This window comes from Micropterus salmoides, unplaced genomic scaffold (assembly GCF_014851395.1).
Source record: "Micropterus salmoides isolate LMB-PRFRI ecotype aquatic unplaced genomic scaffold, ASM1485139v1 Ms_hic_scaffold_22, whole genome shotgun sequence".
NCBI lineage: Eukaryota > Metazoa > Chordata > Actinopteri > Centrarchiformes > Centrarchidae > Micropterus > Micropterus salmoides.
In genome coordinates, this window is record NW_024041373.1 from 11,783,608 (window position 1) to 12,266,764 (window position 483,157).

Genomic DNA, 483,157 nt, shown 5'->3' on the forward strand with positions numbered 1-483,157 from the left:
TTATGGATGAATTTCTACCTAACCCCAAAGCAGCATGTTAGCTTTTAGGCCACCTCTGGCTACAAGTGATTTATGAGTACACATCAACATGAACATTGCTTATAATACAGTGACATTTAAAAGATGAAAGCGATGAGATGTGCATCATGGGTAATTGAACACATTTGAGTATTTGTACAGAGGAATTAAACATCGACTGCTCATCAGGAGACATCTGAAGGCGACATGCTGGCAATGCCAGAAAGCCAGAACTGACTGACAGTTGTTACTTTCAGTATGCTGAATATTCACGTGCGCCTGCATGTCAATATCTGCAAGAGGATCTCTGGATTTTAAACTGATGTGTTAAATCTATCCAACTGGCAGCTGCCCCCTATGATACATGCATGACTGAGCAAATAATTAGAACTAAATTGCTCTGCCTGATGGCCACAAAATATGCCTTAGTGACCAGTAAAAGATAAGCTGCTGATGGTAAATCCAACAAAGCAAGAGCAGTCGCACTTCCCTCCAATTCAGAAGACATTCAAACAAGCTCTTTATACCTATTACTACATGGTAAATGAACAACAAATGAACCAACTTTCATTAGGCATTCATGCACTGCTTTTATCTTAATTGTTATTTATAGTATTCATCATATTTATTATTATCATTTTATCATGGTTCCCACAAAACCAGTCTATTGATTGAAAAAGCTTCCTGGGTGTTTGTAAACAGAAATACGTGATTAAAACTTCATATTTTATGCCATTGTGAGGGCGTGATTTCACTGGTGTGTGTGTAAGGTCTCATTAGGGTGGATCTGAAGGGTTTTCCAGTTGTATGTTGGAGCTTTGGTCTGCAGGGCATGTATGGTTTCATTTGCATGCAGTTGTGTGTGTTTTCAGTGATTTAAATTTTGACTTATACCCCATATTAGGAATGCCAACACAGACACAGGTTACCTAGATACTAAGAATATTTTGTCAAAGTCAAGCTTTACTGCTGCCTTGACTATGAGGGTAGCTAAAGTGAGAATTTTAAAAGTTTACTCCTACTAATGCAATAGCGGAGGAAGTACAGCACTTATTGCTTCATTGCTTAGGAAATCGACACATTGAGCTCCTCAGGGACAATAGTTAAGTCCCTGTTATGGCATTTCAGTCTGCTGCAACGGTTACCTGTGCAATTTTCAAGCCATAAAAAGTAGCACTGTCTCAGACAGGTAATGGCATTATTATACTTCTTGCATCTCATATTATTTTAAATGTGGAACAAGTGCTGTAGATACCGTGTAGAGAGACATAATGCATCAGGGTTAAGCAAGTTGTGTTCTAATTTATCTATTACAGCTTATATACAGCAGACCTTCATTATAACGGCAAGACAGATTCCAGTCTGGTGAAAAAATAGACGCAAGTAAGTCCTCCTGGAGCTCTAAGGTATGCCATAAATAGGTACTAAATGGCTAACAGCTGCCACTGCATGTACATGTTTTGCTTTATTATTTTTTGAGTGTGGCATACATAACATTCATTAAGTATTGTTGCCTCAAATGAACAAGGAGGGGAACTTAATCCAAATGGGGGTTTATTTTTGTATAGTGGAAAGAGCACAAAATCAGAGTTTTATGTACTGTAAATAAACCCAATTATCCACAATATTGGCCTCACAATGACAGTCAGTGCAAGTGAGGCTTGAAGTCTTTCTCTCATTTCGGGCTTCCCTTGTTTATTTCCCCTCAACCTATAGCAAATGACATTGTAATTTTCTCAGACAAACTGGTATTTAGGAAAAATCCAGCTTACTGTGACATGATTATCCATCATTACCACATTATCACATATCTCAGTTTCCCAAGATAAATATATTAGATCTAATTCAAACATGCTCAACCTCGCTGTGTGCTCTTATTAGACATAAGATATGTGCTGCATGGGATTTATTATTTGAACGCTCTCTGTTGCTGTGCTTACTGGTGCAAGAGAGGATGTGTTAAACATGTCACTGATACATGTCTTCTCTACTTACTGTGAGGAGAGAATGAGCAAAAAAAAATCCTTCCTACCACTCTCCTATTCTCTACCCACCATCTCCTTAACTCTAAATTATGCTATAAAATACATAATTGACATGTAATATATATAATTCATAAAAAGACCCAGCTAGTTTTCATTTCATCAGAGATGTCCAAGGTCAGAGTTCTTGATAAATGCATGAACACATGATGTGTCTATACTGTATGTAGAGCATACTGTACAATGTACATGTTTGTATTCACATTATATTTCCACATAATACCTCCCTGATACTTTTTATATATTTTAGGATATTTTTAGATTTGCTTCTTCCAGGGAAGAATCAGGCTTGTCACCACAGTGTTGAAAATGTGTCACTATTCTCATTTTTCTGGGGCTGTGAGAGCAGGAATGAACAGCAGTAGGTGATGTTAGTTTCTTTATTTTGTCATATGTAACATTTTATATATAAAAGTCTTATTTGTTGTATACAAAAAAGCAGAAATGAGTCTGCCTTTTTATTAATTGATGTAACCATAACCAAATAGGCTTCTTATGCACCTAATACATCTTGTTTCTAATATTGTGACGATGGTATCAGATGAATTGCATGTGCACAATGTGTGTGAAGCATATTTGATGTGTCTTATTAGGAGGACAAATTAGTCAGTATAATTGATGCAGGTCTTCAACTAACCCCTGCATCCTTTGTTACTTTTGCTATGCCCTTCCAGTTTTCCATTCTGGCAGGACACAATGAAAACAGTGGCAAATTTCCCACACACAAATTTCTAAAACTATTACACTTCAATTTCACACAAAAGTAAACCAAAGCAGGGTTATCATCTCCTGGCAAAGACCATCAGTTTTGTCAATTGAAATAATGACTATAGCTGCCAGATATTATCAGCTGTGGCTAGCTAGCTAATTAATGTTAGCGCTGTCAATTGGTTGAAAACTCCTACTGACCTTCTTTTCTGGCTGACTCATTTTAAAATGAGAATGCTAAAGGACTCAGGCTAAAGCTGCATGTCTCCGGCAAAAAGTCAGCTTCCTCAAGAGTTGATGATCTAAGTACAAAATAGTAAAAAACAAAAGAGCAGCAGTTGTACTTCTTGTTTGCAGTGTACAGCTGGTTAGTCCCAGCGCAGTAGCCTGTTATAAACAGAAATGTGATTAAATTGTATTGTATTTGGATAGTTTGGATGCTTACTATTGGAAAATATTCTTGGACAAGCTACACGGAGGTTGTCTATGCTTTATTGGTTGCATCTTCTCTCACACTCTGACCCACGACAAATACTTTGAGGATGATGACTAATCTTTCTTGGGAAATGACTGGTTGAAGTTGCTAGAGCGTAACTTCCCCAAACCAAATAAGGAGCAAGACAGAGGAACTAACATTTATAAAATCTGGTATAGTATATGTTCCAGTCCTGTAAAGGTATTCTTTCTATGGTAACCCGTCACCTTGTAGCGGAGCGAGTGGGGGCAGAGGGTGCGGGGTCCACCTTGGAGCCAATCTGCCTGACCAAACATGTAGTATTTGTTGTTAAGTTGAATATTTTGAAAAACGTTTGTTTGTCTGTTTAGCAGAAAGTAAGACACAGACCACATCTGTGTCTTCTTCCTTGTTAAATCTATCCCCTTAGTACCCCCTTAATAGGGCCCCTGCTACTCTGAATTTTGCTTTCACACCTTATTGTGTGTGCTTATGTGCTAGTTGGACCTGGGGGTTGAACGAACAAAGTGTTTGCTTGAGCTCAGTCTGTGCTCAATTCATCTACCAGCTAAAAAACCTATTTCTCACAATTTTATGACATTTGTGAGTTTCCTTCTCATAAAGTTGTGTGAAATTTTACCACTTTAATCTAAAGAATAAAAATATACACCAGAAGCCTTAAAGTGCTGCAAAAACTGTCAGTGAGGATGCAGGATGACAATCACCAAAACTGTCAACGAGTTGCCTGTATAACTTCAAGTTTACTCCTCTTGGTTTGTTTGTAAAAAGTCAGTGTCAACATGAACTGGACCAGAACTAAAATGCAACAATGTATAATTTTTTCCCCCTGGCCTGGACCAGATGAATCAAACTACAGGTGTGATAGCAGTTGGCAGCCTTTCTGCTGTATTTCGGTTTCCCTTGCTGTTTTTCATAACAATTAAATTGTGAAAAAAGTGCCCACTGTTTAAGGGCCCACCAGAGGTCCTCTCCTCCTCTTCAATGAGCCATCAGCTCCACGCCTGCCGTCACCCCAAAAAGTACCCCACAAAGTAACGTAAGCTAGCTTATGATATGCTCTTTGGCGTTGGAAGCAATGTTAGGATACTGATGTAAGCTAGTTAGCAAGGCATGCATGCAATATATTCAGTTTATGTTACAGCAGAGAAACCCATTGTTTAATCCATTCCTTACATATTTTCTGTTGCTTTGCCCTACTGATACCAAATATTGCTGTTTCTAGTGCCTGTGCAACGCTTCGGCATGTGCTGCCATCTGAAGCTAGACGGTCTGCTGTGCCTAGTTTATTAGCTATGATTGGACACCCACTATTTGGGGGAAGGGTTTAGTAGTCAATTTTAAATCTTGAAATCTTTGTGTATCTAAGCGCTAAGATGGTGTTGAATGTTTGTATGTGTGTCTGTGTGTTTGTTGTCGTGTGTGTAAGTGCACATATGTTTGTGAGTGGGCATAAGAGAGGTGTAATGAGAAGCCGCTGTTGTCTCGTTCCATGTATGTTTGGCACTGAGCCGTTCTGCTCAGCAGAGGCTCGTAGAGCAGAAAACAGACTGGAATGGTACATTTGGGACAAAATATACTGCAAGGCATTGTATCAATTAGATAGATGAATGACCACGGATTTTAATTAGAACACTGGGTACACATTCTACTTCATTATTCAGTGGAACCAAACTAATTCTGCTGCCCAACAGCAGCGAGGAGCTGCGACTGCTCCATCAGCACTCTGCCTCTGATAAGAGCACTGGGGCTTTGAAAGGTGGTGACATAAAGAGGAATAATACGGCCTCATAAGAGGGAGGAAAAAATCCTGAAATAATGCATAAAACTGGGTAGAGAACCACAATACTGCAGTTCCTGTATATCTATTGCATATCTGTGATCTTTCTCTCATTGTTCCGAATGATAACAAACTTTGAGGACCTCAAAAGCGCATATAATGTGACACCTCAGTGGCTGGTTGAAGACAGAGTGCTCTTTTGCTTCTGTTGAGAATGTGATTTTATATTTCAGACCAATTAAGCATTGATTAATTACATCCTGTACGCAGAGCGTATTCATAACGCTATATACAACTTTATTAAAGCCAAAGAAAAATCACAAAATTGTGCTACAGCTGGTAACCGGGGTGTCATTTTACATTGAAAATGGGTTTCCCAATGACAGAGAGACATGTGATGTGGTGGCATATACAGCAACAGCGTCATGTGCTGCCAGTGATCTTTGAAGTCCCACTGATAGCAAATTAATTCTGAGAACGATGTAAGCGGTCAGTAGCTCTGTTCCTCTGAAAAAACAGTCAAACCAGTCTGACATTGGCAGGAAGGTCTGTTGTGAAATCTGTATATGAATGTCATATGAATATAAACTGGATTGCTCATGTGAATAAATGTATTACTCACCCATTGTTCCTCCTTTTTAGTTCTTAAAGCAGTAGATTTTAACATTATTCATATAACATTTCTGTTTCACCTCAGCCATTACTGCATAAAGAGAAATCACAACAACTCAACTCTGTCTCGCGTCAATGAGCACGTAGTTTTAGTGACTAGTTTGTTTTTGTCATCCTCAATCAAATCCAATTACTAAAAACATTTCCAGTCTGACAGATTTCTTTTATTAACTTTTCTCATTTAAGCTTTTTCAATCATCTTAGGGAAATATTATTATAACTACAGTAACTCTGGGGATGAGGGTGGGTAAAAGGGTTTGGATAATAACTCCAATATTACATTATGAAGGGTGATTTCAAAAGCATCTTACTTATCCAATAGCACAATTTTTATTGCTGCTGATGAAATAATATTAATGCCTATATTAATGATTTAGAATCAGCATTGCTGTATTAATATGTACATGTATAAGCTGCAAACTGGTTTCATCACATTATGCAGAGGTCTGATCTTTGCTATGCACCTTGCACTGTGCATCACTGACCCACTGCATTTCCTTCCATTACTGCATGCTGAAACATTTATTTTACTATGTATTGTGGTTAAACATGCTCCCTCCCTTTCTGTTTGTTTGAACACTAATTTGTACCACAGTAATGGCTGTATTGAAATAAAGAGCAGCATATGGTCCTCGTCCAGTCTCTCTGGCATAAAGCGTATTGAGAATATGCTTTTGCTTCGTTCACCTCATTTTACAGACAAGTACTTTATTTAATATCAACAACAAGGTTAGATGACACTGTAGGTAATCAGCTGGGAGTCAGTTGATGGCTTTTTAATTGCTCAGCAATGCACCACTATGATGAGAAGCAATAAGCGAGTGCCACAGTGTCCTCTTTGCAAACACAGCACTCCATTACATTCTGGACTCCACTATATTGTAAATGTGACAGGGCTGCTATGCTGCATGAGAAGATGTAGAGCTACCTCCCCTTCTTTTACAGTTTTCTCTAGTGAACCTGTCAACCAAACAGTTGTCAGCGTTGTTGACATCCTCTGCTCTCCCGTTTTGGCAAATATGTAAAACATAGCAATGTGAAAACACTGAGACAGCACTTGCCGCCTTCATTTTGTTTTCATCCGTTGTTCTTTTTTTTTTGCTAGCTGCAGTTGGCGTCTCGCTAAATTGCACAGTGACCCTAATACCCCTATCCTGCAACACAACAAATACACACACACACATACACACACACGTTGCTGTCTTGTCCCCAAACAGCACTGAGGGCCCAACAGATATAAACAAGTTTGTACTGCACATTGGAGGCAATTTATTGTTGCTCTTCTGTAGTTAACCACCTCTATAGGTCAAGATCAGAGGGACCTTGTTGATCTAAGCAGGTCCAAGGGTGAGGCTGCGAGTCCTATAATGTTTCACCCAGATCAAGTGTTACAAAAAGTTGAAGACAGAGGATGAATCGAGGTTTCCCTTCACTGTGGCACCATGTAAACACAAATGTTTCACCGAAGAACATAACAAGATCGTTGAAATAACTCTCATCTAACTTCCTACATTCCCTATCAGCCAATCAGAACAGATGATATCCACACATTGTTGAACTGAAGTAACACAAATAACCCTGACAACTGAAAACAGTGTGTACGTAGGGATGCAAGGCCCTTACTGCATTTGAACTGCTGTCTTTGTACTATAGATGTGACTTTCAGTAGAACAAGGAAGCACAGAAAAGGTCCTTGAACTGAAAACAAAGGTACAGTGTGCTTTCCAGAAGGGCAAGAGCTGTGCAAGAGGAAGAACTGGTAATGAATCAATGGCAAGTCTTACAGAATTGGGGATCGGATCATATTGCCACCACAAACGAACCGCTTCAGTCTTTGTTTCGGACCAGACTGAGACTACCTCCTCTCATGGGGCTTTCACACCTACCTCATTTAGTTTGGTGGAAATGCACTAGAGTTTGTAATCCCCCTTAGTGCAGTTCGTTTGGGCAGGTGTGAATGCTGCAATCGCACTCGGCACCAAAAGAGGACCTAACGAGCAAAGAGGTGGTCTCAGTACACTTTCAAATGAACTCTGGAGCAGTTTGTGGTGAGAATGTGATCCAACCTCGAACAGACCCAATTGACACATTTTAAACCAGCTGTCGTAGTCAGCTGCACTGTGCATTATGGGAAAAGGACAGTTTGCACTTTAGCAACATAGCCCCATGGCAACTCGCTGACAAACTTGGAGACTCATTACCATATTAGGTTCAAGGTTGAAAACACACAAGAACAGCGAAATCTTCGCATTGTTTATACAATTTTTAATGTTTTTTTTCTCCTCTCTTTGTTTACTTCCAGAAGTTCCATTGGAATTTTCCCAAATATTAATACTGATTAGTTTAGGAAATACATTCAAAGACACCTCTGGCCAATGAGTGTCACATTTGGTTCATTTCACCAACTCATCATCTGATTCAGACCAGAGAAATCTGTGGTGTTGGTGCCAACCAAATGAACCGAATCACAGATGTGAAAGCACCTTTCAGATGTGATTGTTTTTTGTCTGCACCAAGGTTCAGTTGACTAAATGTGCAAATGCACCAGGGTTCGTTTTAACCGAACTAAACAGGTTAGATGTGAAAGCGCCCTTAAATGCTGGTGAGATCTGTAGAGGAAATGTCAGCAGTGCATTCACATTTGGAGCTGTACGAACCAAACACACTGATAGTTGAGAAATTGAAAGAACAACTGCTGGCTGTAGTCTGTCACCTATTTTGGAGCTCCGCCTGGCAGGAAGAGATTTTTTTTCTTCTGTGACAATGGTTTCCAAGTTCTAGCTACAATATGCAAGTTTTCACTTTGAGGTAGAAAATGTATTGTTAGTCTTGCCCTCCTCCTCCTCAGCTGGTCAAGTTCCCACCTCCACACTTGTCACTCATTTTGATGAGCTGTCTACAATGAAACAGCCTCTAGCCTGAGGCTAATGTAACCAGCATCCATAAAGCCACGGCAGGTGTAGAAGAAGCAGACATTGGGTGCAGAAAATCTACAACAAAAAATACAGCATTTCTGGTTTCACACTTTTTTTGAACAGTCCGTCTGCCATATGTTCAGCTTTTCTTCTTTGTCTTTTTTTATTTTGTGCCAGTGTTGTTGTCACAACTTTCTTCCAACTTTCTTTGAGATTACAATTCAACTCCATGTTGAGGTGTATACACCTAAAAAAAATGTTAATGGCACAGACAACATTGGATCATGGGGAAATTTTTTTATGTTGTAGTTTATTTATTGATCACATGCATCATTATAAGACATTCTTATTTTTTAATTCCTATATAATCTTTTTATAATTTTTATAATTCTACATTAAATTCAGTTCTAATAAATAAAAGAGTAGTGTAGATAATTTCTCATTTTGCTGGGACTCTGCCCAGATGCTTATCTTTTTGCATATTAAGAATCTGCATACAAATTTGATCAGGGCAGTCAGTCACTCTAGTCAAACCTTGCAGCTTCACTTATTACTTATTGAGAGTGGTACTACTTCACAACTGCATCAACTAATGATGATGGCGCATAGATAAGATGCTTGCCTTTGGTGTGGGAGACCTGGGCTTGATTCCCACTGTGAGACATCCACCATTGTGTCCCTGAACAAGACACTTAACCCCTAGTTGCTCCAGAGGCGTGTGACCTCTAACATGTATAGCAATTGTAAGTCGCTTTGGATAAAAGCGTCAGCTAAATGTAATCTGTCTGAAAAACCTTTTAGTAGTGAATATTTCAGCTCGACCGTCGTGCAAACTTATGTTCATGTAACCAGGCCCCTATCTAAGTGACCTCTTTGAAAGTCTGGTGAAAATTGTTTAGACTTGAGGTGCCAAATACTTCCTGTCAGTGTCCAATAATACAGAAAAGAACGACTGAATGGTAATAGATATGTAAGTACCTCTAATGTGCAGCGAATGTAACAATTAACTGAAGCTAATATTTATTCACAGGAAGCCATATTAGGGATAATGGACAACTAAACAACTAAATTAGAGACTGCATGTGGGATCCTGTCTAATAAAGACAATAAACTTGCTAGAAAGTAACAAAAGACATGCAAAGTGTGTCCTGATCGCCATGTTAATGGCACTAAATTGAAAGGGCGTTCATAACACACTTCATAGAAAATCAAAAAATACCAGGCCTTGTGGGGTAATGTTATGCCATGGACCTAGACAGTCAACAGACTGTAACATGGTGCTTCAGTACATCTCCTGTGGACAGAGCAGAGGAGAGACAGTACTGGTGACATTATTATCTGTTGAGTTGTGCCTCTGTCCTTTTCTTACCAATTTGTGCTTTAATTTATCCCAGATTATACTACAATAGATAGATAAACATGGAGAAATAGACATTCATATTTTATTTTATTATTGACAAGTTAACACACAAGAAACAGAACTGGCCTATTTGTAATGTGAGTGATACACTATGTTAACCAAATTCTACATTATGTATTTTTAACATGATCATTTAAGATAAGAATCATCTAATGTGACAAGTTTCTTTCCCTCTTATCTGGCTCCAGCGCTGTGGTTTAGAGCAGTCTGATGTGTCACAGCTCGTCTGGAGTGAAGTTGTTCAGAGATTCATATCTGTTACAGGAACTGATGAAGCTTCTAAGATCTAGCTGCCTGAGTCAGCAAATTGAATTATGCAGTGCCATATGGGGCTTTTGGTTACTGTAGTCCCCAGAGCCAGGCATTCCTGTAAAAGATACCTATAGCACATCTGTGCGAGACATCCACCCAGAGATTCCTGTGGGAATCTCATTATGTCCTGGAAAAGAAAGAGTGAATTGGAGATTTAACTACATAATGGCCAGAAGATCATAGAGCTAGTTTTCTGGGAAGAAAGTTGACACTGGCTGGCAATCAAGTAATTTAAATGAAACTATTCTGAAAAAACTTCCAACAAAGCGTTCACACATTTCAATTGATTTGCACTCACTTTGATCGCAATCTTTGTTCCGTGTGTTGCTGTTATTGTAACGAAAATAATTATGCTGATATTATCATCATTTGGTCTGGAACTCTTGAAACAAATCTAATTCTGAATTTAGTCACATTTTCCCTGCTGTTTAAACTAAACAACTGGAAAATGTAGATACAGTACTGTATCTGGGGTGAAAATCAATAACCTGGGAACCTTGTTTTCATTAAACACCCTTCTGCATATCACAAGTGACATAGTCAGTGTGCCATTCACTGATTTGTATGCCATGCTGTAAATATTGTGCAGCTGGCCGAGGCAAAGATGACTGCAGTCACATGAGGATGCACTTGTGAACAGGAGAGACCTTGCTATAATTATGGTGACTCAGTGCAATGTTGACAGCATATCAGTGCTCTGCACTGCTTATTTTAAAGACAGAGGTGAGTATAGCTGAGCATCCTATTTATTGATGCATGGATGGAAAACGGCCTTGCCTTTATGTTTAAAGGCAGTGATGACTCAATTATGAAGGCAACAACCGCAAGAACACACTGCCTTCCCAAGATAAATAATAAATTGTGACCTTGTCCTGGACAATAAAAACCACAGGAAGCAAGGGCTTAGATTTCATTTGAACTTGTGAGCACATAACTGATCATGCGGCCACCCTTTCCTCATCAACACTCCCATGCTAAGCAGCATCACAAAATACTGCAATACCTCTCTTAATGTAAACAGAAAATAATATATCTGAACATTTAGACAATAGGCCTATACTGTAATTGACTTTTTGCTAAGATCTGGACCCCTTTGTTACTCCTACACCTGTCAAGCAAACGTTAGCAAAGCACATAATGCAGTTTACAGTAATAGCTGTGGCAGACTTACCACTCAAAATTCGCAGCAATGTGAAACAATGGGTCTGCGATTCAACACAGAAGTCAAAAGCAGGCTTCTCATCTGTGCGATTGCTAAGCTATGGAATAATTAAACCTATAATCAACTCATCAAGTCTGTACTTAAATATGGAAAGAAACCTTATATTGTTTTATTCTATGCACAGCATTTTTGACTTCTTCAATAGAGCATAATCAGAGGCAATGCTGATGACAGGAAGAGAAAAGCTTTCACATGTGACATCAGAAAAATGAAAGAGAAAAAAGACGGCTGTTTTCTTAATCTTCCAAAATTTAACATTATTACTCTAAAATGCTGACAGAACCAATGCAAAACAAAACCTCACGTAACATTGATCCAATGATATTAACTATTGATTTCAGCATTATGATGGATCCCAGTAGCAGAAAATAAATTTCATTTGAAAGAGCACATTTAATTCTGCGAACAAAGATCGTACCCGCTGGCACAAATCAATCAGGTGTTCATCATCTTCATCATCATCACCACCACAACAAAGATAATGATCGGCTCCATCTCACAGGCAAAGAGAATGTGACTTGTGCTAATGAGATCCTTCCTCTAAGGCTATGATTAGGAGAGTGGGCTGACAAAGATAAAGTGCATATGCTCAGATAAGACAATAGATATGCAGGATGAGTCTATTTGCATTGTGACCTGTGCTCCTCTTCTTCCTGCAGCAGCTCTAAAATTTCATGGAACATCAGAAATGTTTTTAAAAATCTCCCGTCAGTTCCAAATGAATGAAGACTTCACTGGTGTCTCTAGAAAACTTTCTGGGAAAGGAGCTTTGTGCATCACATATCCCCTTCAAGAAAACCCATGTTTAACTTGGAAAAGTGCAGCCTATGAATCCTCAGCTTATTTTATTCTGACACAAAATAGACATAATTTAAATAAAACATTATTCAAATCAAAAGCTGTTATTCCAGCATGGTAACATTAGATTAAGGTGTGCAACTTAGTTTGCCTGCACAAAATAATTAAACCAAAATCAAAATGTTGTTAAATGCAGTCTGAGCACATTCTCACCAATAGTAATTTAGTCTGGCTGTACAGTCTGTATATTATACATTTCTTCAACATCAGCTTTGCTCTGCTTTTTGGCAGCCAACCATTAGGATAGCTTGAGGCTGCTATTAATGATTTATGATGATAGTTTTTTTATGCTTACTTTAAAATGTAGATAGTGTAATTTTTTGTTTTTGTTTTGTGTCATTGATAGTTGAGTTTGTGGTGTTTAATCAATAATGAGTGAAGCTTTTTATATGAAAGAAGTTACAATGAATGCATCACTTGCTTACTTATTAAAAGTCTTTTATTGAACAAAGATCTTTTTGTTCCTTAATGCTTAATGCTGAAACAAGTTTGATGAGACACAAACTAAAGTAAAAACTTGAAGTTCAATTTACTCTGTATCTAAAACTTAAGTTTCATTTTCAACATGGTAAATATCAAATTGCCCATAATGAAATTGCCAGAACTTCTTCTTCTTAGACTCAATATTGTACACACAGACATTGATTCTATTATAGCAAGCAGAGATGACATGTTTTCCACTGACAGTAACCTCAGTCCTCTGTAAGCAATGTAGCGACATGTTACATTACATCTGGTGTCATTGTTGTGGCACTCACTGTTTCAACTACTGCTGCTCCCTCCACCTACCTGCAAAAGCTCACTTAAAAGTTTACTTCATATTGGATATTGGTTTTATTTTTCCGCATCATAAAAAGTAATAAAGCAAACAAGTACAGAACTCTGAAGTACTGAACTGCTGTAACTAGATCTGCTTACACAATTTTTTCAATATCTTCTGTCTAGCTGAACACCCAGATTTCAAATCGAAAGAATTGGTATAACTTTACTTCAGTTACATACAGCCAGCAGCGAAATAGAAAAGGAATTTCTGGGAAGAACTACCTGAGGTAGAATTAGAGGGAGCAGATAAGTAATGTAGCTTTAGCTCTAAAGTCAATTATACTGAACAAAATTATAAACGCAACGCTTTTGTTTTTGCCCCCATTCATCATGTGCTGAACTCAAATCTGACTTTCTCTATGTACGCAAAAGGCTTATTTCTCTCAAATATTGTTCACAAATCTGTCAGAATCTGTGTTTGTGAGCACTTCTACTTTGCCGAGATAATCCTTCCACCTCACAGGTGTGGCATATCAAGATGCTGATCAGACAGGCATCAGGCTGGCCACAATAAAAGGCCACTCGAAAATGTGCAGTTTCACTGTATTGGGGGGGTCCGGAAACCAATCATTATCTGGTGTGACCACCATTTGCCTCACGCAGTGCAACACATGTCCTTCCCATAGAGTTGATCAGGTTGTTAATTGTGGCCTGTGGAATGTTGGTCCGCTCCTCTTCAATGGCTGTGCGAAGTTGCAGTCAGGTCGAGACCCCAATGAGGACGACGAGCATGCAGATGAGCTCTCCCTGAGACGGTTCCTGACAGTTTGTGCAGAAATTCTTTGGTTATGCAAAACGATTGTTGGAGTAGCTGTCCGGGTGGCTTGTCTCAGATGATCTTGGAGGTGAAGATGCTGGATGTGGAGGTCCTGGGCTGGTGTGGTTACACGTGGTCTGCGGTTGTGAGGCCGGTTGGATGTACTGCCAAATTTTAAAGAAAAGAGAAACAACATTCAATTCACGGGCAACAGCTCTTGTGGACATTCCTGCGGTCAGCATGCCAATTACACGCTTCCTCAAAACTTACGACATCTGTGGCATTGTGTTGTGTGATGAACTGCACATTTTCGAGTGGCCTTTTATTGTGTATTTTGACAGATTTGTGAACAATATTTGAGAGAATGAGGCCTTTTGTGTACATAGAGAAAGTCTTACAGCTTTGAGTTTAGCTCATGATGAATGGGGGCAAAAACAAAAGTGTTGCGTTTACAATTTTGTTCAGTACTGTCCTTTAAACACTTCATTGCAGTGCTTGCTAATGATATTTGCTGATATAAATACTGGGATTTCAGAGTAGTTATTTGTTCAAATCATTTATCCAGAGCAGTCACTTTGGTTCAAACTTCCTGAGCAGTTTTGGGCGCATATCTATTTGGGGAAACCCAAGCCCTGTTGTGCAGCTACCTGAAAGGATTTGATTCACCAAATACGAGTGAGGTCTGAATACCAATGTGTGAAAGTATTAAGGCCCTGCTGCATGGATGCTGATATGTAGCCTAAATCTTCAGGTACTGTATATCCTGCAACTTGTAGCCAAACTAAGAAACTCCCCTTCCTCTTTGTTTTATTTTCATGTCCTTAGAAGTCATATGAGCAAACTTCATATGAAAGAAAAAAAAGGGGGGGGGGCTGTCACCTTGATGTTTCCACTGCAGTTTTTCATTGAAGCTGGTCTCAGAGGACAAGTGCTAAGGAAAACATCATTATGTGGGGAGGAATGTACCAGTAATAAACCCAAATGGCACTGAGAGGTGCAGTTGTCAACCATGATAAATGGCACCAATGCATCCTGAATGTGTTTGGTGCCCTTGCCATGTTGACTCTGTCTCCTGATGGCAGGCTCTCGACTGCTGGGTTTGGCCTGGAGCTCCAACCTTAACCCTCCACTTGGGGCTCAACGCTGTCAGGACGGTGGCGGCACTGAAAATGCCAGGAATTCTTACTCACAATGCTTCACCTATTCTCATATGCACTGCTGTTAAAATGTGTTTATGTGTGTTGAGTGTTATGCTCAAGGTAAATAATCTTTCCTTGGAGAAGGAATCATGTAGCTTTCCTTTAAAAATAGCTACATAACATACAAGGAAAGGCTTGCTTTGTAATTGTATAATAAAAATGTCATATGGGATTTATTTTTTACCAGTAATAGTTAACCTAGCTGTCTCTCATTTCCATCTTATTTGTCACGGCAGAAAGTGATTTTCCGAGTATATGTACATACAGTCGTTGGGTTTAATTTTGCACATGCCCATTTTAATGTATAATAATATAATGCAGTTACGAGAGCCAGGCTTAATTTACATATCTTTCATTAAATCAGTTTTAAATGAAAATACAGATAGTGTCTTATGATGATCAGAGGTGTCTAATATTTGAAAATATCAGACATATTATTAAGTAATGCAACATGATGGGCAAATAAAAAGCTGTGATGTTGCACCGTTCTCATGACAAAATAGTATAAAATGTAGAACAAACACAATGAACAATACATGTTACCAAATAAAGAATAAATTATTTGAAACTCAAACAATACCACTGAGGAAAATAACTTCTTTTCACCTTTGAAGAAACTGAATTAAAGGCGTTTGCTCCTTTTCTACCTTTTCCACCTTTTCCATCTCTGTACTATATTGTTAAAGGAATGTGCCTACAAGCATGCACAAGTCCTAATTCAAGATATTTTGAGGATAGTCTGAGACTCTGTCTCATTCATTTAGCAAAATGACTGGCTGTAAACTTCTTTGACTGTTAAAGAAATTGTGTTCCGTTTCATATTCATGTGCCTGTGGAAGCAGATGTTAGTGTCCTGTGACAATGCTCTGCTTCTCTGATCTACAGTATTTCCTCTCCAGAAATATCTAACATGCAACGAAGTTTCTCTGAGGTCACATTGGGACGTGACTGTTATTAGTCACGACCTAGTGTGACCTCAACTTGCATACAAAACCGAGATGCTGCAAGTAACTTTATAGTCGCTATAGAAAAAGTAGATATCAAAGCTAGATTTAGCGTACTTAGAACTTTAAATAGCAATACAGTATCTCTTAATATAAACTTAATAAAACTGGACAGGGGTTTTCAGTGGTGCAAAATGGTTAGGCAATGCAGGGAATGTGCAACAACTAGGAAATTATTTAGTAATTATAGGTATAAAAGAACATCTGGAACATTTAAAAACAATGTGTGCCAGCACAATATATAATAACTTTTCTGCATTGTTAAAAAAAGAACACAGTTTCAAATCAAGCATTACAGAGAGCTAGAAGTTGTTTTGTGTTTAGGCAGCCTCACTAAATGGGTGCTTACAGATGCACTGAACGTTCTGGGTGAGCGCACTGTTTTTAGATTGTGTGCCTGTAAGATGAATGCTCCTTGGTAATCTTGTAAGACTAAACACTTTTACTGCATGAACTCCGATGCATTTTCATTTGATTTGGAACATTAATATCAAATTGTACCTTCAGATCCATGTGTAATTATATCTACTTTAACCTGGTCAGCGAGAGTAGCTTCTATTAAGCAATGTTGATTCATAGCCGACCAGCATGGGGTTTCTAAACAAATAGTGAATAAATGAAATGGAAACTGATGTAGTCTGGTGTACTGCTGTGAAATAGAATCCACAAGATGTGTCTCAAGTTCGGGGAGAGGGCATGAAAACAGGGAAAATGGATGATTATAGTGAGGGCGAATTACATTAGTGTGTCGAATTAAAGAGAAGTCTGGTATATCCAGCTGAGATAGAAGCAGAAGAGTCTGAGTGAGAGAGGGAAAATGGCACAAGATGAATGCAAAAGACAGGGACAAAGACATTGTGTGTGAGAGTGAGAGATGCAGGGGAGGAAGGATGAGAGGAAAGGATAAGCATGTTGCTAAAAATACCTCCCCACCCTATGATTTTTTTTGTCTGTTGGCATAGACGATGCATGCTGAAATAAAACTGTGAGCTTTTTATTGTTACTTCATTATTGCCTGTTATTTGTGTACAGCATGTACAGTCTACTGCAGGAGGGGAAAAGGCTTGAGTGAGTTGCTGGCTACTGGAAAAGAACAAAAGTGCACAATCGACCCACTGAGAGCAAATTAAGGAAAACAACATTAAAATTACAACATTAAGGATCTCTAATGCAATCAAAACATAAAAACTGCCTGGGTCCATTATGTGAAATTTGAAACTTGTCAGCCTTGTGGATATTTGATCACTAGTGGTGCTGTATGGTCAAGCAATTTTGTGATAAGCAGGTCCTTGTTTTGTTCATATTGACAATCATCAAAACACCTTCTTAAAATTTTTGCATTTTTGATTGCAGAGGGTGCATCAATAGTGGGCGGCAGCAGTGTTCTGTAAAGGGGAGAAGAATATGGTGTGAAATATATATATAGTCCAAATGTGTATTACATGATATATAAATGAAAAAATTAAGATGTACAAATGTGTACAATGAGTTAACTGAACGGAAACACATTTTGACAGGGGAACCAACTTTGACACAACACCAACACAGCTTCCGAGATCGATGGAGGCCAGTTTGACTACATGTTATACAGTACCGAGGTGGTTTTCTGAGTTTGGCTCACCTCTGGGCTGAGCTCCCACCATAATCCTAGCTCAGGCCTCCCAAGGTGTGTGCTGACTGATATCACGACATCCCTCTCGCTCCCGTAAATCACTTTGGTACTGTGTTCAAACTGACTTTATGACTTTTAGGCAATGTTCAGTCCCAGCCCAGCCATGTTCACTGGAAGGCTGCTGGTCCTGTTCTGGTGCCATTATGGTGCAGCTCCTCACGACTTTTACAGGTTTTACGCTGAATTTTGCATCAATTGCATGCGCCAACAAATCTGCAACAATCCATCCCCTCTCTTAGTCTCTCCCCCTCCTTTGCCTCACACTCACACACACTTACAAACATGCGTGCTGGTTTGTTGTATGTTTTTGTTTTATTGGCTTTATTTAATTTTGCTTAGAATAGTTAATAGTGATTTACTTGCTAAAGTTGTTGATCATTGATCTATGCTCTACAGTACTACAGAGTGCGATTCGACACTGTTCTTCTTCTTCTTCTTGAATACGTATGTTCAAAGAAGAAGTAATAATATACAGCAGGGGTCGGCAAATAAGTTTTGCATCTGAGGATTTTTTTTAATCCATTAGATGGTGGGTGAGAACATAAGACATAATATTTAAACTGTATGTCACAGTGTTCGTTTACCTCTGTTGGTAAAGTGCAAGGTTGTGTGTTTGATCCCACATTGGGGGAATTGAACAAATTGATTATGAAGCAACTGTTTCACATGCTCACAATAAAGTATGTGCTTCAGTGTGTGTGTCCAGTTGTTTGATTCTGTTTCTGCACCACAGTCCATTATTAACCACATAATAGATAAAGTTTACAATATTGACAAAGGAAACACGTTATTTCTCTCTGTGATTATGGACCCTCGCCAAAATTGCCCGCCAGCAATAATATCTGGCCCAAGGCCAGATTATGGTGCTTTGATAGCAGGAAAAAATTACAATAAATAAATACTTTGATAGCGGTGCAGAAATAGACTTAGTCTTGACAGCAACAGTTACTCACATAATAACTTCCTCCTTAGTGCTTTTGCCAGCAAAATTGAAACACGAGAACATTTTTTGCAGCAATACTTTATTTTGAGTTGAATTGAGAGCTTTTACTTTGAAGAATTCTGAATGCCACTGAAAAGAGTCTTTACCTTTAAGAGACCTTTCCATAGTTTGTTTGAAATGTACATCAATAAACCCTTTGGTGTGACAGACTATCATGTTGTAATATGAAAGGTACAGAGACGGAAAGGGGGTCAGATTTGATCTGCCTCTGAGCCGGGAATGTTGGTAGCAACACAGCCAGAACAATGTCTGTGTGAAAAGCCATGGATCAGTGTGGAGTTTCAACGCTGTTGTGTTACAAGTCACGGTATTTATTTATTTTTTACAGTCAAACCTGGAGAACATGTGAAAGCACACATTATGCCACAACATTTTGTGCAGTATGAATGAGTGAATGCGCCATATTGGCAGACTTTATTTCCACATTTATTGCGGGATCTCCATGTAAAAGCGGCTACAGAATGGGTCTGTATCCCTAAAAAGTTGTTTTGCACTTTGTTGTGGCCTTCAGTGGTGTTGAGCTCACTGCTGTTCGCATGTAGCCCCGTAAGCTCATTTGTTCTGAGCTTGGTTGTGTCGGCTCATATATTCTTAATTTAGGTTTGTGACAGTGGTACTGTAACTTGTATAATTGCACTCCTTTCATTCTCTCTCTCACTCTCTCTATTGTAGTTTTACTGTTATGTAGCCTATGTTTTGAAATAGCTGGTTCGCCATCAATTTTTACATATAAATACAACACTGATCAAATCTATGGTTAAAAAGTGGGATATTTCAAGAATATCTATCCTAGTAAATGTTTTGTTCCTCGCAGTCAATGCACTCCTAGAAATAAAAGCTGTATATTTGTCTTTTTTTAAAGAAAAGGCCAACTAGCCTATTTGAAGAACAATTAACTGCCTAACACTTACAAAGTAATTCAAAATTCTACATGCAAATGCACCCTTATCCATGCATTTAACACAATCCATTAACACACATTTAATGATCCATAAATAAATACAAAAATAACACAAAATCGTCACAAAATAAATTTTTTGTATTGATTTGTAGACGCAAAAAGCTTTTCGAGAATGAAAATGATCTGATCTGTGAAAATCCTAAAACTTTGTTAGAAAATGTTTTCAACCTGTTTGTTAGGCCTTCAGGATACACACAATCCATTTTGGTGAGAAATTCTGAATGTAAAAAAAATCTTTCAATACAAACACCACAGGGTACTTTTAGTTTTCAACTTTTCCCTCACTTTTGGGGAAAATCCCCCCAATCTGAAAGTATTCCTTAAATGTATAGGCCTTTAACATTTTATTTCTCTGTGCAGATGGCATGAGATGCTCCCTCCCAACATCCCAAAGGCAGAACATACAATAAGCATGATTAGCCCGGCCTTGAAACGTTCTGACTTATAGATTCTAGCTATTTCGTTACAGATATGCTGTATGTTATACAGCATATCTTCATACAGCATATAAGTTGGACATTAAAGGTCTGATATTATGCTCATTGACAGGCTCATACTTTTATTTTGGTTGTATATTAGAATTTTTTTGCATGCTTTAATGTTCAAAAAACACATTTTTCCCCCTCATACTGTCAATTGCTTTAGCCTTTGTCTGAACACTCCATTTTAACTCCTGTCCCATTGAAGGCCCCCCTCCCTAAAAGTCCCCTTTCTTCTGACTTCTGGAAGCCTGTCGAGGGGCCGGAACTAGCTGGCAGTGCTCTCCCGGTGCAACCTAGGATCTGAAAAGTGAGGATCTGGTGACTACTGAGGGGGAACGTACAATCAGCTGAAAATGGCAGCTACAGTTAACAATTGCTGGAGTAGATCCTTTGCTACACAGATCCCTCCATGACGCCATTGAAGGGAGCCAAATTCAAAAGGTGTGTTTGCATACACATTTACTTTTTTTATTTTTTTATTTCAGTCCTCTCAACATCAACACAAAAATCCAAACACTAAACAAAGGATGTGCATACACATTTACTGAAAGACTGGCAGGAGAAGGAGGAGAAGGAGAAGGAGGAGGAAGGTTTTTCCTCATAGTTTGAAGTTCTTTAGACACACCGGGGACACATATTCATGTTGAAAATACATGAAAAAGTGCATTTTGCACCATATGGGATCTTTAAATCACAGTTCACCCATGACTTAAGCTTTTCTGTGTTTCCCTGTTTGTCCCATTTGTTTCCACTCTCCTTAGTGTCTCTGTGGGTGCATCCCAAGTATCTTAATTGCATCCACTTTTCCCTCACTTGCGTCTTAGTCCCGCCCACCGGGGATGCATAGAGAGGCAAGAAAACCACGTGAGGAGAGAAGAAATTAGGAAATATATTTTTAGAGATGTCCTTTCCTCCGAAGCGTCACGTGAGGCGACGTCGCTTTCTGATGACGGCAGCAGCTGAGCACAGCTGGATCAGCTGATTGCAACTGTCAGCTGTCAGTTGGCTTAAATAGCTGGAGAGACTTTTGATGGAGTTTGTGTCTGCACACATGTGCACTGTGCTGATACTGAATAATTATAGGCTAGTGTGTCCTGCTCAGAGGCACAGGATCATTTCTATTGCCACAATGCTTATATTATTTATTCATGATCTGCATTTATAGGCCTATAATGATTCTGATTGAGAATTCATTATTGAATAACCCACAATATGATGATGGATGTCTTCAGATTTATTAGGGTAAATGTGTCAGGGAAGTTGAAATGATGTAACCCATATCTATGTTCTCTATTTATTTCATCCTCTGATATCCTTTAACACTACTCCATACATTTTATCAAGTCACATCACTCGTCACCAATCGATCACTGCGTTCCATCAAATCGATCCAGCACTTTTGTCACGCAGCAGGAGCCACAAGCTTTAATCAGATGCAGTCGGTGAGATCGACCAGAGCTTTGGGACGGTTTGCAAGATAGCAGACCAGAACAACTTCCGGTTCAAGCGAGGAATGAGGAGCATGGAAATGACAAATAAAAGACTTGAGATGCACCTTATGTGTCTATGTACTAGGCGTGGCACCTGGCTCACCTTCACATCTGCTACCAATCACCTCATCAACCCATCTAATCAAATACTCCCTGTCTTCTGTCATTTCTCACCAGCTTGTTCTGACTATCTAGTGGTAACGTACCCTCTTGGCCCAAGAAACCTTTTTGTGACTTTAGCATTGTTTTTTGCTTCGCTGTTCGCTAACATCCCTTTTTCTCTGTGCTCCAGAGCTTCATCTCCAGTGCTTCCTGTGCCTGTCCTGTGACACCACTCAACGCCATAACCACTGAGACACTTTAACTTTTAAGTTGCTCTGTTAAAGTTTAAGAAACACTCATGATTTTCTAAATATCTCTATGGAATAACGCTATTGGTAATGTAACATTCAGTCTAGAGACAAAAGTGGTGCATCGTCTGGCATCTTGGATTATCTTAAAGCTCCAAGATGCCGACATCATGGACTCACCCCAAACAGTGTATACAGAAGTGCCCAGGCTTCACAATAAAAGCATGAAGAATTCTCAGTAACACTGTTAACTGACAGAGGGAGACAGGTCCAAATCACCGCAGATGCCCTAAAGCAGAGGAGCGACCAGATACTCCAGATGTTGCCAACAAAGATTCCCAGTGAAATCAGAGAAAGTTTCTGAATTCACTAAACATGCACACTTACTTGCAGTCCAGCAGAGTATGGGTAAGGAGAGACAAACAGCAAAGTTATACACTTTACTGTTACAGTTCAGTAATACTGAAAGGGCTGAGAGTAAAGCTGGAGGGGAAAGGACAACAGTATGATGCTGCCGGACGTCAAATGAAGAGGATAACGTACCTCTCAGATTGGTAACTTACCAAGAAAGAGAGAGAATTGGTAGCCAAGAAGATACATGTGCTGGTGGCAAATTTTAACACAGCTATAGAAACAGGTCTCAGCAGACCTTTTCTAGTGCAAAATCACCCCTTTACAACCCAACCATTCAATAGAGTGGGGCTCCGACATCGATTAGCAAGGACCACACTATCACATCCTGCCGTGTAAGGAAGATACACCTGTGTGCTTAACAAAGCAGACTATACTGTAACTCTTCAGTGACTGACTCCTGGGCGATAACACATGAAACAGTAAATAAAAATGTTATTCCCCCTACACTGGGCGTTGATAGGAGCTTACAGTACCATCCCATATTAGAACTAGACACAGATGAAAACATAGTGTCCTATTGTGTCTAGGGCTGACTCCAAATAGTCAAAGATTCGATGCTTTGATTGGCTTTGCAGCAAAACAAGGATCATGCCATTTTGGCGATATAGGGGTGCTCAACGTCTGATTTTAGATAGATCTACCAGTTTTCTCACAATAAGTTAAAATACAGCCTATTACAATACACATTTCAACGTTTAATGTTGTAAATAAACATGTAAAAAGAAAAAAAACTTCCAATAAATGTGCATGAATAAATCCAAAATTGTAACCCTAACCCTGGGTCGTCATGTGTAGGCGTAGCGTGTATATACGTAGTGGCGGAAGAGGAACACTTGCTGAAGAGACGGAGACACAGCTTCACCAGTGGTGCGCTGAGTTGTCCGCACTTCGCGGGACTTTCGGATAATTTATCACCGTTGATGAACCACACAAAGAATATTTTATCGTTTTTACAGCCGCTACTTGAAAAAGACCCGCGAGGAACCACAACGTGCATGCAATTGTCGGCAGCATTTGCAAAAACTCTGCACAAGACCGGTAAATGGCAGGCGAGAGAAAGAGAGAGAGAGAGAGAAAATGGTCAACAATAAGCCTCAGTTTAGCTTCGGCTCGCAATCGCCGTGCACAAAAACACACAATTCGACTATCAGTGGACTATAGGCAGGACTTGAAGATTCTGATTCGACTGTGTAAATCTTTAGTCGGGGACAGCCTAATTGTGTCATACCACATGTACACATATAATGCATTACATGTAAACTGCTGAGGAAGTAAACCAAGAAAAAAATGTGAAAAAATGCTACAGCATAACACAGAGAGTAGCAGAATGGATCTGGGCCCATATCAGGTATTTGTCCTGCTTGACCTTGCCTGAAAACAACCTACTTAAAGTACAAGGCTGGTTTCAACAGATAGAAACACAGATGCACTGTGGGTTCACTGGAATCTCATAGTGTACACTGCCACATGGAGGAAGGAGAAATTAGAGCTTTGAATTACCTCTAGGGAACAGAAGTCTTTGGGAAAGATGCTGTATATGGAGGTCAAGATAAAAATCCAGGAAGTGGAAATCTTCATGGAAAAGATGTGGAACTCTTCAGCCTTAAATTTGTTTGCACATTTATGACTGTATGCTCAAGGACTGTATGCTCCTCTTGTGGTTGAGGTGATTCACAATGTCTGAAAAACATTTTCATTGTAAAGCCCGGACTTTCGTCTTTGCAGCAGTATTCAGCAGAAGGCATTTCTGGCCACATTTTGGCCTTTGACATGGCTCAGAAACTGACATCCATAGAAAAGTTGGTCTTATCTTGAACCGGAGCATCTGCAGATTAATTCCATACCCAATATGTTATGATAATAATGTTATATAGTTACAAATGCATAATATGAGATGTTTAAATTCAGAAGTTTATGGTTTCCTTATGAAGTTTATACAGTTAGGTGAAACCAGGGCACCCGCTTATATATAATACCATTACACTATGCTATCTATATTTAAAAAAGTGAGACTATACTAAGAAATACGTACACAATAGGCCTACTATACAAAAAAAACTTTTCCCCTTCATTCACACAGCACACTCCCTGTTCCCCACCCAAATGCCCAAACACACCTGGCAGAGATCTACACTCTGCTCAATGCACTCTTCTAGTTCCATATGTAGCCAGCTAAACACAAGAACATCCTCTGGAAACATCCCTTTGAGACAGGTATACGTGCAGCCTGAAGATAACAGAAAATGCGTATGTTTTGAAAGAGCAGTGAGGGATGTCATATTATGTGAAACTGGAACAACTATCCTTGACAGCAAAGATAACAAAAACAGGGGAGATCAGTGGGGGAGGTAGAATGATGGGGGATGTGCAATGCCACTTACCAGCTACTTAAACTGTTGTCCTGACATGTTTTCTCAAGTGATATTACAACAATTAACACTGTAAATCATTGGAAAACTGACGATTGACGACATTTGTGACTTCAGCGACTCTCATGTGGCAAGGTGTTAATGTGACTCCTGTACTGTCAGTAGAAGCGCTGAAGCCTGCAAATACAAAAATGTACGAATGATGAAATGTCCTTTTATTGTTATTTTACTTTCATTTTGGCTACAATACGTGCCAGTTCCACCACATTATGAACTTGTATGACATATATGCACTTGTGTTTGATTTGACATAATTTGATGGAATATGTGTAATTGGTTTTATAATTACTATTTTTGGATTAGTAATTTAAAATATTTTAATGTTGTCTATTTATGGTCAAGAAAATAATCCTATTATGTAATAACTGAAACACAAGTCTTTGACCACCATAATCAAACTAGTTATTTAATGTATGAATTTATTCTTAATATTGTATTTACCTTATACCCATCTGCATATTCAAGCCCCCTAAGATTGACAACTTGTTGTAGTTGGTATATTTGCTCTAAAATGCTGGTATTACTGCCTATCATCACTTTACCTGTTCATTGTTTCCTCCTGTCTGTCACATTTGCATCAGTGCCCTGACACCATAACCAACCAACCTTTCTTCCTTTTAATGTAATGTACTGCGTTCTACCGCACTTTAGACTAGAGAGCCTCATCTAACCTACAAGATGTCCTGTCCTGTGCTGTATTGTACTCTTCCTGTTCTACCCTACTCTAAACTTGTTCCTCCACAGTGTTTATACAAATAATATAATGTACACGTAATCAGTCTGAGTTTTTGCAGTAAAACAAAAGCAGCCTTTTCACCTAAAAAGCTAAAATGTGCTGTGCTTCTTCATGCAAAAGATGTCAGAACTTGCTTTGGCAGCCACAGTTTTTGCCCTAGGAGAACAATTCACACCTCGGGCGCCAAAATTTGGCATGGAGGTCAATTGTGTGTAGCTGTGTGTTTGTATGCCAATTGGCTAAAAGGGGGCGTGGCAATGGAAGTGGCCTATCACAAATAGGCACACAAAGCTGTGCCCACCCGATAAGTTCACAAATGCGTGGATGCATGTGCGTATGTCTCTCACTTAATACACAAACATAGCCCCTTGCATTTTTTTAAACACTATTTTTAGTCTGAACGAAGCTTAAGGTGTGATATTGTGTTAGCGCGCACCAACCCTGCTGAAGTGTTCTGAGGATCAGTGACATGTCACACATTATCACATTAGAAAGCTGCTTGGGCAGCAGCTGATGAAGAGCTGTGACAGTCAGGTGGACTCTCTTGAAGAACCATCTGCTTGATGCATGCTCAGGACATAGTCTGTTACACCTTTTATTCTTCAAAACACCTAAATATAAGATGTAAAGTCAGAGTAGAAATTTCTTATGAGCACCACTTTCCACTACCTTTGTACCTAAATGCACCCTTGTAGAGATTTACCTTTATGTGTCAAGTGATGCTTCAATGTCAAGTATTGTATCTGATCGTTAGTCAGACTCGACTTCAAGTCAAAGTGCTCAAAGTAAATTTTAGCCAGACGAGTACGGTGATGCCTTATCTGATGAGACATGTCTTCAAAGCTACATTTTTTATTCATTTCATAAAGTTTTTTTATTTAATTTTTACCAAAGTAGGCAAAGGTAAGGGTAAATAGATGCAATATTTAAAGCCACTAGTCTAAAAGCAAATGCTACTAGATTGTTTATGTACAATCAAGTCCCATACCTTCTTGTGTGAATGTGACAAATCACCTGGATCGGTAATACAGCATGTACAATAAATCATATAATGCATGAAGGGGTGAAAATGGTTGTAACACCAAGTGTCAAAATTATACAAAAATAGAGATGAAACAGCAAAAAATGCTGAAATGCTTAAAAGGGAACGTCCACGATTCTGCACATCAAAGTCTGTTCACAGGTGTCGGGGAGTACTACTGCACATGTTAAACAAGTTATATAAATGTTTGGTAGCTCCAGAGGAAGCTGTGTGAAGTCTGATAAATGAGTGAAGTGAAGTCACTTGAGTGAGTTGGGGCTGAAATCTTGGTGCGTGGAGTGAGAAAGAAGTGTGGTTACCAGACCTTTGTAGCCTGCTCCTCATCTCTGCTTGAGGCTAGCGGCACGAGGCTACATTAGCCGCTATTAGCATAACACACCAAAATATCTGACCAAACTGTATTGTGGGTAATGTAGGCCCCAGGTTTTGATAAGGAAGAGTCGGTGGAGTACTCATTTAATGATGTAAGGGTGTTTGCTTAATGACAAAATGAAAATCATAATACCTGCATGTTTCTCTGATACATTTTGTCAATAGACTGGTTTAAGTTCACTTAGGTAATATTTTATTCTTTTGATTTTTCAAAACTAGTTTTTATATATATTTTTTTCACGTGGAGTACAAGAAGAGTTACAGTTAAACATAAAACACCCAAGAAGAAATAAAAGAGGAGAAAACAAAGAGAATTTATAATCATCATTTATAGCTCATGGTCATTTTCCTCATACTCATTCCAAGTACAGGTCTCTGGAAAGCAGAATTGACTGACAGAATGACAGAACAAACACAGAACAGTTGAAACGGAGACTTATTTGAGCTATTCTCCTCTGGTTTTGCATCAGCCCAAGCACACATTGGACAATCTTATAATACCACTTGGAAACAGACACAGCAAGTTAATTTCTCTTAATCATCATCATCATCCAGCACCATCATCACTCATATTCTTGGTCTTCATTCTCACTTATGTAAGTCAGGATTGAGGAGGATGGCAGTGATTCTACCAGTATCCTTAAAAGAGAGCCACACAAGTTGTCATGCCACACTATCAATGCCTTGTGCAGTTTGTTGGGAACGGTTAGTCTACTACTGGTCCAGGATCATCTATCTCAGGTTGGCATTTGTATAAAAACTATATAGGAACACATGTAAAAACAGGGGGGAATCAAATTATTATCCAACTGGAAAAAAAAGCAGATGTATTCATAAAATCTTCTATGTCTAGCAACATTTAATAACACTTATGTCTTCTTTTTGTCCTTTTTTTTTTTTTTATTTTATTCCAAAATGGCTGAGGAGCAGTTATAGTTTGCATCATCTATACAACAGGCTATAAAACACCACTTTGTCACAGTCCAGAAAGCACATATAGATGTGGTTGTACTGTATATAAACATATGTACTGTAGTAAGATAATTTTGCGTGCATGGCTCCCGAATGATCACTTTTGAGACATCCCCGTGATTCTGAGGAAACTCTGTCCTTTGAGTTCACACGATGTGAAAACGAAGGCTTCCAGATTTCTTACTGGCACAAAGGACATATTCTTCTTTTAAAACATAGTCCTTCAAGAGAATCTGCCGTCCATTCTCATCTTTGCACTGCGGCAGCTCAGTTAGCCAGGTATTAGTCTTTGCCGGCCATCACTGCCTTGTCAGGGAGTACTTTGGCTGATTCCATCAGGGATTTTTTTTCTCTCTCTGGATTCACTGTCACCTTTTTTTTTTCCTCCCTCGTCATCCACAGTAAATGTTTGGCGTTATTGTAAGTATGTATTTATTTTATGCACTGTGTCATTTTCTGTAGAAAAAGTCTCAACAACACAAACACAGGCAATGTAAATGAAAACATCAAGTCTGTAATGCTGAATCTCCCTTTGCAAAGTGCATCTGTGCTCCTCTGTTTACCCCAAACAAGGGAGTTAGATCACATTATCAAGGCCAAGGAAACAAGTCACAGATGGGTTAATGTTGTTTGGTTGACATGTTAGATATGTATTCAGTTCATTTTCAACTGTTTACCAGAGCCATCTTTCCATCAGTCTCTTTCTGGACAGTAAATCTTTTCCACTGTCCCGAGTGCTTTAATCTAAAGAAAGTTATTTTTTCATTCTTCATATTTACTTTTCAGAGCATTGTCTTATAGGAAAAAATGACTAAATAATGTTCATCTTTGTTGTTATACTGTACACATGTTGATGTCCGGAATTGTCTTTTCGATAAATGTTTAAGTTGGTCTGGCAAAGACCAAAACTTTGACAATCACACGTAGTACTCCTTGTCCTTGTTCTTCTTGTTCTTGCTTGAGGTTTTTGCGGTGTTGACTGGCTTCTCTTTGACGACGGTGCCGTTGGACTGTGCCGAGTTGCTGATGTAGTTGCGACTCTCGTCCACGTGGTATGAACCTTCGTCTCTGTTCCGGTATTTGTACATAGCATAAAGCAGGATGAGAATACACAGCGCTGCTGCAGCTACAATGCCCACCACCATCCCTGTCGTGCTGCTGGACTCCCTGAAGACCTCCGACGTTCCCGGGTAACCCTTCGGTCCAGCGCCGGTGGGATTGGCTGCAAGGGAGACAGATATATGATTACCATGAACGTACTAAGCTCACCGTCTTTCACATGTTATCACTATTATTATTACCAAGTATATTCATGGTAGTGAATGAATGCATTTCTTCGCTGCATGTGTGGATCAATATCCACACACAGTTTACACAGTTTACACATTTTAAAGTTGAGTGATGAGTGCAGACATTATGCCTTAAGGCTGCTGAAGCTAAAAGTAGATGTTGGCTGATAGGATTGGCTTTGCTTAATAGAAGAGCATGCGGTTACACAGTGAAGAGACAACAACGTGTATCATTAATGATGTCAAGTTCTTTCTGTCTAACTTAAATAGATTAATACAAATGTAGAATCTGAATCTTAAAGCCTTTAACAATCCCATTGGTATGCAAGCTAAAACTGTAAAAAATCCCCCCTCACAGTTAAACGCGACATAAATACCCCATGTGGATTTTCTTATAAAGACTATATTTAACATCCGTTGGCAGTCACGGAATCCAAAATGACTTTATACTGAAATGCCACACAGGCATTCGTGCAGCACACTGATGAAGTACCTATTTCAATAAATGTGACTTTGCCTTAAGTACATGCCATTTTCCTGGCTAATCTACTGCCTATCAGCATTTTAATTCCTGCAGAACATTATTCTGATGACATTCACAGGACTGTAATTGTTCATATATGGGAGACTGAAAAAGGTGAGGTGCTGTAGGATAGAGAGATTTGCTAAATTCAGAAGCAAAGCTGACAAGAAGACTAATGTGATAATGATTCATTAAGAAGCACAGTTAAAAGCTCACAGCTCATTACGTGTTTTACAGCACAGTCATGAATGAACACACCACATTTCCAGCATCCACTATATATCCAAAAACCATGACTGTATCACATAGTCTGCTAAAATAAATCTTTCAGAGAGAAACAATTCTTCAATTGACTCAGCAGATTTTGCCAAAGGCTGTCCCCACTTCTGTTCTGAAATGGTGCCATTCAATGGAGCATATTCTGAAAACACGTCAGCCCCCTGATATTATTCAGTCCTCCTGGCACATCTCTCTCTGTGTGTTTTTGTAGCAGTCATCATTTCTGCTTAAGCTGTCTTTGTTGCATTTGTGAAATCCAAACACTCAACACTAACATTTGGAAATGAAAGCGCTCTGGTCCTGCTGGATTGGGGTGAAAAATATTTGAGGGATTTTTCAGCTGGGTTCAGATCATAGTTATGTTGACGAGAAGATGTTACGCTTCGATTTGCATTTACACTGGACAAACCAACAGTAACAACAGAAACATAAATAGCTGTGATGCCATGTAGATCTGAGTTATTTCCTGTGTTGACTACACAGTTGTGTTAAAGGCTTTGCAGTATTCCACTTTGCTGACTGCAGATAACCATAGGTATAGTCTAGTAAACTTTATATTTCACGTTTATTCATCTCTTAGGTATTTTCTTAAGGCTGTGTCATTATTTGTGTTGTGCTACAGTACCGTGCATTTTCTTCAACATTAAATCTTTAGTGAACCATTAGTCACACCAGTTTAATGAATATTACATATTGATATTAGGTTAGAGAAGGTTATAGAGCTCAAGAACAGAAACTAATGGCATATACATTAATAATAACTACAGTGTTCATCTAAAAAATTCATTCAATTTCATTTCATAATAATTTGATTTCACATTTACAATGACGTGTCAATATTCTATTCAAATAAAAATTGTTTGACACGTGTCCTCCCTCCTGTCCCATTTTGCTGTCCCACTTTTGTCACTACTTTTTTCTGTAGCATTTTGGTTATTAGAAAATAATTGCATTCCTCAGCTTTGATATAGAACTAGCTTTAAAAAGAAAATTCAGTCTAAAACAAAAACCACGACATAGTTTCTTCATTATTTCAATCCTTTGATCTTGGCACAGTCAGAGCAATATTTCCACACGAGTAACTCTTCGTGAGCTAGAACTCAGTATCCATAGTAGAGAGCAACCCTCTATTCTCTCTTTCATCAAAAGGAAAAGACATGGAAAACATAATTTTGCTGTTATTTAAGTTCATCAATATCACCTTGTCTCATCTTATCAAATCCTTATTTTATTCTAGACTAACTTCTCTGAACATGAGCAAAGAGGGCAGTTCTTGTTCTATGAAAAGGTTGTTTCTCCCTGATACGTGAAGGACAGACAGAATTAATTCGATGATACACCACATCCCATCCTATACACTGCTTTTGTTGCAATTTCTCAATGTCGGGCAGTTCTTTGGGATTTTGAAGGTGAAGTTGTACCTGCCCTTCAAATTACAGTGATATTAACCAGCTACAGGGTTTGCTTGTTTATATATATAAACACACACACACACACACACACACACACACACACACACACACAGAGTATACATATCACAGCTAACAGCTAATTCTGATTTTTTTGCAACATTATATTTGCAGACCCTTGAAACGTCCTTAAATTGAGTGATTCTGACAGTGAACATCAATACTTCTTTGAAGATTTTCAATGTAATTTTATTGCTGCAGATAATGCCTCTTTGACAGAGATTAATGCTGACTTGACGTTCACTGTGATGGATAAGACAACTCCAGTTTCAAGAGTCTGGCATTTGATTTCCATTCCATGGCAATGAATGGAAACCAATGCCTGTCTGGAAAGGTAGGATATATTTTCAGTAGGATATCAAAAATACAACGACACAGCGTGCATATATAATATACTTGACATCTATTTTACAACAATTATGTTTACTATTGTTATTACTCATTTCACACAATAATGATGAATAAAAATTAAAGTCCGGTAACACTGACAGCATGTCACACTTTCGAGGATGATTTCCACCAGTGAAGAGGGAAGTGATTGCATATCAGCCTGCCAATTTCATATTCTGAATGCTGTCAAAGTTATAATACAGCACTCTTATGTCTCTTACAGCTCTCTTTCGCTATTTCTCTGTCATGTGTCTCACTCAGTGTTGATGGCTTTACAGATAGAAGTACTTTAAAAAAAATGAATTGAATTCATAACAGCTTAATCTTCACACAGCTCTGAATGGTGTAACATTAGCTAATGACCCACACAGATGTCTGTTTTAGGTGGATCTTGTTCATGTCAGACTAAAGGGCATGAAAAAGTGTAAACTGTAAAGGGCAAAAGTTCTCTAGGCTGACTGCCAGGAGAGGAGATGCCGCCGCCGTTTATTGACATGTTTTCCACCGTGGTTAGACTGATCAGCGGCCCAAGTATGCTTCCAATGCCAGCAGACATTCAAGGACAAGTAGAGAGTACCACTGGGGGATTGAGTGTGACTGAGCGTTGCAACAGATTAGCTCTGCTTGTGACAAGCTCGCTTATCCTTGGAGACAGGTGTGAAGAATGCTCTCGCCTTGTGGGCAAAAGCCACTGGTTGACACGGCTCTTCCCCAGCAAGCCATTGTGCGGGCATTAATGGTGAGCTACCTTCATATTTGCTATCTATCCTTTGTTCGGGGTCAAAAAGTTGAAAGTGTAGATAACATAGCAGGTTGATGGAGGGGAGAGCTCTCGATGTGGCACTCCAGGGTTGTATATGAGACCTTGCCTGGCTCCTACAGCAAGGTGACAGAGTCGGAAAAGAGTTTAGGAGGCAGGCAGCCACTCTTTTGCTATATCAGGAGTGAGTCATGTGACAAGCAGTACCGTGGTGCGCTGTTCTCCCTTCTGTGATCTAACACCTCCAGCTCTGGGCTTTGTTATTTCCTCTAGCCAGGATCTGTTGATTGGCTCCCCACAGGCTGCGTTTGCACAGACTTTGTCATTGGGAAACCCTCAGTCAACTGACCACAATTTTTCTTTCATTACTGAAAAAGTAAAAAAGTAAAATAAGAACGCTGTTTTACATTTTACCTTTACGCAGAGAGAGTTTAACCAAAATTCCAATCTTTTCTTGCAAAATCCAATTCAATATCTTAATTACAAAGATAGCTGAGTGGTGACCACTACTTAAAGGATTAACACTGCATTTAGCAATGTGCTGACATGGCCATGTTTTGTCCAAAAAAGATTAACATTAATTACAGCTCATTAGCTTGCATTTAGTCCCAGCAGTGTCTATCAAACAGCCACCTGATGGCACGGCTCTTTCCTAGTCCCTTAGTTTAACTGATACACCTGGTGATGCGGCTCATTTGTTACTCATGAGTCTGGCTTTGCACCCTCCCCTGCTGTTGGGTTCAGACAATGTGGCAGACACAGGGCCTTCAAGAAAGCCTCATAAGACCTCAGTGAAAATGCATCTGCCTGTCTGTTCATTAGCACTCCATCACTTCAGAATGAAGGCACATAAACTGAGAAAGAAATAGCGCCTTAAACAAGTCTTTAAAATGATGGCTGCTCTTATACACTAGTCTACTCAAGTGCACCCAAGGGTAAAATTAGACATGGGGAAAATGACCTTAAAGTGGCGCCTAGCTTCATGGCAGCATAGCTGGGGTGCACTTGTGAAGCGATAGAGCTAAACTCAGGGGGGTTAACTTTTGAAGGATAGCAGTTGTGTAAAAGCTGCCAGAAGAACTTTCTCCTCTCCGTCTCATCACAGAGCGAGACTTAAATTACAGTATCACACCCAGACAATCATAAAGTCCTTGCTGTTTTAGTCACAAGGACAACAGTTAAGTTTCATTTAGTCACAAATCATTTGCTTTCACCAAGCCTTTAATGAGATTCCTCTAAAGAGATGCAAAAGGAAAACTGTAAACAAAGAAGCGTCAATGATCTCATGTCTGACCCTGATCCATCAGTGTTAGTGAAGAAAGTAAAATAGTCTGGCCAGGAATTGCATTTGCCATACAGAGAAGCACCGACAAGAGCAACGACATGAACGCTGAGATTGGTTAGGCGTGTTGTGGTTACTCTGCAGGGTTTATATGAGAGCATCTTTTCTCTTAATTCTACCTGGATTCTTCAGCATGGATACATGGGCTCACCTCTCAGTGATATTAGCATTTGTGCAATTGAACTTGTCATTTAAAAGCCTGTGAAATGCCTGATGTGATTCCCCTTCTTTTCACCTGACTTCTTTTTGCCATGGGCTCTGAAGGAGAGCAATGGGATCAGAGATTCCACACTGTCAGGCGGGATTTGAATAAATGGTCCTCTTCAAAGACAATTTTTCCTCATTTGTCTGCAGCGAGAGGGTTCATTTGTTTGGTAATTTATAACAGGGTGAGCAGGTTGATGGGGGCCACGGATGAAGGAAAACACACGGTGGAGCTGTTGGGGGGGGGGGTTACTTCAGGCTTGTTGAGAGGTAATGGAACAACCAGGACTACTTAGGATATATTGAAAAGACAGACATGGGCTTGACCTTTCATTAACTACTAGTGGTAATGGGTTGAAAGACGTTTCTAGAGCACATGTGGATGATGCTTTTTTGTAAATGGATGCACTATGGAAAGACTTCAGAGATTATGTGTCAGCCAGAATAATTCACAGAAGTTATTTTTAGTGATGAAGGTAATGAAAAGAGATTTTGCGTGACCCTGGATCTCTGCAACCTGCAACAGCTGATAAACATGAGCAGTGCATCTTTGAGAGCTTAGGAGGTGTGGCTGTGGGGTGCCTTCACAGGGACCCAGGCTTAGTTGGCATGCTCAGTGACACGTTGCTGTTATTCAGCCAGATTAGTGTTATACCATCTTCTTGCTTCACATATCCAGCCATAATCACAAGCTGTCAGAGACGTCATATAGTTGGGGATCAGTCTTCAGACAGGTCACTATATCAACTGCAGCAGAGCCAAAACACTTATTAAATCCCTCTTCCCTCTTTAATTATCTGAGTGTCCTCGAGAAGTGATGCAAGCCATCCTGTACTTGTGACATGCTGGCAGTGTGCCTGATGACAGCATGCATGTGCGAGTCTGAAGTGGCTCTGCTCATGCCGATGGTGGATGATGAACAGAGAGTGAGCACGAAAAGAGGTCCAAGTGAGAATAAGAGGTGTTTGAATTAACTCAGTAACAGGTATGGTGCAGTTTAAGCCTTTGCCCAGAGGGGTTCCACCAAAAGAGGCAAGATGAAAGAAGAGGGCCGAGCTTACTTGGCTTGAACACTACAAGTCTGGAGTTCATCTCTTCATTCGATTCCTACATATTCAGTTTACATGTTCTTAGGGCCTATAATTGTATCCAGTGGGCCTGTAGCTACACAGGAGCTTTCCACTATGTTCACAAGATTGTACAAGAGCTGAATAGTCTCCTGCTGCAAGTAGATAATCAGATCGTTAAAACATTTTGACACAAACTGTTCTGCAAACTGTCTATGAAGTGTGAAGGCACTCTTTTCGTTAGTTATCTCTGCCTTTGTTTTTCTTTTGCTGGAGAATAGTTCTTGTCCTCAAATCAACATAATGGCCAACATGATATGACATATATTATATTTTCCTGGCTCAGAAAAAGACAGTAAGCACGTCTTTATAAAGCATTTCACTGACTGGTCAACTGTGAATCGTTGGGTAATATTTCGAAGGCCTACTTTTACAATTACCATAACTAACCTTTGGCTGGGCTTCTTTTCTTTTCTTGGGAAAGAAAAGTCTTTCATGCCCTACTTAGACTTATAAACAGACACATTGTGTTAGCATCAATGTCAGCACACCCAAAAGATGTGTGGTAGAAAAATAAAAATAATTGAAAATATAAATACGGTGGGATCAGTAAAGAGAAAGACTGACAGTGAGTGTGAAATCCTGTTTTCTCTCAGAACACACTTCATTTAAAATAGAATGTAGACAGAAGACTTGGACGGCATAATCCTCACTGAAAGAGTGCAGAAAAACAAAAATGGTAAAGATTGTCTGCATAAATGAGTATGCATGCAATAATAACACTGATGTGTTTTGCAAAAGAGCCCACATGACGCTTGAAGGTCATCATGTTTGATGGGCATGAGCTCTGATCATATTCAGTAGGCATCCGGTCTTCAGATGCGTCTTTCATTTGTTAAACCATCTCTGCTAGCAGCAATCTGTTGGCATGCAAGGTGCATGCCACTGTGTTGCGCAAAGGAAGGAATGAACACACACAGAGTTCCAGCTGGGTATGATTGAATAACCTATTAAATGTGGGCAGTGACCTCTTAAGCCAGCACAGTGCTCTTAATGTTTCATTAATCTCACAGCTACTTTTAAAACAATAATTTACTCTCATTTCCCCCCCTCCTGGCTGGGCGCATTCCAGTCGTTGCCGTTGGGTTAAAGAGAGTATTCATTTGCCGTTTGATTTATTGGTTTACTCTATGTATTGTTTCCCCACCCATAAATTAAATCTATTAAAACAAATGTCAAACACATTAGTAGCTGCTATTGTCACTGCAGAATGCTTGAGGATAGAAAAAGATAAGAGAGCATAGTGAGAGGAGGAAACTAGATATGATTAACCTTAACCTGCCTATGGGCTGTCCACAGTGAAGGGCTACTGGAGCTGAGAATAGAAGCACTGTGAGAGATTATTTGTGAAATGTAGAAAGGTGTGTATACCAAAACTTTCACTTAAGGCAGCTGGGGTGTACTAGCCTATTTCTTTCACACAAACCACGTTTCACATGACTGCATGAATTAATTATGGCAGAATGCTGGAAAAGGTAAAGGTGTAAACATATCAAAGGTCAACATCCGACTGATGCTTCCAATGTTATGTTAGGATATATCACTCTACTTCTCTGCACTCTGCACCGAGAAAAAACATGAGAGACTGGGATCAGAGAATTCCGAGTTCAGAGGAGAAACATTGTGTATTCTGAAATCAAGAATAAGAAAAACTTTCTTATGCTTTCCATCATCATTTCTTCAGCATGATGCATAGCAAAGTTTGTTCTCCAGTAACAATTAGGGGAGTATCATTTAAACATGGCACACTGTCTTTTAAAGAAGAAAAATTTACCTCTTCTTCTTTTTTACACAAGTTAGAATAAAACTTTTGCTTTCATGTCCTGGTCACTTCACTGCCCATTTCCAACAATATATCAACATAAAGTAATAAAACACAATCTCATTTTATATTTTGAGCATTTACCCAACATTCTTACCCATAAATAGATTGATATTTTGGGAAAAATTGCTTACTTTCTTTCTTTTACAGAGAGTTGGGTTTAAACTCTGATATCACTCTCGCATCTATATCTTACATACGAAGCTACAACTGGCAACCGGTTAGCTTAAATGTGCATAAAGACTGGAAACACGAGGAAAGTGTTTTTACACCTCATTTTTGGTACAGATTGAACAAACAAGATATAACATGTTAAATTGTGAGCTTTAGTGGTGCTGATAGGTGGATTCTGTAACCAACGTAAACCAGCTGTTTCCCCGTTTGCACTCTTAAGTAAGCTAACTGGCTGCTTGCGGTAGTGTTATATTCCCCCCCACCCATTTTGTGCCAAGCCCCACCCTATTTTGCTGTGATAAGCTAGTACTCGTCACTTTCAACACGTCCTTGTAATTAGACGCTAGCTGTGAGCGAGGCTGTGCAGTAAGGCAATAGAGATCCTAGGTGGTGCATCATCTGCAACATGTGGGGGAAAAAATATTTACTGTACAGACATGGGAAATCAATGAATCAATCAATCTTCTCACCCAACTCTCAGGCAGAAATCAAATAAGCATATTTCCCAAAATGTTAAATGCTCCGTACTTGTATAGCTATTCCTATATCAGAATTCAACACTATTAATATACTTTATACTCAATTGGAATTCCAGGTAAACAAAACTATTCAGTAATACAAAGGCAATCAATTCTATTAATTCATTTAAATTTAGTTTTTTATTTCATCCAAAAGTGGAACTCAATCAGATTTGGTGATTAGAATGTCACTAAGTTGAACAAATTTGGAGAATTAGCAGCAAAAGCAAGAATGCTCAGAGGAGAAAAAACAAAAAAACAAAACACAGGCAGTCGCAGGATGTAACCTTGGTTATGGGTCACCGTGAAGCAGCTGCCCTCCATCAACGGCCTGCATGACGCCAATGAAATGAAGCAGGTAGGTAAGACACATCCCTTCCATCTGACCCCATGCAGCTTGGCAACAACCTTTTCCATTACCTTTTACCACAAAATCTGAGGTTGCTGTTTAAAAATCAGGACCAGCCGCCATCTCATCTGACTGTTCACCAGGCTATTTTCACACAACCGAGCCCACATCTATATTTTCTCCAGATGATTGGCCAACACTTCATCCTGGCCTTTAATTTCACAGGTTTTCTTGTGCTGAAAACGCTCGACTATTTGAAGCTAAATGTCAGGATTTATATAGTATTCAACATCAGAATTGCCCTTAAAGGCACATTAGGTCATTATGCAGAATATTTGCATATATTTTGTTACTTTTCTGTCTAAAAAGGTGAGGTGAGGTCACATGGAAGTTAAAGTCCTTGGCACATTTTATTTTGCTTAACTGTTTTCACAGGAGGCATTACAAAGGTAGGTGCATGTAACCGTAGTCACAGTGATATTCAGCTGTCAGAGCCCTGCTGCTGAGTATATGCACCCTCCTCGAACCAGCCTCCTATTACAGATCAGATGTGTTGCAGCACCATGGGACTGTGTATTCTTCAGTGGTTTTATGAACCGGGGGGAGGGGGGGGTTCAATTTGCTGCAGTATGATCTAATCTGAGTCCTGCCAGGTGATAAGCTCCGCTGGTAGCGATGGCTTTCCATGGTTTGCGGAGGTAAGACAAATAAAGCATGGCAATAAGTAAGTTTCCCCAACTGATGTCACTCAGTGGCTGATAGGTATTGCTGTGGGATGAGACTACAGTGATATATAGGATGACCTTCGCCATAGATAGCTCACATAATACTCTGTTTCAAAGCTCACGTCTTGGGATCACTTATGCACCAACCATGTCCTACTGTATACATGCGCTGTGAAGCTGTGGGTGCAAGGTTGGGAGAGAGGGACAAATCAAAAGCACGCGCATCAGCTCTCTGCATTTGAGCTGCCAGACAGAACAGACAGTCAAGGCGTTGCATGAAAAATGATATTTTATTGGCATCATTAAAAGGAGTTGGTTGAACAGTAATATGAGGAAGTAGTCCTTTATCAGCAACAGTGGATCCATTTCTGGATCCACAGCAACACCGTCAGAGATGTGGTGTGTGCTTGGCAGAGCGTGTGAATGGTTCTGAATGTAGATATTAATCAGGATACGGTGTTAGACAGCTGCCACCCTGGGAAGCCCACAGCTCTGGTGTCAAATCCCCTTCAGTGATCACAGAAGGAGAGGGATACTCTGCTCTGGGAGTGTGCATCCCAGAGCATCACACAGTTCGTGACTGATGTTTTGGCAGATGCCCTTGTCAAAAAATATCATAATGCAAGCTGCTAGTGTGAATCAGTTCGCAGACCAATCTCTTGTGTATGGTATTTGACAGAGGTAGCAGATGTACATGTGAAGTACCTATTGTGATGCTGCCCAATGGGAATATCACTCTAATGTGCATGTATGAGCGTTATGGGAAGGGAGTAACTGTGGCAACAGCTAATCTTGCAAGTGGAAGGCCAGAGGAACAGGAAGAGAGACAGACTAGAAAGTTGATAGTCTTTGCTGTGGGGCAGACATTAATTTAGTGGAGGTTTTATGACCACATACTGATCGATAGCACATCTAGATGGAGTGGGGGGCCTTGGGTCTGGACTTAATTGTTCTCTGTGCTTCTCATCACTTCAGAATGCATTTGAAAATCCTTCTATTCATAGGTGGAAGCTAGGGTTAGACTTAATTGCCTTCCATGTGTGGCAAGGTAAGACATTAAAAGTTTGACGGCATTGCAGGGAGCAAACAGATTTACAATCCCAATTTGTTAAAGTAAAGCTGATAAAAACAGATCTTCACATGTTTTTTGTTTTAAATTAACCAGGGCTCTTGAACACACAGTTACAACTACAGACCAAAATATGTTGGTTTGTTTTATGAAGAGAAACACCTGATAATTGCCACAATCTCTGAGGGGTGTTATGTGCAAACAATAGTACTGTTCATGAGAAACAACAGGATGAACTCCCACTGCTCACGGTAGAATTTAATTAACAACAGTGGGGACCCTCTACACACTTGTGTAAAAATCAGCCTTCACATACTCCTCTCTGGGTTTACCCTCCTTGATATCATGTGCCGGAGTCATGTGAGTCTGATAATTACAGCTGTGCGTTGTTCTGTCTTTCTGAGAACTCCCCTGTTTGCACATTATCAAATGCCATGAGCTGATGAAGACGAAATTAAAACACAGTAATAACAGCTGCTTTGACACATACAAAACACCTTGAGCAGTGTGGAGTTTTAGTTGTGCATGTAAGTCACAGAGACAGTTATGGAAAAATACCAGAGTTAAATGAGCTAATAGCATGAAAGAGGAAATGGATATCATGAAACACACAACTAACTGGAAAAACATGCTATTTATTACATTAAATAAATGGGTTTGATATTTTGGGAAATGTGCTTATGCATTTTTTTTGCCATGAGTTACAAAAGAGGATTGATAGCACTCTCATGGCTGAGCAGTAAGTGTGATTCTGGAACTTGCATAAAGACAGTAAACAGGAAAGTGCTAGCTTGGCTCTGTCCAAAAGCTTAAAAATTTTAAATAATGTAAACTATCATAAAGATAATATGTCAGTTAGTGAGCTTTAGATGTGATGGTTAAGTTTGTAGAGAGCCAGGCTAGCTGTTTCCTCCTGTTTCCATTCTTTATGTGAAGCCAAGTTAACTAGCTGCTGGCTGTAGCTTCATGTGTAGCAGACAGATATGAGAGTGGTGTCACTCTTTTGTAACTCTCGACAAGAAGGCGAATAATATTGTTGTTAAAAAGTTAGCCTAGCTGACCTTCCAAATTCAGATTGTCCATTGTAGACTGGGGCTATTCAGAAAAGCTAGTTTGCTAAGCTGCTTACATTAAAAGGCAATGAATACTATGGTCATAAATAATGTAAATAAAAAGGCATTGCCTTGTATAAGCTTTTATATCTTTTAAAAAGAAGAACTAGGGGCGATCAGTTAGCTCCTCTTTTAAAGCGCTTTGCTGCAGGTCATCCTCTCTCTCCCACACATTTCCTGTGTCTCTTAAGTTGTCCTATCATAAATAAAGGCGAAAAAGCCGCCACAAAATACAAAAAAAGAACAAAGAAATAGAAGTACCAGTAAAACTATACTCTATGGAAGAATGGAAGCTTCCCAGACAGACCTAATGGATGGCCCCCAGCTTGCTGTCTCATGCAGTCGGTGGTAGCCAGAAGAAGAGCAACTCTGCCTCGGAGAAGTGTTCAAGCTATAACTAAAACTCCAATCTGCTCATTTAAACACTGTTTGTTAACCTATGGTGTCTAAGTGGGGGTGGACTATGACACACAAGAGACACACTGACACACCCAGAGAGAAGTAGAATAAAAAGAGATGACTAACCTAACCCACCTGAGCTCGGCTCACAGGGATCAATGTCCTCATCATCGCTCGGACACTCGGCTGATGCTACCAGCAAGTCGTCTGTTGTCTGAAAAGAGAAAGGCACACAGTAGAGTGGTGAGGGCAAGAAATACTTAGTTGCATCAATGGGGTAAGATGGCTCCCACTCAGAACTACCAATAGCGGTGTTTCCAGAGGGTTAGGTTAAGGAGAGCGGGGCAGATGAGACATGAATCCAGACAGCTACACTGTTTGGCTGCTGGATTTATCTGTCAACACGGGCACACGCTGCCTGGCGCTGCAGCAGCTGCTACACTGCTTTCCAGGCAACACTATCCTTACAGAAATGAGATCTGATTATTGAAGAACAGTGCAGGGGAAAGTTCACAGCACAATTGTCAACTCGCATGCTCAATTTGTGCTGCAGTGTGCGACTTTGCATAGCCCTTCAAGGGATTGTTAAGAGCCATCACAAAACACCTCTGACATTTAGAGGACAACCAGCCATGAAAGCTTAAAAAGGAAAGTGGAAAACAAAGTGCAGAGCAACAGTAGTTTAAATCAGTATTTTTTCTTATTTCTTTCAATGTATTTCAGTACCTCTTTTACAGAATAAGCATCCAATATAAACTACAACCATGGCAAGGTGCTTCATTATTCTGCTGCCACATCTACTCCAATACCAAATCCATTTTAGACCGTTTTCGATGCACTTCCTCACTTGCCAAATACGATACATTTTACCCTCTTGGAAAATGGGAAAGGGCAAACAAAAGACCAGAAAAAAGTACACTGTAAAATATTATACTGCAATGTTCTTTTATAGTCTTGCTTCAGGCCATTTGATCAGCTCTGCGTTAAAGGTCATTTCATTTAAGCATGGCAGCCTCTTCGGGGCCGAGTTAGACTTTGGTTTGCGGAGCGCTGCTATGCAATAACCTGCTGCTATATATTTAGCCTTCCACCTCTACTTATCCTTTTTGTACAAATATTTTTAAATCCTCAAATGCATGCCTGATAGTATTTATTGGACTTAAAATGTTCATACTATGGAGTATGCAGCCACAAAACAAAACAAAAAAAACAAAACAAGGGGTAAGAAATGCATTAGGTCTTGAAAATGAAGATGGGCTTGGGGTTTTATTAAATTTGTGCTATTATTTCACTGATGTTTGACTGTGCATCAAAATATATCTGCAAGTTGGATTAGTATTGACTCATCTTAAGGAAATTAAAGGTGATGTCATTTTGCTTGACATCCATTTGGCTGTATATAATGTGATTTTATTGTGAGTCTAACATCATTTTGACATTCTGAACACGGACCAACATCATCTTTACATAATAGACCTGGAAATGATGGATCAAACCCATTAAGGGAGTTGTGGTGGAGGGCTGTTTTTGGTGCATCTGTGCTGGGTGAGGCCCGGGGAAGCCGTCCAAATGTAAATTTAATTTGCTGTGCATGAGGCTGATATACAGTGTCGGCCATCCAGATGGCAAAACCGCCGGATCCTGGAGTGCCACATCCATCACTTCAGCCTTGTGATTTGTTTTTCCTGGCGGGAGATCTTGACACTCTGCACTCACTGGCAGAGGTACGGGAATCAAGGAATCAATACTCCCTCTCTCTTCTTCCCACCTTACCACTCTCATTCTCTCTCTCTCTACTGCTTGCATCCCTCTTCTCGTGTCTCTCTCCTTTCAACTCTGTCCTTCAGATTGATTTGCAAGCGGAGAAGAGGAAGCAATGTGTCGTGGGTGTACTGGATGTAGGTTAACTCCCCATAGAATATAACCTGAGTGGAGGTGTACGCCCCTTTATATTTATGTTTCTGACTCCACATTCGGGTCAAAAAGCTATAGCCTGAGGTCCTAAATGCCATTCCCACGGTGAAATCCAATAATGGATATGGATATTTGTCTATATCTTCACAACGGAATGCTCGATTTTATAATTGAAGGTGAAGACTTCAAACCCAGTTGTTTATGAGGTGAATGTACAATTTAAACCCATGGTTAATTTATTTTTGTTTTGCTTGTAAAGACAGGAGAAACTTTTGACATGTAATTTGAGTTTATGAAATGATTTCATTAGGCCTGACTTTTAAAAATCTACATTATATGGATAAAGTGTAATAACTGAAAGGAACTGAATAAATGTATCATTGCCCATTGATTTTCAAATAAGTGTCAGGGAACCATGATATAGACCTTCAAAACAACGGCATAAAATATTGTCATTCTCATTTTACCCTCCAAGGACAAAGGCTGTGTATAGATACGTGTATCTGTAGCTTTTAGTTGTGCCTGTAAGACAACTGAGTCCAGTCCTTCTTTGATTTTTATCAAAATATCAACCCTTTGCTATACTTTTCAAATGAATATTGTTTGTGTAGTGGATGTAAGCCTTTGAATCAACACTAAAATAAATTCTCATGTTACTGAGCATCAGTCTGCCAGCTGGGATTAGTGTGTAGGTCAACATTTTGATGTGGTCATGACCTGGTTGAAATCCAATAACATTACCGATTCATGGTGTCCTCCTCCAGTATTTGGCTTCTTTTTCACCCGTGACAATTCAATGCGGGCTATGTGAGGGGCTTACCATGCAATTTAGCCACTGTGATGAAAACTGACAGGTAGCTTGGCTGGGATGTCTGAAAAAGGACACTGAATTGAACTGCTCTAAATAACAGAGGATATGCATGTGGTCATTGTGACACTGCAGTGATTTTAGAGTAAAATTGTGGTTCCCTAATCTGAATGGCATCTTTTTCTAAAGTTTTCCAGAAATACTGTATGTTTTTGTGATGGTTCATTAGCGCTGCAGAGTTAGGTTTACTGATGCAAAGAGCATCATGCCCACAGGAAAGATTCTCCAGCAGATGAGCATATAAACAAGATGTACCTGTACTGTAGTTCATTTTATGCAGGTACTACTAAAATGCTAAAAGCAAAGACTCTGGGCTTGCAAAGCATCATTAATCTAGCTGTAAATTGCTGAAGCCATGGTGAACCTACGGCACAGCTCGTTTATCTGCCTCAGCTCAGAGCAGCAGAGAGCACATATGAGATGTACTAAGAAAACCTAGGGAGACAGTTGAGAGTATGGAGTTCAGAAAATGTGGAAGAATAAGAGCTACTAAAGAGAGAAACATGCAACATCAAATAATAACGTCACAATGTGTATAGTACAATCATGTCAAATGTGTTAGTTGTCCAGGGAGTTAAATACACAAAGACACCAAGAAAAATAAATCTTTGCAGACCTTATAGTGAAGTAAAACTATTTACTGGCCTTGGCTAGTGCAATGATTGAACCATCAAAGGGGATGAAGACCAGGAAATTCCTACCTGACTCAGCCAAAGGCGCCCTGGTGCTTTATTTAGCACTGTCATGCTGGTTTTCGATCTCTGAGGATTGATAACAGTCCTCCTTAATGAGATGTCCAGGCCCAGCCATGGTCTGCATGTGTTCTCTAAAGCTTAGTCAGCAGTATCATTCTGATAGACACCAGGTTATCTACAACCCCCCAAACATGCATCTATTCCCCACTAATGCTCAACTACACAGTGTCCAATGCTACTCTCTAATAACTACTGTAGTAGTAGCTGGCTTCACTATAATGCACTACACTTGTACACATCTCCCCTGAATGCATGTTTTCCCCTCTTAATCCTGGGCCGATGCAGGGAGGGGAGGGCTGCTCTTCAGAGAGGATGCCGTCTGCTGCTGCCCCGGTGCTCGAGAGCAAGAGACACCTTCTCTGTGATAACCTGTCGGCATGTCTCTATGGAGAGCCAGGGGTTTGCACATTGTTTTCTCTCTGGTCTAATTTGATGAATGCTCTCTGGCACACAACACGTCTCTTTGGAGACGAGCTGAAAGTCAGGAGGACACTGAAGGCATCTGAAGGGTTTAGCCGAAGCATGCCTCTGCTGTCCCAGTAATGTATTCCACTGAGGATGCTTGCTGTTTTCTTTTGCCTTTCTGCTTTTCTGTTTTTCCCTAGTAAGCCTTGTTTTTGTCCAATATAAGCTTTTGTTCTGCCAAGCTGTTTCTCTTGTTATATTCCTGATCGGTGACAATAATAAAATATATATTTTTAACTCAGTGCCTATTATCTGTTGCTCATTAGTATCAATTGTAAATCCCAATACCTTTTTCAGAATGCCAAAAAAAAGAAGGCTCATTACCAGCCAGTAAATTCTGGGTTGACTGAAAAATCAAAAAGAAAATGGCTACACATTATCATCACACACATACAGTCTTCCTGACTGCTAAACTGCACGCGAAACTGCAGATTTTGATCTATGTCTGACTGCATCTGATCCTTCATGTCCACGGACCATATACTGCACACATTCCATTAGTTCTAAGCGTCCGTCTGAATAACTGTTCCCTGTGCTCTGTTACCATTTTCAGACAAGACCACGCATTGAATAAATCAGTGATACCAGAGGTGGACAGCACAGAAGTCTCTCCAACCGGGAATATTAAAGTTCTTGTCTGAAAAATGTCAAACTACACTACTGCTTTAATTTAATTTTAGTTCATACTTGTCTTTAATAACTTCTTCTAATCCCACAGTACATGTTTTAGTGTCTAATATCTGTGTACAAAAATGGGATTTCAGGATGTTTAGAAACCATAAGCATCATGTGGAGTGTGCATTTCAATTACAGATGCAGTGTGTTTGCTGAAATGTCAAGGAAAATAATTAGCCCCTAATTATTATGTTTTATAGCACGAAGGGACTCCAATTTAAGCCAATACTATGGCTGAAGATGTTGTTTATGTGTTTTCTGTATTTGGCACCAGCCCTTTAAGCCAAAGCTCCAAATGCCCCTAAAAGCAGGGGAATCAGTATTCTGTATATGTTCCTGCTCAGACCGTGTGCCATTATTTTTTCATGCTGGCACAGATTTACAGTAGTAGTGGCCTGCTAGTGTCCAGATCTGACCAGAGTTGTAGTCTGCACAGACTAATTGGGAGGAGTTTGTTGTCCTAAGCTTCACTCTTGCAGCAACATCATTAATGTGCCAGTGAGAAAGAGAGAGAGGGAGAGGGAGAGGGAGGTGGTGGGTCAGCCGATAGATACGGCTCATGGTTAGACACGGGATGAATTTACCCATGGCAGCCATCACACTGCAGCAGCAGCTCTTATCAGAACGCCTGATGACATCCAAGTATCTAACTTAGCACCCTGGAACTAGGTCGATGTTGATGAATAATTTAGTCCCAGATGCTCAATAGATTCCAAGTGAATAATGAAGGCGTGTGGGCCTCTAAGACTGTGAGTTCAGCCCAGTGTATTGCCTGGCCTTCGCCCACACTCTTCCTACTGCTGGTCTGCCAAGCTGTCAACATCATGGACTCACAGAGATACAGACTTCAGCAGGCTGGGAGACAATGGAATGGCATTATCACTATCAGAGCTCAGCTGTGCACCAAACTGACTGATTTATACATATAACATGCTTATCATGTTCAAAACTTATCATGTTCCAAACATCTTGATTCTCTGGGCTTTTTAACAATTAAAGAAAAGCTCCGACGCAAGGCTTCATGGTGACACGACAGATTGAGACTGCGACTCAGAGAAGAGTGACGAACAATAGGGAACAACCAGCGGGGTAAAAATGGAGATATTCTCCACTGTAGCCTCGCTGTAGAGGATTTACATCAGATTCTGCGATCCTCAGCAAATGGATCAACAAAGCTTCAAAACAGGCACTGCCAAAAAAACATCAGTCAATAAACAAACCAAAAATATATGCAAAAGAGCACAAAACAAGACCAGGTGCTTTATTATTTTCCCCAGGAAATGAATTGTAGAGATGTTACTAAAATGCTGTCGACTGTAAAACAAGTGTTTCACTGAGCGAGGCGTGTTACTATTATCTTTTCTCCTGCAAAATATAGTATAATACTCATAACAAAAATGCCTTGCATCAAAAAAATATATGATTGTAATTTACAGCCTTACTTGTGTTGCGTATTAGAAACACAAGTCACACACAAGTCACCTGGACATCACACAGTTTGATGACAGATACAAAAATATATATAACTAAAAATATATAATTTAGGAAAATAATAGGCACAGTTGAGATTAACAGCTTTCAAACACGATTTATAAATCGCTTCTCAGTAATACTCTATTTTAAAGCACTGAAACTATACTGCACCCCCACCATTTTCTGTCAAATTAAACCGTTCTCTCAACAACAATCATGACTTTTCTGACTCCAGCATCCGCAATTGAAGGAATATCAAAAGATGAGGTCACATAACAATTTTTATTTTTCAAAGCCCTCAGCAATTACCTGAGGCATTTTATTATGCACTGTATTATTTTAAGTGTGAGGCCACCAAGTGCATTCTGTAGGTAGTGCGATTCTTCACAGCACAAGAAAATTCATGCAAAGAGATGCAGGCATTTCTCAAAGGCAATTAACTCTGAATAATTGGTACTTCTTTCTGTTTTGACTGCTTGTGCACGCCGTAACGCAAAACTGGCCGTGGTGGACAGATGTTTTCACTTGCTAAGTTATGAAACACCGTCCCTTTTGGGAGAGAGGCTTTGCTTTATTTAAAGAGAAGCAGCTGTTGCTGCAACTGGACCTCAGGCAGAGTATCAGAGTGTCATTAAAAAAAGAATGGTCTGAGGGTCTCCAGCTACTCCCCTGGTACCCGCATGTTCCTGTCTTGCCATACATCTTCCTTGAGGCTTAAGTCACTGCACCCCAGACAGTCTAACAAGGTGCTGGGAGGCGGCTTCGCACAGTGGGTGTACCATACAACCTACAGGCATCGTTTTACACAGACATTCCCAAGCTGACCGGCACTGACATTAATATTATACCCTGAACGATAGTTTTTATTGAAAATTAGGACTAGACTGTATTTAGTAGGTGCAGAGATTCTGAAAACACTTTGTTTGATCTGGTGGATCCAATTTTGTTAATGTCTGCAAGAGAGCATTGGATTTTGTTATCACTGATGTGTTAAGATTGTTGGTAATGTAACAATTCTCACTGTGGAAGCAAAGTCAAGGGAATGGATATAGTGAAAACAGCAGATTTAGTGTCTTAAGAATAAAAAAATAAAAAAATAAATAAAAACCCCAACAAGACTTGGGGAATGACTAAGCAGTGACAGGTCAATTGCTAGCTTTGTGCACAGACCCAGAACGGTGTCTGCTGTGTAAAATTAAAGGCTGCAGCTGAGGGAGGGGGCTGATGTCAGAGTGTAAATATGTACCGTACAAGAAGATGTGGATAAAATAAAAACAGAGCTGCCTCAAAATGTACACATTCCTATGTCCTCGTTAACCACGCTCCCTTTCGGGGACCGGAGAACACTGCTGTCTGAGGACTCCTTTTAATGTGGCTGCTTCAAAGCATTGCTGCGCTGCTTTGTAGATGTTCCTCAAGCCCCCCTCAGGACCCCGTTCAACTTATTTTCCGGGAAGAGTCATCTGCGTGGCCTTAATGCAAATATAATAGTCAGTATGATATGGCTCAGGCACCAAGGTAACCAGGAAAGTTGTCTGGCTGCGTGGGAAGAAACACAAAGTCCATTTCCAAGTCAGCGTCTGCGTCACACTATCACCATGTCAGTCACTGACTCAGAGTGAACCATGTGTTACCGGTGCCTAATTCATTCTCTCATACGACTCAAGACAATTCTGTTGACGCTGATTAAGCTTATATTTTGATTTCTAATTAAGCATGGTGCTTATTATTTATTACCGGGAACATATAAATAATGTGCACACAATATGGACGAGTGCCTGTAGTCACCTCACAGTGCAGACAGAGTGCACATTGAGCGGCTGCCACATAGTATACAGCTTCTAGCAGATTACGCAGGAGAAGCCTGGATGCCTTCTGTTAGCTACATGCTCTAAATGATAAAATCTTAATATGAAATTCATAACACTATCTGCCTCCATCTACCTCCTACGCTTGCCCCTCTTGTTCTCTCATTTCTTCTCTCTCTTGCCTATGCATAAACACTGCACCACAGAAGTATATTACATGGTCGACTTTGTCCCCCCTCCCTTATCCTTAGCTGTCACACTTCTCAGATAAATGAAATCTGTCGGCATTGAAGCATTTTCCCCTCTGGATGCCCTGATATTTGCGTTATCTGAAATCGAATCTGGAGCTCTGTGCGTATCTGTACCTCGCCTTGGTAGTAATCTGGCCTGAGAGCAGGGAACTGCCCAGGAGGAATATCATACACTAAGGATAAGCTGGGGAGTGAGAGAGGAATAGCAATTACCAGAGAATGGCTTGTAATCATGCCGCTTTCAATCTAAATGCGAACATACAAACACTTGTCATTGTGGGGAAATAGTTTGGCTCAATCCAAAGCGACTGATTTCTTCATCTTCATGTTCCTTTACCTCAAAATCTAAAAATAGATGACAAATCTAAGTGGCTGTGTGTGTTTTGAGAGGAAGATCAGGAGAGGAAGAGATATGCAGCGTGGCCACAAATCACTGTCTTCCTGACTTTACCTGCGTCTTGACATGCAGTCCCAGTCCCTCATCAGGTGACAGGAACAAATTTGTCATCCTAATATAGATGCCATCACCGCTGAGATGAATGTACTCGGGCCTAATTCCCATGTGTAACGTTTGCAAAAACATGACATGAGGACAGAGGAAGAGCTGCTTTGCCCTACAACAGCAGACCAGGTCGCCTATAGCTCCCACAGAGCGTCATCATAATCAGATTCCTGTCCTCCAGGTCTGGATGTGTCATTCACATAGGGCCGGACAATGTTCTCAGAAGAGAGGAAAAAAAAAAACGCCATGATAAAATTCATGGTGGAAATCATTTATCTAAATTGGAAATTCTAAATTGGACACCAATAGTAAAATTAATTTTTCATCACTAACCCATCCCTGTGACAGTGGAATGCTACAACTTTTGACTCTACCTGTTTTTAATTATTTATACATACTGTTTTTAATTTCTTTTTTGTATTTGACTTGACATTAAGTTTTGAACTTGCAAAATGATGGTTTCATTTTTATTTTATTTCATTTATCTTTACACTAATACATAGACATTTTTTGGATAATCTTTGCAGGTCTGTCCCAAATACCATTTTTGAGGCTTCAAAAGCGTCAGTGGAAATGACTTGCTATTCTAAGCTTTGCTTATTTATATTTTTTCTCATTCATCGTTGGTTTAAGTCACTGCATCTCCCGACAGAACACCGCAGTTGAATTTACTGTTAGGTAACATAACAAGTTAATTTCACCTGCCTCTCTTCTATAGAAGCTTCGAAGCATTCAGGTCAGCCCTACTTATTTGCTTTCCTGCCAAGAGTTAGAGCAGAACAACGATACCTATTTAAGTCTGTACGCTAAATATAAAGCTACCGCCAGCAGCCGCAGTAGACTCACCCTTATATTTCCAGGGTCCTAAGTTCCCAGCATGTGTGTCTCTTGATATAAACTAACAATGAAAGAGACTGGTGAGGGCTACCTTCACAGTGCAAATTGCAAAAGAACGAAGGGAGATGGATATTTCAAATGCAGCTTTAATGGTAAAAATATGTTCAGCCACTGTGGAAATATCAATGTCTAAAGTCAAGAAAATGGTTTTGCCTACAAATCTGAGGGCTAAGGTTTCAAGGAGTATAACATCAGCAGGCTATATATCAGCTGTAGGAGGGTGATTACAACATATTGCCTGAGAGAAACATACACTGAACCAAAGTGTTAAAGCAGTAACTTCTTGGAGTCAGTCTGCTGGTTTTCTGGCAACCTCAGAATACCCCCTAGAAGGACATGTTGTAGTTCTAGGGGGTATTCATAGTTTTCACATGATGTCACATCCCAAAGAAAACGCTTCCTTGGAGGGGAAAAAATATATTATTTTCCGCTCCCCGCCAACCAGGAAGCAAGTGATACACTGTTACTTTGAACGGGTTCTGTAACGTTATATGGATCGGAAGTGCCCAATACTTGAAGTTTGTGTTCATATCTTTCTTTTTCTTAAGTTGAAAGGTGATCCAAATAAAATTTGACTGCTTTTGTGTCTCTGCGGGGGAGTCGCGGTGTGAGCCTCTATGTTGATCTGTTATTTTACGCTCCAGTTCACCTCGCACATCACGTGACTGAAACCTATGAACTGGTATTCTGAGGTTGCAAGACAACCAGAACACGTTACACTGCCACGTCCTTTGTACGGATTAAATAAACGACTAACTTTGTTAATTAGTGAGCTTAAGAGGTGCTGTTTTACACAGACTTTGTTACCTTTGGACAGAGTGGCAACAAAGCTGTTGTCAGTCTTTATGCTAAGCTAAGCTAACTGGCTGTAGCTTCATAATCATTGTACAGACATGAGAAATGAACATCTAACTCTCTGCAAGAACGTGAATATGTCCCAAAATGTCAAATTTTTCATTCAAATGAAGTTTGATTCAAATTCTTAGCACTTGTTGGCCTGACATTTGCGTTACCTTCCTTCCCCAAGGCCATTTCTACTCTCTTTCGCTTGTCCACTTGTCTGACATACTAACAGGCTTCATTTGCTGGCATACAAAGCCTTATTTCATTTCTGTACCTCATGTAATTAGTTTTACCTTCATCCATCTGGTAATGAGGTTACTTATCTTACTTAAATTATCCTCCTCCTCCCTCCTTAAGCTCACCTTTATAGCAACATATATCAAGATATAGATGGCATCCGATCACAATTGCTGCTCCCTGAACAGAATTCAGTCATTCTAACATTTGTACAGTATGATCTTAATCTAATGCTCTAATTACCATGCTGCTATGAAACTCAAAAAACATAGATTTACACTCCTCAAATCAAGGAGTTCTAGCTGCAAAGTTTAAAAAATTTTCTTTGTTACCAAATACATAGTGCATGTATTTTCTACAACTGAAAGGATAAATTATGGGTTTTATCTGAAGATAAAACAAGTTCATGATTTGGTGAGAACTAATATGTTCAACTTGACTAGCCGAGCTTGTTTCATTACGACAAGTAGATTTTAGATGCATAAGCCACTTTGTGCCTGACACTTTCTAACAGCTTTTGGGGAAATTATTTTTAAAAATGGAGAGGGCTCAGCACAGCTCAATGAGCAGTTGGCACAGAGCTCGTGTTCATGAATGGCATGTATAAAGCAGCTGATTGCAGAATCTTGCAGGTGGGAGCAATGCACTGTAGGACAAATTGTATCTTATGTTCAACGGTTGGCCCAGGACTATTTTCTGTTTCTACAAATCATAACAGCAAATGTCCTGAGAGACGACAATATGGTCTATAAAAACATGCTGTAAAGCTGTCAGTGTCAGTGTCTCCTCCGTGCACAATCCAACACTTTATAAAACAACAGCAACAACATTCACACTGCGTAGGTTTCATTTTTGTCATCCAAACAGACTTAGTGGGACAATCTGTAGTCCTCTGGAACGCTGCCAGCAGTGTGAAACCTGCAAAAACAAAGATGCTTCTTTGTTCTGTCTTAATAATGGCAGTGAGTATGATGTAACAATTTTAGCAAATGTTCAAGTCATGTGCCTGCTGCTGTCAAACATTCAATAAATCATGTGAACACACAACACACTCACTGGCATGCGTGTGTTCAACCCTGCCAAGGTGGACTAGAACGGCGAGTCACATGGACTCGTATGTGTGCAACACAATGTTGAAGGGCAGCTTCCATAATGGCCCCTGGTGAGGCTGAGATGATGGATATGGTCTGTCGCTGGGAGTGAACAAAGCGGGCCTGAGGCCACCGCAGGTCTACACCGTTACCTCTTTTGCCATCTGTCAGCACTGGGTGGGCACAAACCCATGACCGGGCCTGGGGCAGCACATTCCAGGACCACACCTCACTTTAAGGGCAGGGTGGGGAGGCCGGCAAGACACACAAGAGCTCCACAGGAGAGCTGTCCATCTACACATCCTGTACTTCAACCTGCTTCTGCTCTCATCAAATGATTGTTATTGTTACACATACAGCCATTGAAATATCCACTATATTCTGTTTCATCAGCTTGGATAAGTGGTGACACCAGGAGCTTTCATAGGGGACAATAAATATAATAAAACCAGAAAAATCAATAGTGCACGTATCATTGAAGAAAGCCGTTTTCCCCCCTAGAGCTTACAGTATCTCACTAGCATGATGGTCAATCCCATACATCTGCATTGCAGGGGAAATCTTATCCCGAGGATGTTTTCTTTCTGTGAATAATTGAAGGCACCACAACCTCAGAGGGCACTGACACTCAGGCTAAACACTGCAGTAAGTCCACAAGACACTTAGGTTACATATCCTCTAACATGACTGAATCATTGCTGATTTATCCTTAATGTAGAACATCCTGTGCATCCTTAGTAACCTCTCAGTTCACTGTGCATGTGCTAGTTTTTAATTGGTGAGCACACAGAGGTAGAAATTAGAGACAAAAAAACTGGCTTTTATCTCACAATAGGATCTGCCTCTAGATGAGTTGAAGAAAACCGTTCCACTTGGTTAGCGATGTGACAAGCAATTCCTATTAGTACGAAAAGAAGACTACAGAGAAAAAAACATGTACAATCATCTCTGCACATCAGTAATTTCCTATTGAGCTCTACTCAGTGCAATAATATTAATGTTACAAAACCTACTCTTATTATATTTTGTGAAGACTGAACAAAGTAAACTTCTTACTGTACTTAAGGACTCCCATGCATGTGTTTGTCTAAGTGTCTTTTTAAGGAAGATCTTTCAGATGACTTTTAGGGGAATGTTTTGACAAAATGTATGTGTCGTATCATAATAAATAAGGAAAACAAAATAAATGTGAAAAAAGTGCTAACTTTGATGAATGGTCAGCAGTTCTTCAGATTAGAACCTTCTTGATTTGTAAAATTCTTTCATATGTTTACAATAAATTAGAACATCTGCCTAAAATTTTAAGTAAAACAGCAAAATGTTAGCGCCTTACTCTATTTCATCATGTACACAAATAAAGTGAATCCAAGCGACATATTTCTCTTATCAAAAATCTGTATGTACCAAAAAGGAGGAAATGTAAATAAAGAGATGGGGAATAATTTGATATTAAGATGTCCCTTATATTGGAGACCTTTTTAAAACCATGACTTCACTTTTTTACAATTTAATTCTAATCTGTATGATTCCTAATTGCAAATAATTTACCGTCTGGTACAGTCTGGTATCTTTCCTCTGCCTCTATGACAACAAAAAGCAATAAAAGCCATCTTAAATAAACAACCATCCATCATAAAATTCTGCAGTGAGAGTGGCGTGTACGAGTCGTGATCTGATGCCATAAAAGGAAAAAAAGTCAACCTAGGCTTTTTATTCTGCAATAAAATGAGCAAAACATACATTTGGACTGCCAGTTATTCAGAATACAGTCCTGGCTTTCTTTTTAGATGCTTGCATTTTTTTCCATTAGAGAAGTGCCTTTTGACTAATTGAGACTGTAACTCAAAAACATCTTAGTGTACTATTCTGAGCAGTTTGTTTTGTAAAATTGAAATTCAAGGGAACTCATGTCCATCTCGCTGTTAGAGAACACAGACACAGTGGAGTGAATTGAGTCAGTGTGTATGCAGAGTGGATGCAGGTTGGTAATATAGGCTCACTATTGGGCCTTTTCTACAACAGGAACCTAACAACCAAGGTTAAGGTGTAGCCATTGTCACAGGGGTTAGGGTTAAGGGGTTACTGCTTTTGTTTCCCCACAGCTTTGGGCATTGCTCAGGAGGTGAAACTAAACTAAAGTTACAGGTACTCTGAGGGAAAAAACTGTAACAGCTCTTTAGCAACACAGCAAACACCACTATTAACAATGCACAGTGTGTGTTTAGATGAGCACTGCAAGCAAGTGTATTTCAATATACAGATGATATTCAATTCAGAACACATGTGTGTTTTGCTGTGTCATATGCTAAGTCATGTGATGTTTCTAGTAGTGGGCTAAAAAATAGTACGACCAAAAGCTCCATCGCTATATTTTATTTTCAGAAAGAAAAAGCTCAGAAATGACTGCACCACCTTTCTGTCTCTGTGAGAATGGAGCAACAGTTCGGTTTGACGGCATGGAGTCAAGAGAGCAGCACTGGCAGCTGTCTGTGCATCCTACAGGTCAGTTACCTGTCCCAAGGGACACACCTGTCTCAGGAAAGCTGGTCAGAGGTGAGGGAGTTGCTCTGGTGCCGGCCTTGTGTACTAACTTTTTACTCAAATCCTACTGCAGGTGGGGCATGCATTAATGAATTATTATCTCATGTTAACGCAGCTTTTACTATTATTATTATTATTTATTTTGAAAGCCCGTTGCTCACTGGCTCTGAATGGCCTACAGTCAAACCATGGTCACAGGAGGCGTGTGGGAGAAGTAAATAAACAAAAGCAAGATAAGCGATCAAATGCCATAGTGCAGTGGATAGCTGCACACTGCATGCTGATTAGTATAGGGGAAGATGTCCGTTTTTAGGAACGTTCTTAAAATCGCAATGTAGTCGCTTGGCCCCGTGGGGTTGCTCTGCGCTCCTCATGTGAACAGGAGACAAGCACTCTATGGATAGTAACCATGGCAATGGCTTCAGTGCGCAACACAGCTGTAGCCTAAAAAATTAAGTTAAAATTATAAGCCACATAACTTTACCTGCTAGGCCTTCATCTAGTTTTGCGGGGATGCTCTGTGAATTCCCTCCTGTTGATGTCCTATTTAGTTAAACAGTAATCGATTCTGGAAACTCACAAACAGCGAGGATCAGGCTCTCTTCCAAGGATTTATGCTCTGCGTCACATACAAAAAATTCAAGACAATTCAACTTCGGCAGCGGGCGGGCGTGTGCGTGAGGCGAGCACTTCACCTCACTCTAACAGGGATACTTGCTACTGAACATAGACTGTTTATGCTGCTCCCTGATAAAAGATACCTGCTGATACCTGTTAAAAAAACAAACAAACAAGAAAACTACGTTCTGATGGTAGGCTAACTTAATTTAGCTTGTTAAAACTATGTATATATATATATATAGTTTTAACAAGCTAAATAAAAGGTAATGCCGTGGCAGTGGCAAATAGCTTTGGTTTAATATTTGATTTGATTACATTACTGTTTAAATTGAAATTTACAAGAAACATTTTATTGCTACTGTGTAAAGGGAATACTGCTGGTAAAAAGCACCTTATTTAAGTGTTTGCAAACCACATGATATTGAACATAGTACATTTAATTTAAAAGTGCATAATACACTAATTTAGAATTCATTATTCAATTTTACGCGTAACAATGCGATTAATTGGGATTAATATATGTGTCATATCCAGGTTGTCTTTGGGAAATACAGTATATATGAGTGGGAGATCAGCCAGTCAGTGCTCAGACCATACGCTTACTGCATCAAATTGGTCTGCATGGCTGTCGTCCCAGAAGGAAGCCTCTTCTAAAGATGATGCACAAGAAAGCCTGCAAACAGTTTGATGAAGACAAGCAGACTAAGGACATGGATTACTGGAACCATGTCCTGTGGTCTGATGAGACCAAGATAAACTTATGTGGTTCAGATGGTGTCAAGCGTGTGTGGCGGCAACCAGGTGAGGAGTAGAAAGACAAGTGTGTCTTGCCTACAGTCAATCATGGTGGTGGGAGTGTCATGGTCTGGAGCTGCATGAGTGCTGCTGGTACGGGGGAGCTACAGTGTACTGTGACATACTGAAGCAGAGCATGATCTCAACATGATAATGACCCCAAAGACACCTCCAAGACAATCACTGCCTTGCTAAAGAAGGGTGGGTAAAGGTGACCTTAACCCTATTGAGCATCTGTGGGGCATCCTCAAACGGAAGGTGGAGGAGCGCAGGGTCTCTAACTTCCACCAGCTCCGTCATGTCGTCATGGAGAAGTGGAAGAGGACTCCAGTTGCAACCTGTGAAGCTCTGGTGAACTCTGTGCCCAAGAGGGTTAAGGCAGTGCTGGAAAATAATGGTGGCCACACAAAATATTGACACTTTGTGTTAGGAGTATGGTTTTGTCACCTGTGTTGCTCCCGCCCCGCTCATTAGTCTCTGTGTATATGTATGCCTGCTTGTGTCTCTAGTCCTTGTCACATCCTTGCGTCTAGTGCGTCTTGTTGAGTGTTCCGCCTTGTGCACCTTTTTCCCTGTTTCGGATTATTCACTGTGTTTTCTGGATTACCTTTGTTTGGAGTTGCCTCGAGCTCTATGGAAGCCTGCGAAGTTAAGTTTAGTTTAAATAAATGTTTTCTGTTGAACTGAATCCTCCTGTTTGGTCTGCATTTGGGTCCACACCTCAGTCTGCACTCAGCCGACCCGTGACACTTTGGGCCCAATTTGGACATTTACACTTAGAGGTGTACTCACTTTTGTTGCCAGTGGTTTAGACATTAATGGCTGTGTGATGTGTTATTTTGAGGGGACAGCAAATTTACACTGTTATACAAGCTGTACACTCACTACTTTACATTGTAGCAAAGTGTCATTTCTTCTGTGTTGTCACATTAAAAGATATAATCGAATATTTACAAAAATGTGAGGGGTGTACTCACTTTTGTGAGATACTGTATGTATATATATATATATATATATATATATATATATACACACACACACACACACACACGCTTCTCATTTCAAACTAAATGAAGACTGAATCGTCCCTAAATTCAAATCCGAGTATTATATCATGGTGCACAATTAAATAACCTGCACTGCATGTGTGCAGTTGCCTGAGGAGTGCTTAATACCCAAGATAAGTCTCAGGTCTGAATATTGATGCATGCAGGATTAGTATTAAATCTAGGCTGTGAAGACTTATTGCAGTGTTAGCTTGTAAAACAATAATCCCTACCAGTATCAAGACAATCACAACAATGCCTAAAGGTAGTACCCGATACAATAAAGCAACATAGTGCATGGATTATTATAAAAGGAGAGAAGCTGCAGACTGAGCAGTTATTGGGTGTTAAGTTGCAGAAGATTTTTCACCACAAGATTACTGTGACACTAAGTTTAATATACTGTGTTTGTAAGAGCCAATGAGGGAGGGAGGCTAGCAGGTACCCAAACGCTGTGCTGAAGGTGTGGCAGTGCGGCATGTCCAATATTCGATTATCCCTGTGAATTAGAGAGGCCAGGTTTCTGCCCCGAGTCTCAGGGACCAAGACAAACAGAGCCACTACAAGCCAGTTCAGCTGGAACTGAATCATGTGCTATGCGTGCAAATTAAATGGCCCACACAGTGTGTGTTGAATGTTTCTCACGTCCCCTGAATGGCTATTACACCCACCCTACATAGGGTTAATTCAGAAATAGTGGGGCCAATTGGCTATTAGGTGGCAATGATGTGACATAGTGGCCATTCATTCTCCATAGAGCAGGCTATTATCTGCATTTCTTGAATTTCCAGTGACAATTTATAAAAAAAGACATTGTACTCTGCAAAAAGGTAATGAAAGCAACATGGCAAGCATGAAATGGCGTTATGAGGTTTAATTTTACTGTTCTATTAAAGAAATACATATTGACCTGACTACAAGACAATGCTTAATTACAAAACTAATGACTTTTCCATTAATCTCAATTATATTTTGTGCTAATAAGCAAAAGTGAGCATGCTAACAGGCCAAAAGAATGTGAACTAGGTGAACATTACCTGGTAAGCATCAGCATGTTAGCAATGTAAATGTTGGCATGTTAGCATGTTGATGGTAGCATTTAGCTTGAATCACCGCTGTGCTGTACCTGCGTCCAATATCACAGAGCTACTTGAGTGGCAGAGTATTCTCTCCTTGTGTCTCTCTATGATGCTAGAGCCAATACCAACTTTGGAGGATGTTCCTGCTGACAGTGCTCATGGTGGATGGCAGCCTCACACCATGACCGCTTGTGAGATTTATATACTGTATGTGTGCTGGCCAGGGTTGATAATACAGCGCAATGCAGGTGAGGATCCATCACTGTCAACAGCTCTCAATGGCTCTTCTAGATAGTCGGCTTTGGTCTTTATTTATTTATTTATTGTTGCCAGGAGGGTAACAGCTACATAGGGCGCTATCTCTTATCCTTGAGCGGTTTTGATTAAGCATCATCTAGTATCTTTCTGCATCATTTTGTCATTTTGTTCACCAGCCATTCAAAAAACTGCAACACACAACATGCTGTTGTATTGGCTGTGGCTTCCATATATTTAGTATTGGTATGGAAATGTACAATATCTTAAAAAAGGTTGAGCTATCACATTAAGTGATTGCAACATTTAGTTGAGGACCATGGAGACACATTAACAAGCGCTAGGTCAGTATAATGCTGATAGTGCTCGACCGCTGAAAGCTGTTGCCATTAGACCTGTGTGGGTTGACAGTTTAGGTTCAAAATTGACATCAGCAGATACAGTCCTATATATCTCAAATTTTTCTCCAATTAGCACAAATAAAGTTGACAACTTTTCAGTGCAATGGGGGAGTTTTCCTAACAATAAATATATGAAGCTAAGGTAGGAATAGTCCAAATGATATGAGCAGACAAGAGAATTAGGTAGCACTTCTTGGTGCATGAGCACAGTAGCTGGTCCATTGTTTGTGTATGCATACACAAGTGCATTATGGTTTAATTGGATGTGACCAGGCACCGCTACAGAGAGCAGACACTTCATTAAGACATGACAGTCAGGCCCATACAGTAAGCTATCTCCCCCCGTGTGGGGCAGGAAGCACACAGCAGAAAAAGCCACTACAGAGAATATTTGACATGTAGGAGCCAAGTGTAGAATCTCTGCAGGAAACAGCAAGATATGATCAAAATAAAGGTAAGATCAAGGCTGGGTCTCACAATTATTTACTATCTCTGTGTTTAGTGGGTTCTGAGTCCTGGAATTGAATCAATCCACTTATTCCTTATGAAAGCTAATCACTATAAAAATAACAATTCAAACTCACCAGCCTTTTTTCCCCCATGGTGCATTTCTTTCCTGTTAGGCCAGTGTGCACTAAGATGATAATATTCTTATTAATAAAGCATGAGTGGACACCCAGTGGTTTGAGAAGAATGACATTAATATAATGTCACCCATAAGCCAAAGCCCAGAGTATTCAATAACAATATAACCCCAGTGGAGCATTTAGAGAACTTTTTGATGGGGCACCTGAGAAGGCAGAGCCCCGCCAGACCCTTCAAAATCATTATACTAATGATGATTACCACTGACTTTACCCTCTAGGAGAAACGTGGGCCAGTGCAAAAAGACATCTACGGAGCCAGTGTCACTGAAAGATTTTATTGTGCTGGCATTTAGACTGTGTTGGCACAGCAAGACAGTTGTGCTGGTTGTATACTTTTGTTTTTATTTATTTAAGGTGTGTGTCAAGATAAGCTGCTCAAGATCAGAGACTAGGGGTCATGATTACTCAAAGGTAATCTGATTACTAAAATTACTGTGGCAAGCTTTGGTTTATTCAGTATACTTATTCACTGGTTGCGTGATAGTTCTCTGTTGGTTGGTCACTATGAGTGAAACCTTTCATTTTGCACGTCAACTGTTAATCTAAAAAAATATTATCGCTGCTTTAAATATTGATATTAAAAGCAATAAGCACTTACAACCAGTGACTTTAACTGGACTTAAAAATACACGTGTAAGTGCCTTGACCATGGCCTTGGTCATTGTTAGAAAGGCTTATAAAAGGTCTTAGATCTGTTCTTCTTATTTTGGATCCAACTGCACTCTGTGACAGACTGATAAACATTTTCTGTTGCACCATTTTCACTGAGCTTCAATGGTTAGAGCCTGATACTGTCCGCTAAAGTGTTAGCCATTCCATTTCCACTGGGACCAGCTATACTAAAAATGTACTTGTCCCCGTAATGTAAAGCTCTCAGGATATAAAACCATTCTGCGAATTGCTGTTGCCATCTGAGGGGAGATGGAACAGCTGGACAATGATTAAAATGCTGACTGTTCAAGGGAAAGGACACTGAATGCACCATCTCTTTTTACAGAGGCCAGACATGATGCCTTTCTAAGTGAAGGGTCCTGAGACATTAACGCCTTAACGCAGGAGCTCACCATGGGAAGGTCGTCACGTTGAATCAAACTGAACACACTGACATCTCCCAATGCACACGTTTTTGCATGCCTCATTCATCTCTCCGCCTACATGACAGAACGACTCGTTAATCCAGTGACCTTTTTTTCCTGTATGAATGCATTAGACAACACCTAAACCAACACAGTTAACCTCGACTATTCTCCATTTTCTTTAAAGTCTTAATATGTCACTTAAAGGTGCGTGTGCAACATAAACTGACAGTACAGCCAAAAGTCATCATAGCAGTACCACTAGCCTTACTGGTATACCACATACTTTTAAAATAATAGGTGCATGTATATTCACAAAACACCTTTTAGGATTGAACGGTACATTTCACTGCTTACATACAAACCAATAGCTGCACATATGATTGCTACAAGGCAAATGGTTATTGATTAAACTATTCAAGCAGAATCTGGTTAGCATAAAGCCATAATGTCAGATATCCAAACACGAGATAACATCTAAGGCAGAAAGAAACCATGCTGAGTCTAAGAGAAAACCATTCCACTGGATCAATATTTATGATTGTATTATTTGTCAGCATCTGCAGACCCTTACACAAACCGTTATGATGGTCTCAGGTCAAAAACTTAAGGGACGGCCAGTAATGTGGAGTCTTTACTGCTGCCAAAGTTGAAAACAAGGTGCGACTTATATGTGGGAATCTGTCATTTCATAATATGAGCTGTGGGTTGAACAGTCTGCTAAATTGAAAGTGAAACTTGACATTTAGTTTTCCTTTGGATATATCTGATCTTTTTAAAAAGCTCTATGTAAAAGCTTAAGCCTGGCTTCATAGACACATCGACATTCAAGGTTGAGCGCTTCTACTTTCCTTTTTGATAAAGCCAACAATGGGTCTTAATGTGAAAATAAACATTTATATCTGGTTGAAGAACATCGTCTGAGTTACTTCTAACTTATCAGCATGACTCTTTGAAGGCACTGAAACATTTTTTTCTAAAACCCTTGAAATGGACTGAGATGTGTGTGTGCATTCATTGTTATCTAAAACAGAAAAAGTTATACAGTCTGTCAAAAAGGACTTAAAATCAAATGAATTTGATTCTGTGTATATTTTTCAACTAGAAGTTAAACCCTCCCCCTCCTGGAGATGCTATAATCCCCCTTTACCCAATCCGATTAATCCAAAATGAGTTAAGTCCAAAATGATTTTAAACTATATTTCTAAAAGCTGATTAAGTCCTGATTAAAGGGTCATTTTAGTCAACTACTATGCTTAATATAAGCTACTATGCATGCTTTCCCTGCAACTGACTCACTGAATATTTAAACTTCTAACACACATTTTAACTTTGTATGTGTCCCCCTAACATGCATATCTATAACATTTACATCTTACTTGCTTCTTATCAGGACTTACTTGAGAGTTTCATATAATGTAAAATGCCCATTATTTAAAAAAAGTCACTGTCATTGTTAATGTGTTTTAGGTCCATAATGTCCAATTGTTGGTAAACAATGAGGTCACTTTTGTGTATAGGTGGGAAAATGAAGGCCATGAAGCTTCTATTTTTGTTTTGTACCAACAATACATGAATGCATTCCCTACATTCTGACTATTCTCTTTGTTTTGATGAACAACAATCCACTGAAACAATTTTTCTTAGCGACCTAAATGAGTCAATACCATGTTCTGTTCAGTGTGCAGGTACTCCTAGAACATAATAAAGTTCTGCCAGCATGTTTGTTGCCAGCTTATTTGTGCCAGTAAACACTGGTTTGAAATTCAAACAAATGTAAATGAGACAACTCTTAAATTCACGTTTACATCCTAAACATCCCAAATATGGTAGTTATTCAAACTAAGACAAAAATATATTTAAATGGCATAACAATACATTTTTATGGCTATTTCTGCTTTTAAAATCTATGGTGGCTGCTGAATTATACCAGATTTAGGAGGAATTATCTTCTGTTCTTGGCAAAGGACTGTGAGAGAATAGTCTGCCATTTCATTTGATAGGACACAAGCTTTGTGTTGCATTGTTTAGTCACACATTGTGACATTTGAGAAGTAATATGCTCCTGCAGATGCTGCACCGCTCACGCAGGACAGATAAAGATGATGGAGGACCTCTACGATGGTTATCACTCTTATACACACACACACACACACACACACACACACCCGCACGGTGCCACATCTGATTGCACGGGGGGAGAAACGGTCGACAGTGTGCCTGTGGTGCTGCTCCCAACGGTGGAACAATGCACTTATTTTCCTTCAGTTTTTAGGTCAGAGGACTCAAGAAGAAGAAAGACGTGACACAATAAAGTAAGGCATACGTTCCACTGTGTAAGAGCACAATGATGTAATGTATTATATGAATCCAGGATGTGCTTAACTTCATGCTGGGCATTGTGAGAATTTCTAAAGTGGATCAAGTTGAGACAATAATGACATGAGTGGAAGCCACTTACACAGAATCATTTTAAGAGGATCTTACCTGCTGAGGCTCTCGTGGTGTGGTCTGCTTGACTCGCCTGCTGGACGCTGTGGTGGTGGTGATCTCCATGATGGTCGTGGATGTCTCTGAGCGATTGGCTGTGGTGCTCGACTGCGGCGTGATAGAGGAGGGCGACTCCCCCACAAGCCGCACGCTGCCCTGGATCTTAATGTTGGGATCCCCCTCCGCGGCCATGTTGAACACCTTTAAGCCATTATAGTAGAGGCCCGAAAGCTGGCCCTGAAAGGATCGACTCCGGTCTCGCTCCCAGCCCCCAATCTGTATAGTGGTTTGGCTGTTGAAGATTGTAAGCTGCCGCCCTGTGGGAAAACAACGTTTCATATATACAAGAATGTTGAACTGTGGACTCAGCCACTTTTACTGAACAGGAAAAAAAAAGACAGAAAGACAGATTATTTGCCCAGTGGCTAATGAGACCAATAAATTACAGGTTGCGAAGGCAAATCCTGATAATTTATTGCAGTTATAATGATGAGATGACTATGAAAATAAAAAATAAAAACACAGGATTTAGAAAATCAATCAATGCAGCTTTGCTAAAAGGGCAGACTAATCTAAAATAACAAGAAGAGAGATGAATTATAAGTAGTAATGTTATGTGTATGCAATAGATTTAACTACAATTGAAAAGATAACATAATCTTGAAAGTAATACAAACGGACAATTTGTTTGCAGGAAATTGCCTGGGAAATAAGACAAATATACAAAACATTTGTCTAACAAAGCTAAAAGCATACATTTCATTATGCTTTGCTTGTGTTATCTGACAACAACTTCTAAAATGGCTACTGGCTGTGAGAATTGGACTTTTCTCGTGTACAGTCTCACAGGAAGCAGGACACACTTCAGGAAATTTGAAACTATTCATCCTTTTAGCAAAAGAAAACCAAGGAAAATCAAAATTAGAACGGATATGGTTGGGCACATGGAGAACCAAAAAACATTTTATGACAGCACTTTCATAACAGAAAACAGAAAAGAAATCAAATAAAAAAACTAAAACAGAAATGATAGGGCTCATTTCACATTTTAGGTGAAAATATGAATTAGTTATTGAACTATAAAAACAAAGCATGCACTCAGTTTGTTTTATATTACAGATTCTTGATCTAATGCCCTATACATATTTACAATGTCTGTTAAAGGGACTCAAAAATTCTGATGCCAATTCATATTGCACTCTATTTATCATTGCTAGCAGTTTAATCAGAATAGATCAAATGACACCAAGTACTGTACTGTACAGTATATGTGCTGTATGTTTCAAAAGTGTTTCAAATAACACTTAGCAACTAATGAATGACTAAACTAGAACTTTTAAATTTATCATTTAGATGTTTACAGCAAAATGCTACAGTAATTTATAGACATTTTAACAATTCTTATATTACTTCAGTAAGTGGATTTAAATTCATATTTACAGTCCCTTTAACCTTAAGTTGACAATAAACACGTATTAAAACAGCTGACATCTATAAAATAAATACATTATTATGAAAAGTATGAAACACTGCAAACTAAATTTAACTGTTCAAATCATTTAGTTTTTAAAGTTTTACTGAACATTTATGTTTTTAAGTTTATTATTTACAAAATATTTCTACAACTTGGTTATGATCAATTTATTTTATTTGAAATTTTAATCAGTGATTTTACCTTTGTCGAGTAGCCATTCGTCAACTACTCGACCAAGTCGGTATGGGATTCGCTGTCTAGCAATCGCCAGGCGTTCGTTATCATTGTTGCCTTTAAAGTTTAAAGAGACATTTCATTGGTTACAATCTGTAAGGTCAAAGGTTAAATGTTCATACTTAATGCTGGAGCTATACAACTGCACAAGGTTTTTATATATTTAAAACGTTTTGTATATTTAAAAAAACAATATTTACTGAAACATTATTTGAACAAACTTCACTCCTTTTATTTTATTTTAGCCAACAAATTAGTCCTATATTAATTGAAAATAAGTGAACAACCACGCAAATGTTTCATCTAGGTTAATAGAGCTATGTTATAAACCAACCCAAATCACCAATTTATACATTTCCATTACAAAATCTTTACCCAAATATTTCCATCCCATTTTTCTTCTCCCTCTTTATCTTTTTAACTGGATTTTAAACTAGTTATATACATTTTCAAAAAGAACATCATTTAAATTTATTGTTGAATCAACCTTTTATGGTTTAAAGGATAAAACAATTTAACTTTAACATATTACAAATGCCCACCCCATTTATAAATAGCCTAATTGACAAGACATAATAAGCTAATTGCAAATACAACAATTAACACAATATACATTCAGAGCATCTAGTCAGAAAAAGTTAGAAGACAATGTCAAAGTAGGTACATACACTAATAGAATGGCTTTGACAAAAGCTATGAGTCATGAAGAAGGAAAAAGTCACGAGCTTAACTGTCTAAATATTGTACACTGATGACTTTGGAGTCGATGTAAAAGTAGTTTTCCAACAGTATTTAGAGAATAAGCCAAATAAGTGTCAGAAGGGAGAAAGACCAGCTCCAGAAAAACTCCACTCCAAGATTGGAGGGGCACTTTGGCATTAATGAGGGCAAACTCTGCATCACCCTTTTGTCAAGACCAATAACCTCTCCAGAACAGAAGACTTTCAGCAAAATAGCACTGTCTCTGAGTGCATTTCCCCCCGGTATTGTCTGCAGAGATTGAATTCAGTCAGCTCCATTCTTCCGGCAGATTGACAATGTTTGTCCCATCAACTATATTAATTCAGTTCTGGCAGATAAAAGATCCGGTAGCTAAGAATGATTCGGAGGAGAATAGCTTTGAAGGGGTAAGGATCGCAGAGACATGAGGGAAAGGAGGTAACCTTGTAACAGATGCACAGTTGGTCTGATAAAAGGTCTTAGAGGTAAGACGGCGCATAAAAAGACATTTTTTAATCGCATCAGCTTGAATTACTGTAGAGGATCAGCGACACAGAGAAGGGTTTAAAGCTTGTCTATACAGCTCATGGAATTTGGCTGCAGTTGATTGTGCCAGGTTGGAGCACAAAAGGCTTGTGAAGGAGATTTCTTTGCACTCAACATTGACGTAGAAAGATACATTCTGCATTACAACAAAGCTGCACAGGGACACTGTGTATAGTTTTTGACATGGATCTTCAAATGTTATTTGGTGAGCAACATTTCTGAAACAATATCCAGTCATCTAAAGTACATTCAGGACACATACTTAGTGTACCTATTTTTCATATTAATATACTTTTCTCCACCATTAATCAAGCCACTTTAAATGGAGCACCTTTATGTTAACCTAAACTCAGCCTTTACCTGCACATAGACATCATCTCCAACACAAAATAGTGACGTTTTCAAATTACATGTAAAAGTCACTTATGTGATCAAGAGTACTTACACTGACTGGCTAATGATGGATTGATGCCCAAGGAAAAGGCTGGCGAAATTCAGTATTTTTGAAATTGTCAACAAATATCTCAAAACAACAATGTGTTAGTCCGCTCCGACTACCCAGGCTGAGTACGAAGACGTAAACCACAGTTTTTAGTAAATGTCACTAAAACATGTGGATTAATTTATATTTGGTACTCTAGTGAGTATTCAAGGCAGCAGGACGGCATCTGTGGAAAGTAAAATAATCCAAAGCGCCCCACTTCATGATAATGAAGGAACATGTCACACAGTGAAACAATGTGGCTTACTGGTATCATTTCAATAGTTTTTGGACATTAATGGAGTTCTGTGGCACAGAGGTGTAAGCTATAACAGGCTGTAGATTCACAGGTAATATTAATATGATTCATTCATTGTTGTTTCTGGTCATTTCATGGGATGTGTTAACATTAACAAAAACAACATTTCTACAACTGCACAGTATTGTCAAGAATTACTGAACAATATATTTAATTTATGCTACAGCTACAAAATAAGCTCCTCCAGGTAGGTGGATGCAAAACATGCCAGCCTCCAGTCGCTTCCGGCTTATATAAAGTCTACCACTCTGCCTGGTGTTGAACACACACTGTATTTGCCTTATGCAAGGCTCCTGGAGCTCTGCACCTCCTAATTCTCCTAAGCACTGTGCATGATGGAAGCATTACATACAAATAAATGATAAAACAAAAACAGTACAGCTGTACTTCCTTATATTTTGAATGTGTTAAATTAATGAATAATCCAGTCATGGCTGTTGTCATGGAGTATTCATGGGCTTTGCTAATTCCTGTCACCTCCATTTATCAGTCACGGGGTGTTAGTTTATGTCACCTCTCTGTTTCCTGCTACTGTGACACCTCATCTGAGGAGAGGTCAGCATAAAACAGGCCTCTGGAGAACAGTTACCCTACAGCTGTTGGGAGGATGGTGAGGACATATGAGGTTAGACTGAAGAAGAGCAACACTCATTACTCAACAGCATTTACTCTGATTAACTCATTATTATTTCGTGTACATTCCATCATCCACATTCTTGTTTAATTTCTTGACAATGTGTATCCCTCTACATGCTGCTATCAATAGTGTGTAACAAAAATGACAACTTGTTGAAGAAAAGGGCAAGGAAACGAATAGAAAGACACAGAAGAGTGTCAGGTGGGCATGCACACACACATACAGTAAGTACACACGCTTATCCTCATACACAGCCTGCCACTGTGCCAAAATCCCGCTACATGCTACATCTTCAAAGACAGTAACGCTTTATCTGTTTGGCTTTGGCACCACGTGGCATGCTTAGTCTATCCTTATACTGCGGTTAATTAAGTGTTGATATAATCAAGGTCTGATCATGAATTGATCCTCACTGTGGGACACCAGTGTTAAACAATGCTATCCCCTGGGCTCCAATGCAGCAGAAGAGCCCATTCATCCTGCCTGCGAGCGGAGAGCCGGTGACTGCTGCTGAGTGGTGATTTGGTTTGGTATGGGACAGCCTGGCTTATCTCCTCCACCAGACAGCAGCGATTCAGCTGAGTCGTCCCAACTGACCCGCTTTGCCCTTGCTCACTTGTTTTCTTTTTTGTTAATAAAGTGGTCAGATAAGGTGGGAGCTTTATCTCATTACAAGCCCTAGGACACTTGCCACATGGAATGAACAAATATGCAAATGCTTACTCTGTTCATAGAGCTGAGAGAATTAAAAAAGAGGACCCTACACAAATCTCACTATTATTTTCATTATTCTGCTCCTTTTTTCCCCCTACTCTGGCGGTGGTAGCAATTGCACCATTTTTTTAAAGCATGCTCAGTGATGACTGCTTGCACAATAGGTTGAATAGGCTCATGGATAGAACAGAGGAGAAACCAGAGCATGGAGCTTTGATAGATAAAGCCAACCCTCCTCTTATTGTATCCCGCAAATCAGACTCGCAGAAAGGTGGAAAAACAGGAGAGAGGTTGAGATCGACAGAGGGGGGGCAGGGATGGACAGACAGAGGTAAAAAAGACAGAAAAGGAGGGAACTGAGAGCTGAGGGGAGTGAAGTGAGAGACAGAGAGCTCTGTAAGTGCACCATGCTCTGGTAACAGTAAAAGAATAAGGCCAGGGACTTCTCCATTATCTTTATGTGCAGCGAGTGTTCATTGGATGCTCCGATAGGATACTGTGCTCTACCCTGCGGGCATAGCTGCGCCATTGTGATGGTATTACTTCCATGGCCAAGACTCGGGAGAAGGGACTGATTTTTTATTTTTTTTGTTGCTGCCCAGCCTTTTGTGTGTGCCACTGAATGAAAGCGAGAATAAAAAGGAAACCAAACTAAACCGCAACAAATAGAAAGTCTAGTCATGTGTCTGTGTGTGTGTGTTTTGCATTTTAGATTCTAATAATTGTGCTAAAGACTTTTAGTGGCCCATAAGTATGTAGTACGAGACTTTTTAATGAGATTACGAGGGCAGCAATGTAGGCCCTGGTGAAGCAATTATTTCCTTGCTTTGAGAATGATCGTTCCCTCCCATATAATCGCCTCCTCTGTCTTTCTCACTCTCCAGCCATCATTTTTATCTTTGCTGTCTACTCTTATTATAATCACTGTTGATCTGTGAGTGGCCTAAGAGTGGCTGAGGGCTACTATTATGAGTGTGTTAGAGGCATACATGGATACTAATCAAACTACAGGCGAGCTGGGAGAATAATGGCTTTGTGTGCTGGGGGTGAGGGGAGGAACTGCGCAGTAATTGTGATTGGATGTAATTAGTCTGCAACGAGCCTAATAAGGTAGATGGACTTGGCATTGTCACTGACGCATGATTGGTGGGGATGAGATTGGTCACTTTTCCTTGCAGCATTTATAACTCAGCACTTATCATAAGAGGAATAAATCTAATATTATTATCCAGCCTTTCCATATTTTACTGTACATTGTCCAAAATTTCCATATATAGGAGGTTTTATTCCTTTACAATATGTTAACAACAAATATTTGATATACAGGACTTCGCTTCAATTACTGGGTATTACATAGTCCAGTACATTATTCACTTTAAAAAGCTACTGTGTGTCAATGATCTTGAGTGGTTAATTTCATACTGAGGTGAAGCTATCGTATCGTATTTCCCCATCGCATTTCACTCTGCAGTATTACAACCTTATGTGACTTAAATATCCCAGCAACTTCATCATGTTTATGAGCAGCACATCACATGTATCATAGGTGTCTTGGAGACTGGGGGTGTTGTTGGAAGATTGAGATAGTAGCATCCAGGCATTTAACCCTGCTGTGCATTCTGGCATGTCCACGACATGTCAAAAGCCATTAGCATCCCTTTTCCACCTGAGGCAAGAAGCGAGGATTGAGTCCCAGTCATAAAACCCTCTTTCATCTGGATGAATGCACTGTTCATAGCTAAAAAGGTCACCAAACATTATGCAAAAGAAGAGAGACAGGTTGAATTTGTCTTCTGCTTGTCCTGTTGCCCAGGCATTTTATGCATTCCCACAGTCTAAATTATTATTATTTTTTTTACTCTTGTGGAGTAATTCCTACCCTTCTTCCTACAGTGATTTAGGTGTTTTGATATTGAGCATTACTGCACAGGCCTATTACAGAACAGTCACATATAATATTCACACTCCTTTAATCCTCCATTGCTTTTGTCAAAGCCTTTAAGCAGGTAAAAAGTTAACAATTTCAACAACACAAGCAGTGGCATTTAAATTTGTTTGGACAGCCATCATACTACTTAACATCTTGACATTCTACAGAAACATACCAGTGTTGCTGAGTTGTTTCCAGAGACAAAGCTCCACCTATAGAAGTTATGAGTTACCACTACACCATAAAAGAAATCGCCAGTACAAGTATTCCAAGTAGACGTCATATAATGTGGAACGTACTACATATGTTATACTTTTTCAATTACTAAATGCTCATTACACAGGGCAGTGATTAGTGAATTCATCTTCTACCGTCAAGTAAACTGTGCAATAGATTAATTTAGGTATTCAATAACAGTTTGACTGTGTTATTACAGGTTTGTCTAAACTGTCGCTTTAATACAATCAATCTGCCTTATTGGCAGAGGAATAAATATTGAACTGGCACACAATTACTTGCCATAATGAAAGTGGTAATTTGTCTGTAAATAGTCTATTGATTTGACTTACTGTGAACATACACACACTGTAGGTGGATTATTTATGTATATAGGGGGTATGATGCAGACAGGCAGGGTGGGTGGTTAGCCTTTTATACGTTGTATATTTTAGACTATGGGAGCTCTAAAGTGCAACCTATTTACATAGAACTAGGTTGTTTACCACCATTGATTAATGTAAAGTGATAAACATCAGAGATGAGAAAAAAACTCTGCAACACTCGTATTATTCTTAACAGCTGCTGGAAACAGAAACATAAAAAAGCCATTAAAGCACATGCCAAGTGAACATAAAAAACATCCCAACAGATAAGGCTTTAATAGTTGGCTTGATAATCTCTTGGTCATTTTATCGCCTTTAAGCAGAGGCAGATGTAATTAAAGGCAGAGTGGGTGACTCACCTGTGGGGTAGCGCTCAATGACTGGCAGGTCATCCACCTGCAGAGTGGCATTACCCCCACTCCTCGTAAACTTCACTATATGGTACTTTCCGTCATTTACAAACTTTGATGTCTCCTCAATATTAATGTCGTCTGTTCCGACATTAAATACAACAGCAATGTTTCCTTTTTCCTGAAAAGAGAAGAACACACAAAGACAAGGCTTTAGTGACAATAAACATTACTGCATTGGAAGGTCCAGTGTGAAAATTACTCTTAAGTGATTGAACATTTTCTCTCGAGCACATATTTTGTCACTATCCTATACCAAATGCCACCTTCACTTTATTCTGCATCTTAACAGGGAGGACAGCAAATATTAATGCGTTAAGTGACAGTGATAGCTAATTGCTAATTGTTCTAAAATAAAGAGTGTCTGAGATATTTGGTAAGCAGGACATTATATTGCATTGTGTGACTGGGTGGCTAAGTTCATTTTGCACTTTTAGTTATTCATGCCAAAATCAAGAGTGCCAATCAATAATGTTATATTACTTTTGATAGTGTGAGGAAGGGGGCTGCAATCCTGTAATCCCCCCCCCAAAAAAATCAATAATCATGGGGGGTGCTTTGTTTTAAAAACAGTGGAACATAAAGTTCAGCCCCCAATACCAGCAATTTATGTGCACTCCCTAAATAAATCCACACCCATTCATAATACAGTGACTTGAGTTCTTATTTTATAAAATGTACAAATTATTGTAAACTGTGCTGCTTGCAAATACAACAAACATCTATTTTACAAACTAAATAGACACTTAAACACTTTTGTTTGTTTTGTTCTGTAGTGTGTTGTTTTAACACTTCAGAAAATACATGAGGAAATGTGGTCCTATGAAGTTTACATTTGTCACCCCCTAGAGAAACACATATATGCTCCCCTTGAGGAATATTTCTTATCACAACTTTGTTTTGCCATGTACATGCAATGTGGAATATTATTCCAAGTGAACATTTATTAACATACAACACCTGCTGGGTTTATCGTAAGGCAGAATACTGCATGGATTATTGCCTTGGACTGACTGATTTAACTTGCTGTTCTTGAACGTGGTATTGCTCTTGGAAGTTCTGGGCTCTTTTAAGAACTTGCATAACACAAATAGGCATACTGTGCATTTTGTTCTCCATTGTTTTCAGACAACAGTTGAATAAATAATATGGGTTAGAGTTTCTCGAGCTCCAAGGGCCCTATGTACCTGTTCTGGCCTTCTGTATGATGCTGCCATCTGTTTCTTTAAAGCGCACACACACCCAATCCCCCTTTACCTCTCATTCAAAAAACTGTAGACACACCCTCGCCATTACTATAAAATACCCTGAAGTAGCTTCAAAGCTGAGAGGATATCATTGAATCTGAGCAGTTTGTGTGAGACTGAATCATTATATCGCAGTGAATACTGCTGTCATTACACGAGAGCATACAAACATAAGCCTGGAAACATAAAGGGGATGTCTCAAAGGAAGTTTGGACCCAGCAAAGGCTCAGTCTCATCAGATCCACATGCGATGGGTATCTACACTAATAAGCTCCTTTTACAGTAAATGATCGAAGTCCCTGAATCCCGCTGCTTAATCCAGCAACGATGAATGCGTATGTTGGTGCAGCCTCTCTCTCTGCTTATGAGCTGCAGTGAAAGGAGCATCTGGTCGGAGGCTCAACCTACTGTAGCAGCGCAGCACTCTGCATGTCATTATCCAGTCAGCACAGCCAATACTACACTACATCTCTCTCTCTCTCACTCTCAACTCTCCCATATGCACATACTGACTTTTTTTAATCCTCCTACAACACACACACACAAACACGTGCAGACATACACACAGCCTTGTTCCCTTAAAGTGCAGAATGAGTCGAGCATGTCTCAAGAGCCAGAAGCTAAAGTGCAATTAAAACCATTTGTAATGTGTCACACCACGTTACCAAAACTAGGACAATTGTATGCTTTGTAATGTAATTTCAACAGATTATATAATCTGGTGCATTAAAGCTACAGTTTTTACACAATTTACTGACTCCCAGCGGGCATAAACACTAATCAACAAAAACTGAAAAGCAGATGGTACAGTGACTGCAGCTCGTGTCAGGTTTTCAGAACTGAATGGGCGAGAGGATGATCCGTAGACGCTGGTGGTGTAGTAAAACCTTGTGTTAGTTAGTAATCTGGGTCATTTGCCCCTCTGGAAACCCTTCAGCAAGAGCCACAGAGACTGCAGCTACTCAACAGGACTCAATACAGAAGGAGACAGTAGGTACCATGAGCATCAGACCTCACAACAAAGCAGATTTTTTTACACAATATTCTGTATTTCAAGTACTCGAATATACAGTAAAAACACATTATAATTTGGGACTAGCATCTTTGTTTCCAAAACTTTCTTTCAAGGACTACTGCACACAACACATTTATTCAGAACTTTTTAGTACCATTGCACTTGGAAAAAAAAGGAGACGGGAAAAAAAGGTTTAGTGGAGGGACCAACCCAATTAAAATCCTGCTTTTAATAGCCTCCTTCAATTGACTTTTAATGTTCCCCATGGTCTCGTTAATAAATTTACTGCATTTAGTCACAAACTGCCAGCTTGAATTTCCATAGCATAAAAAAAGCCTTCTTCATAGTCTTGAAGTAGATGAAGAGGTAGATGAAAGGGGGTAATAAACAAAGGACAGAAACCAAACCATCAGATTCAGGGAGTCAGATAGCAGATGAGAGATAAGAGCTAAATCTGCAGGCGGAGAGAATACAAAGTTAAATTTCTGACATGCTTAGAGCCCATGTCTCTCATATATTAACGTGATTAACTTTGACTGTTATTGCTTCTGCCATTCTGAGATAGCGGTGGTGTTGGCTTTAAACACCAATATGACTTTTTTTCTAAAATAATAACCCAATACATTTCAGCATTTGTTGAAATTCGATCTACTTAGACAAGTAGTTTCTCAGTTAGTTCAGCACAGAGAGGCGACTAATCCTGGATCTCTAATAGGGTGCAGGCTTATGTCAGAGAGTGATTGATAGCTGCTTACATAAACCCAGCCCATTACACCCAGTACAATTTTAGGGCTGCTCACTTGGTAAGTGCTGCTCCCCAGAGGCCTGCCCCCCCCGGGTACATACTGTACAGTGCACACATACCGCACCCGAAGAACTCACTGCCTGACACTCCGCACTCTGCCTTGATTAATTGCTCATCAAGCTGCAATAGAGTTTAATTAACTGATGAAGTTGATCCACCATTCTCCTCTAATCTGCTCTTTTTTTATGCTTCTCATCCATGCAGCTGGAGGGTGGAGTAGCTGCAGCAATACTCAGGGTGTCAGTTTCTCGTTAAAGCCCTCCATCTGCGCTCATTATACAACCATCAAGATACTTGTTTTACTTGCTATAAAGCTGCAAAACAGCCTCTGCAGACCAAGTGTTTTTCTGTAATTATTAGTAGCACTGAGTCGCATTTTTTCTTTCTTTCATTCATGTCAACAAAAGCATGCCTAAACAAATATGTGTTAAAAGCCTCAAGTTATTCCAGAGAATTCCCTTAATGACAGCTGAGGTTGTAAGATTTTGATAAAACTTACTAAATCCTCTTGATATCAGAGTTTCCATAAATAATAAATCCGTTAATAAATAAATCATACTTTTGTTTTTTGTTAAAAGGATATGGTACGTTGTTATAATCTGCTTGAGGGTCAAACAAACCAAGTGCAAAACAGAAACACACCGTGATGATCCGCATGTTTGTGATGGTTTACTGGAGCGAACTTATTTCCCCAGCCCACGTAAAAGGCAACGGGGAAAAAAGAAGAAGGAAGGAAGTGAGAAGTGGTATCTGAGATGGTGTCGGGCGTCCTCTCCAATCTCTGCAAAATGAACACCATGGTGTAGGCTGTCCTAATGTTCTGCTTGTTTATGAGTCATTCATGTTGACAACCATTGTGCACCTGTCACATTTCATATCTCACCAGTCCGACGCCACGGGACTGCAACACATCTCCCTCCAGTGCACATGTCTGCGAGGGGTCTGTTGGCAGGTGGGACAGCACCTCCGTCATCCCTTCAGTGTTTGTGTGTGTGTGTGTGTGTGTGTGTTGAGGGGATATAATGCTCTCACTGCAGAAGCTAAATGTCTTAATGTAGCTAGGGCAAGCAGGCTGTGCTGTTCACCTTATCTTTTAATTACCTCTGACAGTCTTCTGCTTCTCCCTTTTTTTTTTAAGCAAAGCTTAGTTAATGAAATTACAGATGTAATGGAATAATTAGGTGAAATAATTTTTTCCCCCTCACAGCATGTGGTCCATATACTGTACATTAAGCTTCAGTTCTTCCCTACACCTGCAATTCTGGGTATGCAAACACATGTGCAATCAATCAGACATACATTTTACCTAGAGGCAGTACATAAGCACTCTTATGGTGTTGCAGAAAATGAAATTCCAGCCTCATAGAAGTACCATATGATACATTAACTCAACAATTTTATGACATTATAGACTGTCACAAGCCTGCAGTATACTACCAGTGGGGCCTGTGTATTCAGTTTTATTTAACATTTTCTATAGTAGTAAAAGATAAAAAGCTCAAACCAGTTAACACACAAAATACAAATCGCATATATACATGCCTTGGAATAGAAAATGAAAGAGCGACCTTGACAACAGTCGAGCACATGTGAGATTGGTGCGTGGTCATCATCCATTAAATCGTCTGTAAAAGATATTCACTGTTTACTTTAAGAGCTTCCCCACTTAAGCAGAATTCAGGATATTAATTTTCTATCTTCTAAACATCTAATCACCATTGAATTACTGCACTCTGTTTGAACCTGATGTCAAAGTCAGAGCCATACTGGGAACATACAATCGTTGTGGCGGAGAAATATAAGCAAACCACCTGCGTACATAAAATTATTCATTAGGAGATTAATAAAAACACAACCCTGTTTTACAAGGATTTAACTGCCTGGACAGGTTACTGGTTACATAAACAAAATAAAAAAATTCACCTTGCCTAACACTGCAACTAATGAAAAGAGTAAAGCCCCATTTAACCTGCATGGTTTCACAGGCACACCAATATACAGTTGATATTTATAGCTGGTACTCCCACTATAAACATGGTGGTGGTGGAAAATACTGCAACCTTTACGTCCTGTCTTTATTCACGTTCTATAAGTTTGGAGACAACTGTTGTTCGTGGATTCTGAGCTGCACGTTAGTCAACTTTCAAAATATGTTCTAAAACATGAAACAAAGTTGTTCGACAAGGATCCCTCTCCTTCCTTTCCTTTCACCATCGCCTTGGAGCATTTCCAGCATGGTGAGGTATAAGTGTGCTTGCTGGGAGCTCAGCTTATTTCAAAATCAGGTCCGCCGGCTAAAGTGCCTAATTATCTGTGAAGTTGGCTTGAAATTGTTTCCATTGCTAGGAGACTCTATCAAGTGACTTTCTGTATGAGAGCTTCATGAAATACCTCTAGTTAATAAATCATCAAGTCAGCCACAGCAGCTGTTTGAAGGAGGGCGCTAAGAGAATAACAGGAGGCATATGGTTGTTGTACCGTTACAAGGGGTATAATATGAAGACATTCATTTATGCTTATGTATAATGCAGAAGCACCTTCTTTGAGAGATGTAGCAAGAAAAACATACATATCTACTAAGTGTTTTTACACAGGGAGAATTAGTGCAATAAAAATGCAGCTTTCTACTCATTAGCAGTACAAAAGTACTGGAGTTCAGAAGTTTACACTCAGCTGGATGTGACAGGAGTGTTTTTTCTAACAGGAGCTGTCCAGTGGCGCTTTTCAAAAGGCGCTGCTTGGGCTTCCCTGAAATGACATTTGCTGTCTGTCTATACGCTTTCTATCGCTCCATATTTGGCCCGCCTGTGACACATTCCATCAAGGGAGGTCAACAGATATCTGAAATTTCGTTCTCTTTCACTCAAAGAAATCAATTCAGGTTTCAGGTGAATCTCCTGCCTGTCCACTTGTGACAGCTGGCGCGCAGTTGGCGTGAGTCGACCTTCCTCCCCGTCCTCTCTGTCAGGACTTCCTGCGTCCGCCCTGAGCACTGTGCTCAAGAGTTCAGCTCACTTCATCTGCACGATCCATGCAACTTAGCTTTCTGGCTAAATAAGATCAAATATAATCAAGTGTGCGTTTGGGGAGAATGGGGATAGTGCAATCACTTCAGCAAGAAATGAAGGGAAGGGAGGGCTCTAGAGCGACGGACATATGCCTGAAGGCAGGGAACATATGCTATGACTGACCCTTAATCCTCAGAATGAGACTTCCAGACTCTCAGCATGGTAAGAATACGCACCATGACAAACATTTTGATGTGTCTACTCAGATTATCTCTAGTTCAGGAGAACAAAAAAACAAACAAACAATGAGTAAGTCCTCTATGTCAAAATTAATCTATTTATACTTAGATTTCAGTATAATGTTATAGACAGTGTCATGAAGATGTCCTGCAGTCTCAAATCAGACACAGTGACTTGTTGTATAAATTTGACTTTAGAAAAGGTATTGTTATTATTTTGAAGGTTTTCACTGAGCCATGTTTCTTGTAATAATGAGATTGTTTCTCATAAATATGCATTTTATTCTTGTTCTACTGAGACCTGTTCCCCTATGTTTTCTCACTGTAAGAGCTATTTTTTGTAATTATGTGTCAGGTTTGCTAATCTTGTAAAATGTGTCACACACATTTCACCTCAGTAATGCAATAATCGCAATTTTAACACAGTTAAAAACATTTCATAAATTCAAATTTCCATAATTGTGGAATTTTGTTTTCAATTTATAATTCTGTAATTATTTGGCTCACTGACAAAACAATGAATTTATAACACGGGACATGTGTCATCTTAACTGGCAAAAAAGATTTATCCATGGATTTGAGCTCATACATTTGTAAATATGAGCATAATAAAGTGTAACAGGCTGCAGCCGATGACTTTTTCTTGGAGAGTTGACATTCATTCTGACGATAAAGTGCCATAAAACATTTAAACTCTCAAAACGGTTCTCATAGCTCTACTTTTGTCTTAGTTTGAGATGAAAAACACGACTGGAACTGATGCAACCAGCAAAGCTCGAGTCTTTCCTGAAAACACATCAGTCATACTGGTGGAGTAAAATAACTGGATGCGCAGTATGAAGTGACATGGTTGCAATCAGGGCCACATTAGTGTGGTTTCATCTAATGGTGCAATATGAAGATCTGGTAGTGAAACATGTTCAAACACAGTGGATCTCAGTTCACAGAATTTATAGAACAGAAATAATGGTTGTAAAATAAATGGGTTAAAAAGCAAATACATACAGGTTTGCATTGAAAAAGCCAGCGTCTCCAACAGATTGTGGATCTAGTTTGAAACTTTGCCTACTTGCAATATGTTGACAATGTTGAACCATGCAGAGCAATATATATAGAGCTAATTCTCCATAGTAGTGTGTAGAGCTGCACAACATAGAGAGAATATTCAATATCAGGCCTGGATGGATACTCAAATGTTCTGACCTGATGACAGTAAAATGCAAAACATTGTATAGAAATGGATACAATTTTTATGGATCAACATGTTAACACTCAGGGCTAACTCAAACACTCCTATATTCCTCCTATAGCTGCTTCACAGTACAAGCCCTCTTTCTTAGTTTACACCTTGCTTTCATCAGGCTTAGAGCAACTGCAGTGCTTTTAATATAAAGACATGCCAGGCCAACTGCATATACACGAGTATTTCAGGTTGCATGGGATGCTGACTTCAACACAAGCTAGTCTTAATCTGTATTTGTTCACATTTTCTTGGTGGATTCATAAAAAATATTGAGAGAAGTGACTTAACAGCTCAACAATGTATGGCAAATGGTGAGCAGGAGCTATTGGCTGTGTGAAATGTGACTGTTTGGATATTTCAGCTCTTTGCCATGTGTTTCTTCATATTTAAAATAAATAAATAAATAAAAAGATTTTTTTTTTAAAATCACACAGCCCTAGCAGTGTTTATACCACAGGCAAGTATGTGAAAGTGACAGGGTGATCAGGATGCGATGAAGCTCTGTAGAACACAGACACACTACATGGCCACCCTGTACATATAATGCACAGACGTAATAAGCGAATGCTTCTAATGTATATGTTTCTCTATCTTCTGCTCTGCATTCTTGTCCATAATCACCCATATAAAGAGATGCTCAAAACATTCCATGGCACAACATTTTGTTATTTTTTATAATGGCCTTTTGCAACTCCAATTTTAATTGTTAAAATGTACAATTACTTATTCTTATGCTCATGCATGTCTTTCATATTAGTTAATTCAGTTATCAAGAAATGTAAAGTTTACTGGTTTGAGACTATGAATCATCTTGAATTAAGGTTATTATGTGAAAACAGGCCACATTTAGCGAAACAAAAAAAAATTCTAAAATAAAAGTATTCTAAAACTTCCTGTTCAGTGAAGAGGTAGCGCAGGAATCAACAGTGGAGTTAGAAGTTGAAAGGAAGAGGGTTTGAGGAGGGTTCATCACATCACAGCTTCCCAGCAGACTTAAAACAAAGAGCAACTCTAAACGATTATCACCTGAATCTCACACACTGCACCCCACTTTGACTCTACTTACAAAAGTACCATTTTTAACCAAGTCACACATTCAATCTCTGCAACTAATATAGCTGCCTCTGTTTTTGTAGAGGAGGCAAAAGTTTTTATGAATTGAGGGACTGTAAAATAAAAATAGCATGAAGTGATAAAAAGAATGTGACCTGTGAAACAACACCACATCCTCCGCACTGTAGATCTATGTTCCACTATAGGCACTTCAAAATAAGATCATGTTGCCGCGATTAACTGGTACATTATGCTTTCTTACATTTGGCACCAGGAGCTATAAACTTCTGCTACTTCTGTTACATCTACAGCACAAATTCATCTTAGAGCCTCCTGTATGTCAGAAATAGCCTGCAAAAGTGACAACAGCTTAGACTGAGGATGGTGCACATTATCACATATTGATAAATAAAAATAAGAACTTAGTTCATACTGTTTTTACTAAATCCGTATTATTTGTATGAGATGTGATAAATGATTGATGCATATGTGAGAGAAAAATACTCCTGAAATATAATACACACAGTATAAATTACAAATATTTTTAAACTTTTACACTGAAAAGAAACCATGTTTGACTCATGAAGACCTTGTGTAAGCTTTCATTTCTCCAATGTAAGAATTTCCAATCCTTGCTTTTCACGGAGCAAATTGCACATAAACCTTAATCTAAAGTTATGACGGACAAAAGGATTAATACAGAAGTCAGAGGTTATTAAGCTTGTTGCCATAGTGATGAGGGGAAGATAGAAATGCAGTAACAGCCATTGTCATAAGCAGTCAGTCAAAAGAGAAACATGTAGTTCATACTTAAGTCCATTGAAGGTGAAGAATGGGAAGTCAACTGCTTAGCCAATATGCAATTTCAAATATCAAACTGACCTCAGACTTTAGATTGAGAGCAACAGCGCTAACACTATCTGTTGCCTCAAACTGAAAAATGCTTAAAATTGGACAAGTACTGTAATAACAGCAAGTCATAAAATAAAATAAATGATCCTGTAAAGTTGCCCACAGCTGTAGTGGCCAACTGTAATGTCCGGCCAGTTATCAACAGGAATGGGAACAGTACACTACCAAACACTAAAATGGACCTATAAATGCATATTGCCAATTGCTGTTGTTTAACTGGGTTAAAGTATTTTAGGGTGCATTTTTCCTCAAGAGAAACCTTGAGTGCTTGTTTCTAATACTTCCACAGGACGAGGAAACTGCCAAGCTTTAAAATTGCCACCATCAATCAAGAGATTTTAAAGGATGCAACAAGCAATTTCATGGATGACTTTTTTCAACTTCTCCAACATTATTCCGCATCAGCCCCATGTATTATTGTGCCATTTTTTTCTCTCCACCCACCCATTTTTCTTTGATTCCAGTGCCGCAGACAAAAAGACTCTCTCAGTGTCCTCTCACTTATTCATGACCGATGACTTCTCAGTCTTTTAAAGTTAACAGAGCTCAAACTGATATTTCTGTTCCCACACTGAATCAAGTTCATCTCAGAAGAGGCATACATTAACAGATCTGGAACAAGAGGTGTTAAGTTATAACAAGGACTACGCTTTACTTAAACCTCAGAGGAATGAACCTCGTCCTAGATATTTCGGATAATGAAGGACTATGGTTACTTTCACAATATTTTAAAAAGGTAATTCCACACTCATCGTTGTAGCGGCTCTCAGGCACACAGTTGCTGTATTTGTGAAGCCTCTCTGTTTCCCTTACATCATATGGGTGATATCTATTAGTTTTACTCAAATCAATCAAAACTGCACACAAGAATGAATGTAATATGAAATGTTAGCAAGAGAGCAGAAAGTGAATCTTTAACAGAAAAGTCATAGCAAGAAAAAAAAAGCAAAAAGGACAATGTAATATTGATTCCAAGTTGCAGAACAAAAACAAACCAATCCATATGTTTGACTACAACTGTCTCTCATGTATACTTTTTGGCCACAATATAAAACATTTAACAGCAGTAGTCAGACACACGCTGTCATACTTCACGCTAAGAAAAAAAAAATTGCAATTTGCTCTAAACCAAAAGGAAAACACATTCAAATTATGATGAGGGATAGCCGTGAAAATGTCAGATTTCTGCAGCAGCATGGGATATTTACTGAATTGTTGTTTTTGTCTTGTTTTTCGTAAACAACCCTCAAATACCAGTCTGCTCCTAGCCATATCTTTTCAAAACACAAGGGAGCCTGATACTTACACAGAGCAACCTAAAGCGATATGGGATCATTGTCTTTATCCCCGGATCCAGGAGCTATTTTTGAGTGAAACTGACCCAGCATTTCGGTGCTGATGAATGCTTCGATATACTGCAGGAGACTGTTAGGCAACAATAACCTTACTAGAACCAGAAGTATTAGAAAATATATTGGGTCTTAGTCTTTTTTGATGTGTTTTTTTGCCCTCTTTTTGTACTGACATCTGATTTCTGTTGAGGCTGATGAGTACACAGCTGGTTGATCACTAAAGACAGAAATGGTTGTTTGTTTCAGTTAGAGCACACAAAAGCTGGTCTAGGTAATGACCTCCTGCAGCTGGCCAATCCCAGGAGCCACTGGACCTAACTTTAATATGTTTTAATAAGCTGTTATTCTTGGTGGTTTATCTGCAAGGCTGGACAGTCAATTTTAACAAAATATGCAAACATACATGCACAGTAAAGTAAAAATTTTGATCAGGATAGATGTCTGAAAATGCATGTTTATCTTCTACAAAAACAGAAGTGGCTATATTAGTTGTAAAGGTTCTGAAGATATACAAGTAAATGAGGAACATATTAAATGTGTGACTTAGATTAAAAAATGCATTTTCAGGTTAAAATCCAGTTTGTTTTTATATTTCTAGGGATTAAAATAAGTTTCAACTCGAATATGTTCTTGTTGGCTTTCACAAGCTGAGTGAACAGCCATCAATACCTGCCAGCAGCCTCTGCACACAGTGCAACGATTTAAAATTCATCTGGTGTTGAAGAAAATGCCTGTTAGGGCCAAGGTGACAAGACTAGCCAGGAGCCGTCATTATAAGCCAACTGAGTCAGTCTTGAACCCAAATGCATTTTCATAAAATGGCAGTAGCAGTGCTTTTCTTTTGTTCTTGTTCTCCAAATGAACACACTCCCATTGCAATCATCAGCAATGATTTAAATAGATCTCAGTCATTTATACAACAATTCATACAACAAGACGCCACAACTGTATATTAATTTTTTCTAAAGATTCAAGGAGGCAAAAAATCGTCTCACCCAACCCACTCAATTGCAGGATTTTGTCCAATTATTCTCACTTGTCATTTATTGTGAGTGCAATAAGGAACACCTGCTCAGGGATAAATGGTGTGTGGCGAAAATCTGCCAATGGACACACTAACAGTGGTGCTGACAGTCCCTCTTGAAGGTGATGACAAGTAGACACCAAGTGACAGATATTTGGATGTTTGTCATCTCTGTTGAGCTGTGCAAGTGTTTTGATGCAGCCCCGTCTCTGATTCCCTTCCCTTCCTATATTCAGATGCTACAGCATGTCGTGCATACAGGTTTAGCTGTGAACCGAGCAGCTAAATGATCAACACCTTTTTTAAGTGAAGTTTCTGTGTGCTTGTAGCTCTCTCCATGATCGATTCATGCTGTATACAGCGGGAGCTACTGGTGGCAACACAAAGGCGCTGAGTGGCTAACTCGATGCCCTATAAATGTGGCTGCTCATACCACTGCCTTGTTCATCTTTACAGAGCCCATGTTGGCCATTTTAAATTCACCAATTGATGATCATCAGAGGGACTGAACTTTGTAACTCTGCAATGTGTAACGACTGAGTGGTTAGCTAGACGAGGTATTGATACATTTTTAATTGTTGTACAATGAGGAAGACAATTACATTTGCTCTAATGAGAGGAAATTGATTAAGGCAGGCTCTTGGATTGCATTAACAAGAAACTGAAAAAGTGTGTGACCCTCTGGGTGCAGTCGCTTATATTTGAGATTATTTAGCACCCTCTAATGAGATGACGTCACCTAGCCAATTTTCAAATTCAAACTGGACTGTATAGGTTAGAACATATAATCAAACAGCATAACACTGACCAGGGCCATTTTACAGACCCTGCTAGTTTTGAAATCAGGGTTTTCCCCCCTATTTAAAAGTCTACATACCTTCTAGTCTTAGTACAATTGGTGGCCTGTTTTCTGGACTGTGGATGGTTGTTTTCTGAGCTGCTGGTTATGGCACATAAAGGAGCTGCTCCTGCTTGTGGGGAAATTAGAACAGGGCAGTCAGGTGTTACTACAGTGCACCTTAAAACCTGTCAGACAGAAAGCCCAGCACTTTTGATTTGGCCTCTCCAGAAGTTGGGGCCAGGAAATGGAAGAAAGGTAATTTGCTGATCTTCTTTTTTTTCCCACCCACACCTAATTTCTGCATGTAGGGCAGTGTCTCCTACCTGTCCAGAGATAGGGAACATAGTTCTGTCTGCTGAAAGAGCTGGCTTGGTTTAACTTGCCCCTGAGCCTGCTGACACCTTTAAACTCTAGGTACCACCCAGACATGTAGGTAATAACTACTGGAGGGCCACTGATGTAAGCAAACTATTCACACCTTTAGAACAACTCACCTATTGCTCCATGGTAATTGGTGAGAGTATACAGAGCTGTGTTAGCAAGTGTAAATATCTCAGAAAATATAGGGGTTAGTTTCAAGCATGTGTGTCTATGAAAATCACCACATTTATTTTCAATTGAGAGTCAAAAGAGGGGTCTTTATCTATACAATTTTCATCTCCATTTCATCATGAATGTGTAAACTTCAGCTATTTCTCTGGTAAAACATGATCCGTAGGGGCTAAGGCAATGTGATGAAGACTTGTGTCAGGCCAAGTGAGCTGGAACTGATGGTGCACATAATTAATGGTCTGAAATAGACTGAGAATTAGTGCTGGGCTGGGATGGTAATTGACTATGATACTTGGGCTGGTGCCTCTCAGCCTTAGGCTCTTACTCTTTTCCCCCTGCTTTGCTCTATCACTTTGCTTCGATTTTCGCTGTGTCCTATTTCTTGCACTGCTCGCTTTGCTTTCTCCTGATTTTGCCTCCTACTCAATTCCCCTCTCCCCTTTTCAATCTCATTTTCCATGTTTCTTATCCTTTCCTTGTCACTCTCCTTTACCTTGAAGGTATCTGGGACTTCAAAAACAGAGAGGGAAAGACGTGTGACGCACACTTCTCATGTTGAAGGAGCCTCCTACACTAACTTTACAAGCCTTGGTTGCCTCTTACGGGACAGAGAAGTCTGTAATGATGCTAGAGTTGCAACACTAATAGGGCTACAATGCTAACATGTGTGTGCTCACACACAAAGCTGCAATATTAGAATCAATGGTTAACATGGCATTGTCTTGATATCATTGTCTTCTGTAATAGATCTGCTCAAATAGATGACCTGTGCAACTCTATTAAAGGTTGTGTACTTGGATAAACATGCAAACAAACAAGGTCATAAATAAGCTGGGTCCAGGATTTTCTTCAACCTACAATTTCCCTTTCTGACTTTTAGACACTTTTTCTTTTTCAAGCCATTGCATGACGCATTGCCATGGCAGGTGAAGTAGTTTTTTATTCACACTAAGGCAAAAAACAAACAACAAAACTCTACATTCACTATTTAGTGAGACATGGGACTTTTAGCCCTTATTATGGCTTAAGGTCCAAAACCACTAGATTCTACATTTCCCATAATACTAATCTAATTAGCATCTTTCACTACAACATCTCAGCCTGGTCAATGTTGTCTCTAAGGCAAGAAAAATTAACCCTGATGACATCATCTGGGTTATTCTTTGAATTGTCAGAAAGTTTCCTCTGGAGCCACAAAAGACACTGCTACTTACTACTGTCCCTTTAAGTGAAAAAATAAATGTTAAGAAATAAAATACTCATTGGCCATCCTATGTAGATCAATATTTCTTAATAAATAAAAATAAAATAAAATAAAATAAAAATCTAAGTATAAGTTAGGACAAAATTTGTAAGGCTCAGACCTACAGTACTGTTAGCTAGCAGGAATAAAAAGCTACTGACACTTTTTGAAATGAAAATCAGTGGTTAAAAATGATTGCCCTAGGTATATTAGTGTGTGTGAGGAAGACATTATTTATGTGACAACGTTAATGTCCATGTGCGCTCTGGCTACTTTTATATTTAGCAGCATTTCCAATATGCAATTTTGAAAGAGGGAGACTGCAGTCTGTAGCTAATTTTTTATGGGTGTTTTTTGTATTTATATGATATACACATTAAATTCAATGATAACAGAGCAATTCCAGCTGCCATTGCTCCCACACCCAAAACAGCCAGGCTGAGGCAGTCCAGTTTTGATAATAGAAAATCAGACACTGCCAAAGCTTCTCAACCATCATTAATCTCCTGCCCCAGCGCCTGACTCACAGGGAGTGACGGGGTGATAGAGAGGAGGAGAAGTAGAAGATAGAGCAGAAATGAGAGACTGGAGTGAATGAAGTGAATTACAGAGAAAAAGAGGAAGGCAGTTCAACGCAGCAGGCTAGAAAGATGAAAAACTCGATTTCAGAGAAGGGAGAAGGTGAGAAAGTATAGAGTAGGTGGACATGGATGGGAACTTAAGAGAAAAGAAATTTAAGGCATTAAGGCAAACAGCAGGAGCTGGTCAAAAGGGAACCGGTTGGACTGAAGGTATAAGGTCGGCCTCATTACTCCATCAGCGATTACACTGTGTCCAGATGTCTGGTTGTCCACACGCAGGTAGCAATCACAGTCACTCCACTACCTCCCCCATCACAACCCATTACTATGTCTCTCAACCACAAACGCCTGCTTCCCGGCGACACATGTTGCCTCGGTGATGATCCCTGGGACATCACACTGTCATGGAGGTCTCACCTGTCTCTGCACATGAGCATTGCCTCCCTTATTTCTTGGTGGGCTTTTTGCGTAGGCAGCAGTGGCTGAAGCAGCCGCTGGCCCGAGCGAGAGCAGACTGCCACTGATCTGTTGCACTGAAGGACAGGCTGAGGTTGGAGGCTTGAGGTTGTGGGGCTGAGGCTGCGCCGGCTGTCAGGGTTTAAAGGCTACTGGAGTTCTGAGAGCTCAGCGTACAGAGGTATTTATCATCAGCAAGGTAACTGGCTTCTCTGAGAGCAACTCAGGCGAAAAATGAACAGCTGCCATGACTTCGCTCACAAAGACCGCACCATTCTTTCTGCCTTTCACCAGCCTTTCCAGCAACAGGGAACAAGTCAGACATATTGTCATTCAAATACATAACTACTCACAAAGAGCCATATTTGTCTGGCATAAAATTACACATTGAAATGTAGAGCTCTAAACTGTATACTGAATGCAGGAAGGAAAACAAAAACAGAAGTGCAGTCATTTCTGGTGTTTGGTGTTTGGACCTTTCACAATCACTCCCTAACCCTCTGGAAATCTGTCTTTCTCAGAGCATCTTTCTGATTGACCTCATCTACTTTTCAATAATCTGACCAATGTATACACAGTCTGTAATATCATATCAACAGTCCTTTCCAACACCTAAACCCTAGACTCAAACACTGTGTCAATGAGATGGCTGGCAGAACTGTCTGTCTAGGAAGAGGTCTCCTTTCCCACTTAGCTTTTAAATGCACACATGCATTCTACTTGAAAATCCAGGATACAGAACTTTTGCATTGAAAATATGCAGGTATAGCTGTGATGAAGTGTTTGGTGAAAACATACCGCAAGAGAGAGACTAATAACCCCTTTCTTTTTTTAAGTGGATGTGGAGTGTCTGCAATGCCGTGACTATGTATAATAAGAAGGGTAATGCATATGTTTGTTGTGAGGTGCTTATCACTGGTAAAGGGCCTGAAAAATTTATATACAGTGACACACACTCCAGTTTCATTATGCATTTTTACTTGTACTGGATACTGATGTTTAGGCCTTTGTCCTTATTTCAAACAAGTTTTTTTTGCTTTCTCTTTGTCGTTTTCATTCAGCAGTCTGGGTAACAGTACTCTCTTCTTTATATCTAGATGGGCCATTCATTATCACAAGAGCTGCATGTATAATACTGTATTTTACACATTGAGACTCATGCACTTTCTCTTGGGTCTTTAGTATGAAAGAATTATTTATTTTTTTATTTAACCTTTATTTAACTATGAGTAAGAGACTCATTGAGATTAAAAAGCTTTTTTTCAAGAGTGTCTTGGCCAGGACAGACAAATAGCAAGAGCGGTTTCAGACTTAAGACAAAACATCAAATAATTCAAAATGAAAACAAAAGAAAAAAATACAGAATTATAAGATATTGAACATCTACAGCCAGATGTACCTACTTCCAAGTAATAAGCAATGTGCGTGCCTTATTAACAGACAGAAAAGGGAGAAAAAATATATATATATTAAAGAAAGGCATATACATGTACAGAAATACAATGTACACACCCTCATTTTCTCACTGACTTACCTCAACCTACACACGCACACCCAACCACACACATACATACATTGTATTTCTGTAGATGTATATGCCTTTCTTTTTCTCCCTTTTCCGTCTGTTAATATGAAACCAAATAAAAAAATTGTTCACAAAAAAAAAAGCAATGTGTGTGCCTTTATAATTAATCAGGTGTTGGTAACCAGTATCTGATTATATTACCACAGGAGAGCAGTGTGTGTTTCAGTAGTACATGCAACGACCTTCCTTGTAAGACAATAATTAGCATTCCCATATGGTTATTTAACTCCTTTATTTTACATGGCAGCCAGGGCCATACTCAGGGTTTTAGACATATTGAGGTCCAAAAACTGAGCTTGCTAGGGGGTTTTCGGTGCAAAAATGCAAAATGTTGCAATGCTTGATTTACACTACAATCTGGAAATACAGAAGAGGCTAAAATGAGCACAAATCATGTGAAAATGAATGTTGACAATTGTCAAGTGTTCAAGTAGAAGGAAATTCACACTACAGACACCATCTAATGTAAGTTCTCTCTCACCTTCTGTATTCACCGCATGTCCATTTCTCTGTGACTCCTCCCTTGTCTCTTCTGCCAAAGTATATTACAAAGTAAAATTATGTACACCTTCTTTATGTCATCTTTATGTTTAAGTTTGGATTTGAAATATAGAACGTGTCTCAATCAGCACATAAACATAAAAAAGCAAAACATTTTACTATATAATACTATATTTTGCACTCTAACTATGCTAGGTGTTTGTGCCGTTGTTAAATTGAACCTATTGTAATTATCAAATAATATGTATATATATCTGTGGTAATTACATTGTTTGAGTTGGGTAAGATTTTGTTTGTGTTGAAGAGCACATAATGCTAAAAATATCCTGCGCACAGTGAGCAGAACCTGTGTGGAGGAATTATTAAGTGATTAAATCACAAAGTACCGTTTAACATCTGGAAATATAGTGGGAAGAATGTTTTTCTTTCAGGTACTTTACTTCCAGCAAGTAATTATTGGGGGTAAACCAAAGAGAGACAGATGAGGCAAAAAAACAGGCTAGATCACCAGCAAAATCCAGGAAACACTAGGTCACACTGACTTGCATGAACTAGCTTGACCGATTGTCTGAACGAATTCCTAAATTAGTGCCAAGAATTTCTTGCCTGAGAAAGCAGAGAGTTGAAGGTTCACTGGCGGAGAACGTCTGGTTATAAGCTTTAACTATTTAGTAAAATCATGTGACTGTTATATGAAAATGTTTAACACAACCTAAAAGAAAGTAGCAAGCTTGACCTGTGGAATACATGTCCACATGATGAGACCTCACTAGAGTAGTGGATTTGAATTTGAATGAAAAAAAGTGTTTTCGTGATGTTTTCATTGTTTTTGTGTCTTTTGTGTGATTATGACTTTGAACGAAATTAAGGGAGTTTCTGTTGAAAACATTTGGCTACAAGAGAGATCATTGCACAACGACAATGAATTGATATCTGTTTTTGTGACCTTCCAAGGCCATGGAGAGAAAAGTACCTGGAGGATTTGTGGGGTTTATATTAATGAAGCAGGGGTAAGTTTTCTCTTCAGACCGTTTCCTGAACTTTGATTGACTTTTCATTTCCGTCTGTTCTCAGTGAAAAAAGTAAACACAGGTTCAGCTAATATAGTAAATGTTACCGGCCTATGCTAAATTATTCAATAAAAATAGAAAAATTTAGAGGTATCTCGTGTTAACATGAATTTCAACCCTTTACACAAACTGAACTGAAAGAAAAGCATTAGAACTTATATTTTAGTTTAGAAATTATAAGTTTATCAATCGACCACTGGCTGGATGAAATTAAGTGAAACTAACTCGCAGGCATTATAATGGATGGCCACTGTTTAACATTGCCCTCCTGTACACGGGAGCTTTTCAGGGCAATGAACTACAAGCAATCCACTAGTCAAATCCTTTAGTTACCTGAGTCACGCTTCTCAAGGATTCAGCTGCCTGTCTGACCCACGCCAGCTATGAAAGCAAAAATCAGATAAGCAAGTCGGTAATCTTGGTGTTGTACAATGTCTTTGCCGAACCAATGTAAAGTTATTTTTAGGCAATTATTTCATGACTTTTATTAACTTAAACATACCTCGGAAAAAATATAGAGGTCAGGAGTGCGGTGACCTCATTGTTGGGTATGGCCATGATGGCCCTTCCTGCAAAGTCACATTAACTTTTTCTGTCTATGTCCAGCTCATGGTTTCCATATCTGTCTTATTGAAGCTCAAACACAATGTGGGCCCACTTCCCTCTGCAGCACAAAGTGTTGGGAAGGGCTGCAGATTAAAAAGCCTTCCCCTGGGTGTGCTCACCAGGCTGTTCAGCACTGCTCGCCAGGGAGATTCACTACATACATTCTCTTTTATGGCTCTTTCTTTATTCATCATAACACAGCTTCAATTTTATTAACTTCTCCAGCCAAGCATACATCTTTGCCTGTGCCATCAGTCTTCTTCTCTCTATTTCTATTCACAAAGCACTCCTCTCCACCCAGTTCCCCATGATGCACATACGCACACGTACCCATGCGCTTACAGTTATTCGCTCACATGTATACAGCCAGGGGAAGGCTGAGAAAATGGACACGTTTCTTTCAATCCAGGCAGGTTTTTATCTTCCTGTTGGGTAAGTGTTGTTCCCCAGCTGTGCCTTGCCGCGACAGTGTCTCAGACCCAGCTGGCCTCCTGCATAAATATGCTGAACATGGAACACAGATAGAGGGACACTTCTAAACTTTATTTTATGCAAAATGGGAAAAAAAAGAACACTGCAGGCAAAACTTTGAAACACTGCACTCTGACAGTATAAATGACACACTGAACAGCTATCTGACAGAAACATTATTCCTGTATTTTTAAATGTAAATTAATATCTTGACCATGCATACATTAAGATCTGTAATTGGAGTCTTTCAAATTTTATATGTTTGGCAAAAACAATAATCATCAGATTGTTTACTGTGTATTTTAATGCATTTTAGTGCATTTATTTATAATCTTTTATAGCATTTATATAGTATATTGTATGATCAGAAGCAAAGCAAGGAAATTCTAAGATTTGGGATTCAATTGTCCCTGAGAAAATGTTTTAAAAATATATATTTCATGGATGTGGTCACTTACGTATACAGAGTATTAATGTGCTTTTTCGTAGCATTACATAGCATAAGGCATCTGTCTTCACAGTTACAAGATTTAAGGTCCATCTTTACTGCTGTTTTATTTTTTTCCTCTCCCTAGGCTGTGTTAGCACCATAACAGACACTGTAAGTAAGGCAAATTTCACTGGTCACAATCTTGCCCACCATAAGAAACAGGCATATGCCCTTGAACCCAACAGGGAGGTAAGCGAGGCAAGTACACTAAAAGGAAAATCAAAAGTGGATGCAATTGATCCAACCACAGTCTCATGAGGAAGGTGGCGGCACGAGGGCCATCTCAGTGTGAAAAGCTTTGATGGAGGGGCTTCGCCCATATTGTATCATGAAAAGGCAGAACGTCGGGGAGACAAAGGGAGAAAACACTGTCAGAGCGCTCCTCTGAAGTTTGTAGAGTGAAGAAAATGGACAGCATTCACGCCTAAGATATGATGTTTACTGTGCGCTGAGTGAGATGAAGAAATGTCTCGCAAAACAAGTGCTCTCCCTGTGTTTGTACTTTACTGTTTTAGCCGTGACACTGAATTATTTAGTATTGCAAACCTATAACAAGAAAACTGTAAACCCACTGTGCGTGATGCAAAATGTGATACAGGTGGAACAGAGAGGATCAGTGTGTATGTTTGAGCTTGTGTCAGATTTGTGATTTTGTATAGTACTATGGATGGGATAGTATGGATAAGACTGGTAATTCAGGTCTACAAGGTCTTTAGTTGTACATGGTGACGAAAGACAAAAATGACCAAAATATGAAAACACACAGCTCTTCTGTATCGTGCCGTATACTGTTAGAGCTCCAAACCAATTCTGAGCAGAATTACATCAGGAACAAGGGTCAGTGCTACTGTAGATATAATCTGGCTGTCATGTGACAAGTGAAAGTCTTCATTTAAAAACTGCAGTATCGTGGGAGAATATTTAACATCAGTCAGCATGTCGGTTAACGCTACTTCTTGTTAGTTTACAGTACACAAACCAATGTACGAACCAATGTGTAAAGATATTATGACCCACTGAGCCACAATGACAACTCTACGTGTTCGTCCCAAATGAAATATCCCAGTTATCAGTACTCAGGTAAATGTAATTAAGCAGCACCTGAGGAGAAACTAAACATGCCAAGGATTATGCCCTGCTTCCCATTAAAGATTCAAAGGTTGCCAACAGCTATCTTATCCCCCATCTATAAAAAAATCTACACAAAGACATTCATCATCAAGGTTCTGTCCTGATCGTAATGAGAAAAGCCAAAACAGAGAAGAAACTGTCGCCTTCAGTTGTCCGATTCTCACCATATGCTGCGGCTCCTGTCGACATACTTGCTGCTTAAGAGAAAGCCAATTTATTTCCCCAGAAGGATGGACCACTTGTGACATTTGGCAATGGAGCATCAGGCGTTTCATCCAGCTGTTCCAGACACAGACGCACACAAAAACACACAAACAAACATACAGAGGAAGGGGGTTGGGGTTGGCGTAGTCACTACAGAAGCCACGATAGGCTAAGCAGGCTGCTGACCTGTGGTGGTCCTGATGCACCCACTCACCCATGTTCAGGTGCCAGCATACTGTATGTGCATACATGAAAAGACACACACACACACACACACACACACACACTCAGCCAAAACCGTTGTGTTCCAGTATCCTACTGTATACATTTTTTAACACTCCCATAGTTGCTCTCCTCTGGGATATTGCATTTGGTTGAATGTCCCCCACAATATTTACCGTGCAGCCAGGAATTGTTTCTCTACGCTAGTCAAAGCAATGGGCTGTTTTGTCAGAAGCTATTAGGGAATGATCTGTTTTCACCATGTAAGCATGGGCTTCGAGGATGCCGATTCAAATCACAAAGTACATGTGAGAGATTTCCAATTCACTGCATTGTACTGACAAAAAGGCTCCTCTATTCAGGATGAGGCACAATTACATTTCATTCATTTCGTGCATTGGAAACTGTCGAGCAAATTAAAAGTATTTCAGCGGAGGCGCTTTCAATGTTCAGAACAGTGCATCCATCGCCTGCACGTTTTTTCTTTTGTGTCTGAGCACCTGCAAAGATACAAATACCAGTCACCCTCCTATCGTCACTCAGGTTTCCGGATGTTGATTACATTCATTTGACATTTAAAAACTATACACCCTAAATAGGATATGTGAAATCATCATCATTATCATACAACAATCTCCTCAAGACCTATTACAGACCGAAGAATATGAATAGGGTTACATTGGTTTTCTATGGAAATGACAGCATTGCATGAGTCGCAAGGAACAAAACTGAATGCATCAGCACCCCACGCTGCCAGTTTGTGCACATTTAAATGTCCTACCGAGGACATCTTCAAGCATGCACAAGAGTTTTTTATCGGTGTGTGCAGGGGAGTTGGTGCGGTGCCTTGATGGAGGGGTCACAGGGCTAAAATGAGCAGGGAATCTGGAAACAAAGCTATATGAATAATAAAAAGGGACGGTCGTGCCAGGGCGCCTGCATGCAAGTCTAATAAAATGCTTTCATTAGAAGAGCCATCCAGGTGTAACGTGGCCATGAAGGCTGGATATCCAAGTAGTGGTGAAGCGCTGTAGCCTCGTTATGGCGAGAGCAAATCCAAGCCCACTCTACCAAGCATTAATCCATGTGATGGCTCAATAGACTCTTCATGTCTCTGTGTATCTGGGCATGTATTTGTGAGTGTGTTGTGCATATGAGAAAAGGGGGAAAGAGGTAAGCATGTGTGGCGCACTTGATATGCACAGAGACATGCATTGCTATCAGTGGGTGCTGAAGGCAGGCCTACACATGCATGTGCTCAGATTTCCATACATGGCTACAGGGCACTCTGTGATGTGATGTAATCACTTTATCACGGTAATGGAAATTGGATTTAATTTTCTCTTTTCAGCGGTTGCACGTTGATTCACCATCACTTCATCGTGGAGGGGAAAATTGACGTTAACTGATTCCTTGCTGACTGCCCCTCTTCCAGCCTATAAACACAGATCTTAATTGTAGAGGCAGTAAAATTGTATAATTAAAAACAATAATTCACTACAGGTCGTTATGTGCTGCTAATTAAGCGGAGTTGACAGAGCAAGGTGTGTGTGGTGGAGTTGCATTTACAGGAGATATATTATGTTGTAGTCATTACACTGACAATGTGGAGGGCATGTAGGATTCGGTTATCTTATTTGTGCCTCACGGAGGAGGCTGCTTAAAGATTCATGAAATAATGAAGGACAGACCTGTTGTTGCAGGAAAACTGACTTGGACGTCTACCAGCCCCAAAATTATTTTGGTTTCCCAAACCATTTCTTCAACAAAAACCCAGGAACACAGGAAGCTCTGCAGCTACGTTTTACATTGAAACTGGCTGTGAAAAACATCACCTAACAGAGCTCTCTCTCACATTCTACTCCTTCAGGAGCGAGAAGTACAATTTTGTAAATCCGCCCAACAGATCAAAGCGCTACCACATTCTAATGGCTGCCACCCACCCACCAGCCTCTCCTGTGGAAGAGCACCATCAGCAGTGTGCGCCCGAGAAGAGCCAAGACAGCCTGATTAATCTTCTAATAGTTGCAGAGAGAGATAAAGACAGATACTGTGGACGTGGAGACGGAGAAGGAGAAGGAGAAGGGAAGAGACAGAGAAAGTTACAAAGTGGATAGCGTATGTTCCCATATAGAAAGTGAAAAGAGGACAATGGACAAGGCTGATGAAAATGGCTATGTTTTGTCTTTGTTGTGACTCTTACAGGTTTTAGCCTTTGAAATGATAATGCTCCTCTGTAAGATGGCTGCCTTGCTGCAGCATCATCTCCTGCCCTCCTGTCTCACTCGTCTCTATTTGACACACTCCTCAGTCTGCTTGACAGAATGATAATAACTATCAAACGGATTCCATAAATACGTGAAATAAAGATCAGAATGCAAGATAAAAGGAAAGTTACTGCCAATTCTTTTTTGGAAGAGGGACACGTCTGTGATGGAGAATGTCATCTTTGAGAAGTTGGGGGGAATTCTGAAGGCAGACAGATTGAAAGAATGGGAGTGCGTGCTAAGACTGACAATTTTACAATTCACTGGAAGATTGAGCTGCCACCTGAGTGCACTTTGTTCTAACACAATGGACATGATATGTGTTAAATACTTTACATTTAGCTGAGTGAAGTAAAACATGCTTTTTACTTTGCCACAAAAAGTAACAGTAACAGTAACAAGCCAACAAGCCACCTAGTGAAGAGCCTCTAATCCTTTCAGTTTAATACGGCTGATTTGATGGCGCCATGAAACTCTAAAAAGTAAAAAAAAAACTTCCAAACTGAACTCAACACATCAAAGAAGGTGTGTTTGCAAACACTTCCTGTCCATCTTGCACACTTGAGGGAATATTATTTATGCAATGGTCTCAGGCAATAAATATGAAAATGTATACACAGCATAGGCAACTTCACAATATCACAGAGAAGGTATATGAACAACAGAACATGAAAAATAACATAGCCATGTAAACATACTTGCATATTACACAGATCATTCCCCCTTTGGTAGTGCTTATCTTAATAAATGTGATTATATCGGGCACATGGAAAATAGGCATTATGTTTGTTCATACAGCTTGCATTACCATAATCATTTCTCTGCCTTGTGTTGGATGTCACCCATTATTATACCGGGGAGATGTGACAGAGAATACTTTCCCCCGATATCACGGCTACTCCTCTGGCTCCCTGTGGTCTGAGATAGTGACAGGAGGAGGAATGGGATAGGTTGAGATTAAAGACTAGCGCAGCTATCAGGTAGCCCTCTTTTGAATGGTGTCGTTGTTGGTTGCCGGGCCTGATATCCAGCAGGATGTTTCTACAAACCACCCACGTTTTTTTCAAGTGTGAGAGCTGAGCAGTCACATAACCAGATGTGAGAGCTCCCTAGTAATAAATACACAACATAACAACATCCATGGCAGGCTACGTGTTTTTTTTGCAAGTCAGTGTAGGTTGCATGTGTCTCACATGTTCCCTTAAACATGACAGCCTGTCCTAGTGCTGAATTCAGCAGGTCAAAATGTGCTTATTTCTTCCCTGTAGTCACAAGCAGGGTCAGCTTATTTGTCATGGAGCACCACTTCATCATTTTCTGTATTATAGTTTCCTTGCTTTTCCTACCCTTTTCTCATTCATTCATGCATTTATGGTATCAGTACAGAGCTGTTTTTGCCAGAGTCAAGTCTGGTTATTGGTGGTAAAAATGCTCAGAACTATATATATATACATATATTTGGTGCAGGTTACAGTGTCAGCACCTGAATTGTCAAAAAACACTAGAGCATTGCTCTTTTGCAATAATGACCACAGCAACAGGAACCCTGCGACAGGACCTGATACAGCTGATGCAGTAAAATCATTTTTCCATTTCCAGCAAATTTTCTCATTGTGAGCACAGCTCACTTTTCCAACCACTTTTTTACTATATACTCACAGTGAGTGGTACCGCCTGGGTTAGAAAAGCATCACAGTATGAATAGAGTATTTTCTATAAGCATGACATCAGTCAAAAAACATTCACAGCTGAGTTTGACTGAAAACTTAGGAGGAACATTAATGAAAGTGCACACCAGACGTTTGAATCCCAAATCAGGCTTTGGGTTTGAGTTATTACCTGTCCCATCAAAGACAGGAGTATGGAGCACTGTATTGAAAGGTCCCTCTACCTGACAAACAGGAGAACTGCTATGAGTGACTGTCGGCTTTTCAGTTTGTCTATGACAGCGTCTGTCTTCATTCAGCACTCTTAAATTGGCTTCAGAACCGATTGGAAATGGTTCTTTTATTACACACATCCCATAACTCCCCCTCTCATCAAAGCCGGGCCATCTTTTATCTGGAAGATGACGTTTCCATTAGGGTCTGCCAACCTCTTACTGCTGCTCTGTGAGTTGTGGTGCTGGGGGAGAGCATTGTTAACCAACACAACATCAACAGGATCTCACTGGCTGGGGCGTGCACAAGCCTCAGTCGAGGCAAGGCAGTTCATCAGATGACTGCTCACCCAGAACACACACACACACACAGGAGCAGGCACATAAGACACACACTGTCTCTCTATTGCTCTTGCCCTCTTTTACTCTCTTTCTCTCTCATTCTTACACACACAAAAACACAAAAATTCACAGATCTGACAAAGTCAGACAACAGAGACGCAGAAAAAAGACAGAACTTGGCCAAAGGGAGCGTGCCTGTCAGCGCTTCCTCACCAGTTTCAGTGTTTCATCAAAGGTATGAGGAGCCCATAAGGTTCAGCTGCCAATCTGGCAACACTTTCAGTCCCCAAACACAGAACTGGGGTTCTTTCAAAGACTGAAGCCCGATGGCTCCCTCCCCTCTATGTAACTGTCTTCATTAACTTTGTCTCTAGACACTGCTCACGTTAGTAGTCAGGCCTTGGTTTTAGAAATTAGGATTGTTTCAAAGCACCAGGTTACACACAGAACTAGGGCGCTTTTGCTGTCTACCACATTTTAAGGTTGCGTGTTGGCCAGGCCCGGTGACATTGTTGGTGCTAATGAGGACATGGCTGTACCGGTGTGTGTGGGTCGGCAGAGACATACGCTCTGGTCCCACTCTGGGAGTTTTAATTAGATCTACATTATCAGACTGTCTGTCCACATTGGCCCTATCAGCTACTGTCTGGATGCATCATAAATCATCAGACCTAAGTGATCACTAAAGATCTGCATTCTGTTTGTTCTGCATGTGAAGCACCCACATGAGGCTAATATTTACCCCACACATATGTAAAACTGAAATGTAATTTGGTTAATCTCTGGTTAATCTTCTTACACTGTTGCTTATTTACTGTTGTTTTCATTTCTCTTTCATAATCTATTTCTATCTCTACTAATTTCTTGAGGTGTCTTGGATAAAAAAGCCTTTCCACCATCATGATCACTGACTTCATCAGGCCCAGCTCCTTGAACTTTGCGCTTTACTATAAATGTCAGCTTTCTTTATGAGGCCTGTGATGAGTTTATTGAACAATGCACACTCACTAACACCCACACACACACATACGCACGCACATGTTCACACCACACATGCATGCACACCCTGCCATGGGATCTGTCCTTCACAGCCAACTATAACTCTGATTTCTAGGTGTCTGCTGAAAATTCATGGTCCTCGGTGCTGGCGGGCAGCATGAGAGCGGCTGGCCACCATCCTCAACAGAACCGTCACAAATAAATCAAGATTTCATGGGGACTGAAATGGCTTCTTGCAAAGCCTTACAGAACTTCCAGCCTTTACTGAAGGTCTGTCTTGTAGTCATTGTCTATCTAAGCTTGAACAAGTACCCAGCATTGGAATAGAAAACATAATAAATGACACTGGGTGGAAAAGTGTAGTAAAGCCCTTGATATTATTTGTGTCTACTATACTACAGTGTGAATCAAAATGTTATACAACAACGTGTCACCAACGCAACTCTCGCCATATGCTAGAGCACTGATCTGATCTCAGGCCGTTCCTGACTCAGCACTCTTCCGCAGTTGTGCTTTATAACATGGGAAGTGATCGGGCCAGGGTGGCAAACACTACTGCCATGATGACAAATGTTGTACATTATAACTGTCTGGACCGCTGTGTCCATGCTGTTCTGCAACTCCAACTAGTGGAGCACAGAGCTGAGGGAGGGAAAAGGAAGCCGATATAACATGCTGTTCCTGAACACTTTCTTTTTAATCTTCTTGTCACTTTTGCTGCTGACTGTAACATAGCCCGTTTTAATAAAGACTGCTGAAAAACTCATGTCACTGGAACAGTAACCAGTATGAGAACACACACTCATACATGGTGTATCTCTGAGTGTCTACCACAACAAATGGTCACAGAGGTTCTGAAGACAGGGCTGTTCCTGACAACCTGTCAGTACTTTTCCCAAAACACACAGAAAACACAGGAACAGTATATACAAGAAGTATAGAACCCATGTGCGTGCATGCACGTGTCCTTTTCCAGACTTACTCCTACCACTTTCCTCATTTCATTAAATCCTCGTCATTCTCCTGTGCCAACATCAGGCTTTTCTTTTAACGAAATGCTTGGCTTTTCAGTTTTATCCTTTCCCTTCCCTTCCTATCTTCCTGTCTTTCCCTCCTTCATTGTCTTTGGGTGTTTATCAGTCATCTTGCAGGGAAAGGTAATAAAAGGCCAACATATTGAGGGAGCCTTGCTCCGCTTTGTCATTTTGTTCTCTCGCACCCTTCTTTTTGTCTTTTGTGTTTGTTTGTGGCTGCAGACCTTATCAGGGAGATGGGCGTGTGATAAGCCCTCTCTGGTTCTTTGTGGTGAAATAATATGACGGGCTGATAAGGCCTTGTGGGTGAGTAGGTTTACTGCTGCTTCTCTCCTCCCGCCACTGCCTTTTCCTCTTCCCAGGGTGGGCTAGGAAGTCCCAGGTGGGGCTGAGATTTATCAAACCATTCTGTTAGGTTCCACCTTTGATAAAAGCCCTCCACCCCCTTTGACACATGCAGTTACATGTTAATGTTACATATTGGTGTACACAGTCAGCTCAAATGTTAATAATTTGATGTTTGCATGTCTAACAAGATAAAATACATGTTTACTCACTGCCAGGTCTGCAACTGTGTTGCCTGCTGTCAAACTGTTCCCTTCGCATTCACAACATCCACAATTTTATTGTAGTTTTTAGCAAAGAAGTTCTATGCTGTTGCCATTATTGACATGTAAATGTTAGGTCTTGTGGGAACTTGTGTTAACAGTCTCATGCCAAAATGATAAAACTGAACAAACATCCATAGACATAATGGAGGACTGCAAGCAATAAAAAGGGCTACAAGTTAGTTCTGGATAGACAACAACTTTCCCCTGCCATCTGTTTTACTACTGATGGAGTCACAAGTTCCTGGCTCATGCCACTATTTTGTCTCTAATCTACAACGTCTATTAAGATTTCATGAAGTGGTAATGATTATACAATTACTTTCAGCTTGGAAATACCATAATAATGGCCACGAAGACCAAGGTTTGTGAGTTTATGGAGTGGATGTTTATGGATTAAAAAACAAACACACACAGACTGGGCGACTGGCCGGCCATCGATCTGTGTTGCTATTGACTAAAGGAGGGTAGTGGGCGAGACTGGCGCTCAATAGCAGTTACATTTTCATATAAATAACAGCAGCTTTCTGGCCTGTAATTGCCCCAAAAATGAGTACATAGATGAAAGATATAAAGGGACATGGTATTGATTACAAAGGTGCCTTTTTTACGGCTTTTTCGGGAAATGTGACAGCACTTGGATGTCATGCCCAGCCCACTGGATTTTTCTTATTTAAACTATGGTTTGACAACCCCTCATTGCTTACGTTTCTATTATCTTCCCCCTGAGATTAAGCCACACAGAATAGCGCTTACAATATGCAACACCTGCACAACCTATAGTAACCCTAAACTGTACAGTATACACTGTATATGGTTTGGCTTCAATCAGGCATTATAATGCCTCAGTGCTAGAGGCAGATTAAAACTTTGTCTTTGAGTGTTAAGCCCAGTCTGGATCCAGCAGAGACAAAGAATTCCCACAACAATTTTCTACATCTTTTATAGCAGTTCCTTGTCAGACACAAGGCTATTTCACAAAATGCACTGGTGAATTAAAGAGTTAAAGAGACGCAGATACTTCAAGCATAACTGATTTATTAGGCCAAGTGAAGGGAGGAGACGAAGAGAAGAAAATGAATTAGGCCTCACATGCACTTTTAATTACTGTTGTCAAGGTGTTTGCTTCGCCCTTCTGGGGAAAGCAAACCAAACCATCACTCATACCAACTACTTAGAGGACCTGCAGAATGAGCCATAAAGTTTAACACCTCTTCTATGGTGAAACATTTACAGCAACATAAACAAAACTCAACCCCCTCCCCGCAACATCTCTCTTCTGAGGCGAGATGAAGTGTGCTGCATGGTTGGTAAACTGAGAAGAATGAGGGCACAGATCTAGGTGCTCTTCTCACCTCATGTGCTTACCTGTGGGACAGAAGAGGACAAAAGGAAAAACATGTGCCTGTCTGTTTGATCTACCTGTGTGAGGTGCACTGCACATGTAGGGCTGCTGAAACGTCATGGACTGTTTGTTCTTGCTCGAGCAGCGCCGCTGGCCTTCACTGCACTATTCTTATTACAGTACAGTGGCAGAGAAATATTTTCATGCGCGTGCACACACACACACACACACACTTTTCCTTTGATGAAGCTTTGGAATAAGCTATCTATGACCAGGAGCTCTGTTAGAGTGCTTGGCTACAATGTAACTCTCTCATAGCTGAGAGACAAGACACTGGCTAGACAGTCTGACCTAAGAGCAATAACAATGAAGAACGTACACGAGTCTTGCAATATTTAACTTGAATGTCAAGTGCTGCTCAGTGTATAATTGGAGTTAATATTGCTGCGTTCCTCAGTTGGACCTAGGTAATATTGACTGGTAGCTATCGAGGATAAAGGGAGGGTCACTAAATCCATTATTCATAAATGGCGGACAAGAAGATGGTGAGTGTTTCTGCTGACAATGTGGTTGCTCTCCCAGAAGCCAAGAGACATTTTAAAAGCGGATACATTTCCCCACCTCACAAGATTGGTTTCAGTTGTGCCGATTTCTATACGTCCATACGATATGTCTTGCCTTAGCTTCCTGCTGCTCATTCAGTCTTAATTTTCTATGAGTCTGTGTGGTTTTTTTGGTGAAGGAAAACTGTAACGATGGTGCATCATGTTCTTGTTACTGGCAGATGTATAGGGGCAAGAGACTCTCTCTTCAATAAAATAAAAAAATTAAAAAATGAAATGAAGAAAATAAGGTAATGTATAAATCAGGGTCTAAAGTTAACTGTGCTGGACCACCAGCAGCGTACACCGATTTGCCCATTATGGCAAGCTGCAAAATGTTTTCACAGCAGCACATAATTAAAAACAGCATGCCTGTATGTGCATTATATTTTAAACAGGCTTCGATGGAAAGCACAAGGGGCTGGAGATGAGAGCAGTGCAGCAGTGAAAAGGTAATTAAGTTGACCAGAACAAGGCGAGAAGTCACTTTAATATTTCATGCAGCCCCACACAAAGCACTGTGGAAGCCATCAACAACAGGGCACCAACAACAATTATGGAATAATTAGCTGAGAAGCACCCTGGAAGATGTTTCTTTGCCAGGGATATGTATAAGTAATTATATAAGTAATTTCAGACTTGGCATGGTCCAAATTGACTTTGCTCTATGCTTGATCCTGGTAAACTCCAGCAGGCGGACTTGGCATTCACTCTATGTGTGGCAGCATGTGTGAAAGTACAGACACGCATGTATAAGCTTGTTTAAAATCTTTATGTTGGGTTTGTCTCTTAAGTGTTAAAGTCAAACTGAAAGCCATGTAATCTCAGCACTCCGTATATTCAAATGACGACACATGTAGAGTAGTGTTGCACAAATTTACCAATACTAGAAAGGTATCGCAATACTCTGTTGTTAAAAACAATACAGTTTGATACAGTTCTGCCTTTTATTGGGATGATACTATGTAAAAGCTTTAATAACAATGACCTTGATCTACTTATTTCATCGGTCTCCTCTGTGCCTCATGGCACATAACCAGCACATAAACTACTATTAATTAATTACCATTAAAATAATAAACACAAATGACATTCACTTTAAGTCTGGCACATGGTGGCCATGGTGATGAAGTGCAAACCCAGGATTATTCCTGAGTTTGGACTTCATCACCTAATAATTAATTAGCCTACAGTAGTTCACTAAAGTAGACTGAACACATGACTCAATATACCAAGTCAGCCGAGATCTGTGATGTACTTACTGCGTTTTCTATTTAGTCAAATTACATTTAAAAAGGACAATTCATGAGAACAGGTTCTGTTGTAAAGTTCTTTACAACTACAGTAGATTTAATATTCTGTTTATATATTAATAAAAAAAGTTCCATGTTATGTAATTTATTGATCCATTACTTTTCCTGATGTTGTGGTATCGGATAAAAGTCTTAGTTTTGGTATTTTGACAACACAAGTGCAGAGTTCAGGCAGGGTCGAGGAGTAACACTGGGAGTTCTTAAATGAGGGGTGTGGCTAACAACGCTAGCCCCCAAGCAGTATAACTGCCAGTGTTGTCATTGGAGCTGGAGTGATATTGAAACTGAAGCAATCAAACTGCCATTATCAAAATGATCAGTTAAAACCACTGCAAAAATAAAACAAAAAAACAAAAAATGAATTTCTGTTTTTTTATTTGACCAAATAAATCAAAACTAACAACAAAGAGATACATACAGATTTTGTAGTGAAAAGGAATTTAAATTTAGTTCAACTTGCATGTTTATCCTTTATTATTATTATAATAATTATTATTATTAGTATATTTGTTGAAACTTGACATGGGAGAAATATTGAGAAATAATTTGATAATATTGGGTGATTCTGGAGAAAATGTGCTCCATATGTGTTAGTTGGGGGATGCTGTACTTCAGCTTACTGCAATGGAGCGAAAAAGAGTGAGACTATTTTTATCCCACCCTTAAGGCTGGGCCAGCTGTGTCAAAAGTCAACAACTATGGTGACTCCATGCTGTGCTGTTTCGGCCCAAATACACACAGACCCACTCTTGCTTCTGCATTCATACCCACATATGCATACACACATACTGAGATTAAAATTTTAATATCTGAAATTAAACACATAAGATTAAAGGATGCTTAAAATGTGAATGGTGGAAAAGGTTAAAGAGGCTGACTTATTTACAGGAACATGTCTAACTGGAATCTAGAGAATCTCGAAGGGCTGAGCTAACAAACTAAATCCATCCTACGAACTGTGATAACAAATAGAATGTCAACGGTCTTAACCTTGTAACCCAGAAAAAAAGCAAACATGCTTGACAGTGTAACATTGACAATGAAATCAAATTTATCCCGTGTTAGCCATGGCAATATTGCTCTGTATTTGGAAAGCCCATAATGTATTGATGTACAGCTTTGAGAATGACAAGCTGTATTCACTGTGATTTGTTACACTAATAAATGTGAAGACACATTATTGTCCTGCCCTCTCAACTACACGTACACATACATCCTCCTTTGCCTCTCTCTCTCTCTCACTCTCTCACACACACACACACACACACACACACACACACACAGACACACAGACACACACACATATACACTCATTCCTCTTCATGGACCACTTGGCTTTGTAGTGGCAAAGAGCTTGAACAAATTGAGAAATGATTGGAATTGAAAGATGAGTAATGGTGATTCTAGCGCTGTCCCTTCTCAATATGGAGATGATGAGATTTGATTCTTTGAGGTCAGGTACATCATCCGAGCCAAGCGGCTGCCCCATCTACAGTATGACTAAAAGAGATAGGGGGCCATTCACTTTCACATATGGGCTTTTTCTTTTGCCACAATCAGTCACTGCTGACATAAAATCAATGCTATATTTACCAGCACCATTACCATGCTATTACTTCTATTCATTGCCGATTTAGAGCTCAAGTTCTATATGTTACTACCATATGAAGAGCAAGGGAATATGTTAAAGGCGTTGAGGAGTATTATCCTGTCTCCTTCCTGTTCATGTTTGTGCGACTGAATCAACACTGAGGGAATAAATTAGGTCAATGAAGCCCCCCCCCAATCCATTCCTTTCACTGCTATCTCCTCATCATGGTCAGCTATTAACTCACCATTAGGCTAGTGTTGCCACATTCTGCACTGCCAAACACACTGACTAGCAAATGGCAGTTCTGGTTTCATTGACACCCAGTGAAACGAGGGGAAAGCAGGGAATGAGGGAAATGGCATCTGGTTGTGAATTTAAATGTAGTGGAGCTGGCACGAGAGGGGAGGTCTGTTAACATGCATCGTTGATGCACATGAAGCTGTGATTACTATTCCTTATTCGATAAATTGATCCCACAAAAGAAGGAGGGGCATTTTCTTTTCAAAAATGAAAGACTGAAAAAAATAGAAAAAGTGTTCAAAATGGAGGGAAGAAAAATATACTTTCCCATCCACAGCGTTCTACTGATGATCCTCAAATTACATGCTCTGTTGCTCTCAGACCTTTGACAAAAGTGGAGAAGGTTGGCCTAAGTTATTGTCTCAGTGAGCCAGGTAAACTCCAGATGTAAGAGTGACTTGTGTCAGCACAAACCATGGAAAGTCAAATCACTTGTGCGATGGATGTGTTTACTCCTGCCCTCCGTTCATTAGAGCGTGACGGTTCAATGATGAGTAATGTCATGGGGAACAAATCTGTGTTTGGTGTTTCTTTTAATACCAAAATACTTCGGCTCAGCTTTTCTTTCCGTTAGGCCTTAAATATTTGATGTAAAGTTACAAAGGAACAGTGTGGATAGCTGTACTTATGTGACTTTCAAAATCTGTGACATTTCTATAGTTTCAATCATTCCTTATTGATCTTTTTGCCATTGTGCTACTGGCAGCAACGAGGATCACTGCTTGGCCTGGCTTTTCTTTTCTTTTTCAGTTTTACTCACAAGCTTGAGTTTTGAGCAAATTCAACAGAGATGTGATTTTGCCATTTTAAATTGCAAATAACATGCTCTTTTATGAATCTACTTAAAATGCATATCATTACCATGGTACTAAAAAACACCATCCTAGTCCTATACTGGGATTGTCACCATGGCAACAGCTGATAAAGTAATGTGGGGGAAAAGTGGGTTTCCAAACCGTGAGGCGACAACTGTTCAAACACAACAATAACCACCAAAATGAAAAACAAAATATAACACTTAATCTGTGCCCACATAGAGGTTAACACAAGTATGTTTTTAGCTACACAGATATGATATGCAGATATGAACATACTGTACTTTAACAATATATGGAATCTGTCAGCTGAGGTCTGTTAATAACTGACTGATGTGCCATGACCAAGCAAACAGCACATGAAAGCTGTATACAAGGTGTATACCTTGGGGTATTGCATGCCGATCTGTTCTATGTCTGTGCAGAGTGAGCATGAGGTGTAATTACTGGGTCAGAGACCTTAACAGGAGGAGTGGATGAGAATAAGATCCCTTCCCTGGGAAGGTGTTTTTAATAGGAGCATGGGGGATAGCGTGACACTGGTTCTCTCCTGAGACCTGCAGCACCTCTTCCACGTAACAATCTCACCTGTGGCATCAAACCAGACTGTACAGTACTCACTTAATGGAGCACGCGATGGTGCATGATCTTACCTCCAACAGTAAGGTGCCCTGCAAAAACACATAAAAGATGACATTTTTCTTACTTGAAAATGTAGATAGTGGGCCTGGTAGTCTCTCTTCTCCAACCACTTTACAAGATTAATAGGGTAGAAAGCAGGAGTTGAAACTGCAATTAAAGGTGTCTTCTATCAGAAGAAGAACCCCCTTTGGTAGTCAGCTAAAGGAGGACTGAGGGGAGCAATGCTCCACCAGAGAAGTCATTATTTCTCCACCATCCTCTCTCCTCCATGGAATACATTAACTTCACAGTGTCGCTGTCTTAGCCAGAGTGCCTTCATTGCTTTGTTTTTTTAAGGGATGCATGCAATTAGAAGAAGGGAAAGAAGAAAGTGCTTGGAATAGTCCCCAACCCCCAAACAGAGATTGAGTACCAGCAAACAACAAGCTCAGTGGGCCCCTCGGGGCCATGCCTGAGACTGAGGAGAGCCTCTGATAGTCACTGTCACCGCTGCTCATTGACAACAAAAAAGGAAGAAAACAACAGCAAAGCTTCCATTTCACTGAGTAAATGGCTTCCTAAAAATGTACAGATGGATTTCCAATAACAGACACCCACCTTTGTTTGTGTGGAAAAATAAATGATACTTCCTTTGTGGGGGATAAAATACCATAACAGCATCAAAGTAAAAACTACCTCTACTTTAATATTCTGTTGTGAAGTGATACAGACACTGCACAGTAAAACCTATTAGCATTTTATAACAGAGAAGACACCTTACACCCACATCTTATAAACTTTGCTACAGCTGTTCTTCTGTATGGATTACCTTGCTGAAAAGAAAAAGGATCATTACATCCATAATTCCCTGTTTTGCATAATGTCATTGTGAATATTTCCTTGGATTTGACTTTCAGCTGCAATGCAATTAACTATATATAGATTACTTAGATACCTTGCCAGGGCGTACTATCTTGTACAGACAAGTCTTACGTCCATATGGGATACATGTTCGAGTAGCCTCATGATTATGCTCCACCTATGAAAAAGTGAAAGGGATTGTGGAGAATCATCATAATTGGAGAAATGGCAGAGGCATTATTATGAATCTAGCCCTCCCTCCATGTGTGCTACAGTAATGAGCCCGAGGAAAGTGATTGTCGTACATTTGATGGTTCGCTAACTTCATAGTCATTGTCTTTATCTGCGATAGAAAGGAGAGGCGGGGGAAGGATCAAAATTCCTCAGAGGTGCATTTAAAATCACAGTCTCCACATATTACTCAAAAAACTGCCTCTTGAGAGTGTGAGCTGAGATGGCGTCCTTCAAGCCCCGCTGGGTTTCCTGTCATCATGAAATGGGAGCAGGAGATTAGGGGGGTGAGGGATGTAGAGGATGGAGAAGAAGGGGGGTAAATACTGAAATCTGGTCTAATCCCATCTCATACAGCTGAAGATACACTCCTCCCAAGACATTTCTGCTCAGAGCTGAGGTAGGTGAAAGGAATGAGGGGAATACCGTTGGGAATCAGCCTTATAATACATTTTTGAAAGTATGCATCTCTGAATGACCTAACAACTCCAAAACTGGGTTATACATATTCAATAATAGCAATCAACTGTCAGTCACACTTATCTAATGCGTATGCTCATTAGATTTTTTTAATTATTATTTCATATTACAGTGCCAGAGCCACTAAGGGTGCAGTTCAAACAGATATGTTTTTTCTGCAGGTGACTGGCCGTCTGCTGCTATTCTTGCATGAGAAACGCATCAAAGTTGCAATTTTGCACAGCCCATTGTGTTTAATAAAGCTCTGTAAATCACGTCCTTTCCAGTGTAATTAATGGGAAGACAGAAGCGTGAAACACATATCTAGAGGCTTTGTATCATAAGTATTCCAATTCCATAATATATTGTGATTTAATTTTCTGTTATTCTTCCATTTGGCTGCAGCACAAAGCTTAGCAAATATCCCTCGTGACAATTAAATGTTAAAATCAATTGCACTTTGTTGAAATACAAGTCTTCTAAACCACTTTACACATAACGATTAGGGATGGGGATCGTTAATTTTTATTGATACTGATACCATTATTGAGACTGCTTAACGATCTGAGTCTTTATCGATACCACTATTGATACTATATACAATTATTTGGTGACGGTTATTTGGTAAGACTAGCGAGCATGAGGTAGGCCTGCATGGTATGAGGAAAATATTCAATGTGCGATAACATTGTTATATGTTGAGATGACATGTGACTTGCAATAAATAAACAAATTTTGAAGTGTGCATATTAACTGCCTAGTTGTTTCTAAATTAATTATATGATTAGAATTAAAAATTTTAAATACAACTAAATGTTGTTTCTAGAGCAGCAACATTAATGTTTACAACAGCAAAGTCACTATATAAACTCAATATTTGACACCACAATACTGAGTGATGTTTGAAGAAGAATGAAAAACTCAGTCAGCATCTTCCTCCTCCTCCTTCTCCTCCTCCTCATCACTGCCTACAGGTAACGTTATCTGGTAGAAGTAGGAGCAGCTGGTTTTGTCTCAGCAAGCAGCTGAGTTTACAACTATGTGTCAGACTTTAAGACTACAGACTAGTCTATGCTACAGCTTTCTATTTAGCTTGTTTGTAACATTTGGCTAACTGCCAAGTTTACATTAGCTGTGCTTGTATAAAACATACAGGATGAGAGACTGTGGAGAGCAGTTTCAATGAACTCTTTCTACATGTTTACCCTACACACAGGTGTACTGATAAAGTACTGTCTATTTAAGGTTTTTTTGCACGTAGGCCTACTTACAGTAATGAGCGTAGCTGTCGTCTCCTTGGGTAGTTTTGAGCTAACTTAACTTCACTGTCTCCATCGCGACGGTGCAGCCTCTCCCTCTGCTGCCGCTGTGTGTGTATAACGTTACAGGGGCCGACAGAGAGTAGGCAGAGGCTGCAGCCCGATGATAAACTTACACCAGGCCCTTTTGATACTGCGTTGTGGTGCCATCAATGAATAAACATTAGTTTTCTTATTCATCGCGTTTCAAGTTAATCAGATTTGACGCTCGAGACATAACTATACATTATAGGACCCGCTAGTCTCAATACCAGTATCAATAAGCTCGGACCTTATTGATTTTCAGGTTTTGAGAAAGTTTGGAACCGGGTCCTTTTAGAACCGGGTCTTGATCCCCATCCCTAATAATGACAATTCTATCAGTCATCACTTTATGTCATTAAAAACACTATTTGATTGAATACTCTAATGTGATGCATCATTTATAACCAACATTTGGCAAAACACAGTTTACAGAATACCTATCTTGTAACAAACTTCCATCCTGAGTTATCTGTGTATTTAAAAAAATACTTCAGCTTGAATAACTAGAACAAAAATCAAGAGCATGACCTTCATGCCCCCGTTCATGCCTCTTCTCTGTCTTTGTAAAACTCCTTTTCTCTCACGCTCCTCTCATTTTCTAATGAAATGCAACATTTCACAAAGCCCCCAGATTAATGTGCAGAAATATATAAATAAGCGGACGCATCCAGAGTGACTGCTGATGTGAAAGAGGAGGGGATTCTCACAACCCACTGCTCCTGCTGTAAGAACACGCCTTATCAACATTTTCTCCCAGTAAAATGTCAATGGAATGCAACACATTTCATCAACAAGGCTACGCATGATCTGCTGTAAGCTGCATGATCTCTCTGCCTTGTTATACCCATGTTATACTATTGACTCTCACCTCTCCTGTCTGTGCGCCTCAAACATTCATCACTTGTCCACACTGAATGTAAAACCTGGCATAAAGGCTGAGAATGTCTTCTCCACTAATATATTGTCAGTGTCTTTCCTGAGAAAACTCCTATCTGTGTATTAAGTGTAGACACAGAAATGCTGTGATGCATGTCACACACACGCGCATCTTTCAAGGTGTTCACATGCTACAGCTTCCTGGTGAGTGTGCACCAGCTGCTGGTATTTCTAGGAATTCACCTTTACCTCTGGTCACAAGGGACAGAAATGGTTGATTCCATGATTCTAAAGGATATTTAAATGAATTGCCAAAGTGTGTGATTGTGCGTGATGTACAAGCAAGAGAGCAAATTTGTATGTATATTAATTCAGTGCTACATTGGGATGAGCTACCTTGCAAAGTCCTGTTGTGCCATTTAATTTAACAAGGAGCCCTGTCTATGCAAATCGTTGGGAGACATTTTTCATCACTCACATGAATATAGTGCATAAAAAGGAAATCTCGCCTGTTTTATCCCTGCTCAGGTGTTTCGTGGAGGTGGACAGGAGCCCAGAAAGCTGCAGTCCGCACGAGTGTCGTAGTGGAGCATTTGTAAATCTGAGTGAGCACATCTGTCCTTTTTACACCCATATTCCAATTTATGTTCTTTTAAACTTCTTGTTTGCATCGCTGTTTGGAATTTTGTGATGAACGGTGTGCATGAAAAACCTTGTATCCTTTTAAATTGGGCAGTTCCTCATGGATTAAAACTATGAGGAAAAAACTTGCCAAAAAGGCAATTCCACGCAGATCGAGTACAGAGGTGTCTCATAAAAACAACATCATGGCTGCTCTGTGTCCTCAGGACAGGCCCGCTTATGTCACTGCCTGCTTACTGTATGTGTGAATCTCGGTGTGTGGGCAGGGGGGGGCTAGCTGCCCTGGATACGTGCACCCGAGTATTAATGTTCAGAATAAACAAGTGGCTACTACTGACTCTACTTTTAACATATTTTTTATGATGCTTAAGGATTCAGATACTACCCTCCTGTCTGGGCCCCTGTCAGTATTTCTCTGTGCAGACCAGTTGTTTTTATCTCCTTACCTCCACAAGTCAATACTGGTTAAGTTGCTGCTCTGTCCGCACACAAGGACACGTGAGATTCAGTTTCACCAAAATAAGAAAACACTGGATTTACAGGCAAAGAGCCCCCAGGCAACGTTAAGCACTGTAGATTTTGAATGAGCGTCTGTGGATATCAGAAAAATGCATCCACAAGTACTCGAAAGAAAACTATTTTTATCAGAGATTATCTAAAAAGGTAAAATAGTATTTTCACTGGCCAGGGGCAAGGGGAGGGCTCTACAGTACCCAGATGTCAGTAAGTGGGTAAGTGAGAGAAAGGCCATTTGGCAGAACTGTGTCCAGGTCAAAGATGGCACTGTAAGGAACCAACCCATATTAGTGCACAATTTCTCTCAGTTACTGCTGCATACACACAGCGGCCATAACACGTCAGCAAGAGGAGGTCAGCAAGCATTGGCTCCTTCTTACCACACACAGCATTATTGTACTGTTGGTCAAGAATGTTGTACTTGCCATTAAATCCTAACCTTTTCCTTCTTTTGTGGTTATAGAATTCAACACAATTACCATCACCGTTAGAGCTTCTGAAAATTTTGCTTCAAGTCTCAAGCATTATTTCTACTAAATAAGCAGCAGCCAAAGTATGTGGTTTGCTCGATTTGAGTAGAGTAACCAAGCAAGCCACCATCTATCAGCAGATCCTGACTCAGATGTTGCAAAATCCGGATCGGAAAGTGACATCATCTTTTTCCAACTGAGCCCCGCCCTCTTCAAATCAGTGAGAAAATCAAAAAATTCTGTTCTAAGTTTGGCCAAAATAGTGCAGAATCCCATCACACAGAATCACCAGTATGAAGGTGATAAAGAAAATATGTTTTAGGACATTTATCCTAATGTACAGAGTACTGTGTATAAGTTAGTTCACCGCCTTTGAAGGCATGTTAAAAAACAGGTTCTTGACTTACGATGTGGAGCTTCAAGAAGTCTCCGAGACCAGAGGAGCTATCCACCCTCACCAGGACAGCATCTTTCAGGTGCGTGCTGAAGCCAATGGCTAGCCGGTCTGCCCTTGTGCTGGGACGGTCATTTGGAGGCCATGTGTATGTGATGAGTCCCCCATCTCGCCCAAATATGTACGTTGTTCCCGCTAGAGAGAAAAAAAAAGGTGAGAGAGAACAAATAGAAGATGTTAATATAATAATACTCTTCCGTACAACCGTGTACCAGGGTGAACTGTCAACACCAAAACATTATTAACACAACAAGGCTGGCATCAAAGCCATGTGTACAGAGCACCATCAGTCTGGAGGGTTTTATTGCGCTGAGTAATGACTTTGCAAAGCACTGAGCAACATATCACTCTTGAACAGCTCTCAGCTCCATCTGAGGGTTTAAGTACACTCATGTCAATTCATGAGTAGGGGAAAATTCAGCGGAAATGAGGGAGGCAGGTCCCGGTGCTGCTTTCCTCATAATGCTACACAATTACTCAGTTTTACTGTTACTGCCTGTGTCACCTCTAGAGGGAAGAGATACAAGTGAATGCTAGCAAATGTGCAGTTGTGTCCCTGGTGCCCAGGTAACTAGCATGCCAAACAGTCACCTCCCAATCTCTCAAGCTTCATTAGCAGCCGGCAGCATTAGTGACTGATTGGCCCAATCGTGCCCTTCTTGTGACCTCCAAACCAGCTATCTCCCATCTTGCTGCAATACCTCACTGTCTTTAGCAGCCATATGAAAGGTTTGGACATGACCTGCTAGATGGAAGAGGTTCTAATTACCTGGCTATTCAGCGAGAGACAGTCTTGTGGCCTTATGCCAGTGACCTAGTCAAATTGATGGTTGGAAATAATTCCTTCTTGACTAATAAAGAAAGTGGTCTATTAAAAGTGGGAGTATGTTCATGTATAAAGCCACGGTCTCAGGTTTTGATGCTTGCCTATCATCCAGCGCTTCACCATGTCAGAGCTGTCAGATTTGTCTAAATCAAATACCGTAAGTGCCTATTTCTTCCCAATTAGAAACATTCATTATGCGAGTGTTTCAATTAATTTTTGCCAGGACAGTGGAAAGTATGGTTTGTGGAACAAAGTGAGTACATGTGCGTGCAATTGTGAACGAATGAGTATGTGAGAAAATGAATGCGGCTGTCAGATTAGCATAAAAAACAGCTATCTTCATGAAAAATTAGACAGGGAGCTCCGTGTGTGAGTGAGAGAGCGAGAGAGAGAGAGACAGAGTGTGTTAATATTCATAGGGGCTGGGAGTTAAACAGCCTTAGCCTGAACAATAGATTATAAATCATTCTGACTGTAATTCCAATATTTTCTTGTAAACCAGTTCACAAGGATATAAAACTATCGATATATTTTGCAATTATTTATATATTTCAGTTGTTTTCCTCCCTCTGGCTTTTCTTCACAGCGCAGTGATTAAAGCGCGTCACTCTACTCTCAAGTTCCTTTTCCAATTTCACTCCCTCATTTGAGTCAATACACACTGTCAACCATTAGCTAAAAAGAATTGCATCATTAATTACCAATAATGTGATTAACAAATGATGTTGGGACATACAGATCTATGGCGGGATTTATTGTTTTCATAAAGCACAACTCGCATTTGTAAATCGTAATGAAATAACACTGTAAGCATTCTTGTTCTCTTAATGGATAAAGCATTATGAAGCTTGATGACTACAGGGGAAAAGACATTATGTGTAATATATTTGCGAGGCTGGCATCATTTCTTTTTCATGAAGTATGCCGGCTACCGCTGAAAAACCCTTCTTGTTTCACTAATGCATATCTGATGTTGGCCCCTTCACAGAGCAATCTCCAATTCATGTAGCTCACGCTGGACTGTTGTCAAGTTTTACCCCAAGCCACCAAACACTTGCTCCATGCTCCAGCTTATTATAATTAAGCTCTTTTAAACCATGTCAGTGTTGGAACTCACTGGGCCCTTAAGCGTCCATTTCCCCCTCTGTCTATTCACACGATTTGACACCCACTTTATCCCACTGACAGCTTATTTACTGTTGGTGACCTCCAAAAAAGGCCACTATAATATAAAGATTGCTCATTTCAGTTGACTGGTGTGCAGATCTTGCTGGTGACACCCTTAAGCTAAATGGATAAACAGCAACACCCCGATGTCAAGGCACCAAAGGTCAACTAAACTAACTCTGTGACATGCAAATGGTCCCAAAACAGATTCAGAGAGAAGCAGAGTGCATAAAAAGGTTTTTGAATAAGTGGTAAAGTAGTCAAAAATCCATACAAGCATGTAAGTCTGGTGAGAAACTCCTTGAGGGGCTGTTGAGGATTAAGATACATGGAGAAACATGGCTAATGCACACCTACACAGTTGTGCAGTGGCATGAAATCAGCAGACACGTGCCTGTGTAACTCCAGTGGTGGGAGTAATTACGCACTGGCTCCGTATTTGTTATTTGTGTGCTCTCCTGGGACACTGGGCCCAATATGGATCTGTTGTAGTCATTAGATACAGTAGTATCCTGGAAATACATGGCTGTTTGCTGTCTCTTTAGTTTGACAAGAGTTTCATTTTATTCCCTATCCACCATCTAATGAAAAACAAATGAAAGGACAATATCTAGGTAGGTAATGAGGGGTATTTGAGACACGAAGTGCTTTGAGGTGTAGCGCTACACAATACAAGACCCGCAAAACAGAATGTAATTTCTTGCCCTACGTATTCCCACATGCTTTTGTATCACTTGCATTCATATGCATTTCCCTTGAGAGGTCATAGTGCAGAAACAAAGAGGCAGTGTGTTTTGAGCAGGTATTGGTAAATCTTATTCAAGGCTATTACAGATGAACAGACCTCCAGGATCTGTTCTCATGTTGGACTATATAAAAAGTTGGCTTCTCTCCACTGTGCCACTTATCATAGAAGGTACACACTGGCAGATCATATATTCTGCTTTCATAAACTAGAATAACTGTGGTTGTATGCCTCTGTCAACAAAGTTGCGGTTTACATCTGTCCAACTCTGCCCAGACATATATATCTATATATATATATATATATATATATATATATATATATATATATATATATATATATATATATATATATATATATAGTAAACATTTGGAAGGAACTGAATAAAAGGTATAAAGTGTATTTTTTGGATAAACAGAAGTTACTATCACTATATTATAGTATAATCCCAGTGAATATACATTGTTGAACTGATTAATGAAGGGTGTACTTTGTAATTACTATGTAAAGATGAATTCTTATAGTGTATAGTTACACAAAATGTGCTGCTTTTGTTTTCTCCTGCCATCAGCTGTAGTTGAAACTCACTCACAGGATCACAATTAGCTAGGCGTGCTCCATTACAATGTATGCAGTCTCTGATGATGCTTGAAATTCAGAATGAGGAAAATTCAGAGCCAGGAAGTGAACGGCAGAATGGAGGAAAGCCCGTACGGTGAAAGTTATTTGTGTGAAATCATTCTTAAAGTAGGGCTAAAAACCTATGAGTATGAGTATATTGAACCAATCTGCACCTATTCAGCTTCCGACCAACTGTGCAGTATGCTCTTACTCCCTGTCTGTTCCTGAATTGTGGTGTTGAATAATGGCCAAAAAGTTTTTTCCAGGACATTATGATGTCACAGTGATGTTGACCTTTGACCACCAAATTCAGTTCATCCTCCAGTCCAAGAAGACTTTGAATAGTTTGAAGAAATTCCCTGAAGGGCGTTTCAGAGGAGCATATAGCAACCTGTCCCCTAAGCAATGTATGCTAAATAAACTGTGCAGAGTCATACGAAGAGGCGGATAAGTGTCAGCAAAGGAAATTGTACTGGCTCTGTGCCCTAGTGTAGCTGTTCTGGGGTGGTTAGGATACACAGACCAGGCTGGGTGCTTCACTATCCTGCTCAGCTAGTCAGGCCCGCAGACTGCCTTTCCTCTGACCTCCAACATGGCCATCATAACGAGCCTCATATTACCACCTCTGCCGAGAAACTGGGGAGGAATCCAATCATAATTACATAGTTGTGATGGAAATATGAAAAGGAGAGATGACATTATGGATCTGCTTTCTGTCAGCACCAAGCACTTGTGTTGCTCTCAATTTGCTGCCAAGGATTCCCGTAATGACTGGTGTGCAAAAATAGATTACCCTAGATGTGGCATATAGTATATCATTCTGAGATTATTTTATCATGAAGCCCTTGAATAGAAAGAAAACCTCTTTCCCAATTGTTTCTTGTCGATATATATACATCTTATACTCGGACATAAACAGGTTTTCCCATTTTATGTTTAACTTATACTTTATGTCTTTGTGTCTAGTGGAAATAAGCTTAGTGAAGACAAGATCCGCAAGATCTATGAAGCAGTTCAACATGTTCGTGAGAGAAATAAGTAGTGACCATTTACATAAATATATGCATGTTGTTCATCCTCAAACCATTTAAAAGGACAAAACTATATTAAGGATAACATCATTTGGGTTTATCTTTGGTCTGTGCCCCTCTGGGAGGAAGACACTTAAAAGAAGCTTAATGATGTCTATTGGATTACAATTTTCAGTTTCCGGAAAAATCATTACCACAATTTATGAGAACACTATTTATAAGGACACTATTATCCAATCAGATGCTATTTGTTTCTGGTGAAGGAGCTACCTCCGATCAATGCTCCTGAAGATTTAGTGCCATGAGGGCAGTCGACGTGATCAATTTTTTTTTTTTCTTCCCACTGATGTACCTTTCTCACTTCTACTTCTACATTTTGGGACAATTAAATGGTCTAGTAGTTGAGCAGATGGGGAGGTAAACAGAATGTGGGGTTATGACCAAAAACCATTGAAACTTGTGTTTTTCCAGCTGCATGTTCTAACTTGTCGGGTAAGGGCACGGTTCACCCAGCCTCAGTGTATAATTAAATGGCACATCACACCCCATGATCCAAAATAATGATGCCAATAATGATATCTATCCATCTATTGATGTAATCTAGGGATTCTTGTTGCACAGTCTCATTCTACTCTAGACTGCTTTGGCAGGCAAAATGTATTAAATATTATTCAAATATTTTGCGACATGAATTAGCAATAAGGGAAAAAAACACAATTTCATTATTTAAATGTCAATGTATAGTATGTTTGAAGTAGAATGATATTTCTCCTGTTAGCTAGTCATTTAGTTAGACCTTTCACATTATAGATTTTACCTGTGTGTGTGTATGTGCTTTTGTTAGCAACTGACTGTGGAGGTTATAAAAGAGAATCTATGGCTTTGTTTACACAGTCGCTTCTAGCTTGTAATGAATTTAAATGGCTCATTTTGTGATGTACTGTACTTGCATAAAATTATCAAGAATGCACTGCAAATGCTTTGTCCAGAGAGCGGGCTAACCAGGGACAAATTCCTGGGCTATTTATTTTGTCCCAGTCCCCCCCTGCTGTACTGTAACCATGTGTTTCATACAATTCTATATGAATTGGCCACTGTTGCTGTAAAAGTAAAACCTCTTCTGTACACCGGAGAATGTTTCTGACTGTGATTACTATACTTTCCTGTCGGTGCATGGTGGGGCTTTGTGTTGGTGTGGTGACATTTCTGTCAGGATTTTTCTTCTCTGTGCCCCGTTTGGGGTTCTAGCCACATACTGTGAACTTTACTGCTTTAAAGTAGGGGGAGAGGAGCTATGGTATTAAGGATCAACTGGGATTTCTTGCTTGTCCCATTCACCTTTCCGAGTTGTCAAAGGTGCATGGTGCACTGCAGTTACGTTCTGTGCTACTTTCATGCCTCTACCAAGTCGTGTGTGCATGTACGGCTCCAATTCATGAGCTTACAGTCTTTTTTGTGGATATGTAGGCCAATTTGACTTTGACTTGTAATTCCCTCAAGCAGGAAAAAATAGTTTTTTTTTTGTATATCCACATGTGGCTGTACAACAAATGAGGACCAGGCTGGTGGATGCACCTTTCCCTTGGCCAGACTGTCCCTGTAGGTGACTGCCAGTTCTTTTTGGCTCTTCACCTAATGTCACTGAACTATTTCTTTCATTTGGCAATGAAGCTCTTAGCACCAGAGCAGCACAGTAGCCTAATGCCTTCTATCTTCCCAAGCTAATTAAATTTAAAGTGCCATACATTCGCTTGTGGCAATTCTGTACCTTTTGCACAAGGACACAAGTATTCTCCTGAGAGAGAGCTTTTATGTGGCAGATCCCTTCTGTACTGCTCTCTACTGTACATCAGAGTTGTCAGAGCGCACTGCTTTGACTGATAAAGAAAACCACATGTACTGCTAATGTGTTCTACCCTGTTGCCAATAACCTCATGTATGCACTGTGAATTTCTGGACATGACAAAAGTCACTTTCCACACTCTGCATAATGTTTTTTGTACTGTGTCCACTGGCTTACAAGATGGGGATTATTTAAAGAAAAAAAAAGAAAAAAAAAGGATTATTTCTAAGCAAATTATACACATTTTTGCTCAAAGGCAGCAAGGTCAGATGCGGGCCAGTCTCAAGCTTGTAACTTATGCTTATCTTCCTCACATTCTTGTAATGTATGTTAAAGCTTTTGATGAACCTATGTCTGCAACACTAAAATGCCATTATTATTAGTCATTTTTTTTGTCCTGAGTTGACTTTGGCAGTCATGTTGGTGTTTTCATGGTGATTTTTTTCCAAAAATCAATTTACTCTTGTAACTGGCGATTGGTGTATTTTGAGTGTATGGTTCTTGTGCTTGAGTAAGTCATAAAAAACAAGACAAAATATAATTGTTTTCAATTGTTTTCTTTATACTTCTCATGATCAAAGTAATTATAACCTTTCATGAATAAAAACAAACAAAAAACCTCCAGATGCGTGCAGGAAAAACTGACCCACCTGTCAGATGTCACTTTTGTAGCTGACATAACCAAATGCTTTGACATGTGAGGTGATTAATTGCCTGTCACGTATGACTGCCAGCCACTGTATGTTGGAATAATTTAGTACAGAGAACAGCAGCAGCTCTGAAAATACAAGTTGAGAACAATTGTTCTTCCAGTTGTTTGGAGTCTGCAGTTAAAGCACAGCCCTCTGGTTGTCCATCCCATGGGCACAAATGAAGAAAATTCAGCTGGACAATGAAAACTGGAAAGCGAGGTATAGTGGATGCAGCTAGATGCCTGTGGCCACCCCACAACCCCCACCCAATCACTATTTCTATATCTGTTCATTGTTCCATTGCAGTACAGCGAGGTCCTTTCAACAATTTAAACCTCGCTCTCAAGTTTTGCTGGAAAAACCCATTCTCTGTCTTCAGTGGTGTGTGAGCAGCCCTTTAGGAGACTAAAAGGGCTATGGATTGTTGACTTGTCTTAATCCTCTCTCAGCACAAACAACTGCCTTCCTTATAATGGGATATGCAGTTACAACAGAACCAGCAAGCATAAGAAAAGGTTTCATCGCAGGTTGCAGCTGGAACAATCCTGTACAACATACTACTGACATGACAGCAAAACAATTTTTTCATGTGGCCATCTAAATTATACATATAATATACGAATCTCGTCAATTTTACACATCACTGGAACCTCGCTATAGTGCAGAGCTTAAACATTTATTGTGTGAACACAGTAGAAAGTGTGCAGTTTTGCCAAATAGCCTATAATTGCTGCAGTTTTGTCATGAAAGTAAACTACAACATAAAATGCTGTATACCACACACTCTGCCACATCCTGCTTTGCTTTCGTCCATGTTTCTCTTTTTTTTCCTTACATTTTTAAGTGATAAATCCTCCCTTCAGTCTTCATCAGAAGGCTGGAGGTGAGCTATTCTCTTTGCAGTCAGCAGAAAGCAGAGTGGACAGAGGTGCTAAATCAACCTAGAGCCCAGACTGCCTGCTTACTTTGAGTGGGCTTAATAAGTCTGCGCATATTGGCATATATACAGCACAGTCGATAAAAACTTTTACAGTCCATTGCCCAGAGAGTTAATCTTCACCACCACCCAATAGGGTATCCAGTAATATCTGCTGTCTGGGATTGAGATATTATATACACCTATCCCGATACAGCATCTGTATTTTGATGTATTTCACTGATGGTATATGTAATGAGTTACTAATAAAAATAAATGTAATTAAACAGCATTTTTTACACTTTGAAAAACAATAAGTTGTACTAAAGAAAACATGGATAAAAAACAAAGCTACACACAAAAAAGGGTGAACTGAAAGTCCTCAGGCAGTCACCCATAGCCTTTAAGCTAGACTAGGCAAATATTCTAATTAGCCCATTTCCACAATATTGTTTTAACAATATCCAGCGACCTATGAGCCTTAAGCTCCTTCTAATGAAGACGGTCCCAAAGCAGCATTTCTGCATAGGACAGCTGACAGTATCCAACCTGCCTTCATAAGCTGCAAAGGATTAAGCCTCTCTCTCCCCCCACTCTCTCCCTGCTTTGCTAATTTGATGTAATTAAATTAAGTGGAGACTAAAAGTGGGGCACTGCTGCTTGCCCCCATGATTGGTCATCCTTATTAGAGGGTATAAGATGCCAGCTCCAAATAGGAGCAACAAAACCTAATAAACACAGGGAGAGAGATAAAACATAGGTGCACTTAAGTCAGACCTCAAGGCGCGTACAGTACAAAATGACCACATCAAAGAGGAAGAAGAACTGAGAGAGATAAAGATTTGTGCTAGATGTTTAAGAACAGAAACATTTTTTATACTTTACCAACCATTACTGCATATTTAAAGGTATTTATTTAAAGACAGGTTGCGATTTTTCATGTTTTTCTAAAGTAACACCCCATGAACATTTCGTCTTTGCTGACATCCAGTGGTTTATTTTGTCACCTTGCTGCAGGTGTATTCTAGGACCCCATGACATCACTGTTCGGTGTTGTTACAGGTGCAACACAGCACAGCACAGGCTTGAAATCTTTTGCCAGAGGGGGCAGCAAAACATTGCATTTCAGCCTGGTGTTCAAATACAATACTCAAAAGCCATATGTAGTTGTAATAGCTAATGAGGTAATATGAGACTTCAGAGGTCTGAATTAGCCAAATCAAGTGGGTGTCGCCTGGTAGTTTCATATAGGTTTATTGCCAATGTTATTATTGCCAGGTGAAGTTATTTATTGCCAATGTTACACCAAATCCTGTGACCCATCAGATTCTGTGACTTGAATAGGAATTCCAGCTAAATTGCCATTGCAAAGGTTTTCATCATACTTTTTCACACACTTTATTTTGAAAGGCTTTAACCACAAATGTTGCCAACAGAGAATCTAGAAACAATATTCAAAATATTCAACAAATTCTAATAACTGTATAGTCTTTCTCATCTTGTCTTTCTGTAGAGCACAAAACACCTCACCTAACAATAATTGGTCAACACTATCAAAATACATTTTTGGCAACACCTATCAAAATACAGAATGTGATAAGGTATGATAAAAACATCTGAGGTAGCTGGAATTCCTAATCGGGTCACACAATCTGATGGGTGACAGTATTTGGTGTAACACTTGCAACAAGCCTTAATGCGACTACCAGGGAGTACGTCTGCCGCGGCAGCAAGAAAACACTGTAACTCAGACTCCTTGAAGACTCATATTAGCTTCAGCTGAACTTAACATTTTTTGCAAGGAACAAGTACTGTTTACTGTAACGCATCCCTATTTCAAGCTAGGAAATAGGATGGAATGGCTTCATGGCCGTTATAGACAGGAGGAATCATTACAATGACTCTTTTCACACACAGTACATCATTTTAGTATTGTATCAAGATACACTACGAACCTATCCCTTAAGCAGCCATAAACTGATACAATCTGCAGTTCGACAACAATTCTGAAACAAGAAACCTACCCCTGCATCATACTGTTGCAGTACTTCACCATATTTATCCTCACACTGCTCTGAAGAGATAAGCCTTCACCTCATCATGACGGGGCCCCGGGGTAGCCATACCAACCTCCCTCCTTCTTCATGGCAGGGGACCATCAATTCATGGTTGAGGTAAAGTTCTGCCCCCTGGGCTGGTAACATTATTCCATGAATGCTCAGTCGACCAGTGTCACTCACACCCTTCTGCCCCCTCCTCTGCCATGCTTGCCATGCCACTTCCCCTAAGCCCTAAGTAATACATGAGCCCCTGCCTTGTGGAGCAGAATGACCCATCCAGGCAGAGCTGACAAGACCCAGTGTCTTAATGGAGCAATACACCAAACGGGCCCTTTGTTACCCTGACCAGCTGCATATCTGCCTCCCCAGCCAACAGCCTTGGCTCTGATAGAGGTGTCTCACAGTATCGACAGCTTCTAATTTACTCTCTCATCATCACTTGCCTCATTTGCTCCTCAGACACAATGCTCCCTTTCTCTCAGTTCAGGTCAGCCATTTTGTTTGCCAGCAATTTGTTGATTAGATTTTTCTGCATCCAGTGTTTAATTTGCGTTCCAGCGAACACACATATCAAAGTTAGACTTAAATAAAACCAAGCATCAATCAATTCTTTGCTTTTTCATTCCCAGTTAAAAGCCACTTTGACTGATTACGCGCCATCAGACATCAGTGCATTATTTAATCTGTGTGTGTGTGTGAGTGCGCAAGCATGTACCAAACATCACAGCCACCAAATGGTCTCTAGAAGCTGTTGTCTTCTATGTTAGGGAGCCAACAGATGTGGAGTATGAGTGCAGTTCTAATTACTGAAAAAGACAAGTGTGGGGGATAATTACACAGTGGAAGTGAGGCAGAAAACAGTGTCCAGGGCCAGAGCTCTGATCTGAGACTAGAGACAATTTTGGCTAGCCACTACCATATGCAACCCAACCTGCATCAGCACAAACACTGCCCTCACAAAGAAGCTGCTTTAAGATCAGATAGAGCTATGGTGCTTTACTGAACATACTACAACATTAGCGCTATTCATAAAAGCAAATTATATAAGAGTTTATACCAAAAAATGCTTGTGCCGCAGGAGGGCTGCTTTTGAAATGATTTAATGCATCCGCATCTCTAATTCTACATATAAGGGGAAATAATCAGGTAAAACCCACTGCACTGTCCCTCTTCTTAGCAAATCAGTTTAGCCCAAGGCAATGTACATGCAGTAGGTAGTAGCTCAAAAGTGGAGCATAAACAACACTTCAAACAACACTGTTTAACGCATTCAGGTTTGGTACACATAATGCACTGGGCAATATGTACGGACTTCATTTTACATAAATCAGAAAATGGACAAGTAATATAATATCACGTATATTAGAAAGCATATAATTTTGTGGATAAAAATGTGTTAGATCATGTTTTATGTTTCAACACCATAACAAGCCTATTCCTCACACTAATGCGTCTAATTTTCATGTTGTCTCTGCATGACACATGCTTCATTTTTCCAGTTTACTCCTTTTTTTTTAAGCAGCACCCAGGAGACAGCAAGCGCGCCTTGGCCTTAATTGCAGGATTAAACATCTGCTTTGCCTATTGCAGAGTAGCCTCACTTTGTAAGTAAGCCTCTACTAAGTGGTGAGATATTATTTAATTAGCTGCATATCTTCTAGAAATGAACACTAGAATGCATCTGGAGAAGATCAAGAGAAAAAGATTGCCAGAAATAAACATTGTGCTGATATGCCGAGGTGTATGAGAGGGAGTTTTGTCGTGCAACACAACTACGGCCTTTGTGATTTATAAACAGCTCTGCTCCCCCCGCTTATCAACAGGCAATGTAGGAGCAGCATAAGAGAGCTGTCCTCTATCTCACATCGATGCCAGGTATCTACCTACAAATAAATATATAGGGGAGGGGGAAAAAAAAGAAATGTGCGTGGGTAGGCATTGTATTTGTACACTTTTGCAAAATATATGCTAATATTAGCTTGCACTTAGGTGTTAGGCAGGCGTGTTTTTATCAGCCCTTGCCAGCAGGCCTGAGGCACTAAGAGATGGAAGGAGCAATGAGGAAGGTGAAATCCCACACAATCCTATTAGAGTGGATTAGGGGGCAGCTTTCTTTCTGTTGCCACTCTGCTGCAGGTTAGCAATTGTAAAGTGCAAAAGAAAGAATAGTTATGACATGGTTGGTTCTTATTGAGGCCTCCTATTGTAACACAGGGCAGCCATTCATTTTTTAAAATCTTTTTTTTGGTTTGAGGCTATCATTAAGCCAGCATACTGTACACGAACATACATAAAGTTGTTAGGTAATGATTTGTAAGCAAAGACTAATTACAACGCTGTCAATCAAACCACCCGTGTAGAAGAGCTCAAGGAAGAAGATTTTTTTCCCCCCTCATCCCAAAACAGCAGTGTGAATTTTAAGCAGAGGCTCATTATCGATCGGATGATCAATGGCAATCATACATTTTCATCTTCTGCAAGCTGTCTGCCACAGAAACCCATCCTCTCTGGCTTCCCCTGTGGTTGGGGTTATCAGGCTGTAAGGGCTGTTAAAAAGATTTCACCCTCCATCTTCAGTATTTTTCTCCTTTGACCTTTCCCAGAACCAATTAGTCCATCACTACGGGAGTTATCACGGTACTGTTGGAACTCCTGTGTATCTGGGCAATTATATTTTCATACCTTCCAAGTGCATATTTTTCTTTATGACCCATTTTAGCTCCCAACCAATGATATGCTCTCTATATAAATGAAACGTTTCCCATTTGCCAGTTTGCATATTGCTTCAACTACTCACATTCACAGTCTTCGGTTGTGACAATGATTCAAAGTGATCAAAGAGATGAAAGATGATTTGTGAGAGTGCTGCTCTTTGTGTGAGCAGTGAGCCTGTGTGCATTTGTGAGTGAATGTGCATGCGTGTGTATATATACACGGGCTTGACTGGATAGTTGCTGCCTCATTATGATGGCAGAGAATGAGGCTTCTCCAGAGTGACTGAACTCAATTCAGATTAGATAAAAAAATAAAAAAATAAAAAAATACATGCCATTTGCATGCTTGATTTCCACTTTATTTATTTCAATTTACCCCCTCTCCCCTTTCTTGTGCCGTTCCCCTAGGAAATGGAGAATCATTTATGGAATCAATCAGAATGGACTGGAGAACTCTTTAAGCTCTTTCATTAGCATCCTTAACACCTTGACCTGCGTTAACAGCTGCATCACTCCTTCACACTTCCTGTCTTCCACACAGGCATCATTGGCATGCAAATATTCAGACAAATATTTTAACAGTTAATTTGAAAACAATCCTATTTTACCTACTATTTATAATGTATTCCTTCAGATAAGAGCTTCTCTTATTCCTCTCGTTGCCGCACTATTTTACATGCTTTTATAATTTGTATATTTTTGTTTACCTTTAAACAAATGCACAAACCTTTGCTGGCCAATTTGAATGTGATTATGTTCATTTGCTATAAAGTGCATTACTATATCTATTATACTCTTGTTTTGATGTATTCTGCTTTTAAAACGAATTCCCTCCACAAGAACCTTCAGTGTTTCACTGAATCAAATTATATTCAAGTTTTTCTGGGGTAGTCTGTAACTGTTACAGTGGCATTTTCCCATTACAATATGCCGTTGTATTTTGCAGGGTTAACAGCTGTGCATGTGTGAAATCAACACGGCACACTGGAAAATGGTGCAGTTTGCTGTATGAAAGCTTTCTCCAATTTCTGTGCCAAATGACGAGTTTCCACTATCATGATTGTTAGACATCACATGGATGTTGACACCAGCAGCGGAACTTATCATTGGAAGCAATCGTTTAAAAATACCTTTAAAACGGAAAGCCACGGGTGTAAACAGACAGACGGAAAGGATGAACAAGAAAGAGGGAGATGGCAGAAAAGACGATGCTGTTGATGATGATTCACTGCGTGCCTTATGGGTAAAGAGCTCCCTGACTCAAACTCATCCAGGACCTATGCATGTGGGGGGTGGGGGGGCAGAAATCCCCTTGAGTCAAAGGAGGGGGCTCTTTTTCTCTCTCTCCCTCTCTGTCTCCTAAGTCTCTAATCCGAAACCAGACACATTACTCAGCTGACCCTTTGCTGCCCACCGCACGCACAGTCAGGTCTCATTTCCCTTCATGCCAACCATAGCCTGGTCACCACCGAAACCATACAGACCACTGCAGGCGCAAAAGGCTGCCCACTCTGTCTGCTTGGATGGGCTCTGTAGACCAATGTGGGAGCAAGTGCAGGTTAGGCTGAGTGGTCGAGGAGGATAGGAAGTGCAGAGAGCAGGGAGGAAGGAAGAAAAGAAGAACAGAGCGAGCGAGTATCGTAACATGCAAGTAGGTTAAAAACCTAAAGCGCCCACACACACACACACATGCACACAAAAAATAGAGTGCATTTGTGTTGTCACACATCAGAGGAAGAGGAGAATGAAATGGCTGCAGTCTTCACTCTCTCGTCCGTGGGTCAATAACTGCCTCTGCTCCCTCTAGAGCAGAGGAACATGTACTCAGATCCTTATCAGGGCAGCTATCATCTCTGCTGCCTCACAGAAGCCGAGATACTGTCATCCTCACACTATCGCAGAATGACATCAGCTCAGAGACATGGGAGTAATTATATTATACAAGCCCACAACACACCGGCAGCAAGACTACATCAGAGACCATCCACTTTCACTCCTCTCTCTCTTTTTCTTTCTCGCTCCTCCTTTCTTTCTTGACTTTCTCCATTGCTGTTGTTCTTCATTCCCTACCTCCCTTTATTTCTGCTACCCCCACCACCTTCTCGCCTGTTCTCTGCAGCAGAGCCAGCACAGACGAGCACTGTCTCTAATCTATTCTACCATTACTGTAGCTCTGAAGGTGGAGAGCTTTAAAATTGATTATAATCACTTAGTTTGCTTCAGCATCTTGGATCAAACAACCAAGTTTTGAAATGCAAAAGCCATTTGTGCAGCAGTTGATGGAGCAGGTGTTAGGCGGGGGTTTCCTCAGACATGGTAAGTATATCACATAATCATCATTGATCTGGAGGTTCACTTCCCACCTACTAAACATACGGGCTATGACTCTGACAGGATGACACACACATTAACACTAAGCAAAGGAAGAGTAAGCAAGTGAGAACTTGGAAGGTGCTGTATATTTTGCTCAGACAGTGGGAACTGCCAAATTACTAACGTCTGCATTAGCCAATAGAAGTTTCCCACTAACCACTGAAAAAGATTTATCGCTTAAACACTTGTCCCATCGATCAGATCATCTCATCTATCCAGTCTCAATGAATGAGAACAGCAGGTAGAGGAGAAAATATGATAACCTAGTTATCCAGCATATCAAGTATCGTATCCATCTCTGGGAAAGACTATCACCTCTGGGAGTCTATTCATGATGAATGGTGTGTCTGCTAGTCAGAGTTGATACTGTCTGAACCTCATTACTGCTAGCCCTAAACAAACAATGCATCACACTCCAACTCAATTTCATACATCCTGACCATGGTAATTTTCTTCTTCTTTCCATATAAATCAGTGACAAGAGTTCAATTAATACAAGGAAGGAACAAGTGTTTTCTCTTATTTATATATCTATATATCTATATATAAGAGAGAGAGAGAGAGAGAGAGAGAGAAATGTGTGTTTTCCTATGAATTTTGTCTGACATCGTGGAGAATATTTGGAGAAATGGATGGATAGCCCACCATTAGGGCAGTCAGAGTTACTAAATTTAGCTACATACTAAGTGAAAAGGTGCATTTTGGCCATGAAATAGCCATGGAGGCAATTTGCATATAGAGCTAACTGTCAGCACTCTATTAGCTTTGTTTGGTCTAATCGCCCTGTGACAACAATGGTGAAAGGCAGGTACAGTTACATAAGTATTGCAAATAGGATTAGATTTTAACATTGATGGTGACACTGAAAGCTATGAGAGAGAGAGGTGGGTGCAGAAACAAACAGTGAGAAAGAGAGCAACTGAAGATACCATGTAGCTACTTTTTGTTTAATACATGGAAATTAAGGCACAAAAAGATTTTGTTAAGAAATACAGATTCAAACCTGAGGGGCTATGGCTCTTTCATTCACAAACTAGACTGAAAAAAATTTAGCTGTACATGTTTAATTGCTGCAGTGAAGAGACACAATAATGTAAGGAACAATCCCTGTGAAAATAAAACCAATTGCAGTACAGCTAAGACAACAGCAATGAGGCTTTACAACAGCAGGCTTTGTCCTAGAGCCAGGTAACATGTAGAACAGCAGTCTCCCATTTTACATCCGTGCACCCTCCGTGCACTGATCAACCAAAAGTGTAATCATGATACTGAGAAAGCTGTTCTCTCTCTCTCTCTCATAATAACAGCACGGGCGGAGCAGCAGCGATAACTATGATATTAAGTCGTGGTATCGCCCTGCAAGCACCGCCTACCCCTGGGGTCCAGGAGGCGCGCTGAGCGCAGTCCGCACCAGACAGGTCACGGCAGAGTGGCCTAATTGCCTCTCTTGTTGTCTCAGTAGGATGGCAAACCTCCCATCTCTCTCATCATGACTGAGGAGCACTGACTCCCTTGTTCTCTGCCCAGTGATCCAGGCTCCAGTCTTGTTTCTGAGCTGCTCCTGTGTCCAATAGAAACATCCTCAAAATGCCAGTGCTGCTCTGTAATAGTGTTATCACTCACAACTTAATGATGTTAAACTTTAATATTAGACATCAACATTACAGTAGAGATTTGTTGCACATTATTAAACAGCGTCTACTCAATGGAATCCACCTCAGCATTACGTCAGTGTTACACCAGTAGTGATTACGTCACTCCAAAAACTGCCTGGGCAGTATGATGACTAAAACGAAAAGGGAGTATTTTGGTGTCTTGGTACCTCAAGCTCTTACACCAGCGTCACTCAGAACTTCAGGTGAAATTCACACAGAAAAAAATTCTAGTGGAGACATGTACCACAAAACAAGTGGGGGAAAAAAGATGCATTCTCACTAAAATCATTCTCACACGTACTGCATAGGAGACTACAATCTACCATAAGTACTTGGGGTGAAGTTATATAATTCCTCATAGTTGAGATTCTTTGTGACTTTTAATGCCTGTGCCATAAACCTTCTCGCCACACAAGCCTCATCCATGCTGGGCAGGGGCCAGAAAAGCGCCTCGACGCCACGCAGGGCTGGAGGCAACACATCTCTGTCTCTTCCAAACACCCAAGGGCAACATGGAACGCCACAATGTTCTAATCCTAACTAATCTGGACACAGCGGAGCATCTGGAGATAGGGATATGGCTAATCTCAGACAGGGAGACAGAGGGCACTTTGCTGAGGCGAAGAAAATGGATCTAAGCTGGACTTGCCATGTCTTACAGAGCTGTGTGTCTGTGTGTGTTCAGAAGGGGAATCTGAACCAAGACAACCCCAAAACAAAAATATTATTAATATTAAACTAATATTTTTAGGCTTGAATTGGCAGTAACATATAAGAAAGAGTCAGTGAAGATTGCTAAAAGTTAATAGAAATGATGAGATCTAAAACAAAACTACTCAAGAAGTTACTGTACGCAAAGAATTGTATTGATGGTGAGACAAGAAATACTTACTGTGCCCTGCTCTTAGGGATGCAGGTGATCTGTGGATAGCAATAGGCACAGTATGGTGACGCTTGTTTCCGTGGGAGAGGTGAATGTGGTGGAGACTCTCCACAGCACCTGGTTCTGACCCTGCCACAAAGCCCAGGGCCAGGGCAGTGATCCACAAGGCCAGGTGGGTGAGAGAAGCTGAATTCCGGTTTAGGGGCTCTGCTACGGGCCTCGGGGGAGCAAACTGTGTCCTCCAGCCACCGAACATCTTCCCTGAGTGGCCAGATGAGGCTTCAGATCAAGGTGGAACTTCAGTGAGCCTTACAGCCCCATACTTTTCACCTAGCCAAATTTCACTATGCCTGGAGACACTCGCACAGATCCATAGAAAAAGCCAACAAAAACAACAAAAAAAAGCAGAAGGGACACCAAGCAAAATGTCGGTTGTGGGGAGGGGGGCCTCTTCTCCACTGAGTTAGGAAATCCGTAGCAGCACCCAGGGAGGTAAAAAAGTATCATAAATCATCATACAAAAACAATCAAAAACATTCACTCAAGAAATTAGGGCAACCTCAAGCAGCAATGGAGAAATCCCAGCTTGCTCCAATTCCCCTAGTTCCCTTGTTTTCTGTTTCTCTCTTTCTCCTTCTGTTAAGCCCTCACAAAATTAGAAACATCTTCCCACCAAAAGCTGTAAATATTCCAAAAAATGCAATTACCAGGAACAAAAAGAGAATGCCATCAACTTCAGAAAACACTGATAGCACCGGTGCAAAGTGAATGTCTTCAGAAAACCAAGACAGACATTCTGAGTTCCCCCCTTTTTCCTCCTCCAGTGGTCTCAAAGGATGTCCAGAGGAATGGGACCATAGTTAAATCCGTGTCTCATTTGCATGTGTCGGACAGCTGCAGCGGCACGCAGGAGAGACGGCGTGATTGCACCTGTAAGTTGTGCCAAGTAGCGCACCCGTTCCCCCATCTAAAGATCTCTGCTCTCAATGAGACCAAGCGATAGCAACGACAGTACCTGAGAGAGCAGCCCCGGGCAAGAACACACACTCACACACAGACAGGCAGCATCGGCAGCGCCGTTCCAGAAGATGTGCGCAAGAGGAAGAGTGGAGAGAGGAGGAGGAGGAGGAGGAGAAGGAGGAGGAGGACAGAGGGAGGGGGAGCCTCGACAGCCAGCCAGGAAGCAGAAGGGAGAGTGGCTATGCAAATGGGCAGCATTCACATAGCGAATCACTGGAGCCTGGGTGCATTACAGAGGAAGAGCCTATTTAGGCAGAATAGCAGGAATTGAAGCTATGTCCCCCAGCCCTGATTCCTTTCACAACCTCTCCCTGCTCTCCGTGTTCAGTCTATTTCAATCCACTCTCCTGAGTGGACATTCAAGTGCAGTAAAAGGAATAAAGAAAGCAAACGAGAATGCAGGACAGGCTGGATTCAGTTATGTTTCTACTTTTATCACGTCATCTCTCCAGAGTCTTATTCTTCTTCCACTCCCTGTCTCTCCTTTCCTTCTCCCTTCTCTTTCCCTCTCTGTGAATTTGGTAAAGTTGTTTGAAAATAGTCCTGTGGATATGAAAAATTGAAGCCAAGTAGTCCCAACCCAACCCTTGCCTCTCCATCGCCAAGGAAACCTGTTTTCTATAGGTTCTTGACAGGACTCTGCAGTCTGTCGTTAGCAAGATTTTAGAAGAGTGATGATGCTGCAGCCCACATAGGCAACTCTCTCTCTCTGTCTATCTCTCTTTCCCTCTCTCACTCACAAACATGTGAACACGCACAATGTGCGCACACACACACATATAAACAAAGCATGCACAGTGCCGGAGCTGGCAGTTGAGCACTGTCCACAGAGAGGGTGCTGAATCTGGGCAAGTTCGCCTTGCCTGCTAATAAAAGACCGTTTCTCACAAGAGAGGGAATGCTGATGGCAGACTCAGTGTGCAGCACGGGTTACGGGAACGTAGAGAACATGTGGACATAAAAGCCCTGCTGATAAACACAATCCGGTTCAGCTGGGAAGTGTGCTCAGTGTTCAGAGTTCAGGACTGGAGAGCACAAGGCTCAGCTGCAGTGTGCCTGCTTCTGTTTGCATGCTGGCCGTTCAACATCCTCCCCTTCGAATTGCAGTGTTCTAAGCTGCAGGAAAAAAAACAACCCAACTGTAAGCACTGCTGAGATGATCTTTACGGTTTACAGGGAATACGCAGGCATTTCACGCCCAAAGAAAGCCAACTTAGCCGGCGTGACACAGAGGATAATATGTCCTCCTCCATTATCTTTTTCACTTGACTGTTTACATGAAGACAATGAAAAAAGCCTTGAGGAAAAAAGGCAATTAAACAACCAATTAAATAAACATCAAGGATTGAACATTTCACTTGATTTAGAACTGGTGGCACAATTTTTAGCACGGTTGCTGTAATCTGTGTTGAATATAGGGAGAAAAGAATAGAACAGACACTATAGTGTTATAAGATGAGCATAACTGGTAAAATGAATATAATCTGCCATCTGGCATGAGGAAAGATGAGGATACCTCTAATCCTGTTGTATCAGGTATTGTGTTCCTATACAGTAGTAAAAAAAGACTTAAGTACAGAGCAGATGCTGCACACATTAAGCAACTGTGTTGTTCTCACCTTGTAGAATCTCAATAACTTGGTGCAGCCACCTGGTGCTAAAAAGTCAGCAGCACGGAACCACCGCTCTCTTCTCATTTGCAATGGTGAAAAGGAATGTTCCTGCTGAATGTGTTTACACTTTTATAATTATCAGCAGTGCAATCTGCATAATTGCACCTAATAAGGCAATCTATCAGGGCTGCTTGCCAAGGACAACAACCTGACTTACTTTCTTTCTGAATAGCAAACTTTTAAAGAGAAATAAAATTAGATCCTAAATTGCACATTGATATTTGGGGTAAATAAAAGCGTAATGTGTGCACAAAAAATTATGTGGTGGAAATGGCGTGTTAGTGTGCAGCAGCTAAAGTTAATGACATCAGCAGTGAGGTGATACCTTTATCAGGTTTATCATTAGTTACTTGTTCATTTGTGCCCCCAAGTGGCAAAATGGCAAAGTGCACACAAGGTCTGTAGGTTTATCACAAAGCTGCCAGCTTATGTTTGACATATTCAGTGCAACAGAAGATTATTAGCATTTTACAAGATTAAGTAATATAACTATTACAAAAGTCTTCATCACTGTGTCATATTACTGCAGATATTCAAATGTTAAAAGAAGACAATCAGATGTGATGTGTTCTGATCAATTCCTATAAGATCACCTCTGCTAGAATACCACTGAGCCTTCAGCAGGTTGCCCTTTGTTCCAGTCATTTTCTATGACAAATTGGCTAACTGAAGAACGAGAAGCAAGAAAAACACAGGCCATGCATACAGCTTCTGCCTGCACAAAAGCAAACACCTGGGACCATGACCTAAACTAATTTCAGCACAGTTACCAATCTCTTCGGCTTTAACCAGATGATTGTAGAGCGTTGGGTACAAAATGAGAAAATCCTCTTCCACAACTAAACTTTTATCATTAAAGAGTTTTTTTTTTCTTTTACTACCCAGCGTGTTCTGACTCTTGTTCCTGTTAGCAAGATGTCTTCTTGACAGAGAGCCAAAAACAGCTCTTCTTTGTTTCCATTTAAGACCCCAAAGGATCGTGCAAGTCTCTGATGGATGTGATGCTTTGAGCACATTTCCCATTTTGGATCTACAGTTCTTTGTTTTTCTGTTTCTTTCTAAGGTAAAACCTCCAGAATAAAGCCATGGAGGGTTATCTTAAAAGAAGAAGGGGGGAACAAAAGAGTGAAGTCTGTTGGAAAGTGTGGCTGCCTTTTAACCCCCCTGATCTAAGTGATCAGTGAGAGGAGGAGAAATTGGTCTTGGGTGTAATGTAGTGTCCCTTGGAGAGCAAAAGAGTATAAAAGGACAAGAGTAGTCTTTGTTTCTCACTTAAGACTGCAACCACAGTGCTCTGAGCTGATTAGATGATTTTTGGAGGACTGGAGAAATAGTGGCGGGAGAGCAGCAGATGGGTGGTCTAAGAGTACCTGACTGGAGCATGACCTTTAAATCAGTTAAAGGGCCATCAGGCAACACTTTATCACATAGGGAGAGACCCTTTAGAGAAGGATGGGCACTCAGAACCACTTTGACGGCAATGTTTCTCCTCCTCAAGAGCCACGCTGATGTTTACTGTTGCCATTACAAGATAATGTATCTAATGAAGCGATATTTTATCTAACACGATCAGTGGAATGCTAAAAGGTCCAGGATTACAGCAGTTTGCACACCATTTTCTAATTGGGTTCAGTTTAGCATATCAGATCCAACTGTTGGCACAGAGCAGATCAAGCATACAGGACAAGCCATGCATGAACCGGGTATACCTGTCTTGTGCTGGAATGACACATCTGTGTCAGGCACGGAAACATGTGTCCCTACGAACAAGGGCGTTTGGAGGCCTTTACCTCTGGGGTATACTGTAAACTGGTAGAGAGAGTATGCTGTAGTGAGCAGGCTGGAAAAATTCCTGCTCACCTGATCTTCATGAACCGTTTATCTGATCAACTGAGAAATGTAAAAGTTAGATTCAATCCTTTCCTGTGATATAAAGCCGCAGTGAGGGGTCAAAAGAGGAACAAACTGTGATTAGTCACAATTCTCATTTTTAATTTGAGGCACACAAGACACCGTCAATTACATAAAGTGCCACCCTGTCATCACAAAGACAAAGGTATTGGACACCACATGATATTGCCTGTCCTATGTTGACATGTAGTATTAAACCTGAGCTCTTTATACAACTGGGAATATTCTGCAAATATAAAACGTGTCATCATTACTCAGTCAAACATGATGCACAAATGCTACACAGAGTGACAGACGAGCACACTATGCACTGATGTTAATGCGTCCAAGTGTACGGGAATAGAAATAGAGTGCTGTCTTAGTCATCCAGAGATGTGACATGATAAGAACAGACAGATAACAGGGATTCAACACTCAATACAAACACACATGCTGTACTGTGCTTTAACACAGACGCAGGCCAGAGTGTCAATACTGTTTGTCTTAGCAGAGGGCGTTACATCAGGATGCCCGTCTGTCAGATTACTCTAATGCGTCTGTTTGAGTGAGTGACGTAAACTCTGACCTCCACAGGTCAAAAAGGCATCGACTCAGCATCTCTGGCTGGCTCTTACTGTAGAGCCCCTGTAGCTTAAGGTTTAAAAGATCACCATAGCCATGACTACTTTCATCATTAAGTGATTAGCTATTTCTATGAATATCTATCTCTCATGCATGTGTTGCTGCCACACAGTAAATGCTTTTTTTCAAAGCAATAGCATGCATGCATGTACTGTAAGCTCAGAAAAATCTGCTACACCAACATCCAATGTCACAGTTTATGTAGAATTCGGCAACCGCATAGAGATCTGTGCTGCACACACTGTTCACTATGCAAGCTGTGAAGACTACATAAATAACACCACTCAAGCTGATAAAACAGCCTACTAATAGGAAATAATGCACAGTTAGTGTTGTAAAATCAAATCAGCAAGTGGCACTGCATGGTGGTGTAACACAACACTTCATTTTCACTTAAGGCCAAAAAAAGAAACAAAACCACCACATCATTTCTCATTCAGCCTTACTCTAATTTAGTCTCAAACGACTTCAACATTATAATTAATTTAATGGAGAAACTAAATTAAGTAAAAAAAAAGCTCATTTAAAAACATTCTTTTGATACCATTAATACCAAATGTTATTTGGTTTGATTTTTATCTTTACATAGCAATTTTTTATGGGGGGGGGGGGTTCAAGGAGCGGTGAGGCACTATCTTGTTTTGTACAAAAATAAGTAAATGCATGTGGAAATCATTTAACATGATACAGTTTTTGCATTTTCAACAATTTATCTCCATAAAAACACAGTGACATGCTTACAGTCAAATAATGATACTGTTTTCTCTTCTATTGTTTGGCGTAAGCACACATACCCTACGCATACACACAGATATAATAACACACACACATGCACATACTGCACACAGCATCCTTTCCATTACCAATTACCAGGGCTGGAGCAGGCCCAGACTGCATATATGGAAGATAAACGGAATTTTTTCACTGCACACTGAGCTGTTTGTGTAGCCAATAGGCTCCTTTCACTCATTGGATTCTGCTGGCGAGGGATGCCTTGGAATCTGGCTGATGTGATGAAGTGTTTTTCTCCTAATGCATAAACGATGCAACAACAGTGTTATTCATTTCCATAAATCCATTTAAATAAACATTTAGATCAGGCACAGTGGTAATAACATTCAAAAATCCTTGTATGTAAGTGCAAATAAAGGTTGTGTGTGTGCGTACAGTCGTATGTACATACTGTGTGTATCAGTGAGTGGGTGCGTATATGTGTGACGATGATGTGTCTGCAAATACATAAAGCAAATCCTTACTGTCAGTGAGAGAGATAGGGGTCATAGGTCGTCGGCTTTCCGGAGGCTTTCTCTCTATCTCCTCTGACAGTTCCCAAGATGCAGTGGGCCACCGGGGCATTTTGTCTGTCTCTGTCTGTCTTTCCTGAAATCCTTCCAAAGTAGATCAGTTCCCTTCTCAGAGCACTTCATCCTGAACAGGTCAAGGGCGGACTGCGTCCCCCTTCAGGAGTCCACAGCTTCTTTGTTATCGAGACACTCTCTCATGCTACGGCTAACTGGGACAACAAAGACGTTCAGTGGGAAAAAATAGTCTTTTTCTGAATACCCAAGTATTTATAAACAAGCCACTTAAGCTCTTCTCAAAAGCCACTAGACTCTTTTTGAATGAACTCTCTTTGGAAAAGCATGCAACAGTAAACTCATGTTTGTTATATCAGAAATAAAGCTTTTTAAATACAAAGGGATATTGCAGCCCTGACTAGTCAAGTGAGGATCCTTCTACATGCAAACGTACAATGAAAGCTTCTCCTGCATTCACAAAGTTTAATCAATGAGCACTACTGCTGCTCTTAATATCCAGTGTTTTCATTCAAAGTGCACGTTAAACTACTGAACCTAAACTATATGCCATGCAATGTCATGCATGTCAAGGATCTGTCAAAGTGTATTTTTCAGTCCTATCTGTGATTTGAATCATTCAAATGACATGAATCCTTGAAGAAACATCTACACATGAATAATGGGAGTTGTAAGGTCTCCCGTGGCTCTCACCTTTATGGCACACAACGCAGAAGTTGTACTTCACACAAGCTTCACACACAAAGCTGTTGCATGAAATGCACGCCGCTGAAGATTGAGATGAGGTATTGTGCTGCTGCGTTCAAACAGCAGGTAAATCTGTGCTGGGCAAACTGTTGCAGAAGAAACAAAGCTGAGGTGGCTGGTACGTCTGACCCAATTCTGACATGTGGGAGAGGAGCAAGGTAAAGAGGAGCAGCTGAACAATATCTGCTGTATGGTAGGGAAGCATTGGAGGGCGAGCTTTGGACTGTAGATGGACTAGTTCATATATGGAGTTAGCTATGGGGACAAGACACGCTTGCATTTTCCATGGTGGTAACACCAAATGCATGCAACAAAATCCAGTGGAAAGCGAAGTGGTGACTAGGGGTGCAACGGATTTTGGATTGTATCAAAGTTTTGAGTCATGGATCGGATCATTTCACAGATAAGCCGAAAAAAAAGTTAAGTTAAATTAATTTTAAAACATTAATCTCTCTTAGTCTCACTCTGTAGTCTGTATGTCCCACCCACCTGAATGTTTACACGTCACAAGTAATAGCCAATCAACACTGAAGGCTCCTGTGCCACAGATGGGCAAAGTGAGCGAGCGGAGCTGTGTGTCGAAGGGAAGGCAGCGGATATTACTGAAGCTGCAATAAACATCACAATCTGATGTTCTGTTTCTATGATGACAAGCGTGCCCAGTGTCCCAGTTACACCACTGAGTCACAGCCTGCGGGATTTCACTCAATGGAGGCAACGGCTTTCAGTCACTCTCCGCTAACCAAATCATTGCACTTCAGGGTTAAACATAGCATGCATCAGTCTTTTCTATCTTTTCACTGCAACTCTGCATCTCAATTTACGGAATTATTACTTTGAAAAATAACAGCAGCAGTAAAACTGTTCTTTAAACTATGATCATTAAACTTTGCAATGAATCCGTAGTTCACCTGTGTGCCTGGGTACACAAACAATGTATACTCATGAAAGGGTGTCACATACAGAATGAGTGAGGCAGATTGACTCCAGCTGCCTGCATACACTAGTACTGCAGGCTTCACTGCATTCATTTCCTTGTCCCTATAAAAAGTGAAGATCTAGAATCGGCAACAACTAAATCACCCAGTCAGGACAGCTCTATTGCCGGGACTGACTTTGGCTAAGACAGTCGGTGATCTGTGTGTGCTCTCCACCCAGTTGTCTACAGATAAGAGAGGATTTGAGCAGTGCCACGCTTTAAAACTGTCCTTTAGCTGTAAAAACTTTAGAAGTTAGTGGAGTTCAAGGACAATTCAGACGGATAAGTGCTGACCTCGCTGTGATGGAGAAAGAGAGGAGAATTTGCATTGTCTAAGCCCTTTGAGCATAGTGTTAATATTGCTTGGAGCACACAGCTATGCTCAGACATATTAAACAGTTGTTTGTTTGCGATGGAGACTAGCTGGCAAGCCCCTCTTGAAACAGAGGCGCTTTCATTTGCTTTGCGACAGCCTTTTACAAGTTTGTCCAGATGCTCCGGTGGCTATACTGCAGGCATAGTCCGTGTCCTTTAGTGTATCACATCAACACTCTTATTTAGTGGAAAAAAAGTCTGTCAAGCCTGTCTGATTCTTTCTCCAGGTCTATCCTTAATTTGGAACTTAGCGGGCTTTCACACTAACAGTAGCACTACTGTAAAACAACACAGGAGATCTTGGTGTAAAACAGGACGTTTTGGGGTGCAAGTTCATGAAAATTAAATACAAGGCTTTTCAAAAGTCTTTGGGCTTTGATGCCAAATTGTAAAACTTTGGAAAGTTCATACATTTTCTTCTTCATATCAATGCCAGGTTTGTAGCAACTTAGCACAATGGTGGGGCAGTCCTGCATAGTACAACAACTGCATCCGTTGTTCCAGCAAGTGCCCAAAAATGACAAATGACCACGATTGTTCCCTGACATTTAACCAAGTGGTTATTACTATAACAATGATGATAAAGCTCCCCTAACCTTGAAATAGTCATTTTACCCAAAACCAAACCTTTCCCTAAACCTAACTACACCCTGTGATAAAACCTAACCACACCTTAACCATAGCACTGGGCATAAACAAATCATGTCATCCTGCCAACAGCAGTGTCAGATCATAAAATGCTTGTATGTAGCATCTATAGGGCATAGACAAACAACATTTTTTCATTTGAAGGACTTATTGACAGTGGTATAAGGTATTCTCTCTGGTGTACTTGCATGCATTTTATTGGCCAACACTGCGTGCTGCCGGATGAAGTTACATTGAGCTCCTCAAAAAGAAGAGCCATAACGTTTGTGCCGCACTATTGCGAGGCAAAAAATGATCTGTCTGCAACAAACCCCCTGTGGAGCTAACGCAGGGGTCTGACTGAAATGGAAAAGATGCCTGCTGCAGTGCCATTGTTGGAAATTTTCATCATGCAAAACTTTAACATCAAGCGCACTGCAGCAAGTCCACTCCTGCCAGACAGAAACGATCTCTCCAAGCACGTGGGTCACAAAATTATAGGGGTCACTGTGATGGTAGTATTTGCTAAAATGAGAAAATAACAAATATTGACAAAACACCCCAGAATTACTCCACCCACCTGGCACAAAGTGCATCTGCCTATTAAACTTCATATGCTCAGCAGGTATGATGTTTAATTTCCAAAAGCAAAGCATGGCCACATACAAGACTCTTTGGGTTAGCACTTGTGTTTGTAGTAATTTATTGAAATCTGCTTCACTCCTGGGCTGTACTGCATCTGTTCTCTTTTTATCTGCCTCTGCACATGCTGTGACTCTGACCTTCTGCCTGACAAAGGGGGCTGACATACATACATAGTACCTCACAGATACAATGAGTAAAATAAATATAATTTGTTTCCAACTACAGAACAATCAACTGCTTCTTCTGTTCCTGTTATTGGGAAATATTTATTTTTTGTGTGTTTTGATTACAATGTCCATCAGCATCTCAATTTGCAATTCACTGAACTGAAAATCAAATTTTCTCTTCAATTAAATGACTTCTGACTGTGAAATCATTCACAGAATGTCAACAGAAGCAATCAAAAGTTTATAAATAGTCGAATACAAGCAAGCTAAATTATTTTTTTAGGGGTGTTTTAGATTCTTGCCACAGTTCTCCTGGGTGTCATGTTCAATAGTCTGAGTTTACGAGAGATGGGAATATTCACAGTGTCAGTGTATCACCCAGCAGGGTAGTTTAGCAGATACTCTGTCTTCTAGTCAACACTTTAATTAGTATTGTGTTGTGGAGAAACAACAGCTTCGTATTTCCTGTCAACAGGCCCCTCTGGGCTACCAATTAATAAAAACACCTCAAAAATTAGGTTCTCACCGCCAAGCTGCAATGACTTCTAGATGAGATTCTGATTACAGCAGAGATTACAATGTAGACAACTAAATGTGCGTGATGCTTGTGATCAACTCTGGTCTGAGCACATACTGTTCAAAGACACAAAAATAATGTTCTGGAACTCTTTTAAATTGACAAAACTGAGTTTGTGTAGTTGAGGGCACATCAAAGCCCGCTCACACCATATGAACAGCAACACGGTCTTATGAAGCAATCCGACGTACGTCAGACACTGCTGGTCCTCCATACTAATGCCACTGTGCCAGCATGAAGCTGCATCCCATAATAAGCATGTGGCATACGTTTTCACATCTGTATTGTATGTTTTACCATTAGTAAAGTAAACTACTAAGTCATGTATATGTGTGTGTAAGTCAGATTCACGATGCCACGGTGTTGTACAAAGCCAGCTAACAGATGTTAGTTATTCTACACCACTTCCTGCAGAGATCTCACTGCTTGGGCAAGGTTACAGACATGTTACAGCATCCACGGTGGGAGGAAAGGAGACCTGGTTTCCATGCCAACAGCCTTCACCCAAATATGGCCACTACTTCCTGGTATACAAACCCATTTAAATTCATCGAGTTCGAGGTGGAGGAAGAATAAGTGAAAGTACAAGGGGAACAAAAAGAGGACAAAACAATAAAACGTCTTTCAATAGCTCACAAATGATAAAAAGGGAAGTAACAGTCCTTCTGGAACAGTAAATAGCAGCTATGGAATATGCGTGAAAATAAGTGCAGATCCACATCCTACTATACAGCTTCAGGCACTGACACATACTGTATAGGCGTGAAAGTGGATCTTGCAAGCATAAAACGTCTAAACCTCAAATAAATGGCTGCTTTCAAACAGGTTTCTGCATTACCTAGTAGAGGAATTTCTGATAAATACTAGGTTAAAATTTTATTCCATGTTCAACTATAAGGCTTTTTTTAAGGCTGTCTAAAACATCAGGGTGAATAGAATTTTGCTAAGAACAGTAAATACTGCATTTGTTGGGGACTATTTTCAGAGGTGGATTAATACACATTTAGTGCTCTAGCAAGTATTGTGTATGTGGGACTGACTAAAAAAACTACAGTTGCCATGTGTATGGTAACACAGGAAGATGTTGCCCAGTGCCACGATGTGGTTTTATTAGTTTTGGACTAACAATTAAAAGTAAATAATCAGGCATGTGATTGGCAAAAAAGCAGTATAAGTTATTTAATGGATGTGTTGCAGTGTGAATCAAAGACAAGGGTCTAATCCACTGTTCCAACGCAACCTCTCTATAATAATTATTAATTTGTATTCATTTTTACCAAACTTCAATAGCTAAATGTGCAACATGAAACATGAAATAATTGATCCATAACTAAATAATGTAACTACTAACTTTCAAATAAGTTCTGTTGAAGTTAATAGATGATTTTTAATGAATAAGAGACAGCAGCAAAGGTTGTTGCCTGTTATAGACCTGGTGGCCTGACTGTTAAAGAAATACTTATATTCTTCAGGAAACTCAAACAGCTGATCAGTCTCTATCTGTTGGAAACTGTAGGAAAAAGTTTGACATTTCAACTCTGGCAGCGAGAACGACCGCGACAGTTTAACGGGATCGCGCCAGTCACACAGAAGCCGTTGCCATGGTTACCTCGGAGCGCTTGTTTGCCTGTCTGTTGATGAGGAGCGCAGAGCGACCCGTGTGAAAAGGCCTTATATAGCCTTAACCTTGTCACAACCATTCACAAGAAATTAATTAATAACGTGCCAAAGCCTTTAACATAAGGACGACTTAAAAAGCAACTATTCACACAGCAAAGTGTATAGGCTACATGAGTGATCAATAGATAACAAAGTCAAAGTAAACATTAGACATAGCCTCTAACAAGCAATAATCAAAACATTCCCAATTTATCTGATCCTTATTGTCAACTCAGTGTTGGGCAAGTTACTCAAATAATATTACCTACTAGTTACTTAGCATAGGCTATAGACCTACTCCTTAAAAAAGTAGTATTAGCTACTCTACTTAGGCCCACTACTGAGTGATAGCCTATTATAACACCACTCTCTCCCGATGAGTCCAAGCATCACTGGCAGCAGCGGACAGAGTTTTTCTCTGAGTTTCATGTTGCTGTGTTGCTTTAGCTGATGCTTCAATTAGCCTAAGTATAAATGTAACATTAGAACTGTTCGCGGTTGAAAACTTTTTGCTGGTCGCACAAAGTTTACAACGAACGACAATGTTCTTTGTATCTTAGACTGTGACACAGTAAAGGCAATGACGTTACTTACAGCTGTCGAAAATACCTCTCTCTCTCTGTTCTCCAGTTGTCTTTTAGCTTCTTGTCTAACAGCTGGCCTTAACAACATAAGGTCCGGTGCAGGTGAGCTGCAGCGCGGTCGCGCATTCACGTAAGTGATGGTGTGTTCAGTAGCGCACCGTTACTTGTAATAATACAACTGTTTTGGAAATAGTAATCCGTTACATTACTCTTTACTGGGAAAAGTAATTTTGCAGTAGGCCTATTACTGCCCAACACTACGTACCACTGATGCGCGAGAGCGCCTGTGGTACACACTGCGCGGGTGTGTTGTTGGCAGCTGAGCGTAAACGAACATCCTTGATACTTAGAAAGGAAGACTTTAAACATGTCAACCTAGATCCTTTTCATTTCACTAGGCCAGGTCCTGCATGTGTACACATAAAGTAAATGTTAATAACTTATTCAAGTAAATATATAAATCTCCATTGATAAGATGGAATTGTCATTTGAAAAGCCTTCAGCAGATCAGTTTAATTTTACATTGGATGCGCTATAATTATTGTATGTGTGTGTGCACATTTGGGGGAATGGCTACTGGAGTGAATGCACAGAAGCACTTAAGACTGCTTCTCTCATATCTTGGGGCACAATGGCTGTTCAAAGCTAGGCCAAGCTTTCAATACACACTGAAGCCCAAATATGTTCAGACCCATAGATTTGTTTCGCCGAGCTGCATTAAAAGAGGGCCACATCTAGGGGCAAAGAGAACATTACTTCCATGTGATAGCAGGCTGTTTACTCCAGTGCCTCATATCCCCTTGGCCTCACTACTGGACTGGGTGTCCCATTGTATTGATCGAAACCAAACTAAGTGGTCTAATACTTGCATGCCACATCAGAGCAATGGGACAAAACTGTCTGCTGTACTTCCTGTCTGGTTGTGTGCCTTGTGTGTGTGTTTCTCTGTTCATTCTGGAGCACCGTTGAGACTATGCTGAAACACAAGTGCCCTATTTTATATGAAAAGAAAATTCTAGGAACAAGCCTGAAGATTTACAATTGGCTAAACTGAGGCATATAATTATCACTGTTATTTCTGTATGCTATTCATGACTAATTCACTTGAAAAATCTGACCTGATACATTGCTACTTAGAATACAAAATTGTCAGTATAATCCATCACTATACAGACTGGTTGTTTTTATGTTCTGAACTTTCTTAGATTCTGAGCTTCTAGTCTTTTTAAAATATTTAGTTGAATTCTTGCTTTTGTGGACTGATGCAACAAACGTGTGCTGGGTGTCCAGGCTTCCTATGTATTATATATGTGTTATAGATAGACAAGTGTCTTTAGACTACATGACGAGGACATGCATGACAGAAATCCCTGTACTTTCTCATGCATGTGTTTAAGAAAATTCATTGCAGATCACATAGTTGATACCAAGCCTGGTCGCAGAAGGACTATTCTCAAGGTACAAAGACACAAGAATGAGCATTGACTCAGACACATTAGAAATCAAGTGAGAGGTGTTCGTCTTTGCCCCTTGGGCAGAGACAATAGAGAGTAGACCCACACACAACCTCCATCGTTGATACAATATTGACATGGCACTAATAGCCCCGGCTATAAGACTGGGCGGAGGAGCAACCAGGCGAGGCAAAAATTGCGTGAAGGCCAGGCATGGCCTTTGCTGCAGCCTCTTCACGACCCACTTTAGCACAACAGCAAACACCATTCTGTTTGTCTCTGTACATTACCCTCAGATGCTTGACCACTGCAGGCAAACTCCCTCAGGAGGTCTAGACTGGAGTTTAAGGCCCACAAACACACACGCCAAGCCACCGTCTGAATGAAAACTAGAACAGTTTTTCAAACCCCAGAGGATATTACAGAGAAGACAAAATACAATATAGCAGTGTAAAAGCCATTTTATCTATTTGTCTGCCTTTGTGTTTATTTTGACGCAATACACTTTTTGTACACTGGGGGAAGTTGTCTTTACTGGGACTGCATTTATACAGGAAGGGTAATGCAGTCTGGTGTGTCGAATGCCCTTTGAGGCATACAGTTATTTTTGACCATGGCAATGGCTTCTGCAGGTAGCAGAAATGTGATTACTTCACCACATGCTGAATACATGCAGTCTGTGTCCCCCCTATCGTTTTATTCCCACTGGCATCAAAAACAGCTTGTAGTGATGAGACTAAATACATGTTTAACACCATTCACAACCATCATAATTCACAATTTTACATGCATGATGATCTGAGAGGAATTTTATTCATCTTGGCCAGCATGGCTTGTATTCCCCCCCCCCAGTTTCACTGACTGTAGGTATCCAGTGGGGATAATTGGTTCTATAAATACAACTCTAAGACACTGTGTCCACAGTTCATTCAAAAACAGTACTGGCACATCACTGGGGTGAAGTGTTTGGGGAATGATGAAGAGAAGATCTGAAGACTGCTTTTATATCTATGTCATCATCTTGCCAATCACACCGAAGTGAAAGGTGCAGCGCTGTTCTGAAAAGTTGAAATACTTTTATCCTAACACACTCACAGCACAGCGAAGAACTAGTGGATTGCTTTGAAAAATGAAACCCAGTACAGAGCGTATGTGGATACATGTAGCACATACATGGCATGCTTATAATACACTGTAGGAGATGGAGGTAGGGGTAATTGAAAAAGTATGCAATGAAAACTGCAGAATAACATGAGCTATGAAGATGCTCTCACAAAATAAATGACTGGTAACTAAATAAATTATGTCCTCTATTTAAAGATACTCTTCTGATATGGGAACTTAAAATGTGCAAATAAGAAAAATAGCCACACATCTCTCTTATGCTTTCCTCTTTCTTATAATTTAGTATTGTCTGCATCCCCTATAAGACGAAACAGTCAGAAAGCAATGTGTGTCTGGCCATAACTTGCGATGCAGTGATTTAAAAGACTTGCCACGCTATTTCAAGTTCAATTTCTCAAACACTTCTCTTTACTTGCTTAAAAATGCCAAGACACTTGCACCCAATCTCTCTCTCTCTCTGCAAGGTACACTGTTTTTCCAATGAAAGGCGTTAGAGGTGCTATCTGCTGTCTTTGATTTGGTTGTTTTACTTCTTGAAGTAGATAAGTGCTTCCCCATGAAATAGTAAGGGAAGTATAGTTTATAATAATAGTTAACTTTGTTGACAAATTAATTAGTGTGAGAGCTGCAGCTCTCATGCTTTTGTTCTCTTCGCTCTTTATTATTATTATTATTATTATTTATTCTGCCGTTTTTTGCATCTAACTAGTCCTGTACCGCTTGTCCTACAAACTTGGTTCCAACTTCAAATTGTACATCTTCTTCATGAGATGGGTGCTATTACCTGTATTGCTGGTATCTGTAATGATTGATTTTGTGATTGTATATTAATATTTTTATGCATTTTAAAATGAATGGGTTCCTATGGGAGCAGGGACTCCACTCTTCCAAATTTAAGAGCTTAGTGCTCCGGCATATGTGCAGCTAGAGACCTAGAGACAATTTCAGCTGTAAGTTGCAGAAAAGATGTTGATTTTTCAAGGTTGTATTTGGTGTTTGCTAAAAAAATGTTTAGTTTCGGAGCTATGCCCTTCCAAAGTGAAGGGTTTTACAGCTTTTAGCAGACTTTACCAGTGTGTCATGTGATCAGTTAGCGTGGAGACAGGAGGATTTTGCAGACCAGAAATTTTTTTGTAAACTGCTGCTAGTCGCGTATATTTATCTCTATAAGCACAAAAATGGTACCAAAATGTAGCCACATGCCTTTCCTCCCTCAAAATGTCAAAATCCTGCTCAGTGGACGTTTAGTTTTTTATCTCTGATCCTTAATTGATTGGAAAGTCTCAGTCGTCTCTCATTCACTCCCTGTTGTAGCTGTAGGCTGAGGTCTCCCCCTTTCAGTGGTTACATTCAAAATTCTGTGTTGCTAGTCTTTTTAAATACAATCATTGTTAACATGATATTAAGTCTTTCACAGCACAATCCTTTGGCTATGATGGCGCAATGGATAAGATGCCTGCCTTTGGTGTGAGAGACCCGCGTTCAATCCCCCACTGTGATCCATCCACCATTGTGTCCCTGAGCAAGACACTTAATCCCTTGTTGGTCCAGAGGCGTGCAACCTCTGACATGTATAGCAATTGTAAGTTGCTTTGGATAAAAGCGTCAGCTAAATGTATGTTCATTTATTTTATTCTTCAACAGTGGAGTAGCCATCACAGAAAATATGTTTATAAGCAAAACATGCCTTTTATTGGTGCTTAGGAGCCATTTATTTTGTCAGAATAAGACATGATTGACAAAGAAAGTTGAAAGCCCTTCACAGTGTATCTGAGTAGTCCGGTGGTTGAGCACTTGCTCTTGCTCCGGATCCAGAGATTGATGAATAAAACCCTGCTCACAGCATGTTAACGAAAAGGGGGCCAAACTTAACACATAGGTTTGCTGAACAAGTGTGCAGCACATCACTGAGTCTCTTAGCTGATGGAGCCGCACATTGCACCGACAACGGTAGCAATCGCTCTCACACACATTTTCTTAAGGAAATGCCCGTTCTAGTTAAATAAATGTATTTACATGTCACTGTCACATACAATTTTCTTTTTCATGAGTACACTATAGCTCAGATATTATAAACTGATTATAAACAGCAGAAAAAAGCGAAGCTAAACAGTGAATTTACAGGCAAATGAAAACCCGGCATTCTGCTCAAATGGATTTATATTTTGAATTTCCATGTACCGAACACCGCAATGGTATTGTACTATGAAACATAATGTTAGTTCCCCTGTGATTTATGAATGACAGCTGTACTATGCATCCTAGCTGCAAATGTTATGAGGCGAGGGGCTGTGAAATGGAGCTTTTCTCCTTGTGAGAAGGCATTGTGCCAAGGCTACCCACTAGAGAAATATGTGGAAATGCAGTGAGCTCCCCATGTAAGTTGCTTTCCTGGAGACCCATTGCTCTGTTGTAAATTGCTTGCATTTCAGCTTATGCAAATATATCTGGTAAAAAGTGATATTTTCCTCAGAGATGCTTCTCTCGTTCTTTTGCCGCTCCCACCCCAGCCCCGTTCCTCTATCCCCATGACAATCCATCAGCACAGATAAAACCCAACCATCTCCAGCATCATTTTTCCTACTCATAGATTTTCTTTGGCAGAGTGATGATGCCTTGCATCACTATTCTGAGGACTAGTTCAGTTCATCCGTACTGAAAGAGATTTCTTGGAAAGTATGTTTTTGTGGTTATATCTTGCATCCCCTGGACCTGCACATTGATCCATCTTATTGTTACGGCAGGTCAGCAGGAATAATGAGACTAGCTGCAGTAACTAGCCCCAGCAGGTAGAGCAATTTTGTTCAGATATAATATATGCATGCATGTCCTGCGTGAGCTGCTCTGGTCCCAGTGCTGTAAATGAGCTCTATGGGGCTGCTCAGGATGAATATGTATGACAAACGGCATTTCTTCTCCCTGTTACACACAAGAAAGGTTCAGGAGGAGTTCACCATCAAAAATATCCCTCATCACCTCAAGCACATTCCTATTCCTAGTGTTGATCCAAACACAGTCTGAGGAATGAAAGGGAGAGTAAAACGAGCATGGGAGGGCTAGGATCAGGACAAGCTACACTCAAGCTCACATCTCATGGAAGGAAGAATCCTTTTAGTGTTATCATAGGCAGCAGATATGTTCAGTGTATTAGGCTGCACGGGAATCTATTAACTACTTTCTGTTGATAACAAAAGATGGGGTCTTATCAAGCTGGTAGAAGTGACACGGGAATGCATTAACATTTATGTTGCTCTCTCCTCTGCTTTTGTGTCATCTCCAGAGTGCCCACTCTGTTCTTTCCTCCTTAATGCAGTTCAGCACTTTGCCCATTCACCCCTTACTGTGTGAACTGCTGCAGAAGAAAATAATGACCAAACAAAATCCCTTATGCATGTTTTGCATAAAAAAGTGGCCCATTTTTAAAGGTAGAGCAGACGTTACCCTAGTTCTCTCAAAAGCTTAACATGAATGACCACTGTCCCTTAATCTAAATGCCAATTTAACTGTCTGTCTGTGTTAAGAGAGATTAATATCACAGTACTTTTAAGTGCATTGCTGGTGAATGTTTAATGTCTTTTATTTTTATTGCTTGATTGAGTTGTTGATGTTTTAGCAGAACACAATGTTTGTTGCTCCCTCTAGTGGCACATCTCTCAAACTTTAATGAGCTCTCACTGAACTGACAGCCAGATGTCACAAATGTTAAATTTTCTGCCCTACAGAGTCGCATCAGCTCACAACTCTCTCAGTGAAGACAATATATATTCAAAGCAGAGCTACTGAAATAAAAAAGTTGTGTCAAGATTCATTCTAATTGACCAAGTTACAACATATCAGTCACCAGTTACAGTATACAGCATAGTGTGGGCTTTTATTTAGTGTGATTGGAGAGCTTACAAAGAAAAAAAACGAAAAATATCATATTTCTGGCTAACGTCATGCTTGTGATGACACAAATATAGCATGCAGACAGTAAACAACAGCCATGTGAAAACAGGACGAAAATGGCCCCGCTGTTGATGATATAACACCCACCTTTAAACGTCTGACGCCAAGATTTTCCTGGATGCATTTAATTAGCTTAACAGATGGAAAGAATTGTGCATCTAATGCTGTGAGATGCGTATGAGGCACGTGTTTTTGTGTGATTTGTTGGGACTTAAATGAAATGAGAAGATCTGCCATTTAATTTGGATGGGTCACACAAAGAATACAAAAACTTATATTAACTATGTACTTGTGAGACTCTTTTTTGTTTATGTTTTTATGAAATACAAACATAAACAAAAACAATTCAGACTTCAGGAAGTGGAATCCTACCATCATTACACAGTGGTCCTCCAAATGTCGTCATGCTGCAGTCACAGCTGAAGCCCTCCCACTGCTGAAGACACACGCCCTGGTTGGCACACGAGTCCTCTTGGCACGTAGTGCTGGGGCCTTAATATGGAGACAAACAGCAACATGGTGGGCAGACGTTTATAATAACAGACTGCAGAGTCTGCAGATCGACTCTGCAGTGAAATTAAATGTCACGCAGAACATACAGACAATAGGGTTCTGCAAATGGAAGCATACACAGAACAAACATACTGTCCATATGCTATGCAAACACATTTGTCTATGTAGTCATATTGTACATTGTATTCTTTCTACAAATACTGCTACAAATTTCCAGAGTGTAGCTAGCGGCCTACGCGGACCCTCAATGAGTTTGTATTTAGCAAACAAAAACCTCACACATGTACAAAAACAGCATCAAAAACATTGGAGATACAGTATTTAAATATGTTCAAATAATTTTAATGTTTGGGTTAAACTGTCATTATTATTTCAATATTTTATTTTATTGTCCATATTTGAGAACAGCAGAATACAGAATATTACATGGAACAGCCCCCATTTACATCTGGCTTTTGTACAGTATGGTAGGGTGTATTTAAACTGTCTAGATCTGACGTGGCTTGATTATTGTTACACCAGATTAATATGTGTCTACAGTACACACTGTAATCCAGTTCTCTTTCCTCTCTCCAACTGTCACGAGTCCCCGACCATCAGATTACAACTATCTTCAGTTCATCTTGCACACCTGTATTAAGCACTGTCAGATTGCAGTCTGATCACTGAAAATGCACGTTATTAGCGACTTTCAATGGGGTCATAAGACAAGTAGTAGCGGCCCGAGTTACTTATTTGATTTTAAATGGCAATAAAGTAGTGCTTTCATATTTGTTTACAGTCGAAGCGTTGAATCTTCATGTCAGTCGTTCTGTCAGTCTGAGCCAATATGCATCAAGTACACAGCTGTATGCATCAAGTACACAGCTGTACAGACTAGTGTTGTCACGATACTGGAATTTCTAACCTTGATACAATACCTTGAAAAATATCAATATTCGATACCATTTTCGATACCAAGAGGGGAAAAATTTACAACAATCATTAAATTACTGAATATAATTACTGAATTATCTTATCAACTTATCTTAATAAGGAAAGTTAATAGTAATGTTTGTTAAGCAGAACAGCATCAGTTGATTTACGTCTGACCTTAGTCAAAGTATTTTCCTATCAACTGGAACTCTGCTGAGGTTCCTCAGGTCAAGTCTGATAGCTCTGAGGGGGATTAGCTTAGTTTTGAGAATTATAAATGTTTGTTAGGTAAACAACAGGACAACTATCTTATCAACAACAATTTACTGGGCCATCTTATTTAATACCTTAGTGATAAGTAAAGGGGAGACATCTCCAACGTCCCCAGGTTCTTTACAGAGGGTGGTGTGTCTGTCCTGCAGGTACTTTGCTCTTTAGCACCGCTCTGTACAGTCACTTTCATATGGGCTTGCTCGTATCAAGAGCCCTTAAGAGAGGGCTCTGCTTGTATCCTTTGCCAGCATCCAATCACAAGTGATGAGCACTAGCCAATCACAAGTGATGAGTACTAGCCAATCACAGCACAGTAGGGCGAGACTTGTCAAAACTCCGGCAGTGAAAAAAAAAACAATTCTAAAGGAGTGAATGAGACGAGAAGAAAGCGCTGTGAATGACAGGAGGTGGGGCTGTGTGGGCACTGCAGCGGTGTGTGTATCAGCTCGCTGTCGGGGAGAAGAGAAGTGCATTTTAGGATCGATACCGTGGAAAATGAATACTAAAGCCGTTTGAAATATTCAGAATCGATATGTATCAAAAAAGTTGATATTTTTGACAACACTAGTACAAACTGTTGTCTGGCTGTACGACGTTGATGCTGAGGTAGTTAAGTTAATGGAAAAATGTAAGTGGAATGGCAAAGAATGAATGTTTTTATTATTTTTTATTTCAAAATTTTGTGAGATATGGAAACATTTTGGTTTTGGACAATTTATCCTTTCACAAGTCTGGCCACCTGTATTATTGATTATTATCTGGATACTTGTACTACATTTATGACACATGAGCATCTCATAATTTGAACAATGACACACATACAACCGCATGCATGCATGTAGCACTCCACTTTACAGCCATGATTACCCATTTGGAACCCATCTACCTTTTTTGATAGTTAGTCATTATCATTCCATTGATGAAGTCCATATTTATTCTATTGTGTATTTAATTTAAAAAGAATTTCTCCGCTGTTGAATTACAACCTCGTCCTTATATATTGTCCTTTTTTCTGATTAAAGTGTAGCCACAGTAGCTGCTTCTCAGCCTCATAGTAGCTATGGCAACAGCTTAATAAGCTTTTGATGTAGCCCACTCAAGGCTGAAACATAAACTGTTGTACAAGTTTACTTCATGATTACAAATGTTTGTGAAATAATTTTAAATACATATACACATATAACTACATGACGTACTAATAATTCTACTGCTTACAGAATCTTGTTTTGAATATTATAATCTGCCACATATGTAATGGGGCCTGTTTTCACTTGACCTGGAGATTTGTAATGGCATACTTAGATAAATAAATAATATAAATAGGTCTAATTAATAATGAATTTAAAATAATTAAGATTTAGTTTTATTTACATTTTAAGTAGAGCCCATTTATTGAATTGTCTGATTTACATGTAAACATTAGGTAGAGGATAATTGAATTAGCTCATTTAATATTTATGTTAATTACAAATTCTCTAATGTAGTTATATTCCTATTTTTTTATCAAAATGCATCTGAACTGACTTTTAACTGTTGAATCTTTAAAGGCTGCTGTTCGATATAGTTCCTACTTAGTGGTAATAGAGTGAGACTATATCAGCATCATGACAATAGTAAACACGGGACTTATAACAACAATGATTAAATTTTATATAAAACATAAAAATGACTGAAGTTTGTGTTAAAACCTCATTTTTTTAATACACTATTCATGCAGGAAAAAAACACTGCTACTAAGAATATTAATCCTATTAAGTCATGCAAAAGTATCCCTTAGATGTACAGTATGTGTTCAAAAAAAAGAAGAAACAAAACACAGCAAAAATCAATACTATGTCCAATAAAAACAACATACAATATGTGAGTACAAATCAAAATGTCAGCCCCATAGACTTTAATACAAGATGGCAATGATACTTGTATTCCTATGGGACTGAATCCCATTTCATATGGCTGGTGGGTGAATTCAAACTAGGCAGTCATCTTGCTTGGGGAGATGTGGAAAGTGTGGAGGTAGACTGTGGAGAGGTGGGGGGCAGGGGCATTGCAGATGCAAAGGGAAGGGGTATCAGACTCTGTATCAAACAGACAAAGCTATCTACCTTGCAAGTCAGCTTTCATCAATGCAACTTTTGTCAGCAAAATAATAGGAAAGGAAAAGGCAAAGTATAGCAGCTGTTAGTAGTAAAGCACCAAGATGTCAGAGACGGAGTAACAGAAACACAGACTGTTGAAGGAGTGGAGACAGAGTGGGATTGAGGCGGACGTCTGTCCTCAGAAAGAGCCAGAGGGAAAAACTGTATTGTATGATGGAGGCTAGCCAAACTGTAGCAGCAACTACTCTCAAAATGGCATCAGCAATGTGAAGTATAATCATGCAATTGTTAAGTTATTATTATGGGAAGTGGATATGCTTTGTCTGATATGTTCAGTAAAATTTAAAGTAATGGGAAAGTGCATATTTTCTCTCATGCATATTCTGAAATGGTCCCTGCTGTAGTCAAATACTATCAGCAGCTATATGTTACCTTCTGACTCCTTTAACACAATTCAATAAACGTGTTATCATAGAAGCCATTTTCTATTGAGAGCGACCATTGATACTGTGCGGCACAAAACGAAAACAGCAAGTTTGACGGACCCAAACAGGGCGCTGAATTTGATTATATTTGTAATGCTGGGACATGAAAAGATCGGATGTTGTGTACTCAATTGAAAAAGAGCAGATGAATTGTGAAATTAAACTAAGTGAGTGAAGTTGAAAAATAAATCAAATATTGTCTCTGAATGTGGTGCACACATTAGACTGGGCAAATGATATTCATGCATGCAACAAAGGCTTCATACATAATTCAAAAGGACTGCTTCTGGCAAACTCTCAGATCCAGCAAGCATGCACAGAGCAAAACAAAATGGGGATAAAATGGGAAATAACACTGGCAGGACAAATATGGCAGAGAGAATAATCAGATTATGGCTAAGTGCAACAGAAATGATTGCCTGTGGTGGAGTGTCAGAGCTTGATGCATTCTAACAGAATACTAACACACTTTATGGATGTTAAATTATGTGTCACAGGTTGGCAGCGTGGGTGACTCACAGTGTACATGTGTCCTTGTCAGATGCAGCAACACAGTACTGCATAGTGTCGCAATGACCCTTTAGGATAGTTTTGTGATAATGAAGGGAAGCCAGAGTAATTAAGAGAATTAAAAGAAAGCTTTTCTGATTTGATCAGTGAAATCAGATTTAAATGGATCAATAATAATACCTATAAAATTCAAACCTGAGCTTTAATTAGGACATGTTGTTAACTGAGCGGAGGAAACAAAGTTTGAAAGCAACATACAGAGTTTAAGTGTCCTTTTTGGGCTGAGAGACTACCCACCTTCACATCCTCTCTCTATCTGCCCCACACAATCCAGAGCATCTGACATCAAGTCCGGGAGCCGCCCGTTCAGATCCATGGATGCCAGGCAACCTTGAAAACCTTCCTTGGCATGCACCAGTTTGGGCAGCTCCTTGTACATCTCCTTAGCCACCCCACCAATATAAAGGTTACCTGTGCAGAAATGAAAAAAATGACAATACTGACCTCTAGTGGAAAGAAAACATGCTTATCATATCATGCTTGTTACAATCAACGAAGAAGCATTTTAAAATTGAAAGCACAGCATTGTAATTGGGCTTGCAATGAATTTTCTAAAGACCCTTAATTAATGATAAAAGTTGTTTGATAAAGTATTGTATTCAAATTAAGGAGTGCAGGAGGTTAATTATTGTCAAACATGTTTTAATTGCGTCAAATTACATTATATTGTACAATAACTTAATATCAATATTGTTCTTTTTCATGTCCAAGTCAGATATTTGTCATCTGCTTTGTACTGTTTCATTAACTATTTTTAATAACAATAATTACAACATTCTTCAAGGTAGAAAACTATCTATTCCAATAACCTACCAGTTAGAAATGATTTTATCTTGTTTATCTGGTCTGCAAGCACATGTGGTCTTTTGTATGAAGTTGTTGCTCCAAACGCACACCGTTAAGGTTGGCTACTGAACAAATGTGGGCTGAGTTATTTGCTTAAGGGTATCTCAGTGGTGGTAATGCGTAAGGGCCAGACATTGTTTTTCTTTCTTTTCATTCACAAACCTGCTTCTCTGACCTCTAGGCCACTGCTGTCCCAATTTAATGAAATCTAGAAAAACTAGATCAATTCGCTATAGCTACGCACCCTTCAGGTCCAGGTTTTTGGCTCCTGTGGTTGTCTGCGTGGTGACCTTGGTATCAATCTTGACAGTGTGGAGGTTGTTGGTGTCCCTGGAGATTATGACATTGTGCCAGTGGTTGTCGTTCAGGGGCTTGTTTGAGTTGCCTTTGATCAAGTGGGCTCCATTTCCCAGGTCGGACACATAGTGCAGGTAACTGGAACCGGATATTTAACAACATGGGTGGATGCAACCATGGACAGGAATGGAAGGACACGAAAGCATGGCATTATTAAAGAGACTTAGATAGTATTGCAGCCAGGGGTCTGCGAAGCTTTTCAGTCATCCAGGTCATAGTTTTCCAAGTAGTATTACAGGTGTAAAAATCCCCCAAAATGCATGTAGTTTACAGGGTACTTTTTACCCACATATTTGTCATCAAGTCCTCAACAGACCACATGCATTAATTTATAACAAGAATAATAAAGTCAAGTCATTAAAAAAACTCTGAAAACTGGAGCGAGAGCATGTGAATGTGTGGTGTTGCTTTGTGCCTGTGCGTTCAAATATGGAGATATGAGAGTATCAGAAAGTACAGCTGTCTGAAAAGGAGCTAAATAATTGGCAGGTTGCAGAGTTTACAAAAGGTTCTGGGCTGTGCTGAACAAATTGGTCTTAAATTCTTTGGTTTACAGGCAATTTATGATTTGCATGCTCATGATAATTAAAATGTATGACTTTAATGTTTAGCACATTGAATAATACCTTTACTTCAGGCATTACTTAAAAGAAGGTCATTCTATAGCTGCATTTCAGCAGTAGTTGATTCCCTTTTATGTTGGGTATTTGTTGTGCCTTCATGAAGATTAAAAAGAACAGTAATAGCCGACAGCTATTTCAGTAAATATTCTGGCAAAGGGGTGATAAGAAAAGAATTTGAATTCCCATGGTAATGGCATTAAAAGCTGTCAGAATTGTATTCTGTTTGCAAACTGTCATATTGTATGAAGAGCTGCATTATTAAAATCATAATCCCTTTATATGGAGACTCTTACATAAATAAACATCTTGCTACACTAATATAAAACTAATTCAACACAGTATAAAGCTTTGCCAGCTTTTACACCTGGCGGCAGGTAGTTCTGCCCTACAAATCAAGTAATGTGTATGTAAAGGGAAACACTTTGTAGCTGTGTAGTCGCTGTAGCAAGAGAGCCACCAACACCAAATCAAACGTCAGAGTACTGGCAACATTTTTGTTTGACAATTTATCTTAGGGCAAGGCACAGCGACACACCACAACAATGACTCCTGCACATACAATGGCGTCAAAACAGCTATAAAAAGGAACAAAATATCTTACAGGTTACCACTTTAAGGTCTAAAATGTGACTAGATCTACTGTAAATAAATGAGAGAACAGTCGGTCAATGTTCCTGCATTCATATTTTGGCTGTACACTTACCCTTTGACCAGCTCCACCACAATGAAGTCATTTCCATCCCCGCTGTTATACAGGATGAGGCCATCGGAGGAGGTGGTTTTGAACTGAAAGAAAAGGTGCATGGAGTAGTAGGCCTGCAGAGTAGTGAGGGTCACATAGCTGGAGCGCGACTTGAAGGTGACAGGGTCAGCAATGATGTTCTTGAAGCCAATCATGGCATTGAGCTCACAGTAATCAATGTCACCGTTTTTACAGAGGTCTATGTAGGCCATGCCATTGAAGGAGAGGCTCTGGAGGTGGCCAATGAAGTTGGACGGCACCATGGACATGAAGCGCTTCTCTGTTATAATGCCCGTCTCAATGTTATGGAACTCCAGTTGGGTGTGGTCTCCTGCCATTTGACCTTCGCATCAGCAGAGGGGAAGATGGGGAGAGGAGGTTATTGGGGATATATGACAATTAAAGCGCAAAGCTTTGCAGCCTCTAAATAATGACTACTAAAGAACTTTAATGTTAGATGCAGACATTTTCTTCGTCCTCTTAAGGCAAACGTGGCCCCACAGTTAGTCCAAAAGCAGCAGTACCATTTTCTTTAACAGGTACCATTGTCCCATAATGACAAAATTCAGCACACATTGTGCCTTAATTAGAATTTTGTAGCCATCTTTAGACATTTAGCCAAAATCATTCTGTTAGAGGACATTTTCAACCTTGTCTGATGAATTTCAAACAGCAACTTGTTGTCCAAAATGGATGTGAGAACTTGAATAAAAAAACTAATGAATAAAGGTTCTCTCTAGATGAGAAAAGCATCTAACCTGCAACAGTACAGTGTCTTACAGAATAATACACTTGAAGTTGTCTTTCATTCTGCAATAGAGCTTGTGTCTTACCTAGAAACTGTTACAGATAATTTCAGTTCACAGAAAAAAAAACAAAAAAAAAACACGATTCTGACAGAGGAACACAGGAGGAGAAGTACCTTCCACGGGCAGCAGATCATCTACGGTCAGTTTCAAACTCTTGCCCCTCCTGAACACACGAACTGTGTGCCACTCATTATCGTTCACATTCTGACCCGCAAAAATAGTCTCTGGACCTTTGCCTGCAGGACAGTCCAAACAGTGGTTAACACACATGCATGCATCCACACCACATACATCACACAAAGGCTGGGAGATGGAAAGGAGGACAGATCGGACAAGTCAAGAAGTTTGACAGAGGCAGAAAATATTAAGATAAACATCGTTAATGGACCATAAAAACACATCATTCTGACTTGCATTTGCTGTACAGTTCGCACCATTAGATAGGGCATCACATTTCTGGATTCTCACTGAACACCATTTTCAAACCAAGAGGAGGGAGGCAGGAATCAGGATGTCACATTATTATTACCAACAATATTTACATTAACTGTTTTGCTGTAAATGTATAGTGTCTAAATAAACATGGGATACTTAGACTTTTCATTACAGCTGCTCTCTCATTCTGGTGAGACTTTTTCAGTCCTATTACGCCACTTGGGGGCAGCAAATAACTACCTACGACGGAGCAAGGCACTTAACAATAGAGCATCACTCTCCATCTTGTTTACCTACGACAGTGCAACCCAGTATTTGATTTCTCAACCACATGAAATGAAATAGCAATATGGAAAGAAATAATTGCGTAATGGAAGCTATATGATTGGTGGTCAAAAGAACCCCTTAAAAGCAAAACAGATAGGCCATTGTCCCTGGAAATCCAGGAAATACAGAATGTGATTTTTATCAGCGCCCCTGAAAATAAATCTGGTGTTTTGGAAATAACAGCAGGTAGCTTGTATTTTCAGTAAGACTATAGAAACCGCACATATTCTATTAAGTCTGATGCACTTTCATTAAATCCAAACGACCATTCAGCTGAATAACTAATAACAATACTCCAGATCTCTGAGTCATTCATTCACTGAATCCTGAAACCAGCATTTTTATATTGATGGAGATGCCACATAGATTCACGGTACTAAAAGCCTCAAAGAGAGATGATCAAATTTAGAATCACAGATAAATCGGAGCGACTGCACCACATCTCTATGATCTCACGAGCAGAAAGGGGGTGGGTGGGACATCTCTCCAAAATGTGCTATTGCATTTAGAAATTCCAACATTAGTCCAATTGGGGCAGCACGTTTTCTTGCAGCCTCCGTGTTTGCTATACAGCTCTGATGTTTTCCTGCTGGGCACATGACCAAACAGGACCAATGAGGACGTGCCACAGTGACAGTATTAAAATCCCCAGGCTTTGGATACCTTGCCCACTATGGGGAGCTTTTCAGATGGGTGCCAGGTTCATTCCCCTGCACCCATTTATGCCTATTTATTTCCTCCTTTTCTGCAATCTTCAAAGCCCCGATGCAATGTGTATGCAAATCTGAGAGTGGCAAAGTACTGGGACACACTCAATCTCAGAGGCACAGTTCTGCTTTGTAAGCACTAAACACCGGGGCAGGATTGAAACCAGACGACTGGCGAGGGATTAAGGAGGAGAGATATGAAATAAAGGGATGGAGTTGGACTTGAAAGCATGCTTGATCTTTGCCTTCCATCATCCTGTCCTTGTTGCTCTCCAAGGAGGAAAGAAAGGGAAGGGGAAAAGAGGTCAATCGTATTAAGAAGCACATTCCTGCACAACATTCACTACTGTAGGGCCTGGGTTTACGCCTGTAGTGCAGTCTATGGTCCAAACCAACAGCTGCTGGCCAGACATTAAGGGCCTTCAGTCCACTGTCTGCCGAGCCCAGTCCCCTCTTGTGCCCACACTGATGGTGATCTATCTGCAGTGATGGATCTACAGTGATCTCTCCCTGCCTCATTGACTTCAGGCCCAGGGGAACAGTGGAGAAGTGTGGCATGGGGCAGCATGAGAAGATGTGATTATCCAGTCAATCAGCTCTGGCTGGCTAGATGACAGGCCGGACACTGGTGCTGCCTGCCCTGACACTGTGACTCACCCAGGTGGGGGGGGGGGGAGTTCTCGCTGACCAAGCAGCAGGCCACTACTGCTGGATTACCATCAACACAGACATCAAAGCGGGAGCAAGGAAAGCTTAGCAGGCTACCACGCTATGCAACCTGCATGTCCAGTCAGTGTCTCGCTAACTGAACCACTGTGAAAATGTTTGAGCGAGCAGAGGTTTAATAGTGTCAAAACAACAAATGATGACAATCAACACTAATCTGCTGTTTCTTGGCCATTTGCATTTGCGTTTATTTGTTCTACAAACTGAGACTGCTCAATGCTGAAAATGCTGGGTTGTTTTGAACAGGCTCGATCTAACAGCCATCACATTACTAACATTAGAGTGTTGTTTTTGTTTGTTTTTTTAGCAATAACTGCATAATGATGTCATATTAACTACATTCTGGGTTGCCAGGAAAGTCCCTCAGCATGTTGTAACTTTTGGGGATATCAATGGGTTTTTTTCTCCCTAGCTTTTAATTTAAGTAGCTAATGTTTGTTACAATGACCGCAGAGCCAATGTGTTAGCCTCTTTATGAAACTAATTCAGTGCAACCAAAGAACATCGTAATTATTGTTCCTTAATTTCTGCACTGTTCTTTTTTATTGCTGCTGAAGGGAGGGGAACCTAACTTTTTTTAGGAGAGCAGGGAAGGTTGTTTTATGTTTCTTATCCCATATGTGTATCTTATTTCAGTCTTCCCTTATAAGATTTGTTACAGGGTCCAAAAAAAATATATTAACAAATTCCAAGTGTCTTGCTTTTCTAGAACAGCAAAACAAGAAGTCCATCTTCACTCTACAACCCCATAATTTTCTTACAGTGCCTTACCAGATCTCGCTTTATGCTGTCACAAGGGGGGATATTTTTCTTTTTACTTCAGGTTGACTCATCTACACCCCTAAATAACAGGCAGAACCAAGCAGTATGCTTAACAGATTGCTTAATTTGTTGCCAAAGCTTAGGAAAGCCTCATTTACCTTTCCCAGCATAAAGCTGAGCACCATTAAACTGTATTACAGCAGAAGGTTGGGGGGATACTTAGTTGTGAGAGGATAGGAAGGGTTTCCTTTATATTTGTTTCGGGTATTGCCAGACTGAAATCTCAATCCTAATGCATTGTAATTGGGTAGAGGGTGTCCAGTTTGATTACTGTTCTGAATGTATACACTAGCAGGATTTGCACATTTAGCTATGCACAGAAATACCGTGAATGTGTTTAATAAAGAGGTTGAAATGAAACGTTATATTATGTCTGGATCACATGTTTACATCTAACCACAAAACACACTAGATTGTGCAACAAGGACAATGTAGCAAAAAAATGCAAAAAAACCCCAAACAAACATACATTGTAAGTGCTCAGTAATAATGGCAATCAAATGTATGTCTTTGGCTGATAAGTAGGCAGTATATATGTTACCCTGTATGCATTCTCCCTTTGAATTGCCCTCTCATCTTCTAGCATGCACCCAGCCATAATAGCCATGTAAAAGAATCTCCTGCTGCTCTTTCACAATAAATAGGTCAAAAACCAAAGATTGATGCGTGGAAAAGATCAATTATGAGAAAGCAACAGCCTTGAGATGTTGCCCAACAAGGTCATGGGGAGAGTAATCACCTAAAGATGCCCTCATCACTGATTCCTGGCTTACACTGTAAATTGTGATTATCCTGCAGTTTAAGGTAATGAATAATAGAAGACCAGAATGGCAGACAAAAAAAAAGCCAATCTGTCGCAAGATATTTTTAGTTCATATTTTTAGTTTGTTGTCAGTCAGTGGCTGTTAACAGTGTTTAAGTCGAAGTGGCAGTGTTTTCTTCAGACAGCTCTGGGCAGCCCCAGGGAGCCTAGGTCCCTAATTGACAGTGATGTGTTCTTTGAGTCGGTGCTGAAATGCTTCATCCACCAAGCTGACCAGAGCTGCAGCGCCTGACAAGACACATTAATTAACACAGGGGAAAAAAGGGGACTAAAATAACACAGAGAAAAATAACAACCTAGAAAAATGAATTAAACACTAAATCTTCATAAGTGGAAATGCACTGGCTTAACACAGTTCTTTCAAGAACTCCAATTAAACATTTTTTATGACACAAAAAGGTCTGGGTCTTTTAAAGAAAGAGCTGCCGTTTTACTTATACATTAGCTTTCCCTTTAGTATATTAAATATTGATAGAATCAAAATATTTTCACTTTGAATTATAGCTTGGGTAGAAAGAATCTTATTAGTATTTTTCTATATTTTTATAAAGAAGAGGGGCGGCTGTGGCTCAGAAGGTAGAGCGGATCATCCACTAATCAGAACGTCGGTGCTCCTCCAGTCTGCATGTCAAAGTGTCCTTGGTCAAGATACTGAACTCCAAACTGGCCCTGATGGCATCAGTGTATGAATGAGTGAAGGTGATAATGAATGTAAAGCTCTTTGAGTGGTCGGAAGACTAGAAAGGCGCTATACAAGTACAGTCCATTTACTGATCGTTTTATATCTATAAAACAAATTATGGCACAGTGTCATTTAAGAGTATACTTTTTATAGAGAATAATAAAAATAAAGGGACTACACTGAGAAAATGTATACAAACAGAATTATTTAGCCAGCATACAGTTACTTAAATGCAAAAACAGACTAGTGCTGTATGTCATTTTTTCATTTTGCATTCTTAACATGAAATCATCCAGCCTAACACACATTGCTTTACGCTATGCAATTTGATTCTACTGACTAAAGCAACTATTGTATATACTGTATATCTCAAAGATCGCATGTTTTGTGAAACTTAGAGCTCTTTACCTTCAACCAGCACTTAATCCAGCAGTTCAAACATATCTTGCCCCCAGCTATTTTAGTAAAACAATGCATGCAATTAAATGTAACTGGAAAATATTAGTCAAGAAAAATGAATAAGTAAATATAGAAATAAAACCAAATGTGTGGAAAATACTAGTATAACAACCACTGGTGTCAATATATGCACGGATGCTTCCACACTAACCTCATAAACCAAGAATGACCTTTTAAAGCATCGGAAGGGGGAATTAGAGCTTATTTGCACGCACAAACAAGGGATGCAATCCAAGATGCATGAACAATGCTATTTAGCATTTAGAAAGGTGTTAAAAAGGGCTGGCTCACAGAAGCATGTCTAGAGGTCACATCATGTGATTCTGTGTGGAGGCGTTTGCTGTATAAGTCTCCGCTTCTCATCAGACAATGACCTTCAAATACTGTAACATTTTACACACAAAGAGATCCAACCCCAAGTATCTGCAGAGAGAACAGTTTGTCCTTATAGACAGTATGTGACACTGGCAGTCCATTATACAGCTCAAACCGTCTAATTTCTGTTGGTATTTACTGATACAGAGAGTGTGTCGGTCACTATAGGATCATTAAACAGGAAGAAGGCTCACGTATTATGACTTCAGAGAAGTAATTATTAATTCATCACTGTTCCTGAATAATAAATATCAGGGATATTTAGCTCCCAAAATATTGCAATGTAACCTCTTTGTTGAAACACACACACACACACACACACACACACACACACACACACACACACACGTGTATCCACCACAAAATATATTCTTGCTCCCTCCCTCTTTCTCCCTTTCTTTCTGCTCTGTAAGGCAGGTTAATGAGAATAATAAAATCACACTCTGTATTTCCTCTGTGCCGTGAATAGCCTCATCAATTTACAACCGGCATTTCATGCCGAAGTAGAAAGGAAACCCCCCCCAAAAAACAATAGAACAAATAAATAGGGAAATCATGCATGTTCAAAATGCCTGCACTTCCAAAGCATGCGTTTTATATCAGCCTGAATTCATGAGTGAAAAGGTTTGTTAATTAGAAACAACTCAAAGTGTAGAATCACAGCTAACTGCCAAATTTGGGTTTGTCATTAATTTAAGCCTCCTTCCATCTCCTCCCCACTGCTCATTATTCTCCTGGACAGTTGACACAGACAACATCACTAAGCATTTCTTATGTACCCGTAGCTCTTTGAATTGGTATGATAAAATGTATGTAATATTTATCTCAGTGCAAAGTGCAAGTCAGATATATATATATATATATATATATATATATCAGATTTTGGTCAGGGTCATAAAAATTCTATAAAAAAGCTGCTGTAGAGAAGCACTTCTAGAGGCTAAATCATGTCCAGAAACAATAAGAGTAAAAGAAGAAGAAAGGTGAACAGTAACTTACTGGAGGTACAGTTAATCCTGATACAATCTAGATGGGGAAGAATAGATGAGATATAAATTCATCTTTCAACGTTACAGCTGCAGACATCATTAAAGCATACAGTCCACCCCTCTGGGGACACACACACGGACGCTGTCCGTCCTCTGATGCTCTCACCCATGGCCCCGAGCTGCAGCGAGCTGGTAAAAGCACTGCAGTGTGATCATGTCAGAGGAGCACAACATGGTTTACAGGAATACATGATCCAGCAATATAGAAAAGAAAGTCTTAAGTGGTTATAAAACAATGTTTGTATTGATTTGTTGTTCCATGTAGCCAAACAAATTGCCCTTTTAATTTTTTAACATGTGATCTTGTACACAGTGTGAGAGCATCAGATTTTGGTCAGGGTCAGACAGGGCCAGCAGGAAGCTATTTTAACTCTCTCCATTCTCTCGACCTGTCAGTCTAACTATCTACCCATGCATGATGACACATCAACATTTTTGCCATGGTTATTTTGCACCTCTATATGTTGTCACACTCACTAAACACAATGTTACAATAAATGAATGATGCAACGATTGCATTAGTAAGTCTACAATTTGTGGTGGTGCTATAAGTAGGACTAGCAGTTTAAAATTAATTGGAGTAAGTAAACTAATGTTCTGTATTGAAGTAAATCTTGATATACTTGTACTTTTACTAACCTACTTTACTTGAGTATTTCAATTTTATGCTACTATGTACATAGTTGTTGGTTTTCAGATTAGCTGTTTACATATGGTCATTCTAAAATTGGTAAAATTTGCTCTCACCTCAATCAGCATTTTATATATATACAGTATATGGTAACATGCTGAAGCCATTCTACATAATAAGTAAGACTTGCAATAATGGATTATTTTAAATTGTGATAATGCTTCTTCAACTTAAATTATAATATCTGAAAACTTCCCACTAGTGAAGCCTAGTAAAAGCAGCATTACTATTATTTAGTTTTAATGATTGTCTTGATCCTTCCACAACAGCAATACAATAACTAACCAATCTTCTAGCACGCACCAATGTCATATATCCTGCCACTATTTCTGTGTCTTTTTTCCCCTCTCTGTTTCCTAAGGCTTAGCTCATGCCGTGCTCTGAGAAAGGTGACCCAGATCGAACTCCCTTCCCGCCTTCCCGTTTGGCCCTGCCTGTCGCGTGTTGTCAACCACAGCAGAAAAGTGGTCGCAAACAGCCAGAGACCAACACCAGCCCACCCTTACAGGGAATGCTCTGCTTTTTTTGAAGGGGATTGGGGAGGGGTTTCAAGGGCTGATGGCTGGGGACAAACTTAACAAAACTCTAAAATGTGTCAAAGATAATTCAAAAGAAAACAAAACACAGTGACCTGTTGTTTTTCATCAGAGGGCATCTTTTTCTAGTCGCAATGATCGGACTTGTCAGCCCTGTAAGTGTGTGGCGCTGTTGTCTTCCGTGGTGGGACACACGCTTCCTCATTGTTGACAGCAGACACAGACTGTCTGCTTTGTATGCACCGCTAAACGGCTCCGCTTAGGGAGCCCATTTCTGTTTAGCCAGTGGAAAGGAGAAATAGATGGCTATCATTTGTGCGGCATTGCTCTGTTTGAGAAATATCAACCTTTTTTTTACAGGCATCATTGGGTTCTTTCCTGAACAAATAAGCACACGTACACACACTGTCCTTCGTTGTGTCCTCAATTTGCTTTATGCTTTTCCTGTACTCATTTAGGACACAGTTAGTAAAGTGCATAGGTGAAATGCTTAAAACAATTTCCACAACTCACAACTAAGGGCTGCATCATATTAGGTAACCACTAGCTGAGAGGAGTGATATTATAAACGTACTCATCTTCAGAAGAATTATTTGCTTCCTCATATGAATGCCAACCGAATGTATTTAAAAGGAAACAGCACCAGGAAAGAGTACCACAGTGTGTGCGCTGGAAGGGCAATTGCCTTACACATGTAAGGATGTTGATTTGAGGTTAGCTGATGGAGTGGGCAGCGAGCATTCCCTGCTGGGCAACAGCAGCTGTGTGCTCAACTGGCAGTGAGCGGAGAGCCGCAGACTCTTGCCATTGAAAGCCTTTACACCTTCTCCCTTCTACTGAAAAAATGTACATGGCATCAGTATGTGTGTATGTGTGTGTGTGTGTGTGTGTGTGTGTGTGTGTGTGTGTGTGTGTGTGTGTGTGTGTGTGTGAGAAAGAGAAAGATAGAGTGAGAGTGTGTATACAACACGTGACTTTGCTGCTGCAGTCGGTGTTATGTCCAAGGCACTACCTAAATTGACAGTCAGGCGGACCCGGCCGCTCTCCAGCTCTAGACGCAGGGTGTCAGCAGACTCCCGGGATGTGGTGGCTATTAGGATGCCATAGGCTCGCTGGGAGCGGAAGCGCAGGGACACATCCTCGGCTTCTGTGTGCATCACCACTGGCAGCTGGACCTTCATAAACTTACTGCCGTCATAGCTGAGCACGGTTGCCTCTGCAGAGAGAATAAGGAGGAGATCAAGATGAGTGATCTGTAAATTGGAGGGTAGCAGTTTTACAGTAAACCAATGGCCAGGCCTGTCAATTCAGCTTCAAATGATATCCTATTTGTGGATACAATTTAGCATTGTGACTTTCAATCTTGATGGAAGAAACCCACTAGGGAGGAGATATTAAAGAGTGAATATGTATCTGGAGGTCACCAAACACAGAGTGAGAAAGCCAATTATTGCATGTCTGTTAGACAAATGCACTCAGATGCTATTGCTGCAATTCAAGCTATGCTGTGAGCAAGCCTACCAGCCTGCACTAACTTGTCACCAAGCATCCAGTCCGTTCATGGAGGAATGATTAAAACATGAAGCTGAGAAACACGGGGACGGCTACAGTCTCCCAGGATTATCTCTGGATGTGTTTCTCAGACATGTGCTTTTCAGGTTTGTTAGGCTAGACTACTGCGTCTCACTGACAGCAGACACACACAGTCACTCTCAATGCTGGTGAATCCAACAATTAGGTATCAAGAATTACAAATACAATACAAAATCAATGGGTCAATACAAAACTCACGAGTAAGTTACTCCTAAATGGAATGTAGGCATATTCGTCACCCAAAAGCAGTGAGTAAAGACGAGTCAGGTCTTGCATCACTTTACACTGTGTACTACAGCTGACAGCTACCCAAACCCCCTGCAAAGTCTGAGTCCTGTCTTCTCTGTGCCAGTTTAGGTGGTGGCCTCCATCACTGACAACACAGAGTATGGCAGCAGATACACACTGGGTCAGCAGTGAACCCCCACAAAAAAGGAAATAAAGGTAACTCTATCAATACAAACTAACAGAGTTCATGTTTTACTGGAGAACAAGTGGCAGCCTTGCATTCACAATTTTTGTAACTGCAATATAATAGTGACAAACTACAAAAGGACAAATTGATATTGACTGAGGAAAATAACACAAACGGTGACAGTATCGTAATAGTCTGTGGACCTTGAATATTGAGCTTCTGCTCAGGGTGACTGCATTTACTCAAAGCATTAGGCGGCCGTCTGGAGAAATGCAGGGGAGATTGTTTAACGCTGGCAAGGGGTTGTAACAGCATTTCCGGTAGTGTAACTAAACCATAACCCAATAAGAAAGCCATTACTGCAGCTGCAGCGCTGAGACAGATAGAACCCGAGTTGGGGGGGACAGGAGATGGGGAGCGGTGGGGGTGGTGGGGGCGGTGGGGGCGATAGGGTGACGATGTACACACACCACCTCATCACCACTTCCGAGTCACACAGAGCCAATGTCGCATCCATCCCCTGGGATGACTCCGTCACATTCCTCACCCAAATCCAATTTCTCCACGCCCTCCTGGGGTATGCTGCAGATGACAGGGGCGTGTGACAAACGAGTTCTCACTGCTAAACTGTCTGCTTCCTGCCAGGCAGCTAAAGCAAAGAGCTGCATTTAGAAACTGTTAGCAGATGCCAGGAAAAACAGAGCAACTGTTCAAGCCCCTAATACTTGAAATATGTAATATTAGCTAGCACTTAAACCCAGTGAGACTATTTTCTAGTAGCAGCACTTTTTTTTGTATGTAACTATGCTTAATGCTGTAAGCAAATAAACAATAAGTGTCTGTTGCTCAGGTGTATGTTTACGCTGGGAAGATGGGATGTGAAAATCATTACTGCCAAACAGTGAGTGATAGATCTGAGTGCTGAACTGTATAGAATTCCTACTCCAGCATAAACCCTACCCCTTTAAAATGCCTCAGTCTGAAATAGGATGCATTTTATATTTGTGAAAATATACTCACGGTAAAAAGGAAACTAAACAAATCTGACAGTATATGCGCTGATAATGATAAAAGTATCTTCTTAAAAAAGTATAGCATTGTGTCACCACTGTTATGTTAATCACCAACTGTATATAACAATCAGCATGGAGTCTGGTCAATTGATTTTGGTTATGATTGTTATTATTATTGTTATTATTAAAACACGCCTACTAAAAATCAAGGTAAGAGGAAAAGTAATGATGGGAAGTACCCTTTGCAACATCTGGTGATACCAAAGAATAATTTATTCCTATGCCTAAGCTTGATTTTTTTCAGACTGAAAAGATGGATCAAATTAAATCACAAGTGGAGTAAATATTGCATTTCATTCAAGATGTCACCTTTGCTGAGATTCATATAAGAGGTTGTCCAAAATGCCATAAATAAAAAAGGTCCAAATAGATGTGAAAATATTGAGAATGACATGTGAGGGAATCATTACCTAATGCAAAGTGAGCACCTGCCAAAAATCCAATCCTGGAAGCCAAGACATTTATAATGGCACTCCTGTGTTTAATATCAAAATAAATTGAGAGTACTGAAGCTGGAGCTTCTGTATGTGCCAACCCAACATGAGGCTGTCACAGGGGAGATGGAGCATACCAAACTTAACCAAGCATTCATTTTCTGTCTTGTAAAGCACAACACAACATTGTTTTCTGATTTTCACGAAAAAACAAGAAGTGATGGGGGGCACTTTCAGATAACTAACAAATAAGGCTGTGCTACTAACAAGGGCGAGTACTGGCAGAGAGACACATAGTTCTTCCTCCAATCTCCCCCAAGGAGAAGAGGCTCTGCAGGAAGGGAGAGCTGTCAGCTGCATATCACAGGATTGTGATGTCCTAGAGTATAAGGGCACCAGGCCCAATCCAATTCAAAATTTGCCGGAAAAAACACCTGCCAAAGGCTTTTAGAAAATGTTTTTATGGCTCAGAGATATCATAAATAATTCAAAGCTGCTCATGTCTTCTTCACCGCAGCCCTCTTTGAGTATCTTAGTATACACAATCCAAGAAACAGACTCACTGGCTATTAAAAGTGTGAAAACAACCTGCCTACTGAGTGGATTTCCAGTGACAGGGAAAATATTCTCTCTCTATATAGAAAGAAACATCATCATTGTGGGCAAAATTCACATCTGCTTCTCTGTGACCATACGGCAATTTCATTAGGGGCTACAAAATGAGAGCAAAGAAAGAAAATGGATCAGTGTGTCCGCTCAGAGAGCTGGAATCTGCAACTTCAGAGAGAGCTGTCAAGAATACAAGCAACAGCCAAGATGGTAAAGATTTAGTATATGCGAATTAGGTTTTTCAGCCCATTGAGACTATTAAAGGAGAATTACCACTTAGTTTAATGATTTATGAGTTAATCTTCAGTCTTTGGTCTTTGCCGTGGTAAGGTCTCTCAACAAGACCTATTATACAAAGCTGTAGAAAACAGACATCAAAAGCCATAATACTTAAACATAGTGCTTTGACAAAGACTGTGAGGCTCATTGAATGTTTCCTTCAGGTCCGTTCACTAACACAAATTTGAGTGTATGTCACTCTTAGCCAGATCTCTATTCCGTAACATGTGCTTATATCCCCAGAAAAATCTTCTCACAGCACGAGTCATATTTTTCATGTGTTTCAACCAATTTTCTACACATCTGTTTACAATGCTTAAGGGTGCGAGACGACCAGTTCCCTCTAATTTGTGACTATATTCAAGTGTGGTGAATGGTGACTAACACGCAGTGTGCTGTCAAAGGGCATGGTTAAAATGTGCTTTAATGCTACAACTCAGCCATACTCCCCTTTTAGGGCATTTCACAATTACGCAATAACATTCTGCACCTCTTGGCTTTAGCTTCGGGCCAATGGCAAATGGCTGTATGCTCTGAAAAGCAATACATGTGCTAAAAGAACCATTTTCTTTATAGTTAAACTACCGTAATTTAATACTAATTAGTGTTTCTATTCTAAGGTTGTGAATATTGCAATTGAGGACTATGTTTTGGAGCATGATATCCGAACACCTATTGAAGATAATGGCATTTATATATCACATCATATATTCTAATATTATGGATTCATGCTTCCAGTTAATGACATATTCCAAAAGAATGACCTATAGTTTAGGACAAATGTATTTAACAACAAAATAAATAAGATTTTAAGCTGATAAAATTCCTGCTGGCAAGCAGGTGAAAGCAGAAAAAAGCAGAGTTCTGCTATTGTGCATACTTCAGCAAGTCATGTGTGTGTGTGTGTGTGTGTGTGTGTGTGTCTAGTATATGTGGTGTACAGTGAGCATACTTGCGTAATGATCTACACATTGATCTTCAGCATTTATCTTTATTCATCGCAAGTACGTGTAAGTAAACCTCCATCTCCAACCACTGTTCATGTGAAATAATGCAGGTGCTGTCAGTGTTGGAATCCAGCATGTCACACCTCATTAGGGATTACGTGCATGTGCTGCAACGCACCTACTACACCATCTGGGAGGATGCCTTAGCCTCACACTGCAAGACTAATATTTGGGCTAATTAGCAACTGGAGGAACAATGAAGGGGAAGACATTTGGGATGCAAGGGGGAAAATTGCTTTGTCTGCTTAATTAAAATCTCTCAAAATAGGGCGAATAGCTCCATGGTTCTCTTCCGAAGCTCCACCTCCTGTTCCTTCCACTCGTTGTTGTCCTCCTCCTCCGCCATATGCAGTAGCTGTATTTTGCCACCGGGTGGTACACCATGCATGGATAAGTGAGAGCTGGGGTAATTCTTTTGACAGCTCCTCGGCCTGCTGGTGCCTGCTTCATCCTACCAGCGCAGAGGCAATCTGGAGCCATCAAAACAGCTGGCAGCACACCAGGGCCCATCCTCCATACCACTGCTCCCATTCACACTCTCGCCCGATGCCAGTCTCATACATGGAGTAGAGACAGCCGGAAAGCGAGAGAGTTGGACAGAGCAGCCGAGAAGCCAGAAGAAGCTCGAGTGTTAGGAGGGAGGAGAGGGGGTCAAAGTGGCAGAGACCTTTGTAACATGCTTTCTGCTTCTGTTTTCTGATGAGGTCAGAATGGATTATATCGTTTTTGAGTCCAAGTACATTCTCTGAATAAGTAATGGTCTTGCTGAAGTGAAACGATCTGTATCCAATGCCCACTCCACCTCCCTCATGTACTATGCCCTAATTCCTGTCAACTCATTAGCTAGAATGGAAGCACACATGTGGAGCAGTGCAGAGCCAAGCCAAACTGACACATTTATCAGAGATCGAGGGAGATTCAGTTTTGTATATTATTTTTTTATTTGGTTCTCAACAATACTAATGTCCTGTCCTGCATTAACTACAATACTGCAATTACAAGACTTGTCACATGTCATAAGACATGCATGACTAAATAAGCTGTATTCATAACAGCAAAAAGGTACAACAAGTACAACATCTCTCATGTACTTCTGTATTATTTTGCTTCAGCTGATTTCTATCAGCAGCCAGCCACCTCATCAGCATCAGACATTTTCTTCATCCCAATTACAGGATATTTACGCAACACCATTTTATAAGGTGAACGACTTAAGCACAGAGGAGAAACACGTAGCATGTAGAGATGACACATGTGACTGCGTGGGATGTGTTACATTCCAACAGGACCCCCCCCCAATGAGAGAACCTGTTCCTGCTGTCATTCCTGTGCAGACGCATCACACCGTGATAACAGTGTGACATGCTTGGGGTCTTTTTGACATTTGCCTTGATTATGCATATGTTAACTGTTTTTGCTCATTTGCTGCAACATAACAGTGTTACCACTTGAGTGCAATCCTGGTGTTAGAGATGGATTTATGAAGATATAATGTAAACATTTGTATTGATATGATATTTATTATAAATTGACTGTATAAAGTAGCTTTACACAAAGTCAATATCCAATTTGGCCAATGTACTTGGTTATTAGAAATGATTAAATACAGCATAGACATGTTATTAAGCCTGAAACATATCTAATAATATTATAAGATTCTCAACTGGTCTATTAATATAAGTTAATATTGCAAATCTCTTTGGTGAATGGACTATACATCCAACATATTCATCCACTAAGTGTGATTACGTAAATAAGCTTGAAATTCCAATTTTTGTCAGAAAATAATTGCCTCAGAGCAGACTATATTAGCTAGTGAAGGATTTGGCTTCTTCACACAGCTGGTTGTTGTTTTAATCCAGCTAGATTTCAATCAAAGAGGTCAAAGGGCAATCCTCTAGCCAAACAGGCCAACAAGCAAATGCTGAACAGGCACAAAAGTGGAGTTTCGCATAAGTGAGCACAGAAAATGTCCTTCTGACTGGTTGTTATTTTCAAATATTGGCTTTAGTGCCACAACATATAACTCTACCAACGTGAAATACTATTGAAGAATTTGAGAAGATGGGTTGACATACTTTTCTTTTTATATGCACACCTATAAAAACTGTGCTTTCCATGTAATAAACAACTGCAGAGTCAGGTGTGCGTCTGCCCCAGCTGTAAGTTGTGTGACACTCACTTCTCCTATTTCTCTTCTCTGGAGTAGAGAGGGGGATAAGTATTCTGCACCAGGTCTGGTCATGAGCGAGTGGTTTGATGAGCCAAATGGTTAGCAGAAGACAGCCAATTTACAGGCCAGTGTGCATGGTGGACGTGACCAGCAGCGTCTCAGCGGTGTGTCAGTCACCTGCCACTCAATGTAGTCTAACATCAGCCAGTCAACTCTCTAAGTACCCTGACTCATTCTGTCTGCCCCTCTGTGGCTGTCTATCTCCGCATGCACACTTTCTTTTCTTGTCTTCTGTTACTTTCAGTTTGCTGTTCCAGAGCTGCTGATGTTCAACCATCAGCCAAGATAAAAACACCAACTGGAGGCTTTTGTCTGGTGATGCTGTTGAGCCTGAACTTGAAAGGAGGTCCCTTTCAGACAAAGAAGTCTGTAGTGTACATAATTAAAACCATTCTTTTTCTGGGTGTCTTTGATGTCAATTATATTCACATTTTCACGATCCCCATGCCTACCTCAAGACAATGCATAGCAAGGTAGAAGTGTGTGACTGTGTAGCATCATCAACATTCCATAATGACAAATCCAGATGCCTACCAGGCAGAAATTATGTGCTTCCACAACAAGCAGGGTAGACAAAATGAGATAAAAACAAACTCCTACCTCTTTCACAGGAGCGTCCCAGGTATCCAGTCCCAGAGCAGTCACACACATAGCGGTTCCAGCCCTCTCTACAGATCCCATTGTTTTGGCAGGGGTTGCTCAAACACTGTTTGGGAGGCTCCTTAGAGCAGGAGGGCTTGACCCCGGCAGCCTTCTGGATCTCAGCCAGGCGCCGGACATCCTTACTCTGTCCGTCAATGAACAGATCCCGGATGCAGCCCACGTAGCCGTAGTTGAGCAGTGCTGTCCACACCTCAGTGGGGAAGACCAGCCCCATTTTGTTCTCTGGCAGACCCCCGAGGTAGAGATTGTCATCCAAGTCCAAGATCTCACTTTCTCCAGGGGCTGTGTAGGCAGTACGGAGGGTGTTGATAGAGATGGTTCCTTAAAAAAAAGATACAGTGGAATAAGTTTTTTTTTCCTTTTTCTTTGAACAACTAAGAGTTTATTCACCAGATGGACAGAATATAACACCTATCAGTGAGTGTAGGTGCCAAAAGACACTATTGCCCTTCAGCAACACAAATATGCAGAGAAGACCCATTTAAAGATGGTTTGATGAAGAAATTAGCTTAATTAGTGTTATCCATCTGGACAGGGCCAGGATTTTCTTCATTTAGAATGACTGATGGGTGTTGATAAGACACATTAATCACAGGACAGCTAGTCTATTAGTAGCCTAATCTGGGATCCCGAAGAGTATCCTCTCCATTTTCCCATAATAAATCTCATTTATCTATAAAAGAGTGGTCATAAAAAAAGAAAGGAGAGGAGAAGAAAAATTGTTGCCCCCTCTATCATTTCAACCAAACAAACAAACAAACAAAAAAAACATCACAGCCATCTTTTTGAACTTGATTAACAGACTGCAGGCCAATTTCTTTACCCCATCTCTCCTCCTGTTTGCCTCTGCAACACATAAACCTGCAATGAGAGTTTGTGTGTTTCCCCACCATGATTTATCACTCTCATTCAGGTTTAATTCTCGATCTGGAGCACGGTAAACAACAGCGGACATGACTGGACTGTAAAGCTGTGGAAAGGAAGGCCTTACTGTGGGACTCAGACCGGGTGATTAATTTGTATATGGATCTGTTACTCTCAGTGCAAGAGCCATTGTGGATCTTTAATTAATGGTGGCTGCCTCCACTGCCCACATCCTCGTCCAGTAATCTATATACCGTGCTGCTGAGGATCCGCGCGGGGGGGGGGGTTTGCAGAGAAATAGTAGTAGAAATGCTCAAATATAAAAATTGCCATAAAGTCATAATTTGCATTTTGAGTGGCAGATTCATGCCATGGCAGATATAAAGGAGCTATTAGCTGATTGCCTCAGGCTACATGGCACAACTGCTTGTATGTGGAAGAAGAGTGCAGCTTTAAAGTTACTTTTCTAGTCAAAGTGTTTATGCTGGGAAACAAGCCCTAAGCCACACATGAATTTTCAGCAGGGCTGCCTGGCACATTTTAGAGACGCATTAGATATTAAATGGGGCCTTTCACATTTCATTAGAGCTCCCATTAGCATGCATGAATATACATATCACAATTAATTATACGTATGATAAATATATGTATATTTTTTTCAGTGAAAGCACAATTCTGTTTTTCTTTGCTTTTTGAGCTGTTAAATCTGAAGAAAGGCTGCCACATGAGAAAAAAAAAAAAATTGAAGTCACTTTATAAGCTAATAATAATCATTGTTATGTATGTTCTTTACAGCCAAGGTGAGTCAGCCTTCTTGCAGAAGTGCCTGAGAGAGACAGCAAAGGACCTAGTGCACAATGATTAACCTGGTCCCACTAACATGTTCCAGCTCTTTTCTCAGGGTCTTGGCCCCAGGCATCTGTTCCAGCACTTTCCTGCCGCCACCCACTGCCCCTGCTTTCTCCAGCCACAGCTGTTGTGACTTCCAAGCTTTGCACACTTGGCAAGGGCCACCCGTCACGCAGCCAGAACAGCTCCCTTCAGGTTATAGCTAATGAGCTCACTACATCAAACTCATTAGCAAGGAAACTTTTCTGGGAGTAGAGCAGGTGCCCGGCTGAAGGATGAGCATCAGTATGGTCAGTAGGAAGTATTTACACTCTAGTTATGCCAGATTTCCCCACATGACAGATATGACAGTCATATTGTCCTAAATATTTATTGTTTGTAGCACCACTTTGTAAACCATATATTCACAAAGTTAATTCTTAAGGCGTCCTCATCTGATGGCTTTTTTAAATCTTAGGCTATCTCTACTTAAATCTTATTACAGTTGTGAACAGCAAACAAGGATGCTGTAAGTCTACAGTAAGCATGTCTGTCGAAATTGATGTAAGTGGGAGGCAAGAGAAGGATGTCAGCGTCTTTCAGGCATCTTCTCAGAGTGCTCTGCTCACTTGTCACAGTCCTGTAAGGAAGTGTGTAAACACAGTCAAGCTATGTTAAGTCAGAAGGCACTATACAATCCCATGGGGGCATGTGCCATCACCAGGCTAGCAGCATGGGAAACAAAATGCGTAACACACTGCAGGACTGCCTCTGTTTGGAGCAGTATTCATAGCCAAAAGGGAAAGGGGATGTGTCTTTGCGAGCGGCAGTGAGCATAAAAGAGGAGGAGATGGATACAGAACAAGATAGGAACATGGAGATAAAGATGTCTGGAAAGAAGATGAGGGAGGGGTGTATGATGACAGATAAGAGAGCAGATGAGGGAGCACAGCTGCAAATAATATCTGGAGAAGCAAGTGCAGGGGATGTACAGTTTACGAGATTTGATCAAAATGATGATGCAGGCACTAAATGAGGATGAATAATATTGACGGAGATCAGCATTCCAGCAAATGTTGACCACAGTTATGTCTCTCCCTCTCTTTCTCTACGGTCTGACCCATAAGAGGTACTCCATCATCAAACCTGAAGGCAGGGGTCCCGGTGACAGCTCGGATCTCTCTCACACTTTCTGCGTCAGCAGCCAGGCTCAACTTGGCATGATGTCCCCTAACCCCACTCACACATCCCCAAAACATGTTAGACAGGGGATTACTACAATCCAGTTAGGGCGATACGGCCAAATCTCTCCATGTGATTGGATTCTCTGTAGAGAGAGACACTTGTGAGTGGGCTGTGGGGTTGGGAGATTTGTTGTCTATGTGTGTGTGTGCGTGTGCACATGTTTCGGTTCGTGGACTGTACGTGTGTGCATGTTTTTGTGTGTGAAGTAGTGGTGAGCGTGCCGTGGTAGGAAGTGGGACTACAACAGAGCAATGTCCGTGTAATGTCTCTGATGAGTGACCTACGGCACTCCCGGTCCAGAAGCCCTCACTTAAAAGCAGAGTGTCTCTTAGCGTCTCTAATGCATTGAGGTTAGAAGATGCTGTCTGAGAGCGAGAGTCCATTTACAGGGTGGCTTCCAGCAGGAAGAGCCGAGCTAAACTAAATAGGGCAGGGATCATTATATGCCATTGTCACGGCTGCAGGAAAAGTTGCACATGGAGGACCCGGCTGCAGATAATTATGTCTGGCTGTTGTGTTGCACTTTTGTTTTGAGTGATGTGCTTGGTGGTGTGTATTAATAAAACATCAGATGCACAGATGAAAAGCAGAGTGTACCATATGTTTTGTGACTCATGCGCTCAGGGGACTAGTGAATTATTTTCTTATGTTTTAAAATGACCTTAATTCTATAAAATATTAACTAGAATCACTGCCCTGCAGTTGTATGCCTCTGCCAACCACTCAAGTTGCAGTTTCAACTGTCCAGACTTATATAATATATATAGCAAATAATAGGAAGGAATTGAATAAAAGCTATAAAGTATACATTTTTTGGCTAAATGGATGTTATCACTATATTGATGAGTTCATCCTAGTAAATATACATTGTTTGTTTTTCATCAACGTAGTGGATAAACAGGTACACATTTACGTGATTATTATGTAAAGATGTATTCTTAAAGAGGATAGCAACACAAAATGTGGTTCTTTTGTTTTCTCCTGGCATATTTAGATGCAAAGCTTCTCTATGAGCTGTAGATGAAACTCACTCACAGGATCACGTTTAGCCAGGCGCTCAAAATTCAGAATGAAGCAGAATGGATGAGCGAGAGGAAGCCGTGCACTGTGCTATATTGTTTATGGCATCTGTATTTGTTTTATTGTGTGAAATCTGGAATCGCCCAATTCATTTGTAAATTTTGGCTAAAAACCTGTATTGAGGTTACAATGATCTTTGACATTTGAGTCAAAAGTGTCACCTATTCAGTGACAAACTGTAAGAAATGGTAATCAGTTTCTGAGTTATGGCCAAAAACGTGTTTTGTGAGGTAACAGTCACCTTGACATTTGACCTTTAACAACCAAAATCTATTCAGTTGGTCCAAGACATATCGGATGAAAAAAACTCCCCAAAAAACAACATAAAAACCCCCCATGTATTTACGTTTGTTGAATGTCCACAAATAAACAATTTTTTTGAGTTCTAATCAACTCTGATATAAACCTAATATCAATATATTGCAATTATTTATGGACATAATAAATTTGGAAAAGCTATTGTAAAGGTGTTTTACCTCACTCAATTTGCACAAATCTGCTATTTAATGCACCATTAAAATTACATGTGTCCTGTGGGAATGAGAAATCGCATGAGGCCTTTTCAGTACAAAGGAACTGCAAAAATTCTAATGCTTCCATTTGAGGTGCCGTGCACACATCATTACACACTGCAAACAATGGTGCTTTGTGCAGTTCATGGAAATCTCGAGATGCAAGATTTTAGGTTTAGGAGGACGGCTTACTTGCTGAATTTAACTGGCTTAAATTTAAAGGGTCAGCAAAGATAAAATAGCACTAGTAAATTTCAAGATTGCTTTGTAACTTTAAACCACCATGTGTGAATGCACTGTGTCGCCAGCCTTTTTATTTTTTACACGTCTCACATGGGAAGTCATACTGCAGAGACCTCTTTATGTTCCCTTGTAAGTGTTGATGCCTTAGACTTGAGGAAAGGAAGAAAAGTTATTCTGAAATGTCATTAGTGCACAGCTCAGCACAGCACTGTGCAGTAACTGTCTCAGTCCTGGGAGAGACCACCTCCTGTTTCCATGGAAACGTAGGCAGGGTAGACAGAGAGAACAGTGAGTAGAGAGACCTCGACTAACAAAAAAAAGATGTCTGATAGCTGGTGTGCGTCAGTGTGTGTGTGTGTGTGTGTGTGTGTGTGTCTGTGTATTGTATGGTGGTATGGATGTTGTGGAGGTTAATACACAGATCATGAACGTCATCTCATTTGGCAAGGCAGTGTAAACTTTGGTTTACCATAACTAAATGTTGTGGATTTATGTTATTTGAGAAGTCACCCAGTTTTGTCTTCCACACTTATGTTAACTTGAATCCATGCCACTCAGCACTGTATATTACTGCATACAACTGTATTCAGCCACCTCAGCTAAATTACAGGAGCGGCATTTAGGTTGAATTTTACAAAATAACAACCTCTATGATTAATGCAGTTGAATGTGGAATTTCAAAAAAAGCCCCTGAATGGGATCTATAGCTCTATAGCTAAATTTAGACCACAGCCTAGTGTGGCTTTGAAAGGTAATGAAACAGTTAATCTAATTTCCACCTCTTGAGATGGAGTGGAAAACATGGTCAAGGGGTATATCTAATTTGCAGCATGACATTGCAAGGCCTTGGCTCTAAGCACACACTAACAAATTGCTGCTTAGATAAGCAAATCAACAGGGACCAAAGCAGAGCAACCCAGGGCTTAGAGGACACAACAGGAGAAGGGGGCAAAGTTATTTTGTGGCAAATATGCTATTTGCCACAATCTGTAATCATGACATATGACACATACTTACCACCATCTGAAGTTAGGTTACTATCACCAAAACCTTTTTTAAATAAACTTATTACAAGCATCTAGTGAATATACTATTCTGTGGTGGTGTAGTATCAGCCTTGGTATCGTAATGGATGTTTTATTTCACAGAAAATTGTGAACTGTGACCCTCCAGTAGAATTTGTGTTGGAGTTAAATAATTTATCTAGCTGGGGCACAGCAGAGCTCGTGCTCTAGTTTTCTGCTGTATTTTGTCCTGCTTGTATGAGTCTATGATAGTCATTCAGACTATAGAGTAGTTCACCATAAAACATGCAAACAAGCAAACATTTTCACGTGCAAATAGACAAAACACAATCAAAAGAATTTTTGACAATTTGACATATGCAGCATAACAAATCGTGCTTCAAATTGATTAGGTATTTAGCAGATATCCGCAAACATATCTGAACCATGCAGTCAGATTGTTAAAACTTCACTTGTTGGATCATTTTCCAACACCACTGATGGGTATTCAACTTCAGCAGATTTCTGTATTTGAAGAACATTTTGTTCTGTTTCATATGTGTTGTCAGATGTGTGAATGTCAGTTTTCCCTTGTTTTACATCTTTTTAAAAAAAATTCTGTACCTGTTTTGTCAAATAGATTTTCTAAATTTGCTTGTGTTTTGTCCACTGCACGTATCTTCTTAAGTTGCAACATGTGAAGCTCTTGGCCCCCATTGACCTTAGCAAAAACAGCCCACACTGTCCCTTTATTTTCCCATTCCTCTAAAGATTGTATATGTTAACAGGCTTGAAAGTTACCTGATCTGCCATCTCGCTGGAAGTCCACATGGTACCACTCCCCGTCATTGACTTTCTTATTGACTGCCTTGGTCTTTGTGGTACCTGAGCCCATGTCCAGAAGCAAGTACAGATGGCCATCCAACATCTCAATGGCAAAGAAGTCCACCTTGAGAGTCTGGGGGCTCGTGGAATCCTTCGGCTGCTGCTTGGGCTTGCCATGGCTGAAGAGGAGAAGGCCGTTGGGCTCTGTGGTGCGGAAGTCGAAGGAGATGGAGCCTGTCTTCTTAGCGTTCCACTTGTTGAGGATTATAAAAGACTCTGGCGTCTCGAATGTGATGGGGTCCAGAGTGGCCACATTCTCGCACTTGAAGGCCACAGTACCATGGACCTTCATCTTGGGATCACCCAGCTTGGCCAGCCTGGATAGCTCAAGTCTCACGTCGTTGTTTTTATACACAACCTGAATTGGGAGAAAAGAAAGAAAGTCAATCCCACACATAGCAGAATTTCTCACCTATAAAGTTAAAGATTGACTTCTATTGCTGAGCAATCGAATAAATCTAATGCATAATTGCTTACAAAAAATTAATGAGCTGGGTATGTAAAACAGCAGTTGTTCCATGTCACATTTCACCCCCTCAGGACAGTGTGTCATAAGCAGGGTTTGCACTGCTCAACCCTTGGTCATCTTTGTCACACTGCACCTATGAGTGAGGAACTGTGTTTACGTGGCACCAAATGTCACTCGCTTCGCCCTGCTTTCTTTGCTCCCCATTTGAAGCCTTCACAACACATGCATTGTGTACTCTGGCTAGTGAAATGTAAATAGATGAGACATCCATTTTGACTTTTAGCTTCAACTGAAGGATGGGACTGTCTGAATTAAAAGACAATGGTGATAATGGTCGGAGAAAATTATTCTAGCATCTCCTGGGATTGTACATGAAAAGCGAGAAGGAGAGTGATAAATGTAAAATGCTGCCTTTATTGCAGGTGTGAAGTAAAATGTTGATCAAGGCCCCTGTCACAGTCTGTGATTAGAATAGAAGAGGACAGATGATGGATATGTCTTTCTAAAGCAAATTAAATTTGAGTGCATGAGCATACACATTGCGTCGTTCACTAAACTCTACATATTTTAGAACATTTATGAAATGCAAAAATCGACATACTTTTAGGCAGAAAGCTTCATATCAATACCAGTTTATATTCTCAGACATTGTAAACCAGACAGGGTTTGGCAGCAAAGTGCTAACTAAATGAAGTGCATTAGTGATGTGACCACCTCAAGTGCCAAGTGCTCTAGAGCCAAGGTGCAGAAGCAGTTCATTACAAAAAAATAACACCAATTAACCATGGATTACAATCATTATCATAGCGCTGACCATTTTGCCGACTTGATAATTTTCATTTACTGTTGTTTGCGTGTTTAGAAATCCAACAAGAGAGCTACTGTAATCGGCAGCAGTCGAGACAGCCATAACCTCGTCATTATCCAATCTCCGTAATGAAAGAGTATCTTGTGCAAGTGCAGCTGTAATGGTGATTTCCGTATGAGACACTAATTAGCATTTCAAAACTTTTTTCATTAAAACATCACTGTGTGGTGGTCATGATATTTCAAAATTCTCTCACCACAAAAACACACCACCTTTTGAAGTTTTTTAATATAAAGTGTCAGTCTGGAAAGTAAATGTTATGAGGGCAACTACTTTCAACACAAAGCTGTCAATAGAATGAGAGGCAGAGGGATAAAGGAGCAATATAAATATACCCTTAGGAGGCACAAGCAGAGCCAATGATCTCTGCCATGCTGATCTAGCACTTCTAATTAAGTAAAGTCACCATTATGGTTAGCATGCATATGTATTTACAGTACATAAGAGAGTCATAATGATGAATCTATATAAATTTCAATGGAACAAATAAAATGAGTTACAGCTGTGGAAATCACTGTCCATGTTCTTTATTTGCTGCCATGCTAAGCATTCACCTGAAAACAGGGACAACTCCGATGGGAATGCATTTGCATGGAGCATTGTGTTTATCACTGATTCAGATCTACTGTGTCTAAGTGTTCAGGTAGAGCACGGTAGCGGTGCATCAGAATTAGGTAAGCTCAGCCTTAGTTTCTTGTAAATGCTTTGCCACTGACTATACGAGACTGCACTTAACCACGATGAAAACATGAAACAGATAACGGCTGGCTTTTATTCCCACATCTTTGTCTTCCCTCTAAAAAGAAAAAATTACAGTACGCTCTCACATCTGACACAGAGCCAAATGGGATGTTTAAAAGATTTAATAGGACTAGAATTGGAGTAAAAAGGTAATTTGACAAGAATCTCCTGATACAAGAAAGAATGTAAAAAGGAGAAAAGGAATCAAAGATGATATCTCTGCCTACTGGACGTTAGTCGTGCAGACTAAAGGTGAAGTAGATACAGCCAATAAAACAAAATCAATTCTTTATAGTCAAGACTAAGGCCACCTCTCAGAGTCAAAGGATCTTTGGTGTGAGCTACAACTGGTGCTGCACTAGTAGTACTGCACTAATTTGTCATCAAGCTAGAGCTGTGACAACTGAGCTATTACTGCACCACTGTTTGTTTCGCCATCAGAACCAACAGGCAGGCGTGGCAACTCTGACTGGAATCTGCACACAAACGCTGCAGCAAGCCATTTTGGGAACATGCCATCAATCATGGCCCACGGCACATGATGTTGAACCACTGCCTCTCATTGTTAGCACCACATACACAGGAGATGACCTGAGACGGGGCATCTGTTTAATTCAACAGACCTGATAAGATGATGCAAGGGGCTTGTCAATGTACTAAAAATGTCAGCAACAAATAAAAGCGAAGTAAATTAAAATAATTATGGATTTTACAGTGTATGGACTTAAATTTTTATTTTAGTATTGATGTCTGCATTATCTGATAAAACTAAATCATAAATATTAAAATGATCATAGGAGCAAATAAAAGAGGGGAAATAATGTTTGTCTCACATCTCCTGGGAACAATCACAGAAATGCAACGTATAAGTTTATGAGCAATTCAATACATTAATGTCAGGATAGAGTGAGAGCAGCCACTGTTGTTAGGCTGACCATGCTTAGGGTGCACCAATCCCATTCCCTTTGTCACCACATCTGCAGTACCTCAGAGATGTGTAGTTAACAAATACACTCCCCTTAACAACCACACCTCTAATCAGCTGTACACGGCCTGCTCATTAAACAGAGCTGCCTCAGACCTCTCCGAGAGGTTCATGGAGGATGACAGCCTGCGCTTTAGGTGAGAGACAAAATGTAGGACACCAAAGGAGCAAGAGAAGGTACAACAAAGAAAAATGAGAGAGACGAGGAAAAAAGGGGAAACAGTTTTTTGAATCAAGAGATAAATGAATGGATCATTTTTCAGTACTTTAGAGATTTGCCTGGTAGATATATTTGCACATCCCCGGTGGCTCCTGAACTAAATGCTTTAGGTCAGAATTCCTATTAACCAGAATAAAAGTGCTACAATACAGCATAAAGTGATAGGTATAACTTATGAACCCTCTGGTGAAGAGATTACCTCTTCCTTTCCTTCTCTTGCGTCATCTCTAGGGATAAAGTGAAGTTTATATGCCTACTCCTAGAATCATAGAACACACAAGGACGAGTGACAAATGACTGTAAGCCATGAGCCAGATTCAAAGGGCCCCTTACGCCACAGAGCATCCAAGATACAAAATGTGCTGAATTCAATACACATCACCTGACAGCATATATATCAAACAGTGATGCACATTTCTATTCCTTATGGTGTGCTGTTTTTTTTCAAGGTGAGGGTTTTAGCCCTATTTCTGGCACTGACATTCGTGTAAATAGACCTTGTACTGCTACCGACAACAGCACACGTGACAGTAATAAGGTTAGTCATTAGATAAGTGATCTAAGATCATATCAGCCTGGTACTACTGGCTCCCCAGTGAAAGAATAGTGAGGTGTTAAGTGTGTCAGTTAGCTGACTGCTCATGAAAATTCAACTGCCTGATCTCAGGATCATTGGCCCCCTTTGAAGTGCACCTGACAGAGCTGTATGAAGCCTGTACTAAATTCCACTCTAAGACAGAGTTCTTCATGTGCGGTTGTGTAACACTTCGATGTGCACGTGTGTGCAGTATTGTGAGAGCACTGAGGGGGCGGTAAAGGCAAAATAAAGTTTGTGTATGTGAGGAAAAGAGGAGAAACAAACTAAAGCAAAGGGTAAAGGATGAGACAGGGTCAGTGTGTGGGTAGAAGGGCCTGTTTTGGAGTCCTAAGGTGAAGCCAGTCATATCCTGTACACCCACCAGCCTCAGCATACACACAGAAGTGGTGTTTACCTCCTTGAGGCAGCCCATGAAGTTGTTGCTAACTGGAGATCCAGGCAGGTCAGCTGTGCTAGGACTTCCTCCAACATAGAAAAAGTCATCAGAGCCTAACATGGTGTAGTCTTCTTGTGTATATCCTGTGGTGGTCAGAATCCCATCCACGGATATTGTCACCTAGACAAAGCACAGGGAAAGGACATGCTATACTCAAGACAGCCTATATCCTGCAATGTCATTGCCTTTCCTTTCTTGTGGTCTATGACACACTTCCCTATGTTTTTTAAACCCATTTTCATGTCTGTTTTCATTGACTTTTTTCTTGTTTTTTATAATTATTTTGTCCAGTTTGATTAGTTGGAAGACTGCAAGCCTTCGAAGGAATGCTGTTCTTGTTAGAGAGTTAGTAAACTGCCCACACTACAGTGTTAGTATTGCCCCTACCGCAACTTAAAAGTACTTTAGCAGACACAAAAATGGTGTTAGTAGAACGTTATCTAGGTTAGTTTAACTATTAATTCCGTATTAGTACGTCCAGCAGTTCTACAAAAGAAAGTGCCACTAGGTTAGAGAGGAAGCACATGCTATGAAAATCACAATCACTTTTTAGTATAGGACAATGACTGAGGGTATTAGAGACAAAAATCAGATGCATGCATTTGTCTTTTCTTTTTGCTTACAAGCACGCAAAAAGAAAATTTTTGACTGGGATACAGATTCAGTTTTTTGACACTTGCAACAGAGTCAGATGCATGAAACGCTCATGGACACTGCAAAATCACAAAGAGAAAAAAGAAAGCACCAGAGTAGCACCACTGACAAACACAGCTCAACTGTTACATTCATGTTGACAAATGGGCAGTGTGACATTTGCAACACGTAGTCAAAGTGCATGCCATGCAAAGTGAATGGGGATACAACTGGCTGAGCCAAAGAGCATCAGCAGGAGAGGGTCCTCATTATTAACCACAGCTTGATGCAAAAGGCTCGAAATGATGCTCCTAAAAAGGTGGATCAAACAGATTTGGACAGGAAACAAGTGAAATAAAGAGGGTGAAACCGATGAATGAACCAAGAAACTAAAAAGGTTTCGAAAAGTAAGCAGAAGAGTACCAACCGCAATTTCCCTTTTTTTTGTAAATGACGTCTACAATAAAAAAAGAAAGAAAAGAAACACACGGCAAACCCAAACTAAGAAACAATTAGAATGATATCTACCGAACAATGTAGTTTGTTTACCATAGCGTGTCCAATGCCTGAGTGCTTTGTGGAAAAGGGGGGAGAAAGGAAATTAAAAACTGTGAACAGAATAACGATTGTTACTCAAATAATATATGATGGTCAATACTGTTAGTACATTGTTAAACGGCAAAAACCGTACTGGTTAGTAGAATGACACATTCCATGAATGATGTTAGTTTGTTTCCAAAGCATGTTAGTAACATAGAGAAAAAGGGCAAAATAAGTTTAACAAGAAAAAAGCAGACCAAGGAAATAACAAGAATGCTCCACAAGAGGTGCCAGAGCTCAACCAGTGACCTCATGGTGTTTTTGCACCATGTTCTGTATGTGACCAGACCGTTGAATAGCAGAAAAAACTCCCTTACGTCCTGACAAAAGGTTATGATTGACAGACATCAAATGGTTCATAAGAAGAAATGCCTAAAGAACATCAGGTGACCCTCTTTGACAAAGTTCCAAGTTCAAGACCATTTTAAAACTTAATTTCTTTTATGTTGGTATTAGTATTTGCATTCTTTGTACTTGGTTTTAGGCTTGAGACCAATCCAGTGTATCAGACCTTCCGCCGCTCATACTATACTGTACCTCCGTTTGGTCTTATTGATGAACTTTAGGATCACTTTACTGCAATGAGACAAAGCAAAGAAGACCCTGATACAGAATGAGGAGGATGGAATTTTGATTCCCCCATAGAGCATGCACTCAATATGCTTGGTTTTCATTCTCAATCTGAATGCGGGGAATGTTCGAGCTGGCCAAATCCTTCAGTTTGCCAATAATCAATTTGCTGATTGTGCAAAAGAAGCAGCTTTGGTACGGAGGTGAAGAAAAACGTTTCCCACCAAATGAGCAGGTTCAAATCTAGAGATGTTATCTTAATGATGTGTTTGTAAAGCTTTGAATAACTTTCCTTACAATCTTGTATTTTATGTAGGTCAAAATAATCTGTTTCATACTGTAAATAGAAAGAAATGTGTACCATTGTATTTAATGCAGACTAAACAGTTTTAACGGGTTGTACATGCTTGCTAGGCAATCTTGAAAATGTCAACTTTTTTGAAGGCCACAGTCTATGTAATGCCATTAAATTATAATAATATATATATTAAATAAAATATTTTCAGCACCTAAAGATGCTGAGCCTAACACTAACCTCACTCTAATCCTAGATGTCTCCACCTAGCTTCTTTACTTCTATCAGACTGTCAGACTGTGACTGCAGTGATCTGCACCATCCACATGGGATCTTAGCATGCTGTCGACAACATCCAGGAGCATCGCAATTGTCTAGATTGTCTTGAAGCAGTAGCTGTGGATTCATTGCAGAATGATGCGAAGAACAAGATGTTGGGACCAATGATGCAAATCAGGCCAGTTTGTTTTGTTCTGTTACTGGCACACAGGTTTATCTAAGTCACCAGCAGCCAGGACTGACAGACTAGGGAGTCTTTTTTGTTACTTCCTGATCCCCAAGAAGACCAAGGGTATAAGACCTCTTTTGGATTTACCCCTGCTACTCCAACTTTGACTGGAACGCAGCATAAGATCCCAAATGCCATGTCGCAAAATCTGTCTTCCACCTGTGGCCAATCAAGCCCTGGAATACTGGAGGAAACCCATTTGTCCTGTTGTGACAGACTACCTGGACAGAGTGAAGTCATAACACAAAAACCTACTGTGAAAGGAAGCAGTGATCAGGATCCTGCTATAGTTGTGGCACCTTTTAGCCAGCAGGCATGTGAGATTCCAGCCAACAACGGACTCAGTCATGGCTTACATCAATTCACATGAGAAAGTCGGTTGTTATTGTTGAAAGCCACTGAGAACATGTTAGTGTGTGCCTCAGCCTCATCTTCAGATATATCATGGACTGTCATGTCTGTCACGGGCAGAGTGGCAGCTGCACCATGACACTATTTAGCCTCGTACAAATTTAAGTGAATCTGTTTGCAGTACAACATACAATCACTGACCTCTGTAGATTCACTCTTGCCAGGACAATCTGTTCTTGCAGGTGGATGCGTTTGCACATGCGCTATGACCAAAGGCTCTGTTGTACACCTTCCCTTAATCCCATCAGATTCCTGCTCTTGGTGAGAATCAGACAAGAACCAATTCTTTTGATACCCTAGCCAGCCCCCATTTATCAGCAGCCTTGCCACAGGCGAATGGCACTATCGGTGGGATGTCTTAAATGGACCATCCTCTGATTTTAACAAATGTAAGTAGCACAGGCTGCTGAGTGGGATTTCGAAAGACCTCTTAATTTGTAAGAAATCGTGTGCTGTCTAACCACGTCACACTGCCTTTACAGTGTCTTTAGAGTTATTAATGCAGAGGTGAGTCTTCAAGGCCATGTAGAAGAGAGCCTATAGATCACATTAGGAGGGTTCTGCCAGTACTTTAAGAACTTGGGTTTTAGTTATGCTTTACATATATGTTTATACATTATCTGTAACTTAATTCTTCTTCTTCGTAGTCTATTGTGTTACTGTTGAGTTATTATTGACTTAACGCTTTTTTCATGAAGAAATTCCTCAATAGTGATGTCATCCTTTGTACAAATGCGTGCTCAAAAACTGTACCAGCATCTTAAAGAGTTTCATGTTTTATTGATCCAGATTATTCCCACTGCACGGGCATTTGAGTGGAGTCATATTTCAATTTCACTTCACTCAAATAATAACAGTGAAAGCTAATAGTGAAGTTGCTAATACACCATATGTTAACTTAAACAAGGTAGAATACATTATACCCAAATAAATGTAATTCTTCTCCTTTGTTGTCTAACATCTGAATGATCCTGAATGCTTTGAAGGCTGTTTTAAAGCAATGTTCTTATTGTTCTCCCTCTAACTGTAACTTAATAGAGTTCTTATTGCACATCTAGATGTCCCTGCTCACTTGTGGTTCTGTTTTATCTTCACCATACACCGCCATGATTAAATTTAGCAATCCAATTACAATGTCTGGAAAAAATAATATATTGTAGGATGGTAATGATTTAAGTGCATTTGTTTTGATTCATTTACTAAGTCTCTGCATCACCCTCTGTACTGTTACCTGACGTAGATTCCTTGTTACTTTGACATCATGCCAATCATTGTCATTAAATTTCCCATTGACTGGCTCCACAAGAGCTTCAAAGGCTCCAGACCCCAAATTAATGACGAGTGAGACAGCCCCATTTTTCAGTGCCAGGTTGACGTAATCAGCAGATTTGCCCGTGTGCAGCATCAGTCCATTCCTCTGTAGGGTTTTGAATGACAACGTGATTTCATCACTGCTGCTTTGAATCGGGTTCAAGGACAAGTCGTAGCAGAAGAACTCAGATCCTTTGAAGGTTGCGACATACTCTTCTTTTCCTGCGGAAACAAAGAAAGAGAAATGCATTGCATTAATATCGTGGCCTCTTGGGTGACTGTTGGGAAGCTGTCAGAAAAAATGAAAAAGAATGTCTCAGAAATGTTGGATTAATAATAAACCGGCAAGCTGAAATGTGATGGAGGGTACATTTAGAGATGTGCTTACTAGCTTTCATTGACCAGCTAGTACCTACCTTGGCCAAAGAACAGAGAAAGTGTGTCGAGCATAGCACTGCATTTCTTACCTACTCTATGTCACAATACATTTGCACAGTACTTACATGTATAGTACCAGACAACTGCAATTTTTGGACTTCACATATCACACTAAGTAAAGGTCTACCTGGTATACGATGATGAACTTGTTGTGACAAAATTATATCAGCTTCATGAGGAGATTTTAGAATAGTAAACATCACGTCAGCCCGTCTGATCCAACACCTCATTCACACACAACAATTAGGCACACAAGCATAAAACAATTTGATATGAAAGCACCCTAGTAGGGATAGGTCATAATGTTTCAAATAGTCATTAAATTTAAAACAAAAAAACAAATTTAATGACATTAATGATTTTAAAATTGAATGTGTGTTTGTGCGACATGGCATCAGAAAAAAAAGAGTATGTGGCACGTTCAGTTTGGTTACAGCACTGTGAGATGAGCTAGAATAGATGCTCAGGTTACAGCCTAATAGTGTTAAGGTTTTGTACTGTGTTCACTTCTGCAGAGGAAATAAAGTTTGTCTTGCTATTCATCAGCAGAGCAGTCCAGCTACGTACTTTACTATTCTCTTCAGCACTGGCACAGCACTAAAACGAAGTGTGGAGATACGTTTGCTGCCTAATACATTACCAGCTACAAGTCAGGCTAAATTAATCTAAGAAACCAGTGCACTCCTAACTACTCAAAGGCCACAAGCGCAGGAGGTAAAGCTAGCATATTACAAGTTTGTAATAACTATTCACTTTATTTGAAGCACTCTCTCTGTTTCTGTCTTTGTGTGCATGTGTGTGCAGGATTTTCAAAGAATGGGCGAATCGGATAGTATATATGCTTGAACTGTCCATCCCTATACCCTACAACCTAGTTAAAAAAATTTGTGATATGCATTATTGTAACCAGGTAATTTAAAGTCTACACACCCTCCTCCGCCAGTTACACAGAGACATACACAAACACACATTTAAAACTGGACTACTGAACAATTATAGGTCTATAAATTGACCCCTTCAGCAATAGAAAATAATATAAAGCCTCTCTCTCCTGACACAGAGTAAACGCTAAAGAAACTCACTGAGATATCTTTGTACTGTTACACAGATAAAATGAACCACAGTAGTCCGCTGTCTGTTAGGTTCATTACTTGCTTGATTGATATACTAGCGTTGGTCCGATAAGGGGATTCACGTGTGTTAGTGTTGCCTTTGTGTTGACAATATGTCATGAAATCTGATGTAAAAAACATATATCAATTAGAAATAAATATTTTAAATAAAGCTTAGAGGAGAAATTCAAATCACACACAGACACACTCCACATACCGACCACAATGACAGTGACTCATGTGACAAGCTATAGATGTGGGCCACAGTTTGAATTCATATTTCTTACAGAAACCAATAAATATCTTTATACTTCTCAATATTGCCGATATATAGGTTCATTAATACATTTTCACTCTTAAACCTAGAGTTGTATTGCCTGGCTTCCTTTTACTTCCAACTAGGCCTGGGCAATAAAACAATAACAATAATTACCAAGATATAATTTTCCTCAATAACAATATAACAAATGTTCAATAAAAGGTTTGATTTATTTCATTTGAATCACAAACAATTTGACACTTTTTTATTAAGATATTTATTTTGTTGAGGAAAAGGGACTAGAAAAAGATTTTACTTAATTTTACTCTCGCATATTCATCATAATTGTTTTGTATGTTCTACCTCAGATTTGTTAAGTGATCCACTGTTTGGGAAGAGTTTGTCATGTTCTGACCATAAAGAATAGTTTAAAGTCACAATTAACCATCTGATTTCTTCAACTTTCACTCAGGAGCAGAATTCAGCCTTTAAACTTATATGAAATAATGATTTGACATTTATTATGATAATTATCAATATTGAATGATGTGACATTATTTATCATGCTAACATTTTTTGGCCATATGGCCCAGCCCCACTTTCAAGTGGGGCTAGTATTTAGTATAGTCCAGTATTTATCCAGTTTTCTTATCCACAATTTCCCAGAATTGTTAAAGCAGAAACAATTCCTGTAACAGCTACATATGGATAACTCCCATCATTAAAAACATGCTAATAATTCAGCCATATAATGTCTTCTCTCAATACACTCGAGCAAGTTGGCGCTCATCAGACTTCCTCAGATTTGACAGGGGCTTGACAAAGCAAAAATAACCTTGAGAAAAACCATAACACTGTTATTGAAAGATGAAAGCAAAGCAGCACTGAGCGTCAGAGGGTGATGCATGTGAACAGCGTTTAAAAACAGGTTTAGACAGATAACAAGCCATTAAAGCCACCAGCAGAAAATAATCCACCAAAACACAAATGGACCAAAGCATTCAATTATCATAAACGGAGAGTGCTGCACATTTATATGCTCTTGCCAGACAAACACGGACACATTCAAATACACACATGCTTAGAGTAGCACCCAGGCATGTATACAACAACGCAACAAACAAAAGGGGTTGCTGTCCACAACAATTTGTCACGTCATTGATTTTCCCTTTAAGGCACTATAGTGCACCTGCGGGAAACTGCAAGGGCCCGTAATTGAAGTTGACTGGATCTCACCACTCTTTGGCCATTCCTTCAACGTCTGAGCCCCCCATCAGTCGAAATGAGAGACCTCTACCCTCTTCACTAAACCCACCCATCTCTGCTCCACAAGCTCAGTGACCACATAACAAATGGAGCCAATAGTTTGGGGTCATTCTCATCTCTCTCACCACACATCCCCACGCCTGCACTTCACAGTTAATTCCCCTGACCAATGGAGAATGAACGGTGTGTGTACAGCAGGGGTGTTGTTAGGAATTTACAACACTTGGGGCTCAGCCCAGAGGCAGCTCCAGGACGAGGGGCGTATATCACCTTAGAGAATTGTATTTCCTTTCACACACTGGCAGTCTGATGCACTCTGACGTAAACACATGTAGCTCTAAATGAATCAGTCTGCACTCAGCTGCAGTATATTTATAAAAAGAAAATGTGTTCCAAAAACCAATCAGTCCATTTAATGATATGCCTCTATCATTTGACCACCCTTGGAGGTGATTGGAGTGAATATGAGATAATTAAAGACACAACATACATTTTTACAATGATATTGACACTGGCAAAGCATGCTAGTGCTTCAGACATTTAATTTTTGGAGGCGTTTCAACATCAAGCTCACAGCCAAGTCAAGTGTCAGGCCAAGCTAGCATGCAAACTTCCATCTGGCCACTAATAGTGGTTATCTCATGAGCGCACAGCTCGTTTTTTTTAGCTGCCTTTCCATTGAGCTAATGAGCTATTCTTCTATGCTAACTATATTCCTTTAGGGGTTTTTTTTGGGGGGGGGGGGGGGATTTAACTGAGCTTCAGTAACGGAACCTTGTCCAAACTGCAGCTCTACTTAGAACTACTAAGCTATTTAGTATCTTTTAGCAACTTTATTGCTCTGGTTCAGTCTCTGCTCTCATCAGCCTCATTTCCAGCCACAGGAGGCAGCTAAGTTCAGCAAAAAAGCACTGATAAACTGACAGCCCAAGTGATACCTGCCCAGCACACAGCAGGCAGACAAAATTAACAACCACATAGTGCAGGATTTAGCAGCTAAAGAGCCAAGTAATATGTTGGTGGAGACAACAATACATCCTAGCTAAAAGGAGCTAAACATCTGTTAGTTTGTCAGAAACAAGATCAAATGAATGTTAATGTTGCTCTGCGTCTACTGGATCTGTGTTCAAACACAGTAGTTATAAAACCTAGAATAACAAGTCAAACTTGTGTGATGACAGATTAATGTTTCTTAGATGTAGCTTTAGTACTTAGCTATTTTCCCATTAATAGGCAGTGTATGATCAGCATAAGCTTGTGACGAGTAAGCTGGAAGCAGGTAAAAGCTGCAAAGTGAGGAGATACAAAATAATATATAAAGAATTACATAAAATAGTGCTTACACAGTAACAATTTGACTTTACATGTCATGTATACTGTAAAACATTGTATTTATTCTACTCAAATGACATAGGACCGTGACTGGCAGCACCACACCAACACATAACAGGCATAAAAAAAAAAGCACAATGGTGTGTAGCTCAACACCCACATGTCATATTTTAACGCCAAATCATGTACCAAACTACTGATGACTAAATCAAACATACCCCACCCCCTTTGAGGAGTTAGAATATTCTGAAAGTAAAATTTGACATTTACATATTGCTCTTTACATTATGCTTAAATTGTGTAATGACTTCCATCTGAATTCACCTCATTAGCCTTCTATATGGAAAGAGTGTCTTGAATATTTTGTGCATTCAGTGTATAATTTCTGAGCCTCGAAGGGAAGACCATAGCAACTCAACTAGTGAGTGGTGCGTACACCTGTGTGTGCGTCTCTTTTTAAGACACAGGATCGCAGAAGAGGCAGCAAACTGCAGCGTTAATATCTTGCAGCCAATGAGTCACTCAGATGTGTCATTTTCATGCAAAAAAAAAAGAAGCTTGATCTTGAGGAAGACTACTGTTTTGTCATTGTGCTCTCCGGGGTATTTGGGCGTGTCCCACTTGTCTCTCTCTGCTGTCCTATGGTCTACAGTCAATCAAACTACAGCAGGCTGCTGGCACCTTAATGCCCTTGAGTCATGACACTGAATGGGAACATGGATGAGAGCCAGCTCCTTTAGTCTGTTTTCAGAGAACAGAGGACAGAAAAAGACACGAACAGAGTGAAAGTGCAGCTCCTAGGGAAAGCCATAAATAGACGCATAGGTAAAAACTTGTCACAGTCTGTTGTTCTGAGTCATCCAACCCCTTTTCAAACAAAAACAGAAAATCGGTGTCTTCACCGACAACCAATTTAGACCAGGGTGCTCACAAGCTGTAAAATTTACCCTAAAAATTTTTTTTTTCCGAGTTTAGGATTGTCCTCTGCCATATAAATTGTTAATAAATAGCATGTAATTGTTAGTGCCATTCAGGAACCTCATTCTCTATGGTCACATTACATTTGTGGTTGTGGTGCAGAACTAACTACACATATTAATGGCAGTAATGCAATTATCTGTCACTCAAATTAAATCAGCGTCACAAAGAGTAAAAGAGGTATGGTGCTGCATGAAGCTACTACAAACTGCTATGTATACCTCACTGCAAAAATAGAAGAGAAATCATAAATGTCTCCAAACTATCATTTAACCCTTAGTTAACAGAAGCTGAGCACATAGAATCCAATTACTCATTTATTATGAAGCACCTAGAGGCCACAAGGAGAAGCATATGCAAAACAGTGCCAGCATGTGACCGGGCGAAACAGGAGGCTCCTCATCAGTCACTGTGCTCTGACGTTAATCTGGCATCTGCTTCTCTATGACTTCTTTTTCAGTTAGCTTACACCCAGGGGAGCACACTGCCTGTCAACATCAGATCATGCCACAACAGTCTGAAACAGACTTGGCAGGATATGAGAAAAATGACTTATAAAATGAAATATCAGGTGTAGCTTTGATTGTAATTGCCATTATTCAAATCTGTGGCATTTTTGACCTGGTGATGTAAGTAATTAATAAATTGTAAACATATAAGTAAAAGTAAAAAAGCACAGGGACAGGTCAAATGATGGAAAATTATTAATCAGTTAAAATGGAAATAGATCAGATTGAAGTCACTTAAAGCATTTTTAACACATACAGAAATCAGTTAATATCATTATTAACATAATAAATATGATTGTCCTCCAGTGTCAACAGAGACAGAAACACAGGATGACACATAACAAGCAGGACAAATGGTTATTTTAAGTGGCTGGAGTAGGGGGTATTTTAGGTATTGCTAAAACAGACAGTTATTATGTTGCCCATCTCCAATGGTGGCGTCTTGTTCATGACAGGCCCCAGCATTAACTGTGACAACACCATCAAACTCTACATCACTGTTTTCTCCCTGTCAGACATCTCACTAACTCCCAGGCTCCTCGCACCACTAGAAATAACCTTCTTCAGCTCACAGTAACAAGCTGAAGTAAAAAAGAGCTTGCTGTGCCACGCTCAGTTTTCTAAGGTTCAAAGGAAGTTCACAGTTCTGGTAAAAAAAAAAAAGTAAGACACACTCCCAAAGTAGCACCTGGGGGCTGCTGTGGCTCAGGGGAAAGATCGGCGGTTCGATCCCCGGTCCTCCAGTCTCCATGTTGAAGTGTCCTACGGCAAGGTACTGAACCTGAAATTGCAGTGCCACTGTTGAGACAGTGTGAATGATTACTTTCTGTTTCTGATGAGCAGTTGGCACCTTAGCCTCTGTTATCACTGTGTGAATGGATGAATGTGACATGTGGTATAAAGTACAGACCATTACCTGTGGATTTTTAAGGATAAATAAAATAAAATAAGACAGATGCTAAAAGCCTTGCAAAGTGGAGACCAAAGTGACACTGGATTTCACTCTGTTCCCATTCATCCTCTGTTTCCTTGTTTGACTGGCAGCCTATTAAAATGATGGGAAGTTAGCGTCATGAAGACGGCCTAAGCCTCTTACGTTATGACAGAAGAGAGAAGAGTACTGTGAAGTGCTGCATTCTTTGAGAACACATTTTATTACGTGATTATCACACCATTCAAACCACTTTATAAAATGTCTCAAGCAGCTCTCTGCCCGCGAGGTAGGCATTCCCCAATACATTGATTGTTGTATTTCATATCAATTCTTGCTTTTTATGTCTCCAATAAAAATGAACTCTCTGTGAAGCGGATTGTTTTTATCGCTGACTGTGTTGACAGAGCAGCAGGAATGGGCAAGAAAGCCTCAATTAGCTCAGTTAAATGTATCCAGGCATTTAACTGAAGGAGTCAGCATGTGTAGATGTGTGTGTGCTTTACGCATACCGAGTTCTTTCAGACACCACACTGTGCTAGCTTAACGTACAGTGTCATTTAGATTCACAGTATGAAGGATGTCTTGCTGTGCTCAGAGAGTGTCTCCTCCCCTGGTGTCAGTCTGCAGACACACTCCGTCCATAGTACATTTAGTCATAATTGGCTTCGCCTTTCAGCTTGTTATGAAGTATGGAAGCAGGCCTCATTTAGGAACTTATTAGAACACTGTGGCTCATAATATGTGGCTCATAATCTGCAAACCAATCATTCAAGGTGTGTATCTGTGTGCAAATGTGTCTATGAACTGGCGAACTGGACAGCAGGCAAGCTATCTAGTTGTAGTTTTTCTAGGTTATATGGTTGTAACTGTTTTAACTTAGACTTTTTATTCAAATGAATGATATTTAGGTGTATTGTCATAAGCTACTGTCTCAGTTTTGTTAATGGACAAATGTGAACTTGTGATTAAATTAATTGACTGCTAATCTATTGGTTGGTCAGTTAGATGATTTTTTTAGTTCATAAAATGTCAGAAATAAGTGAGCAGCCCAGAAAACGGTCACAGGGTAAGGTGACCGGATTTCTGAAATAAAAACCGGGGACATCTTTGATTTGGTCAGTATGTAATTAAAAATATAATGTTATATATGTGAAATAATAAAGGGGGACGATTGCAATCTGTCAAATATAACCCTAATGATATATATACATATATATATAATCAACTGATTTCAGGGCAGAAATAACCTTTCAGTCAATAAGCAGATGCTGCAATCACTGTCTGGCAAGAAGAATACTGCAATTTATGTGTTTTGGCCATTTAAACATATTTTAAGATGTAAAAAATACTAGTTCAGTTATAATCTGTCAAATATAACCCTCATGAATATAATCAAGTCATTTTCAGGGAATCTACCTTTCAGTCAATAAGTAGAAGCTGCAGTCACTTTCAGGAAGTGGAATACTGCATTACATGAGTTGCATTTCAACAGGCAAAAGAGATCATGTCTTTATTTTATATATTACTAAGTAGAAAGTCATGTTAATTATGGGCTTCATTCCGTTTTCCAAATATAAACAAGGATATTGGACATATGCCTACCAAACACATATTCCATCGGCAACAACAGGCTTCTATTATTGCCTATAATCATGTGATGTCATGCCTGGTTACGCTATAAACTGCAAACACTTAATTGGTTACAATTGTGATAATTCCGTTGAAAGAAACGTTAAAGTATCACAAAGACAAACCTTTGCTGTTACCACTGACATAAAGTTATGTTTATTTGCACGTTATGTCTGTTTGATCCAGATAAAAGCAGCTCTAACGTTCGACATAAAGAGACTGGGCGATAACGTTACAGCTAATGATGCTGATGCGGGCTCCCACTGACGGCAATCCGTTTATATGCCCTGCTGTCCAGTCTTTCTGGGCACGTAAATTTCAGGTCCGTTAACACCTTACACAGTCTATGATTAGCACACAGTTAAAAACGGAGACATTTCCAGGCACAGCTCCAGTCGGGGATAGACCACCAAAACTGGGGACTGTCCCTGCAAAACGGGGACGTCCGGTCACCCTATCACAGGGCCCAATTTCACTTCATAATCACATTTGTGTCAAACTAAGAGCCCAAAACCCGAATACCGGTATATTCAGTTTACAATTATATAAATCCTTAGATTTAAGAAATGGATTTGCAGTTTATCAATTGTTTATAGCTAGGCAGGGGTCAGAGCCCTCTGTATTTGAACTGATATAAATTGAACTACACAATAGAAATGCAGCCACATGACTAAGAAGACACAAAGAAATATATCCAGAAACAATCAACAAACTGTCCATGTGCGCAAGACCGTAACGCTAACAAAGTGTTAAATTAGCCACATATTCCATGTTTTGTTTACCCTAAATGATTTCCACACAGCCAACAGCGTCACAGATATCATCATGTTCAACAGCTGGCAAAAGGGATTGCAGGTAGGAGGCATCGGAAACTCATCCAGATGCAGTAACAAAGGTGAAAGATGCCTCATTAGACTGTTTTCTCATTTCTCAGTAATGGAACATGGACTATGTTGGAGAGAGGGCAACATGAAAATATACTGTGTACTAACAATAAATATAAGAGTGATGGTCACTATTAAGATAATGATGATAATGACGTTTTTATTATTGTGCGTCATTCATTCATATTTTAGTGATATGCATACTGGTACAGTATATACAGTACACAGCATGATACACTTCATGGTAAACCCAAATCACCTCTCTGTCTCTCTCTTTGAATTATATACATTTATCAACTCATATTTTTATATTTATATATCATATTTATTTTTTTAATTAAAGGTTAATTACGAAGACTTCTTCAAAGTCAAACAAAGTCAAACTAAATATTAGTTTGCTAGACTGTTCATTACAGAAAAAGAGCTGTGTTTACAGCAACTGCTGGCACAAATGAAGGTCAAAGCTACATCCCGTTATTTATAGCCACTATCTTTATCAATATCTCGCTATAATAAAGAATGATGTGATGTATATAGCAATTCTAAGGTTAAATGACATGATCCTGATTCATACTGTACTTTTCTAAAAGTATGAAAAAAGTGGTTTGGGGTGCCAGGGGTTGCTGAGAGTGGTGGATCCCAGCCAATAAAATCGAGAAAAAAAATGTGCAACAAAATCACACATTTTAGTGTGTGTCAGCCAGATTGCACACAGTCCACATCTGCTCTCTCTAATTGGCAGTGTCTCAATCAGGTGTGTAGGCAATCCTCCTCTGGGAGCAGCTCACCTCACCCACAGCTGTAAATGGCATCGCAACTTTGATGATGCATACACCTATGCACACGTTCATGCATGCATGACTACAAACATACAATAGATGAACTGACACACACACACACACACACACACACACACACACAAAACAAGTATCTTCTCCTGAATACCCTTGACACATAAACTGGATGAAATTCTAATAACAGTACTGACTCTGGCAATGTCTACATCACAAACTGCAATTTCCTCTTAGCAGAAAAGGTGTTTCAGACAGCTTATAAAACAAGGTATTATGTGCAGACTCACTAGTCACATTAATCTGCATGTCAGAGAAAATATTTCATTTTATTCAAACTCACCGCTCTGCAATAACGTCGCGTCATCCTCGCGGGATGCTTTTAAGACATTTGATAGCATTGAAAACACAATTACACAGAACAAGCTGTGCCCACATGAATGAAAATATGACAATCACAGATGTTTGTAACAAAATATGATAAACTGTGATGTGTGTGTGCATGTGTTTAGGCTTTAGATACTAGATTCTATGAGCATCACCAGAAGGTTTAAGAAAAGTGGAGAAGACCTCTTGTTTAAAACTACAGAAGATTTTCAAGATCAAATATATGTCTGAGATAAAACAAAAAGGGCAGACATTTATAGTTGGGCCATTAAGATAGATCTTTTGGCGCACTCCCTCACCAACAAGAAAATTTCTGTGGATCGGGTTTAACAAAGAACTCCCCAGAAGCAGCATCTCAAAGACTTAATGGCCCTGGCACGAGCTACTCAGTCTCTTGACAAATATATAGGAGCCTCTTTTTATCCAAGCTTGGATAGGGTAAAAGTAGCCAAGCCTCTCCAGTTCTTCGAGTTCAGAAATAGCAAGAGACAACTAAATCTAACGGGACGTCAAAATAAGAGAAAAACTGTAAACACAAACACTCTCAGACAGACAAATATGCATGTGAATACCCATGCACTCAGGCAAGCAAACACTGTGTGAATACACATACTGAACAGCACCCTTCCAGCTGCAAGGCTCTCATTTGCTCTCAGCCCATTACAGAATCACAACAGCATTACAGTGAAGAGGGAGTGTAATGTGCTGAATACTAATCTGCAAAGCCCAATCCATTTCTACAGGGTAAATCCAGGGGATAATAATGTAAGCCTTGGGGAGATGGGGGGATCAATATCCTCATCAAAAGAAAAGCATTTTGATATTAATGTATAGTTACCACTTCACTTAACTGTACATATATTTAAAGAGCAGCAGACTATAAACGTCATTTTTTCCTCCTATAGGAAATCTAATGAACCCAGCAGCACTAATGTGCCATACCTGATGATACTATTTGAGTTTTTATTTACTATCAAAACCAATTACCTGCATGAACAGGTGTGTAGTAACATTTGATAGCAGCTTTCTGTCTGAATAAGCCAGACCAGAAATGCGCAAACGGCAGTAAATCTTTGCCATAAGCATCTTAACAAGCTGCTCACTTTGGATGTACCCTTGTCAAGGTTGCCAGCACAGACCTGAAGTGCACGCTGCGAGAGAGCTGCAGAGGTTACTGTCCACTTTTGATTACTGGAGCGGGGGAAGCAGTGTCTTGCTGTAAAGGACTGGCATTTGGCAGATGTCTAATTTGGGCCATATACATGGAGACATTCCTCAGACAAGAGCAAAGTCAAGAGGCGCTCAGCCGTGTCATTGCACAGAAATAATTCATGTGCTAATTACATTGCCAGTGTGTCTCAGGATGATTTCTGCGCAGAGCTGCTCTTGTCTTCCAAGCTCTCAGCTCCTAGATCCACTCTCTGCCTGACACAGCACGAATCCTTGATAGTGAGTAGACACCCAGACACATCAGCAAAGACACGTTCTCATCCTTATCCTCAGTGCTCATCCCTCATTGCCCAGACAATGCATACATCAACTTAAGTATTAAGCTACAGAGCTTCATTATGTCCTTGGTTGGACTGTTTATCGCACAAGCAAGGAATTACACTGCTATTATCTGCCGTTTGGTTATTCTGCTCTGTTTGATTCATCTTGTATTTTAGCACATTGTAAAGTTTATCAATGCTGCTACAAACATAAATACAACATAAAATAGATACGTCATGGTGTATTATTAAGTTTAAACCTCATAAAGAGCATGCAGTTATATATTGTAATATGAAATGAAAGAGAAAGTCAATATAAATTAATTCTGAGAAACAGAAAGAAAGAAGAAGAGACACTGAGTGTGAGAACAGAGTGATCCAGATAGATTTTGTTGTCAAATGTCCACTATCATGAATAAAACAAATTAATTTGCTCTGCAAAAATGAGTGATGTGAAGTTTGATGCAAAGATTTGCTGCTGTATCGTATGTCAATAACACTCAGACCTCAACAAATGTAAAACTATTTAATCAGCTGTGGCGGAAACACTTACGGGTGTATTTTATGAGCTGCCACAAATAATTAAACCATATAATTTGGAAAGTCATCACCATCTGGGTCACTTCCATAACCTTCATTGCCCACAAGATGAGAGTGTGATGAGATATATCCCAAAACAGGACCAGTTATCCAAAAAAATAAAAAAGTTTTAAAAAAAGACGAACGTAAGCAAAGCATTAAGCACCCCATCTTGTATGTATTGCCTTTCAGGAACAACCAAACCTTCTATTAACATAGGTACCATTCAATTATTTATAAAGTTATGTACACTAGTTTGGCTATTAGTTTTACTTAGAAATCAAATTTAAATGTCTTTTTCACAAACAGACTACAAAAATAGGACCCAGTGGGCAAAGAAACAGCCTTTTCCTTCAGTGGCTCTGTGGTAACAACTTCTCATCATCATGTCTTCCAGTGGCACACACATATACTTTTGTTTTTTGCGGTTGTAAAGTCAACACAACGAGATCAGATTGTTCATTCATGCCTTTCATATTCTGACACTGGCGAAGTGCCCTGTCTGTCAGGACCAGTTCTTTCAGGTGCAGTGAGGCGAACTTGAGATAAATGTATCCTGAATCTAAACCAAATCTTCCCGGCACATCACCTCCGCTCTTTCTTACTCAGACAAGGAAAAAAAGGGGAACAAAGAGCCCTGCAGATTGGTGTTGTGAACAGCTTTTTATTTTTTATTTCTTTGATTTTCACATTTTTCTTTGTTGTCAGATTTTTTAGTGGTCATCCCACGGAGATTTGCCAATAGCCTACGCGTGTTAACTCCCCTGTGGTGAAAGAACACGGCACAGCACGATGAGCAGCATCATTGCATGTTTAAAAATGCGCTCCAATGAACAAATCGCTGCAGGAGAGTGAATCTTGACAGAATCCCAGCATCACCTCGCTGAGCTGCTGGGCAAGGTCACCAACACCAGAGTGGGCTTTTGTTCTTGTTGGCTGAAGAATGGCAGTTTTAAACTTTGTTGTTATTTTTATAATACTTTCAGCTTGCTTTGGTTTTGATATCTAATGCATTCACAGAAACTAGCTGATAAAAACAGCAGCCGGTCCAATTATTTTCTTTCATGTCGGACTGGGTAACAACCGCTCCAAACATATCCTGCAGGTACGTCATGGGCTTTACTGGCGATGTGATATCACACAAATACATACACTGAAGAACCTCAAGGATCTACTGTGTGCATTTAACATCAACACATCCGGTGCCTTTTTCTCTCCCAAGTTGCCTTTTGCAGTGCCAGCACTGTACTGAGGGGTATTTGAGCAAGGAAAGACAATACAATCCGCTTTGTCTCTCACAGAAAGCCTCCCAGCTATGAGCAAGATCACACTGAGGTATCCATAGCAGTGGAGAACCAGAGGCACAAGTGTTTGTAGTGAGCCAAACACTCCATGGTAATAGAAATGAAACCCAGGTAAAAGCACAATGCCTGATACCAGAATAGGAGTGTTCATACAGTACTGTCACTACACCACTTCAAAGGCTAAAATAACTCAGTTGTGCTAAAAATAAAGACTAAAGATTACTTGACTTTACAGATGATAAGGAATCACGGTCCTGCTTTACAGCTCAGGTACAAAACAAATAGCACTCTCAAGGCTTTCCAGTCTGGTGAGAGGATAAATAAATATATAGACTAATTAAACGGCCACGCAAGGGCATGCAAAGCAAGATGCTATTGTTAATCTATTCCTCAGTTTTGCAGTCTGCTTAATCAGACCACTCCATCGGTCTAATCAGATTGACGCTGCTGTCCTCACTGAGGTTTGCTCACAGAAGGTTGTCTTATGTATCCACCCGTCCTTCCACTTCCATCACCTCAGCAAATGATAGTGGCAGGACCCCCCCTCCCCACCTTTATATACAGGGGAAGATTGTCCACCGGCAAAGATGCTGACCTATGGAGGGAAAATTACTCACTTTGGGGTGTTACTGTTTCAGCAGCACTGTGGCCCTGCTGACACTAGTCCAAGGTCATTTCATAATGGGTTGTCCAGCTGCCACTATGCTGTCAACAGGCCTGACTGATGAAGGAGAGTGTAGCCAGTTATGGTGACAGGAGTCAAGGCTACGGCAGCTTGATAAAGATCAGCCTCTATCAGGAGTGAAAACAGCAAAGAAAGAGCGCTACAAAAAAGATGATCCTGCATTTTTCCCCCCTAAGCCTTCAAAGTGGTGACAAATAGATCTGCTTTGTAGCTCGCGTCTGTCTGCAAGCCGTTCTGGTTTGCATTCTGCTGGGAGCTGCAACTGCCATGCCAAAGGAATAAATGCATGTGATTGGCAAGAGCAGTCATCATTGTACAACAATACCTTGAGAAGTATTGACTGTGTTACAGCTCTTTTCTTGGGTCGCTGTCAATCCTGTCAGTCCTATGAATTGATCAGTGGGGGTTCACATCCATCAGAGTGACTCATTCAACACAGATATGTTTTGGAGTCCAATTTGTTCTATCCCCTGGGCTGAAGTAGATGAAAGTTTGTATGTTATTCTGTTTCAAGAAAACAAAAAAGTCCTTCTTGTATTTGTACTGCAACCCGGTATATACCATGTTTGATTTTCACCAGACAGTGTCTGTGTCTGGGCCCGAACTGCACTTCTGACCTTTTAAAACCCACATCAGCCTGAGGTGAACTGTCAGTGGTCCACATGTGTGACCAGAGGAGACCACACATTTGGAGTCATGTCAGTGTTTTTGGAACACCCTACCAGAGAAACTAAGACTTGCTAATCTTTTATTTTTCTTTAGATACTTCAAATTAACCAATTTGTAATCACAATTTCTACTTGTTGTTCCATCACTCTTATTTTCTATGCTGATTTTGCCTTTGTCTTGTCTTGTGTATTTGCTACAACCTAATGATAAGATGGTATTAAGAGAAAAAATAGAACAAATCTTACTCTGACTTACTCTTTCATAGTATTACACAGTACATAGCAGCATAAATACAGGTGGGTACAGTTAGGTTGCAAAAACGGGGGTTTCAAAGAATTCTAATAAATAAATGAAATATCAATGGAAGCAAATTGTATTCCTTAGTTGAATATAAATGTATTGTCGTACAGTAATGGTTGAATATATAAGGATCGCACCAAGTTGTCATGCTGTATTGCTACTGAAGAAAATATCTTACCTTCTTATGTAATCCAAATTATATTGTTAAATCCATTCATGAAAAGCCTTTGGTTTTGACTCCACAAAGAATGGCTTACATAACTCAAATTAGTATCCGTGTCTGCAATTTAGAATCAGGCCATATCATTTCCATAATTTGTATTGTGGTTTGTGTTTATATTTAACCGCTACAAACAATCTTTGGTTGATCCAAGCCAAAAAAAAATGTTATTTGCTTTTAGTCACAGGACCACTCTGTTTCCAGTGTTTGCATGTGTATTTTCTGTTTCCTTGTCTGCTTTGTCTTCATACAGTGTTGTCCTGGAAGAGACTTGGGACTTAATGGGATTTCCTTGTTTCAGCAGTTTACAGACAAAGGAATGATTCAGTACACACATAACTTAATTCCTTTTTATTCCTTCTGCTTTAACAAATAAATATACAAAAGCTGACGTGCATACAGTCTGCAAACTACACATCGTACTGCACAAAACGAACCAAAAACTGTGCACATTTGTATGTGATCCCATGCCTCTACTGACGCCTCTCATGTGGGAAGGACTCCATTTCTACAGCATGGCACAATAAAAGCCTGGAAAATTACAAATTAATTAAAAGAACAGGGTTGCTTTTTCTGTTCCTCTGAAGTGTGCTCCAGAGGCTGGTGAAACAGGCTTAACAAGGGGTCCCAGCATGTGCTTCTTTTTGCTTCTTTAAGAAATACATATGAGACAAAGTGGGACAGGGGATAGGGCAGAGTGTTCAGGGAGATCATTTTAGTTCCTTTTTTTAAACTGTGTTACTCCCCCGCTCTACATAAAACACTGTCACACATGTATTATTGCAGCTTGGTTGCCTGCTGCTCCTCTCATCATGGAATACAAGTGAAATAAAAAATGATTACATGTAATTCAACCTTCTCTGTTGTGTCATAATGACACATTAACGCTTGGTGACAGCGACAAATGCGCAGAGTAAGTCAGCTTTCTGGCAGCAAGAAAATGAAAGGATCGTGTTTTGTGTGCTACTTTCTAGAGAGTCCTCTAGCACTCTCCATCAGGGCCATAGCCCTGGGTGACTGAGCCTTTTACCTATCTGCAGCATCCAGCCACCTGCCATGGAAATCACGGCTGTTTCCGCCATATGCCTCAATGTTCTGCCAAGCCTCTCCGGTCTGTTCCGCCTTGAGCAAATTTCATTATGGGATGGCTGGGAGCACTCGGCGCTGCTCATTAAGGCTATCAGCGTGGCACGTCAACGTTTGTAACACAAGGGATGCAGGAGGTTGAATACCGCCGGCATGGAAGATCGCTTTGCAACTTTAGCAATTGTATAACTTTTGTTCAGGGATTAAGGTATCATAACATATGGTCTTGTAGCACACACAGAGGTCATTCTGAGAATGACGCTGTATTTGAATGTTAAAATCAAATAAAAAAACTGTGATTTAGGTAAAAATGTCATAAAATCATATCGCAGGACACCTCAAACTCAGATGCAACTTCTTTGCACAAAGAATGAATTAAAAGATTAATTCAATTAAAAAAACACCTCTACTACTACTCAGAGTAGTAGTTTTAACATTTGTCCCTTAAAACCTACTAGTCACTATTTAAAAGCTACTAGTACTAGTAGTATTAGTTACTAGTAACCATTTCCATAGTAACCAAAGAACATTTACTAGTAAGAATTCAAATGTTACTAGTATGTTTTGGAATTACTAGTAACTAATGAGTTGGTGACATCTGAACCGCAGAGTCACATTGATTTCAATGGCACAAATGTGCAATTAGTGACTAAACAAGCAACTAAGTAACTAAAAGATAAGCACTAGTAACTAAAGGAATAGTTACTAGCAACTAATAAATAAGTTCTAGTAGCTTTTAAATAGCAACTAGTAAGTTTTAAAGAATAAATGTTAAAATGGCTTGTCATAGTTCATTACTTTTAGGGGTTTTGTTGCTATAGCCTTATTTGGTCTGGTATGACTAGAAGCTTATGGTGACTAGGGTCAGCAAATGTTTGATAGACTTGTTTCTACTGTGTTACTATTACTTTACGTTTCAGTATTATCATTATCCTATGTTTCACTTGTGACCAAAGTTACATAACTGCAGGTAACAACACTGCTTGATGCTATGGTTCTAGATATGTAATAACTCTCAAACAAAAATTAGGAAATTAATTTAAAAGGTTACTATTATGATCTGCGAACTCTGCATTAATTATGTGTATGTAACACAGTGACTCAACTACTTTCTTTTAAATAAAAATCCTGAACTGTGGTGGTGTATGTGGAGCTAAACCGCTAATACACTCCTGGCAGACCATTCTGGCACACAATGTGTGTAATAAGACAGAGCTGATTCACTAAAAGATAAGACTTCCTCAACTGGCATACATGAGCCAGTGTTGTGTCGCCATGAGGCAGCAGCAGTTGTCCACTAATATGGTCAGCATAAAGCCAGATGGAGCTGAGCCACAGGGATCAAACGGAGAGTTCTGCTGCTGGAGGATTCCTGCCAGCTAACACCCACCACCCTGTGACATTTCACTGTGGCACTACTCTCTATCTCTTTACTACCCTTGAAGAAGAAATGAGTTCATTTGTTCAGGTATTACAGTTGCAGGGCTCTGAGGTGATTCTGCGCACCAAAACAATGATAGCTTATCTCGCTGCCTGCCTTTTGCATTGTTTACTCACAATTGTATCCTCCTTTGTGTTCTCATGCGAGAAGGCCAATCTGTGGCCTGTGCATCGGAGAGGCTGAGTTTAGCCTCACTGTGCTTTGACAGGATGTTCACTCAGCCATACCGGTGCCATGCACCCAGAGCCATCATCGTGCATTAACCCCTGGATGCTCCCTGGCACTGTCTTGCTGGACTGCAATTCCAGACTGCTTCTAGTCCTGAGGGTCTGCAGACCTCAAGCTGGCTGAGGGAAGGGAAGCCAGGGTCAAATAATGCTAAGAGAATCTAGAAAAAAAAAAAAAAGAGAGAAGTAGAGGAGCAAAAAGAAACCAGGCTTGTTACTTGGCATGGAGATAGATTTGTTGTTTTGTCCTTCTGGCTGAATGGTTTAATAGTTATAGTATGTGAGTGATGCATGTTGAAAAGTCCATCGATCTCTTCTCAATAGACCCTTGTCAGAGATGGATGAGATATAATGGTAACCAATCAATGCAGCTAGTTACTTACTGGCTGTAACTGTCAATAAGCCTGTGCATCTAAGTGACATTGACTGCGGTGCATTCTTACTACATTTCTGTGGTCAGAATAAACAACATATGTTTAGAGACAAAGAATAAACCTCATCTCTGATTTGTGTACAATATTTTGTATTTAACATCATAACCATCTGAGCAGAGTTTAGCAGTCTCAGTGCCAGTGCAGGACCAAGGCTACTGAATGATTAGAAGGTGATTTGATGTGGCACGACCTCTGGTCATTAACAGGAATCCACTGCAGGCACACATTACTAATACACGGTCTGGTGTTGCCCGTGAATTAGAATATAACATTAGTCTTACTAACTAACTTATTAACTTACTAACTTGTTAGCATTCAATTTGCCTACTTACACATCTATAAACCAATACTAGTATTCATTTAGAGTTGTTTTTGTGTCCACATGGTGAATATAAGTTGAATATGCATTCTCCTGTAAGCTCTGTATTTGGTCTCCACAAACTGTGTCTTTAGCTGCTACATGCTCGACTATGTTCACCAGATAGTCAGTAACTTTGTCTGTATGTCTAGTGCTGGGTAAGTAGTAAACAGTGGGTTGTCAGAGCTTATTGTCACGGAAAACAGCAGCCTGCTTTAGCCAAAAATGAGACTGACCCAAAACAGTAAAGTTGGGGGCTACAGAAGAAGAAGACACTGAGCAAAAAGAGGCTATGAAGCTCTGTAGAACTGAAGGGAAATGTGTCGGGTGACAAATCACTGTGGGTTATTCATTACTAGAAAACCCTTTCACGTTACAAGTAGTCATTTTACCTATTGTGATTCTAAAAATAACCACTATAGAAATAATTATAGGATTGTACCATAGCTTGCAAAATGACCTGCACAGGGAAAGGCTAGTTAAAACTACAAAAGCTTAAACCTTTTCAGCTTTCAGACAGAAAACTGTCTGCTCAGTATACTGTGAATGCTCAAACTTTCTGATAGCAAATACCAGTGCCTTTTCAGCAAACGAAAACTTTCTGCTCTTGAACTGAACCTAAGCCAATCCAATAAAGTGGATGAGTCCACAGCCATAACTGAGATACTATGTTTTACAGACAATGACAAACAATGAAAGTGTTGACAACTGTTTCCCTCCAGGAACCTCAGGCAACCACCAGTAGCAGTAATCACAATTGGGTGGAGGGCTGGGGGGTTGGCACTCAGGCATGATGAAGGGCATGACTTCACATCCAAATGACCCACACCAGCAGCTATCAGCTCTGCATTGTTGGAGAGGCAATCCACACTGACGTCTGCCCTCATTTACTACAATGCTTACGAAGATTAAAATAGCCAAGCAGCTTCAACAAATTTAGATAGCCATGGGATACAAAGCTAGAGGCAATAACTCATTTGTAGAAACTCTGCTCTCACTGTTGTCTCTTTGCGGGAGCTTTTTTTGGAAGCCAAGGCTGTCCTCCTCCTGTGACCCCAGGGTGGCAGTCTGTCAGGCAGGACTGACACCAAACCAATGTCTAATGGCTCTTAAGCCATAAATATGGCCCCAGAGTTGACAGCCTGGATCTACGGTTCCATTATGTTGATTCATTTCACCACAAAAGCAGTGACTCTGCAACGTATTGTGGCCAACTTAAGAGGAGATTTTGGAGGGATACACAGACATGCTCCAGTAAATTGCAAACTGGCTGAAGCCTATCCCGTTCTGATTAACATTTACAGGTCTGTTCAAACAACCTGTTATGATAGAGCACCAGGAGAAGCTATCAGATGGATACTTAAGTAAAAAAGGCTTTTATAAGAGACCCAGATAATTTGAAGTGCATTTCAGCACTTCTGAAAGATTCATAGTGTGTCCCGTACTGCAAATCTAATTGTCCTGCTTTCTGTGAGCTGGCCTTGTGGACATGTATTTCTGGAGGACATTAATTGCAACATGGGCAGGAGTCAGTCGTTCAGTTGCTGGTCAACCCGAAAGGACGCTAATTCCTTTCAGCAATATAAAACATGCAAAGTGAGGGACTGATAAATATTTCACTGTTTCTCCCCCAGATGCTTATCTAACACATTTTTGCCATTATGCCTATACTCCTGTGGAAATCAGGAGCATTTCCCAATAATGGAGATCTGAAGATGAAACTTAAAATATAATAATAAATATCTGAAACCTTTGAAAATAACACAGCTTGCATAGTTTGTGATACCAGCTTTACAGTACGGCGTGTGAATAACTCACTCGCAAAACAGAACGTTGATATTATAATAATAACAATAGTAGTTTATTTTCTTAAATGACTAAATATTTCTACAATATCCATCCAGCATTAAACACAAAGTACAGCTGAGGCTAATGGGAATGTCATTAAACTGGAAGGTCAGATGCTCATCTACCCCTACTTACTTTTCACTGTACTACATAAAGGACATCATTTGGCACTAAACATTGGCATTGCACATAAATCATGTGCAGCCACATCATCAAAATTATACTCTATAACAGTAACTCTATATCATTCACATAAGAATAATACAACAGGATACTAATGTCTACATCAGATAGAGTTTTGTCCTGCTGAGTGTCATGTGGTCTTTGCTGTGTGTAGTTATCTCTGAGTCTCCCCCACTGCTTATTTACACAGCCATGTCATTAGATTACACCACTGAATGCGCAGCTTTACCGAGTCGATCTTTCCATTGAGTGTCTGCTCATAAAACATGGTGCTGTGGCAGTGGTGGCCAATTACAGTGTAGATTAATGTTGTTGACAAAGAATTTATTCATACAAGGTAGTGGGTGCCCAAGCTTTTTCCTCAGGGACTAGGAAAAGAGATGCACTCTATGATGTTGTGCAAGGGGGAGGAATTCTTCATTACTCACAGCAGAGGCTTGGCCACCATTAGTGTGAAGGCAAAGAGAACAAGAGGGGGAAAGAAAAAAGATGGAAAATCCTGAAATTGAGGCCCAGCTCTGCCTCAAGACTAAAATGCTTAAAAGTCTGTGCTTATCGGTAAGTGTAATGTAAATGGCAATACATTGAGGGGCTAATAAAAATGTGATGGATGTCTCTATCTATTTATCTGCCTCCATCAATGTTAATGCTGTCTGTGCACTCCAGCCCCAAGGTCACCTGTGTTAGCCTTGGCCTCAGCTACCTCCACCCCCTCCCAGCTTAATATGCAGACCATTCTGGCAGCCCTGCAGACCACAGCTCTCTGTCAGGACAGCAAGCAGCACTGATAAAGAGGAGGGCAGGCCAGCAGCTATGAAAACAGGATAGATGAAGAGAGACAGAGGGATGGAGAAGGGGCACCAGCTAACGGCAGACCACAAAGGAGGAAAAAGCCGCAACCCAACTGGAGAGTATCATAGTCTAGAGTGTATCCTATACCAAACTGCCTGCTGACATCATCAGGCAGGGCCTGGGATTTCTAGATCATAAGCTGAGAAAATATGCCCTCATGTCAGACAAGGCCAAGGATCCTTCTCGTGGCCAAAACAAACAGCTGTGATATCAAGGGGCTGCTGACAGGGTGAAATTGAACTGTAAAACAATGTGCCACGCCTTGTAACCAGTCTAATACTAGTATATCACACATCATGACACCTCATCACAGTGAAATACAACCACCATGTTTACTCAGTAAATGCACCTGGAAGCTGTAAAATCCTCATAATTTATTGGGGCAAGTCCTTAAAAACATTAGAAAAAACAAAACACACATATATATATATATATGTGTGTGTTTTTTTAAATCCATATATATATATATGCAACACACACTAATTTAATTCCTTGTATAACAGTGTACAGTCTGTTCATTTTTACAGACCCTATTCTGATTCAGAAAGAGGACAGCTTCCCCTGCGTCTGGTCATGCTCCCTTGTAGCTTGTCTCAGACCTCAATTGCAGATAGTAAATGAAGCCATAAATTTGATGGAAGTCCATAAACAGGGCTTTTAAATTGGCATGCTGTTTTTCATCTCTGCTGAATAATGATAGGGAGCACTTTAACACTGGTAAGACTCAGGGAGATTCCTTTTTGGTATTTATTTCCTCTCATATCATCATTTTGCATCGCATCACTTCCTTAGCGCGTTCAATAATTTCAGAAAATGCCACAGCCGAGATGTAATCTTATACTGGAGCTTAAAAGGTGTGTAAGTCTGTGAGTGTGTGTGCGCACGCGTGTGTGTGTGTCAGTACGTCTGAGCCTCAGCAAAGACCTTGTGAAACAAAATGGCTCCAATGAATAAAGAGTGAGTGGGATTTGTGAATAAATAGAGGCAGATCGCTTGTAGACTAGAATGATGGACAGATAGATGAACCCTTGCCAGCTGAGATAGGGAGCTGATTTGCACTTTGTATCCCTTCAATCCCTCTGTCTGTGGGGGAAAGTGCCGTCTCAGCGTGTTACTTGCATGCGGAGGCAGGAAGGGGGAGTATACACGCCTACTCGCCCAGAGCACCCTCCTGGCTGGCGTGTCCCTTACTGTCTGTCACAAGCATCATGCAGAGCGCTGCAACAGCCAGCAGCTCCGCTAAATATCCTACACATCTAACATATTGCATTTAAAATCTTTGTGTTATATATTTAATTTGCATCAGTGTGATATAGTTTATTGTGTGTGTCATAGTTTGCTGCACTACCTGGGCAAATTTATTCCAGTACTGTTGTGACTAATGCTCTGTGCAAGCTTCACAGATGTCACTCAGTATAACCTCTCACAGCTGTTCTCAGCTAGGCTGTTTGTTTGCATCTACTACTAATAATAATAATAATTTTTGATTATTATTATATTTTCATCATGGTAATGAATCATGATTCCCACAGTTTTAGCCAAACTCGTTTCATTGCTATTTTACTAGAGGTATAAGAGTATCCTCTCGTTAAATTCCATGATTCTCATTTATAAAACATATATTATGCATTCTTACTAAATGACTAGCAGAGCTACAACCATACGATAAAATTTGCACACAATCTAGTCATCTGGTTTTCAACCAAATAAACTCCAAACAACAAGATGAAGAAGGAAATAGATTCAACATGTTTGTTAGGCTTCAAGGATGACTAGTAATAACACTCTCTAGTAGTAATAGCATCTCCTCTGATGTACCTGATAAGGTGATGTCAAGGAAGGTTATTAAAAAAAAAATAAATAAAAAAACAGGAAAACCCCATAAATATGTGTGCCATTGCACTGGAGAAAACAGAGAAATGGCTTGATTAAGCAAAGACAATGAACAAAAGGGAGGAAATACTGTGCATACCATTATTAAGCTAATGGGTTGGCAAAGACACTGAGATCTTAAGCCTCATTTGTCCGCTCCTAACATGATTAAATTATTAAATGTTTAATTATTTTTGCCACTTGTTACTCCAGGTTCCTGGAATCCGTTTGGATCTCTGTCCAGCTGCACAGCAACAATATCATCACATCTTCACCATCAACACTGCTATATGTCTGAATCTCTGAGTCACCTTTGTAAGTACACTTGCCATTTGAAATCCTGCCAGAGTTACAGCCCCTGCAGAGCTAAGTAAAGTACTAATGAATAGCCAAGTGCTAGAGGAGGGCAGTTTCATCCTTGAGTCACAAGGAAGGCTAAATAAACTAATTAAAAAATATGTCTGGGAGCATGCTGTGTTCAAGGGGAATGGGTTTGAGCTTAATGAACGGCTTCACATCAGGAAACATAGCTTGGGGCACAAACATACTGAAGCCCTGTGACAAAGCTGGTGTGACTGCTGCATCACCTTTGCTATTCAAGCTCATGTCTGTTCGTGTGTGTGAACGAAAGGGAGAGAGAGCGTGTCTATCCGTCCTGTGGTGCAGCCCTCCAAAGTTGCAGTGGACGGTTGGCTGCTCTAATCACAATGCGATGGAGTCTCTAGGTGACTGGTACATCAATCTGACATGGCTCCTCAGGCAGCTGAGAGGAGACAAGGCCCCGCCAACCAGTGCCAGGCCATGTGATTCATTATGCCAGTGGGCAAAAGAAAGAACCTCGCTGCACGGTAAAACTGACACCTGAAGAGGAGGTTAAATGAGGAGCAAGGCATGGAGGGTGCGGAAATGTTAAATGTAAAGAAAGCTACCAGAAATTAGAAGAAGCCTGCTGTTATTTGTTTGTGGTGGCCCTTGTAACTAAAAGATCACTGTGTGCGTGTCCCAATCTGCTACACAATATGACAAGAGAAGTTTTAAACTCAATTCTATGTTGTTACTGTAACAGCAACAAGAACACAGCACACTAAGAGTACAGTCTAGTAAATGAAACTGATGAATAACACCTTATGCATTTTAATCATGCATGTATGAGTTACTGTGCTGTTAGAGACTACTGTAATGTTGTGAAGTGATTAGAAATGGAGCTATTATATTATCTCAATGTCCGTAATACAGCATAATGGGTTTAGTACACCTCTAGAGCATCCCTTGTAAGATTATGTTATGTAATATTGTTTTATAAATGGTCAGGCCTTAATGGAAGATAACTACGGCAAAGTGATCATTTTATCTCCTCTAATGCTGTTGTGAATCATTAAATGAAAGTCAGCAATGTAGACTAAAAATTCCTTTTCAGCAGGGAGAAAGTAGTGTTCCCAGTCACATCTGTGTATCTGGCATATGAGTCACTTTTCTGAATGCTAACCAGCGTTACTGGGATTTGATTTAGTTTTGCACACATTCATGTGTGCAACCTGACAGTGATACAACCTGACAGTTGTGCTTTTACTGTAACTATAAATGTTGAAATTGCTGGGACTTTGTCACAAGCGAGGCATCAAAGACAAGTCGCTCGACTCACAACAGCCATCCATCTAAGTCATAATGTAACAGAGAATTAAAGTCATTTATTATGATTTTCATAATCATTTTCAAGGCAGGTGACGAACCACATAAAGGCATCCATTTACAGTTTTTTTTGTGCTGACCTGTAAGCAAGATCTTTCTCTTAAAATAGTTCTACATTGTCATTTTCCTCTGCATCGTCTAGAAGCCAGGATGAGATTCTGGACCACAAGCAAATCCACTTCTTGGGCTGTGTATCTCTCCTTCTGTGACAGATTCAATATGCACCTCAACATAGACTCAATAATTCAGAGCACCTATAATATATTTGAGGCGGTCAGTTTGATATGATTCAATGCAGCCCTGTCTCAGTGCAATACACAACAATATAATGCAATGCAATTTGTTTCAGTTTACTTCAAATATGGTTTTGTCACTATTTGAAAGACCTTTCAGGACAAATCTAAAAACTCCTACAGAGCATAGAAGTATTGCTGTATGTTTTGTCATTCAGAGAAGCCTGTGATTGGCTATGATCTCTTCACAACTGACATCAATCTTAGATCTCATTAATCCCTGGATAATGTCTAAGCATACTTTTTTATTAGGTTGGGCTTAATTTTACAGTAGATAATGCACAGGAAGACACACATAAATACCCACACGTAACGTCGAAGCTATCCTAAGGCTGAGTGAAAGTCTCTGACTGACGTCCTCTTGGGCCACACGTTGTTTGATATTAAAAACGTTCGATGATGCGTGGCTTTTCCTTGAGTCAAACTGCTTCATCAACCGCTTGGCCTCTGCTGTCTCACCTTCAGAATGCAGCTCCTAAAGAAGCGGCAGCCGTTGTTTGCTCAGTGTGATGCTCCACTCTGTTTCCAGAGAGGAGCAAACAGACTGCGGAGTGAACAGTTCATAATCACGTCACATGCTGGTGGTGTCTGCTGCCTATCAAGATGACAGAGCGGCAACACAAATGCCCTACTATAAAAGGGTAAGTTCAGCTGCGGTAAAGATATAATACACACCCTGACAAAAGAGCAAAGTAATTAGGTATTTTATTTTTTCATTCACATTATGGTACTCAATCAAAGTATAAATCAATACATGCTTTTTACTAAAAACACAGAGAGATTGGACACCTCCATTCTACCTCACATTTGTCTCCAGAGGATTAAGAAATTGTCTCACATCCTTTAGATAGACACCTGCTGCTGTCCTGCAGGGCTAATGTCACTTTCATCTGGTACATAATTGTGTGTGTTTCGGCAGCTGTCCTGTCACACTGACAAGCATCCTGTGACACACACACACACACACACACATGCATATTCCCCTTTTTGTCCCCGTTCTGTTATTATTACCCCTCAGGCTCTGTCCTCTCCTGGTCTCATGGGTGAAGTGTACCTGCAGCAAGTCATTATAGACCAGTAGGAGTGTTTTTTTTCACATACTGTGTGACACAGCTGTTTTAACAACGTGTATTTTCCAACCTGCTCCCAGCTCTTTTGATTAACAATCATGCCTCTCAGCAACGACTGTCTCCAAAGAATATTTGGAATATTTTTTTTTTCTTTAAGATGGCATATTTAACACTGAGAGGCTGCTAAGAGCATTGCAGAGGATGCACTTATCATGTAATGCCAAAGGGGAATGTTTTCCATTTGTTTATCCAATCAGTGTCTTCCAGTGAATAATTCTACCCTGTATAACAAGTATATTATAATATTTGTATATAAAAATAAAATAAAAACTCCACTGAAGTGAGAAATGTCTTACACAAGGAATTAAAAACATTTCATAATCATAATAGATTATAATATATATAAATTATTATTTTTCTTTTCAGGAGCACATTCTTTTCTTAGTTTTACCATTGAGTGAGGATTAATTGTGTTCAGAATTGCTACTTTATTTATTTACCTTTGATTTGAAAGTAGAGCTGCCCTGCAATACACGCTGAAGGCCAAACCAAGGTGAAAGCTGAAAGCATATTTCTAGATAACATTCAATTGGCGGTGGTCTATTTTGTGGTTGTTTTCATTTGCATGTGCTAGAGCAACATATTAGCTAACCTGCATACCAGCATGGCTGCCTCTGGACATACTTTAAATTCCTTTCCTACAACTGATTTAGTTTTTTCAAAGAAGGATGAAACTGGGCAGTGCTGTGATTGTCATCAATTCACAGTAAACTCCTCCCAGCCAGGACATAATGTAACTTGAAACAAATGCACCAGCAGAATCTGAGACGCAGATCTGCCAGTTTGTGTCGACCGTTTGCATGGAGTGATGACCCCAATGAAGACAGTTTCATGAAGAGATCTAATCACCACTAAATCGTCATCCGTCAGTAATTTCACTCTTGCAATAAATCTTGTCATTCACCTTTCGCTTCGCCTCTCCTGACTGAAATGGAGAGGAGAATCACCCTCAGATTAGGGGGGACAGGTTAGCTACGCAGGTGATCAGATGATAAAGGAAGGTAATAGAGCCAAAATAATTGCAGTCCTTTGTTTCTCTTGCTGATGCTATCACATTAAAGTGACGGCTGCTGTTATAAACCAGAACACTGTTTTATAAACTAAATACAAGAGAATGCCATTTGGAGAGGTTGAAAATGGACATAAAATGACACAAAATTATGCGTTACGGTGCAGCATTTATTCTATCAACCCCAACAGATGAGGTCAAACTACTGAACGTGGCATCACATGTTCTACAAATTTCCGCTTCCTATTAGGAAAAGACGTTTACATCTTTAAATATATCATACAGTTATTCTCATGCACATAAACAGTGTAAACAGTGGCCCGGGGTAAATCCAGCCAGGGTTACATCATCAGCAGTAAACAGTTTACCTCAATGGTTTGTTGTTTCAGCAGCCTTTGCACGATGCTGTCTTACGTATATATTCTATACTTAGTTGTGTCTCTAAGTCTCTATCCTCTCAAGCCATCCACCTCTCATGTGTCAGATTGCAGGGTGTTTTCCTGTTGAGTACTTTATTTCCTACCTTCTCTCTGCCACTCCACGATCATCTCTCTATTTCTCACTCAGTCTTATATCACCTGCAGCCCCATTGCTGTGCTCGCTACCAGAGTACATTTCCCCATGCTTCAAGTTGAGTTTGTAGGCCCTAAAAGGCAACAGGGGTTTCGCTGGCTCCATACAGTATTTACTATTATCTACCCCTATCTTAGCCTGAATACACTTATGGTATGATTTTGACTTTGGAAGCATACACAGTGGAAGGCCATGAAATATTGCACACTAAGGCTACGCCAATTTAATGTTGAGCATTACACAGTGTGCGGCAAGAGTTGTGTGCAAAATTGTATACATTTATGGCTGCACGCAGGTGGATGGTGCTGATTTTTTCATTTTAAATTCCCATTCTGTTTTAAAGATTCTGAATAACAGCAGCAATGCAGCTTTAGAGGACTTACACCAGGGTCTAACATGGCTGCAATGAAGACTAGTTGGGAATATCACGATTCAAATTCACATGCCAGTTCTACAACTGCAGGATGAAAATGACAGTGAATACTGACATAAAACAAGAGGGCAAGGAACAACTAACACCATCATTATACTTTGGAGCATTCAAAAGAGCTCTTCTGTACCATAAAACCAACAAAAATACTGCATAACATGAAACATAACAGGAAAAGGCTTTTAACACTGAATAGAAAACCGTCATTGCACTGCAAAGTCATGTCTCTTCTTAATTCCAGTACAGTTACATGATAAAACAAAGTCGCCTTAAAACAAAGACAAGAAAACCTTTACTATATAGTATCAAACAACATTTGGCAATTGCATAGCTTTTAAAACAGACTACACCCATTAAATGATGTAAATGATCAATTCATAGAATTTGTCAAAATCTTATCACGATATCGGGTTGCATAATTCTCCACAAAGAATCTGAGATACTGCTTTAATGCAAAAACCTTAGACACAAGCCAGGTGTTTAAATACAAGTCCTATTTTGATGGTCATTTTTTACAAAAACGGTTTGCGCGGTGATGCAACATTTGATGTGCATGGGAATGTAATCCTGAAAAAGCTGTTGTGTGTTCCTTTCACTTTCCAAAAAGCTGGAATGTGGAAGGAACACAAAGAGTTGTTTTTCTTCTGGTAAATCTTGAGGCAATATTGGGTGTGACATCAATGTCAGCCAAAATATTTGTATGCTGATTTAGGAGTGCAAATCCAGTGATATGTTCATCCTGAAAAATGCTAAAAATGTTTTCCTCACACAGCCAGTGAGTGAGTGTGCATACTTTCCAATGACCTGGGTTCAAGGTCGCCAAAAACTCATTTATCTCTGTATAAAACCTCAAGTAAGAGCAACACGAAGTGAAAATGTAGTGTCTGAAAGAGAGTTTAATTGTTTAGAGGGCTTTGATTTACATTTATTGTGGCTAAATCACTTGCTAAATAATGTTACAAGCAATAGTCTCAAGACTTTGCTTTCCTTTCTCTCTTCCAACCATTTCCAGTTATTGAGATGTGGTGTCGGTGTGTCCCACACACTGTAATTGGCAAATTAATTTGGGTCACCCATAGAGGCAGCCCTGTCTCTATGGCAACAGTAGACACATCTGCTATGGTTACAGTCAAGATCAAAGATATCTTAATGAGGTGACCATTTTCAGAGACTACACAGATCAATTGAGCAACATCTGTAGTGCTCAGGAAACTCCACATAAACACAGGTATTTTTTATATCTCAGCGCTGCAAGCATGTCAAACCCATGTGGGCTACTGGAGACATGCAGATGACTCCTTACTGAAGCTGTAGCAAAGCCAGAAAAACAACACATCATGTGAGGGTCAATAAAAAGCACTAAGCAGTCCACTGTATTGGATTTCTCATACACAGGAGGGTGCTTTAAAACACAGTGTTCAAGGTCTACAAGGGCCGTAAAGAAAGGTGAGGAACAAACTGTCAATCATTGGAGTAAAAGAGGGGTAATTTCTGAGAAGATATACGTAATGTGTAATTGTGGAGGTCTTTGCCTGCCTGCATATGAGCAGTAAGATTCACTGCTTACCCTATTAGGTGAGCAACCCCTGGCACTGGAGTATTAAGTGGATATTAATTTTCTCCAGGGTGCTTATTAAAGACCTGAGCATTAATGATCCAATTCCCCATCTCATGATCCTCGAGGACCTCTCAGCTGCTTTCTGACAGGATTCTCACCTCAGTACAATGCAACTGCAAGGTCATTTAACTGTCTCAGACACATGTGTGAAGAGGTAATACACACACACACACATTTTTTTGCAATATCACCATGTAACGTTATCTAAAATTTTAAGCAGTTACACAGATGGGATTTGGAACACCCTGCAAAACACAAGATACTCTAGTTTAGATCTAACAATTGTTCCCATCAACTCTTTTACTTAAAGGGACAATAAAAAACGACGGGATATTAAGCATATAACAACTCAAAATTCGGGAAGGGAAAACTGATTTGTAATTTGATAAAATGTTGAACAATATTACAAAATATGTTTTACAGTGGTAAAGGCAGATTATCACTTGCATAGTTTCACTATTCTTTTCTAAGTGATATTTCTTTTAGGAAACAAGTTTTTCCAGCAGTTAGAACGGCAATTACATAGGAATTGAATATGAGTGACGAGACAAAAACTTCAATAACCTCTCATAGCTTTATTCAAAAAGATCACGATGATTAATAGCCTACTCTTAAACACGTACTCCCTTGTGAGCTCTAATTTGATTCTCAAATCAACAATGGTCTATTAACTGGCCCATCAGTGACTTCATAAATCGAAAAATAGTCAATATCAGCAATATTTTAAATATTGCATATCTATCAATCAAGTTAAATCAACTGTCATTCTTTATGCTTCTGGCAACAGGCCGGGCTGATTGAGATGCAATTGGCGACATGGATTGTCAGCACATGCCCCGCACTGGTGAGGCTGAGTCTGAGTCATTAACACTCAACAAGCACGGTGCAGCCCCAGGGCACCCTGCTTTCTGACAGTAATGCATTCTAATCTTGTCAGCCCATTGAGAGCTTCAGCTACATTACAGATAACAGGAGCGGAATCAAACGCCACTGTCTGTCAACATCTCACATCAATCAGGAGCTAAAAGTCTGTGGGGCAGCCATGCATGCTAGGCTACCCAGGCCAATCACCACAAATCCAAGAGACGAAGAATCAGATCTCAATATTGCAGGACGAGCCAGTTCATGCCCCAAAAAAATCAGTGCTGTCTCCTGCTGGTCACAAACACAAGCAACGTCCCAAAAGTGATTTCAATTACTGTCCTTCTTTAGCACAGCCACTCACACTTAGCACAGAAGGGAGCTGTTATATTTTATTCAGAGCGGAGTGTGTTAGAGAAGCTCCAGACAGTGGTGAGAGAAGAGGCAGCGAGTGGAGCTGAGCAGGGTTTATTTTGAGGGTTTGGCTGTGCATTATTCAGCAACCCAAGTGGCAGAGAGTCAGACATGTCAGGTTCACCTTCTCCAGCATCATTCGTCCCTCTTTAATAAATAAAATGTTCAGTCCTAATTAAACAGCATGAGCTCTAGCTATTAGTAGGTAATGATTACTTCACTTAAAAAGTCAACAATCTCAATCAGCACAGGGTTTAGCAGTTGGATGTAGAGTCAGGGATTTTCAAGGGCTTTTAGCCAGAAGCATCTGATGCACCACTGCAGTATGTGGAGCAACTCCCTGAACACAAATGCGAAATGAGTACTTAAAAAAAAAACGCAAATAAAATATGTATTAGGTATGAACTTCCTGTCTACTTACACTGTGTGATGTAAATGTAAAGTGTTTCAGGTAAATTCTATCTGTCACTTTGCCTTTCCAGTCATTCTGTATACATATAGCGATACTTCAGACCATTAAGTAAATTCATTATTCATAAGGAGATTATTACTTTGCTGGTTCACTTCCCATAATTGTCCTGGTAGTTTTTTCATTGTGATCCACAGATACAGGAAGTGCACGAGAGGGAGGATAAACATCATAAATAATCCAAAGGATGTCATCAATGCAGTCATGGCTCAGAATACAAAGATGTCCCGAGGCAGACAAAAGACACTGGCCACACAATAATAGATACATTATAATCACACAAACAGACACACAGCAACTACTTGTCTTTTGAGCATAAAAGAAAATGGGAAACTAATTCAGAAGCCAATCTGAGATTCTACATTTCAAAGACAACATAACATATGAGTTATAGTTCTTTATGCCCTTTCATGTCTTTAAATGCTTAAACTAATCATCCCAGTAGACTAATAAACATGATTTATTAATGTAAAGATACATCCATATACTCTGTCAGAGGCCACGTTACATTGTAGGTAATGTAGGAGCCAGTTTTTGTTACACTCATTTCCAGTTCTGTATTTTTATTCCTGGATTCCATAACACTAGAATAGCTTTACATAATATTAATCTTATACTGGCCCTTTATGCAGTTCTATCTCACACAGGTGGAGCCCTCTACTGGACTATATGGGTACTACCTCCTCCAATCACACGCACGCACTAGCCCACTGAAATTTTATCATGCACGTAGCCGACCAATAGGACGTCGCTACCGATACGTGCGTGACGTATAAATAGCAGTGTCCATAGTGCCTCAGCATCCTCTTTTCTTCAGCAAACGGCGAACTGCTCACTGAATTCACCACCTCCATGGATGGAGTCGCCACTTCTAGAAAATTATCTTTGCACCCGGGTGAGGTGGCCCATGTCCTGCCCGGACGAGCCCAAGACCAACCCCATCCCATTGAGCTAGACATGTTGAACGCCCCGCTGTGCTCACCGATGCTAAGCTAGCGGTTCGCCCTGTGGCCCACGCCGCTAACGCCAATCTAGGTCAGATATAGTCGGAGAGACGCAACCAGACAACACGTCTCTTCCAGCGTTGCGGCCCGTGGCACTTTATCTCAGTGAACAGCAGATCGAGGCAGTAGAGAGGAGGATGCACTGTCCTGACTCGGCTTCACTCGGCAGCTGTGTTGATATTGACTGCTCCACTGACGACACGGTCACGGTGACACTGTTGCGCGTTGAGCCATCATTGGAGCAGCGAGCTGTGGTGCGTTCAAGGACACCACGGATCAACAGACTGTGGAGTATTCAAGGACACCACAGAGCAGCAAGCTGTGGTGCTTTCAAAGACACCAGGTTCCGACTGGCCCTGGTGCGTTCAGGGACACTATAGCCCGTTTGACATCGGCCTCCCCTTGGGCAAAACTTCCATTTATGGAAAGTTTGGCGGTGGAGAGTGCAGAAGATGCGTTGTTCACGTGTACACATTTTCATGCAGAATGGCGATGCCACTGCATGCTGACAAGCTGGGTGGACAGTATTCTGAGACGAGGCTACTCTCTTCAGTTCTGCTGTTCTACACTGTAGTGATGCTTGTGAATGTTAAACTGTTTATTGGAAACACATTACATTCTTAAAAGTGCTAATTCCCCACCACCAACCACATCCCATTGAGCTAGCCGTGTTGACAACATTCTGAGACGAGGCTACTCTCTTCAGTTCTGCTGCATACCACCAGTTTTCCTGCTGAAACAGGCTGTCTTAGGGCATCTCTGCGCATGACATGCTAAGAGGTCTTGCACCATGTACCTTTTGGTCCCCAAAAAGACGAGAGGCTTCTGAGTCATTCTGGATCTCCGCCACCTGAACCAGCATAATGGACAAGAGGGCGTTTCCACATGCTGATGATCAAGAAAATGCTGGAGCCAGTGCGGCCCCGCAACTGGTTCACCGCCATCAATCTGAAAGATGCCTATTTCATGCCGAGGTGACACAGTAACAGGGAATTTCTAGGCTTCTCCTGTCAGGGGGTAGCCTACAAATACATCAGGCCCCCCCTTCAACTACATGCTAGCCCCCCACACACTCAGCAGATGCATCGCACTGCAATCGCTGTGCGAGAAGGGCATGAGGGTTCCTTTCTACTCACGACCTCATGGTCATGGAGAGAAGCCTTGAGTGATCTCCACACAGCCCAGTTGATTTTGCACCTCAACAGCCTGGGGTTGCGATCAATTGGGAAGAGAGCTCCCCCTAGCCTCTGCAGCGAGCGGAATATCTGGGGATTGCGCTCAACTGCAACACTCCAAGAGCATATCTGTGGAGTGTGATGCTGATCAGTGATGCTGCTGTTGGGCCTCAGGGCATTAGTCCATCAGGTGGTCCCTCTGGGCTTGCTGCACATGCGACGGCTACAATGTTGGTTTACCAGCCTGCATCTGGACCTCAAAGGTGATGCATGGTGACCCCCCCCCTTTCAACTCTAGTGCAGGAGGACCTGCGATAGATGAGTCTCTCACTGGATGGGGAGGGATCTGCCAGGGAAGTGCAGTGAGTGTTGTGGCTCCCCGAGGAGAGCCGAGGGGGCCACACACCACACATCCACAATCCACTCCAGGTTGTGTTTCTAGTGTGGTGGTGCGTTTCCTCCAGCGCGTACATCAACAGACAGGGCGAAGTCCAATCCACGGCTCTGTTGGCGCTGGCAGGGAACCTATAGACGTGGGCATCAGAACACCTGCTGTCTCTGAAAGCCCTTCACGTCCCAAGCTTGGAGAACAGCGGTGGCTGACCTCATGTTGAGGGCTGGCCCTCAACCGAGCGGGTGGAGACTGCTCAACAATGTGGTTCAGCAGATCTGAGCTCGCTTCGGGAGAGCGGAGGTGGATCTGTTTGCCAACACCCATTGCCCGCTGTGGTTCTCAATTCAGCCACAAGACAGCCCACCCTTGGGGATGGACGCGTTACACACGCGCCATTGCCAGAAGGGCTGCTTGCGGTTTGCGTTCCCCCCAACCCCATCTCATCCCTCCAGTTAGGTGAGGCGGGAACGGTCATTCGTCATTCTGGTAAAAGTGATGCAGCCTACAGTGACAGAGCCCTGGCCTGTACCTATGGTCCGGGGGGGGGCTCTGTCACAAGGGTGAGGCTTCATGTGCACAATGCTGGTGTTGGACCAGCCTCTCCAGGTTTTGCTCCAAAAATTGTGGAGAGGCAGACTCAGGCTGGTCTATCCGCTGAGGTCGCACAGACCATCCAAGCGGCGGGCAGTCTCCACCACGTCTTGCAGTAAAGCTAAGTGGTTGGGCTTTCAGCGTTGATGCATTAAGAGGGAGACGGATCTGCCTACCTGTTCAGTGGGATCCGTTTGGTCGCAAGGTCTGATGGAGAAGGGGCTGTCGCGCTGCAGCTATCTCTCCTGTCACAGGGGGTTTGGTGACAGAACGGTCTTCACCCTCTCCCTCGTGATATGCTTTCTGCAGGGTGTGAGAAGACAGCGACCGGTGTCGTGTCTCTCGTCGCCTCAGTAGGACTTGCTGCTTGTGTTGGTGGCTCTAATATCTGCACCTTATGAGCCCCTGGAACAGTCCTCATTGAAAATGTTATCTCTTGAACAGCCCTGCGCTTTGCTCTCACCTCTGCTAAGAAGGTGAGTGAGCTGTGTGCCTGTCGGTTCAACCTAGCTGCATGCTGGTTCTTGGTGTCCACAGTGCAGCTGGATTGAGACAACACACCTCCTTTGTTCTTAAGAACATAAGGAGCATGTTCAGGTCCGGGACAATAAATCTGGATGCTTTCTACCCCCCTACCCCACTTAGGGTGCAGGGAGGTGAGAGTGCATCTGTTGTGTCCATGTGTGCTATGCTAACGTCCTATGTAGAGCACACAGCCCCCATTCGATGCACTGGTCAGGTGTTCGTCTATTTCAGTGATAGTGCAGTCAGTAAAACCCTGTCCAAGAAGAGCCTGGTTAGCTGGATTTGTGAGTGAATCTCCCAAGCCTGTACACAGGTGGGAACAGACCCACCCTTAGCGGTGCGTGCACATTCCACTCGAAAGTGTGGAAGTGTCTACGACCCTTTTTCAGCGGGGTGTGTGTCGAAGAGATCTGCACAATGGCATCTTGGCCCTTACTGTGCCCGTTTGTGCGTTTCTATCTCTTGGATATGTCAGGCTCCTTCTCGGGATCCAGCTCGCAAGTGCAACCTAGGATCTGAAAAGTGAGGATCTGGTGACTACTGGGTGTAGAGGGGGAACATACACTGGCAGTGCCTGACGTTTAAGTGAGAAGTCAGGGCAGTGCAGGTGTTAATGGTCAGGCCAAGCCCCTATCGGTCCAGCGATCTTCTCAGGGGTGTCCCACCATTCTGTCACTAGGTGATGTGGTGGCTGGGGCTTTGGTCGGCTTTGGCCTAGCTTTGGCTAGGGCGGACAGTCATCGGGCTCCACCCGCTGTACCCATAGAGTCCAGTAGAGGGCGGAGTCTGTGTGAGATAGAACCAAGGTTACGATATGGTAACCCTAGTTCTATAAAAGCCAGGCGTAGCCCTCTACCGTTGAGCCCTGCCGCTCTGACGCCGTCTGCTGAAGAGGCGGTCGGATGCTGAGGCAGTAGGGACACTGCTATTTCTACATCACGCAGGTATCGGTCACGACGTCCTATTGGTCGGCTACGTACACGATAAAATTTCAGTGAGCAAGTGCGTGCGTGTGATTGGAGGAGGTAGTACCCATAGAGTCCAGTAGAGGGCTCCACCTGTGCTTATAGAACTAGGGTTACCATATCGTAACCTTCGTTCATCCTCTGTCTGAAACAAGCCGTTTTAGCTCCTGTCTCTTCCTCCCTTCCTAAAAGCCTAATTTCTTCAGATTGGCTAACTTCCAGGAAGCCCGGAACATAGAAATATTTTGGCTGACATTGATTTGCTCAAGATTTACCAGAAGAAAAACAACTTTTTGTGAGTGTCTAACAGCCTTCTCTTTATACACCAAGTGCTGTGAGCCCACACTCCCTCTTGCCGGTGTACTCAATAGAGGGAATTAAATTTGAAAAATATACTGTTTATCAGACCACAAATGAGACAAGAATCAGGTTTGCCCAAGTGTTTCTGGGAGCTGGTGTAGGTATCAGATCTGCTCGAGGAAGAGCTGCCACTCACTCACTGATGACTGTACAAAAACAGAGATCTTTTATAACTTCATTCCCTGATTTTGGTGCAACTCATATTTTATGGAGTTTCTAGCTGGACAAATAGTTTTAAAGAAACAGCTAACTGCTGCTAACTGTAATGTTAGTTAGTTAGCTCAATTAGCCGTATAGCTAGCGGCTATTAGTTAAGCTGACTTTGAGAGAAAATATACCATCCAGCTCGTTTAACACAAATGTGATAGCGGATTCAACAGAACTTTCCACATCAGCAGATTTTTTAAAAATCCTCTAATTTTGTCATTATGTTCCACATAAAAGTAAGGCAATTTTTTTTGAAACACTAAAAATAGTATAATATAAATATAATGAAAGAAATAAGCTAAATATATCAAAGGGAACATGTGTGCAACAATACATATATTTTGTATGGAAAGAAGCATTTAACAAACAAACCCAAAGGTAACAAAAGGGAATTGAAGTGTCTCTGTGGAGTAAATGCCTGTGTCTCCCTGACTGCTCTGTTTGTCCATTTAGAAATGTCATCGGCTACGGGACTCCCTAGGATGCTGGCTAAAAGCTTCACTACAATGGTCTTCCCCATTTACTGGCTGTGCTGGCAGAGAGATAGTACTCTGTTTTTGTGTACCTGTGGTCACCAAGAGAGTCTGAAAGCAGAGGTCTTTATCCTGGACTAAACCCAGACGAGGATATTAGTTTGCGGCGACCACCCTGGAGAAGGTTATGGTGCCGCATAGATAAAAGCTACTCACAGCAGTGCAGAAAATGAAAAAGTCAAGACAGCACTCAAAGATGTAGACATGACTAAGGACAACAGTCACTGATTTCTACTGGATGTAGTGTTGTTAGTCTTATCATTTATTTATTAGATTTATTTTAGGCAAGACATCTTGGATAATTCATAATGATTCTGGTGATACTCTGACTAATCTTCTGCAGCCACCATCCTTCTGACCACCACAAGATTTCCCTGTAATTTGCTGTGAATGAGAGTGAATATTGAACTAGTCTCGCATAGCCATATTTGATTTTTGTGCTGTGCCAGTTTGTGCCAACCAATTTAACTTTCTGGTATAGGGGGGAAAAACCCTCTTACTTGTTTCTATTTCTTTATACCAAATAACAATTGTCTTAAGCCACACTCAGGATGCCCTTGCAAAACGGTAACACGCAGATAGCGTAAGGGGAGAAAAATTTCCACTGGAATAGTCGGCCAATTGCAGGCTTTTATCCACAACCTACTCCCTGTGGGTCAGACTAATATTGCACTGACATTCATCAAGTGGAAAAAACACTCCAAAGAGTGTTGCTCCGTAACTACTGGATGTGGAAATGAGAAACTGTTTACTAACAAGTTCACCTTAAAATCATCATCACATTAAAAGGTGATGATATGTCAATGGTCGGTTCACCATTTCTTCCTGATGTCCCCAAGTGGCCAAACAAGTTTGTGATTGCTATGCACATGGATTGTAGGTGCTAGAAAAATGTTGCCATTGGACATCAATGAACATATGTCCAGGCTGTCTCAAAATTGTCCTATATTGACATTCTTGTCTGTCAATATAGGTAATTGCTTTAAAAGTTAGAACTGCTTTAACAGACCTCCAAAACCAATCAACATCACTCAGAGCCTTCCCACTTCAGTGTAACTTACGCTCATCACTGAAACATCTCCACACAACTGTGTAATGAGAAATTGCTTAAATCAAGCGGTCACATAATTAATATCAGTTGGTGCTCCATATGCAAAACTCCAGGAGGATGCTTGACAATGTTAAACCAAAGTTATAATTATGCCATTATGTAGCAATAACACTGATGTCAATATTCAATGTAGCCCTCAGAAAATGATACATGTGGAGAGGAGAAATCCCATCTCAAGGTAAATGTGCCAGCTTTACAGTGGATACTGTATGTAGCTCATTAGATGAAGTTCCCCAGGGGGCCAACTTGGGATAGGATCCGCACTGGTGCCTTTGTTACTGCAGGCGAGTCACCAGGGAGGGGGAGACAACAGGGATCACAGGAAACAAACAGCACAGCCAATCAGGATGCGCTCTGAATTACAGCACGTACTCCCCAATTCAACTTACATGGCTGAAACATTGTTTTTTTTCTCTCTCTCTCTCTGTCCTAATGTATGTCATTAGTGGAAAATCAAAGGGGAATAGAAGAGGAGCGCAATGGAAACAAAGTAAAAACAACAGGATGCGTATTAAACCCCTCACGAAATATGTCGCAGAACGTTCATTAATATAAAATAATGACAGTTTTCTATATTTTAGATTAATACTGCCCATAACTCCATACACTTTATTACAATTATTCCACCAAGTCTGATATTGTAGACAATAAAACAATGAAACATTATGCAAGGTTTAAAGAATACATTTTTTAGTATTATTGTCAGCACTAATATTAGCATATTGACTTAACTCGCAAAATCAATCAACAGTCCAAGTTTCACATCATAACCTTTGTCACAGTATTAAATTAGGCATTTCTGACCCTTACATTTTTAATGGCCAATCGATCAAACTAAGCAGAGAGTGTATATAAATGAAAATGTAAAGCACTGAATTAGAGAGTATTGAGAGCATGCCCAGATAGCTGAGCTGTAAATTATAAAGACATGGTGCTTAATGGCAGATGTGGCTCCCAGGGTCACCCTTTATTAAGGTTTGGCCCTCATAAATCTATTCCATATGGAGTGCTCATTGTCATTGCTCGCTAGTGGACTTCATGAGGCTTTTGAAAAGAGAAAAAAAAGGGACGCATGCAGAGTCCTGCAAAGCTCTAAATTAACGAGGAGGCAGAACTGTCAAGAGACTGGCTTGACGAAACAAAAAGGAGTAAAAGGAACACATCAGGAAATGTCAAAACTCCCCAGTGGGATCCAACAACACTTACAAAGAGATGTGGGTCACAGTGTTCGTGTCACACAGAGCCCTACACTCACGGACATTATGGGAAATCAGTTTAATGTCTCTTTAAACAGATAAAAATAGAATATCTTTTTTTTATTGATATCAATGCCGTGCTGCAAAAGGCCACAGGACAGCTTAATGTACTGTAACCCCCCCCCCCCCACACACACACACAATACTCCTGCGTCAAATCAGAGGACTCCATTTTATTTTTTTAATTAACTATAGCTAAAGCAATTTTTGGTTCATTTCACACTTCTTCAGAACATGATAAAAGTATCGGGTGTTATCATGAACACCAACGAGGAGACACACTGTATGCAAGTATATTGACAATAACAAGCTGGTACAGCAGACATGGGGTTAGAAAATTCAAATAATTGCAAGCTGAATGCAGCCCTGGGTAAATGACAGAGGAAGGTAGACTCTTACTGAATATTTTAATGGCACAAGACAACAAATGTCAGATCTTAAAATGACACTTTAAACACCAGTGGAGGGAGAATATTTTCAGTCCACAGGGCCAAGTTTACGAGCTGTGTCTCTTTTATTACCGCTCTATCTGAGGATGCTGATGGTTGGTCTTGGAATTTATTGAGTCAGGACTGACCTCCTGATACTTTGCCGAATTTTTATAGGTCACCAATATGGGTTGCAGGTCATGAATTACTACTAAAAAAAGCCCACATGAATGACTTATTATTCATCTAGGGACACAGGAGGAAAAAATTAAAAGACAGCTCAATGTCTCTGATGTCTGTGTCACTTAACTCCTGTTTTCAGAGAAGGAACAGCCTTAAAAATATGCTTACAGTGCCCATACACAAGCTCAGCTGTATGGTACTTTAAAGCTGCTCTAATCAATATTTTTGTATTAACAAGTCATTATGTATATTGTTGAAGGGATCAGTCATGGTAACACACTTAAAGAGAATTATCACCTAACTCTGTAATTCTCCTTAGTGTTTTAGCACTCAGCTATCAGCTCATCAACTTGCTTCCATCAACAGCAGGCAGCCGTTTTTAGGGGAAAACTTGGATAAACCCTCTGTACAATACCTACCCAGCACCAAACAGCTGACAAAGTTAGCAACCAGCCAATGAACACAGAGAGAGTATTTAACAGCTAAAGAGCAAATATTTCCCCCAGGAGTAAGTGAAGACCAAAAAGCTGAGTGAAAGGCAGAAACACTTGCCCAGAAATATGACTCCAAATAAATGCTACATTAACTTGTAACTTAAATGTTTGCATGTTTAAGCTTGGTAAACTGACAAAAAAGAATTAACCCTAACTGCTCTACTTCTGCATTAGCTTCCGTTTCACTAGCTTTTAAACATTTCCCATTCTTTCATTTCTAAAAGGTTTTAACATGACACTGTAAATTATTATTTTGTTTGCGTTCAAAAGCTACACCTAACATGAACACCATCAAAACCTTATCTGAGCTGTAGTTGTTGAAAACCATCAAAATATTTGTTAAAATACAGAACAGCTAAAATGTTACTGTCCTCTAGATCCCATTTAGACTGAATATGAAAATAAACTCCCTGTATCATGTTTCAGCCTTCAGAAATGAAAATAGCCTTCAATATATTGAGGCTAGTGGAACAGAAACTAGCTTGAAAAGGTTGAGGGGCTTAGCACTCTATATAGCAAAAGGATTAGGGAAGATTAATAAAAGGTTTGGGCCCAAACTGTAGCCTCCTCTCTAATGACAAAACACATAAAATCCACCCAGCAGTCTGTTCTGATTCTACCAGTCAAAACAGGCCTGTGCTGCGATCACTATTTCCACTAATCACGGGCCATTAGATTACATACACCGTAAGCAGTAATACACTCTAGTAACTGAACTTAAGGTTTAAAATTAATTTATGACAAACACTCTCATGTAGTATTTCCTGATACTTGTTTGCATTTCACACATCCAATCTCTATTATCTCTCTTCCCTTCATTCCTCTTTACAGTCCCCACATCCTGCCCATAGAAGTTCTGTCATTCTCATGTGCAAGCGGCAAGATTTATTTATACAAGTGCCTCTCTGGAGAATGAGCTGTTGCTCTCTTCCTCCATCAGTAAATGCAATCTCACCACAATATGGCTGTGGCAATTTGTCTTTATTTAAGTCCCCATTTGCCTTCTCAGCCACTGCTGCGTGGGTCTTTCTCTTCCAGTTGGACAAAAGTGGCCTTTAGCTTCCCCAGTACCTCATTTGTCAAGTTTTGTGCTTTAAGCAATATTTCAGTTTGGTAAAATATGTACATTGCTACACTCATGATTCATGAGAACTGATATTCTCTGATACGAGCAGACACAGTTTTTACCATACAGAGATTTACCATACAGAGATTTTTCCATTGTTAACCTGCTGTTATTATGTATGATTATTTTGACAATATATTCAAATTAAAAGCAGGCAAATCACATTATTCATGAAAATAAGCTACCAGCGGCTGATGTTTTGTGTACTAGTAAGGGAATGCTAAAAGCAAAATACTCTAATATGACTTAGATAAATTAATACAACTGATTAAAAGTATCTATATTGTGCTTTGCCTTCATGTGGTTTATATAACATACTTGGGGATCTCGAAATATAGGAATACATTTTTAAATATTTTAGTTTAATCTAAAAGAAATTATGACTATTATTAAAATGTAAGTGGCTGAATTTATCTCTGTTAGTAAGTCCAAGGAAATTAGTTTTACAGCCATTAGGGAAGTTGTTTCCTATGCTCATATGCTGACAATGTGCTTAGCGCTCAAATATGAATTCACTTGAGTAGCTGCAGCCTGTGTAGGTGTGGCTCTGTTTCCATTGCGGTCGGACCTAGCAGTGAAGCTCAGCATCTGACTTGAGGCATTCTCGGGACTAATTACAGCAAGGGTTGCCAAGCAACTGCAGCAATTGGGGCCTTGCAGGTCCAGGGGTGGCCTAGTAGTCCAACCAGCACGAGTCAGTCCTGTGATGGATCTTCATCTGCCCCCAGTGACCTTCTGGCCCTCTGACTTAGACACAGTGTCCATAGACAACACAGCCATGGATTTTGCGTATACAATACAAAACAAAATAAGTGAATTTACTGGCAGTAAAACTGGTCCAACTGTATTGAATTTCAACAAATTGAAGTGGGATTTTGTTGACAGTTTCCTTATAGTTTAACTCCCTTATTTACAGTGCATCACATCTGCATCAACATACAGTATAAGCTAAATGCTATTTAAGCATTTGAGACTTATAAAAGGCAGTTTCTGTCATACACTCTAATATTCACTTAATTCCACATCACTGCATTCCCGTCCCATGTTTAGCCTCATTGCATGGCAATTACGAGACTGTTTTGTTTTCTATGACAGGATGGACACATTCAACACATGCCACCCCTCCTTCCCCCATGCCCTCCTGTTCCTTTCTCATTGTCTTATCCCCCGGTGAGTTATGCCTCTCGAAGAGAGACAGCGGTCCCAAGACCTCCTCCTCATAATTACCACCCTTGTTTTTACCACAGGGATGCCAACAAGCTAATTACTGAGGAATAATCACATGTTTGTCAAGACCCCTGCGATCTCGGGTATGTAAACTGTGCGTCGCTTGTCAGATTGCCTCACACACACAAGAACACACAGCTCATCTCCTGCACACTCACTACTCTAGAAGAAGATTCTTCTGTTTATGCAAATAATTATTAAAGGTTGTTAATGACATTTGTCGAATTCAGCACACTTTTTATGTGTGCTTGCATCTTTATAAAAGGCTGAGCATGCATGTGTGCCAGACATGTGTGAGGTTTTGTGGACCACTTTGTATTCTCCGTGTGGGTGTAATGGATAAAGATGCTCTGGAGGTGCATCTTCTAACAACCCCCCCCCCCCCACACACACACACACACACACACACACACACAATGTGTGAAATGCATGCTTGACCTTTATATTGTAAAAAGCATATCACACACTGCCATGCACCATTAGTAAAGTGGTTTTCCACACTTATAGTACTTAATGTGAGTGTGGCAGAATTAATTTCAATGACAGACTGTAAAAGCTTATGTTTAGCTGTAATTGTTTAAACACAGCTACTTAAGCAGTTAATGTGCAACAAAAAAATGGCATTCTGGTCATAAACATATTACATAAAATAAGAAAAACTGCAGTACAATAGTTAACAGTCAGTAACCTGACATGTATATATAAACCTTTATGTTTGTTTCTCCAGCTGCTTATTGTTTGTCTCTTTTGTATACCTATTTGCTTTGTAGAGTCCATAAGAGCTATATGTCTGTTTATCTTAATGTTTTTTTGCTTTGGCACTGTATGGAAGTACACAACGTGCTACTGACAACTGGAGCAAATTGCAAACTATAGCCTTCAACGCCAACAGCAGCTTTGGTTGCTTCAAACTCTAACCCTATCTCAAGATCTAAACAAAAATTATTATTGTCATCGCATGGTGGTGAGACACAATAGTAAAATGAGAAAGTTTAAAAAGTTTAATTTCAGAAGATAAAGAGATAAGGAATGGATACCCACTGCTTCCATAAAACACACTAAATATTTTCCCTATAGCCTAGTGCTACATGTTTTGTATGGTAGCTACAAATAAAATAAAAATAAAATACAAAAATGCTAAGATCACCACAATACTTGAGAAAGCTGTATTTAGCATGCAGTTTGTTCATGCGCTTTGTGTATTTAATCCTGAACTTTTGAACTGACAATTTCTCTTTGAATATTTACCTCTTTCCAAAAGAACCATGTGGGAAAATTATACAATTGCATCATCCTGTTCCTTACAGATGTTGCAGACTTAACACTAATATTCACTCCATGGCTTGGGTCAGTGCTGGCGTCTCAGTGGCTAGAGGGTGAACATTGTTTTTATGAAAGCAGGCTTTATTGCCTCACGTGTCGCAAAGTTCTTATTGAAAGACAACACCAATTTTACTGTTGTTTTTATTCTGCAGCATTGATGTAACAGTGTAACTGTTTCTCTCACATTCATAGTGACTCATGCATGCTTACATCAGCCAACCCAGCAGTGACACTGCGCTGCTGGCCTTATAGAAAACATGTCAACTTTTCAAACAGAAAAGACTAACTAATGTTTTTTTTTTTTTTTCTCCACATAAGATCTGAATGGGGTTAGAGATGCAATAGAGTTATGTGTTTAGAGTAGCAATGTTGAACAGCTGCCAATAACCAGCATGATCAAACTCTTCAAATGAGATAAAACATCAACACAGCATAAATTATGTCCAAAACGGACCAACTACCCCATATCGGCTGATACTGAACACAGAAAAATACAGTTTAATAATCACATAATCATACACAGTGCATGGTTGGTCCAAGGCAACAGAAGTAACAAGTGACAGCAGTTGTGTCTCTCTTTAGGTGGCTGGGTCACAGCTCCACAGACCTGACTGCTGCCCCCCAAACAACACACAGCTCTCCAGTCAGCAGTGAGGTGCCAATTATTTATACTACACCATCACACAGCAAGGACTGGTGCAAGGTTGGTGACACAAAAAACTAGGACAAGCAAGGAGTGCTGGGTGTTCTAACATCCTAAAGACTAGTTTACTCCATTGATCTGCCACTTTACTGAATATTCCCTTTATTCCTGCGTTAGCACCCTGTTCCCGTCCTCCCTATCCCCTGACTCGCCTCCCTCTCCTCTGACCTCCTTCTGAGTGACTGCGGTCCTTGCAGTCCACACGGCTAGTCATTAATAACACTCTCTGCTCTGTTTTTCCTGCCAAACAGAGCAGTGCTTTCCTGTCATCCTGACACAAATTAATTCCCCTTATTTATCTTCTGGCACCAAGGCCGGCATAGGCGGAATAACTGTTTATGGAAAAAAAAAGAAAACGGACAAAGAATTATTGATGGTGTGTTCTTGATGACAGGGCCATTTGTTTCTCAAATAAGACTCAAGATAAAGTTCATAACAATAATTCTGATACCAGACATTCTTTGTCAGTAATCTTCTACTCTTATCAATTGCTAACTGAGGGGTTTGTGTGTGTGTGTGGGAGGGGTTTGCGTTAACAAGTATTACCCTGGATGTATTTGTTTGTACATTATATGGAGCATTACATGACTAGTGGAGACTGTCCTTAACATCATTACATCATTGGTTATTTGTGAGAGGTTATGTTTGTATATACTATATAAAGAAGTTTACATCAGTATGCTCTTCAGACAGTGTAATATGGTTGAATGTTTGGAAAAAGCAAGCAAGTGGACCTTAAGTCATAATTGTTTTGTCAAACTACTATTTCCACCTTGAGTTGAGATTGTTTTGTCAAACATATGTTTATATTTATTAAATGGTGGCTGAGTGTACCAAAGCATCTCAAGTGTGACACCAGAGAAGACATGTTGCATTTTGTATCTGAACCAACTGTCAACTATTTACCATATTCACAAGACAGCCATTTTCCTCTGACATCATGCTCAGCGTGGGAAGCTTGACCACTTACAAGTGAAGTCCGTGGGAGAATGGCGTGATTTAGATGAGTAGTAGTAGAAGTATAGGCTCTAGTCCTATAGGCTTATGTAGTAGTACACGCTGTACTAGTAGTAGTAGTAGTAGTATAGGCTGAAGTAATAATAAAGGCTGCAGTAGTAGGAGTATGGGCTGTAGAAAAAGTATAGGGTGCAGTAGTAGTAGTAGTTCATGCTGTACACCCACAACTACATCCCCCGACAAGGAGAGAACTGTTGTGAAGTTTGTGGACGACACCACCATCAACTGAATTTTGAAACAATGATGATAATCTTGCGGAGTGGTGTACGGAGAACAACCTACTGCTCAACGTCAGCAAAACCAATGAACTGATTGCTGATTTCAGGAAAAAGGAGATAAAGAACACACTCCTGTCTACATCAGTGGAACTGAGCAGGAGAACAGTTTCAGGTTCCTGGGAATCAGCATCACAGAGAATCTGACAAGGTCATCTCACATCTCCACACAGGTGAAGAAACTATATTTCTTGAGGAAGCTTAAGATGGCCAAATTCCTGTGCCAAGTTCTTGTCAGCTTTTACAGAGGAGCAATAGAAAACATTCTGACTGAAAACATCACTAACTGGCATGGGATGTGCACGGCCCAGGAGCGGAGGGCTCTGCAGCAGGGGATTAAAACTGCTCAGAAGATCAGTGGTACTCATCTCCCGAGCATCAGTGATATCAGTGAGGTGAGTGCCAACGCAGAGCCCAAAGGATACTTAAGGACAGGACCCACCAACCACAGGCTGTTCACCCTGATGCCTTCTGGGAAGAGAAGTTTCTGCTGCCACACCACCAGACTGCAGAGCAACTTTTTCTCCCAAGCTATCAGACTCTTCAACTCAAATGCATCCTTAGCTGCTCCATTGAATATATTTTTACATTTGCTTCTATATTAATGTATATTGTTTGCTGCATAGCAGAAGGAGTTACAAACTCAATTTCACTCTATAAACTATATTGTTATATTGTGACAAAATAAATCTACCTACCCACCTACCTACCTTGTAGTACATGCTGAAATAGTGTAGGCTGCAGATGTAGCAGTAGTAGTATAGCCTGTGGAACTAGTATAGGCTGCAGTTGTAGTTGTTGTCAAGGCTGTAGTAGCAGCAGCAGTAGTAGTAGTAGTTATTGTATTATTAGTAGCAGTAGTATTAAAGTCAATAATAGTAGTAGTAATCAAGGCTTTAGTAGTAGTAGTACAGAATCAGAATCAGAAGAATCTTTATTAACAAGTAGTTTTTTCCACGTACGAGGAATTTGTTTTGGTGATAAGGTGCTACACGTAGACAAACATACAGTTGACATAAATAAATGTAGAAATAGATAAATGTGGACTAAACAAATGCAAGTTATATAAGAATAATAAAAGAATATAGAAAATAATACAACTATTTGCAGAGAGCAAACAATGTGGCAGATATTTACTGTGCATTACTGTGATTTGTGTTGCGCAGTTGTATTCCAACGGAAGAGAATATTGTGTACATAAATATATAAATTGACAATTAACAACTGACAACAAATATGTGCAATGTGCCAGATTTGTGCATGATATGAAATGAAATGAAAGAAAATAATACTGTACAGGTTGTAATAGTAGTAACAAAAGTAGTATTGGAAAAAGAAGTAGTCGTGTGTCATCCTCCTGAATTCTGCAGTTGGGGACGAGTATTCCTTTTGTGTCCAGTGAAAACCTTTCTCAATTTTTATGAGCCACTGGAGCAGTGTGATTCTGGGGGCTGGGCCTCACTGATGACTGTACAAAACCACAACTTTATTCACAGATTTAGGTGAAACTTGATCATATTTTATGGAGAAAATGTTTTCTCTGATGTCCTCCAACTGCTCTGCCTCAACTATATATGCCTACACTTAAGCAAACAACGTACCAGCATACTGCTATCTTGTTCCCAATTCTTCTTTAATTCTGCATGGACTTGACAATGTTTTGACCAAAAATGGTCTTCTTAAGCACCTGTGGAAGGCCAGTTGTGTGCCTCTTAATGATGTTCCTAAATGTAAACAAACCTCAACCATAGAGGTGGCACATCAGAAACACTTGTTTTAACAAAAAGCCTTCTATGTCGTTTAGACATAGGGACTTGCTGGAAAGTCGGATCATGTAATACTCTGATAAGTGCTCAATGGACACACTTTTTTGAGCTCTAAAATAAATGTTAATAATAGTAAAAGTCAATACATTTCTTATTACAGTGTCAAACAGCCTCAGCTCCGCAACAATCCTACAGTACATCTGTACAATGCACAGTATGGACCTCCATCGCCTTCAGTGTATATATAGGTCCCACAGCAGCAGGAGCACCAGCATCTCCTCATTCAAATCTAAGCTGCTCCAGCTCCACTGACAGTGAGAAATGGATTTAATAGCCAGAGAACAGCTTGTCAGCACTCTAAAAAACCACAATGTTATTTTTTTTTCTTTACTCATCTCTGGATCCCCAGGGTATTGCAGTGGGAGGGATATTGGAAAGATTGGTAGCATTAGCATTTCTTTTTTTTCTTTCTTTCTTTTTTTTTTTTTTTACCTCTGAACTATATATGATTCATTGTCTAGTCACTTGGAAGATGTGTACTGTAGCGGTGATTCTGTGTTATATGTATCATGAGAAAAAGCACTGAACAATAAATTGAAGGTGTTTGATTGGATCCATTGCATTTGCTGTTGTTTTATGTTGCTGCTAATTACTCTGCAGTTCCAAATGTGTAATGAATGACTCACTGAAGTGGTATTTGATTATATTTAAAAGCTGACGGAATGACAATGATGCTGCATTGCCAACACTGCCAAACATAGAGTACCTCTAAAATTACGCGGTTATTCAGAACAAAGTAGTCAGGCTTTTCATGCAAATGAAGGAATAAGGCAGAGGCAGAGGAGTGCAACATCCTGTCTTTTAGGAAAAGTATACTTCACTTTTCAATTTCCCAGAGCAGTATCTTCATGGATAATGTAATGTTTTCTTTCTCCCTTTCCAGGGAGCATTTGGAGTAGTGTGAAATACTTTCACTGATAATCTGCCTGTAGGTATATTCTCATGCATTACTATACATGTACAAGGAGAACTTTAGGAGGAAGAGAGATCCAATCAGAACTGCATCGGCTTTATCACTGCTTAACAGGACCAGAGAACCATCAGCACTCAAACGATGTTGTATCTTGGTAGTGGGCTGCTTAATGTAGAGGTGCACTGCCATACTCTCCATCAGAACAGCCTTAAAATGAAGCAACGTGTGGAAGGTAGGTCTGTGGCTCTCTCCGCCATAATTGTGCAGAGCCCTATCTAGCTGTCGTCTCTCCAGGGGAACAGTAGGCAGCTCAGGGGCGTGTTGTTATATTTCACACTTAATGATGTGCAAGGCATCCTCAGCTCTTATCTGCAGGCCTATTTTAGTCACTGACACAGCCTCTAAATTACACAGCAAATGCAGCTCCAGCACTGTTAAATGGTTTATATAATGTTGCCTTAGAACTACAATGCTGACAAGTTCATACAAATATCTTTTTGAAATAACAAAGTCTGCCGTCCTATGCTGTACCACCATAAAGATACCCAATCGAGATTCTAAACCTTTACACATTTTTATGCTGTGAAAATGTGGATGCATTAATTATTATTCTATCTCAATGCAATGCTGTTTTTACACTAGTTTTCCAACACAACACAGCATAAAGTTTTTTTGGTAATGTACTGAAATTATCCATAAACTTTAGCATCACTGCTATATACAGAAAATCATAATTCATTGCATCAGTAAGGGTTAAAAACATTCAAAAAAAAGTTAAATAATCATATCACATGTCCAGCAGTCCCTTCATTTGCAGAGGCATACATTTTAACTATAATTCCCAAATAACAGAGAGAAAGATCCAGGATATGAAGGAGAGATTTTCTGAACAGAGCACTCCCTCGCTGCTGTTTAGACGTGACAACATTGTATTAAGCTTTGATTTTTAATTTCCTGTGGGATGAAGTGACCATTCTCAATGCCAGAATTAATTTTTAGCAAGTAAGACAAATATGTGTGATTTCAATAATGTGGAATAAGAGGCCATTCTGACTTTGTGATGCTGCTGGATAAGATCAATTTGTATGTAAAATCTTGCCTACTTTAATCAAAATACTGCTTGCTAGCATTGTTGGAATTCTTCAATCAAACCAATAGCTGTATTTTTTGCCTTGCACCAACAATGCCAAAAAGCCTTTTCCAGCAGAGCTAGGAAAGAATGATTTCTCCCATAATAAAACAATTATGTCGAACATCAGTCTACAATCTGCTGTACTTACATCAAATTAAGTGTATGTCACACAAAATCAGTCCACCAGAGTTTGAACGGTTACCTGGAATAGTGACATTTCATGCTAATCCTTGCTTGTTCATCACTAATCTCAGCAGAGGTTGATGTAATCCACAAATGCTGTTTTACTTCTGGTGGTAAATGTAACTGTTTTTCTGTTTTGCCAGACTCCAAATGATGTACTCACTGCCTCATAGAGAAATCTGGCCCAGTCCCACAAGCTCAAAATTATAATAAAGCCCAAGGATAAATAACAGCTGACTGTGGACAAAAATGAAAATTAAAGATCTCGGTTGGCTTGACTAAGACAGCCACTTTAATTCTTGGGAGCCTTGCTGTGGAAGCACGTTCATGTGAACATGGACATTTTGGCAGCTCCCCACTGACCTTCACCTGAGCTCTGGGACAGGGAATTATGGCCTCAGCAGGGCCACCTGAAAGAAATATATTTACAGTTCATTATGTCAATCCCCACAGGCTGCACAGGGTTTATCAAAAACTATTAAATGTGAAATCTTCTGGGTTTTTAAAAAAAAAACGGAGCTTCTACTGTTTAAACAGGGAAATTAACTCCCATTGTAATGCTCTATTTTTAGAACTGTTACACTTAGGAATATAAAAATATTGTTTTGAAACACAGATATACACCTGGTTAAAGGTTGATTCTAAGACAGACATTGCAGATCTTGTAGCACTGGGCCTATTTATGAAATACATTATTTATAAAATAATCTAAAAAATAAAATCAGCTAAACACTTGATAAATTAAGGTACTGATATCCGAGTGCACCTATTTGCTCATTTACTGACAGTGACTGATTCACTATCTGAGTGAAGTCTGGGAAATTCAAATCCCTAAATGCTAACCCTCACTTGCTTGACATTATTTTGTCTTTGGTTGCAGTGTAGACAACAGGAGCTACAGCATGGCATACTCACTCCTTTGTAAGATTATCATTCAGTAGCTTAATTGTAGTGGGAGATTTCATAGAGGCGTATACAAAACACACCTATCACAGTAATAGAGATCAGGAAGATAAATGATAGATTACTAAAACTCGATAGGGAATAACCGCAAATGAAACAATTAGTCTCATCTATAATTCATGAGAAGTGTGAATGCCACTGGAGAATAGAGATGTGGATGAAAAAACCCTAGTTTTATCTCATGAAGATATTTAAACAGCAATTCACTTTTAAATGTTGTGTACACTAACATGATGATGCCCTGAAATTATTAACATTGACGTATCAGCATTACATGTCAACACAACACTATCAGTACTTCATTGTGGGGTGCTGTTGAGTTCAGATGGAAGACCATACAGTCCCCTCCAATAGTATTGGAATGGTAAGGCAAATTCCTTTGTTTTTGTTGTTAACTGAAGACATTTGGGTTTAAGATCAAAAGATGAGTATGAGACAAGAGTTCAGAATTTCAGCTCTCATTTCATGGTATTCACATCTAGATGTGTTAAAAAACTCAGGACATATCACCCTTTGTTTGAACCCACCCATTTTTCAAGTGAGCAAAACTATTGGAACATGTGACTGACAGATGTTACTTGTAGCCCAGGTGTTGCCTTTTAGGTTGATTGTCCAAATTAAATAGCTCTGCATGACTAGTCTAAGTTCTTGGTTCAAACCTATAAAGACTGCATTTCCTGTTAAAGAGGATAAACCAACATGAAGACCAGAGAGCTGTCTATGGAAGAAAAGCAAGCCATTGTCAAGCTGAGAAAAGAAGGAAAATCGACCAGAGCCATTGGACAAACATTGGGCATAGCAAGCACAACAATTTGGAATATCCTGAAAAGAAAGAAACAACTGGTGTACTGAGCAACAGACGTCAAACAGGTCGGCCAAGGAAAACAACTGTAGTAGATGACAGAAATATAGTGAGAGCTGTGAAGAAAACCCCCCAAAACATCAGTAAGTGACATCACCAACGACCTCCACAGTGCAGGGTGAAGGTATCACAATCCACTGTTGGAAGAAGACTCAGAGAGCAGAAATATAGAGGCCACACCACAAGATGCAAACCACTCATCAGCAGGAAGAATCGGAAGGTAAGATTGAAATTTGCAAAGAAGTACAGAGATGAACCGCTAAAGTTCTGCAACACAATCTTATGGACTGATGAGACCAAGATTAATCTCTACCAAAGTGTGGAGAAAGAAAGGAGCTGCTTATGATCTGAAGCATACAAGCTCATCTGTGAAGCATGGTGGAGGTAACGTCATGGCTGCTTCTGGAACAGGCTCATTAATATTTATTGATGATGTAATTGATGATGGTAGCAGCGGAATCAATTCAGAAGTGGACAGAAACATTTTGTCTGCCAATTTACACAAAAATACATTGAAACTAATCGGGAGGAAGTTTATCATGCAGCAGGACAATGACCCAAAGCACACTGCCAACAAAACAAACGACTTCATCAGGGGAAAAGTTTTCAGACTGGCCAAGTCAATCACCTGACCTTAACCCAATAGAGCATGCATTTCACCTCCTTAAGAGGAGACTGAAGGGAGAAACACCCTGAAACAAACAAGAACTGAAAGAAGCTGCAGTAAAAGCCTGGAATAGCATCACAAATGAAGAATGCAACAGTTTTGCAAGCACGGGTTATGCCACCAAATATTAAATGTTATTTACTTTAAGATTTTTGTTCCTTTACTTTTGCTCACCTAAGAATGCTGTGGTCTAATACAAACGGTGATATGTCCTAAGTTGTCTAACACATCTAGATGTGAATACCAGGAAATAAAAGCTGAAATTCTGAACTCTTGTTTCATACTCATCTTTTGATCTTAAACCCAAATGTCTTCAGTGAACAACAAAAACAAAGGAATTTGCCTTACCATTCCAATACTTTTGGAGGGGACTGTAAAGCTTAGTCCTTGTCGCAGCGGCTCTTTGCTGCTCCCTCTATCTCCAACATGTTCTGTCCCTGTCCGCATGTACTGTCTGATTAAAGGCAAAAAGCCCCCCAAAAATCAGAACTTTATTGTTCAGTTAAAGCATTAATAAATTACCTGAATTCAGATATAAGTAGCCAGATAACTCTATCTGGCTATCTGATTCAGTTTCTATTTACATTTTAAATTATTTTAAAGTATCATAATCTCATCTTAAAACATGAAATGGGCTCACATTTAATCATTTTTTTTATCACATCACAGAGTTTTAGCTTGTGGTAAATGTGGTATAATGAGTCGACTGTGGCTTAGAGGTAGATCAGCGGTTCGATCCCCGGCTCCTCCAGCCGGCATGTCTTAGTGCCCTTAGGCAAAACATTGAACCCCAAATTGCTCCCGAAGGCTGTGCCATCAGTGTGTGAGTGTATATGTGAATGAGCATTAGTTTCTTTCCGATGAGCAATTGGCACCTTACATGGCAGCCTCTGCCTTCAGTGCTTTGAGTGGTCAGAAGACTTGAAAGGTGCTATACAAGTACAGTCCATTTACCATCTCTCTATTTACACCCAATCATCCTACAACAGTCCACAGCATGTCAACAGCATGGTTCTAGCTTTGGTTGCAACTGATCATACATTGAGCAGGTTCTCTTTAAATTATCAATCTGACTATTAATGCAATTAGTGAGACAATGTTTATGGAGAGGGCTGGATTACTGAAACCTTTTGTGAGGAAAACTAAAAACATATTTACCCAAAATTAAACTGGAAAGAAGCCAGTGTTGTGACGTTAACATGTGACTTCAGGATTATAGCATTAATTATTCTGTGTTTTACTTTCTTTGGCAGCAATAAGGGATTTCTTCCTAAATTGTCCTTTTGAAGATCTCTCTCTATATATATATAGTATATACTGTATATATATTATGCAATTTTAAACTTGTCATTGTCAAATTATCAAGACAAGTAGCCTGGGCGTCTCAACTCTTAACAATATATTATAAGACTATGCTTGAAAATATACTGGTAGAAAGGTAACGTGCTCTTCCTGTAGCAGCAATGAAATGAAAAACAGGAATAATGCTGCCAGTTTCACTTTGCTCTGTGTTGGATCACATCCATAAGCCAAAACAAGAATGCACTGATAACTAGAAACTCATTGATACAGCAGCTATGGATCAAGTGGGGTCATGTAATCTCCCACTGTCTTTCATCGGCTCGCTTTCTCTCTTGAAGGATGTGTGGGCAACTCACAGGTGATTTGAATGTGAGGAGTGGAGAGAAAAAGCCAAGGCTAAAGAAAGGTAGAGAGGAGGTCAAATGAATAACAAAGACGCACATGTCTTTAGATGAGCCGCGGAAATAAGCACATTAATAAAGCAGGATAATTTTAAATGTAAACATCTGGTCTCATTTAAAGCTGCATTGCTGCCATTTCTGTAGGTATTCAATTCAGTTCAGTTCAATTGATACAGTGCTAATTCATAACAAACGTTATCTTATTGCACTTTTCATATAGTACAGGTGAAGACTGTACCCTATGTAATATTATTAAAAGAGACCCAACAGATCCCACCATTAGTAAGTACTTGGCAACAGGAAAACCTCTCTTGTGTGACACTACACAGAGCTGGAATTGGAATATAAAGGGGACCACTGTAAACCAGCAACTAGGGAAAAAAATATTAATATATAAAAATTTACCATTTCCAGACGTGCACATGAATACATACATTAAAGCAGAGTTGTCCACATACCATGTCATGTATTTCCTGTCTAAAACACTTTTCTAAGCTGCAAATTGGAGCAACGTTGTAACCAACCTGTTCAAACCTTTGACCAGAGTAGGGCTGTCCCCGACTAAGGATTTACACAGTCGAATCAGAATCGTCAAGTCCTACTATAGTCGACTGATAGTCCAATCATGTGTATTTTTGTGAGCTGAAGCTAAACTGAGGCTGACCTTTTTTTCTCTCGCGCGCGCCTGTCATTAACCAGTCTTGTGCAGAGTTTTGCGTGCATGTCGTAGGGCCGACAACTGCATGCATGTTGCGGTTCCTCGTGGGTCTATTTCAAGTAGCTGGCTGTTTAAAAATAATATAATATTCTTTGAGTAGTTAATCAACAGTGATAAATTATCCGAAAGTCCTGCGAGGTACGGACAATTTGGCACAACACCGACCAAGCTGGGTCTCCGTCTCTTGTTCCTCCACTGGCACTACACACATACACGCTACGCTTACACATGTGCACTGACGACCCATGGTTAGGGTTACAATTTTGGATTTATTTACACACTTTAAAAACATTTATTGAAAGTTTTCTTTTTACATGTTTATTTACAGCATTAAATGTTGAAATGTGTATTGTAATAGGCTGTACTGTATATTAACTTATTGGGAAAAAACTGGTAGTTCTATGTAAAATGAGACGTTGAGCACCCCCATATAGCCAAAATGGCATGATCCTTGTTTTGCTGCAAAGCCTCGACTGTGAGATTGACAGTCGAATCAGGCTCCGTCCATCGCAACATTGAATCTTAGACTATTTGGGATCAGCCCAGACCAGAGGGCTATGCTAAGCTCTACATCTATATGATTCAAGAGGCTAATATTTACAGTGAATTTATCTCATCTGATCTCATCCACAAATTGCTCATTTTCATTCTCAATCATGACTGTTTTTATGTGACTTTATCATCAACAATGAAATCCTCAGCCAAGCCCGCCCTGAGCAGCCAAACGTGCAGAGAGTTGCTTTGTCAGAGAAACCATGGTCAGGGTCCTCAATTACAAAAGGTATATGTGTTTAACAAGCATGTGACAAAAAATGATTACAATGAATGAGCAGCATCAAACATAAAACATCAGGTTTGTATATCAGGAAGCATTTCCTCAAAAGTTACCTTCCCCTGCTACAACATGAGTAAACTATAATAATTGATAGCACCACATTTTGCCCATTAAAAGTCTTGACACCTTTAATTGGAGCAACTACACAATTTGTCTTCCAAGTGGGGTACTTTGCTTATAATTAAACAAGGGACATGAGCAATCTGTTAAACAAACATGAGCTACTCAAAAATAGAGGTTAATGAGATGCTGCTTCACTATGATAGAAAAACGTGTTGTATTGTGCTGGTTATTACGCTGTTAAGCAACTTGCCATTCATATGTTACTCCTCTAAACGAGGGGGGTGGGATCTTCATACCTATTTGCAAAAGGAAGCACAAGGAAAGGGGAGAAGGGAAATATTCTATATACATCAAAAGGGAATAAAGAATGGTCCTGTCCCTGGGGACATGTTGGTCTTGAGTGTAATGACTCTCACCCGTGCACACCTCCTGAGACAAATTGCCACTGACCCCCATGGATTTTCCAGGACACACTCGATTGGAAATGGACTATTCAATTTCCCACAGGGAGCCTTGCCATTTCCTTGCTATGCATCATTGAAAAGGCATCCACTTTTGGGTTTGGTCGGTCGGATAAAAATATTGAAATGTTCTATCAAAAGTGCAAGAACTCTCCTACTAGTTTAATTTATTATACCTATTTATTAAAGTCAACCACTGATAAAGGCTGATCTGTTCTGTTATATTTGTATATTTAGATCTATGGCGAGAAATCCAAGTGAAAACTTCATGGCTCATGGCAAACATTTTTGTTTTACAAATATTTATAAATCACAGTGCTCATACTGTAAATGCATCATTCTGTTCAACAATTACAATCCAACCTAAACAGGTCAGGTATTCCATATATTTCCAACTTGGTGTATATTAATCTAATAACCTTTAGAATTTAAAACAATTCTGTGTAAAGTTTTTTGTATAAATCCATAAATGGATTTGGCTACATTGTGTGAGGAGACATTAAATCCATGTTGTATTTATGTGCATGTAAACTGATTTAAATATTTTCTAATCAGATGCCATTCTAAAACTTCATGTTTTGGAATAAAAAAAAGCTTTTCAGAGTTGGATGTCTCAAATGAATGAGCTAAAAAGCTGCCAGTATTCAACAAACACCATATGCATTGAAGGACAATAGAAGAGTCTCCAAATTAAAAAATAATCACATTTACATGTCATCTAAAATAAATACAACATATATACATGGAATACTTGACTTTCATCTAGGGTTGCATTAATTGCTAAAATGGTGGACACTGGATAGAAAAATGTATTTGTTATAACCAGAGCATGTTTAAAAATCATCATTTGCAAATTGTTTCAATTTGTGTATCATAAAAAACACATTTGTCATTGCTGTGTTGACACATATTCCTCTCCACATTGAACAGTATACACTGTAATACCACAATGAAAAGACAGTAACATGCAGCAGTAATGGGAGAAGATGAATGAACCATTAAAAATGGGGGAAATAACAATCTCTTTGAAGGCAGCCAAGCCACTGGCTTGCACTCATAAATCACCTGCACAAAGCAGGACTATAGCACCATGTGTCGCTCTGTCAACATGTATTGTGTACATTTTTATCTCATTTCATAATACATACTGAAAGCATAAATATGATTTCATACCCTATACAGTACATCATAACAACACCTGGCAGCATTCCATCAGTGGAGGCCAGTAAAATGGCCATAATCCATGATCTAATAGCTGACCTATAACTAAACAAACCGACATGCAAAGGATGCATTTCACAGTCTACAGCTGAATTATATGTATCTCCCTTTTATCTATTTTCTGCTAAGATTCATCCCCTCCCTTCTGCGGGCCAAGAAATAGAGTTTTTCATCACTGCAGTCTCTCACTGGCATCGACCAGCAATATTGATCTGGAGCAGATCTCCTTCCACTCTACCTGGGGAGCCAGATGAGCCTTGTTCATATTGATCCAACCTTTTTATTCTACATTCTCCTTCGCCCTTTCTTGAGGTTGGGAAAAAATATATATGCTTGTCATCTTTTATATAAATATTCTTTGGAAAAACGCACGGATAACTATTAATCCAAAGTCTGATGTTGGATTTTGTTATCATTGATGATCTACAAAAGAAGACGGCCTTCTATTGAAACCTGCCTTCATTCTCAGAAAAACTGTCCGTTATGACAGTTCAGAGATGTGAAGGCATGCTACAGCTTATCTGATTCAGGATGCTGGATGAAGCTGAGACTGGCACAAAGCAGCAAAACATGTCTATCAGAAAGCCAGGCGTGCAGGTCTGCTTGAAACAAATAAACCTAATTTTTTCCAGAAAGACAACACTCTCATTTAACTTCAGGCAACAGTCTTGAGAGTTTTTCTTCTTTCCTTCATTATTATATTTCCCCTCTGTGTCTATTATGATCACATGCCTCTGTTTTATAATCCCACTTTATCATGCTTCTTCTTTCCATATAGTACCCCTCTCCCTTTCTTTGCCCATTTCCTTGTGCTCAGTCTTTAAACGCCTCTCTCTGTCTGCTTTAAGTCCTTCATTCTCTCTCTGTGTCTTCCAGCCTCCCCCTCGGGAGCAGAATATGTGGTAATGTACTAATCTATGAAGCTTTAGTGCAGTCTTGCCAATCTGCCATGTCAAGATACACAAATCTCACTCCAGGCAATTACAGGCCTTTTTTCTCTACACTTCAAAGGAGTCTGTTTTCCCATCTCTGTTGGAGTGAATACTGCCACTGCGACCCATCAAGTATAATTGCCTTGTTGGTAACAAACACTTTTGGCCCTGTGGTGGTATATGGAAAAGGTAAGTTACGCAGTGCATGCATGAAAGAGGTAAATTAGCACGTTAGCTTGAAAAGCTTGATTTTTTTTATATAATAATGTTTGTTTGGACAACCTGTGCCATTGAACACAACAAGAAAAAAAGGAAACAAGCTGCCTCCATACAAAGTCAATATGATCCTGATGGTCTAGCGGTTCTGAGAACTCATGGTAGTAAAGGTGTCCAAAGACTAAAATGTAACTCTGTAGGCCAGTGCAAGTCTCAAACAAACACCACAGCGCATTTTACTTCTGCTGTAATCTTAACATGTGTTTTATTGATCAGTTATTCTGAGTCATATTCACGTTTCTGAAGAGAAAGTTCGATAACATGGAGGCACTAAATGTTGCCACAGTCAGCCAACAGGCCAGGTGGCTTTGGCTACTCAACTTGTATTGCCTGGGTTGATAGTGTGGTGCTCCCATTAGTTTAGCCTAAATGTTGGAATTAATTGGGCTCTTAATTTTGTACTTTGTTTTGATTTTTTAAGCTGTTATATCAGACAGCTTCATAGACCAACAGACACCAGTTTTCAATTTTCTGGGTGCTATTTTCCAGCTCTCTACACCAAATCCTTGGATACTATGCTGTGAGACTGACATTCAAAAAATAAGCTGCCAATCAGATAAGCATGGAAGTTGTTTTGGGGTTGGTAGGGTCCCAACCTGGCAACCGCTACCCCCTAAAGAGGTACCCTGATAAATCTGAGCTGGTCTCGATTGCATCTTAACTTCAAGTGAAAATGTTCATATACACCAGTTTCTTTCAAGCTAGTCAAAACTCTAATCATATTGTTCCACAAGGTTTCAAAAATTGGCTGATCCAATTAATATTATAGAAGATATCATTGTATTGGATCTGTCCGTCACTAATCAAAGACTACGACTTAAGCATCACCAGCTGCACAACTACATGATCACATCCTGTCATGTCTTACTAAAATAGATATGACATTTATTTATCACACTTTCCTGCTCACTCTAGCATTAATCATGTTTTTCACACTATTGCTATTAGGGAACATGAGTAATTATGTGTGAAATTAGTTTTGATTCAATGCAAAGACATGTGGCCACTTTATTGTTTCTGTAGTCTACAAATATTTTTCAGATGGAGAAACAATAGCACATCCTAGCAGCCCTGAGGGGTCTGTTGCCTGCAGCTAATGTTAGTGCAGATAAAACTGTAAATCAGTATTTCTTTTTGTTTTTTGATTTACCCACTCTCAACATAGCGATATGCTAAGGGATGAGCTTTGAAATATAGGTCACTCAATAGGAATATTTGCTTAAGCATGCAAAAATAAAGGTGTGCTACTGAGTAAACATGTGACACAGATAATGCTACAGTAAACATTTTCCTGCACCTCCATGTTTATAATTTCTTAGTGAGTTTCTCTTAAAGAGCTCTGGGAAAACACGTAAATATAAAGGCAGGTCCATGTCTTTCTGTAAGCACTCGGATTTCACTTCACTCATATGTCAAAAGCTTTGCCTGCTGGAAGAGACAGGCTGTATATAGGACGTATTTTTAAGAACATAGTTTATAGCCACAACAGTAAATCTCCTTCTGTGTTAGCAAGGTAGCTTCTTAGGTGGCCAAACATTATAGCAAACTAATCTCAGAGCCAAGAACATTTTATTTTGCCTATTATATTGTCCTAAGCATTTGCTGATTTGCATGCAGTATAAGATTCAGTCAGACTCTTAAGACTGGGGTTTTAGGACCAGATGGTGATGATGCTACCCATATGCCAAAACCTAGAGATAAACCCAATTGAGTTTGTGTAGAAAATTCTGCGACAGCTTCTCAAACAGCTCCACTGACATTTTACATAATGAGAGTCCAGATGACCACTCACTGTAAGGTGTTATTATCTCTGAGTATGCCCTTCAGGAGAAGTATGACTCAAGACCATCAGAAATGAGCATTCGGCACGACCCTCACTAAAGGGTGTCTTGGTTTAATATAAATCTACCTCACAGGTTAGCATTTACTTAAGAAGAAATGACTGCAACCACAGATGTACTTAAAATCAAGGGTTAAAGCTGAGAAATTGTAATCCCGGAGGAGTCGACAGAGCTGAAAGGATCTCACTGACAGTCTTCCAGGTTTCATGTGATGCTACAAAGGCAACATCTGTTGTTGATTCAACGCACAGCACATGGCATCGTGTTACCTGTCAGGTAAAGAAGGCAGACAAGTCTTGACAACTCGCACTCTGACATGCTGTGACACATTATTTAAGAGAACTTGTTGTGGTGCCATGTGCTTCGGATAGGCTACTCTTTGGTTACAGCTAGCATCCTAAAACATAAAGCACCTCTAAGTAAGATCATCTCTGCTATACACTAAGACCTAATCACTCTCGTGACAACTACATGCAAGGCTTTAAGATTTCTCAGAGCATTCTCAAACTTTTTTACATGATTCCCTTTTTACCACCACAACCATCACCAACATCACACATACATGCACACCCCTTTAAGCTAAAAATGACACCATGAATATCTGTCATAAGAATACTGTGACAAATCTTTCCATTGCTTGTCATAATAGTCGTTATTTTTAACCGACATGTACCTGTGGAGTCACGTGAGTAAAACTATTTTGCTGTACCCTGACAACCGGCAAATTTTAGCTGTCACATCACCAACCTGTCAACCTAATTGTAAAGCAAAGAGGGGAATGTAGAACCCGTGAGCAACTCAACCATACCCCATATACACAAGCCCACGTGGAACCAACATGCACTGCTCTGCTGCATTTTCTTCACCTGCAGCTTTAACACTCTGCTCTGCTCTGGCACATAACCCGTGTGAGGTCACTTTCACAAAGGCAGAAATGAAAATGACTTTTACTGCTGACCGCTGTGCTGTCAGAAGCAAATAAAGCCAGGAAAGCTCTCTGTGGTGCAATGGAATAACACATATGTTTTAGTTTTAAATAAGATTAATAAGTTGACTGGATGTGAGACTTGAATAAAAATTCTCTTGTCTTTTTGGGAACAACTGACTTAAGGAATTTCCCAGCCAGGGTTGATGATGGCAAGTGTAATCCTTACAAAGACGTTACAGAGAATAACTATTTCACAGTAGGAAGCTGGATAGCAGAATCCAACTCAACTCAAAATATTCAGAATACATAAATAGTAGCTGTCAGTGTTGCAAGTGTTCGTGAGTCAAAGTATCCAGTGTTGGAACTCTTGAAACTTTGGTCAATCATGACCTTTACAGTTATGCAGATGGCCAAACTTTGCATAATATTGGACTCTGAAGTATCTTACTGAGCTTGTGTTGAAGTTAACGGGTGGTACTAATCCCACATACTGTATGTCAAGTGTGGCTTTTGCAATATCTTTCACTGACCTAAACACACTCCTACAGCTCTTACTCACTGAGCTGTGCTGAATGCCAGCTTATGCGCTATCCATTACTGCCCCACGCCATAAGGAATGCAAACATATGCACATCTCCTTGCAAGATGCTTTTCCTCAGGGTTAAATCAACATGTCCTGGATTAGATTGGGCACTAACAGTAGAATCAATAACTACTGCGCTTGTTTGGCTTTAGATGTTGGTTGTGTCATGGACAAAGAACTGCACATTGCAGTAGATCTCTATCTATCTTGCACTTCAGCTTGTGATTGAATTATTCATGTATGCACGATCTATACTAATGCAAATATGCCACTATGTGTAGTGAAATCAGTGGTGATGGCAAATACAGCAGAAAACTCTAAGATACAAAAACACGCCTGCAAACTTAAACAGCAGAACCATTGCAATGTAAAACTGATCGCTGGATATGAGACTTCAGTTACTATGTGAAGGCATCTATCAGCCTTACAAGCAGTAATAATAATAATAATAATCTTTATTTATAGAGTACTTTTCAAAAACCAGTTACAAAGTGCTTTCACAAGTGTAAAAACAATAAAACACATAAAAACAATTACATGCTAAAAACAAGAAAACACTTATAAGACTAGAATACATGTTTAAAATAAAAATAAAATATATAAAAACACCCTATATGACACCCTATTTAAGGGCCCTGATGTGTCATCATTCTGTAGAATAAAAAGAAGCATTATAAACCTCCATTTTATTTGATGTGTAAAATAAAGCACATCATGTGCAAAAAAACTAGCAATGGATCCACTTGCCCACCTCACAGAAATTCCCGGGAATGTGCTCGGTATAATTTAAAGGGACAATTTCCATCTTTAGAAAGTGAAAGCAATTACATTAGAAAGTATACTAATTTAGAAATAGCCTGGATGTACCTGTAAGCCTGTCTGCACAGCCTGCAGTTCCTCTAAAGCTGCACATGGCAGTTTATTGTGATGACAGCAATTAAATACCCTGTGATTTGTGTGCCAGCAGCATTATGACTTATCCTACTGTATGCCCTGCTCTCTAGAGCTGGATGGAAACGAGGTTTTAGGAATCCAGTGTCAGTACGCCAGCTGAAAGCAGCACACAGAAGCTAACTCATCCTCAAGGGACCAGCCATGAAACAGAGGATAAACCATACAAGTGGTTAACGTGACACAGGAGCACCTCAGGGGAGGCTAACATAATACACAATATTCTCTCAAGCTTAAAGCAGACAATGAATACAGGCACTATCTTCACTCCTAGATTTAATGCTCAAGTGGGGAGGTGTGTTTGTGACCACACAGTACCTACAGTACATCACTGGACAGACTAGGTTTCAAACTGTACGACACAGGGGACAACTAACCATGGCCCAAATTAGAAGCAGTGCGCTCGCATTTGTGCCTCATCAGCATTCTCTCAATTTCTCCCTGTGGCTTCCCTTCTGCCACATCTGAGCAGGGTGTTTGGTTTAGTGTAGTAAAAACCTGTGGGTTTCAGATAAAGCCATATAGCATGGGTTGGCAAATAAGTCTGGCAAGGGGCCAATTTTTTTTCATGGCGTTTCATGGCGGGCCAGAACATAGTACAATTATTTCAAATCCTTACATATCAAGGTGTATGTTTAGCTTAGTCGGTAGTGAGTGGGACTTCTATTGGGAGGGTTGTATGATCAATCCCTACATACAGTGGATATTTTTTTTCTCCCTTGTTAAACAAATTGATTATAAGGACACTTTTGCACATGCTCACAGTAAAGCATGTGCTGCACTGTGCGCGAATCCCAACGTTTGATCCGCATTCATAAACCTATGGATGCTTATTTTCATTATTACTGACGGATTTTTTTGAGGTGTGTAACACCACAGACTCTTTTGAATGTCCTTCAGAACTTTTCAAAGTAAAAGCTCTCATTAAACTTCTCACACTTTTATTTTGGAGGTACAATCACTTAAGAGGAAGTGATTGTGTGAGTAACAGTAGCTGTCATGACTGAGATCTATTTCAGCACCAGCCACTATCAATTTGTTTATTTTTTATTTTTCTGCTATCAAAGCAATCTGGCCACGTAGCCAGTTCTGGCCCGTGGGCCACCCATTGCTGACCACTGCCATATAGTGTACACTAAAAACACCAGTCAGCATCAAGTGTATATTAGGGGGTTTAATAGTCCACTATTTGACTAGTTAACTAGTGTAAAACTACTACTCGAAACTAATGGCAGTAATCGACTAGTCATAGACTATATATATAATTTTTAGCAAGTATCACCATATTTATGTATACATGTGAGTATTTTTCAGATAGCAAAACACTATTACATTGAAAAGTGGCCATTTGTGTTTACAGATAACCAAATGCCAAGATAATGTCTTAGATAATTACATTAAGGCTATTAGTTCCAGGATTTTGCTAAACTTGATGACTGCGAGTTTTGGAACTACTTCAAAGTTCCAATTACATTTGATGTATGTATGTCAAGTACATGTGTAATGAAAAGCCAACTTGTATGAATCCATTAGCAGAACCACAAGCAGCCAGTAGGGCTATGACACTTACCTTAGGAGATGGGGGGAAAAAATCATTCTCTACATTTTACAATGGGGAATGGTTTCATGTGTGTCTGTGTGTGAATGTTATTCATGTATAAAACTGCACCGTAGACTTCTAGCAGCAGATTATGTGGCATTACAATAGCTATGATTCCTGTTCACACAGCATAAAGTAAAGCCTCACACTGTAGTCTATTTCCACACGTCAGTTTGCAGACTTACCTGTTCAGATGATTCTTCACAAGTACATGATAAGCGACAGCATTTAACATAACACAATATTTTCTACTTAGAACTAGAACTAGCAGATGAAGACTAGAAAATGTTGCAAAACTGTTTATAAGAATTTGCAAAACTAGAACTCAAAACATAGTAAATGTCAAAGCAACAACAAAGCAAGCAAAATCAAGACAAAAGTTAGTTCAAAATGCAGGTGGAACACTTGAACGTCATAGTGTTAATCGGTACTTTTCAAATTTAATGTTATGAAGCATTATTATATGTCATTCTCCAAATAGTAAACCACACATGGACGTTCAAGTTTCTGTAACATTCAGTAAGCTAATGACGTCTTGCTAAAGTTGACTTTACTTCAGTAACCATCTTGAAAGAATCAAAGTTTTACCTTGAATGCTCAGTAGGGACCTTAGAAGCCAAGCTTCCCCTCTCTGCCCTGAGGAGGAGAGTCAAATGGCAAAGATCAGAAGTCCACTTACCCCACAGGGAGAAGATGTAAGGACCACAGCCAGGATGGGAGGCCCAAAACACTATGATCAAGCCTCACCCGCAACCCCAAAACCCATTATTTGAATGAAAAGTGTGTAGTTAGCCCTGAGTGGTGGTGGTGTACTGGAAGTAGGACAACAACTACTATGTTCATATGCCCATGTGAGTTGTGATTCCCATGCATCCAGCAGAGAAGAAACAGGTGACACAGCTTTAAACGTGTGAATGCAAAGCGAAAGCGGCACCTACCTTGAAAAAGGTTTCATTAATAGTTGAGTAAGCAATTTAAAAAATGCCAATGACTTTATATACTTCATTTAGCATGAGTATATAATGCCACAAACACTGCTGTCATAGTTTAACGAATTCAGAGAATTAAAAGGGTAGTACCTTTACTTTTACCTATGAGATTTGATGAAATGTTCCATGAAGAAAGCAGATTCCAGACAAAAAGGGAGAACAAAAGGAGAGGAGACACCGATAAGTGTCATGGTCAAGTTGGAAAGGACAGGAAACGGGAGAAAGAGGCTTGATGGCTACAAATATAAGAAAGGAAATGTGTGACAGCAAAAGGGGGCCAACAAAGGAAAGTGTAAAGAGAAGAACAATACTTCACATCCCTGCTCTGCTGCATGTTGAGGATATGCACTATAGCCACACAAATGGAAAGATGAAGATAGAGTGGACAGACCGTCTGTGCAGACGCTCAACACACAACATGCATTGCAGAAGCAAGGTCAGATGAGGATTAGCTTAAATATGCAGTAAGCTATTTTCCACCACCATGCATTATATCCTAATAATATTAATGCAAATGTCCCTTAACTTGAACCAAATCATCATAAAACATCAGAATGTACTGTAGATGTGAATAATTAAAAAGAAAGAAACTATGGAGAGAAATGACACACGGCTACCCTGCATAGTGGGGAGTAGAAAGCCACATGAGCTTGAAAAGGGGGTCATTTAAAAAAATATATATATATATCAAGTCACTGGGAGGTCGTTCAAAATAAGTGAAATGACAGCCTATATCTGAAGCTTCAAGCCTAAGCATCGCACAAGAGTCAGAGGCGCACACATTCCTGAGCACAGTGGGAGCAGGAAGGACAATGGAGAAATGACGGGAGAAAGGAACAGAGCTCATACCTTGGTCGCCCATCATCAGGTGTGCCAGACCTTAAAGGAAAACAAGAGCACAGTCAGCAGAGAACAAGGGATCATGGGAAGCTGTGTGACACTGACACGCAGGCATCTCTGTCAGAGCAGATGTCTGTGTTACTTGAGGAGTATTGGGATAGGGAAGAGCGGGACGGAGAGAAAAAGGGGGGCGCACAGACAGGGAAAGCATGATGAGCATTTAGTCAACCAAAGTAGGTTGCAATGCATCATCAGCCACTTACTAGTCACCATTCAGAAATATAAATTCAGGCTGACCATTTTTTTTCCTCCGCTATGATGAGAAGTTCACAGACTATCATGCCACCTACCAATGAAAGAGCAATGCCTGTACGCAAATGTAGCTGAAGACCTTGTCCACATAATATTTGAGTCACATAGGAAAAAGAAAAGGAAGATGATTGATTGGACATGCCCTGGTCACCGTGCCATTTTGAGCGGCAATGAGTATAAATTGCATTCATTTGATTCACACAGTAAACCAATATATATTAACAATGAACATTAGGCTCAAGGCACAGGACCAACTGCTTTGTTTGGCTGGTGGATCCACTTCCCCCCCACAGTTCTTCAGGCATTCAGGTGACATGTTTTTAATGTTGCAATTTAACTACAACACTTTTAACGAAAGCTGAAAGTGCTGAAATTTGGTGGCAATTTTTGAATTGCCTAGTAGCCATTAGCTAGCTGCCCGGCAAATGCAAGCCATTGGTATAGGAAAGGGGCTTTACGGTAGCTGCCAGCTGGTTCATTCCAGTGCTTTTCATTAGCAAGCTTTTCTTTCTGCTATACAGTGTACATTGTGTACAACCATAAATATTTCAGTTCATCCCCATGTAATCCTAATACAAGGAAAATGAATGTATAATAACACTGTGGGACAGTCTGTGTAGAAGCAGTTAAGGCCTCTGTCACTTTTTATGACAATATACTTACCAACAAGACATGTGTCATATTCAACCAAATAATAACTGCATATAGTTTACCTTCCAATTTGATTGAGAAACCTAGCCTATCACATATCCTATCACTTCCTACCACAAACTAAACAAACTTCTAAACAAACAGTAAGGAAAGAAATAAATTAGACGGTCAAATTCTAGGTTTATATTGTTTTATTTAAATGGAATATTAAAATAATCCCAGTGTATTGGCAGTTTAAGTTATTTTATTAATACTGATTTAGGAAATTGGTTTATATTTTTTTATTTTGTAGCACCTATGATTAGTGCAAGTCTCTAAAAATTATTTTAATAAATAAAAAAATGTTTTGTGATTATTTATTTCGGATTCATTTGGTTAACCTGGAATTAATAGTTCATCTTGGTTTTCTTGCTGGCTCTCAGGGTCCAGGGTTTTTATTTTCATTGAGGCAATCAAACTGAGCGCTGAATTACACCTGAGATAAAAATTTGATTAAAAGTATTTACAGGTAACTTGGAAAGTACATTGAGTAGCCTCAAAGTATAGAGTTAGAAAAGCTTATTCCAATCTTATCAAAACTACATGAAAATTAAATTTAGGTATTAGTATAATCATAGGTGTGCATTGTCTTCACATATTATATGAAATCACCTTTTTATTTACCCATTTCAATACAATGTTTTCCTCACTTTAAATGCCAAAGAAACCTTTATTCATTGAATGTTTGGCTGTGACAGTAACAACATTTTTGGAAAATGAATTAAATGCCCAATATAAAAAAAACAAGCAAAAAAATTAACAACACAAAACCCAATGAAAACAAATACAGACTTACCACTCCAGTAATATGAATACCCAGTGTCAAACATTTTCTTACATTTATTTGAGGAGCCTTAGCCATGACAAAGTGTAGGTATTCACAATTTAAGATTGGAAGCCAATGATTAAAATACCCACCTTCAGTATAGTTGTCTTCTGGAAGCACGGACAGGCAAAGAGAAAGAGAGGAAGACATTCATTAAGCAGCATGCAGACTAGTACTGGCCATTGCATGTCGTAACCATGCAAGGCAATAACATCACATGCAAGTGACCTATTGTAACCCTTGCAGAGGAAATGCTGATTTATGCATCTGCCTTAATTTTGTTGTCCACCCTTTCTTTGCTCATATTCTGACCTGGAATACAGGACAGAGTTGTAACTGGACCGGCCCTTTTGAATATTTGATATAACCTTGAAGAAATAAATTGTTGGCGTCAGATAAGAACTGGCACCACTGTTAAAAGATTTCAGGACCAGTATTGATCAGGAGGCGCAAGATGGGAAGGGGATAAAACACAACAGTTCTCCCTGTTGTGTAAGTCAAATAAATAAGATTTACTTCTTTTAAATATGATAGACTGTAACTTTTGGCATCAACAACTATTAAATTAAACAGACACAAAGGAATCTGTGTGCAGTGTTTTTATTTTTCTTATGCTAAAAGCTGCTCTACACTGCATGTGATGAAATGCACTGCAAGAGAAAACAACCTAAATAAATAGAGTTGGCTGTGGTATAGCAATGCCTCTAAGGTTTCAGATTGGGCAGTGGGGTCTCGTGAGTGGAACTCCATTCAGTGATTTGGTCACAGCACTGAAAGCAATGACCAGTGAGCATGAATTGGCAATGCAAAAAGGAGATTGCCTCCCAAATTAAATTGTCCTAACATTTATTTTGGCAATCAAAGTGATGTTTGTGGAGGTGAGAAGACTGCCATGTAAAATCTGTAGCTCTAATAAAGGGGGCCGAGAGCAGAATTACATGTTGATCAAGTAATAGCAAACAGGTGAGGTAAATATCATGCTGCCAGTGGGGAACCAAATTGGTTTAACAAAATGATGCGACTAGATACATGCAAACCAATGAAATGAGAATGTGTAAGGGCCCAACTGCCTACGAAAAGAACAAAAAATTGTCAATCAACAGTTCTATTCATCAGGTGATTTTTTGCCTACAGACTGATTCCATATTTAATATTTATAATAATATATGCAGAAATACACAAATTAAATAAAATGTAAAAATGTAATTTAATGATATTGCATTATTCAGATTTTTCCATAAAACAATCATGAACTGACATCACAAAGACAGTAGCATGCAATGTCTAATCAATATCTGTACAACAAAAAATGTTTCTGTAATCAATCCAGGTACTGTAACCATGCGGTCAGTTGGGCAAAAAAGCCCAATTTCCACTACAAAATGAAGTCCTACCTCTTTAAAATGGTTTCTTTCCCAGATTCAAGCGATTGTTTGACCCAAAACTTACCATGACCACTGGTTCCCCTTCCAAATCAGACACCATGCACAAAAAACAATCCAAATCATCATTTTGTGAACAAAATACATGGCAATTAAATAATTCACTGCTTCACTTAAGACCAAGTTAGTTGAATTTTGAGTCAAATTTTTTTCCCATACATTTTATAATAGTTGTTACATAAAGTGAAGTACTATAATTAGTATCAGTTCAAATGTATCCAAGCCCTTGGGGAATGGAGGATATTTGGGATATGTACATAAGTTTTTAAAAAGGAAAATTGAAATTGAATTTCATAATTTTTTTCAAACATGGAATCTGCACACAAACTCATGAAATCAAATTTAGGTAAGTTGAATTGTGTGCACCTTTATACATCATGAGATCGTATTAAGTACATAACAGTATCTACAGTCGGTAATTGTGATTATATTGGGAAAGAAGCTTAAAATGCACTTTGTTCACAAAAAGTTAGCCTGATAATGAAAAGCACATTGTTGAAAAAAAGCATTTTGAAAAGGCAAGCATGAAGCTGGCAGTTGCAAAGTGACCACATGAGAAGAGAAAAGTAAAAGAATCAAGACCGTTTACTGACGTCAAGACCCCTAAGACCGACGATGACTTTTGCCACAATGACTAATAATTCCTGCCACTGCATTTCAATTCAACGAGTGGTTTGTTTAAGAGCACTATTTTAATAGTTTGCCTTAGAGTGTGTATAAGGTTATTGTGCAATTAACACTGCATTATAGTGAGTCCCTTCCTCTAATTATTGGCAAAAACCAAATTCAAATCATGTTTAGAGGAACAATGATTCATTTACCCTATTATTTCAGTACAGCTTGAGAGGCATGCAGTATATTGTATCCTTATTAAATTTGATCTTCACACTAAGAGAGATCAGACAGTTTAAACCAAAACAGGGGAGAAAGAGACATAACTATGAACAGCAAAATTCTAATTGTGACATATAAGAAAACAGAACATAGGCATTCATTTGATTTGATTAATGATTATACTTCAACCATTTATGCAAATTGTGTCCAGCAGTATAAGTAATTATTTTGCAATCTTCAGTGACCACACTAAATGGGTTTTCATTTGGTAGTGTTCTGAAGAAAAGAAGCTTTCCTCTAAACGCAGTATCACCTGACAGGGACCATTAAAACAACCCCCCTAACACACACACACAGACACACTCACACACACATACAAACACACACACTTTCTTTCACAAATGTACCCAGCTGGTTATATCCTAATCCAGAGACATAAATCCATTTAATCCCTTGACAAAGTGATTCCAGTGCTATTGTGCTGGTAACACTACACCAAAATGCACTCAACTGTCTATCAGACGACCTGCATCTCTGATGGTCTTGTACTGTTGATCACGCACTTGGTGTATGGCTCGTGGAAAATAATTACATTACTATTTAAACTGATGCCTCACTAAATGAAACATCTGGTGTGCGACAGCAGGAAAAAAAAATCAAGGATGGTAAATAAATCAATAAATCGATTTGCCTCCTTCAGACAGGAGTGACAGTCCAGATGCAGTCTGCTCTATCCACTATTATAGACCATGCTGGCTACCCTCAGCAAGCTCGACAAAAAGTCATTAAGACGCCCATGTCTGTCCCGTAGGGTATCTGAATGCAGTTGGCTGAAGAGATATGGCAAGAGCAGGGGGGGTTATGGGTGAGGCTACTTTTCACATAAAGGAACATGTGTCACATTCACTAGACACAGCATCCAGCAATAGATATAATTCATTTTTTCTCTCCCATTTGACAGAAACACCCTGTCTGCTTGAATCAAAATTTTGTCGCCAACTCTTCATAACATCAGCATTGCAGTGCATTAGGTTTGTTAGATTTGTTTCTGTCTCTATCATTTCCTTGTTTCAGCAGGATTTACAGTGGAAATTCAGAATTCAAGACCTCTAAACCAGCACTCCCTTTTTCTGAACAAGCCTAAACATCTAAACACAAAAATTAAATGGTTTACTTGCCCTTGAAGCCCTTTTTACAGTTATGATTCTGACCTCTTCTGAAAAGAAACTCTTTAGAGTTAACTACCAAAATTATTGTAAATTTTACTAAACAAAATTTACAGAGGCACAACTGTGGTAAAAATGTGGCTGCTTGGTTTTGCATGCACTCCGCATAGAAAATATGAATTCAGCATATGAGGTAATATTGTAAATAAGGTAATCACCTTGGACACCTTGCTGCTTGTTAACATGACCCACACTAGGAAAATATCTAAACCCAGTTTTTCCCCAAAATTCTTTACTCAAAGACTATGTGCAATCATAGCTGCCTTTCAATAATTGCTTCCAGTCAAAAAAATGGTTTCAAAGAGAGCCTAATTCTGTGTGTAATGTAGCAGCTCTTAAACAAATGGCCCCAATCTCTCCTAGAAACTTGTGCATTTAAACAATAAAAAGACTTTGCCTTAAACTTTTAAAAGGAAGTTTGACACCAACTTGTGTGTGTGTTCATGTGTTCATGTTCTGCATCCATAATGATCCATTATTCAGACAACATTGCTTAATTAAATTTCCTTCTCTCACAATGTTACTGTTATTTGGTGGACTAGTCAGTTAGGAGGTAAGAGAGTCACTTAAATAAGGGCATGTTGTATAATATGAAAAATAAATTATCAGCGTAATTAAATGAAAATAAGTAACATGTTAAATAATGTTCAATATTATGAATTATTAAGTTACTGACACCACTGAAAGCAGTTCAGTTTCATCTTAAATAGTCTCAAACTGAAGCAGTTTATCAATCCAGCATTGCTTTGAAAAAGTAGGGCAGCTGGCACTATGTTTCATTGTGGAAAAGCTGAAGCTCTCATTGCAAAAAACTATATGAGAATATTTGGACATCTCTTTAAAGAGAACGTTGCAGGTTGACAGCTGCACATGGCAGTGAGAAGTAACTGTGACATTATGCACTGTGAGGCATGTTTGCCCGGCTGTTCAATCTAAGAAATGAGGGAAACATGGTAAGTCCAGCTTCTTTGCAGCAAATCACTCACTGCTGTTCTGAAGCTTTAATTTATGATTGATACATTACAAAGATCGGCTCCTGAACATTATTTTATTGACAGACAAGATTTTGACTGGAATCTTTCGTCTTTATCTTGAGTACCTCCTTAGATACTGCACAGACCTCAATGTGCCGGAGAGCCTGCAATTCCCATAATGCAACTCAATAATGAGTTTGGACCCTAAAATCTGTGCATCCTCTGGCATCCTCAGACAAGACACATCTAACCTTATGAAATCTCTCAAAAATGCATCTCACCTCAAATAAAATGAGAGCTCTTGTTTGATTTTTCCTTTTTTTCTGCAGTATTATTAATCAGGAGTTACTAATGTCATCGCCATATATGCAGTAACAAAGAAGAACAGAAGTCATCGCCAGCCCATTAGACAACTGTAGATTTGAAAAATGGCATAGCAGGAAGCCTGGTCTAAAATCCTTTGTCACAGAGGCACTTTAAGGGAAAATGTAAAAGCCTTGCAGCAAAGGTCAGAGCTACAAGAGGATCGATTTGTTGTTAAATTACAATTTGGAGCAAATCAAGAGTAATGAGTATAAGTGAGGGCACATCTCTCAGTACCACAGCCCAAAACTAATGCATCTATCTACCAGAGGAGTGTTAGTGGCATTACACAGCTCACCATCTTCCTCATTATCCTCCTCAAGCAACAGTAAGAGTGGAGAGAGGGGATACAGGCCGAGTCACTAGCCACTCTGATGGAAATTGATAGTTCCCACAGCTGTGGCTATAGCCTACTGTACAATTCCTACTCTCACCAGCTGAGTCAGTCAACTGTGCCACATGTATGCTTTCAGAAAAATAGATGCTTCATATATTTTTGCTAACTTGTAGAGTTGGACAACACAACTAGTGTAGCCTACAAAGAATTTGTCATTATGAAGAGATCATTCCTCCTTCGAGTCTGACTATCAGGGCTTAATTTGTGCCGGATCCTGCCAGAAGAAACTCTGGGACCTCCCAGACTCGAACTAGTTAATAGCTTGTTTGCCTATTTTGGATGCGTTTTAAATCAGATTTTTTCAAGAATAAGAGATCAGAGAGATTAGGTCCCGCCGTGAGGCCTGGATCATGTAAGTTTTGTACAAGTCAGCTGAACTATTGTTACAGCGATATAAATTAGGATACCCTCAGCAACAATGAGGAAACTGGTAAAATGTCAAAAAGACAATCAAATTTATTGAATTTCATCAAAGCAGTAGGTCAGTTGGACCCTGAGCAGGCAAAAGTTGTTTCGGTGGATCAACAGGGTGGTGATAATAGCACTGTGTGCTATTAAGTGGCTTCATGATTTTTGGCATTGACTTACTTACAGCTAAACAAGTGGGCTTTGTGCTGTGAAATAGTGATATGAGCTAAATTAGGGTGTGTGTGTGTGTGTGTGTTTAGGTGCAGCGCTGTCCACAGTACTGAAACAGAGTGGATAGCGATAGATAGAAAGAAAGAAAGAAAACGTTACTTAGTTCAGTTTCTTAGCCTGCTTGCCTTTCTAATTCCATTTTACCTCCTTGTTAGGGTTGTGTCGTTCAGTGAATGTTTCGTTCATTTGACCTAATCTTTTATATGACTCGGGAGGAACGTGTAGTCTCAGTGAGTAAATTCATTTTCACTCTTGCGTGAATGGTCTTGGACTCTTACGTTCACTCGTCACACGGCAGCTGCATGGGCTCCATCAGCACAGGAAAGAGAAATGATTAGTTCGCGACTCACTGCAACTGTGGGTCTCTGGATGGGTCATCGGAGTCTTTCACTCATTCTGCAGGCTGACTGCCAGCGCTGGAGAATGAGAGGCAAGCTGGTTGTAAGGCCCTGTGGGGCTTTAGAGAACGATGATAGAGAATGACCAAGAAGTGAATTTGTGCATAATACTTAGTCAACAGAAGCAAGCCAGGCAGCCTTCCGTGTTTGAGAAATGCACTATTTTTTTACATCGCCCACTAGAGGGCTGCAGCGCCGCAATAACTAGCCTAGTTCAAATGAACAAAATGATTTGAAAAAAGATTAGCTCATTTTACTGAACGAGATTTAAAGATCCGATTCAGCAAAAAGACTCGTTCTTCCCATCACTACTCATTGTGGCAATCCAGACAGAAGGAAAATGACAGGGAAATGAAGGGACAGTCAGAGAGAGAGAGAAAACCGTAAACAGCTGTTTCTATGCAGCTCCCCCTGTTGATTCTGAGTGACTATTGTGAATGCTCTGGTTAATAAATTATATGTAAATTTAAAAAAAACCAACATTTGTCTTTTTCTCACTAATCGCTGGAACAGTACCTGCTCTGTGTTCCAGGACCTCATCATTTACAAATTAAGCACTGCTCTCCATTAAATATAAGGCTACAGTTAACTGATAGTTAACTAGCTTAGGATAAGCACCAGATACAGGGCTTAGCTAACTGGCTGCTGGTTGTAGCCTTTTATGTAACACAGATATGAGAGCAGTAACGATCTTGTCATCTTACTCTCCACCAGAAAGTGAATAAGAGTATGTCCCAGATGTCAAACCGTCTGAAGGAAGCTAATCAATAAAACTGTGAATAGAAATTGATGTCTAACTCTTAACATTTTCTTTCTTTCTTGTAAGAATGGAACAATGGTACAAACACAGACACAAAAGTATATATTTTAAAATGTTACTATTTAAATACACTAAATCATTAAATCATCTTATTATGCAGCTACTCCAAAGTTCTCAGGGCAGATATATGTTTTCCCAAACAGACAGAGAGGATTGTGGGAGCAGATGTGCTTAAGACCTCGCCATTCTTTTACATCTTGTGGGTTGGAATGATCCAACAGAATAATCAGATCAGCTTATACAGTAGTTCTAATAACCTTAATCCTAGGATTGACAATATCTAGGATAGTATTACAGATGTGGAGTAAATCTTTTTTTTTGTGATGCAGTAGCTGTTAAACACTTGACTATTAGGCTTGGCAGGGGCACTAAGAAATCAATGTAAATTGCAAGTTTATAAGTATGGGCTCAGCTTATTTGTAATGCATTGCAATAGAAATCACAGTGCCAATGTTCACCAAGCACCATTTCTAGTTAAATATGCTCAGCAGTTGCTTAAGGAAACTGTAGTTTTGGCTCCCACTATTGACGTGTGACAAATCCCTATCTGAAGAGCGGCTCTTGCTAAAGTAAAAAAAAAAGCATTCATAAAGCACACTGAGCATTAAATACAGCTAAGCTCTAAGTACTGTTAACATTAAGCTACATCACTTCCCATTATAAATTACAAAAAAGACAAAAAAAAACCCCAAGAGGTCTCCGGTGAAAATGCAACCAACAATTTGTGCCAGCTAAATCTACACTGACTGCAGTATTCTTTTGATCATTTTTTATTGAATTCACAATCTATATTCAAGGTAAAGATATAGATTTTATTAAATGGGAGCACATGGGGTCACTGACTTGACTACACTATAGTCAAGTCAGGTTTGTTTGTACTGTTAGAGTCACAAAGGGCTTCAAAGTCACCAAAAATGCTCCTGAAAAGTGATTTGTTTTCAATCTATCATTAGCATGGCAGCTTTCAAATTATGGCAGTGCACTTTCGACTTGTTTTTAGTATTCAGACGACTCTCATGAAGGATGACACCCAACCAGCAGCATCAAAGGCAACTTATGTTCAAAGTGAAAATACCATCTACAGCCTGGAATTTAAAGAGGCAAATATTCGCCTTGAAACTGCTTTATTCTGCATCAGTGTAGGAGAGATCAAACCATTCAGACTGCATAGAAAACTATCTAGCAATTACGCTATTAAGTAAGATATTCTTCCACACAAAACATAGGTATGAATAAGGACATCATTTATGATAAACAAAAACGAAAAATTAGCTTAAATCCAAAATTCTGCCAGCATACATGACATAACTCCTTGGCAGCGGTTAAGAAATAACAGCATTCAATCAATCAATTATCCACTTCACTCTATACTCCATATGATCCTTATCATGCTTTAAGAAACATACTGTGTAGCCCAGTTTAATACAAGTGTGTGTGTGTGTGTGTGTGTGTGTGTGTGTGAGAGAGAGAGAGTGTGGCATGGATATTCGGATATGTTTATTTGTACTGTGGGACGAATCCCGTTAAAGGAGGAATTTGGTGTCAAAGAATTTCACAAACACCCTTTGACAGTTGGGAGCAGTTGTATTTAAACAAGGCAAAAATCCTCTGGGAAAATCCCTCTAATCTTTTGATCCCAATATCTCTCTTTGGACTCAGAGACAGCAGTATACTATTAATCTGCTTTTGTCTGAGTGAAGCTGCAGGAGGCTTCTTGACAGAATGACATTTTCAGAGATACAGTGAGGTTGCGTGGTTTGTGCTCATACTATAACAGACATGTCAAATTAAGAATTCATCTTCCTATATGTCTCAAAGCAGTTTAATTTATATAATGTATATGAACACAAGGACAGCTACTGAATACTCGAAACCAGGGCATCAGAAATCATATATTTCATAGAGACATCCATATAAATGTACAAATTATAGCGTTGCTTTTCAGATGTCAAATGCAAGCTACCTATTGAATTCACTAAATTTAAATGTGTTTACAGCATTAAGGAGATGACTTTTATACATGTATTTTCCTACACACCTGTCAAAGTTGATCCAAATTCCCAAACTGAATAAATCACCTACTATCACATATCCTCCAAGCTCCAATAAAACCAAGCTTTAACAGTACCATCACAGGGAACAGAAAACAAGATATTTCCTGCTACTGCAATCTTTGGAACTCATTGATTGATTTATTTATGTTGTTAAATACAGAGCCGTGTACTATCAACTAATTTTCTTTCATATTTCTTTCAGTTCAGTTTTTAACCCACCCAATATAACACTGCCCACTTCTCCACTCTATTGTTGCTTTCAGTGTGTTAAGTTGAGTTGTCCTTGGGGATACAACTTGGCACAAAATGGGTAGTACTGACTAGAGGTATAAAGCCAGCACATCAACCAAACAGAAATTTCACTTTGAATTGATTTGCCTCTTCATAAAGAAACAAATACATAGAGTTCAGATGCTGAATGGTTCAACAAAAATCCTTCCTTGCTAGATTTCCTGTACAGCTGCTGCAGTACTCACACTGGTCCTGCAATAGTCAGGGTGGCCAAATGAATAACTTAGTGTAATGAGACAGAAATTCTCTCTTTTGTATTGTTTATCACCAGAAGGCTATCTGTCTTTCAGTATAACTGTGGACAAAATGTTATATTAAATCTGCAATAATTAATATGTTTATAGTAACAATGCATCAAAGGATTATGCGTAATGTGAAAGGAGGCGCTTGTAGTGACAGACCCACAGACCCACCCAAATCTGCAGAGCCTTTAAGCATCTTTCCGCTCATTGTTTTGGTTTTACAGCCCACAAATGTTCTATTTTGGGTCACCACCACCACTCTCATCAACATCATTTCTAGACACTGCAGTCAACCGTTTTCATCTAAACAACTCTAATAAACCAACTGTATGCTATCTACTCACCACCGAACCACAGACAGACGCTAGTGAACATAGTCAATTTAGTTGCTAAAGAGACATATTCTCTTAAGAGTGGGTGGAGACCAAAACAGAGCTAAAAGGAGGGCTAAAAAGCCTACTGGACTGATATTCATCAGAGACACAACTCCAAATGAAAGCTAATGTTGCTTGGTGTCTGTAACTGTTTGCTAACAATATCAGTACCAACCATGCTAACATTTGTTGTGTTTAAAGCTTGTTCCGCTGCTCCCAAGTGGCCAAAAATATGAATTGCTGCTTTAACATCTGAAAGAAAGACTGCAAAATAGGTAATATTTACATTATGACTGCAGTAACAGCCACATATTGTTCCAGCACACTGAGGAAGAATCTCTTGTTAGTACTGGGTAAAATTATAACATAAATCCACGCAATCACTGCAGTTGGTCAGACGCTGGTCCAGAAAGTAGTATAAGATCTAGCTGATGCAAGATGTAGGCTGTTGGCTTCAGTAAAAAATACCTCTCACTTCAGTCCCAGTAGTCTGTTTGCATTATCCTCCTCCTCCATTCCAAGTGGTGTTATAGCAGGTGGCCTGTCATCATTGTGAGAGATAATGTATAACATCACCTCTAATGTTATCAAGGGGTTGTCAAAGTGATTGCGTTTCAAATGCTACTGGTAGGACATTTCACTTGCCACTGATTAAAAATCAATTTGTGTAAGACAGACCCGAACCAGTGTGATGAAATACTGTTAAATGTACATGTAAAATTTTCTCTGATCAAGAAGCAGCCTTTGATTTAGCTCCTCAACTTAAAAACACTGACTAATCAGACGCCATCTTGGGTTTTTGGAACAGTAAGTGACCATATTTGGACGGGAGAGGAGATATTGAGATATTTTCAGTAGCTTTTCCAAAAATATGTGGTGATTCAAACTAATAGCTGTGGGAATGGAGAGGTTCCTCAATTTGTAAACTATTTCTTAGCCATCAACTAAAACTAAAATACCAATAATGAAGAATCAAATTTGCTGTGGAAAAGCACCTACAAAGATCAAGGGATGGTCCCTAAACTTATCGAACATGAGCCAATTTGTCTCTGCATATGTTGCACTACATTCCTTCCTTAATATAGCAGTACAGCACAAATCTGCTGTTGTGTTCAGTATAATAATAATAAAAGCAATAAAATAATTCACACAACCAAGTTAGCTGATGATTATGATTCAAATGTGAAAACAGGTGCGACATAATTTTACTTACCGCTACGACTACAGTAATTCTTGGTACCTTATCATCATGCATTAGCAGCTTATTCAAGTGGCTTATGTTGTCTTACTGTCTGTCCTCCAATGAGTGCCGTTAGTTTCAGGGATTTCTAACTATATATTTACAAGGACCTAGAAGCTATGCTCTCAGCCAAAATAATAACATTAAACTGCAATGCAACTGCAGTTATTTACAGTATCCAGTCAATGTGAGTTGTATTCCATAATGCACAAAATAAAAAATAAAATGCTTTACAGTCTTAGTTGAAGTCTGCCCTAGTTTTTTACCCGGAATGATTTATGTTTAGCTAATGTATGATGAAATAAACAACATCATTTCATTTTATCAGGATAAAATATGGAGCTATGCAATGCATCTATGTTATTTCCCTAATGAGAAACAAGAGGACAGATTCTGGGAACTTACTGGCCATAGAACAGTGCATTTAAATAATTGTTTTAACCGATAAAAAGGATTTACTTGTGTGTGTGTGTGTGTGTGTGTGTGTGTGTGTACGAGGTCATGCAATGTGCAAGCTTGTGGTGGGGCAGGAGAGTTGACAGGTCTGGTGGCAGATCCTGTAATCCTTTCATTTGATCAAAGTAATACAACAGATATTAAATTATTTAATGGAAAGGTACATTTTAAACTTCATTGTACTTTGTGGTTGCATCAATGTGTGGGCATTAGGTAAACTTATGAGATGACAGATCTGCATTACGATGTTTCTAGTTTTTTACAACAGAATTTGGTTTCCAGAGTACAGATTCTGATTCTAACTGGTTTATCTCCATTTACAAAACAAAAAAAGTACAATCGCTTTAATCACCATTCTAAATGAATAGTCTGTTTCCATGCACAGACATTTGCGATAGTTGTTGTTGTTGTTGTTGGTTGCCTCCTCTATGCAGCTCAGGATGGCGAGAAAGCAAGAAGCAATAACACATTACCTTGGGATGGAAAAAATCTCTCTACTTGCTACTGAATTAGCTGGCAAAGGTACAATTTGGTGGTTGCTTTCATCCAAAGTGACTTAAGGTACCATGAGTTCATACAATTTTAGCATGGATGGCTCAGGTGGGAATTGAATCTCTACGTCTTGCAATGCCATGCTGAAATGAGCTATAAAGAGCTACCAGTCTTTCTTCATTCTAGGTAGTATTACCGAGTTTTATATGGTCTGGTGTCAAATATAGTGAAACTAAAAACATGGCTGTCAAAAACATAAAATACAGTTGATGTAAAGCGTTTAGCATGGACTAGTAGTTTACCTCAAACAAATGGCATTGTTATCTCAGAGCAGTTGCTCTTTTTTGTGATTTAGATATGGACGGCAAGGAAAACCAGTTCAGTATTTTTATTTTTGTTTTGTTTTTTACAGGCACACAAGCAGAATAGATACACCAAGGCCAAACATCCCTATTTTGCATTTGAACTGTTCTCTCTCCATCCTTTATTCATCTAAGCATATTTTGGCAATTTCAGGAGCCCCGTGTGTTTTATACCTCTGCACTCTAGCTATCTTGCTAGATCAAAAACTGAATTGATCAATATTTTTCTATTAACAATGGATCAAATGACTATGTGTAATGTCAGATGGGCTGCTTGTAGTGAAAAACCCACAGAGAATTATCACCGGACTCTGCAGTTCCATTCAGCTCAGGGCTTTATAGCATCTTTCACGTCGTTGTTTTGGTTTTAAGGCCTGCAGCGTTAATGTCTTAGTTCAGTGACATCGCTTTCATCAACATTGCAGGGGCGCAGCTATCAAAATTTTTTGATAAACCACCTGCCCAGCATCCAACAGCTGACAGCATTAGAAACAAGCTGGTGAACAGAGTGAAGCATTTAGCAGCTAAGAAGTTGGTGAAGACCAAACCAGAGCTACAAGAAGAGTGAAGAGTGAATATTTGTAAATACAGCTCCAACTTAATGCTAATGCTACCTCGTGCCTGCTGGAGCTGTAATTAGGCGAATGTTTGCTTACAAGTTCACCTTAATAACTATGATAAGTATGATAAGGTTGTATAAATAAAGTTATCAGTGTTGTGTTAACATGTTGATACTCTGCCCCAAGCAGGCCAAAAACTAATACTGCTTTTAATCTGAAAAGATCCACTATAACCATCACTACTAGACATGTCAGACCAATTAGTTAACTATGGTAAAACAAAAGCTGATGATGTAATGCACTGCACAACTCCCAAACCTCAGAAAAAACCTTTTAAACTCATTGTTCTACTCATGAATAGATGTGGTTGGTGTGAGAGAACAATGTAACTCTAAGTGAGTGTCTTCTTGTATGATTTGTATGATTCCATCAAGCAGGAGCATGAATGAGAGAGGGGTTTCAGTCCCAAACTGTGGCCGAATGTGATGACGTCAGCAGATATCTCATGTTTCTGTTGTGTAATCTTGTGGCTCTAATACCTAACCTGTAGTTTCTCTTCCATTGTTTGACGTGTAATTCCGGCAAGAGCAGATGAACAAATATAGACCTTCAGGATAAGTTTAAAATGCTGTTTTCTTTCTGAGTGTTTAGTCACCCACCATCTTGAACCTCCATTCAGGACAACTCCTAAATGTGTAAGAAGTGACTCCTTTGTCACTGTCACTGCAGCACAGTTGAAATTAGGGTGAATGGTGTAATATTCTGGGTTTCACTTTTTTGTCTTTATAGTTGTTGTTTTTTTTATAGATAAAATCACGCTTACTTTATTCACAAACATATGTGTTGTTTACCAACATGTTTAGGAATCACAATGAGTCCATGTGTGCATACAGACACACTACATGGACAGTGATTAGACCATATTTTTAGGGATTATTTTGTTTGTTATTATACAGTAGCTTTCATCTTCATGACCATAATGGATCTCATCACCATGGTATATTCCTTTTTTTTCCGTGGACCTTTTTTAAACAACTCCTCATCTATCATGCAGCACAGGGGGCTATATCTTTTACATCATTCATCTTAACACTGCAATAACATAACCAATTAGTTCTTTCGTGGCCATAAAACTATTATTAATTAACATTAATAGCCACCCTGGTGTGAAAATTATGATCTTTTCCTATTTTTTCTTAATTTCTTGATTAATGAGACACTCAAGCACACACAAGAAACAGACATATGTGAGCAAATCCTAGCTTTTAAAGTAACTTTGAATGACTTTCCTTGGTCAAGAGTTTCCTAATCTGCATATCAACATCTTGGTCTGTTGTGTTCCTTGTTTGGTTTATTAGGATTATGTCTCTGCTTGTTTTGTTTATTAATTTGTTTATTTGGTTTTAGATCTGTGTCTTAGTTTGTTTACCTATTTAATTATGGTCTGTACCTGCCTGTTCCTAGGTTATTTTAGTACTGTCTGTGTTGGGTGATTTTCTTGCGATTGCTCAGTTCTGCTTTTGATTTTGGTCTTTGGTAGTTATCAGTTTGTTCCGTGTTTCTGTATCTTGTTCTGTTTCCTGTTCTAGTTTGTAGTCATCAGAGTTAGATGTCTGTGTTTCTTTTACAGCTTGTATCCTGTCCTCCTGATTTATCTTACCTGTTTGTTCCCTCCCTGCTTGTTAGCCTAGTATATATTGCCTGCTGTTTCTATCAGTCTTGCTGGATCATTATAACGTCTTGGATCATCATCGTTTATTTGCTTATATGCTTAATTTCCAGAATGTTTATTAGAAATGTAATTTTCTCAACAAAATATATGGCTTTAATGCACAACCTCCTCTGTAAAAAACAATAAAACATAATCATCTGGATAATAACCTGTTGCTTATGCATTCTGTGTTAAGAATCAATAGCAATCCATTGCTTCAGTTTCCTAACTACAAGCGGATAATAGCTTTCCTGAGATGGACCTTTTGCACATGACGGAAAAACATGGCTGCCAAAGAATTAACGGGAGTACAATATGATTTACAATATAAGAGTCTTCTAAAGAGGCTGAGGTTTGGATTTCCACTCTTCCATACTGGATGAAGCACTACCTTTTCTCCACATCAGAGAAAAGAAAAAAATTCAAGTGTGCTCTTGTACATTCTAATGAACTCTTAAATCTAGTGGCAGGAAAAATAGCAAGTGCAATCAACAAATGTAATATATCATCTCTTCTTCAAATACCAAATGCAAAGTAACCTCTCACAGGGAACCCACTTACAGGTTGTTAAGTATTATAAAATCAGTGCCCAGTGTAAAGAGAGGTTTGTTAGATAGATTTTGTCAAATCAACTTTTAACAGACAAACTTTTTATGTACTTTTTTAAATAAAAATCCAAAATGGAACATAGCCAATTTGTGCATAAATGGCAATATTACAGAAAACAACTTGTGGTTGTTGACTGCAGAGAGTCTGCAGCAGAGCAAGAAAGAGAACAAGAATACCATTTGGGTGGCATGTCCAAGTATATTTACTCCCACAGTTAATTTTTGATCTAGATTTATTCAAGGCGCTTTGGCAATACAGCCTGCTATTTCTCACTGATGTGCAATCGTTTAAATAAACAAATACTTAATGCTGCCCAACACTGAAAGCCTGTTAGTGAAGTACAGTAGCATCATTCATTCTGTCAGTGCATGAGGTTGGTAAAAGACCCTGTGCTCCCTCCTGTTGTGTTAACACCATCAACAAAACTGAACATAGCCTGCACAGTATGTAGAGGACATTTTACTGTAATTAGTGGCATTTCATATTTGCCTTAATGATTACTGGCACTCAGATAGGAATATCCTATGCTGCCGTCGTACAACTCTGTCCTAATGAGCTTATTGTTAATAAAAGATGCATGTGCTTGAATAAATATAAATGAGCACATGAAATGTAAATATATGGCCTATGTATGTCAGCCTATATGTTAAAATGAGCCTCTAAGTCCATCAGTATTTGAACAAACTCAAATAATAAATACACACAGGCACACCCCTCCCCCATCAACACTCGTCCTGATCAACAAACCTGCTCATCCCCACCCCAGCGGTAAACTGCCAGCCTGTGGGAAGCTGTGTTCTGAATACCCTGAAAACTGATACATTCTGATCACAAACAATACCAAGGATGAGAACTAAAAGAGACTCTGACATTATCATTACAATATTATGTGACTTAAAACCTCAAAGAACCCCATGTTCTCTTTGTGTATTGATTAGCTGGGTCTCTCGCTCTTTTCTTCTCCCGCATTGCACAGCTGAGACATTTTTACACTGCTTTTTTATCTGTTCGAATTATTTAACAAATTAGGACCATGGTTTTGAGGGAAGTCGTGGCTCAGTCCTGCTACAGTTTGATTAATTTATAGCAATTGAAATGATAATGATAGATCATAATTGTGTGTGCTTAATGGCAAGCTTAATGTTATCAACGTTATCAACTGGCAACTGATTCAAAAACCTCACCCAGTTCATTTTTGGGTTTTCTTCTGTTGCCAACTACACGAATCTATTGGGCATTTTTTGTATTGTATGAAGTCAATGACCTCATTCATGTTTACTCCATCTGACTTGACGATGTTTACTCCTGCTCTTGCTTTTGAGGTAAGCCATCGGAGATGATGTTTCATAGGTCAACCAATCCCCATGGTCCTGTTTGATAAGAATGGAAGACACCTTTGGGGATGGAGAACACCTGCATGTTTTGCTAATGAGGTCTTGTAGGAGATTCGTTCATTACAAACAACTGTATTGCAGATCAATGGCCCACATCATGAGGCTTAGACTAACATATAGCTTTTCCCAAATAGAGGAGGAGAATGCATTACTTGAGGACTGATGTTATTTACTTGAATTTGTTTAAATCAGTCCATGTTGTGGCTGAATGTAGTACAGGCTACGAAGGACTTGTTGTCCTGACTGTATGGTCTATACTGAATCCAGATGTCTTACCTTCACTGCAATCCTTTCCTTGGAACCCCGTCTGAGTACAGTCACATGTTGGTTCACCGTTAATCAAACTGCAGACTCCTCCATTTAAGCACATGTTGGCTGTACCGCAGAGGTCCTTCAAGACCCCTTCGCTGTTGACCATTAGAGACTCAGTGTTGTTGACCTTTATGTCTGTTATCCATCCATTGAAAGGCAGCTGATCCTTGACCGCAGCTGATGTCAGTCGTAACGCCACAGATCGTAACTCCGGTGGTATTCCACCAACAAACAAATGGCTGAAAACAGTCATATCCCGTCTTTTTGACTTCACCTCCACCCATTTCGTCTCACGGTCCACCATTAGGGTTGTGTTCTTAAAGTTTCTCCTTATCGTGACTGCGTGCCATTGGCTGTCATTGACTGCTGTGTCAGACACGACGGTTGCAGGCTCGGCACAGAAGATCGAGAAACGAAGGCTGAGTTTACCATTCAGTATGAGAAGTTCTAAAAAGTCACAAAATCCCTCATCATCAAAGTAAACTAGCAGCCCGTGGGAACTCTTTGTTTTCATGTTAAAGCTCATTTCACTTTCGCAACATGCATTCCACACTGGAAATCTAGCCCATTGACCCTCAGCACCTGTAAATTCCAGACAATTGCCTATTTCTACAAAGCAACAAATGAGCAGCCCAACCCATATGATATGGGCACCATATGGCTTTTGTAAAACCATCGTGTGATCACAAATTCTTTGGAGGTGGATAGGGACTTATTGGGCTGACTTTATTTATAAGAGCCTTTGCTTAAGCAAGGAATATGTTGAGTTGACTGTGAGAGAGTAGACTGGCATATAACTGACTGTCTACATAGATATACAAGAGTGAACTGCTGCATTGTAAGACAAAAGATGAAAGGTTGTAATATATTTGCATAGCATTAAGCTAGGCCAACACTTATTTCCTGGAGCAAAAACCATTACCTCGCACTGTCCAGGCCACTGGCCAAACCTCTCACTGCTCAAGCCAAAATAGTTTGAACTGTTTAAAGGTCCTCACTGCCATGGCTATTTAGAGCAAAGTGACAGGGATTCAAATATCCATTGGGCACACTCAGTATAATTTATGTAATTATGGAACCGTCCCTTCTGGTGCCAGTTAGAGTGTGCACAGTTTCACTTGAGTTGAAATAGCAGCTTTAATCTTCATGTTCATGCCAACATTCTTTGGCGGGTAACTGGGAGCCTTGCTTGGGGCTTTTCACCCTGCATCCTCTGTAGCAATGAGAAAAAATGCCATATGGAGCAACGCTGGCTGATAAGCTCAGCAATAGAAGCCGTCTGTCTGTCAAGGCAGTCCTCGGTCCCAAAGCTCTCTGCAAAAGAAAAGCAAATTTAATACAGCATCAGCGTTTTCACCAGATCCATTTCCAAATCCACTTTGGCCAAAGCCTTAATCAAAAGTCGGAGTTAATACTATGATTAAGGCAGAAGCGCAGCCAATCGGGCACTTATATCCAGGGAGGCCTTTGTTACAACAAACACAAGCCGTATTAGATTAATATCACCGGGGCTTTCCAGGAAGCATACAGCAACATCACTGAATGCACGCATTACTTCATGTGGCCAAATAGGTCTACTCTGTCGGAAACATCTTTTAACGTGTAGTCCTTCGAAGATTAAAAACAACGCTCACATATTCATGCAATAGCTGCAAGGAAAAAAAACATCAGTATAAATAATGGTGTAGCTTACAGCCTGCATCGTTATATTCGCACGTCTACAAACAATTCCTAAAGACAGTCTCAGTCACACCAAAGTAAAAAAAAGAAGAAGAAGAAGAAGAAGAAAAGGAATTTACAATCCTCATCTTTTAGGCATATGACTTTGTCTTACACTCTTTACAAGTTCTGCAACCGTGAATGACCATTATCAGAAACATTCCGATATACTGTAGTAGGCTATTCACTGGCCTGCCCTCTCTTGAAGACCTAACATGAGGGAAAAGTGCGTCATTTGTTTCACAATGGTTGGTTTGTGTAAGATGAACCAGTCGGGCTGTCACTAGGTCTCGTTCAGACTCCCAAAATGTGTTCTTAATATCCAGCCTAACTCGTCACTATTTTTTTTCCACTCGGACTGTAACAGGCGGATTCTGCCTTTTTCCTTCAAAACGCCAACCGAGTAAAATATTGAAATAAAAAGACTGCCAGCTGCTTTGAAAAATCGCCGCAATTAGTTTGCATTTCAAAGGAGAAAAAATGTACCCGCTGCACTGGTTGTAGATTTACTTAGGTACCGCACTTTAAAAAATCATCATCTCTATAAACAGCAGAAGTGATGAATACCAGTGACGTATTTAAATGATCGTCGTGCATTAACTAAAATGTGAGATAAACCTCACTGGAATTTAGCGTTTCATAGGCTACATTTTGCCAAAAGCGGACATCATCTCATCAATAATATGCCTCATAGCCTACTTTAACATCTTTCCCTGGATGACACCTCTAAAGGACGCACACTGTGATTACATAGTTTTTTATGCCGACATCTGCGGCATTTTTTGCATTCGCTCACAACTGTGAAATCCCTCTAAAAGAAGACGTGCCGTTATTATTACCTTTGCGCGTGCACCTTCACTTCTACGGGACCCTAAATAGTTGGCACAAGAGAAAAATACGATTTCTTGCAAAGCACCGCGGACTGGGCTTCTGTAAACCACGACCGTTCCATATTTTCGGTCTGTTTGAGAGCCTGTACCTCAAATCCACTCTGGCAAAACCTCCACATCAAGATCCGCTTTCAAGTGAATCACAGCATCAGCGAGAGAGAGAGAGAGAGAGAGAGAGAGAGAGAGAGAGAGAGAGAGAGAGAGACACGTCCACTTTCACTCTAACTCCACTAAAAACCTTGTATGCTGTAATGGTAAAAACATTACCTTAAATATTACGTGCTTCAAGTTTCTTTCCCGATTAAGGAAAAAAACACAACTAAAGAGAAAATGATACCCCCGGATGGACTCGGTGTGGAGCGTGGGGCCAAAATCCAGTTATCCTTGTGGAAGAGAAGGTGCAATCTGGTCTCCCTGTTGAGCTTATCCAGCGACTGTCAGGAGCCACAGACTGAGCGTATCACGTGTCTCTCAGTGATGTCTAGCTGGGAGGGGCTGGATGCAGTGCCTTGGACAGCGCCTCTGCCTCCATACGCATCCATCCACGGACATTTATGGCATAGGCAACTTTGGAGATAAGGGTTGTAAAACTGCTGTGCCTGATTAATTGATCGCACTAAAGACACCAAAACACAGGGAAGCGGTCAGATAGGGTTTAGGTAGCCTACACTAGAAGCATGGGCTAGTGTCTTTACAGCAAAGGACAACCACTTCTTTTACAATATATTATGTTACAAATCGATTCTGTTGAATTACTGCAACCGACCAGGCCCACATACCAACAGAAAGAAAATGAAAAAAGCCAAGCAGGGGTTCTCAGTTGAGGGTTTAGGCTGTTATGAGATCCAGCTGAATGATTAAATACTCAAGGTGTGTTTAATGCCCTTTTTTTAAGTAGTGCTTTGTTTTTTATGGCATATATGGTATATTGTACAGCCTATTTATTACCTTCTCCAGCATATCCAAGGAGGTTAATATTGTATGTGTGAATAATAAAAGAAATATCCTTATAGCACATAATGTGAAGTCTATATACATACAGCATAGGGGCGACTGTGGCTCAAGAGGTAGAGCTGGTTTCCCGTTAATCGGAGGTCGAGGTTTCACCAGTGAATGAATGTGTGTGAACGTTCTGTTTCTGTTTGAGCGATTGGTGAACGCAGATGTAATGTAAAAGCGCTTTGAGTGGTCGTAAAGACTAGAAAGGCGATAAACAAATATGGAGCATAGCCTGTCTGAAGAGGACGTGCATTAATTTGCGATGTCTCATAAAAGAAAATAAGTATAAAATAATGTGCATTTTCAGGTTTTTATTTGTTTATGGTTTGGCCAGTGTTTGTTTTTTTTCTATGAAAATGAATGTTTGCATATTTCTTTTCACACTGAAGACTGTTGCATTTAGGCTATCCAGAACTTTTAGCAGAAGAGTTCTACTCATAGATGTCCTCAAACATTGTAAATATTAATAATAAGTATTGTGAGTTGCCTACAGTATATAGTCTGCATTTTTCCAGCAACTATTTTAAGGTTAGAAAAATTAACAGACTGAGGCTAAAAATTCAGGATGTGGGCTGATGACTTGAATATTGCCATAGTAACCCACAGGCCAGCGTGTAAAAGCTGGGAATGATAATAAGCAAAGAGAGTTCAGTACAGTACATCAACAAGATGCTCAAGGACATCTTGTTGATGTACTTGAAGAATGAAATAGCTGCTCAGTGCCAGGAAACACAAAGGTGAAAGAAAAGGTCCTCATATACTGTCAGTATACACTCCTATCATTAGCTCTGCATAGTATAGGAAAGGTCACTACTGTGCATGTTGAGACATATTTTCAAATGATGTGTCATGAATGTGAAGAAGAAGCAAAATACCACTTAATAAAGTCTTTCTATTGATGTGTGAGGCCTAAGCAAATGTTGATGTTTTAAAATTGGCAGCAGTGTATTTATTTCTGGTAGTACCAGGTGATAAAACATCTAACATATTATTACTTACACTATACTGCTTGCTCTTCTCACAGAATAATACAGACAGTATACTGCAGTTGTTTGCCCGTATTTTATGTGTTAGCTCTGTGATGGGTATGTCCAGGTTATTTCCATTCACTGACACCCCTACTTTCCCATAACCCTAAATACTATAAGCTTGGCTATTGCAGTCTGCATTTAATTTCTGTTGTGAGAACCAGTCAAACATTCACTTTTATCAGTAGTCGCAAAATTAATTATTTTGTTATACACTTATCTGTTCACAGGGTATATTAAGCCACTTGACGTTGATTGCATGTATACATTGTAAATGTATCAAGTTTTATCCAAATACAACTAGGCATGCTTGATGCATGTTTCATCCACACAAGGCAGGCCCTGAGCCAGCACCTGTAGACCCATGTCTGGTGCAATTGTGCTGCAATCAGTCTTTCAATTCAGTGGTGAAAAGCTGCCTTGTGTGTTTCATGTGACCAGCAACCTCACACATTTCTAAAAAAGCAAGCGCAGAGAGAAGATTGCATGGTTGTCAGGTACATTTCAGCTGGAAATATAAAAACTATGTTTTCCATTAAAGTAAAAATTCTTATCCTCTTCTGGAACTGTTTTTCTGTATGCCAAAAGAGTCAAGATAAGAAACATAGGTTTTTAATTTAGACATATTTTTTATGAATATTAATGGGGCTCACTGATGTTGGGAACAGATAATTGAACAGGTACCATTTTTAGTTGTTTCTGCTCACTGTTCAATATATTTAATTCTCAATAGAGCACATACCTTCTCTTTGTCTCGAATTAGTTGCAGTGACACTTATTCGTTCACACAGTTCACGTATATGAACAAATCATGCCATCATTGAAAATTTAATTGGCCACAGTATTAGCTTGTTGGTGGTCGCTGCTAGCTTGCAGTTGACTGATTCTGTGATTTCTAACATTAAGAATCTTGAAATTTACAAGTGCAATACAGTTACATCACTGTAATAAATTTTATTATCTACCCTCAAGTGATCAGTGCCATTATGCTTATGCTTTGGTGGCCAGGTGGAAACCAGATGTGTTTTTTTTTCACCCCACAGGAGGTGTGCAGGCACACAGTAGAAATAGTAAAAACACTGTAAATAAATTAGCAAACATGTAGGAAATGCATGATAAGACTGGAGAATGAAAATTTTAGGACCTCTGGAACTGCATGTCTCAATGCAGAAATAAATTGTCTAACTATAGAGTTCCATCAAATTTACGAGGAAAAACCCAAAAGTCATAACTGCAAACAAACAGTGCTTTGTCTTTTGGAAGAGTTAGATACTGCAGTACTCAAGATTTTTTTAAAAAAGGAAAAACAAAGGTTACAGAGTTGCTTGTGTCACAAAATGACAGATTGAGGAGAACAGAGAGATAGTGCATTCACGATTAATAGGGGTCTAAGCTTTCTGGGTTCATACCAGGATAAGATAAGGCAGCTTTTTCATACATTAGTAATCTCTCACTTTCCAAAGAAACCAGAGTCAAAAGTTTAAAACTCTTATAACAATTCATTTTCTTAAGTTACTCATTAACAAAATAAGTTTAGGTAGGGAAAGTGCCCTTAGTTACAGGATCAGCTATTGTTTTTTTCTTGCCTTTTCTTCTGTTGTGGCTCCTTCTCTTCTTTAAAGAGCTGGTATTATGCTTTTTGGCTTTTCCCCTCTCCTTTATTGAGTTATATACCTTTTTTGTGCATGTAATAGGTTTGCAAAGTGAAAAAGCCCAAAGTCCACCCCAAAGGGAGTTCCCATCTCCCACCGAAAACTCTGCTCTGAACTTCTTGAAAACAGCATGTTTGTAGTCCAGCCGTTTCCCTTTCATCCCTGTGACGTCACAGGGATGACAAAAAATATGGTGTTTTTTGAAAATTAAACCATGTAAACCTGTTCTGATACAACCATAAATAAGATTATGAACCTGAAAATGAGCTGTGTGGAGTTTGCATGTTCTCCCCGTCTGCGTGGGTTCTCTTCGGCTTCCTCCCACCGTCCAAAGACATGCGGCCTAGGTTGATTGGTGACCCTAAACTGTCCTTAGGTGTAAGTGTGAGTGTGACTGGTTGTTAGTCTATGTGTGGCCCTGTGATGGATTGGCAACTTGTCAAGGGTGTACACCGCCTTTCGCCCAATGTCAGCTGGGATGGGCTCCAGCCCCCCGCGACCCTGTACGCAGGATAAACGGTTGATGATGGATGGATGGATGAATATATAGGGAGGTACATTTATTGTCACAATATAACAGGTTGTATAATGAAACTGATATATATTGATATACACAGCATCTGTAAGTGCTCAGACCATACACCGCACACTGCATCAAATTGGTCTGCATGGCTGTCGTCCGAGAAGAAAGCCTCTTCTAAAGATGTCTCCAGACCTTAACCCTATTGAGCATCTGTGGGGCATCCTCAAATGGAAGGTGGAGGTGCGCAGGGTCTCTAACATCCACCAGCTCAATGATGTCGTCATGGAGAAATGGAAGAGGACTCCAGTGGCAACCTGTGAAGCTCTGGTGAACTCCATGCTCAAGAGGGTTAAGGCAGTGCTGGAAAATAATGGTGGTCACACAAAATATTGACACTTTGGGCCCAATTTGGACATTTTCACTCAAGGGTGTACTCAATTTTGTTGCCAGTGGTTTAGATATTAATGGCTGTGTGATGTGTTATTTTGAGGGGACAGCAAATTTACACTGTTATACAAGCTGTACACTCACTACTTTACATTGTAGCAAAGTGTCATTTCTTCAGCGTTGTCACATGAAATATATAATAAAATATTTACTATATATATGAACTACACCCACGGATATAATTCTCTCTCTCATTCCTAAAGTAAGCAAATTATTTTAACGCCATACCTTCAGCCTCTAAAGGCCAAACAGTTTTAAGACACTGCACATATTTGACCAAAGCAACGATGACTTTTTTGACCTTTGTAGTTTGCAAAACATTTGGCCTATCTTCCAGTCTTTTTGCTGTGCAGGCTAAACACATCCCAGTCCAGTCTCTCTACTGAATGCACAGAGATGAAATTTATATTGATCTTCACATCTCACTGGTGAGAAGGTGAGAAATCAAAGTTGGAGTAGACTATTATTTAACACTCAGAAAAAAAACAAGTAAAGGAGGACTGCATTTTTGTGCTGAAAAATAAATCTTTCACAGGCGTACCATAACAGACACACAATGGGCTCTTGTGAGACCAGATGGATACCCTTTGACCACCATAAATCTATAAAGTAGTTCCTTATAGTTTAAGGCCTTATTCACTTAACCTGTTTGGTTTGGTTCAAATGTGCTCAGGTGGATCTATTTCTTTAGACTGGTAAGAAAATGTCTGCGAACCAAACAACCGCATGACTTCAAACTCTCCTGTGGTTGGTCCATTATGCATTCTCACCACAAACAGCAGCAATGTGTGGTAATGTATATGTGACATCTGCATGAATAAAAGAATGAAAATGAACACATGTAGGTGATTTGTCTGCTGCCCATGGAAACTGTCCGGGAAGGGATCTCAGATCGAAGGTCTGCATTTGACAGATGTGGTAACACACAAGCATTTTATTTTTAATCTTGAAGTCACCAGGGGGATAAAATAAATGTGTATTGTGTTTGTGTACAGCTATTTTAGGTCCTCCTTAAAACTTAAAGGTCCAGTATGTAATATTTAGGAGGATATACTGACAGAAATATACAATATAAAGACTATGTTTTCAGTGGTGTATAAAGACCCAACATAATGAAGTGTTATGTTTTTATTACCTTAGAATGAGCCGTTTCTATCTACATACACCGTAGGTCCTCCCAGGTCAAAAAGAAGTGCGCTCAAAGGCATTGAAAATGTACTAGAAATTCACATAGTATGCTTAAAGTACATTCAAACTCCTTACTAAAAGTATATTAAATATATATTCTCCTGAGCTTTAACATACTTCTCAAAAGTATACTTTGAATACATTGGTAATAAATATATACTTAATTAAACTTTTAATAAATATGATTAAATAAAAACATATTTTTCACAACATCTACTTATTAAAAATATATTTATTTAACTCTTAGTAAAAACTATTTAGGTGTACTTTGTGGAAGTACATTGTTAAACAATTACACATTTAGTGGGTTACAAATATATTTATGCCAAACATGCTTCATTGTGTAGGGTAGTGCAAAATATTGTAATTAGTTACAGTGGGTACGGAAAGTATTCAGACCCCTTTAAATTTTTCCCTCTTTGTTTCATTGCAGCCATTTTCCAAAAATCTAAAAAGTTCATTTTATTTCTCAGTAATGTACACTCAGCACCCCATCTTGACAGAAAAAAACAGAAATGTAGAAATTTTTGCAAATTTATTAAAAAAGAAAAACTGAAATATCACATGGTCATAAGTATTCAGACCCTTTGCTCAGTATTTAGTAGAAGCACCCTTTTGATCTAATACAGCCATGAGTCGTTTTGGGAAAGATGCAACAAGTTTTTCACATCTGGATTTGGGTATCCTCTGCCATCCCTCCTTGCAGATCCCCTCCAGTTCTGTCAGGTTGGATGGAACGTTGGTGGACAGCCATTTTCAGGTCTCTCCAGAGATGCTCAATTGGGTTTAAGTCAGGGCTCTGGCTGGGCCATTCAAGAACAGCCACGGAGTTGTTGTGAAGCCACTCCTTCGTTATTTTAGCGGTGTGCTTAGGGTCATTGTCTTGTTGGAAGGTAAACCTTCGGTTTCATATATTGCAATTATCTTAAAGTTGACTTTAAGTATTTCTAAAATGACACTTAATATACTTTAAGTTATTCCAAAATAACATTTAATATACACTTAGTATAGTACAATTAAAATGTAATAAGTGCATCCAAAAAAAGTTCTACTTAAGTATATTCCTTTTTCACCTTACATGGAAGTTGCGGCTCTGCACAGCACGACATACAGTCCCCTCCAAAAGTATTGGAACGGAAAGACAAATTCCTTTGTTTTTCTTGGGGTGAAGGTATCACAATCCACTGTTGGAAGAAGACTCAGAGAGCAGAAATATAGAGGCCACACCACAAGATACAAACCACTCATCAGCAGGAAGAATCGGAAGGCCAGATTGAAATTTGCAAAGAAGTACAGAGATGAGCCGCTAAAGTTATGGAACACAATCTTATGGACTGATGAGACCAAGATTAATCTCTAGCAAAGTGATGGAAAGGCCAAAGTGAGGAGAAAGAAAGGAACTGCTTATGATCTGAAGCATACAAGCTCATCTGTGAAGCATGGTGGAGGTAACGTCATGGCTTGGGCGTGCATGGCTGCTTCTGGAAGAGGCTCATTAATATTTATTGATGATGTAACTGATGATGGTAGCAGAATCAATTCAGAAGTGGACAGAAACATTTTGTCTGCCAATTTACGGAGAAGTATTTTATATATCATGCAGCAGGACAATGACCCAAAGCACATTGCCAACAAAACAAGGTTTTAGACTGGCCAAGTCAATCAGCTGACCTTAACCCAATAGAGCATGCATTTCACCTCCTTAAGAGGAGACTGGAGGGAGAAACACCCCGAAACAAACAAAAACTGAAAGAAGCTGCAGTAAAAGCCTGGAATAGCATCACAAATGAAGAATACAACAGTTTGGTGATGTTGATGGGTCGCAGGCTTGAGGCAGTTATTGCAAGCAAGGGTTATTCCACCAAATATTAAATGTTATTTACTAAGATTATTTGTTCCAATACTTTTGCTCACCTAAGAAGGCTGTGGTTTAATACAAACGGTGATATGTCCTAAGTTGTCTAACACATCTAGATGTGAATACCAGGAAATAAAAGCTGAAATTCTGTGTGGCAGATTTTATTAGTTGTAGCTGGCTAGCTAACTAAGCTAGCGTTTGCTTCATGAATTGGCGCTTTTAATGTTTCCAGCTGACTCGTTTTAGAAGGAGAACTATGTAAAGGTTGTCTTAAATATGTACTTGACTACATATGAGAATGCCACGCTTGAATGAAGCTAAATCTACAAGTCAGCAATTTCAGGGAAAATGGAAGGGAATAAAGACATATTGTTCTTGTGCTAATAAGCCCTAGTAGGCTATTATAAGTATGGTAAGAGCATGATCATACATCTGACTTATTCTAATATAACGCTGTGTGGCTGCTGAACTTGAACATGGACAGGCAAGAAAGAGGTTTGATCTCTGCGTTATTGTTTGAAACAGTATGCTTCAATTTTTGATTTTCAAGAAAAAATGGTTTTAGGATGAGGACTAATTTGAAAATGTAACATTATCTTGGATAACAAGTTTGACTGGGTAATGTAAACTTACCCAAATTCAATAAATAGCACAGCAGGGCCACTAACTTTACCCTGCACTGTCAATTATAGGTTTCTTGTCAATAATTAACAGTTACTTGTTGAGTGAAAGGTGTTTATTTGGTTGTCAAGATAAACACATATATCTTTAGAAATGTGCATACAGTGTTGGGGGTAAAAAATAGAAGATGATGCGAATGGACCTTGATATTATTAAACGGTTTCTTAGACTGGGAAGTGGTATCTCACACAGGACCACAGGAACATGGTAAGCACTATTCTCTCAAGCTAATTTATCTTCCCCTACACTAATTTAAGAAACAGTTTACTCCTGGCAATTCTGAACATCCTGCACAAGGACACTACTCTCCTCTTGGGTGTATGTTTTCTGGCAGATGAAGTACTCTTGTTCATGAAATTCTCAGACACCGCCACAGTGCAGAATATGTGTTCTATAGTGAAAAAATATATTAATAATAATGTTAACAGTTGTTCTATATTTTACTTTCACAGATACCTATTTTGTGTGTGAGGGCACAGCTGCATGTTATCAGGCTGATTAGCAGCTACAATTAAGTTCAGTAACAAACTCTGTGCTACTGGCCCATGCCAACCAGGTTAGTGTAATTGTCTTGATCCCTATATTAATTTGCATTTCAGTGTGTCTGTACCATAGGTGTTTGTGGTGCCAGGTACAGCGTAGTTACATTTTTATTGTAACATTTTTGTAACAATTTATTAGGTGCACTACTACAATGTGATGCAATCCAAAATAATATCCCTGCAATAAATTCCTTTCTGAAGCTATTCAGTTTTTGTTGAGACAGTGCCAGTGCCCACTAAAACAAAGTCTCTGTGGAAATGAAGCAAAGAAGTAATTGCTTTTAAGGTGACCATAATCTTGTAAGAAGTTAGGTAGTGTTAGAGGTAATTTAGTATTAGTGCTAGTTGCTTGCCTCTGCTGGCACAGTTATGTTGCTGCTTCTCTCTCAAAGGAACAGGCCTTCTGTTTAAACTTTAAATCCTCCTTAGCCATCGTTAATGTTATCAGTAACGCCTGGGGCTATATTCACAAAACACCCTAAGGCTAAAAGTAGCTCCTAGCTGACCGAGTTAGGAAAAACTCCTATAAGGGGTGTGTCAGTCGTAACTTTTTGGTCTATTAGTAATTCAGCTCTAGAAGTACCTTCTAAGTCTGATAGAAGTTTACTGGCAGTCCAGAGGACTTCTATGTCACTAAGACCTACTCACAATCAGCTCAGCTACCTGTAGGAGCTGAGCTGATGAGTCACTGAAAACATCCAAACTGAAACACTGTAATGACACCTGAGATGTCAGTTGCACAAGTCGCCACCAATGTGACAAAACATGGAACAACTAGAGAAATGTGAATCATATGATAAAGATTTGCTTGGCCAAATGAAAAACAATCACAATATCAACATGCAGCTAGTTTTTGACTTACTAACATAACTTACATACGTAAATTAAAATAAGTCAAAAAAGTTAGGAGTGAACAACAACTTCCTGGGTGAAAGTCCTGTGTTTGTCAACGCTGACTTATTTAAAGTTAGGTGCGTGCGTTATGTATGCTATACAGCCGTATTTATGGGGCAGTCTGGTATGCTGGGAATGGACACATTAACTAAAAAGAGCCTAATTGTCTTTTTAGTAAATGTAACTACCAAGTATCAGAACTCATCTCTATAAAGTAGAAAAAAGATCAGTTTTCACCACTCACCAGCTGGGACTCTTTCTCTCTCCCTATTGTGAGCATCTGTATCCCCTAGATTAAAGCTGATTGAATTTAGAAATCTGTATCATTACAGTTATTAGATTAGGGGAGAGGGAAAAGGACATTGCAACTCTGAATTTCATTTCAGAGGAATTAATGAAACGTAGGAGTGTGGACCAGAAAGAGCTGGTCACATGTCCAGCTTGAATGAGCTTACTAATTGTATTGACTCCTACATAATGACCCTACTGAAGATGCATGAGAAAAGCATTAACGTGACAAAAATCAGATTAAAACCTAGATTTCAAAGCTACACCAAACAGCCTGGAACAAATTGTTTCTGTCCTGATTGACATCAGATCCAGGGATTATTAAATGAATTGATTTTTAGTATTTGCATTTCTTTGTTTTGTACAATACTGTTACATTGTGCATTTACCAGTATTAAACTGATTGAACAAACAAGTTTGTCATTGATTCTGTTTGCAGATTGTTTGGCTCCAGTGTAGCAGCGTACAGAAGAAACTGAGTGATGGTTTTGTCAGATTTTGCTTTACATAGTGGTTACAACCATGAGCCATTTATATAATCATCCTTAGTAAAATTTGTAGTTTTTAGTGTAAACTCCACAATCCATCAGAATTGCTTACTCTTATCTTCTTTAAAGCAGGAGCAGGCTGGATAGTACACTAGCATGAAATTGAAGTGCTTCATGGGTGATGACAAAAACAATGGTTGCCATTCTACATATTATATTATGATCTGTAAGCTCCAGGCAGCATATACTAGTTTTCTGCATATCATGCAGTTTATTTCAGGGTTATCAAATTATAGAGGAGTGTTATCAGCTTAGAGTGCGAGGTTCTTGTAATTTCAGACCTTTCAAAAGAACATTCGACTTTTTGCCATACTGGGATTTTATGACAGTAAAAAGTGCATTGTTAGCAAAAGTTTTTTTGTTTAACAGAGTATATTGAATATCTTATTTTTCTAGAGGTTATAATCGTCATCAATAGATCAATATAGGTCTTGTTAAGTAGCTAGGGATCAGTGTTCTCATTAAACACAAGCAGTTAATGTGCCCCTGTATGTGGGCTTTTAAAATGTAGGGCTAGGAGTTGAACTGCTCTAGGTGGTGAGCTAACCGCTTACTTACGAGCCATCTTGTGAGTTAGTCAAAGTAGCTCCCACCGATTCTCTCTATTTTCTTAGTAGTTCTTTTTTGACATTTTGTTCACCATTGCACACAATTTTGTTCAATAAAAAGAGGGAAAATGAAGCTCTATGAGCTAACATTTAAACTTGTTAGCTAAGCTAGGGCGCCTACAGGACTATAAATTTATAATAATAATCATAAATTTATTTAAAAGAAATATTTGTATATCATTGAATCATGTCTCCTAACTCCTAACTTTTGTCGAGCAGTTCACATTCCAACAGAGCAAGGTTACAAAAGTGAATGGCTTAACACAGCTAATAAGCCACCATAAATCCCTCATTTTAGACACTCCTGCTCTCAACTCCCTCAAAGGTCAGCACCAAATAAAATGTCAGCACTGCCAAGAATGCTTGCTATTGGTCAAAGACTTAAATTCACCAGTCAAATTTCACCAAAGTTGAACTCACAGTCATGCCACTGGAATAAATGGAAATCACAGTGAAAAGTTTAAATTGCTTAGGACTTGACCATAACTTAGGACTTGAACAATTTAGCTGTGTTATTTTCTATGAATAGAAGTCATAATATACTAAATGACAATTAGATGGCACTGCTGAAATGAATGCTTTTAAATGTACTGTTGCCAAGGTGTCATGAAAGATGAAAGATTGATTTTCCTCATTTGCAGACGAGCTCTTCAGTCTGTGATGCCTGGGGAACTCTCATAACTATGTGCAAATAAACATGTAAGCAACCAGTTTACCAGCAATATCTGTTCGTGTAAGTGTGTGTGTAATTCCTGCACATATCTGATGAATAATAGATTTGAACAAGAATCCTTAAAGGTGTTATGGCAAACCTTGACCTTGGTCTTCTCAGGAAATGGACATAAATCCTTACTGAAGCATGCAGCATCGCTTATTTTTCATATCGTGTTCCATCAGCTGCAGCCATTTAATTTTAATTGCAAACATGTTCAGGTGGAATTCCTAGAGTTGAGTATTTTACAAATTACAACCAATGTTATATTCAGTCTAAAACTGGACTTGCTTGCTTTTGAGCAAAATGTGTCATTACTGCCTTTTGTTCACCAGGTGTCATTTCATGTTTCTCTGACCTTTATAAAGTCCTGACAAAATCTCTCCACACAAGATTAGCATCTCTAGGGACACGATTCAATCTAAATTTATTTCAGACTTTGCTGAACTGTGAGTCTTATACAACAGCTAAACTTGGCAAAGTCCATGAGATCATTGTGCAATGGAAAGGGAGTTACAAAGGTGCAGCCATATCATTGGCTAGTATCTATAAAGCATATGATAATGTGGAATAATATTCATTGGAGTGCAAGCTGGTGTGAAATGGCCTGATAAAATGAGAATGTTGACACACCTGCTGATCACAAATAGTAATCCCAGCATTTTATGGCAGCTTCTTTGCCTTATCTGTTGGGATTGTCAATGCTATTGCCATAGAAAAAGGCTATTTTACTGAATACATTGACTGAATACCCCAAAATAGCAAGGAAACAGACACACACACACACACACAGATAATATATTAGATATATTTAATGCCACAGAAGTGATTCTTAATGCCATTTGGGCTTACTTCTCAGATATTGCACAGGACAGACTCCAGTCAGGATGCATCTGCATGGATCTATTTTATTATATATATGTTAACCACAACAAATATTTTTTACTAAATGTAATTACATGCAAGTCAAATTTTTATATCCTGGTTACCGCCATTGCACAAACTCTCTAAGAAGACAATGAATAAAAACAACCCAAATACCATTCCAATCAATGGTTCATTCAAAGAACATACACAAATGATTAACAAAAAAAACATGAGTCTACACATGCAGTAAATAACCACCTGCTATTCCCAGGTGTGTGCTGTATCTCATTTATGACAATAACAGAATATCTATGAGCCATTAAAGCTGTCAGTGGACAAGTCACCAGCCTTTCTCTTTTGCATTCAACATGTGCAGTGGGATGTGTGGACGTGCCACCTCCTGTGTACATGTATTTGAATTCTGCATTGTAATTATCAAGCATGACAGCAGAAATGGAAAACAGGATATACAGAAAAATGTTCCAAATGTGAAACAATTTAAAAAGCTACTGCCACAAAATGCCTTTAACATAAAGTGATCAATATGTCATTTTTAATATGAACAGACAAACATCCATATACTGAGCTTATGACCAGGGGAATTTACATCCTCAAAACAATTTGAGGTGAACTGGACTTCAGATCTTGCTATTTTTCTCTTCTTATAAATAACAACTAATCACAAAAATGGAAGAGACACAATAAAAATGTTTTAAAATGTATAAGGTATTCTGATAACATCATTGGGTAACAATAGGATTATGTGACTTTTAATGCAGGTAAACAGTACTTCCTATTTCTAGAAATTTATTTTTGTCACTCTCTTCGCCTGCCTTGCTCTGCTGTTTTTTCAAAACCTTAGAGTTTACAGGTTGTGAATACATAATTGATTGAAAATAATGAGACTCCCCAAAAATATCACACCCTAAATATAACAACACAACAATTTGTTAAAAGCTGCCTGTCAATGTGATTCAAAAATGGCTTAGTGGCAGTGGTGTGACAGTAGTGTAGTGATAAAGGGGCGGCCAGGGAGACACACTCTGAATAAGTGATTAATGGCCATGGAGCTCTATTGTTCTTGTGCTTAAAGATTTCTTGTCTTTCACTTCATTAAACAGTTAGATCAAGTAGTTTTGCAACCGAGAGCTGTTTTGAAATCCACAGTGTTGGAGCGATGCCCGCTGCGTTTAGTGTATATGACACTGTGGTTAAGGACAAGAGATAAATGTGTGAATCAATTAAATGAATGTAAGGTAGTAACCCAATTCAAGAATTATTTATTTCCTCAGGCTATAAACAGCTGCTTTGTTATGCTCTGAAAAACTATGAAGTAATTTCTACCGTGCAGGGCGCAGATGTGCAAGTGTTTTCACAAGATCTTTGGTAGTTCACCCATCACCCTGAGGTGATAATCTAAGGAAATAGCTGTATTAACTTCAGTACTACCTATGTTACATAAACTTTCTCTGGTAGTAACTGTATAAAAGGAAAGAACTGAGTCGTCTAGCCACTTTCATGCATTTCATGTACACAAAGTTTTTCATGTAGTGCAAAGTATCAGTAAAGCATTCACCCATGTGAGCCATGAGTCAACCCTGGATCTTTTCAGCACCAACACATTCTCACTCCCAACTTGTCACACATAGACGCTTGGTCAAGAACCTTTGGCGTTGTGTTTGCATTTGCAGGCTCTGTGGTCAAGTTAGCAACAATAAAAATGCAATGTCAGGTTCATTCAAAATAAAACATGTGGTTACTGTTGTGAAACAGCACGTGGTTAATGTGGAATGGTTGCAGTTTGGTTAGATTTAGGCACCAAAACTACCAGGTTAGGTTTATGAAAAGATTGTGGTTTGTGTTAAAATAAGTATGTTAGTTACATAAAGAATCAGCATTTGTTTCACACAGGAAACCAACACCAGTCTGCCAGGTGAGTCCACTGTTTGACCCATCCAACCACCAATACCTGCTCCCTATGTGGACCTTTGAGTTATTTATACTAGTCATACTTGTAGCATAGAACAGTGACGCCAAAAGGGTACACAGTGTGTTAAAAAGTGACGCCAAGGGGTCAAACCAACCAGCCATATGTGACGACTTTGGATGGAGACCGTGTTGTGAGGATTATGACCATAACTAAGACCATGAAACCGACTCAAGACCACGCAACTCCTCCATTATAACAGTAGCACATTAGCCAATCAACATGAATCCTATAGCATTTTCTAGTTGTGGCTAGCGTTGCTAGCATTACAGTTACTATAGACACTACTGGCCCACATGTGCGTCTGGTGTCTTTACATGTCCTGTAGCTAAGTGGAAAAACTGGTGATCCAAAAATCTATGTTATGAAAACTCAATATTTTCATAACATAAAACTTTTGTTTTGTTGAACGAAAGGTGTTTGAAAACTTATCTGTGAAAGTATGTAACCAAGTTTTGATGTTTGTTCCATACTTGAAACAGTATGGTGTGCCCCATAGGAGAAACTGACTGTCCTCTCTGCATTAATGGGGTTACAGCAGAAATGTTTCCAGCAGTAATCACCCAATACAGTAAGGCTGTGTATGATATGGGTAGACACTACAGGGCAGCAGAGTGTTTGTCTCAGCTATACCGTCACAGACAGATACGGGAAGTAGGTCAATGGCTTACCTGGCAGCACTTAAATGGAGTGGTTTCTAAAAGTGCTTCTTCAAGTAAAATTACACTCTCACACGTGGAATATCCACTGGTCATGGTTTGTTTCCACTGTCCACTGGAGGCTTTTCAGAAACTTTGTCTTCAGTAGTCTGGTTTTGTTACAACAATTGCATTTTGTAGCTCTCACTCTATTGCTCTCTGAAGCTGGAGGCTTCACAAATAATAATACTATTAAAATCAAAAATTGTTTCTCATATGGATACTGCTTACGTACAACATTCAGAGCATTTTGGAAGATTTATGCTACAGTAGTTGTGATTCTTTCTCTTACAGTCGAGACTGCTGAGAGCTCATTCTCTGAGCTCAAGATAATTTATTATAAACAATTTGAGCATCACCAAGGGACCAGAGATGCAGTTAGGATTTGCCAGATGGTCAGCTGAGAGCAAAAGTTGGACCTTGGGTATAGTTGATGACTTTGCACAGCGCATGGTGCTGGTGCCCTTCAAATTGGTGCTTAGGTCTACAACTGACTTTTACAAGGGTTCGTTTGTAATACTAACTCATTTAGCAAGCTCACTGTGTCAATATGATACTTATATATTATACAGGCCTAAGTAGTGATCACTTGGATCTTTGTGTTGCATTAGTAGGGTAGTAAATCACTAGTATTACATATGCACTTTAATTTGGTTCATATGTGTGTCATTGGGTTTTGCAGCCAGCCCCAGAATGACCAGCTTCTGCTAATGACAACAAACCCTGATAGTAAGTTGGTTTGTGCTTGCACGGGTTAATTGAATGGCAAGCAACAACTCAAACAGCCTCATGCATTACCACCAGCTAAAGAGAATGTATAGATAAATGTTCTAATAGTGTTAACATTAGGTCAGCTGTGCTATTTTTTCACTGCTATTGATGCAAATAGATCCCAGGCCACTAGGTTTGCTACTTATCAGCATCATCAAGTTCTTTTCTCTTTCGGATTAATGCAAAAATTACCTAATGTATTAACAGGAAGACTTGCCTGTTGAAGACAGGCCAGTAAACACCAACTAATAATGAAGAATATTGACCATGTTAGCTCCTGTAACTATTAATACCTCAATAAGTATATCACATGAGAGGGGACATTCAAAGGGCAATCATTTGGAAATAGTCTGAACAGCGTCACAAAAGTGATTCTGCCTATCCAAAGAGACAGCTCAATTAAAGCCTGTAAATGTATCCTAAAACTGAATAATCTTTCTGTCTTAGAAACAGATTTAAAGAACAAGTCAAGTTGCTAAAAATGTAGAAAGTATAGTCCTGAAATTGAAATAGCATAATCATTTGCTTCAAAAATTAATGTGAGAAATAATATCATAATTCAGAGCTTACTTGTACGCCAAGCACAGAAAGGAGCTCCAATTAAAAGAGTTAAACAGCTGCAAGGTAAAGGCTGGTTGCTTCCACGTGTCTGTTCCTGACAGGAAGAAAAATCAGCCGATTCACAACCATCTAACTCCCCTGTCCTTTCTTGGGGGAAGAGAAGAGGATCACCCCGTTCTGTGGTTTCGTCAAACTGCCAAGCAGGACCCGGGAACACACTTCATTAACCACTCCTATGGCAGAGGATGGTGACTTTTCCAGACAGGAAGCACAAATCTGAAGTCTCAGGAAGCCCACAATGCATTACACTGAATGGTGTTGTCACTCCTGCCCAGGTTCATTTCCTTTTAAGTGTGAGCTTGAGTCAATCAAAGGAAATGAGCTGAGAAAACCTATTATTATTTATCAGTTTATCCAATGAGGTGGCCTCATCACCGCCCCTCCACATGTCACACACTATAAGAAAGGTAGATGAGAAACAAAATATATTTAGCCTTGAAACCACACTCACACACAAATATTAAACAGGCAGACTACTAGCAGTTGAGGGTAAAATATGTTTCGTTTAGGGACATTGAGCCTCATGCAAGAACCACTGGTAAGAACAGAATTATTCCTCTTCAAGTGGCAAGTATGGAAGAGAATTTGTTGCAGTCACAAATTTTTTCATACTAAGAATTTTCTCTTAGGTGTGAATGACCTGTCGTCGTACAAGTCATGTACAGAAAGTTTGCCCTTTTCCATATGCACTAGTGAAATCAGTATCCTGGCTCACATCTGAGGCATGCAATGCTTTGGCATCTAATTGAATGTCAAACCATTTTCTTTTTGTTTTTCTGTCACTGTACGTCACTGCTCACATTGTTGTACGTATAATATTTATTAGATTATTAGTTTAATAGGTCACCTAATATGACTATTGACACTGGGAAATGTGTTATGTTGTTGCCTGCTAAATCTCAGATAGCAAGGACTGAACTTCTGCCCTCATGATTCTGAAGTTCTCTCAACATTTTTTGAATAAAACTTGCCCACAAAAGGAGCAGAACAAGCAACTTTAAAAGGTGTTCATACTAAAAACAGCCCTGTGTTAAAACTACACAACAGGTGTTGGTGTGGGGACGTGTTGCTTCAGGTACTGGTGTGACATGAAATACAATCCAGGAAGTCCAGTTCGAGTAACAGATCCATGAATTTCAACACTCATCAGATGCCAAAACACAGCACAGTGTGCTTGTGAGTTTCTCTCAGAAAACACTTCAAAGTAATCACAAGGGCAATCATTTTATCTTTTGTCGCAACAAAACATGAAAACATTTAATGAAAAGGTGTAACACTGGCTGAAACAAAACCAAATCTGTGACCAATGATCATGCACTTGTGCAAACGCACTTATAAATGGACATGTACGTACATATACATCTTTATATTGTGCTCATTTTTTCTCCTGACTGGTGTGTTTTTGTTATATATTTGTTGTTGTTGTTGCTGTTTTTTTGTTTGTTTCTGTTTTCTTGGTAATGGTGATGTGTGTATCCTAACCAGGGGTTGCAAATTAGCTTCAGATAGAAACCCTATATGCAACACATCTGTTCAAGTTACTATAACCTGTTACAGTGTGTCTCTTCTGCATTGTCCCTGACAAATAAACAATAAAATTAAATTAAATTTAAAAAATTGCAAGAAGCAGCAGATTGGCCACTGCAGTGCCTTATAGGACGATGAAAGAAAATGTTCTTGTACAAGGCCCACTGAGTCCCACATGCCACTGTGCATACTTGTCTGATGTTCTCTCTTTCCCTATTGTCAAGTGCAAAGATTGGAGCTGAGTACTTGAATAATAACGGCAACATGTACACCAGCTCATGTTCACCAATGGGGTGCACTGTCTCATTTGTACGGTCATTATTCATGGTAATATCAACGATCCGCCACAGCATCCTTAATTAAATGATTATTCATTAATTGTTTTTCAGTTATTCACCGGCCCTTTTTGCTGCAAATTATTGCTGCTCTGTCTGGCATTGCTGGGGGAGGTGAGCAGGTAGCGGGTGGGATCTTAATAATTTCAGAAAAGACTGTTAAGAGTCTTGGACAACATGTATCTGACTATAATTGTACATGCAAATTCAGTGTCATTGCTGTTCCATCTTGCAGCATTAATGTTTGATGTAAACATTTGGCACAATGAATGGTAATTCTTCTCTCAAAGTGGTCTTAATGGCACAAACGTCTTTGCAATGCGTGCAATGCCAGGTCCATTCTTGCAAAGAGGGGAATTAGTGCAATAAAAGCAAAGTCACAAGTTACACACTTAACGCCTATAGCAAAGTAAGCATTCACGTCAGTCACGGTGCACATACCATAGCTCCTCTTTATTCATTCCAAGTACACGCAGTGATTCTCTTCGGCTTCAGCCCCACACTTCAACAAATCCTTTAGTGTCTCAAAACGTTTGTTTCTTATTAATCATTCTTGCGCAGAAAACTGGGGTCATATACAATATATCATTCTCTGACAGGTCATTCTCAAGTAAATGGGAATATGGGCACTCTTAATATTATTGCTGAAAATGACATGCAAATCCTTAACCATCAAGTTATTTGCTTCTGCAGTTGCTACAGGTACAACGCTTGAAAACAGACATTAACCCAATGTTTCAGCATGCCTAATGATGAGCCAACTTAATATGGCATGAGCTGCATTAACATGATAGTTGGGTAATAGGACACACTGGGTACTTGACATATATTTTCTAGGTAGTAAATTTGACTCCACCAGCATGTTTTGACAGATTCCAGTCTTCCATTCTCTATACGGTGGATGCACACACTTGAAACCTGAAATAACCTTCTGCTTCAAAGTTAAAACTATCAATTTAATGAAGACATTTATATTGGAAATACTCATTACTTCTCCTCTATTTGGGATTCAGTATTTAGAATGGAGTTGTAGGAAAGGGAGGCTTTCAGGGATAGAGTTGGAAAATGCTAATTTTATCTCTCTCATTTAATTCTCTGACAATATCTATAAAATTGATTAAGACTTTAAAGAGCAAGTATCCTTCCTTTTAAAATATTTAATTTCCCATTATTCTAATCAAGACTTACTCTGGTAGTAATGAGTGTCTGCCAAGCAGCAGGCTGGAGGAGCTCACCCATGTGATGAACAGATCTGGTTGTGGCAAAAAGAATATCTCCACATACAGTACAATGACGAGAACAATTGGCACCCCAGCTGGATTCAAGATTAAACAGATGCACATATCAAATGTGATCAGTGATGGATATAGGTGACAAATACCCTCTACAGGTAAACATACAAACCATATAAATGAGGCAAGGCACCTCATTATGTGGGGTGACAAGATGAGTGAGTGAGTATGAGTCTGATAGTGGGAGTCTTCTTGTAAGACAGTCCATAAATTGAGGACATTCTGCAGCGGATTAACACCTAAGGATATGTCTGATGATTTGATGTTCTCTATTTTTCTTATAGGCAAAAAATGCCATTAAAAAAACAAAACAAAAATGAAATGAAATGAAGTTTTCATAGCCAAAGCCTGATAAAGCTGATTCCTCTTTGCCAGTGACCTCTATTGTTGTCCATAAACTAAAAATCAGATGAATGAGCCATACCGTAGCACTGGGTGTCATATTTCTTCATCACCATGAACACACACATTTAAGTTTATTTTAAGTCGGTCCCACATCCACTGTCATGTTGCAGTTTATGCTCACTAGAGCACCAAACATGCATCTGAAACAGTTAAACATTTTGACAAATACACCTATTTGATTTCTTGCTGAGCATTAGATGAGAAGATTGATATCACTCTCATGTATGTACTTTAAAAGCTAAGCTATAGCCTGCAGATTATTAGCCTAGTTTAGCATAAAGAGGGGAAGCAGAGGGAAACAGCTAGCATGCTAGCATTGCTCTCTCCAAAGTTTAAAAATACAACAACCGGTACATCTCCCTGCTTCCCTCCATCTTTCCGCTAAGCTAAACTAAGCTAAGCTAAGCTAAGTTAAGCTAAGCTAAGCTAAGATGATCGCCTCCTGACTCCAGCTCTATACCTTGTTTTGTTTTTTTTGTTTTTTTGTTTTTTTAAACATTTTATTGAAAATCAGGTTTCAGACATTCAGACATTCCAGCTTATAAACACAATATAAGACTTAATATAACATAATAGTGCAATATATATAAATTAATAATAAAATTAAATAACAAATACATTAACAGAAACAAAAAGGAAATACAAAACAGGACAGACTTAAGAGATGAGTAAGTGAGTAAGTGACAGACTATCTTAACAGGTGGTGACATAAAATATTTTTAGAGGAATAGCTCTGAGTAGATATTACTTATTGAAATGCTTTTCTTGTTTGATACAAGTTTAAGAGACTCAAAGTACATATCTATTTCGATTAGGAGTACTTTAAAACATGCTTAGAGCATTTAGCTTTGTGAATATGAAATTTCCCAAACAAAATACAGAGATTCACAATGGTGCATAAGTTCTTATCTTTAGATTCAAAGTAGGTAATGACATTTTTCCTTTCAACTGTGATTGTATGCGTTGTTTTAGAATATATGTAATTCTCAAAGTCCCTCCAGAATGTTCTACAGAATGAACAGTCATAGAAAAGATGACTTAAAGTTTCTTGTTCTGTTCTACAAAAGGTGCAATTGTTATCAACAAGCATGAATTTTGAGATAAGCATGTTGGTTGGATATATTTTATGCAAAATTTTCAAATGTAATTCTCTAACTTTGTTTGTAATACAGAATCTAAAAGGAACAAGCCATGCCTTACACCAGTTAATATTGGAAAACTGAGAATTCCAGAAAAATTTGATTTTCTTAATGTGTTTGTTAGTGCATTTGCTGCTCAAAATATCAATATTATTTATATAAAGAGTATATGTGAAACTGGGAACTTCTTGCTGTTTCTATAGATATATAGAAATCAAGAAATACAATCAGTGCATCGGTATTAATGTTGTCAGAATAGTCCAGCAAGTCAAGAACAAGTCTTATATTTGAACTTATGTGACATTTAGACATGAAACCTGTTGTGTTTCATTTATGATCTTGTGAAGACCTTTTTTTAACCGCTTAGCAAAAATTTATGACAATACTTTATAATCAATGTTTAAGAGAGTTATAGGTCTGCAGTTTTCTATAAGTAAATGGTCTTTATCAGGTTTGGGGAGAAGGCATATTAAGCCTTGCTTCATACTTGTGGACATTTCTTTTTTAGCAATACATTCTTCAAGTAGAGGACTTTCAATGATGTCCCAAAAATGTAAATAAAATTCAACAGAAAGCCCATCATTACCTGGCGATTTCCCTTTTTTCATTGACAAAACAGCTTCTGAAATTTCTATTTTTGTAATGGGCTGTTCACATTCCAGTTTAAAGTGTTCAGATATAGTTGGAGTGAATTCTTTAACTGAATCAATAAATTTATCACAATCATCGACTTGAGTATTTGCCTTATATATATTGCTATAAAATGAGCTAACATGTCTAGAGATGTCCAAAGGATTAGAGGTGATGTTATCATTAATTTTAAGGGTTTCTCTTCTCTAAAGCGAAGAAGTAACTAGAGTTTCTTTCCCCTTTTTCTAACCATTTTGCTCTGGACCTTATAAAGGCCCCTTTAGTCATTTCAATATTTAATCAATAAAGCATCCAGCTCTATACCTTGATGCTATAGGGTTTCTGTGCAACGTCATCACAGAGATGCGCCCACAACTAGGGGGCAGAAAGCAGCACTCCATCTTCGCTGTATATCAGTCTATAACCAACCACCCCAACCTATCCTTAAAAGCGACAGAAAACCTGTTCAGAAGCACATTTTAGAAATGAATCCACTTTACTGGAACAATAATTAACCTGAGGAGTCAACAACCAGTCGAACAGAAAACACTGGAGCCTCTCAGACCAGAGGATGCTTTATCGTATAGGATATAGGCTATTTAAATAATAAAAAACAAAGCAGTTCTCTCTGGACATTTTAACTAATCGCGTATTCATAACAGCATCAAGGAGTATGACTTTTACAATAGCCTACAAACGTTTCTCAACGCCACTCGCTGAAGCAGAAAAACCAAAGCAAGTCTTTCCCGACTTTTTAAACTAATAGCATATTCATAACAGCAGCAATGAGTATGATTTTTACGAAACATATTGACCTAACACTGGCTGAGATAAAAAGAAAATTAAGCAAGTGTCTTGACTTTAGAACTAACGTTACTTTTTTGCGCATGCATTTATAAAAGAAACATTGCTTAATGTCACTCTCTCGTGCCGAATGGATGGACCACTGGCAGTAGTGGCCAAAGTTTCTTTCTACAGGCTAAGTTTCACATTGCTGTGCTGCTTTATCAGATGCTTCAATAAAAAATTGTTTGCGGTTGAAAGCTTTTTGCTGGTCGCACAAAGTTTCCAATGAAAGAAAATGTTCTTTGGATCTCTGAGTGTGACACAGCTAAGCCTAATGGCAACATATTATATTAATATGCAAATGGAACACAAATAAACAGATCCAACTCTGAAATGGCAGTTTATTATTGAGTCAACAAGAATTTGCAAACAATGCAAAATCTACATTGATTGCAGTGGTTGACTACAGTCTTCTGAGCGGCTACCAAAGTGGTTTTGCCACATTGCTGCGCACGCATCCAGTACTGTTTGTATACAAGAAACCCGTCTATATATCAAAAATAAGTTTCATTTTCTTACCTAGCTCACAGCAAGAATATTGAAGTATTCCCAGAGCCAGACCGTCCTAAATGCTCACTACGCACGTTGCGTAGGGACCCGCAAATGTAGCAGGGCCCCACTTCAAGCGAGTGTCAATGCTAACAATTTTGATGAGAGGATGAAGAGGGACTGTCCTTCTGGGCACAAGAAAAGAAAAAAAAACTCAATCAGAGTGACTTTTGGGAACAGCAATCAGGTAAATGTGCTCTCTCTTCCTCCCCTCAAAGTCTGATGTCAGCAAATAACAGTAACGTTAAGTTTGTGCTAGCTTGCAGTAAGTCTCTCTCCTACCAGACCATTTGCCTGATCAATGTTAGAGTGAAATACAACTATTTATCAGATTTGATAACTGCCAACGACTGGCAACAGTGTTTATAAACTGCAGCTCAGAAAAGAAAACCAGGTTGTGCATGAACAAGTACATATGTGTGTGGATGAAATGAAACTCGTGCATTCCAGCAGCGACCTCTGTGAGGACCAGTCCAGACACTGTATGGGCCTGATGGCACTCCTCATTTTAAAACAAGACAATGGTGATCTAGTCTCTCAGTCAAAGTTTAGTTACCTCTGGTTATATGCAAGATGGAAAGCAATGGATTGACATTGACTGTTGACTATGAAAATGGTGATAAGCAGGGCAGACTGGGCAATATAGATGCACATACGAATACAAATATGAATTCAGCCAAGTTACAGTATAAATAGTATTTTACATTTAAAAATGTATTCAAGGAAACCTTGAATAACCTAGGGGCTAATAACATTACTATCTAGGTATTGTTATTTGTAATTTACGGGGGCTATGCTTAAGTTTGTCAGTAGAGTAGATGCAGGATCATCAGTCAGTACAAGCACAGTTGAGCTACATCTAGCATCAGCCACATCTAGCATCAGCCAGTACTAGCGCAAACCGAGTACAGACATCTTTAGCAAGTCACACAGACACAGGTGAATACAAGCAGCCTCAGCCAGTACGAGTACAGCCAGAGATGTGCAGCTAGCATCAGATATAAGCAGCTGAGACCCTAATTGAACATTTGCTGCTCCACCAAATGACCCAACAGATTAGCCCCCACTCTTAACAGACTTGAGTGATTTTTGTCTTGGAAGAGGTTTCAATTCAGGATTATTACATAGACACTGCTTTTAAGGAGGGAGATGGCAAATAGTTTCCATGGCTCATGCGTCAGATTGGAGGGCCCCATAGCAGAATTTTACTAAGGGCCCCAGGGACGTCAGGGTGAATATTCCTAAAAGCCTTGGCTAAAGGTATTCCCCCCAAAATACACTTTTTACTGTTGTTTGAGTAACTAAAAAGTGTTTCAAGAAAAGTATTAATTGAAAAAGCACACTGATATTTAATGACTTGTGTTTTTGGTAGAAATAAATGGGTCTGGGTCCGAGTGCTACGGAGAGGGTCTGTTCATTTGTGACAGTAACATTCATTTACTTATTTCAATTCAACTCCGAAATGCTTTGTGGCAGTTAATTTAATTTACTATCAACTATGAACAAAAAAACATTTTGTAAAAACATTTATATCATTAATTAGATGGCACAAATCTAATGCATTAAACAAGCTACAAACCATGCCATGTGTGTTTTATACTGTAGGCCAAAGTGTTGTACAATGAATCCAAATGTCACGCTGCCAAGGTTTCCCTTCATCTTTCCATCTCAGCTGGGAGATATCCTCATTTAGCTAAATTAGCTGAAGTCAAGCTTGGCTTTAATGTGCAGGCACTAATGACATTCCAAGGTTAAAGTGAGGAGTCAAGCATTGATTTGTGCTGCCTGTCTCCAATGCATGCAAAGAGATTGAAAAAGCAGGCCTCTGCACAAGGCCACTTGATGGAGAAAAAAAAACTGATTTCTTCAGTGGGAAGCCTGCAGGTTACACTGTAACATTTAGGTAGTTGTGTTAATAACATGTTCAAGTGGGCAGGGTGGCATTTCACAGAAGGTGATAATAAATTAGAGACAAACTATCTGACAATATAATGGCCTGTTATTAATTCAGGCATCCTTAGCAATGACATGCAGTGTTTGTGAATTCACTGAACCTTATGTGAGAAAACACAAAGCAAAGTGACAAGTAAAAGAGAGAGTGACAGAGAGAGTGACAGAGAGACAGGTTTGGAGATAGAGTTGGAAGAGCCGTTTCTACTTGTAGCCCATCTTTTAGTATGATGAGATATGGAGATTTGCTCTGTAGGTTGGATGTGAGGAAATAGGCTGATGCAGAGGGTTATTCAATGAATCACCTGTAGCCATACCTTAACACAACTTGTCTGTGAAATACAGGAAGTAGTCAGTGCCTCAAGGGATAAAAGCCTAAAAATATTAGACTGGGTCACTCCATTTTCAAAAGGCTGCCACAAGCATTGTGTAGGAAAATGTAATTATGGGAGATTGTGGCTGAGTGTGCATACCATTTTGCTGACTCAGGATAAGGACACTTCAAATAACTGTAACACTTAGGTGACTTAGATAACATTATTTTACATTTAAGTATTAAAGCATCATTTGTGTTTTAATAAAATTTTAATAATAAACATCACATCTCTTGCATTCAAAGTGGAGTAAGAAACAAGGCAACCTAATATGTCATACATGATTGATAACTTCTAAAAGCATGCTGTGAGCACATCGGGGAAAAATAGCTATTAAGACATGCGCTGGCTACCCACAGCATTAAAAGTCATCCTCTGTCATAATGGCAGTGCGTGTGAAGTAAATGTAAACAAAAAGGTTCAAAAATGTAGCTTTGGAACCTGCTATCGCTCTAAAATTCAGAGACAGAGCTTTAATAGATTGAGAAACAAATTCTGTAAATTTAAATGAATTAGCTCAGCATTTTGAGAGAAGATGAGAAGAAACAACAAACAACTGTAAACAGTAAATACAAAGCCGCCATCAGCTGGTTATAGCTTATAGCTTAGCATACACACTGGAAAAAGGCCTGGCTCTGTCTAAAAGTAATGAAATCCACCTACTAGTACCTCTCAAGCTCACTTATTACCACATTATATGACAACATGTTTGTACACACGCCTATATTTTTCATCTGCATTTCAAACTCTTTAATTACATACAAAATGTGACAGATTGGGTCTTTAATTGGGTGTATCAGGGGAAGCAACAAAGTGAGTAAAAATTGTTTGCTGTGATAACATAAGAAAAGTTATTTTGAACACTACTGAATAAATTAAATTTTTTACAACTCTGCTACCAGAATATTTATTGATGGGTGAATGGACATAATGAAGATATTTTAGGTTTTGTTTCTTCATTTACATCTTCAATCTGTGCAAAATAGATTTATACCACTTGTGTGTTGTTTGAAGTTTGTCTCAATGATATAAATTATTCTTTGACAGTATCTGCACAATCTCTCTCCTTTCTTCTCCTTCATTCTAAATAAAGTCAGTGTTGACACAACACCATCATTCATTACATAACAGCGATAACAGTTACAAATGCTATGCCTGGTTACAATGCAGATAAAAGGGAGTGTTAGATAATATTTGAGAAAAGGTATGAATTCTGACGTGTGAAGGTTGAATCACAACAGGCAGATAATGTGCATTTTTAAGATACCGTACTGTGATATATTTACCGACAAAGAAAAAACAAAGTGTACTTGACAAGCTACAAGAAAAAAACAACAACATATGATCCAGGATATGATTCTTGAAAGAGTGTTCTCAGGGTGTGTCCTTTCAGAAGAACTGAGCCACTAATCTATTCTGCATTTGGTTCTGTCATCACAGAGCATGATGCCTTCTGGACAAAATGTCAGGGGGCTCAGGTAACTCTTTGGGTGGAAGACTTTAGAAGTAAATTTAATTCTAGAAGTGCAAATATCCACTGTTGTTGAATGGATTATGTTATCAGGCAAATATACCTACAAACACCAGGTATTTAGTATAAATGTCCAGTTTAAAAGGTTTGCTCATAATAAATTACAACAATTGGTTTGAAGAATTAATGTCAGACAGCAGGTATTTTCACTGTTGAACTTTACATCATCTTTTAAAAGAGGAGCAGATGGGCTTGGCAATGGAGGAGTCCTATTGATCCTTAGTTTCATTGATTTCCTCTCTTTTTTTCAGTGTCAAGGCAAAGGGATGAGAGGCGCAGTAGCTGTGAGAAGGTCTCTCTCTGAATAAGAATTGTGAAGCACTGGGCGCCAGGGTGAGGTGCTGCATGAACAATAACCGCTGGTGCTGCTGTGGATAGTGCTGCACTCCAGACTTGGTGTGCTAAGGGGCTCTCACTGCAGATGTGCTCCTGACACATTACAGCAGGTAAATTGCCAGCACTTAATGAGACCCCGGAATTATTGAATTCCTGTCGACTTCATGTGAGAGACACAAAGCGAGATGCTGGCTCTGTCTAAAAGCTCACTTAAAAGCTTCCTCAATTCCCATTCGTACAGTATGTATGTGATGTGAACAGATAGCATCGGCTCCCAAGATGAAGATACCCATGGTTGGCTTGCCACAATTTAGTGCTACAATGGGTTTGACTTTTAAATAAAAAGCAAAACTGAACAGGCCCCACTTATATTAGAGCAATGACACTGCAACGTTTGAAGCAGTAAAATACTAGAAAATCAATCAAATCCACAGTATAGAGAAGACTATGTTTTAAGAAAAACATTAGAGAACAATCATTTTTTGTTGTCATGAACATGGTTTAGCTCAGGCTATAGATCCTGTGGATATCACACAGAAATAAGTAGCAGCAAAACAGGGCCAAAGTAAAAAAAACACACACACAGCACTTACATTCTTTTTTTAATTGGAAAACACAGGAAATGAGAGAAGAAGAGAGATGGGGAATGACATCAAAAGTTCCCCCAAACCAGAGACATTGTGATTCATGGCCAGTACCTCAAAACCTATAAAAACTAAACTATTATTTGTTTCTCACCATGGTTTTTGTCTTTCTGTGTCTTGTCTCTTCTTTGGTGCCCTTGAGTTTGTGTTGTGGTATGAAATTAAAAACAGGTTTTGTAACTTTCAGTTTCATTTAATTTTCAATTTTGTGTTTGATGCTGACAAGACTAGTGCTTCAGAGTTGGATGAACGTGTTTAAGACGCTACACTGTTCGTTTCACATCACACATCAAATGTATGTGAGAATATATATGTTCCTTTTTGTCACATGCTGTTTTGTTTTGCTTAACAGTAATGACTCCAACTCTGTGACACAGAGTTTTGCCAGTGTGAGATATCTGTTCTCCATGGCTAATCTTCAGTTGTGGCAGGCTGAGGTCAGAGTGATGTCTAGGCTAAGGTGCTGAGGGAACAGTACAGGTGAAAGGCTATACTGTAATTCATTCCCTCAGCTGCCTGGACTCCATGAGTAGGAACAACCACACACTGTTTCCTCCTGTCAGACTCTCCTGGGTCCATTTCCCCAAGCAATTTCACTGAATAATCAACCCACCAGTGAGTCATTTTATTGATATGTGCTTTGTTTATTCTTACCAAAGTTGAGAACAACCCTGAACCTATTCCTACTGCAAAGATTTTCTATGAAGTGGGCAGGTTTTATTCTGCTCTTTCAAAATGATTGCTTTGCTCCTTATGTCTTGGTCATATGGGACAGCAGTGATATCAAATTGACTAGCAGTATCATCAGCCTCAGTATAATAAACAAAATAATTAATCTAGTGAAGACAGTTTACATTCTCCCGACGGCTTATTTACAATGCAGTCGGTGCAGAAAACTTTTTAGTTTCTAAATATTATTTTTCATGCATTAACGTCTAGAAAATAAATCTAAAAGGTCTCTAATAATTGTTTTTTTATTTGTGTGCAACTCAGCATAATTTATATTTCCACAGTATTAATCACATCAGGATAGCATTTTCCCTCCGAGGTTAGCGTCACACCAGGAAAGCTTTGGTTCTGTGTGCTCACGTGCAGATCCTCACTGCGCTCCCATATCATCTTGCAGTTCAGTCATGCAGGTCAGTTGAACTGAATACTCTATACTGCCTATAGGATTATGTTAATTTCTGTTTGGTTCTGCAGGATGCTCAAGACCCCCCGTGTTCCTGCAAAAGAGAGGGGTATAGAAAATGGTTGGATAATGACATCGTAGTACAACTTAGTCAGGTAACATTCCGCATTTTGTTGCTGGGTTTATTTTTGAACAGAAACAGACAGAAGTATTGCATTTACAGTATAATGGTTGCTTTAATTAAGTACTGTATATTTGAGGTAAATTACTAATGAGTGTCTAAAATGCTCCAAAAGTATATCAAAACAAGCTGTTGGTTTGAATTGCAAATTAGTGGTTAACACAAAACCCCAGATTTCTTTACTTTATCTTTGTTTATCAAACTCCCCTTGAGGCATAAGGCTGAGAATTCTGTTTTCAATATAATTCTCAATATTATATCACAGTTGGGTATGTTCACCAACAATTTAACATTTTGACCCGTAGATGACAGTCCAACAGTGCTTTCCCTCATGCAAGACTTAGGGTGTTTGTTGTTTTGCGTTTAAGGTATGAATGGTAGGTATGAACAGTATTAAAAACATTTAGCAGTAAAGGAAACATGAAGAATATGATGTTCCTAGGTCTCTACAAAGAGGTGACAAGGCTTCTCCCTTTTATGATGAGTGCACATGACTTTGTCTAGGTCTTTTGCTTGCTTTGCTAGCTTCCAATTTTACTGAATAATAATATAAAAATTATCATGGTGTCAGCACAATCCTACGCCATTTGATATTTTTTCTGCCCATTTCCTGCCCAAATTCTTTGTCATTCCAAACCCTGTATTTCCCATCCTGCCCAATAGCTGTCCTCAGCTCTTCCCATCATTCCAGATGCCTACTCACCTGCCCTACATTACCCTAACTAGCCACTCACTAGATATACCTGCCCACTAGTATAATCATTTGCCAAATTTTCTATATAATACATAATAGTCTGTAAGTTTGGTGGTCTGGTGAATCTATTTTTAACCTTGTGTCCTTTTTCTCTGCGTCCTGCTTCTGCATCGTCTCACATCACAGACACAAGACACAGTTCTGGTAAACATTGCAACAACCGCCATCTGAACCATTCCTGTCAGCTCTCTGTCAACAGTTTATTTTATTTTATTGCTGTCTGTCAACAGTTTAGTAATTCAAAATAGCATAATGACACCCCATATGTTGACAAGACTACACAGCAAAAAACAGATGTAGTACAAAGTTATAGAAAGCAGATAGGAGGTCAGCTAAGAAGGTTTTATGATATGATGAACCATTTCAGACTATTTATTAATTTTGTTTTGTTTGTATCTAGTGATATGAAAATTGACTTGTAATTTATTGGCATCAGTGATGCTTCCATTAACCAATCCACAGCTTAAAATCCCCAGTGAGGGAGGGGTGGGTGTTGAATTGTTAAGCATCACAAGATTACCGGGGTGATAGGACCGTCTCTGGTGCAATCTAATGAGGCTGTGTTTGTTTACCTCTTCCCCTACTGCTTTCAGTGGAGTGTGCCAGCATTTGCACGACATGAATGCCAGTGTTTTGATAAAGGTCAATGAGAGTGAGACAAGGCCGCTGAAGTTTGCCTTCTTTAATTAGCTCTGGCTTTGTGCTCTCTTCTCATCCTGTAGTGTCAGAACACCCATGTTCAGCCTTCAAGACGTGGCCAGAACAAAGATGGGGCTGAGAGGGAGCCAAATGAGATGGGAGAGGTTCACTATCAGTGATGATTCACTGAGATGAGACACTTGAATCACTCTAGCTAAAAATAGACGAAAAGGGTGTTGATGAATTTGGGATGATGGGATTGTGGAGGCAACCTGTTTAATACTGGAGTATTTATAATCATTCCCGTACTTGATGTTTCACCACTGTAGTCACAGGAGCTGGATCACTCACTGAGATAATTGCAGTTTTTCATGCAGAATTACAATTCCGAGACATGTGGAGAGTGTGCCATCCAAATCCTCCGGATCATCAGATCCCCTGATGAGAAAGCTTCGTTAGCCACTTTCTTACCTCTCGCCTAAGGCTGCCACTAACAACAGCAGGAAACACTGAGAAAAGGTCAGACATTTGTCACAGTTTTTTATTGGGAATTGGTTTTATAGCATTATTGTTGGATACATATGCTTGTAAACTGAAGCTGTCCCACTTCACCTGCATTTGAGTTTCACTAACTTTAATTCCACAAGAAATTGGATCTTGATTTTTCTTTATATATAGTGATATTCCATGAAAAGTATCTGACAACACGCAAAAAAAACACAATTCTGGCTTTAAGGACACAGGACGAATGATTTTTAACCAAGCTAGATGGGTTGTTCTAGGGATGGTAATTTCTTCTCTTTCACTCTATCGCTTGGCCACCAGGTCACTCCGGCCACCACTTTGACTGAAATCTCTAAACAACTGTTGGACGGATTGGCATTGAGTTCATCTCAGGCTGCAGCTACAGACCGAGATGAACTCGCTGACACTGCGACATCTTACATCAGCCTTTGTGAGGACATGTTTGTGCCGACTAAAACTTTCAGCATATACAACAACAATAAACCCTGGTTTACAGCTGAACTCCGGCAGTTTCATCAGGCCAAGGAGGAGGCCTACAGACGTGAGGGCAGAATCCTGCACAACCAGGCCAGAAACACAATTACAAAGGAGATCAGAGTAGCAAAGAGAAGCTACACTTGAAAAGCTGAAAAACTGGTTTTCAGCATCAGTGTGGGGAGACTTACAGGACATTACCAGCTACAGGAAACCTTGCCCCACGCTATGGAGAACCATGGTTGACAACTCCACCCCCTGCCACCCTCTCACCCCTCTCCACTGATCCCCGACCTGCACTCAGGATCCCTGAAGAGGATGTGTGTCAGCTCTTTCAGAGTGGGAAGATCAGGAAGGCACCAAGCCCAGACTGCATGCCACCTGCCTGTCTGAAAGCCTGTGCTGAATAGCTGGCCACCATCTTAAATGGGAGCATCTGTATTTTTCAACCTGGACCTTATTTTCCCATGCTTTTGTTTCTTTGTATGTAAAATTGGTCCAAAGTACATCCACAAAGTGCTTGTTTTGCCACTGACAGGCTCAGATTGCTATTATAAGTGTGATAACATTGTGGAAAGGATCCCTACAGAGAGAGCTTTTTTCCAAAAGAAAGATCGTTTTGTTTAATGAGAAACAGACACTATCGCTCTTGTCAAAGCCACCAGACTCACTGATAAAAACAGTAATTTTACCTTGCAGAACATAGGAGTTACTGGTTTACTGCTGCCTTGGCTGGTTAGTTTGTGTGTGTTATAGTAATTATACCTCTCTTGTCTATCAGTTAGTTGTGTGAATTTGGTGCCTTTTACCACCAAAGTCACACACTAACTGATAGACAAGAGAGGCATAATTACTATTTTTGTCAAGGGATGAGAGTGGTCTAGCAACTGTTTCTGGTTAAACAAAAGTGATCTTACTCTTTAAAAAAGGTCTATCTGTGTAGGGATCATTTCCACAATATTGTCAGACATGTATAATAATAATCTGAGCCCGTCAGTGGCAAAAACAAGCACTTAGTGGATATACTTTGATGGGGCGCAATTACCTGCAAGGATTACATCGCAGCCCTGTCTCGCTGCTGCCCACTGCAGGATACTCACTCAATACTGGACCAATTTTGAAAAAAATGTTTTCTCAATTAGTCACATAGACACAAAAACATGGGAAAATAGGGTCCATGTTAAAAAATACAGAAGTTACCCTTCAACCGATTACCGAAGCTGTGTGAAGTCCCCTCCTGCTCCACTATCATCCCGGGCCCCAAGAAACCCTCTTTGACAGAATTAAATGACTACGGGCCTGTTGCCCTCACATCTGTGGTCAGTCATTTGAGAGACTGTGTTGGCCCACCTGAAGGACATCACAGGCCCCATGCTGGACCCACTGCAGTTTACCTACTGGGCAAACAGGTCAGTGGATGATGCAGTCAAGATGGGACTGCGTTACATCCTGTAACACCTCGACTCCCTAGGGACAGATGTAAGGATCCTGTTTGTGGACTTCAGCTCAGTATTCAACACCATTACCCCCTCCACTCTAAACTCACTCAGCTCACTGTGCCAGTGGATCACAAACATCCTGTAGCAGCAGGTGAGACAGGGGAAAATCACATCCAGCAACTGCCTCACAGCACTGTGTCTGCTGTGAAAGACTGACTGACGTGAAAGTTTCTGGGAATCACAGTCTCCTAGGACCTAAAGTCCAACATAGACACAATCATCAAAAAAGGCCCTGCAGAGGATGTACTTCCTGTGCCAGCTCAGTAAGTTCAACCTGCTCAGGACTCGCTGATCCATTTCTACATCGCAATCATGTAGTCTGTTCTCTGCACACTCATCACTGTCTGGTTTGGATTGGCCACGAACCAGCATAGCAACGGACTACAACGGACAGTCAGGACTGTAGAAAAAATCCCCTCCATTTAGGACTTTTATATTTTCCAGCATCAGGAAACAGGCAGGAAACAGAATCATCACAACCTGCTCCATCTTCTCTCTTAAGGTGCTTATTTTCACATATAGAGCCCTGCAAAGTCAGGCACCTGGGTATATCTCCAACCTGCTACACCCGTATATCACCATTTTCCACTTAGGTCTTCAAACCAGGGCTTAACAGTTGTTCTGCGCGCTCGACTGAAAACAAAAAGTGGCTCCGACACAGTGGAATGCTTTGTCCTATCTAAAGTATGCAATCTTGAGCCAATGTTTTCTTGACTGACTATTCTACGATTTTTATGGTGTTGTTGCTTATGTTTTATTGATTATTATTTATTACTACTTTACAATGTTGTTGCTTATGTTTTATTGATTGATTATTATTTATTAATACTTTACAATGTTGTTGCTTATGTTTTATTGATTGATTATTATTTATTACTACTTTACAATGCTTTTGTTTTATTGTTGTCTCTTGCTGTATATGTATTATTTTATTCTTTACTTGTAAAGCACTTTGTGACTTTGTTCTAGGAAAGGTGCAATATTAAATAAACTTTACTTTCTTACTTACTTACTCTGGTAGTCGTTATAGGACGCTGTATACCAAAACAACCAGACACCAACAGATCAGTCATAGTGTCAATAACTCTGTAACACTAAAACATAAATTAGTTCAAAATATGCACAGTTTTTAACATACACATCATCCATCATTGTGAAATATCAATCCTGCATGCTATACTGTTGTATACATACATACAGTTTACCACACATAGCCACCTACTTATGCATATCCATTCAATATTTATTTCTTTGCAGTATTTGTTTAGTTTGAAGCTGAAACTTGATTGACAAGGCCTACAAGCTGGGATCGATAATGCTGCACTGTAATCCAATTATTTCTATTTATTTTATTATATTTTCTTATATGTTATATTGTTTTGAGAATATTTTATTTAGTGGAGAACTTGATAGTTGTTTGAGGCAGTATTTTATTTCTTATTTTGTATATATATATGTGTGTGTGTGTGTGTGTGTGTGTGTGTATAATTAATACAAATATATAAATATTTATTTATTATGTTAAATTTAAAAGTTTGTTTAAAAGGTTTGTGTATAAGTATATATGTGCATATCCAGCATTTTTGAATTTACTTGTATGTACATAATATTTTAAAGTTTATGTTTAGTTATAATTTTTTATTTTGACCATCTTTGTTCGATTTGTTGTGCTTGTTTTTAACTGTATTACCATCTTGCTCTAAATTGCTCTGGGAACTGTGTATAAGTACGTTAGGAGCAACTTTAAACCGAGTCAAATTTCATTGCATGTGTATACATATGTGAGTATGTCAGTAAGCTGACATTTGCATTTAGCTTAAAGCACTGCTGTGCCTACGTACAGCCTCACCGAGGTACATAGCATGGCTGTAGACTATTCGTGTTTTGCCTTGTTTTTGAAGCAAATGAAATCACATAAATATTGTAAACACCTCAAGAGGTCACAAAACAACAAATCCATGTAGCTGAAGTTTCTATGGCAACACATGAACCAAGTCCTACAACAGTAAAATTAACAGAGGAATCATTTAGTCTACATTATGTAACCTGCACTAAATCAATTCAACACAAAAGCCTAATCTCAAAACAACTTACTTAAATGTCCATCTTTGTTTGTTATTTTACTGATGCCATCAAGCTGCGTAATGTTACACATCTGCTCAAAACTGGAGCTTCAACAGTGAAATGTAGAGTGCAGTGTATAACCTGTTCACAATTGATTTGGTATAAAGCATCTGTTGCTAAGCTCCACAAAAAAAACCTCATTCCTCCGTGTGAGCTGTTGCTCACCAACGACACACAACTACCTAATAATAAATATATGAAATAATAATTGTGCCCTCATGCTACATTTCTCAAGGCTACCAGGTCCTTCTGCCTAAGTAAAACAAAGTTCTTGTTTTGTGGGGATTTTGTTATTTCCTGAGCGCTCATGAACTCCCTGCTACCCAAATTCTGCAAATTATACCTTCTTCAGTTTGCAAAGGTACGTGTTTCAAATGACAGTTATTGAAATTCTGTCTTACACTAAAAGGTCATTCAGAGTTAATTAAAGGTGCAAAAACAAGATTAAGCTGCAGAGCTGCATACTCCAACCTGCCAATGGAAGCTAAAAAACATTTTAGGAGAGCTGATTAAATGCTATTTCTACCCTTTGTTTTAAAGAACAATATCCTAATTTTTGAGATGATCAGTCCTCTCATGTGTATATAAATTTCTCTTTTATGAATCAGAATGAACTCGAAATGTTGAAAATGTCGCCCAATTAACTCTCGTCTTTCAGAGAAAAGAAAATGGAAAAGCCAGGACACAAATTCAAAAAGTCTTAGACTGAGAGATAACGTTAGAGGCTGAGGAAATCCGTCCTTTCATCCAACCAATGAGCTATTGTCAATAGAATGGATTGCATTGCGGTGTTGTTGTCTGCTGACAGAGGTGAAGAAGTGCTTAGATATTTTACTTAAGTAAAAGTAGTAATACCACATTGTAAAAATACTCTGTCACAAGAAAATTTTACTTAAGTAAAATTACAAAAGTATTCGCATGAAAAAGTAAATAAAATAAAATATAAAATAATAAAACAATAAATATATTATATTACTATAATGTTTTATACTGTTGCAGATGGTAAAGGTGGAGATCATTTTAACTACTTTATTTACTGCTGGGTAGCTTAATCTATAAAAATACAATAATTTATAAATTGGTTTAAATTTTGAAGTAATAATATAAATATGCAAAGTAACTAGTAACCATTTAACTTGACAACTAAGTTGTCAAATAAATATAGTGGAGTAAAAAGTACAACATTGTCTTCCAAAATGTATAGAAATATGAAGTAGTATAATATGAAAATACTCACGTGAAACAAGTACCACAAAATTGTCCAGAAGTGCAGCACTTGAATAAATGTACTGCAATGCATTCCCCCACTGTCTGCTGACATTTGAAACAGTATTTTAACAACAACGTGGCCAACAAAACAGGGTGTATAAATACACATAACATCAAAAATGAATGTGGTCCATCATAATTTTTGTGTTCAACCATTTGCATAGCAACAACATGATGGCTGCATCGCTTTCCCCGTTTTTTTTCCGCAAGATGTGTATTTGCTCTGCCCTGGGGTAAAGTGTAATGCACTTCCTCTGTTGCATGGAGTCCGCTATGGGAATAGGCAAGTCTGGGTCTAATGTCTGCAAAAAGTCAAGATGACTCACTAGTGTGCAAGTGTAAGTATGAGAAGGGCCAACTATAGAGAGTTAAGAGGGTGCTCAAGCTGCCTGTTGGGGACTTTCACTCTCTCCTGTATCGATTACTCTGTCCACCATGTAATTAGGCCTCAGAGAAAGAATGTGGGAGAGAAATAGAAAAGAGGAGGGGGGTGTATGGCAGAGAAAGGCCATTTTTGTATGTTGTGTCAATAAAGGAAGAAAGGAAAACAAGGGCAGATGCGATACCAGCAGATCTGTGACAAAACCTCAATATTCTTTAGCTCCATGGCCATATGTAGCCATGTGGGGTGTAAGCGATTGTCATCTCTGGCCTGTTGTTCACATAGCGTTAAACTGGGCTGGGGTTAAGGTAGGACATCTGTCTGTTCATCTTCATGGGATAAACATGGAGATATGATAAAATGAATAATGAATTTGTAATAAGGGAACAATACTGACCACTATGTTTTGACAGTGCTATGGTTAAAACCAAAAGATATTAATATATATATAACGCTAAATAAACGCTTATTTGCTCCCATTCCCAGAGTTAAATAATAAGATTGGTACCACACTAATATCTGTCAATAGTTGTTAGCTTAGCTTAGCTTTTAAAAGACAGACAGATACAGTGTCTACACTGTAACACAACAGTTTCACTCTGTGACTGTTCTGTGAAAGGTGCAATATTAAATATACTTTACTTTTACTTGGACTTTTACTTACTCTGGTAGTCATTACAGGACGCTGTATACCAAAACAACCAGAGACAACAACAGATCATCATAGTGTTAATAACTCTATAACACTAAAACATAAATTAACAGTTCAAAATATGCACAGTTTTTAACATGTACATATCATCCATCATTGTAAAATAACTTTCACAACTTTTTGTTCTTTTTATTATGGTTTCTGCCACTGTACAACGCATCTGCCCCACAACTCACTCCGGAAAATCAGAAATTTCAAAGGGAACGCCCCCATAAGTCGGATTTTTGACTTAAAGTCAGGAAAACCGCACTACCCCGACTGCTCTGAGTATCAACAGTTAGTGAAAGTTGTAGTTTATATTGTTCATTAGCATTTCTGTGTACTTGTGTGTCATAGAATTATTCGTACATTAAGTGCTGTCCAACTGCTGTCTGTGGACGTGTTGCTACTGTGTTTAGTATGAGTAAATACTGCACAATGCGTTTTTTTATCAACCGGCGTAACAATAACTAACCTGGCTTTTCCGACTTGTCAACTTGGGTTTGACGTCATTCCCAGCTCCGATTTCCGAGGTAAACGGAACACACAGTCTCGGCACAGCCACAAGTTGCATGCACGTAACTCAGAACAGAGTTTGTGGTCCGGTGGATTTCAGGTGTAAGAAAGGGAATTTGTGAGCAGATTATAGCAAGGTAGAGAATGTTTAATTGTGGCTTGTCGTGGAGCTTTGTCGTTCATAGGGACTCCGTCTACAGCAGGACTGTGACAACAGCTGCTCTAGAGTGATGTCAAAGTCACATCAATTCCGACCTGAGTGTCCAGACTGAGGTCACATTTAAAAAGATCCAGTCTGTGTCGGATTTGGACCACATATGAAAGTGGCCCAAATCTGTACTGGAAAAGATCAGATTCCATGTGACTCGGCCTGTTCACACTGTTATAAAAAGGTCAGATGTGAGTCACATATGAGTGAAAATTGTATTTGGGTGGCCTGCAGTCTGAACGTAGCCTAAATGACAAAAATGCTACTTTTGTGTATATTGTGGCATATGTGTTCAAAGTGCACATCAGCAATTGCAAGCAGCCTTAAAAAGTGTGACTATTACTGAGTACTTTCTCGATAAACTAACATAAATTTTGCAGTCTGCAGTGCTTTTGTCTTGTATGACCTTCCTATGAATCCTTTTCTTGTTCACCCTGCACTTGGTTGCTTGTTCCTCAGTTTTTTCCCGCTCCCTTCGGAGCAGGACATTTAGTGTGTAAAAAGCTTTTCTGGTTCCCATGACACAGTCCTGTACATGAAATTGCTGGGAATACATCCCTGCAGTGCAAATTCCACTTAGTGAATTCCTTGAGGTTGGCGGACATGTTTTTGACACAGCTGTAATAGTTTGGGGAGGGTAAGAGATGACACTGTCTGAAGAGGTAAATGTGGCAGAATCATTACAAAGACTGCAAGTGCATTGCTTTGTTCTATTGCAGGTTGGTTAAAGAAATTTAAAAAAAGAATTATACACAAAACAACATTTCTGTATCGGCAGAATGTTTTTTAGGTTTTTGCTTTGTCCAGTGGGGTTTGTGTTTACACCTCTTTTAAATAAAGTAAAGAACATATTTGTTTTCCATTTTCTTTTCAGGAAAATAAAATCTGCTTTTGCCCTGCTTATTTCTACCTTTGCCAATTCCCAAATTGTAAACATGGTCTCTTTGAAGGTTGCGGTTGGTTCAGACTATACCATTTATACACAGTAACACATGCACCATTACTGTTGTCAGCATCATACTTGCTACTTGGCAACGTGATTTCTTCAAATGTGTGCATCACCAATGTAATGTTTTTTCACACGTTTCAGTCAGTCAAAAAAACAAAAACTGCATTCATTCAACGATGTAAAACATTTTTGTCATGGTTTTGGTTTTAGTGTTATTATTTTCCTGTTGAATTTTTGTTTAGACTCTTCCTAGTGTGTGTTGGTGTTTATCACTCCCTGCCTCTGTGTTCCCAATTTGGTTTTGTTAGTATGCTCCTGTTCCATGCTCTCTGTTGTATTTTGTTACATTCATCATTGTGTATTGGTGCCAGCTTTATTTCCTGTTTTACTTTGTAGTAGGGCTATCCCCGACTAAGGATTTATATAGTCGAATCAGAATTGTCAAGTCTTGCCTATAGTTGACCGATATCAAATCACGTTGGCGGCGGGGGGTGTTAAACACGGTAGCTGCGCTTTAATCTTGAGAAGCTGCAGAGCTGCAGTCTCTATTTATTAGTCAGTGCAACTTACACTGTAAATTTCCAGCTAAACTGAGGCCATTTTCTCTCTGCCTGCCTGCCATTAACCGGTCTTGTGCAGTGCCCTCTGAAGCGCATCAACACCTACTGCCTTAAGGGTTAGGGTTAAAATTTTGGATTTATTCACACACTTTTCTTCACACAAGATTTATTAAAAGCTTCTTTCTTTTCACATTTTTATTTACAGCATTATATGTTGAAATGTATATCATAATAGGCAGTTTATTAACTTATAGGGAGAAACCAGCAGTTCTATAAAAATGAGAGGTGGAGCTCCCCCACATAGACAACTCTTCACCATGACACAGGAAGTTGTTGTAACTTCAGTGTACATGCTCAAATCTGCACAAAACTTTACGTGCTTGATAACTCTCCCACCCCGAAGACATCTACACACCAATACCAATTTATATTCATAGCGCCAAGTGCTATGTAGCTCCACATAGGGGACACAGGAAGTGACATATAACACCTTCATGCAGCGTCAGAACCGCGTAGCAAATTCACAGCCCTAGCGGCAGAGCTCCAGAATATGCAACGCGGCCGGCTCACACCTGGACACGCTACAAGTGCGAGGGCCCGCCCAACCCCAGCTTTAATTTAGGTTTGTGACAGTGATACTGTAACTTTTGTAAATAAACTCTCTCTCGCTGTGTTTTGTGATGCCATGTTGTTTGTTATTATGTTATTACATGTTAAAAAACACAGTAGCAAGAGAGAGTATGGTAGTTTTACTGGTATCTATGTTTTGAAATGGTTGGTGCCCCACTATTTTTACATATAGATATGACACTGGTCAAATCAGTGGTTAAAAAGTGGGATATTTCAAGAATAACTATCGTAGTTGTTTGAAACAAGAATAACACGCGCGGCGAAGAGTTGATCTTTGACGTCACGCCACAGACACGCCCATCGACGAAAACTCACAGATAGTACAACTTTTCATCCTGGTGTGAGCCGGCCGCAGGTTTAGGGCATCGCTCCAAGAGGCTTTTTGGTACGTCTGGACATTATACATGTGCCACAGAAATTTCATACATATAGGTCAAACGTACAGCTTCGTTAAAGGTCACTTCCTGTTGCCAGCAGGTGGCGCTATGACTGTGGGTGAATGTCAGCATGTACATGTGTTCAGGGCAGGACTCTCTCATGGCCAAGGCCAAGGACACACCCATTGACGAAAACTCACAGATATCACAACTTTTCATCTTCAACGGCTTTAGAAGGCACAGCAGAAATTTGAAGTTGGTCAGACTAATCATCAATCATCAAGATACATGTACCACAGAAAATTCATGCAAATAGGTGAAAAGTGTGGTGGGGGCTGCTTCGTTAAAGGTCACTTCCTGTTGCCAGCAGGTGGCGCTATGACTGTGGGTGAATGTCGGCATGTACATGTGTTCAGGGCGGGACTCTCATCCTACATGTACAGTTTGGTCTAGATGTGAGCATGTACACTGAAGTTACAACAACTTCCTGTGTCATGGCGAAGAGTTGATCTTTGACGCCACGCCACGGACACGGCCATTGACAAAAACTCACAGATAGCACAACTTTTCATCTTCAATGCCTTTAGAAGGCACAGCACAAATTTGAAGTCGGTCGGACTAAATCCCTAAGAGGAGTTCGTTAAAGTATGGAGTGTGTAAATCATCCAAAAATTTGACGTAAAATTCAAAATGGCCGACTTCCTGTTGGGTTTAGGGCATCGCTCCAAGAGGTTTTTTTGTGCGTCTGGACAAGATACACGTACCACAGAAAATTCGTACACGTAGGTGAAACGTGCGGCGGGGGCTGCTTCGATAAAAGTCACTTCCTGTTGCCAGCAGGTGGCGCTATGACTGTGGGTGAATGTCGGCATATATATGTGTTCAGGGCGGGACTCTCATCCTACATGTACACTTTGGTCCAGATGTGAGCATGTACACTGAAGTTACAACAACTTCCTGTTTCATGGCGAATCATCAACGCCACAGACACGCCCATTGACGAAACTCGCAAATAGCACAACTTTTCATCGTCAATGCCTTTAGAAGGCACAGCAGAAATTTGACGTCGATCCGACTAAATCCCTAGGAGGAGTTCGTTAAAGTACGAAGTGTGTAAATCATCCAAAAATGGCCGTAAAATTCAAAATGGATGACTTTAATCTAATTTTTTCCAATTTTCTAGGTGGCACTAGCAAGTCATTTTGCCACGCCCATGCGCAAAACCCATATAATACGAAATTTTTCACCTGTTCTGACATGTGTGCAAAGTTTGGTGAGTTTTCGAGTATGCTTTGGAGCCTCTGGGTCTGGGGCTGGGCTGGGTTATCGCTGACTCTGGGGTGCTGCTGGTGCTAGTGGGGCTCTTGCTATAAGCCCTGGGCTGGAGGGACCTGGCGTCCTCCTGCTTAGGGGGGTGGGGGACGGGACTGAATGATGGGGCCAGTCAGGAATCTGGTCCCAGTGAGGAGGACCATTCTACCCTTCCTATGGCCTCCTTCACCTTCCCCCCTTTGGTCATGTCTCACTACATACACCCTTAGGACTCTGGGGATCGGGCAGGCTGCAGGGCGTTTGGTGGGTGGGGCTGCTTTATTGCAGCCTTGCCCTTCTTCCTCCCCCACTGGCCGCCCCTCAATTTTAATTACACATTAGACACAGAGGGCTTGGAGGGTGGGAGGGGCACGATGGGAGGCTCCACTACCTGACAGTTGTGGGGTGCCTGTGTCACAACTACCCTCCAATTTTAACTGCACCTAAGTTACCACACACCTTTACTCCACCATACAACACTTCACAATCCATGACATGCATCCCACACAAAACAATACATTTACAGAGGCAGGCAGAGGGGTTGAAGGAGTAGGGGGGATTTTCATTGGCCTCGTGTCCTGCCCCTGGAGCCCCTGGGCGTCGGGGGTGCCGTATAGTTGGTGACGGCCATGCCTGGTGGGCTGGGGGGCCGTGGCTCCCCTGCCGTGGGGGCCCACTCTGGACCTACGGATCTGGGGACTCGGGCTTCAGGCTTTTGCTCATTTCTGGGCGGGTGGTGTGTCCCTGGGCCTGGGGGCCCGTTGTCTCCTCTCCTCGCCTGGGCCCTCTTCGGCAGGGGTGGGGCTCCCGCTGCTTCCCCCTGCTGGCTCTCTCACAGTGGGGGCATTCGGGAGTCTCTGGGGCACATGGCCGGTGTTGTCGGGGTAGGTTTTGGTGCTCCTCCTTGGGGGTGCTTGACTGGGGGGACTGGGCCCCCGCCCGGGGATGAGGTCGGCCTCGGGGGCTGCTGGCTCTGCCTGCACTCTGGGGAGGGATGCCTCTGGCTGGGCTGGGGGACTGGTTGGACCTGGTTCTCCCGCGTTATCGCTCCCTGGCGGTGGGGAGCTTCCTGGCACAGCTTTCTGCTGTTCTTCCTTGGGGCAGAGTACAGCTTCCCCCGGGACATGCGGTCTGGGGTCCTTTGTGCTTTGGGGGGTCACGGGGTGCCCTGGCTTCTGGGGGTGGGGGTCTCAGGGCACTGCGCGGGTTGATCTGGTTGCGGTTTGGAGGGCCGCGGTGGGATTGTAGGGCGATTGTCGATGCATCTTGATGCATTGTGCTTTTTCCCTGTGCAGGGTCTCTGGATGGCTGCCCGCTCATTTAGTTTGTGCATTGGAGCCCGGGGGGAGGCATTTCCTCGTTGGCTTGGTTTGCTTCGTTGGCCTCGGATCCATGCTTCCCCATTTCTCTGTTGGCCAGTTGTTGGACCCCTCTGGATACTGAAGTATAAAGTTAGTTTTCGGGATGTGCAGTGTGGGTGCGGGGCAGGGCTGTGCTCCGGTTTATTCTGGGCTTGTGCCTGGAGTGGTGGTGGTGGCATGCAGCTGAGCTGGTTGATTTTGTCTCGTTGCTGGTTCGGCTGGTGTTGCACGGTGGCCTGGGGGTGTGCTGTGCATGGGGGATGTCGGCTGGTGCGAGCGGCCTTAGTTTTTCCGGCAGCTGGGGGGACAGCGGACTTTTATTGGCGGGTGCACGGTGACCTGCGCGGCGCATTTGCTGCCGGGCTGGGACTTGCTGCTGGTGTTTCTCTCCGCTGGCTTTCGTTGTCGTGTTCTTCTGCTCGCTCTCTCTCGTTTGCCTGACCTCACACACGGGATTCGCAGGGGGCTGCCGGGCATTGGGTGTCGCCGTTCTTGCGCAGTACACGCGTTGGGCTCGTCACTTGTGCATTGATGTTGATGATTGCGTGGCATTTGGGCGTTTTGGTTGTTTGGGTGGGGGGGAGCACTGGTCTATGTTGTGTGTGCGCCGCGGTCGGTCCGCGGGTTACGCTTCTTGCATTCCGTCGGCATTGCATTGTCAACTGGCATTTGGATGGTCGTTTTTTATTTTTGGGGGCGTCTGTTGGTTGGGTCGGGGTCTTCCGAGTTTGCATCGCGGTGCATTTGGGAGTCTGTTTTTTGGATTTCTCTCTTTTTTTTTCTTCTTCTCCCACCCCTATTGGCTACAGGGGTTCTTTCCTGCTTGTTGCTGGGGTAGGTGTGGCACAGTCGTGGCGTCCCAATCTTACTAACAACTACATTCTTTAACAGGCTTATGCGCACACACACGTACACACAGACACATACAGTCTCACACAGACACCAACAAATTTAGGTTGTCCCTGAATTATTAGGGCCCGAGCACGACCGTGCGAGGTCCCTATTGTATTCACCCACAGTCATAGCGCCACCTGCTGGCAACAGGAAGTGACCTTTAACTAAGCAGCCGCACGTTTCACCTACATGCATGAATTTTCTGTGGTGCGTGTATCTTGTCCAGACGCACAAAAAAGTCTGTTGGAGCCATAGCCTAAACCCAACAGGAAGTCGGCCATTTTGAATTTTACGTCAGTTTTTGGATGATTTACACACTCCGTACTTTAACGAACTCCTCCTAGGGATTTAGTCCGACCGACTTCAAATTACTGCTGTGCCTTCTAAAGGCATTGAAGATGAATGTGCTATCTGTGAGTTTTCGTCAATGGGCGTGTCCATGTCGTGGCGTCAAAGATCAACTCTTCGCCATGACACAGGAAGTTGTTGTAACTTCAGTGTACATGCTCACATCTGAAACAAACTTTACGTGCTTGATAACTCTCCCACCCCGCTATGGAGGACCGATCCTGACACAGTCAGAAATTAATACAGAAATAAATAAATGCTCAATAAATAAATAAGCATCCAATTAAATACACAAAAAATAAATAAATGTAGGTAGTAATTAAATTATACAAGGAGACATAAATGTATATATTTTAATTAGCGCCTTTACTTATTCACCTTTGTAATAATTACCTTATTTATTTATTCTCCGTTATAATCTTCAACTTTATTTATTAATTACTAATTTAATTTTAATTACTGATGTATTTATTTATATGTGTGTTTTAATATTTTTGTCTGTTTTATTCTTCCTTTGTATTTTTTTACCTTATTTATTTTCACCCATGGTATTTATATCTGCCTGTCCTTTTTAAATTTCTGTATGCATTTCTGCCTCATTATGCAAATGAGGAGGTGCTGTGTCTTAAGGGGTCATCTTCTCTCCTATTGGTGGACCAGGCAGACAGGAGAGCTCTAGGCCTACTCTGCCTGCAGACACCAACGATCTTGCTCCTCAAACAGTCAGATGGCTTCCTTCAGTGCGCTGAGGTGTTTAACAACTCTGAAGACAATACTACCAGCCATGTCTTCCTTCTCTTTTCATGTAGATGCTCCGACAGGCAGTGCTTTCAGTTTGCTGCATGCATGTACACAGAACTGTGGTATAGGGAGAAGCACACGGTCAGCTGGCTGCAGCTAAATCTGGAGTGCACTCGTATTCAATTCTGAATGGTAAATTCAGTTTTAACGGAGCAGAGCGAGCTGACAGGCAGAGTTAGAGACTTTTTCTGTCCGTTTCTCTCTTTACAAAGACGCATGTTGCAGTTAGAGTCTTGTCTGAAGAGGGCAATGAAGTCTCAGTAGTACACGATGCGAGCACCACATACAACACAATTTATCAAATTACACAACGGATATACAGTAAGAAAATAAGATTGATTGGATTATACTCACAGGAAGTATAAAACCTGTTACATGCGTCTATTAAAAGTAAAGTAACACAAAAATATCAGGGAAATTACTTTACTTAGATTTACTGTAAGTACTGCAGTTGTACATTTGAAATACCTTCCTACCTTTCTGATAGGAAGCCTTTTTGAGGTGGTATAAAACATTTCTTCTTAAATTATGATTTGAGTTGTGGACCACATGAATTAAAAAAATTTAACATTTCACTGCCCAAGTCAGCTATAACACAAGTCTTGTTCATTAGACTACATGCTGTACAGTATTTGTGGACAGATTTTGTCCCAGGATTTATAATGCATTTCTTCTTCTTCGTTGCATTTAGAATAATAAGGTGAGAATTGGGTCTGTTCTTCCTGCACTGCAGCAGCTAATAAAGTCCATTTAATCCCAAAAACGCTTTTCTTTTAGGCAGGCTGGAGCAGAAAACAACTCACCTTTCTCAAGTTGTACAGTAATGTCACATGTGTATGAAGGTGGATCAAACAAGCTAATCTTAAATGTCAAAGTAGAGAGGAGCCTAGTAGGCCTATTTATTTTCATTCATTACACAATATAAATAAGCTATGCAGACAGTTGTAAAGAAAGAACATCTTTTTCTTCTGTCCTCTACTTGTTATAGTTACACAGTATTAGGAGTGTGGGCTGTATTAAAAGAATCCACTGTTCTCCCATGCTCTAACACACTGTAATGATGAAATATGTGCTGTTCTCTCATTCTTCCTCTGTATGTACACATAAACAACAAGGCAGGGAAACATAAAAGGAATTTATTTTATTGTTTGGGGGCTATTTAGCTGCGGCTAACTGATGTGGCTCCCAGAAACAACAGCTCACTTTCCTGCAGTTCTGTGTACGTATAAGTCGCTAATTGAAAACTCTGTAGGTCAGAGTGTCCACATGAAAAGAGAAGGAAGACATGGCTGGTAGTGTCTTCAAACAGAGTTGCTAAACACCTCAGCGCACTGAAGGAAGCCATCTGACTGTGTGAAGAGCAGCTCGTTGATGTGTGCAAGCAGAGAAGGCCTAGAGCTCTCCCGTCTGACTGGTCCACCACTGGGCAGAAGTTGACCCCTTGAGACACAGCCCCTCTTCATTTGCATAATGAGGCAGAAATGCATACAGAAATGTAAAAAGGACAGGCAGAAATAAATACCATGGGTGAAAATAAATAAGGTAAAAAAAAATACAAAGGAAGAATAAAACAGACAAAAATATTAAAACGCACACATAAATAAATACATTTAAAAAATAAGTAATTAATAAATAAAGTTGAAGATTATAACGGAGAATAAATAAATAAGGTAATTATTACAAAGGTGAATAAGTAAAGGCGCTAATTAAAATATATACATTTATGTCTCCTTGTATAATTTAATTACTACCTACATTTATTTATTTACTTTATTTTTTGTGTATTTAATTGGATGCTTATTTATTTATTGAGCATTTACTTATTTCTGTATTTATTTCTGACTGTGTTAGGATCGGTCCTCCATACCCCGCAGACATCTACACACCAATACCGATTTATATTCATAGCGACAAGTGCTATGTAGCTCCACATAGGTGACACAGGAAGTGACATATAACACCTTCATGCGGCATCTGAACCGCGTAGCAAATTCACAGCCGCACCGGCAGAGCTCCAGAATATACAACTCGGCCGGCTCACATCCGGACGCGCTACAAGTGCGAGGGCCCCCCCAATGCTGCTTGCAGCTTTAATATTCTTTTTGGCCTTCCAGTTCATGAGGATAGTTTTCTTGTCGATGCATAAGGCAGTGAGAAGCATGTATGATGTGTCAACCTCTATACTAATGTCACTTAGGTCCCTCAGTATGCAGAGTGATGGGGAAACTGGGACAGGGTAACTTAGTCATATCAATAGGTCTTCACATATCTTCTGCCAGGTGCACATTGCCACATAGCATGTATGTAACTATCAGATATGTTACCTGAGCAGTTCTGTCAGATGTTTGACTGCATAAGACCCATTCTGAACATCCTTTATCCAGTATAGTGTGTTCTTTGGAGAGTTTTATACTGTATGAGTTGTAGTTTGGGATTTGTAGTCATTCTAAAGGTATTTAAACATATCTGCATCCAAAAGTTTTGGTCTGGACTAATGGATAGATCTGTCTCCCACTTTAAGAATGGGAGAGAGATTGAACTGTCTGTTTTTAACAGTTTTGGAAGCGAGAGTTTAAGAAAGTCTGTTATCATTGGAGGTAGATCTAAGTCCATTTATCCTTAAATCTAGCATGAATTATGGATTTAAATTGTTGAAATTCCAGAAATCTATTATGGCTAATTCCATACTGTGCCACTAGATCCTGGAATGGAATAAAGTTACAGCCTTGCATTACATGCTCTAGATGTCTTATCCCTTTGTCATACCACAGTGGGGAATTTAGTGTTTTCTTATTTTGCAGGATGTCAGGATTATTCCAGATTGGGGTAAATTTGCATGGGATAGGTGAAGACCCAGATATTTTGAGAAGGTCCCACCAAGCTGCCAGGGAAGTGCTTATGTTAATGCTTTTAAAGCAGGTATGACGTTTGATGCTGGAACTGATGAATGGCATATCGGAAATTTTAATTTCCTTACAGAATGTTTGTTCTATGTCCATCCATGAGTGGTCCAGGGGGCTCTGATTGATCCATTTTGAGATATATTGTAGTCTATTGGACAGGAAGTAATGATAAAAATTTGGCAGTTCTAAACCACCAGTCTTTTGCTTTTGCATAGTTTTTAAACTCGATTCGTGGGGGTTTATTTTTCGACAACAATTTTGAGACGTTTGAGTCCAGTGATTTAAACCAGACAGCAGAGGGTTTGCTGGGTAACATTGAAAACAGGTAATTGATTTTAGGTTGGACCATCATTTTTATGGTGGAGACTCTTCCCATGAGTGATATAGGTAATGATGTCCACCGTACAAGGTCATCCTCTATTGATTTAAGTAAAGGCGTGTAGTTTAGCCATGTCAGTTCGGACAGCCTGGAGGAAATATTGATACCCAGATATTTAATATTCCCAGACTTTAGCGGTGTGGTGGATATACTCTGGAAATCACACTTTACAGGTAAAACTATGGATTTACTCCAGTTAATGGAGTAGTCTGAGATGGATGAGAATTTATCTATGTGCAATTGTCTCAGGAAGAGAAGTTTGTGAGTTTAGGAGGAAAAGTAATACATCATCTGCATAAAGGCTTATCTTGTGGTGTATATTTTCTGTTTGAATTCCTTTAATATTATTATTTTGTCTGATAGCAGCTGCTAGAGGTTCTATAAAAATAGCAAATAGCGAGGGAGAGAGTGGGCAACCCTGCCTGGTACCCCTCTGGAGACTAAAGCATGGAGAAGTATGATCATTTGTTTTGACAGAAGCTCTTGGGGAACTGTATAAGATTTTAATCCAATCTATGAAAGAGTTTCCAAATCCAAATTTATATAAAGTAGTGAATAGAAATTTCCACTTTACTCTGTCAAATGCTTTCTCTGCATCTAAAGAAACAACTGTAGTTTCCATGTTATGAATAGTGGCATAGTCTATTACGTTAAGTAGCCTGCGTGTATTGTTGGTGGAGTGCCTGCCCTTAATAAATCCAGTTTGGTCAGCGTGTATTATACCAGGAGTGACCTTCTCTAGCCTTCTTGCTAGGGTTTTGCAGATCATTTTAAGATCTGCGTTAATAAGTGATATTGGGCGATAATTGGACAGGAGTGTGGGGTCTTTGTCTGGTTTAAGGAACAGGCTGATATTAGCAGATCTCATTGTTGGAGGCAACATGCAAGTACCCCTAATTTGCATAACCATCCATAGAATGTGGGCGCAAGTATTTCCCAGAATTCCTTGTAGAATTCAGCCGGAAAACCATCTGGCCCAGGGGCTTTATTATTCGGCATATGTAAGAGAGCTTCCTGGAGTTCAGCCATTGAAACAGGTGAATCCAGAGCCCTGATCTGTTCATCATCTAATCTAGCAAATCTATATTGTTCAGAAATGCATTGATGTTAGAGCTAGATGGATCAATTTTTGGATCAAGTTTTTATAATAATCTCTGAATGCATTGTTGATTTCTTCTGGGTTATAAGTCAGATTCCCAGCTGAGTCCTTTAAGAAGGAAATTGTTATTTTTTCTTTATTCAATTTCAGTTGGCTGGCTAAGAATCTGCTGGATTTATTGCCATGTTCAAAGTTCTCCAAGCGTAGTCTTTGCAACTGAAATTGGGTCTTTTTATTAATAATTTCATTTAATTCAAGTTTTGATTTTCTCAGATCATTCAGCATGTGTTCCTGTGGAGAGACAGCAAGGGTAGTTTCTAATGTTTTTATTTTTTGTTCTAGCTCTAATTCACAAGATCTCTCTTTCTTTTTTTTGTATGATGAATAGGAGATTATTTTACCTCTCATGACTGCTTTTGCTGCCTCCCAAAGAAGACATGGCGAGGTTCCTGGCAGGTCATTAGTTTCCATATATATTGCCCACTCCACTTTTTGAAATAACAAATAAAATCTAGGTCTTTAAGCAATGATGCATTAAATCTCCAACTTCTAGTTGGCCGTGTAACCCTTTTTTTAGTAAGAGTGATAGAAACCGGTGCATTATCACTGATAGCGATAGGGTGAATCTGAGTGTCGGAAATGTCTGTCACAATTGAGCTGCTATCCAAAAAATTGTCAAGGCAAGAATATGAGTGGTGGACTGGTGAAAAGAAGGTATGTTCTCTAAGAGTCTAAGAGTGGGGTGGTGAGAACGCCAAACATCGCAATGACCAAAATCGCTCATGTATTGTTTAAGGATGTCTGTTGATTTCCAAATACGGTGACCACCTGCCACCAGCCTGCCAACTGCTGGATTACATACCATGTTGAAGTCCCTTCCTAATATAAGAGCTGTGTCTGAGTGAGCAAAGTGTGAGTTGAAGAAAGCATGAAAAAAGGAGCGGTCATCAACATTTGGGTTTTTTGGATCGAAATGTTAACAATAATAAATCGACCCTCTGGATCAATAGTAGTGGTATTATGATTGAAGCGTGTTTTTCTATTTATCATAATGGTGACACCCCTTTGTTTTGAGTTATAACAGGCTGAGTACGAGTGAGGAAACTGTGGTGAGGTTAGTTTATCTGCTGTCTTGGGTAAATGAGTCTGTAGTAGGACAATGTCTGCTTGCAGATTATTTAGATGGTCTTTTCCCTTGAACCAATTCCACGTACATTCCAAGAGGTGAGCTTAAGTGTGGTCATCATTCAACTAAAGGATGTGGTGTAGGCTAGTGTGTGCAGTGTGTGTGTTGTATCATTGTGTGTGGTGTGTGTATATGTGTTCATGTTGTATGCGCCTGCGTGTGTATGCTAGCGGTGTGCCCGACTGTTTGTGAATTAAACAGTATGAAAATAGCGCAGCTGATCGACGTGTAAACATTAACAAAAGAGACAAAAAAAAACAGAGGAAAATACACAAAACATTGTCGGACAGTCTAGTCAGATAACCACAGTATACTGTTGAGACGTGCACTGTATTTTATAACTATTAACCTGCCATATGTCATGGAGTAATTAACTGAGAGGGGGTAAAAAATGATCGCATAGTGATACAGTTCACCTGTTCAATCAACCTAAAGTTTATCCACCGCGATGACAGACCGTGATCCTTCTCCAGTAAGCTTCTTTCTTATCGGGAACAGGACTCGGCGTCTGTCCAGGATCCAGGTTAATTGGCTTAAAATTGGCGGATTGTTTGTTTAATGAAATGTTTGTTTAGCTTCGCGCTGCCATTTTTGAATTGCACCAAGTCTCACGAGATTACACAAACGCTCACCGTGTCATCTCCACCTCCGTGTCATCTCTACCTCCCAGTTTCTGTCTAATCCTTTAATGGATATAATGTAATTTTATAAAACTGTAACTAAGTTACTGAAAAGATCCTGTTACTGAAACAATAACTGTAAGTTACTGAAATATATTAAAACATTACATTATATACTGAACAAGACATTTTGATAGCTTGAACATTGCTTTTGTCTCTTTTGTCCCAGATTGAATGTGCCCCTCAAACAAAACAAATGGCCCTAGCCTGGCCCCCTTAATAAAATTGGTCTAGAACTGCCACTGCTGTTTACCCCTGTATTTAATGCGCTCACTTTTATTCAGTCCTTATCTTGTCCTAGTCATGTGCAGAGTGTTGTGCCTGTTCCCCTGTGCTGTGTATTATTCAGTTGATCATTTACACTGTTTGGATTTTTGCCACTTTCATGGAACACAACCTTTGTTTTGGACTTTGCCAGGAACCCATGTAAGCCTGTTTGAAGTTTCATGTACTGTAAATAAATCCCAAAGAACTGAAGTCCAACCTCCTATTTTCCCTGTCTCTGCACTCTGCCTCCTTACAATTTTAAGTGATATACTACAAATTATAAAAGTATTTGTTTTATAAGCAATTAAAAATATTTAATTGTAGTTTTGACAGTCACTGACTAGCATTTTATAAAAATGAAAATTATACAGGGGAAAATACACACAGCACATAGTGATCTTTGCTGCACTGTTCTATAGTTTTATATTTGCTAATTTAGTCCTGGAGCAACTTTTCTGACTGTTGCCTAGCAAGGAACCTGAGAGGACACACTCGCCATCCTGTTTAGTATTGTCTTAGTCAGGCAGTTAGTTTGGTTGACACGAAGGCCACAAAGCTGGCAGAGCTCAGAGCAGCTGACATCACATAAATCTGCTGAGAGTCCACATATCAAAACACAATTACTCCTGTGGCAGCTAATTAGCTATAATAAAAGTGGCCCATTTACATAATAAGCACCAAGGTGTTGTCCAATATCAGTGGTGGTTGTGAATTTAACAATAAAAATTAAACAGCTTTTAATTACATAGCTTCTTTATTCATTCAGTGTAATTCTGCTTAACATTCAGAAATGCTGATTTGGTTACAGTAATTATTACTGGCATCTCAACCATGAAATGTGTAAAGAAAAGCGATGCAGGCTAAACTTTTAGACACAGAAATGTCATGTTTGGGTTATCAACAAGGAGTGATTGCTTCCATATTTGATGAGTGATGGTAAGTATCAAAAAAAGTAGTTGTTAGTAGCGTGTTCATAGGCATCTAGTGGTCTCAAGCTTTGGACAGTGTGGACTAAATGGTTATCTTCAAATAAACTTAAGATAATTATAGCAGTACTGTTCCACCTCAGACTGTGTTAATATTCTGGTCTTAAAAGTCAAACCATCATTGCAGGATGAAAGTCAACAGTGTTATACTACCATCCTTTTGAATGAATGATCTGAGCTATTTGTTTATGTGGGGACAAAATATTAACCATTTCTTATGGGATTAATTAAACATCAGTGTGAGTGTGTTTAAGTATGAATAAGATACTGTTTTTCAAAGAGTGATACTTTTTACATATTTGCAAAAATTACATCACTGTCAGTGGTTACCAAAACAAATGTCTCTTCACAAAGCAACATTTTGTGTGACAACTACTTATTATATGCGAACTGCAATCAAGAAAGCAACAGATGCGGGAGAAAGCAAAGCGAAGAAATGCAAAGGAGCATTTAGTCTATTTAAGTATAAAGGTTTTACATTGTCATGCCTTTGCAACTTGATATTGTGTTTTTTTATTCTAACCTTGCCATGTGGCACCAAATCAGCTTGTTTTGGTTTGAGTGCTGCGGCTGCCTGTGTTATATAAAGCATAAAAAAACTTGACAACGGTGGTGGAGCTGCAAGGTTGTTGATTCTCAGTGGTATAAGCAGTATCAACAGCAACTTTAAAAGGAGTCATATACTGTAATAAAGTGTATGAGTTTATTGCATCTGTATTAAAACAGTATCTTGCTCTCTGCACATGTTGGAGAACACAAGCAGTACTGCTGCTCAAGGACTGGGTTGAAGAGGTGGTCGATGTTGTTTGCTAACCAGTGTTCTCTAGGGCAAGCTGATAGGAAAAGTTTGAAGTTAAATGTAGTCTCAAAGAAACATGGTTATCAAAATACCTCTCCCACACCTTTAAATTGGCTCATTTACAGTATTTTGTTTCCAATTGTGCTAATTTAATGAATTCCATTTTATTCTGTCTTATAGTGTTGTAATTTATAATACCATAGTGATGCTATATGAAAGTTTGAATTTCACACCCCACCTACTGCCTTAATTGCCTACTCTCTTACCTGTGCCACATTATCTATCCAGTTACAAAAACAGCTGTTTACAGAAACAAAATGTGGAGGCTACACTTGATAAATAAGGTTCAAGCTACAGGCCATCCATTAAACTAAACTGAAGTAAAAATGCTTAGAAGAGATTGTCATAATGAAGAACAAATGTATGAAATTGGTTGGACTGACATTCTTCAAGCAAGTTATTAATATGTAATTTACAATGACATCTAGATAAAATTTGACTTTTTTAACATCTCTCATCTCTTAACATAACTTGATGCAATTTAAATATAAAATATAAACAAATTGAGAAGGTGGAAGCGCCTGTAAAATGTCATTGCTAGTTGCTTGCCTTGATCAAACCAGTCACTTATTTAGCATTTGCATAGAAAATGAAAAAGACCTTTGCTGTCAATAATGTGTTTGATGAGCAAAAAGAAAGAAATTAAAGTCAAGTACACTGATCCAAAGAGACTGTATTAAACGAGAAATTTTAAGTGCTATGTGTGTGCATATAGGGTTGTAGGGAAATTACGTAAAATGCTGAGACAAACATATATCAAGAGCATCAAAGGATAAAGTGATCAAGACTAATTAACAGGAAATCTGAATACTGAGATACAAGGGCTCTTGAGGCTTGGAAGAGATATCAAATGCTGTAATAAAGAACTGAGCACTGCACTGGGAAGAATCCCTGGATGCATGTATACACTGTAAATCTGGGGCCAGCTTGGAGGATGGACTCTCTGACATTGTTGTTATAAAATTTTTTAATAGGAATGAAATTTTTGACATATCTGTCAAACTGGTGGAAATATAAACGATTGCTAATTTAAATAAAACTATTTCAAAAGAATTTGTTAGATTTACCTTTTGCCAGCAACACTGGAAGGCAAATGTACAAGGTACAAGGTAGATTTATGTATAATCACATTTATCACAAGATGAAGTTGTAGTTCCCTTTATGCTACTCACAAAAAGCAAAGATTAAATGGCATACACTAGATGGGTGGATAAATAACAAGTCATAGAAATAAAATTGTTTTACATGGTGAAGTGCTAAGGATGAATGAAGGAGTCTCAAAGCCTGAGGAGGGAAGCTGCTCTGAAGTCTGGTGGTACGACAGCGGAAACTTCTACATGCTACAAGCTGACTTGGCTGAAATATGACAAAGACACCATGGGTAAAGATTTGTTCTATTGCTTTATTTGCCAAATAAAATTATAATGATTTAGATTTTTGTCTTTTAGCCATTTCACCTCCATGTGCTTATGCATTAATGATACTTTGCTGGAAAATCAAACACAAATAGCAAACACACAAAACAGACACACAAAAAAACAAAACAAAAAAAAAGCTACCGTTTGCCAAAAACTCAGCAAGATTCCCAGTTGGCGTTGTGTACATTTCATTTCTCTGTAATTGCATTGCTCCTACTGCCCGACTTGCATGAGGTGGGAAGAGTGGCACAGCTAGGGCTGTGTTTATGTAAATCAGGTGGCACAATTTTGGTATCTATCTTGGCATGAAATTGTATGAACATTACTGCCCACTGAGACCACCAAAACGTTAAGCCAGGACAGCACATGTTGTGTGTTGAGTTTAGCTTCTTGTACTTGAATATACGTGTACAGTTAAATAGTGACATTTTATAAGTTGTCATTTAGTATAATGTTTAAATATACTTCCAAACATAGTTTTTAATGGGACATTTTTGACTTTATTGTTGACATTAGACCATCTTGGTATTTAATGTATTTATAGAAGTAGAAAATACAGATATTCATACCCGTATTTGCCAAGTATAGTTAAGTTCTGTTCTAGATTGATGGCAAAGAAGACCAGAGAATATTTGTCGTCTGTTATTGTTTTGTAGCTGCAACTGTTGTGGTCGAATGCTTTGAATTGCATTGTGTTTTGGCTGCAAATGTCTGCATGTAAGGCAAATTTTGTACAAATTTTCTGACAATGCCACCATAGATATGGATTTACGATATTTTATTGTTTCGGCCGCGACGTCATGGGTATTGGGTGGGACAGCGCAGACCCGGAAGTGCTCGTGGAGCTCTGGAAGGGAAAGTCTGTGAACAGTTGAAAAGTTTTGCTTTAATGTCAGTGCAGGAAAAGGCTGATTCGCTAGCTGGGTGTGTGCCTCGGGTGAGCGACTGTCCACTTGAAAAATTTCCCCATCAAACCAATACATGGTGGCATGCGAAAACTGCACTCTGGACTACTCACGTTTGGAGGAAAACATCCACTGGCTGAAGAATGTTGATCAATGGCTTCTCGTTGGTTGCATTGGCCCAGCTCAAGTACATTTCGCATATTCACAGCTCTTTTGCTCTGTCCTCCTTCCGGTTCTCGCAGGCCGCGATCTCCGACTCTGCCTACACTGTTCCATGGCTAACATCAACCAGTGCTGGAGCCGGCATTGGGCCGGATAACTGTGAGGGAAATCGACTGGCTGAACGTGAGACTGACTTGATGTTGATGAGCAGCTGCACTGCAGTAGGCAACGTGGAGCTGAGCAGCATTTCTTTATCAGTGCTGGGAGAAAAGAGGCTCAAATGGGTACCAGCACTCCCCATAGGGTGATCCCTCTGTCCCAACCTTCATGGGCCGAAGTGGTGCGCGGTGGAGGAGCTGCTCGAGCTTGCCATATCAAAACCTCACCTAGAGCTGAGGCTCTGGCCCATCCATCGGAAGCTTCAGTAGATCAGCTGCCACTGGAGCTGGAGGAAACTCCCTCTAAACAGCCAAACCTTGCTACATCTGCAGATATAGCGGGGAAATCTTGCCAGCCTAGTCTAGTAAAACGTGTTGGGCCTCACAGTCTGGTAGAACAAAGACTGGGCCTTCGGATATCCTACAAGCCTGACCCCAGCCTACAAGCCTGCCCATGCGGCCTGACTACACAAAGGAGGTCAGAGAACAATGGAAAGCCCAAATGACCCTGTCAGTTAATTCACGCCTACCTGTGAACTCTTAACTTTTAAAACCAAACCAAAGGTTTGTATTGGCTAAAGCTTTCGGGGGCCGGAGTAATCCCAGGAAGTACAGCCATTTTGTCAACAGAGGTATAAAACCAAACCTCAGAACCCTCTTTGTCACTCCAGTTCTCCAGAGGACTGTAAGGAGGTAAACAAACTTTGCCTTTCTGCAACTGCATCAGCAGCCACAGGAGGTATTTTCTTTCAGCGCTGAACTTTCCTTGTTCCTGAATACAGGCGTTACTCGCTGGACAAGCAACTCTGTTTTCTTCTTTCTTTTTACCTCTATTATTTTTCTTTGTGTTACCAACACAATTTTGGATCCCTAAAGAAACTGTTATACACAAGATAACATTTCGTGCCTGCAGAAGAAGACGGATAAACTCCATGCTTAACTGAGAGAAGATCACCTCCATGTTATACCTTCTCAACCGACGTTGACTTCACTAATTACTGTTGCTGCCGCCAAAGAATCAGCTGTGCCGTGGAACTTACCGGCATCGTCAGAACCGAGCCGAGAGAAACTCCGCCGGATTTCCCAAAAGGACTGACGAATCTACTCGCTATCAAAGCGACACGTAAGAGGCTTTATTATGTCAGGGCAGATAGTTCTATAACCTTGTTATTGTAACTTACTTACAAGCTTCATGTGGTGAATTTCTTTTGAGAAACTTCAAGGGATATTTAAAGACCGCGTGTCTTGTTTAATTGTGTGTTTTCCGAGCTACGCACGTTGTTTGTGTCCGGTACCACCTGCTGGGTCGCAACTGCTTTGTTCCTATTACTGTGTGGAAACGTATCAGTATTTTTATCAAGCCAGGGAACACAGTTGCTGAATGCAAGTTCACTACCATCCCTCTCATTGATAAAGTTGGGTGTTTTCAACAGTAATTAGGATTTTTGGTGTTTGTTTCTGTTGTCTGAGAACAGATACAATTGCACATTCCATCTAGTCCAAAGCCAGCAACCGCTGCTGAATGAATCATTCACTGCTGGTGACTGTAAGATAGTTTGTGGTATATTGTATGTATATAGCTTTGCTCTGTGCCTTTCTCTCCTCCTTCTGCTTACTAACCCCACATGCACACACCACATGATCTCTGAAGCTAACCAGACCTGTGACCCACAGTAGGCTAGCATCAGAGTGCATCCCCATCTTGATCTTGAAATCACATGGTTTGAACCGCCATCTTGATTCCAAAATCAGCTGGCCTCTAGCACAACCGGATCTGGCACCACCCACGTGGTCAGGTTCAACCACCCCCCCCCCTCTTAGTCTCTCCCCTTCCCACACACACACACACACACACACACACACACACACACACACACACATGCTTGCTGGATTGTTGTATGTTTTTGTATGATTTGTTTATTTTACTTGCTAAAGTTATTGATCATTGATCTATGCTTGAGTTAAATAAATCCCATTATAATTTTAAGAAGTCGTTGCCTGTGATTATTTGTGTATAATGTTGTAGTAAGAGTTGGTTGCCACGGCCAGTGTACGGATTCACCCTTCTCTGTTTGCCATCTATAGGTGGACAAACCCCATTTTAGACTGATCATACTTGGCTCATATTTGGTTATTGGTCCCTGATCCCTGGGTGGTGCCCCGTATTTATTAATTATAATTAATAATTTCATTAATATTTCTAGAATATCTAGATATTCAGCTAATAACCAAACCTGACCATATGTTGACAAACCCCCAACAAACATAACAACCAACCCCTTTCACCGGTCAAGTCCACTTCCATGTCCTCTTCACATCGCAGGCTGTTAAAGGAGGCTGTGTCCAGAAGGATCCCTGGAGGCTTCACAAAATCGTTGCGCAGGTCCTCTGGCGTATCATTTCACCCACAGTCAGTGAACGTTGCGCACACTTTGGTCCCTGAGCTCGCTTCCACTAGTCCTGACAGAGCCCAGTCTACATCCCCCCGGCCACTTTTCCCTCCCTCAACACTTATCACTGGTGATTCCATAACAAAAAATTTGCATTTTTTTTATGCCGTCACACTCTGTTTTCCAAGTGCTATGGTTGCTGACATCTTAAAAGAGCTCTGGGTTATACTGGCATCACTCCCATCCTATATTAAAAGAGTAATAGTCAACATGGGAGCAAATGAAGCAGCTCGTAAGCAGTCTTAGTTGACCAAATTGGATTTTAACCTTCTTTTTAACTTCTTAAAGCAGTGTGGGAAGTCTATGTTTGTGTCCCATTCCCTCAGTTGGCCATGGTGCTGGTCGTTTTAGCAGACTCCCCAGCCTTCATGACTGGCTACAAGTTGAATGTAGGGCTAACAAAATGTGCTATATTGATAATTTTAATATCTTTTGAGAACGTTGTTCTCTTTTTAAAAGGGATGGACTTAAACAGACTGGGATCACAAATGCTAGCTGCAAAGATACAGCATGTGGTGCAGTCCTCAGCACCTGACTGACAATTTACATTCCACACTCACTCCCTTCTCCTCCCCCTTCCTGTTTCACAACAAACCACTGTCTTAAGCGCTAGCCCCCCCCCTGCCGAATTTCTTTTCTATTGAGACTGTGGTTACAGTAAGGGCCCCTTTTCACGTGAAACGTCCTGTTGTGCGCAGCAGATCAGACCCACACCTCCTGCCACAAGCTAGTGCTTGTAGAGGGCCTGCAACCCTGACAATGGCCCTAACAAATGCAAATAAATTGTTTAAATTGAACAATTGTTTCACCAGCAAGGACATGCATTTAATGTTTCTGACTGAAACCTGGCAAAGAAGCATGGAAAATGGCCCGTTAATTGAATTGTACCCACAGGACTGTTCTTTGATCAGCAGTCCTAGGACCTCTGGTCGGGGTGGAGTTCTAGCAAAGGTCTCCAAAAGCTGCTTTCAAATCTGGAGGGCAGTGTTGGGCAGTAGCGTCGCTACAAGTAGCGTCTTTACTAGTTTAACTACATTTCTCAGTAGCTTGGTGATGGCGTCACTATTTTCTGAATCAAATAGCTTTTCAGTAACGAAGCTCTTTTATTGACCGAGTACAGAGATGCTCACAAGTCTTTGAGCTTTGAGTGACCTAGAGTCCAAGTCAAGTCTCAAGTCTCTTGTGGTTATTGCGAATGTTGTATCACCTGCCACGTTCAATCCAGGTTGCTTATAAAACTGCATAGCTATAAGGAATACTGTAAGCTGTAACCTGTTTTTAACTTACAGAGCACAATCATGTAATGTGCAATGCAATCAATGACAGCTTAAACTACTGTAAGTCAACACATCCCCCACTCTTAAACCAGTGTAACGTTATTACTAAATAAAACTGTTACGTTACATGATCAGCAATAAACCTGTAACCTCTTTCTAGCCAACAGTAACGTGACGGCAGCCAGAGGGACGTAAATGATTACGTTAATCGACCGCCACAAGTTTGGAAAGTAAACAAACGCTCATTTATCTTTTCATAACGAACGACAGATGGAGTTAACCTCCGGTAGGTCGTAGCTGAAGCAAGAAGCGAGCTAACGTTAGATGGCCAATGCTGAGCTGGTGGTGTTTTCTCACCACAGGTTACTAACCTGTTTGCGAGTCTAAGTCTCTAACTCCCCATCTCTGACCAAGTAGCGCGGTAGCTTCCACACACGCATTTTCCCAAGCATTTCTGAGGGATCAGTAAGTGATGCCACCGCCACACACAGACCTGTATGTGTAGCCGGCAGAAGCTTTTCCGTGTGACATCACGTACTGATCCTTGGGATGATGCCTGCGACTTTGCTGCAGAGGAATAAAGACACACGGGATTGAGTTTACTTTCTATTGTGATAGTTATTGTAACACCTCTTGTGAGAAGGATCAGGGTCCAGCCTGGACACATCTTCCTTTAGTGAGGTGGAAATTTTGATATGTGACAGAAACTTTTTTCCATAAAATGAGAGATTGCTCTCTCTCTCTCCCTCTGTCTCTTTCTCACCCATTGCCATGAATGTTTAGGTTGTTTACAACAACAACAATGGTTCTCCGTTTGTTGCATGAGGAAAAACTTTTAGACTGCAATGATATGGCACTAAGTACAAGAGTTTCTGTGTGTCTGATTTAGCTCTCTCTCACGCACAGTGTTTGGTGCAGGTTTTTAGCCTTCTGTTGCTACTGTGGAATGAAGTTAGTTCAATATAAACTAGGCCTATACTGTGTGTGTGAGTGTGTATATCTATATATTTATAAGGAAAAATCCCCCTCTCACCCCTTGCGGGGTGGTATGTGTCATCCTCAAGCTCGGGTCCTCTAGCAGAGGCCTGGGAGTTTGGGGGTTCTGCGCAGTATCTTAGCTGTTCCTAGGACTGCACTCTTCTGGACAGAGACCTCTGATCTCTTACCTGGAATCTGCTGTAGCCATTCTCCCAGTTTGGGGGTCACAGCCCCCAGTGCTCCGATTACCACTCGCACCACTGTTGCTCTTACTTTCCACATCTTTTATAGCTCCTCTTTCAGCCCTTAGTATTTCTCAAGCTTCTCGTGTTCCTTCTTCTTGATGTTGCTGTCACTTGGGATTGCCATATCTATCACTGCAGCCTTCTTCTGCTTATTGTCGATCAGCACAATGTCTGGTTGGTTAGCCATCACCAGTTTGTCAGTCTGGACCTTGAAGATTTTAGCTTGGTCATTCTCAACTACCTTAGGTGTCTTCCATTTTGACCATGGGACTTCCAGCCCATACTCATGGCAGATGTTCCTTTACACTATGCCAGCTACTTGGTTATGGCGTTCCATGTACGCACTTCCTGCCTCTTACACCCTGTTGTTATGTGCTGTACTGTCTCAGGGGCATCCTTGCACAGTCTGCACCTGGGTCTTGCCTGGTGTGGTAGACCCCAGCCTCTATTGATCTTGTACTGAGTGCCTGTTCTTGTGCCACCATGATTAGTGCTTCTGTGCTGTCTTTTAGTCCAGCCTTTTCCAGCCACTGGTAGGATTTCTTGATATCAGCCACTTCTTCTATTTGTCTGTGGTACATGCCGTGCAGCAGCTTGTCCCTCCATGGAGGTTCTTCATCTTCCTTATCCTCACCCTGGGGTTTCCGCTGCCTGAGGTATTCACTAAGCCCTTCATCTTTGGGGGCCATTTCCTGATGTACTCTTGGATCTTTGTTGTTTCATCTTGGACAGTGGTCTTGACACTCACTAGCCCTCGGCCTCCCTCGCTACGCTTGGTGTACAGTCTCAGGGTGCTGGATTTAGGGTGAATGCCAAGTGGTCCATGCATTGTGAGGAGCTTTCTTGTCTTGATATCAGTAGCCTCTATCTCCTCCTTTGGCCAGTTTATTATACCATTTGATGACTGGCAAGGCGTATGTGTTGATGGCTCGGATCTTGTTCTTCCCATTCAGCTGACTTTTCAGGACCTGCCTTACTCTCTGTAGGTATTTGGCTGTGGCGGACTTCCTTGCTTTCTCCTCATGGTTTCCGTTAGCCTGCGGCACCCCAAGGTATTTGTAGCTGTCCTGAACATCTGTCCAATCTGTCACTTGTCCAATCCAAACGACATTCCAATGTCGTTGCTGTAGATCTTGGTAGTGTGGATCAGTGAGTCGATATCTCGCATATTTCTGGCATAGAGCTTGATGTCATCCATGTAGAGGAGGTGACTGATGGTTGTCCCATTGCCTTCTGGGCCCTGTCCATGTATTGAGCCATGTGCCTACTCATCTTAGCCGCTATGATGCCTGACAGGAGCTTCCATGTTGTGCAGAGACAGGTTATTGGCCGGGAGTTGGATGGGATTGTCAGTAGTTGGTCAATTTGTGCTGCCAGTTAGTTTTTCAGCCAGTAGGTGTGGATCATATCAGGGCCTGGTGCTGTCCAACTCTTCATACCTGCCACTCTTTCTTGGATGATTGCCGTTGTAATGGTTACTAGATCTTGTTATGGGAGATTGCTGTGATCTGTTCTTAGATCCACTAGCCACTGAGCATTGGTGTTTAGGGATGCCTCTTTCTCCCATATGTTCTTCCAGTACTGTTAAGTCTCAGCATCTGATCTTGTGTTATTGCCTTTCTGTAGCTCTGAGCTGACTAACCTCTCTTTGTGTTGCCTTGATCTTGGCCTTAAGCCTTGTCCTCCATCGGGGGTAATGCCCTTTGTGGCTTGTGGTGTTCATCTTATCACTCATTGGATAACTGTTGCTGCGGCGTACATCAGCTCATTGGTCTTGGTTATGGCTCGGTTAGAGTGCTGCATTCACATCTTCTAGCAGACTTTCAGAGCATACTTTGACACTTAGCCTTGGCAGTCTTGGTCGTTGTACTTGGGGGGCCAGCTTAGTTATGAACTTAAAACGTCAATGTGGTTTCACTCATTCTGTTATTGGGGCATCTATATATCCCACAGTCTCAATATAATATATAAAATATTGAAAAAATTAAAAGTAGCTTAGATGTAACTAAGCTACTTTTGCCACGTTGCTGTAGTTTAGCTTGCTACATTTTACTGGGGGGTAGCTTCTGTGTAGTGAAGCTTCATTTAATGTAGAGTAGCTAGTAGCTTAACTCACTACATTTTCCAAGTTGCTTGCCCAACTCTGACGGAGGGTGACCGCAGGGGTTTTCTCTTCATTTGAACTACAAGTGACTAAAGTGGGTCGTTCAAACCCATTTTAATGTATCTTAATTTATCGACCCCCTGGTTCTAACAGCTCTTTTATGTCTGATTTTATAGATTTTTATCTGTTATATGGTTGGACAAAGTGTTTATGATTGGTGATTTTAATTTTCACATTGATAAAGCCTCCTGTAGTTTTGCTGGTGAGATTTTAAGTATCACTGAATCATTTAATTTTGTGTGTCCAGTCTCACACACATTAAGGGCCACACATTGGACCTTGTTTTTACCCTAGGGTTAAATATTGATTGTATTGACTTGGAGGAACTGCATGTTACTGACCATAACTGTGTTCAGCCTCTCCTTTAATTTGGACTCCGTGCCCAGAAAACGTGTAAGTCGCTCCCACATCATAAACAGCCTCTCAGTTGAAAGGTTTTCTGCAACTTTTGACCAAAACGCAGTTCTGTCTCACCATACTGATATTAATGATCTTGTCCACTCGTTTTATTCACATTGCACTGCAGTCTTGGATCAAGTGGCTCCGAGTAAAACGAGACTTGTCCCCTCCACACATCCTTCCCCGAGGCTAAGTGATGTTGTTCTGTGTTTTAGGTGTAAATGTAAGAAGGCAGAGCGACTGTGGAAATCCACTAAGCTTCTACTCCACTGCCTGTTTCACAAGGACCGAGGAGCTTTCTTCTAGCAAACGCAACCCTGAAGTCCTGTTTGACACAATTAATAACATCGTAAATCCTGCACCTCCTTTTCAAACAATGATTGTAACAAATTTCTCTCTTTCTTTGTGGACAAGATTAGACATATCAGGGCTAGCATCATCCCCTCCACTACATCTGTCTCTGATTGTCCTTCCCTGCCACCAATCTTGGAACATTTCAATCCTGTTTCCCAAAAGGACCTCACTGATCTGTTGGCCAGTATGAAATCCTCAAGCCCTGTAGATATTTTACCCACCTCTGTGGTGCGGCTGTTCGTGATAAAAGTTAAGAAACATATATTGAAAGGCATGCCGACAACGCCACCTAGAGATAGCTACCCTGAGCCCTAGGACTCACAGACACACAGGTTCTTTAAAATTGGGGTTGGAGCAGAGCATAAACAAACCACACAGGCTAAAATAATTTTAACAATTTATTACCACAATTAAAATAATGTTTATAAGTTTAAAAAGCCTAACTAAAATCAATGTGATGCTACAGGTTAAAAAGAGGTCTCTTGTAACTGTTGTCCTCCTGCTCGATGCCCCCTGCTCAAAGCCCTACGAGCTGGCTGACTTCCTCTGCTGCTATCAGGCCTCCGTGCCCTCAGCAGGCGCGCTCCCTGCTGTGTCTTTGTGTCCCTCTATCCCATTCTTTGTCCCCTCTATTTACTAATGCCATTGCTTCGCTTAAAAGGAACCATTGCTTCGCTTAAAAGGAATCCTGTCCAATCTGTCGCTGGCGTCCACACCTGTTGCTCATTGTTAATTGTGACGTCAGTGGAGGTGTGTGGTGTTTAAGGGCAGTGTTTTTTTCCCCTGGGTGTGGCTGCGGTTTTTGGTTTCCGGCCCTTTTCCCCTTTCTCTCTCACCTGCAGGTTGCCGGGAGGCGTGTCAGCTGCGAGGAGCTGATTACACACACCTGCACGTGATTTGCACTCCCTCAGGTTCAGTTCAATTCAATTCAATTTTATTTATATAGCGCCAAATCACAACAACAGTTATCTCACAGCGCTTTTCATAAAAGAGCAGGTCTAGACCGTACTCCATGATGCTATTTACAGAAGCCCAACAGTTCCCACCAAGAGCAAGCACTAGGAAACAGAGGCAAGGAAAAACTTCCTTTTAAGAGGCAGAAACCTGAACCAGAGAGAGGGCAGGAGAGGAACAGAGAGAAAAAGAGAGGGATGGAAGGAGAGAGAGAGGGAAGGGAGGCAGCCTACACAATATACACACACAGAGGTACAGACAGTAAAGGTGATGTTGCTATAGACTAAATGAAAAATGGTACAGATATTTATAGTAGTGTTAATGGTAACAGTCGTAATGTTAATGATTATAATAACAATAATAACAGTAGGACTAGTAACAATAGTCGTTGCAGCAGAGGGTGTCGAGCAGGAACAAGGGGGCAGCAAGTGACCCGCAGCCACAGATCCAGACTCCACAGCTCCAGAGCCAGAAAACCTGCAGGAAGTGATAGGAGGAGAGAGGAGAGGGACGAGAAAGCACAAGACTACCAGAAAGGGGAGAAGTTGTGTCAATAATGGGATGAGGTTGCATACAGAGGGAGAGAAAGTAGAGGAGAGAGGAGCTCAGTGCATCATAGGAAATCCCACGGCAGTCTAGGCCTATAGCAGCATAACTAAGGGATGGTTCAGGACTAACCTGAGCCAGCCCTAACTATAAGCTTTATCAAAGAGGAAAGTCTTAAGCCTACTCTTAAATGTGGAGATGGTGTCTGCCTCCTGAATCCAAACTGGAACCTGGTTCCACAGGAGAGGAGCTTGATAGCTGAACGCTCTGGCTCCTAGTCTACTTTTGGAGACTCTAGGAACCACAAGTAACCCTGCATTCTGGGAGCGCAGTGCTCTGGTGGGGTAGTAAGGTACTATGAGCTCTTTAAGATAAGATGGTGCCTGACCATTAAGAGCTTTGTAGGTAAGAAGAATGATTTTAAATTCTATTCTGGATTTTACTGGAAGCCAATGCAGAGAAGCTAAGACAGGAGAAATATGATCACTTTTCCTGGTTCCTGTCAGAACATGTGCTGCAGCATTCTGAATCAGCTGAAGAGTCTTAATGGACTTTTTCGAGCAGCCTAATAATAAAGAATTGCAGTAATCCAGCCTAGAAGTAACAAATGCATAGACTAGTTTTTCTGCATCATTTTTAGACAGGATGTTCCTGATTTTCGCAATATTACGTAGGTGAAAAAAGGCGGTCCTTGAAATTTGCTTAATGTGAGACTTAAACGACATGTCCTGATCAAAGATAACTCCAAGATTCCTCACAGTGGTGCTGGAGGCCAGGGCAATGCCATCAAGGGAAATTATATCTTTAGATAATGCGTCACGGAGGTGCTTAGGCCCCAGAACAATAACTTCAGTTTTATCTGAGTTTAACATTAGAAAATTACAGGTCATCCAGGTTTTAACATCCTGAAGGCACATTTGAAGTTTAGCTAACTGATGAGTTTCATCTGGTTTGATCGATAGATATAACTGAGTATCATCTGCATAACAATGAAAGCTTATGGAATATTGAGTTAAGAGATAAGTTGATGCCAGTTAAGGGCAGGTCTTGGTGAATTTTGTCTCTAGAATTTTATCATTAAAGAAGCTCATGAAGTCATAACTACTGAGAGCTATGGGAATACTTGGCTCAATAGAGCTGTGACTCTCTGTCAGCCTGGCTACAGTGCTGAAAAGAAACCTGTGGTTGTTCCTATTTTCCTCTATTAATGACGAGTAGTACGCTGCTCTGGCATTACGGAGGGCCTTCCTATAAGTTTTAAGACTATCTTGCAAATTAAACGAGAATTTTCCACTTTGGTGGAACGCCAATTCCTCTCAAGTTTCTGCAATATTTGCTTTAATTTGCGAGTTTCAGTATTATACCATGGAGCTAACCGTCTTTGTTTTATTATTTTCTTTTTTAGAGGGGCTACAGAGCCCAGTGTCAATCGCAGTGAGCCTGCAGCACTATCAACAAGATGATCAATTTGGGAGGGACTGAAATTAGCATAGGAGTCCTCCGTTACTTTGTGACTTGATGATGAATTTAGAGCTGATGGAATCGCATCGTTAAATTTAGCTACAGCACTATCAGACAGACATCTTGTATAGAAATTTTTGCCCAATGGCGTGTAGTTCAGGAATACAAACTCAAAAGTTATCAAACAGTGGTCGGACAAAGAGGGATTCTGTGGGAACACCACTAAATGTTCAATTTCAATACCATACACCAAAACAAGGTCGAGGGTGTGGTTAAAACAGTGAGTCGGTTCATGAACACTCTGAGAGAAGCCAATGGAATCTAAGAGAGAGATAAACGCAGTACTGAAGCTGTCATTCTCAACATCCACATGAATATTAAAATCTCCTACAATAATAACTTTGTCCATTTTAAGGACTAAAGTTGACAAAAACTCTGCAAATTCAGATAAGAATTCAGAATACGGGCCAGGTGCTCGGTACACTATAACGAAGAGAATTGGTTGCAGTGATTTCCAACTTGGGTGCGAAAGACTAAGAACAAGGCTTTCAAATGAGTTATAATTTAGTTTAGGTTTAGAGCTGATTAATAGGCTAGAGTCAAAGATAGCTGCAACTCCACCTCCTCAGCCTGTGCCTTGAGGAATGTGAGTATTAATATGACTGGGAGGGGTGGATTCATTTAGGCTAACATATTCTCCATCACCCAGCCAGGTTTCAGTAAGACAAAATAAATCAATATCATAATCTGATATTAGTTCATTTACTAGTACAGCTTTAGAAGAGAGAGATCTGATGTTTAAGAGTCCACATTTAACTCTCCTATTCGTTTGCACTATTGCTCTTGTGGTTTTAATTTTTATGAGGTTTTTATGCACAGCTCCTCTTCTGTTTACCTTTTTAAATAATTTCGATGGTCGGGGGGCAGACACCGTCACTATAGGGTTTTCACTAAGTAACTCCTGAAATGGAGGAGCAGAGAAGTGTGTTAGACTGCGACTCTGCGTAGGGTTTTGGGTGGGTAACTGCTGAATTAGAAGTGCAGAGAAGTGTGTTAGACTGCGACTCTGCCTCCTAGTCTCAACTCTGGGTTGTCATGGATTTGGTCCACTAATAAACTTGGCCAGATTTCTAGAAATGAGAGCTGCTCCTTCCCAAGTGGGATGGATGCCGTCTCTCCGGATCAGACCAGGTCTTCCCCAGAAAGTCTGCCAATGATCTACAAAGCCCACATCGTTTGCTGGACACCACCTCGACAACCAGCGGCGGAATGACGACATGCAGCTATACATGTCATCACTGGTCAGATTTGGCAGGGGTCCAGAGAAAACTACCGACTGTCCGACATTGTTTTTGCATATGTACACACTGACTCAACATTAATCTTAGAGACCTCCGATTGGCGTAACCGGGAGTCATTACCGCCGACGTGAATTCCTGCCCTACTTAAGCAGCGGCCTGACATCCTGTCCTCGCCGGATTGTTAAGTCGTCTCTGTACGTCTTGGCTACCAGCTCGTTTGGTTAGGAACCATACCTGTACTCTACCTGTTTGTTAAGCTGACAACTAACCTGTTTGTCCTGTGCTCAGGATCTCTACCGGACCCGTCCGTGACCAACTCACCTTCCCCGCCTCCTGGATCTCTGCCTGGACCCCATCAGCTTCCTTCGCCTGCCTGCTCTGCCTGCCCCGATCCCCGCAGCCACCACCAGCTCCTTGACTCAATAAATCTCTGAGAACCAGCTCTTGTCTCCAGTCTATTCCTGGGTCTTATCTGAAGCGTGACAGTCACACCTCCTTGTCCAAAATATACAGGCCTATTTCCAAGCTGCCGTTCACCTCAAAAATACTAGAGAAAGTTGTGGCCTAACAGCTCACTGCCATTCTGACTGCTCACAAAATACTTGTATACAAGTTCCAGTCTGGTTTCTGTCAAAATTATTCCACAGAAACAGCACTTCTTAGGATCTCAAATTACGTAGTGATGTCTTCTGATGTGGGGAAGTGCTCTGTTTTGATGCTGCTTGATCTTAGTGCAGCCTTTGATACGATAGACCACAGTATTCTAATTGATTAGGAAGTGGGTGGGTATCTCTGGGTGTGTTCTGGTTCTTTTCCTACCTCTCAGAGAGGAGCTTCTCTGTGTCACTGGGAACTTACATGTCCAAAACTGCTGCTCTCTCCTGTGGTGTTCCACAGGGTTCTGTTTGGGCCCGGTTTTATTTTCATTGTATATGCTCCCCTTAGGCAACATTATTAGTAATTTCTTATAACTGTTACACTCTCTTTTGGGTCACATGAGTACGACAAACTGACCACACTATGCAAATGCCTTACTGCCATTAACAGGCATGTGATTAGCAAAGGGCAAAAAAGCAGGAAAATATACTAAACCCCCACTTCGATAAAACTGGCGGCATCTCTATTATAACATGGATGGTCAAGCAGGACCCATGACAGTAACTTAGTTGGTGGATGTGTTGCAGTGGGAATCAAAGTGTCTAATCCACTGCCCCATCGCAGCCTCTCTATAATAATTATTATTCTGTATTAATGTTTTACCAAACTTCAACAGCTAAATGTGCAACATGCAACATGAAATAATTGAGTCTATAATTAAATAATATAACTACTAACTTTCAAATTAGTTCAGTAGAAGTTAATAGATTATTTTTAATGAATAAGAGACAGCAGCAAAGGTCGCTGTTTGAGACCTCGTGGCCTAATTGTTAAAGAAACTGTTATTCTTCAGCAAACTGATCAAACAGCCAGACCAGTCTCTGTCTATTGATAAACTGCAGGAAAAAGTTTAACATTTCAGCTCTGGCGGCGGGCGGGCGGGCGGGCGTGAGACGAAATTAGCTTTATTGGCATGAATGTATAATAACAATATTGCAAAGCATCATACAAACTACATAAGAACAATCAACCCCATACATTTCATTAAAGAAGTAATTAAAGCCTAAAGTAATTAAAGCGTGTGTGTGTGTTAGAAAAATTAAAAGATATTAAAAATTAAAATAAAATAAAATAAATAAATAAAACAGTAAGCCTGTGTGTGTGTGTGTGTGTGTGTGTGTGTGTGTGTGTGTGTGTGTCTGTGTGTGTCTGTGTGTGTTAAAAAAATAAATAAATATTAAAAATGAAAATAAAATAAATAAATAAATAAAAAAATTAAAATAAATGTAATTAAGTATAGATGTAGAATTGTCCGCGGTTGAAAGATTTTTGCTGGTCGCACAAAGTTTACAACGGACGACAGTGTTCTTTGCATCTTAAGACTGTGACACAATAATGGCAATAACGTTATTTACAGCTGTCAAAAATACCTCTGCCCATGTTCTCCAGTCTTCCTTTAGCTTTTTGGCTGTCAGCTGACTTTAACAACATATGGTCCGGTGCCGCTGAGCTGCAGCGCGGTTGCGCATTCACGTCAGGGATGGGGCGTTCAATAGCGCAGCGTTACTTGGATTAGTAACTAATAATATAACTGGAAATAGCAATCCGTTACATTACTCTTTACTGGAGAAAATAATATTATAGTACTGCCCAGCACGTTACCACTGATGCGCGAGAGCGACTGTGGTACACACCACGCAGGTGTGGAATGGGTATGATATTTGGAAAACTTCACATACATCAGCCTGTAGATGTCCTCAAATCCTCTCGATTTCACTCGGCCAGCTCCTGGACCCATTAGAGGTGACCGTGCATTCCAAGTGGTGGCAGCAACACTGTGGAATGCTCTTCCATCAGGTCTCAGTCAAAGCATTTAAAAATCAGCTGAAGACTTTTTTATTTAAGCAGGCCTTTGTCTCCATGTAAACTTTTAACTTTGAAATTTGGTCATCCTTCTGTTTTATAGGACAGCATTCAAGGTACACACCAGTACTACTGTATAATTAGTCAGGGTCACCTGTGTTTATGTCAAGGAGGTCTTAATTATATAAAAATTGTTTTAATTAAACTCATTGAAACTGCTTAGCTAACAAAACAGGAGAGATGTCATGTAATGGGTAATGCATCATTGCATTAAATAACCACTATAGTGCAGTCCACAAATCTTAAGTCTTCAATTTACAGCTATGGGACAGTGACAACGAGGTCTCTCTCTTTCTCATTTGAACTCAAGTCATCCTCTCTCTGCATTACTCAAGGGACATCCATTGAACTAATGATGCCACATGAGGATGAAAGTAATGTGCCTGAAGAAACGATTCACTTTTCCACAAACAGGAGGATAACTACGCTAAAACAATATCACAGGCAGCACTCAGAACTAACTCAGAAACATGAGTTATTTTTGGATGTGTTTTTTGTAGCTCTGTTGAATGATGTGCTAACAGTGATTGGCAGTCTCTCTAAATGTAACATAGAGACAAATTAAGGGCACTGTGAAATACTGAAATTATTCTATCTGGAATTAAGCTGAATTCCAGAAATTTAGCCTTGCAGCTCAAAAATGAGATATTCAGTCTATATCTGTCTGATATAAGAAATAAATAATGACCGGACCCAATGGTTACCACTCTATCGATTGGTACTGTAGAACCAAATTTCAAACATCAGTTTTTGCCATCAATTAGCCCTCTGCAGTTTTTCCTGGGGTTGCCTCAAACATCTGCCCTGTGTACCTTAAAGCAAAGCACTGAATGCCCATCAGCTCAAGAGGTGTTGTTCAGTAACTAATCCAGTTCTCTCCAACATGTGAAGGGCACAAATGGACAGAATGTTTTTGCTTTGTAGATAGGTTGCATTTTAAATGATTGCTTATTTTTTATGCGAGGTTTACAGGCATCAGCTGCTCCACTTAAAGCCATGACATATGGGAGACACTTATCATCATAGGCTTGCTTTCACAAATTGGAGGATGATGAGTAGCTTTTAGCAAGCAATTGATTTTGGATAGAACAGAAGTAGCACCAGTAACAACAATTACAGGACCGGGTTAAAGGGAAGGAATTAATTTTATAGTGGCGAGAGAGAAGGCTAAATTAACTCATGAATCACCTTCTAATGAATTGTTGTTCACTTTAGGATCCATTATATCCGCTGGTTAACCCTCTTCAAATGAACCCACAATATCTCGTTTTAGTGCACAGTTTCAATTGGAATGTGACTATTAATATGCAAAAAACTAAATGTGCACATTTTAAGAGTTTTTCAGCTCAAATTTTACAAATTATACAAATCTTGTAATTGTATCATTAACTGCTCAACAACTGTTGGGTTTTATCAAATCAGCCGATAAAGTGCGGGCTAAGTGTGTATACAATGTAATACCTTGTCATGGTCGTAATTTTAAAATGGTAGCATCGAGCAACCCTATTACACATATTTTTCATATATTTTGAAACCATACCGTGTCAGCCCACGGTATGGTTTCATCACTGTCAAAAGAACCAATCTCTAAAGCCACTTCCTGCAATATGCTGCACTGCCCATGGGATGTGAACAAATGAGAAAGTAATGAAAATGAAATGGGCTGGGCTCTAATAATGGAATCAGGCAATGGAGGCAAGCAGTGAGCATCTGTATAATGTGTAAGAAAAACAGATAAAACGCAGAGTGACAGACACATGCAGAAATGAGTCAGCCATCATGAAAATAGAATTAGAATGGAGCTCCATTCAGCTTCCAGCAAAGGAAAATGAGGATTAGCTGATTTTCACTCATGAGTCATCATGCTTCAATGGTGTTCCCAATCATTATGACATTCTTAAATTGATTTCACCTGGCTTGATGCTTGTTAAAACTCAAACCAATGACTGACTGAGTGCTGCAAATGAAATCAAGTCATTGATTAATTCCCTGATATTTGAATAACACTTGAGATGTACTGCTTGTTCCCTGGTCTAATAATGAAATCAAATCCTCATTACCATCAGTGCAGCAAACTCCTGTTATGTTCCTTTTTGAAGATTGCACTGCTGTGTTATTTCACCAATGAGGAGGAGTTTCTCAAAGCTGTATTAGTTTGCAGATGCTGACATGTGTAATGGAATTGTGTCTCTGTTATGTAGCCTGTAAAATATACCTAAGTTACCCAAGTCTGGTTTAGAAAGAATGGAAACATTTTGGTTTGACATATTGAAATTAAATGTCAAATAGACGTCAGCGCCTTTACATTAGGTGTAGAATACTCCATCAATCCCCCACTTCCTAGTTCCTTTCTCGTAAAGTTACTTGTCTTTCTTTCCATTTAGATGGGGTATTGTATGTTCTTTGAGGCTGAGATTCAGTTGATCACAGTTGATTCACAATTGAACAGGTTTGGTCTTGCTGTCTTGCCTATATCTTGCCTAAAATCTTAGGTCATGCCTAAAATCTTAGGTCATCAAACCAAACTGGTGGTCCTAGATCACACTGTGATACGGCCATCGGTGTATGTTATAAGGTACAAAGCACATAACCAAATTCTCACAATGTGAGTGCAGCCACAGCCCTTCATCATCAAACTAACTAAACAGAATAGGACAGGAAATTATGCACAATATAATTCAATTTTTTGAATAATATAATTCAATATACTGACTCATTTCTCAATAAAGTTTAGGGGAAAAAATACACACAAGCACTCACAAAGCAAACATGATAAAGGCAAAAATGAAAAACAAGTGTGTGGATCTCTGGCAACGAAGAAAACCTTGTGGAGCTGTGGCAGCAGCTGATGACATGCTCTCATATACATTTCTTTCTACTTACATTGCAGCACTACGATTCACTATCATCGCACAATATGACATGCACCAAAGTGATATCATAAAGTCTAATGCAGATTGGAACCAAGATTTGATAGTCTTAGCTAATATGCTCTTTAATGAGGACATCATTTCAGTGTAATCTATGATAAAGTTGCATTCCAACAGAGGAACTGCTGTGTGTCATTTGCAGAATTATTAATTCCCCTGTAAACTGAAGTATGATGGTGAAATAGACTGCACCATTTTACAGTTCCACAGTGAGTCTCACTCAACAGTCTGCACTCACACAGTCTCTCAGTGCACTATATGTCAAACTCAAGAAAGTTAATACCTGATGTCTCTTTTATGTTTGAATCTTGAAAAAAATTTATTCTTGTGGTTTTAATTGTCTAGCTTTTATAAACACATATCGAACATTTTATTGCTTGTGAGAAGTGAACATTTTGCCTCGCCACGGCAAACAATCCTCAGCTGTCTACTTTTCCCATCTGGCTTGTAAAATCTACAAAATAAAATTCCCAGAGTACACACACTCAATCTGTCTGTTTTCTTTGTCCTGTTATCAGGCTTAATTTCCATCCATTTAAAAAAATCACTTTCACACAGTCTATGTTAATACAGTATGTGGTGGGAAATGTTCAAACCTGGGTGTCATCATTCTTGAAAACATCAGAAAGCAGTTACTGACACAGATCAGGTCTCAAGATTTATTAAAATGTTGCGGGGCTGTTTGCAACACAGTGAAGCGGTACTGTGACTGTGTTGTGAAAGTGTTTTCTCAGAAAGAATCAAATCACAACAAACTTTATTCCATGCTTACAGGAGCTCTCTGGAGAATCTATTAGCAACCACAATCACAAGCCAGAGGGTACAAAGCCGTAAATGCAAATATATCTGCATGTTCTGCTCCCAACACCACAAGCCTGTGAATTCACTGCTGAACGTCAGCTCAGCCTTTGTGTTCCCACATTATAAATTATCCTCTAATATTATGCTGGTTGTTTTTTTCCCAGCCTGTGCAGCCATCTTTAATGTCTTTACTTTTGGTTATAATGACTTTGTCTTACGTAATGAAGTGGACTATCAAGTCCACATTTTAGCTTATAGTTTATAGGTTCTCAACATCGGTATTCACAAATGATCCAAATTACAGTCAAGTATCTTTTATGTGTTAATCAGAATTTCTGTATATTGGCATTCTAACCAAGGGACAAAGTGTATGCCATACTTGCTTGGTTAAGACATAAAGTGACACTGACATAAGCCTCCTAATAAATTAGTAAAAGACAGTTTGGGTGCATCTCACAAGTTTATTTAGTATGTAGTATTGTCCAGAAACTTGGTAATAGCAGCTTACTGCATTCAGTGTTATCAGAAAATGTGCGACTGTGCTGCAGTGTAAAATAAAATAGTAATACGTTTGAAAACCTATACTACAGATGCATATGCTCAAAGTCAGCCCCAAGGCTTTGCACAGAATTCATTTTTCTGATGTATAATTGTACAATTCAAAGTAGTTTCTTTTAAAATAATGCATACTTACACACAGACTTACATTGTTGGCTGTGCTCAGTGCTAGATTGTAACATTCACATGTAGCCGGGTTAAAAATGCTATACATTGTGATTAACTGATAAAAAAAACATATAAAGCATGTGATCTAGTTAAAAACAAATTCATTGTTGTTAAAAATGTGGTTTACAAGCTATTTCATAAAAGATTAAAAAGCTACAATGTAATAAATACGTTAATAATATGTGCAGTTATAAACGTTTTATTTTGAAGAGTTCTGTCTAGTAAAGAGGAAGTGGTATGTAAGAATAAGGGTAATACTGGTCATTCATTGGTCTATGTGGGGAGTTCAGAGGCGCACAGGAGGAGAGAGTGAGAATGTAGGAAAATCAGTGGGAGCTTGACTATGAACGAACGTGTGTGAAGTTCATGCAAAGTAGTATGTAGTAAGTTGGTGTTTTAGACTGTCCACTCGACAGTCTTACCACAGAATACCATCCTGCGTACTTTTGTGAGAAGTTCCCGAAATATATCGTACAGTTATTCACGCGTGTATCATAGCTCGTTTGCAGACAGTGTTTTGTGTTAGCATTCATTAGCAAAGTGAATGGACTCTTAGCCAGTATAGCTAACTCAGCTGTATACTGTTGGACTAGTTCACGGGTTTCGACGTGAAAACCCTGGAGAGTTATCGGAAAGTTACAACTGCGAAGTCAAAGCTCCGAGTTCGTTAGAAAGAGGGACACCGACCACGCCAGTTTGGACGCACGCTCGCACCCCTATTGACACCAGAGACCGAGAGACGACAGCGGCAGAGCGCGGGACAGACCACGCTTTCTTTGGACACCTGCTTGCCCTTGTTTTGCTGGAGACCGGGAAAGACTGTTGAACTCTGCACAGTGGACTGAACTGTTGCTTAAGGTAAAACTCTTTAATTCTGTTGCTCCTTTGAGTGAAGTGGACCAATAGTTTAAGTATCGTCGCTCTCAAGCATCGCAACGAAGTTTGGGGTTTTATTTTATTTTATTATGCCGGCTTGTGTGTGTGTGCCTGCTTGGTGAGTGTGGGCCCACTGAGTTAACATTATAGTTGAATTTGAACTGAAGGTAACTGAAAAGTTGTTATAGTGTGTTTACACCAGTAAATGGGGATTTATTATTTCTAAACTGACCCTGGTGTGTTGCATTGTTATTACTTTTACCAAAGGTATATTCAACACATAAGGTAAATGTCTGTGTTTATTGACAAGGTGATTTATTGCAGCATGCTAGTTACTCTAATGTAGGTTTAGTGTGACTTTACAGAGCTAATAGACGTTAGATGAACCTAGCTTAGTGACAGTGGTGTTGCAAATCATTTGAGATAAATACAGAAACCCAAGACAATTAAAGTGTATAGAGCCCAAAGATAAAAAGGAACCTTATTTCAAGTATTCAGTCAGTTTGATTTAAGAACTCGGGGCCCCACCCTGCTTAAGATAGGGAAAGGTGGGCTACATACATCTCAGTATTCAGAAGTGAAACTCTGAAGCTATTACGTCAATTGTAATGATAATCTATTGAAATTATACATTGCAGAGTGATGGTATATGGCAGAAAAAAAGATAAATACATAATGGGTTGGTATAGTAAGGTTTTATTTTTTGCCAGATCTAGGCCAGGTCTTTATATTATGTGACTCTGTATTGTGCCACTGCAAGGCAAGGCAAGTTTATTTGTATAGCACATTTCAACAACAAGGTAATTCAAAGTGCTTTACATAAAACATAAAAGCAACAGGGAAATATAAAAAAGTTTAAACGCAACATAGGGAAATTGAAAAAATACACATTAAAATAACAAAAGTTAAATGGAAAATAAAAACAGGCTGAGCTGTTGAGCAAATAATTAAGTTACAATTATTTTGAAAAGAGAATAAACGGAGAAGTACACTTAATCTACTCTCTCTAGCTAGTCTGTACTCGGGTCCATAGCAATCTTTGGGCCCACTGAAACTCCAAAAACCCTCGGACACTACAGAGTAACCAGGACATGTCTGTCTGCAGGCCACTTTGATCCAGTTATACTCTGGACCCACCTGCGCGTTTACAGGTGGACAGAGGGTCCTGCAAATCACTCGGGCACGAGATTTAAGATCACTTCCTTCACTCTGTTCAATCTCACTCTCATTATCTTTTCACTCAATTACCTACTCATTTCTCACTGTGTAAATATTTAATTAAAAGCAATGGTAAAAAGCTGAAAAAGAAAACAGGACAGTAAAAGTTACAGTGCAGTGTAAGTTATCAATCTACTAATTAAAGGCAGTGGTTAAAAGAAAAATCTTAAATATTTAATTTAAAGCTGTGGTAAAAATCTTCAGTCTTAATTTAAAAGAACTGACAGTTTCAGCAGACCTGCAGTTATCTGGGAGTTTGTTCCAGATATACGGAGCATAATAACTGAACGCTGCTTCTCCTTGTTTAGTTTTGACTCTGGGGACAGAAAGCAAACCTGCCCCAGATGACCTGAGAGGTCTGGATGGTTCATAACGAAGCAGAAGATCAGAAATGTATTTTGGCCCTAAACCATTTAGTGCTTTATAAACTAACAGCAGCATTTTGAAATCAATTCTTTGACATACAGGAAGCCAATGTAAAGACCTCAGAAGTGGAGTGATGTGATCCACATTTTTGGTCTTAGTGACGACTCGAGCTGCAGCGTTCTGAATCAGCTGCAGCTGTCTGATGGATTTCTTAGGGAGCCCTGTAAGGACACTGTTACAGTAGTCGAGTCGACTGAAGATAAATGCATGGATAAGTTTTTCCAGGTCTTTCTGAGACATAAGTCCTTAATCCTTGATATATTCTTCAGGTGATAGTAGGCTGACTTTGTAATTGTCTTAATGTGGCTCCTCAAATTCAGGTCTGAGTCCATGACTACACCAAGATTTCTGGCTTGATTTGTGGTTCTTAACATTAGAGATTGAAGTCGAGCACTGACTTTCAATCGTTCCTCCCTGGCTCCAAAAACAATAACTTCAGTTTTATCTTTGTTTAATTGGAGAAAATTCTGGCACATCCAATCGTTAACCTGCTCAATACAGTTACTCAGCACCCGTATGGGATCATAGTCCCCTGGTGAAATGGTTATGTAAATCTGTGTGTCATCTGCATAATTATGGTAACGTATTTTGTTGTTTTTCATAGTCTGAGCCAGTGGAAGCATGTAAATGTTAAACAAAAGAGGCCCCAGAATGGAGCCACATGTCATTTTTGTCAGCTCAGATGTGTAATTACCTATAGACACAAAGTAGTCCCTGTCCATTAAGTAGGATTCAAACCAGTTTAGTACCGTGCCAGAAAGTCCAACCAAGTTTTCAAGTCTGTCTAGTAATATGATGTGGTTGACCGTGTCGAATGCAGCACTGAGATCCAATAATGCTAAGACTGAAATTCTGCCACTGTCAGTGTTTAAAAGGATGTCATTGAAGACCTTAACAAGAGCCGTCTCAGTGCTGTGGTGTGGTCGAAAACCTGACTGGAAGACATCAAAACAGTTATTTAGTGCCAAGAAAGCACTAAGCTGTTGAAAGACAGCTTTTTCAATGATTTTACTTAAAAATGGGAGATTTGATACGGGCCTATAACTGCTCATTAGTGAACTGTCCAGATTGCTCTTTTTTAAGAGTGGCTTAATGACTGCAGTTTTCAGGGCCTGTAGGAAAAAACCTGAGAGGAGAGACATGTTGACAATTTGTAGTAGATCTGAGGCCATGCATAGACACATTTTTGAAAAAACCTGTTGGCAGAATATCAAGGCAGCATGAGGAGGATTTCAGATGTTGTATTATGTCCTCCAGGTTTTTATGGTTAATAGAGTCAAATTGTCTCATGCTATATGAATTGTTTTTAAGTGGACATAGGGACAAGACATATCTTTTTACTGACATGGAGGCACTGATTGCTTGTCTAATTGCAGGCCCTGGTGGATAGAAGTTCAGAGGCTACAGACACAGGAGGGTTGGTTAGCCTGTCGACAGCAGAAAACAGGGCACGTGCATTATTAGTGTTTTTGGTGATGTCGTCAGAGAAGAAGGACCGCCTTGCATTTCTCAGTTCTAAATTATAAATGCGAAGTCTCTCTTTATAGATGTCATAATGAACCTGGAGATTTGTTTTCTGCCACCTGCATTCAGCCTTTCGACACTCTCTTTTTTGAGTTCTTCAGCGTGGCATTTCTCCATGGAGATCTTCTCTTGCCAGAGACCACCTTCACCTTGGCTGGTGCAATGGCATCAATAAAATTTGTGATTTTAGAACTGAAATTATCTACAAGCTCATTGACTGAGACCTGTGAGAGGGCGGGTGTCGAGGAGAAAGCCTCAACAAATTTTTCACTAGTGTTTTCAGTGATATGCCGTTTTGTGATTACCTCTGTTTGTACATTTGTGTGCATGCAGATAGCACTCTCAAAGAAAAAACAGGAATGATCAAAGAGAGCAACATCAGTCACCACTACCTTGGAAATGTTCAGACGCTTGGAGATGACTAAGTCCAAAGTTTGCCCCTTATTGTGTGTGGGCTCCGTCACATGTTGGGTCAGTCCATAATTATCAAGAACACAACACAGTTCTTGAGTCCCTCTGTCCTGGGGGTTGTCAACATAGATGTTAAAATCACCAACAATAACCACACAGTCAAAGTCAATACAGATTATAGACAGCAGTTCACCAAAGTCATCAAAAAAGTTTGCACAGTATTTAGGGGGCCTGTAGATATTTAGAAAAATAGCTCAAGAAGAGGAATTCAGCTGAAGAGCCACATATTCAAAAGAAGCAAAATTCCCATAAGACATCTTTTTGCATTGGAGGGAGTCATTAAACAAAATGGCAACTCCACCTCCTCTCCTATGCACTCTAGCTTCACTCATGAAAGGGGTAGGGAGGGGTAGACTCGATAAGGACAGCTGCACCGTTATCTTGGTCCAACCAAGTTTCAGTTAAAAACATGAAATTAAGATTGTGAATGATTATAAAATCATTTATTAAAAATATTTTTCCTGCCAAAGACCTAACGTTTAACAAAGCTAATTTTAGTGTGTTAAAAACATTATTTGGCCCACTTTTTTCAACAGGCTGCGGCTGACGAGGAATTAATACTAAATTTGCAGTATATGTTGAGTGCTTCCTGTTTTTCAACACATTCACCATGCTTTTTCTGTTACCTATCAAGACAAGAGTCATAAGTGCTATTTTCCTTGTAGCCTGGACCCAGCACATATCAGTCAGAGCTTACTGGGCTTTTTCGCCATTGCAGAGGAGGACTTAGAACCAGTGGTGGAGGTGAACGGTGAGGGGAGTTTAGGGTGGAGAAAATGGGAGTGGAACGAGGGAAGGTGTAAATTTGGTCCCAGCTCTAACCAGGTCTTCCATGTGATCAGTGAAGTCCAACAGGGGGGAGAGGGGAGAAATGGTGTCTGGAGATAAGGGTGACCTAGATGGGAATTGGGGGGGGGTAGAGATGGTGAATCCTCACTGTTGGTTTTCAGTGAGGGAGGTGGAGGCTCTTCCTCTTGGCTCAGATGTCTCCCGTGATCAGAGCTCTCCTCCGGCGGGGGCCGAAGTGGCTCTCCTTCAAGGTTTCTGGCGTGTTGTGTTATGTCTTCTTCTTGTTTAGATTCCTCTTGTTCTTGGCAGAGGGAACAGATGAGTGATGCAGAAAGTAAAACAGGTTGGAGCTGAACAATTTTACTCCTGACTTGTTAAGGCGAAGTCCATCTGCCTTAAAAAGATGTCTGCGTTTCCACAGAAAGTGAACGTTTTCGATGAAATGCACTGAATGGACAGTACATGCCGTTGAGAGCCACATGTTCAATGCCATCAATCTGCTGAATCTCTCAGCTCCTCTTCGGATTGGCGGTATAGGGCCACTGATAAAAACCTCAGCATTCAAAGAGCTGACTGTGTTCAACAGATTATTAAAGTCCTCTTTAAACACTTCAGACTGTTGCTTCACAACATCATTGGTCCCGATGTGCAGTATGATGTTTTTCACAGTAGGATGTTCAGCCACGATATGCAGGATTCTTTCTGGCAAGTCAGACACCGTACCCTTCGGAAAGCACAGTATTTTGGTGTTCTTACTGCACATGGTTCTTACATCGTTTACAGCAGAGTTACCCACAATCAAAGTTTGAGGCCCAGTCGTTAGCTTTCCCTGCAGCCTTTTACTTTCTGATTTACTCTCAGTCCTTATCCTTCTGTGTGAGAATGGGATGTTATCCAGGTCATCAGACGGAGATCCAGGTTCCTGCAATAGTGGTGAAAATCTGTTCTGCTGTTGCACACTCGGTTGTTGGGGAGGTTTGTTGCTAACTCTCCCTTTCGCAGCTGTCCACGGCTGTGTCCTACTAAGAACAGGGGTTGAAGAGGCGCTCTGCCTGGATGATAATGCAGGCCAGCTAGTCGCATCACAAATCTCAGGGCGCTGGGTTCTGCCTGTTACTCGTCCTCTCATTTCCCAAGGAAATGATTTACTCTTAGGCTTTGCACCAAGAGTGTTCCAGGGAGGACTCCCACTTTTAGATTTATTACCCAGTACACAGGCCTCCTGCTTCTTGGTAGTCTTGTTGGTGCTAATTAGCCGTGTGTTAGCATGCTCTTGTCCACTGATTTGGGTCCACGGTAAAGTGGTGTCATTCCCACATAGTCCATTCACTTCTAACCTGTGGATCTTGGTTTCCAGCACAGTAATTTTCTTTAGAAGTCTGTAGAAGTCGTCCATGGGGAAGGGGGGCATTTTGTTGCTAATTAGCATTAGCCATAGCTCCAGTCACTGCAGTACAGGCTAGTGCTATTGATAGGCCACACTCACGTAACACTAAGAACATAAAAGTTTTTAAAGTATGACAAGAGCCTACTTTATCTGACAGTCCCCGTGATTTAAAAGTATCCAAGAGCTGCTGATTTCTAGCAGGGGAAGAAAAAGAGAGTTTAAGCGAAAGAATGCAAGCAGAGGCAAGAGCAAGCAGCAAAGTGTCTGCACTGTAAGAAAGCAGGAAGTAATGTCCTATTCTGCAGGCAGAAAAAATTTGTATTTAATTTACCAGAAGGAGAGCAGAAGGAAGCCAAAAGCAATAGTCCATAGGAAAGTTTCTACAGTCAGATATGTCAAAAAGCGCACTATTATAGATCACACAATGTGCATTATGTTTTGTTTTTCTGATAAGCTGCCAAACTTTTATGTTTTAACAGAGCCTGCGATTGTTAAGGGAAGTGAATCAAAGTTGCCTCAATAAATGTAGATCAAGTGACGGCACTGTGTCATGGCTCACCTTAAAAAGCAGACAAACCCTTTCATCTCTCCACAGTAACTGTCAAGCCCCTTAATTAAGTGCCCTATAATAAAGACTGTAGTTGCACTGACCAGCCTGAGATATAACTGTCTGCAACCTAAGGACTGTGGCATTACTGAAAAAGTGTGTGTGTGATCACCCGAGCAAAACAGTGTCCAGTACAACTTAAGGTATTAAGGTAATTTACAGTCTTTCAGATAAATAATATATTTTTTATGAGCAAACACATTGCTGATAAAATAAACAAACACCGTAGAGGCAGCTAGGGACCAGTTTAGGCAGGGACTGACAAATGTGAACCTGGTGCTTTGCTAGGTGAATGAATTACCTGTAGATCATTGTAGAAAAAGTAGTATTTCTTCTACAATAGTGTAGCAAACATAGGGATGACTTAATAGATCGATATATGGTTTTAAATGTTGTTAAATGCAAAATCATGATCTGATCTGTATTTTGCATAGTTTCAGAGACACAGAATCAGCTACTCTGAATTTTTCCTTCTCTGAATTTTAAAGGCTTAAAGTGCTTTAGAATATGGTGCTGATTTCCCTTAGTTGTTTGCCTTGTTCGTAGATTTAATGAAAGTGATTTGCTTCCTGACGATTTTGAACTTCACCTCTAATAATTTCTAATTCATTATTACTATTCCTGTTATTGCGCTCCAATTTGCAGCTGTGTTTACTTAAGAGAAGCAAGTAATTATAATGAGGCCCTGACCTCATCAGAAAGGGAGTTACAGATCCTCAACAGCATCACCAGAGTAGTACTGGTGATAGTAATTACTAATGATCATCTGATGGTTTCCCCTGGATAGTCTTTCAATTATTCTACTTTATATTATTTACCAAAGCAGTCATGGCCCTTTGTGACCGTATTTCTGTCCTAATAACAGTTTTAATTTGCATCGTATTTGTCAAATATGGTGCCACAGAGCAAAAGGAACTTAGTTTACTTGTGTAACCCTTAAGTAGCATGGGCGATACATCTCGCTGTGGGATACACCTTCTCATAAAGGCAGCACAGTAAATTCAGAAAGTCCAAGATGGTGACCATTCTTTCAAGTTGAAACTCGCACCTTGTTCATCCTTGGACCAACAAGCAACTTTAAAGTAGGGCTCCATGATTCTGATTAAAATGTTAAATAACAATTTTATCTCCCACAACTGAGATCATGATGTTCTCTCAAAATTATTAGATAAACTATTTACATTTATTTGTTATCTTTTCTTTTGTCTAGATGCGGATAGAAACACAAAAATATAACATAAAAAAATGATTGTGACTACCATTTTTACATGGTAGTGGAAAAATATTAGAAATCTTTTTTATTATAAAAAAAACTACACAGTGTAGAAATTCCAAATACTGAATAATTTTCTTTTTTGTTGGTCACTTTGTGTAATAATTGTATTAGATTGAGCTGATTGTTTTAGTTTAATCTCTGCATTTGCACTGTTTTGATGATGTAGCTCAAGGAGAAATTTGGGAAGAGAATATTTCTACACACACAAACACTGCTAAATAATCATTCAGGTATGAGACAGCATTGGCACATAATTAGAAATTGCAGTTTTAGTATTATCAATTTTGCCACACTACTTTGAAGGTGTCATTGATGAGATATGAATGTGTCAGTCATACAATGGATGAAGACAATCTCTGTCAGGACAGGACGAGCTATATAGCTCCCTTTGAGTTGTAACAATTATGATTTTTATGTTAGGTTGCAGATGTGCCCATAGTACAGCCACTTAACCTATGGAAAACTGAATTTGGGTCACAAAGTCAACTCTGTCAAGAACAGATTGCAAAAGAGGAGTTATATAAATGCATCTGGCTCTTAACAAAGCGTTGTCCATATATAGACGGTATGTGTAGGGGACCAGATTGAAACAGATGTGAATCTCTGTCCTATACCACATCAGTCATGTGCATCCCTGGATGTGTGACAAGAACAAGTTTTTTGAAAGCTTTTATAACCCTAAAAAAAAAAAAAAGCATTTGCCCCTTACTAACCAAACTCTGTTGCCTTTGAGAGCTTTTGAAGGATGAGAAGCTTCCATGCAAAGTAGAAAAAACAACAAAAACATCCATACAGGGCACCTGGAGCTTTCATTCTTTCTACACAAAAATACTACCAAAAGATAAAGTTTCCTAAAGGAAGGCTTTGAGGCTCATCCATAATGCTGTACCACAACTACATAAACAGAGAAACAGCAAAAACAAAAGGCTGTAAGGAACAACAAAAAACACATACTCTGGTCTCAGACTACTCCTTTAGACAGGGCATTGTGTCTGGTGTGGTCTGCAGGTGTGAGTCTACTCAGTTCAGTCAAAACCGAGGCTCAAAGGTAGCAGCACAGAAGTGTGGAAAAGCCAATCCTGACTCACACGGCTACAAACCTGCAAGCAAATCAAGAAATGCCCTAAAAAAAGATAGCAGAAAAGATACTAAAAAAATCAACTTTTGAGAAACTTCACCCAGAAAGACAAGTTGTTAAAAAGTTTTATGAAATTTATGAAACCATGAGTTTTTTTGGCTGTTCACAAACACATTTCAAATATCCTGATGAAATGAATGAGGTAACAAAAACAAAGGGTAAGAGAAAAGTTCACAAATTCAAATTAAAGAAACATGGCTCACAAACATCAGTATAGTAGGAAATTGATTGATCTCTTATAATAAATAATATTTAGTTCTATAACCTTCTCTTATCATGTTGTATCCCATTTGTTTAACCTGCTGATCAATGTTCTTATCTAATCAATTTCTGCAAATGCTGTTGACAAGGACAATTGATTTACAATAGTAAACAGAGGTGCAACATTCAGCATCTGCCATCATGCAATTACATCGGATAAATATGGGGAAAACCGAGCAAACATGGTAAAGAGCTGTTACGCAATTGCTTTCACAAGTAGCTTCAGAGAGATTTAAGGACCAAACACCGACCAATTGTAGCTGAAAGCTGGGTCTATGGGTTAAATTTACACCTAGGTGTGAATTCCCAAAGGATTGTGTAAGACTGAGACTACATCCACACTACTACTTTTTCTGATTCAAAACAGAGTTTTAAAACAAAACGATTTACGTCCACACCAGTGACTTACTGAAAAAGCACATCTAGTGGCCATTCATGTACACCGGGCATGCGCGTGCCGGTGTAAACAGAAAGCAGATTGTATACTCTACAGTTGCAAGAGGATACAGTGAAAGAAGAAAGTAGCCTACTATTACAGTGAAAGAAGAAAGTAGCTTACTATTACAGTGAAAGAAGAAAGTAGCTTACTATTACAGTGAAAGAAGAAAGTAGCCTACTATTACAGACAAACGAAGAATAGCAATGGCGAATAACCACACCATGGATTTTTTACATGGGCTGATAACGAGGTGGAACTGTTACTGAAGTAACACGGGAGTACAAACTTCGGTTAAAAAAAAAGATCATCGCAAAGTAAATACGGCCACATGCACAGTACAATTGTATAAGTGTTATTTGCACAGTACAAAATGAATTAATAAAATACCAAAACATAAACACTATCGGTAGCATTGTGTTTTTGCTTTGCATTACTAATAAGACCCAATCAAGAAGCCAAATGTGAGTGTCTGCAACATTGTTTTTAAAGTCCTCCATTTTTGCCTGTCTGCATGTATATGCTACACCGGAGTTTTAAAATGAAAACATGGTCATCAGCATTTTCGAAATCTGTGTATGGTTTGTTCTTTGATTATTCCGTTTCAAAACCAAATCAGAAAAACTAAAAAACAAGTCGTTTTTTCTGTTTTAAAACAAAACAGAAAAACAAAGTTTTTGTTTTTATTTTGTTTATCTATGAGCGGTGTTGTATCACTACTGGTTTTCAAACTAACTGCTGCTGTACATGTGTGCCTGTTGTTTGCAACAGCTGTTGTCTGCCTCCATCCCCAGATTGGTCACACTTACAAAACATAGCCTATAGGCTGTTTCTTTTCAAGTCGCATTCCCTCTCATAGTGACTGTGGCGAATATGATTGTAGAAGTGAGCACTATATTATAGCCACATACGAAAAAGAAATGAAAGAAAATTTAGCCTGCTCTTTTTGCAAGATTGCGGCAAGCTGGGTTCGAACTCACTAGAGCAAAAACAATTCGGCGTGTGGCTTTGCCTGCAAGCCACTCAAACACTCAGAATTATCTTATTTCCAGTCAACTGTTGGATTAGCCTACAGTATGTCAGCATCCAGGTAGTATTTTGTTTTGGACTGATCTGAAAGCAGCTGGTTACCTGAGCAATCTAAGAAAATACCCAAATATGTTCATCAAAGGTTATTTCTCAAGACTACGGCCAGGGTGCGAACTATGGGGGAGCCAGGCATAAATCAGAAGCGACAGGCTTCATCCAGCTAGAGGGAATGATCACCGACCATGCGCTCCTGTGACCTCCTCTCTCTGGCTACATATAATTAAAAAAATGTCGGAAAAGAAGAGCGATGTCTTCTAGCAAGTCGGCCTGCCTTGGTGGGACACTGGCTTCGTCCTGCCGGGAGACCTCCATCCCCCATGCTGGGTGCCCCTCAGACCGTAGCACGCCAGCCGAGCACTCACCCCTGGCTCGTACTGATCGTTCTGCGACCTTCTCCCCCCCTGAAGAGAAGCAGCACCGGGCGGATCATTTTGCCAATGAGGACGAGGTGGCATGGCGGTTCACCCACTCTCTTGACGAAGCCCTCAACCTGTTGCTATCGGATGTTCCGTTCCAACCTCCGGTGACACCAGCCTCGACGTTGCTAAGTTGACGTGGCGAGGCAAGCGATCGTTAAGCTACAAGGATGCTACTATCAGGCTAACGTTGAGCTAACAGGTAGCTAACGGTAAACTAACATGTAGCTGACATGCGGTCTGTCCCTGGATCAGCCGACCAGGGAGACCCCAGCGTGTCCACGCTGCACCACATTAGCTGCGGCTAATGTCATCTAGCAACTGGTTTCATTGCTGCTGGCCGACCCTCGTCGTCTGGTAAGCGGGTTTCGAAAAAAAGCTGTGTGTGAAATCTTGTTGCTCCTTTTGTGGAAATTGTTGAACAAACGCTGTCTGTGCCTGTCTCAGTCGAGCCAGCCACACCAAGCACACGTTTCCCACATTGTGTGCGCCAGCTGCCGTTAGCGAAGTGGCTAATCTGCAGCCATTCATAGAGCATCACTGTTGAATTTGGTTTAGGTTGAAGATACAGGCTACATGTTTATAGCTACCTTGATGTTAATGAGATACATGAGACATTTTTATTCCAGACCGCCTGTTTCGGAATTTCGGAGTCAAAATAAAGATTTTCACAACTTTGTCCAACATATGCACAACTGTTTTCAGATGACAGTTTACAATTTTCAGATTTCAAACCTGTAAAACAAACACAGTACATTGGGGGAACATGCTGAAAATGTGCACTGTAAAACTGCAGTTGTGAAGAAGGAAAACTCAAATGCAAAATAGGCTACTGTTTGCAGAGATTTTTTTTTTTAATCGTTCAAGCTTTCAAACACTGAGTTTCAAATTTTACAGCTTTTTTTCAATTTCCAGATATTGCTTTGTATTCATCCCATACATATCCATCCTTTAAATTTCATCAAAAATGGTGCCTGTAAAATTTTAGGTTTTTAAAAAAATATTTTGGGTTAACACTGAGTTATAACCCAATGATATAATTTCAAAGTGATGTTTGGGGGAGCACATGTTGTCAGTCCACAACCAAAGTAGTAGCAAAGGTGTTAAAAGTGGAGGATGTGAAAATGAAAAAAGTTGAGCTCAGAGGGGTAATATTTCACGGTCCTGTTTTGTCTGGTGGCAGTTATCAGCAGCTGCCAGTCTGATAATTGCTGCTTGAGGCCCAGTGCTACTTCTTCAAGTCTGCACTGACAGCCCAATTCAAGCCTTCAGCCGTGGGAGCCGCACTGCTATGTAGCTGTTGGGATAACACTGGCTTTTGTTTGATATCATAGCATACTTTTGTCAAGTGCTTATTTGAAATAGTTTGCCTTGTTCAAAGGACTGCAAGTGTGTACATATAATATATATGTGTGCATAGTGTATACTAAATGCATTTGAGTGCCCAATGTCACTTTTGCTATTGTGGCTGACAGTTGATACTGGCATAAGCAGTACACACAGTCATAGCATGCATTGTTTTGTTATGGTCATTTGTAAAGTGTGAAACAAGCCAACATACAGTGCAGGGGTGTGTGCCTGTGAAGAAATATTAAGGAGAAATAGATTGCCAAGGAGGGCAAGAGAAAAACGACAGGAATTTTCTTTGATTTAAGACCCAGCGTTCGTCTTCGAAGAGTTGTGGCTGTGTTGTGTACAATCAACACGCTCTGTCACTTAGCCACCAGATAACTGATGTTCCACTCCCCTCATAACCAGAAGCTATCAGTCTGGGACTTCTGCTTGTATCTTTCCTGTCGTCTCTCAAGTAAATTACAGCTCAGCAGTTCCAGATAGCTTGATGTTCTTCCTCTGCCCTCCAGCTCCCTTTCTCCTTTGCCCTTCATTTCTCTCTTTTTTATTATTATTTTATTTAATCTGCAGACATTGAGCACAATTACGATAATAACTCACCAAAAATGTAAGCAATATGTGTGCATTACCGGAGTGGGCATTGAAACACGTCCTCATATCTAAATCTAAATGGTAAAATACATAGATTGTCAAGTGTCCCAAAATGACATATAAGACCCTTTCCCAAAACTTCAAACATGTCCGAAAGTACAACGTATACGACCCTTCCCCAAATCCAAGTCACATGGCCTCAGTCACATTTGGTTAGGTTTAGGAAAAGATTGTGTTTTGTGTTACAATAGCTACATTACATAAGTCATGTGACATAAGTAATGTAAGTCACGTGACTCACATAATTCATCTACAAAATGTTATTTAATTTAAAACAAGTTAACTTTGACTTTTTTTTTCCACACAGGATTCAAACTCTCCCGAGTGAAAGTCCTGAGTTTACATGACTCCTCCCCCACCTCCTTATGAGGACTTCTTCTGCTACTAGAGGTCTCAGCCTAAAAAAAATGTAAAATTAGGTTGTAATTAGCAATATAACATTCTTCCTATATGTTTGTTTTTCTGGTGAGAAATTGAAATGTTACCAGGATTTTTTTTAGCCTTTTGTTTCAGTCAGTTGAATTCTCTCATTTGCCATGGAGATCAATAATTGCTCATTTCATAAATTACAGAAAAGCTATTGGACTACCGAAAAAGGGATGATCCAACTATATATGTCTTTTCATTTTTATACACTTTGTTTTACAAGTATAGTTAAAAGCAAGATTTATATGTTGAATGGGACAATTTACTACAATAGTAGTCTCTGAAAAATAGAAGCCCTCACCTCGATTACAATAGTTTTTGCATTCTAGGACCTGTTATTAGGCAAGTGACTACCTTGCACTTTGTAAACAATCTGACTGATAAGGGTTGAGTAGATTTCTAGGTTCTGTTTTACTGAGTACAGCTATGAAATAGAGCTCAGCACATTAAGTATCTTTTTTTCAAGCATCAAAGTCAGTCGGCATTAGCAGACCATAAATGTTTTGGTTGTGTAGCACAGGCCGGTGGTGAATAGACTGGCCACTTTGGCCAGAAGTAATCAGATCTATTGGCCTACCAAAATATTATCCCGTCACAAGTCACAACAATGGCAGAGAGAAGACCTATTCTAATAAGTCTGACTGCTGTTATAAGTATAATAAGTCTGTTAAGAAAGTGGAGAAAACATTCTACAAAGCAAAATTGGAAACTCCAGTTCAAAAAACGTCCTGTTTTGGCTGTACCAGCAGGTGCTCAAGAAATAGTTTACCATTTAAGAAAATATGCTTATCCACTCACCAAGAGTTAGAAAAGAAAATGTATATTACTCTCATGAAGCTACAGCCAGTTAGCTTATCTTAACTAAAATCTGAAAGCAGGTGTAAACAGCTAGCCTGGCTCTGTCCAAAGTGAGCCATCACATCTAAATAACACATATCTCCAAGCTAGCTGTCCCTTATGTTTGCAGTCTTTGTGCTAAGCTAACCTACTATACAGACAAAATAATGGTATTAATCAACTCATCTGACTCAAGAGCAAGAAAGCGAGTTAGCGTCATTCGACGTTTCCCAAAATGTCGAACGTCCTTTAAAATACGTTTTGGGATTGTTTTTGCCTCCACTGACAGGGCACAATGTAATACGGCAGAGGATATAAATAGACTTGCAGCTGAAAGTTTCCTAACAATTGTCAATGTCTTGTTAGTTAGAAAGCTTTAAATTCTGAACAGTCTACAATAATAAAAAAAAATGTTCACTGGAATACTATGCCAAAAGACATTAATGCACAATAGTACTTTACATTTGTATGATTTGCTGTAACTTATACAATGGAATCCTGCAATGGTTTCCCTTATGAACAAAACACAGCGGCTACATGAAGCAGGGCGCCATCATGAAAATCAGACAGGAAATTAAGAACATGGTTATTTTAAAGATCTTTAGGTCATCTTTTAGGCTCAAATTAAACATGAGAGAAGTCATTAGTCATTTCACATTTGTGTAAATCTGAAATATCAGTAGCTTTACCCAAAGTCAATTCCTAATTGTACTGATGCAAATGTGGCCTGGGACTGGTTGATTCTGAAGGAATCACATCTTCTGCCTTCGAAGCAGGAGGTCTTAGCTAGAGGTGATAAACCTGCACCATCCTGCTTTCATTAGAGACAGCACACCCAGAAATAGAAGGCTCAACTGGATTTAATTACACCAAATGTCACATGGCTGAAGATTAGGAAGAAGACAACTCATCTCACAGGGTATAACGAGAAAATCTTAATAATTAGTCCCACAGGAAAATATCCATCAAAATAACAGAGCAGGGAACACGAAGTACTTTGAGCTGTAAATTAAAACTATATGGCTATATAGTGGTGGCCATTTGTAAGGATTTTTTTAAATTGTTACTAGTTGCTCTTTACTGTTGAAGCTGTCAGTGAATTATTTTGGCTCAGTTTTCTCATTATAAATCAAACTCGGATCAAAAGTCCTCTCCACATGTTCACATTTGAATACGCCCTGGGTTAATTAACATGTGGCTATCTGCTACAATTGTTTTTTGGGGTCTCTGCTGATAAATAAGAGTGCAGTCTAGACCTGCTCTATATGAAATATGCAATAAGAGAGGACTAATTTTTTTACAATGTAAGTACATGTTAATGTAATGTAATCTAATGTTTATTAGTTGATTAATTGGTTGTAGAATGTAGTAGCCTTAAAGAGAGAGCCCCACTGTATCGCACGGATCACATATTCACTTTATGCATATCATAAGTGATCTTTCCTTTGTTAAGTTTTGAATGGACATTTATGTCACAGTTAAACATTTAAAGGTCATGTGTAGCTCTAACAAATTCAGTTCCTTAAATCTGTGAGTAATTTGTTCCTCTATAACGTCATGCTGACATTACAGTAGAGTTTCTGGGTGCATAAAATGTACACAATATCACACAAATCAGTTGGTGTGAAAATTATCTGATGACAAACAAAATTGGTTTAATTGAACAGAGTGACAAGAGAAAATTTAAAGGTCAGTTAATTAGGATGATAAACCCTCTCACAGGAACCCACTATATAAACAGTGAAGTCGCTTGCAGCCTGACAAACACATTTTTATTGTTGTGGAGATGCAGCTTGCCTGGTTGCAATTGCAGTTTGCCATGGTGCACCCTGGCGTTCAAAGTGCCAATTTAGGCACAGTGCTAGACAGTCCTGGAGACAGATATTGTGTCTGGAGTACCATAGCAGTACATTACAGTCACTGGGTTCTGCTTCCATTTATACGTCAGAGGGACTTACAAAAAAACAGCGGCATTGCAGGCCTGTTAAGCACAGCTTTTCTGATTTGACTCTGAAGTTACTTTTCATTACTTGGTCTGTAAATGTGTGTTTTATTTGCTTGCTGTGTTTTGCCAGAAGATCATACTTCTCTTTTATTTTTTTCAGTTGTTTGTTGATTCAATGTTGCCGGAAGAACATGAAACTCAGACTGTCGCTATTCACTCAAACCAGCGCTGTTGCGCAATTCATTTCATACCTCCTCACCTCAGAGTCTACGTGAGTTGTTAGATGTAGAGGCTGCTGCAGTGATATAGCACTTGTCCTTGCTGTGAAATGATCTATCTGCAGGTATGTCTGTCTGCATCACAGGCGTCCTCTCACTCATTCTCTCCTCCACTCTCCAGATGAGCAAAAGCACCTCATTTACTCTGGCTTCAAAGACGCTGCCTTTTCTCCCATATGACTTTGTTTCCCAGGGGGGTCTGTCTTTCCCTTTGAATCCCAACCAAACAGGCTTTGATGGCATCTTTGTGTATTACATGAGTCAACTGCATTCCACTGAGAAAAATATGCATACTCTGTAGTACCAGGCATGAAATAAAGCGGGAAAGAACTCAAAAGAAGTGAGGGTCTTTGCACAATTTTGCTGAATTGTCTGGAGTTAAGCGCATTAAAAGCCATTTCAGACATCAGTTCTTAAAACCACAACTCAGAGTGACCCTGTAACTCAAAGAAGAATATAACCACCTTTTCTAAACAATTAGCATAGAGCTGTTCGAGATATAAGATTCACAAGTTCTATGCATGTTCTCCTGAAGGTGTATTAATTAATCACCGAAAGTGAGCATATTTAGTGTTTTAACATTCACTAACATTAACATTCGCAAAAAATTATTGATTCTTTAATGGATTTTCACTGACTTAGGGGGAACACAGTTGTGTTAAATACTGCATAAAGATTATTTAATTGTATTTCAATCGTTATCAATAGATTGCATGGTGACTTCATATTATTGACCACTGGTGCAGAAGCGTTTTGCATTATCGATATGTGACTCTGCTTGTATATCCACTAGAGAGAAAATTCAAATGAAGACCCAACATTGAAACACATCTGAACAGGCAAGTACACTCTTGGGAGTTGCTGTCTTCTACATTTGTTTTTTGTTTTTTCTTGTATTTTTATTGCATAAAAATGCTTTTAGATGACTAACAGCAGAGCTTCTTTGATCCAAAAACAGTTGTTTAAAAATAATTGTTTCTGGGTGGATTTGGACACGTAAATCTTGAGTTTACATAAAGCACTGGAGGTAGAATTTGCATGACTGGGCAATATACGTATGTTAATGTCTGTTTTGAATAGCTTTGGGTGCATGAGAGCATGCATTGGTGAATATCGACTACTTTAATGATTTCAATTCAATTCAATTTTATTTATATAGCGCCAAATCACAACAACAGTTATCTCACAGCGCTTTTCATAAAAGAGCAGGTCTAGACCATACTCTATGATGCTATTTACAGAAGCCCAACAGTACCCACCAAGAGCAAGCACTAGGCGACAGAGGCAAGGAAAAACTTCCTTTTAAGAGTGTAAGATGTACCTATTTAACAACAAAACTGTACGCAATTATTCAAAGAATAATTCATAATGCTAATAATTTGCAACGGAAATGCTGCCTACAAACATATTCTGCCTATTACGTATTTTAAAATGTAAAATAGTCTTTGTTCTCTAAGGCATGATCTAGAAAAGCTGTAGCATTCACTCTTATATGCTTGATGTTTTCCCTTTTATGCTCTAACAGTCACATAAGCTTCCTATGTTTGAGATGAGATCTCATTTAATCGAGTCATGCTGATGCCCCCTGCATGCAGTGTTGTTTAGGCTTCTCATTCCTCAACTGCTGTAAGCAACATAATAATTATTATGACCGCGGTCCCTCACCTAAATGAGTCACATTCTTCGCATTTGTGGCAGTACTGACAGCTTGATACTAATGTAAATATGTACAGTGATTAAAATGATAGCAGAGGACAGTCAAACATTTTTGGTTGTCAAAACAACACAAAAGTTTGACAATTTTTCCTTTGTTTGTAAAGTTTGTACATGTCTGTAAAAAAAATAGTAACAAAATGGGACATTGCAAGAACTAATTTTGGACAATTAAAGGGAACAAATGAATTTAGGCATTATGGAAATTACCCGTGCTCATGTGTGACAAATCTCCTGGCCACAGACTGAGGCTCTACCCAGTGTTTTATGAGTGTGAGACTAAATGTACATTCAACTTTCATAAACAGGTTTGTAATGATTGGCCTAAAATCTTCAAGTCTTATTCATAAGACTGGCTCTATTTGAATTCATAATGTGAACATAACAACTTTTTCTCAATACAGACAAAACTGAGCTGATGCAAAAAACTTCTTTCTCTTTCACCTTTTACTGACCTATTTGCCAAAACTTGCTGTTTACTTTAGTCTAGACCACTATTTTGTCAGACTCAATGCTTGTTTTCACCAAAAAATATCTCGAGGATAGGGCATTTTTCTTTTAACGGCCCAGAGAAATTACTCTATACTTTGTTTCCTGCAGAATCAACAAGCAATACGTCACTATGCAGCTGCTTTCATGCAAACACCAATACATTACCCCAGTCTCAGTCTCTTTTCAGTTGCTCCCTTATGTACACATAATTGATGGCAAGTCCTATGTCTGACTACTAAGGCATTAGATGTTGTTGTGCCTGACTTCTTCTCCATAACTGCACTCCCCCTCAGAGTGCAGGACTCCTCAGCAGTCCACACATTAAAATGAAAACAGCTGGATACAGAGTCTTCCCCTTCAACAACACTTTAGTGAAGTAAGCTTCTTGCCACGTTCAGGGAATCAGACACTGTCTTCTTAAATCCAGACTAAAGACCAATTCATCCTGCACAGTTTACAGCCGACCTTAAATCCTGCCTCACCTGCCTTTTCTTTCGCTTTGTATATTTAGCACATACTTTCCTGCAGTCATTCACTTTCTGTTTGTGCTTAGTGCCCTGGTATTGTCTGGTTCTCTCATATCCACTTACACCCATGTGCAAATGCAAACACACACCAACACAAACAGACTCTGGCTCTCATCTCGTGTTTTTAGTGTCCTTGTTTTTTCATCTGGTTTTGTGGCCACTGCTTTGTGCAAAGCACTCCATGCCACTCCTGTCTGTTAAAAGCACTCAATAAATAAACCCAACTCGAATATGCTAGTTAAGGTTAGGCAATAAGGAAATGTATCCAATGAAAACATACAATGTAACTATCAGTCACACTAACAAAACAGATCACATAACACTTTACCAATGCTAATAAAAAATAAATATAAATGAAATGAAAACACAAACTAAATGTAATATAAAGATTTATTTACACTTTTTACACATCTTTATTCTTTTATATGCAAATGTTTCTTAATATGGTGCCAAATATAGGCCCTTGTTTTTTTTCAGTCATAAGAAGGAAGGCTGTGGTGTGAGCTTTTGGAATTCTGTAGTTATCAGATTTTTTTGGTTAGTACAGATATGCATTCTTTGTGCAGAAAAAAATCTGAATTTGTTTTGTCTGCAAACTTTGCAAACACATTCAATAAAATCTTAAGTATAGATCGCCATATCTGTTTTGTCTCCATTGCTGTTGTAGTGCTATCCAGATGTAGTAGATGTAAAGTTTTTTTTTATACACATATTAAAGTCACTGGGAACTAGACAAGACAAACCTGGCACATTTGTTTTTCACACAGCTTTAACTTTTATTATAAGTGAAATAACATGCATTTGTATTTTAACAAAAACTAGAATGCTAGCTGTATTTAAATGGACAGTGTCTATATATCATTACAATTGTGCCTATTATTTCCCCACTCACACACTGGTGGAGGCAGAGATGCCATGCAAGCCGCTGCTGGCGTGCCTATTGGAGGCAGTGGGATTCAGTGTCTTGCTCAAGGACACTCCAACATGAGGCGCTGGGGATTGAATGGACAACCATGCAATTATTGAACCATTTGCTCTACCTCCTGGGCCACAGTCACCCCAGAGATAACAAGACAAGTGTATGATTCTGTAGTGCACCTATTTAGGCTACTGTTAATAAAATTATGAATAATAATATTCGGAAATATTAATATATAATACTACTTTTTGGGGCACCACCGGAAATTCCGTTCGCCCAGGGCCTCCGGACTCCCTGGGTATGGTTTTAATAATTACATAATTATTCCTAGTGATCAGTTAGTAGTAATTGCTTAATCATTTCTATGAATCAATCAGTCAATCTTATATTGAAGGCGTAAATCCTCCGTTACAGTGACCTGGAGTTAAACAATACACACACAGTTCCTGTGATTTAGGTGAAATGTATTAGCTAACTAAAGGTGAATATAAATGCAGTTAAATATACATCAAAGAAATAAACAATGACTAAACAAATAGAATGCAAACAATGAGAATGATGGGGTTCAAGGTAAACTAAGTTGTTCTATTGTGGGGAAGAATTTGATTCACGTTATGATAAAAATTCAATTAAATTTGGTTAGGAGTTTGGCTAAGGATTAGACTAATGGACATCACTGATCACAGAATGCAGGGTTGGTTTTGCCTTACTGGGTGTTGAGCAGGCCCCACGCAAGCTGCCCGATTCCTGGCTTTGTGCAAGGGATTTCTCCGGGGGTTCTTCCGCTTTGTCTGGATGAAGAAAAACACTCGCAGTGGCAGGGCCATCCTCGGCCTGGCAGTTAACCCTGGCTCTGTTCTGGTTTGATGTCCTTTTGTTGCTGCTGGCGTAACGGGCCCACGTGGCTGGGTCCGAACTTCGGTGGGAGAAGTATAAGTTAATTTGACTAAAATAAAGCTTAAAAGAACTTGGTCGTTCTTTAATTCAGAGTTGCGTGACTGAAACGGTCTGATAACTTTTAACAAAAAAAGCAAAAGAAAATATAAAGCAAGTAAGTTGCTGGAAACAAGGGAAAAGCAGAAGTCACGGCGCTTCGCCGGGCCGGACTCTTGGCCTTGCTTGGAGAGCAGGAACACGCAGAGCGAGAAGAGTTGAGGAGAAGAAAGTGAGCGAGCGCGTGTCACCGTGTTTTGTTTCTTTGGGCGTATCCCAGGAGGAGGGCTTTGTTTCCCCTGAGGCCTTTGTCTCCCCTGAGGGAGGGCTTCCGGTCTCCTCTGAGAATCTGTGTTTTAACTCTAATAATGTTTATTTGCGTGTATTTTAAACAAATACTTTCCCACAATGAAACCTTAAATGTCATAAACAGTTACACCGTTCTTAGTTTTACGCATTTGATAAACGGAAGGAAAGCTATTAATTAATCGTCGTAACGATTAGAATGGTTACCAGTTAAACACGTTTTCAGGATGAAAGAAATTTAACATTTCCTGGATAATATTGGCTGTTAAACATTCTTGCTTAGAGAATATAAGCAAGTTACACGAACATGGCATCAAATTATACACAATAAAATACAGAGTGATACATTAAACCGTGGGAGATGCATTACATGTAGTACTTATTTTGTCCTCTTGGGGGGGCTCTGGTCCCATGAGAGGAGACTGAGATAACTGATTATTTCTTTAAAACAATCATTTGCTCAGAACCTGGGGAAATTAATTATTTAACATATGATAATATTTCTGTTACATGTTCTTTAACATGAAAATTTATAAAAAGGTGTTGAAGCATGGCATTAGTATAACATAAATTAAAAGAATATCAGTGAGTATTGAGGAAGATCAAAACACTGCAAATTAACTTTCTTTATGGATTCTTCTTTTCTCTAACACGAATATGGTAATACTTACTAAATTGAAGTGGCGAGAACTACTAAGTAACTTAAAGATTAATTTAATTAAAACAAGGTAATAGGCAAGTTTATAAGGAGACAATATTCATTTGTCCACACAAAGGAATTCGGGGCAGAGTCCAAATTAATGGCTCTTTGGTGGGGTAGGGAATCCAGACTGAAGACGGGGTCTTTGATGTCTGAGGTAATCTGAAAGAGGAACTTCGTTACCATGGTTATCCTGCCCTCTTGGTCTTGGGAGTGTTTAGAAGTTGTTTAGTTTATGGCCGCTGAGGTCCTCACAGCCTGGTTCAGGTTGAGGTTAGTCTCTGAACAAGGTTAATATTGTCATTTTAATAGTCATGCATAGAGTCTGTTATCTCAACCTCACCGGAGGTGGTAAGTTTTATGGCTGAAACTGCCCAAGCAGCACTTGGGAGTGGAGCAAACCTTTCACCCCCTCCTTTGGGGTACTTCAGCTGTCTGTTGAGGGTTGATATCCCCCCCCCCCTCTTTCTTTCAGGGAGAGACAAAGAGAATTTGAAATCTCCCTTTTGATATAAAATAATCAAAACCACACACTGGCTGGTCCACTACAATTCCTATTTCTTCTTTAGTTGTGTACTGCCCCCATAAAAAGCCTACTGCACTGAATCCCTAAACACTTTGGATCTGGACTTGATCCATTTACAGTGCAGCCACTGGAAGATTATAAAACAGACAAATATCCAAGAATCAAGCAGTTTGTTCTGCTTTAATGACATCATTTAGCAATTATGGACCGTAAGCTCTCTTAACTGGTGATTTACTATCAGACCTAAATTTACAAATGATGTCATACTCCATACAGTAAATGTCAATAATGTAATTCTTTCAGGGAGTACAGAAAACAGGTTTCACCCACTGTTCTCAAGGAAAATAAACTATGGAAAATCAGTGACTGGATAGAGAAGAGAACGATATGAGCTATGTATTTAAAGGCTTTGCTAGGCAGGCCTACTCATAAGTCTCCTCTTGTGCAGATTATAATTCAAACCTTTGTCCAAAAGCTTAACACAGTCACACAAACAGATCCGAGTCTCAGATTCAACACTGTGATATGTCCAATTATGATCCCGCCTACAGCCGTGACATTTCTTATTTCTAATAGATTCACAACTAAAACACTGAATCTGATGCGTTAATGAAATTCAAACAAACAAGTGATAACAATGTGCAATTTAAGTATTTTTCTGAACAGCTGTGGGTTGACAAAGAAATGCTAAATTAGCCAATGCTAATGTTATTGTAGCTAACGTTAATCAGGTGCTTCTGAATGTCAGTCTGTAACACAAGCTAATATTGTCAGATAATATGATACCAATCAGTTAAGGTTCTGTAGTGGGTTCTCCTAAATTTCCTGGATTGTACACGGGATTGTTGAAAATCAAAAGAATACTCCAACTGGTAGCAGTCAGTAATGTTTCCCAGGGGCACTGAAAGAGGTGCAGAGGGAGGTCTGCAGCTGAAACTTAACCATGAGATCAGTGACTGACTGCAACATTACCATCCAATAAATAAATTATGAAAATGACAAGATATATAGCTTTTACTATCATTTGGATATTAGGTTTACAATTAGCCAATTATTAGTAAACTTTAAAACATGATAGATACATAATTATATCAAAATAGCGTATGTGTAGTTGGTTTTGTAACTTTTTGGATAGCTCTGCAGGTTAAATGCACTGAAGTTTCTCAACTGCTAATGATACTATAAGTAGTCACTGATTTATTTTTTTTATTTGATATAAATCTATCAGCTATCTGCGTGTCAGTGATTGTAGGTAAACATTACCATAGCTTCAAATGATTAGTGTTTTCTGAAAAAATATAATATTTCTAAATAAATGTAAATACATATTTCCATTTCTATAGACAAGGTCACTTTGAGGTTGCCTTGTGAGGTTGTCTGTTTACAATGACAGCCCATGCTTATTGGTTTTGGCATTTGCAAGCTGCTGTCAGTCCAATGACAGGAAGTAGTAACACTGATGTAAAGTGATCGATGCAAAATGTTGCAAAAACACAACAGCACTGACTATTTACAACCAAAGATGTCACAAAAATCAAGAACAAACAAGAATACCACAAATCATTGAATTGTTGAAGCAGTCCCAGTTAAAATACCATTCACAGCAGATGTGTCATAAAACATAAACAATGCTTTTGTTTATTATTTAAAGGCAATCCATACTATAGTTTGTTCCTGAATAAGGGGGGGGGGGGGGCAAAATAATATGCATGAAGTTCTCACTGGTTTATCTTACATCCTTGACATTCATGAAGACTTTGAGTTTCAATGTTTATTTATTAGGACTGTCAGTTTTTTCCTTGCCAGTTGACTTTGTAGTCTGATCAGTTCCCAATGGAGCTTGGACTTGGAAAGGGGGACTCCCTGCTTTTCATACCCTTGAGCTGTGTTGTCTATCAGTTGGCCCATCAGAGCTGTCACTCACAAGGCACACTAGAGCGTGAATTGGTAAGACATCAGAGTTCCCTCGCTGTCAACTTATAGAGGATGCGCCTCTTTAAAGTACTCTAGACACCATGCAACCACCATTGAGGTTATCAATTTTATGGTTTTGTGGTTTACATTGATGCTTTAACCTTTCATTTCCTTATGTGACTTCCTTTCCTTGGTCTTTGAAAACCAACATGGCCATTTCTCTTAATATACATTTCTGTATATCAATAGAACTATTGTTACAGTTACATGTTGAATGCGTGATACCTTGTCTTTTCTCTGCTTTAGACTGATGTTTTTTCTCAGTGTGCTTTTCGTTGCCTCTGTTTTGACCGTTCTCTCAGTCTTTGCCTAGTTCACACACCCTCTCAATCTCCTTTCCACTATTCCAATATTAATGTTAACTTCCGTTAACATTTACAGGGCTTCTAAATCCCACCAACCCTTTCACTGACACAAATGGCACAGGTTACTTTCACTGGCTGTTGTATTTAAATATACCTGCTGGAACGACAAACCATTTCAATTCACACATCAAGGTGGAGATTAGCTCTGTGATGGTTAGTACCTATTCCATAAGGACAACATTCTCTCCATGCAATTCTTCATTATTGCAAGATGGAGTTGAATTAAAATGTGTGGATGTTTGTGCGACAGAGTGTGCAATGTTCGGTCCGGCCAAAAGGTCCCTTTCATGTAATTCTTTCCAAAGGCAACACTTGCATGCACAGTGTGACTTTGGTATAGTTTTATTGGAACTCTTATTTAAGTTCAATAACACAATCAGTTATTTTCTCCTCATCATGCTGAGACCATTTCATACCTATCCCCTTACTCTAATTCACTGCCAGTTTCAATTAAGAGTTGTAATTACTTTTCTCCTTGCCTGGTAAAGTGAGTCCATTCATTTTGATAAAAGATGACACTGCCAGTTGTTTCAGAATTTGCAATGCAGAGCCCCTTTATTGTTTGCAAGAAAAAAACATAAAGATTACATTAAATAACATAACATACATGCATTTTTCTTCTCATAAACATGCTAACACATATTATTAGGTATTCTCTGCCTCAATGTTTATGATAGTTGGTTTTCTTCCTATGCAGTAAGGAGAAGTGATTACGCTGTGTCTGACCATTAGCAATTAATGGACATTAATTAAATTAAAGAGAAATCAGCACAGCAACAGCTTGTAGTAAGCAGAAGTGAATCCCATAAAAAATAGAGAAGTATTGGGTACATGCTACAGCAACAGGATGCTTCATTTTAAAATAAATCATTTCTACTAAAGCCATAATTTGACATTCTGGCAAATACAGTTCTTTGCTTTCTTGCCAAAGACAAATTAAAATTTAAAATCACTCTCATATCTGTATTTTAAATATGGACCTAAAACCAGTCACCAATACCAGTAACAAGGGGAAACAGCCAGACAGCTTTGTACAAAGGGAACAAACTCTGCCTACCAGCACCTCAGAAGATATGAACTATGACAGCACTGGCCATGCTCCTTGTTCTGTCTGAAGTGTTGTACCCACAAACGTATACTCAGCTATACAGACAGCTAAACACTCTCCTAATCAAACTCTAGGGAACAGCCTGATATGTTGGTTTTGGCAGATTAATCAGGTTTTAGTGTAAAACTGTAAAAAAGAGCAAAAAGGATACACAAATGAAATCACACAAAGCCTAGCTTAAGAGCTATATGACCACCATATATAATAAAGGACCAATAAGTCACGTTATTAGTTACTTAGTTATGTAGTACAAAGTCAGTGTAATAAAGCAAAACCACTTGCCATATGCCAACATAACAAACACATCTGTTTTTACTTTACTAAATAACAAAGAATAAAGTCAACCATGTTAACTAACTTAGAAAACACATGACTATCTAAACACAACATATTTTTAACAAACAATGAAGTCCTCATGTTTCTTTTTATACTAATAAACTAAAAGTAACTTACAGATGATGCCATGAATAAACTGTGAAGGCGAGGATGGCATTAGATTGTAGCCAGCAGTAACATGTGGCTGTCAGGCAAGGTCTGGAGAGGAAGTGAAGCACTTCCTGTTTACAGTTAAAGAGACAGTTCACCAAACAACCACTAGGGGTCACAAGCACTGAAAAACATACTGAGGTCCATAACACTCCCCACCTGGCACCTTTAAGATGCCACACTAAAAACTACGCGATCAGGTCTCTTGACCAAGTCCTTTTGTACCAGAAGAATGACTTCAGAGACGGACCTTAGGAACAATTTTAGTACGCCATCTTTGACAATTTTCACCTCAACCTTTCTAACCTTTCCATCGTCACTAGGAAAAGCTCTTGTGATCAGTCCTGTGGGCCAGTCATGTCTCTTGAATAGCTTGTAGGACAACATCTCCGTCCATCAGGTTTGGCCTTTCCGTCCTCCATTTCCGACGACTCGGGAGACTGCTGAGGTACTCTCTCTTTCACCTGTCCCAGAACGTGTTGGCTAAACTTTGAACTTGTCGCCACTGACGGTTAAAGAGGTCACTATCATCAAAGTTGCCCGGGGGGAACTGGGGGTGTGTTGACTTTCTCCGTTAAAAGCATAGCAGGGGTAAGGATAAGTGGCACATCTGGATCTGTAGACACAGAAGTAAGTGGTCTGGAGTTGACTATAGCAGTGACCTCAGCCATAAAGGTTGTCAGGACCTCATGTGAGCTTTGTAAGCCCGAGCTTGAGGAACATTGCATCAAGGATCCGACGTGTGATGCCGATCATCCTCTCCCAGCTGCCTCCCATGTGTGAAGAGTGTGGATGATTGAAGACCCACACACAGCCCTGATCTGAGAGATAGTTTGCCACCTGCTTGTTGTTGCAACCTCTGGCGTCAATCTGAAGTTCTTTGCAGGCTCCCACAAAGTTAGTTCCGCAGTCGGACCTGAACTGTTTAACGGGTCCCCGAAATGCAAAGAAGTGTCTCAGAGTGTTAATGAAAGTGGATGACTCCATCGATTCAACAACCTCAGTGTGTATGCCGCGCGTGCTCATACACGTAAAAATCACTGCCCAACGCTTACTGTTTGCCAGGCCTCCACGCATCCTTCTTGTGGTGATGCATCACGGCCCAAACATATCTAGTCCTACAAAGGTGAATGGAGGGTCTGTGCTCAAGCGATCAGCAGGCAGGTCCGCCATCTTTTGCTCCTGTTTGCTGCACAACCTCCAACATATCACATAATTGTAGACCAAGCTGCTAACAGACCGCTTACCTCCAACAACCCAAAATCCTGCAGCCCTTAAAACTCCTTCTGTCAAGAGCCGTCCTTGATGGCACACTTTTTCGTGGTAGTGTCTGATGAGCAGGAAGGTAACATGGTGTTTTCCGGGAATGATAATAGGCTGACTTTCCTCTGGTGTAAGCTGAGCCTTCCTCAGCCGTCCACCAACACGTAGAAGGCCTTCAGAATCGATGAAAGGGCAGAGGTTGCTGAGGGGGCACTGTTTCTCCATTTTGGATGCACCGGATTTCCTCTGAATAGATCTGTCTTTGGACAGACAGAATGATTCCAACCTTTGATCTCGTCTTGCCAAACAAGAATCTAACTTCGCTGTGTCCTGCAGCATCTGTGACCTTCAGATAGGCGACGGCAGCAATAGCTTTAGTTGATGCATCACAAAAAATGCAGATCTCTTTCCTCTGAGCTGCGGAGAGTGGGATCAAAGTGTAGATTCTTGGAATCTTCAAGTCCAGAAGTTCTTGTAGTAATGTACACCACCCCTGCCACTGGTCAAGCTTCTCCTGGGGAAGTGGTGCATCCCATTTGCAAGTGTCAGTGGTCAGCTCTCTTAAGATGCAGCAACCTCCTACACTGACAGGAGCAGCAAATCCTAGTGGATCAAATAAGCTGTTGATGGTGCACAACACACCATAATGTATGAAGGGTTTGTCGGTAGCAGCAACTTTGAAGGTCAGTGTATCTGTAGCAAGGTTCCATCCAAGGCCCAGGCTGCGCTGTGTGGGAGGAAGATCCTGACCCACATCCAGATCTTGTAGGCTCGTGATAAGGTCTTCAGCTGGGAAAGCTTTCATAACCTCAACACTGCTAGATGCAATCTTATGCAGTCTGAGATTGGATTGAGCCAGCATGTCTTGTGCTCCTTTCAGTACTTTGATGGCTACCTCTGCGCTGCTGAACGATTTCAGACCATCATTGACATAGAAATGTCGATGTATGAAGTTCTTCACTTCACATCCAAATTCCTCTTCTCCCTCCATAGCTGTCCTCTTCAGTCCGTACATGGCCACAGCTGGTGATGGACAGTTACCAAACACATGATCTCTCATGCGATACTCCAGAACTTCACCATGAAGTTGGTGGTTGCCAAACCACAAAAATCGGAGGTAGTCCCAATGATCCTCTCTTACTAGAAAGCTGTGAAACATCTGTTGGATATCTGTCATCCCAGCTACTGGCTCTGTTCTAAAGCGCATGAGGACCCCAAGTAAGGTGTTGTTGAGGTCTGGTCCCTGTAAGAGCACATCATTCAATGATATGCCCTTGAACTGTGCACTTGAGTCGAAGACAGTCCTTATTTTCCCTGGTTTCTGGGGGTGATAGACACCGAAACTTGGTAAGTACCAATACTCCTTGTCAAGCTCTGGAGGGGGGGCAGGCTCAGCATGTCTGTTTCTGAAGATGTCCTCCAAGAAGTCAACAAAATGGTGTTTCATCTCCTGTTTCCTTTTCAGGGTTCGGCAAAGTGACATCAGTCGGCTGAGGGCTTGCTCTCTGTTATTTGGTAGGCGTGGTCTTGGAGTACGAAATGGCAGAGGAGCTACCCAGCTGTTGGAATCATTCTTCACAAACTCCCTATTCATGATCTGAAGGAAGTTCTCATCTTCAACAGAGGGTGCTAGCTTGTCATCATATTCAGAGTGGCTGAAGATCAGCTTGCCTAAGCCTGGCCGGTTAGAACCCAAGGTGATTGGAAGTTTGTTCCGTTCATTTGCTGTCTTCTCTTTGATGAAGATTTTGCTCTCACAAGGCCTGAGGTAACTGGGGCGTCCATTTTCCAAGACATGGGTCTTTAATGTATTGACAGTTGGTCGATGGGCCCCGCCAAGGCAGACGTCACCAACTATGACCCAGCCTAGATCCAATTGTTGGGCGTAGGGTGCATTATGACGACCATTGCGCACTTTGTGGACACGGATGATGTCTCTGCCAAGTAACAGAAGAATCTCAGCCGACAAGTCAAGAGGAGGAATCTTGTCAGCTATAGGCTTGAGATGCATGTGACTGTGTGCAGCCTCTGGTGTTGGGATTTCATCCTTATTGTTTGGAATCAGGTTGCACTCAATAAGGGTTGGCAGTGGTAGGTGAAGTTCCCCATCAGCTGACTCCACCATGAATCCCATGGCCCTCCTTCCAGCAGTGTTTGTAGTTCCTGCGCATGTTTTGAGGGTGCAGGGAGAAGTGTCACTCTGAATATCAAACATGTCAAAGAACGCTGATCTGGCTAGCGATACATTACTTTGATCATCTAGTATCACGTATGTGCTCGTCTTTTACTAAGGGTGCCTGTTCAGATAGACGTTGACCAGACAGATTTTCGAAAAGGATTTGCCTTGAAGACACTCACCACAGACCTCTGTGCATGAGGAAGTTGCTACATCAGGAGTGTGTTCAGTTGGCTCCCCACCATGTTCTGCAGCAGACACATTGGAACTCACAGCCCAAGGTGCTGGTCCTGCATGGATCGCTGAGATGTGACGATCGCTGTCGCATTCTGAACAATGGATGACAGCTTTGCACTCCTTAGGCTGGTGTGTTTTCGAAGCACAACATTTAAAACATATGAAGTTCTCTGTCAGGAAGCGCCTTTGTTCTGCTATTGATATTTCCCAAAAACCTCGACACTTCTTGAGAGAATGAGGTTTCTTGTGGAGAGGACACTGTCTATCTGGATCCAGGACAGGCCCTTTAGTGGAGTCTGAGGGGTTGGCTACTTCAGTTTTAATAACCGTTATAGGAGATTTGGTTTTCCATTGTTTGTATGAAGACCCATTACCTTTAAACGCAGCTGAGTTTGACGTTAGGACAGCAAAGCTGGGGTCATTTATCGTCTCTGCATAGTGGTACACAAAGTCTACGAAGAATGAGAAGGCGGGGTAGGGAACGTTATGCTCCCTCTTATAGCGAGACCCTTGCATTATCCACTGTTCCTGGATGTTGTAGGGCAATTTCTCCACAATAGGGTTTATTCTCCTTGCTGTGCAAGCAAACCAAGTCCTGCCAAGTAACCCTCATGCTTTGCCACTTCGATTTCTAGGAGAAGATCTCCAAGTTCTTGAAGCTTCTGGTAATCTCTGTTTGGACCAGTTCCCAAGGCTTTCAGTCTTTTGAAGAGAGAAGCTTCAATCGCCTCAGGAGAGCCATAACACCTGTCCAGTCGCCGCCAAAGCATGTTCAAACCCATAGACGGATTATTGATGTGAACTGCCCTTAGCCTCTTGGCATGGTGCAGTGACTCCCCAACAAGTCACTTAATGAGCAGGTCCAGTTGTTCACTAGCTTTGAGGTTTAGCCCATCTACAGCATTATTAAAGCTAGATTTCCAGGATAGATAACTGGCAGGCTGGTTATCAAACACTTTAAGTCCAGCTGTGACAAGATCTCGACGAGCCAGATATACAGCTAAGTCAGATACACCTGGGGCCTCTGATCGGGAGAGATATGTAAGCTGGTTTGTTGAGTCTGTGTGATGACATGTATGGCAGCTGGACACACTCCTATCTTTGTGAACAGATGCAGAAAGGTCTTTCCTCTCATACGTTTGCTGCAGGGCTTTGGTTGCCAAAACTGCAGAATCTGACTGCTGTAAGTGTTGACTGTCATGATGGCCTTCACTATCTGAAAGTTGTCTATGTTGTGGTATGTGAGCAGCCTCTGTGGCTCCGTCAGTTTGAGCTGATGCATCATTTTGACGGGAAGCAAAATGTGCTTGGATGTACTCACTAGTACGATGTAGATCTAGCTTTACTCACAAGGTCACAATTCTCTAAATCTGCAACTGCCTCAAACACTTTAGCTTCAGCTGAGGCAGCCTCAGCTTCACACTCTTCCTTTAATGCATTCAATGTGGCTTCTATGCGTGCTTTCTCCACTTGCATTTCTATTTGACGCTTTGCATAGACTGCTCGTGTGCGTGCTACTTCTGCTTTGACACGAGCTTGGACGGCAGCTACACTGGCTGAAGATTTACGTGAGTGCCATGAAGATGAATGTGATGCAGCACATTCTGACTTGACATCCAGGTCTTGAGGATCAATATTGTCGGGGTTTGGTTCTGACATTGTTGTAAAGGACAAGTGGATGTATCTCCAGTCTACAGGAAAAGCTGCTGAAGATGTAGATTTCTGTTTTTTTTACTGCTAGTAAGGACAAAACATGGAGGTCCCGTTGAGTGGATTCACGCAGTTGGATATGCATCCTTTCTTCACAGCTTGCCGTAATGGTTCATCTTTTTACTGTTCTTTCCTCGCTAAGTGTTGTCCCCACAAACGTATACTCAGCTATACAGACAACTAAACACTCTCCTAATCAAACTCCAGGGAACAGGCTGATATGTTGGTTTTGGCAGATTAATCAGGTTTTAGTGTAAAACTGTAAAAAAGAGCAAAAAGGATACACAAATGAAATCACACAAAGCCTAGCTTAAGAGCTATATGACCACCATATATAATAAAGGACCAATAAGTCACGTTATTAGTTACTTAGTTATGTAGTACAAAGTCAGTGTAATAAAGCAAAACCACTTGCCATATGCCAACATAACAAACACATCTGTTTTTACTTTACTAAATAACAAAGAATAAAGTCAACCATGTTAACTAACTTAGAAAACACATGACTATCTAAACACAACATATTTTTAACAAACAATGAAGTCCTCATGTCTCTTTTTATACTAATAAACTAAAAGTAACTTACAGATGATGCCATGAATAAACTGTGAAGGCGAGGATGGCATTAGATTGTAGCCAGCAGTAACATGTGGCTGTCAGGCAAGGTCTGGAGAGGAAGTGAAGCACTTCCTGTTTACAGTTAAAGAGACAGTTCACCAAACAACCACTAGGGGTCACAAGCACTGAAAAACATACTGAGGTCCATAACACTCCTTATAACTTTCTCTTTAACTTCTGTACTTTGCAAATACAAAAGTTTAGGTGACACAATCTGGCTCTAAAATCCATCACATGATGGTACTTTATGCTGTGTTCACACTGAAAGCTAATTCAGCGTTTTGGACGGCTTGTTTACATACAAAGTCAATGCAAAGATGTGAATTCATGTGAATTTGCTCCAGGCGGTGCAAAAGATGCGTTTGTTGCGGCATTCGCTGGTTCCCTTGAGTTTAAATTCTTCAAGTTGAGCGAGAAATTCGCATGAAAAGTGTTGCGAAAGCATATGAGCAATAAGATTGTCCGGACGTCACCGACAGCTTCAGAGCATTGTTTGGGGAGGACCAAGCAGAGCGGGAGCAGCTGCTAAACTACGGGGAAGTGTAGAAGAAAGAGCCAGGAGCAGCACTGCAGCTTTTGGACAAATAAACACCTATAGTCGGTCTGGATTATGCTCTGACAACTACGTCGTTTACTCACGGGAGGAGCTTAGAGTTTACTGCTTTTATTAAATTAGCTTTTTGCTTTAGTTTTTGGGATTACAACATTGATTTATCTTCACAGGAGCTTCTCAGCAGCTAGCTTCCATGCATTTCTGGTTCCACTGTTGTTGTTAGTGTTGGTTGGCACCCAGACCTCTGTTGGACTTCAACATCATATTTATATAAACCGGACAAAACTGGACATTACTTAAGAGAAAGCAAGGAACTACCTGGTGAGTTCAGAAAATATGTTTCTGTAACTTAAATCCAGTTATTGTATTTTAATGTGAACAAGTTAGCATAGCATCGATCCAAACTCCATTCAGAAAACAAACATTTAAAAAGTTGCTATCCTGCTGACAGACCTGACAAAGCATAAATTCATATGTTTAACAAATCGGCATCACATTGTAGTTATTTTGGCATCAGTTTGATCCGTTTATTGCTATTAAATCACAGCAAAATGTTTACTTTGGGTTCATACAGCTGTCGTAATCGCGGGTTGTGTTTATTCGCTTATCGCGTTGTGTGTGAACACTCAGCAGTTGTCCAGCGATAAAACCCACGCGAGGAAAGCGTTGCGAGGATTAAATTTGCATTGTATGTGAACACACCTTTAGACTGCTGCGTCCAGGCGCACGCAACACAGCAGCAGCAGCGTGTCTGTTGGAGAGAGACGCACACAAAGACAACTGTTGTAATATGGAAAGAAATCAATTTAAGGAGCTTTAAATTAAGTAGGTTAGGTAATTACTCCATCTAATCTTACAGTTGTTAAACCGTGCACAACGAGGAAATAACACGCACAAATTTGCCAATATAGGGTTCCCTTCTAGACACAAACGCAGTGTGTGTGCCCGTGTGCTTCGTAACTGTGGAGGCCAAGGGCCCATCATAACAGCCTGCACTGGGGCCTGTCGTTACTACCTTACGCTGCTGCACAGGATGCATACCTTTGGCTGCACTAGTGAAATGTAAGGCTTGCACGAGGTATACATTTTGATCATTTTTGTCACCTTCTTTATTCAAAGAACTATCCATATCACTTGTGAGTGTATGACAGCAGCTAAGAAATTACATTGAATGGTGGCATATAGAACAAAAAATAAATGGTAACCTGAAGTTTCTTTGAGAAATGGTTTTCTGTGTCCCTGCGGGTCTGTCTGTGACAGTTAAAAAGAAGTTCTCAAACTCCCCAGCTCAAACTAAGGTCATTAAAAAGTGCTGCCTTTGCTCTAAGCTAGGAGGCAGAAAAATGCAGAAATATTTTGGAAAGATGACTGGGGCACCAAAACAGCTTTTTTTTTTTTTATTTGCCATGTGAGTTTGACGGTTTTCAAAATTCCAAATACATTCATAACAGATGTACCAGATGTTTTAAATATGGGTACACTTTGTAATAATGATTCCTGCGCACACATTCAACATTAATAACACTGGGATAGAAATTTATTAGTTTAGTTTATTAGATGTATTTATATCAGGGACCATGTACAAAAACCATTCATCTGAAAAAGAGAAGAGATGTTTTGTACTAGATTTAGCTACCAGCTAATCTATAGTCCCTGGACAGGTGAAAGGAAGTTACTGTTAAGCGTTGTCAAAATCATATTAAATGATGTTATCAAGAATATGGCGATGAAATATACATCAACATATACATATACAAACAGTTCGACAATAACAATATAAATGTAAGCTGTTTGGTTCTTTATTTTAGTTACGGTTAGTTTGATGTTGTTAGTTCCCTGTTTCGATTTTATCTCAAAGAGCTTTGGTCAAGATTTATTGTGTTGCACCCTAAATTGAGTGTTTAAATACAGGCTGTGAATCAGTCTGTGACACATGGAAAAGCACTACAAGCTATGCTTAAAGATTCTGGGCTAGACCCTAACATAAATTTGCCCTTTTCCCAAAAGCCATTCACAGGCCATCTCACTGCATCTGTAGAATCTGATGATGGCAAAAGGTCTTTTTTGTTGATATGGAGCATCATGTGTCCTCCTTTCCTTGGGGCAGAGTTGGCATAGGCCTGTGTGACTCATTAATCTGTTAGATTGGAACAGTCAGAACATTCGAAAGCCATGTCCCCTTCTCCCGCAGTGTGATTCCTTTGATGAAACAGCTTGTTGGAATCCAGAGGGGGCAAGAGAGGCTATAACTTAAGTTTTCAATTACAAGGATATTCCATTTCACAAGTTGCACATTGGATGCTGCATCTGTCTGTGCTATTTGCATGAACATCCTCTAGTTTTATTTGTCACAGTCAGGCCGAGGTCTACAGGGAGACTTGGATTGGCTGTGTCCCCACTTTAGGCTTCCAGTCTGTTACCCAGCATCTGACTGAAATAAAAAAAAATTATTTTAATATTTAGCTTTTTAATTTTGTGCTTGTGTGTTTGTGTGTGTTATTTTTTCCCAAAATTTAAAATTTGTAACCCCTATGGTTATTGTCACTGCTAACCCCATCATTGACCTGGATAGGGTGTGACACGGCTAGTACACCATACAGGTGTTTTTACCCATCCCACCATCTGCCATGTCTACTTCCCGAACAAATTATGGGACCAGTAGCAGTAGTGCAGCAATGAGGATGTCAATCTTCGTTGGCCTCCCTCTTGTAAACATAGCTAATTGAATAAATGCAGTGTTTCCCACACAAAGGCTTTACTTGGGCAGGCCACCCAGGTAGATTAACAGCCGCCCAAGTAAATTTGGCGATCCATTTTAAAATCGTTTTTGATTGCAGCGCTGTGCTCTCTCTCTCTCTCTCGCAAACACGGACAACAGGACCCATCTGTGATTTGAATGGTTGGTATCATAAACACCGCTGCACAAATCTGTCCAACACAAAACTGTCAATGTCGGAGACCCATCTTCAAAACAGTTATTAGCAAGCATGTAAGGAGCCTAGCTAATAAGGATAGCAATATTAACTTTGGAAAACAGCTGTCGAAGCACGCTGTGTAACTGGTAGTCAGTAGGTGCGTTCGAGATAACTGGCTGACTTTCGCCGACTTGATAGGGGAATAAAAACAGCGCCGTCAAGTCAGTGACGTTTTGCAGCGCAGGTATTGTGCCGAATTTTGCATGCCTGCCGTGAAATGCATACACCTTGCGGGAGGTAACGCTCTTTTATACTGAGAAAAGAGGTGGATGCAAATCTCGGCAGGTAGCCTACAACAACCATTTTGCTGAATTATGCATTCACTTTTTAAGGTCCTTTTCTGACACTTTGCTGTTCACATTGTTTGAACGCGGTTAACGCCCCATGTTTTTGCTCAATTTCAAGAAATGGTAGGCTACTTTTACTAAGTGTAGGCTAATAATATATTAACGATTGTTAACGTTCATTAAATATCTGCAGATCAATTATCACTATAGATGAACCCCACAAAGAATAGTAGCCTATAGCGTTTAAAAGCAGAACTTTAATGCATTTTCATGCAATTCTTGGCAGGCATACAAAATTCGGCATAATTCGGCCTTCTCTTGGCAGTCCGTTGTTGGTCATCTGTTGGCTTGGTCATAGCATTATTCTGTAAGTTAGAGACATTGTCTTGTGGAGTTAGAATCAGTGGAAACATTGTCAATAATCCTCTAGATGTTGTGTTTTCAGCACTTAAAGATTTGAGGCATCGTTATATTTTGGTGGCAGTGTATGGCATGGATGGTCATTCATAGTAGTGTATACTGTATGTAAATTTCAGTGAGATACTCTGAGGAGGAGTCCAGCCACTGGAGTTTATCACAAGGCATACAGTAGCCTGTCTGAAAAAGAACTCATTGATTGATCTTAGCTTTTGGCTATTTGGACCCGTCAGCTAAAAATGTACTCACAGCACAAACACCAACCATCTGAAATTTCTCTGTGTTCTTGTTTGCTGAGATGCATAACCCCCATTTTTCTTTTTCTAACTGTCTGAGGTGGAGATGCTAGCAAAAGACGCACACACAAGGAAGATTAGGAGCTTATCAACTGAAACTAACAACTGGAAAAGACTGCCAGTGTAGCCTCGCATGTCTCTTAGCCAGTCCCAAGGTGGTTCTTGCCCCAAATGGTGAGCTTTATGAGCTCCTCCAAGTTTACTTGCGGCCTTCACTCAAACCCTGGTAACACACGGCTAGTAATGACTTTAAATTCCACTTGCATTCTGTTGCTAGTGTAGAGAATTAAATGGTGAAGTATTCTATAGTTCCCCATGCTATCACTGAACATTAAGTCATCTGTCAGCTTTTCACGTTGTCATATGATGGTCAAAACCCATCAGAATGCAAAACAAATGTGGGACTTGACGTAACAATTGGCAGACTGCCATGAATTGAAGTGGGACTGGAGTAGTTGGAATAGCAGCTGCAGGAACGTGGAGATGTGCAGGCTGGACTTTGACCCCCGACATTAAGCTAGTGGATAAAGGAAGAACAAGCGGCAAGCAACTCTTATGATGGATGGCAAGAAGCTGCTGAAGTGGGGGTAAGTTCAGCCATTCTCTCCTCTGTATGCTTAAATCTCTCTTCCGCCCGAGTCACTCAGATCTGAGCGTTATGTCTCTCCTGGGTCCATTTATGCCTGACTGTTGCTGTAAGCTTGTGACACTTGCTCAGAGACAAGGCAGTGGTTGGCAATATTTCAAAGAGGTTAACTAACAGCAACAAAAGAAAGGAAAATAAGAAGCTTTTATTAATTCACCAAGTTGAAACTGGCGAACACCCAACAAAGGTAGCAGAAAATTAAACTACACTTACTCTAAGGCTTAGCTTTTATAAAAACAGACAACAAAACAAGCAAGACAAGACAGGTTGGTCAGATAATGTGTTGTCTAACCACTTCCAAGACTCCGAACACTTAGCATTGGGAAACACAACATGACAACATGTACTTCTTAGCAAAAAACAATTCAGTGATTACCTTACCGTACTTTGGAGTAAACACTGTAAACTTGTACCTTTGTCAAGTGGGGCAACTGGGTGTGCTTTTTTTTTTTGCACTGTCCAATATTGTGAATTAAAACATATTTGATATTTGTTGTGCAGTGTGGCAGCAAATCAGCTTTGACATATTGCTTGTGGACAGTAGTTAGTTATCTGACAGTACTTGTGTCTTGTACTCTTATATCTATTACATTTGATCTACTGCAAAAGGGTGTAATGAATTTGAAAGATGATCAAATACGAATACAGAGTGGCCATGTTTCAATAGAGATGAGGTTGAAAGGCCTGTTGAAATGCACAGTAGTATGCTGTGTGCTGACAGAAGAGACTAAAGTTGTGCAGCTATGTATACTAATGCCACTGAGTTCCCAAATAATAGCAGTGGAGGAAAGACTGGGAAAATCCACAATCTTACTGGCAAAACATTGTCATTTCTTGCATGCAGCAGTGATTTCTGTGCTTGAATTGACAACATTGATGACCACTGATAGGTCACTTTTCAACAATTTACACACATCCTCGTTGTTTTTGTGTCCCTATAAATATAGATTAAGAGTGCATTAAAGATTTTTCACAGCACTGCAGGGTAGACTGCAAATAAATCATTAACTCATTTCACAGGGACTAAAAACAGATTCCCATATTTGCTGGGAGGTGGTTTATCTATTCTAATGTGATAGAGAAGAGTAACAGCCCCTGTTAAGCAACTAGCATCACCGCTATCCTGCATTCTAGTTAATTCATAAACCATTACAATTTAATGGCCTTGTGTCTTCCACTACATGTCATTCATGCATTATATATTACCTGTATATTTTAAATTACTTAGTAACAAGTCTGCAGCATATGCCACTCTCATATGCTCTGAGTATTGTTTTGATGGAGGTGATGATGTGGAAGTAATTTGTTGTTGGAGAGGAGATTAGACTCCACTATTTGACAGGTGAATCAGTGTAGACTCAGGACAACCCCCTAGCCTCCTGTACCATCATCCCACACCTAACCATCTTCATTTTTAGTATTTACAATTTATCATCAGTCTGTCTATGGATTCCCGACAAGTCCATTAAGCAAGAGGCACCTTAATGGCTCTCTGCTGATGATGGAGAATCCCTTGTCTGATGAGAAAGGTGAAAAAGACTAAAAGTGTAACATCACTTTGACCTTTGGGTCTATATTCAGTCACAGAGATTGGTGGGTGAGGTGGATTGGCATCATCACTCTCACAAATCCCTGAACTGTCAGAGACTGGCTGACTGAAGTTTGAAAAGATACGAGTCTGATTTGCTTTTGAATAGTTTAACTGTTCTGTATGAGATGAGAGAACCAAAACTGTTTTATACCAGCAGACACAATCTCTTTGTAGAATCATTGGTCCTTCCAGGTCTTTATCTTCCTGTCACCCTGACAGCGAGCTGAATTGGCTTACCTAAAGATATTTTGCAAGATGCAATATTATGCTATAGAGAGAAAAGATGTAAAAGAGTAAATAGTGTAAACAAGTACAGGAAAGTAAAGATGGAAATGATAGAACAAAAGCAAAAGAGACGCACGGGGGAGTAGAAAACAAACAAAGGCGAAAGCTGCATATGGACAAAGAAGGCCCATAGTGGCTCAGCTGGCAGGAGCCAAGAGCCACAGCTGAGTACACTCCACTAAAGATAACAACATCACCCCAACTAGATTACAGGCCCCAGTGATGGGCTGTAGGCCCAGGCAGAGATTAACACTGGTGTTCAGGTCTTTCTGGGACCTCGTCCCAGAGCTAACACTTACAGAATGAGATCTCTACAGGAGTACAGAGCAGAAGCCAGACCGCCTGTCCAATGAAGACTAAATGATCAGGTAATCAGGTTTACACGGCGGCTAAATGGCAAAGAGCTCCATCGTGGTTGATAGCTGCCAAAGGTTACCCCTGCTGCGCCCTGTTATAATATGGAACTGTGGAGATAAAAATGAATCTGTTACGCTCAAATACGCAGGGCAGGATACAAATATAAAACTATGGGGAGATTTTTCCTTGTGTTGATTGGATATAATGTACCAGCAATTAAATGTTGCTTTTCAATTCCTAGTTTTCAGTCACATGACCTGGAGCGCAAAACAACGGACCAACATAGCGGCTCACAGAGAGAGACACCGCAAAAGCAGTCAATTTATTTATTTGGATCACCTTTCAACTTAAGAAAAAGAAAGATATGAACACAAAAAGTGTTGGGCATATCTGGTCCATATAACGTTACAGCATCCGCTGCCACATTTTTACCGTTAAAAACCACCAGGTCCTTGCCGCTGCTCGACTGCGAAATGTTTACTTTTACCTTCTGGGGAATCCCTCACCTAACACACCTCAGGCTTGTCTCCACGATTAGTAAATCCGAAAGCACAACAACCATCCAGCATTTTGGCAACACAAAGAGTAACAAACTCAAAGTAACAGTGTATCACTTGCATATTGGTTGGCAGGCAACTGAAATTAATGTCTTTTTGCCCTCCAAGGGAGCGTTTTCATTGCAGTGTGACATCACGTGAAAACTATGCATAGTAGTTGATTCACATGCACATACACTCATAGCACCAAATTCACAAAAAGAGCATAACCAAATTAACAACTTTAATTCAACAAAAATGCTCAGATGTGTATTCAAAACAAAAATTGAAAAAACTACTAGAGGCTAATATTTCCAAAATGGAAGTCAAAATACAAGGCTTACATGAACACGCATTTCATATAACATTTTACAGTACATGTATTTAAGATCGAAGTACGATCGAAACGTCATTGTTGGAGGAAGTGAGCAACATTTTTTTTCATTGATACTATTTTCTAATAGCCTACCACCTATGTGTTGTGTGTCTTATTACTTCATTGTCATTTTGTACTACTATGGAAGCAACTGTAAAGACGAATGCCATGGAGGAAAGACATTTGTTAAAAAGTTTAAAATGTAGGTAAAAATAGAGATTTATCAACACTGACAGGCAGAGCTTACAGAAGTGTAAGAAAGAGAAGATGAAACAGAAGAGACAGATCATCTCACCTACATTACATTATGTTAAATGTATCATACATTTTCCAACTTGGATGCGAGCACAAAAACTGAACACACACACATATTCTGATCGGTCTCATAAAAATGATCCATTTCAAATCTCAGGCAATATCTCAACCTCAGGCTAAGTTAACACCGCGGAACTGTAGTGGTATCACCTACATTACACTCACCTCTCTGAACTCACTCCACAAAGCACAGCAACCCCAGCGGAAGAGCTGACCTGAAACACATTACCTAAGTAATGGTACAGCCGTAACTGATGGCAGTGGCTGTTGGCAGGAACTCCACATTCTGCAAACTCTGCACTCACCAGGAACCCACGACCATTAAAGTTAAATATGCACTGTCTCACATGGTTCACGACTCGAATAAGATCCAATTCAAGTGGCCAAGAGATAGCATTTAAGTTTAAGTGTGCGTTCCTACCAGAGGGATAAATCACATTATGTTACAGTAACCATGTTACACACAGTATGCATTCACCTACTGTAGGCATCCCAGAATAGAGTTACGCAAACATATCTTGATGACAAATATAAACATCTACAACTAACAATAACCAATCCTGTCTGCTATAAAATAAAGTCGCATTCTACTAATTTGGTTTGCCAAATACATTTTGGAGGAAATACAATTTCTGCCTGGATTACGCTCACTGGCAACACTGTTTTCAACTAAAAGTGTGACACCCTAAAAAGTACAGAGGTGATAGGGAGAATGTTTTGGATGTGGAGTGGATGTGAGGTATGTAAAGCACAGGACTTTGACACCAGAGACTGGACTGGATTTTGCTCTTAGGTTCAGACTGCTAGAAGGAAGATTGGTTTGAATGTGAGTGAGTTATCTAAACATAACCATAACACTTTAAGCATTATTTAGTTGCCACGAGTGGATATTGTAGAGAAAACTTATGTCCTAGCATGCATCTGGCGAGAGCAACAGTCTAAAACATGAAGGTTATAATTTCTGAACTGAGGGTAAAATCAGATTCAAATTACTTTCAGAAACATTTTCACCCGAGTTCAGTTGTTATTGTCACAAGCTAATATCTGAATGAATAAACTACTGTTTATACAACATCTTCCTTTACTGTATGACAGTGAGGGAGTGTTTAAGTTCTGAGTATTGAGCCCAGGCTAGAGTTCAGACACTACTGACACATGACATTTTTAGAGACTGGATGGACACTTTAAATATTTAATGTGTTCAAATTGGAGGCATGCATGGAAATGAAATCATGAATACACTTAAATTCAAATCTGGTTAGCCTTAGATCAACAAGCAGGATCCACTGGGAGCGAACAAGGAGGGAGCTTTGGCAGATGCTTATTTAGTTTGTTTAAAACATATTTGTTTCTTTTTGTGCAGAATACACGTTTCAGTACCTGTTGTCTATTGCTTGTGATGTTGGTTGTGGCAGTGCTGTTGCTGCTTGAGTGTCAGGGTATGTGCTATGCTTCCAGAATGGGTTCACATATTTCTGTGTGCATGCCAGCGTCTGTGTGTTGGCTCTGAGGAAAAGACTCAACAGACAGTGACTGAAATGCCTCTCCTCTGAGAATATACTAGCTAAAAGCAATCCCAGTCCTTGAGTTTTGAGGTTATCCCATTCAATCACTCGTCTCCACTTCAGCAAACATGTTAGTGGGCTGCAAAGAGACCCTGGTACTGTGATTTGGCAACCAATAGGATCTGATTCTGCTGACTGGATCTCACACTGAGGGGTTTCTTCCTCCTGTTTGCTTTAAATCTAAACTAAAGGAAATAATCCTGATGAATGGGATTATTAATTGAAGAGATTGTGTGTTTTAAGGCTTCTGTCACATCAGTCAATCTGAAAAAGCAGAATGAGACGGCTATGTGGAAAGCAGGCTGTAATGTTGTGCCATCTGTGCTCTGTGCCAAAGGGAGACTCCTCCTATTCATACTGCTGTGAATTCTTCTGCATCCCAGCCCAAGGTGACTGACACTTACACAGTGGCAGTGCAGCATGCTCAGAGAGCCATAGCTTAGTTTCTGACAGCAGGCACAAAGGTTTTGACAGGACATGACCCCACTGAGAATATAACGCCAGACTCACACCAAGGAATTTGCTCGTTTTATTTTTTATAGAGAATAGAATTTTTCAGCCTTCAAAGAAACCAAATTACAATAACAAAATTTAGCAAACAGTGTCAAACTAATAGGAAGTCAAATTGGAATTTCAATTCTCCTCCCTGTGTGCTGAATATAAACTACTGAACTGCTACTACTACGTATTGGTTTGAATTATGACACAGAGTAAGGTATGGAGTTGGAACCAAAAAGCCATGCTAACTGGAGAACACAAATCTAGAGGGTGCTATCACAGTTTTTTTTTTTTTTTTTTACAATTTTGACCAAATAAGCACAAAATCCCAAAAGCCTACTGATTTCATTTCATTTTAATGTCATTTCTATTTTTTGAAATGATTTTGAAAACAAATTTTCCAAAAAAGAATCCAATTTGGCATATATATATTTCACTGAAACTTCTTTCAAAGTGGTAATGCTAGATATAAAATGCAAAACACTTATTCACATAGGTTGTGTCGTAAATCTTTTTATTGCTCTGCTGCTTTACTGATGGTCTTATTCTAGGCCTTCCAATATGGTGGGATTGGCTGCTGGTATTGGAAGATTTTACAAGCTTTGTGTGACAGCTCTCCTCTATCCTCTCTCTCGTACCTGCCTGATTCTAACACTGCTTGACACTTCTGCTGATGCATAATTCAGTGAGGAACTAATTACCCTGGCAGCTGGTACAAAGAAATTTCCTCCCTGCCCTACTGTTGCAGCAGCTCCTCATACTTTGTCAACAGAGAATATCCTGCTGCCGGGCATAGTACCACACACTGCAATGTAAACTACATCTCTCTTAACTATCTGCTGTTTGTATGAAATGGAGTTGCTTTCAGGATCATATGGATGAACACTGTGCCAAGTGAAAAATCAGCATGTGAGACACAGATGAATAAAATATTCACGGCACCTACAAAGTGTGATCAAACTAAATGATACGTTTATAATTGCTCAGTATCAGTGCTGGATTTATCCTTAACTGATTTTACCTTACTTATAGTTGATGATATATTAATACAGATCACACCAAACAAAGAGAATTTCTGCACCGGCCTGTTGAAGATGTATGATAAAAAATGTTTTAGTGCCGTTACATAATTTCCATGAAAGCTTAACTGGGATTGCATCTGTTTGGGGGAATTGCTATGTAGATCAAACAGCTGTGGTGCCACTTGAAGAACATACTTTATATTCACCATGGTGATGCTCAATATCAATACATTAATGTTGATTACACCTTGTCTTCTTCCTTAAATGTCTATACCAATATTGTTCAACCAAGAAGAGGCACCTGCAGCTGGTCTTTTCTTTCACAAAAAATGTTTTGCTGTTAAAATTATTCACAGTTTATTTTAATACAAGTATTTGCTTTCTTAGACAATTGAATATAGGGGCCAAGGATTTTAAAGCTTGTGTATTTCTCCCTAACACACATGCAACACAAGACCCCTGGAGCTAATGCCACAGCAGTTATAACTGCAAGATTCACAGTCTTTATAATCAGGCAGCTCATTTGGATATGCATCCGTCATGCTTCAGGCTACTGTTTATAAACACTTCTCTTCCTCTGTGAAAATGTCGTTTTTGGTTTAACATTCAAATTTAGGCAGTTTATTCAAAACACAAAGCTAACAAAACATTCAAAAAGATCACCCCTCTTTTTATTATAAACAGTATTTTTATCACAGCAATATTCATTTTTAAATAATGCTTGTAATTGCTTGTAATGAAGCCAGACTATCTCACTTTAAATGATTAATAAATAAATCTACTGTATGGAATACCCATGTGTCTCTGAAGAGAAAATGTGACACATATTGATTCCTAATGCACCATTAAGGCTTGCATAATGTGGTAAATAGCTCTTGGGATATGCACTGCTCTGATTTGAGCTTGATAGATAACTTATTCAAATGTTTATATAATTCAAGTTCATATATTTCAAAACAGTATTGCTTCGGGATTATTCATCACCCCCTACAGAGATCATACAGCAGCACTGCCCTCCGTGAATTTCAACATTAGTAACTCAAAATCAAATGGAGAGCACATATGTCATTAGAAGTCATAGAAATTATTTCCTATCTAGACATACTATCATTTATTATGTGAAAATGAAATGAAAAGTGACTCTGAAGTCTGAGTTTGACTGCACTTTCATTGCCTTAAGCAAATATTTCCTACATGTTTTTCTGGCTTTTACAGCTGTCCAACGCTCTACAATGTTGACTATACTACACACTCAGAATTGATAATATAATATGATCCAATGGCTGTACTTACTTACTGCTTATTGCTAATGCTAACATGCTCAAAATGATAATGCTAATGTAATAATGTTTAGCAAAGTCACTGTTTACCATGTTCACCATCTTAGTTTAGCATGTTAGCATGCTAACATTTGCGAACTAAAGCACCAAACATACAGTAGAGTTGAGGCTGATGGGATTAGTTTTGCAGGTTTGGTCATAAGACAGAGAATTGGACAAATTAAAATACTGACAGGATGACATTGCTAGATCAACTTAAAGGATCACCCAAGTCATCAGGATACATCCCAGGAGCAGTATTGATATCTGTCATTTCAGTCAAATCAATAGTGGTTGAGAAATTTCAACACAAATTACAAATGTCAACCTCATAGTAGTGCTAGAGAAAACGTGAGGGAGCACCAAAGCCTTTAGATTACATCATCTGAAAATCAAGGTCCCTGGTGTCAGAAACAAGCACTGGTATCACATGACATGCAATGTTAGCATCAACATTTTGATTAATAAGAAAGGGAGTCATTGGGAAATATATTTGTACAATGTTAATAAAATGCAACAATGACATGGAGACAAGCTCCAGTCCAGTATTAACATTACTGATGTTAACATCTGTGTGGGGATGGGGTTAGCAAACATTTTGTTTGTGGTGTAATTACTATACTGTGGTGTGTGTGTGTGTGTGTGTGTGTGTATGTGTGTGTATGTATATATATATATATATATATATATATATATATATATATGTATATGTGTATATATATATATATATATATGTGTATATATATATGTATATGTGTATATATATATATGTATATATATATATATATATATATATATGATGGGAGAGCATGGGCTTGTGGTTGACTGTGGAGGTTAATTGTTTATTTGCTCCAGTGGCAGTAGTCTGTTTAGATTATTGTTATCAGGAGGGACTGAAAATTCGACGGCCAAGGCCTTTAAGAGCCTTGCTATCTGCGGGCTAAGCATATTGCACTATCTTCAAATATAAAAGGATTGATGCTATTAGTGGTGCGGTGTGATACTTTGAGACACCAGAGGCATTGGCAAGTGTGACATGGAAAGAGTGTGATGCATTCATTTTTTGGCAAAGGAATTTTGACTGGGTGTAGACCCGCAGGCTCGGAGCAATGATGTGATGAGAGTGACAGTTGACAGTTTGTTGAGCATGTGGGTTTTGCTTGTTCAGAAAAGTTTACAGCAGCATAGACAGAGGAATATGATCTATAACCTAATGGAAAAGCTATGCCAGGAAATCACTCTATTTATAAAGTGAACACAGGAGCTGTAACTGTTAATTCAAAATTAGACTTGAATGACCTATATGATTTTGACTTTTCTTGTCTAAAAATCTCTCTTAACAGTCAATATATTCCGCAAATCCTAATTTTAAATAATAATTACTAAACTAAAATGTCCCAATGCTTTGATGATGCTATGTCCATGTTGCTATGAGGATTGCTGGTAAAAATGTCAATTTTGACTATCACTGACAATGCTTGAGTTGTGGCGTTATTTCAACATACACCTGTTAGTTGGGTAAGTAGCATATTTGCTTTTCAACAGTCATTCAGTCATAGTAGTTTTGGCAGCTGAGCCAGGCTCATAACTCTGCATGACAGTGTCACATTTTGAGCAGATCACTGGAATCTAATTAATCTTATATCCACATAAAGCCCTCCTGCTATTTCATCTAATGAAGGAAGGCAGCTCTCTCATTTCCTCCCCTCCCTTCACTGTGTTCTCATGACAACAGCCTCCCAGTCCAATACCGCCAACTGCTTTGTTGCTTTTTAGGTGCGGTGCATTTCAGACTCTCACGGTTCCCTCAAAGCCTCACGATTACAGGCGAGAGATCAAAACAATCCACAGTTATGCTATTTCTGCGGTTGCAGCTTTATTGCAGTGGATGCTTTGAGCATGTAGACGTGAATCTTGATTTTGTTAAAACATAGAAAAGCTTCCTGAATGAGCATTAATTGCAGATGATTGGGGTTATCCTCTGTACCATAAGCATTCCTAACTGCTGAAGTGTCTCGTTCAAGATGAAAGGGTTTAAACCTACTTTATATACTTTCTTTCCTCCGGATGGTAGATGAGCTTAGTAAACAAAAGGACATTAAGCCCATCTTGTGCGCTCAATGTGTCTGCTGGACCAGATTAGTTGGTCCCTGCCTCTCAGCAGAAGATGGGCCCAGATGCAGAGCAGCTTGTTCTCCCAGAGTGAGCTAAGAGGCAACACATAATTTGACAAGGACAAAAAGCCTTAAAGAGAACAAGGTTATTTCCCCAAGTGAAAGTGAAACACAGTGTTAAAGTGGGAATATGCAAAGTGGAAACTACCAAGGCAGACCTTTCAAATAAAGTTCTCTGCCACCTTAACTGTTATTTCAGCAAGAGGGGAGGCTCCATCCCTCAGTGCTGTTCTGACTCGCACAGTATCTGATAGGACTGGCTGCTAATAAACCTGTTGTGAGGCATCCTATAAAAAGTTTTCGTCCAAAATGAAAGAGAGCATTTTCTTCAGCACCACTGACAGAACACTGACAGTTCTGCATGAACTGTTTATGAAACCTACTCTGCCTCTGTGGAGTGAAAGCTTTTACAGGGACATATCCACTCCATTAAGGCATGACCATGCCATCCCTGTAGGACATCCAAGGACAGTCAAGTTGCTCCCATTTCTTTAGCCTATTCTCTCTTGCTCTTCTGTACGACCATACACTTCTGGATGATTGTCTGTTTTCTGTACAATGCTGCGTTGTCAGTTGCACTATAGGACACGTCTCTTTGCGTTCTGAATGCTGAAGAACAGACATTTCAGTTGTTTCGCTTTTATGAAGCTGAACAATTAAAAAACATGTATGCCCCCTGTGTTGATGTCATCTCATCAGTATCAGTGCAGGGGAGCTGCAGCACTCACCATGCATGCAACCATCTTAAATACATAATTCAAGATCACATCCACTATCCATCTGAATGTCTCAGTTGAACTATCCATCGCACTAATATGTCCTCATTCAAACCTCACCCACTCTCATGGCCTTTTCCCTGCAGCCACACACAAGCCTAAGCTTTGCACTGTCAGCTTAAAGTAGGATCACACAAGGCTGTCATTGTGGAGATGTAATCAATCGGCTTGCACTAGGCCCAGATGCACCATGCCAATAGCATACATCCAGTGTTACTTTACAGTGAAAGACCTCAGAACAGCAGAGGAATGCCAGTCCCACCAATTCATAATACAGTAGATGGCCTTTCAGCAATTACCAGCATGCTGAGCTTCTAGGACAGGCAGAACAGTAGCATAGAGGATAGGATGAGAAACACAAATAATGCAAATCCATTGCAATCTTAACAAAGTGCTTACCCTATATGTTTATGTTCTGCTAACAGAAACAGAGTGTAGTAAATATGATATCAATTAATGTGTGTAAACCTGGATTGTATAGTGTCCAAAAAACTGTTTATGTGCAGCTGTGCTGTATATATCAGACACACAAGATCATAGCTCTGTACAAGTACTAATTTGAGCGGGAAAACCTGAGCGCTGGCCCATATCGAACATATGGAGACGAGGAAATTATTTGTGCAAATCGCACCCTATAAAAAGAAACACTAATGAAGGGGGAGCTTAGTGAAGCAAGCTCCATTTTACAGTACACTACACCTTGAGACAGTGACGGAGAGCTCGAGAGATAGGGTAGAGTTAGGCAATTGTGTTGTCGATGAATGTACCCAACTTGCACAGACTACTCCTGCAACCTGGAACAGCAACTGATGATGCCTCCCCATCCAGAATACTATGCCTTACTTGGAAAATGAAGTAGTCTACAGTAATGTCAAGATTTAAAACGTTTACTTTATGAAATATTTTTGGTCTTCATCTGTGATAGAGTATCGCTACTCGATACCTTTACGGTATCGACCAAAAGAGCCCAGTATCGAGAAGTATCAAAAAGTCTCCAGCCACAGACTTTTTGGAACCAAATCGCTGCAATTTTTAAAATTTTATATATTTGTATGGTTTTGCTTGCAGCCAAACACGCAAGCAACACACCATAAGAAAGAGAAGGCCTGCCTTTTTTCCGTATGTGCCTGCACTGGCCTAATCCATGCGTCACAGCCCCTGCATGATTGGCCGAGGTATAAGGCATTTTCATCACTGTTGCAAGTTTATCACCACAAGCTTGGCTTTCCGTTGGTTTCATCTTCTGGTATAATTTAACACTTTTACTCATTTTTATTTGCTATTCACATCACTTGTGACTGATCGCTCACTGCGTTCCATCAGATCAACGCTTTTGTGGCGCAGCTGCGATCAACAGATTTTACTCACGGAGCCTCCAGCTGCAAACTGCGGGAGCTTAAAAAACAAGATGTAGTTGGTGTGGTCGGCTGGATATTCAGTATCAAAAATTTTAAAACTTAAATTTGTTTCCCACAACTCATTTGGTCACTAAACTATTTCACTCCTTTTCTCTCATTCAAAAACAAAAAAACTCCTAAACTGTAGTCTTTCCCCATATGATAGGCTACTATCTGTGCAGATGACCTAATTAGGATGAGAAGGATCTGATACAATTTCCCAATATTTTTATGTAACAGTTATTTGAAAAAAAAGAGAAACAAAAATTGATCCCCTTGTGTTTTCATAACAATAAAAATAATAATAGGCAACCAATCAACTACTAGGGTTTCAACAGGTGGCATTTTACGCAAGGTATCAAATGAAGTACTCTATTGGTATCAGTATCACTTTAAGGGTACTGCTTTAGGTACTGGTATCATAAAATCTTAAAGAGGTGGTATTATGCTCATTTTCAGGTTCAAAATCTTAATTAGGGGTTGTACCAGAACAGGTTTACATGGTTTAATTTTCAAAAAACACCATATTTTTCTCATACTGCACATTGCTGCAGCTTCTCTTTTCACCCTATGTGTTGTAGGCTCCGCTCTTGAGCTACAGAGTGATGCATCTTACTTGTACAAAATCTTTGTTGGGAGTTGCGCATGCGCAGTTTCCAGGTAAGGACTACTAGCCAATCAGAGAAGGGTGGGTCGTAAGAAACAAGGTAGTGTGATCCAAATCAAAGCCCCTTCAGACTGCGACCATAACCTAGCAGATGGTAAAAGTTACTCTCAAGTCCACAACCACACAACATCAATGTTCCACATCTTACCATAAACCACTACAAAAATCACCATATTTCAACTCAGTTTTACATAAAAATTGGCCAAACAATTTGAACGTTTGCTCAGTAGCTTTCACATTACGTTAGCATTATAGCTATTATTTTAGCTGTGTTAGCCAACGTTTACAACAACTCCGCACTTGAACAGTCTGTGAAGTTACATTGCCATTGCCATTTTAAATATAATTCACAACCAATAAAGCATACTTACTAGGTTGTGATTGTGGCCCAAACAGAGTTGGAGTTGCATCGTCTTTTAGGACTAATGCAATGATGATGCAGTGAATAGTGAATATTCTCTCTGACCAATCAGCTGTCTGTCATGTTTTCACATTACATTTTAGTATCCCTCAGCTCAGTTGGAACCTCGAAGGTGAGGTGATACGAAAAAGTACCCGGAAGCAGGTACAGGTACAACATTTCTACAATGGAAAACCAAACAAAGGCGAGTCAAGCTGGTACTGTGCAGTGAAAAAGGGGCTTAACTAAAATCAAAGGGCCTCCGCTCAGACTCGCTTGGTTTGAGTGCGTGCCTGACCGCCGCTAGCCGCTTGGCAAGCTTTATGATGCGCATTCATTGTGACGTTACAAGTAAAGGAAGTGAGGGGCTGGACTACAAACGAGCTGTTTTCAAGCAGTTCAGAACAGAGTTTTCTGTGGGAGATGGGAACTCCCTTTGGGCTGGACTTTGGGCTTTTTCATTTTGCAAACCTGTTACATGCACAAAAAAGAGATACAACTCAATAAAGGAGAGCGGAAAAGCCAAAAAGCATAATGCCACCTCTTTAAACAATAGCCAACCCTATTTGTCATTCTGTACTATATTTAAACTTACAATTTGCATCTTTTTACAGTACCCTGGTGAACCTGAATCATGTATCAAGCATATGAATTGCTATAAGGAAAAGTCCCTGCTGGTTGTAGTGCATCTCCATACCAACATTTTTGTAGAATCACCACATTCAGACCTTGATCACAGGAAAGCTAAAATGTATGTGCATGTGTCTACATGCAAACACAAACCTTGACTTGGCCGTTCACTTGGAGCTTTGCCTCTATAACTAACACTGGTTGATTAATGGAGGTACACAGTCTTGTCCAAGGAGGAGATATCGCTGGTCTAAAGCCTTGCAACATGACCTTGAGAGAGAGCACTGTACATGGAAATAGACCTAGGGCTGCTATTAGCTCAACCCTCTCTTATATGGCCCAGCTCCAGTGTCTGCTTAAATTCACATTCACAGCCTCTAGAGCCAACAGTCGAAGAATGATGCTGGAGATATATGTACCTCGAAAATTCATCTCACTCATAAATACCTGAGCAGATGATTTTTAAAAGATTAGTAATGCACAAATTATATTTTTTCTGTTGCTTGGCAACCAGCGGAGACTTCAGGAAATGCTATCAGCCGAGGATGAACTGTCATTTTTTACACTTCATTTTTGTATGAATTAATGAAACAGATTATACAGATATTTACCAGTGAGCTTTAGAGCTGCTGGTAGGCAGATTTTGTTAAATTTAGGATAGAACTACACTGTTTCCCCCAATTTCACGTATTTGTGCTAAGCTAAGCTAAGCTAACCGTCAGCTGGCCATAGTCTTATATTTAAAGACAAATATGAGGGTGAGAGTAAAACCATGCTTGCTTTTTCCTTCTGTGTTTCCAGTCTTTGTGTAAAGCTAACCGGCTGCTGGCAATAGTCTAATATTTAAAGGACAGATGTGAGACTGGTATCGATCATACACTCAGCAAAAAATCATCTATTTCCCAAAATGTTAAACTGTTCCTTTCATTTTTTCACATGGTCATGTCCAAAAGGGCGCGCTGACTGTTTACATGCAGCCCGAAATGTTCAAAGGCACAGACTGTACAGGCAGACCGCACAAACATGTTTGAACGACCAATGTAGAATAAAAAGAGCCGTGTGTACATTTTTGACTGCATCTGGCCCCAAGCCTGTTAACTGTACAGCATATTCCTATACCACACTGGAGATGCAGAAAGATTGTACACAGAAAAGATTAGATTTGGTTTGGTCACCCGTTATGCTACAAATTGTATATCATTGCAGGTGTACCTGAATATCATGGGCTCCAGTATATCCTGCACAGCAGTTCATCCTAATGTGTTTTTTTTAAATGTTTCACCTGTTTCACAGGTATTCTAACTGCCATTAATAACAAGTCACATTATGTGTTTTTAATGTAATTGTTAGGAGCCTCCTCGGCAGGAGGGCCAAGAATATTTCACAGCCTTATCAATGCACTTTGAAAATTCAAATGAACTCATTTTCTATTACACATTTAACTAGCATAGTTAGAACAAGCCCCATTTTACTCTGAGGGCTGTGATTCTTTTTATGTCCTTCATTATTACTAATGAAAACGGCAAGAAAAGTGTTATCTTTATATAGCTTGTTCTTTATATGAGGATTTGATTTTAATGGTATGAAAACCTTCGGACTCGGTGATTGTGATTGCATCAGAGCAGAATATTGCTATTGCATTGTTATTCAGCTGTCTCGCCTACACAAAAGGTTTGCCATGCACCCTGGCAGTGCTCCGTTGGCTCCCAACAGCAGAGTGGCCGAAAGGTCAGCCTGTCTGTTCATCTTACAGCATGAAAGAACAGCAGCGGGGTAATATCACATGAACAAGCCGTGCTTCACACATTACACAATAGACACACACGATAGAATATGTAAGGTCTTATCATTACAGCTGAGCTAGTGTATTGCCATACAGGTATAAAAGGATAAAATCAGAGAATATTCCTCCTGTTGTTGTGACATGCGCTGAAGCAAAGATAATTGATTTTTTACTTGATAAGCTATGTGTGATATCTTTATTCTCTTTAACAGCTAAAAGTGGTATGGTATTAAGAAATGCACTGTGGCTTGGTTAACACATGCATGTCTGTTAAGATGTCAGCATGTAACCTTTCATACACAAAAATCTCTCATTTTTATGTCACAGACAAAGAACACTTTGCTCACTGAAGGATCCCCTGTTTGCTGCTGCTGCATGCGGTAGAAAGGTTTAAATAAAGTATATATTTACACATTGGAAATTTTGCTAAAAAGCTGACAATAAAAACTCAGTTATAGCCTTCCAGATTAATATACAGTGCATTCGGAAGGTAATAGGACAGTGAGGTATTCTTGTAGTTTTGACTCTTTCAGCACATTGGATTAGAAACGATAATGAGGATAAACCTGACTTTCATCTTTAATTTCAGGGTGTTTACAATTACCTCAGATTAACAACATAGGGTTTAGGACCCCAATGTAAGGGGACAGAAAGTAATTTAAGTAATTAAATAAACACTTATATATAAATAATATTTGAAATCTGTTTACAAATTCAGCTATTAACTGGTTATTACGCACCAAGATCAGCTGACAATTGGTGTCTTCCCAGGTGATGCCCAGGAATGTAAAAGTGGCTACCTTTACTATTTGCTCGTTTCATAGGATTTTTGCCTTCAGAACAACTTCAAGAACATTTCTCCGTTGGTCACCTTGTATGTATGTTACATACTGCAGTGTCTTAAAGTTGGATGAAAATGTATAAAAAATGTTACAGTTCCAACACTGTTCACTCAGTATTGATGTGAGCACCCTCCTACAACCTGAGGGAAACTTTAACCTCATAGTGGTTGTTTCATTTCAAATCCAATATGCTCGAGGTTCCAGATCAATAAGAAAACATATCACTGCTTTAATTAGACATATGACTCATCAGGACTGATGAGTCATGTAACCTTTCATAGGTCAGTGTATAGCACTGACATGTGAAAGGTTACATGAATGTCTGTTACTGTCTGTTTCAGAACTGGAAAATCAGATACTACAATTTGAAAATGACATCTCATATATTGTCTGCACTGTCTATTTGTGAACAGCTTAATAAGTAAAATGCCAAAAGTGATCTAGAGTACTACTACAGGGGATGTGGCACTGAAATCACAAATTACATTAAGCTTCATGTCCACAAGGGGCTCAAAGATGTTTTCACAATATATTTCTTACATAATGAATATTAAAAGACATATTAAACCAAGGATATTGATGTTTGTACTTGACCAGTGTCCCACACAAAGGAAGTAAGGGAGAGTACAGAAGAAGCACATCTGAGAATAAATTGTCCCTGCATCTTCATTTGTTCGACCAATTCCAAGAACTCCTAGATGCAGGGACAATTTATTCTCAAATGTGCTTTGTCTGTATTCTCCCTTACTTCCTACTGACATCAGAGTAAACCATTTACAGTTCAAGATTGGCTGATTCTCCCTGACAGAATCGAATTGCCAGCCGAACAGTCTCTGACTGAAGCCACGATTCTGTTACTTAGTTAAAGAGTTTCCTGTTTCTTTTTTTGCTCACACAAACAGAACTCTTTACTGGCAGTAAATCTGCTCAGCCTGAGCCTCCAGGGACAAGCCTTTACATTTAATTACAGAAGCTTGATATGAGCTGTATATGTATATTGGTCATATAAGTAGGACAGAACTTTATGCAGAAGTGAGGAGATGTTTGTTCAAGTTTACAGAATTGTGTCTGCATGAAGTAAAAACTACATTTTGTACGCAGAGATAGGACATTGATAATTATAAAGAAAATTGTCTCTCTGTGCTATGTGTTCATTAAAACATTAATTACTCTAATGAGTCTGAATGTGCATCTAAGCCTATAACATAAAACATTAAAATTTCTACATTACAAAGGAGCGGGTTCCTTTCAGGCTATTAACAAAGCTATTACAGGAATGTCCATCGGCACATTAGTGCAGAGATGCTCTTATCAGAGCCTCACCCAGTTGGCAAAGACAGGACAGAGATGTCTGTGTCTGTGGCATGAACCATGGTGAAGAGGGAAGAATATGAAAGAGGAGAGAGGTGTAGGTCAGAGATTCCTCCAGTGTGCCTCGGGCTATGCCCTAAGCTCTGTTTTGATGCCCCCTACACTGTCAGACTCCTGCAACTATCACACACATTTCTAATTTCCATGCTTGCGTGTGATATTCAGACTTTCACTGCAGCTTTACACAACACCTTTCTTAGACTTCCTGTCAATCTCATATCAGCTTGTTGCTGAACAGTCATCCCCAGACTGTCCGAACATCAGAGGACACATTTTTGTTTGCCTTTTGCGTCTGTTGGTTCTGCTACACGGTGCTGGATTTGGAATATTAACTAATGTTTTGGTATCGGAAGGTGTGATGAAAAAACATCAAGGGCCACAAGGAATTGATCGTATAATTGAATCTGGATATCTTTTCATTTCAGTAGGTCATCACTGACTGTTTTGAAAATGCATCCCTTTTTCTCACCTGCTCATAAAGTGGCCATGTGTAGTTTTCAGCAGCCTCTAGCGGTGAGGTTTTCAGTTTGCAGCCACTACCCAAGCTTGAACTAATGAGCGAGGAGTAATAAGAACAACACACCGGAGACAGCATCACACATAATGCCGATAACTCAGGTAAACTCCCACTTCAACAGTACAGAATAGTAATATTTTTTATCAGCTTCATGTTGAATTAATCCATGCTATGCATGACAACATTACTTTAACTGCATTTAGCCGACATAATATGTTGGCATTAGCTAGCCTGCCAGCTTTAAAATAACTAGTTGTGTATCTTTCACTAAGCAATGACATTGAAGAGGCTTAGCGTTGTCAGTGTAACTGAATTTATAGGATGATAACAGCAAGAGTTAGTGAGCTAGACTGAATATTATAAATGAGATTGTTGACACACTTTAGTATAACAGTTAGACCATAGTAAGTTAACATTTCTGTACTGCATGGGTCTGGAAAAGGTGTTGAGACATAACAATCCCAATCTAACGTGAATTATAAACAACATGATATTAAAGGGATGAGTAACTTTAGATGAAAAAGCACATAAAATAAAAATAACGTTCTAATAACCTACTTTTTTGAATTATCCTGGAAGATAGTCTTTTGTATTAATTTCATGTGTCATTGTAGTTTAGCTTGCTGCATCATTACAGTTTACCATTTATTTTAGCAAAACCAATGGATTTTGCTAAAAATCTAACCCGGTTTCTTCAGATAGGACGCAGCATACAAGTTGTCATAGGAAACCGAGAAAGCCTGCGAATGGTTAAATTTTATGTGAGGTCGCAATATAAAAGTGATTAATTAAAAACTATACAGCCCCTTTAAAGGAGTCTATAGAAATAATTGTAAGAGCTGTTTTAACATGCAATACTCTTGGGACATTGGCATGCCGGTTTAAGATACTCTTTAGGCGTGTTTATTTTGAATTCAGGTTTCTGTGTCACTAATCCCCACACATAAATTACATCTTGGCAGTCGGGTTAGCTTATACGCATAATGCATAGTGGGATACTATGGTCAATTTCATCATTGTTTTATTTTTCTTTTGTATTCTGTTGAACACCAAACAAAATCATTTTCTATTATATTTCACTTGACAGTAAGCTGGAGTCTTTCCCATAGACTTGGTGTACTGGCATTGCTTTCTCCCACGTGTCATCTTCCCAAGGTTTTGATGGATTGCTCCTCTTGGTAAACAACAAAGTGTATCAAGGAGCAAAGAGAGGTGAGAGATTGAATACAGTGGGAGGAGCTGATTAACTCTGATCTTTCTTTTTCCATGGAGTGAGAGGGCACCATTTCCCAAAGGCCCCTTAGACTCCTGTATACTAAATTCAAAATCAAATTTGGCATGTTCTCAGCAGCTGACAAATTTGGCGGTGGGTGGTTGCAAATGCAAGGATACTCACTGTGACTGGAGCTGTGTGCTTACTTGACAGAAGTTGGAGTTTGCATGTTGTGAAAATGACACCAGAAAAACATTTCCCAGTGGTAAAAAAGCAAAGACAACACTGGATTTGTGCTAAAAGAGACAGCTAATAATACAAAAGAACCAAATAACAACACACTATGTTGTTGTAACAGCAGATGAGGAGGGGAGAGTGTGCCAGCTGGTGTGATAATCTTCCAAAATGAGGGACCAAAAATCTTCTGCCATCAATCCATCATATTCAAAAGTAAGAAACAGTCAAAAAAATGCTTGTATGATAAATGCAGGTTTCTGTAGATGTTAAAGTTGAACTGAAAAATGAATTCCTCTCACTTGTTGTCTTGTTACAGTTATTGTGCATATTGTTTTTAGAAGTGGGGATGGAGACATCAGTCGGACAGCCTAAAACCAGGCCTGAAGCGGAACTGGTGACCTTAGGCAGACCACCTGGACGCTTGGAGGAGGAGACCTCAGGTGGGCAGTCTGGAGGCAGGAATGGAGTGGAACTTTGGACCTCAGGCGGATGGCTTGGAGGTAGGACAGAACGACCAAACAGGTCTGGAGGAGGACCAGGAGACAGGACTGAACAGCTGAACAGGTCCAGAGGGCAACTAGGAGCCTGGTGGCGAAGACGGACACTCTTTGGAGGACTGGGGAGGAGGCCGTTGGCGAGACTAGGGACCAGGACTGAAGTCTGATGACTGGAGTGTGGGACCAGAGACCAGAGAATGATGCTGCTCAGGAAGATCAGGAGTTGGCAGAAGTTCTACTGAGTCAGGTTTAGCAGCAGCTCAGCAGAGTCAGGTTTTGCTGCAGCTCTGCAGAGTGAGAGGTTTGCTGCAGCTCAGCAGCCAAATCAACCACCAACCCAGTAGCAGGAAGTTGTTGTTGTATGGCTACTGAGGACAGCAGCAGGGACAGGAGTCGGACAGACCACCAACTAGACACTGGGAGCAGGAACCTGAAGCTGGAGTTGGCTGGACTGACAACTGGACACGGGGAGCAGGAGTCAGCTGGACCTCCGGCGTACGGCAAGCAGGTAGAACAGAAGGGCTGAACAGGTCCAGAGATCGACCAGGAGTTTCTCTGGAGGTCAGCAGCAACGGTGGAAACCCTTAGGAGGACAGCAGGAAGGGTGGAGACCCTATGAAGGCTGGGCAGGAGAGCAATGTTGAGGATGGAGAACTGGACCAAAGTCTGATGGCTGGAGTGCATGAGTGGAGTGTGTTGCTGCTCAGCAAGATCCAAAGATCATAAACAGATAAGAAATTCAAACAGGATGAAAAAATCCAAAGTTTAAGGAGAAATGGATAATCCAGAAAATACAGGGAAACAGACACATGGATCAAGAGACATCAGATACCCTAGTGAGGAGGAGATAACAAGACTGTGAGGGACCAAGCAAAATTTCCTCCCAAAAAAAGATAAAGTGTGGGCCCATAAAAGAGATCAAATAAACAGATCATAAATGAAGCTCTGGACATGACAAACTCAAAAATACAACTGACCTACTACAAAAGAAACAAAGGGGACTTATATACTGGCTGATCAGACCAGGTTTGACACACAGGGCGAGACTAATAATAACACTACTACATAAACTACAAAACCAACACTTATTCCAAAAGAAATGTAATCTTACTTAACATTAAAAAAACAAAAATACATAAAAGAATGAAGCTACCCCCGGACATAACAAGCAGTGGTAGTGTCCAATTCTGCCACCTCCCCTATAAACGTTCTCCTGCTCCAGGCGCCACATCTTTAAATCAGCAGACTGCATGAATCCTTCCAGGAATCTGCAACACTGGTAAGCTCACAAGAAATAATGATTATAAAACAGAAAGACAATCCAAAAGTAACTCATTGTGCATGCTCCAAACTCTACTAAATAAAGTATATGAATGTGAAACAAACCAAGTGCCCTGTACCAAAATAAAACCGGAAATACTAGCACAAAACCCACAGCCATCGCAGGAATTACTTTGCTAAGCCACGCCCCGACGATTGTAATAATGAATAGAGGCCTACCCACCTTTACAGGAACTTGATCCTTAATATTGTTGTCTTTTGTCTCAGTCGTCGGGGGATGCGGTGGTTCACATGTACTGTGTGATTAGTAGGCTTTAGCTTCTATCTTCTAGCTGTGAAGTCTTTGGGAATCCTTGTGCACTCAGTGGTGACTCAGAGACTCAGATGATGTATTCAGTGCATTTGTCCAAAGTGGAAATAGTGAAAAAATGTGTAGATTGGAAACATGCACTTCGACTCCACATGTAAAAGTAGTGATCAAACCTGCAGTGCAGGGTTTCTTTTTGATTATAGCTCCACAGTTTTGTCTATGAGGTTTCCTATAATAATTTCAATAGTAGTATACTGCCAACTTTAGCTCCATTAGCTACTTTTATACAGCAGTGATCTCCCACATTTAGGACAGTCTGACTGTATAAAATTCTAGCAAGCTGCCCTGACAGACCTTAACTCTTGTGAGTCAGTCTGTCTCTACTCAGATATTAGGTACCACTGAATAATCACATTATACAGACTGAATACATGTGAAAAGTTTTTTTAATGGGGTATACCACAGTGCATTTACATTAAGCAAAAAAAGACATTACAATTCTACAGAACACTTGAAATAGATTTATATTTACAGCATGCATACCTATATTACCTCTAGAGAGGGTACCAAGGATACATTTTGTCAGTATTTTCGCAAAGAAAACCTTGCTATTCAACTAATTCAAGGAGCACCGGTCCCTAGATCCTCAACATGGCAGCAGTGTGAACAAATGCGAGAAGAAATAATGACCCCACTTGTTTGCAAGTTTTATTCATACATTGTATCAGCTGTAACAACTACTTCGATACATGCTGTTTTTCCAAAGGCTTCCACATTGTCAGGATAAAAAGATTTGTTCTTCCCCATCGCAAAATAAAAATGAAACAAAGGCGATAATGTAATATCAAATGTTGACACAAACAATGACAGTTTTTCTGTTTTTTTCTCTCCTAAAGTTTCCATTAATCATTATTAGCGGGGGAGTGAACCAATAACTGCAGCTCTCTCTGTTTGAGATGTCCGTAAGGGTGCTACAGGTCTGACCTGTTTACTGCCTGCACTGCGGCTCTGTCTGCCATGCCTAACGGAGTTATCCATCTCTCAGCCAGCATCCTGCACCCACTCTCCTATTTTCCTAATGATCACCTCCCCTGAAGCACTAACTCACCGTGGAAGGAGGTGGAAGTGTGATCTGCCTTGCTCGTTTCAGTTTTTTATCACTGCCTCACTTACAATCTCCACCTACTCTATATGTCTCTATTTAGACAAAATATATACATTTGAAAAATGTTTTCAAAAGATTTGGATATTTGGAAAATAAAATTTGCATTAACACAATAATGATTTGTGAAGAGAATTCAAGTTTGTCTTCTAAAGCACAAAATTTGTGACTCAGATAAGGTGAAACTGTGTTTGTTTAAAAGAGCAGATACACACAGAAAGGACTCCTCAGACAGGCTTTGGCTGTTGCAGGTCCTCTTTGTTGCCTACATAGACTTCCTCTATGCCCCATTGCACAAGTGCACTGACGTCTGTGAAAATCCTTTTGTTTGGCAGTGTCATCCTATTGATTTGTGTGTCACTCATTCTCGTTCACTGACTCTCTTCTTTTGTGAATTTTACCCTCCTTGGTGGTGAGTCAATGTGACATGCATGGTTTCTACTTGATGTCCTGTCTGTGTTGAGGTGAGAGGCAAAGCCAGGAGCTGGCAGCGGTGCTAGTTGTCGAAGTTAGTTTAGCTTTAAAGCTCTATCTGCATTAGGGCAAGTGGTCTGTGAATTCAAAGTGCCAGCGCTGCTACAGCCACAATATAGATGAGCATTTTTGGCTCAAATCAATTTAATGACCAGTACACTCTCAATTAAAAAGAATGACTTATATAGCTTAATGGATACAGCACTGTTGCTGGCATGCTGGTACTTTTTCCTGCATATGTATACTGAACTTTAATCACAGTTAAATATAGCAAAATTATTCTTGCTTGTGTCACATGGTCCACAGTGAGTGAGGTGTACATGGCTTTCACTTGTGAACAGTTCACATCAGAGTTCAAGGTGTTTTTTCTGCCAGTATTCAGGCCCAACGTACCTTACATTTTTGGTTCAGTGATCTGCTCAGTGTCAAGAGGCTGAGCAAGCCTGCTATGATCACACCACAGTCACCACGCTGGAAATGGGAAATGCATCACTGATAATTTGCTGTGATTTGATTTCATATTTTCTGACTGAATGGGACAATCAGCTTAGAGAGACATCAATATGGCAGGCTTTTTGTGCAACATAAAGCAGTGTAGAAAGATTGTGGCAATTCTTTTCTGCCTGACTCGCTAAGGAGTTGGATGAGTCAGTTATTAAGCCAGTAATGCTTTTCAGACTTTGTGCTCTTAAGCTCAATATGCCCACAAAGCACACCAAGATTCATGTTTTCGCTTTATTTTCTCTCTGATTGACTGTTTTTCAACAGTCATTCCTCTCTGCAGTGACAAAGAAATAAGTCAGAAAGTATAGGGATTAACTGTTGGGTGTGGGCAGTCAGTACAGGAACAATGAGTTTACAGAAGGAGTCAAACAATAGAAATGAAAATGATAAGCTTCAAGCTTGAAGAGTTTACGACCATTACACTGAATGTATCACAAAATGTGAAACAGTTTGTGAGTACTGCCGAAGAAGTAAAGCTATTGTAAATAGTACGCACGAGTAATGGTGACTTTGATTTGTTCACAACAGATGTTCAAGCCTCAAATGGTCCCTTGATTGTTCCTCCAACGCACACACACACATCCATTCACCAGAGGCTACCAAACACAGTCATGAAACCCGTATATAGCTTCAACTAAATAAACACCAGATGAAGGTAAACCTGTCTTTAAAACCTGTTTGCTGTCTAAATGGAATTTGGGATTCAGTGTGACATTCACTGTTTTGTGACATGTTATTCATGTTATCTTATCATTACACCAATATTTTGAAATGGCATCAACAGCAAATTGTGAGAAAAACACATTTTTTACTTAAGATTACAATTTTGATATGATTCACTATTTCTGCTCAGGAACTCTTCTTCAATTCAAGGAAGGTATTCATGGTTAAATCATGGCGTTGGTATAATGTTGCCTCACATTTAATGCCCTTTTTCATTTAAAAACTGATGCACAGCAGGGTTCACAACATACCAAAAAACCCAACTTAAATCCTATATGGAGCTATGTTTCATCTTTGCAGCTTCAGCTTCAGTGCTGTGTAATTGGGATCAGTCTTCAAAAAGGACCCGTTGAGAGCACCAGACATGAAGAAGCACACAGTCTGCATTTGACCGGGGGTTGGTGGGGTGGCAGATCCCTTGATCAAACCCTCTTTTAACCTCAAAAAGGGGTTATAAAGGGTGACCATAGGGGTGTCCATGCTGAGCTCTTGACCACTGCCTTTGGAAGGTGGTTGTTATGGGATACAGGCCAGCGGAGTGCAATCTGCTCCAATGGTACATCTTAGACAAACTCTGCCTTGGTGATGACCTGATTTTAAAGGCTGCCCTCCACTGTTTTTCAACCTGGGTGTGTGCATGTTTTCCTTAACCCAATTCAGCCTCACAGTGTAAGTAGTAGTAATGCAGTCTTTACTTCTAAAGGCACAAACACACAATTAATTGGATTTGAAATAAGGGCAGACTACATAGGAAAAAAACCTATAAGATTTTGGTAAATTTAAAACTACTTACCAGAAAGATAAAAAATACAAATGTATTTCCTTCTGAAAACATAAGAATAGAACGGAAATGATTTACATTCAGACTGTTGTGGCAAGAAAAGTGTAAATGATTGTAAGATAAGTTTAAACCTACACAGAAACAGTCAAGGCATAGTCATCATGCCGTAGGTGGATGCTGAGGGCTGGGAGGGCCGGCTGGTCAATGTAGAAAACAGCTGTTTGTGCCCTGAGGCAGGTTCCCAGGATCTGGAGCCAGCAGATATTTTTTTTATAGTCAGGTGAAGGCAAAGAAAAATTACTTTGCTGTTTTTACAGGGAGCCATTATATGTTGGAATGCCTGAAAAACTATATTTTTGAATTATACTGTATTATGAGATGAATAAAGCTCATATTGCTCATTTTTAATTTATTGTTTGAACTGTATATTATCCAGAAATAGAACAGCAGTACCAAGTTGGCGATGGAAAGCTTAGCTTAGTATTAGTAAAACTCCAATTTCAAAATTTGTAAACTCAAGTAAAAGTACCTCAAAATTGTACATTAGTAAATAAATTAGTTAATTTCCACCACTCTAGTTAGCTTGGCGCTGTTCCTGTTCTGTAATGCAGGTAGAGGACAGTAATACAAAGATCAATATAAAACCTGTAAGAATCTGGTTCTAGCTTTCCCCAAAAACCCATCAATTATCAGATCATAAGAAGTAACCTTGACTGCCTTTAAAATTGTATCAATTGAGATGGGTAATTCATATGATAGATCAGTAGTAGCTAGTAAAACATAAATAGTGTCTTCCTTGTCCTTCCTCAGCACACAGTGGGCCTCTGGAGAAGGTGATCGTCTGGTTCCTCTCTCTGAGCTGTCATGAGGAAAGCATCGCTGCTGCTGCTGCTTCTGCTTCTGCTGCCTCCAGACTCCAGGCAGGGCAGGCTGCCACCAAGTTGATAAAGTGAGCCATTTTGCACACAGGCAAGATTACTCTCAAGGACAGAGATTAAAGTGGCTTCTGTTTGAGTTGTACCCCCCAACAAACACACACACATACAGAGAACGAGAGAGAAAAGCGTGTGCATTGATACTGATACCCTTTTAAATTAATTGTTTGCACAGTGATCACAGCATCAAAGCATAAGAACATACAGCTGCAATAACAGTTTACATGCTGGTGAAAAAAAGCCTTGCATTAAAGAACTCGTTTGCAAAGAACACTGTGAATTTAGCACCACCTGTGGCAGTTAGTGTGGTTACTGAGAGGATAATTTCAATTTATTGCAACTTGTGTCTTATTGTGGGCCACATTTATCGTTTTGATGTCACTGTACTCACCAAAGTAAAGATATGAAGTTGCAAGAAACATGCGGAGTAAGATGATCAGAAAGGTCATAAACAAGTACGCAGTTTAGCCAGATTCTCACTTAATTTGGAGGTGAAACTCAAAATGAGTGCACCCAAAATGATGGTCATTATAACTGCAGCATGGTAGGTCAACGTTATAACCAAGAAATAGATGTGTAAACTGGGTGCAGGTCTTTACAGGCACTTTGGGTGATTTTTACTGTTTGTCTTTGTTTTTTTCTTCCAAATAAACTTGGCTTGGCTTTTAGCAATGACTTTAATGAGATTCCCATGTTATCAAATAACTTGGTGAGTGCAGTTTTATTATTACTGGAAGAAATAATGGCCCAATCTATGAAAATTAGATCCAAATTGTAATTAACCACAATTACCATTTAGAGCAGTAGTTTAACATTTCGGGACATACACTTCACTTTCTTGCCAAGAGTTAGATGAGAAGATTGATACCACTCTCAAGTGCTGAATTAGGCTATAGCCAACAGCCACTTAGCTTAGCTTAGAATAAAGACTGGAGGCAGGGGAAACTAGCTAGGCTTTGTTCGAAGTTAAAAAAATCTGCCTACCAGCACCTGTAAAGCCCACTACTTACCACATTATTTCTTTTTTGTCTCATACATAAAAAAACTAAGAAACTATAGTGAGAAGTAGTATGGCACAATAACCCAAGGCAAAACTGCTATTTTTCATTTTTACACTTCCTTTTTGGTATAAAAAGATTATAATAAATTAGATACGTTAATTGTGAACATTAGAGTTGCTGGATTTTCTTCTGACAGACCCAATCTAGCTGTTATCCCCTGTTTCCAATCTTTATGCGAAGCTAAGCCAGCAGCCGGTTAGCTAAACTAACCTCTGCTTAAAGTTCCTGTGTTGGCAGTACAGTATTTTCTCTACCAAATCCATTAACAAGTCTGCAAATAATGCTATATTGCTATCTAATATTGGCCAATGAACATAGACACTAGCATTTTGGATGTGAAAATGAAGCTGTCCAAAAATGATCATGCCTCAGTGCAGTGAAAGGGAGACCACTGAGATAGCTTATAGCTTTAATAGTGCTGTTTTTTTCAGTAGAGGGTTGGAAAGATAATTCAGTTAAACAAGCAAGAAAATTTTATTTGAAGTTGATGCTATCCTCCAGATAGCATCCTTTAGCAGCTATCAATTACAAGCATGGATTCCTATAAATTAATACATTTTTGTACTAATAAATCTGAGTTACTCTTGAAAACTCCTTTTTACATTCTTCATATTTGCAATGAAACTACATTCCAGATACATAATTCAGTGCTTTCTGATGAGACATGATATGCATGCACATTGTTCCAGTAGTTCAAGCATTCTTGAGGACCAATTGGATGAGTGAAATTTGCTTCAGCACAGAGTTAACGATTATACAAAAGACACAACACAGCACCCTCTCTTCTTGGCTGGTACTTATCAGAGCAGAAAGCCTTAATTAATTCATGGCTGGCTGATGTTCTGTTCAGACTGGTTGAGTTTGAATTATTGTGCATTGTTGAATATGTAAACAGCTGGCAACCAGACATGTTTTGATACACTGGGAATTAAACACAAGACCCACTGGACTTTTAAAAATAAATTACTTTGTGGTGAAATTGATTTGATTCTATGTATTTTAGATTAAGATAAAATAGCCAGTAGATTCAAGTAGATTGTTACATATTGTGAAATAGACCTCAATGCATTTATGCTGTTCCACATAGTAGAGAAGAAAAAGACAAAAAAAAAAACAAACCTGCCACATAACTATTTTAAATTCTAGAAGAGATTTCCAAAAAGCTGCCTATTGAAGGGGCCCTGCTCTATGAATTGCCTCTCTAAAAATGTATTGGGCAGTTTTTCCTTCTCCTCTTAGAGTGCTTTGGCTGGATTTGGGACCATTCCTGAGGCTGGCATGAAAATCCCATTGAGATATTGTATTGTATGTGATATTGGTCTCCACAAATAAAGATGACTTCAATCTTGACTTGTTCGATATCTATAGTGCCTCTACATCCAGCAATTTATCACTTTCCATAGCTGGATGTAGCACACTAATTATAGAGCTTTTGCTGCACCATCCTTCAGTACTCTGGCGTGTCTTTAAGCATTTGCCCAGTGGATTGCTGAAGCTATTCAATGCCTTCTATTCAAATTTTGAATTGGATGAGTCTGGTACAAATTCCCTTGACATAACGGCAGAATTTCAAAGGACGCCAGCCCCCTCTTCATCTGCAAATCTGAAAAGGAGATATTTAAATCAGTCTGTCACACAGCAGGTATTTCAAAATAGCAATGACACTTTGCTTAAAAAAAATCTGCAATAAAACATGTACTAGAAAGTAAGAAAGACCTTTGTCAAAACTAAAACATCACTGAGCGAGAAATCAAATTAGGAGCTTCTACATTTACAGGCCAAAGTCTTCCTGGTGCTCATCAAATGTTATCTCTGCTAAAGAGGTCACCTTATACCAAAATAACACTCTGTGCTCATTCCCTCTAAAAGAAGGAAGTTTTAGCCATGCATAATTGAGGGTCGGACCATATGTTTCATTCTGAGTTCAAGACAGGGTCACTCCACAATGTCTGTATGAACTACTGATCTCTTTTATACATGGAGACAAAGTGTTGGAGAAGAAGATTAATAAACAGAATAGACAAGGGTAGAAAAAAATAACACTTATTTAAAAAGAACAATTTTATACTGCATGCAGTATGTAATAACATTTGTCAATCCAACCTGTCTGTTTCTCTTGTGCTGTTTTGCAACTCACAAGGACCACAATGGAAATAAGCCGTCTGGCTTTGTTGTGTTTTTATCCTTTTGATGGTATCTGTAGCTGGGGCATCTCTTGCTGGAGGCGACACTTTTATATTTACAATCAATAAAAAAGTTTAATCAGTCAATCACATCAAAATGCTGATTGTCAGATCTCAAATCTTTGATAGATAGCAATTAGTCTATGATCCAGCTTTGTAGCAGTGCTTGTAAGAGTGATTGCATTACTTCAAAGCAAAAGACATTTTACATGAAGTATGTATGGCAACATTATTTTGTCTGCTGCCTGTATTTTATCACTCTAGAAAAATGACAAACTCATATACATAGTAACAGAATGACAAGTTTTAATTTTTTAAGCATACCTTGGCAGGTTTGGTATTCTACAAGTTTTATTACAAATTGTGACCAATATACAGTACTCGTGTAATTTATTGTGGGTATAATCATAAAATCCTTTGCAGTGACTTTAACATTCATGGGTAGTAAATGGGTGGGTGGACATCCATTTACTATCCATGAATGTTATAGCTACAGGATTTTATGATTATTAATATTAAATGAGAAATTTTAATTCACATTTTATTAATTTTTAATTAAACTTTAATTTACTTGAAGCACCAAGTTCACCTTTTCAGCTGGAAACATATTTTCGTATTCCTTATTCTTTACTTGTCTGCATCCATGTTTGAAATGTTATTATGTAGAATCATAAACATCGACAGGTTCAAGCCCTGGTGTGGGCATGTGTGTCCTGCTGAAATGTATCTGACCAAGTGTTCTGCCCTGCATTTTCATATTCTATAAGACATATATTATATACATAATGACTGAAATAGCAGTTCATCACAAGAAAATCAGAAAATTGAGCTGCACTACTTATATACAGTATGTATATTATCATCTGACCACATCATTAACTGGCAATTCAGTATTTTTGCTCACATTACCTGGGATCCATTGAGCCAGAACATGTTGTAAAATTGTCAGACTGGCATTGATCAGTATTCTGTTAAGCCTGAATAGAATTTAGTCACACCATGTACAGCGCCAAGAAATGAACAGGAAGAGCAAAGACGAGGGAAACTGTTGTGACTGTGATGGCTGTCATGACTGGGTTTTTCACAGGGGATGAGTTTACACGCATAGTCCATTCATCCGAATCCAATATTTATTCTAACCATAGGAGCTCTTAACACCTAAAATTAAATAACAGTTTTAAAATGTATCATCCATTATGAGACCCAGGCTTGTGTGTCCCACTAGAAAAAGTAACCCCAAACCCAGTCTGGCTTTCCAACAGTATTTTTAAGACAACCAGGTGACCTTTAGTAAATATTGTATTCACTCAGTCATACATGCAGTATCTGTATACATAATATGATTTATTTCTTAATTTAGTTTGTTATTCATATGTCCTTCTGCTGCAATAGTATATAAAGTATATAGTATAAGTATATCTACTTGTGTACAAAGTCTGTGTGAGCCAAACTCTATTACTAAACATTTTAAACCTTTAAACTATATACAACTTTGTCTTTGAGGCTTCTTTGCATTTGATACTGAACTTACTAAAACAAGGTCTTTCAAAGTATAGCAGCTGGAGCAAAATATCAGAGTTTTTGTCCCTTCAGGACAAGTGTCTCTTGTGGAAACCTGTTATGTTCTGGGTAAGTGGTAGAAAAACATTTTGAGGCCCTAATTTGAGTGGATATCTCATAATTTGTTAGTTGCTCAAGGGGGATATTGCTTATTAAAGGCATAAATATTTATGTGGTATATACATGTATCTATCAACAACATTCAGGTTGTTTTAGGCTTCTGGAAAATAATTGGATTCAGTAATGAACCTCAGCAACTCCCTCTGTTCTTGACTTACACTGCTGTATGTGCCCTTTTAAGATAGCAGCGCCTAACTGATAGATCACCTCAACATTACTGAGAGAGAGAGAGAGAGAAAGAAAGAAAGAAAAAGAGAGAGGTAATTTGAAAAACTACAAATTTTGGTACAGCTTTGTATTTATGAAGGCTGATTATTTTTCAGTAGCAGGGAACTGTACTTTTTATTAACATTTAAACAAACTGCAGTAAATACACTATTTTCAACTGTAGATTAATACATATTTTGTAAGTATGTACAGTACAGTAAGTATTGTAAGAAATGTGTTTTTGCTGACACATGAACATGTTCAGTAACGGAAAAAGAAAAAACATAGATGTTCCTTGTATATATGACCTCAGCCTTCAGAATTTGATTTAGTGAACGAGAACTGTTCCTGATGTATCGTCACTAAGATGACAAAAGTAATCTGTGCTGCACAGAATCAGGGAAGATGGTTGTGTTAAGGTTATATTTAGGAGCAATAGGAAGAAGTAAGATTTGTACAGTCAATTAGAGTAGCAAAATCCACTGACATATTCATTACATTACATTTAGCTGACGCTTTTATCCAAAGCAACTTACAATTGCTATACATGTCAGAGGTCGCGCACCTCTGGAGCAACTAGGGGTGTCTTGCTCAGGGACACATTGGTGGATGGGTCACAGTGGGGAGTTGAACCCGGGTCTTTTACACCAAAGGCATGTGTCCTATCCCTTGCGCCATCACCACCCCATTCAGTAGAGGTAAAGCTACAATAGCAAATTTCGAGAGCTTAGAGAGAGTTTCTGATGTTCTGGATAAAGTGTGAGCGTCTGCAGAGCGTCAAGAATTTAAAAACTGATTTAAGTTTCATTTGACTAGTCAGTTTATGTTCATCAGGCTTGCTTTATTTATAATGATAATAATGATGAGAAGGAGGATGATGCAGGGACAGTGCAAGCGCCCATATTTCAACAAAACCATTCAATGAGCCTAAATCTAATCTGCTAAATATATGATCTGTAGATGAGTCTGAGCAAATGTTCAAATTGTTCTTTAAATGGCATTTTAATCAGTCAGTTATTATATCAGCGTCATGCAGATGCAACAATAACATGAGCTGTTTTTATCGCTCTTTCAAAATCGCTGGTGATTAAATGAACCCGCCTCCAAGTGTAAGACAGTGCATCAACAAAAAACTTTAAATAGCAAGGTCATCTAGAGATGATTCTGGAGGAAAGTACCCTGCAATGCAGTGTCACAAAGATGGATGTGGTTCATTTACTATTCGGTCAGGCCCATTTAAAATGCTATATCATGGAGAATACTTTTCCATTAGTAATACAGACATTAAAATTAGAGCGAGTTCAGGTGACCTGTACTGCTTAGTGAACTGTAGAATACATTAAAGTAATAATCCATTATCTGTGTTCTATAATTAATTACCCAAGTATTTATAAACATAAGCGTCACTTCTATTTAAGTAACGCTTCAGAAAATCTGTGACACATGATTAGCAGTCTATTACAAACATCAAGCATGACAACTGCTTGAAATGTAGACATGTTTTGCATCTTTAATCAAGCTCTATATAAGGGTGGTGAGTTATATTGCAAAGATGATACAAATATGCTTAAATACAAATGCACAAGGTGCTCAAACGAGACAAAGTGGTGCAGTGGTTAGTATTGTCACCTCACAGCAAGAAGTCCCTAGGTTCCCAAGGTTTCCCCGGCCTTTTTGTGTGGAGTTTGCATGTTCTCCCCATGTCTGTGTGGGTTTTCTCCGGGTGCTCCGGCTTCCTCCCACCATCCAAAGACATGCAGGTTAGGTCAATAGGTGTGAATGTGAGTGTGAGTGGTTGTTTGTCTATGTGTGGCCCTGCGATGGACTGGCGACCTGTCCAGGGTGTACCCCGCCTTTCGCCCAATGTCTGCTGGGATTGGCTCCAGCCTCCCTGCAACCCTGTACACAGGATAAGCGGTTGACGATGGATGGATGGTCTTTGGAGGGGGGCCACTGAAGCAACCTACCCACTTGTTTAAACAAAAGGTAAAAGTAGCTCCACCTAGATAAGTGGAATCTACAACAGTGAAATGCTACTTGGATGCTGATTTAATAGTGCCATGTATAATATTATGGTATTGATACTTCAATTACATTTTGTTGGTAACACTGCTTTCTAACTGAAAGCGATGCAAGCAGTTACAAAATCAGGCAAGTGCGCGCAGTTTGAGCTGGACTTTTGTCAGATGCCCCGTTTCTATTTATTCCTGTTGCTCGCATTGAATGGAAGAGAAACTGTTTTTTTGATTATTTTAAAATACTTACATATTGTATGTCATAAGCGAGTTGCATTACACTAATGTTCACCATGACCTATAACTCTATAAACAGTACACAACCAAATAAAATAGACATATTACATAGCTGTCTAGGAGGAAGAGGGCCAATTCAGGATCTGTTATGAATTCTTTCAAATCGGGCAAATCCCTCTATATGCTGAATGGCTGGTCAAGGTTGACTCGTGTTTTGCCCATGCTCAGTCATTTTTCTCTTTGTTGATCCTACCCTAGTATTATCCATAACCACAAAATGTAATGTTAAAAGTAAAATTCTCTAAAGAAAAATCGCCTTTTGCCTTCTTTTAAATGACTAATGTACTCACAGTAAAACTTTGCATGGGAAAATATAAACATGGGCTTTTCCGGTCTGCATGCCATAAATTGTTTGGTCTGATTTTGCAGAGACAGTTATTAACAATTCCTACAGAGTAATAGCCCATCTTCTAGCTGATGGTCTTGTTTCTTTATGTAGGTCATATAAAGGAATTAGCATTAAATTGACACTGTTTCATAACCACTTAAAACTTTTTAAGTAAGAGTTTAAATGTTTAAAACTTTAAAGGAATATTTTTACATTGTTGTATTGGTACTTTTCCTGACCTGATAGGACCTGATACTTTTTCCACCTTTGGCTTCCACAGAAAGTGACACCAAAAAATAGATCCATTCAGGTCACATTTTTCACAAAACAAATGACAGTCATCAGTGTTACATTAAAGTTTGATTTGAGGAGCTTTAATATTGTCCCTCAGGCACACAGCAGCAGCATTGTAGCTATTTCTTGACTAACACATGAACTGTGAAAATCAAATAGTGAAATTAGGTTACCAACATTTGGCTGCTATGGGTTGGAAGCTTACAGTCACACAAACAGCACATCTCGTATTGTGCCAAACCTTCAAACTAGGACATATACATCACAATGTTTTTCATTTGACTTACTAATTTTACCATGAGACACTCAAAAATTCATATAGTACAGTAATGTATGCATGTCATGACTGAAATGGTTGAGATTTCTATCCAGCAATGATCCCGTTTTCAAAGCTGTCACCTCTGGATTTAATCTCCTGAAAATGCAAAGGAGGTTATGGCAACGTCTTCCTCCAAAAAAGGACCTTGAAACTGTCCACGTTGGCTCCCATATTGTCCTGTGCAGCCTTTCAATCAAAAGAAACTGTTTTTGCATGCAGGTCTCAGTGTACGAATAATCAAAGATCCCAAAGGACGAGCAGGGTCAGTACAAACCCAGGCACAGGCGTGGAAAATAAAAGTTATGGAAATGTGGCCAAGTTCTGAGGAAGAGTCATAATGTCCACATGGAATTCAGTGCAGGGTAGCCTTGACTGAAATCCATGTGGACAAAAATGAATATCTCTTATTACATGCAAGCTTAATCCACAAACGATCTTTCCACATCAATTTAAATTGGTAGTGGTATGCTTCAGTAAAGAATCGGCATTATTCTGTTTGTGTCAGTACATGTTTTAACTCCCTGGGGTCACAATATCCTGTGGAAATTCTATATTCTTTTATGTTAAACCTGATCTGCACGGCGTGTGTCGAGCATTTAAAGGAGAATCTTGCTGGCTCAAGAGGGAGGGAGAGACGGGGGAGAAAAAAAGTAGGAGGTATGCCTTTAGGAAAGACAGAGAAAGATCAACCATGTTTTACCTTTAGCAGCATTTACGTAACAATACTGATGATTCAGGGCTGGGTATTTGGTGCTGGGTGAAGTAGTATTGCCTAGTGTTGATATTGTGACATCTAGTGGCAGCTATTGCTGGACAGAGAAACAAACTTTGGTCATTTCTGATTCAGCAGTAGATGTCTGGCTGTGAGTACACTTACAGTCTAAACAATTATGTAAGGACATGCATATTCTATCATTAATCAAATGAGAAAAAAAATGTTAGTAATTAAGAAATGTGTATGTGTTGGAAATTGCAGGAGAGAGGAGGGGATTATTTGTTGGAGCTCTGTGAAGGATAAGTATATTATTACTCTCTTAGCCATTAAATTAACCATCCTCTAAACGAATTAAGAGGAAATTGCTGTCTATTCACCTCCACCTGATAGAGCCCATATAATGTACACTAACTTGATCATTAGGCAATTAGAGCTCCCAGAGGCTATGGCAGTTTTTATGACTACATACAGTTCAGTTGGTGTGTAGTTTACTTGCCCGGTGATTGTTTGTTCGCTCTTTCTGGGCACAAATGGACTTCACTTAAACACAACAGCTCATCAGCGGAATGAAGAGTAAAAAATAGACAAGATCCTCCAGGGAACGTTTATATGAGAGCACCGTCATTATTCACTATTCTTTAACAGGCTTTAAGGATGCCAGTTCCCAAAGGATAGCCTTGTGGAGATATTTTGTTTTAATCACAAAAGCTTGCAGTTAAAATTTATGAGGGGAAGAAAAATGAATAATTAACACTTAAATGTACTGACGGGCTTGTGTTATGGCCTCATAATCTGCTCTTCTCCTGGCATTTCCCCAGATTTATGGAGGCATTTCTGTTCTTTGCCGCTGCCAGACAGTGATGTCACAGAAGACCAACTTCAAGGCAAATTTAAACTGTTCACATAGTTCACCCTCTCTGCCCTGCCTGCTTTCATTCAGACAGTGATGACAAGAAGACCTACAGTTTTAACACCTACTTTAAAGGAATAGTTCCACATTTTGGGAAATATGTTTATTATCTTCCTTGCCAAGAGTTAAATGAGAGGATCAATACCACTCTTGAGTCTATTTGTCAAGCGAGAAGCTGCAGCCGATTAGCTTAGCTTCGCATAAACCTGCAAACACGGGGAAACAGCCAGCCTTGCTCTATCACAAGTTAACAGTATTGTGGATATTGATACCAGCACCTCGAAAGCTCACCAATGAATGTTATTTCTCGTTTGTTAAGCTGACTTTCTCCTAGTTTTTTGAAATAGCTACTTGACTGACATGAGCAAGACTTGAGGAAGGAAACGTCTGCCTTCATAGCTTAGCCAGCCAGCATACTCACACTGATGCAGTATCAGGCCCTGCCTTTCATAGCCTCCTTAAATTAACAGACAGCAGAAGCCCCTCATTCCTCCCCTTCTCTGGCTTTAACTTACGCAGTCAGACATGTAAGCAATTCAGAGCCACAGGAATCACACTTGGCTTTTATGAGCTTGCCAATCACATTTGTGCTTGTCGTTGTAAACACAGTGTTAAACCCATTAAATAACTGTGTTTGCCAGGAGGGACAACATTAAACCAGCTCAGTGATGATTAGAGATCAGAGATGAGATCAGTGTTCTGTTCAATGTTGTTGATGTGACACTTCAGCTATCTTCAAATCTGCAGTTCAAACAAGTCAAATCACAGGTTCCCTCAGAAAAACAGTGTCCTTCCGGGGAACCATGACTGATATTCCCCTATGTTCATCATGATTCTATAGGGAACCATGACTGATATTCCCCTATGTCCATCATGATTGTAATTAAGAGTTAGAAGACAGAGAGAAGGGAAGGGGGGAGTCTAGCTGTGTGCTGAGTTTTCTTAAACTAATAAAGCCAACTGCTAACCTTTACACAAATTGGGCCAAACTTTCTAATTAATTTCCTGAAATATACCAAAGAAAAAATGCAGACAATTAAAGCAATGGTATTCTCACCTCTCTTGCTATCAGTGAAGAGATGACCCTCTCTCCATTCCTCCAGGCGGGGATCCAGGGACATCACAAGGTTGAATGGACTTCCGACACTGAAATGGTTCACAGGGAAACCACAGGGAGATGACAGACTTCCATCTGTACTTCACAGGTCAATTTGGGACTAAATAACTTTCATAATTTCCAAAGCCTTTGGTGTGTCACATTGTGTGCAAAAAGTAAATTTTAAAAAATGTAGAGCAGAATATATTCTTTTCTACATTACAGTGTGAATGTTTAGTTTAAAGTACCTAGAACATATAATTATTACAAGGGACAAACAGGGTACCTGTTTGTCCCTTGTAATAACCAGGTTCATCCACATCCATCAACCAGGTTCATCCACAATAACTGTGTTATGAAAAGGAGCCATACTATATATGGCAATTTTACAAATAAAAAAACATCATAAACTTATGATAGGATTGGCGTTTATTGTCTCCCTTGTGAGAATTTGTCGTGGGCATTCGAGAGACCACAGCGTCGACATATACTTACAGTATAATCTGTAACTACACTGTACAGTATAAATTAGTGATCAGCCATTACCTCATAATTCCTGATATATGCTTTTCTGTTCTTTTTATAGTATTTTGTCCAGTAAATGTGTCTATAAGTCAAAGTATATGTATTCAGCTCCGTAATTGTTAATGATCTGATGATACAGGACAAAAATAGTTTAGGTTCGTCTCTTTAACATCACTTTTGACATATGGATCCACATTGGATGCAAAAAATACTGTTTCACAGTATTTAATCATCATTTTAAAACATGAACATAGCTATTATTTAGTAGCTATAGCTATAAACACATCCTCCTTCCCAGGCTTAGCGTAATGACTAACCTGATGTTTTGTTATATAATGTAAAAACAATACTCTTATCCAAATTTTCTTACCATGTTACCCAATAATAATATACTTGATTTATTACTATATTATTAAATATATAAAAAGTACTTAAAGTGTAATTTACTTTGATTTCTCTGTTAAACAATCTCTTAAAGTTTTTGCTAATACACATCATGTAGAAGTAAGACTTTAGTATGTAACATGTAGAGCTAATAAAGACAAAGTCACTTTCCTAAGTCTGCACCCCCACTTTTCAGAGAGGAAAATTACCATGTGAAAAATGCCACAGCAGCCTAAAACTTTGCAAGATAATACTTTTGAGGAGTAACATCCATCACCTTCACTTTCCCTCCACAAGCCTCTCTGTTGGTTTGACAGACTAAAACTGAAGTGGTCACAGCAAAGAATAGGGACAGAGCCACTTCTTTGCCCACTTCTTTTGTATTTTACATCTTTAGTGGTTTCTATATTGTAGAATTCAATACAAAATGCTTACCATAGAAATGCAAAAAGCGATTCAGCACAGTAATAAAGACCACCATTCCCTATCATCTGACCTTCCCCACCCATCTGCACACCTGTTCTGACTTCCCCACCAGCCCAGGAGCACATAGTATATATGTTTCTGGCCCACGTCCATCTACTCCCCACCAAACTGTCTTACTATGCTTCTGCACATGTGCACATGGGTCAAAGTTAAAACCCAGGAAGTGCAAGCCTTGACAGAACATATCAAAATGGTGGACATTAATATCAAGTTCACACAGGATGTAAGCAAAAACAGTTTGGCAACACCGAGCTGATAACATACCAACAAGTGCCCAAGTGCAAGAAGAATAAACACAATAACGTAGTGATTCCATACATGTCTGGAGTATCAGTGAAACTCAGGAGGTGTTTTTTAAACCCAGCAACATGCTAATACAGATACTGGTCTACCCAAAAGACCGCACATCCAAACACAAGAAAAACAATCTAGTGTATGCTGTGCAATGCAGTGAGGAAAACCTGTACATTGGGGAAACTAAACAATCACTACACAAACACATGAGTCAACACAGATGGGCCAACTCCTCAGGTGAATACCCAGCAGTTGACTTGCATTTGAAGGATATAGAACACTCCTTTCAGGACAAAAATGTACACATTTTGGGTAAGGAGGACGGGTGGTATGAAAGAGGTGTCAAAGAAGCTATCTACACTCTGGTAGAGAAGCCATCTCTCAACAGGGGAGGAGGCCTGCAGCACCACTTATCCCTCACTTGCAATGCTGTCCTTTCAGCCCTTCCCAGGATACGAAAAAAACACACACACATTTGGCCTCATGTGATGATATCAACAACAGACATTCACACTTGGGCTCAGGTGAGCACTAATGAACCAAGTGGTATCCATCACCTTGATAGTATTCTGGTTATCAGTTTCCATTTTAGAAATAAGCGTATCAAGCATTTCTCATTACATTGTTAAAAAGTGTGGTGCTATTTGAAAATGTCTAAATTAACTTGCTGTTTAGCTTCTCTATTGAGACTCTGCTTTCTTGCAGTTTTCCACTTTTCTCTTTTATGGAAATTACTGCGTGTAGACCTGACTTGGTTGGATTTCTCTAAAGAATGTATACTGCAGGTCAGGCAAACTGCCCTGGGCCGTCAGTGCAGCAAAACTACTTTCACATAAATCTATAGAGATAGATTACTGCCTGATAGGAAATGACATTTCTTATACCTCTTAGAGTTATCATTTTTTTCTCTTCCATCTCACTCTATTATCTTTTTCCCCCAAAGAACCAGGGCTGTGTAAATATTAAAGACTTTGCAAGAGAGATTCATTGCCTTATATCCACAGAAGCAGGCAGCAGTGCAAATAATATGAGGATGTTCTCAAAACTATTACTAACCTTCTTGTCACGTTGTATGGCTTTTGTGACCTAATGAACCTTTCTAAAACTATGCAAAGAAAAAATTTTTATTTTTTAGCATGCATCAGTTACCCTGAAATATAACTTGGAGCTCAGTTCTGGTAATTTGTCCCTTCTAAAAAGTGTCATTATTGACCTACACAGAGATCCCGGTTATTGTAATGGTAAGGTCAAAGACTGGGCCATCAGTAGTTATATTACTTAGTGACTAACTCAAACTATGAATTTTTTCAGTAACAATACAGCATTTTTAGCATTTACATATTCTAATCACAAGGCATTTACTAAATTCAAAGACACACTCCTATTCTTGCATTTCTTCACTGGTTATCTGTCAGAGTTGATTTTGCTGATTACATTTAAAGAACTTAATGGACTGACTCCAATCTGTATTGCAGATTTTCTGGTCCACTAAGAGCTTCAGATCTCATTGTCCTTCATCTTCAAGACGAAAAGTTACTCTGGTTTTGCAGTCAGGGTTCCTCAGCTCTGGAACCTCCTGCCTGGGTATCAAAGGTTTGCAGACGCATTAATAACTTATCTTAATAAGATCACTTCTAAAAACCTATGTTTAAAAAATGACTTATTGCCCTTATTTATATTCATCCTGTTTAATATGGCTTATGTTTTATGTGTCCATATTATCTTTAAAAGCATGTTTATACTTTAAATTGCCTCACCGTCTTAAGTCTTGATGTAAAGCACTTATAACTTTGTTTTGAGTTTATCATTTATCATTGAGTAAGTTTATCATTATAATTATTATTGTTGGTGCAGACATATAATCACAATTCACAGTTACAATACATTCAGTAATAGCACCCAATATAAAGACAATATGAAATCACATTATCCTACAAAGGGATTTACAGTACCGTGCAATAAATAGACTGAAGAGAAGAAAGTCATTGTCCTGTCCTAGGTGAAGTTCATGCCAACAAAAACTACTCTGGGAATATTATAATGCATGGAAATAAATAGGGCATATATTGCAAACACCTCTACTGAATGTCAAGGACATGATAGATGTTTAAAGTGTACAATATGTCTTGTTTTTCCAGGATTTGGCATCACCTTTGGTGAGAAGAAGTCATAAGTCATAACTTTTGCACATGGTGAAGGCACAGTATACAATACTATAAAAATAACACTTACTGCAGACTAATGTTCTTTATTTTGTTCTGATATTATATATTTATTCAACAAACCACTGCATTTGCTAACATACACATATAATGGCTATAATGTCTTCAAGTGGTGATAGAGTCACAAACAATGTATCTGAAAAAATTTGATTATAAAAATGTCATGCCCCCACGAGTAAGCTTGTGTGACAGTAGGCTGGATTTGCTTTGTTTGACTAAATGTGGAATGACCCTTAACCCTCTCATGCACAAATTATTAAAAACATCTAAAATTAATTTTAATTATCCAATCTAATTTTAAGATTATTTTTATTACTCAAAATTGGGGTAATATGCAAATCCATTTATATTCTTTTCAAAATTCTATTTTATTTTTAAATTATTTAACTCTCCCCGTATGTGGACACCGTGTTATGCTATGTATTTAAGCTCCATAGTTGAAAAATAACAATAAAAAACATATTTTAGGAACAAATAGAGGAAAAACACTCACAGTGGTATTGATAACTGTAGTATGTATGCAGAAGCCCAGTACCATATTGTTATTATTGTTATCTAACTTGAATCATCTCAGTTTTAAAATATCAACATGAAACATGTTCCAACATGAAACAGATTACATAGTTGTAGTTAAAACGAATTTCTTTACAGTATAACACATATTCTTATACGGTCAAAAGTTTCCGTTTAATATAATACAATTTATCACATCTTTGAAAAATTAGAATAGATATACTAGCTGGTTACATATGTCCTACTTAACACAATCTCACTCCACTGTTGCATGACATCCACATACGTGTACAGTTGGTTTTTGGTGTATAGAAACTACATTTTACTAATATTACTAATTTTTATACATACTACTATTTTTTTATCTTGACCGACCTCCTTAAATAAAGGTTTTTCACAGATATGCCTGAGGCATTTAGCACATGGCCATCACAGTCGGCCATCTTGGATGGATGAGGTCATGAAGCAATAAATATTTGGAAAACAAGAGAGTAACCACTGTTACAATGTTGCTATCAATCAAATGACTTGGAGAACATAACCATGATATAGTAGCCCAAAATGGAGTTAAAATAACTGTTGACAAATGTGGACACCATGCATGAAAGGGTTGATGAGTGACCTCATGTCCAGGTTATGAGAAATCAAAGCCATCCTTAACTTTCATCCTGCCGCCACCATGACTGATGTTGATGACAACGGGTCACACGTCAGTGCTAATTTGTTCAGTTAAATTTCTTAATGAACCCTTTGAATGAATTAACCCAGCAAATTAGCATTGATGAATTATCCATCAGCAGTGTATGGTGGAATAACTTGAGGTTTGAAATATATACTGTGTATATATAAAATAAAAAACTATCCACTGTCTGAATCTGTTCACCTGCATAACCGTTGCAGGTATAAGAGAAAACATTAAGTCACCAAAACCAGAAAAATACACAGATTAAAAATAGCAGTTCTGTTAAATGCCACATTGGTGTCCTCCCGTGGCAAAACAAACAGTTATTTAAATAGCCGTCATTAATCACAGTTACGTTCCCAGGGAGAAACTGAGCAAACTGGCCTTGCTCTCCAGTGGTTATACTGAGCACCTTGAGGGACCTATTCTTTGCTGTTTCCAGATGCTTAGTTCTGCTCCATTTCACCTCTCTCCAAGTTTTTGATCAAGCCTTGACTTCATTACACTCTGGTGTATGCTTTTTGAAGAACCATGAAAAGTAAAGCTCCCAGCACATTCATGCACTCTACCAATTTCCCCCCTTTCCTTCATCATTTTTTACAACAAAAATCATTTTTTTTCCCCGACTGAATTAATGCTGTTAGCTATGGTTATTATAACTTTTCTGGCTGGTCATATACATTAAAGGACATCAGGTCCTTCACATTGTTTACAGAGTTTGCAGATGTTAGTTTCTGTTTCAACAAAGACACAATGTGTTAGCCAGTATGCAGCTTTCTCTATTCTGTCTCTGATTGCTTTTGAGATGTGGTAAGTGACAGAAGTATGGATTGCCTGGTTGCATGAGCAATTTCTCTGAAACCCATAATTGGACTATATTGATGCAAGAGATGGGGGTTTTCATTTCATATCTTACAATTGCACAGTTGGCTGCAAAAAATGGGGCACTCTGCTCTTTGTGAGCCATGACATTCTCATTCTTTACAACAGCCTGCCCTGCTTTGTGTATATGTGGCTGGATTTAGTATTGTGTAGTGAAGATGCATGATAGCATTCTTGATTCGGTACTTCATGTGCCTTTTTTTCCCCAGCGCTTATGGAAACAGAGCTTGTTGTACGCACTAGAAAGCCATCTTCAGATAAAAAATACAGGAAAACATCAGTCATCACAGCATTATAGTATAGTAACAACTGTTAACAACTGTTCCCCTGTAACAAGAAGAAAGATCAGATGAAATTTTGAGGAAATGACAGGCACTCTAAACAAGTGGGTGAAAGACACTCTGGAAATCCCAAAACTGTGTGATAGAAATGAAACATCATGTTTCATTAATAATTTACACCTGGTTAGAGCAGCAGTTGTAAATGTGAGGAAATGGTGAGCGTGTTTAATTGTACAGCAAATTATTAAAACGCCTGTGGTTGGAGTTTTTTCCTTTTATTGACTTCCTGTTGGAAATGCTGGAAACCACTTGCACACAGCCTCCTAATGGATGTTGCTTCCAATCAAACATGACATGGTGATTACTATTGTCCAGTTACTTTTAGTATTTCATCTCAATAATGCCCATCTCATAAGGATATAATGAGGAAATGAAACCGTCATGCAGTCTATGTATTGTCACCATGACTCTAATAGCAGATTAAAAGGAAGAGTAGGCACTTTTTGTAGATGTCTAGTGAGTGCTGATTGTAAATGTAGTCCAATGAAAAATAAATTCCTCAGTGCATGCTATATTGACAGTGTTCTCCTGCAAGCAGGTAGCGCATATGTGTACCAGCATTTGCATTTTTTTGCATTGTGCACAAGCTACACAAGATTGCCAAGCAGATTAATTCCTGCATTAGATTAATTATTTTTTGTATGTAGCAATATCATTACCATCAGGTCTATCAAGTAAACTTACATAGAGCAGCAACACACACACACACATATACTGGAAGAACAAGCTTCCGGGTAACAACAAAGCTAGTGTTGGGGATGCAGTATAACAAACATCGACATCATTAAACAGTTACCCGCATCTAACCTACCAACGTTACTCTCGTAATTTCTGAGCCGGCCCAGCCACTAAGCGACCATTGCGGTGGCGTAGGGCCCTGTGGCCAGCGGAGGGCCCCCTACAGTCACTGCTTGCTAGTGGTGGAAACAAATCACTGAAAAAAGAAATGTAAAATAATAAAAATAAAATGAAAGGAAGCTCTTTATATTAACAGAATCAGAATCAGACATATTTTTTTGATCCCTGAGGATAAATTCTTTTGTCACAATTTCACACTTAGTATAAATATAAAATATAAAGACAAATATAAAGGATATTGGGTATGTACAATATTTTCATTATTATGAGTTATTAGGGTGAACCAAAATGGAAAAATGAATAAATAGTAGCAGAGAATATTGCATATTAATTATTAAACAGATAATATTGCACAAAAATCGAAAATATGGTCCAGTTTAAAAACTAAGTATCCATGTGTCAGACACTTAGAGGGAGGAGTTATAAAGTTTGATGGCCACAGGCAGGAATGACTTCCTGTGGCGCTCAGTGTTGCATTTTGGGGGAATGAGTCTTGCACTGAAAGTACTCCTGTGTTTGAGCAGCACGTCATGGAGTGGGTGGGAGACATTGTCCAAGATGACATGTAGTTTGGACAGCATCTTCTTCTCTGACACCACCGACAGAGAGTCCAGCTCCAGCCCCACAACGTCATTGGCCTTGTGGATCAGTTTGTTGAGTCTGTTAGCATCCGCTACCCTCAGCCTGCTGCCCCAGCATGCAACAGCAAACAGGATAGCACTGGCCAGCACAGACTCATAAAACATCCTCAGCATCGTCCTGCAGATGTTGAAGGACCTCAGCCTCTTCACACAATAGAGACGGCTTTGACCCTTCCTGTAGAGGGCTTGAGTGTTCTTGGCCCAGTCCACTTTATTGTCAGTGTGTACTACCAGGTATTTGTAATCCTCCACAATGTCCACACTGACTCCCTGGGTGGAAACAGGGGTCACTGGTGCCTTTGCTCTCCTTAGATCCACAACCAGTTGCTTAGTCTTTGTCACGTTGAGCTGCAGATGGTCCTGCTCACACCATGTGACAAAGTCACCCACCACAGCTCTGCCTCGTCACCCTTGCTGATACATCCGACTACAGAAGAGTCATCAGAAAACTTCTGAAGATGGCAGGACTCTGTGTGGTAGTTAGTCTGTGGTGTAGATGGTGAAGAGGAAGGGAGAGAGGACCGTCCCCTGTGGGGCCCCTGTGTTGCTGACTATGCTGTCTGACACACAGTGTCATAATAAGCATAGTGGTTATTTAATTTAGTTATATAGGCAACTTTGGAGCTGTGACTCCTAACCCTGACTGACCCTGTGACATCACCGACATCACTTGTTATGCTGGGTCCATCAGGCTTGATGTCTGACAAGAGAAGATCATATTTGTCTGGACATGTAAAAAGACAACAGAAGAGAGGAGGCAAGAAGATAAAGGTACGTAAGGCCACAGGCTCCTTTTTACTATATGGCCAGATAGGCCAGGTTTCAACAGGTCATATCACCCAAGAAGCTGACTCTGCTGGTAGGTTATGTGTTTTATTTAAATCTGTAGAGATGCCCTGTTCTTTCATTATAAAGCTGCCAGTGTTGAAAAGACATCTTATCTAAAGTCACTTTTTAAAAGGAGACAGCATCAAACTCTGGCAGATTGTCTTGAATTATAAGATCCTCCACATCTAATAACATAAGTCAGTCATTTCAGTTCTGTCAATTTATTTATATTTTTTTATTATTTCATGGCAGGTCTATCAGCCTCCACCTCTACCTCCATCATTGGTTTCATCCAAGAAGCTGTTGGTAGCCCTTGGCAGCTCAGGTTCTGCTGGTTCCCGCCAGGACCATATCCTCTTCCACAGTGGCAACTGCCGAGGCATCCTTTCTATGCTGCATTTCTTCTCTGACTCAAAAAAATATGTCTAAAATGTCCAAGTCCTACTGCGATGGATTGGCGACCTGTCCAGGGTGTACCCTGCCTTTCACCCGATGTAAGCTGGGATTGGCTTCAGCCCCCCGCGACCCTGTACGCGGATAAGTGGTTGACGATGGATGGAAGTCCTACAAAATGCTGTAAAATGTATCCTCATCCATAATGTCCTCTGCACTCATATTTTGGGATGCCAATTTAGCTGATGGAAACTAGTTTGCAATACACGCGAAGAGAGCAGAATCTAGAGCACGCCCCTTGGCTAGTCAAAGTCAGAAGCTAGAAATCCAAGCTGAAGTTGGCTGTAGTTCTTCTGTGCTACCAAATATGCCACTGGATGCAGGAAGAACTTGGTGAACTCTGCCAGCATACACTGAGAAATTTATTGCTTCAATGGACTGCATTTACCATCAACACTGATTGGACATATTTCTCTCCCAAATTATACCTTCAAGGTGTAAATTATGGTAATTTTAGAGGACTTTGCCTCATGGCAATCCATACCAGAGTTGAAGCCATACAGTCTGTGGTTAAAGCATGTCACTGTGCCCATTACATGAAGCAGGAAATTGGATTCCATCAGACATTAAAGTATGCTGCCTCAAAGAGAGGAAAAGCAGTTGAAGAGTAAAGTTTGATGATGGTGAGACTTTTGAATGAGTGTATTGCATATTTTCTGAACACTTAATTGTATAGCTACCATAAAGTGGTACTATAGTTACAATTGCCCTGAGCTGTGAGCACCACATGCGAGCAGCATCATATCAAGCAGATGCTGTAAGCCATATGGCCCTTTGAGCTGTGGAGGGAGACTCCCCAACTCCTCATTAAACAGCTCATGAACCATTGGCCCAAAGACCTGGCTGCTTCTCTGATGGTTTTCATTATCCCTATAAGTGGCTGCTATAGTGCCTCCCCATTTTAAGGAAATGGCTGACAATAAATGTGCAGTTGTGTTGGGCTGGAAAAGGAACTTTGCACGTGATCAGCGGCCACTAGCGGTGCGGTTTTAAGATTGCAATCAGGTGTGTGCTTGTAAGCTTCAACTCATGAGCGAGCATAATCCGAAACACAACCGCTTTCATACAGAGATCCCACAGTCAACGCGGAAACACCGGCATGCCAGCTGTGGATATTCAGGCTCTGTTACTTAAACGTTCCTGGCTCACTGGCACAATACTCGTATATATACCCGTAAAAAAGGCAGTGTGACAGAGGCTATAGACAGACAGGGAAACAGCTTCACACAACTTGCTGGAAACTCAGGTACTCCCACTGCAACGTTACAGTAATATTTTTTTTAATCAGCTTGACATTAAAGCAATCCATGCTTGTTACATGATACGGTTACATTTACTGCATTTAGTCAACATGACACATCGGCTTTAGCTCGTCTGTTTGCTTTTCAGTAGGCTAATTAGCATTACTATTTGTGTCTTTCACCGGAGGTTCATCAATGTGAGCACAGCTAAATGTATTGGATGATAATGAAACTGTTGGTGAGCTAGACTGAATATTATAATGAGATTGTTGCCACACTTTATAACAGTTCGAACGCAGTAAGTAATATTACTGTAGTGGTTTGTGTTGTTGTTCTGCACCGTTATGTTCCATTATTGTATATTATGTGGGTAACGTTAGTTACAGCGACTTAGATGGTGGAGAATCTGTGTTCCTGAGTATTGGTAAAACCACAATAAATCTAAATTGAACGTTGTGAAGCAAACAGTGATAGATCCGTGCTAAAGTAGCTGGCTGCTCCTGCCTTGCATCAAGGCTAGTATACCGTAAACAAATTGCCACACATTTGCTTTGTAGCGTTACATCCTTTCTTGCAGGCTAAAATAAACACTGTGACATAATACCGGTGGTACACAGGATAGTAATATGAATCGCGTTAGCTGGTAAAGTAATTTGGAAAGGCATAATGTTACATATTATAGTGCACCATTAGCTAGCAAGCTAACGTGACTCCGTGTTTCTGATGTTCACCGTTTTCATCCAACATCATCTGATTCTCTTTGGCCTGGCAGGCTTTGTTAGCTGCAGTGTTGTCGCTGTAGTTGGAGAGAGAGGCTCGGGAGCGCGCATGTAGCTACATCCCAACACGGTGCCTTCACATTAAAAGCAGAATAGTGGCTGTTCCAAGCAACAGAGAAAACAAGCGTGTGCTTTTTCTAAGTGAGGTTAGAGCCTATTCAAAATAAGGCAGTAAAAATTGTATTTATTAGAAGTGATTTCATTTCAAAACTACATATAGCCTCTTTAAAGAATGCATGAATCTAAAGTAATAACACCATACCAAGGAAGGGATTCACTTTTTGGTCCTTTTGCATTCAGTTTCACTCACTTATTTAAATCTATGAAAACAATGTCCTCTTACTGTATGGTCACCAAAATCTGATAAGTACAACTCTAAATTGATAAAAATGTTGATATACCCATATGAATACACCTTCACTTGGCAGCAGTATTAAGTTCTATTTCGTATAGGCTTCGCCCTCTAAGGCTATCGCTATTGGGTTTACCCCTTCCGGGCGCCTGTTCGACACTGAGAATTTTAGTCTATGCCCACCCACAGCGTGGGCCTCTCCTAAGTCCGCACCTTGTATATATACACCCAGCCTTCGTCTCCCATTTTTCTTCAGCACTGAGCTGTCTAAAGAGCAGAAGATTGTCTAAAGAGCAAAGACATTCCAACCGGAAAACAACAAGAATGAGGGCGAGTCGCCGCGGCTTCTGCCACACGGGCTACATCGTGCTGGGTGATCTCGAAGTCTCGAAGTCAGTGGCTGCCGTCACACTGCGTGGACCAGCTGCAGCTGGCTGTGCGGCCTTCATGCAGCATGGCTCCGATGTCGCAGGCAGACCTTTTCCTCTGTTGCCTGTCCCTGTCCTCCCCCCCTTGTCGGGGGAACGGCATGGTTACGGGCTCACGGGTGTGGATGCCCCACCTCGTGCCCCGGCGACTGTGTCTGCCTCTGCCTCCCTCCCCCCACCGGGGATGCGGTACGGCAGGGGATCCCCAAGGACAACTACACTACCTCGTGTGGTCCCTCCCGCCACACATGGGAGGACACCCAACAGACCCCTCTGACTGTGTGTGAAGGTCTCTCACAATGTGGCCCGCGCCCCCCCAGGCGGCGGAGCGCCCTGGTGGAGCAAGTACTGGCTCGCACAGATTGACTCGCACATGCCTGCCACGCAGGGAGGCGCTCCCTCCTGCATGGCGGAGTGTGCTGGCGCCCGTGACCCTCCCTTCCCCAGCAGGTGCCAAGCTCTCCTGTTCGGTGGAACACAGAGGTTGCTGCCTGCCAGGCCCCCCGGCAGCCGGCATCCCCACCCTTTGAGGGGGCCCCTCCCCCATGGGTCGAGGCTGGGCACCCCCCGAACCGTGACGGCGGCAAGGGCAGCAGAGTGGCTTCCCTTCAGGGCCAACAGGGCACCTCATCAGCAGGTCTGACCGCTTTCAGAGACGCTACTCGGAGTGGCTCGCTTCCTGTTCGATGCACAGATGGATGGACAGCCTGATCCGCTGGGATCACAGGCTGCAGTTCACACCCCCTCCCCTCCCTCCTTCACCAGGATTGTGGAGACTGTGCTCTCCTCCTCAGCTCAGAACGCCGCCCTCTGGGCGGAGCTTCAGGCATAAGGAGTTCTACTCCTGCTACTTCCTGGTCAGGAAGAAGACAGGTGGTGTGAGGCCCAACCTGGACCTGTCACTGTTCAACACGGCGATTATGGTGAGACCTTTTCACATGTAAACAGTACAGACAGTTGATGGAGTGTGTGTACGCCAGGGAGACTGGCTCTTTTCCATCTACCTAAAGCGTACTTTGATGTGTCCGTCATTCCCGGACACAGGAAGTTCTGCGGTTTTCATTCCAGGGCGCCCAGTACCAATACAACCACCTGCCCTTCGGTTACTCCCTGGCCCCACGCACTTTTTCCAAGTGTGTCGAGATGACCCTGGAGCCGCTGCGGCGGTCTGGCATCAGGGTCCTATATTACCTAGACGACCTGCTGCTGCTGACGCCGTCCCAGGATGAAGCGGTGGTGCAGACGGCCCAGCTAGTCACACACCTGTCTTACCTGGGCTTCACGGTGAACTGGAAGAAGAGTGCTCCTCTCCCCTCCCAGAGAATAACCTATCTTGGCGTGGTACCGGACTCCTCTCTCCAGAGAGCGCGGCTCTCTCAGGAGAGGGTGGATGCTCTGATGGAGCTGCTCCACCATGTTGTCGGTGGCAGCAGTGGCAGCTCTGTTGGTCATGAGGCTCCTGGGCCTCATGTCGGCGGCTCACGTGGTGGTTCCCCTGGGCCTTCTCCACATGAGGAGGCTGCAGCGGTGGTTCATCCGCTTGCGTGTCGACCCGGTGAGACAGAGACGGCGCAACGTCTCAGTCTGTGGCCCCGGATCTCGCCTACTGGCGGGACCCCCTCTCTCTCTCTCTGCCGGGGTCTCCCTGGGCGGGGTCACGTCCCACATCTCGGTCCTCACAGACGCCTCCCTGATGGGCTGGGGTGTGGAACCTGCCTCTTGTGGGCGGCGAGGCCTCACCACCTAAACGCGCTGGAGCTTCTCACGGTGTGGAGGGTGATCCTACACTTCTCCCCTCTGCTAAGGGACCAGCACATGCTGTCTGCTGTCCAGTCTTTCTGGCCATGTAAAATCTGATTTCAGGTCTGTTAATGAGTGACAGTGAATAACACACATTTAAAAACGGGGACATTTCCGGGGACAGGCCACCAAAACCGGGGAATGTCCGCAGAAAACAGGGATGTCTGGTCACCCTAACATACAGTTTGCACCAACCATCTGATTGGTGGAGATTGCTGAGGCTCCAGACAACCTGAGCAGGGCAGAAACAACACAATATTTAAGGAAAAGTAATTTACGCTTTTTGACTGCCCTGGTGCAGTTGAGTTAGAATAACTCAAGGTATGAAGTTGAAGTTATAAAAAGTTCATTTAACAACGTTGACAACATTAAAAACTATAACACTGTAGTTATCTCAACTTTATGAAGTTGAATTTGTAAGTTGAATCAAACAATCTTCAAGTTGAGTTAACTTGCATTTTCAAGGCAGCAAGTGAGCTTTCATTTCCAAGTTAAGCTAACTTGAAATGTCTTATATAGTTATCTTATATTTGTTTGACAAGATAAAGCAAGTTTCCTTAAATGGACGTTCAAACAATAAATGATCATTAATTAAAAAAATTGTATAACTTAACATCATGAGTTGAAACAAAGCTTTTCTTAAAGTTGAGTTTACTCTGAGTACAGATGGGATATACAAATGAATTATTAATTAAACACATTCTTAACCTACTTCTATTGTATGTAATGTTGGAAACCGAGAGTAATGTGTAGCAACAGAAGAGAGGATAAATTAATTATCAAGTAGTTCATTCCAGACTATTCACTCTATTAAACTGTACAGATATTAGCCTTGGTAAAAGAAAATGCAAACATGAAGACCATATACATCAGAAGAAAAGATACATTAAACTGACCAATGTAGGCCAATTTTAATTTGTCAAGAATGAATACAAAACAATTTGCAACCCCAATTTCCAAATATCCTCAGTGTTATTTCCATTTAACACGTGTCAGAGACTAATTTATATTTTTGTGTCCTTGGAGCAACATTGGGCAATTGCCTTGCTCTCCCTCAGAGTGTTTAATACAGACATAATTTATCAGGCGCTCATTGATATTCAGCAGCATGTTGACTAGTGAAGTGACAACGCATGACAATGAGCGCAATTAAGTTTCCATGTTTTTGGTAATCAGACTGAATGCAAACTGAAAGTGTTGCACTCTCACTTGAATGTTGAGGATGTTGACCAGACACTTTGACTGGAGTGTCAGCGTTAAGTAACTTGAGGGCAAATGAATAGAAGTTCCACTCAGGCCTAAGCCATTTTATTTTAAACAAACTTTCAAAATGAACAAATAACTATTAAGTATGTGCTGTACATTGTATTTTGTTCTATTGGTTGTTTTTTTAATTGTATTTTAAAGGAATGGCATTGTAAACATGGTTAATGATAGATCACATTTTCAGAGAAGGAGGCCATATCTGCAACTTTCAACAACTTTCAAATGCCTATTTAGGCTGCTCATTCAACCAAACAAATATGAGATTATAGCTAATGTGAATTATTAATGATGGTTACTGCTATTGATTAGCCATTACTCATAGAGGGAGAGCAGGTCTTGATAAATTGGATGAATTATGTAATGGCCATGAAGGGTAAACTTTCGTCAGATTAGAAATAAAAATGAAAAATTACTTGATTTAGCTGCATTTAGTCTGAGATGAAAATAAAATTGTAGAAGTTTAGAATTTAGTCAAATGCAGGACTCGTACACCACCAGGATAATAATTGATTACACATATTTATTTGATGTGACTTTATATTTAAACACCTCATAAAGTTTCAAATGTTTGTGTAAACTGTGAAAGTTTATCTCGGGATTGTCTTTACTCACTACTTACTGTTACTATTTATGAACAAAAAACTGAAAACATATCAACGTAAAAAAACAATTCGAGAGGAATTTCTAGTATTGTCTACTAAAATTGTCCTCAAAATGTTTACCAGTACAGAAAAAATAAGCAAAGTGGGGTTTTAAGTACAAAAAATATTAAGTTAATAACAAGACAACAATTGGCCAATCACTATCAACAGAACTATCATTACTGAAATGGTATGTTTCAACTCTGTATTTACACTTTAATGAGATAATTAGGATGTCATTATCTAATTACTGCTAATCATCTAATCAAGTGAGCAAACAACTAACCTGAGACGAAATTCTGTAATAGACACAGGCACTTTGTCCCTCTGAACACACTGTCACTGACTGTGGTTGTTATATGATCCTTGATGTCAAACTTCACAAAGCATACTTATATGTCAGCCCTGTCTATTAACAGCATGTCTATGGAAATATTACTGCAAAGGTCATTGCCTCGAGGAACAGCGAGACAGAGGAGAGAGAAATGTGCGTGAAATAGCTGTGGCTAGTTGCATCGCTGGTGGAGCTCTCCGCCTTGCTTGCCATTTAAAAGCCAGTGAGCTTGGCTGATAATCCCTGTCAAAGGAGTGGGTCTGATCCCTGAGCTTCAGCCGCTATTGATTCCCTGTTTTATTGTTCTTTGATTTCCATTTTATTTAACAAGCAGATGATAGATTGGTGACCTTCTGCTCTGTCCTGTCTGGCTTCGCTTTAATTTCCTAAACTGGTGTTTGTCTGTCCTGACTAAGAGTATTGTTCTCTGACTACCATACTCTTTTTCTTCTCAGCAGGGATTTGAACCCATCTGTTTTTCTCTCTCTCCTTAAAGCACTAATTTCAAAAGTAAACATCGCTACCTTCCTCATAAAAATCCTGATAAACCCCCTTAAACTGTGAGTTGTACAGCATCCATTTTAAAGAGCCTGTGCTAGAAACCTTGGCATGAATAGTAGAAATGAAATGAAGGTGATAAGAGATGTTTCATGCACCAATAGTCTTCCTATGATAGTGAGCTCAGGGTTGCAGGGTCTAATCCGTTGGATTTTAGGAGTGTGATTGAGAAGATTAGAGGGAAAACTGGTTATTTTTTCTTAAATCTTCCCCATGCTTGTTATTCTGCTCTTGTTTTCTTTGAGCTCATGGTGATGTCAGAAAGATTGATTTGTTTTAATATAAAAAAGATCAAGGAGAAATTAGCTCAGTGCATCGTCATACTAGATGAACCACCGGAAGAAAAACAATGCAAAAAGTAAATGTTAGTGTTGCATGCCAGTTACAGGATATTCCCTTTTTAGAAATAATAACTGAACATACAACACACAGAACTGCAGTCAGGATGATGCAGACAGTAATTAGTCTTAATCTGATTTAGTTTGATTCTAATTCATGTTCACACAGAGAATTATGCATAAGACTTTATCTGAGAGACAACTAATAACACATTAAAAGGCAGTTGAGCACAAGTTTCCCAACACATGTGTGGCATATTCATTAAGAGGGGTTCATGAGTTATTCAAGCTGTCATTTCAAAATAAAAGTCCTCCCTCTGTAGAAGGCTTTGATTCTGTCCATGTACTGAAGTAAAGGTATTCCTTTGGGGTTAGCAGTCTTGGGCTTGACAGCTTGAAGGGATAAGCCACAGGCAAAAATAAAAGGAACAGTTTGATAGGCATTTAGTATAATGCCATGCATGTAAGAGATCAAACACCTTGCACCTGTTGCCCTCAAAACAGCCTGCAGCACAACAGATGCAGAATATCACATATTTTTAAAATAGAAAAATGTCAATATTCCTTTTGCAAATCATGGGAATGTATACATTCTGTTGTCACATGTCATGTATCACTGAAACTCCACTGTGTCTAGCTGACCCCTAGCTGGATTTTGCCTGCAGACAATAGCATAATTTGGTTGCTATAGCACTGCCACTGGTTGCCGCAGTTTTGCAACCAAAATGAAAACATCTAATCATTATTTGCGTGTCCCCACCCTCTGCCTCCCCTGTCAGAATCCTGCTGCTATACACCTCATTGCCTCCCTGTGGGAGCAGCAGCAGGGCAGTCTCTGTCACATTTGATTATGGCCTTGAAGGCAAAGAGCAACAACATAATAGCCTTATCAGTAACAGATGATTGAGATCTTCAAAGAGCCTGTTCTGCCTGGGTGCCTGTTCATCTGACTGGCCGGGGATGCAGACTGATCAAAGGCCTCCTGAACATGGTGGCTCAGCAGCTCCGGCTCTTACAGTCCACAGCGTATAACCAGTCAGCTACTGACTCTGCTCATGCATTGCCACTGACAGGTGTCACGTCTTTGCTTCCTGGGTGGTGCATTCTGCCTACTGATCAGGGAGAGTCATTGTTATTTGATATAATATGCCCTTGGTGTCAGATAAAAGTGTAGAAGTTCTTACATGACAGTATAACTTTTTTTTACAATCCGCATATTGCCAGACCACGGTAACAATGAGACAAGAATTATGCATTTTTTTCCTTTTTATGTGTTTCATTTTCTAAACAGCATCAGGGTTTCTCAACATAGTAACATTTTTTTGTTCATGGTCAAGTGGACCACAGTAACAGTAATTTGCTGCAATGGACTGTCAACCTGTCAACTGGGGCTTTCCTTCCTTCTGCCCAGTGCATACTGGGATTGACTCAATTCCTACATGGACATTCATAACAAGTAAAGTAATTATCAGGTAAAGTCAATGAATATATGAATAAATGAATGAGTAATGAACTGAAACTGAGTAATTAAATTTTTCACACCATTGCAGTTTAAAATACTGTAAAAAGACATTCAAGGATTTTTTTTCTGTGCTGTAATTAGAACAAAATCCACTTACTGGAAGTTGAAAGATGAAAACGTTGACTCTCTCAGTGGTATAAAATTCTAAAAACATAGCGAGCTATAGGCTACAAGCCAGATGGAATTGTACGACAGCTGGAGTGCATATCACGACCTGTTTCAGAAAGATGAGAACACCAAATCTATTTGTTTCTAAACGTAAATCCTCACTTTAACTTGAAAGGAAACCAAAGTCTGGTAATTGTGTCCAAGTCAATGCACAAATTTCAAAGCCATAAAGAATATCCAGTCTTTCAAACCTTTCAATGCTCATTCCTCCGTTGGTCTCTAAACATTTATTTTGGGAGACATTTACTAATTTGGCAGACGCTTTTATTCAAAGCAACCTACATTTGAGAAACAACATAAAAGCATCAATAATATACTATAATAAACAGTGTGTGCAGCAAAGTAGGCTTTTTCTAGTCAAAGTATTGCTAAATTACACCAAAATATCGTGACCATGATATGAAATGAAACGTACATTATTGAGCTGACATTTCGCTGAGCCAGTGTCAACAAAGGTTTTTATTATTAAAGTAGGTCTTATTAATACAAAATAATGGCTTCCTTATGGCAGTATACATACATATACAGCCATATTCCTGATACATGACAGTTACAAGAAACAAAAGAAGAAACAGGAGCAAGAGACAAAAAATAGAGAGTAGGCAATTTATTGAAAACTGCATTTAAACTCAAACAGGCTGTTCATCAGCTGATCAAAAGTTTAAGACCATAGGCATAAAAAGGTAAAATCTGCACAAAAATATGGCTTTCCTGTCATTGATCTTCAGGCAGTCACACTGTCATGATCTCCTGATGGCAAAGGCAAAAAGGCTTTCTCTCGTTGAACGTGGCAGGATTGTTGAGCTGCACAAGCAAGGCCTCTCGCAACGCGCCATCGCTGCCAAGGTTGGACGCAGTAAGACAGTCATTTTACATTTCTTAAAAGATCCTGAGAGTTATGGGATAAAAAAGTCAAGTGGTAGACCCAAAAACATTTCACCTGCACTGAGCCGCAGGATCCGACGGGTTGTCCGTGAAGACACAGGTTGATCCTCGACCCAAATTAAGGCACTTACTGATGCTGACTGTAGCCCAATAACCATAAGACGTCATCTGCAAGAGAAGGGCTTCAAGAACAAAAAACGTCTTCAAAGGCCACGTCTCCTCCCACGCCACAAACTTGCCCGTTTGGAATTTGCAAGGGAGCACCAAACATGGGACATTGAAAGGTGGAAGAAAGTTTTATTCTCTGACGAGAAAAAATTTTACCTGGACGGTCCTGATGGCTTCAAACTTTACTAGCATGACAAGGAGATCCCACCGGAGATGTTTTCTACGTGGCACAGTGGAGGAGGCTCCATCATGATTTGGGGTGCTTTTTCCTTCAATGGGAAAATGGAGCTTCAGGTTGTCCAGGGGCGTCAAATGGCGACTGGCTATGTGGACATGTTGCAGCGGGCATCCCTCTTGACTGAGGGCCCCCGTCTGTGCGGTAATGACTGGGTCTTTCAACAGGACATCGCTGCAATTCACAACGCCCGCCTGACGAAGGACTTCTTCCAGGAGAATAACGTTGCTCTTTTGGACCATCCTGCGTGTTCTCCTGATCTAAATCCCATTGAGAACATTTGGGGATGGATGGCAAGAGAAGTTTACAAAAACGGACGTCAGTTCCAGACCGTGGATGCCCTTCGTGAAGCCATCTTCACCACTTGGAGCAACGTTCCCAGCAGCCAGGCTATGTACCACAGTCCTTTATATTAGCTGGAATTGAACCTCTTCATAAAAAGCCCACTCTCGATCCAAGGTTTTAGCCAACTGTAGACCTATATCAAGGGGTGAAAAAAATGGCCCTTGAATATGTCTCTGGTCAGTCCACTCTCTAGACATTACTCAATTCAGGTCAATAATGCCATTCTCATCTGTGACACCACGATAGTGGAATGAGCTACCACATGTCATCAGAGCAGGGGCATCCATCTTCAAAAGTTAAGTGTATATGATTTAGTGGCATTAGTCTACAGCCCCCCCTCCCCCCCTTTTAAAGACATAGCGGATAGCGATGTTGGCTGGAACAGGACAAAAGATGTCATCATCTGAGACAGCAGAGAGTAGCTAGTCAAGAAATTAGGTTTCTTTAGATAGATATATTTAAGCCCTGACTTGCCGCGTACACAATCATGATCGATTTTCGTGCAAAATGCAAATGAGAAATCCATGTCTGATCCTAGTATTTTGTCACTGAGGCTCATCTAGAATCTCAAACCAACCATTTTTATCCATACCAAACACACATCAAACACCAAGCATAAATAAATCGCTCTGTGAACACTGTACATGCCTTTAGTTATTGCCATCCACATATCTCTCATCTCATCCTACACCGCAGTCCAACCACTGTAAAGAAAGCTCAGCTCCAGCTCTAATCAGTACTCAAATCACCAAATTCACAGAGTTATTAGCCGGATAACAATAACAACAAATGCACCAACATACATATACAGTTAAAACCGCTGACTTACTTTTGCTGTTTTCGCTGTTATCCATTTAAAAATAGCTCAGTTGCTGAAATCATGGAAATCATTCCGGCCGCCATTTTGGATTTTGTGCAATCCCGCTAAGCTCTCTCTGAGTTTTGGTATGCCTAAAACTGCAGGATAGGAAAAGGGTTGCTTTGGAACTGACAGTCTTTATCATCATCTGGTGGCTGACCTGTAGGAGCTACATAGACATCCAATATACCAAAACGATTCGTCTGCTCAAGAAAAAGAGATAGATCCCACTTACAGCCCTATAGGATGTTCTGTTCTTTGTGGGCCTGTAAAGCGTGGGAGTTCATTCAGTCATGGGAATATTGATGAATATTCACTGTTTTTATCAATATTTAAATGTTTTGGAAGCTTTATGTTATTTGGAATGTAGTTGTATGGAGAGAAATAGTGTTTTGAAGAAAACATAAACAGTAAACATGGCCAAAACATGTACATTCGCCTGTTGATTCTGCAGTTTCTCCTCCTTATCCCCTATGTCTATGTTCTTCTCCCTCCCAGTGTCTGTCTCTCTGTGTTGTGTGTGTGCCTGTCTGGATGTGGCTTCTCACTCTGGCCCTGGCTCTCCACCTCTACCTGCACACCTGATCCGCATTCCACTAATCAAGACTCTGCAGTATATCAGCCCATTTCACTAGCAAGGATCACGCCACAACAAGTGTGATTTGGAGGTACATGCAAATATGGAATGCATGGATTGTGGAGGATGGATTGATGCAAGGGTGATGGTGGAAGAAGGATGTTGTCTGGCTGATCTGAGAGGGTGTACAGAAGACAGGGCAGAGAGACTCAGTGTGGGGGTTCCATCTCGGAAGTGTTTTCGCCCGAACTTATTTCAAGCCCCCCCAGACGGTACCTAGATGAGACATGAAAGAGCTGTGCCTGATTGAATATGATGAAGGATGAAGGGAGCAGGGATGGGGGATGATGGGATGAGGAAAGCAGGGATGATGGGATGAGGGATGAAGGGATGAGAGGAGCAGGGAAGAGGGGATGAAGGCATAAGGGAAGACAGGATGAGTGGATGTGTGTAGGGATGAATGGATGAAGGGAAGGGAAAGGGGGGGTGGGGTCGAGCGATCTGAAACAAGCGTGCCGTTAAGCGTGTGATGTTGAGCGTAGATTGTTGTCTGACTTGTGTCGAGCAATCGGAACAAGTGGGGCAGGCTGAGCAGAGCCTTGACGGTTATTGGAGGTGTGGTTGAGGCGTGGCCCCGCTCCCGAACCTAAGTTAACAAATTAACTTCATTTCTTCACCTCACCTCACGCCAGATCATCAGTTTACCATAGTGGTATTTGAGCTCTATCTACACTCCATCTATCATTTATAGTGAAATCTCTTGTGTGTTTTCTCTGTGAGAATCTAACTGACCTTGACCTCCCTGCACTCAGGATCACTGCCTGCCTGGAAATTCACCCGTTGGCCTCCTCTCCCTGGCCTGCCCTCTGCACTGCTCCGACGCCCCCCACCTCCGTATCAATAGCCAGCACCTTTCACTAAACGGTTCCCAATGCCTGGAATTGAACATGTCCTGAGTCTGCTTCTGAGTCCAGTATCCCAGTCCATATTACATCACCTGGTATATTTTTGAAAATTGTGTAATAACTGTTAGTATATTAGTTTCTTTTCATCAAATTTAGAGTTACAGTTGTATTTCAGGTATATTAGAAGATATCCAGTTGCATTATAATGAGTTGGATTATGGTTTTGATTTTGATATTGCTATTAAAATATAGATTTTATACCAGACAAGAATGAAAATATCATATTTTTCCTTTATTGCATCTCCATTTGCTCTTTAATAGCATTCATATTCCTTTGATTCATATTCCTTAGCTTCTGACCTATCAAAGGAGACCAGAATTATACATCTAAGCCTGGTTGAGGAGTTATTTCTGATTCATTATGGGTATTATTTAGGTGTTTTTCCTGAAAATAGGGGCAAATAGCTTGTAGTTAGCAACAGGTTAAGAAATTATATTTACTTAATCATTTGGTAAAACCATATGTTATTGCGACTTGGCCACTGACAGATAACATGGAAAATGTAAGCCAAGAGTGTGTCACAGTTTCTGCACCACAGTCCATTATAAACCACATAATATATTAAGTTTATACTGAGGCATTTTACAACATTGACAAGGGAAACACATTCATTCTCTCTGTGATTATGGACCCTCGCCAAAACTGCCTGCCAGCGATACTATCTGGCCTGCAGCCAGATGATGGTGCTTTGACAGCGGCAAAAAATAAAAATAAATACCACTAAATATTAATAGTAACTCACATAAATAACTTCCTCTTCAGTGTTTTTTTCCTGCAAAATAAAAGTATGAAAGGTTTTTTTTGCAGTAAGGCTATATTTCGAGTTGAATTGAGAGCTTTTACTTTGAAAAATTCTGAACGACATTAAATTTGTCTGATTGACAGCCTGATTGCCTGATTGACAGGTAGCAACTTGTCAATTACAAGGTAGTCCCTAAAGCATACCCTGTTTTATACCATAATTTACTAAATGAACATCATGATGTACTGAAGATGACTTGAAACTAACAATTGAGACCATAAAATTAGGAAAGCGTTTACTGAGGTAATAAATCATGTCTAATGCAATCGGAAGTCTTTTTGCAGCCATAGACTGTATATAAAAATGGATGTAGTATCCGTGACATCACCTGTTGGTTTCTGAAGAGCAGTTTTGAAGCCCGAATTGGGCGGAGCTGGCCGTCGCCATCTTGGCATGATGTCACTGCGAGTCACTCCCGGATAACCATAAATGGGCAAAGAGGCGGGTCGTGGGTGGAGCTGAGGTGACGTGTTGCTGAAACCACTACTAGCTCGACATGACCGAGTTAGCTCATGCTAAGGAGCTAATGCTATATGCTACTCTGCGTCAGCAGTGGTAGCTTCTAAACCCCCAGCGCTGTACGGTGGAGGTTGGAACCTGTGGCCGTTTTGTTACCAGTTTATGGTCGTCAGCTCATGAAGGTAAGACACCGGAAAATATTAAAATAACTCACATATCTGTTATTGATATTAGATTTCACAAGGTTTTAAATGCTTTTTAATATAATGTTATTTTGCAATACTAACGTTAGATTTTGTTGAGACCAACGTTAACAGTTAACTATGAATCAGTTATTAATTACGTTAACGTTTACTTACAGCTCAAATGAACAATTTGAAGCAAATCAATTAACATAACCATTTTACATGAAGGTAGTTACGAGTCGTTTACTTGGATGTCACCTCAGTATGTTATTTGTAATATACATAATAAGCTAGCGGTAGAGTCCTTAGTGACATGATGGAAGCTGTCTAACTTGTAAAATGTTAGCCATGGCTGTTATCACGTTAATTAATTCCCCCCACCGCTATTTTGATTAACGCTGCTGCTGTCGGCAGGGCTGTGTGGATTATTGTCTGGAATAGGACACCTGGGAGAGAAAGGTATTCTTGTTGAGGATCTGATGCCTCCACACCTGCTTTAACTGTAAAGCTGATGATACACGTGGCAACTTTTTGAGCAATGTTGCTGGGCAATCTTGCTAGTGGCAAGTCTGGCTATGTTTTGAACAGATAGGAGCGGGGCGGGGCGGGTGGCGGAATGGTGGGAGATCATTATCATTATCACTGATGGCAACGTTGCCCTGCACGATTACTCTAAAGGTTGCTCCGTGTACCATCAGCTTAAGTAACGTTACTAGGGCAACTTGGCTACTAGACACTTGACAGCTGATATAAAATTGTCTGTCTTAAGAGGACAACACAAAAACATTTAAAGACCATCTCCCTTCCATTTCTCCCACTTATGTGACATAATAGTGCTGTCAACATTAAAACATTGAGGCATCTTTTAGAAGAGCATCTCAAAAAATTTGAATACTGAGGAAAAGTTCATTGTGAGCATCAGAACCAGACTGAGAGATTACAGGCTTCTGAAACCTTTGCAGGTGTTTTGAGTTAATAAGATGATTAGAAAGCTCTTCTCCAGTTGACATTTCTGTATAATTTACATATACATTACAAATACAGAAATGTATTTTTATTCTAAAATGTTTATACGTTTTGAGATACTAGAGTTTTTATTTCCATGAGCTGTAAACCGTAATCAAGATGAAAACAAAAAAAGGGTTAAAATGCTTCACTTTGTGTAATGAATCTATCAGAGATTCACTTTTTGAATAGAATTACGTTAGAAAATTAACTTCAACACAATATTCTATTTATTAAAGACTCATCTGTATTGTTTACTTTATATTTTTCATCACCTGAAGCATTTATTACACATTTTCCTCCTAGAGTCACAATGTGGATCAGATGTCCAACGTGGTGCCAGAGAGCTGCAGAGACCTGAAGCCTTGTTAATGTCATGGAAGTCTGTATCTGTTGGCGTGGACTGACGTGGAAAGGCCTTCTCTCCGTCTGAAGCTTCTGAATAGTGCCTTGTTTACTGCTCTGATATAAGTCTAGTTTAAATACAGAATAATGTGGGCCAACCATCCTGTGGGTAAGTGCTGAAACAAAGAATGATCTGCACAGAGTAATTATGAATCCCACTAGGTGGTTATTATTGTGACCTTGCAAACTCTGAGGTCTCGGCTGACCGAATGTACATATAGTAAATAGGTGAGTCTATACAATGTAAACCACACAAGACCTTCTCAGATGTTGCAATAAATGACACCTCCTACAGGGCTTCAAAACTATTCAGTGTGCAGATAATTCTTTGTTTTTCACTACAGAGTAACTTCTCAGTCAATGTCACATTTGTCTCTTAAAGAAATGTCAAAATAAAAAAGTATATAACATCAGCCTTTCATTTTTTACTTTCTACTCACATATGTAAAATGTTAACCTATAAATAACATCTTATCTTCACTTACAGCTGTTAACTATAATATATTGTTAAGATCACACTATTTAAAATTAAAATATGAAACTGATGATGAATGAAGAATTTTATTATGTATAATTAGTTTGATACACTTTATAACAAAGTCTTCCTAATACAAAAGCAATAGTTTAATAAATTAAACTCTTGTCTTGCATTCATGAAAATATTAAATTAATTATTAATTAAAAGGTTACAAATGTAAAAGTAGTTTTGTATGACTTGAAATGTGTTGAGAGTTATTATGATAGAATCTGTTGATAAGAACCCAGTGTCATAATTTCATGTCAGTAGTGTTCAGGTGTTGTGAGTAAAAAGAAAAGCAGGAGCTGTTCTCTCCTGAAGAGCTGGACACAGTTAATCACATCTGGAGGGTTCTGCAATCAGCTCCTCTGGCACCTGTAAAGACAACAATGGGTAGACAGTTAAGCAGCTTCTTCCAAAGAGCCATAAAGCTACTGAACTCTGAGATCGCCTCAGCATGTGACAGTAATTAGGGGTGGCAATGTGAAAACCCAATTAACCCATATTTAATATGTGCAATATACGGTTTTCTGCTGGACAATAATAACTACTCAATAACTACTCAAGTCAGATCTTATCGAACGTTTATAATAAGGATCTTATTTTATATTTCTTATTGAACTGTACTACCTTTTTTGGCAAATTCTAATCAACCAAACAAACTCAGAGGCGGCTCTCACACACCTAATTTCTCTCCTTAACTTAACCATCGCCCTAGTTACAGCCCAGCTACCTGTCTGCAGGCATGACGCTCATTATATGCTGACAAAAAAGGTGGATGCAAATCTCTGCAGGTAGCCTGCAACAGCTGTTCTGCCGAATTATGCATCCACCTCTTAAGCTTGGAGGTGCACGGCTCTCCTCGGGAGAGACAGCTAGCTGAAATAGTGGCATCGGTGCTCCTCGGTGTGAAAGTTTCAGGCAGAACTGCCTTTAAACCCTTCGTGTCCATCGGGATCAGGTGCAGCCACTTATAATAGTATCTGACTAGTCTCTAACTGAACAGTGATTCCGTTACAGAACGTAGCTAAATCTCACATCGCCCGTTAGTAAAAGTTACTGTTAACATAACGTCAGCTAACTGAGAGCTGAGCCTTTACTAACACCTTCACAAAGACGCCTTTTCTTCAAAGCATTATCACCCTAATGTCTAACACTAAGGTTAATCTAATAACGTTACATTTTGGCTTCTCTCTTCTTGATGACTTGTCTTTGACTCATTAAAAGCTGCAACACACTAACTTACTTGCTTACACTAACTTATCTGTACGTATCTGGCTAATTAGCATAACGAGCTAACATTAAGCTAACAAGCTATATGCCGACAGCGATACCTGTTAAATGTTAACACATAAATAAAATATAGGAATTTCACTCACCAAGTAGAACACGGATTTCCTGGAGGTTCTCTCTCCAGTGAACTGCACAGCCTGCCATTATTCATCCAGTATCTGCATGTAGAAATGTCCAAAAGGCTCCAACAGGCTGAGCCTCAGAGCTCCGTGTAGCTGAGTGAGGCTAACAGACGGCGGACCGAGTGCTAGGAGTGGCATTTGCTAAAGGTGCCTGTCAATCAAAGCGGCCACGCCCCTAATAATGCAGAACTTTAAGGCTTAATATAATTTAAACAGGTGAGTTATAAGAAAATTCACCCCCCTCACAGTTGTCATGAAGGGCAAAATTAGCGATATGCACTAAAACCATTTTTTGAACCAGGCTGTAAACATGTTTTATTCTGCTGTAAAGCTGGATATTATAACATGGGGGTCAATGGAGATTGACTCCCTTCTGCAGCCAGCCTCAAGTGGCCACTCGATGAATTGTAGTTTCAGATGCTTCCGTATTAGCCTCAGGTGGGAGACCGGAAGTGTGCCGCTTGTTTGCAACGAGTGGAGTCGCCCCCTGCCGGCCATTAGAAGGAATGCAGGTTTAAGGCACTTCTGCATTGGCTTCACTTTTCAGACCCAGAGGTTCACGCTTACTACGGACATTTTCACCAAACTGGGGTCATTTTATTCAAGCTGCTGTTGTAATTTGGCACTGCAAATTTTTTACAAGAGAACTTTTGTGCAGGGTGACAATCACATCCCCCCTCCTTTTCTCAAGGAATCTTACACTTCTCATAAGTGGCAGCCCTGACACAGCTTGCTTGCTCTTGGTTGCACATCAAAGAGACTCTAAATATGTAACTTTCCTTTTAAAATTACTTTTCACTTAGCATGGATTTACGTTATATGCTATAAAATGGTGTGAATACACATACCTGCTACAAATTTATTTTCACTAATTATTTTGCCTGAGAATTCCAAGAATATTTAGTAGCAATATAAATCATGGCTTGTTCAGTGCTGAAATGTTATGAAAATGCTTTTTCCAATGTAAGAGACAGTGGTGCTTAATGAGTTGTGCTATATACTGTACTATGTATTCTGTATAAAATCACTTGAAGTACTCAGTAAGTTGTCGGGAGTGATATGATTTTTTAAAGACGCTATAATTGCTGACAGTTTTCCATACATCACAAATGTCACTCTGTCATGCGAGCAAAGAGAAGAGTTGGAGTTGAGGATGGCATCCAAGTACAGGGGCAAACATCTGTTGTACAAATACTCCTTTGCTCATGATACCTTTTGCATTTTATGAAAAGGAATGTTGGCCCAGTTCAGATGACTATGGATTATTTTGATAAGACTGCTAGATTTGTCATTTGATTGCCTGCCTAGTGTACCCTGTAATCCTTTTTATATTTAATTAGTACGAGCATCAGTGTCAGAGTCTGGTGATCATATGTAACATTTCTTTTTCTGACATGTCTTTATTACGCGTCACTGCACATGTAGCATTTGTCTTGACTCTCTGCTGCCCACACTCCAGCAACTCTCTGCTTGCAAAAGCTGGTCTTTGCCAGGGGCTCCATCTCTTTGTGTTACTACACTTTATAGACATAAAGGTTAGCAGTGCGCAAATTTGCATCCAAAAAGACAAATCCAGAGATCTGCAGCTGCTCTTCCCATCTGTACGTTTGTACTTAACACTACTCAGGGCCCATACAAGTCACTGGACTAATATAGCTGCACTTTACGTAGTGGTGGCTGTAAATAGCTGCAAGAGAAAATCCTTTAAATTTGAAGTCATACATTTTTCATACAAGTCATTTTACTATTAGTATGCAGAAATCACTGAAAACTGAAAAAGATTGAAAGACTATGTGTGCCTGCTCCCAGATGCTCCCAGAAAAGATTTAATGAGTAACATTTTTAATGTTTCAACATTACATGTGCATTAGGTAATACTCAACATTAGACCAAGAAGGCGCATCTGGAAGGTTCACTTTCATCTGATTCACCATGTTCTGAATCCCAGATTGAGCCATATACCTTCAATTATGTCAAATTCTACAAATTTAATTAGTTACAATAATTACTAATCTCTGAGATATCAATTATATATTAGTAGGGTGCAATTGAATTCCTAACTCCCTATAAAGCAAAATCTTTAGTGATAGTTTAGTGATTTAGTCAATATAATGAATATAATAAATTGGCTACAGCTTACTCAGACAATTTGGAAACATGACACAGTAGGGGTAAACCTGTTCACACAAAGGGAGGACCCGTCATTATTCTATGAGCAAAGTAAAAGTATTTATGTTATTTATGAAAGTGAATGCTCTATTGGAGATCTGTCATGATGGAGTATTTGCTCTCACTTTGGGAAGTTAAAGCATGCTTTAAAACTCTGAAATCTATTGAAAATCTGGAATTCCTCCTTAAACTCCCAATTTTTATCAAATATTCATAAGCAAACATATTAAATAGAAGGCTGTTATGAAATAACCTCAGATATAAAAGTCTCAGATATAATTCGTTGCTGTCTGGTTCTCAGAAGAACCTTAAAGCAGCCTCATCGAGCCCTCTGCCCCACAGTCATCTCACACGTCAGAGCGCCACTGATCTGAAACTGTGAAAAGCAGTCATTGCTCTTCCACGTCACTGGGGAATTTCAAAGTCTCGAATAACAAAATACAAGAACTCAGATTAAGGCCCTCTGAGAGCCAATTGAACAGTAAGCATTAAGGTTATGCTAATTGCCAAGCTTTCCTTTCAAATTGAATTAATCTTGATCTGTTGTTGTCTCTCTGTTGTTTACAATTGCTCTTTTCAGCAACATTACATTGTTACTGTTTGATCAGTTTCATTTGCACATGGAGAGAACAACAATGAATGTTAATGTGTGTCTGTGTCTCTGTGCAACCGATTTAATTATTTATGAGAAGTTAATGTGTATAGACTTCCATGTTGGTGCTAAGCATGTGGTGTACAGTGGGTTTTTAAAGCTTTCCCCCTGAAAACAGCTCCCTTCTTTGCTGCCAAAATGACTCCATTAGATGGTGAGAGTGAAACAAAGCAGTAAAGTGGATCGGAGAGCTAAACGATGAGCTAAAATTCACCATAAAGCTCCATTAAGCAAAAAGGAGTTGCAGATTCAGGTGATAATTCTCTGTAGGTTCATCAGTATAACCAACCCCTTTCACACTGTGTTTTCACATTTTCATTTGATACATTTTTAATTGCAAAAATATCAGTTAGAATCGCATTAAGTTTTGACCTAAATGCTGTAAGTGAGAATCCATATTAATTATGATGTATATTAAAGCATTTTTATATTTGACAATGTCACGCAAGTCAATGGGCTTCACCTAATAATGTTGTAAAGATGAAGCATTTTGGGAACTTTTTTTCTGTCATACAACAAATATAGAATAGTTTAGTGCAGTGAAAATGTTTGCTTTGAACAATATACAGGCAGCACCAGCTATCTAGTCCGTGTGTATCTTGCTGACGAGAATTAAACAGACTGAAACAGACAAACATTCTGATATTGACTTCATTTCTCTAACCATCTGCTGTTTCTCCCCAGCCATCTCCTCCTCTCCTTTTCTCTCCTTTCTGTTTGACAATCAACATTTTTCTCATCGTGATTGTCATTAATCTATTCTGTATACACAACATATATTGCATGTCTGTCCGTCCTGGGAGAGGGACCCCTCCTCTGTCGCCCCTAAACTTGAGGTTTATTACATTTTTGAAAAAGGGTTTTTCTGGGGGAGTTTTTCCTTATTCAAATTAAGGGTCTCAGGTCAGAGGGTGTTGTATGCTGTACGGATTTTAAAGCCCATTGAGGCCAATTGTGATAGTTATTTGGGATATTGGGTTATACAAATACAATTGACTTGACTTGATTACTATCTGTAAATGTCTCAACAAGCTTTTCTATAAGCTTGTGAATCACAAATGGAGTCTTTTGATTGCATATTTATTTTTAATATCTCTTCAACACTTGCACAGCTGATGTCTTAACTGAGGATTTAATTTGATGTAAAGTTTACTCTAAAGCAGTGGTGGACAGTAATTAAGTACATTTTCTCAAGTACTGTACAAATTTGAGGTACTTGTACTTTTTTTTCATGCCACTTTCTACTTCTACTCCACTACATCTCAGAGAGAGATATTGTACTTACGTTACGTCTAAGATTTTTGCACATTGGACAACGTGTCTCACTATTTTCAGAATTTTGTAAATCGATTAATGGAGACAATAATCTGCAGATTATTCCATAATGAAAATTATCATTAGTTAGCACTCCGATACAAAATAGTTAAAAATGAGCTCCAGCTCAACAACTACAACAGTAAAATCCTGATTTTACATCAATGCATGAGTAATAATAATATAATATATAGTATAACAGTTACAAGACATTTTTCTTTCTGCAATGAGTACTTTTACTTTTAATACTTTATACATTTTCAATGCAGGACTTTTACTTGCAACAGAGGGATTTTATAGTAAGTAACATGAATTATTTTTGAAAGAGCAACCTGTTTATAAAGAATGGCATTGTTTAATAAATAGCACAGTTTGCCTGCTGTATTTTTAAATTCAGTTTTACACATAAACATTTACAAACAAAACCATACTAATGGTTCTTTTTACTTTTGATATTTAAGTACAAATTTTAATTTAAGACTTAATATAGTAATATTTAGCAAGGGTATCTGTATCTGTACTTTTACTACTCAAGCACAGGATTTATGTACTTCGTCCACCACTGCCACTTTACCAAGTAAACCTATCTGTATCAGAGGACTTGATTGCCATGTGTGACTTTCCTGAAATAAGGAAAAAACTAAAACACGCTACACTATCAGTAATTGAACTTTACCTTAACTTAATGCAGATAGCATATCTTTTCACTTACAGTAAGCATATTGATCAATTTTGAATGCCATTCATACATATATATATATTCGTATACTGTTTGCATTGAGCAGTTACAGTACATTTACTCTTTTAGACAGTTCATGACTAAATAAAATAAAACTAAATACATGTTCTCTTTAGTTTTCAAATGGAGCTCCAACCTATGTAGAATTTTTAAAGTGTGTTTTGATGAAAGGTTAATGTAGAGTGTTTCTGTATTTAATTAGATAATACACAACTTCAAAAATCCTACCTGTGATCTTGCAATCTATCTCTTATGACCTGAGGTAATTGTATTGGTAATAGACTGCAATTTGTGTATATGCTAGGTGTCTCTTGCAAACATCATGCAGAGCTCCATCTTACTGTAAGCTTGTAAAAAAAGATCCAATCCATCTGGGTGTTGCATGTTGCATACGGTGCGTGATGCAGCATTGTTTCTCATTAGTATCTAGCATGTTAAGATGCCAACTGACAGCAGTCCTGGGGGATAGCTTTGTGCTGCTCCCTTATTTATTTGCCCAGTGCAACCCAGGAACGTCTCATCCTACATGTTCTCCACATCCCCCATCTTTATACATTAAGCTCAACCTCAGGAGCACCTCTGGCAATGCAGAGGTTGGGTATATTTGTCTACCCACTCAGAGAGGCGATGGCGAGGTCAGGGAAGGTTTTCAGACATTTCAGTTTTATGTAAATGTAATTCATGACATGCAGAAACATTCATTTCAAGTTGTGTAAAAATAACAGCAGATGCTATTTGAACAACACGTAAATCTGCTTATATAGACGTGAACAAATTAAAAGTACATTCATCGGAAAGCTTTAGTATCCTTGTGAGAGAAAACAGCTGGTTGGTTATGTTGCTGATTGCTGTGCCACAGGATGCTTGTATGTGATTGGAGCTGATCAGATGGAGGTTGGAAGGCATCATGGGGAGGGTAACAAATAAGATTGATTTACCCCTGATTGGTGAGTTTCATTTCTTGCATTATCTTTGACTGGACCAAGTGAAACTATATGTTCAGTAAGTGCAGTCAGTTGGCTTCAGAAACCACTGTTGTTGTAATTTCTCTTTCAGTGCTGCATTACTTACTTTTCTAAAATATTCCAGTGTTCCTTGTGGCTGTTGTACCAGCTACACAGCAGACAGGTGATTATACACTCTTTGTCAGCCTCAGGCCCATGGTATGGTAATTTCAGATGTCATGCATATATTTTACTCGTTGTGCTCCGCAACAGTAGATGATACTAGAGATTTTAGACTTTGATAGTTTGTCTGGGTTGTCTCAAAGTGATGTTTCAGCGAAAGAACAACTGGAATCCCAGTTATTCAACAAAATACGGAGATTATCCAGATTACACAAAAGTAGTTCTTGCAGGTAGCAAAAAAGTAACGTTAGCATAATTATACAAAGCATGTGTGAAAATCCTGCTGTTTAAAATGTAGACGACATCACATATCCCAGATGTGTTACATAACATTACTGTGAAACCTCATGTTAGATGACTGCAATGTATCCCAGTGTATATACAACAGTATCATTTATCAGCCACATCATGAAAAGAGACTGCACACATGTTTTTGATTTTTTATTCTCTGAAAATGTATAAGTGATCTACATGGTGCAGTCTTACCTGGAAACTTTAGGTATCTTGGTACAATGCATTGTAAAGCTAACAAACACCTTGTTGGTACCACCGTGGTTTGAACTAACATGTTTTCAGGTGTGTTCGTCTGACTTTCACAGCATGAAAGTCATATTCTGCCTAAATATGTCAGTTGTGACCAATATTAACTTAACAAGAAAATCAACAATAGTACTGAAATAAACAATATAAATAACATATAACCTAATCATTTTATTTTGCCTACATATAGGCTATAAAAATTAATTTTTCAATTCAATTTTATTATTTATATAACGCCAAATCACAACAACAGGTATCTCACAGCGCTTTTCATAAAAGAGCAGGTCTAGACCATACTCTATGATGTTATTTACAGAAGCCCAACAATTCCCACCAAGAGCAAGCACTAGGCGACAGAGGAAAAGAAAGACTTCCTTTTAAGAGGCAGAAACATCGAGCAGAACGGTTGGGGGTGAAGGAGAGAGAGAGAGAGGGCAAGAGAGAGGGAGAGGGCAAGAGAGAAACAGAGAGAAAGAGAGAGAGACGCTCTGGCTCCCATTCTACTTTTGGAGACTAGGAACCACAAGTAACCCTGCATTCTGGGAGCGCAGTGCTCTGTGTGTCCTCTATTTATCTTTGTAATAATGGCAACAAAAGTTCTCGGGGATTTATTTATTAGAGTACTTTCATGAATTGTATGCTGTCCCTTTTTATATCTATGTTTGTAATGAAGACTAGAGAACACCCATCTTCCTCAGAGGCCTGGAAAGGTAATATTAGAAGTCTTTACATTCTCCATTTTGTCCTTTAACCTTTGTACTAGGTGACTAATATTAAATTAAGTTATTGTGAACAGATGGGTAATCTGTGAGAAAAACACCTGCTGTTTGTAGATGTCTACACTAAGATAGGCCTACTTAGTACTGAAATAATGCAGCTCTACCCATGACCCGACAAAAAGGCTACATTTAAAAGTACTTTTACAACTACATTTTAAAAAATCTTCACCTTAAATATGTTTTGTACAGCAGGATTATCTAACATTCCCTGCTTAAAACACATTAAATCCACCTCCTAACACTGCACTTTCTGCTACCTGTGACGTAGTCACTGTGAACTAAGCTTCCAACCACAGATCAGGAGCTGTAGTTCGAACTATGCAACTTAACGACAGTTGGTGCGAACGTTCGTCGGAACTATGGTTTCAGGGAACACCTGCGTCGCTTAACGATGCAGGTGTTACATATCATGTAAGTTACCATCTTAGTTACCTCCATATTTTGAACTAGGGTTTTGGGAAACAGTTGCGTCGCAACTGCATAGTTCCAACCATAGAAGTTGCACGATGCTTTTGGGAAACGCACCCCAAAACAGGAAAGTAGCAAATGTCACCACTAATTTTGTCCAGGGTTTTAGACAGGCCTTGATTGATCACTCTTGGTGAAACAGTCAGGTTTCTGGTTTGTCGACACTGCTCGTTGATCAATTTGATGTGGACGTCCAGATGCTCCACATTGGGACTGGGCACAGTCCATTGACACTGCTGAAGCAGCAGTGAGGAGCTCTGAGGATACTTGCAGTGCCGCTTGCTGGCCCTCTAACCATAGCAGATGATTGTACTCGCTCTGTAATTTTCTCAATTTAGCGACTGTCAGAGGGTCCTTCACTCACCATTTGCTCTTCTAGGACTTTTAGGGACTCACTGTTGCAAGATAAATGTGACTACAAATAGTCATCTATGGCTCGTTAAAGTTTACAGGACACCCATTTTACATTATATTGTCCATACTATTTTAAAGTTATAAATACAATATATAAAATTGTATGAATATAATGTATAAAACTAAATAATGTAATTCAGCCTCCTGACGGAATTAAGGCAAATCATGCAAGCAAACACAAGTAGTATTTAAATCATAGAGAGTAAAAATGTTGGTGAAGCTTCCGTGTGTCCTAACTGTGACACCAACGTGATAACAAAAAAGCATTTGGGAGGTTGAATCTATTCTTTGCAGACTCCTCCTGTGCATTGCCGTAGGCCCTGTGTCTGGATCTGACAGGGAGGTCCTAAGTTTATGTGGCGTGGCACCGGGGTAGACACACACCATTACTCTGAAGCCCCAGGTTCACGCATGAACATAACACACAGCCCTCATCCTGCCTCCCCCACTGATGGCCTCCTGGCTTGCCAAAAAGAGGGGCTGCCCTGCTTTTCTAGCCTCATTGATTCTGCAGGGTCTCCATCAATTAAATCTGATAGACTTTCAACTCCACTGAACCCAGGACTGCAGCTATTCGGGAAAGCAGAGGGGTCATCCCAACCTGAGAAACTAACCCACCACAGTCTCCTTCGCATGAATGTAGAGACACATTATTGACTGTAAGCACATACTAATCACAGGCAGGAGCAGGGCCTACATTTGATCTCAAATAAATCACAAGCTGCAAATACAAAGGAGCTATTACCATAATTGCAAACAATATGAATTGTTATTTAAATTGCTGACAGCAATTTTTCAGATGAACTGTTCTGCCTGGAGGCAAGACAAGTCAGTATTCAGCTCACAGACTCTACCTCATTTGAGATCAAAGGGAATGTACAGATCATGTTTGCTCTTTTTTGATACCTACTTGCTGTCATGTTGTGTTTCTCAGCATGTGTGCCTTTGTAAGAATCGACTGCCAAATAAATCTGGTTTGGTTTGTGTTAATAGCTGATGTTTGCCGTTACTATTATATTATTATAATTAGGTTACTATTTATCTAATATTTGTTTTCATCATATGATGCTTCCATGATGCTTAATAGGTAATTTAGGATTGGCTTTGCCATGTAATGGTACATAATGTAATGTGGATATTTGGCTAAGAAAAAAGAAATCTGCCCAGGAATTTGCACATTCGTCAGTGGATGATTCATAAGTTCCAAAACGAACATGAATGACCAAAACAATGGAAAGCAATGTACATTGTAGTGCAAAAATGACATTTAACATTTTCTATTAGTAAAGACGAGTTTAAATTTTGATTTTGACACTTACTTTTGTCAAATGTGTAGGCAATGTATCAACACAATACACCATTAATTAGCTGTTGCAGGAAAATAATTAATATGAGATCACTCCATCATTGTATTATTGACCTTGAATTTTTATATTCAGAAAATATTAATTCACAAAGCTTCTCGTTTCGCAGGGCACCACCGGAGATCCAATTCGCCCAGAGTCTCTGGACCTCTGAGTATGGTTAATAACTAGACAATTATTCACTAGTGATCAGTAAGTTAACAATCGCTGAATTATCTTAAATCAGTCAGTCAGTCAGTCTCATATTGAAAGGGTAAATTCTCTTGGCAGGGACTTGGAGATGGAGCAATACACACACAATTCCTTGATTACCTTGAAGTTTATTAACTAACTAAGGTGATATAAAAATGCAGTTAAATACATCAAAGAAATAAACAATGGCTAAACAATGAGAAGGGGTTGTATTGTGGGGAGCATTTGACCCATACAGGCAGCTAATGAACGCAAGCTATGAGTTTTAAGAGTTAAAGATAATCTATTAACAACTATGGGACATCACTGATCACAGAATGCAGGGTTTTGGACTTACTGCGTGTCGCTTCTCCCAGCCGGGTGCTGGTCAACGGCCTCACACTGGCTGAGATCCGTGCGTTCTCGGTTAGGACAGCTTAAAGCCGTCTGCCGGCCGCTTTCTCTGCCAGGAAATTGCACTTTAAAAGGTTAGCATTTCATAGGAATCACAGATGAGAGGAACTTAACTAGCTTTCTGGATATATTGGCGGTTACACGTTCTTAGAGAATATAAGCAAGATACACGAATGGCATCAGATTATTGGACATGAAAAATACAGTGTGATATTTATACATTAACGGCATTTCAGACGATGGCCTGTAATACTTATTTTGTCTACTTGGGACAAACTTATTTAGATTCTTTTCAATAACAAATATCAACAACAACAACATGGTAACATAACTACTAAAATGGAATGGGGAGACCTAGTTGAGTGACTGAAAAATGTAATTAAACAAGGTAATTTTTGAGTCTTGAGGAGACAGTACTCTGTTTACACAAAGGAATATAGGGCTGTCCCTGGGTGTCCTGGAGTTCCTCGCACCTGGGTGTGAAGAGGAGAATATCCTTTGATGTGAGGTAATTAAACAAAGAGCAAGGTCAGTTGCCATGGTTATGTGTGTGTGTGTGTGTGGGGGGGGGGGGGCAGTTTAGGGTTTCCTGCCCTCTCTTACGAAGAGATTTGATGTTGCTGTTCAGGAAAACGCTAATCTCTGGTCAGTGTTCCTTTGTCATTTTAACAGTCAGGCACCGAGGCTTATCACGGCTGCTGCCAAAGGTGGCCAGTTTTACGATCAGACTGCCCAGAAACAGCACTTAGGGAGAGAAACCTTTCACCGCTTCCTTGGAGTCGCTTCAGCTGTCTGTTGAGTTGATATCTCATCCCTCCTTTTCTTTCTACCAGGGAGAGAGAAAGAATTTGGAGTAGTCCAAATTTCTTTGATATAAAATGCACAAATCCACACTGTTGGTTCACAACAAGGTCATTATATTTGCCTCTGAATGGTTAAAACTTAAAAACCTTAAAACTTCAAAACCACCCTTTTACTGGCCTGGTGTGGCTACATGTTTTGACAAATAAACAGGTTTCAATTAAAAGTCTGATCTGGATTTTATGAAAGTTTGATGGATCTATAAAAGCTCTTGAAACACCAGGGCCCGTATTCATAAAGATTCTAAGAATCCTCTCAGAAAACTTAATTTAGCTTAAAAACTTTTACGTAGGAGTCTTAGCTTAAGAGCGATCAGGGACTGATCTTGAAGACTGTGATTGGTTGGTTGTCCAAGAAGGAAAAAAAGAGTGATTTTAAGTATAGGTTCTATTCTAAGCCTTCACTTTGGAAATTACATGTGTAATATTTCCTATTTGACCGTTCTCACGCACACACACACATTATATATGTGTATATAAATCCTGTTTTTTATTTACCATGCTGTTAATTTCCTATAAGGTATTTGATTGGCTTAGAATGATAGATGATTCTTTCCAATTACACTGATTGCTGGCATGTCTATTTAAGTGGTGGTTTGAATGTTGGTTTTAATGTATCAAACATGGAATCAAAACCAAGAAGGGCGAGAAAGCCCAACTGGACAGACGAACAGTGTTTACTGTTAGCCCAGTTAGTGGATGAACACAAGGCCATCCTAAAAGGAAAATTCGGGCCGGGTGTCACAGCACGGGGCAAGAAGCAGACGTGGGAGCGTATATAGCACAAACTATTAACGGTTCATTCCCCCTGCTTGTGCACACCAGGGAAGCCTGCTATATTCATAAATGCAGTTTTTTGAGCCTGCAAGGTGGGAATGTCCAGTGGAAACGAAATGAACTGCGACACAATAAGAGGTTCTGAAAGTGATGTAATTGTTTGTGTCATCACTCTGCTTACAGAAGGTTGTGACAGACCCAAATCATCACTGCTGCATTGTTGCATTTTCCCAGTTTCCAAATATCGTAATGTAGTGATTACTTTTATTTCTGGCGCTATGGCATTCCTGCGCTGTGTTGGAGATGTTAGCGCGTCTCTAATAAGATCATTCACAAACATGATCCCTGCACGATATAATCTATAGCATCTGATTAACTCACTGTCATCCGTTGTCTGCAACACATTTCTTCTCCCTCTTTGTCTTTCTGCCATTTTCTCCTCTACTAAAGAAACTCTTAAGCCTCTTAAAAGTCTTCGTCCGTGCTCCTAACAATTTTGACCTTAAGACCTCTTTTAAGGGTTAAGATGCTTTCTGAATTACTTTTTTCTTTACACATTTTTAGATTTACACTTTCGGAATGTGTCCTTTCTTTGGTTACTTACTGTATATTCCTCTAGTCCATAAGTGTCCACCAATCAAAAGAATCTTAAGTTAACCAAGTTAAAATAACTACGGTAATCTTTGGCTTTTATCCTTTCTACTGTAGTCTTTCTCTTTCTCTCTCTCTCTCTCTTTCTCTGTCTCTGTATAGGAGGTTGGCCTAGATGCGCTGTCTCTCGAACTAGATCAAATTAATTATTCACAACTGATATGTTATCCGATACCATGATTTCTATACAAGTAATATTCATACTGGTTTAAATAACAATTTAACAATAGCAGCCTATTTCCCATCTTTGCTGACCAAGAGTTTTGTTGAGTGGAATTAAAAGCCTGTCCCATTCAGACCCCTGTCCCAAATATAGTGTGGTGTAGTAGTAATACCTTACATCTGAGTTACATAATAAAATAATTTTAATGTCTTTATTTCACCACAAATGTAGGAGCCCCACCACATGTGCAGGTGCTGCCCCGCCCTATTTTTTTTATCCCTGACCCTCTGACAGCCTGAGTCCGCCACTGATACTGGATAAATAAACAGTATTTCCTGTTCTGTATACTGTATAACCTGTATGGTTCAACAGTTGGAGCTGTCGTCAGTGACGTATTGAACAGACTTGAGGAGTGATGGGTTATTCATGTGTAAATAAACATGGCATGTGGCGCTCTGGGGCAATCTTTTGGAAGAAATGTCATTCTGCAGTGACTGTAGATGACACATGCAATCCCCTGGCAGCAGCAGACCATGACTACATTTTGGTGCAAGTATATTTAGTTGGATCCCTGTTGTTCTTAGCTTCACAGGAGAGTGCTGAGAGTGGTTCTGTGCCCAAAAGGAGTAAGGCGCGAGGATAAACCAACGGCTTACCAACACCCCACCAAAGCCATTTCTGATGGTTACAATTCAGATGAAGAAGACTATTTCCCCCCCTGGTGAGCTGAGGCTGGAGAAAAGAGAGCTAGTGCAAACGATCAAAGAGGCATCGATTGGGTCTACTGCTCTTGGAGCCCGGCAGAACAGACTGCTTCTTCTCCGACTGTCGAGGCCACAGCTCCCCTGAGAACAAAAGAACCGCAGTGGTGTCCAAAGTTTCACACATGGATTCATAAACCTTCTCAAATTGATTATTGGTTTTGTTCACCTCCCTTGACAGTTGTTTTGTTAATTTGTCTAAATTAATTCAAAAGCAACCTACCTACCTTATATCCTAAACCATGTTGTAAAATTAATGTTTTTTTATTCAGTTGCTGTGCTTTCGCTGCTTCACTGTTGGGCACGTTTTACAAAGTCAGCAAACAGCCTCACCTTTAACCACAAATTTTTCTATATATGAATATGAATATATGATGCTCTCACAAATTACTTTTCAGATGTTATGGTGTGATGATCTTCTCTGCATGGCATAGCATAGCGATAAGAACAATAGCGTAAATACTGAAAAGACAACACATATTTCATTTAAGTAGCAGCCTCTGCTTGGTGCATGTTGCGCACAAGAGCTATCTTTCTGGATGTTTAATTTATACACGTTTGTTTTTTTCTTAACTTTGACCATGTTGTTGGATATAAGCCTCTTTACCAACATTTGTGAGTTGTCCCTGTCTTTGCTATTCGATGTGTGTCATTACTAAGCCTCATTATGCTCTTTTTACTATATGCGTAGGTTAGAGAGTGGGAAGAGATTTTGGAGTAGAGGCTTCATGAACATTTCATGCAAGGATGCTACAGTCTACCTCAGCAACATGTTGATGCCAGAGAGCGACTATGGCTGTTAGTGTTTGGGTCTTTGATCCTGGCAGGTTTTCAGCAGAACAACAGTGTTCTTCCAAGTAGCTGCATCTTGGTGAGTCTTCCACTTCAGATTTGTGATGCAGACAGCTTTTGCTGCCACGAATGCTGGTAGGTATGAAACCTGTAACACTTCCGCCAGTATCATTCCTCAACTTGCCCAAGCAGATTGACTGATGACATCTGTCTTGGGGAACTTAAATTGTCATTCTGTATCTTTTGCACATCGGCAGCCCTGCGGCAACAAGAAGTAAACATTTATTTCAGATTCAAATCCTCCCTTTATCCCAGATCCTGGCCCATAGGAGGGTGAACCATAACTAACCATATCTGTGCAGTAAATATGAAGCTAAAGCCAGCAGCAGGCTAGCTTAGCATAGCATAAATACTGGAAATAGGGAGATACAGCTCGCCCGGCACTGTTCAAAGGTAAGAAAATCAATATAATGTGGTAATTAGTGAATTTAAGAGGTGCCTTGGGACAGAGCTAATTATTTCTCACTGTTTCCAGTCTTTATGCTAAGCTAAGCTATTTGCCCTGAGCAGAAACTACAAACCCTTCCAGAAATGCCCCAGACACATTCAGTTCCAGATAAATAGGAGCGCTGCCTTTATTGTTTTACCATTACTAATCAGTTAGCATGATATGACTGCCTCATTTGTTGGAGAACAGTATATATCATGACATACCTTACAAAGAACATAAATTATATTGTATACTATAGCACTGACATTTTGGGCCAACTGAACGTGGTCATGAGTTTGTACATTGAATGAAACTTCACGTCTTTCTGGTCACAAGACTAATTTCCTGTAACTTGTAACTAAATTAGCCGCAAACAAAGTAATCATTTAATTTTTTTATCTCACACTGTTTCATCATATGAATGAAATACTTGCATCACTGAAACTTTGAGCTGGAAAGTTTTCAAAGAAGTGACCTCAAAGCTCATTTCAACCAGCAAATAATTCCATTAGAAAAGATAAATAATGGAGAAGAGGCCCTTTTTAGGGAGTTTTTTCCTGCATTCTGTCAAACTTAATGTTAATCCTAACGATCTGAATTATATCTTCCTCATTCAATATGACATCCTAATAGCACAGAGAGCCATATCCTGTATCTAGTGATAAGACTGTTTTGTACTATACAGCCCCTTGTGATGCTCCCCCTGATTTTGGTCCGCGATCTGCTTTTTGTATTCTTTGATAGATTAAATGGAAGAACGATGTAGAGTGACAGGAAAAGGCCGTCTCTCATCCTGCGTAGTTAACTACACATCAAATGGATGGATGTGTTTATCAAAGACAGAAGCAAAGTTCATGAAAAAAATGTATTTTCCATGTCTTGGGAACTAAAAGAGCTTGTTTTCCCCCTGTGAACACATATTTATGGTTTCTCTCTTTTCAGTCCAATTATATTTACATTAAAGCCCAAAGTCGACACAGAAGTTAACATGCACTGCATATGTTAAAGTAAAAAGTGTCTCTGAAGTTGAGACAAGGAGATATAGCAATAAGGTTATGAAACAGAAAAACAATGATGAATTATTTACTTTATTTGTGCACATGTCACAGAAGTAATAATAAAATAATGTCTGTTCAATTCAGTTCAATTCAAATTAGCTTTATTGGCATGAATGTGTAACAACAATATTGCCAAAGCTTGCCCTGTTCAACGGGGCCAATTACAACAGACAGCTCCATGGACCTTGTAGGGTGTCCCCCCCCCACACACACACACACATTGGTTCATATTTTCCCTCTCTCCCCAATCCTAGTCTGTTTTCTGAAGGGCAGCCATACCTCAGAGGATATGAAAAGTAGCTACATGTGAAAATTGCTTTCTGACAGAAGCAGAACTTTTTAAAGCGAGGTTTAGTCCTTAAATGAACTTTTTCAGAAAGTTAGCTTCATCATGTATTCTTTGTGTAAAGCAGGCTCGCTGACCAAACACATAACACCCATCGAAGTGGTTGGCTCTTCTGCACAAAACAACTGTCTTTTTCAAAGCAGATGAGATGATGACCTCTTTTCAGCCATTCCTTTTGTTGTACGTGTCAGCTTTATAGATACATACATGATCATCTACTGGAAGGGCACTGGGGTTTTTGTGACATTTCTTGTCAGGGAGCTTGACCTTTGCAATACTTTTATTAGTGGCTAAGGGTTGATTACAAGACGTTTGCCACATTTAGCCTATCTATGACACATCTATATGACTAAAACCCCCAAATTGGCACAGAATCCGTGCTTCGGGTCTGTCTGGATAGGTCCTCTTCAAGCAGTTCAGAGATTGGTCTACACCTTGTTATTTTAGTTAACTGTGTTGCTCTCAGGATAATTGTATGGTGCTCTCACTTTATATGTGATGTTATTATCCATTCCTTGTGGCTTGTGTATGTCTGTGCTATTTTACACCTGCTCTTCTGTTTGTTACAAACACCACATATATCTGTGGAAAAACTGCCAAAATCTGCCCCACAGTGACATTTCACATGGTTTTCTTGTAATCTTGCATTGATTTACTCCAGCCTAAAATTTCTCCAGTTGGAATTATCTTGAAATCAGTACACCTAGTCTGAGATCCATTGGGTAGTTTGGGCACCCTTACATCAACCCTCACAAGAAAATTAAGAATTAATTTAAAAAAGACATGTTCCACTTTCCATGTTATCACTTACCTAGCTCATACTGCACATATTTGACACGTTTTATATTGTTCATGGTGGGCATAATTCTTATTGATTCTGCGTCTCTTCTTTATTTCCTTTCCTTCTGCTCATGGCTGGTTAGTTCTGACTACCAGCTCTACGTCACTGCCCACGCTACACTGAGCAGTGGTCAGTCACCCCCATGTCCCCTGACCCTCTGCATCCCACACCACGTAGGCTCCTACAATCCTTCACTGGTCTGTTGCATTTTTTAAACATGCTGCGAGAGAGGGTTCTAGCAGAATCTGAGGGTATAGTAACCCTTTAAACAACTCTCTAGTCCATTTCTAACAATATCATCATTAAATATCTGACATGATGATCATACATACTCCTAATGTTCGGCTGCTAAAATAGATTATAATCTCTGTCATCTGTCAGGGAAGTTAAGATTGTTTTGGCTATCAAATTTCACTTCCATCAAAAATGATTGAAGTATAATTTGACAGCGAGTAGAAATGTAAAAACAATTATTTAATTTAGGATGAGGCACCCCACTGATATTCACAAGAGACGTTTAGCTTTTGGGGACATCTCAGTGAGATGCTGAATCACTGCTGCATCAGATTACCTTATATTCATTAGAACAAAAAAAGAACACGTTTAACTTAGCCTAAAATTAACTGATTGCCTCATTTAATACAAAGGGGCACCACCCCTAAGGAACATTTTAAGTGAAGCACACTCTGATGTCTTGAATTTTGTACGGTATTTAAATCTGCAAACTAATAGGGACATTTGTCACAATGATCATTCCGCTCCAAGCTTGACGATACAGGTGTTGACACTCACCAACGTGGTGAGACTGAGGAAGCAGGAAGTCATATCTTCCATCTCATTTCACAGAGTTAAAATGTAAAAACTCAACACCACATTTAATAACAAGAACAATGTCAAAGATTCTGTTGTACATGTGTAACATATAAGCTTTTATATTTAGCAAATCAATAACATCCTGAAATAATTTGCAGAAACAAATGAAAACATATTTCATACATCATAGACAGTATGTAATGTTATTATTTCTGTTTTCTCATTATTCTGTTTTCCCAAATTTAAATCTTTAGACTCAAACTACAGTAACCAATCTGGCTACCAATGCAGATAGCACATGGGCACTGCAAGAACTGTGACTGGTCCACTTGGGCAGCTTGTGTTTCTCTTACTAGTTTCCGATGTCAGTGGATTGTCATCGCAAGTTTAATACTTATTGTATGTCTTATCCCTTTCTGTAACAAACATCTTGCAAAGCCATCTGTACTGCAAACCTTGTGCTCACCGCAATCACCGTTCTCTGTCATAGTAAATTAATGAACCAAACACAGCAACCGTACAACAGTTAGTCTCCTATTCAGGAATGAGACACGGTGAAATAAAAGTATGTAACCCACTGTCTCTCTATCTATCAAAAAGCATGAAAGAACGTAAACACAGCTACTATGATAATTAACGCACAATAAAGCCTGACCATGAACCATGAACCATGGCCCATGTCCAGTGTTTTGCTGGTGCTACCAGCAGGAGAAATCCAAAGCTGAATTACTGTATAAAGGAAATGCCTTCACCATAAGAATACACAGCTGGACGTTCGTAAAATTATTTAATCAAGTATAAATCCAACCTGTTGAAAACAGACGCCCCCAGTACTGGGGGCAGCTGGGCTGTGGTCGAAACCGCTGACTTAAAATTTTAACGTTTGCCGTTTTAAGTCCAAAAATCCGCCTACTCGTCTTTTTCTGCAGTCAGGAAACGTGCCGCTTTGGAACACACGGTCTTTTTCGCCATTTTGTGGCCAGCCCGTTGGAGATACATAGACATGCAGGGTACCAAATGAAAGGTGGGATGTGGGATGTTCCGTTCTCAATCTACAGGCCTGTAAAGCATGGGTGTGCTTTTGGTGATAGGAATGTTGATGAATATTCACTGTTTTTATCAATATTTAAATTTTTTGTGATTTGGAACTTGGTTGTATTGACAGAAATTGTGTTTTAAAGACATCTCCAAATTAAAGTCAACATTTAAACGCAAATATTGCCAAAATATGGACATTCGCCTGGTATATTTTATAAATATTGTATTTTAACTTTTGTATTTTAGTTTATTTTCATCAAATTTACAGTTACAATTGCATTCTAGGTGTATTAGAAGATATTCAGTTGCATTTTAAGCTTCCTTATTATGGTTTTAGTGGTTTATTGCATTAAAATATAGCTTTTTTTAACAGGCAAGGATGAAAATATCATATATATTCTTTATTGCATCTCCATGTAGTCTGTAATGGTAAAATAAATATGTTAATGTACAATGGATTTATATTCCTTAGCTTCTGACCTTTCAAAGGATACCAGAACAATGCTTCTAGGCCAAATGGTTGAGTTATTCCTGATTCATTTGGTTATGTTATTTTAGGCGTTTTTCCTGGAAAAGGATGCCTGTCCCCAACAGGTTTTAAGTAGCAAAGGCAGAAATAGTGATGTTTTCACACTGCCACAAAATCTCTTAGAGAGGGTACAAAGCAACGGAGATAATAGTGGCAGATCAGAAAGCACTCATAAAAGCAATTTTTGGAAGTGTCACATGGGTTATTTTGGAAATATCCGGTTTTGTTGTTTAGGTCCAAGAACTTGTCACACAGTATAAAATATTCCCTAAGTTCTTGTGATAGTCTTGTGTGTTTATGGTAAGGTACTGTATTGATGGCTCAATAATAATGTTGAAAAAAGATTATAGCAAGGTATAAGTAAAGAAAATTCCTCAGAGTTCAGACAAATAGAGGGATTTTCCAGTTTGAGGGAGTGTTGGGGGGCAAACAGTGCCATGCTGGTAGAATTTAAACTACTGTTCAAATAAGATTTATTATTTAGTCTTCCTTTAATGTCAGAGCCCAATTCAATATAAAGAAAGCATGTGTTTCTGACTGCACTGCATATCTTATTCATTAAAATAGTTCCTCTTGTTTTGCGGCGTTTTCAGGTGGTCACAGCTACACAGCTAACTGAGCTTTGTATTTTGCTTGAGGTTTTTGTTTATAAAGCCTTTTGGAATGCACATTGCTTAAGGGAATTGCAGTGTTTGCTCTTTATACCGTGCACAACCCTCGAAGCCCTGCACGGTGTGCTCATAGAGCAGAAAATGTGGGCCTGTCTACATGGCAAGAAGTGGCTTGCTGGTTGTACACGAGAATGCATGAACTCGGTGTTGTTTCAACACTGGTGTAAAGTAAAAGCCACATATAGTACAATATACAATATCCTTTACTGTAATAAAATGTACATGTATTTAACATAATGGTGTACAAATTGCTTAACATAAGTTATTGTTTTTGCTTTTCACTTCCAAATTTGGTGTCATATTAATAATAAATCACTACTAACACATAATTTAGGCACCTCTAAATATAAATTCTACATTATTATAGAGAACAACTACCCGTCGCTCCTATATTTACAGCATATGTGCTACAGTTGACATTTATGTGCTTACAGGTATTGTGGAATTCTGAAAGCGCTGAAATTTGACGACCTGAGATGACATCAGGCTGGGATATGACTTACGTGCTTATCTCCTTAGACAAACAAACAAGCTAATTGCCAGGTTGAGAGCTGCAGCTTCCCTGTGTAGGATTGCCCTGACTGTTGCCTTTATGTTCCTGACACTTGCTTAGGCTCTGTACAACTGTAATCAAATTAGCACATCAGAAACTTTCCTTCAGGTCTTGGACAGCTCAATATGCCATTCCTGAGTGTATTTACAAATCTTTATTGTTGGTTTCAGTGAGTTTTCAAGGGAACCGTTTTCACATGCAGATGTTTACAATGAGAAAACTGCAGAATCAAACTATCGTATTCGTATCGTATAAAACATTAAAATAGAACATAAACTATAAATAAGCATAATGTGGTTTAACATTTGTGCAGCTCTATTTATAATTCACTGTGTCCTATAGGTATATTAATGCAAAATTGAAAATGAATAAAAACATAACATTTCTGGACTCACAAATGAGCATTTGTGAAATTATTTTGCCAGTGTAGTTTCTTTTGTACAATAATAATACAAAATTATTATCTCAGCAAGTAAATTATAAGCAGATTGCTCTGGGTCCTGGTTTAATAAAAACCTTTAGCATTACTGTGAAATTAAGTGTACACACACATGATTATTCACTAAATTAATCTCACTAAATACAGAAGGATGACAGTGGTTATTTGTCTAGTTGTAACATTAGGAGAACATTATGCCCTTATATATGACAAACTTTGCAAGAAAACAAATGTTTGGTTCTTTCTTCTTTGACACAAATGTGAAAGAAATCTGCATTTCCTGATTGAAATTGTAAATTTGAACTATGAACTTCATATGGTTCAGTATGCATTGATTCATCTCTGACAACCTGCACTCCTCCCCAAGTCACCTATGTTAACCTTTTATTAATTTCCTTGTCCTCAACTGTCTGTCAGTTAAGTAAAGTTAAAGAGGTGGTATTATGCTCATTCTCAGGTTCAAAATCTTAATTAGGGGTTGTACCAGAACAGTTTTACATGGTTTAATTTTCAAAAAACACCATCTTTTTCTCATACTGCACATTGCTGCAGCTCCTCTTTTCACCCTATGTGTTGTACGCTCCGCTCTTGAGCTACAGAGTGATGCATCTTACTTGTACAAAATCTTTGTTGGGAGTTGCACATGCGCAGTTCCCAGGTAAGGACTACTAGCCAATCAGAAGCAGAGAAGGGCGGGTTGTAAGAAACAAGTTAGTGTGATCCAAATCAAAGCCTCATTAGACTGCGACCGTAACCTAGCAGATGGTATAAGTTACTCACAAGTCCGCAACCACACAATATCATTGTTCCACATCTTACCATAAACCACTCCAAAAATCACAATATTTCAACTCAGTTTTACATAAAAATTGGCCAAACAATTTGAACATTTGCTCAGTCGCTTTCACATCGGGTGTAACATTAGCATTATAGGTATTACTTTAGCTGTGTTAGCCAACGTTTACAACAACTCCGCACTTGAACAGTCTGTGAAGTTACATTGCCATTTTAAATATAATTCACAACCAATAAAGCATACTTACTAGGTTGTGATTGTGGCCCAAACAGAGTTGGAGTTGCATCGTCTTTTAGGACTAAATGTTGAACTGTTGCCGGTGTTCTGATGATCTATGCTGCCTTGCTGAAAAATGCTACCATAGCGCAAATCAATAGACTCGACTCTACTCGGCCCTCCTCCGTTTTCCATTGCAGATAGAACCCAGAGATAGTCCGTAGCTTGTCGTTATAGCGACGGCACACACAACTGCCGCGGCGTAATGTTCAATGCGACACACACACCAGCGACCCACACAGCTGTCTCTTTTTAAGGTTAAAACGTTTCAACATTACTGAAAATGTAAAGACAGATAAGCGGTATGAAAACCTTCCAGCTGTGTTTTCCTCTGCCGTTGTTGCCGCAGCGGTCTGTGTGACGGCGGGAGAAGAGGGCTCTGTGAGCGGGCGGCTGGCCGGCCTTGCCAGCTCCTCCTGCGGGTTGGCACAGGCTTCCCCCGCAGCCACTTGCGGAGCTCCTCAGCTCCAAAAACCTTAGAGCACATTTTTGTTCCGCCATCACTTCTCGTAAAACTGTCAATATTCGAAATCTACACAGCTGATTTCTCACCTCAAAACTTCTCAGAAGTGGATTTAGTGATGAAATTCCATACGAACACTGTAAAATATAAAACTTTCTGTTGCTGGCCTCTGTCTGGTGCAGCAATGATGATGCAGTGAATAGTGAATATTCTCTCTAACCAATCAGCAGTCTGTCGTGTTTTCACGTTACATTTTAGTGTCCCTCAGCTCACTTGGAACCTCAACGGAGGTGAGGTGATACGTAAAAAAGTACCTGGAAGCAGGTACATGTACAACATTTCTACAATGAAAAACCAAACAAAGGCGAGTCGAGCCAAAGGGCCTCCGCTCAGACTAGCTTGGTTTGAGGGCGTGCCTGACCCCGCTACCCGCTTGGCAAGCTTTATGACGCGTTTTCATTGTGATGTCACAAGTAAAGGAAGTGAAGGGCTGGACTACAAACGAGCTGTTTTCAAGCGGTTTAGAGCAGAGCTTTCTGTGGGAGATGGGAACTCTCTTTGGGCTGGACTTTGGGCTTTTCACTTTGCAAACCTGTTACATGCACAAAAAAGATACATAACTCAATAAAGGAGGAAAAGCCAAAAAGCATACCACCTCTTTAAAGGGGCTATATGTAGTTTTTCTACTAAAATGAATCCTTTTTTTATTGCCTGTGTGTAAAGGGGTTGTAATCTGACATTAAAATCATCCACTTGCCGGGTTTGGCTATTAACTCTGAAGGCAAGTATTCCTATTTGAAGGCTCCGGGTCGGATTTTCCAGGAAATCCAGTGACTGACACCTGCATGCGCGCTCCCGAGCCTCTCGCTTTGTCTACTGACTTTGCACTCAGCAGCCACGACACTGCAACTTACAACATGGAGTCTGCTAAAACTAAGAAACGACATGCTCCCAGCACAACACAGACTCCA

General features: G+C 39.8%; 1 protein-coding gene and 1 long non-coding RNA gene across 31 annotated transcripts; one reads left to right on the forward strand and one right to left on the reverse strand.

Annotated features, from left to right (window-relative positions):
- Positions 1–27,463: 27,463 nt before the first annotated feature.
- LOC119917204 (neurexin-1a) lies at positions 27,464–280,332 on the reverse strand. 30 transcript variants are annotated; one of them, XM_038737376.1, is made up of 24 exons: positions 280,150–280,331; positions 277,238–278,587; positions 260,176–260,190; positions 258,265–258,294; positions 257,506–257,517; positions 257,015–257,062; positions 190,239–190,540; positions 187,173–187,196; positions 185,949–186,110; positions 181,590–182,031; positions 174,950–175,333; positions 167,719–167,922; positions 165,430–165,456; positions 159,188–159,310; positions 158,227–158,608; positions 156,788–156,978; positions 155,935–156,108; positions 151,218–151,337; positions 113,845–114,026; positions 72,422–72,593; positions 66,081–66,170; positions 64,403–64,722; positions 41,802–41,889; positions 27,464–29,346 (listed from the first exon to the last, which is right to left on the reverse strand). In XM_038737376.1, the coding sequence occupies exons 2-24, from the start codon at positions 277,947–277,949 to the stop codon at positions 29,042–29,044; spliced, it is 4,509 nt and encodes a 1,502-aa protein (XP_038593304.1). In that variant the 5' UTR covers positions 277,950–278,587; positions 280,150–280,331; the 3' UTR covers positions 27,464–29,041. The 30 variants fall into 30 exon arrangements, with proteins under 30 accessions (XP_038593304.1, XP_038593305.1, XP_038593308.1 ...); XM_038737377.1 differs by having other exon boundaries at positions 41,811–41,889; positions 260,176–260,193; XM_038737373.1 differs by having other exon boundaries at positions 29,042–29,346; positions 260,176–260,193; positions 280,150–280,332.
- A 76,069-nt stretch (positions 280,333–356,401) lies between these two features.
- LOC119917345 lies at positions 356,402–423,666 on the forward strand. Its single transcript, XR_005447257.1, has 2 exons — positions 356,402–356,943; positions 421,130–423,666. It is a non-coding gene; the product is annotated as an uncharacterized LOC119917345 (long non-coding RNA).
- Positions 423,667–483,157: the final 59,491 nt, after the last annotated feature.

What these genes read in the sequence shown, in the direction of transcription:
- LOC119917204 (XM_038737375.1), bottom strand. Translation starts at nt 277,949, where the DNA reads ATGGTTTTACAAAAGCCATATGGTGCCCATATCATATGGGTTGGGCTG. An exon ending in CGAATGGCTACTCGACAAAG is followed by an intron (nt 64,723 to 66,080) that starts GTAAAATCACTG and finishes GTTTTCCCACAG; the next exon opens with GGCGGCAGCTTACAATCTTC. An exon ending in GCCGAGCTCAGGTGGGTTAG is followed by an intron (nt 29,347 to 41,801) that starts GTTAGTCATCTC and finishes TCTCCCTTGCAG; the next exon opens with CCAATCCCACCGGCGCTGGA.